This window comes from Solenopsis invicta, chromosome 5 (assembly GCF_016802725.1).
Source record: "Solenopsis invicta isolate M01_SB chromosome 5, UNIL_Sinv_3.0, whole genome shotgun sequence".
Classification (NCBI taxonomy): Eukaryota; Metazoa; Arthropoda; class Insecta; order Hymenoptera; family Formicidae; genus Solenopsis; species Solenopsis invicta.
Window position 1 is genome coordinate 11,684,385 of NC_052668.1, and position 487,587 is coordinate 12,171,971.

Genomic DNA, 487,587 nt, shown 5'->3' on the forward strand with positions numbered 1-487,587 from the left:
CCTTAAATTGAAAATTAAATATATTTTTTCTTTTGCAATTTTCTTTCTTTCTCGTTATTATTCAACTCTGTGTTTTACTAATTTATTAATGTATTATATTGATTTTTTTTAGATTGTTTTCAGATATATCAGTGAACAACTTGCACTTTTATTCATCTTTGGTCGCATTCGCTGTGTGATAAGTGTGATATTTATATCAAGTAATTTTTACATTGGAGAAACTGTTGAGAACTTCAAGCAATATTTATTTGAAGATGTATTTAAAGATTTATTGGAAATTTCTACTGTGAATGTGTTACGTCCAGGCTTGAGAAGAGATAAGTAAGATGTAGAGAGAGAAGGGAGGGACGTAACAACTTGAGAACGTGCAGCTGTGGCACGAGCGAAACGCGTCGACAACCCGAGATATATGGGTCAGTGGCTCACAGGCGGGGGTCCAATGACAAAATATCCGGGCGATTCGCGTCCCTGTTTTGAGGCAACAAATTTAATTTGTTGCTTTACCTCGGAATCAGACCTAGTGCTTAACTTATTAAAGCAAGGGATGGTGGATTAGGTCGCAAAATTAATCAAATTTCCTTATATTTAAATCATTGGTTTATTAAAAAAAAGAAAAATAAAGAACAATAATATTCTAATGTAGTTCATTACGAGTTGTTTGTTTAGGATCGTCGAACAAGAGATTATAATGAATATTTATTAATGTAAAACAGAGGGAACGGAACGGTTAATACTAATTAATTAATTAACAAGGAACTTCAATAACTTCAACAATGATTCGTAATTGATAATTATGTTTATACTTATCTACATATTTATCTCCATTATAATTTTGGTAACTTAAAACAAAAATATAAGTACACAATAGATTATTACAGATAAAAATTAATAATTAACTAATAAAAGGTAATGTTTAGAAAGGTTTGCAAAAACTCGTGATAAAACGGTGAGGATTAACAACTACGGTTATATATTTATCTGTATATATTTACATTCGTTATATTTTATAATTTTCGGTCTTTAATTATAGTTGTATGACAAGCAGTGTATATGCGTATGTGTATGTGTTCGTATCTACTAAGAGAATTGGTATTCATCACCAAGATCAAGAATTGGGAATTCAGGGGGAGACGTAGGAGAGAAGTAGGGGTATCGAGGAAAATCCTGTATGTGAGAGCACTAGAAGATGAATCAAGGGAGTCGAGATGGTGTTGAGGGGAGGACGGAGGTCGTTCGACCGATGAATAAGAGGGTCAAAAAAGAAATCGGGAAGAGAGTGAGTGGGTGGTTCAAGGGGGTCTAAGGAGTGCTTGGAGGGGGATGAGGGCGGTTGCTCAGAGGGGGGAACGGGAGAATGAGAAGGTTGGTTAACAGAAAAATCAAGGGGAGAGTGAGAGCGTGATTCGGGGGGAAAATTTATTAAATTGTTAGAGCTTCCGGGTAGTGGAGCTGAATGTGGAATGTTAACAGCCTAATATGGCGTCGTTAAGTTCCGCGACGAAGATTTCGCATCTTTCCGCGAAGAACTTGTGCAAGACTTCGACTTTTTGGATGCGAGAATTGCGGCGATTCCGCCAATGAGCTGCGGCTGCTCGCGATTTCCACTTGTCAGTATGTCGTTGGGGAATTTTATCCACTAAAATTAATGTTAAGAATAAAAACCCATTTCTCTCTGTAGTTTAAAAATCATTATAAATAAATAACACAAAAAGGAAAGAAAAAAATAATAATTAGACGAGAATACTTTCCCAAAAGGAAGAGTGCAATAAGGAAAAGAATGGAAAATTAAGTGGATTGAATCTAGTTAGAACAAGTTCAAATGAATTCTTGAGAGAAAATTAGAGAAAGAGTGAAATTGAATCTAATCGATAAACTCGATTAAATTTTCAAATGGAGTAAAGAAAAAGTACTTCTAATCTATTCAAGACTTGCTCGTTAAAATTCGCAAAAGTAAAGCAGAAGGAAGAGTAGAATTGAATCTAATCAATAAATTCGATTAAATTCTCAAATGGAGTGAAGAAAAAAAACATCAAATGTATTCAAAACTTGCTCGTTAAAATTTGCAAAAGTAGAGCAGAAGGAAGTGTTACATCCAGCCTTAAGGAAAAGGAGGCTATCTCTCAGAAGATGCCTTGAGGAAGGTAGGGAAGGATGCAACAAAAACTCTTTTATTCTCGTGACCACACTAGTGAGATGTGCGGCACGAGCCGAACGCACTTTTAATGATTTCGAAATTATGCGTCAAAGTGTAATGACACGCTTTAACGCCTTTTCAGAATCGTGTGATTGTTGGTCCTAATTAGTCAGAGAATTTAATCTCTATAACTCGGGATCGGACCGAGTGCGATCTTTTCAAGTCGGGAAGTTAGTGTAACGAGATAGGTTGATGAAATAAAATTTTACATTAAAGTTTTCTTTTTAACTAAGACTTAACATATATTCTGATACTTAAAATTTACATACATAAGGTTTCTATAAAGTTGTTCAAAAGAATTAGCAAATAAAATACATAATCGGTTATTGTTATTTAACAGAAAAAAGAAAACAATATAGCAAGCTAATCATTATTAATTAGAAAAAATTAAAACAAGAGTACATAATTAGTTAGCCTAATTAAGTAATAATTATAAAAAAAAAAAATTAAAATTTAAGTACATTGTTTAATATCGGTAGGAAAATCTAACAAGTTAACATTAAGGTTTGGAAAACACTGAGAATTACAGGATAGTACATGATTAGTTATCAAAAATACAAATAATTAATTATGGCTACTTAAAAGAATTAACGTTAGTGTAAATTGTTTAATTAAGAAAACTAAGCGGTGCATATTCAAAATACTGTATGTAACATTGAGGATTATTAAATAATTGATTCAAAAATTATACATATTGAATTAACAAATAATTAATTTGAAAATCTTAACTATACGCGTTATTATGTATACAGGAGGAGATGGAACTAATTAATTTCGGTAATAGAAACTGTAGATGGGGGAAAGAAATTATAAAAAACATCTTTGGAGACATAATATTGATGGGAATTGTCAGGGAGGAAGGCGGGGATCCGGTCATGAAGATTCAGAGTCGTAATTATAGAATATAGGGCATCTAAGTCTAAGTTAAAGTGCAGGCAGAAATCAGATAGAAAGTCAGGTATAGTTTTTAAAGGGAATTGCCGTATTATTTTTTTGAGGGAACTTTGAAGCTCATTGAAATAATAATACCGCGGGCGACAAGGAGGGAGCTCGACTTCTTTCAGGAACTCCACACTGGATGTGGAGCACGCTGGAGAAGAAAAGGAACTTGATGCTGGGAGATTGAAGGGAACTAGGGAATAAGAGATGTTAGAAATAGTTTCGGGAGGAGAATCGGGGGTTGTCCTGTAGGTGAGCAACGAGGAGATTGAGACGGCAGAAGACCCGGGTCGGAGCTCCAGAGAAGTTCCAGGAGCCTTGAAAGAAAGGAGGTTGGAATCTCGCAAATCTGCCGTTTCCTCGAGAGCGCGGTGTTCCTCTGGAGGAGCGGTCTCTTGCTCCACGGGCTCGCGCCTTAACTCTTGGAGGTATTCCTTGTACGCTTGGTCGAGGAGTATCCGCGCTCGTCTGACCCGCTCGCGGCGAAGACGTTTTGCGGCTCGGCGACCGATCGTGGGACGGTTCCCGTGGTTGACCACTATTAACCGTATTTGATTATTAATTGTAATCCCGAGAGAACCAGAGAATGAGGAATGGAGAACTTACTTGTTAGTTGAAAAGAAAAGAATGTAGATTTCTGTCGGTTGAAAGGTGCTCGATGCAACCCAGGCTGTCCGCTCTGAGAGATGCTTCAATCGGTGGGCCGCTCGGAGACTTTATAAGATGCTTGACCACAAATCGTTTAAATATCCGCACAGCTTCTAGACTTGCAAACGCGTGAATGCAAATGTGAATGCCCAAGGCTCTTGAAAGTTCCACATTTTATAGAGCTTAGGAAAAGGGAGTGGGGTTAATTTAGTGGGTGAGATGGAGATTTGATTGGGTAAAGCTTTTTGAGGTTCTCCCTTCCCTTGGAGATTCTTTGTTATTGAAATTTTGGGTTTATTCGTTGGGTAGTTCACCAACTCTCACTACCAATCATCTTCTCGGATGATCTCTCTTTGGTTAATCTTCCATCTTCTCCTGATTTTTCTTAACTTTAAGAGGGGGCGAGCAGTTGCATCACCCAATCGCTTAAGGAATTCGTCATCTTACGGTTTCTCTTCTTGGAACGTTCGGTCCCAATTTTCTGTATTGTCGCGTCCGTTTATTTGGGACTCGCTTTCCATATGAATCATCTTTCTGTTTATGATAAAACACAGGTTTGAACAAACAAAGCCGGGGTTGTAAAATTTGATTTTATAGTTTTATAGTTTCCGTCCGGCGTCGCGACTCAATCTTATTTCTGATTGTTGCCAGACTTTAATAGCATTTAGATTTTTTTCTTTCGAGTCCAGGCTTTGTTCGTTTATATGGATTATTGTATTAGGATAAGCATCGTTGCTTGTAGTTTTGTCGTCGCACGATTTCTCCTTTTTTGCTTCTATTTAACGAATTTATTGCTCCGGGTGTAATATGTGGCCATTATATATTCTAAAGTACAATGTTTAATAATTTTCTTATTATAACTGAGCAATAGTGTTATTTATAAAAGAGAAATCGTGGAGTTCTGAATATAAGTATTATAAATTTTACAGACAATGCCTTGGCTTGTTTTGCATTTCATATTTTATATGATGGATGCAAAAAGGGAAATCGTAAAATTCTACGGATGTAACAGAAGAGTAGAATTGAATCTAATCGACAAACTCGATTAAATTCTCAAATGGAGTGAAGAAAACGAACTTCGAATCTATTCGAGACTTGCTCGTTAAAATTAGCAAAAGTAGAGCAGAAGGAAGAGTAGAATTGAATCTAATCGATAAACTTGATTAAATTCTCAAATGGAGTGAAAAAAAAACTTCGAATCTATTCGAGACTTGCTCGTTAAAATTCGCAAAAGTAGAGCAAAAGAAAGAGTAGAATTGAATCTAATCGATAAACTCGATTAAATTCTCAAATAGAGTGAAGAAAAAGAAATTCAAATCTATTCTACTCTTAGTGTCACTGAATCACATTGATCTTAACATTGTTGCTCAGCCCTTTTTTGTTTGTAATATATCCAATGTTTTATAAAAGAAAGAATCGTTACTCCGCAAGACGTACCAAATGAATTGTCGTTTTTTCTGGTGCTAGAAAATGCAGAAGAAAACTATGATGCACACGAGGTTAATCCACATGTCAGTTCTTTATACGTGAGTAATAACAAAAATTAATAGGTGTTTCAAAATGATTTAAAAAAGTATATATATTTGAACTTGTTGCTTCTATTTTATATATAATAGAAGCAACAGAATAAAATAATTATTAGATATAATTGTTTTTTTTATATGAAATTATTGTATTTGAATGTTATTTACAGGCTGTTTTTGTTGTTGAAAATATCCTTGCACTATTCTGCAAGTATTATTCAATGATGTATTATATCGAAAGATTTGGAGCTGACTTGCAACCAATTTATAATCAAGAATCAGAACTTTAGAGTCCTTTTTTGACCTACAAAGTATAATATAATGCTGCACTTAGGCAATACTCATATGAATTTAAGACTGAAGTGATTAATATAATCAAAGAGTATCGTAATGTTGTTATGATTTATAAGAGCTAGTTTTACGATCTCCTCTTTATGACCAATTTAATATCAATTGTGATTGATTATTTCTGGTCAATTTTACTTAACAACTGCGATATATAAAATAACAATAAAAGAAAAAAACTATTATGATAAATGATAATAAACGATTTTTATTTATATGAAAGAAACTCTAATATATTTTCATGCAAAAGTCAAAATAAATTATAAATATCTTACATACCTAAATCAATGCGTGTCCATAATGTAATACAAAAGGTGATTACACCTGTTAAAGGAAATACAGAATATATAATAATTTATTTACAATTTATGCTACTTTTTTACAGAGCTAAAAATAACTTTTTTCTTTTTTTTTCTTTCATTATTTTGAACATATTGTTTTTTATTTATTTTTCTAATTCGTATATAATACGAATTCGTACCAAATATTGTAATACTTCATCAAAAATGCATTGATAGTATTTGGTATTTTTTTTAATAAGTGTAATCACCTTTTGTATTACATAATTTTTTTGACTACTTTTAGAAAAGTAGTCACCATGAAACTTTGTAAAAAATTTTTCAAAAATTTTACTAATATAAATTAATTCATCATAGGGATACATTAGGTTCCCGTTATATACAAAAATATCTAAAATCAGTACAAAATTATTTTTTCAAAATAAGGGAAAAAAGCGCCTGTTTTTGTGCGCGCGCACCGAAAAACCTTTATTTTTTTAATCAAAATGATTTGTATTAATATTTTCTACAAATCTCTTATTCAAACCTAAGTGCTATTTATTTAAAATAAATGTCTTGAAATTGTATAATCTAATAAAAATGATATGCGTTTGTTTAAAAAAATGTATGAAATCTTTATAGTGCGCCTGTTGTAAAGAGAATATACTTTTTCTATAAAACCCAAGTAGTAGTATTTGTATTTTTATTGAAAAATATTTCTATTTTAACCCATTCAACTGGTAGTATCTTTAAGTATTATACAAAATCCAAATGATACTATCTCTGTATTGTCATTGAAAAATTATCCTGTTTTAAAAATTTAAGTGATAGCATCATTTTCTCATTGAAAAGTTTTATTCCAACCCAAATGTTATTTTATTAAATAAATAATATCTTAAAATAGTGTAATTTAATTTAAATGCATTTTTCAAAAAACATCTTTTAAGTAATCAAAGTGTACTGTCTTTGTATTTTCATTAAAAATTCTTTCAGTTTTAACCCAAGTGGTTGTATTTAATTTCAATAAATTTCAATGGAATATATAACATTTAACTTAAAAAAATTAAAGAGGAAACAGTACAAAATAAAAAAATTTTATTAAAATAAAAAATTTTTAATGCACAGAAACATGGCGCTGCTAGATAGAAAAATCAATGCAAAAAATTGAGTAATTTCTATACAAAACCTAGTTGCTACTATCTCTCTATTATCATTGAAAATCTTTGCTAGTTGTGTACAAGTGTTACATTTATTGCATTCTTTTTTATGTCTTTTTTGCTTTTCCTATCTAGCAGCGTCATGTTTTTGTGCATTAAAAATTTTTTATTTCAATAAAATTTTTTTATTTTGTACTGTTTCCTCTTTAATTCTTTTAAATTAAATGTTATATATTCCATTGAAACTTATTGAAATTAAATACAACCACTGGGTTAAAACTAAAAGATTTTTCAATGATAATGAAAATTTTTCAATGATGAAATACAAAGCTAGTACACTTTGATTATTTAAAAAACTTTCTTTGAAAAATTTATTTAAGTTGAATTAAATTACACAATTTTAAGATATTATTTATTTACCACTTGGGTTGGAATAAAACTTTTCAATGAGAAAATGATGCTATTACTTGAATTTTAAAAATAGGATGACAATACATAGATAGTACCACTTGGGTTTTATATAATAATTAAAGATACTACCAGTTGGATTAGAATAGAAATATTTTTCAATAAAAATACAAATACTACCACTTGGGTTTTGTAGAAAAAGTATATTCTCTTTATAACAGGCGCACTTTAAAGATTTCATACATTTTTTTGAACAAACGCATATCATCTTTATTAGATTACACAATTTCAAGATATTTATTTGAAGTAAATACCACTTAGATTTGAATAAGAAATTTTGTCGAAAATATTAATACGTATCACTTTGATTAAAAAAATAAAGACTTTCAGGCGCGCGCGCACAAAAACAGGCGCCTTTTTTTTATCTTTTTTTGAAAAGGTAATTTTGTACTGATTAATATTACCTGCTTGCTCCAATCTACCGGCGTCATCCAGCGAATTATGCAAATGCAGAAATGCTCCTGCAGCATCTTCCGCTTGTACGTTCCCGAACGCATCTCGTCATCTCTCTTTCTCCGAATCCTCTTCGAGCACTCTAGCGAGCTCGGCTTTATTTCCAGAAGTAGATAATCCAAATTTCCTCAAAATTTCTTTCAAATAAATAGTGCAATCTTTTATAAAATTCATGATGCTCTAATTTTGCGATACTTCAGTTTCCAGGCCACTACAAAATTTCCGTCCCCAAATTTTTTCTTCAAAATGTTCTCGAAAATTCTCAAATACGCCACACAAATAGCCTGTTTCAACCGTCCGGTTCTTCGCAGCTAAATTCGTGAGTGCCACGTCATAATTGCGCAACTTGCGCTCCTCGCTCCTCGCTCCCGCGATCCTCGGCTTCGATCGTTCGTCTCGATCCTTCGTCTTTCGTCCAAATCCAAATTCAGATCGCCGATCCCGATGCAGATCTCGATCCCACTTCTGATTAATTGTAGGCGGGATGGTACATGGAAATGCGGTAACTAACAAAACAAAATGTGAGACGTATCACGCTTGAGATTCTACTTTACTAGTACTGCGATGTTACAATGTTCTTAAGCCGGTGTCGGTACAACGTCTGTCTTCTCGGTCGCTGTCGCTTTCCTTCCACAATATACTTTCTAAACGCGAATAGCGCGATCTACCTAATGTCTCGTCAACGTCAACTATATATGTATCGGGTAGCCGATTTACTATACATGTCGAACTTAATGCTACGACGCTTACATATATTTTTCTTAGTTACTTCAAGATAAACACCACACTGAAGAATAACAACAATTACGGTGTAATTCGACTGAATTCAATTATCAAGCAAATGTAAAAAAATTATTAAAGTCAATTTTCTTAGCGCGTGCACTTTGGATCGTTCCTAACCTTGAAATGTTTACCTCTCGGCAGTATTAATCTTACATTAACATATATATTTATAGATTCAAGAGTTACGTAGGTAAATGTTTTTTTTGATGTCTGCGTTTTTATGATGTTTAGACATAGACTGTCCTTGAAATATTTTGGTCATTTATTATGCGAGAAAAATACGCATTCAATTTTCATTGAGAACATTTTTCTCTTATAATTTTGATGATACACGCTTCGAAAGAAAAACACTGATTTTTTTCAAAGAGGTGTTTTACCCTAAAAGTGCATTAGGGCACGTATAAAAGAAAATACGTGTCCCTTATTTTTATCTGTACAACATATTAAAAGCACGGCAAAATCGGAGAGAGTCACTTTCGTAGCGCACGATCGCGCGGACGGGTGGGCGTATTAAACGTATACAGAGGTTTTTTATGCTGGTACTTGCAAGATGGGACCGAGAAGAGATCCAACTACTGTCGTCGATTCTAAATTAAAATGATATGAAATTAGATTGCTATATAGTAATCAACAGTTATACTTTAATACTTCAACTGTACCAGTGAACCGTTCTCCGAAATAGAAACAGAATAGGTCAGAGTATATTCAATCTATTTTTAATAAATTTTATTAGATCTTACATACTGTTAAGTAACTTATAATGTTTTGTTATTACATTTTACACAAAAGCTTGCCTTGACATTAGAAAAAAGCAACGTAGATGTTAGAAACAATTAAAGAAAGAATTACGTTTATAATACATTATAAAAATTTATTTTATTATTATTATCTTAACAATTCTCGTCAATAGAATCCGCCTAAAAAGACATTAAAAATGTAAGAAAAAAGCACCAAGCACCTATATTTTTTTCGTAATATGCCAAAACTGCAATGGATAAAGCCAAAAATAATATCATCAAGAAGAAGTGAAATCAAAAATATTCCAAGTACATTTATTACCGATGGGTTGGGAGTCCTTTGACCACGTTGCAATTGACCACTAGCCACTTACAGTGTTAAACAGTGAAAAACTCTAGGCACCAGCCGCTCTAAATAGCTGTGGTCAATCGCAACGTAGTCAAACGAGACACTCCCGTAGCGATGAGCAGCAAATTATGTGACAGATAAAATCAAAAATGGTTAAAATCTCTAGCAGTAGTGTACTTGGCGCTCTCGTGCTAAATCTTATTATACTTTATTACAATATATAGAAATTCTGAAATGGAGGATTACGAATGGACCTACGCTTGAGAGAAGAAATGTTATTTCTCTGGAATATTTTAATGGCCGCTGCGGCGAAACGCTCGCCAGTCGTCTCGCCTTGGCTTTCATAGGCATTATGAGTAAGCCGCATAGTAGACCGCCGGGTTACTATTAATACCTGCGGAAGCTTAGATATCTAATCAGTATCGCATGCTGGCAGGTCGACCAAATCCAAGCCTGGATCATTTGGATTTAGGAACGAAGAGCGCAAGCAATCGACCGAGACATTCAGATCGAGCTAGAAGAAAAATCGGGACCCAAACCGACCCACAGTAGAGTAGCCCACTTTTTGATCGCATCAAAAAAGTGTCCTATCTCACTATGTATCGATCAAAATTCTACAAAAATTTTACTTTAGTGCGATTCGTGAAAATAAATGTTTACAGGTATAGGGTTTTCGATATGGTTGAATATAAATCTGGAATTAGAATTTCAAATTTCAAAATGACAATCGAAATGACGGACAGACTTAATATTATCAATGGGAGATATCTAGAATTACATATAAATATGTTTTTGTCTCCTGAATATGAATCTGGACTCAGAATTTCAAATTTTATAATAGCGGACCTAAAATGAAGGATAAAGACTTTTGAATGATAAAAACTAGAACATTTACAGAGTTTTTAATGAGTGCCTTCATCTCTCTACTTTTGTTCCTCTTGTCTCTTGCGAATCAGAAACTGTAGATATAGGGAGCCAAAATTATCAGCATTTTCAACATTATCAAAATTTTTAACGTACTTGTACATTTTGATTCTACCTCAGATTTAAATATTAAGCGACTCAAAACAAACCTTAAAATACAGATCTATGTTTAATTACGACTACTTTTTCTCTTTGGTCCGTCAAATCAAATCTGCCATTTTTAATTTTATAATTGTAACCTCGGATTCGTGATCAGCGACCCAACAGATTTATATAACAATATGGTTATTTCTTAAATTTCGGTCCACTATTCTTATTTTTTAAATTCTCACAAAACTTAAAACTTTGGTCTATATAATTTGACTTTGATTATTGATCACTTTGGCAATCTATTTCACCATCGAGCAGGCATAAGAGCACGTATTCACCCCATTTTTTCTAAGAACAGCGCGCGATTATGGTTCCAAAAAGCGCAAAAAACGCATACATATGAGTATACATAGGAAATAATGTATTGAAACTTTATTTTTATGATTTGGAAGTGAGACGTAGGGAGACACCAAGGTTGGAAATGTTACCTTAAGAAAGCGTTATTGTTACAGTTATTTGAAAAATAACAATTTGTTAATTCTTGGTAATGCAAAAGTATTATTATATATAATCTTGTTTAGAGAATTCCAAGTTTTAATATATGTATATGGAATATATATAGCGTTTTTTATATATTTATTTAGTAATTTCTTTTAATTTTTTATATTAATATCTTATTTATTTCATACTATTTTTAGTATACAATTTTTATGAAAATTTAGATTAAACCGAGAGAATGACCACTCAGAAAATAGGTGTGCACTGGACTGCGGACTTCGAGAATTTACCGGACTTTATCGAACTTTACCGGACTATATGGACTTCAATGGACTATGCTGGACTTCATCAAACTTTGTTGAAATTTATTGGAATTTGTTACGGTTGCTAAAAAATATATCTTTTTAATAAAATCATCAAAAATTTTGTTTGTACTATTTTCTACAAAAGTTTTAAATAATTTGTTCTTTGCAAAATGATACAATCAAAATTCTTAATAACTTTTTTTTAAAGACAGCATCGTCAAGCTTTTAAATTTAATATCTTTAAAAAAATTGATGTAATAAAGAATTATTAGATTGTAAGCGCAAAACAAGCAATAACGTCTGATAAAATGTAGCATAGCTCAGAACTTTTGAAGGTTGTAGTGTCGATCTTGTGTGTAAAGAAATATAATGCTATAATCCTTTAATGCTAATGATTCAAAATTCATGGCGTGGAATAGCCACTGTACTTTCCCTTACTTTTTTTTTTATTTTAAGTTTTTAGAATTTTGATGACAAGTTAAACATATTCGAAGTAAAAAATAACTATATCATAGATTAAAATAAAGAAAATATAAATCACATTATCGATGAACTTTATAACGTGTCAATATGTTTATAAAAATCTTTATTTAAATGTAATTTTTATGTTAACACAGGGAATGTATAAAAACTGCTATAAATTCTCGTAATTTGTCTACACCTGGCGAGTTTAATTTTAAAATTATTAACAATTATTGTATTGCGTAGCAAAACGAGACTCAGAAATTTGTTAGTCGCGAAGTAATACTCATTATTGAATAAAACAAACCAATGGCGATGTAGAGGTAATAATGCTCAAATGTAGTAGTAAGGATCATAAATTATATAACTATTTGTACATATTTCTGTAAATTTATTTTATTATAGTCTTCTTAAATCAGTACTACTTTCAATACAAATTTTTGAGATACAATTATTTCTTTTACAAACGTATATATAAGTTAAGAAGCTAAGTTAAGAAGCGTTAGATAACATATTTAGTTAGATGGAGTAACAAATATTCTTCACTCTAAAATAAAATGTATTTCTATATTACAGAATTTTTAGAAACGACGTCAAAAACACTAAAACATTAAAAATGATTTTATTGTTGTTAGCATATCCTTGATATTATTTTTCTCAAAATTGAGACGTAATAAAATAAAATTTGGTGAACAGATTCGAGTTTATCAGTTAGATATAAATAATGACTATTTCTTACTCGTGTTGCAAGCTAGACAGTACAATCAACATGTACGTGAGATGTCAGAAACGTTTTCAAATAAATCTATTCATGTAAATACCTTTATAAACAAAATATACCAAGTGGAACTAATAATATTCTACTTAAAGAGCTAAAAATATTAAATATTTAAAATATCTTTCCTTTACTCAATCAAGTATCTTCTTATTAACCAGATTATATTTGAAATAAATGTAATTAAATACTAAAATGTACTTACAAAAATTTTAAAGTGTTAAAACTGTCTAATAATAATTGTCAATTATTTTGTATTTGCATATTAGCGTCATTAGAAGCAGGTTACTAAGTGAATAATTTTATAAGCAATCTATAAATTCGTCACCTAATAGTTCAATAAGGATGGTCGCAAAATCTACTGTAGCTATAATATCCCTTCTTTTCTATGTATTATATATACAGAGTGAAGAAAAGTATGGAAACTAATTATGGGAATATTTTTATACTTACAATGATAAAAATGGAAAGATTTAATATTTCAAATATTTTAAATGTCTTTTTATTTAATCAGGTACCTTGTTAGTAGCTTACATCTAAATTAATTGTAAGCTTTCACATTACAAGATATGAACAGGAATTGTATCAAGATTGCTATGTTCGTGGTAATACCGCCCGCCATCTAAAGAAGATAAGAAAATAAAGTAAAATGTATTTACATTTATGAACAAGAAGCAAATGTTCGATTACTTACAGCAGTGAGAAGTGCTACGTTCATTTCAAACCATTTCGCAGAAAACACATTTTTATGATGCACTAATTGCAGAGCAAATAGCTGCAGCTGTAACAAATAAAAAAATTTATCAATTTAGAATTAAAAAAATAGTAATAAATATTAAAACCTACATTGACATACGTAGGACCTAGTTAGAAAAATATGTAGTATAAAATACGCAAACTAACTACATAAGTTATAATTTTTTAATTTACCTCGTATTTTATTTGTTTATCACTGATGTTGTTTAGCACGCTGTGAACGGTAGTATTGATATCTGTAGCTTGGTTCTTGCCAGTTTCGCAAGCCCATATTAACAATCTCGTTTTTAAAGCATAACGGGTCGTAGTCAATATCAAAAATATATCGTACATCTTGCTGTTTCTATCATTTACTATCATGCCAATTTTGTCAAGCATTATAATGTGGTACAACACAAAAGTGACTACGATAAAGGTCTTAATTATGATAAAAAGAAGTTGCAAACTGAAAATCATATTTAGCACTGCGTTACTTATTACTATATGTTGCTTCTTCAAAGGCTTGAGTTCTATCAGCACCAATCGATTTCTTTTATTATAACAGGTTCTTCTAAGAATATATGGCTCATCATTTGTTACTGCTTTTACTAAATTCATCAAATTGTCGTTGATTTGCTTGAAACAAGCTTTAAATACCAAAACACAATTCATGTATAACATATCCATCCAAATCATGTATAACATAAGGTGAAACACCATCTGCTGGTTATATAGTATTAATATGATTAGTGAATCGCCTACGTGGTATAAAATTAACGACACTTCCACGAATAAACGGACTAGAAAAGAAATGTCCTTGGCATGGATTAGTCTAGATAAATTTTAATGTGACTCCGAGGGTAATCTTGAAGAGAGTTCTATTATGATTTGAAATAAACGCATTCGTGGTTTATTGAAAATGTACGTGACAGCTGCCGTGAGACAACCGCAAATGAGGTAGCAGCTTTCTTTCACTTTCCTGGTTAGGGATAAGTTTTGGTAATATCTGGTATGGATAACTTATGTAAACGTTAATTATATAGAGAATGATTAGTGTGCAAACACAAAAGACGCAGGTAATGATGGTCGATAAAATATAGCGTGGCTTGGATATTTTGATGTTTAAATCGTTGATCTTATATGGAAGCAACCCCAGAATACGGCAAATAGTTAAGCAAGGATTCATCAACAATTCAAAATCCGAGATAGTTGCCATATATTTCCTTTTCTTTTATCTTTGAATTTTTGAAACTTCGGTGATGATTTGAACATGTTTTCTGAAGTATAATAAGAGAACAATAATTGTAGAGGAAAGAAGGTGGGTGTAGCACACTATTTTATATAATGACAATATCTCATAATCAGTAAATATTAACGCGACACAATTTTAACTAATGCCAATTCATTAGCCACAGAGTTTTACCAATCACCCTATAGGTAAAAGTTTATCGCGTATATAAAACGTAATTTGCAATTTACTGAAGAGAGAAAAAAGAATGCGTTTGTGGAATAGCAAGGAGATCGTAGAATACTAACAACTAATGCACTTTTATTTATAATAAAAACATAAATTAATGATTTTTCGTAGATTTTACACATAAATAAGTGCCACAAAACAAGGTTTAACAAATATTTCATAAAATATACCTTATTAAAAAAGATTTTTTTAAATAATTCTTTTGGCTTAAAAAAATTTTTTAATAAAACTTAGAACCTTTTAAAAGGGTTTTTTTGTTTCTAATAACATTATACATCTACGCTGAAATCATTGTAATGTCGCAAGAGAAATGCACATGTCGAATAATCATATTCCATAACCACTGCCCTTATATAACATAACTTTATTGTCGACTTTAGACATACATTACGACGTATATTAAATTCAATAATATTATTTGAAATTTACATTCAAGACCTTTAAGATAGACTAAGGTTAAAAAATCAATATTTAACATATTTTTCAAAATTACGTAAAGAGTATACACCTATAAAAATTTCTGCTATCCGCAAAACTGAATTTCAGCTTTAATAAAAACGCAGCAAACGCTAATGATTAATCCTACAATGTTGAAATAGGCTGTAACAAAGTAATTTTAACAGTTGCTTTTAACATTCAACGCTAATTATATATGAAATATTATAATATATGTATATTCTACCCTAGATGTATTCCACAACTTCTGTCTTTCCTCTATCTATAGATAAATAAATATTAATTACTTTATCAATACACATTATTAACAGTAATGTTTACAAGATATTAAGTTCTATACGTAATTTATCGTTTTTACCGTGAATGCTTAAAACAGCATGAATTTCCTGCACTATTTATTCTCCTGGAGAGTTTAATTTTGAAACTGCTAAGAAATTTTTATTGAATAGCAAAACGAACTTCAGACATATGTTTTATTCATAAAGTAACCATGGCTTTCTGCTTCGAAACATAAAACATTAAAATAATTGTATGTAATTGCTGTGTTGCATAATTCATTATCTTGCGTATCTATCGTTATATACATACAAAGCGAATAAGCGTTATCAAGATATTTCATAGCCTTCCATTAAAGTGACGAAGTAATATATACATATATTACGCTTTTATAAAATATAACCGGAATGAAGGAGTCAGTAATTATTAATTTTTTTTTTTTTTTTTTTTTTTTGACGCAGATAAATAGAGGTAACTGTTTGTTGACAACAATTTTTTTTAGTAACAATAACTGATTCTTAACGAGATTTATAATTCTGACAACTACCAGTCCTGGGGTCAATCTCCTTTGACTTTTTCATGGATTTAATTTTTATGTCTGATATATCTATAATTTACCATCTCTGATATTTTTGACACCTTACAAAGATAACTTTCTACTTTGAGATTGATTTATACTCTGTAAGAATACATATTGAAGATGGCTCGAAGATACAGCAAGAAGTCATATTTTACTTATATCTTTATAAAAACTACTAACCGCTTTGCGATTTTATTAACTTTCTTTAAAATAGAATAATCTCTTTTAATATTATTGACAATAAATAAATAGAGAAAATTTTATTTGAAATTATTCGTAAATAGAGGTAGATTTATTATAATTTTACATTTAAAATAAAAAATCAAATTTTATAGTTTGATGACATTATAATGCAAAAAATATTTTTTTATATAAAAAGTATGAAGAAACAAATTTTTATGTAAAAATAATTTTTCTAAACAAATTATTTTAAACATTATATCTCAAAAACTATTCAAAAGAGAGGACATTTTGAATGATTTATGTATTAAAAAATGAGAATAGATTAGGCCTATTAGAGAAACCACTAAAAAAGCATATAATATTGTATACCACTAGGTGGTAAGAAAATGATAGCATGTTGTAATTTTCTTATCAGAAAAGAAAAAAAAACAATAATGTAAATGTTGACCAATATATGAATACACAATTAATTTTAAAATAAAACTATTATACCTCTATTTACTACCATTTTCATAATAAATTTAATTCTATTTACCTATCGTCAATAATATTTAAAAAGTAATTATTTTAAAATATACTGCTAACAAACTCGTGAAATTCTGATTTTAATAAAGTTTTGCATACATATAGGTTGTTACATAAATAAATGAATTTTTAAAATATCATTTGCAATCCAGAAACGGTTTTAAGAAATCACTCTTCGTGTGTAAAACGATTTTCGGCTTTTTTTTGTAGCTTGTTTTATATTTCATAAACTATTCAAGATATCAAAAAACGTTTTATACAAAAGTTTAACAATAAAATTGCCTTTATTTATCCACGTTAATAATATTTTAAAAAATTAATTATTAAAAATTTTTTTTTATTTTTATCACAAAATGTTATTCACTGTAATTTCACAATGTTTTACTATACTTTAAACTTACAATCTTTTGTTGTAATTTTACAACAAAAATTTTTAATAGCGTTCGTTATGAGTCAATACAGGGCTCTGTGTGGAGGGCGAAAGCGCCAATTAAAAAGGTTGAAAAGGGATGAAAGAAAAGAATTTGATACAGTCTTCGAGTAGACAGAGATCCTCATTCCCGGGATACTTCTCGCCCAAACTGTTTGTAAACTTTCGACCCACACAACAAGTGGTAAGTACGTAGGGCCATATAAAGTTATTTTCACCACTTCGATGAAAATATAAATTGCGACCGGATGCCGCCGCGTTTGTCCCGATCAATGTTTGCCGTTATCTATATAAAATTACCTAAATAATCATCTAGATAATGAAATAGCTTTATCTTATCTTTATCTAGATTAATATAATATATTATCTTTATCTTTATCTCAGATAAAAGAAATATTATCTTTTTCAAATTATCTAAGATAATACGAATAATATCGAGAATGAAGTATTATATTGTTTTGAGCCTTTGCTTTCAAGTTACTATTTATCCTAACAGATTTTTTCAAGATTGGCGTTCTGAAATTTATTGCCAGTACTAAAAATCAATAGATACGTAATGTGAACGTAATGTAACTATAAATTTTAGCATTGGTAATATATTGTTACGCCCGGTATTGACGATCCGATGAGTGAACGAAGTATCGATACTAGCTTGACGATCGGCTATCGTCTATCTTTGTCTTTGGTTTCTGATTTTGAATGCAAATTGACATAACGAATTAAAGACCGTTATTTTACAAACCTAATTATTTTTTTACGAGCGTGTGTATATTTTTGTTGTGCGCAAGTGCGACCTGTCCGGTCGTAACAATATGTATATCGGAAAGCAGTTCGAATCAATAGTAGTGCAATAAAAAGTGCCCCAAAACTACAATATAGATTCGAAACCTTTTACAAGAAATTTTGTCAGTCATTATATAAAGTGAATTATATTTATATATTCCTTCTATTTTCAACTTTGATTTTTTATTTGCGTTTTTACTAATTTTAATTCAATGAGATTTTTTTTGTTAGATTAAATTATTTGAAAAACTATTGTTTTTAAAAGTAAAGATTTAGAAATAAAGATATGAATATATTTCATACCCTAAATTGTTTTGCTCAATATTAATATTAACTGAAAATTATCTACATAAAACTACTTATATTTTTCATCTTGTATTTAAATAAATGAAAATTAAATCATCTTTATCTTATTTAAGATACATTTACATGTTATCTATCTTATCTTTATCTAGATAAATTTTAAATTATAAGCGTAACACTGATCCCGATACGAATCCCGGTGAGACGATGGTCCATCAACGTGCAGATTCCAAGATGGACCAGGCCGAAGAACTCTCTGAGGGATTGTCCGCCTTCGTCCTCTCTCCCTATTGCCACATAGTCACTAAAGCGATAAAAGTCAAGAATTATACAATCCGTTCCGTACAATATTAACATTTGCTTAACATCTGTCTAAGAAACTAATAAATAGATTGTTTAATTAAAAGGGCTTTCTGATTGATTGTCCTATGTGTCACATCCTATCTTTTCAATGTACTTTATATAGTGCAACTCTGAAAAATGCCCGGTAAAGAAATTATCGTATCGCTCACTCCTAGGGGATGTAACAATATCAAAGGGATACTCTTTTTTTACAAAGAAAAATTATTTTTGCATATTCTCTGTCCCGCGACGTGTACACTCGTAAATATGAAAGTCGATAGAAAATTTGATTTAAATACAATGAAAAACGGTAACTATAATAAAAACAAATTACAAGCAAAATTTACAGTTTTCGGGATAAAAGAGATCGCAGAGATACTTTTTGGCATTAAATTTATTAAACTGATTAGCAATTTAATTCCGTATTATTATATTACAGGCTCTACTTAAAAGTGCTGCGTTTTAAAGTCCGGCACATGTGGTGCGCAGTTTAGGAGAACTTGTAAATGTAATAAAGATATAAATTTACTAGGAAATAATATTATTGAGTACCAATATCTGTTTTCGACCCGTATGGCCATTCCTTTAATTTATTAAATTGACTAAAAATAAATTAGTCTATAAGAGCTTTTTTGTGCGAATTTATTAAGAACTTTGACATACTCGTGATTTTCTTCAGAATTCAAATTGTAAAAGATTGACGGATAAAGCAAAGATAGTTTATCTCTCAAATGTCGATTTTTCGGTAAACTGCGAAGTGGAGCTTACATTTCCGCACTTTGAAACGTCGCAATACACAGAGAAAGGTGCATTATTCACATTGAATTTACAAGTGTGTGAGCACAGTAAAATGTAAACGAAAAACCGTCGTGAATCCCTCACTTCCGCATGCAACAATAGGATACCTAATTCGAAAATGTATCTTGCATGGTTTTCTTTGGACACTCTTTTAGAAACGCTCTTGCTCAAATTGCCGATAAAAGTATATTCACCCAGAGAAAAGTTTCTTCAATTCAAAAAATGTTTGTTTCAATTAAAGAAATGTGTGCGTTGCGATTAAAGAAAGATTACTTCGCTTTAAAGAAATTTCTTGGTTGTTTTTCTTTTTCGAATTAGAATTAAAGATAGTTTGATTGTCCAACGCAAATCTTTTTTTTAAATAAAAAAGAATACATTAAAATAACCAAAACAACTAAATTATTTCTTACATTTCTGTCAGTACCCTTTTTAAATTAAGGAACTATTTCTTTAAATTAAATAAATAATTTGAATAAATAATTTCTTTATTTTAAAAAGACTACTAACACCATTCATTGAAATCGAATAAATTTTTATTCTTTTCAAAGATACTTCTATTTCAACTTGGAAAGATCAAGTTAAAGAAACAATTTAAACATAACTTTTCTCTGTAAAATGTATGAATGTATAAATATCTGTATATACAGATTTATATCTTAATTTTAAATTAAAAACTCGAAAACTTGTTGATTCGTAAAATAATAGACATATCAATGTCTATTTTCCTGTTATTAGAACACGAATTATGCTTGCAAGCCAACATACGAATATCAGACGTGTAATAAGCTTTAATAGTTACCGAGAACGTGTATCTATAGTTACATAATCAATTCATTCAATGGACGCATTTGCACGTACCGCGCGGATCGTCTTATCGGGCCCGCAACGATAAACGATCAACGAAGGTATTAGGTGTTCGGAGCATACAGCGGGAAATGATATTCTTGGCACCTAGCGCGAGCTCACCGTCTGAGATATGCTGTTCGGGGAATTTCTCCGTTTTCGCCACTGGGATTCGATGTAATCGGGTAGTCCTAACTTGAAACTAGATGCAATAAATTTGAACTAGTTCGAACGGGTCTATTATTATGCAATTGTCCTATTATTCTGCCAACCATGCACGTATTGCATCGATGTTTTTCACTCTATCGAGGTTTTTAATCCAATGAGAGGAGACCTTGATTCAAAATAGCCAATACACGTGGATGCGTATGCAAGTGCCCGTCAGATTCTCAATTAACAAGTGTAGTGAAGTTTCCTTCCCGTTTACGTCTATCATAAGGGAAGCTTCTTGCTTTAAACTTTGCACGGTAACAGTAACATTTTTGCATACTTTGCATTACATTAATCTTCGCAAATATTAAAGCTATGAAGGCGCTGTGTGCGCTGAATATCTGCTTAGTTCAGAGATAAAATTTGAACCGGCCAACAATTACGTCTGACCGGAGGTATTTCCAAACGCTGGACGACTGCTGAATAATTCGACCTATTTCGTGCCACCCGGCGGCGTTATGAATAATCGCTCCATCGTCAGTTCGTTGTGTAAGGATTGGGACACACGTGCGGGCCGGTCTACATGGCCATACCCATAGTGTACGAAGCATACCCAGCAAATTGAACTCCTGCAAGTTCAGAAGCGACACAAAGGGTATTATCCGATGAACCGGCCGTCTACCGTTATCCTTGCCCTGCCTTCTCTTCAAGGGACCAACGTAATCGCTTTATATGGCCAATCGGGAGCAAAACAGAAACGTTAAACTCGATCGATCTTCCCCGCTCTCTTGAAGAAGACGCGTCCAAGGACGAGAGAGAGAAGACCCCGGAAAATTCGTCCCCGTATAATTGCACTTGACATATTTTAGCCGTTGCTTCGTAAGATTTAGAAACGGCAACGAATCCAATTAACAGAGCCGGACGGCAGATCACGCGCCCTTCCACTGCGCTGAGCACCGCCCGTAATCGAAAGTGGACTGTGAACGCGGGGGCAGAATCGATACCATCGGCAGCCTTCGCTAATGAAATCCTAGGAGATCCTGGAAGCAATACATATACTTAGCGCAGGTCGTATCTTAAAGGCGCCATTTAATCGTTGCGGATAAAAATCTAATGGCGTTTATCCGAGGAAGACCACTAAGAGATCTTCGCGGCGATCAAATCGATTCGGTAATTAATTTCTCGAACGGAAGATCTCTCGAGCTACTTCGCGCGTCGCTCTTTTTTTGGGGGGAGAGAGGGGGGGGAAGAGTAGTCTTGAGAATTCTATTTTCCGACCCTGTTTAATCATTCGGTCCATTTCGGTCCATTTCGGAAACGATTCATTCCGAGGAAGCCAATAACGCGGCAACAAAGACGCGGTTCTATACGACAGTTAGGCTACTGTAAGCCACACACGGTTTTCCATTGTCGTACGAATCACTCAGCGCATTATGTTAACCGAAAGGTGACGCGAAATTGCAATTTATAATCTTATTAATAGGAGCGAGTGCAATTTTGCTGACAATACGCCGTAACGTATACTATAGAGGTATGCCATCGATGCAAGCGATTTCTTTGACTCGAAATGGTGATGGAGGATTGATGACTGATGATTTCTTTGAGAATGACGCGAGAGTGGTTTCTTGTCGAGAAAGTTATTTATTCGAGCAAATATTCGTGCACGAGGTTTGGCTTAATTTACATACACAATTACGTTTCGCATTCTAAACCAAACGCGAATTTTGTATACAGAAAATTTCAATTTAAATGTTGGGTCGCGAAGAATTGTTGCTTAAATGTTGTTTTACACAATATTTCGGCACAATGCAGTATTTACCTGTATTACACGCGTTTTTGTTCTCCGGACAAAAAAAAATGAATATCTTATTCTATTCTGTTTCCCGCATAATTCATTCTATAGTATTTTGAAATCCTCCGTAATGTAAAGCCCGACTACGCTTTGCAAATTACTACTCCTTTTAAGGATATTAATTACTTGAGTTGCCCCGTGGAGAAATAACACATTTCAACATCCGAAAGGTTGTTAAAATGCCTTATAGCATTTCGACACGCCAGCGGTTTCGTTTACTCATTAAACAGGAACTGCATCCTCATTGATTGCAGCAAACTCTTCAAGAACAATCGAGGTCCGTTGTTTGTGTCGCTCGGAGTCAATTCAAAACTTCAGTCATGGAAAGTATAGCTGCGAATGAAATGGGGAGGGGGAGGGGGAGGGAGGTGGGGAACAATTCAAAGAGCTCCCACGGCTCATTTCTGAGAGATTAGACGAATGCATCTCCGGTGAGGGGCCGCGCGGCTCCTTTATTCTCGCTACGAGTAAATTATTGGCAGAATAAAGTAGGCGAAACTTGCAGAGAGAAATGCCGCCGCGCTCTTATCGTCCTTCAAACTCCGAACGAGGTTTATGGAATTTGAAGAGCGGTATGATGCGTACGTAAACTACTCAGAGCCGTCGTGCGTACATAAAGCGTCGATCAACGTACTTTATTGTCACGGACGGATTTGAGCATGGTCGAGAAGAATAAGGTTTATTGCCTAATTGATTTTGTCCGCAGCGACCTACGGAACTTTTGAAAGAGACCACTTAACTCATTACGCGGCTAATTGCACCGAGACGAACGTAAGGAGTTATTGTGAGATCAATTGTGGGCTAGAGATAGTAAGTATAATAAACTTTATTCGCAAGTGTATATTCTACAATAAACGCTCGAAATTCTCTGTAGCTCTTTGGACTCTCAGAATCTCAGACCGTCCGGCTCTCGCTCACGCGCTTCTTATATCTCTCGGATGGACACATGTATTGTACAGTGCGGTGCAATGATTCGAAGAGCCTAGTAGATGATTGACTTACCGACGCCACAGTCTAACTTATACTGTATAATGTTATAGCGATTTCGGCTGGGGCGCACCGGTTGCACATTTCAGGTGTCGGTGCAACTTTTGTGTTTGGCCAGTCAAATAATGCAGTTTTTCAATGGTGCCGCGTGTTCGTCTGGGCTCGATACACTTTACAAGTGCATATTGGTTGTACACAAAATGGACCTGAGAAAATAGTCGGAGCCAATTTGTGTGCCACCGATAAGGTGGCACACCGGTGCGCCCCAGCCGAAATCGCTATTAGATTGTAGCGTCGGTAAGTCAGCCATCTACTAGGCTCTTCGAATCGTTGCACCGCACTGTATATACATACATACGTTTTTCGAAAATTGTTTTCCAATGTCGCTAAAGGTGCGATTTCACGTAGTTATAATATCTAGATATTTATTCCTACTCTACCGAAATTTCCCATAATTTCCCATAATTCTCCATAAATCTCCATAATTTCGGTAGTGTGAGAGTAAATGTCTGGATATTATATTTACGTGAAATTGCACCTTAAGACGCAGCTGTCAAACGGCGCCGAACGTCGCTAATTTCACCCGCGACGTCGCCGACTCTTTCAACCAATCGCGGACAATGCTGAACCTATTAATTTAATGACGCCGATCCTTCTTATCAAACGCTGATTCTCGCTTAGAAAACAATGCCGATTTGCTCTGTCGGACGCCGCATCTCATACTCGCAACTCTATCTTCATTTTTTTGGTTTCTCCATCTTTCTCTTTCTCGCTCATTCACTCTCTCACTCTCAGGCTCACTCTTATTCTCAGTCTCTTTTTATAATCAATATTTCTAACATTCTACACTGCTTTGACATTTTCAAATTTAAAAAAATCTGAAAAAATTTGTTATGCTTTAAAAAATGGTTTGAAGTTTTAAAATTAATATGCAAAAAATCCCAAATAGATATTCTAAGTATTTTGCGAGTTACAGCATTTGAAGTGGAGTCGCGTATCTGCGCATGCCTGAAGACCTAAATGGCACAACATTCTATACAAGTCTCTTGTCGCTTTTCTTGAGCACAATAGACAAAGCGACAAAGAAGCAGAGCAGTTTTAAAAGATGCTGCATATAAAGAGGAAGATCTGTTTTATAAAGCAGAGATAATTAACGGTAAGACATAAAAAACTGCATGATATCAAGTTATCAAATTTTAAGTTGTCGCGTTTTCCTTGAAACTATTTCTCAAAACGGTGTATGCACATAATGTCTCAGGCTGTAATTGGAATGTTTAGCAATTTATTTAATATACAAAAACAATTTTTTCTAAAAAAAAATTATTTAATAATAATATAATTTGTGGCCGTATAGGTACGAGAAAAAACCGTTATTTAAACAAACGCAACTTAAACTTTAGCAATAAATACATAATACAAATTTTGTATTAATTTTGTAAATGTTTTATAGTGTTATTTTTATTAATTCTAAATATAAGGAACAAGCTGCTACTATAATAGAAATAGTTATTTTAAAAATTTCTTTTAAGATATAATTTTGGTATTCAACATGCAAATGTAAAAATAAGTCTAAGTAAATGTTATAGAACTATTCTATGTAATGATTTTTATATCATTAATACTCTTTTGCAATACGCAGAGTATTGCAAAAAATTGCTAGTAGCAATAACTGATAATTGCAATCATATAAACTTTGCAAAACTTAATAATTTTTTTTCAGTTATTAGAGTATTGAAATCTATTATTTTTTTAATTGTCGTTTTATTGTAAAAATATGTTTGATTAATATCAAAAGTTCTTTAAATTATTATTGTATTGTAAAAGTTATTAATTTTATGCATAAAGTTTTAATTTTTACATTACAGAAATAATTTAAAAAAAATAATGATTTTAATAAAACAAATTTTTTTTATTAAACTATAATAAAGATTATTATTTCGATAAATAATAAATTTTTGCATTACTTTAATTGTTGTTTAAAAAATAAACAATTTTTTAAGAAAGACAAATAAACAATTTTTTCATAAATGTAATTATGATCATTTCTCACAATAATGTGTATTTTGAAAGAAATATTTAATAAATGCATTATTATTAGTATTGCAAAAGATTTTTAACTTTATTTTTTTAATAAGATATGTTAAAAAATTTTTTATAATATACTATCTAAAATAGAACATTTCTTTTGAAAGATAATTATAGTTTACAAAATAATGTAAATATAATGTTTAGCAAGAAATACTGATTGCAGAAAACTTGTTTACAAAATGTAATTATGATTTCTTTTTCTGAAATTATTGCATTACTAATAAATAGCAGAACGTCTTTCTATAAAATTAACTTGAAATTTTAACCAAACATTTAAGAAAGCAATAGTTACCGCCTAATTAAGGCTTTTGTTAATAAAATTTTTTGTATCCAAAATGTTATTAACATTTGTTGTACCAAAAAAATTAGGTAAAAATTTAAACACTTATTTTGTCAGTTTGCAAAAAAAGTGGAAAAATGCTTTGTTACACGATAAGGAATACTCTATAATTTACAAAACATATTTATTTTTTATTTAAAACCAAAATGACAAAATTGTAAACATTTTCCAATGCCCAAAGTTACGATTTACGCGGATTCTAATTATTAATATTTTTTTAATAAAATGTACAAAATACAAATTAAATATATATATTTTTAAAGTGCCAAATTATAATAATAATTGATCATATTTTTAATTTAACCCTAAAGAATGTCCATTTTTCAAGCCGGTCAAGTAGGATAACTCTTTAATTGCCGTGAGATTAAGAAAGAAAGCTTTCAAGGTGATTGTGATAATTGAGGAGTTCCATCGAGACATTTAGGGAGTCATCCGTTGAAAATATAGGTGAAAGCTTTTACCGAATAGCAAATGATGTTCTGTACATCTCTAATACAACTTCATTCATTTTATCCGTTTCTAGGCATTAATTAAGAAATTGGCTCATTAATTAAAGAGAAAATGATTTAAGTTTTAATAGTTTTTAGTGATCATAAAGCGTACGATAAATTGAAATTTTTATAATAAAGGTAACAATCGTTATTTGCAGTGCTGTATTTCTGAATGGTAGTAATATCTGAATATGATGAGTGATTATTATTACATAGAATTCTACAAATTATTAACTACATTCCATACATTACAGCTCAAAATCCTAACCCAGAATTAATCGCATCCATTAATAATTTATCCTCTCGACGGAATATAAACTCGCCCCTAGAATATAATATCAAGCTATGAAAGTCCCAAAACTTCAAAGAGCGATGAAAAAAGAAAGAACCATTTGCGGTCGATTGAAACAAACATTTTTTTGCATGAAGGGTGTCGAGCGACGCTCCATGTGTTCGACCGAATGCTCCAGTGTCAAAATGTTGGGAACTACGCTCCGTGAGCGAGATTAAAAAAGGGATCTACGATCTACACGAGGATCTTGCGCCCTGCGGAGAGCCGAGACCGCAGGGCTTCCTCTTTCGTTTATTCAAGCGTAGGGTCGTAGGAAGCACGGGCGGCTGCGCGTTAGCCGATACCGCCGCTAAAACTCCTCCTGGCAGACAAGGGTTGGCGAATATTACGGGGCAACAGTGCGCGGACCGCCACCACGCGACGCGGTTGCTCCTTCGCGGTGCATCGCTCTGAGCAAGAGCGGTACCGAGAGACACCCGCCAGCCTACGCGAGCATCCCCGAGGAAGTTTGCACCACGGAAAGCGAAGTGATTCGTCGTGAAAGAAAAAAAAAAAAAGGAAAAAAAATAGATCTGCCACTTTACCGCGTCATCGAGAGATAGAAAGAGGGAAAGAAGGGGAAAAAAAAGTCAATAAATGATAGTTAGCGATTTAGACGGAAACACACGCGTCATGTTTGAAACAAGCTCCAGGAACAGGATGCGTCATTTCATTAATTTACCCGCCAAATTGAGCGCGGAGAACTGCGGCTGTGTACTAATCTTTCCGATGACGGTATCGCCAGTGCACTGTGAATCACTTCGCCGCGACTAAGACGACTGTTGTTCCGAGGGTTTGACATCTGCGAGAAAAACGAGTAACGCGGGGCAACTAAGAACTCATGAAAGATTGCTTCTTTCGCCTCCGCATCACTCGGAATGTACAGCTTCGCACGTTTGTCCGACGCGCGACGCGTTGCCTCCGACTATGAGAGTCCAGCTGATTCAGTTTAGTTGATTACGCTGTTTTAATCGCTCGGGACAATCTTGATGCTCGAGAGTGCTGCGAAAATATTTAGTTACAACGATACCAGCCGGCGAGTGTCGAGATAATCCTGGAATACAATCGCTGCCGTAGAACAATCAGAGAGGGCGATCTAGCGGGATCAAAGGGCGGAAGCTCGATTGGACGATCCGTCCGTGGGTAAATTGAATGTGTCGCGCGATACACATAAATTGGACGCGCTGTGATGAAGAGTTTCAGTGACACTTTCCCGGAAACGGCCGAACGATTAATCGCGCCAAGTGGCCAGATCGCCGAATGCTAATCCCCGTTGTACCCCCGTTAAAAACGGCAAACAGCCGAGCTTGAGTTTAAACGCGGCAGCGGAGCAATCGGAAGGGATCCCGCCTATATGAAAGTTGGCAAAGAGACCGTCGGAATCAATTTCTGGTGAAACCGTGCGCAAGAGAAATGTGGCCAGGAGAGGAATGCCGCACAACTTTACGGTAATTCGCGTGCTTATCCGCTTTACTTCACCTTTTCAAGCTGCGCACCTTAAAGCAGCCAGAACGCCGACGTTAACAACTTTGGCAAATCACGGCTTTACCCGTCGCGCAATAAATACTCGGTATTTAAAGCGATCTCCCCTCGTACTCTGAAATCCGTTTATCAAAGGCGCTTTTTAACGGATGTTTCTCAACGACAACGCGTCTGCACTACGTTTAATGATCGATGATACTAACGCGTCGCAGTTTACGGATGTCCGAGGGCAGCTTTACTTTGTATTCTCAGCAATTAGCAAATTGTTTACATTAATATTTTGTGATACAGAACGTACTTCGACGCGCCGCATTAAATAGTAACTATAATTGCAGGTAGAGAAATTATGTAAAAAATGAATTATTTTGTAAACATTGTGCAATTCTGTCGGTAAAAGGAACACGTTCAAAGTGTAACTTTTCAAACGAATTTACATAATCTTTTTTAGCGTGTTTTTATTTCTTAGGGAAAGGTGTTTCGATGTAACTGATTCGATTAGCTGTATCAGTGACTGATAACATGCATCAGTAACTAATAAAATATCATCGCTTCTTTTTTTCTTTCAAGGAATAAATTTCGTGTTTACTGGCGTTTTTCACGTAATCTGTCACTAAAAAGAGCATCTTGCAAAGTCACCTACGCCCTTGCAATCATTTTCTTCTTTAACTCTGCGAGCTTTTCTTTCGCTGAAAATTAAGACCTCGACGAACTTGAGGGTCATACGTCCTTCTCAGATTTTCCTTGTAGTGCTTCGTGCGTGAGAGAAAACGCGCGCTTCACCTGAAACTTCGGTTGACATGATCCCGTCTACGTCGGGAAACTCAATATCTTCTAGTATTTTGAAGCAAACTGCGCTAAAAACTTTCGCGCTCGCATAGCATGGAAGATAGCCGTTAAAATCCAATAATACTATCATGGATTTCCTCGGCAGCAGTTTGTCGCCTTCCCAATTTCTTGAACGAAAACAATATCGCTCGTCGGATATCATTGACACGCAATTATGCCGCAATAATACGAAATTATAAAATTATCTGGATAACCATCTTTTAAAGAAATTATTTTATTTTATTTTTGTCTAGATTATTATAATGTAAATTATCTTCATATTTATCTTAAATAATAAAATATTATCTTTCTCAAATTATGTAAAATAATGTGGACAATAACGAAAATGAAATATTGTTCTTAGCCATCGCGTTATTCTAACAGGAGAATTTTTCAAAGTGATAACAGCAGGATTGTGTTTTGAAATTCACTGTCAATATTGAAAATCTATACATACATACATACACGTACATGTGTGTGTGTGTGTGTGTGTGTATGTAGTAGTAGTAGAGATTTTTAATACCAGCAGTGTATATCGGAACGCAGCGTAAATTGCAGCGTAAATAGAACAATAGTAACGCAATATAAAAATTGCGTCAAAACTATAAGTTCAAAAATTTTTACAAAGAATTTTATCAGTCATTATATATAACGTTAGTTATATCTTTTTTTTTATTTTTAACTTTGATTTCTACTTGCGTTGATTCAAATCTGAAGAAAAATATCTTTTGTCAGATTAAATTATTTGTTTAAAGAACTTTTACTTTTAAGAAATAAGATTCAGAAATAAAAATATGAACATATAGTTTCTATATTCTAAATTGTTTTGTTCAATAGCGATATTATGTCTGAAAATTGTTTAGATAAAATTATATATAATTTTATCTTTTAAAGATAAATTAAAATTAAATCGTTTTCAGTTTTTCTAAGATACATTTACTTGTAATTTATTTCATCTTCCTCTAGATAACTTTAAATTATCCAAGTGCAATATTGTTGGCATGTAAAATATATATCAATCGATTATGCAGCTTCTCATAAATAACGATTCAGTTAACAGCGAATTAGAATGCGAAATGTATCCAAAGCTGCAAATTGGACGGAGATAACTTAACGCTGGCAATCTTCGACGTATCAATTCGAAATAATTCCACTGATTCGCGCACTCAAGTGACTCAAGCGTAATAATGTCGAAACAGATGTCAATCAGCTCGCAAAACAGCACTTATTATGCGAAACAAGGAATCGAGAAGTGAAACTGTTTCAACTTGTAATCCATAATTATCTGACTAACTTTGACAAAATTTACGTTTCCGTAAGTTCAAATTTAATCTCAGGTACATGTCGGTTTGTCTACTGTTTCTATAGAGATATTGTTTGAAATACACCACATTTGTCTATCGAGAAGTTTAGAGATTGGAACATATCATTCTATCAAAACATTCTGCATTAAGCATCAAGTCACGTCCGTTTTGCGGTTTCAATTTAAATAACATTTGAATAACATTTAACCGACAATAATATATTGTACATATATATATTAAAAGTTACACAATTTACATTTAATCATATAAAATCAGAGTATTATTTATTTATAAGATTAATCAAAATTAATTGAACGTGACACAGTTTACAAGAATATAAATTAAAAATGCAATCCAAGTATTATAAAAATTACGATTCTTACTGACTGACAAATAAAACGAGTCACAAATAAAACAGAATCTTTTCTAGGTTTACTTTCAATCCGCCGTTAACTGCTTAACAAAAAGTAATTTTCTGAGATGTTTCTCTTACAATCGTTAAGGAGAATGGAGTTCTCTGCAGGTTACTTAAACGTCTGGATCTCTTCATCCCTCTTAACCTTTTCTCATCCGGCTTCTTTGCATTTCCTTCGTCTTTTAGTTGCTTGGTTACTTCCATTATCCGTTACGTATTGTATTGCTTGCGAGAGATTTTGTCGTACGAGAAACACATTATGTATAAAGAATAACATTATAATGGCCAATAAAACTGTTTTAACAAGATAAATGTCAATGGCAAATTAGATAAAATTTCTGATTAATGTACATAAAGCACAAAGAGTTTGATTCTGTATTGAAGTATAACATCGTCCAATTATAAAATGTACACTTGATATGTCGTAATAAATATTCAATTTCATTGTTGTCTGTTTCACTGATCTAGTTTATCACAGCAAGTTTTCAATGCCAGTAGATGTTCGAGAAGCCAATATTCACGTCCCACACATAATTTCAAAGAAATTCCTCTAGAGACTCTAAATTCCAGAGATAGCACAAACTCTCACCATAATAATTTATTTATTAAATTCTTACTTAAATTTCTTCGGATTTTCACATTTGATAATTGCATCTCGAATAACAGTCACGATAATATGTAACGATCAATTTTGCAGCGATGATAGCTTTTCTAAAGTCTCCAATGGCAATGACTTGAAAATGATTTGTGCAAGTAATATGCAAATTTCGCAATCTGAAAGCGTTTCCGGCTTCGTGTTATCATTGCCACGGACACCAGGAGGTATCTGAGACGCTTCTTGATCAGACACATCTCACGTATCCCCCCAATGACTTCCGGTATGGACAGGATGTATAGGAAATGCCGGAACTATCCATCCTATAACACATCACTCATCGTCTCTCCGTTCGAATCGAATCATCCGCCCACCCTTTACCGAGACATACATGGAACGTACCACCGCAATTTACGGTAGGTCAGGTCCGACGGATATCTACCCTACTGCGAGACTTCACATCTTCCGCTCCTGTGTCAACCGGCACGTCCGTAGAGGAGTATCGGCGCCACCCTTTCGCTTGTCGCGGCGGAACGTCAAAATAAACCCAGTTTTATTGTAGGAGTAAGATAATAGCCGACGGGTAGTAAATAATGACATAGTCCAGAAATGTGCTTCATAAATATAAAATGATTTATAAGATCGACGGGAAGAAAAGAAGAGGGTATTGATCATGATTAATAGCGCACGACCAAATGAAATTGTGTTTGCTATAGCGAAAGGTGTTAAAATTGATTAATGTGTTCAATTTAAAAAGTGAGCACGCACGGGTGGAAACACCAGGTGTCGTTAGACTTTCGTACACTCTCTTATATTAGATTAGTTATCAGTTTAAGATTCTAGATATGCTTAAATTTTAGAATTAAGATTATTTTAGGTTTAACTTTCTACTAACGCACCAACTTTATATTCGGAATTAAAAGGAAAAATAGGGAAAGGTCGTGCGATATTTAAGTTAATAGTCGATTGCAAGCAGAAAAATGTATTTACAAAAGAAAAATATATTCTTCCCTGCCGGTATTTCCGACGTTAATGTTTTTCAGTCATTTATCATTCTTTTCGTTAGCTGTCACCGGTTCATATTAACTTTATTTGAAATCTGATGTACAGTATGTGTGTCGAGCTTTCAGATTTTTTTATATGCGTTTATATACATATACATGTACAATATCATCTAATTGTAATGGAAATAAAAACAGTATGATAGATGGAACTGGACATTGTTGAGGGAAAAGAGAAATAGAGAAAGAGAAGACTTTTTAAATATAATTTAATAATCTAATTTTTAATTGTTTAATTTTTATTTGCTTTTGTAAAGAACACCTTCTAAACATTTTATTTAATAAAAGACTGAAACGGCAACAGATTACCTAAGTCATCGTAATATATGCGTGAATTTAATTGCATTTGTCGTGTTGTTTTAGCTTGTTATATCGCTGTGGTCGAGTTGTGTAATGTGTATTTAAAACATTTAAGCGAGGTCAACAATTTCATTGCCCGAGTGAAAAATTAGTCAGCCCGTTAAGCCACCTTTTGCGATTCTAGTACCGTGGTTATGCCCACATTGCGCCAACATTAAACAGATTGCGCGACAAAGTTTTTGAGTTTGTGAGAGCGAACGTAGATTTCGCTAAACGAGCGAATCATTTCTTTTTCTTTTTTTTTCGACGGGGCGCCGTTCGCAAAATCTCTCTTCTAATCCGAATCGAGGAGGGTAGCGTGACAAAATTACAAGATGCGATATCGTGCTTACATGCCATTAATTCCCGAATTCCTTCCCCTCGATATAAAAAGATGAAGAGAAAGAAGAAGGGTCGATGGAGCCGCGCGCTTCGAAACATTTCGTGCGCCTTCATAACAGAGTTTGGAGCTAACAGCGTTACTAGAGCACGATACTACCGTGTAACTATATTACGTCTTAATGGATCTTTCGACTGCGACAAAGGGGCGGTAAATGCCGCTGGACATTTACCTGCGAGCGTCGGCTTGCCATAATTGCGAAAGATGTTCATCTCCCTGCGGCCCGGTGCTCGTATAACGTAAAGACAGACATGAATAGCGTTATTCCGACCGGATCCCCAGATTGTCGCGCCAACAGTACAAATTTTATAACTTTTTATCTCCCGACTTGGCATCGTAATAACGAGGCAGATAAAACGCGCCCGAAGACTCCTCTAATCTCATTTGAGATCCCATTACCTGCCATTGGAAATCAAATTACTGTGACAGCTTAGTCTGACTGTGCTTTTCTTTTGCAATCTCGTGGTATATTTTCGAATGCCCTTCAACATTATTAGATGTTTGCGCGCGTTTCGCTGTTTGCAGAATGTCGTTATAAAATGATATTATATCCTAATAGTAACAATTTTGGTACTTCTATTGATTTTTTTGCTCGGTGCGAGCGAATTCTCTCGTGCAATTTAAGAAATAAAACATACAAATTAACCGTTAAACCTACATATTACCGCCCGTTTGGTGCGCGTGAGTGTAAGATCTGTGTAAAAAAAAAAGAAACGAGATTAAACGAGCTCTGATACAGAGCGAGCTTTAAATTCTTAGCGTAATTAAAGAGAAGCCCCAAAGTGGCCCGTAAATGTAATACAGTGTCGCAATTATATTTCCTAGGACGTAATACCTCCATCTGAATTTCATTTGTGCCCTTGCTTGCCAATTTAATGAAATTATTTCATTCCCGTAAGCCTATTATATTTGGAATTGAGATCATCGAATCTTCCAAGTGTAAAATCGGCCCGGCGATATATCCAGGTTAGCCGATCGGGAATTTACGTATGAATATTTCCATTAGCAGATTACTTTATTTTCCAATTACACGGGCGTGCTTTATTACGATCGCCCGTGTGCCTCCGATAAACTGTATAATTAGGGCGTATTGTACACGTGCGATCCTTAACGTGATTCTTAAAACGATCCTTAAAACGATTCTTAAATGTGAGAGTTTGCGAAATGCGGATTAAATGTAAAATACCTCGGCAGAAAAACGACACGAAACTTTTACGCGAGATGTTACGGGGTAGCTTTTGATGCTGAGTGGAGAGCGGTGGATCTGTAACGCAAGTGAATAAACTTTTCACCTATAAATAGCAAAAGGCTCAGATAGTTTTGCGAGTTACTTCTCTGTACGGCGAGTTACCTGATTTATCCGCAAGTACTTTTCCGATCTCGGGGAGGTAGAGAAGAGGAATGTAATAAAAACTATTGGGTTCGATATCGACTTCGCATGTACACGAAGAACGTCTATCCGTTTAAATCTATTGCGCTCGATGATACTTCTGAGGAAAATATTTGCAGAAAATGATTTATGTTTAATACAGCCGGTCTAATAAAGGCAGGAGCGGCATAACTTTAAAGCTGTTTATTATAATTAAAAAATAAAAAATATGTACGTGCATTACTGGATTCAGACTTTTTTTTAATTAGCAAATCATCCACTCGCCTATCGTTGCCTAGCATTTCCAAGGCACGATTTTTATAGTAAGTCGATAGTATCGTTGAAATAAATCTCTTTATATATAAAACGAATCTGCCGAATCAACTGTTTCACCTTTCATATTTTCTTTCCAGAAAACTTCAGTTTTATACATGCTCACGTTTTCTATAAATTTCATTTAGCGCGAGTGTTTTTAGTCCTTTCAAATGCGCGCGGAGAAATATGGGGTTTTGTATCGTTTTACGCGACGCTCAATAACCGTGTTCTTTTTTCTAAATAGTATTAATAAAGTCGAACAATAAATGATTTTATTTAAAACGCATCGAAGAGAGAAAATTTTGCGATTCGTTCTGCCGCCAGAATTTTCCACGCCGCTAGAGGTTTTTCATGTTTTCAAGACAAAGGTTGTGTCGGTCACGCTCTCATTAGGCTGCGTTGCGTTAAATGAATTTTTAAATTGAGATTGCGTAAAAATCAAGCCTGATAAAAATCGACCCGCAAAGAGCCTTTTATTTTCATCAACTGCTGCGGCGCGCATCATCGATTTGACGTGTGTCTCGCTATTCGGACTCACGATACGATGTCTCTTGTCTTTTGCAGATGAGGAGGAACCGGAAGAGCGCCTCGAGTCGTCACAGAATCGACGACTGATTATGACGCGCGTCCGCACGCGGTGGCATTTCTCTCGTCTCCTCCTGTTATTCTCTTCCTCAGAAGCCCTCCAGGCACGCCGCTGTCTGACCCTCCTCCTTCTCGGCCTCACCTCTCTCCGCACAGTCTTATCGTGTGACGAGAAGACTAGGCCCCAGAGCCGTGACCTAAGCGCGCTTCCCCGTTACCTTGAAGCAGAGAGATACTCCGAGCGGAAAGACCTCGACGCTCCCAGAGTGATCCCGGAATGGATGCAACGCGAAAACGAAGCTTCAAGCATGGCTGATCAAAGTGCCAGCGATGTGGCCAGTGACGATCATCCCGGGCATTCGTTGAAAATTCAAAGAAACCGCGATGGCTTCAACCCGTCAGTGAAAAAACGAGCTCACCTCGACGATGATATCCTCGCGAGCGGCGTTAACGATCGACGCGGCGATCGAGTGCGTTCTGGATCTACGAGCAATTATCCGAAACGAAAGTCTAACGATCATTTAAGTGGTTCTGCGAAAACTCGTCGAGTTCGCGAGGGAATCGGTTTTCAAAGTATGAAGCGGCGCGAGGAGAGCTCGGCGGAGAATTGGTTGGGCAATCTGGTCAGGAAGCGACGTGGTGCGGCGCCGACGCTTCGAGTTGCTTCTTATTACACGGCGAACGAAGTCCAATTTCACGACAGCGATAATGAAGCGAGGAGCCTGATGATTTTAGACAGATCCCGCCGAAGTGCCGGCAATCTAGCCGAGAGCCCCGCCGCTCACAATCGCGATGCCGAGGACGCATTAATGGAAGTTCCGCCGATCGATCGGCTGCATTCGCGCGTGGCTCCAAGTGTCAGTCATCCGACGGTGAAGTCGACGAGAAGTCGACGAGATCGTAATGGAATCAATTTCGAAGTGGAACGAGTGGGTCTAAACGCCGATAATTTATACGCCGAAACTCCCGTTAATCGTGCGAATGAACGCATGAGTGATTATGCGGCCCGTCGAAATTTGCGCGGCAGCGAGATCTTAAGCCGACCGAGCGAGCGCGATATCGACGATGCACTGGCGGAGCACCGCGACGATCTCGCGGCTGATCGAAGCGATCGTGGGATCGTCGGCATTTGGGTCACGAGGCAAACTCATTTGGATCGTCGCAATATCTATTCGCTTGACGATCGAAGCGGCGGCACACGCAAATCTGAGAGTTCGGCCGACTGGCTTCGCGAGAGCGACGGTATCGTAATAAATGGTGTTCGTAATGAGTTCGCGAGCGCGAATGCGAACGCGAGCGAGTCAGACGTCAATGCAATCGCGATTGATGCAGTTGCCGATGACTTCGACGTCGGTGGTACCATCTCAATCGAGAACCAGGTCGAACTCGACGGAATTTCGGAAATCGAGAATCGGACCGACGACGCCGAACTCGACGACTCAGAATACCTCGACAGCCCCTTGGATCTCGATAGAGCGGAAATCCGCTCGGCGAATTGTCGTAACGTCGCGTGTTCCAAGTCGTCGAGCGATGACGACGTATCGGTGATTAGAATAACAAAGTTTGGCGAAGCGGGCGAGGAATCCAACGAGGATCCTTTTGCGAAAGTGAACGATATATCGATGGCAGCTGGCAACGGCAGCGATACCGATATCAACGTCGACAGCGAAGCGCCTTTCACCGGTTTCGAGGGCTCTCAGAAATTTCCCGTAAAAATCAATCACAAGTCGGCGCGGGTGCCGTCGCAAGTCGAAAAGTTTGACAGGCGACACTTCGGTCCGCATAAGGAGAACGTGCTTGAGGAAGCATCCACATGGTACCCGAGTACCACGGTGCTTTCCGACCTGCCCAAGAGCCCTAGCGAAGATGTGCTTCATCGCAAGACGAACGACGCGGGTTTCGAGGACGGCGTCGTAGAGCTGCGCGAGGCGAACAATAGCAACGAGGAGACGACAGAAATGGACGACGAGCTGGATGATACTTACGACGAGTCGTGGCTACCCAGTAGCACCGACGAATCGGATGAAAGTTTGTCGGGTTCCTCGGACATCGAGTACAATTCTGATAAAAAACTCGCGGTGACCTCGAACGTCGCGGACAGTGAGTTCGATAGCGCGACGCGCGACAAGAACGATTCCGAGTATAGTAACGCGGATATCGATGTAACGAGTGCAAAACCGACGAAGAAGACGACTATAACTATCTTGGGTCTCTTTGAGATGACGCACGGGACGGTACCGAGACCGGAAGGAACCAGAGAACTTCAAGCGGCCAAATTGGCGGTCGACCGTGTCAATGAATTGAACATCTTGAAGCGCTTTCACCTTCGCCTCATTTACAATGATACCAAGGTGAGTTAATCAGCTAGTAAAATCTAATATCATTGCTATTTAGCAAGAAAACGCGTTTCGTTAATAAGAAATGCGTTTTAACGACAATTAAATGATACAAACGAGAGCCCTTCTTACACAGAAACTTTTGATAAATTCAGGCACAAATGATAACGGTATATATATACACAAGATTCGAGTTTAAAAATTGCAGAATGGAAAAGCGAATTAACGCAAGATAAATGAACGCTGATTTCTGCTTGAAACAATTCTCAGCACTTCCGCATCATTACCGCCCTAGTTCACAATTGATTTCCCTGTCCGATTACTGATACGGGACTCTGTGAAATTGTCCCAAATCCATTCGAGCCTGCCTTTTGAATCCGGCAGCAAGAAGTTATTGGAACAAAGTAATCTGAGTCGTAAAATTTTGTACGGTATTTTATTTCGTTTGTTTTACTGGAAGAATAGGCGAGGACGTTAATGGGATTCCGTCGAATACCTATCAAATTAGAAGACGCAGAGACAAGGGCGAGAATTAAAGTCCGCGCGAATTTCTCAGATTGCTCCCAGTTGTCACTGACACGTTGCGCTGGGATTCCCAGGGCTTTCAGCTTCAAATATATAGTTTATCGGCAGCAAACCGTCTGTCTGCCGCCCGCACCCGTCTTCTCGCTATCGCTTAAGCGCTTTAAAAGTGGTATACGCGCGTATACCGCCCATCGAAAAATTTAGAAATGGCACATAGATGATGACGATTGACGTCACTGGTTACCTCGTTACACGAGCGACGTTAAGCTCACAGAGGCAGTGATAATTTTCAGCGGAATTACTTCCTTCTCCGCTAGAGAGAGTCAAATCTGCAGAATATAAGGCCGGGCATATGTATACGTACATACGTGTGCATATTCGACAATCAAACTTTTACCGATTTTTCTACATCGGCGCATCGTTCCCACGGTAATCAGGCTTCTCGGCCGCCGAGATAAAATCCCATTTTGGAGAGTTGACTAGGCGCAAATATCGCTTGGCGCGCGCTTCTCGCTTCTCACGCGTTTGCTATTTATTATAGTCCGTGAAAAATAGTTTCGCGAATTTGCGCGAGGCGTCGTATTATAATGCGCTTACGCGGGGCGTATGATGAGATATGCAAGGACTTCGCGCGCGATTACTTTGACGCTATCACGAGAACGCCGTGTAATACGCGATATAAGGAAACACTGCGCGGATTTGCATAATGTAAGTGGCACGCGAGAAAAGGCGGGAAGAGAGGTGGGGAAAGATACGCCGCGTCAACATACGCCGATGAGGCGTGAGATAAATAATTGATCTCGCACTTGAGAACAGAAAGGGCCCGGCTAATCTTGGATTCATGGTTTTTAAGCCTCTAAACTTCCGGCGCTCGCTCTCCGGAGTCTAAGTCCCTCTCGAACTACTGCTAATCTATTGTACAGTTTGCAAATTCTCTGTCGGCGCGACAATGTCGCATGGTCCTCCGGCGACAAGCCGAAACCGCTGTCACATGCCTCGCCTCGAAACAGCTTTGAATATCTTCTGGCAGCGCGTCCTAACTACCATACATACGCGTTCCAACAGTTTGCGGTGCTTCCTGGCGCATACGAAATACTCTTCGTAATGCTCGCTCACGTTGCGCTTTGAAATTTAATGACGGTGATCGGTTCTCGTCCCGGCCTTCGGTTACACAGGGGACTCGCGCCGATAAAAGCCGCTTGAAAGAAGAACAACATAAACTGGCGAAATGCAAATTCCGCGCATATCTGGGCAATGAGGTGAACAGCGTAGAATAATTTCGATACAAGTGATCCCCGGATTCTACGTCGGTTCCCGCGAGCCTCTCTCGCGCGAATGTATTAAACGAAAATGCAATATGTCTAATTAAAACCCTCTTTTACATTGTAATGCATATATTAAATGATCCTATTTTCTCTAGTAATGGAGTGAGATCGTTGTACAGACAGAAAAGATCTTTTTCCAGTTTCATCTCACTTCTATTATAATTTACATTTCTCTACGCGCTTTGCACTGTCGTCCGTCGCTAGAAAATAGCGAAATCAGCACATCAAGTGAGACCTCCGGCTTCCTCGATGCCACTCCACACTCACGCGCGCGCACACACACACACACACACACACACACACACACATGTCTCGCGTAAGGAGTAATACCGTGCACATATGTGAACGCATTTTTCATGTTCGCCGGAGGCAGAGTCCTTATAATTCATGTCAACCCCGCATATCCCTCTTCATCGCTAAAATATTTCAAGATTATTTTAACACACGGAACTATGGGATTAGATCTTGTCCGTTTGAGAAACATGGAACTCGCTGCCGCCTGTGGAAATGATCTGTTACATGATCCGTCTTCGCGTCGCGACGAAAAAGAGAAAAAGAAAAATCTCGTTTCCAGTTACGCTGATCGCTCCGGTACGATTTCGCTCCGATGGCCATCTGAAATTCGGGCAGATTTCGAGTGAAATCGCGAGTGCACTAGCGAATGTGCATACCGGATGCAGCTTACGAAACAAACTGACCTCGTGTTTGCCCTAAAGGGGGAGAACGAGTGGTAGTAACGAATTGCGGTTTGGTCACGAACGGCGGAGCGATTAAACCCACGTTTTGTTTCGTTCGCATTTGGATGAAAGCAAAGCGTGGAGAATTACAGCGCGTTTGAAAGTTCACACTCTGCGGTACGCCTCCGCAACATTAAATTCTAAATAGTTTTGCGCGTACGCGGCATTTATTTAATGGAGCGACGGTCGCCGCTAGTTATAACACCTGTCGAGTTCGAATAGAAAATTCGATGCAATGCAAGCCGAAATTTTACGCTATCAATAATTTATATTGTGTATGTTGTCGTTATCACGTGTTTTACAATTATGGCGGACATTTTTGAACGGGAAAGTGAGTTTGCAGCTCATCAGAGAGGCGGACTTAACATAAAGGATTAATTCGACGAAAGAGGTTGTTCGCGGTCTCCTGCAAATCCTCATTGACGTTTGTAATCACCCGCGAAGGAGCGAGCTCCATCCTTTTAAAATTTTATAACGTACCATCGTTAAGACACATTATACAAAGCCGAATGACGTGCGTAATCTTAACAAAGTATTAACTACTCGCTTGTTAAAACTGAGCTAAGAGCTGACGGAACTGTTAAGTCTCCTTGCATTAAAGGGGAGAACTTAGAAGATCCTTCTTAAAAGTTTTTTAAAACACGCAATTTTAATCTACAATTATTTATTACAATTTTCGTTTTTTACATTATATAATTCGTGTTATCCACTTTATATTGATAGCGTTTAATCTAAATAAAATTAAAAAAAAGATACCACCACGTGTTCAAGCGTAAACGTCTATTAAATAATATTGATACCTAGAAAACTTAATGTGCCTGATGCGAACGTTATTAGAAAGCTCTGTTTCAGAAATGGGAGATATAATTCACTTAACGTAAATTCGTGCCGCAACATTATCATGCAGAGAAGCGTGCATAAATTTTGAATTACTTGCCAAGTTCGAACTTGCGTGACTTCGCATCCTCAAAGCTGCCACATCGCGGACAAGTCTCATTACGCGCGAATCCCAAAGAGCCATGTGGTCCTTATGTCTCTGGCGAATTCATCTCTGCACATCCGCGTAAATGTCTTTCGCGCGTGCGTCTGGTTGCGCAGAACGCATCTGTGCATATGTCGCGAGTCATCGCGTAGAGCTGGAAATGTCAGAAAGCAGCCGCGGGCTATCGATAATTTAACTATTTCTCGACCAGGAAAAGTTTCAGAAAGGAGTCACCACCGGCTTTTCGCGCTTTCGGAACAAAACGGAACGGGCGAGGGATGCGATTGAACAGACGAGAAGTTTTGCAAAGATTTCTGCACGGGATAAAACAAAAAGGAAAATAATCAAACTTTCCGACTCGCTTGGAGGACATCGGCGTAACATCAGCGAACTATGCTCAAGCCGGGATCTCACGCTATCTCAATTGAATGAAGAAGTAGGTAAAAATTGCTCGGAAAATTAAATCCTAGTGAATCGGTTAATACGCATTTGTTGGCGCGGATTAAAAACTAGCAAGTAATACATTGCGAAAATGGACGCATATCTTTTGTGTTCGCAGGGGAATTTACTGAGAGTTTTGTTTTATGAAAATATGTACAAAAAACTTGTATTTGCGTACGCAGCGTCGCAATATCTCGCCGATAGAGCACGACGTAAATTTGTTCAACGAATCTACGATGGAATATTTTCAGAATGTTAAGATATTGCAAATACAAAAAATGTTAACAATCTTATAGATATTTGCAATCTGGAAATTTTCTTAGTCTTGCATCGAGACACGCAAAAATGTAACGTATGAATTGAGATTTCTTATACTTATCGTTAAAATAGCGGTTTACGAAGAACATTTGTTATTGCACTTTGCTAATTAATCTAAACTCATTTTGGAAGAGATTACTGCGCCTTAATAGAAACACGAAAGGCGAGAGAAGGCCGGGAAGCCAAACAAAATTTCTACAAATTTATAATAATTTCTGTCACTAAGTTTACAAGACAGCGCGGAATTAGAGCCGGTAAATTAAACAAATAGATTAATATATTTTATCCATTATTCTATAATTTTATTTAATCAAGTAACAAGTACAGAATCACAAAAATTAGAAATATGATATTTATTTTCAAACTCAACTGCTGACCCCATCTCGTACGTGTAACAAATCAAGGTAATGCATCTATGAATTTTAAATGGCGCGTAACGTGATAAAAATTGTTTCGTCCTAGAACGGTGTACACATTCCGCGCAGAGTCAGCTAGAAGTTAATTATTAATTTCCTTATGAAAGATTTAATTCTAGCGGCCGCTACGAATTTAATTTCTTTTGCTTTTAAAAATGTTTTTAACGAGGTCACCAGAGGAGGGTGAATTCACCCCTGAGGAAATTACAGGGGAATAGTTTGTCTATTAACGCACGCAACCACAACGCTAATAAATTATTGATTGCGCAACATTATCAAAGCACCGCCGTGTCGCTATATTGTTCCTACGATGAAATTAACGAGTAATATCGCGGCATTTGCGGCGGGAACCTGAAGAGTTCGGCTCGAAAAGTTCGAAGCACCTCCGCTTTAGCGGAAATATAAGCAAAATCAACTCTTTTGATTCCTTCATCTATCAAAAAACATTTTCTGAAACTTGCAATCTGCACAATTTTCTCATCTTTTCCGTTACGAATTAGAACGATTTTTAAAGAAGTCATTTTCTTCCTTGAAAAGATGAGAAGGATCCGATATCGCGAAAGATTTCTGTTTCGAAAAATAAGCAACTATGAAAATCGTAAGAGGTTATCTGCATATATAGAAGAGAAGTATCAAAGAGACAGGAGAAAATGTCACGATTACAAATTTAATCCACTGAAAATGCTTCCTGCTCACTCCCAATCTTCTCTTCAAAGTTTCGAAGACTCTCGAAAATTGTCGGCATGAATATGCGCGCACGTTTTGCATATTAAGATATTGCTTACGTGGATAATGTGAGGAGATCAGCTTATTTCTAGATCGCGTTGTCATTCAGTGGTGATAAAAATGTCTCGCTAGAATAGGAAGCTCTCGCTTTCAAGGATGGCAAGATATGTAACATCTTAAAATATATATTATACAATATATTACAATATCTAATAAAATATAAAAGATTATTTCGTGTGAAGATGATTATATGTATACTATATAGCTCATTTGCTAAAACAATCACATGATTCAATTATTAATATTTTTTGCGTGCAAGAAAAAAATAGATCTCTTTGAAGATTTGACTACTAGTAAATTACATAATTGAGCTTCTAAATTTGAAAAGAGAAATGAGAAAAAAGTTTTTACATCAAAAGTATTATAAATCAAAAAGGATTTATTTTTATCAGATGGGAATTCAATACACTAAATTAAGAGCCAATGATCTTTTTATTCCACTGCAATCAAATATTAAGCCAAAATCGCTAAACCAAAATTTAAAAATATTTTCATAATTTTAATGACTTAATGTTTTAATGATTCAAAATGTTTAAACTCATTTTTTTGGAAAACTCTGTTTTTCGAGTTGCGTTATTGTTCTAACAAATGAGCGATACACACATATATGTAAAAACAATAATCCATTAATTGACTCTCTAAACTTTCAAACATAAACCAACGGTAATTGGTAATTGAGAATAAAAAAAACACCGACTTTTTTGCGTGAATCTTGTATTCTTCACCTCTTCCAATGATTTCAGCCACATATATTCGAACTTTTCGATGCTTCTCAAACCTTTTTCCAGCAAAAATATAAAAATCTCTGTTCGCAATACTTTGTCCGCTTTAAATAAATCCTTTGTTACGCATATTGCGAGATCAATGCCCGATTCTCGGATTGTAAGAAAATCTACTTATTTTAGTTGAGCGAAACACCAATTGACGCATATTTAAATTTAAATGCAACAATCAGAGCTTTATTGTAAATTAAAGAGTGTACTCGATCTAACATAACTTTATACATCTCGACTGTACATGTTGGTTGTCAATTTCAAACTCAGAATATATGCAGCTGAAATCATTGGAAGAGTTGAAGAATACAAGATTTTTTATTGTATAAAAAAAATCGACGTTCTTTTATCCTCAATTACCAATTATTGTTACTTTTGTTTGATGTATTTGTAATATGTTCAATAAAACATATAATATCATCTTATTTGTGAGACAAAATTTGTATGAAAAAGTAATTTTAGACAGTAACAAAATTTTGGTCCTTATTTTGTTATTAACGTCAATGATATATTGGTTTATAAATGTCGAAATATTTTGCTCGCATGTCGAGAAAATATTTTTCGAAAAATGTTAAATCCGTTGACGTTGTAATAATGAATGTCAGCGGAATTTTCTCTCACTCCTCACTAGTACGAACGCATGAATTTTCGTTGAAATTCCGTTATAATCGATCCGCGACTTCGATAGGAAACCGAAGTGCACACGCACGAGTGCACATCCACGCAACGTGCACACACATACAGAAATACCTGTTTGATTCTGTTCCCCAAGGACGTATAGATTATATGCGATCGAGTTTAGGCGCGACATTAAATTTGCCCGTATTCGAAATTCTCGCGTATACCACACACGGCGATAAAACGCGTCGCATTTAATATCGGAGAAAAATCGGACAGAATTTATATATACCGATGTCAACATCTGCACAGCACGGTGCCGCGATTGTCGAGCCGAGAAAAAAGAGAAAGAAATGTATTCGCGCTATATGATATCCGCGACTTTCCTGAAGATTAATATTTCAACGAATCTTCCCCTCGCTTCTTTGCCCGACGATGCCAAACCCATATCATCGTATTACCATTATTCAAATGTATTCCACGTTGCTTTCCATTTCAACGAGCCTGTCGCGAACTACATAACAACGAAGCATCGAAATTTATTTGTCTGAACTGCACGTTCGCACTCAGAGAAAAAAAGTATCTATGCGAAAGCTCTATGCTTCGCCTGCTACCGCTCGATCGTCAACGTGTACATTAATAATATATGAAAAATTGCGCTTTAAAATGTATTTCCGTCAATACGCGGAAAACGTCCTATCTCGCCTCATGACTCTCGATTTTTACGGCGAGTTTTACGGCGTCTGAGATTAATTCAGAATCGAATTATTGTCGTGTCGTGCGTTCGACCAGATTTGCGAACGCCGAAGAATTACGGCGCGCTGGAAATTGTTATCTCGCGCACGTTTTGGACGGAGGGGTGCATCGTAGCCACGAGAGCGAGTTTGCCCCCCTTTCCATCATTTCCGCAAGGAGGGGCGAGGAACTTTGATTAATTGCCGGCGGCCGTCGTGTACCCCTTTCTTTCGTTCGCGCGACGAGATCCGGAACACTCATTATACTCGGCGCGCACACCCCACGATGGAAGATCTCTCCCCGACTTCGCCTCGCGAGCCTCGCAGCATACGAAGCGGTCCACTCACGCGATAATCGAAATTCCCCGCCGCCGCTCAGGTCGCAAATTACTGACTTAAAAACTAATCGGAGCCGCGCCCGGCATGCTGAATCGCGGCACGTTCCGCGATACTCTTGCATTCAGATCGCAAGCCCGTAGCGAAATCGCCCGGTCTAGAGAGAAGGAGAGAGAGCTAATGGTTTCCGGAGAAATAGATTAACTAAAATTTGAAAGAATGATTTTCTGTGCCGTGAAAAGAATCGTTAAGAGTCGTTTCCGCGGTGCGTGCGCGACGGCAGCGGACAGAGATCGCCAACGGTGAATGTGCGTCACGTTTAACAATACGTCATTCTGAAAATGGAAAGACAGTCATCAAGAGCAGTGCTCTTAGAAAAGACAACAAACTCAAAATATTATTAATATACTTAATCTTATTTCAATCTTGTGCAGTATATAGTAAATATAAAGCAGTGTTGAGATAAGGTCAATACTTCTTATTCTCTTCCATTGAATTAAATAAGATTGACATATTATTTTGAGACAAGAGTAACACATATAAATTTTATTTTATATTTAGAATAGAAATTTGCCCCATGTTATAACGCACGATGATGTGCCGTGCGATCTGAGACGTCACTTATAATAGAAAACCGTGCAAGCTAGCGTTCTCTCGTAAAAAAAATTCGCATGCGATGTATTGTAATCGATGCATCCACGAAGACTCAGTAGCTTTGCTTACGCGTACAACGTAAGTTTTTATAAATTTAATGGATCATTTGGCTATGAGACAATATACTTCTGATACTTACGAAGTGAGCAGTTTTCTTGTACGCCTTTGTGATATTTTATCAGAAAGAACATTCTGCAAAGTTTCCTCAGATCATTCTATTGTTAAATCGAGAATATTATGAGATTTGCCACAAATTTTCATTGTCTAATCTAAATCTGTCTGAGAAAATTAAAGGGGAACACCACATCCCTAAGATATAAAAATGATATCTAACTTTGGCAATTTTTTGAAGTAACTCAATCAAAAATTGTTTTCAAAGACTTTACTATATGAAATTTTAAAAGTACAAAAAATTTTTTTTTAAATCTTTATCATACAAAATGGCGGCGGTACCAATCCTCCTTTTTTGACGAGAACATATGCGATGTACACGGAATCTCCTACATTTTTTTACTTGGAACAAAAATCCAAAAGTTTTTATTATCTACATACTTAAAGCTAGAGAAGTACATACGATTATTTCAAAATATTTATTTTTGTAAAATTCGTGGATGTTTGAAGAAAAGTACAATTTTCAATCAAAAATTTTTATCTTGAAATATTAATAACAAACAAATTTTCAATATATCGCAAAAACTTTACGTATTTCTTTAAATTAAACATCAATCTATGCAAATTTTAAAAGAATCGTTAAGAATTGTAAAATATTATCATATGCACCGACTTCGAAAATCTCGTTTTGAGAAAAGTGCGTTTAAAGCTTTTAGTACTAATTTTTTATTCAAAAGATTATAAATCGGAATTGTACCTCTAGTTTGCAATACCTATGCCATACAACTGAACAAGTGATAACATCTACTTAGTTATCTGCCAAATTTATTTTTTTTGGAAATTTAGTTCCTTTTACTTGCGGAGTTATGTTACGTGGCATCGCTCGGAGCAGACTCTGCGGCTTGGTGAGGCTGCATCGCATCAGATTGATTGACTCTGATATTGACTCTTGCATCAGATATTGACTCTAGCAGGATTATACAGTTGAGATATTGACTTAAAGCTATTGAAATAATATTCTTAAAAATATAAATTACGAATTTAACAAAAAAATTTGATTTTTTCAAACCTTAGGGATGATGTCACCCCTTAATGACGTAGCACCATGATCATTTTATTCTAGATTTACACAGTAAAAAATAAAATGTCCCAGAAAGTCTTCACTCTAAATTTGAAGTTAAAATAACTCAAAAGTTAAGTTAAAATAATTCTTATTTTAAGTTATTTGAACTTAAAATTTAGAGTCAGGACTTTTAGGAACATTTCATTTTTTACTGTGTAAGAATTTTCCATTTAAAACTATAATATTCCCAAATCGCATTATCATTATAATTATAATTGTCACTACAAATCTTATTCTATGATACATAAAAAAGCAATATCATTGAATCCAGAAATCTTTTCCGTGAATATGATGCGGTCACATTAATTTCAAAAGCCGTATTAAAAAGGAATACGATGCACGTGATGGAAAATGCCACATTAGCCGCGAAACTCCTTCTTTAGATTTCATCGAGAACGATTTAATTAACAAAACGTTCTCGCGTGTTTGGGAAAGCGATAATTACAGGTGGCTAGAATTTAGCAAATGCTGGATTGTAAATTCTCATTAGCCACGTAACGGCAACAATAATATCGAGGGTGCACCGTATAACTTGGAGCTATCACGGAGCTCTAACTTCTGAAAGGGGCAAAATTTGCGAAGTAATGGTGCACGGACGACCTGCGTTCTTATACTGTTTCTTTGACGCTTGCCCTTTCTCCGTCGTTGTACTTAAATATACCTAAAGGCAACGCCGAGGGTGGAACCGTGTAACGGCAATCATCAGTGGAAGTGACGAAAGTAAGGCTTCCGCAAAGTTTCACGAGCTCTCCTAAGATTTTAATTACATAAAAATTTGTTGCCGTTCTATTTTAAACCGCGATTAATCAAAACACTTCATTTTGTTTGCTTTTTAAAGTGAACACGTGTATGCCATCAGTTTGCTCAGCGTCTGATCAGTTATCGTTTATACTACTGGAAAACTAATAATATTGAATTGATCGCGTTAAGAACCGATGCACCAATTTAATAATTTGAAGTTTAATAAAATCTTATCGGAAAATGCGGTATCGCAAATTCCCGCGACAAGTGAGAATCGTGAAACTTTTGTCATCGCCGAGATATACGCGAGAAACTTTTTTCGAGCGTGCAGGTGAAGGATTTGGAGCTCGCATCGTCGACGTTCTCGAAGCGACGTGGAATCCGGAAAAGTCAGCGGCGTGGAATTCAATCAAAGAAAGTCTGGGCGCCAAAGCTCGTTTTGAGCGCGACGAGATTTCCCTTCCAATTTAAAGAATCGAGGACAATTACGCGTGTGGCCGCATCGTTTCTGCCTTTTTCATACGTCCCGTTTGCGTCCGGTTTGCTTACCATGGTCCACCTCATTCCATCTATCTCCCTCATTTATTATCGAAGGAAAATCCCCTTTCTGCGCAGTCCCTGGATCCTCCCTTATATTCCGCCTTGCAGGCGGCCGATGAGTATCGAGCCAAATCCGGTTTAACATCAAAGACGGATATGCTCTAACAGATATCAATTTCATCTAAATTGAAATATATACGAATCCCTATCGTCCCGAAATCGTATTTGTACGCAACAACATTCTACTACCGTTATAGTTACTTTCCGTCGCTGTATTTGGCTTTCCTAGGAATTCTTTAACTTTTGCTTTTTCTCTCACCCATTTAACTATTAATCGTTTTACTTTAATAACTTAATGTAATTTTAATTGAAGAGAACGGATCTGTAACTTTTTTATCAGAATTTTCTCCCGGAAGTTGCTTTATTAATAAACCCGGATATTATTGCATGATTATTCAAATAAAACTTTATTGTACATCTTGAAACGGAATTCTTGCAATTTAAATTACATCATTTGTATGAATTTAAATTATCTCGTTTGTACGAACATCCAGTTTTTAAGTTAACGTGTTAATGTTATTAAAGTTATTAAGTTGATAGATGTATTATGATCATTATGGCAATAACAACCCATTTACAACCGTAAATTTACAACTCTGTGGAATCTGACATTTCCAGTATTAATTACACGCGATACCCGGCTATTGTTTTTGTTAATTACGTTCGTATAGAATGCGTTATGTTTAATACTAACTGATGCAGTCAATTATCCAATTGTTCATTATAAATGTATAACGCAAACGTTTGTGTGATTCGAATATGTAATGCGATGTAATACAGCAATATGTATACATGATGTATAATCCCAAGAGGAGAAAAGATGTATATTTATGTAATACTAAGTGTCGCACAGTAAAATAAATTAATGAAAAAGTGATCAAAAATCAACCTTTCAATTTTGATAAAGTACACATACAGCGCTCATGTTGTCAGTGATTGTACAATATTTTTCACATTTTGAAAGTTTCGAACAAGTATCGGTTTGTTCGTAACAATAACAATCTGAAAAAGTTACAATTGGTATGATCTGTAATAAGAATATTTACGAAGAAAAGCGTTATCGTCGCCAATCAGTCATACGATTCGAGCTTTTTCTACTTTATCGCTCTCTAACGATCGAAGTATATAAATCGTAGAAATAATAAATGCTATTTGAATTGACTCTAACAGTATTGAAAAGATTATGCTGATATTACTGGCAGACAATTTACTACTTTCTTTCAGAGTTACTCAGCGCCAATACGTCGTTCCGAGGCATTCCGCTTCGAATCGATCAATTTGTCATACCAATCTGTTCCTTAAGATGCGTACTTTAATATAAGTACATTACACTTTTTGCTACTTTTTGGATTTGATACCAAATATCATTTATAAGTGTACGAACGCGAGAGCATCAATTTTAGAAGCGCTCAAGGGAAAAGATTGCCGAAAAAATTCAAAGTTCCATTATATATTTATCAGAAGTCATATATACGTTATTTTGGTCACTACGCAGGATTCCGAAATCAATACAGGCGTATGCCAGGTGCGTGAACACGTATTATTGGTTTCAAAAAGATCTCCGCGAAATCTGTGAAGTACTTTCGAGTCTACGGCGTACATAACGAGGCAACTTGAACAGAACAAGAATATCCGAATGAACTGACTGATTGGAAACACTTAATATTATAATAAAATAAAATTACTATTAATTTTAAAAATAAATTGTTAAATTGAAACTAAACAAATATTAAACAATTGTTATTATTTATATAGTTATATCTAAAATAATTCGATCCAAGATCTTTGTTTTATTTTATGATCTTTCTATTCTTCGTATATAGATATATTTAATAAATTTCGCTTTCTTTGGAATGCTATTTTCTTTAAATTAAGTATAGGAGTTGTTTGATTAAAATTATTTTATGTTGCTGTATCGAATCCGCCATTTTGTTATTTTGAATTTTTTAATTCAGAATACACACACAAATTTGTGTTCAGCAAACCGAAAACTCTAGAAATTAGAAATTCAAAAATTGGCTATTTTTTTAAATCGGAGTAGAAAACTAGTTTAAGGTAAGAAAATATTTTTGCCAAAATACTGAGAAAAGTAACATGAAAATTTATTTTCTTTCATTTATTGTTAAAACGTTTTAATATACGTTTGATACGTTATTTCAATATTATTTAATATTTTTGTGTTTCTAATAATTAAACATAATGATAAACATAAAAGATCTACCAACAATTATTTAAATATTTATAATCAACGTTATTTAGTCATTATACTACTTATTTACACGGATTGTTTACATTTATTTTTGTACAGAAATCTTTTGAACAAATGCAAAATCTAAATTCTAGAGCAACAATACGGCGTTAAATGTCAAAAAATATATATTTGAATAAAAAAATTGTTCAAGGCCAGAATAAAAGATTGTTTTTAACTGAGTTTTTTATTTAAAGTTTCTAATTTTTTTCATCTCTATTACAAACTAAGTCAATATTAATATACGACTAATTTTTGCGTTTTGGCCAGCTATATTGATCCCTTATTTTTAATTTTCAAAATTTGAGGCCGGATTTGGAATCCCGAAAATTTATTATAATACCATACTTCACCGCGGATTTTTCGTATTTTAGTTACTTTTTCGGCAATCCTCCTATTCATAATAAAATTGTTTTGTTGCTTGATTTTTTATTAAGTAAAATAAATGATAATTATTAACACACAAAATTTTAAAAAGAAAATCTTAAAGATGACATATCGATCCATGTCGTTATCAATAGAAGCGCACTTATTTCATAGCTGTTACATGTATACAAATACTTAGATGTATAAAACTGTAATATATTTCCAATTTAAAGAATGTGACGTATGATGCAATTGCTGGCGCTGCAGTAAAAAGCAAATTGACGGGAGAGCGTAGCGTAAAAATGCATCCCACATTCGATCGCAACAAAATTTCTCTAATTTTCATTTTAAATAAGAATAAAAAATAACACGTAGAATATTATAGAATTTGCGGCAATTTTCTATAATACTTTTTTTTATCAATCTGTAAAATTCAGTTGTCCGTAATTTCTGTCGTTAATTTATCATTGCTCAGAAAGTTCTATAGAACCATGTAAAAGCATTTTGTAACTTTCTTGTGATATAATTCCCTAGTTTCTCATTACTGCTTTATTTATTAAAAAATTGTCTCTCTTTTAATATCAGATAATCTCATTGTCAGTTAAATAGTACACATCAGAAGGAACAAAATGGTATAAATAATATTTCATGTCTTCTTGTATGAAATAAGGGAAAGTTGCACTCTAGCGATTTCATAAGGAACGCAATTTCTCCATTGGCATTATCTAAATCCTGGTATTATATGTTACTCCTTCAAGCCCCATCCCAACGAGATATCTTAACCCAGAGACTTATCTAAAGTACTGATTATTTTCTTTGTCGTGGAAAAGAGGGACAGAAAGAGAAAGAGAAAAAAAATTCTATGCCAGACCTTGCGTCTGACTACGTTTCAATCCCTGGACTTAGAAGCCCTCGTTTTTTTTTTTCACGTATACATGGACTGAATGGTGAAGAGTCTACTGCTTAGGGTAACTCACGATCCACGAAGGGCCTTTCAGATTCTTTCGAGAATCACATCATAGATCGACGTCAACGTTTCTCTTTCGCGAACTCTCGTCAAATTGTAAATCGACCGTGATACAATTTCGCAGATTCGAGTCTTATCAGAGTTTTTGTAGGCCAAACGCCAGTGGTGCAATGTACAAAATGGTATTGATGCCTCTTCCGTTCGCACAAAGATATTTTTCGCTGTGCATTTTCGTGAATGCTTTACTCGAAACTTCCCTGGCGGTAATAATACAATTTTATCGAGAAGAGAGATTTTTGTCCGACCGAAATCGTATGGCCGTGTCGACCGTTGCTGGGCAGGGGGCCGCGTATCCATCTCGAAAATACCAAAGTTCATGTAATGTTCCAGTTACAGTGTAAATCCTGGCCGATCGACATAATTTCGCCAACTTTAATCTTACCGTACGATAAAATGTTCCCTTTGAGCACGTCGCTTTATGCGAGCGAATGTATCGGGAGATTTTATGTTGAGCTTTAAATAAAACCATCGTGAGATATTTTTCATTACAGATCGTACGATAGATCCAACCGATGTATCCAAGCGTGTGTATGTATTGTTAAAATAATAATATTAAAATTAATAAAGACCTCATAAATGTGTTCATAAACATCGAGATTATCGTGTTAAAAAAAAAAAGCATTTTTCCCGAAAGTAATAAATATCCATTATGTTCATATGCTTTACACGTCGGTAAACAATACCTATGATTTATGGAATGGCGGTGGGAAGTGAATAAAAAGGGGCATACAAATGTGCGCTTAGCAAAGCCTTGCCTTCGATATTCTTTTGTACGACGTCGCTATCGCGAGAGATTTGTGCGCCTTTCGCAAATGTCTAGAAACACTGAATAAAGATAGAAATGAGGCGCGTAAAGAACGAAAAAATTGAAACCTTGATAAAAGAAGAAGAAAAAGAGAACTCGGAAGTCATTTCCGCGCAGTTTCCGAAAAGTTCGAAAGATTGCGCAGATATTCGATCGTGTGACGCGATACTTCCGATGAACAAAAATTGCTTTCATATTTGAAGGCGCTCAAGTATTCGAGTGCTTATGCGCACACGTACGTACATGCGCGCGTACACACGCGTAATACATCAACACGTAACAGCAACCCGATAGTTCGCAGTTCGCAGCGAAAGTCCGGATAAAAAGGCATCTGTCGTGGCAATTGGCATCGCCATCGATAAGATAGTACCTCCCCGGTTTCTTCTGACAGACGGTACACTATCTATGTGCGATAATGGACGATGAAAGGCGCATAACAAAACGAGAACGAGACAATGGCACGAAATGCAGCTGTGTGATGAGAATCGCCGGGTTGCAAAAATAGAACCGAACGTCCTTTTGTAACGAGATATTCGCGGGCGCGGAGTGACAACTGTAGTTGCGTCGATCACGCGTTTTAGGCCTCTTTCTCTCCAGACACGCGTTTCATATAATATTCACTGTATACATCAGCGAATGCTGATAGCGCCGCGTAAAATGAGATATGCGGTTGGTTTCGCCGATGGAATGAAGAGAAAGGTGGACAAAAAATAAAAAGCGAAGGATGCACTGTGATAAAAGGAAAATTGTATATTTGCCCTTTATACGAATATCCCCAGGCGTTTTCCCATGGCATCTATCATGGACGGTGGCGCAAACTGATTGATAGGTTTAAAATCACATTGTTATCGTTCTCCCCGTTCGATTTTCCTGTCTTATTGACGTTTGGGATATGATCGTAAAACAATTTTGTTCGGAGAAATTGTCTCATAAAAATCTCATTTAGAGAAAACCGGTGAACTGGAGACGAGGTGAAAAGAGACAGGGTCTCTGAATAAAAGCAGTTGAACCGTTCCGTTACGTTCAGCTTCGTTCATTACCCAGTGGCACTAATAAGGATGTAAAAGCCAATGAAATAGCCACTCACAATTGACCCGCGTCGCACCCTCGGCTTTTTCTATTTTCTGCCACTTTTCCAATCTCCGATTCTATATAGGAGGAATTACGAGCACTGGCGTGATTTCGATTTAATATTCCGATGCGAACTAATTAAATCGATATCGCGACAAATGAGCGTGCAACTAGTTATCTTATATGTCTTTAATAACGCTGCGTAACAGAAATTTTAAACCGCAATCCACCGGAATTATTTTATCCGGATTCAATCCAGACAAAATAATTCTTATAGATTTTTTGTCGTTGAAAATAAATCCGTTAATGGCGTTGCTTTATAACGTTACATTTCAAAGAAAATTGAACTTAAAGATACCAAAAATAACTTTTTTAAGTACTTTTGAGCCAAAATAGCTCAAAAATGTAACGTGATGAAATACTTTTATTTACAGATTCGTTTTCAGCAATTTAAAATCTGTAAAACTCATGTATTGTGTTACCTGCTTTACCAAATTTACAGTTATGGATGGATTAAAGGAAGGAAGTGGTAATAATGATCCGCTTATGGTCATAATCGCCTGTATTATTAATCGACCATGATTATTATCTATGGTCAATATTGTCAAATCTAATGTGTAATACGTGGATTATAAACAATTACTGTTTCACATATAGGCTGGCGGAAAAATAATGCAATTATAACGCATTTATATATATAGTTTTCTCGTAAAATTCAATGGTGTTATTAGATTCTATTAAAATCAAATTTTTTTTTTATATATTATTTAAGCAATCGTTGTTCAAACAAATTATATTTGACAAAATTAATCATACGTTCGTAATTGGCGATCCAGAAATCGTTATGTGTGAGCATTTAAATTGGGTAAACGGACCAGATTTTTCTTTTCCTTTAACTGTAATTATAAATTTAAATTTGCATGAAGCAGTTAATACAACACGTAAATTTTATAGATTGCTGAAAATGAAATTGCTCTATCACATCACACTTTTGAGCTATTTTAACCAAAAGTGTCACCTTTTACAACTTTAAGTCTAATTTTCTCAAATATGTGACGTGATACGGCAACAATGAGAAAAAAATCAATAAGAATCATCTCGTGTAGTTCGTGATCTAAAAAAAATGTTTAAATTTGTCACACTTAAATAATTAACCTCGCGTCTTTCTTTTCGTACAACACTGTGCTCGCGCGAAATAAAAAACAAAACGTTCGCGTCGTAATTCATGCAAATTGTGAACCGTGAAACCACGTGTGGTCTCGCGGGGGAAGCGGGACAACACACGAATCGTGTTTCCAGCTGATTTGGCGGCCGGCCAGCGGGCTTTGCAAGGATTACATTATACCGATTGTTTCTTCCGCAATGTCTAACCACCGGAACAGATTTCGCCCGACCGACAGCGGTTTATCGGTCGGCCTTGGCTCATGACGGACGAGCTGACGGACGAACATCGTTCCACGGCGTCAGCGATCTTCATGACGCGAATAAAGCGATGGGAGCGAGTCGGCGCGCGGATGATGGGGAGCGTCCGAAGAGAAAGATATCAAGATAGCAAGCCCTGCTAGAGGTGCACCTGCTACATAGGTCAGCGCATCGATCTCCGGGAAATTCACGGCCCACTCTCGCTCGTCCCGACCTTATTCTTCTTCTCGGCTTCTCCCGCCACTTCCATGTATCATTGTCTTACACGTCCGGCCCCTCAGGCAAGAATGCGCGGCACAAAACGTCCCGTCCGACTATTGTCTCTCCCGGTTCACACCCCATTCATGAGGCAGTTCGACTCTCAAAGCTTCTGGTCGATAGTGAACTTAGGCGCACCCTACACACTTTATCGTAGCCACTCACACGTATGTACGTAAACACACGCCGCGCGGATGTAGACGCACGTTGATATCATACGGAACTGTCGGTGGATGGAGCGGATTGTATTTTCAGAATGTCGATACACCGACGATCTCGGAGGACTAGGTAGACGTTTATTGTCTGCCGTTTCTAAAAGGCTTATTCGGCTCAGATACAGTGAGAGAACGGAAGATATAAAAGTATTCTCCCGAGACTTTCGGCCGCGTAGATAAGAGAACGAGGCGTGCCGAAGAGGCCCATTTTGCGGCGAACGTATCTTCCTTTTTCACGGAACGCGATATTCTGTGCCCATCGCGGCCACCTTGCGAGAAGCAGCGCGATCAGATGACAACTAATGTGAAATGCCGCGTCCGACGCTGGAGTATCTTCATGAAAGTTCCCATTTCACGGCAGAAGTGTTATGCGCTCGGATTTAAAAACATACGATGCCGCAAATGCACGCGGTTGACACATAAAATTTTACTAAGATGCGCGCGACTACAAGAACTACTTTTCTTTTTTCCTGAACACTGAGCTCTTACGGAGGTCGGGACGACACAAAGTGAAATAGCGTATATGTGAAGACGACCTGCAGTTCTTTTACAGCGGCACGTGCAATCCGCCTTCCTTTTACTTCCGTTCCGCGCGTCGTAGATAACTCGTTTCTAAATAAAGATAAACCGTAAACGGAAATTGCGTCGGTTAATGAAAATTGAATTAAATGAAGAATATAAAGTTTCGTGCGAAACACGGTTTTTTGTTTCTCGATGCGGATAATTTTAAACAGCGAGGTATGAAAAGCGATGAATTTCAGCTCGCCTTTGTGAGAAAGCTAAGTGTTCTTATACCCGGGAACAACGGCTTTACAGAAATTACGAGATAAACGGGCAATAAAAAAAATATATATACAAAGGCAGTCAACAAGGTTATAAATTTATACGCGTGCTGAATCTACCTGACATTTCAACAGGCGGTAAAACCTCTGGCGCAATGATCATTCATAGTTTACTGTAAAAGCACACGTGGAAAATAGAACGGTGCAGACGCGACGTCCCGCGAGAGCTGTTTGTTAAAACAAGAAAAGGGAGCGAGTCGTTAAACAACGACGAGCGACATTTATTGTTTCGGAATACAGGGACGTGGACGAAATTCGGAGAAAGTTTGGGAAGGGAGTATCGCGGTAATTAATCGCGCCGATATAAACCTCACCTCGCCCTCTCGTTCCCTCTATCTTTACATGGAACTTTTCTTCTTATCTTTTTTATTAAAGATCATATATAAGTTATTAACGTATACAACTGATAACGAGACTACACGCGTATCTCGTATTGCGTAAATATATTTATCGGATGCTTACACTGAGAATCTCGAGGGTGTATTAGCTCGTAAAAGTTTCTCCGCGCAAAGACGTAGAGATATACACTTGAGATACATTTCTGTTGGATAGCAACAAATTGACTGTGACGGATCTCTCTCGTATAAGAGGAATTCAGGTTGTATATTTATGTATTCGTGAATGTCGTTTTTCGCGATGACGACTCGCCCCGCGGAAAAATGTCTGCGGACCGCGTGTGGAGCTCGGTAATGCCGGGGTAAAAAGGTAAGTTGGAAATTGTCCAACCAGGTCTCGTACGAGAGAGATCTTTTTAACTTAGCCTCACGGGCATGGGTACGTAAGTCGCGCGTCGTCCGGGTATTTTATACTAGAATTCGCGCGAACGCTTCAAGAATCCATTTCCATTCGTCACGGTGTCGATACCGTTTTTTCTCACCATTGATCCTCTCTGTATCTCTCGAGATAATAGTAATTTATCATGAAGCCTCTGCGCCACATCTGGCTGTCAGATTCGCGCGTCGACTATGTTTCTTCTCTCTCCCTCTCTCCCACCTCACTTTCTCTATCTCCCTCGGTGCTACACGTTCCGCGATGTTGAACCGCAAAGCTGTCATGACATGAAAAATGTAATATGGGATTTAACACACAAACTCCCTTTTGCTTGTTGCAGCGTATGATATCTGCAGTTGCGGACATGCTCGAGTTTTTATTCCTCAATTTTACATTCGAGCGATGACGCATCGCATTGGATATTTACAGCTGTTATATAATCGCAAGTCATCATTTTTATTTGACAGAAACGCAACGTAATGCTCTTCGTTCGTGGCTGACTTGTTAACGTGTCAAGTTGTTTCGCGATTGTCGCGCTTCCATCTGTTAACAAGGTGAGGTGAGCAAAATTACATCGTAATTGTAAATTATTTGTAAGTGAAGGGACATTACGGTTCGGTCCATGACTCGTCCATCACGGCGGTGCAATTAACGATATTCATTACGGACCAAAGCATTCACTAATTTGACAATTGACGCGAAAACCAGAGCACGTGTCAACTGTAGAGTGAAATACGGCTGACATCTTAATTATCAGAGATGAATTATGATCGATGTAAGGATAGCACTCACACATGCATCGATCACTGGGAATAAATTCTCGCAATTAATTAAAGCCCAGTGTTCCAAAATAAAATGATTCCATCTCATTTCAATTTCATTTTGTTACTGAAATACGAGCCAACGTGAATGTTTAAATACAAATTTCTAGTAGCATTTCGCGTATTTATTATTTTTCCGTGAATTGCAATTGCCTTATAAATCATTATAAACTTGTAATACATATTTTTTAAAAATAAAATATTAAAAACGTAGAATCCCCCTCCCCTCCTCTCCCTCTCTCTCTCTCTCTCTCTCATCGCGCGCGCGGAAAATATTCGTATTATACCTGCATTAATTTTTTTCCGCTCGCGTACGAATGTTGAATAATACTGACTTTATTTCATACGCAACAGGTTTCGAGTTCTGTAATCGTATTATAAGTGCTAATTTTTTGTCATTTGATTTACCTTTCGTAGAAAGCAGGTAGATTGAGAGCTTGGCTGATGTTGTCGCATCGCGAATGAGAATTTACACGAGTTGTTTGTCCCCGTAAACAGAAATGTCACGAAAGTCATGGATATGCATGGCACACCACGTTCGTTAAGCCAGCAGTTACGTTTAGAATATTGTCAGACGCAGTTCCGCCAACACGCTGTGAAGATGATGAACCCATGCACATCGTATGCTCTAAAATAACAAATTTTTGTTATAAAACGCACGAGCACATTTCTCACTGTTTATTTTCCTCTCTGGAGGTTTCTAATATACCACTTTTCTAAATTACGAACTTTATTCGATGTCGATATATCCATGAAGCAAGTATAGTACAACGTTTTCAGACGTTTAATTCTGCCGAATGATATCGGTCGTACCGGGTCAGTCGTCTAATATAATTTTTTGGAACGGTCACTTGAACTGTCGAAGGGAAAAAGATGGGGACTCCAATTTCGTCTTCGAGGATGATTGGTCGAATTTCGAGTTTCGAGTGCATTCTCTCATCGAAATCCAATGAAATCGTAACAAGATGTGGAGTAGATAGCACTCATGTTGTAAAAGTTGGATCGGGAAGTCTCGTCTGCTTCGTCATATCTCGCCGTGCATCTTCAAGAAAACCCTCGAGATTTTTTCCGCGCTTTCGAGTTTGCTCGGGCTCCACTCGCGTTGAATAATTGCTCGTTAAAACGAGTTCGGTCTTCTTCTTGCCTGTCTTAGCTAACGCCATTCGTAGCTGAAAGAATGCTCGTGACGCTTTTTACCTCAGCGGTGATGATTACATCATTTGTAATTGATCGTTACAATTAATAATCTTCGTCGTTGTCGATATTCAATACACACTGACTCTTCAGGCTGTTTCTTTCAAATTCCGAATAACATTTAAACAATAAATTTTTAGTGTAAATATAATTTATAATTTACATGTAATATATAATTAAAATATAACATATAATTTAAATATAATTGAAATAAAGGAAGGACGGCCCTGGTTATATGTCTAGGATGGTGAAATATCATCATATTTGGTATAATTCACGTTGAATTCTGAGAGCAACCGTTAAAATTACTTTGTTACAGTTTATTTAAACATTGTAGGATGCTTATTGGTTATAGTGTTCGCTGTGTTTTTATAAGAGCTGAATTTCAGTTTTGCAGGTAGCAGAAATTTTTACAAGTGTTTACTCTCCACGTAATTTTAAGAAATACACGTTACATATTAATTTTTTAACTTTTGTCTAATTAAAGTCCTTAAATGAACTTCAAATAATATTATTGAATTTAATGTCGTAATGTGTGTATGAATTCTGTAAATAAAGTCATGTTATATGTGGACTGTGGTTGTAGAACATGATCGTTCGCCATCAAGTGCATCTCTCTTGCGACTTTACAATCTCATTGTAGATTTCGTATAATGATTATTAGAAGCATATAAATTATTTTAAAAAATTTTGTTTTATTTAAAAAAAATTTTTAATTCAAAAATTTATTTGAAAAATTTTTATTTAGTAAAATACATTTTTTAAATAAAAGATATATGCAGTGGGCTTAAAACCTTGTTTTGTGATAATTATTTGTGTGTAAAATCTACGAAAAATCATTAACTCACTTTTTATAAATAAAAGTACCTTTCATGACATTAGTTATTAGTATTCCACGATTCCCCTGCTATTCCACAAACGTATCCTTTTTACGTTTTCAGTAAAGTATAAATTACGTTCTATATATCCCCGATGAACTTCTACTTTATAAGGTAATTGGGAGCACTTTAATTTAGCTAATAAACTTGCGTTGGTTAAAATCGCGTCGCGCCGTTAATATTTATTGAGTTATTGCCAAAAAACAAAATGGTATTTCACAACCCCCTTCTTTCTTCTATAACATACAATTTACAATATCCTGACAGTTTACGTAAAATGTATTTTAATTTAAAACATTAATTACACTTTCCAATGGTGAATTTCTTTTTTTAATCCCAACACATTTCTGTAACAAAATTGTGAAATAAATATTAAGATAAGTGTATCCTATATGGCCATTAGATATTAACCCAATATAGCCTCTTGCTATTTCTAAGTAGTTACATAGTAAACAAATAACACTATTATGTCGTACAAGCTGCCAACGCGACTTATTTGCAACAATTGTTTTCTTTGTTAATAGAATACACAAACTAAGCAAAGTGAAATAGAAAATAGAATTTTCCTGATTATGTTTCTCGTGATCTAATATTTCGTAAAAAAATTACTGCTTTCTGTAACTATCAAGTGATGGTTATTAATCTCTGCAGTTCATATTATTGTAGCTTTACATTTACAACACTTATTTAACTTATATTTTTGTTATAACGTTCTGCTTATAATTAAAGAAAGAAAACTCTTGTAAGGTAAGAACCAATATGGCCTGAAGAATGAGTACGCACACATCAATTGTAACGCTTCTTTTGGTACTTCAATCATAAATTTTAATCCATCTATTAAACTCCAAATTATAAGTCATGGTTTTAAGAGGGAAAAGTCAATTATTTACTTAATGGATTGTTAACAAAAATAGTTCCGTGTACTCTTATATGTTAATATGTCAATAAATATGTCAACGTGTTAATAAACTTATAAACGTAAACTTATAAACTTATAAATGTAACATTGAATCACTCTATCCGTTTTTCTAACACTTTTTGGTGAAAAAAAAGAAAACATTGGGTTGTATTGAGTGTACCTAAGTAACCCAATACGACCTCAATGATATTTCTAAAAATTTTTACTACATCTACGTAAATATTTAAAATTGTTCCCTATTTTACATTAATACTTAAAAATGTTTTTCACTTTAAATTTGGCCATCAATTTTTAATTTTGGATTCAGCAAATAAATAGAAAGAAATCACTTAAGTAGGCCATATAGGGTTAACTTTTACTATAAAACTAGTTCCCAATCTCCATATTAAAACGATTAATTTCTCTGTTTTTAGTGCGATTCTGGAGTGGCCGTGGACAGATTCTTTCACGCCTTGTATGCTCCGAGGGAGAAACACTTGATGCCATTTTTGCTCGGCACCGCTTGTTCCGAAGTCACTGAGACACTGGCCAAAATTGTGCCCTATTGGAACGTGATCCAGGTATCCTTTGGTTCAACGGCACCTGCACTCTCGGATTCTAATGAGTTTCCCCTGTTCCTGCGGACCGTCGCGCCGGATTCGAGCCACAATCCAGCCAGGATAGCGTTGATCAAACACTTCGGATGGGACACCGTTACCGCGCTCTCGCAAACAGGCGACATGTACTCCTTGGTAAGTGGGTCGTAAGGAACACGAATGTCGTGCAAATCAACTGACCGAATTTATCAGAGCGACTTCCTCGTCATTTTGATAGTTCGTCCAGGAAACAACTTGATCGCAATATCTATGGGCATTAAGACGGCCACACACGTACAAGTAAACTTGTCAAGTAAACTTGTCAACCCAACCGAAACGTGTGTGTGGTCGACCGTATTTGTGATAATTGTACAATTTTGTCATCGTGACGTTCCAATCGACTTAACAAGAGAGCTTGTGTAAACGTATATGTGCACTTAAAAATAATTGTATGAAATATATTCCGTAGAATTGCCTTTTAACTGAAATTAAAAATCCAACAATGGCAAGAAGAAAGCTATTGAAAATTTATTTTTTACTTTAAATGCACAATTACTTTAAAAACTTTAACAAAATATATAAAAATTTTTAACAAAATAAGTGTAAACAGAATCATTTGTTAGGTAAAAATTTGTGTGACTGTTTTAATGAAATAACATTATTAATAATCGAGAAACAAAACAATTCATTTCAACACTGACAAAGTAATATGATTGAAGAAAGAAAATTATAGTTTGATCTAACATTGGCAATTAATAAGAAATAAAATGATTTCAACATGATACGTTACTTTTACAAGTAACTTATTACATTCTAAAATACTGTATTCATAATAATAGGATACGTGTAAGCGCTACGAATCATTTTATTTTACAGTCAATTATGATCGCGTTGACATTGGCGTTACGATACAATTTAACAATTTTAACGATCGAGCCATCACATTGGTGAAAATCATTTATAAAGGACTGGACGCTGATTTATTTAACACAATAACACGCATCGATTGAAATGTTCTGTTTTAATTCGCTATCACAGCTAATGTAATATTTAGTTTAAAATTCAATTAGTGATTTGTATTGAAATGTTACATTATATCTGCACCAAGGAAAGCCTAGATGACCTTTACTAGCTTGTTTAGAAACAATAGAAACAAAGTCTATTTGTTCCAATTGAACAAATTAATGGTTATATTCATTTTATAGAATTGTTTTGGGGTTAATGAAAATTTCGTGAATCAAAACTGTTCGAAATAATTACAAAATTCTTGATTATTGCTCATTTCAGGCTTTTATTTTCTCTTTAATATTATTATAGAAATAAACGCTTGAAACGAGCAATGATCAAGAGCTTGCTTATTTAATCAAAAAAGTATTTATCTCAGAATACATTTACGATCTGTTACACTCATTGCAAATATTACAAGCGTAATCTCATTATAAGTAGTTATGAGTAGCAAAAGGAAAATTCAGACACGGCAGGTTCTGAACTACCAAACAAAATCCTGAAGGACTATATTTTATAATTTGACTAGAAATCGTTGTTTACAAAAATCTACAGAGCGATTAATGAAATTAGGTAAAATGATTGTAAAATTGTATCGAGCGTAAAGTAGACAATGCAATCAAAAGTAGACATAACATTTTGTATAACAGAAACGTTTTGATTTATTAAAATAATCGTGATGATTAGAAGTTATGAGATATTAGGAAGAGGGAATAATAATTGATGGCTGAAGAGTTAGAGCAAAACGTTCCGTCTAGTTACTTATTGTTTAATAAATTATAAGTGAATTCAAATCTACAATATTATATTGAGCTTAATTCGTTTAATTAGCCTGTTTCCTAGAATTTCTCATTATTAGATAATATTAATTAATCAATTAATTAGTTATAAATATAGAAGGAGCAATTAAAGAGCAATCCTTTTGTGTATGTTTCAACATAATTATTTTTATTCGTAACTTTCGATTGGGTTTGCCACGCCAGTACACACGATCCGGTTTATTCGAGCAAGCCAGTTTAACTCGAATAAATCGCTTTATATTTGTATTTTCTCAAGCTGCTCGCGCAAGCCAAAATATCTATGCAATTGTGTTGTTCAACACATTTCGATAGACTCGACAAGCACGCTTACCATTAACAAGATTATGAGACGTGTGTGATCGGCTTTACGTAAAATTTTCTTCGAGATCATGCTCAAAGCATTTGACGTTTCCTCTCTGAAGTCTGAAATGTTTAACAAATCGTATAATATACGTAATACAAAACGATAAATATGGAACTTACTTGTGCTTAAGCGACACATTTTTCTGATTTTATATTCCCCAATTAAACGGACATGAGTGTGAAATTTACAAAGACTATATTCGAAAAATTACGTTCAATAAAATACGGATTGAAAATCGGCTCCTTCATGATAGAACGCGGCGTTCAGGTTGCAATTGACGTTAATCGCGATTGAAATTTGCGTTAAAAAATAACCACTTATAAATCCAATACCTCCTATCGCTGTTTTTATCGTACAAATATCGAGATCAGATGAAGTGGAATCCGAAATACGGAGGGAATGCGCGGCAATAACACGGTAGCCGCGCGAGGAGAGGACATTTTCCGCGTTGTATTTATCTCTGTCCCGCTTTAACGTAACCGCGTGTTTAATTGCGAACTGCACCGCGGAAGTTCGTTTGTGCCCGCCGTGACGTGCGATCTATACAATGAAGTTTCCGTTATGTCGGCTTTAATTAACTTTCGATTTGTACTCGCGCGCAGCTAACCAGAGCGCCGCGAGTTTGGTATCACGTTTCGGTTAATTCTCGGTCAATTTCCGTCGCTACACTGTAACGGAAGCTACCGCGTGTCATATCCGGCTTTAATGTAGTCTGGGAATACGATGACGAGCGGGACCCAGGGTATCACGAAGTATCTACGATTTTGAAACGATTTACGAGTTGTTTAAATCTCGTAGAATGAAAAATTACTCGAAAATTGTACACAAATTCAATTTTTTTTCTGTAGAAATAAATTTTGATTTTTATTAGAATGATGAATCGCTCGTAGGATTGCACAAGCTCGACTTCTTATAAAGTGACGTTTCTTTACGGAATTTAGCGAGAAAGCAAAACAGATTGACAGTTTAACATAGGTAATTGCATTCTCTATGGCCTACCTAAGCTTTACAATTTTCTCTAATTTTTTACTGAGTTCAAAATTAAAAACTGACGGTCGGATTTAAAGTGGGAAACCTTTCTAAACGTTAATTTAAAATATGCGACAGTTTTAAATCTTTACACGGATGCAATAAAGATCTTTAGAAAAAATGTCATTTAATTAGGTCATATTGAGTATGTTCTCAGTATGGCCTAATTACACGTTTTTTTTCTTTTTTACACAAAGTGTGTTTCAGAAAAATAGATAATAAAGTAACCTAATGTTATATTTATAGTTAATAAATTTATTAACCTATTGATATATTTATTGACGTATTAACATATAAGAGTACACAAAAAACTATCTTCGTCAACATTCGTTAAGCAAATAATTGACTTGTTTTAACATTTCGCCCTTAAAACCATGAATGTGAATCAGAGTTTAGTAAATGGATTAAAATTTATGATTTAAAATAACTGAAAAAACGTTACATTCGATGTGTGTGTGTGTGTGTGTGTGTGTGTGTGTGTACTCATTGCTGATTTAGGTCATATTAGTAATATCTTACAAAAAATTTTCTTTCTTCAATTATAAACAACTGAATATAAATGCTATGGCAAAAATATAAATTAAATATTTATTGCGTTATAAATTATAAATATAGAGCTATGATTTATTTAGTTATTAAATACGTGTACACTGCGGAAATTAATAACCGTCACTTGATAGTTATGCAAAGCGGTAAGTTTTCTACAAAATATTAGATCACGAGAAATCAAGATAATCAAGAAAATTGTACTTTTGATCTTACTGCCTACACTTTATACATAATTATTTATAATTATCATACAATTTTCATATACATTTATATGTAATTATATATAATTACATATAAAATGTGTCCATATATATTAAAATATATAAAGTCGTACATATTTTTTATGCATATTATATATGTATAGTTATATATAAAAAAATGTTTTCCCAATTTTTTTTTTTCAACAGTAGGTCGATCATGAAACTTTTTTTTTCTGGGGCGAAAACGTGAAAAGTGAAAAATTTCTCCATTAACTTCAACGGTAAAGATTTTCACTTTTCACGTTTCTGCCCTAGAGAAAATTGTACATAATTGACCCTCCTCCCCTCTCCTCCCTTCAGAATGCACAAATTGAGCAGTCAACTGTTGCAAACACGTTACGTTGACAGGTCTGTACGATGTACTGGCGTTATTTGTTCAATTTACCATCTAACCACTAGCATCAGCAATTAGGCCATATTGAGTTTTAAGCCATACAGGATACATTTATCTTAATGCAATTTTTTTTTACCGCTCGATACGGATGCAGGAAGTCAGATATTTTTTTCCAATTCTATTCTTTCACAATTTTAAAACTGAATTGCTTTCCACTGAAAGAGGCTTGATTCGATATATTTTTAATAAAACTTAATATGCATTGTCCATCTCGAAACTGATGTAAAAGCAGTTACGAAAATTCTGCGGAAATTGACATGTCAGTTCGCATCCGCGTCTCGTTAAAATTCATATTGTTTCCAAACTGGGGCTTAAACTACTTTCGAAATAAACACTCATACCCGAACGATCCGGGAACACCGTATACCTGCGAGTTGTTTCATATTCGTGAAGCGTGTGACGCGATAGATAAGAGGAATTGTGAATGTCGTCAATTAAATTGCGTGACACACGAGCAAGACGCTCGTCGACCGCGAAACGAACGAAACGACGCGACGGCGACGGCGACGCTGCGCGTCGCGGCGGCAATCCCTTTCGGATAAGAGGAAACGTAACTCCCGTCGCGTCGCGCCGTGACGTACGATGCGTATTTGTAAGGGTGACATTCTTGTTTTGCGCAAATAGATACGGGGGACAAATGAACGAGGCGCACTTGCCGCTGGCTGCAGGCTCCCCAGCGCGTGCTTCCACACGTCGCAACGTGTGACGCGTTTCTCTGTTTCAGGCAGTGAACGATCTGGTCACGGAACTGGAGCAGGCGAATATCACGTGCACCGCGACGATCACGTTCGCCGAGAACGATTACAAGGAGCAGCTACGAACTTTGAAGGTAAAAAAAGAAGTCGCGCTTAAGCGTCAATCCGTTTCCTCATCTTCTTTTGGGATCTCGCGGGGATCGTTTCGAGCAATTAGATCGATAGGCGGTGATTAGCCAGCTCACTCAGTAGCGCGAGTCTTTCATCTTTCGAACGTAATTCACCTGCTTTGAGATGCAAAGTTCGTTTTCGCGAAATGAACGCCGAGGTATCGATTGGCAGCGCGCGATATGGACGCATCGGGATTAAATTTGCACTCGCAGCGTCGATGTGTGTGTGTGTGTGTGTGTGTGTGTGTGTGCGTGCGTGTGCGTGTGTATGTGTGAATTAACTCGATTTCCGGTCGAACGACGATTTAGCCGTACCTTAAGGACAATTTGGGAGAAACATTCATTGATATTTAGCTCGGTGAAAAACTCAGAATGAAAATTCTATCTGAATTAAACGCATGAAATTGCGACGCGATAAAATTTTTCAGCGCACAATCACTATCTCTTTTGCTTCATTAGTATCATTTATCGCGTTTACGTGTATTACCGATGCTTCATCAAATGGAAACTGAAACCTTTTTTAGTAAAAAGATACACGTATCGCCATTCCAGGAATTGGACACCAGGATCATTATTGGGAGCTTTTCACCGCGATTGGCCCAGCGTGTCTTTTGTGAGGTGAGTTACGAGATGGAAAGCAACGTTGAATGTCAACGAGAAAATTATTATTTTTATTATTATTATTATTTTTTTTTAATTGTAGACATTCTCATAATTAGCATAAGCTTTGTTCAAACAGAGAGAATAAAAAGAGTCATTTTTGGCGAGTGCCCACGACCATAATAAAGAACGGCGGCGGTCACATCCTCGCGGACTAATTAATGACTCTTTTAATGACTCTCATTATAACCAGTGTAATTTCGGCAAAATTAGGTCGCCCCTTCGACTACTCGTTCCTAAAAGTTCCCATCCGGTCGGGAGAACCGCTAACGAGAAAAAAAAAAACAATTTTGCTGTTGTTGTACGTTTGCCGAATAGAATTTGGAACGAGGTATATTTTTGCCAAGGTAGAAGAAACGTGATAGAATGTAAACAGATAAACCCCGGCCTCGTTGCACGCGCGCAAGAACTTCACGCGTTTTGTTGCGCGCTCGACGACTGTAAAATCCGTTTAAAAGTTTAACTTTTGCACAGCGCTCATACACTTTCGAACGTCATTACCAATTACCTCGATTAATTATATCTTGCAGCAACGTAATCTATTTTATTTCTTTTACAATTACTGTTGCTCTGAGGATAGAATAAAATGCTCTTTCGCGCACAAACGTACGTTCCGCTGCGAATGAAGTTCTCTTTAAAATCTGATAACTGCGCATTGATGTTTTAATTATACAATCTGGCAAATTGTAAGGGAGAAATACGCACGCCCATTCAGACGCGTTCGATCATTCAGCGCGTCATCGAACGCGAAAATTGAAAATGCTTTCGTGTCAAGTATTATGAAAGCAGCACGATATATCTCACGGAGAAATAACGCATCCATTATACACAGCTCGAATTTTATGATATCTATTCGACAATAAGGATTCATCCCTGTACTCTCATTCACCGACATGCAGTACATCAACAATACCCTTCCAGCCCTCGCCGTGAGGGAAGCGTTTTGACAATCTGTAGTGTTGCTGGATTTTATGGGCGCTCGAATATAAAAGTAATAGTGATATTTCTTTACAAACGCCTACAAAAAAAAAACAGGGGTGAAAAAAATCCGGAACGCTTCTATGCTTTATTTCGCAGCATCATGAATTTGTCAACGGGGCTGTATCTATATGTATGTATGTACCTGTAAACCGTCGAGTCGAACGGTTTTTGGATTTTTATATGAATATATACGCACACGTGTGTCCCGAGCAGTGACTTTTTCGCCCATTTCGCTTTTGTTAGATTAAGTAACTCCTATATATTACGTATACGTGTATGAAACAAGAAGGATATCAAATGTATCAGGAAGATATTATCAATGACCATACAATATCCTGTAAACATAAGCACGTAATGCCAAAGTAGAACACGAAGTTTACATTCTGTCTTTGTAATTTGAGGCTGAACCGACCGCAGAAGCTTTTGGAGTCTAGTTTGTCGTGTGAATTTTCAAGTACATATCCGGCTCGCATAGTGATGAACACGTAGATTAGACTTTGGAATATATGTAAGCAAACAAATGGATAATATTAATTGAGAGAAAATCTCAATGTATTTTAGGTTATTTAAGTCTGCAGTATATATTCGTTATATTAAAATTAGTGGCTATTGCATGCTGCATGTATAAAACAGTTATTTCAATATGTTTTTACATGCAGATGCAATATTCACTAGTAGTTAATATTAAATTTATATAAATATATATATATGTAGAGAGAGAGAGAGAGAGAGAGAGAGAGAGAGAGAGAGAGAAAGGTCGTAAGATAGGTGTAGAGTGATAAGCTATCATGATCTATCTCGTATAATTCGTGGTGAATTCTAGGAGCGGCTGTTAAAATTACTTTGTTACAATCTATTTAGACATAAGATAGTTACTGCATGTTTCTAAAAACAGAATTGCAGTTTTTCAGATAGCAGAAATTTTTACAGGTGTACACCCTTTACGTAATTTTGAAAAGTATGTCAGATATTAATTTTTAGTATATTAATTTCAGATATTAACTTAAGTTTAGCTTGAAGGCCTTGAATGTGACTTTAAAATAACGTAATTAAATTTAATGTGTGACGTAACGTGTGTATGAACTCGACGTATAAAGTTAAATTATGTACGGGAGAAAGTCGTGAGCCATTTCCGTTACGAGTGTTATGACCATTCTTACGACTTTTTCAACTTCATAGCGGACGTTGCATAATACTTATTAACAGCAAAGAAATTATTTTAAAAACTTATTTTTTAAACCAGAAAAATTATTTAAAAAAATTTTTTTTAGATAAAATAAATTTTATAAAGTATTCATAAAATCTTATTTTGTGTGCACTTATTATATTAGTGTGTAGGACCTACAAAGGATCATTAATTTGTAATTTTTTATAATTAAAAATGCATTAAAGTGCTTTTATGACGTTAGCTGTCACGAAACCCCCTCCCCCCTCTACATCTGACAAACGCATTTTTTTTCTCTCCTCAAGTAAATTCAGTTTAGTAAATTCTCTCTTCAGTTTTAAATTATATTCGTTCTATATACGATAAACTTTTATAGAAGGTGATAGAACTCTATGGCTAACAAACGTGTTCATACGAATTATATATTATCATTAATATTTACTGAATTATTTTAAGAGAGCAAAATTCCACCACCCCTTCTCTTCTCTCTCTCTCTCTCTCTCTCTCTCTCTATATATATATATATATATATATATATATTAAGTTGTTATTAAATGGCAAAAAGCGTAAATGATATATAAATACGAAATATGAAACGTTAAAAGATCGCTTTAACTTTAGTAGGGCAAATAAAAATCTCGTAAAGTTGCTATCACTGCTTTGCAAGCATTAAGAAAATGGTGCAAGTTTCATAAACGAGCACGATTCTTTGTGTTCTTGCTATTGTACGTACATAATAACCGTTCCCTCTTGCGGGCTCTTTATAACTGCAATTTCTTGGTTGTGCAACGTTCAACTCGGCGCGGCTGTAAATCTTGTCGAGAGTACGTATAACAGAACGATGACAATTTGTTTAAGTTTTTCACACGAAAGTTGATTAAAACATTAATGCGTGTATTAAAAACTTGAAATTATATTACATGTATTTTCTAATTATTCTGTCTTTATAGCAAGATGTTTGATACAGAGCAAGTCCCAACTACTAATAAATACTTCTATTATACATGTAATAAATGAAATGGGTTTAAGTAACAGTTAACGTCTGATATACAACAAGCCCTAACTACTGATAAATACTTTACAACAGGCATGTTCCGCCGGACCTACCGATCCCTCGCCGGATCCGTCTTCAACTTCGGACGTTGGGTTCAATTTATTTTCATTACAGTCTGCGTAATTGCTATTTTGCCGGGTAAATTGAGACGTAAAAGATAAAGAGAATAACACCAAATTTCGTCCGTCAAAATATCTTCGGGGGGGGAGAGGGGGGGGAACCAGAGCGTACTGTATCGTTTTCATATTAAATTTCCAGTTATCCTATTCCCACATATATACATCACTGTAAGCATCGAGTTGAAATTGCAGTCGGTTCGTTGCGTTTCGGGATGTATGTGCTGTTCGCATCCTTGCCACAAATTACCAAGGTTGCAATAAGTCTCTCCATCTCCCCCTTTCTATCTCTGTCACTTTGCCGACTCGTTTACGCGTAATGCTTTAAATCGTGCTGTTTAGTGTTCCAGAATTTTACGGTTCATTTCGCAGGCTCGCTCAACAATGTTTCCATTCCTGCGCACGAGATTAACTCAGGTATATCTCGAAAAATTCAAAAATCTTCATTCACTTTAATATCCGTATTCTCTCACGTTAAAACGCGTTGCGCCGTTCGCGCATTTAAAATGACAAAAGAGTACTCCAAACATCGATTTATTTCAATACAGTTATGCTAAATACGTACGTATTGAAATAGCAACTGACACAATTATTTCGAAAATATGTTAAATACGTTCGCGAAGAAGGAAATGGAACATTCGTTCATCCCGTTTAAAATCGCGAGACGTTAACTAATTCAAATGATTCCACATTTTGGCTAATGCATAATTTTCTCGCTCGCGCTATTGTAAGTGACGGTGACCCTCATTCTCATTTAGCAGACACCGCATACTCTGCTGCGCACCCAGCGGAAGGACAGGCCATTGTATTACAATGCGATCGTGTGTGCCCACGTCAGCGTCCGGTACGGCACATTTGCATCGAAGTGTGTGTATCGGTTTGCCTTACAAGTTAGCTCGAGCCAGCACGTAGCGTGCATGACGTCTTACGTGTGAAACGCGCGACACCTTAAACGCGCATGTATTTCTCCCCGCCTGTCATGATCCCACGTGAAATTTCCATCGCCGCGTACGGGGGGCGATTTCAAATTATGCGAATATTCCTTGTGCGCGCCGTCCCTAGTGTGGGACGTCAAAATTACAGGACGTCCAACGTTAATATCGCATTAAGGATATTCATATCCGCGATCGATGTGTCGCACGTGTTTCCCTGTAAATGGAGATCCCTGGTCCACGATTCTGAATATCCCTCAATGTCGGTCAATTACGTAAACGACGCGTGAAAATAAATTTCCGGGTACGTGAAAGCCAATCTTCGCGAAGGTATGACACCTTGACTGCGCTGGCGATCCAATAACGTGGATTGTCACCGTTCACGAAACGACCATTAGACCGGTACCGGAACCGCTCGTTCTTCCCTTCAACCGATCGTTACGTTTTCACGCGCTTTAATATACGTAGGTTACACGTTTGCACCGTTTACGGCTCATGGAACAGACATTTCTTTCACTGCATCGACATGCGGCAGAGCGGGTATAACAATAAAAGAGGTACAATGGATCGAAAAAAAATTAATATCTCAGAGCCAGGATCAAGATAAAATCATTTTTATAAATAAATTAAAAGATTGTATCGTATCCTAGATTATGAATAACATGCCGCAGCGAGTCGATATGTTAAATATAAATATCTTTTTTAAGTCCAATATTTTCTTATATTTTCTTCTTTTCGTAGCAGTTATGTGGACACGTAAAACGCGAAACCTATTTGAATTTACTTTTATACAGAGTAGGGCGTTTTAATCGCCCTAGAATATCTCAGAAAAATACACAAGATACAAAAAAAAAACATTTCAGACAAAAGTTGAAGGGTTTAAATACAGCAATTTACTGATTTTATCAGTTTAATCTTGGGTGCCGTCTCGAAGTCACGTTACAATTTTATAATAAGAACTCCCATTCTTTTATAGCATATTCTTGCTGAAATCGAGATGTTTTCAAAACACTATAGTAAAGAAAATTTTTTTTCTTTAAGTACTTTTCGAGTTATAAACCTACACGTGATACACCTTGAATAATGTTAACTCCAACAGTTCTGTAACTTTTGAGTTTCAGAACTCGAAACAGTCCTAAGGGGTTTTTATTAAAAAATTTCAAAGTTATCTTATCCCGACTTCGATATAATACCAAAGTCAAATTGATAAAATTATTAAACAGACACGTTTGAACCTTGCAATTTCTTATTAATATGTTTACTCGAATCTTGCGTATTTCTCGAGATATCCGCCTGGACTGCGCCCTTAATATCTTCGTACATTTATACAGGATTCATTAATGGCTGTACCCATTTTTTACCATAGGAGCATGATTTACCGACGGATTTCTTAACATATTATTAGAACATAATATTAGAAATAATAAATACGTGCTCCTATGGTTATACAATATTTAGATATGTATAGCCACAATTTATAACTTCAATATAATTATAATATTTCCTTGCGGCCGTTAGACAGCCTTCACTTTACGTATTCGCGTTATGTATGTACAATGTATTAAATATGTTACTGTCGAAGCCGTAATCCTTGATCCTGTCATAAATGCCTCGCAACAGCTGCATGAAACGTGGGATCTGGGCAAAATGTGCGACCTTTACGATAAATCTTTCACGATAATATAATGGTCAACTGATCGGGTACAATAAAAGAATTAATGCTCTTTTATAGCAAAACAACGCGATCAGCATCAAGCGTGTTGCGTATTTGTAAAAATTTGTTCTGCGAGTAGTTTCCTTGGAACAATATATAACTTTCGACGTGCCATTTTAATCCAATTTCTCTCTTCTTCTCTTCTTTTTACGCTCTGCGTCCAATATTCGCTGATGACACGTACGTAGCAAACGCACGATTTTCTGGTGAAACGGACAAATCTTCAATCTATCGATTAATAGGGAAATTGGAATAAGCCGCTGCGCGGCAAATACGTCGAATTGCGGTCGGACCGCAAATCTATTATTCTGCATTGAGTGACAAGTTGCTTCAGAAATTAATGGATAATAATGTGAATCTAAACCGCGACGTCGACGCACATACGTGAAAGAATCGATCATTTCAAGGAAGAGTATGTCGCTACACGTGTCTATCGCGCCGCGCACGCTGTCATTGAATAACCAATGCTGGTTGTTAAGTTAAGAAGAACTCGGATTATTTCCATTCAATTACTAGGAACGCGTACAACGTTCACTGTAAGAAAGATTGATCAAAGGGGCATGAAGATAAAAAAAAACTCGTTGGTTCAATACTTTTTAATGATCACGTAAGTTTCCTATCATCTTCCGTTCCTTCGCAAAGATCGCGAGTGTTAACGTTATCGAAAAGCCGTACTTTAAGTAAAGCGAAGGCATGCAACCATCCTTATACCAGTCCTCCCCGGACTCTCTACCTCTGCGTCGGACCACAAATAATCCCAGCCATTAACTGAACTAGCGCGGCCGGCCTTTTGTACACTGGGTAACAACTTTTTATTACCACTTTTAGTGCACTAGCCGTTGCGCCTCTAAAGAAACGCGGCAACCTGATTTACGAGAATGCTCGATACCTTCCGGACGTTTCTTTTTAGATTCCCTGAGAACTGATACGCTCTTTACTCTCGGTATGCCTTGTTCTCGTGTATGTTGTATGTGTGTGTGTGTGTGTGTCATTTACTCGCAACAAAATTCTTGTGAGCACAAACGCAAATTTTTATGCAACATGATTTTGATTCTTGCTTATGAGTCATGATTTAAAACTCTTTATACAAATACAAAGTACACTAATCGAATCAAATATTTTAATTGCTTTATAATATTTCTCTCTCTGACGTTTTAAATATACATTGCCATTCAAAAGTTTGGAAGCAGTAAGAAACTTCAAATAAAAGCAGCAAAATTTATGTAGTACAGTTATTTATTACAATCCAAAAATTTGCCAAATAATACATAAACATGCATTGAAACAAGAACAACAAAAAAAACTCTCGGGTTATTACAATTCCAAATTAAATTTCTGCTTCATTAAAATAACCACTTTTATTTTTGATCACTTCTAAACAAAGTTTGGACAATCTATCGATTAATTTTCGAAAATAATTTTTATTTATCGGAATCGAGAGTAAACATCATGTTTCTGCGATTCGAACGTGACCAAAACAAAGTAAGTATTCAACCGCAAGTAGATGACATCAAAAATTTCTTGGACACGGACATAGAGAGTTGATGTCCCGACCTAAAGAAGTCGTCAATAAATGTGAATAAACATTCATTACAAGCGCTAGCTTTCATAATATTTACAAACAATCTTTTATTTCTCACAAAAATACGACTGCTTCCAAATTTTTATACTGCAATGTATATTTATAACATTTTATATAGTTTCACTAATATTTTATTTATTATTTAACTTGAAAACATTTTTCAGTCGAAAAATTACTCCAGAGTTTAATAAAAAATTATTACACACACATATAAAGGTATAATACAAAACGTGCTCAACTGTTGCACATTGAAATGATTAAGAAATACAGCGTAATTAATTATATGAAATTAAAACTTTGTTAATGTTAGACTTTTTTAGACAGTATAATGAATGTTAGATAAATCAGGATTGTGTTCCTAGCATACACTTGTTTCGCGCTTATAGACAATTATAATCTCACCTGTCGGAAAAAATTAATCGATTGTATCTCAGGGAGCGTAGAAACACCGACGGGCCACGAAGCCAAGTGCTCTTCAAGTACAATTTCATAATGCCAACCTACTTCATCCGCTAAGTTGACCAGCGATACAAAATGCCTTTAGGCAGATATTATATTATATTACAATGCTCAAAGTACACCTGGCACAGCCCCGTTGAAGCTAAAAGAATGGAAACGGAATTCTGAAGCGGAAGACAAAGATGCGATAAGAGAGACAGCCAGAAATAAAGACAACGAGAAGACAAAGAAGAAGATGGCGAGATATATTTTACAAAGACATCTCGGCGGGTCCACGGACAGCCCAGCCCTCTTCTTCTCACCGTTTCTCATTACAGGGAACATCCCAGCCTCGTTAAGCGATTGTCATAAATAATTTCCCTTGACTGACTTCACAATCGCCGTCGATCTTCCCAAATGGGGACTTCGCTAGTTGAGATTTTAAGATCCGATCGGGAGGCCGCGCGCGCGCGATCGCGAATGTAATCCCGTAAGCTCCTGTCCGTCGACAAATCGGAGAAGTAAACCGATCGATAAGCGAAGCGGGTGTACGTTCACGACCCGTCGCGGATATCACGCCGCGTTATCCTGGGCTACCTTGACGAATCATGCAATCGTGTCAGGCATCGATCGGCATCGGATAATACGGCATCGCCTATCGGCATAGCATTGTGCGTTCGTCTCTATTGTTCACGCAAACACGATAAACAGGGACAATGTTCTTTCGCAGCGTCATGTTTAATCTCACGCCCGAGTTCTGGTGTATTCCTCTGTATCATCATAAATAGCGAACGCAACAGGGGCTTTACTCGAGAATCACGGAGGCGCAGTTGTGAAACGAATCTTTCATAAGCTATGTCTCCTCTTCGTTGCAGGCCTGGAAGCTCGGGATGCACGGCGGTGATTACGCGTGGATTTTGCCAGGTGAAACCATCGACTCTTTGAGAATAGCAGGTGATTGGTGGCACGTCGGAGTCCGCGAGTGTTCGCCTTCTCAGCTGTCACAGACTCTGGATGGTTTAATCATCGTCAAGAGCCACGCCACGGTCGTGGGGAACGAGACCAGTGCGTCGGGATTGGTTCGTAGCTTTTGTCAAATTTGCGTTTAAATCTCTCTTATTAATACACAACAGTCGATAAGAAGCAGAATTTACTTAGACTGTCGTAAATTAATTTGCACGAGTTATTATTATATGTACCTATTATGGGAAATTTTTATAATTGGGAATTATAGGGTAAAATCGCTTATTAGGAGATAACGTTCTTTATAATTTATTTTATTTATACCATTAACTTCTATATCCAAATCATAGTAAATACATTTAAGTTTCATCGCCAAAAGTTTGCAATAGATAATAGTTATACTTCGTTGTGTATGAAACTTTTTATCAAAATTGCCGATTTTGATAATCCGGTAATCCAAGAAAGAGGTTCCTGATATGAAACGCAAAGGGTCTTGGACCTTACTAGATACAAATTAAGCTCCAGACTCAAAATCTAGTTGACAAATCGTATGGCTCTTTTGATACTCAAAAACTTTTGTACGTAAATTTTTCTTCAAAATCTATTCTCTTCGAGATATTTTAAAGTCTCAGTGCTAATCCTGAAAGTCATAACTTTTAAGTCTCATAATTCAAAAGTCCTTAATGAAAAACTTTATTATAGCATTTTAATAAGCTCTCCAAGTCAAAATATGCAATAATAAATGGAGATTTTTGAGTGTCTCATACTATGAGTTCCACGTTTTACGGTTTCACGATCACCAAATTTAAAATTTATAATTAAACAAACCATTATTTTATACATCCCATATTTTTCTATTAAAACGATTTATTTATCATTGCATGCAGAATTTATTGTCAAATATTTTATAATAAACATGGTTTAAAAATTCATCTCAATAAATCTTGACGACATCCAATTTCAAAAATTTTTTTTTCAATAACTGCACGCATAATCTAATAATGAATTTTCTACTAAATAGATTTCATCCCAAGAGTAATAATTATAATTGTTTATGAAAGTACCATCCACATGTGTTTATTAATGTAGCCAAAATTTCGATACCTCATAATAGAAACCTATCCCATAATAGGCGACTTTAGCTTATACAGTAACCCGTTAATATGCATAATTCCCAACTTGTTCGGTCAAATTTAATGATTAATAGAAGAAAATTAATCAAAAAAGGGTATTACAAAAAGGTCTGGTTTGTGCTCGGAGAAAATAAAACTAATACTATTTCCTATAGCTTTTATGGCGAGAAATCTGATGATACTAATTAAACTTACATGTTTTTGCGCAATACTAACCTCGCTGTACTCCCATTTGCCTTTATCTATTGTTTGTTAAATCTCGAAAGTCGTTTACAATTACATCTCATGATACGTAGAAAATTATATTTATCTAATTTTTTACCCTCGTTTTACTTTTTCCGAACGCAGCGAAAAGAGATCTTTTTGTAACACCCTTCTTGCTTAACCATTATGCCCAGCAAACACTAAATTACAGTTCTAAATTGTTGGTTATAATTTCCCGCTCGTCAAGGTAATTATTATATAACGAGAGTATTATATAACAATTACATTGTTGAGTGGGAAATTATAACTAACAGTTTGCCAACTGTAACTTAACCTAACCTAACCTAACGTTTGCTGATCTTTTTCCAATGCTAAATTGTCATTATAATGAATCACCTCCTGATTTTCCCGGCTGCCTCAGTAGAAAATCTAATCTTATGCGGGACTTAACTTCTCATCGTTTCTCAATACAATCTTTACGATGTTACAACGCGATGATAGAGAGAATCAGAGCAGAAAACCCCATACGTTCTCTTCTTTCGCATTGCATTATAAATGCACGATAGAGGCTTTCGCTGTTCCTTCCAGAAAGCTGTTTTCCAAAGGATATAACCTAATCTAAATTTAATTTATTATTATTTAAAATAGCAAAGTAGCCAGTTATATAATGTGATCAATAACTATAAAAATTTGATGTGAGTTTGATTGTATCTTTTGGGTTCTGACCTCACATAGGAAGGGCGGAAATCCTCCGCCTTCCGCATGTATTGTGCAACATGAAACGAGATTTCACATGGATTTGTAATGTGGTCAATTATAACGTGATCAATATTAACGTGGTTAATCGCGATAAAAGTTTAGTGCGAATTTGGTCACATCTTCCCATACCCAATCGTCCGCATATTATGTACGTATGTACTTTGCAACGTGAAGCGAGATTCTACATGATTTTATAATTTTCCCACAGCAGAACATAATGAATAGGTTTTACTCTGTGCTAAATAATTACCTTTATTAGCTAATAACTTTTTAATCAAGTTGAGATTGTGAGAAACAACCCGCTCTATTTTTTCGTAAAGGTATTTTCAGTTTCCCAATCTACTAATCACATTACTTACTTGTCCGTAAGCGTAATAACTGTAACACATAACAACCGGGCTTTTTAATTAATTAGAACATGTTTACTTTCATTATTTAAATTTCCCAAAGCAAGCAGGCATTATTCATATTGGCAGTTATATGTAATTTCTGAATTCGTCTAATTGCCCGTAACGTATAAACGATTCTCCAAGTCTTCCACCGCTTCCTTTGAATTACATCCTTTGATTAGCCGTTTATTCTCGGCGACAATCGTACTTACAGCATTTCGCGTTTACGAGGTAACAAGTTTAATGGAAAAAAAAAAGTAGGTAACGATCGCCTCCGGAACCGTTGCTGTTAACAGCGGCAATAATTGCAGAATTTTGAATCTCGTAAAGGCGAAGGCGAGGATGCGAGAAAGCTTAGTCGCAGTGCCGTTGCAATAATAACGCCCGGGCTGCTGCTACAACCCTACCTAATAAATGAAGTCCCGCGAGCGGAAATTAGAGTGTGCAACGAAGAAAGCTGGAAGTCTTGCTCCGCGGTCGCGCGCGCGAGCTATAGAACGCCATTCTGTTCCATTAAAGGCCCGTGTAGTAAAACGTCAAAGTAGAAAGAGATCGCGCGGCTCTAGGATCGCAGCGCCTTTTCGCACCCTGCAGAGCCGGGTAATCAGCTTAATGACGACCGACGAGCCGCCGCCGTAATCGACATTTACGTCAGAAGTAACCGTCGATTTTGAGCACTCTCGAAAATAACAAGCCGCAAAAATAGACCCGCGCGTCGCGATGCCGTCGGTATGTGGATTGTACGCGTCGCACCTTTCACATCCGACGTCTTCCTCGCGAACACGTTTCCAATATAGATGTCTGTCCCAGGTATGTCCTGGGATGCACGTTTCCTCCCGCGATATCAACATGAATAATTTCGCTGTAGCTATACGTATCTATATAATTTCTCCGCATGGCCGAGTAATAAAAATAACGATGTTTGGTGTGAAATAATAGTTTTTTACAAATAATAAATGTTTTCGAGGAAAAGTATTTTTCGATAATCAAACGTTGTAGCAAATAAAAAAACTATTATCAATAGAGTAAACATCAATTATTTATTATCGTTGTTTGCGTGAAAATCAAGTTGAATTCTATGGAGACGATCACTTTGGAAAAATGATCTTCGAATAAGATCAATCCTCGATAACGAAAAGATGTTAGATTAAAAATATTGTTGGCATTTTTTTACATATCCCTATCAGGAAACAATATTTTTTTAATGTTTGTTAAATATTTAAAAAACGTTATAATAAAGAATAAATATTTTAAAAACATTTAAAAAACATTGTCTGCTGGTAGGGATCCTTTCAGGCAATTTTGAATATCTCTGTCTAGGTTTTTCTTTATATTTTATAGTTTGTTGTTTTATTTTTCCTCTTATTTTTAACCACATAAGTTTTATGATAAGAGTGTAAATATTCAATACAGACATTTACATCTCGTAAAATGTAGACGGTCGGTTTTGCCTTACTACGTAAATTTTTGATGAAATTATAGGGCTTGGAAAAACCGTCACGCGCGTACCATACGTGCGCGAAAGAACGACGTAATTTTTCCATGTAATTTGACAAGTGCACTGACACTTTTCTAAAAAGTAGGTACGGAAACGTGTGTAATACAAGTACTTTGAAACGTGACATGCCGCCGTCGCAAGATACGCGCGCTGGCTTCGTTAAATCAAGATCACAGGTCAATAAAATCACCAACATCTTCACACAGAAAAATGACAGCAGGATGGGCTCGGTCTCGTCGGAAAGCTAAAGCTCTAACGCTTTCAATGCATATAAGATTGCCTCCGATAAATAGTTAACGACGTATCATCAATCATTATGAACCAAAATAAATGTGATTCCTTTTCGGAATCCATCTCAACTGTCCCAACGTTAATTACGCATTAAACGCTATCTTGCAAAAAATACGGGAAGTATATGGAATATCGCAATTTTTCGTTACTTGTATCATTTTATCCCACCATTCACTAGTTTATTCCGTGCTCCCAATCTAGAAATAGTCATGACCAAACTACATTTAAATCGGCGAATAGTTCAAAGTGCAATAGGAAATATATTTGAATCGAAGTAATCTAATCGAAAGTTTATCATATCAGGGTGCCCATAAAATCTGCCTTTACCCCCAATACGTCGAAAAATTATGTAAAGTTATGTAATTATGTAAAACCGCGTATTTAATCATTTTGAGGGGTTATTCTACTCCCACCCCTTTCCTCCAACCTTTTTAAAAGAATAGCCCCTCAAAGTAATTTTTCATAATTTTTTAAATTATTTCTGAAATATGGGACCAGACTTTGTATTATGTAATAGATACTTTGTACAGAATATGTGTAAAATGTAACTCACTTGTCAGTATTATATGAAGAGACTGATGAGTTTAACATTCCTTGATAATCGTTCAACTTTCCGGCCTACGGCGTATGAACCGACTGGAAATACGCGTTCCTAAAGTTAAGTCAATGGAAAAGCTGTCTCGAGTATGATGAAGGAAAAGATAAAGGGAAAGATTCGACGTCACTATTTTCCCCTTCAGTGCGCAATTCTCAAACTTCTGAACGTGAAATTATAAATGTAAGAACGCGCCACGTGACATTTTCAGCGGATATTATGGAAATGGGCGGTTCGACTAGCTTCTCCCGGCGAGTTTAATGCGGCGTATTGAAAAGCACAAGGGGGTGCTTACTATGTGCTAATCTATAATAAAATGTGATTCTCGTAGTCACTTAATCAGATTTGCCGCGGCAAGTTCGAGAAATAAGAGTTTTCGCCGTCCTTGTTACTTGTTACGCAAATTTATTCCGATGAATATCGTACTGCGACATCCTTGCTGATCCGGCTTACAGTTACGCTTCATCGCTTCAAATAGAGATAAAGTTGTTAAAAATTAAAATTTTTTCGTTCTTCGTGTCAATATTCAGCGGATCTCAATATAGCTGAAATGTTAAATTAACGAGTTGCGACATTTTTTCTTTTTTTTTTCTTTTTTCTTTTTTTCTTTACATTCGCGACACGCACTTTTTTTCCCGAGCGAACGGAATACACGCGTCGTTGACGCGAACGACAAATTAAATTAACGCGTCGGTTGTTCGCCAGTTCGATTCAAACGTCCCCGCCTTTCTTCGCTTCAACTTTTTTTCCCTTTTTTAAGCACGTACACACGACTACGCGAACGTTACGCGAATCGCCCGACACGTCTCGATCGCATTTATTTTGCAGACCAGCGAGAAATTTACTTCGCAGCTGAATAATACAGGCGTCGCCCACTCGAAATTCGCGGGTCAAACTTACGACGCCGTGTGGGCCATGGCACTCGCCCTCGCCAAAACTGAAGTCCACCTAAATCGACGGAACGAGAGCATGACGCAGTATACGCACACAAGGAAGGACTTTGCCATGCTTCTGTTGCAGCAGCTTAAGGATCTGCGCTTTATCGGAGTTTCGGTGAGTCCGTACAGTCGAAGGATAAATAAAAGCACGAAGAGAGAGAGAGAGAAAGAGAGAGAGAGTATGTGTGAGTGGCCCGTTTATTACGTACATTTGAACGTCCGCGAAACTCGAGGTACGCCACAAAAGAGAAGTGCGCAAAATTGCTCTACACAAATTCGCATATACGGAACACGTCCTTTCACCTGTAGATCCTCTTTCGCCAACTCCGAGTGACCAGTATCTCGTAAAAGAACTGTCGAGCGATTTTTAAGGTTTCGGTAATAATCGAGGTACTTCTAAGCCGAAGGACGCAGCTAAAGTTACGATTAGCTCACGAGATTAGTTACAGACTTTACACCTTTCTTTTTCCTTAAAAGCGTCGAATTTTTAGAGGAGATTCTTCACAACTTCTCGCGTGAAATTGATATAACGCTGCAATTAATTTGTGCTGATTTCCAATGGATAAATGCGCGCGATTGGGTTAACATCTCGACAATAAAACTCTACAGTTGCCTTTTATGACGTGATCTCCCATCATCATTTTGCGACCGTCCGTCACATACATTTATTCTCGTTGTGTTTGCAGGGGCCGGTTTCCTTCGACGACGCGGATCGCGTTGGCATCACGGCGTTCTATCAGATGCACGGTAAGTTCGACACGTGTCATTGAAAAATAGAGGATGTAAAGAAAAAAAGCCATGTATTTCGGCAAAAGTCTCTTCAACAGCTCGTAATGGCTTCAACAGCTTCCCGAATTTAACGAATCAATCGTCGCGAATTAAGGGATCAGAGAATTATTGGTTTAGCAAGATTTGGCATGATAAATGGCAATTGTTGGCGCGAATCGAAACTTCACTGACGAGTCACTAGCACATTTCGCCGGACGCTCTCTGGACTTTACGCTTCATCGGCTCGGCCCGAATATCAATAACGGCGTTAAACGTACAATGAGCAAGAGCTTATGCCACAGGGGTGCACGATGAAATGATACAACTGGGTTGAGAGCACGGACAATGGCTCGATTCTAACGATGCGGCATATCGCATGTTCTATCGTCGAGGACAACTGGCGCGTGGACTGGCGCGTGGATTGGCGCGTATAATCCAATTTATGAGTTTTCTATTATAGAACTGCGCGTCTAGTGTGCCCGCTAATGCGTTTTGTTTATGAGCATTTCCGCGCCGTGTTTTAAGTCCAGCTCTCGATCTATCGTTATCGCGATCGCGTACGTACACACGCGTCCCCATGGTGCGCGTCCTCTCGAACAGAAAATGCAATCTTCCTTTCAGAAATCGCTTTGCGCGTTATGCGATCGCTATACGAATCGCTCGAAACGAGATTATTCGTCACTTGCTTTGATATAGGAGGAATATATCAAATCTCTCTGTAACGCTGCGCAAATTGCTCCAATCTGACATTTTCGCACGAATGATGATCTGCCAAAGTATCTTATGCATTTAAATGAACGCCAATGACAATTATACACAAGGCTATACGTCCGATAATTCATGCCGAGAAATTAATCGCTTGTTACAACTTAACGGAATAATATTTAACGAGCGTATCGATTGATACGTGAAGTATTAATTTTTTTTTTTTATCTTTACGTCTTTAGACGATTAAAGTTGAGAATGGGATATAAAAATTACACGTGTAATACATTGTTTTTTTTTTTCAATAAAACGTTTGCAGTTGTTATTTCTGCATTAAGTTATTTGCGCTTGGGTTATAGAATCTCTTTGTTGGTCTCGAGAAAAAAGCTCGTATTTTTCATTTTGTATACAGAGAATTTCACGCACGGTTCGGAAATTTTTCACGAAACACTTGATATCTTGATTTAAAGTTTTCGACGACCTTGGGTGATTTGTCCAAATGATCGAAGCACTTGGAGCTTCAATGATGCGTACGATTTCTCATTTCTGATAAATGGGACAGCGCGATTTGAATATGATTTACGCGTCTCTTCTTATTTATAGCCCCGGGGGACCAGGGTGGCCTGGCCTGGCCGTGCCCCAGACGTTGGGCAGCGCGGCTTGTATATCACGGAATTGCCTGTTCCGTATTCACTCGCATGAATCCCTGCGGATGACGTATAACAATATTCCGCACCAAAAATGTACCTACCCCCGGCCAACGTCGCTATGCCGTTAACGGATGCGCAAACGGGTGTTCGCTGCATTTAAAAATAATACGCACGCAGCGAGGCGGCAGCGGCGGCGCGACGACACTTACATTAAATTAAAAATTAATTTCTCCCTTTTATCATTAACGCTACGGTAACGCCGTTGTCGCGCTCAAATATAGCGTTAATTAATCCAGAGAAACATTAGCCGACAGGGTCGCGCGCTCGCCGTGATTACCTTTCCCGGTCATTTCTTCTCCCCGGTATTCCTCACAAACGTATCCACGGCCACGCACTCCGGAGGATGAAAATTCAATTTATTAACATTGTCGCAATACTTCTTAATTACACACGCGGCCTTATAAAGTCCCTCCGTTTCAGCGTAATACCGCTACCCTTTCCAATATGCCGCGTGTGCACAAATAGAATTAACCGCACAAAGAGGACACAAAGAGAACGGGCAGTACAATGTACTACGATTTTATTTATGTTTGCCATAAAAAGATAAGCTAATTTTGCACTTACTCTTTTTTTGTCTGATCTCTCATATGACTTGGCACATTATAGTACGCACTTGCAATGATCCAAATCTTCCGTTTGTAAAATAAAAGTTCGAATAAAATGTATAAAATTGAAGCGAGTCATAATTAATAAATAAACACGTGACAAGCAAGTTGACAAATTCGTGAGAATGATAATTTTGACAATTAGGCAACTTGCTGATTGCGACTTGTTTTATCATGACTTCCTTGCATTTTCCTATTTACGGAAAATGTCCAAAGTCATCATTTTACTAAAGCGCTAACAAATCGACGTGAAAACTTCCCGCGACATTCCCATTCGTCCGAAATGTCTGAGAGAAATCGCACAGACTTCGCAAACTACTAACTCGGCGCAACACGACTGTGCAACTACTAACTTCGCGTTCGCGAAACTGGTATTGAATTATAAAACTGAGTGCCACTTGTACTCAAAATTGCAATCAGACATCTCTTGCGCGTGCGTGTTTGTGACGGTGCCATTGAATTGTTACCTCCTTCTTTATATTCTTAAAGTCGATTCGACATTCGACCGGATATTCGCCACAACAGGCATGACGTTTACCACTCAACGCGTTTTTTAATTTAATTATCAAAATGGTAATTACTTGTTGTATGTCACTTCGTGCACACGATCCATTATTTTGTGTCTAACATTATTTACAAACGATACGTCATTATGTGGGAAACCGAATGTCTCCTGCAGATTATTTTAACAGGAAATCAATACATATCATCCTCTTATATCATGTCGCTACGAGTTGAATCAAATACGGGTCAGTTAAACAGGTGGATTATTGCACAGCTATCAGTACAAAATATTTATTTCTCGATATACAGCGTTGCCAAAAAGATATTCAAAAGAAGGTTTGTACGAGAAGGTTTTATACGAGAGGTTAATCACTTAACGTAATTGTGGGACAGTGTCTCCAAAATCATTATAAAATCTTTACGAAATTCTTATATAATCATTTTGCAATTAGATGTAATCATAAAGTCAGATGAAATCATCAAAAATTATAATAAAGTCAACAGAAATTATATGTAAATCAGAAAAAAATCATTTTAGATTTTTTTGTAATCATTCAAAATCATGTGTAATCATCATGAAATTTATGATGAAACCGTGTATGGCTATCATAAAATTTGATTAAATTACAAGCTTTTGGCTTTATAATCAATTTTTTATGTTGTCTTTAAAAAAAAAAGTTATCAAAAATTTTTATGATCCTTTTATTAGAAAAATCTCAATCGTAATGAATCCCAATAAAGTCTTGAATATATCTATTTTCTGAGTGATTAGTCCTCAATTGAATTTTATTTGAAAGAAATTAGTAAATACTTAACAGGTGTTTCTAGTCGAATAAAATCATTTTTAATCACAAGAAATCTGGCAATTACACATGCAATCCACGAAAAATTATTGTGTAATCAGATGAAATCATATAAAATCAAATGAAATCATGTAATCTGTGGGACAACATTTTAGCTAGTGGTTACCCCCTCGGTTTTATATCAAGAAACTTTACTTCTTCGGATAAGATTTATAAATTTATCGTTAATACGAATCTGAAAGTACATGTCTTTGAGAGCGAGAGAAAAAAATGAGAAATTATGTGATTCTAGGTCAAACATATCTGTTACGTAATAATAAATTGTATTATACATATTGCGACGTAAAAATCGATCTATCTGCCTTAGCCTCAATATTTAATTGCAATCAATCACGATCACGTTGAATGCCCTAGCTGGAACTGATCCCCATATGGATTTCCAATATGATGTTAAGTCTTTTGACACATTCGGCCATTTACCGCGTGGATACTTCGGTAATGGCGAAAACGATTTTCTTTCTTTTTTTTTATGCGGCTTGACGAAACGCGTGAAAAAAAGTTTGCCGCGGAATTTATTTTCTGGGATAAATTGACTAATATTTCACCGCGAATTTTTACGGCCCCTCGACGGTTTGTTTGTGTTACAACTCTCTAGCTTCGCGTTTGTTTTCTGTTTCTCATCCTTTTTGTAAGTTACGTACACACACACACACATACACACGGGCGCGCGCGCGCACACGCACAACTGCACAGTTATTTTTTTTTATGAATATACAATAAATTCTTGCCTTATAGTAGTACTATGAATATATATCAGTCGATCTAATAATTGACCACTTTGCTAAGTAAATAAAACGAGACAATTGATAGCCAATCGAATTTATGCGAACGGCGGCGATTCTTTCGACGGGTAAAATCCGCTTATACGCGGCGGAATTATTGCGCGGCTATATCATAAATTCGCATGCATTAAGGCGCGACCGTCGCCGATAGCGGGACGAAAATAAAAGCGACGAATTGCATATTCAGTTAGTTTTTTGCGGCGTCGCGTTAGAGCAGCGAGCGTCTCGGCGCGCAAATCGTCGATTTCACTTTTCTACCGTGCATACGGAACTCCCCGGGGGAGGGTGGGAGTGAAGCTTCGCCCCCGCGGCGGTTAAGAGAGAGTTAACGGATCCTGAAAATAAAGAACCGCTTAAATCCCTCGCCGCGCCGGTGGTTTAATGCTCGTAAGGGTTTTCAGGAGGATTTCGCATTGCCGGGAACACGTAGGAGCAGAGCAAACATCGAGGCTTGGCCGAGACGACGACGACGGCGGTTTATGTACCCGCCGGATATACGGCGTAGCCGCCGTCTGGAGAAATAAGCTATACGAAATGGAGAAATAAGCTATACGAAATGAGATCGCCGTCGCGTGATCTCGCGGTAACGCGGTTGACAATACGCGACTATTCTCTATCGGCTCGCGGCGATCTTTTACGTCGGCGAAAGTCAATGCATTATTAATGAGGCTGGGCTCTCGTCGAGATCGATGGGGAAAAAACGAGCGCGGAAGCGGAGGAAAAAGAGAAAGATGTATCTTCGCTAATATCACTTGGCTAAACTAATATTTCTTTCTTCGTCGGGAGTCAGTTTCCGAATTAGGCAGAGTACGCATCTATCAAATTATAACTAATGGCGATGATCATGGCGAGCGGAGGGCGGGGACCCCAAGAGAAATATCACATTAACGATCACTGCAGACATTATCGGGCATTTTTTTTTTCTTTTTTTCATTAAAGAATCAACCTTTTTCAATCCGTTCTATTTGGCCGCTGTTACAGTAATTAATGCGTTAGTAATTACAACGTGTGCGTCCAGCCATCTCTCTCGTCGTACGCTGCGGTCCAAATAATGGAAAATACGGGGCCGCAAAACCAAGATAAATGCTGTCGTAATTGCTTTCGTATTATTCTCACGGGAGATGTCCACATGTCCGCGCCGAAATTTTATAATTAATTCCGTGCAAGAGAGAAAGAGAGAGAGAGAGATTGCCCCGGCCAAACCCCGGCAAAACTGTGCGCTGCGATTTCAATTTCGGACTAATCATTTAGTACGGCGGGAGATCCGTGCACACCCGTTTGAGATAAACCGAAGAAGCCAGGGGTAGATTTTGTCGCGTCACGTATTTGTGTATAACGCTTCCATAAAAGTTCAGCCAAAAATTGTTGTTAAAATGCTAAGTGCATCGTCGTGCGCACCGCAGATACAAACCCGTGCGTCTATGGACGAAAAAATTTGAATAGATACCAAATTCGTTCAGAGATCCGCGAAACGCGCTGCTGAACCGTGCCGCGAAAATCTCCGCGCCGGGAAACGAGATTTGGGATGGGACGGGACGGGACGGCGCGGCGCGACGCGAGGGCGACGAAAGTTTACGTGCGCGGAATTCAGATGAAATGTCGCGAAAAATATCGCGCGTGGTATTTTTCAGGACCTCGCCAGATCGCTTTACGATAATCGATGCGCCGCGTTTCGCATTTGAGGAGAACCGTAAGCGCCGCGCGCGCGATTCCGCTCGAGATTCCGTCGGCAGCCGCGCGCGCGAGCCGAAATCCACCGTCGTTGCTACGAACAATGGGTCAAGAGTTCCTCTCTTGCCGGCATCACCGATGCCGACGCATAATTCGAGTGGCCCGTGGAAGCACCACGGCCTCCGGTATGCTCGCGATTCCGACGGTAGAATTCCCCGCGAAATCAAGGGCCTCCTCCTCGCGACGTAACGCGCGACGTAATGCGCGCGTGTATGTACATACGCTCGCACCCCGGCAATGCACGCGGCGGATAATGGACGGAAATATTTCCGCAGTGTGTCACCTATATCCAGGAGTATTGCTTCACTTTCCTTGATGCGCATTCGGTATTGAGGCCGCGATTCCATTATTCTCCGCATTTCTGTCCCTGTTTACCTGTTTGTTGTTGTCCGACTAAATGCGACGTGCAGGAGAGGCCCGAACAATTTCTTAAAAGCTTCGATAGAAAATAACGAATGGCTCCCTTCGCATTTTCATCTTTGTATAAAGCGCAAACACATTTTTTTGGATAATGAAGAATGTATAAATACCATCCATTCTCTTGGAAACGTATTAGAAGTCAGGAATGAAAAGTAATGAATTACAAGTGATGCTCTTACCGTTACTTTTCTATAATAACAATGACGTAATACAATTTTTCACAATGATAAAATTGCCACTTTTAACAATTATCTCATTACCGTCGCTAAAGGAAAAGGGAGTAATACGGCACTCATTTTCATTTTATTGAATAACTTTGTTAATAATCAATATTTTATATTGGAACTCTTGAATAATTACATTTATTAAAGTGTTGTTTAACAGATTTTAGATTCAAAGTAATGAAATATTTATCACTTAGGACGTGATTTATAAAAGAGACCTAAAAATTAATTTTTTAAATCAGTTTGGTTTGAAAAACACACGGTATTTTGTTACAATACGCCGTGTTTTTCAAACTAAACTGATTTTAAAAATTTATGTAATTATATATTTTTATATTTCATTGTTTAAAATTTTTCCATTGTTCAAAATTTTTCTGATTTAGAATTTTGCATTAAGAATCATTAGAGATAACATTTTATCCGTATTTAACATTAAACAACAAGGATAAAATGATATATTTAATGTTCCTGAATACCACCCTCAAAAATGACAATGGATTTGTCAAAGAAATATTTTAATATGAAAACTTTGCTTAAAAAGCCATTGTAACAAAATTCCATTGTTATTGTTTAACTTTGCATAACTCGAAGTATACAGTCGAATAAAAAGTTAAATAACCAAAAAATGCTTGAGCGTGCATACGTTCGTGTTTTAATATAATCAAGTTTAAAAAACACTTAGAAAATATGTGTAATTAAGTGTTAAAATGTACCTTAAAAAAGTTTCAAAGTGCTTAAAAGAAAAAGTGCTTTATAACAATTGTCGGCTATTGCGTAGTGGCAGATTAGAGCCATTAAAAAACGGCGAGCTATTAAACGAATAATTCTATATGCAATTATTAGAATTCAACGCCTAATAACAGAGATAATAGGAGTAGCCTATTATCCACAATAGCCATAATACCTACCCCTTTTTCCTCTATTACAAAAAATTGTATAACGTCATTACCAAATCGTTATTATAAAAAAATTAAGTAATGCAACGCAAGTAACTTGCTTCTTCCATTTCTGTTAGAAATATATTAAAAGTACAGCTTAATATATTTCAGATGGTCTTCAATTTTACGATTGAATTTTAGACATAAACGAAAGCTTCATTGATTTACAATAAATGTTATAAATGTTGTATGGTACAATAATACTTCTCATTATTAACTTAACAGAAATAATATCGATTGGATTATCAAAAGCACTCCGTTGCAGAAACCTGTTACCAACATCTTGGAATATACTATGTAAAGTTTGTAACGAATATTAGAACAGCTGCTTCTCCCGTCGCACCAAGTTTAACAAAGAGAAACCAAGTGGCAGATAATCCAAAGCATTTAGTTTAAATTCGGTGATTCTCTTGATACGTAATACAACAAAGTTCATGTTATTCTCACTCTCTCTCTCTCTCTTTCTCTTTCCCTTCGTTCCCTTCAACGCGATTCATATGTTTCAAAACACAAAGCGCTTTTATTTTCAGCCCTCGTAATCCTCTCCCACGTTTTTGCGCAATATCTTCACGATCAAAAAAATTCTTCGAGAATTCATGAGAATTATTTTCCACTTCGCGTGTATCGCGGAGAAAATCATTAGTCACGTGTCAGTTGGGACAAAAACAATTGGAGCAAAAGTATTCTCTGTATTAGGGAAGTTTTTAGGCGACTTAAGAGGAGTTAAAAAAACTTACCGGTTTTGTCGCGTGAAACCACTAATTCTCTCTGTCTCTCCTCTCTCTCTCTCTCTCTCTCTCCCGTTTTCGGGAGCGCTGAACCCGAGTATCTCTCGTCATTTTCACGCCTTTCTGGTAACGCGACTACGGTCTATGGTGTATCACGGGCTCATCGTCCAGCTCGTTAACCCTTGCTCGCAACCGCGAGAAGAAGGGACTTCTTTTTTAACATCGCGCCAGCGGCATTGATTTTAGATAAAGTCAACGAACTGACATGAATTTCCCCGGCACCAATGGCAACTATACACACAGAGGACCAGTACAAAGGGATTCGTACCACTGTTTGGACAAATTAAATAGCATCGACTGCGCGTGCACCACCTGCGACCTGTCTTGGTCACCTTTTTTTTTGGCCTCGCGCGCTTGTTTTCAGCTGTCCGATCCCGCCGCAATCTATCAAACTTTACGGCAAATAGTAAACTTTGCGCTGCCGAGACTTTTCAACATAATATGTTGGAATCACGCGCGCGCGCGCGCGCATAGGAGGGATAGAAAGGGATAATTATCTGCCTTCGTGCGATAAATCAAATGGCGAAAATCGATTGATATTGCGTACTAATCGCGTATCCCCACTTGCGAATGTAGTGACGGATAAAGGGGAAGCGTGGGAGGCGATAGGGTGAAGCGACTGTATATAATATAGTAGCGGACCTCGTAAAGGCCAACGAGGGTTGCGAAGAAAACTGAACGCAGTGATATAAAGAAAGATTCTTATCGTGCCGTCACGGATATCGATTCAATTCTTTGAGAGAGAGAGAGAAACGTAATAGAGCAAAACTTTTTGCATATCGCGCTGAAAATCGGATGCAAGAGCGAAAACGTGGAGGAAGGCCGGAGCGCACAATTGAATTTTATTTTACTCATTACGGCAAAAAGGTAATGGGACTGTCCGATCACATCTACCCTCGGTAATCATGCAGGGGGGTGCCCTTCGATTCTCCTCCTTCTCCCCCCTCCCCCTCCCTCCATCCTCCAGATGTCAGATTATCTTTATTGTTGACTGAACAATAAGAACAAAATGATACCTGAGAGCACTCGGGGACCCCGTAGGCACATCCCAGGAGTCGGGCCAAATAAATTTGTCGCTCGTTTCGAAGGCAATTGCGATTACGTCACCAACATCTATCGCGTCGTTTATTTCACTTTGTCATTTCCGTCGTTTCTCCATTACTCACTATCGGCCGCCGTCTCCGGTCGCGTCTACCTCTTTACTACCTTGCTTTTACTGACAAGTGCCGCGACACCGCGAGGTCACTCGAGAAGAACGTAATTTCTACGAGACGTGCTCTATCAGCATATTTGCTCGGCTGTAAAGCAAGCTCGAGGTATTATGTACATATTGCGAGTATCTAAAATTTGTCGCGGCCAATTTGCACACGGGATTAAGCACACGGGAGAGGACGGTCATCGCACCATTCGCCGGGGGGTTTATCATGAAATATTACAGCGTACGCTCGCTAGAGAAATTGCGCCGTGATGTTGACAGAATATGACGGACGTGAGAAAAAAAAAAGATAAAACCGCCCATAAAACCGCAGGCGACAGACCTTTTATCCATTCACGAAGCATTCCGAGCGAATACAATCCGGGAGATTGGCTGACAATTTATTATATTGTCATGAAATCACGCTCGCCAATTTGTTTTGCTATCAAATGATAATCCGCGCCGAAAACTCGTGAGAACAACAAATGAGTTTAACCGCTGAAAGGCAATTAAATTGCTGGGGATACAAGAAGCTATTAAGATTATTTTGCGCGATCTGAAATGCGTAAAAAAAAATTCTACTCCATATTTTAGGTATAGCGTACAGAATGTTTTAGTCAAATAATATTTTTTTGAAAAATAAATTATAGGTATGTATAAAATTCTGTTGCGAATTCGACTGTGAATATTTAATTTGCGTAAAATGAAACGCTTCGAGATGCGGAAGGAAGAAACTTACATAAATGGTACGCGGAGAGAAACAAAAGGCGGTACGGTTATTATAAATTGCGAGCGTTTGCTGATTCCAGCAGAAAGAAGAATATAAACGTAACGGCCTGACTGTTCTTTGTTGCTTCTCGAATTAAATTTGATGTGACACAGCTAACTGCTTTTGGTTCTGTAAGAGAAAATCGTCGGCGAAAATCTACCTAGAATGCTTCAGAGTGGTTCTAAGACACTTTGCATAATGAAAATAATAACACATTGGTAAGAGCACTCGGCTCGCACATTTGTTACACGATAAGTTGCAGTTTGATGAAACTTTAAATCTGTCCGAGAGATTGTCTGCCCTGAAGACAAGTTTAGAATGTGTATTTTAATTCGTGTAATCCAATATCTTTACTTATTCAAGCGATTTTCTTGATTTGCACAGAGTTTGTCACATCTTCGAATACGTAGGTAAATATCAAGTATTAAACGCCCTTGTTGTCTCTGAATACATTTTCTTATTTTTGCTACTGTTGTTATTCACATATATAGAAAATGTCTTAGTAATGTATGATGTCGAAATAATTTATAAAACATACGAAGATAATGTTCCAAAACAATATTATCTTATTTTCTTAACATTAAACGATTGTACACTGAGAAAGAAATTTTTCATGATTCAAGCAAATATTTTATTAGTACTATTCAAGTAAATTATTTACATCACACAAGTAAATATTACTTGTTTGTAGAAAATATTGCTTCTTCGAAGAAGGAAGCGATATTCAAAGAAGTAATATTTTCTACAAACAATAATATTTACCTGTGTGATGTAAATAATTTACTTGAATAGAATTAATAGCATATTTAATTGAATTACAAACATTTTTCTTCTCGGTGTATATGAGAATTCCATAATCTCCGCGTAATATTTCAACAACGTATTCCGGAGATTAATTAAAATCTAAAATACCGATACGGAAATATCGAAGTCATATCGCTCCGTAATTGAACTTTTACTCTTTTGATTCTCACTGTAACGGTGAAAGAAGCAAAATAATTGATTATATTTCCAAGAACTTGGCAAGAAATCTAGGCTGCCTCGGTTGATGTTTTCGGCATCGAACACAAGAAGTCTGCTTAAAGATTTAAAGGACCTGTCAGTGTTTAAACGGCTACATGCTGCAAAAAATTATGACTTTCGCTTATTGTCAGCTATAACTTTTCCATATACTCGCAACAACGCATTGTTATCAAATTAATATTATTTTTAGTTTATTATTTATTAGCGTTTAGAGAGAGAGAGAGAGAGAGAGAGAGAGAGAAAGAGAAAATCAAGACTTGAATATCGCATCGTCAGCAAATCGATTTGCATAATACCACGAGTGACATTTAGAACGATTGAGCGATACTGTAATATCTCCAATTCCAGAATTAACCGGCAGATTATCAATTTTCTATTGGATAATATTATAGAATTAATTATTACATTAATATTACTCTACAAAATCGTGTACTATTTATTATTATTAATAATATAATATAATTCCATGGCATAAATGCAACACGTTAAAAGGTGAAACAAACATTTTTTAAATTATTTTAAGAAGAATTAAAATGTAGATTAAAAAGTAGATATTTTTTTCTAATGGTATTGAGCGTGCACACGTGCGTGTCTATTAATTCGCTATAATTCTCCCGGGATACGCTTTGCTATAAGATAGGAGCTTGCTTTCCAGGATTTGTTTTGAGCTTCAGATTGAAATGTGCCGATTTTCATGCCTATACGTTTCGATTTCGAGCCTAAAGCTACAAAATTTTAAACAGCGCCGTTCTAAGACGATCGCTTTTAGAAGCGATTACCTTAATCGAATAGCGCTTAATCCGTCAAATAGGTTTTTCACCGAAGTTTCGGCCTCAGGTGTGATGAAAGCACGCTGACAAGGTTCGCACGGTTCCAATCCACCTTTTACCAGCTTCGCGAATATCCGAGCTTACCGACACCAACACCGATAAATCGCCAAACGAATACGAGGGAGGAGCGGACGGATAATGGATTTTCTAAGGACACCGAACGGCTAGGTGGAAGGAATTGAAACCTCGGTTGATTAACGTTGCCCTTTCGACGTACATACACTATAATTTTATCCTCAGTGAGAAAATAATCATCAATACTCGGCAAGAGTCACGTCATCCGTTTCGCTAGAATTAATATTGCTGCCGCAAAATTTAAAAACGCGATCAAACATAATCAGGAATTGATTGGACATTGTTAACATTTTATTCGCGAACTATAACTATATACAGGCTCCTTTCTGCTTTTGCATATATTATTAGTCTCGAACATTAGAAGGGTAATTAATGCCTTCTTCAAAATTGCCCTTGATAAAAAAGAAAAAGCGGTACGTGTGCAAATAAAAGAGAAAGAGGAAATTACGCTTCCGACGTGAATAAACGTCTCTTTGGACGTCTCGATCTCTTTCCGCTACTTATTTTCTGACACACGAACGGAACAGTTTTACCAGATATTCACGATGAAAGGAAAGAGAAATCGGAATAGAGCAGTGCGGGCAAAAAAGAATTTAGTTTGAAGTCAAAATCGATAGCCTTTATTCCTAGAAAATTCATCTTTCTGCCTCGTTGCACAATTCTGTTACTTCCTATTTCACCAATAATAGCGACTTTTATTGTAAAATTAATTCAGCACGTGGTAAACGTTGAACCAGAAATTACGCAATTAATTAATCTTAAGTGACAACTATTAATTTTTGTGTCGTCAATAATTCACTGAACTGAAATTTATTAATCGATTCAACTGTTAGCTGATAGCGTGACACGCTTCCGACGGCTGATAGCAAAGTTTTTCAATTACAGGACACGATATTAAGAGAATAGCTATCTACACTCCCGAAGATGAGAAACTGATAATGAACTGTCCAGGATGTGAGGCTACAAGATGGCCCGGAGGACAAGTGCCAGCTGCTCGCAGAGTCTTCCGGTACGTATTATCAGCATTATACTTGATTTAACCATTTAATAATTGTTGAATAAATCAAGTCTCAATTATCCTAATTTGCATATTAAGGATTGTCCTTGTTTTTAGATTTAAAAAAATTGATTATTATTTTTTGACATGTTCTAATAATTTAAATTTAAACCTTGAAAAAGAGAGGGAGATTGACAGTAAGAAACCTACAAAAATTTTTATTAACGTTTAAATTGTTTGTAACGTTTTAAAGACGTTTTTTAAAATAATAACTTTAAAAATTTGATTATTATTTTGTAACATCCTTTAATAGTTTAAACCTTAAAAAAGAGAGAGAGATTAACGACAAAAGACCTACAAAAGTTTCCATTAACGTTTAAGTTGCTTGTAAAATTTTTAAACCTTTGTTTAAATAATATTTTCAAAAACTGTTGCCACGATCTCACCTTATTTTAATCGCATTGACTGAAAATTTTACAACATGCTTTTCTCTCGTTTAACCTGCAATCAAGTAAAAATTCCAACTTTTTAATTCTTCCATTAAGGAAGAGTCTCAAAAGGAGCGAAGGAAATTGAACTTGGTTTTGTCGTGTTGGCAAAAATCAAATTTTAATTTGAATGTCAGACGAGAACTACGTTTATAGTATACTAAATTAAGAACTTTTTTTAATTTTTTTATTTCAGTTGATTTATACATCTCTTGAATCATGGCAACAGTGAATCAATATTTTTTGACACTTCTCTACAGATTTACAAATAATTTCTAAAAATATCTATCTTGATGTCCAAAAACATTTGTAAAGAATATTCAAATATCAAAGAATAAATGTAGGATACTTTCTTAATAAATCGATATGTCTAATCTAAATACTTGAGTAATCATATTAAAGAATATATATTTGATATAGCAAAACATCGTAAGCTATTAAAGAGGAAAGGTCATGTAAAAATAGATTTTTTTTTATTGCATATATTTTTTATTTTAGTACTTTTTCTTATCGGATTTAGATTCCTCTGATGTGTAATTTTATCAAAAAGACAGATTCATTCAATTTTTTATTTCAAGATAAGATAAAAAAAAATACTGCATTACACGCCATTTGACTTCCTCAAAAACTAGAACTTGGAGAGCGAGCGGATTACGCCGCCATATTTGAACTAATTTGGCTTTAAAAAATTTGTTTTACATCTACGAACTATAAGAAATATGTGAAAAAAGTTATGGACAGTTTATTAAAAGTCTTGTGCCGTAAAAAAATTTATAAATTTATCAACTCTTTTTCGACCAATTACGTGACCTTTCCCCCTTAGCACTGTTCGTAGCCCATTTTCATTTTCCCCGATATTACGGTTACAATTGGAATTTAATCCGAAATAAAGATTAATAATCTTGCCGTGTTCAGCGAGGTGTTAATGACATAATCGCTGTTACATGTGGAGTATCTCAAATCATCACCACCATCAAATATTTAGTCATGTTTCAACGTGTACGGCAATAATTCGACAACGATAATTACAGTTTGTAGCGAGTTAACGTAACGTATTGTACAGCAATAGCGCTGGCAATTATAACATCGTGGAACAACGTGTTGAATTAATTTACGCGCCCATTCGATAACATCGCTCGATAATTCATCAAGCTTGAGGGCAATAGGCGGTGTGATCGAGTTTGTTATTACACGCAGATTACGAATGGTGACAGTGGCACCCGCCGCGTTCCTCGCCATCACCTGCATCGCCAGCGTCGGCGTCACCTTGGCGATCGCTTTTCTGGCCTTTAATCTTCACTTTCGCAAGCACAAGTAAGTTCGATATTCAATACACAGCGCTTATCCTCATACAATTAATAGAATAGAAGGGGAATATCGTAGAAAGCCGCGATCATCCCTATTCGCTCAAATATACTCTCTGAATTTATGGATTATTCTTTAAAAAATGAAATTGAAAAAAATGATTTTAGTAATACATGTCGTCGATGTTTTTTTACGAGTCAAAATAAATAAGGACAGCTCGCTTATGAACGCACCTACGTGCTTGCTACATATCCACGAATCTGTATGCAAATCGTCACGATATATCACTCAAGTCCATTATTCCTGGATATTGGCAGAAGCATAAAACTTTCAAGCCCGAGGCTGAATAACATGGCAGCCGTTGGTTGTGGCCTGGTCTACGGTGCCGTTATACTTTTGGGACTGGACGACGCCACGTTACCCGACAGCGATGGTTATTATCCGACAGTGTGCAAGGTGATTAACATCCGTTACGAGGAATATTAACGTCCTCGATGACGCGATCAATATTATCAAAGTCGATTTGACTTGAATTATACAGTATGTGTAGTAACGGTCCGCATTAATATTGGACGCCTTGCATTAGAGAGATTTTACGTTGAAAGCGCGTCTCTTTTAAACAAAGCGGATCCAAGGATCCTCTTTTTACGAGAAGAGATTGGAGTTGAAAGCTTACAATTTTTGCGCTAAAGTAGTACTAACAATATGCATTGATCAGTTATTCATTGATCGTCCAGAATAATCCAGATGACTTTCTTATTATTGAATTTCTTCTCGACAGGCAAGAGTGTACTTGCTATCGGCCGGTTTCTCTTTGGCTTTTGGCTCGATGTTCACCAAGACTTATCGGGTACACAGACTCTTCACTAGGAGTCGTAGCGGAGTTGTCAAGAACAAGGTTGGCGACATGCAATAATTCTTCACCCTCCCCATCCAACATACATGTAACGTGACCTGACGCGAAACCAATATTTGTATCGGGGAAAAAAAAAAAAATACTGAAAAGTTACGCGTTTCCGCTCGTTCGCGAAATCGATGCCCCGGTCAGACCTATAAATCGTAGTTATCGCTTCGTACTTTTCAGTTGCTCCAGGATACCCAGCTGATATTCTTAATCTGCATGCTCCTGGTGATCGACGTCGTCGTGGGGACCCTGTGGGTGATCCTGGATCCGATGCAACGTCACCTGCAAAATCTTACTTTGGAGATAAGCCCACAGGATCGGGGGGTCGTCTATCAGCCCCAGGTAATCATTACGAAACTGAAAGCTCGCGCGTCCGATACGTTTCCACCATCTCGGGCGAGTTTCCATGGCGAGAAGCTGTGGCTCGAATGTCACGGTTACGCCACAGTAATTCTCGCTAACGAGCTGCGGCTAATTAACTCGTGCCTTTATTTACCATTGCAGGTGGAGGTGTGCCGTTCGCAGCATACGAACGGCTGGTTAAGCGCTCTCTATGTTTACAAAGGTTTATTACTCGTCGTCGGAGTTTACATGGCCTGGGAAACAAGGTGAGCTTAGAGATAAAGACGTTTTCAAGTCCGTGGGTTCTGCAGAGCGGGCCAGCTCCCCCGATAATAGAGATAATCTATTGCATATTTTATGCCGTTTTAAAAGCGAACCATCTATTAATTTCTCGCATATCTGTGTAATTCCCGTAGGAAATATTATTACAATCCTATTTAGCTTATCCTTTTGATTGATCACAAGCGAGTTAAATAAAACAGTCCGCTGAGACATTTCGTAGAATATTAAGTCAGATTGCTTCGTTGCAACAGTTACCAGTTCGCACGGAGATACATATACAATACACGAGTGAATCGCTAATGATTTCAGGCACGTAAAGATTCCAGCCCTAAACGACTCGCAATACATCGGTATGAGCGTGTACTTCGTAGTAATCACGTCGGTTATCGTCGTAGTGCTAGCCAACCTGATGTCCGACCGCGCGACCCTGGCCTTTGTCACGATCACTGCCCTGATTCTGGCCTCGACCACGGCGACCCTGACGCTCCTCTTCCTACCCCAATTGGCGAACATCCTAGCGGGGGAGAGTCTCCCCGATCCGGTCGTGCAGAGTCTCGGCTTCAAAATTGAATGCAATACGCGTAGATTCGTCATCGACGACAGAAGGTGAGTGCTTGGCCGGTGAGGACGTCTTCTTGATCTAAGACATCGAAGAAAAAGAAAAACAGAAAATCAAGAGTCGCGAGAGAAGAGTGACGGTAACACCCAATGGTATCGTGGAACCAAGTAAGTTCTCACTGCGGGGGATAATCGATGGGGCGGACAGACCTCCAGACGATATCTCCTTTTATCTCTGCTACGGGCTAGAATTCCCTCGCGTTCGTTCCGCGGATGCTGAGGGAGAAATCGCATCGAGCCGCTCGATTTTTTTTTCGGCAACAAGCATTTTCACTTTGCAAATGAAACTTTCGCAAAATTAAGAGGTGATTGAGTTCCTACGCTATCTGCTGCCGAATGAAATGAAAGAATTAGTCTCCGTTTTTATCGTTTTAAAATATACATCTATTTTATATATATATATATATATATTATTTATTTATTTATTTATTTATTTATTTATTTTGCTTATATCGACAAATTTCTAAATATAGCGCAGTGGGTATAACAAATATATAAAGATATCTGTGTTGAATATAAAAACTTGTAATAACATGGTATTTGCATTTTTTTGAAAATTGTTTAAATAATTTCAAGGTTGACAATCCTTTAAAAGCAATCGTATTTTGACAATAGCGAGCTATTGTATCGCGCGGAGGTGCAAAACCGAGTTTATCGTCGGGAAGTGGCACGTCTGGAACTGGAATTGGCCAGATTGGAAAAGCAACTGGCAGAGCCAGTGGAGCCGTCGCGCACCTCATCAAGCGCCTCGATCCCACAACGAAATCCAAGTATCGGAGGCGGATTACCTCTTTTGTTGCTCAGTGTTATACCGCCGGTTATTCCACGAGCTAGCTGGCCTTCCGCAGATTCGTCCGGTAAGTGTAAATCAACATCGCATTACGGAGATCCGCCGTGCAAAAGCAATGCCATTCCGATCTTTTGCCATACTTCAACAAACACTTTTGCATTTATTTTCGTGGCTTTGTTAAGTCAATTTTTCTTAAGCAAATCGTTATAGCAAAATTATTGAAATGTATATTTACATATAATTGCGAAAGAATATAATTACTACGATTTGGTAAAAAAATTTTTGAATATAATTATACATAATTATATATTATTACATATCAAATATGTCTATTTATTAAAATATCTATAACTATGTATAATTTTATATGCAACCACGATGTGAATTATATATAATTCAGAATAACATATATGAGATGAATTATATATAATGATTGCATATAATTTTCCGTAATCATTATATGTATGTAATTACATATAATTATATATGGTTGTACAAAATTATGTATAATTATATACAAAACATTTGCTACTGGCGATATTGAGTGGTCAACAGAACCGTTTCGTACGTGTGACATTCTGCGAAACGATAAATTAAATTTCATTATTCTAAACTTGGAAACTACGGTCCGCTAATCGATTCAATGAAGGGCCGACCGAAACCATTTTCGACGAAATACATTATTTATTAAGATGTAAAACCAAAGTTTGGTTAATGTAAATTCTCGGAACGAACATGATGAAAACGTGAATGAAATATTGTCGAAATAAAAGCACTGTCGAAAAAAAAGGAATAAATGAGTCAAAATTTTGCACGACGAATCGAGCTTCGCTATTAAAAGAAAAGGAGAAAAAAGGAACCATAAGTATTAATGTTTATCCCCCTTCGTCCTTCTCTTTTTTCGATCAGCTGTCCAAGGAAGGTGACAGAAATTCTTTTATTGCACGTAATTGCCTGAAAAACGTTAACTCACGCTCACCTGCCTGAGTTAAAACGTGAGAAGAGAGTTATAGAAGACATTAGTGTAGCAGGAAAAAAAGGCGTATCATTAAAACCCTTTTTCGAGATTTTTCCTGTTTCGTAAATTAGATTTCTGATAAAGCGCTTTTTCCGAAAAAAAGTAACATACACTGTAAAAAAAAATTCAGTAAACTCACCACAAATCATAAAAAGTAAAAATTACATTGTTAGTCCTGTAAAGAAAAAAAAAATTATATAATTTTACAGAAATAACGCAATTTCACCCAAAAAAATATGTAGGTTTGCTTCTATTGGGTAATATATCTTATTTTATGTGAAAAATTACGTACGTGACAAAATATTTTAAAGATTTTATATATTTATATGTCCAAATTTTTGTAACATTGCGTAATACAACAATAATGTTCCATGTATCGCTGTGGAATACAGTTCGATCAGCGTTCACCGTGCATGCGCAAGAATTCTGTTCCACCTAGCATCACTGTGTACGGGCACAATAGTCATTCTATTGTCTATAACATGTATGATAGAGAAACAATACTTGGACGTATTGCGTAATAATACAAAAAATATTGTTACATTATTACTTCTTTAATTTTCCATGCATAAATTTGCTTCTGCTACTAATTACGAATTAGGAAATTAATTTTACTCTTAAATATTGTAAGTTTACATACGCGTGAAAATTCATAGCCATCATAATGGATCTCAAAATTTACACCCACTATAGTAGGTGTAATTTTACACACGATTTTTTTTTACAGTGTATACGTGCGCAAGTTTAGTTACTCGAGACACCGCCACAAGAATTTTAACTATAGTGCATTGATGATTCGTTAAATAAATGTTTTACACGGAAGTATTAATGAAGCTTTGTATATAACGCAAAGTAAGAAGAGAGCAAAATAGCGCTGGACAATCCTCTTTAAAATAGAATTTTAGTATTTAACTTTAGATACGATCAACAGAGAGAAGTTACACGAAGCCACGTCGAATAGCTGTAGTTCAATCTCGCATAATTAAATCTCCTTCCGTTCCTATTGTAACTACTACTTTTTTTTTTACAGACTGCATGGGCAAATTCAACAATAGCTAGTGATTATTTTATTCGCGTATGTACGTCGTCGCGGAAAACACGTGTACCTCGTAATTGATTTTGTTTATTCCTATCTGCCAAACGTGCGCGCGCGCGCGCGCGCGTTCGTTGACAAAGGAAAACTTTCCTCGAAAACTCGTCGTCTCACTTTGCCATTTGCAGCGCAAATACCGCGCGTTTCCCTTGCGGGATATCCGCTTTCAACTGTCATGCACATGCATATTTACGCTCCGATAATTCACCGACGGCGACACGCCGCGTCGGAGCGCAAGACATGTATCGAGTAGCCCGTGTTTCGCCTGTACCAATTATCGTTTGCATCAACTTGACCGTGATCGCGAGGACGCCGTTCAGTATTATTAGCAAGCAGTAACTTGTCGGGCGAAGAGAGTTGATGCGTTTCCGGTATCGATCCTCGTTCGGGGTCTCGCGTTATACTCGTGTCTCCAAAATCCCGAATCCTCTCGATAAGTCCGAACAATTCCGCACACTGGTACGTACTCCAAGTACGTACGAGTCTGCACGCTGACTGCACGTTCCACCCCAATATTTCTGAATGTCTACCGTGACCGGATCGAACGCTACGCGACGGTTTATTACGGTGAATATTACGTATGCATATGAGACGGCTTTCACCACCGCCAAAAAATCGCGAAAAATTCGAAACAATTTTCTCCGCGGAAAATGATCCAGCAACCTAATTTCAGATATCTCCGCCATTTAAAAATAGCTGAATCTTGATAATAATGCAAATGTTCACGTTTCGATTAAAATTTATAACAAGGGATAATTCGCATATCGGGGAAAAAAAAAAGTGTAATCACAGATTTCAACTCGGAAATATCAGTTTGTAATCTATCGAGACAAGTATCGTGGGAAAATATTCTTCGCTGATGACACAAGTACACCCAGTGTACCATCAAGCATTACGTAAATTACATGTGCTGCGTACATGATATATGATGTACTCACCACATATCGCAGCGCCTGTACACTGAAACTCAGATGACGGAAATATTTAGTAATTATCGATCTCAACTGACTTCATATATGTCAAAGTATCACTGCTACTATTTGAGTAACGAACTCGCAACTAGTTGCAGAAACGATCGTTATGCGGCATTCTTCCTAATTTTAGATTTACACATTAATGTTTGATTTACGACATTAAGCAGCCTCTTAAATCTTGTCAACAAATTATGATGACAATTGTATGCATGTACCTAAAAAATATCAAAAGAACTGTCAAATATGTAGAAATGCATAGAAATGTCAAATTCGTTTTAAATATTCACGGGAATGGAATATAGACACATTTTAACGTTTTATTATTGCAAGAAGCGTACGTACATGTGTCTTTCCTTCATATTCTTCTATTCTAAAGCTGATTTTCATCTTAAAAGCTGCAATCGCAATCCGATTAAGATATTATGATAATAGAAGCATATTGATCTCAATGTAGAGCAAAAATTTGGAACACTTGCATCTCGATAAATCTGAATAAATGACTTCATCAACATCTTGATCAAGATATGATAACGTAACTCTAAATGAACGCAAATCGATCAAAATAAAGATATAAAAGATTCATATTCTCGCGGAATTGTCATCAATAGAGATAGACGGATAAGGATAATCTCTTTCGAATAATTGAGAGGGGAATATATTTCCTGTTGCACGGACATTCATTGAATTCATGAGTCACTTCCGCATAAATAAATGTCGCACGTAAACGTCGTCTAAATTCGCGTGCACTTTCGCTTATGCGGAATCCCGACGGCCGGGTAGAAACCCAGGCCTCAATAATGCGCGTTCATCATAATGCTCGACACGTAATGGTGGTTTCGCGTCATGTAAGTTTGGCCCTTGTTGAAATTAGGCATACGTCGCGGAACCGTAGCATTTAGCAGTCAACCGGATCTGGAGCCCGGCGATCCCAGACAAAGCCTCGCCGACCTTTACAAGCTGCACCGTCGCCGCGAGACCGAGGGTCCAAATCGACTGGGCGTTTTTCAACGACTCTTCAGTCTCTTCGGCAGCAGGCCGAGTAGCAGGAAAACCTCCACAGCGTCGTTCACCGGTAAGAGAAAGCGCCGGAGAATAAAAGAATAAAGGCACTTTACACCTTAAAGCGCTGTGATATAGACACGATTTAACTATATATATATATATATATTGCAACGTCAGAAGCGAGTAAATTTTTCTCACAAAGGAACATTCTTACAAAAGTACGTACAAAACTACGGGGGGAAATTCGAAATAAAAGTAAAAGGTACTTTTTCTTCTTTCTTCTTCTATTTAGGCTCATAGCTTGTCTCTTCTTCGTCTCCTCTGCCCAACTTTGGTCGATAGCGAGATTGTCGCTTCATCTTTTTCATGGTTTTCCCATACTTCTTTCCCTGGTAATTTATCTCGTGCTATCTTGACTGTCCTTTTTTCGTCCATTCGACTGATGCACCCGTTCCATTCGATTTTTTTCTTTAAAATCCACTAGTTAATGTTTTCTATTTTGCATGTTCTTCTTATGTCTTTGTTCCATTTCCAACCCAGTAGTTCAGTATCTTAATTCTACGAAGCACTTTCATCTCACTTGTCTCTAATAGTCTTTTGTTCTTCGACCTGTCATTATTAGTCTTATTACAGATTTGTAGATTCTTCATTTGTTAGCTTCAATCTCTATACATTTGTACTTCTGTATCGTATCGTTTAGACATGCTGCTCTTGTTTGCTATCTCAACATCGCCCCTATTCTGAAACTTCTATACCTACGTATTTGAATTTCATTTGTATAATTTTGTCATCAACGACTGGCTTACATCTGATGGGAGTTTTAAATGGGGTCGTACATTTTGGTTTTCATAATGTTGAACGTTTTGGCTGTGTCATTAAATCGATGCAACAGTCTTCGGGGGGTCGTCCTCGTTTTCTGTCACTAACACTGCATCGTGGCACGATATTGTAACATTGCGATTACTTATTTTGTACTCGTTTAGATTTTTCATTATCTCATCCATGAAGATGTTGAAAAGGAGCGGAGAATTCTCTGCCGTCTACCGCTTTCCACTAAAATTGGTTCAGTAAACTCTCAATTAATTCTAGCTTGTACTTTATTTGCCCTGATATATTTTCTATTACCTGGATTAGATCGTGGAGTACTCGTCTATTATAAAGGTGCACATACCGTATCCTTCAACTATACGCGACCGAATGCTTTGTGTAGGCTGGTTTGTTGTATTCTATTGATTTTTCTGTTATTTGCTTTGCCATATGACGAAAACAGCATCTGTGCAGGATTTTTCCCATCTGAAACCCTGCTCATCTGGATAAAAAGGAATTGGATATCCGTCTGCATATTATATCAGAATAATTTGCGCTTTTTGTTCAATTATAAAATTTATGCTTACGAGAAGTAAATGTAAAATTATTTGGATTTGATTCATGTTGCGATACATAATCGTTTCTGAATTGATATATACATATATATACATAGGGGAAGAGAGAAATTATTATTATATATAACATTATATAGGCTTCGCATTTTGATAAATGTGATTTATATTTCATATGTGATTTATATTTCAGCTCTCGCATTTCCTATGATTCATCCACATATTTAATATATGCTTATTCTGCTTATATTACCATCAATTAGGGGTCGCCTCGGCGCTTCGAGTCCACATGGGCTACATCGCCGGTTTAGTACCCGGCGCGAAAGCTGCCTCTACTTGCCAGGTGAATGCCCAAGGCACTCAGTCGCCTCATACGCGATGCGGTTCAGGGCCAATAATTAGCATTACTAGTGAGGAAGACCGTAGGTTGAGCCTAGGATTACGTCGCACGGAAAGTAGCGAGCCTAAAGTAAATTTCAGCTTACCGCCACGTAAGTGATCTAAATTCAATATATATTATTTTAATTAAATACGAATATTATTTTAAACATCTCTGTCTTTACAGAAATATTAATTACATCATAATTTTGCCGCTTTCGTAAATTCATGCAATTCGTTTATTATATTCCATATTTAATTTTATTTCTATACAAAATATCGTTTTCCCTCTCTCTCTCTCAAAAAAGAAAGAAAGGAAATATACTGTTCTAAGGGTCTTATTTATTGCATAATAAATTTATAAAAATGTTCTCAAGAGAAAACTTTGAAATTCTACCATTGCGATGTTAAAAATGTTTCAGAGACAAGCACCAGTCAATCATCTTCTCGAGAAAAGATACGCGGCTCGCCACGGTTTCCTCATCGCATAATCCCGGCAAATAGTTTAAATGCCATTATACAAAGTACATCAGTTACGAGACCACATCGTTGGCACTCGATGGACGATGCGATGAAACCAAAGGTTACCCAAACAACGTCTCGCGGCTCGAGCAGTTCCAATTCCGAAGTATGGACAAACGAGATTAAGGTTCCTTTCAGCAAGTTGGCCAATACTGTCAGAGTCAAGAAACCACCGGATTCCTTAGCTCTGACTGTCGCCATGACTGTGGACTCGAAGATGAGTCCAGTCGATACAAGACTGGGCAGTGATCTGAGGAAATTGTTCAGAGAGAACGACAGCGAAGAGATCAGTCCCGCCGAACAGGAACTGAAGACGATGCGATCAAGCTCGTCGTCCTCGTCGTCTCTGAAGATAATCGGTGCCACTAACGACTTCGTACCCTTAAAGAACGATTCCACCCCAGAAACTCGACACGATACCGTTCGGAATTTCCATCAAGAATCGAGACCTCGTCCAACGAGCCCAGTGATCTCGGTGGTCGACACAGGGGAGGAATCGAACGCTAATGTTGACAGTAACGTCGGTACTACTTCCTGCGAGGAGAAAAAACCGACTTCTGCAACGTAAAATATTGTGCACGTGATGTTAACAATTTTGTCTAAGTGATATAAAGTTTATTAAAGTTTAAAAGAGAGAAAAGATATATCAGGAAGAAAATTAACTACGTTGATTTTTTCGTGTTCCACTCGCAACACCTAGCATTTTGAAATCCTTCCGAAAATGGGACGGCGATTCCATCAAAATTGCTAATCACCATAGCCACTTAGACAATCTAAAACAAATTGAAAATCTCTATTTAGATGTTTCGTGTGATAGAGACGAAGGCAGATTATCATGCAGCGTGATAAGAAATAATTAAAGTAATTAGGGGCGCGTGGCGCGTGGATTAGAACTTTCTCAACAGAGTCTGTATGCAATACATTATACATATAATAACAATAAAATATAGCATATATTAAGTAGCTTTAAATTTCAAAACCCGGGTAGATCTTCCAATAGTCAATTCACGAACCAACGTTAATAGTAATGTTGTTTATTAATTAATAATGTTATAATTGATTATTTATTAAACGTTATATGATTCATTAGTGTCGAAAATGTGCAGTGGAACGCTATAAAATCGACATTGTCAATGCAATATAGATTACCAAAGGGAGAAGACAATATAGACATTCGGCTCAACTTGATGCGAGAGTTGACTTTATTCGTGCTCAAATCAATAAGCAGAATAGTGCGTCATGATTGTACGGAGGTTCCACAAAGTGGCGTGCGTGTAAATATATAAGTTTTTTTGTTTGCGCGTAATATCCAAATGCGAGGCTCATGGACCAGTCGCAATGTAATCTCAAACATGTGTGTTCGCTAGTAACTGTGCCAAAAAAAAAAGAAAAAAAAGAGAAGAAAAGTAAATTTTAAGACCCGTAAGAGTATAGTACGTTTGTCTTGAAGAATTATAAAAGGGACCAATGCTTATGATATCCTTTTCTATATTTTTTTTCACGACGGAATGAGTTCAGTAATCTCTTGGCCCTGATATAAATTGTATCGTAAAAAATGTTACTTTTAAAAGTACACTGGTTTTATCTTGTCTGTTAACGATCAAGAATAACGGAGATTAAAATGTGTACCTTCAATATCCTGCAAAATACTTGATTTCCCGTACAGTACAAAAATTTTTTCAGAGATGTATCAGAAATATTTCAAATTAAAAGATAAAATACTTTAGAAAGGTTTCGAAACACATCTGCAACGTTTCAAACATGTTGGGATAACAAAATATCCGCGAGTCTTGCACTTGAAACCTTGCAGAAATATTGCTGAAATATTTAGTGAAAAAAAATTAATAAAATCTTTCTAAAAATCTTGTTAAAGTATTGCGGTTCGTAATATGAATATAATAAAATTAAACATTATTTAAATTTAAAGTATTTCAGAAATAAAAATCATATTTACATTTATTAATATTTTAATTCAGAAGTAAAAATTACATTCACATTTATTATATTAATCAGATTGCACATAATATCTAAATAAAAAAGTCGAAAAAAATACTAATTGTATTTTATATACAATTTGTATTGTAATCTTTTAATGCTTATAATTTTTTAAACATAATAAATTAATTTAAACAATATTTCTGAAATACTTGAAATTTAACGTTACTATAATTTTTCTGAAATATTTAATAAGAATGCATAATATAAGAAAATAATATTTTATTTGCATAATATTCTTGTACTCCTAGATAAACTTGGCATACGCTGCGGGCAGACTTAAAAAATTTTTACTCGGCCAGTCAACGAAAACAACAAAGTAAATTTTCTGCTTAGGTATGTTAACTATATTCAAGCTGAAAATTTGCCCGATTTTATAAAATCCAGTTTGAAAATTTACTGCATATGATTGATTTCAGAAACATTTCTATTGCAATATTGATCATATCAGAAAGTTTTAGAATATACAAAGGTGTAGTCATATACGAAATGTTGCAACATTTCGTATATGACATTTTGCCAAAGTTGCACATAAAATGTAGGAAGTTGAAATCTTTCTGAAAGCTCTTTACAACAATTGGTGCTGTATGGGCCATAATCGATTATGCATTCATCGGATCTGTTTGAAGATAGAATACTTCCGTAACTTTAAGTATTTCAGAGAAGACAAACTGTGTAAATACCCTTACGGGACTGCAAAGTGTTCAGTGCCCCAAAACCTTTTCTCTAGTACCTGCGCTCATGTGCAATGAAAATATATCCGCTCGAAAAGTAAAGAGATTTAAAATAAGAGTGCCACGTTTTGTTTGTAACATGCGTGAACACGTGTTGAAACGTACCGATATTTTCATGCCACCGAGTATAAACGTATATACGTATAAATATGTAGATAAGACAAGTGGCGAGGACATATTCCCGCAAAAAAGTTTCCTTCCGATGTCTTGCTATCCGATTGGTTTCGTAACTCGGATATCTTGATGTGTCAATCAATAAAAAAAAAAAATTATCGATTAAACAATAATCAGCATTGTCTGTGCAAATAAAAATGATGTAATAAAGAACTATATATATTCTATCCATTTTTATTATATTGAACGTTATTAATATCCATCCCACAATTCTTCAATAAATAACAAATAATGCGATAGATATTCAACTAACATAAGAACTTTGTTTCTATTTTTACATGCCATAAATCAGAATATTTAACTAACAAGTAACATAATTGCAATACAAAAAAATCACGAATGTTGCAAAAAATACTTACATTACAAAAATATTTACATTATCTTATAATACCTTATATAAATTAACACATTTTGAATTGATACTTACGTGCGATAAATGTGAATTATTATAATTTAATTTCAATTTGTTTGAAACAAATTTATAGCAAATATTAATATAAATTATATTTGAAAAATATGTTAAGTAATACCTTGTATAAATATTTATATTAAGTATTTATAATATATATTTTTCAAATATAAATTATATATTAATTTTGCAAACATTAACATTTTGCGTAAAGTATTAAAAGTAGAACATACATTATACAAAATTGATTTTTTATATAATTTTTAAATAACAGAAATACATGTACATTTTTTACAAGAAAAAAAATGAATTTAAACTTTTACTACTATTCGTCGAATTTACTATTATCTAATTGGCTATATATTGCCGTTTTGCTCATACCATTATATGCTAACAAATAAATCGTGTTCTATCAGTTTGCGTGGATGATATTACATAAAAAAGTCATGTATTACAAAGTACATGTAATAGCAAAAAATAGATCTAATGCTTCACTGATGTAATATTTAGGAATAATAATGAAGGGATGAACGCACAAATATACAGAGGAACGAGTATAAAGTAAGATTAATAAAGCCATTATATTACAGCACTGTTTTTTTCCACATATCTTCCTTTCATACATTTCATCCTTTGTAGCTAAATTGCCGCCTGAAACAATCAACGTTCACTTTTAATAGTTATGAAATCAATAACGCCACTTTTGATAGTTGTGATAAATTTCATTACTTACATTAATTTTATCTAGGATCGTTTCCGTCGGTTTATCCTGTTTCGCAGTCTCCTTTGAATCATCTTTGATAATATTTGGCTTATCCTCCTCCGTGTTAGTCTTTTTCTCTAAAGCATTTCTCGCCTCTATTCTCTTACGATTCAGGAAAGCCATGCCATGCACTCTCAGATGTTTATCTACCGCAGCTTTATCTTCGAAAACTGCCATACAGACGTAGCATTGATTAGCCACCGTTGTTCTCCCTTCCGTCTGCAAGTCGCCGTCAATATCAGGAGCGTAAGAGGGATTTTGAGTCATATAAGTAGCAGGATCTTCTATGCCATGAAAAGCTTTAAGATGCATTTGCAAGCTGGGTGCAACTACAAAGTTTTCGCCGCATTCCAGGCATATTAGGTAACGGCCTTTCAGTCGATGATTCGCAGCGATGTGCTCTCTCAGATCAGACATATCAACGCATCGTTGACCGCATTTCTTGCATATAAAATTACCCTCGCCATCCTCTGCTGTCTCCTGTTCCACGCACAATCCTGCTGGCGGATTCGTATCTTTCAATTCTACATGCTTCTTCGGTGTCCATCGACGTTTTCTTTTGGCTGCAAATAAAGTACTGTCCGATTTTCGCTTTTTATTATTGATAAATTGCTTATAACCACCGTTAATAAAATCGAGCGACATCCGTGACAACTGCGGAGTGATTATCGCTACTTTGTACTCGTCTGAATGCTTTTCACGAAAGTGTGCTTGTGCCACCAACTGAGAAGTATTAATCCGTTCATTACATAAATGACATAGGTAATCAATATCCCCTTCCTCTTGGGTATGTGTTCCTATAGCGATACGTACTTTTGACTTATTAGCCATTCTTTGAGCGTAAGACTCGTTTGATTTGTTCGAGTCATTGACTGGCTCAATGGTTTCTCTACGTTCAAGTAAATGCTGTGGGATTCTGACAAGCGGAGGAGGTTTTGGAAAGGATACCATGTAGCGTGCATTACTTTCCTTCTGTATATTACACATTTCTGTATTAACGAATGGTTCAATGTCCGGTCTACATATTGTCATAAAGTCAACTATCTTTATACAGCTATCTGTGTTTGTTTCGGATGTAGAATTCGAAACCTTTTGATTGCCTTCTTCGAATTTATAACTTTTTGATTTTCGAACTTCAAAATGGCTAACAAATTCTTTATTCGAGGCGATTAGTGAATTTACATTCACCGTGTCTATTAATAAAGATTTTTCAGACTCGCACAAAGTCTTTGTCAATTCATTGTTATCTTTCTCAGACTCTACTGTGTGTACTGTCTCTTCGTTGCTGTTACCTAATTCCATTTCTTCAGTTTCGATTGTAACTTGTGGAGACGAAGAATTAGTTTTCTTTTTCGTTTCAGTTGAATGTTTTGCAATTGAGTCCTTAGGTTTGGATGATTTTAAATCATCTAAGGATCTCACGTTGATTTTTGGCAATACTCTTTTTTCTTCCGTATCAATTATTTGCGGATTTTTATCGATGACCTCATCGGTATTTGTAGACCACGTACATTCCATTTCCTGAGAGCCACGTTCGAATATTTCCGAACTAATAGTTCGAGTATTCACAATTCTAGGTAACATAGTACCATCCGTGCAAGGAGCCTCATTTGCAAGTGTGTCTTTAGAAACTGTAGTTACAAATTGTCGCATATCATTTTTTCCAACATTTAAAATTGTTGAAACATAAATTTCAAATGCTTTTTTGGTGAGGACTCTTGACAAAGGTTCTACATGATTCTCTCGTATGTGATTGTTCAGTAACGTTGTCACATGTTTGTTATCTGTAGTTGTCAAATTGCAAAAAGGACATTTAAACCATGCTACTTTTCGAATTCCAGGATATTTCTCCAAGTATGATATATAGTTTACACAACGCAAGATTACATTACTTAGTTTACATATTACCAGTCGTATTGGCTTTTGCTCCGTATGAGCCAGCTTAGAACAATGCGCCTCTGAGCAATGTTGTGCATATTCGTTATACGAGGAAAATACCCGGGAACAATTTTCGCAGCCGACCTTCGTCTTACTGTGCATGACAACAAAGTGTCTGGTTATCGACTCTAAATCCTTAAAACCATCTATTCCACAAATTTTACAAGTAAATACGTACTTTTTCGCTGTATGAAAACAAACCGTCCACGTGTGAATTTCTAAAGATGTAAAAGAATTAAATTTAGAGTTACAATCTGGACAAACATAAGGTTCATGCCTCTTGTGGAAATTTTGATGCGCGACATACCGTAGCACAGAACCTTGATGAGATCGACACTCGTGACAAACTTGTTTATAACAAGAACAATACGCATTTTCATTCTTAAGTAATTTTGAAAATCCAGCTACATATGATTTAGGTTTCATATATCTATTGCATGTTGTACATTTGTATTTTCGATTCACCTTCGTTTCCCACTCGTTTAATACCGGATCGTCGTTTCTCTTTTCCTGCACGTCTTGATCACATTTTTTGATGCATTCTTCTAATATGCATCGAAGAGTATTGACAGCTCTTAACTTTTCATTAAAAATGACGCTTGACTGAAAATTTAAAACTTGTTTCATTTCTTCAACAACACATTGCAAATGATTGAGTCGTTCTTTCAATTCCAAACCATTCATCTGATAAAACTCGTCAAACATTTCTCGTCTATATTTTACTATTACATCACACACCTCTCGGAAGCTTTCTCTTGTTATGCGATCTACTACTTTTATATCCATATAAAGTTCTCCATTGTCTTCCTTGATTAACGATATTGTTTCCAATATACATTTCGGAGTCGATGGAATAGTAGATGACATTAAATGCTGAGGTAATTCTTGTAATTTTGGCATAAATGCATTTTTCTTAACGTGCAAATCGCAGCTAGAACTGCTGGATAATTCAGAAGGAGATGGCGATGGTGTTAAAAGGGAAATATTGTTGTAAAGCAAAGTTGTTTGCTCTACACCAATATTTTCGACCTCCTTAGAATTAGCAGATGTTAACTTTGGCTTTGAAGTGTTATGTTCGGATGTTGATTGGTTCGTAATCTCTTTCGTGACGTTTTCCATAGTTAATAAATTAGAACTTTTTGGATCCTTCGTAATAGTTTTTGTACTTTTTATGAGATACTTCTTTCCGTTTCTTACTATAATTTTTCCAGTGAGTTCTTGTTTCTTGTTGTTGATATCACACATCTGTGTTGATGTATTAGAATCTGTACCACCGTTATCTATCAAACTGATTAAGTCTGTTTTGGTGGTTATTTCATTCTTATTATGAGCAATAACATTACTTGAATCCTGTCCAATAAAAACTACTTTCTTGTTGGAAATAAAATTAGATGGAAGTTGACTAATTATTGATACAATATTTTTTGGATCTTGGATATTACCTTGGATTAATACATTGGAATTATTATTTAGGCTTGACGTCTGGAGACTTTCCGAATAGGACTTGGTTATTTGACTCTTTTTAACAGGAAATGACATACCAATATTAACTGGAATGTCAGACATTTTACGAACGTTAGTTTTTGTAATAGGTTTACTGTGGTTATTTTTTGCATTTTTCTTGTTGCAAATTGCTGTTTTATATTCTTTCACAAAATTTTTATACGAAGGTTTAATAAGATTTTTAATAGAATCATTATCACCAGCTTTCACAGCATTTTTATTTGTTTCAAGTAAATTGCAATCGTTAACAGTTTTATTCGTCGTTTTGTTATTCATTCTGATCGTATTAGTTGAGGGACAATTTTTCATCTCTTGTACCGTCGTTTGTTTTTTTTGTTCATAATGCACTGGTATTTCAGGTTCCAAGCATTGTGAGGCAGGACCACAATCCACAAAAGTAATATCGTTCGGTATACATGGATTATCGTCATTTTCCAAAATATTTTTGTCCGAGATTACATCAGAAGAGTTATCTGTATTTTTATCCATGGAGTTATTATCAATAAATTCAATGTCTGGAGAGCTTTTGTTACTATGTATAGCATTAGAAATACTGAAATTTATAATCATATCTGCTGGCTTATCGAAAGTTTCGAATAATTCTCGACCCCGGTAATCGTCGACAATTTTATTGATCATATTGTCATTACTTTTGCCATTAACTAGCTTCCACCAATTATCTTGCAAGTTATGCATCTTTAGCCAATCTATAATATGTGTACGTAGCAAAAATGCCCGTTCCATAAGTGCCTCGCATAATATCTCAAATTCAGTACACCAATCGCTATTGCTCATGTCAACAGGCAAAGGTATTAACATTATATCAGCTATATTTATCGAGCTTAAGTTATGCATTTTCAAATGTTCGACAAATTGACACTGGTTGTAAAATACTCTTACAGCTCCCATCCTTTGGCTCTTGTGTAAACCTCTTTCTCGCAGATACGCACGTTTATCACAACTCTTGTGTATGCATATACAACATCTTTTACTCGTAGAACCTGTCTCAGTTATGTGAGTACATATTGTTTCAAAACAAATGTAACACCAAAGCCCTAAAATCCAACTGTGCCGTGTGTTATGATCTTCGAAACTGCTTTGAAAACGAAAACTGAAATAAAAATCACCCATATGTGCATTACAGTTATGCAAGAAATATGATAAAACTGTTGCATCTTAAGACACTCTATCACAAACTCACCAATCTTTGCACTGTTTGCACACATATAATGGACCAGATTCCACAATTTCTTCACTCACCAAAGATGGTGGTCGTTCTGTTGGTACGTAAGGTAAACAATGCTTACCAAACACAATATCCTGCATTTTATTGTGATATTTCATTCCCCATTTGTCGTAAATTCTACGATTCTTATGCAATTTTGGTCCAATACGTTGGAACCTCGAACTGTAACGCTCCTGAAAATAAAAATTGCCAGTCTTAAGTAAAGGATATTATATATTGTAAATCATAAATATATAAATTAATTTTAACATTCTTTCACTTGCTTATTTCAGCCTATTATTAATTTATGTTTTGTTCCATAAACATGATATAAATTATACTATCTAATGCATTTGATTAAGTATATCATGTTTTATTCATATCCATTTTGGAATATGGTTTCAAATGATTCTCGCGAGACATTTTATAATTATAAAATATAGACTGTTGCAACGGTTTAGAAAATGTGTTTGCAATAGCGCTATCTGCACTAGATTAGTCTTTCCCCCACATGTTATATCTATTAATCAACACCATAAATACACAGTACAAGTTTTACATTCACATATACAAGTTTTTCATTTGTAGAGTCTGAAACCAATTTGTCCCCGGCATGTAATTGATACTTTACCATAGATATCCGTTATTGCATGTCTGTTATATGAAATTTAATAAAATAATTAACGCATTGCTGCAAATCACAAAGCTATGCATCTTTCAGCCATGATGTGCCTTGAACCGCTAGCACTCCGTCGGTAAAATCATACATATGATAGAGCTGCCATAGTGGAAAATTTTGGAAACTATTGACGAGGCTTGGTTAACGCAATGATCTAGCGTTAACCAAGCCGCACCCAACATTTTATTAATGTCATCTTGTTAATATCAATCGCACGATACAACGATAACTTTTTCATTGTAACTTAGCATGATACAAAATATATAGTTCAATACCATTGTTTTCATAGGATGATGGTCACTGAGGATTTTTTTATAATGGTTGATTGTAGTTTATAATTATAAACAGTATGCCATCCCAGAATTGAAATAGATCCAGATAAAAATTCCTCCAATACAAAGAGCCTGTAATTTATATAAGAGAATATCATATATGTTTTTCACAATGCAAGCTATCACAGATGGATGCATGTGCTGTGATAAATCAATAAATCAAGACATATCAGGATGTAACATACATTTTTATGAATATAATTGTTTAAAAGCTCTACATTTTTGTAGTATCTATCATGCAATGACACTCATGTCAGAAAAGATAATAAAATATCATACCAGTGAGGAAATAGTATGCTATCTCTTGTCCACGCTGTGTACAATATTTTTACATATTTATTATTTGTATATAACAAAGAGGTAAGATAACTGAAAAAGAGCTAAAAATTACCTTCAATATATATGGAGTATTTGCATGATATACAGATAATTATGGAAACTACAAATATCTATGAATCTGGGATGTTCTACGCTTTCCTTGGATAACAAATCACCAGTAGTGATTTTCTCTCACTGTATAATCGCTGTAGTACCTAAAACAAAATAGATAATGTTTTATTTGTGTCCCACAACATGAATATGGGTTACAACATGTGAAATAAGTTTCAATAAGATGGATCACAAAGCAGTGAATGATAGCTCATATCCGTATATGCAAGAAATTCAAATAATTAATATTGAATGTAATCTCGACGTAATTTCCCTATTAAAGTTACATATAGATCTCATAATATCACAGCAAAGTATTAATATAAGGTGTAATTAATACCGTTTCACACACAAAATCTTGTGGCTTGCAACTGCACAGCTAACCTCACATTAATTCCTGACAGAGTGCGCTAGTCTCGAAAAACGCTGTGCGATCGTGAGGTAGAAGCAACAAAACTTGAAAGATATGATAATAAATTACACATGAGCAAATTAAGCATTTCATAAAAATTGAGTAACAGCTTTTAAGAACAATTTATCAAGTAGGGCCAAATACTGCCGTGACGCTCATTGTAAAAATTTTTCTCAGAATTTTTTATACAGTTTTTCAAAATTTCTGTATAATTTTATAACTTGTTAGAAAATATTCTGTTTTTTTTTTTTATACACATTAAAACACATTTTTAAAAATATTGAAAAAGTCTACATCTTTTCTCAGAATTCTTATAAATACTTTAAAATGTTTAAGATTTCTCATTGTATAATTTCTAATAAAATCTCATCAAATTTAAAAGATTTCAGGACATTTCAGAATTAGGTTTTAACATAAATATTAAAACAACAGTTATTTAAATAGTTTATTATATGTCATTTTTATAATTATTTTTTACTTTGACGCAAAACCAATATTTAACAAGAACCATTATTTAAAAATAACTCTTATTTAAATCATAAGATAGTAAATTATAACATCATATCCCAGCAAACAGAAAGTTACAGTTATGTATAATAAATAATAGTGGTAATTTCACACTCAACATTGTAACTGTTACATAATAAGTATGTTATATAACACTCATGTTACAACAGTAACTTTGTGTTAGGTAGCACTGCGTTTCAATATATATCATTAGGCTTATGCCCAATAAAATGCATCGTTAGAGTAACATTAAAAATTAAAATTCCCTTTTTTAATTGCACATATTTCATTTTTTAATAATATGAAATTCACAAATTAGTAATTTTTAGAAAAAAATAATAGATTTATTTACAATAAATTAAACAAATATATATTCTTAAAATTGTTAAAACCGAATTCGAATATAAGAAAAATTCTTAAAAAGAAATTTAGAAATAATTTTTTCAGAATTTCTGAAGCATTCCAATTTATATAGAAATTTTAGTAAAATTTTTTTAGAAGTATATTTGATAAGATCCAGTCTACAAAATGTAATAAGCCTTGAGCCATAAGAAATTAACCAATCACAGTTGAATGTAAGAAAAATTTCATTGTCAGTTTTAAAAATTTATTATATACGTAAGATTAATTATATAGTTTTTCGGTACTTGACAGTAAATATTAAAACATGTTCTACATCTATTATAAATTGGGTAGCTCTTTGAGTCATGATACACGGAAAAAATTTAAGCTAAAACTTTATACGTAGTAAGCGAATCAGCCAGTTAGTCAAGAACAATGCATAAGTAGGCGACAAATAGGAGTGCGTTCAGAATGAACGTCCAGATGCATCCAGATATTCTATTTCCTTGTTTAACATTCGGTAAACAACAAGGATAAAATGATGTCTGGATGCACCCGGATTATTCCGAACACAGCTTAGTTGAGTTTTTTTTTACTGTTTTAAGGTTAGGTTCCAAAACCGTTTTTCCCAGGAAGATTTTATTCGAAATATATAGTACACGTAATGTATACCATATCGAGTAAAACCTTCTTGGAGAGGATGTTTTTGAAGAGTTATAGCTCAAGTTTTTTTGTGTACTATGACTTTTATCATTACAAGAGAAATATTACCTTATCTCAATCACTAGAGTGCACTAGTTTCGAAAAATACGCTATGCGATATCGCATCGCACAATCCTATATCCTAATTTCCCAGTCGACACTGGTCGACACAAGTCATAGGTTCATTGAGGATACTTTTCATTTAGGGGTAGTTTTACAACATCACATTAACTTAATCAGCTAGTTTTTTTTATTGAAATTAACTAATTACATTTATCATTAAATAAAATTGATCAGAAATAATTAATCATGATTGACCAGTTAGTTTAAATTAATTGGAGGTTAAACTGACCCTTATGCCCATTTCCATCAATGTAAATTAACTTTGATCTCAGTTTAGCTGATTATAACTCTTTATTTTTTTCTTTAAAAAAAACAAAGAGTAAGTTAAACTGAGATCAAAAGTTAATCTGCATTGATAGAAATAATACAAGTCAACATTCTATTCTGCATCATTCTATTCTTTTTTCATTTTCAATAAGTAATAAAAATAGAACGACACTTATATTAACTTGTATTATTAAATGGGAAACACTCTGAATTTGTAATACCAATCTGATAACCTATTTTATTAATTACAAATTTAATAAAAAACATCATGAAAGTAGGATTCAATGAGAAAAAACTGAACCAACTTATTATTAATATTGTAGCAGCTTTAAATATAATAATAATAAGCATACACATTTTATATAATATTAAAGTTGTTATAATAATGTGGTTTTACTATAATTTAGCCTTTTCACAAAAATAATGATGGTATATTTACAGAGTATACTATGCAACTATTGTTTTATGTCTATATAGTTTTAACATTAATTCTATATATTGAAGCATTATACTTGTTATGTAAATAATATGTAGCATTTGTAATTTATATTACATAAAAAAAAACAATAAATACAATTAAGTAATCATAATAATAAATATTACAAAATATTTGTTATAAAAGATATTCTCAAAATTATATAACAGTTATAAATTGTGTTAACAAACTGGGTCTTAATTGACATCATTAATTATTAATTATATAAATTTTACAAACACATGATATACAACGCATATTTTTGACTAAACTAAAAATATTAAGATGATTTTGACACGTTCAATTTTTCTCATTCCCATTTGTTTGTCATAATTTTGTTAATTGAGCTTTTCATCTTTTTATTCAGGCTATTATTTTATTCAAAACAACAAAAAAGAAAACGTTTTTGAAACACTAATTTTCTTCTATTATCTATGAATTCAGGAACTTCCACATTATCAGATTAGAATTTCAATGTTCTGCATGTTTTATATTGTACAGAACAAGATTATGGGAGATTCTATAAAAAATTATGGAAATCTCTCATCTAAGGACTCTTTCTACCTCGTTCTATTTATTGTATTCGTCTTATTTTCACGAAAATTGCCAAGTTTGCACGCTTTATTCGTCTTCCCGCCTAAAAAACCATGTTATCGCTCGTTGCTCATCAGCCGCGCCGCTGCGCCACTTACAGAAATTACAGAATCTATGGCCGAGGATTCTCAGTAATCGCGCGGAGGCCCAACAAAGTTGTCAGCTGGTTGCGCAACAGCGAAAAATGCGGTTTTACCAATTTAACTCGTTCACCGGCAGGCTGAAGCCGTCCACCAGTTTTCAGCCGCTGTATCCCATCGTAAGTGAATTCTCGCTCACACGATTCACCGTCTCGCGCACAAAAATTTATCGACATTATGATTCGATACCGTCTTGGCACCGTCTCTCCGTCCAAGGGTATCGCCGATCTGCATGTTTCGTTATGTCCGCAAAATCGCAAGTGCTCGCGTTGCTTCCTCGCGCTCCAGATAGATCGTCAGTTGATCATTATCAGATCCGATTGTCGAACAGTAGAGCAGCAATTTCGGCCATGTCGAGTTATGTACCTGCGTTCATATAACATCTTTATCAGATTCTCCTGCGTTGATAATATGCTAAAATAATATTGATTATAAAATGGATAAAATATATATCTTAAGTCTATTGTACGTTAATTATAATCGATAATATTTTGGAAATGGAATGATCAATGTGCTCATATGTAGCTATATAGGTAAAGTTTGCTCTATATTCTATAAATATATTTTTATCTGTACACTAGGCAGAAAGAGAGATAGACAATAAATAATCAGTTTTGGCTCTGCCTTATATTAAAATTTTGTATACACTTTAATTTTGGCTTTTCTAAACACATTGGGTCATGATATATTTTAGTTAATTTTTATTTATACCTTTACAAGTATAAAAAATTCTTTAATAGCTTTTACACATACTTCAATATCTCAAGAAAATATTTGTATGGTTATTTATTTGAAAAAGTAATTATATATAAATACTATAATTCCAGTGTTCTTGGTTTTTCAATGAAAATAAATTTGCCGGGACAAAATTATCAAATGTATACAGAGTGTTAATATTCAGTACATTATTGCTCTTAAATGCAATAAATAGTAAAAGCTTTTATATCGTTTCAGTCTCCTCTTCCTTTACAGAAGACAGAGCCAGTGATGATTTACGACAGCATCAAGACAAAACCTGTAACAGTTACACCTGCGGCAAGCTATTGTACTGAAAAACCACGCACCCTTGACCCAAAAATGTGGGCGAAGTTCAAGCACTATGCGGTAAGTGTATATGTAACAATAGCTTTCAGCTACAATAAAATTTTTCTGGAACGCAAATTTCCTTTATTATTCTTTTTTGTTTGCAGGCTACGATAGACAAACCAGTATATTTGGCTGGTGGCAAAAAGGATAAGATGCTATTCCTGTTCACAGTTGGATACGTTGGTGTGTGTACATTACAATCGCTTGTGTTTATTGCAAAAGAATGCTTGAATATTATCTAAATAAAATAAGCGGATGTATTATGTAGATAATAAATTGTATAGACTCTCCTGATATTGCGATTCTGTATTGACATAACAAATGTTAATGCTGAAAAATAATGAAAAGTATGTCAAATTGCAGAGATTTGTGTATTTATTAATACTACCTATCATTTTCAACTTAACCTCGAATGTTCGAGATCCCTTGTACATAAAATTAAGAATAAATTTCGTGTAAAAGAAAATCTATATTTTGATATGTAAATATTAATTTATCTTGTCTCCTTACAATTCACAAGTATGAGAAATGCGGCATGCGCTAACGCCCTCTCGACAAAAGAAATAAAATCTAGAATATAGATAATTGATTTTAAGGTTATATTTCCACATGTATCGTCTGCTGCAAGTCAAGAGATAAAGGTGTCAACGGTATGACAGCTCGTTAAAAAGATCTTTTTAAAGTAAAATAGTGACAAAGGCTAGATTGCCATGGAGGAACGAGGCAAACCGACCATGGTGTTTCATCCGATCATTTCCTCCATACAGAAAATTGCTCTGTACGAGACGAAATCCGTAGGTTTCGAATTGACACTCTTAACTTTATTCCGATTCCTCCAGGATGATTTCGGTCTTCATGCTTACTCTTCTGCAGCGGTTCTATTTGATGGGATCCAACAATACGTTAACGCGTTTCCGAGTTCTGAAAATCGATAGGATGGAACCGAGGGAGTTGGTTGTAGTGGACGATAAGAGAGAGTATACTCAGGACGAGATAAAAGATTTGGTCAATATGATTGACATGGGTAACCGAACGCGAGCGGGACAGCGCAATAATGTGGGTGGTGTTGCACGTGTTGTATCTGCCTTTGGGATCGTCGGTAAGATCATTACACACATCATCAGATCACTATGCACAAATATGAAATTAGTAACTGCACGCAATAAGCTTTTGCAGTATATATGTATTAAACATAGTTACAATAGTCGTTTGTACACATTTTTACTTCAATGTGCACCTCTTTCTCTTTCTCTCTCTTATTCTGTAATATTAATAAGGATGTTGAAGCTTAGGCTCCTCAGTGTTTCAAGCTTTGTCTATGGTATGATATTAACTCTCCTATATATCATATATAACTTTTTGCTATTACTAATATCATTTATACTATATCAGATACTAAAAGCATATTGGAGTATTGTTAAATGCGTTAAACGAAATTAGCTTACTTACATTTGCTTGCTAATAAAGGTAGTAAAGATAGTAAAGAACCTGCACCTAGTTCGGGTATACCAGAGGAGCCTGAGCGACAAGAATCACAAAAACCACTGCACAAACCGACACAAACTAAATTCACCTGGAAGAGTATGTGGCAGAGAGGCACTTTCCCCAGGCTAGTGCCAGCTTTTGCTATCCTTGGTAAGGCATAATGAGCTTTTTATTGATGAAGCCAAAGGTAGACATATGTAATACGTATATTATCACAAATGGAATAACTTTGTAGTATAAAAAGAAAATTTGCTTTGGAAATAACAAAATATCCCTAACAGTACAGATCTCCCAAGGACGTCCCTGGGACATCCCCTGGATGAAATGTGCTGTTAGGGATTAGTTGCTTATAATATAGACATGTGAATTGTTAAATATAATTGTAGAAATAATAGATGAAATGTTAGTTGATTTAAAATGAATTAGTTTGAGTATTAATTTTAAAAGAATATAACAAAACATTTACTACATTTACACATCACCATTAATCGGGTTTAGTAACAACCATAATTATGAAGGTGAGGGTTTAAAGGAATACTTATGATTGGCCAGTTTTATAACATCGATGTAAATCAGGCTGCGTAAATGTAGTAAATGGTTCCTTACTAGACAACACCATACAGAGTTATTTGGTTATAGATTAATATTTAATAGACCGATATGCAATCAATCAGAATGATAAACACTATGATTAACAAAATTAATATTCGCAGACATCATGGTGTATTATGGTATGTACATATCCTTCCTCATGCATGGTGTGATATTTACTTGTGAATTTATATTTCTCACATGTGTGATGTATAATAATTAAATGCATGGATATTACATACCACACAGACATTAGGCGTCATGTATTATAAAAGAACTATTGTGCTTAGGATTGTGTATAAAATATGCAAGCAAGTCATCAATATTCAATTTCATTTTCAATTATTCAGAAATATAGTTAAAAATAAAATATATCCGATAATAATGATATTAATGATAAATTGTAGACATATTATGAAAAGAAATATTTGGTGCAGGTTTCATACGTTTTTTGGAGGGATATTACATAATCTTAGTTACGAAACGTCGCCGAGTTGCAGTTATTGGTCATCATACGATATACAAAATAGAAGACACATCAATGATATACATACCAAATGACATTATACGAATCTTCCATCCTGATGAACAAAGATACGTAAAGATGTTCCAGAGCATTGATCTCAGCAGTAATTTCTACTTCAGTTATTCGTATGATATATCACATACTTTTCAAAGTAATATGGCACCACCGACATGTATTAAATCCGATGTTCCCATTGATGTGTCTATTAACCAAAGTGAATCTAAAGAATCGGATAACTCTGAAGATTTTTTTAATATGTGGGCATTCAGAAAAGATTGGCAAGCTGAATGGTGTGTTACAGTATCTTAATGCTGATGTCTCTTTAATTATAACTTAATTAAGAAATAATTCAAAATTATATTTTACTTAAATGTAGTATAATAAGAAAATAATTAACAAATTAATTCTAAATATATTTACAGTAAAGGCGAGAAATATATGGATTACGGTATACGTAGTAATCCAAATCGTCGTTTTCTATGGAATTCCCATCTTTTAAAGCCAGTGGAAAAAGATTTGCATCCCGAATGGATATTATATATAATACACGGCTTTATCGGTCAATCGAATGTGAGCATTTTTGGAAGATCTATGTACGTCACCGTTATCGCCAGACGAAGCAACAAATACGCAGGGACACGTTTTCTAAAACGTGGTGCAAATTTCGATGTATGTGCAGATGCGCTTAATAGGTATTTCTCATAGACATATCTTTAACTAATCAATGATTATATGTATACAGGGAGATGTCGCAAACGAAGTAGAAACAGAACAAATCGTTCATGATTCTGGCGTGAGTTCTTTAAGTAAAGGACGCTTCAGTTCTTTTGTACAAATGCGTGGTTCAGTGCCTGCTCATTGGAGTCAGGACGTTAGTAAAATGGTCCCAAAACCGACTATAATTTGTGATTTATCCGATCCCTATGTAGAAACAGCAGGTATTAATGTATAAAAATTGACAAATTTTTTTCTAATATGATATTATTTCCTTATATTTAACCAATAAATTCTTTTAGGAGCGCATTTTAATCAACTGTTGAAAAGATATGGATCACCAATAATAATATTAAATTTAGTAAAAAAACGGGAGAAAAAGAAACACGAAAGTACATTAAGCGAAGAATTAAGTATGGCTGTGAAATATTTGAATCAGTTTCTACCCCCAGAGCATCATATTCAATATATAAGTTTTGATATGGCACGCATGAGTAAAAGGTAAGTTTATATTAACATTAAAATTGACAGGAAAAAGTAACACCAAAAAGATATGTTTTTTGGCCCATTTTTTGGACTTCGAATTTCAACTTTTTTTTATGCCAAATAGTACTATATAATGGAACATTAATCCCAGAGAAATTTTAAGATGAGTATAAGCGCGGTTCCGGAGATATAAAAAGTTGAAAGTGATGGTTTCTCATAATACAGGGCGTCGTTTTTAGACTTCTTTTCTGTTGTTTAAATAAAAATTACCATTTCCTATGTATTTTTGCGCGCTGAACACGAATCTGATAAGCAAATTACTCTGGTAATCTAATTGCTCATCCACGTCAGATTTCTTAGAAAATTGTCAAAAATAATCGTTTTTACCTCATCATGGTGTTAAAAACAACCTATTTCTATCTAAAAATCTATCTAAAAAATATATATATAACGAAATTTCTTATTGATTTTTATCCTGGATTGAAATATGACCTTAGTTTTCATCTAGTATGAGAATTCACCGAGATAGATGGAGCTGAAGTGACACGTGATACCGCCTTTCACGGATCGAGATGCTTTCCTACTAAGAATCCCCTTGCTTCTCACAGATTGAGGTGCTTTTTTAATATGAGTCCTCTTGCCTCTCACAAATTGTGGTGTTTTTTTAATGTAAGTCGCCTTGCCTCTCACAGATTGGGGTGTTTTTTTAATGTGAATGATAGATTTTTAGATAGTTTAGAAATAGATTTTTTTTAACGCCATGTGGTGAGGTAAAAATGATCATTTTTAATACTTTTCTAAGAAATCTGACGTGATAGAGCAATTTGCTTACCAGATTCGTGTTCAAAGCGCAAAAATACGTGGGAAATGATAACTTTTATTCAAGCAACAGAAAAGAAGTCTAAAAACGGCGCCTTGAGTTATGAGAAATCATCACTTTCAACCTTTTATATCTCTGGAACCGCGCTTATGCTCATTTTAAATTTCTTTGGGATTAATGTTCCATTATATAGTACTATTTGGCATAAAAAAAGTTGAAACTCGAGGTCCAAGAAATGGGCCAAATTTGGTGTTACTCTTTTGTTATAAATTCTTTGCATCTTTTATAGAAAAAAGGTGAACGTTATGGGACGATTAGCAAACATTGCTTACAATGCTGTATTAAAAACTGGTATTTATCAATCCCAAAATCCTTATTACAATCAAAGAAATCTGTTCTCACCACAAAACAGTAATATGAAGAAGCTTCACAAAACAAATTCAAACTCGACTTTGTCATCTAATTTAAATGATACCCGAAGCTCTATTAATACTTCAATTAAAATGGATTATAACAGGCAAACAAGTTCTACACACGATTTTGATTCAAACACAGAAATCAATAAAATGAATGAATTAAATCAAATTGAAAATAAAGTAAAGGAATGTTTTGCTAAGAGAGGAACTGTGCAAACTGGAATCATCAGAACAAATTGTGTAGATTGTTTAGATCGAACCAATACAGCTCAGTTTGCAATAGGGAAATGTGCCCTAGGGTTTCAGTTGTGTGCTTTAGGTGTACTAGAATCTCCTAAACTCGAATTTGATTCCGATTGTGTGAGAATGTTAGAAGAATTGTACGAGGATCATGGAGATACTTTAGCCTTGCAATATGGTGGTTCACAACTAGTACACAGAATTAAAACATACAGGTAGGTAGATGTTATTATATTTAAACGTCGCAGAATGTAATTAAAATAATTTTAATTGTATGACACTATTATCATTTAGAAAAACAGCTCCATGGACAAGTCAGGGTAACGACATTATGCAAACATTAAGCAGATATTACAGTAATACATTTAGCGACCAAGAAAAACAACATACAATTAATTTATTTCTAGGTAAATAAACACACGTTTGTTTAATCGTAAAACAATCTATGATTATCGCTAATTAATACGCTTATATTTTAGGATTGTTCATACCTGAAGAAGGTAAGCCTCCAATATGGGAAATTCTAACGGATTATTATCTTCATCATTTACCTGCCTGTCGCTACTCGCGTAAAAAAAGACTTCTGACACAATGGTGGGATAAAAGTGTACTGAAGTGTCTTCCTTATGCACTCGATGAAGTAACTAAATCCTGTTCAGAAATGATACAAGTACAAAATTCAATAGAAGAAATGATTGACGTTTATTATGATTATCATAGGTAACATTATTTATCCCATAATTATTCATTTTATTATTTATCAATTTATTTTGCGAACAATTTTATGTAAATATTTTAGGCCATATGAATTGTCTTTACTATCCGAGGTGTATGCATATAAGATAAGTCACTCTGTAAGAGATTTTATGCCACACTTTACTACCTGCTATAGTCCATTCGCTGTTCGCGTTCGACCAGGCAGACGGAGAGAAGAAACAGGGAGTAAAAATTTAAATATGAAAAATCCATCTATGACTGGTCAGAGCAGTACGAGTAGTACAACGTCCAGCGCAAGGTATAAAATTTAATTAATCATTACTTTTATATTCTTTAGAATAGTAAATAGAAATTAATATTTATAACCAAGTTCAACAATGTAATAAAATCAACCTCGTGTGAGTGAAGAACAGTAAACAAAAATAATTAGACCTTTAACAACCGAATTTTATTCCGAAAAATACAATTAGAGAATTGACATCTACAATATCATAAATTATAAAAACCATAAAAAAAATTAGTTACAAATACATAAATCAATCAAACGCGTTTCTTGCTGCACAGAGCCTTTATCAGTGAACTTAAAAACTAGTACATTTTAATAAATTAACAGTAATAATATGTTTAACAATTTTTTGTGTTTATAATACAGTTATCATCGCGAATCATAGAAATCCTATATGAGCCTTTGATCCAAATTTTTGAGATAAACACGTAATTAAATGTGAATAAATATTTAAATAAACAAATAAATAAATAATAAATAAATAGTAAAAATAAATAATAAATATAATGCAATCCATGTACTTTCGTTAAAAATAATTATAAAATTGAAAAATCAATTAAGTTAAAAAGTACTGTGACTGTGGTCTTGTGATTATCATTTTGTCCAATGAATTTTTTTTTATATCTAACTGTTCTTCGTTTTCAGGTGAGAATGTATGGAAGTCTGATATATTAAAAATTCCTTGTCACCGGTTATTTTAGAGTGGTCAATAAAATGATTTCCAGTCACAGATAATAAGAGAAACTATAATTAGAATCCGAACAAAAAAACTGAGACTTTAAAACTTTTCTCATATTATGTTAATTTGTGAAACTAAAAGTTAAAAACTTACAGCATGTGTTAAACCAAATATGAGTTGCGTGTTTGTCTTGGATCGATTTTTAGATGTTGCTTCTATGACTTACAGCAAGAGACTGACAAAATGTAGGACAAGAGAAAATGAGACGAAAATATAAGTATCTGTGTGTGTATATAAGAAATTATTTGTCTATTTTGCTAAATCTTTAAGTAAATCAAAATATGTACTGTTCATCAATTCTGTATCTTTATTGAGATTAATACTACTTTTTTTGTTCTTTAATGTGAATCATTTCGGAAATAAGTCTTTTATGAAAATTCGATTTAGAATCGAGTATGTTAACATTGTTCTAATTAAAAGTGTGATTGTATTTTATAATGTTCCGAAACAACTGAATGTTGTGTCGGATCTAATCTTATATTATTTTTGTATTCCTTAATTCTTATTTCTAGTTGTTTCTTTGTTTGTCCTACATATATGGCATCACAATCGTTACATTGGATTTCTTACACTACATTATTTTTTCCCGTTGGGTTTTTATCTTTATGAACTTTGACAAATTTGTTAAGTTTATTGATGATTTTATAATCGACTATGAATTTAATTCTGTCTATTACAGAGGCTGCAGATTCTGTTATATGTTTCGCATATGGCAATACAAATTTTTTGTGTTGTCTTCTATGTCATTACAATTTTGCTCTTCCTCTGTGTTAGTGTTTTTTATGAGTTAGAAAATGGTTTCTAACAGAAAAACCATTATCCAAAAGGATTTTTATACATAGTTCGAGGTTTTTTTGTTGGATTTGAGAGTGGGACAACAAAATTGCTCTGTCGACAAGATTGTATATCGTACCTATTTTGTGGCAATGAGGGTGATTGGAATAGGTACGATGTACAATCTTGTTGACAGAGCAATTCTGTTGTCCCACGCTCAATTCCAACAAAAAAACCTCGAACTATATTTAAAAATCCTGTTGAATAATGATTTTCCAGTGGAAACCATTTTCAATAGTATAAATCTAAGATTGAAACACTTGCGTATAAGGGATCATAAAAAAACACTATAACACAAAAAAAGAAGATTGTAATAACACAAAAAAAAATTTTTTTTATGCGAAACACATAACAGAATCTGCAGCATCCATAATAGACAAAACTAAATTCACAGTCACGGTTATAAAATCATCAATACACTTAACAAATTTGTCAAAGTTCATAAAGAACCCACTGAAAAAAACATGTGATGTACAAAATCCAACGATTGTTGATGCCACATATGTAAGACAAACAAAGAGAATTAGGAACAAGAATTAAGGAACACAAAAATAATATAAGATTAGATCCGGCATAACATTCAGTTGTTTAAAAATTGTAAAATACAATCACTTTTAATTAGAACAATGTCAGCATACTTGATTCTGAATCAAATTTTCATAAGACTTATTTCCGAAATGATTCATATTAAAGAACAAAAAAATAGTATTAATCTCAATAAAGATACAGAATTGATGAACAGTACATATTTTGATTTACTGTTTAGCAAAGATTTAGCACAATAGACAAATAATGTCTTATATACAAACACACCGATATTTATTTATATTTTCATCTCACTTTCTTTTGTCCTACACGTTTCAAATTTGTCAGTCTCTTGCTGTAAGTCATAGAAGCAACATCTAAGAATCAATCCAAGACGGACACACAACTCATACTTTAACACATTGCTGTAAATTTTTAACTCTTAGTTTCATAAATTAAATTAATATGAGAAAAGTTTTAAAGTCTCAGTTTTTTTGTTCAGATTCTCATTATAGTTTCTCTTACTGTCTGTGTCTAGAAATTATTTTATTGTCACTTTAAAATAACTGGTGACAAGGAATTTTTAATATATCAGACTTCCATATATTCTCGCCTGAAAACGAAGAACAGTTGAATATAAAAAGAATTCATTGGACAAAATGATAATCACAAGACCACAGTCACAGTACTTTTTAACTTAATTGATTTTTCAATTTTATAATTATTTTTAACGAAAGTACATGGATCGCATTATATTTATTATTTATTTTTGCTATTTATTTATTATTTATTTATTTACTTAACTATTTATTCACATTTAATTGCTTGTTTATCTAAAAAATTTGGATCAAAGGCCCATATAGGATTTCTATGATTCGCGATGATAAGAGTGTTATGAACACAAAAAATTGTTAGACATATTATTACTGTTAATTTATTGAAATGTACTAATTTTTAATTTTATTGATGAAGGCTCTGTGCAGTAAGAAACGCGTTTGATTGATTAATGTACTCGTAACCAATTTTTTTCTGGTTTTTATAATTTATGATATTGTAGATGTCAATTCTCTAACAATAAGTGTATTTTTCAGAATAAAATTTGCTCGTTAAAGACCTTTTTTAAGTTTAATAAATTATCGATTACATGTCATAGTTCAAGTGAGGATTCAAGTTCAGATGAAGATGAAAGCCATCAACAAATGGACGATTTCCAATTAATTACTTCCAAAGACAGTTCAGAATTAATATCATTTGAATCACTGTTTCCTTCCATGAAAGAAGTATATGGCACAGAACCAGAATATCCAAAGCGAAACGATGTTATTCTTTATAAAAGGTAACAATATTAACATTATTTTTTTCGTAAATATTAAAAATTTTCTATACATTTTAATGTTTCCTATCTTGCAGATTTGTTTTAATAGGACGCAATGCAACATATTCTACAGATCACACTAAATTGCGTTCAAAATTACTTCAACAAGCATCCTTTCATGAATCTACAACTGCTGTCATTACACTACCTAGTGTTAAGGATGCAAGCATAAGCATATATGAGCAATATGTGAAAAGAGCAACAGTATGTGAATCTTATACATAATTAAAAAATTATATTAATTTTGTATTTATAATATTGTATTTTTACAGGTAGGTGGTACAATACCAAATCCAAACGATATGAATTTATATGAAGCTTATGCCACTCAATACAGACTACTTATGAAACCAACGTGCTTTGGATAAGACCAAATTATTTTCATGTTTTATAAATTAAATTTGTATATATTGTAAATATTAAATATTGTTAATATATTATCAATCTTGTGTTATACAATTATAATATAAATTGCCAAAATAAAATAAAATTTACTTAATGCTCTTTATATGCTTATTTTATACTGAAAACCTAATGAACCATTTCATTTTATTAAACATACAAGAAAAATAAAATACGAAAAATCAGTTTACCAGTTATAGTTTATTGATGTAACAAAGTTATATTTCCATTTCTGTAATATAGAAATTGGAATTGGATGTTTAATCTACTTCAGCTTCTTCTTGGGTCGGATATTATTCGTGTGGCCACACTTCTTCTTACGGCAATTAGTTGCTCGTGGATGAAGACGAGCGTAGCACTTGCGACAGATCATTTTGTCACAGTTGTACTTCTGTGCAAGTATACGCAAGGTGGGTTCAATAACACCACCTCGGAGACGAAGTACCAGATGGAGAGTCGATTCTGCAAAAGAAATAAAGAAAAAAAATTATTTTTATACAATTAGGTTTGTTTATTTGGCCTAAACTTATAAAATATATGTACACTTGAAACGAGATAAATATAGTACTCCAGACTTCACATGACACCTGTTAGCAACAAACCTCTGAGAATATTTAAAGATGAATTTCCTAATCAAAATGTCGAGGCAGTATTTTTAAAATGAAAAGGGTTTAAAGTTGGCAAATCAAACTGTCAAAATTTATGTGCTCAGGTATGCCATATTGCACAGTAGTAAAGATGTTCTTAAATATGATATTCATTCTTCATATTGATTTTGTACATTATATATCTTCACAATACAATGACATTTTGATACTTGCATTTTCATCTCAAAAGGAGATTTCAGGAGTCTATCATTAACAGATATCATACAAAATGGGGCACCCTGCATATTTAATGTTACAGAAAGAGAAAATAAAGGTACTAAATACAAGTAATGCAAGCTATAAGAAACATATTAAATATCTACAATATGTGCATTTGTTTTAATGTTCACAGTGTTATAAGCATCATTTTAACCTTATATCAAATGTTCAATAACAGACAATGCTTATAAATATTGTGAACATCAAAGTAAATGCAGCCATAGTCTGTTCCGTTTATATTTCTATAACATTTTACAGTTTAGCATGCCACATCTGAGATGTCGCATTGTATAAAATGTAGCTTTATTCTTGTAATGAGATTGTCGGCGAGTTCGATAAACAATAACAAGTTTGCACCTTTCTGAATGTTGTAATCGGAAAGAGTGCGTCCATCCTCCAGCTGTTTGCCAGCGAAGATGAGCCGCTGTTGATCTGGTGGGATTCCCTCCTTGTCCTGGATCTTGGCCTTAACATTCTCGATGGTGTCGGAGGCCTCTACCTCAAGGGTAATGGTCTTACCCGTGAGGGTTTTCACAAAGATCTGCATAATGGCTTACCTGAATTGCAACAAAATCAAAAGAACCATGAGTTTTTGCCACAATGAGTGATATGAGCGCAACGCGGAGATTTAACCTCTCAACTTTGAATACGTGCCGCGAGACGTGGGTAAGAATCGTTTTCAATTTGCAATTTCTATCGTGAGGAGGTAGGATTGTGAGCAACAAATACTGGAATTTAGATTAACTGAGAGACCAACGTTGACAACGCAAGGTCGTTGCGCGTCGCATTTGTTTTTCAAGCCACCTTTGTTCGAGAATTATCCAGATTTTCGCAGAAAGCGAGTAGCAAAAGCGATCGAGCTTACTACAAGAAACTTGACGATAAGCGAGAACGTATGTTCGAGAGAATATTGAAGAATGAGGATTGCGCTTACCGTTGCGACAACGTGCTACTGATGGAACCCCAACCTAAAAGAACTTCAACATGGCCGCCACCTCCACTTCCGTCGACGACAGCACGATTCGTGCGACATCTCGTTATTTCCCGGCATCACCCGGCATTCCCGATTTCCCGGTTCTCGTCAAGAGCAAGATGCAAGATCATCGGCCGCGGCGATCTATGCAGCAGATGACTACTAGTCATTTCTACCAAGATAGATTGACTTTAATCTCGTTTAACATTTTAATCTTGTTCTATTCTAAAAAAAGTAGAAAAAGGCTACGAATAAACTGAGATTAAAGTTAATCTATATAGTATTAGTACAGAGACATAACCTGTCGTAGCGACGAGACAAAACAAGCACTAACTTTTGAAACATCAGGTTTGTTTAAACATGCGTAAAATTGAATAACAGAATATAATAATTAAAAAATTATAAGTTAATAACTTTAATTAGTTATAAGTTAAAAATTTTAATTAGTTATAAGTTTATAACTTTAACTAATTATTTTTTGAATATACAAACTTTAATTTATTAACTATTTTCCTAAGTTAAAATTTATTTATGTAAAAGAAAAATATTATAAAAAACACATTCTCATAAGAACAATATTTCTTTGTTATTTCACATAAACGTAATTTACAATTAAAATATTTTTGTTTGATGTATTAATTTTTAATTGCATATATTTGTTTGATTCATATTTATAATTGTTTTGAGCAACTTCAAAAACTTACGAATTTCTTAAATAAGAACAAAATCTTTTCAAGATTAACTTTTAATTTAACTTAATTTAATCTTATTAATATAACTTTTAATTAGTTAGTTTTTTGTTTGTGTAACTTTTAACACAACATAACTAAATTAATTTTATAAGCCAGTAATTAATTTTAACTTAATTAAGTTAAAAAAATTCATTAACTTACCAAGTGTAACTTTAACTAATAATGTAACTTTTAACTAGGTTTTTATTAACTTATAAAATATAACCAAATTTTATAAAATTGAATAATTATAAAATTGAGATTTGACTTAATTTAATTAAAAAAAATAGAAATGAAGGTGCAAGTATTATGGCCACCCATTTACATTTTATTCAATAATTTTGTTAATAAATAATTATATCATTTACATTGAAACTTAACAGTTATAATTATCTAAGTGTTGTTTAATAGATTCTAGACTTAAAGTTGTGTAATATTTATTACTTAGGACGTAATTTATAAAAATGTAACGTTACTACATAGTGGTTCAAAGAAGAATAGGGATATAATATTATAGCTATCCTAAAAGTAAATTAAAAAAATTGGTTTTGATTAAAAAATACACAGTATTTTGTTACAAAAATGTATATTTTGTAAAAATAAATTATTAGAAAGAGCTACAATACACAATTGCGATGTTTTAAGAGATAGAGGTAAAAGCTGACTTACATAAGATTTAATATATTTTTTGACAGTTTCATTAAAAGATAAATCATAAAGAAACTATCAAAAGAACAGATTTTATCAAACAAATTTTTACACTTTTATTATAGAAAAAAAATAAAATATTTACACATTTACACATAAACTTCCTACTATCGATACTACAAATTTTGCCCAAACAGAACAAAAAGTTATTACGATAAAATGACGTCAAAATGACTGCAAAATAATTATTAAAAGCCTTCTTGATCAATTACACTCCACTTCAATGTCATTTTGATATTTATTGATTCGTTGTTCTGCTTGAATATGATTGCCAGATATACTTGAATACATTTTATCCTTGTTTAACATTTGATAAACAAAAATAAAATGATGTATCTCTAGTGTTTTTGAATACAGTCCTTTAGAGTGATAATTGATATATCGAAGAGATATTTTGATCTAGAAATCATGATACAGCTATAATATATGATCCCGGGTGATCCGCTTATTAAATTAACGAAATTTTTTGGCTTTTTTTTTATTGATAATACAATTGAACTCGCTGGTCATTGAGTTTTGTGTTTGACATCTACGCAATCGTAGTATTATGATTCAAAAAAGAATTGAAAATCCAAAGGCCTCAAAAATAAGAAAAAGAAAGAGAAACGATTTGATTCCGCGTCTCGAGACGTTCTTCACGTATTTATACCTGAAAGCATAGTGATCATCGCCGAACGTTTGGTCCGCAGCGGAAAAACAAGATTCGTTGAATTTATTATTAATACATAAGAACCATAAGGTCCTGTGCTCAATAGAGAAATAATATTTAATACCAGGAATAGAAATTAGGAACTATTTTAAGCCAATGATATGAAATAAACGCGCAATGAAGAAATTAGGAATAAAAGCAACGAAATATAAAAAATAAAATGTGATATCAGAACTGTCCAGGATTTGTACTTTTGAGGTTGAAATTGAAATGTATAGGTGTTCATACCATAGACTAAGGTAGATGGAGCTAACCGTTAGATAGGATAGTGTTGGGGGGGGAGGCGCTGAGATTAGCGGTAAGGGGAGACTACCAGCACATCGGTTTGATTCGGAATTGTTCGGAATCATTCGGCTCTTAGCTGTCATTTCAAACTGCGTGCAGCTTCGTTGCATTTTGTGATTATTCAATTATACACTTTCGTGCTTTTTTGAATATTTTACAATGAGTTATTGCATTATATTTTACAATGAGTTATTGCATCTGGGTAATCGAAATAACTGCAAAAGAAAAAAACGGAAGCTGCAAAAAAAGAAAAAGAATCAGGAAACTTTTCATTTCATTTGCAAGTAGAATATATCTATTGGTTATTTTTTTAAGTTTGCAAGAAATTTATTATTTAATAAAAAAATTATATTTATACGTATTTAAATAATTCGTAATTTTTAGATTACTAAAAGATATTAATCGAAAAAATAAATGGCTTGAAGTATTAAACTTAAAATATTGGTACAGTATAGTTTTGAATATAGCTTCGCGTAGTCATGTTCTGGCATTCCCAGCTTTATGTAAACTCGAATATAGCCGAACACTGCAGAACTAGTTGAAGTGCTGGTAGTCCCCCCTTACCGCTAATCTCAGCTACCCCTCGTAAAAAGGCTCCGTCTATTTTAGTATATGGTTCATACCTATTGCCATTCTTATTCCTTACTTCATTGCCGTTTTGTCATAGCGCGCGGTTATATTAGAAGATACTATTCATAAGATATTATTTATAATATATTTAACTATAAAAAATATTATCCATGAATTAGACACATACATATATGTATTAGTAAGTATAAAAGCACAATTTTATACGTCTATTTTAAATATACATTTATATGTATAATTGGTATTGATACATAAATTTATTATGTAACAAAACGGAACATAATTAATATTATTATCTTTGACAGTAATTTTGCACATCATCTGTAAGGTAATATGTATTCATGAATTAATAAATTTTTAGCATTATCTGTAAGGTCATAATTATTTATTAATTATGTATTTGGTTTTATTACATAATAAATTTATGTATTAATACGAATTATATAAATATATATTTTAAATAAATTTAATATATTCACCAGTTAATATATATAATTTATGGGTAATGTTTTTTATAGTTAAATTTAACTATAAAAAATATTACCCATACATTATATGTATATATGTATTAGTAGATATGAAAGTATAATTATATATGTCTATTGTAAATATACATTTATATAATTGGTATTGATACATAAATTTATTATGTAACAAAATCGAATACATAATTCACGAATAATTATGACCTTACAGATAATGCTGAAAACTACTTAATTCATGAATACATATTATCTTACAGGTGATGTGCAAAATTACTAACAAAGATAATAGTGTTTATTATGTATTCCGTTTTGTTACATAATAAATGTATCAATATTTATGTATAAATATATATTTAAAATAGACGTATAAAATTGTACTTTTATACCTACTAAGACATACATATGTATATAATTCATGGGTAATATTTTTTTTATAGTTAAATATATTATAAATAATATCTTATAAACAGTATCTTATAACATAATCGCGCGTTGACAAAACAGTAAAGAAGTGAGGAATAGGAACGGCAATAGGTAAGAACACCTATACACATTTCAATTTCAAGCCCAAAAGTACAAATCCTGGACAGCTCTGATTGTGAGTTATATAATCGTAAACATGGCTACATGATCACACGTGAATTTAAAGCAGAGATATTTTTTAATCAATTTAAAATGAATCATGATAAGTGGTTTTTTTGACATGTACTTCTTCATTATTTTGATCTGAAGAAAACTGCAGCTGAAGCAAATTGATTGATTTCTGAAACTTATAGTACACAAGTTCGATCAGAAAGAACATAGAGACTAGTTTAAAATTCAGAAGTGATGATTTCAGTGTAGAAGACAAAGAATGTTCAGGGTAGCTCAAGAAAAAGTTGAGGACAACGAATTATTGGATAAAAATTTAACTTAAACATTCAAAGAATTGTTAAAAGTGTTACATATTAAAAGCAAACGAAAAAGGCCATCAGTAATTGACGCAGAGTGTTTTTTTTTTGCATGACAACGCGCAGTGTAACCACATGTTGCAAAAACCGTGAAAGAAACAGTGTTGAAGCTCGAATAGGAAGTTCATCCAGCCTATTTCCCAGACTTGGCTCCATCGGATTACCACCTTTTCCGATCGATGCAACACGCACTCCCCAATACACGTCTCCAATTACGAACAAGTCCGAAAATGGGTGGATGAATGGCTTGCGTCGAACAGCTCGTTCTATTGTCGCGGAATCCAACTTTTACCAAAAAGATGGGAAAAAGTAATAGAAAAAAATGGAAAATATATTAATTAATGTATTCATATTCTTATTAAAATAAATTCATTTTTCAAGCAAAAAAAACCAAGTTTACAACAAGATCTAATAAATACGAACACTTTTTTTATAGGCTAGATTAACAATTCTATGAGATTCATGCTCTTGACAAATAAATAATAATAATAATAATAAAATTATATTGTGATTGTATATCTATATTTTATTTGCTCATACATTGATTGTTGCGAAAAGTTTTCAGAAAGGTTTCAACATTTTAAATGTCATTTGCAATATTTCTAAAAGAATTCTATAAAATATTGTATGAAATATTGTAATCGAAGTGTTTCTATAATTTATCACACGCAGCAAATTTTCAAAATTTTCTTTTGAATGTGAGCAAATTTTCTGCTTAAATAAGTTAACATACCCACGCAGAAAATTAGTTGCTTTTGCCAATTGAACGAATGAAAATTTTCTAAGTCTGCTCGCAACGTATGCTAAGTTTATGTAGTAGAAGGTATAGTACAAAAATGTTACGCAAATAAAATATTATTGTCTTATGTATTATACATTCTTTTTAATGCATTTCAGAAATTATATTTACATTTATTATATTAATCAGATTGCAAATAATAAACAAAAACGTAAAATAAAAACACCAATTGTATTTTATATGTAATTTTTATTACAAAACTCTGTAATACTTGTAATTCTCTGAATAATAAATATAAATAATATAAATTTGAACGTTATTTTTGTAGTACTTTAAAATACTTCAGAAATGATGTTGAAAAGTATATTCAGAGAATTACAATCAACAATGTTTCAAAAAGATTATAGTTCATTTCAATAACTCTTTGGTAATATTTCTGAAAGATTTCAGATTTTTTCAGTAATCTTTCAGCAATTTTTCTACAAAGTTTTACATACAAGAATTACGGACATTTTAGTAGTCCCAGAGACATCCAGAAATGTTGCAGACTTCGCAACCTCTATGAAACATTTTGTTTTTTCAGTTAAAATGTTTTAGAAACTTCTCTGAAAAATTTCAGTGCTCTATGGGTGTATCTATTGTGCATGGCGTTTAATCTCTATTCCTAATTTTTATATCTAATATTTAACATTTATTTTGTTCTTAATACATATTTCTCTTATTTTGTGCAGGGCCAAACGAGCATACAAGATAATATTACGGCGTCCGGTGCACAGTCTTACGAGGAGACTTAAGCGGCATCGAATAATTAACGGACATCGATCGTTAGTCCTTAATGAAGGTGGAGAACGAGCGAGAAGTCAATAACGAGGTTCAGTATCGCGATCTCGAGATATGTTTGCGTATTATCTTGCGGTGATACGTGTGTGCAATTTCGCACTTGCGACATTGTAGACATTCGCTCGCGCGCATATACACGTCCGTGTGTGTCCGGGTACGGAGGGAAGGGAGGGGGAGGGACGAGAATCGCGCCTCGGACCCGAGCGATATGCAAATTTCAGTTGTAACCCTTAAACTTTACGCCCTGACCTAGATGCTCACCTGTCTGGAGAGCAGGGAGATGTTTCGCGATTATGCGCGATTTACCATGTCGCCTGCTCAGTTGCAAGCGTAAGATCTTCGCCAAAGAGAAAATCATTAAGCATGTACCGTTTGTTATACATACTTCTTTAATAGGTCGCAACTCCAGTTGCGAGAAAAAAAGTCGAATTAAAAAGTGCACGAATTCTTAAAATAATGATCTCCGGGAATAGAAATTAATTTTAACACAGAAGAGAAGAAGATATTGTATTATAACTATTATGGACATTACGGCTACCAGTATTATTTCCGCTATTGGATGACAAATTCTAACAATTGCTTATTGAATTATTTGTTTAATAGTCCGCCGTGTTTTACTAATATGCCAGCATATAATATCTAACACAATTAATATAAGGTTATATGTTTACTTTTGAGCACTTCTAAACTTTTTTAAGATATATTTTAGTACTTAATTACATATACTTCTTCATTGTTTTTAAACTTGAGCGTATTATCACACCAATGTACATATACACTCGAGTGTCTTTTTTTATTATTTAACTTTTTGTTTTGCTGTACACATTTGGAGTTATAAAATTATAGTTAAAATAATAACATAGGATTTTGTTAATATTTGGTTTTTAAGCAAAATTTTTATATCAAAATGTTTCTTCGATAAATCGATTATTACTCTAGAGGGCGGTGTTCAACTGCATTAAGAGATATTATTTTATGCTTATTGTTTAATCAGAGATAAAATAATATTTCTAATGATATCTCTAATGTTTCTGAATGGAAAATTTTTAATTAGGAAAATTCTAAACGATGGAAAATTAAAAACATATAATTTTATAAGAAAGTACTGTGTCTTTTTTAAACTAAACCAATTTTTAAAAATTATTTTTGGACTATATCATCACCTTTTTTTCTTCTGCTGCAGCATGTTACATTTTTATAAATCATGTTCCAAGTAATAAATATTTTATTATTTTGAGTCTAGAACCTATTATACAACATTTTGACAAAATGTAATCATTCAAGTTTAAATGTAAAATACTGATTATAAACAAATTTATTCAATAAAATGAAAAGGTGCCATCTTCTTCTCCTCTATCAATAAAGTTTTTAAATTATAAATTGAGTAAAATCTATTTTTATATTTAGGATATATTAAATAAATTAGATGTGAAATTGGATTCAGATTAGATTTTTATAAATCCTTTTTATTCAACGTATATCAAGGGTGTACATATCACATCTTGCATTATCAGAAATATAAAAATTTCCAGAGATGTAACAAATTACAATACGTAACAACGTTACTCGTTAACGTTACTTTGTTATAATTTGATAATGACGTTACAATTTTTCATAATAGTAATGGTAAAGCCGAGGTTGGAATAATCACTTTTGGCAATCAACTCGTTACTCGTTGAAAAGTATTAACATGTGTAGGTATCACGCCCTTTACTTTTCTGAATGTGCCGAAAAAGCTCCGAAACTCCTTCAATACGCATTCGTTCATTCGCAGAAAGGATTTCTAATAACAAGGCTAAAAATATTCTTGTTGTACTTAATTTTATTGCAATTTTATGCGGTATAAAAATAAAGCAATATTAAAGCATTTCCTGAATACGAAGGGTTTAATACTGTTTTTGAAAAACTTGGATTCTAAAAAATTTGTCAAAATTCTAGTACACTCTTTCAATATTTCAGAATACGATTTTATAAATGTTTTACCCGAAACATTTTTTTGTTTTGTTTTTCTACATGTCCGAATTTGAGTCAGAATAATTTACTATATATACTATAAAACGCGATTTTAAATCAACAACAAACAAAATTACCTTTAAATTAATGAAAGATGTATGCTCAAGTTTTACACAGATACTTAAACGTAATAATGGAACAAACTATGAATTTTTTAAATTGTAAAATTTAAGGTAGCAAAAAATGTCTTATACAAATTTTTCAATATATTATATAATTCCGATAAATTGAATTTTGAAAATTTTAAAAATAATTTTGTTTACAATATATTATTGACGTGGATGAATGGAGGTAATTTTATTGTAAAATTTTTGTATAAAACATCTTTTAATATAATTTTTTGTATAAAATATCTTTTGAATAATTTTCAAGATATAATGAAAAAACTAAAAATCACTTTACACATGAAGGGTGATTTTAAACCTCAAAATTCTTTTTGCAGCAATTTTTTACATTTACGAAAATAATTATTTTTTTAAATATTATTGACGGTAGATAAATAAAGATAATTTTATTATAAAACTGTATTGTAAGTAAAGTTAGTTTTTTCTAAAAATGATATACGATCTCATGGAAATGATATCGGTCGACGTTTACATTATTGTTTTTTTCTTCTGTGAATTCTTTCTATGGCAAGAAAATGACAAAGTGCTATCATTTCCACACATCAAGCGGAAGATAGCATGGTATGTTTTATTTTTGTTGGTGGTTTCCCCAGTAGTTATAATCCACTCTTATTTTTTAATTTATGAATTGTTTGAAATGCCATCCTTCCTCTCTTGAACTATTTTTCATGATGGCATTTCAAACAATTCATTTATTAAAAAATGAGAGTGAATTAGGGAAATCACTAAAAAAAAACGCACCATTCTGTCTGTCGCTAGATATGTGGAAATGATAGCACTTTGTCATTTTCTTATCATAAAATTCACAGAAGAAGGAAAAAAGTAATGTGAACATTGACTGATATACAAGCACATAACTAATTTTTAAATAAAACTATCTCTACAATTAGTTTTATGTTAAAATTACCTCTATTTATCTACCGTCAATAATGTAAAAGAATAATTATTTTCAAAATGAGCTTTAAAAACTGCTTTCTCTCTGCTAACAAAAATTTTACTATAAAATTATTTCGATTCATCCAGGTCAGTAAAATTTTAAAAAGATAACTTTTTAAAAATTAAAAAACTTTTTTTAATTATTATTAAAAAAAATATTATTAACGTGGATGAATAGAGGTAATTTTATTGTAAAATTTTTCTATAAAACGTTTTTTAGTGTCTTGAATAGTTTTTTGAGATATAACAAAAAAGCTGAAAATTGCTTTAGACAAGAGGGATAATTTTATTCTTTAAAATTTTTGAATAGCAATTGATATTTTCTAAATTTACTTATTTACATAATTATATACTGTTGGAAAATTTGTGTACTTTAGTGAAAAAATTTGCTGGTTAAAGTTTTTGTGTTAAGTAGTGAACGTATTCGTGTGTAAATTTAATACATGTCTGTTATGTTAATTGAACTTACCAGATATAAAACGTAGAATTGTGAAAGTGATTTAAAAAATATGTTAAAGTATGTGTTAAATACAAATTGTATTACTTTAATATATTTTTAAAATCATTTTTATAATTTTACATTTACAAAAAAAAGAGTGTTGATGTTTCACTACAGGAGTGGAGATAAATGTGCCATACATTTTACTATTCTTTTGTCAATTTTATTATAAAAATTATGTTAATTGTACATGCAAGTAACTTTAAATTATGGTCAAGATTACATTTCTTTTTTGTCGAAATATTAACGCAGTATTAATGTTATCATCAGATTATATTAAATTAACACAAAATTTTTGAGTGGACCGTTTGGGACATGTGATTTATGTTAATCATCCTGTTCAAGGTACATTAAACAGATTGGATGACTCGAAGATCGGATACTTGTAAATCTCTTTTGTTCAAAGTATATTCAATGAGTTTGTTCAAGATGATTCAAAGAGATCGGGCTCATTCATTCAGCTGTCTAGGAAAATAAACTCTTTTCGCGATTCCCTTTCTAATTCGCCCACATTTTCATATCGCGATCATTTTTTCGCCTTTTTCCGTCTGCGCGCATCCGCCGGACGTATTCCATAAACTCGAATGAGTTTCGCGATACTGCGAAGAAGCTTTACGACTCTCTCTCTGTCTCCTCGAGCGTTTCGTTGGAGATCGCGCATTTTTCCCAAGTCACCGCGTTTCACGCCGTGGAATAGATAGGGGAAAAAGTGCGAGTGGGGGGAGAGGCGAAAACGCGAAAAGTGCCCTATAAATTTCGCCGCACAATGGAAGACCGTGGAAAACCGACGGCTAACGATCGATCTAACGTACTTGCGCTCGAACGAATGTCGCGACACTTGTTGGCCCGCGAATTGGAGGCGAATTCGCAGCCTCTCTCCTTCCACTTTTACCATCGACGAAAACCGCCCGCGTGTATCATTATTGGTATCGCGATTATCGATCGATTTTCATCTCCCTCGTTTTTGGTGGTACGTGCACAATTACCATGGCCGATCTATTAACCGGAGTGTCGACCGATATCTAGGCCAAAATCAAATTGCTGGGCTCTCGGATGCAAAGTACAGCCGATAACTGGATTTTCCTTCGTCCAGGTGGACCGGCGGCGCGATTGTGAAGAGCCAGCAGATTGCGTAATCCGATGGATATATCAGGGATAGGAGGAATAGCCCCGCGTCCATAACATACGTACCGGTGGAGAAATCGGTGGGAAATAAAATTCCGCTTCCTGACGACTCGGTGAGTACGAATTTCAATTGGATTTCGTTTTACAGCCGCTCGAAAAGATATTGATTTCCCGGCTTATGTCTCATTTCGTTTTATACCATTTCGTTATATGGCACAAGTCTAATGGATTGTTATATTTCAAACATACGCTAGCAAATAGACGCTTACCCAATCGTGGAATATACCCAAAAACTGGGGGAAGTTGTTCCGTCGACGCTCGTATCTTAATACGCAAATAACGGCGCGTTTGTAATATTAGCTGGGCGGTGATGACTGCAACGTCATAGAAGCGGCGCATGCTCAAAGCGCAGCGTATTTATGCGACGGCTTACGTATTGTAGTCGTGTAATGGGATCCGCAGCTTCTTACTTACCGAATGCAAACGCGGGGCACCGTGCTCCGGTTGTGTAAATAAGCTATGCTTACCGACGAGATAGCCGACCGGTCGTACGTATCACCAATCATTTGCCTAAGCTAATCAACGTGCGCCGCTCTTGTGACGTGGCTTAAATTAGAGGACGGCGAGCTCGGATCGCCGTGGCTTCGGGTTGCATTTGAATTGTGTATGAGTAAGCCCGGGTTAATGGTTAAACCCGACACGTGTAGCCGACACGTTCATTTCAGGTATGACCTGCGATAAACCTTTGCCTCGTGCACGGTCCTTATATCCCGCGGTGTCTCACATAAATAATCGTTATCGGCTAATTGAAAAGGAAATCCGATTACGATCGATGTCCGCGTTGATCCATCGATGAGCGTTACTCGCGAAGATGCCTCGCTTCTACTTCGACGTGCTTCCGAAGTAGACCGAGTCAACAATAAATACGTGTGCGATCTAATTTGCCGAGGGTTAGCGAATTCAAAATCGAATGTAGTAGCGAATCCGTGACGGCGTTAACGCATTATGCCCGTGATGCACGCGGCTGCCCTTTATTTACGGAACTATCATGCGGGAGAGCTCCACGGTAATATTTACTCTTCCCTCTAAAGGAAAGAGGATTTCAACCGCGGACAACGCTGCCGCTGTTATTCTCGAGAACGGTCGTAGCGCTGTTGCTCGCTCCCTCATCCCTTCCTTATCCGCCGTATTTGGTCGAGGATAGCTTGCCGGGGGATGAAGCAGCAGCGTGTGAAGAATCTCCTTTGAACACGCAAGTTTACAACCAGTACAACTTACGCACGCGTAACGAAGAGCGCGATACAAACGATTATAGATCTCGAACAAGGGAGTGATAGTATTGATAAACGAAAAAAGGAGGGGGGGGGGGGTAATACGGCACCCATTTTTATTTTATTGAGTAACTTTCTTAACAATCAATATTTTATATTGAAACTTGAACGATTATATTCGTCAAAATGTTGCTTAACAGATTCTAGACAAAGTAATGAAATATTTATTACTCAGAATGTGATTTATAATCAGTGGAAGAAGAAAAGTACTGGTAATGTGACTAGCCTAAAATAAATTGAAAAAACACGGTATTTTCTTGTAAAATTATTCACTTTGAATTTTTCATCGTTTAAAATTTTCCTACGTTCAGAGAAACGTTAGAAATATCACTTTATCTTTGTCTAACATTAAACTATAAATATAAAATAATATCTCTAATGTTTTTGAACACAGCCCTCTAAAGTCTAAAGTAACAATTGATTTATCGCAGAAATATTTTTGTATAAAAATTTTTTTCAAACAACAATTATCATTAACAAAATCCCATGTTATTGTTTAACTTTGTATAAGTAACTTGAAATGTGCACAGCGAATAAAAAGTTAAAAAAAAAAACACTCGAGTATACATATATTTGTGTGATAATACGCTCAAGTTTAAAAACAACGAGGAAATATGTGTAATTAAGCGCTCAAGTTCCTTGAAAATTTTCAAGTGCTCAAAAGTAAAAATACCTTATAACAATTGTCAGCTATCGTGTATTGGCGTACGTCACTAAAAAACGGCGGACTACTAAGCGAATAATTCCATAAGCAATTGTTAGAATTCGTCACTTAATAATAAAAATAAAAGGGACGGCCGTAATGTAGCCATAATGCTCCCTTCTATATTTTTTTTTATTGTTATTAGTTTAGCTACGAATATTCCTCTCCCTCCGTGTGGATTAATTGAATCATTTAAATTTTGCGTCATTACGATAAGAGATACAGAGTTTCACAAAACGTTTTTATATGCCCCTCGCGAAAGGCACTTTGGAACTTTACAATCATCAGTTTATACGTACAATACGTAAAATACTCGTAATCTAAAAGAAACCGCATCGCTCTCTGAGGACAGATAAACCGCGCCTTTCGACCTCCCCAGGATCTACGTTGCCTTTAAACTCTGCATTACCGGTGAGCGTACGGCCTGGATATGAAAGTTTCATAACCGAGGGCGCGCCATGTAGCGGCGTACTTCCGTTCGCTTTAATAAAATATTTTTATTTGTCGTAAAAATAGACGACCCCGGACGCCGAGGCTCGCTAATACCGTCGCCTCTGGAAAAATCTGAAGTCGCGCGGTAAAACTTGCGTCATGGAAAAAAAGTTACTTTTTGCAAGCGCGTTTTCCTCCCCTCCACAATTACGAACGTGAGCTTTTGATTCTTTTTTTTTGTAATTTGTACCGCTACTCGCCCTCGAATGAATACCCTCTAACTAAATACTCGCGTAGGCTGCTCGAGTACTCGTACAAATTTAAACCGGTCGGACAACCTAACCGATTGATCGCGCGATGTCAAGGGGCAAATAATTGATTACGCGCACTTTCGCAACCGGGTCACGATACGCTGGGGACGAAACGCGAGATTGAGCCGCTCAAACCCCCTTCCGGTACCATGAAAAAACCATCAATGATGAACCGCGGTGTGGGATCGCGGCATTGACGTCACGATATTCCAGACAGGGGTCGAACGGCGAATGCAGTTAATAAACGTTAATCCTAATCATGCGTCTCTCGTGTCGCCAGGGCCGCGTAACGAGCAGGGCACGATCTCATCAGGATGGTAGTATCTCCGCCGTCCTCGGTAGCGTTACATTGTAGCGCGAAGATAGGTCGAGTTTACCCGCGGGCCGAACTAATAATGGAAAAGCCCGTCCGAGTTAGTAAGATCATTAAACTGGCGCGATGCTTTCCCTCCCTCTCCCCCTCAACCCCCTCGCGATATACCCGGGCGGAACTGAAGCCTAACTTAACGCGAACTCGTTCAACTACGCTTAACCTTTCATGACACTTTGACCCCGAATCGCGCGGTCGTGCGCGTTTACCTGGTAACACAACGCGCTTCTGGACCACGATTCTCCGCAAAGAGAGAGAGAGAGAGAGACGCGAATTATCGGGCTCGCTGCTCGCTCGCGGCCCTCCGACGCGAACGTTCCTCGCCGCAAGCTCCCGCAGCTGCTCCGCTCTTTTTTCTTTGTCCATTCCGTTCCACAACAGCCGCGTACCATCGCGTACCGCTTACTCGACCGTGGAAAATCGGAAAAGTGCAATCAAGAGTTGTTGCCATGGGTCGCAACGAATCGGCCGCGGGATTTAATCGCAGCTGTGATCCGCGCCGGTAATTACGGTTCATTGACGGACGAACGACCGCCGTTCGCTTTTACCTCGATTTCCGATCCGGATCTTCACGTAATCCATACTGTTTCACGATTTTCCGGACGTATTCGGAGGGAATCACGCCGACATGTCGCGCTTTCACCTACATATCGTATCGCGCGCTACCCTTTCCTCCCCATCACTTTTATTAGTTTTACTTACGCAAAGTGCTCAAGAAACTGCCGAAAGTTATTTTCGGTATACTAACGACACAATGAACGACGCTTTTATATATATATATATATATATATATATGTATATATCTTACGCTCGCAATGTTATTAAAACTTGCTAACGTGGCACTATTAATAATAAGCACGGCTGCGTTCGAGAGCGCTGACTTGAGTTTCTCGAGCAACGAAGACCGGTTTTGTTTTAGAATACCAGGTACTTAGCCATCGTGGTGTATATGAGATCGTCTTACAAACTCCTGCAGTGTTACACGATAATATCGATCCGACAGTACTTTACCTCGTACGGGAAATTTTGGGTATTGAATTTAATAGCGGGGAATACAGAGGGGCGTGTGTATTAGATGGAATACAAATATTGTCTGCCTTTTATCATCTCTGCTCTCTAAACCGTATGCGAGCGGAGTTTAGATCGCATTGCACATCGAATTACACGCATGAATTGCGCGGGGTTCCATTTCCCGATGTTTCCCCAATATTAATCGCTACTTTACAATGTATCACTCGTCGCGGATCTAAAAGTTTCGCATTGACAATGCGAAATGCGCGGCGGTCGCCGGATAGGTATTTACGCGGGCACGCGTCAAACAATAGGTATAGACTGGCTCCGGAGTGCTGGGCAATTACGAGCACGGGTTGTTCGTTGCAGCGCTCTGTACATATCTTGCTATATATCAGCGTGTATGCAACGTATGTATATATGCGCGCTCGATGCGAGTGCGAGGCTGCCAGCACGAGTTTCTTGCAAAGTGTACTCTTATTAAGCCTTTCGATAAAAGTTAAACGATATGCAAAAAGTGGGACAAATTAAAAAGTTAAATTCACTTCCGCAGCACTTAACGCGTTCGAGACTTTTTGCCTTTCATTAACTCGCTCTTCTTCCACGTCGTATTATCACACCGTCACGTCACGTGCCGCGAGTACTGCTAGTTGTCGCTTATTGTCTTTCTTTTATGCTCTCTTTTGTACGATCATTTCCATCCGTTGTCGTCATTCAAGCGGAGACACGAAATGCCACGCTTGAAACGGCAGATTTTTTTTTTCCCGTGTCCGCGAGATGAATAGGAACTGAGGTAGATGCGCTGCTACATCATATCCGTGCACATATAGGGGTGAAATATCGTATTCGCCGGTAGGTAAAAGGGAAAGGAGAGGGCAGCGTACAGTTTCGAACGCTATAGATAAGTGCAACCGCGTACAGGTAGAACACGCAATGCAGTTTTGTGGAAATTGGGTCAGCGAGTTTTCGGGCTGGCGAGAACCGGACGGGGAGAGCGAGGGAGAGAGTCGACGTGGGGGCGATAACTGAGACGAAAGGGACAATGCGCAAAGACGAAGAGAGATGGAAAACGCATTGGGGTGGAAGCGATGAGAGAAATGATCACGAAAGAGAGAGAGAGAGAGAGAGAGAGAGAGAGAGAGAGAGAGAGAGAAGGAGAGATCAGAAGATTCTCCGTGAGAGAGAGAAGGGATAGTCGGGGTTGCTGGACCAGAGATGGGAGGCTGTCGTCGCCGCCGTCATGGTGGGGGATGACCGCGAGATACCGGGGATCAGACCGCATGAGAAGAATGCCGTTGTTGAGAGGTAGAATAGATAGAGGAAAGGAAAGAGAGAAAGAGAGAGAGAGAGAGAGAGGGAGGAAGAACGAGAAGGAAATAGCAGGGAGAGTTAAATGTATGTAAATTAAACGTCCTTCGACTTTATTTAGCGCGAGAATTTAAAGACGCGCAAGGAGGCGACTTGCTCGTCTCTCTTCCGGGAATACTGTCGAATAAGGCGCTCTCGCCCGCGAATACCTTATTTCTTCGCGCCGGGAACGACGACCGCCGTACTTGGGGCTTGTTTTCCGAGAGAATCGCGAGTATAAATCCGGAAAAGTCTTCGTTCTCGATGCTCTTCGTATATGAAATTAAATGGCTTACTATCATCTTTTGACGAGAGTTGGATTATATTCGGCTGGAGTTAAGTAACTGGAAACAGTAATGAATTTTACAGCGTAATCGTGTTTTTATTTTGTAATACAAAATCGGTTCTTATATTTTATTTTCACGATTGGATGCATCTTGAACAGAAAACTTATACAGCAATTGTTCGTGTCAAAAGGACGAAATCTTACGCGATCGATGCTAATTCTATTGATACACCCAAAGAAAAATTAGATTAAGTTGACGAAATTGTTTCTTTAACTTGGTTTTTTTAAGTTGAAGTGAAAATATCTTTGAGAAAAATAAAAATTTATTTAAGAAATGGCATTATTAGTCTTTTTATAAAAGTAAATAACTTATTTGTTCAAATTAGGGTAACTGTCTCAATTACTGCTGCTCTATAAAGCACGTCGTGGCAATTGACATGCTTATTTGTTGTACTCAAGTATATAAACATTCTTTTTTATTATTATTCAAGTAACAACCTTTATACATATATAAAATAAAAGCAACAAGTTCGAAAATTGAATGATTAATTGAATATAATGAAAAAAATGAAAATATATTCTACTGAACCTATAATTGTTCCTAATACTGACATTAATTCTTCAACTCAATAAATTAAATTATAAAAGTAATCTACCACATTTATGTGCTTATTTAAATGTCACTTAAACTTATTATAATTACAGTAGTAGATATAAAAAAGTAAAAATACCATGTTTTCTTGTACTTTCAAAGCATGCAAACTGCAGACGTTTCCTTGTACTTTCAAAATTGCTGTAGTTCAAAACTGCTATATAGAAAATGATGGCGCCTGCGTTCTCAGGTGCATTTCTAACTTTTTTAATTATTTTATAAATATAAAACTTTATAAATATAAAACTACCGAATATTTTCTATCGTTGTGCTTATGTTTATATGATGATTTTAATTTAATCTTAAAACATTTTTAATATATAACGTTTTCATATTTTTTTTTATTCTAATACTGCAATTGAAAAAAGTGGTTGTAATTGGGACATTGATAGTAATCGGCACAGTTTCTCTATATTATAGACGTTTCGGTTCTACTTTCTGGCCATCTTCAGCTAAATTCTTACAATTACATATATATCTCAATTCTCTGTCTTAAGGTAGAAAGCTGCCTTAGTCAGAAGATGACAATGCGAGCTACTAAGCACGAATACTTCGGACATGGTTCCTCTCAAGATCGGCAGTTGTCGAAATTTAACAGTTCTCGATATCGTCAATATTGTTTGGAGTCATACAATTGAAATTAAATAAGTACATGAAAAGAATAAAGAAACTCGACAATACTGTGTAAACCGGTATATACGTACCGGTATATTGTACGAGAGAGATGGTCAACGGTAAAGTGACTTATCGCTGAGATATTAAGTAAGAATTATCGCTAAAGATGGCTCCAAGGTAGAACGAAAACATCCACAATATACTGCTGTAATTGCAAGATATCCTGGAATTTATTTTATTCCTGCGCACACCAATTACTGCGCCTGACTCGTATTTGCCACTATTTTTTAACTTTATTTGTCAATTTCGCGAATCCGTTTTGTACTCTCTCATTTGTTTAAGTTATTTGTTCAATTTAAACGAATAATTATTTAATTCACAGAAATGTAAAAAATACTTTAGCCGTACTGATTTTAAAAATGTATTTCTTTCATTTAAAAATAGATTTGCATTGCACAATCAAACTACTTTTTTAATTCTAATAAAAGGAACAATTGAAAAATTTCTTTAAATTAAAGAAGCTTTTCTTTAACCGTAGCAACGCACAAATTTTTTTAATACAAACAAATTTTTTTTTTACTTGAAGAAACCTCTCTTTACCAACAGTTTACTCGATCACTTTTCAAGTTGAGACTCAATCGACGATCGCAGCATCGCGTTTATCGGCTCGACCTGCCCATTGTTTCGAAGTACGATGTTCTCCGGTGCGAGTTCTTCTTCTCATTAGCGAAAGGACGACGAAAGGACGACGTTCTGTAATTAACGTTACAAACGTTACGTCGAATGGCGGCAGCGGGGAGCTGGCGCGGCGGACGAAACCAGATCTTCCTTTGACTCGCGAAATCAGACCGGAAGCGAGCGGCCGCGCCGCCGGCTTCCGGGCGCAAAACCACCAGCACGTCATTTCGCCTCGCACAATTGCAAACGGCGCATTCGCGCGCGGCGCGGCGCCGCGCCGTTTCCACGTCTATCACGATAGTATTGTAATGGCGCGATGAATGAAACCCGCCTACGCCGACGGGCACGGCAGCGATTTCGTGCGGAGCAGCGAACAAACTTCCAAAGCGCTGAAATTGCGACTTATTGTGCCGACGTGGAAAATTGCGGATTTTATCTTTCGTCTGAGCGCGCACGCGAATTGTTTCGCGCTGGTAATGAGACGCGCGCCTCGAAACGCATGTAGCAAGGTGTTGTATATCAAGCCTATCTTGTTCTTCCTTCCCTTCCCATTAGCTTTCTCTCTCTCTGTTTCCCTCTCTCTAAATGCGCTTCTCTAAAATTCTACCAGGTGTTGATTAAAACAAAATTTAACGCGAAGAAATGATATATCGCCTCAATGAAACTTTGCAATTCGATAACGCGACCTGGAGATAGGCTGTCATATATTATTTGTTATGTTGATATACCTATAGAAAGCATACTTAGAACTCGCGCATATTATACGCGTCGACTGTTCTAACAAAGTTTCGGAGAGGATGCACATTTTATCGTCCCTGTAGGACCATCTTGTCCCAGGCAGTATCCTGTCGAGGAGTCCTAGCCAAAACCCCCTCGCGGCTCTTCGCGCCCCTTGCCGGCGCCCCTCGGCCGAACTTTGCTAAAGCCGAGGAGTCACGGAGTTGCGAATGCGCCGGTCGCGCATTACAAGCTCGCAGCCGCTTCGTTCCGCAGGTTTCCCTCAATAATGGAGCGGGCCAAATGGTCTAATTTACTCGATGTCTAGGCGGGCAGCTTGAATATGCATATGTGACCGCCGACGCGGCGATAACGATGGAGGCGACGACAACGACGAGCTCACGACGAGCACGTTGCATCGCGTTGCGTCGCGTCGCATTGCATCGCATCGCATCGCATCGCATCGCATCGCATCGCATCGCATCGCGCATCCCATCGCTCGGAATAGGCGCGTTCAACACTGCGAGCTATGCATACTGCACGCTGCTCCTCTACACGAGGCGCAAAACGGACACGTGCTGACAGATATGCGTGCACATGTCCGCATCCCGCTTCGTCGTACTCCGAGTACGTCTCTTCATACCTTATTAGGCATCGCTCGGGCTCGCCTACGTTCAAGCACTCTCCGAATTAGGTCACTCGAGATGCATCGTGACGCGCCGCGATGCACTTGTACGTTCAAGCACCTTAGACCTTAAACAGACGTATGACCTCTATCATTTTTCTTTTTTCTTCTTTTTTTTTTGCTTTTAATCTTGTACCCGATGATTTCTTCGGGCATAGTTTTACCATTCGTTGAAATAGCATTCTCCGCTTTCCGATGCCACGAAATCATTTTTAACGGCGAAATGGATTATGCAGCGCATCGTATTACAATACAACTAAATACAATATGACGCTAATGAACCGGGCGTATTAATAGCGGAGGTGCCGATAGAAAGTTCCGTAAGCGATGAGTAGAAGACGAGTTGTAAATGTTATTCTTCGCATGCCCGTAGTATCGCGTGCGCGGGACTAGACGGCGGAACAGGAAGGATCCATTCGAACGTTAACTGAGAGTCAATATTAATCGGCATAAAATTAACTGCCTTTGACCGCCGTTATATATTCGCGTGCGCGGCCACTTTCCAAACGGGAAGTCACCCGGCGAACGTAATGTAATTTTCATCGCGAGTCTCGCATGCCGCGCGCAGACGGCTTAACGACGAAACGAAGCGGCAAATGTCCCTTTTTCGCCTACGGGAAATGTGCCGCAACGGGGGGAAAAAAGTTGCGCCGCAAAAATAGGCATTAGCTAAGGTACGTTAATTCTTCCATTGAAAGGGTATAAGCGACGCGCCCCCTCCGTCGAGGAAGCATCGGCTTTCAGACTACCTTCTGCCGTTAAGTACTTGATATTTCGCTAATGAAAAACTCATTTGCGCAACGCGGTTTCATGCGAGGCGAGCCACCGTTCTCATTATGCACAAGTAATTTGACGCAGAGATAAATAGAACATTAAGCGCAACCTTTTGAGGCAAGGAGGTAGATTTCCATGCGAGCCACGTCGTACACACAATAGTTGGAGTTATTAATTTAATCCCTTGCTTCCTGTACTATACATTACACATACACGCACACATATATACACATATACACAATACTGTTTCCATTAAAAAATTATAATTCGTGTTAGTGACGCGCTGACGTCTCGTAACATCAATTTATTTAGCGCGTGCCGCAAATAAAATTCTTAGTAAATACTCGTGTATTTCTCTTATCGATAAGGACAAAATCTCTGATATTCTCGTGAAATCGATAATTCGTTGATGCCGCGGAAAATTTAATTTGCGTATAATTGGATATCACGACGTTCCTCGCTACGTCTCGCTTTCATCGTACGGAAATCAGCGCCGGCAGCCGAGAGAGACTCTACCGATGGATCCTTGATAGAGGACTCAACTAAGGGAAGCGCCCGCTTAAATGGGATTTAAGAGCCTTGAGGAAAAAGTAACGAACGCGTTATCCGTGCTCGAACCTATCGAACCTTATTACCAACCGGCAATACGTGTTATCAGAGATTCGTTTACCCGGATTGGAGCGCGGGAGTCGATTAATATCGCGGGGACCGTCATTGGAAAATTTCCTGATTAGCTTTATACCAGCGTCACGTCCAGTCTCAGATTAACTTCCGTTAGCATGGGTGCGATATAAATATGAAACCGTGGAATGAAAGGGATCCCCTCGAGATGGAGGAACCAACGAGTCTTCTTGTTATCGCTCTCTGTTCGCTTTCTCGGACCTTCGCGCTCTCGGCTGATGGATTGCATCGCGTAAAGGCAGGAAGGGGTTGAAGGGTATAAAGTAAATAGCCGTCACGAGCGATCGATGCTTGGATATTAGGAAATTCGTTGATCCGGTTTACGCTGGCGGCGTCTCCATCCGGAAGCCATTAAAGGAATCTCGATCACACAGCTGGCCTTAGTGAGCGATATTTGGTTGGCTTTTCCCCCTCCCCCCCTCCTCTCTCTCTCTCTTTCTCTCTCTCGCTCTCGATGACGGTAATTCGGTTTGGTTCACATCACCGCACTGATTGCACTGTGCATTCTTTGGTGTATTAGGTACGCCACAACGAAGGGAGGGAAAATGATATTGCGAGGGTAAGGGGTGGGATAAACGACGATCGATGAGTTGTATTAAGGGTAGACACTTCTTTTTCTATATCGAACCTTTTTTCTAATTTTGTGGAATATCGCCCGACCCGATTATATCGGCAGTTGTTATTTATAGCGCTGCGAAGCGAAGAAGCGCCCGAGAGGTATATATATATCGGCGAGGGGAAATTCACAGCCGGCATTGGTGTACAAAATTTCGGCAGTGGACTGCCGAAAAAAGTAAGCAGTGATCTATAATATTGACGGCATTGTCGTCAGTGGTTGGGGAGTGGTGAGCTCACTTCAGAGTCGGTTTTTCGATCATGGGGTTGAGCACAAAAATTTTTGAATACTTCGGGAAAGCTTTAGAATTCTTGTGCAGGCATTGGCGTATGATAATGGGCACGCGGTAGTGTTCATAATTTTAATATAGGATTGACGGCATTGTAGGCATTGACTAACAATAAGCATTGTCGGCAGTGTACAAAAATGTCGGCAGTGTTTTACAGCAATGCCAAAAATCGGCATTGGTGTACAAAATTTTGGGTTGTGAATTCCCCCTCGTATATCGGTGACTTTTCGTCTCATACAATGTAATGTATTACATCGCTTCGGCGTCTAATATTAATCTTCTCTTTGGAGTACTGATAACTTTTATTTGCAATCTTGCCGCGAGATCTTTGAAATTTAATTTCGATTTTTGTCGAGAAAAAACTGCGCACTTAAAATAAATCTTACAATCACACAATTATCGAACAGTCGTATCGCATGTTTGGATTTATAAATTTCTAGTAGAATGATTTTCTGTTCGTCTTTCCATGTAATGACAACTTTTACAACAGTACACAGTTGGAAAAATTATGTTACATTTAACATATTGTATATTGTATGTCCCAAGCGGTCTAATCAAATTTTTGTGTTAATTTAGTGCAACATGAATATGTTGGAAAGTAACAAAAATATTATATATAAAATTAAAATAAAAAATTACACATTGATACAAGTTTAGAAACAAATTATGAAAGCATATTTCTTCAACAAAGTTAACATTTCTAATAAATGTATTTTATTCATTTAATTTTAGAATTAACGTTTCAAAACAACATTTCTCTTACTTGTTCATTTATCTATAAATTGGATTATTTTGGCACTAAGAAATGTTAAACATGAATTAAACACAAAATATTTAAATAACATAGTCACATTGTATTAAATTAACTCCCTAGGTTAAAAATTTACAACAGAAAAATTTGAACAAAGCTCGTTTTTTACGTAAATTAGAGTGTAGAGCTTTACCTATATTTTGGAAAATCCTACGCGAACCTTGGCCAAGATCGAGTTCTAAGCTTTCGAGGACATGTTCAGCGGTTATAAACTGGCAACCGTGTTAAGCACGGCTTGTTGCAATAGTACGGATGCGTATCTCGGCTGGCGCGAGTTTACATGTCTGGAGAACCGACTGCACCAGCCGACGCCACCGCAGAATTTCAGTCCCGAGGGGCAGCGCTAAACAAGTTTCTAACATACATATATACATGCATAACTGCGCCAGTCGCGCCCGTTGATCGGTTATTCAATCAAGCTCTCCTGTCCGGGGATATATGGAACTTGACAAAATTCACTAAGGGAATCCGGTGCAAGCTGCCGTTTAAAACGCAATTAGGAACGAAGAAGATACTTATTTTAGTTATTTTTCATATGAAATATTCGAGTGATAGCTGGCTCTGACAAATCTATGTAATTGAGGATTTTTTAATTTTATAAATTCTATGCCAAAAGACGCGAAGACTAATTTTCAAAACGTTCTATTAATTTCTTCCTATTAAAAATAAATCAAATTGATGTGCAAAATACAAAATATTCAACATACGCTTATTTTGTAACGAGTGTTAAATATTCTCGAAATATACATTGCAGAAAAATAAAAATAGTACGACAAGAATAAGAGCGACAGAAAACAGAAATTGTTTTCTATATATATATCAACATTGCATAATTATTTCTATAGCAGTACTCGATCTCAATATATTTCGTCTCTCTTGTCTTGAATCGTACGCCAATCAGTATCTACATACTTAATTTACTATCTTGAGAATTGGAAGTTGGATTGAAACACAATATGTAGAACAAAATATTCAAGCAACGTTCTATGTCTTAATGACGTGAGAAACGAGTCAAATATATTTTATATATTTTATTTGTCTTTTTAAATATTTTCTGATAACGGGTTAAGGAGATTTTTGAATCATATAACGTGTTATCGTATATGCGTGTTCATTTATGTTTGCGCCACGAGATTCCTCAGTTGTTCTTCGTACGTCATTATGATTTGAGACGTGGTTACAACAGATCGTAAGAGAAGATGAACGAAACGATCTTTTACAATTCGCAGCTTGCGAGATTAATTGATTGTCGTTATTAATAACAGCGTATCGAGATAACTATTATTTATCGAGCCAGATATTTCACGTAATTCATCTGTTAGTAGCAGGAATTGGAACGGGAAAGATAGGTGGGAAATATAACTGGAAAGGAAATGGAAATTATAAATTATCAATTTATTGCAATATTTATGAGAAATAATTATTTTCTTAACGACTCTTGAATCCGAAGCTAACATCGCGTTTAAAATTTTTCAACGATTAATGTATAAAATGTAATTATGTTTTGCATTTCTGGATTGAGAGCGCGAAGTAACTCGTGACTCGCCGATTCAGGAAAGCTTAATAGATCGATTATTTATTAGTAGTACGAATAAATATGCGTATTGAAATTCAATAGTGAATTTCTCAGTCCCTTGAAAAAAAGAACTGATAAAGTGTTCCAATAAATACTGATTACTACATCTGATGACATTTTAGCTGTTAACTGAATAATGATTATCAAATCAGTTACTGATATATGAGTAATCAGTTTGTCGAAACGCTTTATTAGTTTCTTTTTTAGGAAGTCACATATTTCCAACTATTGTATTATATACAGTAGAGCCTCCCATATCCGAAGTTCCATTATCCGAATACTTAATATCCGAACGTTTTACTATTTGAATGTTATAACATTTGTGAAATTAATTTTGTTTTCTTTACGTAAATGATTTAAGTTTTTTTTTGTTAAAAATTTAAGTTTCTGTTTGAATAAATAAAAGTTAATATAAAAATGTATTTCTTCTATTATTCAAAAATTCCTTTATCTGAACAATTTTCTCTCTCTATTATTTTGGATATGGGAGGCTCCACTGTAATGAGAATATTAATTTTTTTAACGCAAATTATTATTTGTTTTTGTAGATACCAACATCGCGGATGGCAAGTAATTCTGATCGAGTCATCTGCGAATTCTGTGCTGTTTGAAATTCATTTATTTTGGACTGTTTGCCGAATGAATCGTACCGTCGATCATCGTTTTTCATCGTGTTTGTTTTCCATCGTAATATAGTGCCGTGTAATTATTGTATTTTTTTTTTAAATTATCGTGTGCAATTGATTGTATTTCCGCGAGTGTATGCGTGTATGAGTGCTACGAAAAAATCTAAGAGGAGGAGGAGGCCAAGGTGGCATCAGGCAACGGCGGAGCGACCCGAGGGTACGTAATTTATTGTTTATTTATTCCTTGTTATTTGCGGACTTGATCGTTTGTTCTCGCGGTTATATCGCGCTTTTTTACATAATTTTGCAACAAGATTAAAATTAAATTTTTTATTAAACACGTGTTTCTTTGAAATTAGTAAAATAAAGGGCTTTAAATATTTATTAAACTAAAATACAGGAAATTGTAAGATAAAGATTTTTTCGAAATATCGGGAATACCTGACTAAATAACTTTGTTTAAAAAAAAAACGAGTGAAAAATTCAATACATGCATTAAATATTTTTGTAAAATATTAGAAAAGGTGGTATTATGAGCTATGTAGGTATGGCCACTCGTATTATCTCCGTTATCAAATGACGAATTCTAGTAATTACTTATGGAATCGTTTGTTTAGAAACCTGCCATTATGTAGTAGCGCTAATATGTATGCTAACACACAATAGCCAACATTTTTTCAAGATTACTTTACCATGTAAAATGTATCTTAAAAAAATGTCGGCTATTGTGTATTAGCATACATATCCTCTGATTATTTTAAATCCGTTGTAATTTTATTAATTATGTTTGTATTTACAGATTAACACATTATAACTCCGCTGCTGCGTATCGTACCGGTGAGTTAGATTATTTTACTTTGTTTTAAAATAATGGATCGCTAAAAGGGTAGGCGGCATATTACAAACAAGTGTGCATCTCGTTCTCATCTATTGTTTTAAAATGTGAATTAGCTAAGACAAATTGTATCAGTATCTTTTCTACCTACATGGTGCACAAACAAGAAGCGTATTTAATTTTGACGTATGCACTTAACGCATGTTCCTAGTATAAACGTTTTAAAGCATTTTTCAACAAAAAGACAAAAGTTAATTTCCAAGTTGTTTAAGCGGCTTAGTTGATGTAAATAACTTAAACCACTTAAGATAACTGTGATCCTCTTATCCCGGGCAATTTTCATAGCTCCTTTATTATCTTCCGCAAGTGTTGTAACCCATTGCGGCAATTTGCCGTCGCAAATCACGGTGTCACATGTGCGATAAGGTGGCATATACGGCAATAACTATTCGCCGTCGAGCGGTTCGCGGAAATGCGATCATTTTTCCGCCATTATTCGCGTCACGCCGACTCCTACAATTGCTTTTTTCGCCGTTTACGGAAAGTGTTGGTTAGCTTCAAAGTTTTCTTTACCTTTGCCTGGCAAAGTCGGTGAAATTGTGACGGTTTCGGTGTCGGCGATCATACGCCTTTTGCATAGACCGTGTGGCTTGTATTAACCCTCCCGGCGACCGGGACCGTTTAACCGGTAATCCGGCACGGAAGCAAATAAGTTAAAGTTCGCAAACTTGTCCCGTCGTGTAAACTTAAAGTACTTGGCCAAAACGTTTAGGGGAGACAAGCGCGCGTGCCCGCACGCCGCCGCCGCCGCCGACGACGACGACGACGACGACGTTATACGATGGGAAAGTTTCCAAAGACGCCATTCTCGTATCTGGCTCTAGGCGTTTTCGACGATGTACCTCGTTCGCTTCCTACGTAAATAGGTAGTGCCTTGCCTCTGTTAAATTATTGCTAGTCAGAACGCCGTTTAAACGCGCGCGCTCGCGACTTTAACTCGCCTTTCGCGCAGATTCGGGGATTACGCGGATTAAGTGTCGTGCGCGGTATATTGTTTCGCGAACGAAGTTCGATAATGGTCGACTAAAGTGTCGTTGATATTAATTCTACTCTCTCTCTCTCTCTCTCTCTCTCTCTTTTTTAGAAATGAAAGTTGTAGAGGAGAAAAGGGAGTGGCGGAATATCATTTTCTTTTCTTAAAATCAAACTCGCAAGGAAAAGAACGAAAACGTCCTTTTCCAATTGTGATGAGCCTTTAATATGTTGTAGTACAAATCAAAATAAGGGACACATACTTTTTTATACGTGTTCGTTTTTATTTTTTAACACACCCTTTTGAAGAAAATCAAGTTTTGTTTCTTTCGAAACGTATATCGTCAAAACTATAAGGGATAAAAAAAAAGTTCTGAATGAAAGTTAAATGGCTTGAAAAGTACTTCATAACAGTGATAAAAAATTTGTTTCTTTTTTTTATCATTGTTATAAAGTTAAGGCGTTATAGTTTTGACGATGTACGCTTCGAAAGAAAAGAACCAATTTTCTTCAAAGTGAAAACGGGCACATATAAAAAAATACGCGTCCCTTATTTTGTTGATCTCTACTACAACATATTAAAGGCTCATTAAAATTGGGGTACGAGGACGCTTCTGTCCTTTTTCTTATGGTAAATATTAACGCAACGTAATTCTTATGAGCACTAATTTCTTAGCTATAGAGTTCTATTAATCACTCTGTATGTAAAAATTTATTGGGTATATAAAACGAATATAATTTAAAATTTACTGAAGAGAGAAAAAAGAAGTTAGGTTTGTAAAATTGATGGAGAGGCAGGGGGAGGGGGAATTGCGACAATGTCATAAAAGGCACTTAATTATAAAAAAATCACAAATTAATGATCTTTAATATTTCTTACACAGTAATATACGCACAAAACAAGGTTTTATAAAATTCTATAAAATATATTTTATTTGAAAAAAATTTTTTAATGATTTCTTTGTTGCTAATTTTTTTGTTTTGTTTTTGAAAGGTATGTATATTACAATCTTAAGCCTCTGTTTAAATAAGTAATACGACGTTTGTTGCTAATAAGCATTATAATATGCAACGTCCACTATGAAGTTGTAAAGTCGAAAGTGCGGTCATAACATCAGTAATGTAAAAAGACTCACGAACCTCTGCCGTACGTAGTATGATTTTATATACCGAATTCATAAACGCATTTTCGCATTATATTAAATTCACTATTTGGAAGCTGCCTTCGAACTGAACTAAAGTTAAATCATATTTTGCAAAAATACATAGACCATGTATACCTGTAAAAATCTCTGCTATCTGCAAAACTGCAATTCAGCTTTTATAAAATGCAATGAACTCTAATAACTCTAGTAACTATTCTACAATGTTTAAATAGATTGTAATGAAATACTTTTTAACGGTTACTCTTAGAATTCAACGCGAAATATCTGGTATTTCACCACCGCAACCTCTTTTTTACGATATCTTTCTCTTCTCTACCTATATTAGAAATATAAATTAAAAATACATTCATGGTGGAAACTAAAAAAAAGTTCAATTTATCGTTGAAACAAAGATTGTATTGCATATTTTTACGTTTCGCTTTCCTATATCTCTCATCTCTTTTACGACATGTCTGAATGTAATAAATCATTAAAAGTTAAAAGAGAGTTTCCATAACAAAGATAGGTGAAATGACATTTCGTTCAATATCGCCAGTACTGCAAAAGTATGCATTATCGCGAAGTTAAAGTTTAATATCCGAGAACTCGCAGCCATAATATCAGCGTGATGTCGTTTAATATTCTGACGGGGACCGGGTCCGCGGTATTCGAGATGATCTCGTAATTTTTCCCAGACAGTGTTCCGTTCGCTTCCCGGTTATCGCTGTGAGAGAATAGAATTTGTTGCGGCAAATGGATATTTATGTGACGTACATCCACGAGAGCTCGAACGGGTTTACGCGCTAGTAACTGTCGAGGGAAGAAGCGTAGGCGATCTCATGCTCAATTTTCTAAATAGATCGTGTATAAAGTACATCATCCATCGCGCCAAGGTACGGAAGGATAATGCATGCAATGCGTAACACCGGTCTCCCAACTCTGATTACCGTTTCTTCGTCACGCTGATACACCAGTGATTTAATACAGTCATTTACCGCCACGCTTCTACCATCAATTTTTATTTTGCCGGCAATTAATCTAAACACGCGTAAATTTCATACTTTCGACGGTGATGGTATCAAGAAAATGCTATTATACTTCATCTTCAAAAATCGATTTCTTTAAGGGCCGAGAGGGGGCTAGGTCGAGCGTGGTAACGGCGCTCTTGGTTTTAATCGTATCCATTAATCGTTATTTCCGCGGTTGAATATGCCGGCGCACTCGCGCTGCGTTGGACGTTATTCCTTTGCAACGAGGCGTTCCTTAATTTACTTGGTACTGTTCGCGACGGCTATACACCGCGAACAATTTTCGAGAAGCCTGCCTTTTCGACGTTAGCGATGTTATTGCCGACAGTTGCGTTCGAGACGCCGCGCAGATTGAAATTTAATTTCCGCGTGTTCAAACTTTGATGTTCAAGATACAATTTTCAATTTAAATTGCCCCTCAATCCCGCCCCCCCCCTGCCCCTCCTTCGCGAAATTGTATAACTATATTTATTTGCGACGATTCAAGTAAACGGTGTGAGGTGACAATAGATATTTTTCGCCTTTACAAAATTGAAAACTGAAAGTATACCGAAATTACGTCGATTTTAAGTTGTAACTTTGAAATTTTCACGCTGCGTACTCCTTCGCTTTCTCCTACGCTTTTCGGGTTTAATCTGCGAAATGTGATAAGTATAAAAATGAGCGGCCGTCTCGGTGCAACGCGCACGGCAGAGATGTTCTTGTGCGCAGCATCGGCCGTTTGCCAGTCTTCGAAATTCAATTTCTTGCTAGCGAAAACCCCGGGAAACAATACGTCCTCGTTCTGCCGTTCCGGAGTCTCTTCTTAATCTTTTAGTTCTCAGCCGTAAAGTGTCCGGCTGTAGCAAGTTACGATTCTGGAAGTGGAGCGGCTGTGCGAATAGTGTAACAAGAACGGAACGTCGCGTCGTCCCTTCATCTCGCGACTTTTCGTATTGGTTGCAACTTCGTGAAATGATACTTGGCAGTTCTTGCCAGTCCGAGGCGCACCGGGTGCGACATGGGAACGTCAAAAGATCGGTTTTTCGATCTATAAATGCGCGATATCACGATAACGTTTCCGCGTGATAATCGCATCTCCGAAGCAACTTTCCGTGAATATCATTGTCGAAAATCGATCAGCTATCTCTACTTCAGGACGCGAAATTCGCGCGGTATTTTGGGTCAATTTCCCAATTGTATTACCGTCTCCGCTCACGAGGATCAACCGTGCGATACGATGTCGCAACGCAAACTCGATTCCCGATGTTGGAGCGTGCGATCTAGTAGAAACCCAAACACGTCGGCGTATTCGGCGACTCGGCAAACGTATCTCCTACCCGAGATCCGTACTCCCGAGTACCTCTCGGACGATATCGCGGGACGTGAAATCCGATTCTCCGGAGCCGCGACAACGACGTTCTCGTTCGCGTAGCATGGCAGATGTAGGTATACGTAAGAGAGACCCCCGGTTGCGAGAGCGAGAGGCTCGTTCGACCACGAGGGAGCCCGGGTGCGCGCTAAGGAGAGACGAGGCAGGTTGTAAGCGAGGTGAGGAACCGGCAGGTTGAGACCGGCGCGGTTTCTCCTCCGTCTTCTCTCGTTGCTTGGCGCTCGCCGATGCTGGACGTCGGTTGTACTCACGGTATCCGAGTACCTACTCGAGTCTCGGCTCTCCCGGTCCCTTTAGCCTTGGACGGAAAGCATTGACCTCGGCGTTCCACTCCGAGGGCACAACCGGTCACGTGGACCATGGTCTACTACAAAATACTCGTTCTCTCTCTCTCTCTCTCTTTCATTCTCGAGGCTGGTAATTCTCCCTTCTCGTTCTCTTCCGTCTATCTTCCTCCTTTTGTGCCTCCTTTCGTCTTTCGTAATTTCTCTCGGACGTAGGTACACGCGTGGATCGTAAGCGCTCTTGCTTGCGCAGAATTTTGCATGAAACTTGAAAACGCCGTCGAACTTTTATCATGAACTTTGTTTTTCTTCATCCGCGTCTACGTCTATGTCCTGCACATATATTGCGCCGCGAAAATTATCAGTTGATAATGAGAGAACGTTGATGTTTGACAGAAAAAGAATTAATGAAAACGTGTAATATATTGATTAAAATTTGAAGAAAAAGGCATCCAACACGACAACTTGAATTCATTAAATTTAATAAGATTAAAAGCTTTTTCTGACGAGATATTTCCTCTTTGCAGCTGCGATTGTACAATATCATTGAAATTAAGATAAGCGCGCTTTCTATTTTTGCACCAATTATCGTCGATTCGTTCCACTGCATCTTCGACGACTCGTCTCCATCGCGGAGCAATCGACGAACGAACTGTTCTTCTGAAACGTGCCACAATCTGACTGCTGAGAGAAGAGAGGTTGAAATACCGATATTATTCATAATGTAAACAGTTACAGCGCGGTATGAAAAGTACAGTATGAAAAACGTACAATGCTACAATAATTTCAAAACCCCGCGTCAATTGAAGTTCAACTAACTTGCACAAAAAATTGGTAGCTTTATTTACAGAAAACAATAAATGAGATACCTTTTATTTCGCGTGTCTGCGTTTACATAACTTTACAATTATCATGAATTGTCTAACTTGCTCAATTTATACTGCAAAACTGAAACGAGTTACATTTATACCGTAACATTCTCACATGTATTGTATTTTAGTCCATTTATTTTTTTGCTTATATTACATGCATTACGTATTATATTGTTAAGTAAATCGGACGACGTTATCAATTGTTAGAAATTTTTACGAAACGCCGACAGTATACTCGTATTCGCGAATATTACATTAAAAGGAGAGAGGCATAAAGAGAAATATCCGAACACGCATGAAATATCCGAAAGCGATAATATGCAATATGTACAATGCGCACAATTGACAATTTTCAGGTAGCAATAGTGTTCGTTATTCATCGTTTCGTTTATCGTGAATTGGGTAAATGTGCATGCGGGGGCGCCAACCCCGAGCGCCGTCAGTGGCGCGGCGAAAAAGCAATATTGATCTTATGCTAATTTTGCTACTGAGTTATGAAGGGTTCGTGCCGAATAGGATAATTTATTCTCCTGTTAATGCCAACTCGTACACGCTCCCGCGATCGTCGGGCGTGCGCACCGCGGCGGTGTGTACCCGTGTTCCTCTTTCCCAGGAAAATCAGATTCGCGCCGTAAACCGGCTGGAATTCCGTCGCGGATTCACGTACGTCATGGTAACGTAACGTAAGCCCGACGACGACGACGACGACGACTACGATGTTACGCGCCGGTGAAACGAGGACTTTTCGCGTTGACGCGTCCCGTCGCAAAGGACATTCGCTCATTTCCTAGGACGCAGCCATACCGGAACTTTTGAACTCATACATTTATAATGGCAACTCCATTTTCGCTCTCGGCCTTCGCGGACGCGCCATTTGTTACGCCGTCGCGACGTACGAGCGAATGCGCTCCTATCCGATATTTACAGCCTGAATACATTGTCGAAACCAGGTAGAAATGCATATAATTTGACTTATGATAATTGTGCCTACGATCCAAAACTAGTGTTTGCCTTACTTTTGTTAGCGAGATATCCTTGTAAGTTCTTCATTACAGTTTCTCATTGTTATAGGTAGAATGGGTATACAGAACGAATGTAATTTACAATTTATTAAAGAGTGAGAAAAGGATGCGTTTGTGTGAAATAATGCAGCGATTGTAAAGTACTAACAACTAATATCATGAAAAGCACTTTTATTTATAAAAAAAACATTAATTAATGATCTTTTGTAGATTTTACACACAAATAAGTGTCAAGGTTTCATGAACATTTTGTAAGATATATTTTATTAAAAAAAAGACTTTTTTTGATAATTTTTTTTATTTAAAAATTCTTCTAAATGAAACTTGAAACTTTTGAAAACAATTTCTTTGTTTTTAGTAAATATTAGACATACAATGTCTGCAAAGAGATTGGAAAGTCGCAAGAGAGATGCACATGGTGAACGGTCAGATTCCACAGCCCACGTACAACACGACTTTATTTGACGAATTTATACACACGTTGCAACACACATTACGTTTAATAATATTGTTCCAAATTCGCATTCAAGACCTTCAAGTTAAACCAGGCTTATAAGTTAAAAAATCGAACATAGGGTCACTGTACCAGTCAATGAACAAATAAGAAATTAGACCAGTCAATAAACAAACACAAAATAATTTAATACAATTACGTTTTCAAATAAAAAATTACATTTTAATAAATTTTGCATGAAAATTTGATTTTAACAATATCAATTGATTTTGCAGTTTATTATTTTAAAGTTTTATTATTTTAATAGTTTTTCTAAACAGTCATTTATTGGCGACTGTTCAACGACTGGTGCAACGACCCTACTTCTCAAAATTGGAGAATATAAAAATTTCTGCTGCCTGCAAAACTGAAATTCTTTTATAAAAACACAGCAAAAAATAATGACCTGTAATCATCCTACAATGTCTGAATAAAACGAAGTAATTTTAATGGTTGCTTTTAGAATTCAATGCGAATCATACGAGATATTATATTCCACCACTCCAGATATATTCCACAACTTCCGCCCTTCCGCCATTAATTTTTATTATTCTCTGTCTCTTATTATTTATATAATATACTTACCGTTGCTTTCTTTCTAACCTTTACATGAAAATTACAAGAGAATATTATAAATTTTTCGATACAAGTGGCTTCGTATTTCACCCATTAAGCTCAAATTTTTGTTAATTGGAATCATCCACGTAATTATTATGAAAACTCAATAATTGAATTGCGAGCTATAAAATGTTGCAAGCAACATTTATCAATTAATTTACGGGCCTCTCGACGATTCGCGATGCAACGTGCGCTCGTCGCACGAGCAAAAAGATACATTAACGGGGCGATCCTTCGATACGTCACAATGGTTGCCTTACTAATCCCATCGATCATTCGCCTGTCTTCGCTGTCCACCGAATTGCACCCGCCGTAGAGAGACAGTACACGCGGAGTCTGAGATACAATCCGAAGTTCCGCTCGATCGGACGTGTATACATGTCCGTACAGCAGCATTCGAAGCGGCTGCTGATTCGTATTTATGGGCCCCTAATTCCGCGCGACTCGACAGTTCGCGCCTTCGTGGGTTCGAGTCGTATTATCGAGCTGTCGTCGACGCGAACGAAATAAAAAAATAAAAAAAAAGGAGCGTCGTCGCGACTTTCTTGCAATAATATTGGCACTGTCATCGAGCCGCGCGGTGACATGCACATCGTAACAATAAACGTTACATCACGACGTGTATGCGGGTAGATAGAAAACCGTGGCGCGAGCTTCACCGCTCGTGGTTCTCAGGAATGCAGCGAATTTGTAAAATTATTGGGTAGCGCTTTGTTTGACGCAGAAACGTTTTATTGACGTACTAACGCGACGGTAGAACGTTTCGTCGCAAACGTTCGACGCACGGTATCGTAGCAACGCTATCCTGAGAACCCAGTCATATTCTTTTGCAAGCGAACGATCGCTATTATAAATTAATACCGCGTCGTATTTGCTAACCCTCAAACCCGGCATTGGGAATCTTCCTGAAATTACGATCGCTTGCTACGTGAAGGCGGAATGAGAAGGAAGGTCCGGGCTAAAAGCGGCAAAAAAGTTTCAAGTCTCCCCTATCGAGCGCTATGATTGACCAACTTTATTGCTCAACTGGATCAAATGGCACGGAAGTTTTTTCAAGAGGGGCTTTCCAGACTTTCCCCTATGCTGTATTTAAGGGTTGAAGATAATTTGCGTGTAATTCTCTAAATATTATCCAACATTTCCGTCGTTTTCAAACGTTATTCTACATGCTAACATGTGCTACGAAAACCCAGGATTCGACCGTTTTAATAATATTATCCCGCGACTGATCCACATACGTGATCCGTGCGCCGGAACCCGTCGCTCGGCGGGAAGTCGAGCGGAGAAGCAGGCGGAGGAGCTAATCACGGCGTTTTACCATGCACGGTCGCTGGGAAGTATCAGGACAGTTCAAGACAGCCGTCGTTTGCACGGCCGTGATTAGAGCTCGCTACGCGTTTGCGGACGTGGGATTTGCGGTTACAGGGATTTGTAGTACAAATACAACATGTGGACCGAATACGGTCATACGACCCATACGACTCTGCGCGGCCGTATAACGATCGCTATAGCACGTACGATACGTCCACGGACAGCGTCCCGACTATGGGGCTCTCGTTACAACTGCACAACTACCAAACTGCATTACTGCAGCTCGGGAATCTCGGCGTAACTTCGGCATAGTCCGGCAGGCCGGAACTATTTCCCCCGGGGGTTTACCACCACGGTTCTGTCGTTTTGCCGGACACAAGCGCGCGTTCCGCGTTCCCGGTTCTCAAAGCGTCGGCCGCCGCGCCGCCGCCACCACCGCCGTCGTGATCGACTTTGGCTTTCTAGAATCGATCTTGATTTCAGCGCGCCGCTATTAGATTGGGTTACGTGCCGGTAAACGCAGCCCAGCTCCCGCGAACTATTGATCATCTCCGGCGTAACGTCGACGCAAGATGTTCGGCGACGTACAGATTGTTATTTTAACACTCGCGCGTACTCTCTCGCGCAAGCCTCGCGAGAAACTTTCGGTGGTAGTTAAGGAAGATTAATGGCCAGGCCGCGTTTATTTATCCGCTCCCGGGCGAAGCGCGCGATACGCGTGTCGGATGATTGAACATTTCGAAGACCGATCGGATTAATCGGCTATTGATCCGCCGTCATTTCGTTAAAGATTAGCAACTTTGGCCGCGTTTTTTTTCCGACCTTCGCGTCGGAGAACGTTGTTGCTCGACGCTGTGGACTGCCACAGGTGCGCCCGGATGATGCACGGGGGGGTAGGGAGGGCGATCTGATTTCAGATCCCCCTCTGATTCTATCCGAGATCCCCCGTGGCGATACTTCCGGTTGAGCTACGTAACTCTCACTCTCTCTCTCTCTCTCTCTCTCTCTCTCTCTCTCTTTCTCTCGTTCTCTCTTATCATTTTTAGAGAGGTCTGCTCGCTGCAACATTGCCGGCTTTCTATTATGGAGCTGTTTTGAGATTGTTACGGGAGACGCCGGGGTTTGAGTACTGCTTGTTTGCTTATTCTTGCAAGGCAAACGACGCTTCCCGACGGCACTAAGTACACGGCGTTTCTCAATATTCCTGTAAATAACGGGAACCCGTGCAGTAGAAGAATACCCCGTTGTACAGGGCATTGAGGAAACTGGACTTACCGTTTCTATTCTTGCCACTTGTTACGGCGAAATAAAACGCGAATAGGATATAAGCCGCTCACCTCCCTGGGGGAAGATCGCGATAAATTATGTAAATTCCGACTGGATATTTACGTACTTTCTGGCACGCTTTTAATGCGCCTCTCCGCCGAAGTTTCAGACCATGTAAAACGTTAAACGTTCCTCTTAAATCTGCGACGACGAAAAAAAAAAAACTTGGCGGGGTGAGAGAGGGGGGAGGGGGAGGGGGAGAGCAGAAGGAAGCGCGGAAGATAGAGAGGAGACGGTACCTAAAATTTCCATTAACGCTCGGCTGCACGACGACTGTAAATTATGACTGTAACGCGTAAGAGGAAAGGCGGTAACAAATGGTAAAATTATCCGGAAAATTAAGTTTTATAAAAGAGTCGGCGGCTGTGCGCGCGCGAACGCGAGACCGCTTCTCGATTCGTGCCTGGATCGTAAACATGACCCGGGGCCATTAGACCCCGCCGCGCATCCCTCGCGAGAGTTCAACTAGTGTGAAATATTCTCCACTTCATTTAGGTCCATTATCTATTTATCCGCTCTCCACTTTGCCTATCACTTCGCACTTACTCCTATCCAGGTCGGCAAAGGCCCTTGCCTCGCAGCGCTTTCGTCGGGATCGGGTGAAATACGTAAAAGCGACCGATTCGCTCTGTTTACCTCCGTTTATGCCGTATAAATGCTTGGATTGAATGAGATAAATGCATTAAGGGCGAACCTCGATTAAAATTAACGTTATAAAGTTAGCGGCGCGCTAAACAGGATCATCGGATAAACCGCATCGTGACATGAATCCACACGCATGCCGTCGCAGTTAATTGTATTATATGAAGTCAGGATTTTCGCCTAGTTACGCGCGTGCGACGCCGCTAACCTTATCCCGCCGCCGATCTTACCCGCATCGTAAACCCAATCCGTAACCATTAGATTAGAGCAGAATCCATGAAATTTGGAGTTGACTTTGACGTCATGCACAGCGGCATACCTAAACTTCCGCGTTTAGAGATACTCGCTCATCATAATATACCGCTCACGCATGACGTACGCGAAACGTACCAGGATCCGCGGATCTATCGCGGGCTTTAATATTTTGTAATGGCGCCTAGATTTTGGTATTTGCGATAATCGAAAATCTGGGACGCAAGCGGAGAAAGATTTCTCGACTCTATCGCTCTACGCAATTCGTCGTGGTACACAAGTGCAATACACGTTTCTCAAGGCACTTAAAATGCGATATCTGGAAAGTCGTCACCATTGGAAAATGCTGCCGGAAGACTGTTACGGATTTTATGATGTAATTTATTGCGGACATTAATTTATTTGCAAGTCATAAATCGAATGCGTTCAAAACGCGTCAAGTAGCAATCTCTCAACGATGTAAGAATAGAGGAAAGTCGCCAATACTGGCCCACGCCTCTTAAAGCGGCACTCCCATGTTTCTCGGAAACTACACGTTGCACTGTATTAATACTGATAAAAAACACGATCTACTTAAATAATTAAAAGAAATAAATATCCATAGTGTGTACGTACACACAGCTTTTTTCTATATAAAATTCGCTGAAAACAAATTATTTGAAAGAACGAAAATGAAATTTGTACAATTTTCTCTTTCAAATTGCATAGTTGAAACAATAGTGAGCATATTATTGATAATATTAGATTATTTTGCATGTTTGTAGCTTCCTAAAAATTGTTTTGTTTATATATTTTTCTCTTTCATATTTTCCTCGTAATGCGAGTTAAAACATAAAATCGCTGTATATTGGACCACCTCTCCATGAAAATAGATTATAACTACAAAAAATTCAATTACAATGTTGATAGATATTTCATGAATTTTTCATATTTTCTTTAATACCTCAAGGCAGGAAAAATATCGTCTGACGCAACAGATTTACTAATTAAACTAAAATACTAATTAAATTAACTGATTAAAGGTGCCAAAAAAAACGCATACGTATCTTCTTATATTATTGTAACGCCGAATGAAATATTCTCAAGATTCGTACTGAAATAAAGTTCACAAAAACTAATTGAATTGTTATTAGCACCGCTTCTTTAGATCGCAAATAAATTCTACAGATTAATAAGTTGGAGAAAATTGTGCTTTCGAGATTCTTGAATCGCATTTCCAAATTCTTGTTTATATGGGCAGAGATTAACTCTGCGCGGATATAGATCGTACGAATGCCGTTAGATAGGCAGGATTTGTATCCGCATTCGGTAGATTTAATTGATCAGATTCACCTGTGCGAGAGATATTATGCGGTCAGCGGCGCGGCGGATTTGCCTCTAAATCAAATTCCCTTTTGACGCTGTTGGCGAAATGCCTCGTTAATTAGTTCGTATTCTCCCCGGGCCTTTTCATTCTCTCTGTTCGATTTTACCGTGAATGATTCGCAAGCGCGCGAACGAAAGCCTGCGCGGACGCGGCGCAAGCCCTCGTCGGCATAACCCGGTGCCGCGAAGCAGAAAAGCTTGGGCAATGGAATCGCTAATCCAACGATAAACACATCCGGGCCGCCCGGAGTTCCGGTTGTTTGCGCAACAACAATAAACCCGCGAACGTTGCGCATCTGGCTGCGAAGATACGCGAGCTTGCGTACGTCATTATTTGCGTAGTTGGTGCAACAAATCTTTTTTTTTTGTGGACGGAGGGGCAGAGGGGAGGGATGAGAGGAACCAGTTGCATCGTATAAAACTAGGCAATTTTAAATAAACGAGCGCGGTTGGCAGCGATAGCTTATCTCGCGCAGAATGCAATATGCGATAGGATTGAAAGTCTGATCCGCGAAATGCCGCGGCCCCGTCTGCGTTTCAGTCGCGCGTTCACAATTTTCATTTATTCCAGCCGAAACAGCGTTTAAAAAGCAGATTAATTGCAGATCCGCAAATCTATGATTTACCACTTTGCCACCAGAATCGGCGTGAGATATTTGCTCGCGAAGGGAACGGTATCAATGTTAATCGAAATGCACAAATTGTAGATGAATTTGATAGACCAAACGATCGACTGATTGCGCCGCTCAGTGCGAAATTAACGCGAGGGAGACCCTCCCGCATCAGACGCAGGTAAATATTCATGCGTGTTTGGCTGCAAGCATATAATGCATTTCGCGTATTATGCGAATGGATAATTTGACCCTTGTGTTTATTAGTTATGGTAACTATTTGCGGGATTTCTAATTCAGTTTCGAGTTTGCTTTCGATCGGAGTCACGAACCGCGGCCGCGAAGGACGGGCGCATAGGTAAGCGACGGCGAGTTGCAGTTACGACGAACTTCGAAGTGCCATCTGTCTTACACAAAGCGTCGCCGGCCACCGCGTGCCGACATTGCGAATTCGGTGTTCGCGGTTGAACGCGATTATCGAGAGATAAGACTCTTAACATCATTTTTTGGTACACAGTTGGAAAAATTGTGTTAAATTTAACACAAATCACATGTCCCAAAATGGTCCATTCAAAATTTCGTGTTAATTTAACGTTATCTGGATGTGTTAAATGATAACAATAATACTGCGTTAATATTTCAACAGAAAAGAAATGTAATCTTGATCGTAATTCAAAGTTACTTGCGTGTACAATTAACATAATTTTTATGACGAAATTAACAGAAGAATAGAGTAAAAAAAGTATGACACAGTTATCCCCACTTCTGTTACAGTGTAACATCAACACTCTTTTTCTGTAAATTTTAACAGATATAAAATGTAAAATTATAAAAATGATTTAAAAAATATAATTAAAGTATTTAACCAAATACGTACAAATTGTGTTACTTTAACATATTTTTTAAATCACTTTCACAATTCTGCATTCTACATCTGTTAAGTTGAATTAATCAGACAGCAGACATGTGTTAAATTTACACGTGAATTTTATTTGACGCAAAAACGTTGACCAGCAGATTTTTTTCACAAAAATTCACAAATTTGCCAACGGTGTACGTGGCAGTGTATGTACGAGGTTCGAATCCGCCGACATAATTTTGTTTCGATAGAAACCTTCAGTTCGTATTACGCCTACGATCAACGAGGGTCTCGACGAGAGAGGCCTCTTTCCTTTTCTCGACTGTATTACGTTTTCGCCAGACAGGTCGAGCGCAACAAGCGCGGCTCCAACAACGAAGAGATTGGAATTACGGAGTTTTGTACCGTATCGGTTTTTTCATCTCGCGAATTATGTCGTGAAGTATCAGGGGAAACGAATCGAGATTAGCCGCGTTAAAAAGTCGCTCTCTCGGGAATCGCGCCACGTTTTACGATAATCCATTTACAGTTCCCTTTCGAAACGCGGGATTAATTCAAAGACGGCGCGGCGCGGCGCGGCGCGCAACTGGGACACACGCGAAATGGTTTGTGAATGCGAAACGATTCAGATCAGCCGACAAAAAGGTGTTTGCGGAACAGAGTGAGCTGATGCGGAATGGCAAATAATGGCATGTTGTAGCGGTTTAGCGATTACGTTGGCGTATGGGTACGCTGAGGGAACAAAGGACATGCCTCGCGTCGAAGATGAACCTCGGCCGGCGAAACTTCGCGTTGTTCGTTACACCGGGTAAATTGCCATTATAAACGGGACAATGCACTATCGTTGTGCACACGCGGCAGAAGTTCGTGATTTCATTTCGCAATAATCGTCCCGTTACCGGCGCGGCGCGCTCCTCGCTCGCTCGCTCGCTCGTTCACACCGCGCGCGCGCGAGAGAGATTCCTCTTTAAAGTTGCGGCCAAGTTCTCGATTTCGAGTTACCATGGCACGGCATTCACGGGTTATTACGCGCATAATATCGCGTGTCGCTGCCTAAGTAGCTCGCAGTTAACGACCCGCCGTTCCAATATCGCGGGAAATTTTTAAAAAATTACCGACGCTGCCGGTGATTCACCATTGACGATTATTTTACTATTTATTAGTCCATTAGCTGCCATGTATATCTTATTGCTTTTCGTAAGAACCTTTTTGCACGGAAGATATTCAATTGTATATTGCATACACTAAAAGCTCATTACTGCTTTTTAACAGCTTTTCATACTTTCTGATGGAAACGAGAAAGCTCGGTCGTACATTGTCAGCCCTAAAGCGGTGATCGTGATAAAGCCGAGAGCTAATATACGTGCATCGCATCGCAAAAATTATTGGTAGTTGCGGTGCGAAGGTATCGCGTAAAATTCGTTTCATTTTTTTTCCCTTTTTATATATATATATATATTTTTTTTTTTTTTTTTTTCACTGGAATCAGCGTCGCGTCGCGTCAGCCGTGCGTTGATTATGCGCAAATAAATGAAATGATCGTGCGAGAGAATCGTGGGAGAATCGAAACAATGGCGGGACGCGCTTTCGCGCGCGCCGGTGTTCGCCGATGTTGTACGCGGCGTACGTATAAATTTCTGGCGCGCTGCACGCCGGACATTTTCGGAGTGTATAATTGCGAAAGCCGGCCGTAATTACCGGCCGTGGGATATTTTTCAGTCACGCCTTCGGCTCTCCGGGCCGATCGAGCCGGAAATCGAATGAATCGCCTGTACCGCACCGTCACCGCCACCACCATCATCGGCCACCCGCCGTCCTCCCCGACGCATAACGATAGTCAATTCAATTTGAATCGCGGCCAAGCTCGACGGGACAGTTAATTACGTACGAATGACAGCTTCGCCCCGCGTGAATTTGCCGCGTCGATCTATTCGAGCAGATCGCCATAGATTGGTTACCGCGGTCTTTCTCTTCCTCCCGTCCTAATCGCGTATGCGATAAAGAGACTTGGCCGATTAAAAACAGGCGATTTGGATTTATAGTTTCACATTTATCGCGAGTCTTGCCTTCTTCTCCCTCTCATCGTCTCTTTCGATCTTATTCCGTACGTCGAGTGCTGAAATGAGACACCCTTGATAGAAATTCAATCTCATATTTGTCCAGTCATGAGATAGAAAAATTACGTCCTACATAGTTACTATTTAGTAATGTCACCTTTCTTACTTTTCGCTCACTTTTCCTAGTTGCTGCTGTCTATTCTGAACTATTTATTATTTATTATTTATTATCCTTTTGTTTATCTTGTTATTTATTCAGTATGTTGAGATTCAGTATGTTTGGATATACACTATTAGTACTGAAAATCTATAGTTCACGTTATGTATGTTGGTTTTTCAGTCACTAAACAGACTTTTTTACGAAATGAAATAAATTTCAATCTGATGCTCCCAGAAAAAATTGAAGTCTTGCGGACATCTGGTAGCTAGACAGTAGCTAGCTTATATGTTTTTGAAAATACTCTGCCATTTCTATTATTATTTTCCCGAGTAGTGACTAGACAGTTATGTACGAACCAGTACAAACAGTAGTAACCAGTGGCGAGTTAGAGAATCTAATTTAGGTATAGAGCTAGCTAAATTCTGAATCAGATCGACTAGATCCGTTTCTATCAGGGTCAAAGTTGACACTTTTAATCCTTAAACTTTAGTGCCAATCTTACAGACTGCTATTAAACTTTACTTATCAATAACTTCTTTGACATCAACCAAAAAACGCTCTAAACTCATAGTCACCTTCATATGCCATCTGTCCCCACCAAAATGCTGCAGTGATCCCATTATCATTCGCTGGGAATGTGTAACGTGAAACGGTTAAAAAGTTGTAGCACAGACCGGAGTTTACCGTTTATGTTACTTTTTCGCAGTATTGTGTGGGTATGTATGTATTTCTTCATCTACGTCTTATTTACATATTTTAACTCTTAATTACTAATGCAATGTTAGGAAATTTTTGTTAGGAAAATTTCTACGGAGTTCAACTTTCTTAGGATTTTTAAAACTTTTCAAGTTGAATGAGAGTAACGATTTTCTAAAAGTTGACCTTTTCTTGAACTTTGACCCTAATTGAAATAACTCCTGTACGGTTTAATGTACCAACCTCCCCTTTGTATCAAAAAGTTTCTTTTTTTATACTTTCTTTTGGGATCTTAACTATGGCCGCCTCAATAAGGATATTTCACGTCTATGTTCATACTACACACTCACATTTGAGAGTGGAATATCCTTATTGAGGCGACCATAGTTAAAATCCCAATGGGAGGGTCTATTCGAAATATTTGAGTTGTTGTCTAGCAAGAAATTTCTTAAGGGTGACATCTCTACAATCCGCTTAAAAACAAGCCCTTCGAAACGATCAAACAGGTATTTTGCAGTTTTTCATAATTTTAAACCGTCTCTAGAATGTAGCAGGTAACGTTTTATAGAAAACATCTTGTATATGAGATCTTTCTGCTAATCTTTGCACCAAAACATCTTTCTCCGCTTCCGTTATTTACAAGTATTCAGAATAATTGAAAATATAATTCTTATATAATTTTTTATTACAAGGAACTTGTAATAAAAAATTATATAAGAAATTTAGCGGAAACATAGCAAACTGTCAGACCGATGTTTACCAATGGTGTTATTTTTTCGAGCGTTGCAGTTTAAGGATTAACGCGTCGTCTCGCCGACCCTGGCATGAATAAAGGCCAAAACGGACACCGTAATCTCTGGTTCTGTGGCAGTCGTTTCTTCCTTTCACTCTTTTCCAGTCCGCTTTCCCTTTCCCTCCCCCGCGCCTATCCTTCTATTCCTCTGTTGTTCCGTTCGTCTCTCGCTCGCGTACTCTGTCTCGGTCCTCGTGAATGAAAAGGCATGGCGCGTACGTTGATTCATAGTTTGACTGCGAGGCGCGACAAAATTCGTCTTCCCTCGACAACGGACCCCTCGACAATTCGTCCGCTCGATCATTTATTTATGTCCCCTTTCGTCGCGTCATTAACTCTTGTTAAAGGGCTGCCGCACGAAAAGTTCGTACTGTTCGAGTGTGAGCGATTACTCTAGGAGCTCTCTATCTCTCTCTATCTCTCTTCGGTTTTCTAATAAAGATGTAAGTACCGTGTCTCGAAAGCTTGATCGAAGTAGATTGATAGTCAATCTTTCGATGCAGCGCGGTTTACGACGGAGCCGCGAACGACGCGCGCATCGTTATGACAATTTGATGGAGTGGATACTCCACATCCCCTTATCCCGGTGGTACTCTTTAACGTTACATTGATTACGATATCTGCGTTATCGCGACCAAAGTTATTTGCGCTCTCCGTTAACGAATGAACGCGCGCACTTAATGCTATATGCGCACGCTAATAGAAACTAAATTGCGGGCATCGGCGCGAACCGTAACAGTGACCAGCGACCGACCGCAAATCTTTTCGCCGTGTGCGATCGATCGATTGTTACACACCGAGACTGTTCAGACGTGATTACATTTCGCTCAAATGGATGAAGCGGATTTGACAGAGATTATACGCGGCAGGTGCGCGAATATCGACGTTTCCATCATGATAACAAGGGGGGAGGGGGAGGAGAAGGAGAGAGATATCGTTCAGATATCGGAGATTATTGCGCCGGTCTTTGATAGTCGTTTGAATTTGTAATCGACCGGGGGGCTCGCTTTATATCTCTCGAGTTCATTCAGGGCGCACTATGATCAAAACACCCTCGCGCTCAAGCTCCGATTAAAGTAATCTTGAGCGAAAAGAAACGGGCTTAACCTTTGGAAGATGATTATTGACATAGCGCCGAGAAAGATTAAGGATGGAGATTAATCCTTTTTAAACTCATACTGCTTGGAATCACTTTCAATTCTCTCCGGAGAAGAAAAAGCAGAAGGGCGGTGTAAGAATAAAGCCCCAACGGCTTGCTACTCTCTTTCTTCCGCGTCAAATTCATCAGCTCCGCTGATATCAATCGGCAGTGTCTCGAAATAAATTAGGTTTGCAGTACGTGAGCGCGTACGCACGGTAGCGCAACGAAATGTATCGAGTCTGCGAACGGTATGACACATTGTACACGCATTGTTATGATAATTCAGCGAGAACGAAGTGATAGAAGGTAACGAGGTTGAAGTTGCTGGGCGCGCGGGAGAAGCCATTATCTGCGATTTTCATAAGCGATTGGACCGCTCGCGCATTTCCGTTGCCATTATCGCTGTCAGGATGTACGATGTGGCGGCTAGTAATGAAGACGGATCGCTTTCTGCGAATCAAACGGAACGTGTGCGGTTCTCTTTTCTTTTCCAGCTCCCCCCCGAGCCGGTCGGCGGTGGCGGAACTCGAGAGCGACTGGCTGGTCGGTCTTTAATCAGGTTTTAATTGCTTTAATTCGCGAGATTGTGGTGCGCGATCGCTATGGAACGTCTCGCGAGATAGAGAACGGTGTTGCACGAATTTCCGATTATAACGAAGCGCTAGATTCAAATCGCGAACTAAACGAGACCGAAAATATCGTGAGAAGTGGCTGTCGACAAGAACGTCGGTTGTGTGTTAAGAATGATAGCGTAAATGTATTAACGCGAGACTTTCTAACGTTCCGAGACAATTAAAGATTATATTTCCGAGAAGATCCATTTTTATCAAGATGAAACATGAGTATGGCATTGTCCACCCAGACAGACAATGCTATTCTTGAAACGTATAACGTACACAGATATAGACAACAGATAGTAGTGCCTATCAGAAGTTCCCATTGCTTACGTACGATATATATATATATAATCCGTTTTCCTTAACTATTTCATATTTGCATAAACAAACTATTTCATAATCGTGTTCATTTAATATTTTTCTAATATTTCTACTCGCGCTTATATGAAAAGGTTGTGTTTCACCGAAGGAAAATGCAAGAACAGACGTTTTGCGTCGTGCAAAAAACAAATATTCATAATGTCGTTGGAAACCTACGCGAACTTATGTAACATCTTTCTGTTGTTTTTATTTTTATTTCTCACAGCATCTCATTTTCAAAGAGTCATAATTTCTATGTTGCACCGCGAGCTCGACGGCACTTTATTCGCGAAGTAAATTCAACGCGCTCGAATGGCGCCCACGCGCGATTAGCATGATTATAGAGACGCGTTTATGGTCGTTTCGTTGAGAAAAATGAGATTCTCCGCGAGGTAAAGCGGCAAGCCCCGAAGACGGAGGTTCCGTTCTTATTGCTGGAAAGTATGGTAATCCGGCAAAGCGCGAAAGTTCTGCTAACAATTATTCAAGAGCGGCTCATTCACGCCGCACCATGGAAATTGGATTGAGGGATGAAATTCTTTCGTCTAATTAGAGCACAATATCTTCGCCCCGGTGTAAGGGTTACACTCTAAGCATACTCTTTTATCTGCCCCTTAGATCAAACGTTCCACGGGAATTAATTGTTTCCTGAGGGTCTAGGGGTATTTCGGGTATAACGCTCGAGGGTGTTCTGGTTAAACACGTCTAACATGTCCCTTTGTGCCGCCTGATAATCGTAATTTCAATGTGAATCGAGAGAGGAAGAGAGAGCGAGAGAGAGAGAGAGAGAGAGAGTGTGTGAGAGAGAGATTGTTAAGGCAATTAATTCTAATGTATTATATTATCGTATTTTATTGTAGCCATGCAATATTTATGAAGCGAGAATTATGAAGCGAATAAAATATTTGGCATTAGTCTTCTTTCTATCGGGCACTATATGCACCCAGAGAAAAGTTTCTTCGAGTCAAAAAATATTTGTTTGAATCAAAGAAATTTATGCATCGCTATACGGTTAAAGAAAAGTTTCTTTGAAGAAATTCTTTGGTTGTTCCTTTTATTAAAGAAATGTTTTGGTTATGCAATGTGAATCTTTTTTGTTTTTAATGAAGGAAATATATTTTTAAAATCAAAACGACTAAATTTATTTCTTGCGTTTCTGTCAGTACTGTCTTTTGAATAAAAAATTATTTATATAAATTAAGCAAATACTTTGAACAAATAATTTATTTACTTTAAAAAGTTGATAGCGTCATTTCTTGAGATCAAATAAATTTTTATTGAAACCTCCGAGATTGAAACACCTTTGAGAAGTCAAAGGTATTTTCACTTCAATTTAAAAAACACAAGTTAAAGAAACGATCTCATCAATTTAAACATCGCTTTCCTCCGGGTGTTCTTTTGCAATATCAAGATATAAATTTCGTAGACATAATTGTAAAATACACTGATAAAAAAATGATTAATTTGACTAAATTTTTCAACTTTATTAAATTTTTTAAATTTAAGTATCTACGTATTTAAATTAAATTGAATTTCTTTAATTGTAGTATTTATATATTTAATTTATAATTACACAAATACTTGAATTGAACAAATTTAATCGAATTGAAAAATTTAGTCAAATTATCAACTTTTTTTCAGTGTAGAGATACTATAAATTTCGTAAAAATTATTATAAAATGGAGAATTAAAATTAATATTTATAGGATATCGATTATATTTAATATTCGTAGTATAGCGGGGATTGTGATTTTTTTAAGGAAATTTTCAATTCTGTAATAACGTTGTGGCAACATAGGGCATATATTGGTGAAGAGGACTCATCTGCCAACTTGTTTGCGCAGACGTTATTTAGCGCGGAATGTTTCATCGCGAAAACAGCATCATAGCCAATATCTACCCAGGGGCCAATAAATATACAGGTTACTCCGCATTGTTTCCCCGAACAAGGTATTCGACACATTCGTTGCATTAGCGTTACAAATTGCTCCCTTCTCGCACGTAAAATATAACTCTTTTAACTTCGACACAAAAAAAGCTTGCCTGCATATTAATTTTAAACATTTAACATCATCACGTTCTAAAGATCATATGAAATCATTTGATACTGTATCATAAGAAAGTAGATGTACAAATTTTTTTTACGCCGAATTGAAGTGTTGATACGTAACTTTTAATTAACAATATAATTATTATTACGCTAAAATTTAATTTATAAATAAGTAATAAAAAAAATTGTGGTGTAATAAAAGTAATATTGATTTTATGATATAAAGTCACTTTAAATATTTTATACGATTTCCAGTACACGTAGATTCGTAGTCGAAATTTAAATTCAAAATTTTTGAATAATTGGAAAAGGAAGGAACAATTTTACTGTAATATCTAAAAATTTAACTAGATACAGATCAGAAATTAATTTTATGTTGAATTAAAATAATTATGACGGATGTTTAAACATAATGAAACTAGTGCAAAAAATTTTGACATTTTAGCAAACATTCAGCAGGAATTTTTAATAATTTCAACTAATTACTTTCAATTTTATATTTCAGCAAAATTGCATGGTAAGAATAATTTTGCTAAAGTATCTAAAAATTTACCTGGATATAGGTCTAAAAATAATTTTGTTAGCTCATCAAAATAATTATTATTAGACTCTCAAACGAATTGCTCAAATGTCCAACTTTTTACAGCATTGCACTGAGAAAAACATTTTAATTAAATAAAAAAAGTACATTTTCTTAAAACTATATATTTTGATGCAAGCATTTGTTCGTTCTATTTAATTTAAGTAAAATTATTTACTTTTAAGTAAATAGACATATTACCTTAAGTATATAATTTTGTATTTTTACATTTTAATAATGTAGTTTTACAGATAACCGAATAATATTATTAAGTTTGATTAAATTGTTTTTTTTAATTAAAAAAGATTTGATTATCTTGAATATAAAAATAATCTGACAGTAAATATTTTCTAGAACCGCAAGAAAAAATTACTTGATTAAAAATTATTTTTTCGTTTTATTTACATAAATATTTCAATTAAAAAATTTGTAATTTGATTACGAATTAAAATTTTTTGAATAAATTACTAGGACCCACCGAGTAAATAATTTTTTTGTTTCAAAATGCTTGTACACCCGTTATAATTATTTTAATCCAATAAAATTATTTTCAGATCCGTATCCAGCTAAATGTTTAGTCACTTGAGCAAAATCATCCTTTCCGTGTAAAGGTTTAAATCCGAATCGAATTGAATCCTGTCTGATTCGATTCGATTCGCATTTTATCGCAAATCTCTACAAAAAAGAAATGCGTGCGCCATTGTTCCGTTACTTAATGATAAGCGTGGACCTGTTACGCTTAATCACGCTCCCGAGACAATACCGTAGACACCAGTTGAGGGTTTCTAGGTGTTTCCTATCCCTTTGAGCCTCTTGATCAACGTGATCATAGCGACGCGCCGAACTGTTTGCACCAGAGAGGCCGACCGCGATACTACCTCGGCAGAGGATGGCCGAGTGTGGTTTGAGCGATCTCGTACGGCCAATGGACCCGCATAAATTAGAAGCGTTAATACGCGTTAGAGCAATCTCATCTTGGATATTGCCCGAGGGATAGCATCGCGTATCCGTCAGTGTGTGTCCGCCATCGCGTATCGTGGCTCCGCCACTTTGTTGTCGAATTCCGGATGCGCCGATCGTAAATAATCGATGACAACGCGCTCGAATGATCGATGAAGGGGCAGCGCGCAAAAATACATTTCGCAAATTGTGTAAAAAGTAAAAAGTATATATAAAAAAAGGTGTATCACCGGCGCCGGCCGCCGCGATTTTTGCGTTAATTAAACTCTTGCTACCTGTGATAAGTGGAAACAAATTTGATTTTATAAATTGAATAATTCCGTAATTATACTGATAGTCTTCTCTCTTGTTATGCACGGTATAACGTTTCGTTTACTTTAGGATGCAATAGTTAATGGAAACGGTTAATGGAAACGCGGTAATTAATTAAAAATGTTCCCGCGGCCGTGTGTGCACGCTGCGGGGGCAGCACATTTTATAACGAATTAATTCGAGATTGAAATTGTTGCTGAATGTTTGTCAATTTGCCAGACAAAAATACGGGAGAGACGGTACTGGACGCTGGCTGCTGCGGGAAGGAAAAATATTTGTCCTTCCCCCGCACTCGAGGATCTCTATTACCTCAATGCGAAAATTAAAAACGGACGTCTAACGCGCGCGCGGCGCGGCGCGCTTTCGGCAGGACGACGAGCGAAGCGAGGCTGCTAGGCGATTGGACGCGCCGCCGCGCCGCGCCGCGCGCGCCGCGCGCGCCGGTAGTAGCGTCAACTGGCCGGCGCGGCGCGAGAGGTGCGTTCGATAGCGCGACCTCGCGCTACCCCCAGTACCCGGCAGAGCCTCGTACGGGAAAGTGCTTCGTCCGTCGTCGCGTCGGTACTTTCGAAGCTCCCTCGTACGCGGACCGCGTGCAAGCTTCACCGTCCTCTCTCTCTCTCTCTCTCTCTCTCTCTCTCTCCCTCTCTCTGTCTCTCTATCTATCTCTTCCTCCCTCCCTCTCTCTCTCTCTTTCTCTCTGTCTTTCTTCCTCTGGCTATTTTCCTCTCTCCCGTCGTCCCGATCGTTCCCCGTTCTCGACGCTTTTCGAGTTATCGAGAGAAATAATAACGTCGCCGGCCGACGCGCGTTCCTGTTCCCTGCGAGATCGCTCCGATCAGCCGATCGTTGCGAGAAGAAGTCGGCTCGCCGACTCAAGCGAGTTGCTTCCCTCGCGGCTGTCACGCGCGCGTACCTACCTACCTTCCTCACTTCCTCGCGTCTCCTCCCGGTGAACGACGCCGTTTTACGTGCGGTTGAGTTTGCGTTTTGTGAGCGAGCGAGCTCTTTGTGTTCCGTGGATTCTCGTTTTTGCTCAGTGTCCTTTTGTTGATTTTTGAGGATTTTTCAACGGCCCTGCCCTGCCCACCGCGAGAGTGACCAGGAGCGATCGTCGAGCGGACGCAACACTTTCAAGTGAGTCACGCCACATTTGATTCCATCGTTTACCTCATTTCGCGCGATCGTAGCCGCGAATTGTTTTCTTTCAACGTGTGAATTAACGGGTGGCCCGCACGCGAGAGAAAGAGAGAGAGAGAGAGTGAGTGAGTGAGTGAGAAATGATGAATGATGTTACGGTGCGTCTCGAGCATGCGGTTTAACCCCCCCGACGTTTTATATTCGCTCGCGAAATAATTTACCGGCGCACAGATTTTGGATTTCGAGGCGATTACCCAGCGTGCCCCAGGTGGTGTCGCTCGTTTAAGCGCGCGCGATTAGCAAAATGGAGCAACGCGCCGCATGCGAACGCAATAATACTTGACGCGTTAATTGCCGCGTTAATTATACTCGCTGAATTATGTTTTAATCCTTTTCACCGTTCTTTCATTACACGCCTTCTTACCAGCCTCTTTTTGTTATCGTTGGAAAATTATAAATTTCTTTCGTGCGCATGTCGATCGATATCGGGGCTTTCGCTAAAATATATGTGCAAACTTTCCTGTAATTTTTGCCGTAATTAATTTTCATAGCTCGTACTTGTATCGCGTTCTTTCTACCCTCCCGTATCGTATTCTTGATAAAAATAAAAGCGTGAAAAATGTAATGGAGGAAAAATCACTAAAATCTTGATATTAATTTATAAATATTACACGCAAATACGAACGTATCGACACGCACGAGTAGGAAATTGGAAGGAGCGAAGGAATAGACACGGCAGCAGAAAACGTTTTGTATTTACGTCAAAATCAGTTGTTGCATTTTTAACATGTGCGAGCGTTAGTTTAACGTAACGCGATTGTGTTATTTGAAAATTTTATATTATATTTAATATTCTCTTCACCGTTAAAATAACACAATGTGTAAACGAATAAAAAACAAATAAAAAAAAAATGACACAAAGATAACGCAAGTTTTAAAAGGTAAAACGTCCGAGATAAATAAATAAAATGTACGTGTCACGCGCAACGTATTCTAAATGTTAATTTTTACCGAAGCAATGCGTTTCGACACTCCGTTTCCCAATTGCGCTACATCGTTGTGTTAATTATTTTTTTTTTTTTACACGATATTTACCTTGCGTTAAATTAAGACGAAACTTCAAGCGGACCGTTCGGGACATTGGGATATCTGTTAAAAATTTAAACGGAAATTTTTGCTGTAAAGCTGCTTTATTTTCTTGCCGACAAACGAGAAGAAACGAATACGTGACATGTGTATCGGCATTGTGAATATTGGAGCGATAGCTTTTAACAACGCGTTTCTCGCGCAGGGAAAATACGTGTTCTCGAATCGGTCGGAGTACCGGCCGTCCCTCTTGCGTAAGCTCGCTCCATTCTCATTTAAAATAAATAGCGCGTGCGAAGTGTCAGGTGTTCAATTCTCGGGATCTTCAAAAAGATCGTGGAACATTTATCGTCGCCGGAAGATTTCTGAACGCGCGGGGCGCGCTCCGACATTGGACGTTGTCGATATTCCGCGCGAAGTGACGTTCGCGGTTGGCGCGATTTTATTTTTCGGGTATCTCCCTTCGAGTCGCGGAGGTCGCGTCCCGGGTCAAAAACACGGCGGCGCGACGGCGGCGGTGGCGAATTTTGGGAGGAGGAGGCGCCAGGAAGAGCGTCTGCTCGCGCAAGCGACGAAAGCATATGGAAAAGTACGTCGCGATAGACCGCGAAGAGATAGACGCGGGATAAAAATATCCGAGACTGTCAAGGGTCGCGGGGATGCAACGGACGATTGATAGTCGTAGCACGGCGTTATCACCGTCGTAAATTCCCCGCGCAGCGCGTTCGGTTTACGCGTCCGCTCGCGATATTTTTCGCCGCGGTATCGTCGAAATAGAAAAATGTTTACGTCACGGGCAGAAAGAAGCGTGATCGATATCGGAGGTGTCTAATTCCAATAACTCTCCGCGAGATGCGTTTCAGGATGTTGTTATCGCGAGCCGCATAGCGTATCCACGAACGCAAATGCATCGCGGAACTATCGCATTTGTTAGCAAAATATTGTGCGCTTCCGTTTCCACAATGTTGAACTTCGCCGTTATAACTTTACCATTATGGAGCACAGTTGTTTAACGAGTTTAAGAGAGCTTAACTCTTGCTCTCCACTCGCGAATATCTTCCGAATTAATCGATCCTTCTTCGCTGTCCTCTCTAACGAGCTTTCTTACGTGGAAATTTATCGTGAAGTTTATGTAGAAGAAACAATATCAAACATTAATATCAAATTGAAACTAATATATTTTATCACTGTTTTTACCATTGTTTAAAGTGTTGCCAAAGTCGACGAGAAATTATACTGTTTGTAAGCCAAAAATTCAGCATTTACATAACTTGACCATAGTTGAAATTAGATTTTTTTTTATTCGACAATAAAGCGTTCGATATTACTAAACTTTGCTACACATATTTGTAATATTAGTTTAATTATTTTATTGTCTGACTATAACTTATCCAATATCTTCGATATTAAGGATGGACAAGTGAGCGCAAAACTTACATCTATTCCTTCTCATTTTTATGTGATGCGTTAAAGTCGAATTCAATTATATTAATATTTATATCTTAAATAATTTAGCTCTTCATTGATCTTATTTCTATTTCTTTGTTTTGCTTGTGCATATCGTAAGCTAGTAATTATTCTTGCTAATATATTTTACTTAACAATCATTATGAGGTAATGATATTTACTTAACAATCATTATTAACGTGTATTCAGAATAAAACAATTTTTTGACTGGTTCGTATTAGTACTCTGACACTAACAAGGAAATCTCGCGAAGTGAGAAATTCAGATTTTAATGAAACTTGGCATAAATGTAAAGGGAGTAAATAAAAAAAATTTTTTTTTTTTTTTGAAAAAAAATGAATAGAGTAGTTAAATAGAGATATTTGTACTGTAAAACTTTGGTATAAAACATTTTTTGATATTTCATTCAGTTTACGGGATAAAAGGCGAAATCTCTTTACGTCTCTTTGAGGGATAGTTTCACCCCTTCGAACAGTTTTATAGCCGCAACTGAAAATTTCTAAATTCATGTATTTGCGTCCTCTACATTTGTGCCACGTTTTATTAAAATCTGAATTTCTCACTTTGCAAGGTTATTTTGTAAGTTCAAGTGCAAAAAAAGATCGATAAGGCAAGCGTGAATCGATATCGACAATATGTGTGATTACAAACTGAAAAGAATTTGCATGTGTAAAAAACTGATAACATTTAATAACTCTGACAGTGAAGCTTACAAATCGCAAATTAAATTTAGACGTTTTGCGCTGCACAGAGCCTTTTCAAGTGAAATTCTTAATTAATATATAAATCAGTTCTAAATTATTTCTACTTGACTGTTATAAAAATTGAAAATTGACTGTGGCGACATTACGACATACGCGACAACCAGAAGTCACATCCAAATTTAAATAAACGCATGCAAAACGAAAAATACAAAAATAATCAACAGTAATCGTAAATGACAAAATAAACATTACAATAATAGAAAGATATGAGACATCGCAAATGTCGATTGTATAAAACATCTGGGAGATATTCTTCATGTGTTAAGCAAGAACGCATCCGCGTCAACCGAATCGTCAAAGTCGCCAGATTTGGCAGTCATGAAGGATATCATACGTCAAATTAGTGACAGACTGACCTTTTGAAATTAAATTCCAAGAAACAACCCGTAGATATTAATTAAACGAAGTTACTGATATTATAAACGATTTCTGTAATGCGAGACTTACTTGACCAAGCTGGACGTTGCGCTTTAAATTTGAAAGAAACAGAGATAATTCGAACTAGCTCGAACTAAGAACTCGAATTAAATATTATCGGTTTTTACATGCAAATTCTTTTTACTTTATAATATCACGCATATTGTCAATATCGATTCATGCTCGCCTTATTGGCCGTTTTTTACATTTCAACTTATTAACAATTATTGTTTCATATATAAGTAAAAAGTTATATTCTTGCTTATATATAATTTAATCTTTTTTAAAGAATTTGATAGTCTTAAACTTTAGCAAAATATATTAATTTTTATTTTAATATTATAATGGTTATCTAAAGAACACAATACGATAGTTTTGATAATAACAGCACTGAATTATTTTAATTCTTAAAAATCTTGTTATTTTCTATCCGATATTTTTTCCTTTCAACTTATAAAAATCATTGTTGAATAATAAGAATATATTTTTCTTGATAAAACTATACAAAATTCTTTATACAAGCAAGTTACGTCTGTTTGACGCTAATCTTATTTTAATCTTATTTAACATTTTAAAATAAAAAATAATTTTTCTGTGTATGGGTTATTTTTTAAAAAGTAACTCTATTTTCTTTTTAGTATTGCAGCACTGCTAATACTTAAAGTATAACAAACGCAGGCATAGTTAATGTGACACGCGAATGCGTAATTTGTCTTGCAATGAGACTCCGGAGCAACGAGAGCACGACGACACGTCGCCATTTCACCCCGAGACGACGCGACGTCACGAATCGCGAGCTTTGCACGCTTTCTTCCTCGACGGTTCAACGAACTCCAGCTTCAATTCGGAGAGGAATAATTTTTTTTTCCCCCTAGTATCATTAAACGGAAAGAATAATAATCGAGGAAATTGCGAAAAAATTACAATGCCGATGTACAAATGCGCGCGGAAGACGATCCGTGATAAAAAAAAAAATCGAGTTTCATTTGTTCCGTTCGCTAAAGCGAAGTTACGGCGTTACGGCGAATTCGCGCGTAGGAGGAGGACGAAAATCTTTCCGCGCGGCGGCGTGGGTATATACTTCCGCCACAGCCCTCTTTCTATGTAAATATTTACGTTTATGTAGGGGCTTTGCGATATGTAGCCTATGTATGAGGCCAATAGACGCTCGATCTGTAGACCATGCAGGAAATAGACTTCGGTAAAAGGCTCAGATTTTCCGAGGCATTCGCGAAATCAGATCGCGGGGGATTACAAATATCGGGTAACTCTGCGTAAATCCCTCTTTGTATCAGTGACTTATATTACTGTTCCGCTTCATGGTGACTCGTACCACTGTACCAAAGCAACGAGAGAGAGAGGGGGAGGGGGAGAATTTTCCAGTTTAGAATTTTAAACGTTGCGTTACGAGAAGTTTATCCAATGTACGAGTCCTACGCCACCAGACTGGAAATTAAACTTATCGCGATCGGCCGAGTTAACATCAAACAGCGCATATTCTTTTGCGATCCGTCGTTCGTATTCGCGCGATTTCTCGTTATTCGAACGATTCATAGCATTTTAACGCTTGTCGTTGAACTTTTGGGTCAAGGGGTTATTATTGCATTGTAACTTCTACCTCCAATCTTGCAACGTACGTTGATCCCATTAGAGCCTAAAACCTACGTGCGACGTAACGCACGGAATAGCGGTGCAACGGGATGGATATATTTTTTTTGCCGCATGTCAGAGCAAGAAGGGATTCAAACGCGAGAGGGTGGAAATCTTTCCTGCCCATGCGACCGTATATCATTTCGGTTCTGCCACGTATATAAATCCGGTTATATAACGGCTCGTTTGCGTCTGTGTAAAGTGTAAAGGATAGGTCGTATAAAAAATATTTTTTCGGGTTTTCCGACATGAAAAAGGTAACCTGACGGATGCTGGATGAGGACGCCAGGGAAGCAAGAAAGGACCAGCTGAATGGCCACTTTTATGCCTGAAAAATACATGCATTTTATTTATATACGTATATATAAACTGTTCGACCGATTACATTTTTTTACCAAGCCTGATAAAACACAAAATTATACTACTCTCCGTACTTGGATCATTTTCTAGAATATTGGAGATCTATTGCCCATATTTTTTCTTTAAAATATATGCAGAAAAATATTCTAGTGCTATGAGAAGGGATTACTCATTTTAGTTTTTTTTTTTTCTTAAGTAAATAGGATCTTCACAAAGAATATTTTATTGATATTTAGTGTCTATCATAATATTGATAATATTTTAAAACGTACTCTCTATTTATATGAAATAGGTACACAGAAAACAGTATCAAATCAACAATTTACTGCTTCATATATGTATAGCAACTGATAAAACAAAATAGTTCAGCGTCATTAATATATGTAGAACCATTTTCTGCAAAAGGTGCCTTCATTTGTGATATTTTGAGCATATTTTGACGATATACGAAAAAAAACAATATTTTACAGAGATTTTATAGGATTATTTCGAGTACATTATTATGATTCGTACATTCTGTATGAAAACAGAACGTCTATATAATATGATCTTTAGTTAGCATAAAATGTCAAAACATTTGCAGATTTGTTCATCGTGCTTAAACGTTCTACATAATTATTTTGATGACCGAACGAAATTATTTTTAGATATATACCTAGCTAAATATTTAGATATTTTAGGAAATCGTTCTTTCCGTGTACGAACTCATTTTGATGAAATTATTTACTACGCTGTTGGTTTGGTGAAATTATTTGCTGTGCTATACAATCGTTGAGAAGGTTATTGCGTAGGATTTCGATATTATAATTGGACAGGTATACCGCGAATTGGGTTTCGTAAATCTACCAATGCGAATGCGATGAACTGCTGTTATTTAAACGGTTTATTTGCAGGTATGCTAAAACAAATTGGCAAATGTTTACGAAGTGAATTTGTTTATCGGAGAATATTTTAAATTACGTTTTTTAACGAGATGTACGTGCGTAACTTAATGCGTACAGTCCCTTTAAAATATATATCTAGCTTTTAATATATTAAATTATTTTAAGAGCATCGCGTAATGTACTAAACACGTCTACTTAATGCATCATTTTAAATACCTGAATATTTTCATTAAAACCGAGCTCTTGGAACGCGCGTTTTTTTGATAAAATATATCGTTGTGCACAAGAGGAAACGGAGATTACATCGTATCTTATGCGAGCGCTCGGCGTGGCGTTCTCACGTGCGTTACAGAATAGTAATCGCGTTTGCGAATTCTGCGATGACTCTCTCATATTTGCAGTTTAAAGAGATGAAAAAGAAAAAAGATTCTCTCCCTGGGAAATATAAAACTATATGAAAAATTATGTCATCACTGGCAGAGAAGTAAAATTTTTAAATTATTCTGGCTTGAAAAATCAGAGATAAATGTAAAATTATAGAAGCCAGTGTAAAATGGAGAAATGCGTGTATCTTTTTTTAAAATTAATCGTGTATTTGTTTACACATCGCGATTACAAAAGTACCTCGGTTGATGATACGCAATTATTTCGAAACAGCCAACGCTATTTGCATCGTTGATTTTATCCAATCACGATACCTACCTCAATTTTCCTGGTAATTGATGGACAGTTTGTTCATACGTTTGAATGTACGGGAAGGTAACATCGGAGCTCGATGAACCGCTGAGTCTTTGTGGGAAGGGGTGGGAAAGAGTGTGCGGGAGTGACGGAAAGAGAGGGAAGGAGAAAGGCGGGGGACTTGAGAGACGCCCTGAAGTATCTACGAGAAGTGGCTGCGAGCAAGACTCGAAGAACCTACGCGAAATCTAATTCGAGTACGTACGTACGTACCGGTAGCGGGAACAGGGCGGGTTAGGGCCTCATGCATATTCAGCGTATTTGTGGCCGGAGTGCAGCTCCGGGTAACTCATTGTGCTCGACTACTCGCGGCATTTGCTTCACCTCGACGAGACGGCACGAGGGAACGGACGAAAATTGGCGTAGGGTGCATATTCGTTAGAAAGCCGCGCGCGACAGGTGAGGAAGGCGCGCCTCTCTCGTCTCGCTTTCCCTGCACCGACTCGTCGCCGTTCCACCCCTCACCTCGCGCGCACCTGTCCCGACTTAACGCTTAATGCCGGCACCGGGATGCACGATAAGAGCGTCCTTGACGCGTATTTCCGGGAGCGGCTTCCGCTACGCTCGGGAATGCCCGGTGGCGATGTCACGCTACAGTGATACCGTGCGGTGACCTGATGTTTGCGCTGCAGAGACATGGAAAACCAATGCGCGCTCAGTCATTCGCCGAAATCGTTTTCGGATTTTGATTGCTTTAATTTTTGTGCGAAATCGTTCATAATCGCCGTCTTTGTGTAAAATCTTGTACCGACGTGCAGGTGCTTTCTCGTTCAACTCCGCGTCACGCAGTCTCTCGCGCGAAAAAGACCGAAGTTACGATATTATTAGCCGCGGCGAGCGGAGAAAATGTAAAATGTCGCGGAAACTTGTCGACTGGTTGATTACAAGACCGATAATACTTCTTGATGAGATGATCCTTTTCAACTTTGTCACGCTGATTGCCGGCGTCGGAGTCTCCAATTCCGGAATACAGTCGCGACTGCACACCGTCAACTGCTGTCGGATTACAGGCGCTAAGGTTTATGAACTTCACGCCGAAGTACATAGTAATCTAAGTTTAAGAAAGCTTCTGCGCCGGCCGAGCTACCAGAGAACACACAGAGGCGAACAGTTAGAGCATTGGAGTTGGAATGGGACTTAATAGAATGCCGCGGGTGTCTGTCCTTAATCTTTGCACACCGAACTTGCCCGTCTATATCGCCTCTATTTATCTCGGAATTCTGTCCGTACCTACCTAGCGACGTATAGAAACTACCTTGATTACTTAATCTCGCCATACGCGTTAATTGCTTGTGGTTATTTCTCTGCCACTGTTTCTTTTTTTTTCCTCTCCTCGGGCAGGCATATAATATCGAAGTTAATGCAACGAAATACCGCGGAGCGGCCAGGCACTTATTGTTATCGATGTGATTGCTATTATGTCGAAAGAGATTTCTGGCTCGCATTTCGTTGTAAGAAGAAACGCGCGCCGTGGAATTTACGGATATTATTACCTGCTTAAATATCCAAGAATGGCGCATAATTTATCCGTTACGGGACGACGTCTAATATCGCGCCCGAATTTGTGCCTTTCAATAAATTTTTAATTCATGGCGGATCATAAACTGAACCCAAGTGAATATCAACCAGGCATGTCGGTTATGGTTCGAGGTTTGACCGACCGGGGACGGCGAGTAGAAAGGGATTGGTTTTAGGGGTCGTTACTTGACTCTCGAGAGAAGGTGCTCTCATTGAGATTTGCATATCAATGGGAAATGTTTATTGATGGCTCGTCCGCCCACGTCAGAAAGGTAAAAGCGGGTTGCCCGCTGGTCGGTGAACGGGAGAGCCTCCTCCGCGACACGGCGTCTCCGTGTATTCGCCTCCACCAAGATTTACTTCTTCGTCGAGTGACCGTCTTTGAGGTAGCCAAGAGATGCTCCCGGTATTTTCAGCGTCATTTAACATCTTACGCCGGCTGAGAGATTCTGCTGCTGTGGACCCATACCGAGACTTCCGGTATGATCAACGTCTGTCTCGGTCAACGAACCAATAAACAAAGGCTGAAGGCATCCTCTAAGCGGTCTTGCCTCTTTCCCAGCTTATCGAGAGCGCTTTCTTTGAATTCCGCAAATGATACGGCGATCGTCGGATTTTGCATGCTTTATCTTCCTCCTTCGCTCTCCTTCTCTCCACAAGTCTTATTAGCGAGATTAATATGACATCGAGTCCATCTTTTAGTTTCAATAATAGGAATTTTTAGCTTTATCATTAAAATTATTATTGCTAGAAGCAAGACGCTTTAATAAAAAATGGCTGACGAGTTATCTTTCGCAAAAAATTCTTTACAGTTTCTTAGAGGGAAAGGATTCTCACATTCAAACGCTGGTTAGTATCATTTATTATTAAATTGATTCAATTTAATAACGTAATATTACTGATTCTTGTTTAACTTGGAACGCAGCTTGGTGTTTTATGACCGAAAAATTTGTTCGGCGTGCAGTTCAGTGAACTTAAAGAGGTATATAAGACACATAATAAATATTAGTAGTAAAATCCAGCTATGGATTAAGACAATATTTTTTAATTAACGCAATAAACTTCGTTTATGTTGTCCTAATCAAGAAATATTTGAAACGAATCGCGATCATCTATTATTACTATGGAGTTGTGCAGATGTAATTATTCAGTTATTCAAACCAGAATGTAAATACGGATTATCAATATAGATGCAAACGAGATTTCTGTATCTTCTGTTTCTCGGTTATTTACATATCATTTCTCGAAAACATGCAACGAGCAGAAACGGTAAGGATACCTGCACCAGGTACGAAACTCGCGCGTGTATCTTGCTTTTCTCTTTCCGCCTCGCTTCGTGCTGTTCTGCCGGAGATCAGCTACCGAAATTCGTGGCTTGCCTTTGGAAGTTTCGGCTCAGGCGCTTTACATACGTTCGACCATGCGGAGAATAACATGCGGCCGTTTAGAACTCGTACCTTTGCTATTCCATATCGACTTTGCGCGCTCCTGCATCAGTTTTATCTGAAAAAAAGATACGCAACTTATCTATGTGTTAAATTAAATCTGACACGTTAGTACGACACAAAAGCAACGTTTGCTCGTGTATTTGCGCAGAGAGATTTAAACGATCTTAATTAAGATGTTGATTAGGATTGCACAGTTTTGGAACCTTATTCATTAACCGTATTCTAACCGTCCCTTTTCCTCCTCTCGCAATTCATTTTACGACATCGCGCGGATGAGCGAGTATTTACAGAAAATGCGCTTTGTCGGATTCCTCGCGGCATTTTCCATACGGTTCAATTGTGCCACGGATAACGCAGAATCCAACTCGATCTTGCACATTGCAGTCACGTAAGTTTCGATCGTGCATTCCGCCTGATTTTGGATTCCTGGCGCCAGGTTTGCTCGCGACCGATACATTGCCGGGCTTGTACGCGTCGCGACACGGTCCTGTTGGAATTGTTTCACGTCGATTTTCACCGAATGCAGTTTGCCGCCAGTACAAACCACCTCTGTTCGTATGATTCGCGTATAGATACACGGGACAGTTTCCTGTACGCTTGGCGCGAGACACTATCATGTCTCTCGATTATCTCCGATATATTCGGACAATTTGCCTCACCCAGCAGATCTCTTTCGCTTCCACCCTTTCAGCCAATCGATCAAGAACCGAGAAAATCTGGCAAGAGTTAACTTTAGATTCATCATCTTTAATAAAAATAAATTTTTCTATAAAAGTGTACATATTAAATGATGCGCTCATATATCCGAATACTTTCCGCGACATACTTTTTCTTGCACGGTTAAATCTGTCCGAGCTGGATATTAAACATGGTTGCGTGCGCGCGTACGTATGTGTGTGTGTGTGTATGTGTGTGAGAAAGAGAGAGAGAGAAATAAAAAATTTTGAATTAAAATACAAAAGAATATGGTGATATTTAGTGAGGGATAATGAGAATGCAGTGCAAAAATAAAAAAAGAAAAGAAAGAAAAAAAAATAAAGAGAGACTGCAAAATATGACATCAAAATAGTCAGTTTTTATCTTTAGCTGTAATATTTAAAAAAGTGGAACTATTCTACACATTTTGAGACTATTTATTTATGAATGCAATCAGAACTATCACGTCTTTACTATATTTATACCAGGTGAATACAAGCTGCAGTTTTACGAGCTTAATGCTCCGTTAAAATCGCTTAATTAATATTTTTATTGTGCACGGATTCTTTGTGTGACGGTTCATTCATACGAGGATTTAGTTAAGAGATATTTTTGAAATACGTCATTTATATGATGCATATACCGGTCAGCCGCAATTTTTTTACTTTTAAAGATTTATTTCATGGGTCATTTTATTTCACTTTTTTTCTGTTTTGCTGCTAGAGCTTGAAAAAGTGCGACAAAAAATTCTTCGGACTTTAATCCAGCGCTTTTCTAACGTTGGGATGGAAGAGTTTATTAAGGCTTGCGACTGAAAAGATTAGCTTGTCACAGGTTGGACAGATTTAGTCGATGCAGGGGAAAGTACGTTGTAGAAAGTATTCGGATATGTATGAGCGCATCGTTTTAGACTGCTCTAGTAAAATATGCTACTGCGGTTGGCGCCGCGGAAAGAATTGCCATATCAATGTTGTAAATTCGCAAATTTTGCCGTACCATGTACCTATGTTTCGCGCATGCACTGCGATTTAAATTGGCGTGATCCCCAGTAGAGAAATAAACCGGCAACACGAATCGTTTTTTCATACAGATGGTCGTTTTAAGCAAAATGGTTTGCACTGTTGGCTGATTTATGTGTTGACTTTAATAGTTGGTTAGATAATAAGTCTATTTGCTATCCAATCTGCTTGCATTCTTCGTTCATTATGCAGTTTATTTAACGGTAAAACATCAGTTTCCATGAACGAGGCAACACAAAAAAAGCAGCATTGAACATTAAAATTAAAACTAATATGTTCTATTTAACAATCATTGTTTCATATATGAGCAAAAAATTATATTTTTGATTATTTGTGAAACAATAATTTTGCTTAGATATAATTTAATCTTTAAAGAATTTTTATAATTTTAAATTTTAGTGAACGCATTAATTTTTACTTCAACATTGTAATAATTATTTAAAGAACACAATACGATGGTTTTGATAACAAAAGTATTTAAAAAATTTTAATTCTTAAAGATACTGGAAGATAATATTATTTTTTATCCGATATTTTTTTCTCTCAACTTATAAAAATTATTGTTGAATAATGAGAATATATTTTTCTTAATAAAATTATATAAAATTCTTCAAAAGAATTAGAGTCAAATTATAAGCTAATTCCCTATAAGCTAATTCCCTATTAATAATTATGAATTCATTCTTTCGTTATTCTTCTAGCCACCGTGTCCTTTGTTGCAGTGTCTTATCTTTTACCGTTAAGATAACCGTCGTAAGAGCACCCTATCCCATTGATAGAATTTGCAAATCACGCGGTAACCGGTTTCGAATCGCATGCAAGTGGGAAGCATGAGTTTTGATCAAAGTTAACGCGGAATCGCGTCGCGTAACTCGCAATCTTTCTTCCGTCTTTTCTTCCGGTAGACAACGATCGACCGCGACGCAGAGTCGATATCTGGCTCGGTGCTTTGTTGTCTCCGCCGGTTGTTCCTACTCGAGCAATTCGCGATGTAAATTGGATTCACGGAATCAGAATGGAAATTCGTTGGTACGAAAACCGCGCGGTTCTTCGTAACTCTTTTTCACATCGTGCGCACGTAGCTCGCTATTCACGTGGCCCGGGGTGGTCTTCGAGGGAACAGCAGGAGATAGAAGAGAGAGAGGGGGGGGTGGGGTCAGCACAGCGTAGAACAAGGAGAGGATTTTTGGCGAGTTGCGAGGGGTGGTCGCATCGATTCTTCGCCAAAGGACCGGTGTGGTGCCGGTACAGAGAGAATGGTTTTCAGCCTCCGCGCCGTCATCTTCTCTCGCTCGCTTGCGCTCACCTCGAGAGTTTCCTCTCGTTCGATAATGGAGGCTTGCAGCGAGATACCTGCGAGCGGCTTACCTGCCCGCTTATGACACACACACACATTGTGAATGTGTGTGTGTGTGTGTGTGTGTGCGTGCGTGTGTGTATGTGTGTGCGCGTGCGTGCGTGCGTGCGTGTGTATGTGTATGTGTATGTGTGTGTGTGTGTGCGTGTGTGTATACGTGTACATATTCGCAAATGTTCGCTTATATGCGAATAATGTACGCGCCAGCGTGTGCGTGCGCGTGGATACGTGGATGTGTGATGCAACGTTCTCTCATGAGCTAAGGCGTACGTACAGTGATGCATCGAACGGTGGGGGATACGGAAGCAGGGCACTTTGCGTGATTGGGCCAGGTTCGTGAGGCACGACGGGTCTTAACCTTCTCGTATCTTACTTGCCTGCCTCGTGAAGCCTCTCGCCGTTTCTTCGCTCTCGACGAAACTTTCTTGACACCCAGTAGCGCGGTGCGCCAAGCCGAGCCACGCATGGCTGGCAATAACGGGAGATAATGGAGGAATCCTTTCCGGATTCTAGTCTAATCCTATTTTATTGTAGAAGAGATACCTTTGTGTCCCGTGGAATAAGCAAGCATGTGTCAGAACGTACGTTGTCCGCGAACGGATATTCGTTGTAAAATTCTTCGAACACGAAAATTCCAATTTTTATGAAAGCTTTGTACACGTTACTCCTTTCAAATCCTTCTGTTGTCGGGCGCGCGGATTTATCTCTTAAAGAATTTATCCCTTTAAAAAAACTTGAACTATGTCCGTGTATCTCTGGATGATCTCTTGCCTGGAGAATTTTATAAAGTGAAATAATAGATAAAGTCAAGTGATTACGGGACAATTTGTAAAATATTTATGAATATATAAACGAACGATATTCCCCCCCCTCGTGCATCTTGGATTCAGTGGAATTTCTTCGCGCGATCGCGGAACACAGTTAAACTCGTCCGAGCGTCGACACGGGAGATGACATCTGCCTCGCTTCGCGCGCTCAAGGCCGTCACGCGCGCGCGATGTTTCCTCGCGTTGCATCGCGCCGCGTTTGCGATCCAGGAAATTTCACCGCCGCGCATGAACACGTATATGATAATGGCGCTTTGTGCCGCAAAGATGATTCCCAGAGGATCTTTCCGGAGCGGGCGTCGACACCCGGCATTGTCGGTCTGCCGTTGGTTATCGCTCGGGCACATCTACCACGCGAAATTACTTTGACGAATTAATCACACTCGACGGATTCTCGCTAACTTTAGCGATAAACTTGGAATTTCCACGGCGGACACTTTCGCTCTGTTCGCGCTTCACGGCGTGACGGATATTATTTTCGTGCTGCAGCCAACGTATTGGATCCCGCGGAAGTAATCGCTTTCTCTTCCTTGCCTCAATGAACATCTTTCCGTTCTCTCGTTATCGATCGCCGCGAGAGAATTATTCCTTATTATTTCGACTGTTCGAGAATGCCGATATTATCCGCCTTTTCTCGAACGTAAAAAGCTATCCTAGCTCTTTGTAAATCCTCGCGAAAGGCACTTTTCTCGATTGAGAGGAACCGTATAGCGTCGTCTTTCCCTCTCTCTCTTTCTCTCCTTCATTTTCCTTCGCTCTTCCTCTTGCCTGCGGTAGATTTCCGACTAGGGGTTCCTCCACGTTTATCGGGAAACGACGGTAGGTTGAGTGGGTGGGTAATTTGGTTACGTGAAGTATTTTTATCGAGCGGTATCGGGAAGTGTGTGTGTGTGTGTGTGTGTGTGTGTGTGTGTGTGTGTGTGTGTGTGTGTGTGTGTGTGTGTGTGTGTGTACATAGCGACGGGAAGTGTGTGCTCTTGCCTCCCATCACGGAAAATTTGCGGGCGCCGCGCCGCCACATTCAGAAATCTCTCGGGCCAATGTTACGCGAATGTTGCGAAAAGGTTCGCGTAAATTTGTTAACATCATAATACGTTTTACGTAATGAGATCCACCGAACCGATTACTCTGTCCGCGAAGGGAATTGTGTTTCAGATGCCGTCCCGTTTTACGCCTCGCTATTCCTCCGTCGAGCGAGGAATTTCCCATTCGCTTCCCCCCTGCTCTACTACTTCGCCGTGACTTTGGGATTGCGAAACGCACAGTCTATACGGAAGTCAAGAGTTTTCGCCATGAAACGTTATCGCAGAAACGTATCGTGGGCGCAGAATGGCCACTAAGTCGCAACGTTCTCGAGTCTCGGGGAAAAATAACTTCGCAGTTTCAAAGTGTCATAATTTTTGCATTCGCTACCACTTTTCTCTCCAACTTTGCGGTTCTATCGGACAGTAATATTCCTAAAGCATCGGCATTCATCCTCGAAATAGGGCTCTTTTATAAAGCCCGCGCGAATAAAAAGTTTCTTAATCTGGCTAGTTAGGACTTTATCGCTCTCCGAGCGCCATATATCGTTCGATTTGTCATTCGCGATTCAAATCGCAATTATATAGTCGGGAAGAAGCGTCGGGCAAACGGCACCCGCCGTCGCCCTGGTTCGAAATCCCCGATTTTCGTGGATTAATGAAGAAAGCGAATAACGTTCGGAGAAAACGGGCAAGGGAATTCAGGTTGGCGGGAGGTAAGGCAGGTAGAATTCTGGCGAAGAGAAATATCCCCTTGTGGTAGCGCTCGCCGCATTCCGCAAGGATCATTACGTCAAATAACAGAAATCTTCCGAATCTTGCCTATCCATCCTGCTTCCTCCGCTCTCGCTCTCAACGTCCCGTTCTCTTCTCGCTCGTTTCTCTCCCGTCCTCATCCTCCTTCCGTTATTCCCTCCCTCTCTCTCTCCCCCTTCTCCACCCTTCGCTGCTCGCTCGCGCGGCCACTTCGGGGCAGCCGGTTCTACGTCTCGTACGGTCTGTTAGCCTAACTTCGTGCTGCAGGGCCCGTGCATTGCCGCTGACTGCTGCAATGGTGCCCTTACTGCCTGCAAATGGCGTGGAATCGTGCAGGTATAGTCAGCTTTAGTGGCGCAATTCGTCACCGCGGACGCGGACAGGTCCCACTGCACCTGCATTAAACGGCGCGCGAACAACCAATCGGTGCTTGAACGTCGTCTCTTGACAGGAAGCTCGAGCGGCGGCGGTGATCGACGAAACGTTCTCGGGACGTCATACACGAGGCGACAGAGTTGCCGGATTCGCGGATTTTCCCTCAAATTCGGCTTTCGTTGTTATTACGTGGAATTTTTTTGAGAGGATAAAAAGTTTAGGGGAATTTTTTAGGGGAGGAAAACATAAAGGTCCCATAGTATATTTATCCTCCCCCCGAAAAACATCCCAGTGATAATAACAATTAGGAAAACAAGTTTAGGGGAAAAATCCCTCAAATCCCTGGCGACTCTTCGAGGCGGGGCTCGTTTCTTTTTTCTTTTTACAGCTTACGTGGGATAATATTCCCCGAACGATTTTTACGATTAGAGTGCTCGACAAGCCGTAAAAAGGTGCGCGACAGCACAATAATTTCTATTAATACTTGAAAAGAGGGAGGAAATGTGCTTCCGCTGGCAGGAACAATACCGATTAAATTTCAGCAATTTGCCGAGATGTATATATATATAACGCGAGCTACACCGATCGAACTTGAATGGCGTCGAATTTAAGCTCCTTCCGCGTGTGCTCTCCTGCGTGAGTAATTAGTCACTTCGCTGGCGTGCAACATTCCGCGGTAATAGCCGATTTTAGCGCGGCCTAAAGCCGATTATACCCGCGGCCGAATAATTCACGGTTAATTGTAGATGATATAAATTGTCGCTGGGCCGATCTACTGATGTAATTAGTAAAATATGGAATTAACGATCCCTGCTAATGCATGGCGCAACGTTATCGCGCAATGTTTCGTGAATATGCAATGCGTTTTGAAACCCGTGGAGAATTTCCCATGTACGTGCTTTTACGGCTTTCCGCTGGTGGCGCCTGAAAAAGATCGTACATTAATTGTTTGATTACGTTAACGATTCAATTAGCCACTCGCAATTAAACCGGCTTTGAGATCATAGTCAACTGTTCGCTGTTATACATTGTTCTAATTTTCAAATAAAGTGCAGACGCGTGCATTATTGCTCACAACATCTGTTTGAGATACGCGCAGCGTAATTGAAATTGCGATGTTTCGGCCAAATTAATTTTTTTTTTTTCCAATATATAAGTTAACGATGAGATGGGGAGTTACTCTCGTCGTTCTGCCTCTCGACATAATCGACGAGGGAAATAATTCAAAATTTCTTACGCAAGTGATGTCTTTGCATTATGCTCGCATACTCGCCGTTTCTTGCTTCCTGACTTTCAATTACGAAAGGATAATGCGGAAACGCTCTTCTCCGGTACGATATTCAGACCTAATGAATAGCACGCGAGAGGAATGCACGCACGGGCGTTTACCTATTAAACGCACGCAGAGATCGCGTCTCGCGCTACCATCTGTCAGGGATTCCGTTAATTCTCGAAGGGAGGGGGGGGGGAAGAAAAAAAATGAGGAAGCGCGGAAATTCAATATTCGCGTCGGTGGTGCTGGTTAAAAAAAAAGTAGCGCCTAATTGTGCCTGATTTATCCTGCTATTTTACGCTCTCACTCAATCCGACTCCGCGCAATTACGTCTGCTTCGATTCTCTGATTACGAGCGATCTCGGGGAGCGATCACCTCGCAGCTTCCACAAGGCATCAATGCAATCACGCTAGTTGCGACGGCAAGAGCTTTTTTGTCAGATAATTTGATCTCTTTCCCTGCAACCTAGGCGCAGGCACCTTCCTATACGTAAGAGACGACTAGCAGCCGCTGGCGGGCTCTCCCGTACCCTCCGCTGGCGCTTCGTTACGTGCGCGCGTAAACGTGACTAGACATTTTTCCGCAATTGCACCCATTCACCGGGGTGAACAGACCTCGATTTTCAGTAATTTCACGGAATTCAGCCGGTCGGGGGCCGAAATCATCCCGTCTCATTCGCGCGTGATTATTCGGTGCGCGCGAGTCCTCCGGCGGCTCGCTTCGCACCGAAGTCAAAGAGTAGACGGAGAAGAAAGAAGCAAGACGTAATAAGTAGTCGGGGTTGAGTTAGGGCGTGTCAGGCCGTCGGGTAAAGAAAGGTTGCGAGCCGCGGTAAGAAAGGTGAGACGAAGAGGGAGGGGGAAAAAGTGAAGCGAGAGTAGCTTATCGCCGAAGCAGGACGCGCTTCGAAAAAGACTAAGATTCGATGGAGTAGACCAGTTCGAATTTGAAAGGTTCGATTTGATTGAACTCCCGTGCGACATCCGCGTGGAAACTACACCGGGAGTAAAAGTTTCCGCGAATTTCAAATAATCCCGAATGGGATGCAATTTGCGGAGACAGAATTCCGACGTTCAACCGGTAAAAGTTTGCTGTATCCAGCGTTTTCGCGCGGCTAGATCTTTTCGTTACTGCGCACGAAACTTGTTCCACCACTTGCCAATTCGACCGGGGCGTCTCTTCATTTCGTTCTAATATACGTTCTCCGCGTATTTATGCGCAATCTAAAATTTATTAAAGATCAAAATGTTCGTGCAAATTGTGGTTTTTTTTACTTTAAGATATTTTTTAAATCACTTTTACAATTCTACATTTTATGTCTGTTAAGTTCAGTTGACATAGCAGGTACATGGGTTAAATTTACACACGAACACGTTCATTTCCTAACACAAAATCTTTAACCAGCAGACTTTTTCACAAAAGTACACAAATTTTTTCAACAGTAGTGTATTCAAAACTGTAAGATGCTCATACCGTCTTATTTCGTAAATGATCAAATATTTATCGTGGATTAAAGATCTTTGGTCTATTTGAAGCGGCCGGATAAATAATTGATGGCAGATAAATGAATTAATACTAACGATTGGCTTTTAAAAGTCTCTGCTCTTCACAACCCCAAGCCGCATAAATTTCAAGTTGTCTCTGGCAATGTAATTAAGATAGGAGTAAGTGGAAAGAAATACTTTTCCTGTACGTGTGCGGGCATTAGTATGTGTGTCAAGCTGCTCGCTGGCGGTGACGGCGGAACGCATTTCTTCGCTATCAATCGGGCCATAAATTATAGCAGGCTCTTACGTTCATTCATAGGATACTCACGAACTCACGAAGTGACATAATCGACCCTGTTCCCACAGTAACTCAATGGGACCGTTTTACGTCTACAATACGACGCGTTGCCACGTACCGTACCTCCCTTCTCCGGGATTATTCGTGGGGTCGTTGAAGTTTTAAGCGATGCTGTGATATTCACGGTCACGCTTTCAACGTTTCCCAGATATTGGGTGTTAAATAAACGAGGGAAAGCTGAAAATGTTGCAGCGACCTTTCGAACGCCGTTAGGTTCGCAGTGCGATAATGTGAAAAACAAACGGGCTCAAAATATAAATCCATCGCGTATAAATAGTAACGACAGTCGCTCTCTATTCATTCCTATGTTGATCCGTCCGACCGACGGAGCTGCGCAGTCGAGTCAATCGTGGTGTGTGCTTCCTATGGAAATATACCGTAATTGGTTTACTATAATGGACTTAAACTGCCAGGCAAATTTACTATGAGGTAGGGCAACCGACCCTTGATATGTTTATCTATTTATCAGCGGCTGCGGCTAATGGAATCTGGCAAAGTGCAAGTGCGATACCGGTAAATTATTGCCCATCTTCACGCGTTACGTCCGTGGGAAAAAAAAAACTGGACTGTCCGACGCCCGACGTGATCCCAGAAATCCTGTCCTCTGTGGAGCTTAAAAACCCGGACTTCTTTCAGGAAATCTTCCTTCACCCTCCGCTTTACACGCCTCTTGCGAGGCAATCCTGGGCGGATACGGTCGGGACATATTTCGGCGCATAAGGGGTGTGGTTTTATCTGGATCGATTCTGTGAAAATCATCTCGCCGCGCGGAAAGAGCCGGTGCCACCTTTTCCTTACCTCACCGCAGCGAATGTATAATACACGCCGTCACTGTCTACGCTGCTTGTCTCCCTTCTGAAATCATAAAGCCACGGCTTTGTGGCATTCGTCGAACGTATTATTTACGCGCTCAACGCTCGGCGCAAAGCGATTTTCCTCTTGTCGACGAACCCAAGTCTCTCGTCGTGTAAAATTAGACTTGCGTTTTTTTTCTCACGTTAAATCGACATTTCATAATCGCCTTGCATTTCGCGTGCAATTTTTCAAGGCAACGAAACGCCTGGCAGTACATCTGACAAGCGATAATTACGCGCGCGTTTCCTTTCACGTAGTTGACCTCTGCATAAAGAATGCATAAAGACTGCCACACGTCGTCTCGCTTCTGAGATTTCCGAGAGAGAATCAAGTTTTGTTTATGTAATCAAAATGGTTATCGCATCAGCTTACCGAAAATTATTAACCATGCAAGCGTCGATTTATGTCACAAAGTCAAAAGACGAGAGAGCCAATTGACTCGCTGTGTCCATAGGCAAAATTTAGCTTTGAAGTAAATCGCATTTTTCTTTCAAATGAAGTCATCCGTGCTCTCGATCGATATTATTCATTCGACGTTTCGTCTCTTTAGCGCAGTGACTTTAGCCCGCCAACCGACATTGCAGTCTTTGCGGTATTGCATTCCTCGCTCCTTCTCGCCCCTGATAGAGGAATTTACCGACGACCCTCGGGGTATCCGTTAATCTCGAGATCAACGGATTAAAGTGAGTTCGTGCCGTCCACACGAGAGTGCAGAAGAGCTGATATCAACCGGCGACCCGAACATTTCGTCGTCGCGCCGAATACAATTATGGCAGGAAATACAAATAGCATGTGCCACCGCGAAATTAACGGACAGCGTAATTTCTTCCTGCAACAATTTCTTTCGAGACCGAGAGCTTGCTGCTGAATTTACTGTCGAGTGATTTTCTCTCTTCGTTTCACGTGCGCAATACAAATTCCAAATATCGTTCTGATTTAATTCCGGAACAGGCCGTATAGGCATTACAACAATTGTATTATTATTAACTTAATAATGAATATTTTTCATGCAATTAGAATTTTCTTTCATTGAAATTGCGTTGCGCATTTTGTGTTTACTGTTTTTTTTTTATTCATGACGAATTTGTCAAGTATTCTCTCGCGATATATATTCGTTAATCTCGAGATCAACGGATTAAAGTTTGTTCTGACTGTAGGAAGAACTGACGAAACGAGCTGTCTTCGCTTCCCCTTGCCTCTTTCGCTCTTCTCTCTTTCTCTCATCTTCCGCTAGATCCAACATCAGACTTGGATATGAGCCTCGACTTCGAGGCGGAGCCAGTATTTCTCGACTAATCTCGAATTCATTGTGCTGTGCTAACACGAGATAACTGAGGCGTTCAATAATAATTCCATAGTCAAATGAAACATTTTGGCGGCATGATGATTAAGTCGTGTCCGAGATTAAACATATAACGAAGGCAAAGTGTGCATATTCCAACGTCATCATTTAATGACGAATCTGCATTAGGCTAACGATTTTCAGGCCGCGATTGGAGGCAGTTCAGTGAAATTATTTAGAAGAGAAGTATAATTTTTGATGACGAGTAAAGCCTTTCTTAGATACAGCTCGTGTCAATGCCGATTTGTTATAACTTGGCGTGAAAGGCGCGATGAAAAATGAGATCAGATTAAAGTAAATGCATGCAGCGGAGAACTGAAGGGCTCTCGAAGCATTGCTCCATTCACGGTTCCTTCAACTCGTCCGTGTTAGTAAACATAGGACGCCGTCGGGATTACTCATACTATGGCTACCGGTTCTACGGAGCTCGGCATACCGGTCCCTCTCGAACCGTCCTTCGGATTCATAGTCAGATCGTTCTCCAGCGGTACCGACGCAGGTTGGATCGAGAGCCGTTGGTGTAGACGAGGATACGGTGGTGCTAGGTTGAGGCGATGGTTCGAGATACACCGTAGCGCGAGCGGAGATGTGTGTACCGACGTATGGTCTCGGAGGGCGAGATGTTTTTAGAGGAAGGGAGAGAAACAGGTAGAAAGGTGAGAGACGGCGCGGCCGAAGCGGGAGAAGATGCTGTAGAGGGACCGGAGAGAATTGCGAGACCACGGATGGTAGGAACACGCCGATGGGAAGAGAGCAAAGGGAGAACCTTGGTTCCGCCATGGTGGTAGGGATGGAACGCGGTTTGTTCACTTTCCCGAACGATCAGCTCGCTTCCTCAAGGCGCGGTCGTGACCTCCCGCCGCTCGGAGAATCATTGCCGATGTGAAATTTCGCCGGGCTATCGTTGTACGATCTCGTATGCGTTTATTACGTCGTATTCTTCTTCGACTTGATTGAGTTAGCCGTCAAATCGCCGCCAAATCAATGATACATAGTCTCACACGCGCTCGTCTGGCTCACGAATTTCTAAGTGCACGCAGTCGCCACCTTACTTTCTCCTAATGTCATGCCTTTTACTACTATCTCGACCGTTAGCCGCCAGTCATTAATTTCTATTCGTATCTTACGAAACGTCTCGGGGGAAGCGTACGAGAGGTACATGGATTAATTATTGTAATTAAGAGGGCGCGTCGAACGATTTTCAACGCTGACTCTCCCGTCGCCGATCGTCCGATGACGTTACTGTAGATCGTACGCCTTTATATAACTTTGCGATTGCGCAAGATTTATACTCCGGCTCCGAACTTCGAAACTGCAGTAACTTGCAGCGCGGAGCCCGGGCGAAACATTATGTGTGCGCGTGGAACACAAAACACCGTCGTGAAAGAAATTCAAAAGGTTGTCACACGTTGCTTTGAGGGTCCAAGAATAGCGAGGGTTCGCTCTCTCTCTCTTTCTCTCTCGACTGTTGTCGCACGGGACGCGTCATTCGGATGCGCCGCTTCCGAAACCGGTTTGCAAAAATCGCGGGAATCGTCAGTCAACAACTGTCGCCGGTATCGTATCGATCGGTTCAGATTACCCTTTTGCGACACCCCGCTCGCATAGTGTCGAGCAACGTTGTCGGATAACAGTGGACGCAATACGGAAGTTGGGGGGACGACCTAAGCTTGTCTTGTCGGTGACATCCGGGGATAAGTTGGGCCGAACTAACTTTAGTATTGTTACAAGTTGTTACCGAGAGCATTAGCGTGGCGAAAGATAAAAGATGTCTCGGTGTTCAAGCGCTGCTACGATATATCGCTCGGTGCAGAGAGTTGTGTATTTTATACTTTAGCTAGATTCTATTGGTACGTCGATACACACACGTTTTCGTTCGTCGTAACGCGATACATCGAAGAAAATTCACTGCGGGGAGACGGGACTCTATACGGTATTGCTCGTTCGTAGCGAGAGATAACCATTCGCTGATAAGTCGAGGCCTCGCCTTCACGACGATGAGCGAGGGCGGCGAATTTCCGAGACAATGCCGGGCTTTGCGCACCAGTAAAATCGCGGGAGGACATCGACATCACGCGCCTGTTACGACGTCGACGGATTCCCCGGGGTAGATCGTGTGCAGCCCCTCGCTCTCGTCACGTCCCGCTCGGCTCGAGAAGCCAGGAGACGACGACGGTTGCCGATTGTGGTTGGCGGCGATTGGACGAGGGAGGCAAACTCCACAGGTCGCGTCACTCTCGTTGTGGCGTCATCGCGACGCGCTTTTGTCGTACTACTACTGCAGCACCCTTCAGGCACCGTTCCCATTGTCCCTCTCTCTCTCTCTCTTTTTTTGCCCAGCTGGTAAAAGGGTAGGGCTTATCGCCGGCAATGCCGTATATTGGATTCTCATCACTCCGCGGCGATAACTCTTGTCGGCCGACCCCACGGAAATGCGCGCTCCGATGCCTCTGACAGCGGTCTCCAAAGTTTGGCGATGCCCGACACGTCTCGCCCGCATACCGCACATTCGACTGCCTATCATTCCCGCGCTCATTCAATTGTTTGTTATGGATCCCTATTATTTGATATACAGGCCGTTCGAGAGAGGGTAAAACCGCAGGGAGGTTGTGCAACTTTGAGAAATATATCATTACGGCCATATCTCCACCATTACGAGCCTCCGACATTGTCAGCGGGATATTGATATTACAACAGGGAGAGGAAGTAGTTGCGTTATCTTATTAGTGCACGGCGGTGTATCTATTATTACGCATTGTCGCGCATAATGTATTCGTATTAGAGCGAAAAATTATACGTGCGGCTGTGAAGTTACGCCAATTCGACTTCACGGGAAAGGCGTTATTATTTAGTAGCGTCCATCGTGTGAGATATAATATTCTGTTATTAAGTATCGCATCAGGGCGTATCAGACTGTTCTGCTGAAATATCCCTTCTACCAAGATCGGCTACCGTTACTCAGCGTGCCTTGGCATTCTGATCGAATTATAGTCCTTATGTCCTAAGACCAAGCTGACGCTCCTACGAGGCTTACACGAGGCGCGCCTGAGCCTGAGACACGTCCAAGGTGAACCGGTGTTCAGAGAGGACCGCCAGCAAATACCTGTAGGTACTCTACATACTCCGTGGCTTGAATGTTGCGGACGTTCGTCGCACGTGTAACCTTAGGCCCCTGTTACGAAGGTCCAGCGAGCGCGCGGCTCGAGTAACCGAGACTGCGACGGTGAATTTCAAATTGAACGCCATTGTGTCTCGCAGGACGAAACGTAAAATTACACGGATACATATTATTATATAAATGTTCGATGGGCGATAATCATTATTGGTATATATTTGACGTGAAAACGCATTCGGGCGATTCCGCATCGATAATATGCGGGCTGTAACTTTTTTTTGCGTAACACGATAGAGTTGGGATAATTACAAGCACGATTTATGTATGACGAGAACGACATGGACAGCGTGTAGCATTAATGAAATTCGTGTCGCTCGAATTCGGTAATAGCGCGCACAGGTTTTACGATATGTCGCGGACGACTCAATTATTTAATTAAAACACATTTCACATTACGTTAATACGCTAGCAGGAAAAAAATAGACCACGAATACGGTGCTCGTATTCTGAAAGAATCATTCTGTTGTTATGAAAATTGAGAAATTTCATATTATTTTATTTTGCAACATTTTTTTAATATAAAATTAAAATTTTGAAATTGTGAACGTCAAATATGCAGCTTGTTACGTATCGAAATTTTATTTTTATGGATATGTTTCTCTCATAATTTAAAATACATAATGATTAATATAAGTTTGTTACGATCTTAGATATTAATTTATTGAAAGTATACGTTTTTCCTGACGGTGAGAAAATATTTGCTCGTATTTTGAAAAATTTATGCATCGTATTATTATAAAAATGGAATCGCATTTATACGTTTCATATTATTTTAATACGTAGTATTTTTTTAAATATAAAATTAAAATTTTGAAATTGCACGTACGAAGAGGCAACTTGTTATATATCCAAATTTTATTTTCCTGAATATATTTCATTTATAATTTGAAATACATTTATAATGGTTACCAGTACAGAGGGTTAATTCTGTATCACATAAATTGAATGAAAATTACAAAAATAAGCAAATTCATTAGACTTTAACCAATGAAATTATAAACATTCTAGTAAATTTACCCGCTTTTCTAATTTTCACCCAAATTGTATAACGCGGAATCGACCGCTAGGTGTTGCTATCGTCTCGGATATTAATTTGTTGAAAGTATACGTCTTCCTCGATGCAAGGCGAGAAAATATTTGCGCAAACTTCTGCAGCTATTTTGTTGCTTGATTTATCGACAAATCAGTTTCTGCACTTTGAGTAACAATTTGAAAGTTTTCCTGCGTACGTAGCAGATTATTCTTGAGAGAAACCAATTTCCCCATAAATCCCGAGCTGTGAAAATTCTCTGGCCCCGATATGTTCTAAGAAATATGTGCCTGCGAATTTTGTTTCTCCGTTGCCTGGGAAAGTAAGCGAGTTAATAGGCGAATAGTACTGCCGCATATTTTGCTGCTTTACCGTTCCCGTTCTTCTGCAGTCGTTAATTAACGAGCAGATCGTTTTTCGATAAATGTTACGCCGCTGTGTGGCGGCATATAGAACCCTCTGCGATAGACAGTTCGATTTGTAATTGTCGAGCGTTTTCAATTCGAACTATTCCGTTGCCGAAGGTTCGTCACCGATCGTTCCTCACGAACCGTGAACCCGGAGAGAGTAGAAAAAAAATTTTATTCTTATCTTACGTGGCGAGGGGGCGATAACTGCGATACCTCCCGTAAGTCTCGCACTTGGAAAAAGAAAAATTTCACCGTCCCTACACGCCTACGGGTGCGAGATCGAACGTTAATCCACGAAAGATCGAGAGCGATTTACGAGTCCATAAATCCGCTTCCGAAGGATTTCTTGACGAATGTTCAAGCGAGACGGAGAGAACGGTGGGTAGCGTAAAAAAAAAGAGAGAAAGAATAAACGTCGATGGGGGAGGGGGGAAGAAAACTCCCCATCCCCGTATCCTCGTTTCTCAACGTCGAATCAGACGGCTTTGCAAACGCGTCGAAGGCGTTATAAATTCACGTGTCCAGCAGAAGCGTGCGATCCCCGGCTACACTTTGCAACTGTAGGTACATAAGTCGCAGTTGCGAGCTGCAACGTTCGAAAACGATAAATCGAATCTTTTAAGAAACGGCCGTTCGACATCGCGATCCTGCGGTTTTCTGAAATAAAGTGAAAGGTTTATTCACCGACGGGGAATTCGCAGAGGGAGAAATTGAATGGGAGGGAAGTATATTGAAGTTATTACAATCGGCAAAATTGAAAGAAAAAGCTTTAAAAATCGTGACCACCGTTCCCCACCGGCTATTTACTCCCGTAAATCCCGTGGCGGCCGCTTTGCTCTCGAATTTCGACGACCGTGTCTTAAAAGCGGCGCGCCGCTTCTCGGCCGGGACCTCGTTGCTTTCTCGTATACGCGCCGGGAAGTATCCTTTTGGTTTGCGGAGCAGCTTGCACGGTTGAGTTCAGGGTGCCACAAACCCCCGGCAATTTGCTTTGCCAGCGTTTGCCGGGCCGCACGTGCCGATCCGACAAAGGCGGTGGTTCGCCATCGTCATCGACGTGCGCCGAGCACGACATTTTGCGTCGATAATTCGAGGAGCTGCGGGCTCGGAAGCACCACAGTCGCCAACTTTCGATCGCGACTCGGAAAGCGTGAAGATTAAGCAAGTTACTCCCGTAATTGCGAACGCTCCTTTATGAGCTTGTAATGGGCCGATAAAGCAGTGACGATTTATACACGAAGGCCGATGAACGAGATTTTAAGGCCGATTAGGTTTTGGCAATTGATAACTTCACATTGTTAAATTACTCGTGCGGTAGATCGGGGTAGATGATAAGTGAAGTATCCGAATGTGATTCTTGATTTAATCCGTTAATCTCACGTGAAGCAACGCACTGCCAATATATACGCTCGGATGCACTTTCGATATTTCAAATTACTTTTCTATAAACTTTTAACCTATATGAGCGGCAATTCTCCGGTAGAGAAAATGTATATATCGCGCATCGAAAATGCTTTACAATCGCGAAATTGCGTGACATGACAGATGCAAAGGGCACAACGTTGACGCCAATAGTTTCTGAAAAAGTGAAGTTCATCATATATCGTCGAAGCGAATAATGTCGGAGTGGAAATGCTGTTTCATTCTAGCGTTTCCAAAAAAAAAAAGAAAAAACGCGCCCCGGTTCGTATATCGTAGTTTGGAAACCGTATCGAGCGAAGCCTACATAATTATTATGCGCATGTTGCATGTTGCATTATCGTGAAACGCGAGATGGCGAGTATTTTCAGTATCATTAAATTTATATTACTCGCTCGTATATTAATCACGTTCAGTGCGCCGGGCGTGTATGCAATGTATCTATTGCACACTCGAGTAAACCAGCAAACGTATTTGTTTATAACACTATTACGCATTATATGTAAAGCAACATTATTGGTTATTACAATATCTAATTACAGATGGTTTCATTATCGTTCGATTAAGGCGTTTATCGCGTCGTTCCCCGATAAAACGCTCGTGATAATCGTCATTTAAATTAACGTGCATCACAACGTGCATCACGTAAATAGAGGTTTGACAATCTCCGTTGTCATTTTTTTTTTTTTCTTTAATCTTTGATTCGCGCATGGGCAGCGAGGCGCAGCGCAGCCGCGGTGTGCAAACGGTAATCCGTTAACTTCGTTTAACTTGGAGGTGCCTGCAAATATCTCATTACAACGTTGGCGATCGTTCGACCGCAATAACCGGTCGTTGTCGAATATCTGCGTTCGCAACAATCGCTGGCCATCCGACCGTCGCCTGATTTACTCGATTGAGGTGCCAATCAGAGATTTGCGGGTTATTTCCGGGATGTGGAAAACCCCTGTAAATCGTTGATTGGCACACCACGCGGCCAGCACACGATAGGGCGTCGAGTTATCGACGAATCACGAAGTCAGTTGATATTTCCTGTAGTCGCACCGTCCCGTCAGTCGGCTCCGATCGATTTCCGTAGCGCGGAAAACGCTCCGCGTCATCCTCGCGTCGCGTTGTAACGCGCGCGCGGCATGCCAGCCGGATATTCGATGCATTGACCACGACGACGACGACGATGACGACGTCGACGGCGCGCACCACGTTTCGATATGTGTTGTCCCTCGTATCGCGTCATATTTTAATTAGCGGAATGCCGGTGGAATTACCGCACGCCGACCGCTCCGCAAATATCAATTAGCCAAGTATCGGGCGCTGGCCGTTGCAATTAATGCGGCAAATATTTAGTCCGTTGTGGCCGAAACCGGTATATTGGCCCACGCGAACCGCGCGCCTTCCGAGCATTCGTGCGCGTCTCGCCGGATGCCGGATAAAGGCACGCTCGGACACGCGTCGCGACCACGTTCTCGCACGTGGGCCATGTTGATTGGACAAAAATTCAAGCGGGTTAGCGAACGAACGTTGTATCGCTCGCGCGCTTCGTGATTCCCGATCATTCCGATTTGCCAGTACGGTCGCGTTTAACCCATTAAACCCCGTCGGCCGACCGAGCCGAGAGCCAACTCGCGCGGGCGGTCTCTGCGTTGCAAATTTTAGAAACGGGCTGTGTTTTCAAATAGCTAATTGTCCCGGCTGCTATACGCTCCGCGAGCGTTTTCTTTATTTTGCATAGAAACGACGAATTTTTCTAAAGAGAAGCTAAAACTTCCCCGCGTCCACCGGTGATACGTGTCAGCTCTCCCGATCGCGATAGGCCCCGTTCTCGGGGAAATTTGATATCGGATTTTGCCGATAGTTAGCGGGTGCTCGCAATCTCTTTTTAAATCGGCCTGTCAATCTGTCGAACGAATTCGTATTATTTTTCGGCTTTTCGGACGCGTATGATCGGGGCGGATCACCGGCGATGTGCGCAACGATCTCACGGACGTTGTAATTTTTTTTTTAACCCCGGGGCTCAGCCCGACACGCGTCATTTATCTCTTAACTGCGACTGCGTATACGGGGACTCTCGTCTCCGCTCCGCAGTTCCGCTCCGGATTACGTCGTCGTAACGCGATACCTCGATTAATCGACGAAATCACGCGTAATTCGCACGCGGGAAGGACAGAGTAATCGTGACGGTGAGCGCCGCCGCCGTCGCCGCCGCCGCCGTTGCGTCGTGCCCTCACGACGTCCCCCTTTTGATCGTCCGTAATGGCTCGTACTTCCGCTCTCTTCTCTAGGGCGTGCACACGAGAATCGAGGGCAAGGATCGTATACGAAAACCGTGAGACGCGGCGCGCACTCGTTCTTTATGCACGAGAGACGGAACGACAGACTGGATTACACATCGGTTAGACCAATAGTTACACAGGAAATAAATCATTATTGAAACGAATTGAAAAATAACGATTCTTTCCTCCGTGCCCACTCTCTCTTTCTCTCTCTACATTCTCTACATCTCTCTACATTTGTTTCTCTCTTGATCATTGTCACGGTTATCTCCAATCAGAAACTTCAAGTGTCGCTTCCTCTCGCTCGATCGGTCTGTTTGTCCGATTTTATTGACCGACGTCCCGCCGTCTCTTTTCGGCAACGGGCGTTTCACTTCCACGTTCCACGTCTCCCTCCCCCGCCCCCTCTCTTTCGCAACCACTGTGGTTCTCGTCTGGCATCGATCCGCTCGCTCGAACTTGATTAACAGTTGCAAATTTAATTACTGGCTTACCGCACCTCGTCTCCGCGCGCGCTTTGTATCTTCTTCTCGTTTCTCCACGCGCAAGTATATCTTCTTGCCTCGCCTTCTTATTCTTTTTTCCTTCATCCCCCTTTTTCTCTTTCACCGTGCCGCACCGCGAACAAACCCATCTCGGCGTTCGCCGTTTTTGCGAGCCCCTCCTCCGCCTGCAGTTTCTCGGCGAAAACTTTGTGGGGAACGCGATTGCTCGTAAACGGTAGAATGCGGGATCCAAGTTCCACCTACATATTCGCGGTTTAAACGAGTTCCAGCCGTCGCCTCGCGTTTTTAGCCTCGCAAATCTGACGGAAGTAAAACAATGTGTAACTGTGAAATTATCTGTAAACTAAAGGCGCAAAGATAAAAATCGTGTTTCACGTACTCTTTAAATCTGAATTAATGGAATCTTACTGATCTGCAGTGCTGTATTTGTAACTGCGATCATCGGTGACTGTTCAATACTTTATCAGTGATTCGGATTAAGGTGATGCTAGAATTGCCAATTTTTACCGATAAATTCGACCTATACACATACGATTTATAATACATACGTACGAAACATCAGAAGACTTTTACATACTACTACATCAAGATCTCACATTTACATATACACAATTTGCCAAACATTCTATTCTCTTACCTTAAGCTTCCTGATTTAATTCTAATGATTCAATATTGTTCATTTATATGTTCTACACCTGGCTCTGCCTTTATTTCACATAACTAATCTGCATAACATTTTTCACGAAGTAAATGTATCTGTGAATTGACGGTTTTGGTCGCCATATTAAAGTAAAAGTTGATAAGAGAATCTGTAATTAAAAAATTTTTTTCTATTTTTGGTAAAAATGGACCAGAACTGTATATACCTACTAGCATGTGAATTCTAATTCTGTAAAAGAAATTATATTTCTGTAAAATTAATTCAAAGTATAACTTGTTTAATAAAATTGTATTTTTATTGGTAATACAGACAATTTCAGAATCATCTTAAGAAAGGAATAATCTCATTGGTCAAATTAGTGTGTTATCACTGAAAAACAGTACATGTATTACTGATTAATAAAATACCGATAAAGTTATAAACGTATCATTGAAATCAGGCTATTCACTATCTTTCAGTGAATAATGCACCGATTCCGATTTAGAGAGTAGCTTTGTCAGAATTGAATATCGGAATGTTAAAATTTAAGGGACTATTAAACAAATTCGGCAAAGTTAAATCGATGTCTTAAGTATGATGGAAAAGCTTGAGTCTCTAGTTCAAGCGTGCCGCTCCATTTTGTGCAAGAAGGACAAATACTTTTACGATTGCGAGATTCAAAAATTCTTGATGCATATTCCAAATCTACAGCAGCACATCCATTACTTTATTACATTTCATTCGATCTTCACGAGGGAGCACGACAAATTTTGCCATCGCTTTTACCCCGAAAGTCGGAAGATGGATATCTCATTGTGGAAATGCTTCCACGGCGAAAGCGCTTAAAACGATCTAAATATCGTGGAAGGGATTTAATCTTCCGTGATTTCCGTTTCCGGATTTTACGACCGACAAGGAAAATAAAGCACATTCCTCGGTCATTACGCACGCTGCAGTAAAAACTCTCGCGCACGTCCGCGCGAACGAGAAATTTGGCGCTGGGGACGATTTCCGCGCGCGGTCTCCGCAACGGCGCGGCGCGTGTGTAAATTGCCGCGCCTGAAACGGTCGTTATCGCGCCTCGAAAGGAAATTAAACGGTGGAAAATAAGATTACGCGCCGTCCCATCGAATCGCTATCGCCTCGCGAAAGATAGCGCGACGGTATGCGAACCACGCGCGCAGCCCTCCGAGTTATTGCACCGCGCTGTGGAGACCTCTAAACAAGATCTTTTACGGGCGCGTATCTCTCAACGGGGGAGAGAGAGGGACAATAGAGAAGTGGCGGACAGGAATTTCGCGCCGAGATTCGCGAGGCGCGCCCAGCGATGCCTAGCTAAGCTCCACGACCGTGTCAAGACTCAGCGGCTGCCAAAGACTCTTCGCCGTCGTGCTGAGTGATATGATTATTCCGCCTCGACGGATGGCCCGACTTCTGTGCGGTGAACTTTAGAAGTTGCGCGCGAGTACCACTTCAGGATAATGAAACGATCCACAAGTTGTCGAGTACGCTACCCTTCCTTTTCCCTCCTTCGTTCCCTTCGTCCTCTGTCCTTCGCAGCCGCATCCTCACCGCAATCGGGGTTCGCCCGCTTGCGGATGGAGATAAAAAGGATGAACGCCTTGCGCTGCAGCGAGAAAGCTCGGGATACGCGGCGAATAACGAGCGATACCTCCCCTTGCCGCTTTTATCAGGCGCGCGTGAATGTTTCGAAGCAATATGTCTATTTTATCCCACGGGGAATATTTCGATTTTTATAGTACTGATTCACATTCTGGATTTTGATCGAATATTTGATTAAATGTATCTATAGAAAAATCTGCGGAACGGATATAAAAGTTTTTTTCCGACTAGTTATTTCATTTATATACACGTATATAATAGCTACTATGATTTTTCCTTAACGCTTACGCGTGTGAAATTGAAATTCATGCTGTATATGTAGGGTATATGAAGTAAAAAGCTCTTTCGCCACTCCAAGGTTTTTTTTTGGCTCGTATTTAAAGACTAACAAACACAGTAACTAGTAAAAATTTATATATTTACCTGGAAAATTTAGCTCAAAAACTTTGTAATCAAAATTTCGAAAAAGTTCACGCAAATAAAGTAAAAAATTACAATGTAAAAATATCCGTTCTATTTTCTACCTTTTATACGAAAAAAACATTTTTGAAATACAGATCTGAAGATAATTACGTTGACCCATTAAAAAAATTGTATCGGATTTTTAACTTGGTTGCGAGAATGTCTAAACTGTTTGCAGAAACATTATCATGCTTGAGTATCCTACATAATTATTTTGATGGCCCAGCATAAAATTATTTCCTGTTCTATATCTAGTTAATTTTAGAAACGGCAATAAAAATTTTTTTTTTTTTTTTTACAAAAAAGTATTCTAAATTTTGTCGCCTAGTGAAACAATTTACAAGTCAACTTGTATGTATTCAGATAATATTTATTCGTGAAAATATCAAAAATAGTTGTCTCGATCTCCGCGAAAAATGTAAATATTATAAGATAAAGTGAGATGCAAAATCCATGCAAAGTCGCACAAGTATTTCTTTGCGTGAGGTTCGGATGTATGTACACACTTTGTACACATCAATTAAAGTACATTAAAGTACATTTAATTCATTTCTCTCTGTTGCTGTCATTTGAGTACGGTTTACCACACAGAAAACAATCCTTGATTGTCGTTACGTTGGAGGACAAAATTGGGAACAAAGCCACTTTCTATTATAATAGCTGACTCCACAACACGTGGCAGAACGACATCGCTATTTTAGAATCTCATGATAAACTGCATACTGCATCTAGACACAAACAAATGATAAAATTACATACTTCAGATGTTGATATTTTTTTTTCAGCGTTTGCAAATTACAACCTTTTATCCACTATTTTATAATTGTTTACAGAATAAAATTTTTCATTAGTTGTAAAATCATTTATTAAATTTTCAAAACTGTCGATTTTCAATACTTCATATAATTAAACTTTTTTCCACAATTCATATTGTACTATCTTTTTGTTAATCTAAAGGATAAAAAAAACTCCATTAATTTTTTTCCTTCAAGTTAAAATTTAAAAATTGGAGACTTTTTATTCGAAGTACTCATTTTGTGATGTTTTGCAATACTATTTCTTTAAACAATTGTAATTATTTGAGAATAAAATACTTTTAATTCGAGTCTTGTATGTTGTCCTTATCTGAATCTGAGGTATTAATTTCACATATTACACGGGGAAAAAAATTGGTTGAATAAATCTAAAAAATGAATAAAATAAACAAACTGTTTGGTGAAAAATAAACGATTCATATTTTTTATTGAAATAACCAAACAAATTTGGTTACTTGCATTCTAGTTGAGGTAACTAGACAAATTTGATCGTATTCACTTTGATTGCAATCATATTGAAAAAAAAATCTAGTTGCATTAATTGAAAATTTAGTAGATTTAAATGCGAATCTACTCCGCTTGAAATGAATCAGAATTCTTGTAGGAATTATCAGATTCTCAAATTTTTATAGTTTATTAAAAACTTTTCTCTTAACTGTATTCTGTATCTTTTATTTTCTTTCGTCTTCGAATCCAATTTTGAGCGATTTTGGAATTCACAGGAAAAATCATTTTATTAAAACATCCGTGAAAAATTTTATAATGTTTCACACACACACGCACGCGCGCGCGCGCTATTTATTCTATTGTGTATAATTTTTTCTTACAAGAAATAGAACGCGTCTATCGTGTCACGAACTGCTATATACCAAAAATTTTAAAGATTCTACCAGAAATTGTTAATCAAATTCTTACAGTTATAACATCTAAATTTTCTAGTTGTATACCAAAATATTTAATTATAACAACCAGAAAATCTGTTTATTTTCATCCAAATTTGTTTAACCAAACATATCTTATCAATTCAACCATGGTTGTTTTTTCCGTATATGAGTTTAAAAAAATATTCTTGCTGTTAAGAGACATAGCGTCAAAGAGACATAGTGTCAAAGTTACAGGGTTCCACAGACCCATGGGTGGTAGGAAAGGTAACCAGAAATTAGGGTGGCGACCTAGGGTTAATAATATATTGCATTTTGTATACATACGGTTTGACCGCACTGCAACGTACTTTCGATTACTTGCATCGTCGGAATCTATTTTCAGTGTTAAAGTCGTTGTCAAACTTATTGTTTCGGTTTATTGGATAACCCCGTATCCTATCTTCCGCTTTCTCTCCTACTCTCAGCCTCATTATACCTCACGTAGCGCGAACTTCTGAACAATATTAACGCAACCTCTCTACCGATTCCCTTGTAAGCCTCGACTGTCAGCGACATCGTTTCGTGCCAGTGGGTTTGTTAGTGAGAAACTCGTTTAGTTAGTAACTTCAGCTCCATCCACCGTGATAGAAGTCCCGGGATATTCGTGCAAGTGCTGTTAGACCGGCTCTAGCTATCTTACCGGTCTTGAGTTTCCGCGAGGATCACGAATGGCTGCGCATCTGCGACTTTATAAGATTTTCGTCGCTTTTATTTCGCGCGATATTAAAATAAAAGTTCCCTCGCGTTTCGACGATCGAATCGATCGTTAATCCATAAAATTACAGATGAAATTTAGATCTCGGATTAAATCGAGTATTTTTCTGAAAACTATTTGCTAATCTAAATACACATGGATAAAAGCGTAGGGAGTTTCTATTTTCTAATTCAGAAAACAAGTGTGCAAATGTAATTTGCCGAACGTTACTGTGTCCGCAAAAACCTGCACAAACGTTTCTTTCATTAGCCAAGGCTTAATTAGAACGTCGGGATACCGCCGGGCATCGTTGTATCGATTCTCTCGCCAATGACGCCGTTAACGAGATAATCAGACATGGGCTGCTTTTCCTGTTCAGGCTGTCCGTACTCTTTTCGTAATCGAACGTACATTACCGATCAACTAATGAGCCATTACAGGTGAAACCAGCAAAGTCTTATTAGCGTTTCTCACTATGAATGATTAATTAATTGTACGTTTGTTAATACACATAATTTGCCCATATTGTTGTATTATTAGCCTGTACATATATCATGAAATATAAAATTATTTAACAAGATAATTTTATACAAATACGTTATTCATAATTTCATTATTCATTTAAAAATAATAATATACGTGAATACTGTGTTTTTTCCCTCGGCATTTTGTTTACAATCTATGTATAAGATACTCGACATAAAGATGCAATGTGTACATAGTTTGAGAAAATTAGCCAGATTAAATGCATGAGCATTTTGATTTAGGTCGCTGAATAATTAAATGTCGTTGTGTACCCACTCGGTAATTTTGTCATTGACGGCGATCGGATGAATTGGCCCGATTGTTATCGGCGACTAATGAGATCGATGTATTTATGTGACCCATATGCGCATAATGTAATATCCTGCTCTCGAGTCCGTCCTATGCAGAAATTCTGCAGCAGCTGCAGTTAATGCATCGGCGGGGTGCACGGCGTTGCAATCGCTTATGTCGATCGGTGCACCGGCACGATTGCACGTTTACCACTGTCAATCTCCATTACAGAATCTGTAGCTTATTGAAATGCATGACTATAGAGTAATAGTCGTGGCAGTAGTATGTAAATATAAATTTTGTCCATTGATATTCTACAAAAGAGAAAAGAATATATTGTGCGGATCGCATAAAAAAAATATTTGAAAAACATTTTTTGCCTCTTTAGGAATAAATCTCGCGAAGAATTATTGCTGTATTGAATCTGCAATTCTTCGTATCTTAATTCTTAGAGTTACTACTGTTGTAATGTCAGTAATAACATCATGTTACGTTACAATTCTATCATTTATGATGAACTGAGAAAAATAATATCGCGAAAAAAAAAAATTGTATCTAATGCAAAAAATGATTTGCTCGTTGTCCTAATAGCTAATTTACTTACAGTCAAATTAAAAATTTCTTAATTGAAATATTTATGTAAATAAAACAAAGAAATAATTTTCTATCAAGTAATTTTTTCTTGCAATTTAGAAAATATTTATTGTTTGAGTGTTTTTATTCAGTATAATCAGATTTTTTAATCCAAGAAGGTAATTTAATTAAGTTTTATATTATTAACTTATTTGCATAATTATTATTTAAATAAAAAGAATTAAAAAATACAAAATTATATACTCAAGATATATATTTACTTAAAAGTATTTTTACTTAAACAGAACAAACAAATGCTTTTATCAAGGTACACGGTTTTAGGAAAATGTATATTTTTTTTATAAAAAAAATGTTTCTCTTAATGTACGATTTTATAATAAAATATAATAATTTAAAACAATTTAAAATATTAATATAGTAAAATATCAAATATATGATTGCTGAAAATAATATGAATTTTATGTAATAAGTGCAATTACAATTATATTAAATATACCTAGTTTTTATACATTTGCTTATTGTTTACGTAGTAATTAATAATAATATAATTGTAATTTGTGTGGTTAAAATAACTATAAAAATATTCAAATGTATAATTGGCACTGAAAATGACTATGAATTATAATTAAAGTATGATTGCCCCCACTTTTTTTTCTCTTAGTTTTCAAGAATGCATTTAGATTACAGTTTTATTAAGATTACGCGCTGTTAAAATATTAAGATTATAAATGTTACTCATAATGCAGATGTAATATAACTACGTGAAATTCCTGTTTTAAAGATCGAAAGTTGATTACTTTAAACTTCTGCCAGCCCGCGATTGCATCGTTCTTGATTTATAAACGAAACGAGAAATCATCTCGCTAGGGTGTACTTACGTTTCTTATCGAGTATGCTATCGCATCGTAAAGCTGTTCTTTCATGTTTTTCTGTTCTCGCTACCAGAAGTTCTCTCTCTCTCTCTCTCTCTTTCTCCGCACTTTATAGAAGTCGTTATCCGTTGCGCAATTGTGTCGGTGGATTCAGTCGCGTTGTATACGCCGCGGCCTTTTAGAAGGCGTCCTCCCTGCGAAGATACGCTTCGGCAGGTGCACACATTTGTCCTGCGTTATGTGCATCGCCGTGAGAATACCGAGTTCTACATATAAATAGCGCCATTATCGCAGTCAAGGATAGGTCGTAAAAGCTAATGCGGTCCCTGGTGTTCATATATACGGGCGAGATTAACATGTCTGCTGAACGGTGCTTACTTCGTACGGTCTTACGGGATCGGCCCTTTTCCGATATTTCGCTCTTACGCGCGCATCTTACTAACGTATGCTTATGCACTTAACAAGAGCCACAAGTTTGAGACTATTCTCTCCTCGAATTCTGATGATTTTATCATGAGACTGTACACCAGAGAACAACAGCAAAAGTTCTGGAAGATGGGAATTTTTAACCTGTAATTGTGACTTACAATTTTTTTTATCTGAGATATCTGTATTATTACTATCATCATGGGTATTCTGTGTCCAACTGATTGCCATTCATGAAAGTTTCTCGTTTTATTCTAAAATGAAATGCAGATATTTGTTTTACAAACTTGAAAGTAAATTTTTAGAGATTTTTTGTATCACTTCAAATAGATGAAAAAATAACTGTACGCGAGATACCTGCGATTGTAGTGAAAGAACGGCGGTCGTGGAATATATCTGGAGTGATGGAATATCATGATATCTCGTATAATTCACGTTGAATTGTAAAAGCAGTCGTTAAAATTACTTCGTTACAGTCCATTTAGACATTGCAGGATGGTTACTGGTCATTAGTGTTTGTTGTGTGTTTTATAAAGGTTGAACTTCAGTTTTGCAGGTAGCAGAAACTTGTACAGGTGTGTACTCTCTGCGTAATTTTGAGAAATATGCAACATATTAATTAATTTTTTGATTGTAGTCTAATTTAAAAGCCTTGAATGTGAATTAATATAATGTTATTATATTAATAAAGGTAATATTATTGAATTTTATGTATGTCGTAATGTATGTATGAATTCGACGAATAAAGTCATATGTATAAGGGCTGTAGTTATGGAATACGATCGTTCGCCATGTGCATTTCTCTTGTGACATAACAATAATCTCATCGTAGATGTTGTATAATGTTTATTAGAAGCAAAGAAATTATTTAAAAAAAATTTAAGTTTTATTTAAAAATTTTTGAGTCAAAAAATTATTTTTAAAAAATTTTTAATAATCTAGGTATATTTTATGAAATGTTCGTAAAACCTTGTTGTTGGCACTCGTTTGTACGTAAAATCTACGAAAGATCATTAATTTGTTTTATTTATGAAGCGCCTTTTATGACATGAGTATTCCACGATTCCAAACGCATTCCTTTTTCCCTTTTTAGTAATTGTAAATTAAGTTCGCTCTGTATAACCGATGAACTTTTACTTATAAAGTGATCGATAGAACTCTATCGTGGCTAATAAACTGACGTTGGTTAGAATTGTGTCGCGTCAATATTATTTATTACCGAGTTATTGTCAAAAGAATAGTATTCCACAACCCCCTCCTTTTCTCCCACTAAAAAAAAAATATTTTTTCCACAGCGGCATCTTGAGATGACATGCGGCATATAACAGTGAAAAACGTGAATCTAATGATGTCTAATAAACCGTACGTGCACACGAGCGGGATAGTTACCGCAGCCAAACGCGTTTACGTCAGCTGCAGACGCAATCGGTTTATCTGCGGCATACGCGGGACAATGAAACGACGTATCTCGATCCCGCGACGAGTTGGACAATGGCGATCGCGTTGGTAAATAATCGATAGCCGTGATCGACAGTGCGCGACAGGATATTCCACGTGTCAAGTGTAACGGTCGACGACTTCTCGGGCGCGGAGTGAACGCACTCACCGCCGTACTGTGAGAATTGACGATATCGCGATGTCGGTGGGAATCACGCGTTGCGCATTGTACTCGTTATAAACGCCCGGCGAAGGGAATTTTTCAGGGCCCTCGGCCCTTTCTTTCCCCGTGAGCTCTGCGGATTCTTTTTTCTTTTACTTTTTCTTTTTCTTTTTTTTTACCACACGCTCATCTCGTTCTCATAATTAGCGCGATCACCGGCGCGTGTGGAGCTCGGTATTTTCACAGCTGGCACTGCGACGATCGTAGGCGTTGCTGCTTGTAGGTGTTGTTGCTTGGGACAATAGGGCGAGCGTAAACCAGGCAAAGGCCTCGACGGAACGCAGCGTGCGTGCTTTTTCCGCAGTATATTAGAAGCGCTCACAATGGAAAGAGTATATATCCGCGGCGAGAGCGCCGTATTATAACTTTATAAGCCGCGACGAAATTAAGTGGCAATGACAGATTAGTTAACAAACAGTTAAAAGGCAAATTATCATCTATCTTTATACTCTCGCGACGCGGGATGGCGGAGCTCTACTTTTCCTGCCCGTGGACATAACTAATAATAATTAATGTCGCGTTTTAATGACTGTACCTATTGCACGTGGGAATAGTGATTATTCTGTTATTGCCGTACTCCGAAGACACCCTCGAGACGAGTTGAATCACCGTCGGATATTACCGCCGGAGACCCGAGCGGAGATCCTAAGCGATAAATCCGGTTCCGTTCCTCTCCTCTCTCTCGCCTGTGTCTCCAATTTTCCGGCGTCGCTTCGACTTCATTTCCTTCGAGGGCGACAGGGACGCGCGGCAGGTAATTCGTTAATCGGGGCGTGTGTACGTGTATAAACTAACGGAGAGTTCGTAAATGTTATCAGAAATCAAGCAGATCTAATTTGCAGTGTACAACTCCTGCGCCGAGCAATCCCATTATACAATTCGCTTGTGTTACGTGCAAATTTCATCTGCGGCCTGTTTGCACATTGTACTGCCCGTTTATTCCTTGTGAAAATTTCGTCGCGGACGATGTTTTTTTTTTATTACAATATTTTAATTCTGCATTAATGAGCAAGGCTACAGGCGAAATTCTGCTGTAAAGTCCGCCTGCAACAAATAAGGAGGGGGGAAGATTTGCATTAGGTTTGCTGAAGGTTGACTCGCAAAGAGCCGTCAACGTTTCCAGTAGCTTCGGCATCACGCTGTGGCAGATATCGACGTACCGAGGATTACGACGAATTGCGTAACCGCTTGGCTGCGTAAGCGTGTATAATTCGATTTCAAGTTCACGGAGAGAGAAAGCGAGCGAACTCGACTCGTAACGCGGACGAGCTGCGCGAGTGACCCTGACGTAGGCCCCGTGCGAAAGTGAAACGAAGCATTGGTAAAAGTATGCCATGCGATGCCCGTTGTCACGATGACCGGATGACACACTTCCATATTCGTGGAGCTTCTTTGAAAGACGTAACGCGATCTGTTTGTACAACTGGCGTAATGGGTCGCACGAATAAAAGCAAAGTGACTACTCGAAAGAGAAGATTCCTTACTTCGCAAGGATTCTTTGTTACGTATCTCAAGCTTAAGAATTGCGATAGATCCTCGATAATAATTTGATCGAAATCTATTTAATATCATTAAAAGAAAAGATATAAATAAAATTTTCATGATATTAAATCTGCTTTATACTGACAAGGGAAATCCCCTTATCGTATCAAATTTTGATTTTAATGAAACTTTATACTTAGAGATGTGATAAATGAATGAGAAGTAGATTGCTTATGGGAGAAAAACCTTTCAAACAATTCATACATAAAAAAAAATGAGAGTGGATTAGACTTATTGGAGAAATCGCTAAAAAAAGAACACCATGCCATTTACTGCTAGATGTATAGAAATGGTAGTACTTTGTCATTTTCTTACCACAGAAAGAACATAGAAGAAAGAAAATAATATGAATGTCGACCGACGTGAGTGTACATTTTAAACTCGTCTTAAAATAAATCTACTTTTATTTATAATTTGTTTATAATTATAATAAAATTTTAATAAAATTGCTGCTTTTTAAATATCTAATACTGATGAACGATCATGTTAAAAAAAATTATTTTAAAAATTGCTGCTAATAAACAGATTTTAATGACTGAAATTACCTTCACGTGTAAAGCAGATTTCAGCTTTTTTCATTATAGGTATTTCAAAAACTATTGAGAACGAATAAACGTATGAAATTAATGATGTAAACGAGCGTGACTTTAGTAACTTATAACTTACTTCTCTTTTCTTTTATCGATATATTTAATCTCGTTTATACATGTGGTATATTGTTCATTAAAAACTCATTAAAAAAAAGGTTTTTGTTCGAGCTCTTTGACTAGGTCGGGTCCGATTTTACAAGTTGATAAATAGTCAAATGACAGATTAGAAAGAGACAAATTTCGGTTTTATCCAAGGATGTGACGCTTTCGTAAAAAGTCTACAAAGTATGAAACAGATACATTACAATATTTCGTTCTGTCCGAAATGTCGAAATAGCAGCCTGGCACTGCTTATATTTTATCGTAGTCACTTGTACTATATAACCAGTAGTTATATGCACGTATGAGACAGTCGCGGGCGGTGCTCGCTGCAGGATCCTTCCTATACCGTGGGGTGCTATATTTCCTACCAATGGGTGGTAAAGTTTTTTCCCCTAGCGCGCCGTTGTGATATACGGTCAAATCCCCGCGTTTCTACGCTTACGATTTTCATGGTACGATCCCGTACCTCCTTACTAGAAATTTATCGACCAACTTGTAAAATTATTAGCACGGATCCGTGACTCTGTATTTCCCGGCAGCTCGGTGCATGTATCTTCATGAAGCATCCTTTCGATATGAACAGTCGCGACGTCAGGAGAGAGCTGTAGATCACGAAGTATATGGGAAGGCGATACTTCAATAAAAGATATTTCAAAAGAGGATAACGTGCCCGTTATTAGTTCGCCAATTCTTTGTATGTTGTAGCGTGGCATTGCGGACCGAAGCAAATGGAATGAAACATGGTATCACGGAAGATGCTTCCATTTATTTGCTTCTATAGTTTTATCGAACATCGCATTGAACGTCACGAGGCATCACGGCGAACCGAAAAGCGCTTGACGTACGGTGAATCGTTCAACAATTTCCAAATGTTTTCGGTCGACATCCATATCTCATTCTTATAAGTAGCTCGCTATATTTAGCAACTGTACGTTGGAGTGCCACTCGGCAAATTGAAAGGAGCAGCCGACAATGGTGCATCGGTAATTGAGACCGCGAAGAAAGGAGAAATTGCAAGTTCCGATGCAAATAGAAGAATGCGCCTTCCTCTTATTCCCTTTCAATATAGTGCTCGGCGGCATATCATAGGAATACACCGCGAAATGTCGCCGTAAGAATCACCGAGGACTGATTTTCCGCCGACGATTTACCGACGATCTTATTCTTCTTTCTCCTCGTTGTCGTCTGCTTCTCTCAGGGGTAGCGCGCGCGCGCGCGCGTCGACTTCTTCAGCTTTTAAAGCGCAGAAGTCGGCTTTCTTAGGTACGATAGAAGAATTCAGGGAAAAAGTTTTATACTCGTACATGTATGTATATAGCTTTATATATAATATAAATTTATTTATATATACGAGTGTATATAAAACTTTATATATTTGTATATAGAAGGAGAAACTCGAGTTTCTGTTCCTGTCTGATCATCCTTCGCAATATTCTCTGAATTGAAAGGCTAAAGCTCCTTTTCCATGACACGTATATAAAAATACTTGGATTTATTCAACCTACACCGACTTAAGATTTCAGATTCAGGTTGTGGTGATCGCGATAGAACATCAATTGGCATTCTAAATTTGACTATGGCCACTATCGGAGATGTGATAAAACTTTCTTTATATCATTCGTTGAAAATACATGAACTGTTAAAAGTTATTAGTCGAGTGAAAACTAATTTTATGTTGCACAAGTTATTCGTTCGAAAGGCCAATAGATATTCCTTACGCTTATTCAATTCTGTTTCCGTACAATGTTGCGATAATTATATTATTTAATCTCGGCAATTGGAAATAAATTACAATTTCTTTTAATTTAGTAGAAATACCGAGTGAGATTGACATTATAATCGAGCGATGAGAGATTTCTCCTTGCAAGGAGATGAAAAAGGAGAAACGGGGCGCGTAGCACTCGACGCAAATGCTTGCATCCGATGTCTGGTACTCACCCTCCAGCTTTCTGATCCTCAGCTAGAGACTAATTAACGAGCGTAAGTAATGCGTGTAATTAAAAGGGAGGGAAAATATATTGCCAGACGGTGGTATCGCGAAGAAACGACGGGAAAACTGGTCGGTGCCACTTAATGGCCTTCTCTCGCGTGCTCGGCCTGCTCTTCGGGGATACGTTCTGCGATGTCGGAGAATGTGTTGAACGTCACAGTCACATGGACACACATCAGGCTCGTTGGTGAATCCCCGCATTGGCGTAATTCCTAATATTTACCGTGCTGCAATTCGCCGCTCAATGCAACTCGTCTCTTGCAATCATGCTTGAAACTTGTTCGTAATATTCCCTCGTATGAAACAATTGCATTTCAGTATGTCGTTTAATACGATTTTAATTTTAAATTCCACAGTTATACATCTCCGCGTGTCACAAAATTGTGCATATGTCGCATCGCATTACAATACAACGTGCGTTAGAATACGTTTCTACCATTTTGCATACTTCAATATGATTTATACCGATATAGAAAATATAAATATTTATACGAAACGTGAACTTCCCCGTTCTTACCCGTGAAATTTATTGAAATTCAATTTGCTGGGTGGGAAAATAAAATTGGAGAAATTAAAATCGGCAAAATTGAAATTAGCTCATTGACTATATAAAGCGCGTGTCACACTTGGGGGAAATCGGAGGATTTATCTCCAAAAATTACGATCTCCGCGTTTCCGCCGGATCGCATCGTATTCCGCAGATTCGACTGTGCCGTCGGAGTTTCGTCTGTCAGGGTTTAATTTATGATGGGATTCCGACGCGAGTGGTATTAAAATCTATAATGAACGAGCGAAATGAATTGCACGTGCCGCCTCGCGTTTAGTTGCACCGGGTCCTTGCGATTTCCGTTTTGGGACTACAAGGGGGTCGTGCGAGAAAATTAATTTCGTCGGAACTTCCGCGTTTTGGTTCGTCCACGACTTCGTTAGAACGTACGGCATTACGTTTGAGCATGATTTATCGCTTGCATGAACGTTGTAGCGAAATACTTCTTGCTCTTTGTAAGCTTTGAAGCGGGACGTTTGTATATACACGCGCCTGTTGTTTACGATTCGAGAAGAAGGATCTCTTATGGTTGAGAGAGCATCGATGCAGTCGTCGCAGTTGAAGTAAAAGGCTCGATTTAAAAAAAAAAAAGAAAAACAGCAATGCTATTTCACGCAAAATTAAAGTGTTTTCCGTGGAACTTTGAAATTCCCGCCGGACGCAAGGAGCGATTTTTCCCGTGCATTTTCCTTGCGTCCGTTGCGATTCGTTCGACCGCTAAATATTCCAGCGGAGAAAGATTTCCGCTGAGAGGATTTCGGATCCGCCAGTTGCCGGGTGCACTGACTGTTTTCACGAGGATTTCCATCGCGAGCTGCTCGTTTTCCGTCTACGGGACGTTGAAGAGGCTTCTGGCGGCTTTGTCGAATGAAAAATCAATTAACGCGCTGCCATTCTCTTCTCCCGCGAGTAAGGCCATTAATGATGTACTTCCTGGAAATATCTGATATTGATATTACCCTCGGTTATGCTGCGATATCGATGCTGTAACTAACGTCGTGTTTATTAATGCCGTTATTCTGTTAAAGAATATTTTTCATATATTTCTATTTAACAAATTTTTTTTAAACGTAATCGTTGCTAGACACTTATTGATTCTTGTATTATTATAGAGGGTTTTCATCCTTAAACTGTAATGCTGGCGCTATTGAAACTTGACAATAACATCCTTGATATCTACAAGGGGCGTTCTAAACTTACAGTACCTGCCATTCGAGGAGCACTTGAATATAATCTAGAAAGAAACAGATTTTGAACATCCCATTTGTTTAACCAAAAGTTGTTCTAAAAATGGCGGACTTTTGGTAAATTTGCTCCACTCTCCTTACAGGAGGGTCTCGCTAATAGTATGCCACCTGTCCCCATCAAACACTGCACTGGTCCCATTATCATTCGCTGGGAACGTGCAATATGAAACGGTTGAAGAATTGTAGCGGTCCCATAGACCTAGATTTACCGTTTACATTACTTTTTCACAGTATTGAGCATGTATGTATTGTATTTCTTTCATCCACGTTTCATTTACACACTTTAAATCTTATTTACTCGTTTGATGTTACATTTTAATGTTGGGAAAATTTTTACGGTTTAATTTTCTTAGGACATTTTAGGTCCTTTAGATTTTTAAAATTTTTCGAATGGGAGTAACAATTTTTTGAAAATTGAAACTTTTGAACTTTGACTAAATAATTCCCAAATGGACCAACGTATCAACTTCCGCTTTTTATCGAAAAAAATTTTTTTGTACTCTTTCAAATGATATAATATGGATCCATTTGAAATATTTGAGTTGAGGTTCCGCAAGAACCTCCTGAGGGAGGCACAACCTCGTTAAAAACGAGCCTCTTGAAATGATCAAATATGTATTTCACAGTTTTTCATAATTTATACTGATTCCGAAATATAGCGGGTAAAGTTTTACAGACTTTATAGATACCTTGCATATATGAGATTTTTTGCTTATCCTTACATTAAAACATCTTTTAAGAATAATTGAAAATATACATTTTTTATAAGAACTTATAAAATTATTGGAAATATGGGAGCGGTACGTCAGACTGCTGCGCTGTTTACGGGTTTAATATTACATTTGTTAATATAGTCAAACGTGTATGTGTGTGTGTCGCTTTACGAAATAAGACATATAAATATATGCTTCGGTTTAAGTGTTTCCCACCATAAGTATCTTTAGTTGAACCGCAAGATCGTAATTATAAGTCGCGTAATTAATGTGGCCATAATTAACGATGGAGCGGTCGCCTTACTTACAACGTAACGAGTTCCTTTTCTTTCTCTGTTTAAGAGCCCGGATACCTTTTGTGAGAGGCTTTTCGCTACGTCGACTTGGAGTGACGCACACCGGTGAGTATCCCAAATCCTGTAATAGGATTATAAATTGTAAACGTGGCTGCAAGAAACGAGCGTCTCTATTCTCCTCTCCCCCTCTCTCTTTCTCTCTCTCTCTCTCTCTCTCTCTCTCTCTCTTTCACTCGCTGCTCATTCTCTCCTTATCGACAATGTAGCACCGCGCTTAATTCCCAAGGCGGTGTTTAAAGAGCGGCGAAACGCCGAAATTGCTGGTAATTAACGCAAGCCTCGGCTGTGCTCTCGCCCGTTCCAGGATCGAAATCAAATCGACCGTGGCAACAGCCTGCCGATTTATTTCGTCCTCCGCCACCTACTACACGAATGAAATGAGCTTTTGTTTCGGACGCCGGGTATTCAGTTTTAAAATTTTCGAATGTAATGTTAAAATATTAGATTAAAACGGAAAACTAATTTATCCGAAGAGCACCGCGGAATATAATTTCAGACCAAATTTGAAAAGAGCTTTAATGATACTTTGTAAATTCTCCCTTAGAAGCCACTAAAATTTCTTGCGAAGGGAAATTTCTAACGGAGCACAAATTCCCTCCATCCCGCTTTCCCAACTGCTTCCGTTTCGTCCCGATTTTTCTCAAAGAGCATCGAGAGCACCTGAAACTTTATTATAGAGAAGTATATTGTGGGAAGACCACGTACTCTCGGAACATTTAAACGCAGCTCGGCGCCTATGATATCGGAATTATGCATTCGTACGTGCGCGTGTATACTGCCCTCTCAGAAATGATGTCTAATAATAAGGCTAAAAATATTCTTGATGTAATCTCATTGCAGCCTTGGGCAATATAAAAAGCAATATTAAAATAAGGTATATAATTTCTATTCTTCTCTTTTGAATTAAATAAGATTGACGTATTTTGAGACAAGAGTAACGTATATAAATGTTAGTTTATGTTCTTAAATTAAGAATGAGAATTTGCTCGATCTCGATATCATAACGCACAATGATCAATCGCTACCTAGTTCGGGACATCACCGATTCGAAAGATTCGCATGCGATGCATTATAATCCATGCATCCACGGAGACTCAGTAGCTTTTGCTTGGCTACGCGTACAACGCAAGTCCTCGAATTTAATGGATCATTTGGCTATCAGACAATATATTTTTTATACCTACATAGTGAACCTACAGAGTTCTCTTGTTAGGACTTCTGTGATATTTTATCACAAGGAACGTTTTTCAAATTTTCTTCAGATCAATTGTTAAATCTATTGTTAAATCAAGAGTTTTATGAGATTCATCACAAATTTCCATTGTCTCATTTAAATCTCTCTGGGAAAATTAACGAAGTACCACCAAGATTATTTTATTCTAGATTTATGAATTTTTTCATTTAATAATATAATATTCTCTTGCCAATGAGATAATTATGTTTGTCTCTGTGTCAATCTTGTTTTATGATACAAGAGTAATAGCATTGAATCCAGAAATCTATTCTGTGGGCATGCGTGGCTGTGTACATTGCAATCAAGATGAGACATACACGTATGCGTTCGCAAATGCATTCTTTTATACGATATTAGTCGCGCAGTTTAGTCGCTAAAAGCTCTCTGCGAAATCAGACTCCAGTATCGGGACGTACGTACCTCGTTTTACCTCATTTCTAGCGTCACTCTCGGACTCTCGTGTTCGCTCACTGCTTCAAGCGGATTGAGACCTCTCGTTTCGCCGGCGAAATCCAAAAGGGACCGCCGCGCCGCGCCGATGCGCGCACACACGGCCATGGAACACGGGTTATGCACCGCGCGCTTCTGTCGCAAGTATATAGGGAGAGACTTCTCCTTTCCATCGCGGTCGAATAAATATTTTTCCAACGGAACGAAGCGCGCACATCGCTCGCGAAAGACTCGAGTTCTCTACGAAACTCGAGGATAATATCGTGGTATCGTTGAAACGACATGAGACCGTCCTTCTGTCTGGAGACATCTTTTTCGTCTTTATGTCCCTCGCTGGATACGTACGTTTGTATGTGTCTAGTAGACGTTCGTACACATCGCTGGACGACGTAGCTTCCGCTGAAGATTGATATCCGCTTGTTGACGACGCTATGTCACGGGAATAGAGACGCGATGGACGCCAATCCGATTGTCGATCTGAAACTTATATAGGGGAAGGTTGAGCAAGACGAGATAGTCAAGATTCGATAAGGAATAAAAGCTAGGTTTTCATAATAACGAATTATTTTTACTTTTTAAATATTCTTTGGATATCAATCTTTTTATATAATCATTAAACAAAATATTTAGAGAGTTATAAACTTTATTTAAAAAAAAAAAAAGATAAAGGCATTTTTTCTTATCTTGCCTCATGGATGGAATAAGATGGAGATATCATCGTCAACAAAGTGGGATACTTTAAAAGTATTCTATAATTTAATATTAATGTTACAGGTGAAAAAAATGAGATAAAATCATAAGAAAATTGAAAAAAATGTAAATTATACACAGTTGGAAAAATTGTGTTAAATTTAACATAAAACACATGTCTCAAACGGTCTACTTAAAATTACGTGTTAATTTAACATAATCTGGATGTGTTAAATGATAACATTAATACTGCGTTAATATTTCAACAAAAGAGAAATGTAATCTTGATCGTAATTCGAAATTACTTGTGTATACAATTAATATAATTTTTACGATAAAATTAACAGAAGAATAGTAAAAATCTTTGGCACAGTTATCCCCACCTCTGTTATAATGTAACATCAACACTTTTTCTGTAAATTTTAACAGATACGAAATGTAAAATTATAAAAATGATTTAAAAAATATCATTATCATATCTTATGTTAATAAATACGTGCAATGTGTTAAATTTACATGTGTTAAATTTGCACATGAATATGTTCATTATTTAATACAAAAACTTTAACCAGCAGATATTTTTACAAAAAGTACACAAATTTTCCAACAGTGTACTCTCTAAATTAGAATCAGAGTATCTATTATTCACTGAAAGACAATGAATAATCTGTTTTAGTGATATACTTATAACTATTTCATTCAGTGATATGCGCACTGTTTATCAATGACAATACACTGTTTCGGTCAGTGAGAGTCACCCCCTTTTTAATCAGAATCACTGAAAAATAGTGAATAGTCACTGATGACACAGTTATAGCACTGCAAATCAGTAAAAATTCCACTAATTTAGATTTAGAAAGTAGTTTAATTCAATAATGCAGCTATCTACTTTGCTAGCTTGTGGGTAACTTTCAGCGATCGAGGGGCCATATCTAATGCGTATACTCGATTGTGATTCCCATTTGAATTGCGCAATATAGGGGATACCGCATCTTATCTTGCTTATCTTTCCTTATTAACAATCCAATCTATAAGATTACTGCTTGTGCTTTAGACGATATAAAATTTGTTTATATTTTATTACTCTCTAAATCTGAACCAGTGGAATTTTACTGATCTGCAGTGCCATATTTATAACTGTGTCTTCAGTGACTATTTTTCAGTGATTCTGGTTAAGAAATGGGTACTCTCATTGACCAATCAGTGTATTATTGTCACAGTCACATATCACATGTCACTGAATGAAATAGTTATAAGTATATCACTGAAAACAGACTATTCACTGTCTTTCAGTGAAAAATACACTGATTCCAATTTAGAGAGTAGTCATTTCTTAGAGTCGTTCGATGTGCGACATTGTCCGACGAAGGTTTTCGGTTTGCATTTTCATTATCTCGTTGCCCGCCGCGGCCGCGTCCCGCGTTCCCATCAGCGAACAAAATAAGCGGAATAATATTTTTGCGTCCACGTCGTCGCAAGTAGACTTCTTTCAGCGCGCTGAATACAAGCATCGGCGACACGGTGACTTCGGGGGAAGGGGAGGGGGAAAGGGTGTCTCGGTGGAGTTAGCGTGCTTAATTGAAATCAACCCCGCGTCGCGGCGGAGGGTTCTTTGCGTCTGAATAGATGCGCGGGACGGAAGGCGAAAAAAAAGGGGACGGCCGACGTTTCGGGAATGAATGAGAAAATGGTTTTCCGCACCGGGAAATTAATCGAGCCGCGAGCCCGGCAATAAGGGCGGCTGCTGCAGTGAATGACCGGTTAAAAAAATATTGTTAGATAATCGGATTCTATTTTTGTTCCTTTTCGTTTCCCCTTTTAAGAACAAGTGAAGTTTGAAAGAAATCCGCAAACGATTTATCTCGTTTCAGCACGCGCAGCGATCCGTATGTTATCTCCGTCGTCCATGGCGCGGCGCGGCGCGGCGGCGACCGACGAGGTAACTTTTCTTTGAAGGCGCAGTTTTCTCTCCTCGCTAAAGCTGCACCGAGCATCTTATTTATTCATGCACGCTGCAGCTGGCTTGCGATTACCGTGAGAGACGGGGAATCGGTACGGAAAATAATTTAAAGACGAGTAATCCCTAAGTCGGTCCCTCGCCCCAAGCTGTGCACGCGCCGACTTCATTTAAATGCAGCCCCGCCGTTTAATTGGCTATTTACATTTCGTAGCGCGCCTTCCCTCGCCTCTTGAGCGATTGGAAAGGATTTTTCGCGTGTCGCGTATTGCGCAACGAGCATACACGAGGGCGATATGAGCAACCGAAATGCAAATAGCGGATGTCGCTTAACGACAGTTCGACCATTCACTGGCGCGGAGCGAAGCCGGTTAAGCGAAATTGGGGCATCTCCGAAAAGCTGATCGCTCGTCGATATTATTATATCGTCGCTTTATCCGTTGATTTTACGAAGTACCGTTTTCTCTCAAAACCTGCGTGAACTTTCACATGCCCTTTCACGTACTTCCTCTCTCTCTCTCTCTCGCAGTTTTTGTTTTCCTTTTTCTTCTTTCTCTCGTTTTTTTCCGCACGCTCGTTTCCGCGAGTCCCTGCTTCGACGTTACTCCTTCTCGCCGCGTTTCCGCAAGCCGGTAATATCGGCGATATATTAAAGTCGAGCCGCGCATTGTGTGTTCGAACATATACCAGCCGGAGGTAGAACGATCAATCGAACCCGGTCAGACGCAAAAGGCTTTCGGAACGGATATACCTGTCTCGAATGCCGCGGGAAACGGACGATCCTTTCGCGCGATGATGCGCCCTGACATTCACATCCTCGTAAATATTTTCAATCGCGTTTTCCGATCGCCGGTGACGTTCGCGAGATTCGATCGCCGGTCCACGACGACCGAATCGCTCGACGCGATGCGCCATTTTCATCCTCTACAATAACGTCGCGGCAGGACGTACCTATGTGTGTATTTCAATGCAAATTTTATATCAATCAATCGGATTTACCTCTCCCCCCCCCTCTCTCTCTCTCTCTCTCTCTCCTGTGGTGCATTATCGAATAATATTGTAGCAGGACATCATTCAATACTGTCATGCGAAATCTTTTTCAAATCGCGGGATGTGTACATGCGCGCGCTGAATACATATCCGAGAAGAAGCGGAGAACGAATATCTAGGAAATATCGCGTTGCTTTATCGCAAGATAAACGGAAAGAAATTTTGAACTGTGCTGTCGGCGAGACGTCCGTCTGCGTCGCGCGCGCGCGCGCGCGCGCGGTGTGTGCTAAGAACGATGGTACTGCTTGAGTCGTGTAACTCCGCGTCTCGTCTGATTTACATTCTCACTTCGCCCGCAATGTCTTTCCGCGTCGACGACGCGAGACGTCACGTCGCGGTGCAGGCAGCGAGAGCGGCACAGAGACCACCCCCCGGATGACTGTGCTGACTGTTGACTGCGCGCGTGAAAACCGACGTAAAGTGCGAACGCGAAACTCGCTGTGCACCCTCTCTACCGCATTTTCCACTGTGCTTAACTATACTTCTCGCTTTTCATGGCGTTCGCTCGATCTTCCCTCCCTTCTCTTTCAAGGGGCCGAGCCGCTTGCTTCGAACCGTCGATAAACCGCGGTAAGAGGGACCGCGTCGTGCGGCCCCTCCTTGCTATCGGCGATGTTGCAATATCGCACATATATCCGGCATATGTAGGAAGCTGTGATACATTCGCGATTGACTGAAAGGAAAAAAAAAACGGGAACTTGTCGCACGTGGGTATAGACTTTTCGAGTTATTGAAGGATAATGCGAAAAGCGCGAATATCCGGCCGCCTTGATCTCGCATGATATACGAGCGCGACCCTATATATGCGCATGTAGCGACAGCGTGCAAAGTGTATGTGCGCCTATATTCCCGGCACGCCTTTCGATCCTTTCGCGCGGCTAGGAAAAATAGAGGACTCTCTCTTTTTCGAGGAGAGTGCATCGAGCTCCATACGCGACTCGCTTGTCGTTCTTCGTGTGGCATCGGTGTTTAACGTTGAAGAGAAACGTGCGACCAAGGCAAATAATGACGATGTGATTTAACGAGTTTTTCTCTCTCTCTCTCTCTTTAGAACCGATCTCTTTTCCATGCGCACGGTTTTTGTCGTGCGAACGACAGCGATCTTGCGTTTTACGATGCGCGCGAGAACTCTCCGTGCTCTTAAAATCGCACCGTTCACAGTCCTTCGCTCGAAAATCGGCGGATGCGCCGATGAAAATCTCAGAATTCGAATATAGTCGATATTGTCAAAGGTGCGAAGGGTACGCAAGCTTCCTGGCACTTACTCCGTAACGTTACGGTCTCCGCGGGGATGGGGTACTAGATTGGTCCGGATGGCAGGCGCGTGAAAGTCGATAGATTCTAGTATAGACGCATTCCGCGCGATATAGCTCGGTGCCAGCTAAGAGGGAGGGCTGGGGACGGGCGACAGGGGGAGGGAGGGTGTAAAAGTGCAGAGGAAAGGTGAATGTGCGGAGCTCGTGTGCGACGTCAGACGGTGCTGAGAAAGCGGAAGAACGGGGAAATGCGAGAGAAAAGGGAAACAGGGGGAAAGGCAGAGGGAAAGCAGTAAGCACGAATATTCTACGACGGAGTTTATTCGCCATTTTATGCATTCGCGACGTGCACTTTTATGCATTCACTTTTACGGGCTGGAAAGCGACTTCTTACTCCTGAAAGTACGAACAGGGGTGCGGGAGAGGGGCGGCAGAGCTGGCACGAAAGATGGTGAAAGATGGCTCGATGGCGAACTCAGCTTCGGTCTTATTCCTTCTCTCGTTTCTATCATTCATTCGTGGAATAGTGAAACAGTCAATGGACAGGCACCAATGAATGAACATTCAATCAAATGCTCTCTTCTGTGTTGTGTTTCGTGCAAGGAATAGAGTAGAGTTGCGTACCACTTGAGTTATTTTTTATTATATTTTGCATTTCGCTACTTTGGATGTAAATCAAAGTTCGAAATTGTAGCTCGATTTCAGTCATCTATTATTGCATGTTATATCTTTTAGTAATAATAAATTAATTTGTCATAAGCTCTTCTGTAACACGTTGCGAAAGATGTGATTCAAAAAAACCAGTCGCATAAAGCGTACTTGCAGTGCAATTAAAGTGATTAAGAATATAAGGGATCATTAACTAATTACTTATTTTACTAATAATTTACCGAAAAAGCGATCAAATATTCAATAATTAATAAATAACAATAATTAACAATAATAAATTAAATCATAATATAACGAAATAATATAATGAATAATATAATAAATAACAATAATAAATTAAAACATCAATGAAAAGGTAAAAACACCGAAATAAAACTGGCTTGAATTAATTTTTGTAACTGATACATTCGTACTTTATACTAAATACTAGTTTCATTATTATCACTTATCAATCTTACATTAGCATCATTTCTTAATAATAAGATTTGTAGTGTGAATTAGGAAACTTGATAGAGTTTATAAATGTCGATTTAATTTTTAGAATAATTTTAAATATGTATATACAATGAATGTAAATTATCATATATATATATAACAATAAGCCTTGTTTTACGCGTAAACGTAACAATTTAAAATAAAATTGAATAGATACGTTATTATCAGCTATACAAGTTAATGAAAAATTTACAACAAAAGTACTTAGTTTTCCAAAGTGTTGATAGCCTGCACAAAACAAAATATAATTTACTAAATTTTTGTCTTTATTACTTATTTCTTATTTAATTTTTATTTTTGTAATTAAATGTTGTTTATATGAAGTAAAAATGTAAAATATTGAATTGGTACGTTTTAGGAGACCGGTTCGCATTCAGCAACTTTTCCCTACTATTATATATTTTTTTGAAAGTATAAAGAGACTAACGTGCGTACCTGTGCTATTAATAATTTTTATATATTTATATGTTAAAGTAATTTTTATTTAGAAAAAAAGACTCGAATTATCTAATGTAAGTATACCTTAATCACTGCCGGATATTACCGGCGAGGGCTAATTCGTTCTTTGTGACGAACGGCGCAACAAACCTCGAGCAAAGAATCGTCCCGTTTATTCGCGTTTTCTCATTAAATGTGAATAAATAGAGCTGAGACAAAAGAACTTTATTAAATGCGGAATTGGAGGATCGGACAAATAATAAAATGAATCGATCGCTTCGGTCGTGGGGGTGTGGTGAAAAAAGTCACGAAACATTCAGTACCTAATCGATCAGGTGGCTCCAATATCGTGGGTACGAGCCGGGCTCGCGTCGGAGTCATTAAAAACCTACCCTACGAATGATTGTTCGCTGAAATTTATTGCTTCGCATAGCGCGCGCTGAATACGAAATTTTTGCCGAAGGGCTTCACGCGCGTGTGGAAACGCAATGCGTATATAAAGGATGGCGTAAGGAGGCACCGGGTCGCGTTCCATTATAAATTACCCGCGTGTTCCCGGGAAGATGCCACTTACAGCAAGATTAGCGTAATCGCCATCGCTTTCGGAAAAGTCGTTAGCTCGGTACGACTACTGCGGATTCGAGGGAAAAGTAAAGAGACAATGGGACGGCTTTTATTTTATGAGTAGCACGTTACGGGCGTAACGTAATTACGTTCTCACGGTCAGCAGAAAGACCGAGTTTGATGCAATGTCTTTATTGTTTTCTCCCCCCTCTCTTTCTCTCTCTCTCTCTCTCTCCCTCTCTTTTTGAGACGGCATATAAGATTACTTTTACTAGTTGCACGCGAGACCCAGGTGCATCGCGCACCCGCACATGTGTGTATTGACATAGATCGTGACCACTTCCGGTATCAAAGTATGGTTTCTTCTTCTCGTCACTTTTGCTTTTTTAGTCATCATGTTTCAACCGAAGGCCCACAAGTATCCCCTAAATAGATATTTTCTTACGCGAGTGACGTCGACAAGGAGCTCCGAGGAATAAGAAAGACACTGCTTATGGACATAACAAAAGCGCACTTTTATAATTTCATTGTCTACCGTTAGCGGAAGAAGATAAAATGTCTCTCTAAAAAAAAAAAATATACCTGTTCGATAAAATAGATCGTTCCACTTAAACAACAACTGTAATTTTGTGGAATAAAATTAAAACGGGTAACGACGGATAAAGGCAAGATTTACATTTTTATTACGGAGATTCTGACGTCATTCGAAGAGGGCGAATCGCAATCCCGGCAGCCGCCCGATTAAAATCACATAAGGGCGCCGATTACGCGCGATCGTGTTTTTTAGCCGACGGCGCTCGTTACGGTTCAGCGTCAATCGAACGGAAGTATAAAAGAGGGTTTCGAGGAACGGAGCATTCCCGCTCTCGCCCTCTTTTTCTTCACGTTGATTTTCACGTTGGTACCGGACAGAACTCGAAAGTGAGAAACTGTGGGAAAGAGAAAAGGAGCAAATAAGAGGGTGGTAGGTAGGTAGGTGCGCGCCGAACGACCGGATGGATGGAAGAAAAAGAGGAAGTAACACGTGCAGAACGACCGGTGGAGAGAGTCCACGCTTGCGATTCTCGCACACGTTACTGCGGACGCACCGATTCGAGTCCGGTCGACTGATTCTTCCTCCTCTCCTCGTCGTATCACGGGCGGAGGGAATTTTCTATCGCAACGGATGCGGCGAAATGACGTGGAAAATCGGAAGGAATGCCCCATCGGCCCGTTGCATCGCTTTTTTTTACCCTCTCTGTTCTCTCTATCTTTCTGGCTTTTATTCTAACTTTCTACATCTTCATTATACGTGTCACGATTATGGATTGAAAGCTGCAATAATGGAGTAATAACTTTATGTCTATATATATAATAACTTTTGTATTGAAATTTCTAAACATTTTGTACACTTAAATAATGCACATCTTCTCTTTGCGTATACGTACACAATTTGATTTACGCAAACAAATTGAATGTATTATACGAACGCGAAATGTATGTACAAGAAATTCTATAATAGAACAGAATTTTATTTCGAAATTTTCGTCGCGCTATATAAAAGTAAATTTATATCTTTATATTTTTACAATTTTTTAGCAATTACAATTCTTAGCGTAACCGCTACAAGATGACGCTTTGAATACATTTTCTTTTATATTTAGAAAATAATCCCTTTCTCTCTTATGCAATATTTTATCCGTAATACATATTCAGCACGCACCTACATCTTCGTTCCTCTTACTCCACTTTTCTTCCGTCGATTTTTATTTTCACTCTCGTGACCCGCACTCGTTAGCGATGAGAATTGCCCGCTTCTTCGCGGTCGACCATTATCCTGACTGGTCAGCGTCACGGATGCATTCGCGAGAATATACGTGTATCCAGGCAACTAGTTCTCGGCTCATCTCTTACATCTCGCGTAGGTAAATTTCCATTATTACGTTTTGTATCTTAATGCGAAGCGTACAAAATTAAACATTATTACATCATTGTACAATGACAATGCGGTGACTTAACTGTTATTTAATGAGAATATATCAAATTTATTTAAAATTGCTCTTTGAACGTTAACAATTGCGGTATGAAATCCGTTCAAGGTGGTACGTGACAACGGGAGAAAGAGAAATAGTCTTGACGACAAAATCGGGTTGGGGGTGTACGAGAAGCTTTCGAGAAAGAAACAAATGGCACCTTCGTGGCTCAATCTATCGGCTCATTTGAATAAGTCGAAAGTTGGATGCGTTCCTGCTGTCGCTTCTTCCTCTCGTCTGTTTCTCTCGGCTCTCTTTCTCTCCCTCTCCCCCTCCCTCGCTTCCCGTCTCCGTTTGTCTCGCATTCGCCATCTTCATCGCTTCTATTCATCCCCTTGTTCCCCACAAGGGTTGCCTCTGATCTCCGATAGTGGTAGTAGCGCCCGACGTCTTTGCACAGTACTTTAAACGTCTCCCGATGGAAATCGCCATTATGCCGTCGGTTTTACCCCCTTTCGCGAGTCAATTCTTTCGAAAGGCTTGATTCCCGATGACTGCGACTTTTCGCCTCGCTTACATTGACCGCCGACATATCCTGTTGAGATTCTGGAGATGTAAGATATAGAGCGACAGACATGCCGAAGAATTGAAACGTACAAGTTGGTTTAACTTTCGAGTATCTTACGTCCTATTCATTTTCACTCGGCTCTTTGCCGACAGTAAATAATTGAATCTGTTTCAGAAATCAATAAGGCTACTATTTCGTCTATCTTTTTGGATTAGAACAAACAAATGGCTTAAGTATTCTATAAATAAATTGGCTCACATCGCGGTTAATGCGAAAGAAATCCAACTACTTCGTGAATTTCCTCCGAAATACTTTGTATCGATAATCTTTTTTAGCATTTCATTGACGTCACGGTAGATATAAATGCTTCTCGGTTCGTTAATCCCCTCCCGTTTTTCATAGGGAAGTGCGCGCGCACGCGTATTCTCATCTCTCTCTTTATTGCCCGTTTTACGCGCGCGTGATTTTACGGTGGAAGTAGCTTCGGCTAGGTACGAGATTTAGGAAACGGATTTTGGATGACGGCGAGGCGGAGGCGGAAGTAATGTCGAGGAGGCGGGCGGAAGCTTTTCGAAAGTTTCCATCGAGATTTTGTGTCGACTTCCTCGCGGAACGTTCACAGCCCACGATGGGATCTTCCACGCGAAGAAAACACGTGGCTGCATCGAGTTTTCGTCCGCTGGGAATAGAATTTTTCTCAGCTCTTCGATATATCACATCTCGAAGTTTCAGGAAGTTCGGAATGCTTCACGAGGGAGTTCTGGAGAAATCGGAGAAATCATGTATTGCGATGAGGGGTCAGCTCCGCCTCATCGTACGTGCGAGATCATCGTAGACTCCAGTGGAAACGTGTTTTTTAATTCGACAATTAGTGAATCGCATTTATGCGTAAATGCAGCTTTTACAGAGCAACGCGTTGCATTTGTGCGTAATGCGATTGATGCATCGATTAATTAAAAAAATCTTGTTTTTATTATCGTTTAGAGAGCATTTCTTTTATAACAAATGAGAGCTTTTTTTTAGAAGAACTTTCTACGATGTGGTTGCATTTTACAAAGTTTGCATATTTCGATCTTAAAAAAAAACCTAAATTTCTAATTATTTGCAGTTGTATTTTTATATACTTTTTACCATTTGCAGAATAAATTACTGTAACATATATTGCAAATGGTACATTGAGAAAAGTTGTTAAATTGATTAAATTTTTCATCTTGATTGTATTTTTTCTAATATTTATATATTTAAATATATAATATTATATACTTAATTCACACAAACATTTATATGTATATTTAACTCAAATACATAAAATACTTGAACTCTAAGCATTTACGTATTCAACTTAGAAACATAAATACTTTTGAAGAAATTTAATCAAGTTGAAAATATTAGTCAAGTCGATAACGTTTTTTCTCAGAATAGAATATCGGTATTATCTATTATTGCGCGATTCTATGTATGCCAATGCTGTTATCGTATTAAAAAGATATTGTGTTTAATAAAATCCTTTAAAAAAAAAAAAATTATAAAATGGAAAAGACACACGATTTAAACAGCAAGGATCAAATTTTAACTAAATAGAACGGAGTAAATATGTTTTTCTCGAGCAAAATACGATGTTACCGTCAACAAGCGGACATTGCGCGCGGCAGCTCGCAAAGCGGCGAGAGTATAATTTTTATCTTTTAATAAATTTCATTAAAGTCATCCTATCCGAAATCTCGATTGCGATACTTGATATGTATGCAACGAATAAACGATAAAGCACTCCTGGGTAGTCTCTTGTGGATTTCACGACGAGACTAGTCGCATTGCAGCTGCGTCCGTTCGCCCGTGTCGAAAAATAAGTATCCGCCTCGTATTACCGGGGATCCCCTGGGAATTGTAAAACGGAAGGCGGGCCGCGATAATTCTGTAGGTGTCGAGAGAGGATTCCGTGCTCGCGGCGAAATGGCACGTTGGCCGAGTGCCCATGTGTATCCTCAGCGCGAATCGACGCGACTCGCGAAAGAAAATAACTGGACGCTTCTTCTCGCATGCGTTCGATATACATTTCTCCTCGAGATAGATTTTTCCTAAACGAAAAATTTATGTGGAATAATGCCGATAAACTCATTTCTTTTTCAACAGTCGATGCTATTGTTAGTTCGAAATAAACGAAGAAGTCATAGAGATTACCAAACGCTTTTTCAATTCATTTTTACAATCCTTATTCTTTCTCTTCTGAACGAAAGAATAAGAGTGGTAAAAATGAAAAAAACGTTTGGCAGTCTTTATGACGAGCAATTAAAATTTATTGTTTTATTATTTTATGCTCGTGCGCTGTCAGATTCGAATTTCAAGTCATTTTTAATATTTCTTATAGATCGTCATTGCTCTTGCTCATAATATATCGTTAATTTAACTAAAACAATAGAGTTGAATAATTTTACTCGAGAAGTGGTAAAAACTTTGAGTAACATTTAGTTTACTGCATACGCGCGCATCAATGCGGATGTTGTTTACTTTGAAACTAAACAATTCCATCACAGAGATGGCTTCATTAGATGAGGTTGTTCTTCCAACTACATCATTTTGTATTAAAATAAATAATAAATTTCGATACACGTGGAAGTTAAAAATAATAAAATGTTATTTAACTCAAGGAATTGCTTCAAATTGAATTCTTTAATATTTTAACAGCGTAGTCAGTCGATCATGTGGAATTCATTATAGGAACTACAGGTAAAAGCCATTAAATAATGTCAAGGCGAAAATGAGAAATGACACTTTTAGTAACATTTTGCCTTTCCTGGCTGGATTAACTTTTTTTTTTCTTTTACCTCTTCACGAAACTCCGCCTTTTTGGCCTTCCTTCCCCGTGACACGACGACCTCCGGGCATTGTTAAGTTTTCCAGTTCTCTCCCCATTTGCTCGTCAACTCTCGCGGTGGTGGCGAGCGTCCCGAATGGTTTCTGCTTTGTCTTCCGCGACCAAACATGTAGTGTCAAGCGGACCACCGCCCGTCTCGACTTTGCCCTTCTCGCGCTCTAATTGCTCCGCTTTAGCTCGGTTTATCTTGATGTAACTGATTCCAAATTTTACTCTGTCTGTTCTACTGGGTTAACACGTTGGATATTGTCCTGTAGAATTAGATGTCGGTAGACTGCACCAAAAGCTGAAAAAAGATATGCGGGTTGAGCTATATCATAAAAAAATCTCGAAGCTTATTTTACACTTTCGAAAAGTCGTTGACTTCAAATAAAATGGCACATATGTACATATAAAATTGATGACGCGAGTTATTTAAATTTCTGAGTTTCTGTTAACTCTTTCCAATTTTTTTTTATTCAACAAATATATTTTATCGATTTTTTTTTGTTATAACTTTTATTTTAACACAACCGATATAAACTATGTCGCACGTTATAATGCATCATCGATAATTTTGATTTATCTACGAGCGTTTTTGCATTGCGTCTGCATGTAAATCGTGATAAAATTGTTTTTTTTTACGCCGGCGATACAACATACTTTGAAAATTGACAATTTATTTTAATCAAGACACGCTAGCTGTTGATGAATATTAATTAAGGAAAAAGTGGAAAAATGAGCTCACCCTTGACAGCGATGGTGTTTCAATTTATCCGGTTAATTGAAAAGTGAACGATTTACGTATACTTTCATGAGCACGTTATTTTATTAGCTCATAAAATGTGCAATAAAAAATTTTACGTTGATATTTTTTGGAAATGACAGTATCGGCACAGGACGAATTTCTCTCTCTCTCTCTCTCTCTCTTTCTCGCTCTATTTCACGCGTGTGTGTGATAATTTTGTTAAAATAAAATGACCAAAATTTTTGCGCATTTATTTTTGCAATACCATTTACTTTTTCACACACAATGAGAAAAATATGATTATTTAATTTTTCAACCTTATAGTTTGGTTACATTTATTATAGTAATTGCATTTGAATTAAAATTAAAATATAATTTTCTGGACACGTAATTAAACGAGATGCAAAAAAAATATATCTGTTTACGTCAGTCGGCGATTGAAGCCTCGCCATCGATTGGCGCTCAAACTCGATATCCTTCGTTCTCTTTGCCTTTCACGTCACGTCGTGTTTAGGAGGGATGGAGAAACAAGAGACGAAAGCACTTCTTCTCTCCTCTTCTTCTTCTCGTTGTCTTCCGCATGTGTCTGGTATGAGAAGGCGGTGGCGACATGTATTTTATTTTATAGAAAGTATAGCCAACACACATACACACAACTCTATATGCTGCTCTCTTCTGTAGCGAGCGAAAAAGGGGACGTTGGTAGGGTTGGGTTGATGGCTCTGGTACTTGGAGCGCCAGCACCGACAAGGGGCCGGCGCTCTCTCGAGCATCGTTATTCACAACTATTCCGGACTAGTCCGAGGGTGCGAGAATACAGGTTGGCCAGCCTCGAGCTACGCGATGACTCTGTTCTATTATTCAGCCCTCCTCAAAAAGATCGGATCTGCCTGATGGACAGACAGATGGCAGAAAAACAAAAAGGGAAAGAGACAAAAAAAAAATACAGTCCCGTGAATCTTCGGACACTATCGAAAAAGTCTTCAAGTCCATGATCCTTGCTTCACAGTCGTCCTTTATTTCTCAATCCGCTCGCGAGCATCCGGAGTAGAGGCGATTGAGAAATAATCTTGTTACGAAAAGCTCACCGAATGCCAGACAACTTTCCTCTCTCTCGTTCTCTCTCTCTCTCTCTCTCTCTCTCTCTCTCTCCACGTAATCTCCGTATAAATAATAGAAATGTCTAGCTGGATCGCTGTCCTCCAAATCGTTGCGCATATATGATATCGTTTACACTTAATTGCGTTCGTCGATATATCGCGCGATTTTAGAAATATTTTCTCATCGTCGAATAAATCTCTCGGGTCTCCGCCCCTGGCTACAGCGGCTACAGCTTGAGCAACAATGCAGTGACATGTCTCAATGCCTCTTACTCGATAGAGACTCGACCGAGTGACTCGGGCCGCATGCCGAAGACAGCAATTTCGAATGTGTCGCGTGTTTTCAGTCACATATTTCAGTCAGCGCGACAGCGAGCACGTAGCGTAAAATGCGTCACGGTCAGCGAGCGCCTCTACGAACGTCGCTGACGCCGTATACTCGTGGAGGGTGGTGGTCGGTGGTTAAGGGTAGAAGTGATATATACACGCGACCATTGCCACTGTACATTCCGTCGGAAGTTACATGGTTTCATGGTGAAATACCGAGACTCTGAACACTCCTCCCTCCGCTCCCCTTCTCTCTCTCTCTCTCTCTCTCTCTTTTTCCTTTCTCCTTCTTTTCACACATCGTGTTCTTTGTTTTTATTTTCTATTTGTACCCTTTTTATCTGTCTCAGCCTCTCCACTTCTGTCTACTCTATTCTGCCTTTTCCACTTCCTATTTCTTCCTCTTATATCATTCCATTTTTCCCTTTCGCGTCATCCAGTTTATTTCCATCTTCCTTCGCTTTCATTCTGTTCCTTTCGCGTCCGGTATCATCTCTTCTTTCAGTTGGACGAGGATAATGTCCGCGCGACCTTTGCCTCTCTGGACTGGCGATCCCTTCGTTTTCCAGCGTGACAACCCATCGCGTCTTCTTCTCTTCTTGTTTCGCGAAACGAACAAGGCCCGTACGGACGGAATTTTATGTCGCGCACATTCGTAAAAATGCGACGCGACGCCGGGGATGAACTTGGATTATGGAAATGCTCCGGTGTAGCGCCTTCCCTTTTTTTTTTCTCTCTCTCTCTCTCTCTCTCTCTCTCTCTCTCTCCTCCGCACATTGGCAGAACGACCGATGTTAACGAATACGCGTCGGGACGTGTTTTTAGCTCATCTGGATTTAGCGCGAAACAAGAGCAGTTCCGTGCTCGTTCGTTAATCGGTTCCCGACATGCCCCGGCGTTATCCCGTGAAATATTCGCGATAGCGCTGCATGGTAAAGAGGATCACGTTTACGTTAAGAGATCACATAATGCTACAGGGGGAGATCGGGTTTTCAACGCTGCGCCGCCGTGAATCTCAACGATACATCTTTTAAAATGTCGCCATTCGTTCTGCACCGTTCGTCACCGAGCAAACTTTTTTTTTCTTATTTCACGGACGAAATAGCGTCGCATTTGGCGCGCGGAAACGATTCAGTGATTCCGTAATCGAACAAACGAGCGCGATGGTCCGTGGGCTAAAAAGTTACGCCGCGCCGCGCCGCTCGTGAACATTGTACGACGTGACTAATAGATACGGAGGATTTTTATAGCCGCGACATTATCGTAAAAATTTCTAGTAGGCCCGCGGAATGTGTATCCATGGGTTTATAAGGACCGAAACAGCACCGCGCCGCGCGCACGTGACACGCGAACCGAAATGGGATGAAACGCGCGAGCGGCGCGCGGCTTCCCGTAGAATTTAATTTAATCTTTCTCATTCGGTCAGTGTCAGCGGATATCGACGGGGGCCGGGCTTCGCGCATCGACCGGCTTCGTTCGGCTTGATCGACGTCAGTTAATTCAGACGAATGGATCGATCGCGAGCCTGCACCGCCGCTGCCGCCGCCGCCGTCGCCGTGACAAGATCGCGAGGGGGAGAGAGTCGCACGCGCGCCGTGCATACAGATTTTGCGAGGGCACTTGCATCGCGCTCGCGTGCAAGCTCGCCGGGCGAGCTCTCGCGCCACATTTGCATAACCGAAGTTTCCAGTTCCGTTGAACTAATCAATGCCGCCTCCCGCATCTTCAATTCCGCTCCCGTCCCCGTGGATTTCTTCCTGACGTTTTTTAAGGCGTTCCAAAATTTCAACTGAAGAGAGAGAGAGAGAGAGAGACGATTTCATTATCCTCCGCCGAAAAGCTACGTGATTCGCCGATGATATATTTGACTCGTTCGCTAATACGCCGAATCTCGGATCGCCGTCGCCGTCGTCGCCGGATGAGAGGTGCCATGTTCCAAGCCAGGAGCCAAATTATTATCTGTAAAATTATGCCCCGAGATATATATATATATATCGCGCACGTCCGACGTATAATTTTACGCGTAATATTTTGCGTATAAAATGTCTGTCGCACGCGACGATACGACATGACCGTAAATCTTGCCTTCTTTATCGTCGAAAGCGGTTTTAAGGGATACATCGAGGCGTTCCGCGCGGTAAGCGTAATGCCGGGCTATTAAACGTAACGGCGCTTTTGTAATAAAGATAATGGCGAACGCAAGCAGGTGAGGTCAGGGGAGGCTCCAGCGCACCCAGGCACGACGGGGCGCTTCTTTTCCCCCGTCCGTTCCTTCTACAAGATTGGAGCCCACGCAATACCGAGAGGGGTGGTGGCGTTTGGAGGACACCGAAGACGCGACCAGAGAGAGGCTGGCTACACCACTGGCACATGCCTCGCGTCGCGTCGCGTCGTCTAGAGATGCGCACTCTGATTATTACGCGATGCTCTGAAACCGTACGCGGAGCACTCACCACTTCTTTCCGTACGAAAGTGCACGGAACGCTCGCGCGTACCAGCCACCCTTTATATGCGCCGGGGCGCACAGTATCGGATGAGGTTGATTGCACGCGTCGGTCGGTTTTACCACCGATGCACAGCGCGCGAGTATCGTCGGCGGCGAGAGCGCGTTCGAACGTCGTAATTGGAAAACTTCGGGATTATTTTCCGACGGCCCCCTCTCCGGCACCCCCTCCCCCTTCCCAGGACCCCGCCCCTCCGCGGATGATTTAGCCGGATTAATAAGCGCGGTATCGTTGTCCCGGGTTTCTTTAACACTTTTATATTCTCTGGAGGGGGCGCGTTCATTTCGCACTCGGATCAGAACGTTTTATCGCACGGGCATCCGGGCATGTGCACGGGCCAACGACCTATGGCCTGGAGTTTATAAGGGGGCTCCGAAGAGGGCAAGCACCGAAAATATATCTGCTATTTCGCGGAAGCTGTATAATATTAACTGAGGTATAAGATGCGCCGTGATGTATGGCTTTTGCCCCGCGTCTTTTTCCTTTGCGCTCGCAGAGAGCATACAGTTACTCGCGCTGTATTTATACGAAAGATAAAGAACAAACTTTTATATCTCCTGCCTGCGAGGGTATCGTACTTTGATAATAAGTAACGCCCTTTCCCCCCGTTCCCAGCGTTCGGTGTACTTTTACCTATGCACTTGTACGCGTGCTCTGCATGAATTAATGGGGAGAATATGTGCATACAATATATTAACGAAACAAGCCACATTATGCCGCGTAATTACTCTTATGCGGGAAGGTTAGCGATCTTCCGAGAGTTTTATTTATCTGGAAGACGGCGGTCGAAGAAGTTTAAATAGTTTATCGGTCGCTATTATTAGTGCAAGATTATGTTGCCCGTGTGAACTTCATGAGCGAGATAATGTTAGGTTCTCGCAAATGATAATGTACGAGCGGCGTGTACGAGAGAGAAAAAGACCCCTCGAATTACTTCCGAGCGGCTTACGCGAGGCAATTTTTTTTTTATTTTTTTACGTGCACGTCGATTCGACCGTGTCGTTTCCTTACAGTCTAGGTCATCGAGCGTGCTATGACCACAGTCGTTGAATTTGCATATAAGTTGGTTTTCAGGCTTTTCCTCGTAGGCGAGATCGCGTCTTCCCGTACGTGTTAGAGCGATGGCTTACGGAAAATGGCTCGTTTGTACCATCGGTGAGCCTCGATAATATCTTCTATAGCGTATTAATAGAATCATTTCATGAACGAAATTCTAATTGAAGCCTTAGTTGCTCACAGAACACGTTTCACGATATCTTTTTGTTAAATGTTACAGAAATTTTAAGTGAATCGTAAGAAAAAGTAATAGAAAAATTGCTAATGAATTACGGTTTATTTAACTCCAGCTCACCGTACCAAAAGTTATGCCATGTTTTACATTTCTATAACCTTTTTATAACATAATTTGAAGACTTGAATTAAAATTAAAAGAAAAACCATCCACGGATACGATAAGCACGAAAGTTTGAAAGAGAGACCTGATATCTCCACGTGGCTGATTCGTAAATTTTCAGCGATTTTTTAAATATATACGTTTATTGAGTTCCAGATGGTATAAAAGCAAGTGCATATTGTGGAATTGAAAAGAATTATTTTAGTATACGCATTATTACGTATACTGTAATATTCTTTCGCCTTTTGCATATTAATGTACACACTCTTTTCGAGATTCACGAGTTTCTTAATTACATATGCAATAACGTTTATTCATTACGACTCTTCATCCACCATTTTATATTGTTCAAATAATAACATTGTGCTCATTAGTTGTAAAATTATGATTTGCTGGTTTTTCAAAAATATCGATTTTCGATATTTCGAATAATTACATTTGAAGCTATTCATATCGCGCTTTTTTGTTAGTCTAAAGAATTAATTATAAAGCTCCACCGGTTTTTCTACTTCAAGTTTAAATTAAAAAGTTTGAGATTTTTTATTTAATGTAATTATTTTTTGCCAATTTTTGCAGTATAATTTCTTTAAACAATTTTAGTTGCTTAAAATAAAGTAAAATATTTTTTAATCGAATTTTATCTTACTCTGAAGTATTGATTTCACATATTTTAAGCTAAAAAAATATGCTTTCTGTTTAGAGATACGAGGTTTTACAGATCCGATGTGGTGGGAAAGATAATCAAAAATAGCAATAGCGACCTAGGATTAAAATCGTTTTTGTTCCAAATTCATTTTTGTTATTAAATTAATTTTGTGTAATTGTGGTACGTTTACGTGAAAAGTTTGATCCTCTCGTAAAATGAAGATGCTGTGCGTATTTATGTTATAGTTGCGTAATGTAAGTGGATTAATTGCCAAATTAGAGAAATTTCAAAGTTGTGTTATACTTAAACTCCGCGGCAACTTTAAGCTGGAACTTGCGGTGCGACGTCGACTTCGCTTAAAACCCTTCGTAGACCGGTTATCCTTTAGGCAAAATGCATGTTACACATTATGATAAGTAGAGTGAAGCAAAAGCCATCACATATTGTAGCAACTTCGTAATCCAGCGTCTAAGATGTCATTTGTTGCGAAGCGTTTTCCCCATGAAACGCGATTTATTTTAACGGCGCAGACTACGTTTTTATACGACGCATTTTTTTTTCTTCTCTGGAATACGCTAATTCGACCTTATGCGAGAAATATCGACGACGTGAGCGACGTGACGTAACCGCAATATGGATACTACCGCGGTCAAAAATTCAATAGCTATGTCTGGCTGCGCGTTATAAGATAAAATCGATAGAATCGTGTGGCATCTCTGTTACACGGAGAGAGAGAGAGAGAGAGAGAGAGAGAGAAAAGAAAATAATATTCCGTATACAAGCGCGAGATCCTTTATACACAAATTCCTTTCTCCCGGAAGCGTATTCGCGAGTACGCGAAATTTCGCGACTCGCAATGAGATTCGGAATCCATGCCAGTGCCAAGCGGTCGGTCAAGTCCCCGGATTGGAAATTATTATTTTCTTATCGAGCCAATTGTGCTAAGTGCCAAGAGTATTCAGGTGACTTTATAGGGCGATTATATAACGCACGCAAATTTATTTGCCACATTAAAGGTACAATTAACACAGAGAAGTCTGCGTTTCCACGAATTTCGAAATAGATATGTGGGGGCTTTAATTATCGTTATCGAACTCTGTTCTCAACCAATTAAATTATGTTCACAAGATTGATATATAAACGCGGGATAATTATACCGTTTAACAATAATTATATCGGAACCAATAAATTATATCTGGCTAAAACCATATCCGGCTGAAAACAAAGAAGTGAGAAACTAATTGGGTACATTTGAAAACACGACGGGTAAATATCGTCGGTCAATCTGTCGAATCATCGATCGCAGTTACGTAATTTCATATCGAGTAAATCCCGTTAAAAAAAAAAAAAAGTCAGAGGGGGGTCCTTTTTTCAGTTTTCTCCGCGTACAGTAGCTCGGCAGCGGGATCCGGCATGCGGCAAATCGAAACGATTTGTAATATCGCGAAAGCGAGCTGCGTTGGCTGGAGGACGATCGTAAAGCTTACGACATCCATCGGACTTGAATGGAAGTGGGGCGTTTTGCGATATCGTAAAGCCGGGGTGAGAGCCAGCGGAGCGTGGCGGTAGGCAGGCGCGCCTCTATCTCGCCCCGCGCCGGTGTCCACCTCGGATCCCATGTCCGCCCGACACGGTAGCACGCCCCCGGAAACACGGGCATTAAAATTCGTACACGATCATGAGGGCGGTGTATAGCGGCGATATAACCCGGGATACCGTCGCCGCGGCTTATGGAATTCGGCACGATCGGGCCATTAAAATCTCTCTCGAGGGGGAAGCTCCAACCCTCGCCCACCGCGCTCCTTTAACGTCCACGCTCGTGTTTTCTCTCGTATCCAGCGAGAACCCGTGTACCCGGTGTACCTGGGAGATCGCACGTACACGCGGACACGCACGTACGGATGCACACGCCTACGTGTATTATACGTACGTACGTACGCACACGCGCCACGTTCGCACGTCCCGCGGGGAATTATCGGGAGCCGAGGCGCCGATCTGTGCCACCAATCATGATCATCCGACGCGATATCGTGATCGATGGCGTGTCTATTCTCTACCTACGCATTGCGCAGAAATCAAGTTCTATCCATCGAGATGAAGAACGCGCTCGGCGAATCCGCGGCTTTCACGTAACGCGAGTCTCTCTCTCGCGCGATCATTCCCGGCTGCACGTCGGTGTTAATAGCTCATTTGAAATATCTCTTATTAACAGATTGATAACAATTTAACGTGCGCCGCTCGTACATTCTGTTCAATATGCCTGTGTTTCAACGACCGTAAAATTCATTATATGAATCGTAACTCACGTACGCGCGAGTTGTCTTGGTATAAGGTTGCCGATATCGCACCGGCTTGTAAATCGCACCACCTCGCGTATAAATTCAACCACGGTGCTTGTGGCACTCTTTATGGGATTATTTGAAAACTACATAATATTTTTCATCGTCCTTCATTGAACTCATCATGTTAAGAACAATAGAAATTTTGTTATTAATATTGTTATATATAAAATCAAATATAATAATCATACAGAGCATACATTGTAACAATATTGCCATAATGTAAGTAATGTTATTGGAATATTAATGAAAAGTTATCGAAATGATTGACATTGGCGGAAATTATATTTAGTTTACGGTGTTTATCTCCAATATTGATAAAATTATACTTATCAAACGCGTTTTTGCTAGAGAAGGAAGAATATAGCAGGAAAAGTGTCGCTTTGCCCCAGAAAGAGTGATATTAACCATGTGGTGCGATTTGGAAGATCGGTTGCTTAAATCGCATTATTTGAAAGTTTATCAAAAATCGTCATTTAAAAATATATGACAATACATAAAATTCAGGAAAAAATAAATATGATAGGAGAAATGTTGCACTTTACTATGACGTAAGAAAATTAAAAAATATTCCTCATAATTTCTCCTTTAAGTTATAAGCCTTGATGTCAAAAGTGGTGCGATTCTTTCTTCCTGCTTTTCACTTTTCTCTCTTGTGGCAATTAAAATATTCAGTTAAAATTGAGATATTTAAACAGCATTCGTGAGAATCGCTGTTTTGCATAGGATTAGGGAAGGATCCGAGGGTCCCGCGCTGTAAAACTGTAATGACTGCTTTCAGGGACCGTACGTTACTGTGGTATTTTGACGAAAGAAGCTTTGTATAATGAAGTAAATTGACGGTACCCTTTGAAACGCGCATTCCTCCGTATGTGATGCGTAAACTACATTCATCTGAAAATAAATCGCAATTACGCGCGCTTGTCAAAAGGGACGCAAAAGACCCGCGCGATATATTCGTTTCGGTGAAAAATCTTCCTCCAAAAGCCCTGCATCCACATCGAAATGTGTGCTCTCCGCAAAATGAACTCGGTCTCTCTGCTCTTTCACATCGCCACTGGCCGCGTCTTTCGTAGCGCGATGCAATTATCGTGTTAGTCAAAACGAAGATCAAAGATGCAGATTCCCAGGATCTCGTCGTCATGAATGAAAGCGCACAGGTATATCCGTCACTTCCATTACTCGCCGTGTAATTTTCTCGAGATTCGTGCTTCGCGTGCGCGCGAACTCGATCGAATTATCCCTGAAAAGTAGCGCATTGCCACAACTCTCCTTTCTCTTTTGTCTCTTTTTTTTTCCCTTTTTATACTATTTTCTATTTTTGCTTCTGACCTTTTACAAACGTCACATCGGAATTTATATACAGCAACATAGTGAGCGAGAGAAATTTTGATTCGATATTTAGCGTAGAGTGAAAGCGAATTACTGCGAAATCAAATTTTCTTCCGTCTCGCGAGAATATTGTCGACGTGTGTATTCAACATTTAAAGTTTCTCGTCCTTTGATAATAGCGCGCGGTAATGCTTAAATACTCTAATGCCTTTCTTAAAAAGAATGCAGAATACAGAGCGTCAAGATTCGCTTAATATAAATACTTTAAGGAACTTCAAAGCATTCGTGCAAAAGGTGAACGCATTGTCGAAAGCGAGTTGCATTACTGCGACGATAAAAAGATTCATTGTCAGAGAGACTCGTATCGCTTAAGTAAGCCGATATATAAATTATGTACTCGTGTACTCACACTAGCGCGCACACGAGGGGGCAGAGACGCGGGAGATAGCAAGGCCGAGAGAAATAATTGTAAAAGAGAACGCGGGGGCGATGAGTTACGGGCGGCAACGTCGATTAATAAAGGGGTTGAAACGCAGCTGGAGCCTTGGACTGCGCCGCATGACCATCGTGCTAGCGGAAGCTAGCCGAATAAACGTTAATTCATTCGCGCCCACCGCGACCGCCGCGCGAAACCGGTGGGCTGCATACACGTATCGCGCTTTTACCCTCGCGCACTGCCCATGCGCGCCCGACGCTTTTATCGCGCCGCCTGGTCGTGCTGTTCCTTTTACAAAGATTATTTCCCTGAATCATGGGGCAACGCCGAGCCGCCACGTCTCTCTCTTTCTCTCCTCCCCCCCTCCCTTGCCATTTCATCCTATCAATTCGGTCATCCCTTTTGCGCGACGACGCTCCTGTTCCAGTTTCATGAATCGGGTTTGATAAATTGATATGATAAGCATTGCAGCAAGATCTTAATTTGTTAAGACAAGCTATGCTTGACTCGCGTTCCGATCCAATCCAATTTCAAGCACGAGCTGCAGGACGGAGTGATTTATTGCATTACTTTTCTCATTATGTAATATCGCGTTTATTTAATCCTTAGAATCGCTTTTATGCTTTTATTATTAATTACAGTACAATAATCACAGATTGTAGATTTTTATAGAATTCGTTCACGAATAATAAAATATTGTTTACAGTCGAAATGTTCGTTAACCACATTTTAACGTAAAAAAAAAAAAAAAGGATAGAGGATAGTGTTTCTAGAGCACCGCACATTTTGATCCGATGATCGGATTGCCGCTGTTGCGATGCGAAAGAGCGAACGCGACGATTCTCGTTTCCGCAGACTTTGCTGCGCTGCGTATCAATACCTCGGATCTTGTTAAGTTTCTAGCGACATCGATCAAACAATCCATCGAACTTCTATTGCTATTTGATTATCTTGGCTCTTCGATGTCAAGTAAGCAGGTATATATATATATATATATATATATATATATATATATATATATATATATAAAATATATATATGTATGTATGTATGTATGTATATGTATGTATATATATACATATTGCTAACTATATTTTCTACAGCAAGGATCACTTTCCATCGAATAAAGTATCTCGCTGCTTCTCGTTTCGCGCCGACTCGGTCTTTGCTTTTCGATGATATCGAGAGGGCCAAGCTATGTACTCAGTATTAAAAGTAATATTGAATTTCACGTCCCTTTTCCAAATCCCCCATTTTGGTATAACGGGTGAGGACGCCTCTCTCGACTGAAAGCGTAGAGATTTTCCATTCTTACATAACGCCCACCAACTTCTTATACACATAATTATGAACAATTTAAAAAGGATTATCATAATCTTCATCTCTTTTATTTTAATTTCTTTTCGATAGTGCAGAGTGCTTTAAATTCAATTTTACTCGTCAACCAGTTGTCGTGCGTGTAAGGAGCGTTGAAGAACCATCGGCGCAGATAATCGTCTGTGAATTTTAGGAAGCTCGTTTACATCTTTGTTATCATTATTATCGCAGTTGCGAAAAACGATTATTGCGATAACGTTGCGGCGCTGTCGTAAAAGTTACTTCCTACCTCGATTGATTTTTGAATGTTTATTCCAGGCTTTATCGTATTTTATTTTCACGGTTATTATCAAGCTCCCTACACGCGATTTCCAATACTTTTTCCAACATTGAATTCGTATAAGCATTTGTTACATTTTATTAAGTCCATTGCACCCGAAAATATTAGATTCTTATGGAAGGACTTGATATTAACAATTTACAAAATTTGTATAAGACACGTTTATTTTCTCACGCTCATTTTAAACAGAGGGACATTGGTGTAAAATTTTTAGTCCAACATTTCTTTAAGGATTTTCTCACTCTTATTTTCAGCAACGTTCTTATATCATTTTTTTTTCTTTTTTTTTTTTGGAGAAGGCACCTGTCAGCTTGAGAAAAGGAGAGAGAGTTCTTGTTCCTTGTTTTTGCATTTCTGAGAAGTGTAAAGAAGGTAAAACGAGAGAAACGGACCGAGAAGTTCGCGTAGATTAATCAGAAACACCTCTTAAGATCCGCGTCAGCGGGCGCTCTCTTGCTCACCGTTCTCTCCCTGTCTCGAGCTAATGGTAGAGCCACCGTTCGACAATGCTGGCATTTCTTTGTACTCGTTGTTGCTTTGTTTAATGGTTGATGAGATGGAACTTACCATGGAAAGCGCGGCGTCTACTTTTCGACGTATTACGATAGGTACGTTTGTCTCTGTCGGACACTCCGGCGAAACGCTCGCGATTGTTAGTGTGAATTCCAGAAGTCCTATCGAGCGCAGAGAACACATTGTTTTCGTCTTGAAATTGCACGGGCAGGTTTGAAAGACTGCATACGAAAGGTGAAGTCTCAGTCTCTCTCTCTCTCTCTCTCTTATTTTAGCGCTTGAGAGGATTTGATCCTAGAGCGCTCAATAAACGGTATCATCATCATCATCATCATCATCATCATCATCATCATCATCTCTCTCTCTCTCTCTCTCTCTCTCTCTCTCTCTCTCTCTCTGTTTTCTTGGAATACCTCTTAAGCATCGTGTGAGAGAACATTGCAGAGAGGACAGTGACGGTACTGTAGCTGACAATGAGATGAGCGCGGAGACTCAAAGATCGTAATACTGACTCACAGTTTCTGGTCCTGCTGATGCGTCACGACGCTTGCGGTCTCAATACCCAACCTCGAATCTATGACTCAACTGCACGATTGGGACGTCGAAACGGCGACGATCCATTCGCGCGTCGTCGATTGATCGAACGGGCACGCGCGCAAATTCCTAGGTTGGTTTCGTGTGCGCGGGAGCGAACGAAGCTCACACCGCCGGGAAGTAGAATGTCGTACATCTTCGTCTAAACATGCGCTTCGTGGAACGTGATCCTTGACCGTAGCAAAATGGAAGTCCGAGTGAGATTCGTGGCGCCGGTGTAATCGAGAATCGGGAATCACTTCAGGTGACGACCATAGGATCCGCAACTACCCTTTGGCCCTCGTGGCCCACCATCGGAAAACGGGGCACGAGTGCTCCTGCGGGAGTTTTCGGAAAATAAAAGTGTCTGTCAGGGAAGGCGGCGGATAAGAGAAAATAAAATTGAACGGCGAGGGAGAAGCACGGGAGGAGGAGAAAAGGTAAGGGGAAAATCATGGGCCACGAAGGTGTCGGTAATCTTTTGTTATATTTATTTTCGTGTATTTGCCAGGTGATATTTGACTTTATTAAAGAAAGGGAGTGTTATTTGTCATAGCAGCCGAGCCGTCGTTTTATGTCAGCGACATTAATTTGAGTACTGGCATCGGGCTTGTGTTTTTTTTTTTTTATTTTTTTTATCTGCTCGTTCTGCGAGACGCTCGTCCGCTCTCGTCGATACGACGGGATATTGCGGGAAGCCTGGTGACGCCACTATAATTTGTAGGAACATGGCAGTAACTTTTTTTTGTCAGCTCCCCTTTACGATTGGAACGGCCGTAAACAAGTCTAATTGCTTCGCAGCTGTGCGCGACGGAGACCACGTAGAAACAATATAATCTGTCGCGGTGTTATCTTCCTCCTGTAAAAATTTTAATTTGGCGACGCCGCCGCGCCGTCGGGAAAAATGAACAGTGGAAAACAATGCATTTAACATTGATTTAATTTATACAACGGAGCCAACTCCGAAGTCGGGCAGATCGATCCCGCGAATTGGAAGAGAGCTCTTTAAAAGACCGCGCGTCATTCTGAAATTTTCGCACGTCGCTGCAAAACTAAGTTTTTACTGCTCCGCGGAACGAGATGCGCGCCTTTGTGCGGAGTGAAAATCAAAAGCGTCTCTATCGTTTTGTCAAGTATCTCGACGCGCGCGCGAAGGGACGGAGAAGGGAATCTTCCACGTCTATTCGGAATGATCATTCGTGAGCGGCGTCTAGTGCCCATCTACCCGACGCGACGAGCGGGATGAGGTATCCACCGATAATAGTCGCTCTCTCACGCGATCTCGAATTCAACCTATCGATCAGACGGAACGGAACGTGGTACCCGATTGCACCGAGTGCCTCGGAACGGGATTCGATCTCTCGCTTACTTTTCCTCAAACTTTCGCGAGTCGGTTGCTAGCGCAGTTGGTAGAGCGACGGGCTTATTACGCCAAGTGTTTCCCTTCCGTCTTCCCGGGCGTGATACCGCTCTCTACCCGGAGGGACCGGTGGAAAGGAGCCCGGTAAGAAACATGCTCGGCGAGACGCACCGTCGGCTATTTTTATCCCAACGGAGACGAGAGAAAAGGACGCGGCTCGTGTTACTTTGTGAACGAAGCGCGTCGGATACGTCAGCTGATGACGTTCATGAACAGGTGGTCATCGATCGATTTGAGTAAATTGAGATCCTTATTGACGGACAACGACGGGCGCGAGGAACAGGCAAGGAAGCGTTGAAATTTCCATTGTGCGCAAGGTGATGCGTTACGTTAATAATCATTACGGTAAGAAGTATCCTCCTATTACAGTCTTTTGATACGTAAAATCTATCTGAGGAGGCCACTGACGAAACTGACTCACAATTAAATTCTACGATACTGCCTCAAGAAACTTTAAATGAAAACATCCGATTATATTGAACAAGCCGTTGTTATCTGAATAGGTATTACATCGCTTTCATGATTGTACGTGTAACTAACAAGGCCAATTCAGTTTTCTCAAAGAGAGACGTGTCGGTTAGCGCGGCCCGCCTTTCCACAGAGTTACGGCAGTTAACGGAGATAAAAGACCCCGGTTTAAAGTCGCTCTTGAGTCCGAAGAGTAACAGCTCCCTCTTCCATCCTTTTCTCTCTTCTTTTTTTTTCCTTTTTCATTCCGGCTGCGCCAGCTTCCTCGAAGTTTAGATTTTTCGAATTTCAGCTCGGTCGCCCGAGCGCGAGTCGGATTCATCTCCGGCATCGCAAGATGTAGCGCAAGCCATCGTCAATAGCGTTCTCGAGTAATTATCCTCTTCCGTCACGCTGCAGCGTGTCTCTACGACGCTCTGAGATCTCTCGATCTTTGTTTCAGACGCGAATTAGTAAACAATACCATTATGCAGCATAACAGTTACAGATGATACGATTTAGAAGCTATGTATGTATATTGTATTTATACAGACAGAAGAGTCAGTTGGAAAATTTGTCGATGAATGAGAAACTGATTAGGAATACATAGATTAAGAAATCTATGGTGCATTAAAATGTACCGATAAAAATTATAGGAATAAAGTTTAATTATAAAATTGATTAAACGTACGCATGAAACACGATATCTTGTTATAAAACTTATATTTGTGCTCATGACGGACCGAATTTTATAATTAAAATTTAAAATTATAGATTACTGCAGATTGCATTGCATATATTTCGAGCGATTAAATTAAAAAAAAAAAAAATTAAAACAAACGGTGAAATCCATTTAGAGAGTCCGCGATATCGTGATTTTCGAAAATTTGTTTATGGAGCAAAGTTTTCGTGAGCACTGTTAATTAAATAGTGATGCGAGGTAACTCGCATTTAATCATTCGGATATACTTAATCCGCTTCAGTTGCCGCGTGCTTTATAAAATAAAAAAAAAAGGATAGATTGAGGAGTAACTCATTGATTGCGCAACAAACTTGTCGGGACGTATTCGGTTAATTACGTAACGTACATCGTGTTACGCACGGTTAAACGCGGCTATAAACGCTCGTATACGCAGGTTGATATCCGCCAAAACCTTTATCGTTAATTAAGTCGCAAACCCACGATGCGTTAATAACTTTACGCGATCGCTTTAGAATTCGTTATTTCACCGGGGAAATTCATGGGTAGAGCGTTTAATCCGACAAAGTTATTTAATTAAAGACGGTTAAGACATCTTATTGATTTTAAGCTCGAACGGTTTGAAAATAATTATTTAATGCTATGAAACACCCCTATGGAACAACGAGGATTTTATTTGACCAGTTTCTGTGTTTTTCATACGTAGTTTATTTTATTTTAGGTTTAAATTATTGAAATTTCGCAAAAATTCTCGCATTTTTCTAGCGTTCCCTTTTACTACATTATATTTTATTCTAGCCCATTTGCCATTTTTCGCGAATTTGATTTTTTATAACTCGCGATATACATCGCGTGTAACGTGATACATGTTATGTGTGTAGTTTGTAAAAAGGAATTTATTATACACAATTAAAATAATAGAATTTTTTAAGTATAATTCTGCAGATTTTTAAAATCAATTTCACAATTTATTTAAAAACCGCCGATCGTTGAGGAGGGGTGGGGGAACAAATCGGATTTTTCAATTTTCACGGATTTCGACGCACGTCCGGTGTAAAAGAAGTGCGCTTGGTTCGTCGAGATTTAAACTTTATCGCGACCCACCGAACGCTCAGTCGCCATACGTAAGCTGAATTAGGAGGTCGGTGGTCGCGACTTTCGGCGAGAGCTTTCGATCGCAATCCCATCGCATTCTCTTATCCCCCGTCCATCGTGCACGACGATTTCGAAAAGTCGAAGTGCCTTGCGACCGCTGCCTTTTGCTCTCTTTCGAACTCTACAGTGGCTGCCGAGAGGCACGAACGTGAGACACGAACGAGAACGCAACGCGGCGCGGCGCGGCGAGCGTGATACACCGTAAGGAAGAAAGGGATGAGGATAGGTCGAGAAGGGGATAGCTACTCTCTTCCTGAAGAGAGGGTGGCACGCGAACGAAGAGATACGCGGTGTGCGCCTCCACGAAGGCGCTCGGTTGCGTTCGGCTAACTTCGCGGATCGTCGGCGGTCGATAGAGCAAACACGGCCGCGCCCCAACCCCCTGGGGGGGAGCCGAGAGAGCGCGGGGGGGTTGTTGGCGACGAGGGTGGGCGTATGTGGGCTACGTCGGGCTTACAGGGCGAAAGAGAGAAAGAGAGATCATTGGTAGTATGATAGGGGGCACAATCGGGCATGGGGGAGGCAAGAGTGTGGATCAACGAAGGGGACGAAACTCATCCCGTGACTGAATATCATAATTATTATAGGCGTCGGAATGTACCGCGACTATCCCAAAGGAATGCTACTCCCTCGTATCATTCACAAAACTTTGCCATGGAGTATGGCCGATCTTTAAGGCCGATCCCTCGTTTCGTTCCTGGGGGTTGAAATTAACCCTAATCTTTAGGCTTAATTTCACAACCTCCGGTTAACTTAATTAACCGCTTAAGTGTCAACTGTGATTGGTTATTTCTGGTCAATTCTATGTATTTAACGACAAATGCGATAGGTTAGTTCCAATATAAATGTTAACTGATTAAATTAACCGGAGATTGGGAAACTAGCCCTTAAACTCAGTTGCAACGTCATTTGGACTTTAAACGAGGCTTAAGCATGTATCCGTCTTTACCTTTCTTTCAAAATAAATAAAGACAGACACATATTTGAGTCTCGCTTAGAGCCAAATTAATATTAATGCAATCGAATCTTGATCTCGCAGTTCATTCGTTTACTACACTATTCATTAGTAAATAAAAGTGTCCCAGGGAATAATTAATTGAGAATGGTAAACATCACGGTCGAAACACATGGTCCTAATACTGTACAATCGAATCATCCTGATGCTCCTAGTCCAAAAGCACGAAAACTGTAACGCGTACGAACACAGATCTCTTTGTGTAAATATTGTATCTTTATTAATCAAAATTGTTAATTAATTAATTGGGATTACCAATTACGTAAAAACAAATAATTTTATCATCGGTAAATCTACTAATGCAAAGATTTATTTTATGTATTTTACATACCATAATGAGACACAATATGTTGAAGTAATACGCGTATACCTTGTTATTTTCGCAATCACATTTATGCGTTCGATGAAAATAAAAATTGACGTATAAAAAGAGGGACGTAATAAGAGAAGAGAAAAATCTCGATCACATGGTGGAAGATGATAATTATTACAATGTATTATCCAGAGAGGTTTCTATAGAACATCACTTCGAACTATCCCTTGAAAGTTTACCATAGGCCAACGCAAGAGACGTCGGGATCGCGCCAACTTTGGAGAACCGCTTTTACGTATTATGCAGCACTACTGATTTTAGTTAGTTTCATTTCGCTTTACACACTTTGTGCTTTGGCGAACCACACACAAGCTTGTACTATCAAGATATATGTATGTTTACAGGTAGTAGTACACACGAGATTAATTCAGTTACCTAAACGTTTTTGCTGAAACAGATTAATCTGTTTAACTTGTGATATTAATTCGTTGTACTCATATTTTATATGAAATGCTCTGAAATTGCTATCACGTGGTAGAAAATATTAAAGACATAAATTATAAAAAGTACTCTTTAACGATCAAGATACTTAGTTTTGTGATAATCTGAACGCACTTTTAGTATGAATATATTTATCAAAAACTGGCATTCGCCAGGAAAAAAAAAATGTTAAATGGTGAGAATTCTGGCATAAAGGAATTTATTTTATCTGTCAGAAATGTTAAGAGTAGCATTTACGAAGTTGCTCGCGTTGATGAAAGGCTCAATGTTTCAATCGTTACAGAAGGGAGTTTTCATTAATGTCGCTTCATCAAAAAATCGGAGAAAATCGAGAGAACGGAGATTAAAGTTTCGCTAACTTTGGCAATAAAAAAAAATATATATATATACATTAAATATATTATATATAATGGCACATTCTGCGTACGTGTGTGTACGGACACGTGCACACTCGTACGCAAGCGAAATAGAGAAGAGCCCTTCTTTCCTTAATGGTGCCACTTGTACTTCCGCCGGCCTTTTCACGGACCTTCTGAAGATTCCTTAAGTTCAAAAGAGTGGCCTGCCCTTTTCTATCTTCCTTTCTTGATCTCTTTTTACCTCTTTCTTGAATCCGTAACTGTAAAGTTACAACATGGCACAGTAAGTGCGCAATTAACAGATAAGCGGAAGATCTTATATTACGGAAGATCTTAATTAAATAAAGTGGATGGCGGATTTTCAAAGCGGAGACGCAGCTATTTCTAGTGATATAATTTCAAATAGAATATATGTTTTAAATTATTGTTAAATTATTATTATTATTATTATTAATTATTGTTAAATTACTTTTGAAGTCTGCACTTTCGCGCGAGTTAAGATAAATAATGTAACGAGGCGAGCTGTTGCATAATCCGAAGTATCACGTTACTCAAGAATTATGATAACTCAAGTCAACGGGATAATCTCCGTCTGGAAACTTCGTTGTGCAGTCCGGGAATGGAAGTTGCGGATAAAAACGGAAGATAATCGAGGCATGATCTCTTCAGTTCTCGCTCGGCCACCTCATTTATTTCGTCATCATTACGTTTTTCGCTTACGCTCGCCTACGCTCGTGTAAAAAAAAAAAAAGAAATCCGACAAGACACCGTGACGAAATATATTCGGAACATCGGATCGCGGTAAAAGAAAAAGAACTCGCGTCTTGTCGACGAAATGCCGATTTCAAAGTGACTCTCCGCGCGTTCCTTCGCCGACGTTTCTTCATCTTGTCACGTTGATGTCGTCCCGCCGTCGTTGTTCACGTTGTCGACCGAAACTAGGAAGACGCGCACGCTATAATCCGGTTCAACAGATTGCTGAAGAGGTGATGCGAGGCTGAGCTAGGTTTTCAAAGAACTTGGTAAAAACTGTCATCAGTATCATGGCCTCCCCTCTCGCGTTCGAGTTGCTGGGAAGGCGAGGAGAGATAAAGCAGACGAGCACGAGCGTGAGAAAAAGAGAAAGGCAGGGTGGATGCTAAGTTGGGACGAAAGGGGGAGGGATTGGAGGACGCAAATGGGATTGCCTCTCGAATTTCTCGTCAGCTCGTGGCAAAGACTAGGAAACATTCGAACCAAACTTCTTTATTCGTCGGGAGCGATGGCCTACGCCGTGGCTTTTCTTCTTGAGAGTAATGGAAGTTTCTTCTTTTACTGAAAAAGACGACTTTGTGGAATTTGCGACGTCTTTGCGATATTTTCGTGGCCAAAGCTGTACTTATTCAGGATAATAATATTAGATAATTTTAGTCCTGCAGGCAAACCGATCAGAGTTTCTTACACTTTTATTCTTAATGCAGAACTGTGATATATTTTATAGTAGAGGAGAAAAGGGTATTATGGCTGACGTGAACGTTACGGCTATTATTAAGTGACGAATTCTAACAATTGCTGATAGCATTATTCATTTTTACTTTTGAGCACTTCTATACTTTTTCAAGATATATTTTAGCACTTAATTACACGTACTTCCTCATTGTTTTTACACTTGAGCGTGTTATTACACGAATGTGTGTACACTCGAATGTTTTTTTTTCTTTGTTATTTAACTTTTTATTCGGCTATGTTTATTTTAAGTTATGCAAAGTTAAACAATAACATGGAATTTTGTTACGGTTTTTTAAGCGAAATTTTTATATCGAAATATTTCTTCGATAAATCGATTATTACTGTAGAGAGCGGTGTTCAGAAACATTAGAGCTATTATTTTACGCTTAATGTTGGACATGGATAAAATAATATTTTTAACTGTATCTCTAAAATTTCTGAATGCACGAAATTTTCAAATCGAAAAAATTTTTAACGATAGAGAAAATAAAAAATATGTAATTTTAAAGAAAAATATTGTGTATTTTTTAAACTAAATTAATTTTTAAAAATTACTTATAAGCTTGCCATACATTACCACCACTTTTTTTTCTTCCATCGATTATGCGTTACATTTTTAATCGCGTTCTAAGTGATTTATAAAAATGTAACGCACCGCATAATCGATGCATTATTACTTTACTTTGAGTTTAGAATCTGTTAAACAACATTTTAACGAATATCGTTCAAGTTTTAATATAAAACATTGATTATTAACAAAGTTATTCAATAAAGTGAAAGTGGGTGCTCACCGCATTACCCTCTTCTGTATATAAGCACACTTTAATTATAGTACATATGATATTAGACGTTATTACTTCCCTTCTATGCATGCATGCGTTTACGAAATTTATTCCATGAAAGATTTGTATATTTGTAGAATTGTAAAGAGATTATATATTATTTTTCGATTCTATCGAGCAAACCGCTGAGAGAAAGCGTTCTGTTACGATGACAATACTGGGGTACGGGAGCTTAGATATAACAAGTTGAAGGCGCATCGACTTATATTAAAGTCGTTAAAATCGATCGGCTTGTGCCGTGCCATTATCGTATCCGCGGAGAGCCATTTTCAAAGAGTGCATACTCACAGAACGAATGTTTTCCACAAGAATCTCCGAAATTCCCGGAGGTCACATTCTCGAATAATGATTCGAGAAATATGTAGCATATTCGTGCGAATCCTTTCATTTTGGAACATTAAAGGCGGGCGTTTTGCGAAGAGACCGGCAGGGAATTGTCGTGGTGCGCGGCGGCGGATTTCATTATCGCACTCTTCCGATATGTATCGGATTTACGTCCGAAGTTTCGCACCCTGCGGTGCGAATTCCAAACTTCGCGCTAACGGAAATGGGGATAATTAAACGGGAATCACACAACGAAAGAGACAGCAGCTAGCGTAATGTACAGGCTTGTCTCTTCGAGAGATGCGAATGGTAGACGAAACGAGCGTTATTGCGTTAGACATACCAGAGATTATCAAAAATATTTCGAAAAGCTGAGTTTTTCTAAAAAAAAAAAAAAAATTTGAACATTGGAAGAACGTAAAATAAATATCGTGAAAAAATTTTTAGTACAAAAGTTTTTACATGGATTGGATAAATTCGCAGATTTCACGGAATTCACGTTTCCAAAACGTTTATTTCAACCCTAAAATAGTTCGCTTGAAAAAGCTTTTCGCTCAAGGGCGCTTATAATACATTTATGATAATCAAAAGAACGTTCTAGACAATCGCATTGATATTAACGAGATCAGGGGTCGGCCGAATGAGATTCCCGTATCGTCGAACGAGACTCTCGGCAAGTCGGGGAACGCTTCCAACACAAACAAGAGGTCGAATATTTGGGCAACCTACGAACATATTAGCAAGCTCCTTTGCCCGCCGACTCCCGCGGGGGACAATGGAAGCACTCGGAGGCGGGGACGCGTACTAAAGCTCCGAGTACATTCTAATAAAGCCACTCGTCCTCTCGCCCTCTGAATAATGTTCTCCGTGCCGGTTGAATCCACGTTGGAGCTAGCACGTGCACGTAACGATAAGATTTGCCTGCTAGAAGCGCTTGTGGATACTTGCCGAGTCGCGGATACATACCGCAAATATGACGAACGACTCGAATCAAATTTACGGTTTTAATAAAATTCGTATATTTGAAGTGAGGAAATTGAGCCACATACAATTCCAATTCAAATTTTGATAGTAACATGCTCCAAAAATTCCAAAACGACAGCGGCGAGATATTCTATTTGCAGGTGATTTTTTTTCATCATTTTATTTTCTATTTTTCGAACCATTGAGGATTTTTTAAATTAAGTAAATGGTAAAAAAAAGATTCAGAAATTGCAATGTATTGGTCGCTTAAAAAAAAATATATGTCTTTATATTAAAAAATATATGTCTTTCTATGGTATTGCACGGCACAAGTTTGATTAGATTTGAGATTCATCGTGGAAATATGCGCACATGCGGATGCAGCCAAACATGAATCGTTATAGGGATGAGAATGTCGATGGAATAGCATCGTCGCAACTTCTTTCCTTTCGGTCGCTCCTGCGTTGGTATGCAAAGTACACTCGCAATAACTCTGAGAAACTGTGATTATTTGTACTTTATTCGAGTTTTCATTTCTCTCTCTCTCTCTCTCTCTCTCTTGCTTTCTTTCTCCGTAACTGCGCATCGACAATTGCATCGATTATAAAGCTATAAAGGACGCGTTTAAAAGGCGGATACACCGCGAGGACACTCGTTCTCCCTTCGTATCCCGTTCCCGCTTCATCGTCTAACGTCCTCGTCCCTGACACTTTTGTTCTCCAAGTAATGCTGCGTTATCGTTACATTTACAGCCTTGTATACGATGGAACAATGGGGCCGGGATCTCTATGCACGCGCCGCCTTTTCTCTGTCGAGGCGAGGCAACGGCCGGGCCGCTTCAAATCCGTGCCGGGTGCGCGCTTTCGATGGCGCGAGATAATTTCCTGAGGAATCACCGATATCTATGCGCGCTTTAAAATAATCGATATCGTTCGAAATAGTCTCCTGGCTTTCAAACGCGAACTACAATGGCAGATCGCTTTGTCTTGTACCATTAGCAAATGCAGGCGCGTCTTGATTGCACGTTGAATGTCGTCCAGCCGGATAATGAAGATAATAAAGTGTCTAAATAGTAATCGAAGCATTTGTGATAATTAATTTTTGATATTTTAAACGATTAAATTGAGATTAATTGAATTAAGGTCAATTAGACAAATTTTGAAAATTATGTAGTTTAAAAAGTAAATAAAGTAAATATTTGAATAATAATTAAAAGAATATTTAAAAAGTAAAAGTCTTCAAAGTAGTCATATAAATAAATAATAGCGTTTTTAACTTTTCATATGTTTTTCTATTATTATTTTTGCTCTATAACAACACTGCCATCAGTTAATTTTAATTGCAGTCTTATTTATTCCTTTGATTATTCTTATTTTCTATTTCTAATTTTGGAAATTTAAACATAGAATGCGCTTAAGAATGTATGTATCACATCTCAGAGTATTATCAAAATTTAAAAAATTCTTAGATTGTTCTATTATTACGTTTCAGTATTTAAGTAAAAAATTTAACATAATTCTTTTGGTTCAAAAATTATTTTATCTTTTATTTGTCTTGAATCTTATATAAGATTACATTTTGCAGTACTACTTGCAAACTTGATCAGAAAGTAGCTTTACGAATTAAATTTTTTACGTATAATTTTAAATAATAATAAACATTACTAATAAAACTCCAATAAATATTTGTACAAAAGTTCATTTCGATCCACTTACTCGGTTAAAAGTCACTTACCCAAAACTGCAGCAAAATGTATTATTTTCGCTGCATACATCATTATAAGCCAGATTATTCATCATTATTTTGTCTTTCACTGATTTCAGAGTCAAAATTGTGATTCACGATCAAAGTTATCGTTGAATATGTTTGGGGTAATCTATCGCGAATCGTGGTCATTATCGCAAAAATTAGTGGTTTAATTATCTTGTGTGTAAAATATAGGTTCGAGGAAAATACGGAGACTCGCTGTTTCTGCAAAGTAACAATTTGCGTTGTTTGACATTCGAATATTATAGACACACCATATTATAGACACACACATACACACACACAATCGCTTTCGCTGACATCCAAGCGCGTATTGTAAACGCTATAGGTTCTGTAATCGGAGTTGCAACAGTCAGATCCAGTCTTTTGATTGGTCCATGATGCATTCGGTACACTTTGGATATTTTCGTACACTTTCGAAAAATCAAAGAGGAGAAAAGGAGAAGACAGACAGCTATAAGAGAGATGCTTTCATGCATTCATGCGAGAAAGAAATCAAATATAGTTATCTCTCTCTATCCATTTTTGGTTTACACTGTCGTAACACTTTTATTACAAGATCTCTAGTAAGCGACTTACGATGCGATAAGGCAGCCTCTCAGCTGCCAATCATTCTCGGCATTCTGGGGTCACCTTAAAATTTGCGGACTGTCACAATTTCATTGGCGGCGAAAATGAGAGGCTTTATTTTATCGCGCCGATAAAGGTGCCGGTCGCGTCTCTTCTCTCCCTCTGCAGTCGTTACCGCCGCAAATTGAGAATTGAGACAGTCTGCCGCAAATTCGCCTTTCTCGCCCAAGCTTGAGAAGTCGTTTCTGTGCAATCGAAACGTCCGGAATCGGCGCGTCGTGTCCTGATATTCTAAAAAGCCAACTCGTTGAGCTAAACTGAATTTTATTTGTAAAAAGAACAGAAGTACTTCTGAGGTCTTGAACCTTCCGTAAGACACGTGGATAAAAGTCAAAAGTTCAGTCACGTGGGGTCCACAAGATCTTGAAATAAAAATCCTTCGTACTTCAGTAAGGTACTTGGACCGAATAAGATCCACGTAACTTGTTTTTTTTTTTGCAAATTCTGTTTATGGAGATATTAAAATAAACTTGGTGAGAATAAAGTATTTATTTCAATCACTCACAAAAATAAAATGCTCTTTCATATAAAACATTTGTAAACAAACGAAAAGCATTTTTTTTTTAATTCTGACATTGGGCCTTATTAAATACTTATGTTTTTAATAAAGCCCATATAAAAAATAATTGAAAATAACAAAGGAACTAAAAGTGAATTAGCTTCTAATTCACTTTTAAGATGATTATTAGTCACAAAAGTAAAATCCCTTTGGATCTACTCTACTGTTAAACACTACAATTAACTTTAATTTTTAGCTTCTGGAGATTATTGGCCATTTGAGTGCAATTTTAGCTTTTCAAGAGTTCATAGTATCATTGAAAATCATTATCCTCTGTTGCTAGTTACTTATAATAAAAAAAATGACAATGGCCATAACAATAAATATATAAATGGGCCTTATTTAGTACGTATATTATTTATAAAAATACTTATTCCAAAAAATCGGTATGTATTTGTTTTCATATTTTACTTTCTATTAAGAAATTGAATAATATAACATGTTATAATAAATCATAATGTATACTTACTAAACATTACAGTTGTTTTTTTTTAATAAAAACAACTAATTTATCCTCTTCACAAGTTTTTATTACAACAAATAAATTTATTACTGCCGATTTTAATTTTCTAGCCCTTCTGTACCTACTTCCTAAACACATCTTGTAAGCATAGATTCTAGGTAAGCTATTTTATCACTTAAAAAACAAGTTTTTAAGTGGTAAATTTAAAAGTGGGTCCTATTTAGTGCTGGCTTTTATTTAGCTCAAGTATTTTATAAGTGCAATATATTATTATTTTTTTCTTTTTATTATTCAGGGACACTGCGCTGGCGCTGTGTTTTTTAAAAAATATTTGTGTTTTCAACCGGTGTAATGTTAGCGCCCAACTTTATAAAAAACAAAAATGCTTAATACATATTGATTGTACTTTGTTTGTACCATTTTTTTTTTTTGTTTGTACCTCAAGGAGTAACATGTTATAAGGGGGTGAAAAAATGGCCAGCGCTCAACTAACAGATTTTTAAATTTTGTTTATTCGAAAGAGCATTGTATCCGTTTGTACCTTTTTTGTTTTCGTTTGTACCTCAAGGGGTGCGGAGATACAGCGTTTTTTCAGTTTTACTTCCCCCCCTTCCACCGAGAGCTTAACCATTTTATAAGATATCGAAAAACGACCAACGGCATTCGAAAGAGAATCGTGTGTACCCGTTTGTACTACTTTTGTTTTTGTTTGTACCCTGGAAGGGTTCGAAGATACAGCGCTTTTCAGTTTTACGCTTTTCAATTTTTTTTATGTCCGAATCCCTTGAGGTACAAACGAAAACAAAAGAGGTACAAACGAGTATAAACGACGCTCTTTCGAATGCCGTTGGCCGTTTTTCGATATCTTTTAAAATGACTTAATTCTCGCTGGTAGGGTTGGTAAAACTAAAAAGCACTGTATCTCCAAACCCTTTGAGGTACAAACGAAAACAAAAGAGGTACACACGGATACAAACGATGCTCTTTCGAATGGCATAAACAAAATTAAAAAATCTGTTAGTCGGGCGCTGGCTATTTCTTCATCCCCTAATATTTCTTTATCCCTCGAAGTACAATCGAAAGGAAAAGTGGTACAATTGGGTACAAACAAAGTACAATCAATCTGTATTAAGCATTTTTATTTCTTATAAAGTTGGGCGCTAACTTTACACCGGTGTGTTTTCAATTAGACCTGAGAAACCCCATGTGTGATTGATTGCAAAATGTGTAATGATTTGCGAAGATTAAAACAAGGTTAAAGACAATATTTTGTGTTAGAATCAGGCTCGGCGAGTTAGATTTCCTTTCCTGCCTATCCGACATCGTCGTACTCGCGCTGACCCCGCTGACTCTCGAACAGAGCAGAAAAAAAAGGAATCTGAGTAGCCAGCAGTTTTAAAATTTTGATAACTTTTTTTCTGATATCGTAGAATCAAAATGTCCTTAACAGACTTTTATATGAAAAGCTATATAAGAAGAGAAAGAAATTGATTTCGAAAATAGTCTTTCTATTGAATTCTTGCAGGAATGTATTATATAAGGCAATTTGAGCAATACAGTGCTCGTATAACCCACTAAGTGCATTAAAATTTGGTAAATGGAGTAACCGTATTTTCGATCAATACACGTGTGCTATCCGTTCTTTAGCGGCATCGCGACTATTCTCGGCATATGATCGAAAATCTAAGGCGCGCGTACCGAGCTCGACGAGATCGATATTTCGCGCGGTCGTCTTACCGAGAGGGCAGTCCTCGTGGTAATTCAATCGGAAGTCTGTAATCCGGGAATCGGAAGCTTTGAAAGGGCCCGACAGGTTACTCACGGACTCGATCCAGGACACTGGCATGGGTGAGAGAGGGTGTCTTCGTTAAGCATTCTGTGCGTCAACTCGCACTAATCTGCATCCTTACTCGATTCGTCGTTGGCCGTTCTCCCGATGACATTCCCGGCTGTAGATGTCTGCCGGTGGATTGTTGGTTCCGCTTTTACCTTAATACGAGTTGAAAGCCTTGCTATTCGTGAGAGCTGCGAGAGCAGAATTGAATTGAGTCTGAGTTCGACGAGTAATTCGCAAGAATCTCATCGTTGCCTTGATTAAACGTGTGAACTTTTAATGTGAACAAACCAGCTTCCCAGCAATTGGGAAAGTCTTGTGTAAAGTGTTGTTAACATGCGGCTCATAAGGCGGCCTCTAATTGGGCATTATTCGGTTACGATACTAACATGAGTTCTCGAGAACATTAGGCTAGTTCCCAGACTAGACTGTAACTACCTCAAGGATATAATCGGTAGTCTCTTGAAATTGATACTTCAGTCAACCTGAAGAGTTTATCGATAGTTTGCGAGCCTCATAAGAAAGACCCTCATTAAGGTCAAGTATATTGCACGTCATTTAGAATATCTCTTGGAACACTCGTCCTTATTTCGTACCATGCAGCTCGTAATTTATTGTCTCCCAACTACGACCGATAAATAATACTCCGGACATTATCAAGACTCGCACAGTGTAGCTATTCATAATCTTTATTGACATAAATTCAATTGCATAATTGAATAAGGATTTCGTACAGGCCGATATAAAAACTGATATATTTGTGAAATCGCCCCGTTGCGATCTAACGTATCGATTTCAGAAATCCATTAAGCATTTCAGCGATGTCGCATGAACGGCCCGTATAGCCAATTGGTTTCTGGCGCACGTAATATTATCTCATATCGTCGACACAATGCGCTTTGCGCGCCTAGCACATCTCAAACATTAGACTATCGTTGTTGACTAAACTGCAAATGACTTATCCAAACATCTCAAAGCTCTACGAGCTAATCAGAATTCCTCCTTGGATCGATTAACGTCGAGATAACCGAGCCTTGCGAATCCTGCCGGTTAATCCCGGATGCATCAGCCGGATGCGTCTCGGTTGGCGGGACTACTTTGTGATTCGGTCAATGCGAAACTCGGGGCACACGTAGTAGAGCCACCCGGAAGTCTCGCTTCGCAATAATGGGTAGCTGCCGCTGGAGATCCGGTGGCGCGAGAACGACGCATTCTGCGTCGTCGTAATGTGTACCGCTCATTAGCAAGTGTTTCAACTTTCGTCAAGTTTCGCCACCTCGCGCTCTGGTGTGTATGCTGCCCGCCTTAGTTCCAACGGTCTAACTGCTCTCTATCTTTCCCGCCAACTGCACATGACGACCGTTGTACGTGGTTGTTGCGTCGTTATAGCCGTTGGAGTTCGGTTTAACTGCTGAAGGAGGCCGCCGCATTATTGGTGCTCGTAAAGCATGCGAGCCGCGATGCTACGTACCGTCGGCGACAGTAAATTAATAATTAACAGGAGCGCAACTTTTACTGGTATTATGTTGTATCAGCGACATTTTCAATTCATCGATTTCCTCGTGGCATGCTCGTTCTGCCAATTTCGCGAAAGTATTAATCCTTTAACGCTCAAGTCATTATTTAAATGTCACGAATGAATAGCATTCGCATACTTTTGAGAAGAATTTTGTAAATTCTCGACGCTCACCATCTTTTTTAGTCAATTGACGTGTCAAGGTAGTTCGATCAGAGTACGATTTAATCACCGCGAAATGGCATTGTCGGCATCGAGGGGGGAAAAAAAGCGGCAGCGGGCACATATCGCCGTGCATTCGCGGTCAATCTACATGCCAAAAAAAAGTGCAAGCGAAAAATGTGTGAGGGAAGAGGTATGGGGAGAGAGAGAACGCGCGTTTACCATTCCCGGCAATTTGCACGCCGAGGCTACGACTCCGAACATTCATTTCGAAGTTTTCGCCGGAAATCGCACGCATTTTTGTTTTAATTCGCAACATCGTTGCCATTCGAGCCAATGTTTGTATTGTTCCAACATGGAATCCCTGGAGGCGCGCTATCTACGCGCGTGCGAACGCCATACGCGCTGCACACAATTCGGTGGCGACACGTACGTTGCGTGCGTTGCGTGCGCGCGTAGCTGCGTTATATGCGGGAGGACAGCCGCGCAGAACTACGCGGAAGTTTACACAGTCCACGACAAACATTGTAATCCGGTAACACTCCGACTGCGAGGATTGTCCGCGACCGGAGTGACGGTCGGAGCGAGGAAACTAAAAGCGGCGGTAGAAACAAGAGAAACACTCGGACTTGTATGCGTATGCATGCGTTACATATGGCGCAGCACGTACGACGAATATGGTGCACACATACGTACGAGGTGGGATGCGATGGAGGGAGGAGGCAGGATAAAAATTGATAGGCGAGCCACGTGATACTCTTTCTATCGAACGTCAGGCAATTTACGGGCTAGCATGGAACTCGTGCGGAAGTTCGGGGACTCGTAAATTCGAAAAATTTGCGGGAATGTAAAGTATCTCACAAATCGAGCGCTGCAGCCGTTTTTAGCTGCGATTACGAGTGAAAGACGAACGAAACGAGTTACGAGTCCAAGTGACGACGCGGACGCGCTCACTGAAGAGATACCGAGTGTGTGTGTGTGTGTGTGTGTGTGTGTGTGTGTGTGTGTGTGAGAGAGAGCTCAATTAATAAATCACGATACGGCTGACGATGATGTGCGTGTCGCGAGATACCATATGCTAAACCGTCATACGGATATAACAATGGACTCATTTTCTGGTCGTCGCGCCGCGCCGTCGGGTCGAGAGGGCGGGATAGAGGATGATAGTCGCGTCGTACTTGGCATTTCGTATTCATTGACTGCGCGATGAAGGAGCGCTGAATGAGCCAAAGTAGGTGGTGAGCGCTAATGGCAGGAGGGGGATTACAAGCGAGTTAATCTGGTGGCGTGCTCCACGGGTCGGGCATAACGCGGCAGTCAGTGCGAAGATGTTTCGCTTAGTTTCGTGCCCCACGCGTCCGGACGCTAAGGCACCGAATTGGTCCGTTCGTTGCGAAGGGCGGCTGCTCGGCTGCAGATAGGGGCGCGAACTCGCTGGAAGTTGAAGTGCGAACTTGCGTCCGCGCGAAACTCCGTGGAACTTGCTCGCTACGTAGAATGACGCTTGTAGAAATGCATTAAACGCGTTGCGGCTCGATGCGGGGATGGAAACTCAAAGTTTATACGAACAACGTCGCGGAAATCATTGGAAATCATAATTTAAACGGCTGCAGTAAAGCAGATATTTATATCCGTGTCGTTTGCAAGTTTAATGCCACTGGAAAAGTGTCGCGTTTCTTCCCTTTCGACAAAGCGGAAGACGCTCGCCCGCCGATTTTCCAAGTAGCGACTCCCTCGTTGCCCTCGTTGAAATGGATGCAATCGGCGCGATATCTACATGTTTTTTTGCGCGACACCTTAAAAAGAATAAACGTATCTGAGAAAAGCGCAGAGACGATTTAGTTTGCGACCTTTCCGTCGCGACGTTGAATTTCGCCGACGAACAACGTTTCGAATGAGGGGATTTATGATTAAGTTTCAATTTCTGGGAAGGCACCCAGGAATCTATTACGTCATGGGGAGAAAGAGAGAGAAAGAGCGAACCGGTTTCGAAAAAGTGGACGCATTTCTCGGAATCTGATTATTTTCTCCTCGAGGCCGAAAAGAGAATCCGGTCCGTCCTTAGATCAGTCCAAAGTGGACGATATTTTTCATGATTTTCCGTGAAAAGGGAGGGGGGGGGGAGGGCTAAATAGGATCGAGCCCTTAACAAATCCACGGATGGGACGACGGGGAAGGTAAGCTGCCCGAGTCATCATTACACAACGGTAGGGTTCCAGCGACACGCTGACGTAACGACGTCATCAACGGCGTTTAGGGTGTACAAGGAACGTTGTAGCCGAAACGAACAGCGGGGAGGTTTTAGAGTGCGGTTTCCAGTTCCCTCGGACCGGAGATAGAGGGCGGGGAAAGGGAGGGGTACCGACTAGCCTGCTGCGCGAAACGAATGGCTCGTCGTAATCGCGGCCCCTAAACGCCCGACATTTGTTATCTTTAAACCAGTTGCGCGGGAGCAGGGAACGACGGTGACGGGCTTTGGGGATGACGGTGGTGGTGTGGAGCCGGGAGCGGAAGGGAGAAAAGGGATCGGCAAGATAGATTAGCGGAATGATTAGCGACAGCTAATGGGGCTCGGTGTTACGTGGTTGGCTCACTAACACCAACTCCGACTAGATCCATGAGGTTGGATTGCGAGACGACAGTTAATTTTTATTCTACTCAGGGGAACAAGAAAATCATTACTAGACATTGTGTAGTGATAAGAAAAGAAGGGATCTAACAGAGGGGCGTAGAATAAAGAGAAACCGCCACTCTTACGGAAAGAACCCCCCCCCCCCCAGCCCCGCATGATAAGTGAATGACGAGTTGGTGATACATCTCGCTCTCTCGTTCTTTCAACATTTTTACGATCATATTATAGTCGTTATTTCACTCTTTTCTGTTCCGTCCGTTCATTTTTCATCGAGGTTACCATGTTAATGCGAACGCGCGGCGCGCGTGACTCTCGCGGAAAAGCTCCTTTCTTCGTTATTGATCGTCTTCGGAATACGACAATCGTCAAAATTGCAATGAGACTTCGCTCGCTCGTGTCGTATTGTGCTGAATGTATCGCGCCGTTCCATTGACAGGTCTGTACCTCGATTTGAACGCATCTGAAACGCACGCGTTTTCCCGTCAAAATGATGACCCACTTCGTTATCGCGTCTACCGTCTTATCGGTCTCGGCGTCTTCCGCGGCGTTTAACGGGGACTCGCGCGTTGACAAGTCCGCTATCAACAACAGGCGCCGAGAGATCACGAATCCCCCGTCGTGTAGCTTGCAGCCGTACACGTATTATCGAGTGCCGGTGCGAGGCGTGCTTGCGTCGGGCTTGCATCGATAATTAGTTTGCCGGAGATTTCCACCTAATTTATGTCCACGCCAGACCGTGGCCTCCCCCCTCGTCCGCGCCCTGCCAATCCCGCAGTGTCGAAACATGTCGGAGAACAAGGCGGATATCGCGCGCTCTATTCTACAATGTGTATCGAAGCGTGTACGTGCAGCGAGTAAGTTTTCACGCGTTTTTCAAATCGTAAATTCGATGGATTGGGAGTGATGAAAAATATAATTTGTGACACTCTGTTTTATCTCAAAATATTGTTAGCGTCATTATCTGTACGATTGAATGTAGGGTAAGGTTGCCGATATCGCACCAACTCGCGTATAAACTCAACCACAGTACTTGTACACTTTTTGTGAAATTATTTGGGAACTACATAACATTATCATCATCCTTCATTGAACTCAACACGTTAAGAAACATAGAAATTTTGTTATTATTATTTATAGAAACATCGTAACTTTGTTGCTATTTTTCAACGCATTTCGTAGCTTGATTACAAAAGAGGTAAAATAAATAATTTAAATTTTCACAATTTATAATGATTAAAATATTATTAAAATTACTAGATTAACAAAGTTTAAATAACTTTGTGTTCTTATTTGTAAATTAAATAAATAAAGTTTTACAAAATGCTTTAGTCTCCTAAATTGCACTATTGCTTTGATCGTAATTATATATACAAAATCAAATATAATAATCATACAGAGCATACATTATAACTATAATTAGCGTAATGTACCAATGTTATTGCAATATTAACGAAAAGTTATCGAAATGATTGACATTGGCGGAAATTATATTTAGTTTACGGTGTTTATCTCCAATATTGATAAAATTATTCTTATCTAATGCATTTTGCTAGAGAAGAAAGAATCTAGCAGAAAAAGTGTTGCTTTACCCCAGGAAGAATATATTAACCTGTAGTGCGATTTAGGAGACTAATTGCTTAAATCGCACTATTTGAAGGCTTCTTAAAAATTGTCATTTAAAAATTTATAACAATGCATAAAATTCTGAAATAAATAAATATGAAAGGAGAAATGTTGTTGTACTTTATTATGACGTAAGAAAGTGAAAAAATATTCCTCATAATTTCTTAGTTATAAGCCTTTATGTCAAAAGTGGTGCGATTTCGGCAACCTTATCCTATTTTTAATCGAAATGTAATAATTTATTTGCACTTTTAGCCACGATAAAAGGAACGTTCGATCTTTTTTTTTAAAAAAAATTCTATCGCCTCTCCCTTTAAGTTTTACAGTTCGGATTAATCAAACGGAGTGCTTATATGCATATGGTATAAGCGAACGGGGATAGTGCATTTTCCAGCGGGTAGTCCCTCGTTATCTAGTAATATGTTTATATCCTTTTACCCTTTCTGCGATGCCACAGGCCGTCATTAGAGATGCGCTCTGCGAGCAAGGATAACCCTGGTGCCTCCTTGCTCCTCCGCCCCTAGATCGGCGTCCTGAAAGCCTCGTTTCCCCCGCGGAACATCCAGATTATGGGTTTATTATAAAAGCCATATCCCACGTCGCACTTTACCCAGCTGGGTCGTTCCAACCTGACCTCCGACACGTCCACGACATGTCGCGCTGGCGATGGCATTCTCTACGAGTTTTCTTACATACAAGTTGCCAGATGGTCACCACTATAAACGAATCAACAACGCATAATTTTTTTTCACGAATTATTGTTCTTTTCCACTCATATTCTTCTGCTCTTCATATCGTTTTTTTACTCTCTCTCTCTCTTACTTTTATTTATTTTTTAAACGTAAGAATTTTCCATTAAAAACGATTTATTTGATTTGCAGAAACTTCTGTAAAGGTTTAAACCTTGCATTCATTAGTTTGTTTTCTTTTTTAAAGATAGATTAATTTCTTTTAAACATAAGTTGAAGTAAGAAAATGAGAAAAAAAAAGTAAATCGACTGAAATCTGCGAGATTGATAAATCTTAACATCTAAAATTGCATACGTGCGCTTATATTATGTAAAGGCCTTGGTTTATTTGGTCGAGTCGTGTTGTAATTAATTTTATCGCGATACAAACGTGCTATACGCACTAGTACGGCTGATCGGTCGAGAGAAGGGTATAACTATTAAATTGGTATTTCATCCAGTTACACGATTGCGGGAAGCCCTGTTCTGTAATTAACGAACTTTGATATTGACCGATACACCGCGGGCAATGCACCAACGGTGTGCACGACATGTGGAACCAGTGCGATCTGCATAAAAGCTCAACTGCTGCAATTCGACGAAACGTACTTACTATTATTGGCTTGGACATTATTCATTAAAGGCTCGGAAGTAAGATAAACGCAGACAACGGAATATGGAATTTACACTAATATTCGCTTTAACTTTGCCAAACGAGATGTATTACTACTTTGTGAAAAATCAACACAAGTTCTAAATCGGAATGTAGTATTTTTTTTTCTCTCGAAAACTCGTACGAATAAAACACATAGAAACCTTGCTATATGCGCCTCGCATGCCGTCACATTTTTTTGTTGAAATGTTGAAATATTATGCCATTCTTTTCTACCCTTAACCTTTCGATTAACTAGTCTATTTATTGCTCCACTCAGAGCAGTAAGAAGTTGATAGAGCGATTCATAAAAACGTTCGCGGCAGTTGTTCGAATCGATAATTATTGCTGGAATTATTCACGGAAAATGAGATGGGGCGGGGCAGAATCGAGATGCCGTGTGGCGAGGAGATGATATATATATATATATATATATATATAAAAGTATTATATATATATATATATATATATATAAAAGATTGAACAAATCGAGAGAGAAACCAGGTCTCGGCGGCAAACAAAAGGACAGAATACTCGTTGACTTCAGTATAAGCAAAAAAATAAATTGGACGACACTTGCCGAGGGCTGGTTCTCAAAAATCGAGAGAGGAGAGCAAGCGAATGGCGACAGCCACCATTTGTGTCTTTTTTCTTCCTCCCTAGCTCCTTTCGGTGACGCTTTTGCTTGCTCATCTGAAGCAGAGATATGGAAATGAAAGGTGGGAAGAGTCGATAACGCAGTCGTCGTTACGCTAGAAAAATGTCGATAGTTTGTAATACGTAATTCCAATAAATTCGTCTTGCATTGTTAGATGCTTTCCAGAATATCTAGAAACCCAAATGAAACGATATTTAATATAATATAATTTATTATAATTAGTGGAGAGTCAACGGTTCGATATGATCGGGAATCTTTGCGAAACCGAAATATTCTTCCCAAAATTTTACTTTGGAAGTTTATTACGCATCTTAGCTGTATACCATTTCACTTAGCGCCTGTGCACTCTCGAGCATCATCCTTTCTCCGAAACTTGTGTTTCATCATCGCCTCAAAGGATTCTTGTGCCATGAGAGAGAAAGCTAAGGGCGCAAATGAATTCATTAATATACTTCCGGACGCATTTCTGAGTCTCTTCTTTGTTCATTGGAGCAGTCGTTGATGTAACCCTTCTCCTCGTTCTTCCTCGCTGTCCCTCCACCTTCCGGAGCTTCGATTGGATTTTATAGAGCGGCTGTTAATTATTCTCCTACGACCCCCTTTCCGCCGCCACGCTCCTCGTAACCTCCGCACCTTAGAAATATTAATTTCTCAATTTCCTCTGAATCGTTACGGTACTTTCTTCGTTGGAACCAGCCTTAATTGCCGCGATTAAATTAGACATCGACGGCTCCGGTAGGAGTAGAAAAGGAAGAAAACCAAGAACTCGGCAAGAACGTAACGAGTGACTCGCTTGAAAATTGGATCGATTGAGTTAGGTGGTGGATTGTCATCAAATTGATGTTAGAGGTAGCTAATTTGAGAAAATTACCGTTTACATTCATTAACAGTATTAAAGTACGTGAAAAACGTACAGACGTTACCGACAAGTATAAAATATAATTGCACAAATTAATAATCACTTTAGTACAAATATTATAATAAAGGCATACAACTGCGACATTTTATATCAATCTCTAATTAAAATTTGAAGGCATAATAATACAAAGGAAGTACTTGTATCAAACGTCACAATATCGTATTAATGAAAAACTAAACGTAATCAATTCTCAGGCTTGACCTTTGGAATTCTTTACAATATAATCTTTACAGATATTGTCCAAGCAACATGAAAAGGAATCGATTATTCCGAGCGCACGATGACCGAGCGAATTTAAATGTCTCGCGCAGTATATTCCTGCCGTGTTTCACGCGCTTGCACTTTTAGTGGTCTTACTCTCGCGAATGTTGCTGCGTTATCTATGAAAAGGCAATCTCGCCGCGGTGACTTCGGGATTTTCCTGTGGCGAGAAGTGCAAAAATCCGATTAGCAGAGAGCACCTCGAGCGTGGCGGTTATATAAGGGGTGTGCGCACATCCGGACCGGAAAGGGCGGGTGCGTGTTAGCGGCTCTCTCTCTCTCTCTCTCTCTCTCTCTCTCTCTAGAATGGATGTAGTATAATTCACCTGGCTCTCCCAACCGTCCTCTCGTCGCTCTCGTTTCCCGAACTTCGGCGTAGACCGCGAGTGCACACGAGGCCAGCAAAAGTATGCCATTAATTTATACATTGGACTCACGCGACGCGCCTCTATTTCCGGATGCTCCTTTTATTTTCTCGCGCGTCACTGATAATCTTTTCTCACCTTCTCCATCTGCGACCATTTCTCGGGCGCACGCTTACTTCTGGAGGTGACGATCGATAATGCCCTTATCGGACGGCGTGTGAGAGTCTTGCATCGCTTGCCGTAATGGCCGGAGGTCGATAAAATGGCATACCGTTGGATATTGGTGGCTTAATAATTAACATTAATGGGATAGGATCTCGCACGATGCAGGAAACTTTTTTATTGACGTCGAAATCGCACGCGTCGAGGATTAAGGATATTTTATTCGCATATAGAAACAATATTACGGAACTGCGTCACTTTTCGAGTATAAAATAATATTTTTGCAGTAGTTTAAACTTTTGAAAAATTTATTTCTCGATTGGAAACGTTTATTTCTCATCTTTTTTTTCCATAAAATATACTGCTCACAGTTTAATGAAACTAATTATGGTTTTACATTTTTATGAAATATTACTACTTTTTTCTTGGTCTTTATACCCGACTGTTTACTTCTAATTATTTATAAAGAAGCAAAATTGAAAAGGAACATTTTTTTATAAAAAATGTGGTTTTTTAAAAATTATTTAAGATAAAAGACTGAAAGTTTTATTGAATATTATTCACGTATCAAAATATAATACATGTTTTTTCCAGAATTTTTTACGCGCTAGATTTTTTATAAAAATATTACTGGTCTACTGTGTGAAGATAAAAATTACATTATATAACAAATTTCATTTTTGTCATAAAGGGTCATTCTTTAGTAATTAAGATGCGTTGAATACGAATATGGCCTCATAAATTATCTCTTAGATAATATTTTCAAAAAAGAAGGATTTGAAACTTCCAAAAATGTGTTTTTAGTCATTTTCATAAAATCGCGACGCATGGACCAGATGTTCCAGTAACTTCGGGAAGGTCTAATTTACTCTTATATGGTAGCCTTATTGGATCTGCCATTTTGAATTTTTGAAATCTGATTTCAGATTCATAATCAACGACCCAAAAACATAGAAGATTTCATAGAAATCCGTCAGGTAGAGAAAATGTGTCTCACCACAGGGGGTTAATGAAATTATGATCGGTCGAAACGCGACAGGAGGATATCGCCAGTGTAATAAAAACTAATCTTATATGATTCACGGGGTATCTCTTCTATTGAAAGAAGAAAAAAGAATAATGGAGCTCACATCTTGTTTTTCTACAAAGAAAAAAAAAAGAGAAAGTAAACGCGGTTTCTTGGCTCTCGGGTGGACGGCCTGACTGGAAATAGGGTGGGAAAATAGGAAATCGGAGACGCTCGATTTCATTCGGTATTGGTTGCTTCTATTTTCTTTTTCAACCTGTTCGGAAGCTGGTAAGTAACACTATCGCGGGCCACGAGTGCCGTTTGTCTCTCCACGGACGCGCAGCATAAAGCGAGTAGTTACCGTTACAAACGTACTTGCTTTCATTTCACAATTACTTCCTTTCGATTACCTCACTTACTGTCTCCTCGTCTTTGACTATGCTTAGAGGCATTGAGCTAAAAATAGCACGCTGTCGCCAACGCTCGGCTTTCTTTAGCTCTCTCGGTACGTAATCGCAACGAATGAGCCAATAATCGAGCCAATCTCTTAACATTAGTTTCTTATAACGTTGAGACGCGTGACTCATATAATGAGTCTTATCGGCGAATCGCGAACACGTGCGCGGCTGAAGTGGAAAGCTAAACTTGGCAGCCCGCGAGATACGTCTTCGTCTTTATCGCACGTATCGCTTGATCGCCGCGAATCGAAGTGATTAAGTCCTCAAGCTGACGTCACGGAGCGAGATTGAAAAATCATGTGGAGGCAATTGCGATTTCTACTTTTCGCACTTCATTATCGCGAGACTAAAAGACTGCGGGAGGGATGGGAATGATTGAAAGGCACGCGACCGATTTCATTCACGTTCGGTTATCTTCTCTTATTCCCGCGCCGTTGCCTAAGGGGAGGCAGACGGTCCACCGCGACAGGAATACGAAGAAAGCGGCGCGTTCCCGGATGACGAAGGTTATGCGAGGGGAATGAGAATCCTGCCGTGGTATTAGCTAGGGAATTTTCTATTTCAGATTCCGCGAATCCATTTTATCTTAAACTTCGTAATTCCATACCGCCCGCCGCTCTTCCCCCATGCACCTTCGAGGCACGAAGGAATTTACCCTCGCGACTTTTCTACCCCACTGGGTATTCCCTGCCCTCGACCTGCCTCCGTTCCTCGCAGCGGGGGAGGGAGGCGGCGGATGGACGTTTTTATATTTTTCCAACGGCCAGCGGGAGCGGCCGCTGCGCCGCCGCCAACCAGGATTTTCCGCCCCCGTGATATTGGACAGCAAAAGTTAAAATCGTCCGTGCACTCTCGTGCACGCGCTAGCGAAGTGAAACGGCTGCTCGTTTATCTCGCGTTTTGAAATCGCGCGACGCGGAAACGCTCCGGAGTTAGAGTACCACGAGACAGGATAATCGATCGTGAACCTTTCTCGTATTCATCTAGCCGCGATTAATATCAATTTTGATACGCGCACCCGTCGCAACAGTTTCAAATACATCTCTTTTAATGCGCCGATATAGTCGCATAATAAATCGTATTGACGGATATATATTGTGGAAGCGTGTAACGTGCCAAAAAAAAATAAAGAACGTCATCCATCAGATGTATGAATTTGTCAGAACTTTGCATTAAACGCTTTCATTGTTTCTATAGTCTCCTCATTAAAACGATAAAATCTAATTTGTCTATAATATTTTTACACACGCATAAAAATATACACGAGAAATGTATGTGAAACAAGGGAGCCCTGCTCTATCCACGTGAATACCGTTCAGGGGTGCAAAGTTAAATCGCTGCGCGAGTGAGACGAATTCGGTACTCCAGGAATGCAAGAAAATGTGCGGCCTGCATCTCCGACGGAATAGCTGCGGCGCCGCTGCATTCTTGCCGCGGGAGGATAGGCGCGGATAAAAAAGCAAGTTACGAACGCTCCGAGGAGCGTGAAATCGTTACTATCACGCTGCCATCCGATGACGACAACGGCGCGGGCAACGCTCGGTTTCCGGTTTGCGGGTGCACAAGAGCGGTAGCGTCAAAGCGTACGGACGGTCGGGCACACGAGAATGTACCTGCATTTACACTTAGATGCTCCACAAACACGCTGAACCTATTAGCCTGTACATTTGCCGGCTACGTCGTCGCCGTGAATTGATATACACGGATAACAAATGCGATCGCATGACTGCGATACGGAAACGCGCCCCCGTAACGCGCGGCTTTGTTAATATGTAAATATTAATAACGTTTCGTCAACGCTGTACTGTATCGCGTAGACGCGTCACTTTGCTACTCTTCTGCGGCGTTTACATCGTCGAAACTTTCCTTTCCCACCGGTATTAAGTTGATATATGTTAAATTGATTAGCAATTTAATTTGCGATATTACATTTCGAGTTCTGCTTATCAGCTGCGTTTGAAAGGCAAACATGCGGCGCGCAATTTAGGAGAACTTGTATATAAATTCACCTAGGAAATTATTACTGAGCACTCCGATTTCTACCGGTTAGTCGTTTTTTCCCTTATAATTTAAATGTTAAGTTGAATGTGAGCTTTTAGGAATTCCTAGCGCTTCCTTCGGCATCGACGGGCGAAAAGAAATGGAATTAAATTGCTTTAATCAACGAATAGGGACGAGAAATGGATATTTCCTTAGTTGCGTAACAATGTCACGATGATTTCGTTGCTTCACCAAAGAGCTTGCGCATCCCTTGGGGGCCTTCAAGATCTCAAGTTTCAGCAACATCCACGTTGGGAAACATTGCCTTAGGTAGTCTATAAACATGGCCGACGTAATGGTCGCTGTATTTACCCTCTCATAGCGCGAGATTAATAACGTGGTTGATGCATATACAGCAACGTTGCACATGCGTGTGACCTTATGATTGTTATATTATGATTCCAATAATTCATATCGGGCAGATTTACGTACTGCCCATTATGCCTGCATATAACGAGCCAATTCTTACAGCAACATACTATATATACATCAATGTTCGTTATTGAAACGAGAATATGGTAGCAGCGAAAAATTCATAGCGCATTAATCTCGTTAATAGGAAAAAAAAATAACGCTCGATCAATGAAAAAGATACCGCTTGTTGTAAAATAAATGTGCATATTTCAAATCGGGAAAACACCACTATTTGAAATTATTCCAATTCTATATTTATTAATACGATTAATAAATAATTTGTGTATATCACCATAAATGATTGAAATATTAAACGGCTGCTAAATGTATGCGCATATTAAATCCGCCGGTATAAATTGTTATGAATAATTTAATAATATAATAATTTTCTCCAATCTCCGTTAGCGCAAACTTTATTTCGTGAAAATCGCATATTTTTGCATTTGCGAAGCTATAAGTTTGCGTTACCGGGTTTCCCTCTAAACCTGGTAGAGTCCCATATGTGTCTCCGTATTTATATACGTGTCCCGGCCGCACCGGCGTTAAGTAATGGCCACATTAGACCCCCGCAGTTGTTCAATTTTCGCGACGCGTGCTGTCGCATCTTTCTGAACAATTACGTACGTTCGTACGTGTGGAGGTGAGCCCCGTACCGTGAGACGCGTCTCGCCCTAAGTCAGGTCACGGCGGATCTCGCGATAATACTCCGGGTACAGCCGGCATTAACACCCCCGCCTTTGCGGAAATTAATTTCCGCCGCCGCGTTGTCAAATTTTCGCGGCGACGCTACGTGCGTTTTGGGAGTCGACGGGGTTCTGCGCTACCTTCTTTCCGCCGCGATCCACCGGCGTGCACCGGATTGCCTGTTACACAGTGCACACTCTTACGTAACTCCCGCACTGTATCACACCCTGCGGGCGCTGCTGCATCCCTCGAGAGGCAAAGTTTACTCTGTTTTTGCGGAAATCCTCCCGCGAGAAGACGTGTGCGACGTAATGCGCGACCACGCTAAAATTAATTCAAAGTCACAATAGCGCGGGAAGAATCGTAAAATTTTATTTCAAGATAAGCGACTGAGAGCTATCACTTGTAGTAAGTGTTATTAAATCGTTTTCACTTTGCGCTATAAATTACGCTTTGTTAGAGCATTTTACCGTACTAACGAAATTAACGGTCAAACGGATACGTTTGCCACTCTGCGATTTCTCTTAATAACGGTTGCTCGATCAATTAAAATTCCGGCTTGTCCCCTCGTACAATGATTCACGATTACCATTGTCGCAGTTTATTATCGTTACGTCGCGACGTAGTGTAAACGAACCTTAATTTACTCGCAAGCGCACGCGGAAACAACCTCTCGTTGCGAAGTCCGTAGATGCTGGAGGCACGGAACGGGGATGCTAAACGAGGAGGTGGTGTCATCATCCTCGGTATGTACAAGACTCGGCAGCGATCCCGACAGAACCTACTCTTCCTCTCCCCTCCCCTCCCCCTCAACTTCTACCCCCGACGACGTAATTGAATCACGCTACGGACCGTCGAGGCGTAAAACGTGGATTAAATACGATGCATACGTAGCACCGAATCCCGTTCCGGAGAGTTGCGCCGGCTCGCAACGAGAGAATGTCGCCGTTGAATGTTGCGTCTAGTGTGTATGTACACTGGGAGCCGGTTATACGCCGGGTATTCCGATGGACACCTGAATACCCGGTCCGTCACCGCTAATTTGTACACTTGCGACCCTTTTGAAGACTAATCCGCGGGGAATTGTACATCCGGCTAACCAAATCGGTTGCTATCGTAACCCTTCGCACGGCGGGGCGGGGGCCTCGCACGGAGCTCGCTGAAATTTGCAATGCGCAAACGATAACGAAGGCACGACAGAGGGATCAGTTTTGAAGCTCTGCAATCTATTTATAACGTAAACGCGCGTCTGTTTTTATTCCCGGCCGGCGTTCTTTGACTACGCGCGCACTCGTTTATTTATTTCAGAGAGAGAGAGAGAGAGAGAGAGAGAGAAAGAGAGAAACGCTGTTCGTGATTACACGATGCCGTGTGGGCGATCACACGACGATGGTTTCAGCGTCCTGACGGACGCAAATTGAAACGGTGCGACTCGCGCAATTTCTCCGGAAGGTCGAGGACTTATCGTCAATCGCTCGTCGCCGTTCAGTCGCGCGATACGTTACTTATCTTGTTTCTCCTTCGCTTTCTGGACGTCTCAATTTCGTTAAACCATGTTGTATCCTCTGGCGAAGACGGCGGATAACAGTGATGCGGAAAGGAAGCCAATAGGAAATTATGGGCACGAGAGAGACAGAGGACACGACGAGAGCAAGGAAACTTGATGAAAGAATAGAATCTAAGTTCGATTGTGCAAATCGAATTGCTCTTTTACTCCATTGGAGCTTTAGCGATTCCCTTTGTCGCTCTTTGGCATGATAAACTTGAAAGTATTTTTAATTTTATTTCTCTCAGTGTTACTTCCTCTCTTGTTTTAGCGCCCTTTGTTTAATTTCGTCGATTTCGTTTCCAATTGATTTGTGAAACTACTGTATATAATTATAAAAGGATAATTACATGAACTACGACGAAGAATTAGGAATCTATCCGTACGTGCTTAGTTTTTCAACAAATAATATATAATTTTATGTCCAATATTCAGAAATTTTATATATAATATAGAAGAATTAAAAATTTTTTAGCTTAGATCTTGTAATATCTTTCATAATTTATATTCTAACAGCACAAGATATCGTGTGAATATTCTAGAATATTCTAGATATCGTACGAATATTCGTACAATATCATAATATCGTACGATATCCTGATATTCTATATATAATATAGAAGAACATTACAAATTTTTCAGCTTAGATCTTGTAATATCTTTCATAATTTATATTCTAACAGCGCAGGATATCGTATGAATATTCTAGAATACTTTAGATATCGTACGAATATTCGTACAATTTCATAATATCGTACGTGTATTTATCACGATATTCATTAGATCTCATGTGCTGTTATGGTAAGTCTCATCGTTAATTTGTAATTCGGTTTTATCGCAATAATTTTATCGTAGTTTTAATGAAATCCAATGTCGGGTTGGATCTGAAGATCGACGATTATCTCTAGATTATTATAATCCACGGAATTCTCGTGTGGCCTTAACCCGAGGACTTTTGTGAAATTTATGAATGTCGGTAGTATTTTTGGATAATTCCAAGGGTGAAAGAAAAACCATCAATCTCAGAGTCCCAGTTCCGCTTCGCGGCACGAGTGGCGATGGCCGGAGCGACTCGAGGACGAGAATCTCTCCGCCCGATGTCGTTTATGAGCGAACTGTTCTCAAACTGTTTTGTAAGAAAGATAAATAGGTGCTTTTGATAAAACTCGACTGACGCACACCCGTGCCCGAAGCGCTGAATTTCATTATCGTGCGAGTCCTGATTTATCGCCCACGCCCGCCTTACTCTCGACTGGCTTCTCTCACGCTCTCCTCCCCCCCCCTCCTACCCCTCAACGATCCATTTCACAAAACGCAATAACAAATCGCGGACAGTTTGCGTATCCGAGGATCTCGAAGAATCCCACGTAACTAGCGGTCGAAGCGTCGATTTCGCTCGCAGCAATAAAGATCATCGTTTCCGAGAATGGCGTTATATTTTTCAGGCTGCGGTCACCACAGGTTTTTCGAATTTCCGTCGCGCTTTTTTCCGTTTCCAAAAATTTCAGACCGCGGTCGGCCGTCAGATGCAATCGCCGAGAGAGCATTCGCGCGCGTTGAATAATCAAACGAAAAAATTGGCTCGCCGTAAATGTCCGTGGGATACCCATCGCCATCCTGCCCAGCGTGAAACGCTTCCCCTCTCTTCCACCTTCCCCTTTTCTCCGCACTATATACCCTCATTCTCCGCATCTTCCGACGTTCTCTCATGGCCTGTCATAAAACTTTCATAACTTTCGGTATTTCCAAGAGCGGGGCCTTTTACCAGTCCGCTCATGCGAGTCGCTGGATACGATTCTCCCCTTGCCATCATTTTCTTTTAAGTAAAAGAACGATGGTAGGATGAACAGGACGTGTCAGGGATAAAAATATCTCGCGGTTAACTCTCGAGGCTTCGATACTCATAATTTAATACTTCTTACGAAATGGTGCGTACCATCGTAATTGGCTTTTGATCTTCAGCACATTGGGTTAGCCGTAATCCGAACTGATTTTTAAAGCTGTAGCACTTGAAGTTCAAGGTTGAACCTTTCGGATCCAAGTCGCTGCTAAATCACTCCAACGAAGAGAAACGTACAAACACACGCATCCGTGTGTACTAAGCGCCGCACCGATTGGCTTTTGTTATTTAGTGTTAGAACCCCCTCTATCATATTTTCGATGACACAGCAGCTCGGATCTGGAAGATCTGCTTTAAACACATTTTGAGCGGTGACGCTTAGATTTGGAAGGGAAAAAACTTGTGTATCCTCTCTACAATTCCCTTAGTACGTCATTAGTCACGGAGTTGTAAGGATCGAAAGTGCGTGCTAACGTTATCATTAACCCAGTATGAGTAAATTGTCAAGAAATCCGGATTTACGAAAAAGTTAAGATAAAAGTAGAGGTGATTGGATTATTTGTTATTCGAGTCACGAGTGTACGTTAAAAGAACAATTAAGTTAATTTTATTGTGTCTTTAATGCCAGAGAAAGGAATTCCACACTGCCTGACGCAAATTGGCGTCTAATTTCGGAGCATCTTTATTTGTAGTTTTTGGATAGTGATGAGTGCTTTTAATATGAATTTTGGATAGTGATGAGTGCTTTTAATATGAAATTTTTATGTATTTTTGTGTTTTTCGACAGAAATTATATTGACAAAATCATGGTCGAGGCAGACGACAGAAGTCAAAACAAATTTTTCTAATAAACTATTTTTTTTTATCTATGCTCTAATATATATTTTATTAAAAAAAAAAATAAATAAATAAAATAAAAAATGTGATATTATTTATCTTTGTGAGTCGACATTTTTTAATACGTCAGTTTTAATTAATACTAAAATTATTGTAATTATTACAAATTGTTAATATTTATCAAAGAATTTATCATAGAACGATAGAAGCATTTTTTCTTATTTATTTTTATCAAAATTTCTTTCAAGATTTTCGGTCATAATGTTTAGTTTTAAAATTAAAAAGATTACTCATTTTAATTACTCATTAAATTATTTATTGTTTTATTAATACGAACGTGAAAAGATTGATGTTACTCATTTTATTTCGCAAAAAAATTGATTATTGTTTTTGAAAGTTTGTGAAACCTTTTTTAAAGTTCAACTCATGAGCTGTTAATTTGTTACTAATAAAACCGTTTTTTGTTTATTTGTGACACAAATGACTTTGAACAAAATTTATTTTTTTTCACATTTTTTTCCGATTCTTTTTTATTTATTGCAAAATATCTTTTGTGCTACGACTTTTGCACCAGAAAATTTTTTATTTTTCAAACTTTAAACGATCGATTTAAAAAATAATTATCTAAAATTAATGAATTGAAATCGATGCATTACATAAGATATAAGCAATAGAAAATGCTGAGTTAGGATCAGAAATATAAATTTTACCATTTTTAATATTATTCCGATTAAAGTTTCGAGATATTGACATAGCTATTGCCTATTTTACTATTCCCCTATCGTCGATATCGAGTTTTTTTTACAAATATTTATCTTTGCCGCGGGAAACCGCAAAGATGGGATGAACAAGCTGTTCAGCGTGTACGAATCGTCATTGGCTGAGTGGTTTATAAATTCGCAAATAGCTGCTAACAATTCGTGCCATTCAATGCTGTGACGCAGCGTACTGGTAATCATTTCAAATGCACCGCCCGGTTGTGTCCGGACAAATATTCCGGCGAAGTGATCGTCACACCGAACTCAACAATAAAGTTCCGATCAACGGCAATGCTAAAAATATTGGCTTTCCTATTACGCTCAGAATGCTCCGGAATGGCGACATCGTCACATGGTACGCATTATTGGAATATTAAATTTTTAATATTCATTAACGAGGTACAACGAAATCGGTATGTGTGCATATTGATGAAATATTTATCGTGCCTTATTGATTAATATACTTCACATTTTTCGAGCGACGGCAAACATTGGGAAATGGAACATATTGTTCCACGAGTCTCGAAAACGGATGAAAGGTGACCCATACCGACAAAGCGCAAAGTTGGATCGAATAGCCGTGGTATATGGTTTCTGTCGTTACTGTTGCAACTGCCGTAATACCTCTTACGGCAGCAGCCGTCGCTCTCGCAGCCCATTAAATAACTTCGTGTCTAGAATATCGAAACGGAGCTACGAACGAGCAGACAGAATGATCGTTCCCACTCGCGTATGTCGTATACAAGAAACCATACCTCACACTAGGTTGTCATTAGTGATTTGTTTGTTTGTTTGTTTTTATATTTTTTATTTTTTTATACAACTCTTGGCGATAAATCGGAATGTAATTTATATCAGATCTCTTTCCGAACAGCATTGCACGTAAAGCACCTAATTCTCTAAGTATTGTTATTAAGCTTTTTTTGTTTATATAAATATATTATTGCTATTTACGCTAATAATTTTGTATCTCGAAGCAGGAAGGAAATGTAATAAATTAAATCGTCGCGAACTTTTTTACGGGGTAATATTTTAGAACCTTTTCTTCCTCGCGTGCGCCCCTCCCCCTTCACCTATTTTCGTTTCATTACGAAACCGAAATGAGTAGCGTCGTTTCATTGTTACACCGAATTCCCGCTGATTGTGAAAATACAGAGGGCGGTTAATAACTCCGAAAGATCTCATTTGCTTGAATTAATTTTGGAGCCGGCGTGTGCCACTTACCTCCTGTAAAACTCTTCCCCTTTACGGGTGCGAATAACGTGCAAAAGAAAAACACGCCGGCTCCATTCACCGCTTAATTAGCGCTCTTCTTATTTTGCGACATAGCTTGTCGTTGCTCTTAATCGCGTGGGATAATATCTCGAGGGTCGACTTTTAAACCGAATTATGTCATTTTGCAATTTAGCGTTGCGATTGATCGCCGAGTTACGTCGTCCCCGAACGTGCTTCTCTCGGCTTCGTAGTGTCACGGATAAAAATACAATTTGACTCGTGACTACGTAGCCGATGGTTACTGGGCTGGGATAACTTAAAAGTTATCCGGTACTGACCGCGCAAGATGAGAAGCGACGGGTTGCAATCGGATAGTTGGCGATTTACTGTAGTAATTACCAAAATTACTGCGCCGCATAATGACGGTAATTATCGCCATAATTCGCGGTAATTGCCGCGGCAATTACTCGGCTAAAATCGACGGAAAGGCCGGCAGGTGGTTGCGTTGGTGACGCTCGCCTTTCCTTCCTTTCTCCTCGGATTTCGTCCGTCTCCGCCTATTGATTTTGATGGGAGAAAATGGGTGAAATATTACCGCCCTTATCCCCAGGGTCAACAGATGTTGCTACCGTATCGAAATTCCAAGACCAGTTTCGCACTTTTCGCGCGTAACGTCTCGTCTAAAAGTTTCGCGTGTGAATGATTACCAATATTAAAAGTTCTTCAGCTTGCGATCTTACGATGTTCCTAATCTTAATTATTATTCTGTTGCAGGACTGAGCCACGAGGAGAGACTTGATATCTTCCACGCACGGTGAGTTATCACCATTAATTTACACATTTGCGCATAAGATGGGATGATGAAAAATCAAAGAGTCGTTCAGTTTTTGATGTATTTCTCATGTTTTCGAATTCGACGAATAACCGGTAGAGAAAATGACTCTTAATAGCCGCGACAGGTCTTGAGGGTGAAAATTGCGATATTCAGACGCGACCCGTCCTCCGCATCGCTCGGGGATCGACATCTGCCTCTTTCTTTTCTCTTCCTAATGACTCGCGAAAAATTTCAATGCGTCTCAACGGCTCGCCTTTTCATGTCGAATAATATAAATGACGGTCGACGCCGTTGGAAGGCTAGGTCGACGCGACGCCAGCTGTCGAGACGCTGCCGAACGAGAGAACGCTAGGTGAACTATCTAAATACGCTGGTCGCTTCTGGCAACCGGAATGATTTTGTATTCATCATCTTTTGTGAAAAATACCGCTTTTCGAGCACGAGGCCACACGACGCCCGGACTAACGCGACCAGATAGCCCGAGGACATGCGTCAAAGTTGTAGGGGAAATTTATCACGGAAATGACGTATTCTTTTCTTCACTCATGTCACAACCTATTTAGTTTCCCTAGTTGCGCAGTGACAAATGGATGAGCTTGAACAAAGATAACGTTTAGCTCGCTCGATATAATTTGTAATTTATATTAATAGCCGCGAGACTACAAGGATTATGATATCTATCGAGATATTCCTTTTAATTTACAAATTAATTTAGTAAATATAGAGAAGAGTCGCTAATACTGAGCTAATTCTTCCTAAAGTGGCATCCCACGTGATTTTCGAAAACTAAACTGTTAGAAACGTGATCTGCTTGGACAATTAAAGAAATAAAAATCTATAGTTCACATTCATAACTTTCCTTTCTGTTTTTAAAATCTGCTAAAAACGAATTCTTGGAAATAAAATTTGCACGATTTTCTCTTGTAAATTGCATAATGCATAGTCGAAACAATAGGGAGTTTATTATCGATAATATTAGATCATTTTGTAGTTTCCTGTTATGCTTACATCATCTGATAGAAAACACTTTCTAGTTTTGGTGTTGTTTTCAAAGTTTTATCTTTAGCCTTTATTTAAGAAATATTACCCAAACGCAAAATGAGGTGGCAGTATTGGCGACTTTTCTCTATACATGTTTCTCTATCACGTAATAACATTTTCGTGCGAACCGCATAATAAAAGAACTATTACTTCTTACATGGTCTTTTTGTATGCTGCATGGCAAATGGTCGGGTGCAAGATACATGCAGACGTGTAAATAAACGAAACTGTTCTGAAATAGAAACGGATGGAGTAATATTTATTTCAAGTTTTGGGACGTGAAATGTGGGAAGGACTCGCCTACGAAGAGCGAGGGATCCTGCATAGGGTAGGATGGCGACCGGCGCGGTGGCGGCGCCATCGACGAACGTATTCGGCGTCCTACGGAGACGGATTGCCGTCCTGGGATCACGCCACCGGATGGCATCCGCAAACTTGCCTTTCTGCCTGTATCGATTCTCCAGCTAATAAAGTTTGTATAGGTGCAAAAGTTGCGAGAGCTCACGGCCGGCTGTTTCCCCCCGTTTTCTCGCTCGAACTTTCGGAACTTTAGCCCCGCGCGCCGCACACGATCCGCGAATGAATTTGGATCGGACCGGTTAATTTTTCGACTTTTCGACTCCGCGCGCCGAATGAATAGTGATATCCGACGTTGCTTTATTACAACGGCCAGCGATAGCACGGGAGTTCCGGCAACGCGAAGTCGCGACTTGGGCGGGCTTTTAATGAAAGCCATTGTTAGCCCCCGTTCCAACTTTAGGCTCGAAAATTCTGCGCGCGCGGATTCGCAGCCGCTTGAATTTCAACCAGCGCGTAACTCCCCAACCCCCATCCCCCCCAGAAATGAACTGTTGTTGCTGTTAGTTACATGTTCTTTTGACAATTAGATGCGTGTGTACATCACGAAGATCCGCGATGCCGTTTTTCGTTTATGCCGCGCAATTTGTGTCGCATAATTAATGAAGTTTGCCTATATAATTCGCGAATGTTTAACCGCGTTTAAATCGTTATGCGATTTCGATCGCTTAATTGGATGTGAGCTTCGCAATTAGTCTCGGGGCCCGCGGTATTTTTGCCAGGCCCGTCCGCGCAAATGTTTCCCATGATCGTCATATAAAACGTAATAATGCGATCGCGTCGCGTCGCGCCACGGCGAATTATTATCCGCCGCGACATACACGAAATTCATTCGGACAGTCCGCCGCTTTTTATTACGGTCGCGAGTTATTATTCTCATTTCGCGAAGCGGAGAAATACCGTCTCACGAGGGACTCGACCAACGTCGCGGCGTTTAATCGCCGCGCCGCGCCGCGCGCGTATCTGAACGAGAAAGGATTGCTCGCGTTATTATTTTCCCGCTCGACGACCATCCGCCGTTTTTATTTTGCTCTCTCCCTCGAGAGAGACCGCGGTATGCACGCGGCACGCGTGACATTGGCGGACATCGACCGTGTGCATTAAAACTCGCGCGCGCTTCTCGTTGCTTCCCGTACGCACGTATACGCGCGGCAGCGTCATGCGGTTTTCTATTAACTCGAGTGCCGCAGCAACGTCGGCTTTTCAACGTGGATTATCCCCGTGCAATCCGTGCGGCCGGGGAGGAGTCTGCCGAGTTCCCAGGGCGAGCGAGCGAAAACGGGGCTATTAACGGGGCGCGCTTGCGGGGATGGAAACGTCGTGAGAGAGAGAGAGAGCTAATGGCTGTGCGCATAAAGGTACGTTAAACGAAAACATTGGCATAAGCAGTTGCTAATAATAAATAGACGATGCTTTCTCTGTAGTGAAAAGCTCGGTTTAGCTCAGTTCTAGAACGCGAGAGAGTCTCGTTCCTCCTTTCAAGATATCCTCGAACGTCTTGTCGAGCATTCACGCGAGTGAATAAGAGTAGGATGAATGACCCAAATTTCGCCTCCTAAGATTTTTTTTTTACCTTGTACTTAAAAATTAATGAACAAAGTAATTTGTAAAAATGTATACGTTTACTTTGAAACTTTAGCTCAAAAGCTCTGTAATCAATATTTCAAAAAAGTCCACCCTCTCAGAAAGGATTTCTACACTGTAAGAAAAAAGTTAAATTGACTAAATTTTTCAACTTGATTAAATTTTTTTTCAATTCAAATTTAATTAAAATATATAAAACTTTAATTTTAAGCATTTATATATTTATCTTAAAAATGTATAAATATTTGATTTGAAGAAATTTAATCAAGTTGTAAATTTTAGTCAAGCTAACAATTTTTTTCTCGGTGTAACAAGATGAAAATCTTGCCGTAATTAATCTTATTGCAATCTTATAAATATTAAGACGAGGTCTACAATTCCTATTCTCCTCCATCGCATAAAATAAGATTGATTTATTGTCTCGAGACAGGAGTAACACGTGTAAATTTCAACTTATATATTCTTATATTTACGACAGAAAAAAAATTTGCTCGATGTTACAACGCACGATGATTAATCACTACGCATTTTGAGACACTACCAATGGGGAATTGTGCGTTCTTTTGTAAGAAAAATTCGTACGTGATACATTACAAATAACGTATTCGTGGAAAACTCAACAGCCTCTGCCTACGCGTAAAACGAATTCTCACGGGCCTTTCCCTTTTGGGACGAGATTTTAATATTTACGAAGCGAGCTCCCTTATAGGCTCTTGTGACATTTTATTAGAAAAAAATAATTGTTCAAAGTTTCTTCAGCTCTATTGTTAAGTTGAGAATATTATGAGATTTGCTACAAATTTTCATTGTCCAATCTAAATCCAAGATCTTTTTATTCTAGATTTTAGAATTTTTTCATTTAAGAATAAAATATTCCTTTCCTAAGAATAATTATGATTGTTTCTCAATCAATGTGTTATTTTCTGATATTTGATTTTTTACAACAATGTTATTCTCTTATACATAAAAGCGTAATAGTGCATACAAACAAAATAAAAAATTAAAATGCGAAAACTTCCGTTTTTCTATTTTTCAAAAGTGTTCTAAATTTTGCCTTTCTTTTAAAAAGAAAAAAAAAGATTGACAAAATTCACAAGTCAACTTTTATATGTTCATATAACATTTATTCATGAAAATACCAAAAAAGCGTTTCAATCTCTCTGCAAAAAAAAATATAAATATTAGAAGGTAAAGTCATAGATCCGCACAAAAATCGCGTAAAAATTTTTTTGCGTGAGGCTCGGATATGCACACCTCATGACATCAATTAAGGCACCTGGTACCCGTTTAAAATACGCAAATAGTAACTTTGATGGTTTTCACAGACACGAAAAAGAGAATGTGTTCCAAATGTCGCCTCGAGGGAAATTCGGGACTATGTGAAGCGACAAAAGTGAGAACAATGCCACTTTCTATTATAATAGCCGGTTCTTTACAGCACGTGGCAGAACAAGATTGCCACTTAAAAATCTCAAAATAGAAACGGTATACTACATCGAGGCACAAATAAGTGATAAAATTACATGTCTTCGGATGCTGAAATTCGATTTGAAAAATTGACAAATATCACGCGAGCTATGTGCGAACAAACGGTACAATTTGGAGCGAAAGGAACGGACGTTCGTGGCAAACGTAAAAGCTTTAGTAAAAGTTTCCACCACTCGTCAGCAAGCTGCGATACTTAATAGCTGAGATTGGCTAGGGGGTGAAATGAGGCGCCGCGCGGGGGCAAACTTTGGGTCCCTTACCTATTCATCGGTTGCGCCGGGCGCTTCGCGAAATAAATTACGAAGAGAGTTTCTCCGGATGATTTCTCCTCCCGCTTTAAAAACGAAGAGAAAAAAATATGGATATGAAATTAAATTTGAATTTCTTAAATTAAGTTTTAATATTAAACTTCTATCTAATTGTGCTTTCTTCGCGTTCACGGGATAAAAATTATTATCCTCGCCGCGCGATAATGATTATCGATTAGCGCTAATAGGCGCTAATAATTTTGTATGTGTGTGCAGTAGAGAAGTGTGTAGCTCTCCTGCAGGATTAACAGAGAATTATCTCGGCTGTACCTCTATATAGAGAGATACCATTATTTCGCGAAGGTTGCAAGGTGAGAGAAATGAGAGGTCGAAGCGAGCGTCGCGTTATATTTTAGGTGCTCGTAAAATTCTCACTTGAAATCCGGTGAGGACGCGCACATTGGGAACAGTTCGCGCGTTTATTACCTTCATTTCCTCATTTGTGCAAGGTTACGTCTTTTCCTTGCTCGCGTTTCAATGACAGTGTTATTAAATTCCTTTCAATAGTCCGCTTTTTCGCGTGAATGAGCATTATTCAATGAAGATTTATTCCGCACTACCATTGAGAGAGTTGCACTGTTGCGCGCTTATCGATTTCCAACAATAGAGCAAACTGGACTTGTTTGAGTTTATAGGTTCATAATAATGGCGCGGAATACGTAATAGGCGTAGTCGCGCTGTTTATGGACATATTATATTTGCGTATTATATAAATATATATGAACAATAACCCGGAACCACGGGCAGTTTCGCGCGAATGATGTGCGCCATGCGAAACCATTTTTTACAATAGCAACGTTGGGAAAAACTGTTCAGCGGGATTCTTTATACAAAATATTGCTCAATAGATCGGGCGCCCGTAATGCCAGAAATAACCATAAGAGTTGACAAATGGTTGCAACCGCAATTTATCAATATCAAGAGTGGACAAACTTTTATCGGGCTTGTTGGTGCGTTCGATCGCATTCGACGTATAAATGCCGAAAATGTCGCGCTGGTTACAGCGATACGATTCGAAATGTACTTTGCTAGGACGATTTTGCGGGGGGGGGGATGGAAAGCGGAAAGTTTTCTCGATTTTTGCGATTCGCCGCTGAAAGGGGCTTCATAAATGACGTGGTACAACCTATACGAAAGGTTACGACGCGACGGGCGGCATACGGTATAGAAACGTGTCAAAAGTAATGGTCGGCGTCTGTCAAGCGACGACGGTGTCGAACGAGCGGACGCTGAATAAACGGCGACGACCAATGTCTGTCTTGTGATTTTAAACGTCGCTCGCGTTCGCGCGCGCACATCGTGACAATATACACCATCTAGGTATATTGCCGTCGTCGTTGCGTCTACGTTGCGACGAAACCCGTCGCGGGGAACGAAAAATACGTATTTTCAATTCGAGAATATCTATCGCAAGAAGAACGGAAGGGATTTCACGTTTATAGAATTTCTCTCCTTCTCGGATATTACGCCTCGGATATTACAACTTTTGATAAAATAACGAAAGTGATTCGCGCGCTTATTCCTGGAGGCGGACAATATGATTTCAACTCGCTACTCGTCCGTAGCTAAAAGTTGTTCTGAGCATTAGATTCCAAATTAATGCACACACTAATGGATGAGTTAATTTATCACTCTGTACGCAAGTCTGTCGACAGTTTTGTCCTTCGAATTCCTTTTCTTTGAAAAACCAAGAGCGCTGCATTTATGTACATTTCTTTTATAAATTAATCTTTCTAGACATGTTAAAGTATACTTTCTGAATTTTGTAGTTATTCTAAAAAAAAAAAAAAAAAAAAAACGAAAATTGAGTTTGTACAATTTTTCAAATGATTTTTTACTTTATGAGATGCCATTAAAGATTTTTTTATGCACTTGTAAAAGTAATGAAAATGAACTCGGAACTGTCATAAAGAAGGTGCCAAAAACTAATATGAATACAAAGTGTCAATCTTGTCAATTAAAACATTGATTTTGAATGTTTGCACTGTCTCATAGTAAAAATAGAGTGCTTAATTAGATGCCTAAAGTTGGTGCTTAAAAATTGGTTCTACGCTTGCTTGGAGACGCAAATGGAGAAGTAATCGAATTGGAGATAACGTCAACAGCGTCATTAATCGCGCGAATTAACGAGCAAAATGAGCACTACGATGGTAACAAGAGGATTGGCGATAACCACGCGTGATATAGTCACACGATCGTTTTTCAATACGAGAGTCGTCGATTTGATGCAATCTACCGTGACATTTTACGATCGTAACACAATTATTAATCAAAGCCGATCGCATTGTTATAAAATCATAATACATAGCCGAAAGTGTCCTTTTGAGGTCTGCGATAAGTGTCATTGCACTATCCGCATTAGTACAATTCACTCCTTTACGGTGCAATTATTAAGAAATGTGCTTTTTGCATCTAAGGAAAAAAAAAACGCTCAATTGTGATAAAAGAAAACTTCACATATTAATAAAAGTACAAGCTCGTCAGTGTAAAAAGAAATTTGAAAACGTGTAATAGAGCAAGGGTGGCAGTGCTTAGTTCAACATTAATTTGAACATTAATTATATTTTAAATAAAAAAAAATAGATTTAAATCGATACATGTTTCAATCTAACTTGGTTTCCTTCAGCCGTAAAAATGAAAATTAAATGACGTAAAATTTCAGTTATAAAAACATACTTAATACGGCAAATTAAAAGTAACAGAAGTCAATATCGAAGTCAAGTTTCTACGAACCGATTACTCTATGTATTATCAGTTGCAAGCGTGTCGGCGACACGCCGGCGTTAGTCAGCATAAAAGATCCTCCAATAAATAACTTGGCTATGAAAATAAAATCATCAAGTCTTTCCGGGCTGAGATTTAATCCAAGTTAAAAAAGCGATCAATCAAGAGCTAAAATCGGAATGTGTACGCCAAAAAATTGCAATGTTAACTGTAAATTGAAGAAACGGAATCGTGAAAGTATGTAGTAAGCACGTAATTTACATATATAACAAAAAATTCCAGCAGATTTACAGTGTGATTAAATGATTCATGTACCAGTCGTAAAATCAATCGTAAATTAAGGAAACTATATGTTTGGACTAATGATATGACTGCGCAACGTCGTTAACATTGATAGACTGAGCCAACGACCGGTTCGCAGTCGTAAATAATTTTCAATCTTTGAAAGAAAAAAAAAAGTGACTCTGTAATTAACTACGCCTTCAATCAAAGATTGAAAATTATTTATGACTATGAATACCGGCGTAAGTTAAACCGAGAAATATGTTAAAATGACAAAAGATGTTCTCATCGCCAAGAATGCTTGTAAATAAAGACACATGTATCAGCTTTCTTTAAACATTTTCACGAATATGTTGAAATAAGAAATACCTAAAAGTTTAGTATCACTTGTACAATTTATACAATTCTTTTGTATATTTTCATTATCATCTCTAAAATTAATCTTTTATAACAATTAAATTTATAATGTTTGCATTCTCCCAGTCAAAAATATGATCTAATTCCATTATGTGATTAATGATTATCGCACTTTTAATCGTCTCATAATTAATATTTCTTCTAGACTCACTGATTCTCGTTTTTTTTCACATTTACTTCATATATATTCGGTATACACTGCAAATCCAAGTGTGAAAAACGTGTAGTCGCACTTTTTACGCATTTGTAATTTTTATGCATTAAATTAAATTTATACGTGTGATTTTTCTAATTCTTACACGCTTAGACGTATATCAATATTAAATTACACGCACATAAATACGTAAGAAGTGAATACATAATTTTACACACAAAAACACACACTTAGATTTGCAATGTAGTATCATCCCTGAGGTCGAGTCGCGCTCTACGAGAAAATGGTTACGATAACCATTGACTCGTTGCGCGTGACTCGGTCTTAGGGACGACCCTACATTGTCAATTCAAGTGTGTCTTTTCGTGTACAAAATGTAGCCACTTTTTACGTATTTACGTGCGTGTAATTTTTTATACTCACAGACGTGTAATTTAATATTGATACACGTCTAAGCGTTTAACAAGTGCAAAAGTTACACGAGCATAAATTTAATTTGACGCATAAAAAGTGCAAATGCGTGAAAAGTGACTACACATTTTACACGCTTGGATTTGCAGTATATATATATATATATCTTCCACATATTTTTTATATACAATATTATTTCAGTATCGATCGATTCTGTCTGTGCATTTCATTGAAAAATTTATTCTTTTTGCCGGTTACCGCGAATTTCACAGGTTCCCTCAATACAGCGGAGTTATATACCGATTCGCAACTACTCGGGCTTTTGACAGACGCGCGAGTGAAACTCCTGTATAGCGGGAAAGAGCGATTGATTGGTCGCCCTCAAACGTTTCTCTCGTGTGTGTTTGCGTGCTCGCGCGTACCGAGTAATCTTGGTGCAAGTTCTACCGGAAGGAAGCGCCTTGTCCCCGGGGGCACAGAGCACCCGGTTTCCAATTAAGGTCTGATTACAGTAAATACGCCAAGGTGACGAGAGCAATGCCGATGCGTCGTCCCGACGGCTGCGAGAGGAAGCCGCTTCAAACGAGAGTATTGTTGTGTTGGGAGAGACGTAGTTGCGTGACGCTACACTTGTCCCTTGCTTATTTCGCATGCTTATTCACGTTTATGCTCGACGTTATTCTCAGCACCGGGTCTACAGGGCAATTACATTTGATCGAACGTGCGACTTGAGAGCGATGGGAAAATCGCTCGTGACAACGTGTACTTCTACATGTATTTTTTGCACGAGTAATCAACAAGAGGGAGAGAGAGAGAGAGAGAGAGAGAGAGAGAGAGAGAGAGAGAGAGAGAGAGAACGAGAATTTTCCCGAACAACACAATCGCATTACACGCGCGCGCGGGCGCACATGGATGAACGTAACTTCATCTTACGCATTCCGCGCGCTATAATGCGTCCATCCTGTAATCCGATTGAACTTTGCATCACGTCGCGCAGCTTTGATTTTCGTTATACGCCCGTTCCCGTTTGATCCCCCTCGAAACAGCGGCGTAACGAACGGATTAACCCAACTTAATGCAAAATTGACAAAGGCGCGAGCTTAAACTATTATCGAGGGCCGCGGGGTATCCGATCTCTTTACCGCTTTATTGCACATTACACATTCGACGCAATATCAATCACATTCTCTCTCTCTCTCTCTCTCTCTCTTTCTCCCTGCAACGATTACTATGGTACACTCGCGAGCGCGCAATCCCTCGCGTAACAACGTTACAAAGCGATCTGCGACACGAGAGCACGATTCACACGAACATTCGGCATCTATGAGCGAGGCATATTTTCCTGGCGTATATGGGTTAATCGATTTCCGAACAACACCGTACGTATCGCGTACGCGCATCGTGAGCGCGCGTCTGTGCTACCGTGTCCCATAACCGGCGCTTTTATTTTCATTTTTATTCCAATCGTCGATGATAAAGTGTATCTCTATCGGTGGAGAGACGCGATATACCCGATGCGATATCCGCGTTACCGCCTAGTCGTTTAAAAACTGCATCTCCTAATTCGTTCGCTTTAATAGCTCCGGCTGAGATTTATAACGCGCGGCGGTCATAGACTAAAAAGAGCACAGATATCATTGATATACGCGTATAAATATAGTATCGACAAATAGAAGGACATCCATCCGAATGTCTGGAATATTTCACGAATATACACGTTGGTCCTTTACCCTCGCGTAAGCTCATCGTTTATGCAATAAATGTCTCGCCGCTTCCATATTCACTCGGTAATATCGAAATCTAGCCGGGAAATTTAACCGCAAAATTCGAATTTATGGTACGCAGACGAAAATACGACCGCAAGCTTCGAAATTAGCCAGTGCTGGATGTAACCCAGACGCAGACGTACTCAGCACGTACTCGTACCGTATTTCGAGGGCAGAGGATCTAATTGTACCGTTAACGCGACGTAAAATCGATTTCGTTGTTTCGGCTTGTCTCTTGAAAAAATTACGCGTCGCATCCACCTTTCCTCTCCTTCTCCCCATCATTCTCATTTGCACCTCCAGAATTGATACTCGACGTTGGGATCGACGCGAGTAATAACATTTGCATGCACCGCGCGGGCGCTGCGCGTGAACGAGAAAACGTAACTAAATTACAAAGTTTATGCCCCTGCATTTTCCAGGACGCGGGACAAATTGCTACGCCAAAATGTGTTACCGCCGCGAAAGTGAATTAACATTTTCGGACTTTTCTTGCCCCTCAAACTGGATGTGGCGGTTGCACAACGTTTTGCGGCAGCGATTAACTTAAAGATAGTTCGACGCAGGGTGCACCGATCCATTTCTATTTCTCTATTAGATCGGCCTGTAGACTTGTGTCAAAATACATTTTTAGACGCGCGTACGGAGAAGAAAAATTAATATCAAATCAACAATTCATTGTTTCATATATAAGCAAGAATATAAATCTTCTTGGAAGAATTTATAATCTTAAACGGACATAATTTGCTTGCATGAAGTAACAAATTTTCTTCGTGTAAGCAAATTATATCTGTTTAAAATTATAAATTCTTACAAGATTTTATATTCTTGCTTATATATGAAACAATGAATTGTTGATACTAAATTTTTTTCTGTGTATGGAGCTTGAGAAAATTATACTTCTCTCTCTCTCTCTCTCTTATTTGTAACGCTTTTGTTTGATGAAATAACGAATTAAATTTCTATAAGCGTGTTTTCTCGCCGCGGGGGATGTATCGTATAATTTTCTTTCGTTCGAAAGGCGCGCAAAACCACATCACGCGGAAATCTATCGCGCCTGGGAATCATCACGTGCGTGTTTCCTCTCGCTGGCGTTTAACCGCGCACGTCGTTTGCATACATCGCCAAAATTGATACCCGGCAGTGCAATTTACGTAGATACATATGCGTATATTCGCTTAACATCGACTAATGATACTCGCCATGCGCGCCTGCACACGCACAATAAACGTCAGAAATACAATGTACATCTATAAATATGTGGATTTAGCATTTTAGGCTTGATTCGGCGCATACGCCTTTTAAATCTTTCTCTCTTCATCCAAGTAAAATCTATCGTCTCTCCAGTGATGGCGAGGAACCAATAGCACGGCAGATATTCGATTCTTAGCTGATCGCAGAGCATCCGAATTTTCTGCGTATTCAGAAAATAACAAAACGTTATCATTTTTTGCGCATACATGTTGGCAAATGGTAACTACATTACACCGCGCTGTATAACGACGCGCGTGTACGAAGCTCGTAAATATACGATTCAATATCTTATTCGCGAACCGATCGCATACAAATACCATATTAATTAGCTCGCGTTAACTCACGCGGAGAAAAAGAAAAGAACGGCGCACATATGTGGACGCAAACACATAACTATCCGAGCAGCTATCCGTTCTCGTATTCGTAATGTCCATATAGACGTTCGCCCATATGGGCATTTCCCTGGACGAATATTCGCTTGCTACGTGGCTCTACATGTATATTCGCTTAACGTCAGCTAATGATCCGTGTCTGCATATATACAGCAACTATAATACGTACACATACACACGCAGCGCAGCGCAGCGGGGGAGGGAGAGGGGAGGAAAGGGAGCACTATGCATTTACCAATGATGATCTATATCTATCACGCATGATAGTTCGGCTGTAATACTTGATTCAAAAGCGAATTAATTACGCGTGTGATATTTCTAGCGTGCCGCGCGCAATTCGATTTAATGTTCAATTAGCGAAATTAATTTCAGGGCAAGTAATAAAATATGAGAGACTTTGGATTACACGTTACCGCGGAGAAGGTTTCAGCTCTGTGGGGCACTTAAAGAACGTCTCCGCTTTACTTTTCTGTCTTAGTTCCTGTTTTCCTAAAGCCACTGTGCCTATTTGCGTAGGGAAAACAGTGGAAAAGTCTGCGTCGCGCTACTCGCCGTGACTTCGCCTGTGCAAATTTAATGTAAGAGGATAACAAACGAAAATTCTTCCTACTTCCTCCGCCGTTATCGCGAGACGGACTGCGATCTGAACACGGGCGTGTTTGGCGGCGATGGTGATCGCTCTTAATTATACACGTAATTATATATGTATACGCGGACATGATACCAATCTCCGTATAGGCAGATAAGACGATGTGGGAAACGCTCACCTGGCATAGCCAGATAACAGCGTTATTGCCACTGTATTCTTGTCGCCTCTCCGGTACACGGCGGAATCGCCGAAGTTCTTGGCAGTTTAGGCCCCCCGATTCGAAATTAGCCCATGCACGAACATTCGCCGTTCCGATCATAGACATGGAAAGCTGGGCCGAGCGTAAAACGCGAAACGTGAAGGTCACGTAGAAAGAGACGAAAGACAATTGACGGGAAAAGAGAGAAGAGACAATCGCGTGAATCACAGAGAGAAAGAGAGAGAGAGAGAAATACGGTAACTCTTTCCTGCTTTTTCCACCTGATCTTCACTACCTGACACGCTCAATCTATTTATATCTATGGTTCCGATATGTCACGATGATTGTATAACTTGAACTGTTTCGATCATCGATAATCTGGCAAGAACGATTTCCGCGACCTTTATCGACGATTTTAAAAGTTCGTGTAGAATTTTCGCGCTCTTATCTGCTCTCTAATTCTGAATCAGTGGAATTTTACTGATTTGCAGCGTTATACTTGTAACCGTGTCATCAGTGACTATTCACAATTCTTCAGTAAGGGGGCACTCTCAGTGACCGAATCAGAGCATTGCCGCTGAAAAATAGTGCGTGTATCACAGACTATTTACTGTCTTCCAATACACCGATTCCCAATTCAGAGAGTGGCGCTGTCTCGTATTTATATTCGTGATATTCATTATAATGTTTTACGTGTCGTTCTCTCGATTGAAATATAAATATTTGTTTTTCTCTTAGAAAGAGCGCAACATCGAAAGCGTAAACCAAATTTATAAACCGGAACACACTGCTCAAATCGTACGTATTTTTCTCGGTCTAATAAGTCGATCCGTAACGCCGTCCTCCATGAATATAAACGAATATAGCCGAACTTTGCGAAAACATAGATCTAAAATGGAATTTTGCGACGCGATTCTATAGACGCTATCAAAATTTAATTTCCGGTAGGTAGGAGTGGCGCGCGAGGAACATCGAAAAATTTTCACACATCCGCACGTGGGAAATTGTCACGTGCGAATGCGGATGTAAGGCCGTTATTGTCGATCCTGTTATCGCCTCCTTCAAATACGGGAGAGACACGCGCGCGCGCGCGCGCATGTCTGTGCCGCAATATAATTTATCTCGCCTCAAAATTATCCCCGGGACGGACGTATCTCTCCTTCTGTTCCTGAATGATCCACAAACCGCGCACGACAACCGGGGGGTTTCCTCCGTCAAAATAATTGGAAATTCGAACCTCCGTACGATCGATACAGGCGGCCGTCATCGTCGTGACAACGTTAAAATGAACGGGTTCATGTATAAATTTAATTGTCATTTCGTTTAAGTAAAGCTCATAACGAACGTTTTTAATCAGTTTTGATTTTAGGACGGCGGCATGTTGCCGCGCTTTTCGCTTTTGTCGGCTGTTACCGCTCAATTAAAGTTTTGTGGTAACATCGAAGATCGTACGAAATAAACACGAGCGTAAAATTGTTATTGTTTTATTTTCAATACGAAAAATATAATAGTTTCTACGCGCGCGGTTAAAAATATGATAGCTGCGCTCTGTCAAACGGCGAGCTGCAAATCCGCATGACCTCATTAATTATCGTGTACATTGCGTACGTCGCTTTTGTGATCTCGTTTGCGTCTAAATGGATTCTGTAATAAGTTATCATTATTCACTTAGGTCCTATCGAGATTTATTCGCTAAATGCACGTACATATGTTAAAACGTTGTTGCGCCATTGGAGTTCTCTAAACAAAATATTTCCCCTCGCAGCGTGAAATCGAATGGAAACGGGAACAATGGGCGAAAATGTCCAAAAAATGTCGCGGGAATAACTCGCACGAAATTTCACGTGGAATTTACTACGGCGGAGTTAACCGACAAATTATCGGCGATGCCTGACCGCGGAAAATAATGGACGGGTCGTGCGAGCCCAGCCAGTATTGACACTCTGCGTTCATTTACATCGTAATGATGCCAAAGTGTCAGTCCTGTCAGGCGCACGATAACGCGGTGTCGAGGGGCGACGAAAATGTGTGTACGCCCAGGACGGAATGGGGACAATCCTCGGTGCAGCGGCGATGATGCAGCGCTCGTGTGATGAAGCGAGAGGGATGCGAGGGTAAGAGCGATTTCGCGGTCGCCTAAACAAATTATCGCATTTCGATAACGAGACCACTCGTAAAGCGCCCGCGCACATCGCGATCCACGATCGAAATCCCTAATGAACCATCTCGGGATTTAAGACGTTTCGCCGACGCAGCGTAATAGCGCAGCTGGAGAATAATTATTCTTCACTCCGAGAGAAATTGATCGAATCGCGACTTTATATTGACAAGAGATGTCCTTACGATCATCGATACTGATTGCATAAGCGCAAACATTGTCACGTAAATCGGTGGTACGCTTTTTCCTCTCTACACTAAAAAATAAATAAATAAATAAATAAACCTTTAGTTTTAAGATATTAAAATGTTGTATATTTCTGTCTCCGTTTTTTAAACAAACCGAAACCTTTGACGGTCTTTAAATATCTTAGTGTTTTTAAGTATTTAAAGAAATGGAGACAGAAATAAAGCGTTTCAATGTCTTTTAAAGTTAAACACTTCTCTGTTGAGTGTATGCGATTTTTCTTAAACGAATTAAAAAGATTTAATTAAATGTAATAGAATAATGAGCATATCGGTGAGATCTGTGGACTCTTTCGTGAGATTCTTAGCGTCGCGACATAGCTAGTGGGTTTCTCTACTTAGGATAAAGTTACACATAAACATTCCTGTTCTAATTAAAAGAGTAGCTTGCACGGTGCAATATGCTGTCATCGTCGCAGCATACGCTATCGGGCTCGTTTGTCGTCAGAACGTTCCTGTGTTGTCGTTTGAGTATTTACGAACGCCCTTAGTATAATTAACGCGTCACTGTGTTGCGTGGGTATTTGAGTAATTAATTGCCTACGGCTAATGCTCCGCGTTCATGAAGGGAGTGACTTGCGTGCTGTCGACGTTACCAGTATTTAATCGACGTCATGCGTATCGCTTTATTTACACGGCGAGTTCTTAATTTAGCCAAAAGAATTTTCTTTTTTACAGCGACAGCGGCTTGTTTTAATAATAGTAATTCCAAGATAATTATACGACGCTTGAGATGTACGTAGCGGAGATAAACACAATAAAATAATTTGCATTGCGTTCGCGTAATAATATTTTTCTACGTGTAATAACGACGAAAAAAAAAGCGTATTTCGTGTAATACACATATTTGCTTTATTCGCCAACGAAATTTTACAGCGTAGCCCGTAATGCAGCAGCGCAGCTGAATATATGTAAATAAGTCCTTTATTATCGCACTCCGTTTCGATAATTACTTGCTAATCGCTAGGAGTAGTCTACATTTAATTCCGCGCTAATCCACGGTATTCATTACCGAATGGTATTGTCTAATCCTTTATTAACGCTAATCTCTGAATGAATTAATGCGTTCCGAATGATTTATTAACGCTCACGCTAATCGCCACTAACACACCGGGGCAAGTACATTCGTTAATATTCGAACATTCACGAGTACCGCGGCTGTAATTAACGAGTCCACCCCTGCCGCTGCTTCGGTAATTAATTGCCCGCGGCTAATACCCCCTCCGATCATAGGCGCCCCCGAGAGGGGGTGACTTGCACGCCGCCACTGACGCCGATATCCTCTCTCTCTCTCTCTCTCTCTCTCTCTCTCTCTCTCTCTCTCTCTCTCTCTCTCTCTCTCTCTCTCTCTCTCTCTCTCTCTCTCTCTCTCTCTCTCTCTCTCTCTCTCTCTCTCGGCACAGTACGTCCCTGGAAACAAGCCCTGACCTGGGGCAACCGACGGCGCAGTGACGTTGCGGCGGTGTGACGTCATGGCGTGCATCTGTGACGTCAAGAGGGTGCGGATCGTCGGAGCGGTGGGGATGATTCCGTCCAGGTGAAACATCCAATGGCTCGGGTCAAGTTGCTTAACCCCTTGCTGTCGCCCCGTCTCTGACCTTCTTTTTGTACCAAAGAACGCTTTACAAACTATTAGATCGCTCCACGTTGTCTAGATTTGTCGCTCCAGATTGTCGCTTGCGGTTACATGTAACGCTGTATCATAGGTAGAGCATGATCTCGTCGAATTTAGCGATAGCATTACATGTAACCGCAAGCGACAATCTGAACAACATGGAGCGATCTAATAGTTTCTAAAGCGTTTTTTGGGGACAAAAAGAAGTGGTACCATATACATATATATAGTCAGGAAACTAATTGTCGGGGCACAGGATATTGGATTATTTCATGCTCAAATTCATCAAATATTATAGGGAAAACTCGATTGGCGAAAGCTCTTGCCAGCGTGTTACATTTCCATTAAAAACAAACTTGTGCTCAAACTGAAAAAAATTCACTGGTCTGTTATTAACAAAATCAAATTAAAACGTGTATAACAACTTGTACGAGCAAATAATAAATTTCAGATATATGGTCAAAATAATTTTTATATTGAGCGATATTCTTAAATGTGAGACGTACGTTTTGATTACACGGAGTCTTCACGGTAAATATTACAAAATCTCAACAATAATTAGTATTACAAAAATCTCGAATGTTTGAAATCCGACATCTGTAAATTATTTCAATGAAGACCCTAGTTGAAACGTACGTTTCAGATTTAATAATATCGCTTAATATAAAGAATATTATAACCACGTAACAGCTGAAATTTATCATTGGCTTGTATAAGTCGTTATATCGTCTTTAATTACATTTGTAAATAAGCGAGCTCGTCCTTCACTTTTACGGTATTGTTAAAACATGTATTCAAATAGAATTGCAACAAAGTTAATTCTGCTTTATCTCTAGTCTGTTTTTATTAAAATGTGTGTAAAAGATGGTAAAATTGGGTTGGAATACTACTAAATAAACAAGATAATCTTACATACAGCCACGGAATTAATTATGGACATACAAGATATTGGGAGCTTATTTGATGCTATACGAGTAAATTAAAAGCATGCTTCTGACGGAATGCATCACTGACAAGAGTTTTCACTTCCAATTGTGTTTTCTCTAAAAAAAAAAATTTATAATATCTCGAATGAATTTGTAGCATAAAATAAACTTCCGTATCTTGCGTCCGGACAATTAATTGACTGTACATATAAAGCATTCGTTTCCATGCGTAAAATATTGTCGTACAACGTGACTTTTATGGAAGGGAAAAAGCTCGACCCGCTTTTCAAACGTTGCCGTTTGACACGAATCATGCGATGTATGTATTCTTGTCGGGTAGCTGTAAGTCCTAATTCAATTCGCGTACGTCCGAAAAGAAATGCTCTCTCCGATTCCGATAATTCTGTTTCGGTCAATGGTGGAATCACCTTTGATCCGGCCGGTCTGGATTCCGACTGGTGGGGATGCACAAGCGCGCCTCGTGCATTTGTTGGTGAGAAAATGCCCTACCTGGAAGATGGGATGTGTCGCGACGGAAGCCAATAAAAGAATTTCCTACGGCGCGGCGCGGCGGCGAGGAAAACAACCCGGTTTGCACCGAGCGAATTGCGTTACACATCGCAACGGACGTCTGGAAGCGCGCCGGCCTCGCGGAATCAATGTATCAGAAGGCAAGGATTTATTATTATTTGCCGAGAGGAACCATTCGTTGTCCTATGCCGATATATAGACGGCGCAGAAACGCGTCGGGTATCCACCCACAGTCACAAATTCCGCGACAAATTTCAATGCGATTTTTCTCTGAGCAAAATTTACGTTTCTGAATTTCAATATCACCATATGTGTGTTAATTAAATTTTAATATAAAATTCTGCCAAAAAGAAAAGAACTGTTTGCTCGGTAGTAAGCCGAAAACGAGATTTCGTTTTTAAAAAGGCTCTGTTTTCAAGCTTTTTTTTTCCCTCGGCGATGCTTCCGTTTCAAATGGCGACACTTGCAATTTGATTATGCAAAATTGATAATAAAGTAATCTCATAACTGTGAGTTTCGTGCGCACGGAACTAAAAAAATTATTAACATTTCCGAAGGGAAGTCCTCGGGAGATTTAAAGATCGTTCTTTTATTGCAAATGCCTTTTTGGAAATTGAGAAGCTACGATTTTCTCTCGAATTATCGCGCGATTTGAAGCGATGTCAATATATTTTCAACTCTTTTTAACGACTAGGTCGACCCCGGCACCGGCAATACGGAATTAAATTTGCGATTCGAATGATACAACCGACAGTTCTGGGACACCTTCCTATATATATGCATGGGCGTGCTTTCTCGCGTATTTCTCGCGGGAAGTCCGCGATGTTTCGCTTCTCTCCGTCGCAGCTTGCAGCCAAGAAAAGGAGAAGCCCGCGAAATTTGCAAATGGAAGCCTCTTAGGGAAACGACAGTAGAATTTTCGCGCAGCATCACGGCGCGTATCCGCTTTCCCGAATGCTTTCTCCTCCTCCTCCCCCTCCTCAGCCTCCTCGCACTCCGTCTTTCTCCTCTCGTCATCGCTTTCCTTCCGCCCATTTCTCTTTTTCAAAGTTCTGCCGTCTCGAGACGCCGGCGTACTTCATCCCTTCACTTTCTACTTTGCCCTTTCTCGGGTCTTCGGTGCTTCCCTTTCTGCCACGACGCTTTGTACTTTAGATTTTGTTTGTATTTTAGATTTCCTTTCTTTTACGTATCACTTAGGTTTTTTGCGATAACAACATATCTACCACCTCGATCACCGCGTCTCTGTACACTCGACTTTCTCAGTTTTCTTTTTTTTTTTCTTCTTTTTGCATCCATGTTATCTCCGTTTCTTCCATATCTCACGATTTCGGTACATGCCCTTTCTCCGTCCGTCACCGAGTTTTGTACAGCATCCCCCGTCGGGGAATTGTCCTTCGTTTCTTGCGTCGCCGACGTTTATAGCTCGTGCAGCACGCCGATACGATTGCCCGAATAAAGCCATTCGTACCATTCCATTTTTCTCACTGGTTCCCGCTAGTCGGGATGTCACCCACGTTTTTGCCATGCATCACCGTTGACTGACTTTGCCGCATCGACATCGTTCGCATCCGAATCTTCGGCCACACTCCTCTCGCGTGCGCGCGATTTATACCTTGTACGTTCGCCTCCTTCGCTCCTGGCGTGTCCAGCTCTTCGCGATGCTGCAACCACCCTCCCTCCCTCTCTCTCTCTCTCTCTCACTCTCTCTCTCTTTCTCTCTCCTCCCCCGATGCGTTCCTGCCCTACCCCTTTTTTTGAATCAATAACGCGCCCGGCCGCCCGTAGGTAGGTAGAACGGGTCAAGTGACCAGCCGCGACCCGTAAAGCCAGTACCCGATGCACGGTAATATTACCGGGCCAGTTTTGGCCGGAGAGTCGAGCGTGGAATTGCCAAGTCAGCTCATCGGGATTGAGCTTTGTTCCACTTCAGTGAGCTTGGCGTACACCAGAGAGCAACGGCCACCAACCAACGTTACGTTCGGTTGCATCGGGCCAACGGTGCAACCCTTACAACCCTGTCTCAGAGAGAGAGTGGCCACCCTCTTCTTCCCTTCGGATCGCGGCCCGTGTGCGGCCCGGACTTTGCAACCTTCGCACGAAAAACCGTCAACCGCACGATGCACAGCGACAGTTTCGACCGTCGCGGCAACAGCAGCCGGCACGACGACGCTTCTTGTCGACGCTCCTCGCACATGTCGCCGTCCTCGTGCTCTTCTTCGTGGTCACGCGAGCAAGAGCGGGCGAACTCGTCCGCACCGCGAGATTGCATGAGCCCCGAGACAACGTCGGCGCGCCGTGCCGTTCCCGCCCGCGTCTGTTTGCAAGAAGCGCGATGTCATCGGGTTCACGCTTTTGCCTTTGCTCGGGCGGCTTGTAATTTGCTACCACCTCGCGTAACTACATCCTCCACGTTTTTACCCAGACGACTTTATTACGTCTTATTTCCAGCCGGCATATTAAAGCCCGCTACGCCGGATATACTCGTCCGGCATAAAAATTGATGTAATCCTGAAAGTAGCCGGCGCCGTCATTGTTTTCACGGGCGTAATTTAAGAGCAGAAGAAAAATATGCTAGACATTTTCTTGTAGCCGTGCTGACGAGGGCATAAAATGCACAAAAAGGGGAATGTAATTCTTAATTCAATCGCGCGCTCGAAAATTCGAGCCTTTATTAAACATTTAAAATATAAATACGTAACGGAAATAATTATTCTCGAAATATTCCTGAATTTAGTATTCGCATCTATTTGTTCCATGCAGGTTGAATAGTTAAAGAGTTAAATAATGAAGTTTATAACTCTAACTTGGGCAACTTTTAATAATTTAATTTTTAACTTTAACTGGTTATTTTGGAAACATAAACTTTAATTTATTAACTTTTTTTCCAAGTTATAATGAAAGCTTATTTATGTATAAGGAAAAAGTTAGAAAAAAATGCATTCTTATAAAAAATATTTTTCTATTATTTCAAATAAACTCAATTTACAAATAAAATATTAAATTTCTTTGATGATTTATATTATAATCGTTTTGAGTAGTGAAAAGAGGGACAAGATGGCAAATTATTAATTTTTTAAAATTAATAACAAATGACAAGCCGTTGCTTAATTCATTAGAGATATTAAATGATGATAAATAATCTTTAGTAGTGTGATTTTAAAAAAATTTGATGCACAAAAGGGGATAATATAATTTTTCCATATTGTAACATTGATATTTTATAAATAAATAAACACGACGACTGTAAATAAGATGACGAATATCGAATGAGCAATTATGCAGTTTTTTCATTTTTAACAGCATTCCAACTATATACTGAAAAAAGTTTTTTCCTTTCAAATCATTTCTTTCATTTAAATAAATATCAGTTAGTATAAAATAATTTATTTTTAAACTTAAAAAAATATTTTTTTAAATCAAGGAATTGATGTTAAAATAAATGTATGCATTTAAAAATAAAAATTTTTTTTGACGTACATAACGCAATTTTAAATGCATATATCACAATTTTAATAATTTTATTTTTACAAATTATACAAATATTTTCCTTTCCATTTACATTTTTTTAACTACACAGTAATATTAAAATAATACAAGTTTATTGTATTATAATAAATTTGTTTTATTCATAAGAAGTGCATTTTTAGCTTTATTTGACTGTTTGTCATTTTATCCACTATTAAAAATCATTTTTTAGATATGAGAACAAGATAAATTTAAAAAAAAATATATATATATATATATATATTTAACAGCTTTTAACGTTAACAGATGATAAAAAAAAGCTTCAGTGAATCTGAACAAAAAATAAGTTATGTTCACATTATCATAGAAATTATGAAAAATTGACAAACTTTAACGTCGCCACCTCCTCCTTTTTTTCCCTAATCTAACTTAAAAAATTACAACCTTCTGATTTAATATGAATAATACTTTTTAAAGATAACTTTTTGTAAGTTTAATTTAATTTAGCTTTAACGTAACTTTTAATTAAGTTAATTTTTTGTTCATGTAACTTAACGTAATTGAATTAATTTTATAGGCCATTAATTTTAACTTAATTTAGTTAAAAAAAAATTAATTAATTTTTCCAACCCTGAAATTTATGTTTATTATTCAGATTCGATTTTGCACGATTATAATCCCGTCAAAATTGACAGACTACTTCCAAATCAAAGTTCCAGGAGTAAAACTTAAAATTCTTACGTAGTACTTAAAGGATGAAGCTCCTTGATATTCAGAAGAAACTCCTTTGCATTAATTAAATTCGCGACGAAGGGAAAAGAGACTATCGGTTAGGAAGGAGATAAGAATAAAGAAAATGGGGTCAAAGCCAGATTTTAGAAGTGAGGAAAAAGAATGGGAAAGAGAAATTTAAGAAATTAGAGAAAAAAAATGAGGATTATAAAAATCAAGATTATAAACGGATCAATCATTGTCATATAATCGATATATATTTATTAATAATTCTAATTCTGGCAAACAGTGTTTAACAATAAAATTCCAGAGGCACTTTCAAGAATTAAACATAATAATTTATAAGGCTAATGAGAATCAAGTACAGTTCTTTTGATGCACAGTTACAATTTATTTGAAAAAAATTGACAACTTTATCAAATGTAAAACAAATTAGAACACAAAGTATAACTTTACGCACTTGACTCTCATTAGTCTTTCTTAAATAGAATTTATTTTTTAAATTCTTCAAAAAAAACTACAGTTTTAAAAAATCTAAAAATTAACATGAGCCATTCAATTATTCTTGATATAATTTCATTTCGTTCCTTTATTAAAATTGCGTAAAATTTCAATTCTCTTTGAATGTAAAAATTTAGAAAAGGGTGATGGCAAATTTGAATTTACGTAAACATTTTTTTCAATCGATATGAAGGCCAACTGAGATTTTTTTATCGAAGAAGCAGAATCGTAAGTTTCTTCATCGGCACCATATTAGAACGCAGGAAGCAAAATGTATGCACGTAACTCGTTTTGTAAAACACTTTACATCTTGAAACGACAAGTCGAGTGGCGCGCGACTTTGATGTCTATTTTTGTGGCGCGCGACGCAACGTGTTATTGTTACCACATACAGGTTGTTACGCAAGGTGCTGTCACTTGCGTGACGACTCTCGAGTGAGCAGGTAAGCGAACCGCTTCACCTGTTTGTTCCTCGAAACGCGATCTCGCATACAATTATTTCTTTCAGGCTGCACAGCGCGATCGATCAACATCGAGCAACTAATCACTCGTAAACTTTGCGCTGACTAAAATTGCGCTGCAGCGAAACAGACAATTTTGTTCGATCGATCTAAAACGAGAATCGAAACTTTTAGTAATGAAAATTATAGGTTCTTTCGTTGGCCCGACGAGTATATGGATTCCATTATGTCTATCCTCACGTAATAGCTTTGTGTCGGTAATATTTTTTTAAGTCTATCGCTTTCGGGTGCGTGGAATAATGCGTGAGTCCTATCAGTTTGAAGAACAAGGAATCGAATTACTTGGCGTGTATTTTTACAGTAAAATAAATACGAGGAGAGATATTAAACGTACAGCTAGGAGATATATGAGATGTCACACGTAATCGTTCCGTCGTAATGTAGTCGCATGCGATTAACGCCGGGGGTGCCGTGTAATTATCGGATTTTGGTGATTAGTGTGTGCGCGATTGTAATTAACAGTGTTTTCGTGAGTACGGTGTCGTGTTGTGTACGTGCATGCGTGCGTGCGTGCGTGCGTGCGTGAGTGAGTGCGTGCGTGCGTGTGCGTGCGTGCGCGTGTGTATGTGTGTGTGTGCGTGCGTGCGTGTGCGTGTGTGATGCGTGCGTGCGTGTGCGTGTGCGTGTGTGTGTGTGTGTGTGCGTGCGTGCGTGTGTGTGTGTGTGTGTGTGCGCGTGTGTGTGCGTGCGTGCGTGTGCGTGTGTGTGCGTGTGCGTGTGCGTGTGCGTGTGTGTGTGTGTGTGTGTGTGTGTGCGTGTGTGTGTGTGTGTGTGCGCGCGCGCGCGCAACGAAGAAACCTGAACAGATGAGGAGGACCCACGGAGGCATCGGCCGACAGCGGCGGCGGCGGCGGTGCAACCGTGGGGTGAGTAAATTCACTCATTGTTTTATATTTGTTACTGGCGGAATTAATCGTTCGCAATTGTTTTTCGCGCTACAATTATTTTTCGAGACACGAGTTATTTTAGACATTACTGTAATTTGAACGTGTTTGTATTTTACAGTTCAACGTACCTTGTATTATCACTCCGCTGCTGCCGCTCTCACCGTATTGGTGAGTGATAAAATTGCATTTTGCTTTAATTCGAGATAATGGATTTGTAAACAAATTTTATCAAGTACATAAGATACATAATGGGGATGTGCGTACATGTGAAGTTGAGAGTATAAGAGTATTACGAATAAATTTCTCGTAGATTCACTGTGTACGTTTTTCAAATGGACGAACCAAAACCGATTATTAACAATAAATCAGGAAAATATTAAAAATACATTAACAAATATTAAAAATCATGGACTTGTCATGCGTGCGAGTACAGCGTTGAAATTTTGTATATCCCGTTAATACCCGTTAATATCAACCGATTGCCATAGTGTACGTAGGACACTACTACCTGTAAGAAATATATAAATATTATTTACATATATGTAAACTGTTACTGCGATATGAATTTAGCGGAGCGAAGAGTAGGGCATCCCGTGACGTCATTTAGAACCGACGACGGTGGCCGCGACGGCTGAGGTGGAACGAGGGGGGATCGAGGGTTGGCGATAGGGGTAAAGCGGGAGGGTTGAGGTCGGTCTGCCACTGACGTAACACGCAGAGTCGGCGGTAGAAAGCACGGGAGGGAATGGGTGGTCGGTCGGGATGGTGGAGCGGGATAGAGGGTGCGGGGGATGTATGAGAATGGCGAGGAGGGAGGGGAGATGGACGGGGCGGGAGGGTACTGCCTGACGGGCATCGGTATCGACCGACCGAGAGACGCGATGGAGCGTGTAGCCGAGGGATGCTGGAGCATGTTAAGGGATGTTAAGAGCACCCCGCCGACCCTTACGCTGTCCGGATATTTTTTCCTCGATAGCCTAAACGCGACGAGCGTCGCGTATTGCGCGACCCGTCAACCGTCTCATTGGGAGGTGGTTTAATGTTGAGAGAGATGCACGTAAATGTCAAACGTGCCTGCGGGTTCTCGCGGAAAAATGAATAAAACTTTCTCTCGGACGCGCGAAGAAACGGCGAAGCTGTCGGATCTGTAATCGTTCCTAGCTGAACCTGATTTATTATTCGCAATTCAGAACAAGCGGGAGGTACATTTGCTTGGAAGAATGGCGAGAATGTGGGAGAAATCCTATTGCGAAATAGCAGACATTCATCGTACGTTGCATCTGCATCCTCGGTAACTTCATTGTTACCGCGCGATTTTATGAATTGACGTGAAAATATGGACAAACAGAAATGTAAGCTTGACCCTTAACGGTCACTGGAGGCCTGTGCGACTCCAACGAATGTTTTAGCTAATTTTTTTTCTACGTTATTATTTTAATACTGGACTTCTCTGTCATCGACAGTTTTAATGTCTTTCTATGCGAGGGTGCTGCGCGGAATGCGTCAGCTCATTTTTGCCAATTTATTTTCTCGAAAATTATCCCTATGCTTCTAAATAAATATCTTTTTTTTTGAAACTATGATACTGATTTTTTTTCTTAAAGTGCTATATCTGAAGAGTATACCTTAAACAATTTTTTTGTAATATTAAAAATTTAAAACGTGATTTTTTAAGTAAAAAACAATTTTTTCGTTTGGCTCAATAATTTTTTGCTATGTTCGATTTAAAATTTAACATAACATAAAATTAATTCACATTTTACACTATTTGAAGAAAGTTCAGTAATATTTTTACTTAAAGCAATTAAAGTTTCGACAATCGTTTAAAGTCAGTTGGGGTTATTTTGACCTTTTGTGACCATTATGACATTTTACTAAAGTATGACTATTGGGGATTACGTCGAACGTTACTGGTCATCGTTACAATTGTGTGCGATAATATATGTAGAAAGATTTAAATATTATAAAATTTTAAGACACGGAAGAGGCGTTTCCGTTGCTGAACATCCCACTGACAGATCGCCAAATACAGCGGAACATATTCCATACGTCCAATCTAAACGAACCATCTCCGCTTAATTCTCGTTGATCTTTGATATGTCGTCACGTGTTGGAACTGTCCGATGAATGATGAATCTCAACAATGCCGGACGCGTGTTGTAATGTGTGAATAGCTTAAAAACCATCACAAGCTCACTCTTTCCCGTTCCACCTTTCTTATACGTCTTATTCTCGGCTCGGTATTACCACCCCTCGCTCGCTACTCATTCTCCCCTTTTCGGAGCAAGAACATTGGCGCCTCTTCCATCATTTCGGTCTGCTACGACGGCGGTTATGGGTGGGATGGCATCGGGACTGGGGAGCATGAAAAATTGCAGGTGCAGCTGACGACACGTTAAAGCCTTATTAATTACATTCTTCTGAAACACGTCCGTCTCTCCGAGATGCGACGGGCATTGTTTAGATCGTTTATGAAAGAAAAAAAGATATCGTTTTGATCGTCACTTGATAGCCGTACCGTATGCGAGTTTTCGTCGTAATCCTGAACGTGTTTTAATTACGAGCTTTAGTTCATATTGGGGGAAAAAAATCTGATATTAAGCGATTAAAAAATCATTTAAGTTTACAAACTCGCGGAAGCTGTGACGTGTATTAAGTGGCTGTTGTTTGTTGAATACATTTAAATACGTTCATTTATCTCGAATTTATCAATTAGACCGTGGAATTTCAATATTAACGAGTTATTGCCGACCATAATGAAAGATTAATTAATTAATATTCATGCATATTTCGTGATTGTCCGCCGCTGATTACAAAGAGCGATTTATGTGCGTGAGTTGCATATGTTTAAAATACTGTTAATACTTTTTCCTTTTATAGAATTAAAACGAGCTCTTTAGTGGGAAAAAAAAACAAAGTTTCCAACTTTTTATATTAATTTAGAAGATGAGGCTCGCTGTAGTGCTTTATAGAAAATTGGAGTTTGTAGACACAGTAGATTGCAAATTCTCATACATTATGCTTCCTACCGTGATTCTCGCCAAAGCGAATGAACTTCTATATCCCAGGTAACCCTCCTCCTATTACGAATAATTCATTCAGCGAATTCCTATCTATACTTTCTTGGCGATTGTCAATTCGATAATGTCCGATTGAGAAACGTCAAGAACTGTCGATAGGGCTTCTGCTAATTATCTCCGGCTGTCCGCACAAAGCCAAATCCGACATGCAGCAGTCGACGCAGCTGGAATTAAACAATCTGTCTCTAATCAATGCAACGATCCCTGCTCACCCTTTGTACCGCTCGGACTGCAACTGCGTCGGATTAACATTCGCGCGATTCCTTTTGTTGTCCCGCGAAATTCTTTATGCGATTGTCTACTTTGTGACGAGATGAAGCCGTTCGTCGTTGGGCTTAAACGTTTCAAGCCGAACTTGCAAACCCCTTTCCCTCGTCTCCGCGTGTTTTATAACGAATTTCCGTTTCGCTTTTTGAGATTTAAGCAAAGTCAGTCGCGCAAGAATGGATTTACGAGAGAATTACGAGGCCCGCGAAGCCAAACGGTCTGCGTTTTCGTTAAAGCGCTTAAATTAGCGCGCGCGCACGGATGAGATTTCAAACGTTTCCCTGCGATCCGATCGTGTACCGCGCGCGCGTGCGAGAGAGAAAGAGAGAGAGAGAGAGAGAGAGAGAGAGGGAGGGCCATGTAGCGGCTCTTGTTTACGAGACTGGCCATTTCTGGGCGTTCATACGTTCGACGCTTGCATGCCCGACAATGCGCCCATACGTATGTCCGCATCGCGATGTAACGCAATTTGAGTGACATAATACGCCCGCGGAAATACATGGACGCGCGCAAATCGCGGCCTTTCACGATTTTAAGCGCCGCGGACAATGAACGCATTGGAAAGCCGATCGGGAACGAAATCGCCGGCACGGCAATGTATCTTTCATCGGCTCGATCAACAATAACTCTCGTTTATTATTTTAATAATGCGCGCGCGCGCTCGAGACGGGCGCAATGTTTAGCCGGCGTTAATTAACTTCGGCTTCGGAGCGAATTACCGTGCCGCGAGTAATCCGGCGGCCGGGCATGATTCGACGATGATTTGCAGGAAAGCGCACTTCCCTGGCCTCGTCTCTAATTACGCGAAAGTAACGCGCGGCCGCGCCGGCCGCCGCAATCAACGCGAGTACCTCTGTTAATTAAACAAAAAGATGGGACCCGCGCGTTAAATTGACCGAGACCAGAGAGCCGGGGCGAGGTCGGGGCGAACTTAACTGACGCAAAGGAGCTTATCCTTTTTTCCATTTCTTTTGCGCCCGCCGCGCTCGCGTCACCTAAGCGGATCGAACGGCAGCTTGTTAGCCCAATAATTTGATTACTCTCGCGCTTAACTGTGCAGTTTTTTCGCCCCTTTGGCACTTTAGTTTCTATCGTGCAGCCCTAGCTGCAGCCACCGCCGCCGCCGCCGCCGCCACGTCGAGTGTGCGCGCGCGAGGTAAAGTGCATGATTGCGTGTCACGATGCACGGTGAATTATGCACCGGAGAATAATGGGAGGGGGACCGGGGCCCTTACGATAAATTAGCAATACCGCCTTCTCCTCCTCCTCCTCCTCCTCCTCCAGCTGCACGTATAGCTGCCCGCCTTTACACACTTGCAAGCTCCGTGACATAATACTAATGCTGTGTGGGTGCCGTCGTTAAGATGCATTGAAATGCATCGATTTTTTATTACACGGCTAACGTCGCACGAAGGTGCACCATGCGACGCGCTGCATTTCTCACGGCGAGTTGCCTGCTACGTTCGTCGAAGTGTTCCCATCAATCGCCTAATACACCTTTCGTTATATTTTTCATGCCCCGACCGCCGCCGCTGCGCCGCCGCCGCGCTGTGTCGCTCGGTCGCGCTGCGCGCGATAATAATTTTATTTAATCTCTGTCCCCTCCTATCCCTCCTCCCCCCCCTTTCTCCTCTTTCGACTCTACCCTTTTGAAACCGAGCAGGTGAATTCTCGCGTATACATATTGCAAATATGTTCGCGTGATGCACAACGAATCACCGACAATACGTCAAACATAACGCGAGGGCAAGGGCTATTATAATAAATTCATAATACAGCCGCACGCTAGTTACAATTATAATCATCGATTATAGCCGGTAATTAGAACTTGTTTGCGGGAACGCAATTATTACTTAATGTCATCATAGCGTTATTGTTTCATAAATAACAATAATGTAATATCGCATGGAACAGGTTCGCTCGTCGCGCTTATCGCGAGGCGAGCGAGCAGGGCGATTACAATCGATCGAATGTTTAGATGTTGAGTCATGCGTAAATCTCCACTACTTTCTCGCCGTTTCTCTTGTCCGCTCCGAAATGCAAAACCGCCGCGTTCGCGTCAGCGATATCAGATTGTAAAACGCGCGGCCGTGCGCGTCTCCTTGTCTACGATCAATTCGTGCCAAAGGATTGTCCTCGCCGCAGGCACGCAAGGCAAACAGACGTCTCGCACGAGGCGTCGACGATTACATGCGTTTCCAGTGCCAGGCGTGGATGCATGCGGCGCGACGGGAGAGTCTCGCGATAAATTAGTAATATCACTGCAACGCGCGCGAGGGCCCGCGCATGTTTGCGTTTTCCTCCCACGGGGAAAGTGGATGATGGGCATGATGGCCGCGCGAACCTTTCGTTATTTACAACGGCCAAATGCAACCGACCGCAATGATTGCAACGACGCGTATAATTATTGCATTTTCACGGGGAGGGAGGCAGGAAGGGAGGGACGGAGCCACGGCCGAATGATCGTTTCGCACCTGCGGCGACCTGCCGCGATTTTCGGGCGGAACGCGCGAATAAATGATGACCCTGGCGCCGCGCCGTGCCGGTGCTAGGTTCGGAAAGGTCGCCGCGATCGCCGGAAATGAATGGTGGGACGTATGATGAAGCAACGGATGGACGGTCGGACGGGCCCGCGGCGGTTGACAGCGAGCGCATAAATTAATCGCCGCGGAGATTTAATAACGAGCGTTGTTTGGCAAGCCGTCGGTGTGCGGTGAACGCGAACTCTAATTATCATGGAATATAAATGACGACCGTTTGACATTTAGGGATATTCACGGCGACACGCGGGCGCCGTGTGCATTACACACACTTCTCGCGGGGGGTTCTCTCCATTTTGTCGTAGCGAGCCGTGCGGATTGCGATCCCGAGTCTCTTCGAATTCCCCGGCATTCCGGTGATTATAATTAAACGAGTGCACGCGGCGCTCGGCGTATCACAAGACGTACATTCTTGTATAAATTTAATCAATAGAAAGCACGCGATCCGTGCACAATATGTACCGCATGGATAATGGCAGTCACCGTTGCTCGTGTGCTTTACTTTGATTATTTCGCCGTGGGTTTGAGCAAATGGTCGGGCTCTATCCCCCTCTATCAAAGTAGTTCGTATCATTCCGTGATACGTGTCGATGACGCGTATCGTTCATTAAAAGCACAAAGGAACGCTGGCGGAGTTATAACTTTGCAATGAATACAGGCGAATGCGCGCGTTTCGTACGATATGAATTCCCATTTGTCTCTCATTTGTGTGTAACCCAATCACGTACCTTTTCACGGCGCGCATCGTCTGTTTATCCGTATGTGGCTCTATTTACACAGCATGATTTTTTACTCGCGGTAAAATAAATAGGGACAGAATAAATCGTGAAAACAGAGAAAGAAAATTTTCCCTGAAATAACAGACGGAGTTATAGTCGAGCGCACAATTGAAAAGTTAATGCGGCATCATACCTACGTGCCGCATAGGACCATTGCTTTTAGGTACATACAACAAGACGTAATGCTGCATAGTAATACTGCAAATCCCACCAGAGATATCAACGAGCGATATAATTTGCCGCATGACTTTTCCGGCATATACGCCGCGCGCGCGGCGGGATTGAATTCGGACTCCATAATCCTACGGGAAATATAACCGGGGAGTAAGCAAATAACTGTTAAGTCAGCGATGTCAGAGCGTAGGATTAGGGACACGTGTTGCTGGTAGGGAAAAACGTCGGACCGACTTGAGGCCGCTCGGTTATACGCGCGCGTGAAAGCGAGCCTCTCGGAAGCCGAGCCGATCAATTCTATCGAATAAAAAGTGGAAAGAGGAAGAGTTGCCAAATGCGTAGTACACAAGTTATTTTTTATTATATTTCTCATTCGGTACCGATTTGTACGCAAACGAAACGTTGGAAATTGTAACTTGGTGTTTCAGGTACCTAAATACTGCAATGTTAAACCTTTTATTAATAACAAATTAATTTATTTCAAGCTTTTTCCAGGTCACCTAAATTGTATCGCCTTTGACAATATTTTACAAATTAAAACATTTGAAAATACAAAGATTTATTGATATATGTTTTATTGATAATTTATTGAGAAAAGAATCAAATATTTAACGCGCGCGATTAAATGACATTAATAAATAGGTACAGGATATCGAAATAAAATTAGCTTGAACTTATTTTTGCAATTGACATATTGTTATTTATATCAATTATTAGTTTTGCTATCATTATTGCTTATCTGACTTGTATTAATATTATTTATTGTAATAAAATTTTGAAAGTTTGGATGGAAATTTGATCGATTTAATCTTTATGGTAAACAGATTAGCAAGCCTATGCTGGTCACAGTGTCTTGTGGTGCTAAATAATTTCAATTTTTACAATCTCCAGCTTATTCGATCTGCACGTCGCTTATTCGTCAAATTGAAACAGTCCCTTTTCCCACTCTGAAAAAACGTACATACAATAAGTATTTTACGAAAAACTTTTTTTTATGAAAACATAAAAATTTAGTGTAAAACGACAGTTACATTATTATCAGCTACATAAATTAATTAAAAATTAACATTAGTATCTGAATTTTTAAAGATTTGCTGACACGCGCAAAACAGCACGTAACCTGATAAATTTTTGTTTGATTTCACATTACTTATCTCTCGCTTATTTTATATTTTTGCCAAGAAGCCCAAAAGTCGCTTGTATTAAATAAGTAAAAACGTAAAATACTGGCGAGGTACGATTTAAGCGACCGGTACGCATTCAGCAACTTTCTCTTATACTTAAACGCTAAACGTGTGCTCTATTACAAATTGACCAAAAAAGTGGAACTGATTAGCTCGATCAGCTTTCGAGGGACTCGTATAAGAAACGCACGCGTTTCGCAATTCCGCGATTCCAATTAACGATAGCAGGTATCGGAAATAATACGTCGAGGGGGAGGGAGGGGCAATGTGTGGCGACGTATGTCGGGCATATGCGGGCGGAGAGAGCTCAGAAATGGCTGATGGCTGATAGGCACGCGCTCGTTAGTCGAGGAGCGAAGTAACGTACTGGAGCGCACGTAGTCCGCAACGGGACTCGCGGGATGGGTATACGGCGAACGTGTCGCATAGTTGAACGGAAAATATGCTGCTCATTAATTAATAAACATTCCCCGGCACGTACTAAATTGCCGTTGGATGCGGACCGCGTATATGGCATGACGACCCGCATGACCCAATGCACGTCCACCACAAATATCGAGGCGCGATATTGTGATAGAGATTGTTTGACTATGCTCCCATCCGCCCGTCATATTTTGCGGGTGCTCCCGTGTCAATGCAGAAATCTTTATTATATGGGCGTACGCGCGCGTTAAATCTATTCTGCGGCAAAGGTGTACGGATGCGCCGGCTGCACGCGGCGACAATCGATTTACGTCGATTACGCCGTATCTCCGTCGTGATCTCTAATTTTAGTTCATCAGGATGAATGCGATGAGCAGCAACGTCTTTTGAAATTTCATTGGCATTTCCCCTCTCATCGGCAACGTACTTTTCCAATTCCCCGAGCGAAACAACGTTCCGTCGCCGATGTAATAACTTCGCTCCACTTTCGTGCCTGTGTATAATCATCCGAATGCGATTACATTTAATGAACTGAATATTAACTGACTTTACGCGGCGCTCCGACGTGCGATTTTAATGAAACACGCCGATGAAACGCAACGCTGTATACGTAATGATTATTTAAATAGCCGTTTGTATCCAAACATCGGGATTACACCGGCCTGTATTCAGACGCAATTTTCATACGTCACGCCGGCGCGCCGCGGGCGGCGGGAGCGGCGGCGAAATCGCGCACGAATAGGATAAATTCGCTTTAATGCGGAATCGTATCGTATCTATCCCGCTCTTGCGCTCTCTGTATTATCGCGCATTCAGAATGAACGCGCACACTCGGGGCATTCACACGCGCGCACACCGGGAGAGCCCGCGTCACCTTTCATTGGCATCGGAAACACATCAGCAGCGCGGACCGGGGAGGGGTATACGAGGTATCGAAGATCGGATGGGTGGTTTGGATAACCGCACGCGAGATTGATCGCGTTAGTGCTATTAATAATTTCGCTTGGCAGCGACTAAAGCCCGCCGCGCGTCGATGAGCATGCACGTTTAGGGCGCCGCGCCGCCGTAGGACGCATTAGGATAAAATCCGATAATCGTCTCGAAAGCGATAACCCGCAGTAATTAAAAAAAAAAATTTTTTTTTTTTTAAACTCGCACATTCTATCACGTTACTATCAGCTTTATGGAAATTGATCGATCCGCTATTTGTTATTTACATCTGTTTACGACGGTCTCGCTAACCGCGACGCGCCCACGTATACCTCGAATGGTTGTTCACTTTTGCGATTATTATTGCAATACTAATTTAGTGGAACTTGCAAAGTGGCCGCGTTTTAACATTTATGCAAATATTGTTTATTAGAGGAGGAGGCGCCATTGTGGCCACCCATTTACGTTTTATACAATAACTTTGTTAATAATTAACAGTTTAAGTTGAAAACTTAAACAATTATATTCGTCGAACTGTTCTTCAATAGATTCTAGACTCTAAAGTTATAACATATTTATTATGTTGAATATTATTAATTTATGAAAATGTCTCGACGCTACGTATGGTCGAAGAGGAACAAGGGAAATATGACCTATACGCCAAGAATAAATTTACAAAATTGGTTTTAATTAAAAAAAAACAGTGTTTTTGTTTTGAAAAATTATATATTTATTCAGAATATGAAGAAAATATATTGCGGAACGCGTGCAAATGTGTGTACGTAAACACGAGCCTTCCGCATATTCACTGTAATACTGAAAATCTATAATACATGTAATGTAAACTATAGATTAGCAGTAACTTATCAACTTATCGATTAGTAGACACTCAATTTATCGAATAACTTTAATTATATGAAAACTTTGAAAAAGAGGCTGTTTTAGCAAAATCCCATTTATTGTTTAACTTTGCTTAATTCGAAATGTGTGTAGCTGAATAAAAGGATAAATGACGAAGAAACATTCGAGTATGCACATGTTCGTGTGATAATATTGCTCAAGTTTAATTGAATGAGGAAATGTGTAATTAAATGTTAATATGTAAAAAGCATTACAAAAAGCGTTAACTTTGAAAAAGTTTTGAAATACTCGAAGGTGCCTTGTAGCAAGCGTCGGCTATTGACATATTAGCGTTACTACGTAACGGCAGACTGTTAAACAAATGACTCCATAAGTAATTACTAAAATTCATCACCTAATGTATAACTGTTCCAATTACTGCCAGTGTTCCAATTACTTTGGCAATTGCAGTGTTAGAATGAAAAGTGAAAGAATGAGAACGTTATGTGTTCAAAATGCTTCAATGTTAAACAGAGATTATTATATAAACATAAGCGCATCGATGTAAAAATATTCCACAAGTTCTATATTTATAAAATAATTGCTTGCATTACTGCTGACAATAAATCCCGTTATATGCACAATTGTATACGTGGAGCATTAATCGGGCGACAGTATTCGGGACATTGACTGGCAGCAATAGGTTCAATAGGATATATTTTTTTTTTAATTTTTTTTTAATTATATTTATTAATCAATCAATTTTGGAACTTGTTGCTTTTATTTTGTATACGTAATATTAAAATTGTTACCCGAATATCGACAAAAATGAATGTTTATTATACGAGTACACTTGAAGTAGTACAAAGTAATGCATGTCGACGACCATTATGTATTTAAAGCTACAGTACTCGTAATTGGGACAGTTACCTAATGGAGATAATACAAGTGGTCATTAATACCTTTATGGCCCCTAATACCACCTTTTCCTCTATATGTCACCGCTAAAAACAGAATTGACGCGACCCGGTGTACAAATTGCACGGCGCCGTACAACAATACGAAAAGGAGCCGAGTTCTGAAAGTTATCCTTTCACAACGTATTTGAATATGACGTTCAACTTGTACGTATCTCGCTAATTCAAGCTCGATTCTACACGTCAGCTTTTCGCCTCGCGTCTGCGTGTCACCGGAGGCAATTTTTTACTTGCTGGCGCGTGAAACGCTTTCGTAGATACGGCCTGAAATTGACTGAAAACGCCGATAAAACCGGTGACTTGGTGTTTTAGCCGCTGATATAGCCGAGCATTCACTTGCGCTCGTGCCTGTCCCGTCGGTCGTTCCATTCAAAACGCATCACAGCGGGAGGCTCGGGACACATCGAAGATCGCGTGTGCGGCTCGGACAAAAGATTGCTTGGAGATTGATCGTGTTAGCGTTATTAATAATTCCCGCTTAGGCTGACCGACGGACGTCCTGATTCTGGCACGGCCAACAGTCTTTCTCTATACTAGAATTCGATTTTTCACCACTGAATTTTTAACACCGGCGGAAACGCTCCGCGCGCTGCCAGCCGCGAAAAATAAATTCCTCTCGGCAGCCTCATCCTCGGGAACAGGAAGCTGGTAAAGCGACAATAAGAAGATGTTTAAAATCAGACGCGCGTGTAACTCGATAAAGTCGAATTAATTTGCTTTTAATTATCAGCCATTTTTAATTCGGAAGTCAATTCATACCGGAAATCGTCTGTCTTCTTATTTTAGCGAAAAAGCGACCCGCGAGCTTAAGATGTTACGGATAGAGCTGATACTTTCGCGGTACCAGCCAATCTTGGACGTGGGAGAAAAATCCAAAGTTAATTGGATTGGATGTGCAATGGTAGTAATGGTAGTACGTTTAGGTTCGTTTACGGCCGGCAGTTCGCAAAGTAGTTCGCGTAATCACCGTTTGATCGCTAATTCTTGCAGCGTCTCGCGTATACTGGCAGTGGCTGTTAGTTACTTCGTTGGTATACACGTATATACATCGTGTACCACGCACACACACCCATACATCCTCGGCGGTTATTCACAGCTCGAAAAAATATCCTTCATGGATTACAGGGCTCGTGAAACTGCCCTAACGGCGACGCCCAGTGAATTTCAGTCTGAGCGAAAATGGAATTGCGGCTCGGGGTGAGATCGCAGCTTTCGGCAGAAGATATTAGCGTGATTACGAGGCCGACTGCAACTGGTCTCGCGAAAGTTTCGCGCGATAAGGGGAAGTACTTCCACCGCGAAGTAGGCACTTTCCTTCCCTTCTTTGGCATGACGCTTGTGTTCCTCGGCCGGGGTCAAATGGTCTGCGGATGCAAAGTACTCTCCCTCCCTCTCTTTTTCTCTCTCTTTCTCTCTCTCTCTCTCTCTCTCTCTCTCTCTCTCTCTCTCTCACCCCCGCTCCCTTCTTTCAGCGCGTATACCTTCCAACAAACTTTAATACGTCGACTTCGACAGCCCCTATTTTCCGCCGCTGTGAAACGATGACGTGCCACCGCGAAAGCATCACTTCAAAGTTTCATAAAGCTCCGCAGCGCACGACACTCCTCACCGAATACGCAATGTGTTTCACATATTCGCACGTGGATAATTACGTGCGCCAAGCGCACGCGACGGAATGACGTATTTTGCATATTGCCTTTTATGGGCTGTGTGCTACGCCTACATTAAAATTACTTGGCCGTTAATGAGCATCATGAAGAGAGTGAAGGATCGTTACATAAGCAATATATTTTTAACTCCTTATTCCAAAATGTATTTATCAAGAATATTGCTGCAGCCGACATCCCGGGAGAATGACGGGTTTTCGATTAAAAAAAAAAACGCGATAATAGACTTTGTTAGTTAAGAGACACTCTGCTAAATTCTGCTAATTCGTGTTCCTATTAGCATAGTGCGTGTCCGCAATGTACAATAATTTAATTATAGTGGTATACAAATTTCCCACCGCCGATAATTATCGGGCGGCCTATCCATCACACTAATGGTAATTAATACATATCAAATGATAATAACGCAAACGAATCGACCTATGCCCAAACATTGCCGGCCACTGTACGGCGTGCAATTTTATTCTCGTAAATTTCGTATCGTCTATCATCCGGCGGTAAGCTAATACCACGGTTCAACGATATCCTAGTGTCGTCACCTGCGCGCTCTAAACGTTTTGCCGTGTTTCCATTATGGTAATGAAAGTACAGCGCTATCGTGAATTATTACCTTTCAGCATCGCCGAAATGTAACATTCGGAACGTTCGACACTGTACACGTTTTCGACTCGTTCGCGAATCCGAAAATTCGATAATTTGCGAATACGTTATCAAATTCAATCACGCGAATGTTTAAACTTTACGCGGCGAAACACGTACACACGGCACCTAAAAACATGTTGAATCGTGTACATTAATCAAACATCGTTGATATGAAACTCGGAAAAAGTTCGGCAATTTATATTTGTTTAAATACAGCCGGATGAATCTTTTCAATTCTTAGGGGACTGGGCAATTTCGACAAGCATATTTTGGAATAATATTAGTTACACGTTTACAAAGCTACGTTTAATTTGCTGTTATTTTATTTTAAAAATTCTTACAAACGCAACTTTAAAATTTGCCTGAAATATCGTTTTAAGTAGTATAGCTTTTAATTTGACAACTGGATTTAGCGTTCGCGGATTGCGAGTCTCGATCGCTTCGAATACAGGAAAAGTAAAATTATTCCTCCGATTGGGAAATTATACTTTTTTTTATCAAATCGAAGGTCCCCCCCTCCATCCAACGGAATTTTAAATTTCTTGACCGTTCTTTTCTAGGATGAGCCACCGTATCGTAAATCATCAATCTCCGTATTCACGAGATTTACAAATATTTCGCGGCTTTTTCAGACCGGGTGCCGAAATATGTGAAAGCGCGCGATTTGTGTACACATATATCGATTCCCGAATATTCGTTGTTTATTTGTCGGTCGCGTTTTCGTTCCATATCGGCGTCAATCCACCGGCTTGTGCGCGCGCCCGTGCCCACGACACAGACGTTTTACAATATAAAAGATAATCCGCGCGGTCCTCGTTTCCATTGCTCTCTAGCTCTCGGGCATTAATAAAAACGAATTAAGTAAACGTTTTCTCTTTGCGACGTATCACATACGCATATGTAGACGTACGTCTTCTTCTTTTTCTCTTTTTCATTCGTGGAGAGTGCACGGAGAAAAGTTTCTTTGAATCAAAAAATATTTGTTTGAATCAAAGAAGTTTGTGCGTTGCTATACGGTTAAAGAAAAGTTTCTTCGATTTGAAGAAATTTTTTGGTTGTTCCTTTTATTAGAATTAAAGAAGTAGTTTGGTTGTTCAACGCAAATCTTTCTTTCACAATGAAAGAAATATATTTTTAACGCCAGAACAATTAAATTATTTCTTACATTTCTGTCAGTATTTTCTTTGAGTTAAAAGATTATTTGTTTAAATAATTAAATAAGTTAAACAAATAATTTGCTTTAAAGAAGGCTGATAAAGTCATTTCTTAAAATCTAGTACATTTTTATTTTCCTCAAAGATATTTTTACTTCAACTTAAAAAAAAACCAAATTAGAGAAACAATTTCATTAATTTTAGGTGGTTTTATCGCCGACTTTCTTAAGATTTGTTTAAAACTTTTACTACTTAAAGTAATATTCTCTATACAAACGCATAATTTGTAGGGGAGTAGCTAAACATGTTTAAAAGATAATTGCACTTAAAGTTTGTACTTTTAACATACATTCTCTATGCTACTCGAATAACGTGAAGTCTAAAATCGGGTCGTAAGAAGTTTTTAAGACAGCTAAAAGATGTTTTTTAAGACACATTTCCAAAAGTAGCCTTAAAGACTTCTTTTAGATGTCTTAAAGATATCTTATGACCCGAGTTTAAAGTTTGAGTTGTCTAGATAGGCATGTAGAGACAGTCTTTAATTGTAGCGCAAAAACGGTATTTACAAATTTTAATCACCACAAAAATTAAAGGACTATAGCTAAATATAATTTCGTTATGCTTAGAACGTTTTCCTCATTTTTTTACGATAATAAGTTATATTAATGCACTTTAACAAAGTCGATTAGTTTCACACCTGTTTTCAATTAATTACTCCAAGGAGGAACTAACTTTCGGCTGAAACTCGCGTGACAGAACTACCTAACTACAATTCTTTTTCTGGGTGTGTATTATCCTTTCGAATTTTGTTCGGGATACTAAGAGCGTTTATTTAGCATCGTTCTTCGTTATCGCGTAACATCGCCGATCTCGAAAGCCGCGAATTCCGCGAGCAGTATCCCGATGCACATACATACTCAATTCGCGCGTGTCTTCTTCAGCGACATACAGATTTATTGACACTTGCGTGCCAGATGTCCTCGGGTATCGAGACGGTTTACACGACTCGTCCGTGGCCTCGCGTGTCATCTCGCGCAAAGTGCTTCCGATTTTCAACGCGCGCGGCCCCTTGTCCCGAGCGATGTGCGACATAAATCCCGCTTCCGTTTCCAGTTTATCACGAACCGAGCGTCCGCGCGCGCACGGCGATCTATACCTCGGTCCCGTATTCTCACCGCGCATTTGTCGCATAAATGTGCCTGTCCGTTTCTCGTCTCGCGTTGACACCGGGAGGCGATCCTCGCGCTGAGCAAACAACACTCGGGATCCGGGCGGTCGCGTTTAGCGGGCGAGGGAAGTGCGCGCTGCTGGCTTTCACCTTTTTCCTATCTAATTTCAGGTTGAAATCCGAGCCCCTTCTCTCGCGTCTGCACCGCGTAAATAATGATGGTTACTATTTCAACATTCTCTTCATATTGCTCAAGTACTTATAATTTCGATTAATGGCAAAACTGCAGCGAAGCGATAATGGGAGAGCCGACAGTTGGAAAACGCCGGTATAATTCACGCGTATTACGTTAAAACCGGTTAAAATGTTCGATCGATGTAATCAAATTTCATTAAATTTGGTATACTACGGCGTGTAATCAGCAGCAGGTCGGATCGCATCATGTAATGTCGACTGTAAACGAACTTCAGCTTTTTCAGCAACAAATCGCGCACGGTCTGCGCGCGATGTCGCGATATCATCACATATAATACTATTAACAATTTATGGCGAGTGCGCAAATTATAAACGGACCGAGCGTGGCTGCCGAGAACTTTCGCATAGATTAATACTTAATGCGCAGCAAAAATGACGGCTACGTGCGAAGTGTAAATTACATCATTTTCGCCCCGCAAATAAATACGGGAATTTCTGTGTGTGTGTGTGTGTGTGTTTGCACAATGCGTTTAAACACTCGTCGTTTTAACACGCCGATATTTAGTCCGGAATTTATGTGGCGTTTCAGAAAGGCCGCGGATTTTATATGCCGCGTTTCATTCCCCACGCTCGTAACAACCGAACAAGCCTTTGCGAATTTTATGTTCGTTCGTGCCACGAAAAGAGGCTATAACGCGCGCGCGTCGACACGTCGTCGTAAAAATTGTGCACTAGATGCATGTCGAGTTACATCACGCGTGTTCATCAAGTATCGTCGTTATTCCCGATATATTGAGAGACTAATGGATCGGTTTCATTATCGTTTTTCACTTTAACTTTAATTCGAGTAGAACAAGTACTCTCCTGTTAAAGACGTGAACTCGAGAAATTGTCAAAGGACGCATAAAAAATTATTATTCTTCAACAGAGATTGAAGAATTTTCAAAATTTTCTGCTGTGATTAAACCTGATTTTGTTTTTAAAGCCAATTCTGCGTACCCGGAAAGACATTGGATAAATATTTTTTAGATATTTATGATAATTTGCTGCTTTTTACCACATCGAGGATCTATTCCCTCTTTTACGAATTAGATATCTTCAAACGAGGAATATTCCGAGCAATTCTTGGTCATTACACTGAGAAAGAGATTTAAAAAAAATGTATAAGATATCAATTTATTTCATTGAAATAAATCTGTATTTAAATGTATCAGAGTAAAATTTTATTCCGTAGGAAAAAACTAATTAAAAAGAAAAGATGAGATACATTTCATCCTCACGATCAAATTTCTTTCAAACTGATAAATAACGAGAGAAACGTCACAAGCAACATTTGCTTACCAGTAGCTGGACTTCTTCTCTCGGTGTACATTCGCGATGCCACATCATTTTTCTGAATGCGACGAAATGTATCTTCGCAACTTCTAATGTTCGCCACTCGGCATTGCGACGCTCTTTTTTGCAGCGTGACGTAAGTGCCGCTTCCGTTTCTCGTTTATTCCGAGCGGAAAAGCCGGCGCGAGTAACCAACGCGAATTACCATGGCACAAATCTTTCCGCGCTCCTCACCTTACGCGTGGTGCTCATTCCACCCCTCTCTTTCATCTCCCGTTCCCGAGCTTCCGAGCGGCTTACCCGACATCCATCGCAGCTTTATAAGCTTTATGACCGATGCGGGAGACCGGGCCATCCGAGCTTTACGAGGGTTGTTTAAGGGTCTCGTCCAAACTCATCCCTCCGAGTCTTCGTCTTCATCTCCCTCCCTTTCTCCCCTTGTCCTTTCCTTCTTCCTTTTCTCTCTCTCTCTCTCTCTCTCTTTCTCTGGAATACTCGCTTTGCCTCGGTACATATGCATGTGTACATACGACCGTATCGTGTCGCGCGCAATTTCATCCTGGCAATCGGTGTCGCTTATTCCCCTTGTGAATGCCGTTGAGAGTTCGACGTGCCACTTCGTCGAGATATCTCTCTAGGCACGCTGCGCGTTCCGCCTTCCCGCGCCAATCGTCGCTCATGCCGACCGTTTTCTACAACTCGAAACCGCGTTCTAACGCGCAACGTAATTTCCTACGTGCCTAGCGCGCCCATGCTGCCGGAAACGCGCCGGGCGTCGACAATGGGAACGTTCCGACGACGCTCGCTACAACCCTCGCGCCTCGTGTCGAGACACGGCGCGGCACTATCTTGTAAACCATCACCGTCTCGTGCGCTCGCAATCGGAGACTGAAAATATAGAAAATGTGCGAAGGCGAGAAGCTCCTTTTTATTTGCGAATATTTAAATCTTTCGCAATAACCGGTGTTTCTTCGAAATGAAATTTTGTCTTTAACCGGAGATGGAACACGAGAGAATTGTTGAGCGCGTATCGGTAGCCTAGATCGTACCTTATGGACATTATTTTTTATTTTTACTTAATATAAGCGACATTTGAAAGGAAAAATATGAAATAAAGGCGAAACGGAGAATATAGATAAAAATTTAACGAGTTGTATCTGTGCGCGCTAACGAAATTTTGATAAACTGATGTTCACTTTTTATCAATTTACACAACTGACAAAAATAATAATTTAATTACGAAATTTTACACTGAATTTTTCTGTGTTCATAAAAGATGCTTTATTATAAAATATTTCACGCCCCTTGTACACGCATATTTGCAATTATTAAAAAAAAGATTATGTAGATATTTTAATAAAATATATCAGGTTTTCCGAATCGTTCCACCACTAATTTAATGTGGTAAACAATATATTAATATAAAATTAGCAAGAGATAATAGTGAAACTGATATGAATAAAATTATGGTGATTGCAAAAATAAATTTAAGCAAGTTTTGCTTTGATATCCTTAGGGTTTCATTGTTATTAATTATAAGATATTTGATCCTGTTTTTCGATAAATTATTACACCGAGGAAAAATTTTATTTGAATGCTTGCAATGAAATATTTATTCAATAAGAATAATGATAGTTAAACTACATTAATGATTCTTGTACTAAACAAATGTTTATTTACATTTGATAAATATTTTCATTGCGAGTATTCGAACAAATGTTTATTACAATTTAGTAATTTTTTTCTTTCAGTGTAATAAAATAAGTATTAGATACCGTGATTTCTTATATTTTTAATTATTTTAATTTACACATTCTCGATACTTTCAATACGATTTAGAAAACTACAAATATGATTGGGCGACCGATTGAAATAAATCGTTTTTTGAAGAAAGAAGCTTATAATAATTTGTTGTTGACAGGTTTAACATTATAGTAAAAGATACCTAAAAGATCTACACGGAAAGAACAATTTTATCGTAGCATCTAAAAATTTAGCTAGATATACAGATCAGAAAATAATTTTATGTTGAATTATCAAAATACTCGTGTAAGACGTTCAAGCATGGTGATACTGCTGCAAAATTTTTGACATTTTAATAATCTAAATGTCTAACATAAATTTTTTAATAATACAACATAATTATTTTTAGACTTGTATTTCAGTAAAATTATCCTTTCCGAGTATAATTTCTAACGTTTATTTGCATACAAATCAATGCCAAGTGAGAAATAATAAAAAGTAACTCAAGCGGCACGCACTTGGTACCCTTTTATGTAATATAGTACAACATTCATATTTTCTCTCAGCGCTCGTATATCTAAAATCTAGTTCGCAGGGTACTTGAAAATTTATCCAAAGCTTGTCTCTTTACATACTAAATTCTCAAATCCATGCGTGAAATATGGATACACATATGCAAGTTTCTGACGCGACAGAGCCCGTAAGAAATCAAAAACTTATTTATATTAATTGCTTTCTCACCATTGCAGTTGTTATATGTAAAAAAAAAGTCGTGACGATATTCGCTTATCGGAGAATCTCGCGAATGTCGCAATACGATGTCGCCAGTCTTGAATCGCGTGCGAGCTCGCCTTATTAATTCACCGTCGCGGCGACGAAAACTACGCGAGTTAATGTCGCTCTTGCTGGCATTTGACACTTATACGTGCACGCTATATATCACGATTCGTTTCTGACGTACGTTAATAACGCCGCTGAATGAATTCTCATTCGGTGGGTCCCGCGCGGCGAATGGGCCATTCGAAGCATTACGACTTTTCGTGAGCCGCAGATGCATCTGACGTCGCCCCCGCCACCGCACCGTCCGGGTCCGAAGAACTTCCGCACGCTGGTCTCGAGATATAAACATCAGACACTCGAATCTGACGATATCGCGCCGTCGTATTTTAAAATGAAATTGCAAAGGAGCGCGTTACGACCGCATTTCCTACATAAGGCGAAATTTTCAGCCTCTCCGTCTCCCCGCGGATAAATGAAATGACGTGCACGCGCGGGTTCATCGATCGAGTCGAGGAAGAAAGAAGAAACGAAACGAGGAAAGTGGGAAAGAGAAAGATAGTTTAGCCGAACAGAAACAGTCGAAATCGGTTGTTATTTCCGTAAATGGGGAATCGAGTGGACCCGATGCGCGGATTAAAAGCGCGGAGTGGCGTGCAATGACCTACCCTGCTCGAATTCGTTCCCGACGGTCGTTCTGAATTTCTGGTTTCGAGTGGGATTTGCACTCTCAGTGGAGTCGCGTGTTATACCGAATTATTTGAGCATTCCGCATATAAATTACATCGATAATGCAGACCGATTTTCGTGTTAGTTAGAAATCGAGAGACTGGATATGCGATTATACTGAATGCAATATCCGATTTTGCAAAAGTCCTCTTATTCCCAATTTCGGCAGTATCAACGGCCGCGTATATTCACATTTTGATAAAGTAATGATAATAATCTTTTCGCTGACGCGCGCATCTTCGCGCTAATGAAATGCCATTACATTCCGAAGGCTGAGCAATCTATTTCATAAATTTACTTATTTAAATAATACACATTGAAATTTATTTAAAAAGCTGAAGACCGTTTTACATGGCGTTTAGTTTATTTTTTATTATATGAGGCATGATTTCACCCCTTAGAACCGCTTTATTAGCAACTTTTGAAACTTATCTTAAAAATAATTATTATTTTAGTATTATTAAATATTTGTAATATTATTTAATATCCCCCCCCCAATGACTGTAGATAGAGATAATTTTATTATAAAACTGATTGTAAATAAAGATAGTCGTATTTAAAAATTCATTGTGTGCTCACATATCGGTCAACGTTCACATTATTGTCTTTTTTTCTTCTGTGTATTTTTCCTGTGGCAAGAAAATGACAAAGTGCTATCATTTCTACACGACACAGCGGTAGATATTACGGTGCGTCTTTTTTTACCGGTTTCCCCGGTAGACCTAATCCAATCTCATTTTTTAATACAGGATGAATTATTCAAAATGCCATTCTACCTCTCTTGAATAGTTCTTCAGATATAATGTTTGAAATAATATTATTATCTTGAATAGTTTCCTCATTAGATGCAATAATAAACATTTAATAAATAAATCGATTAATTTTTAAAACGCCCATTTCCCAACGTACAATTTATTTTACGCAAAAGCGTTATTACGAGCTAAACGACTGCGTCATCAATCTTTCATGTCTCGTTATGCCGCATATTTTCCCCTTGTTCCTTTTTTTTTGCATTTCAAATTTTCTAACGGGACAGTCCTTAATTCTGAATCCTTCGAAGCATGAAACGTTCTAATAGCTTTAGTAGTCGGAAGCATAATAGTTGTTAGCACGCATAATATGTAAGCCGATCCATCTCCGCTTCTCAGCGCGCCGATCGACCGCAGCGATTGGTTGTACAAGGTGATCAGTAACGCATTTTCCCCTCGAGTAACTTACCACCGATATATTATACACCGCTCGCGAAACCCGGCACCCCATGGACGCGCAATAATTCACGCCGCCGCCTTCGCGCGAACGTGAAAGCGAAGGCGTGGCACGCCGGAAGTGAGACGGACGGTTTCGCGCGCGCGAAGTAGCCGCGTAACCACCCTCTAGCTGGTGGATGCCTTTACCCGCGTGCCCCGAGATGGCCGCGAAAAATACTACGGGATACTACGCGATTGAGGGAGAAGGAAAATGGAGCGGGGTAGAGAAGGATTTGTTCATTCATTGAGGCTGGATTGGAGGCCGGAGAGTGATAAAATGGAGGAAACGGACGTTGCTAAATAAATGTGGCAGCGTCATGATCGGGAGACGGTACGGCGAACTAATTTCACGTGAACTCGTTAAAAAAAGTGATCCACTTAACTGATACTGTAAAAATAGGAAAATGAAGAGAACGATTAACCTTATTATTCGAAATTAAATTATAATATCGGAGCTTTTCTTGGCGGCGAGCGCGAAAAAAGGTTAACGGGGAGTGGCAGAGAGAGAGGGAGAGAGAAAGAGAGAGAGAGAAGAAAGGAAGCGTTCCGACCAAATTCCGAGCTGCGAAACGAATGTACGAGCTGGCTCGGTAATTAAGAAGTAAGGTGGGCAGGTCGACCCGACAGATAAAACTCGCGCACCTCGTGCAAACGTGCTCAAGCCGGCTACTCCCCCGTTTACCTACCCCCGCCTACCCTACAGCGGTGGGTCTGAGCGAGTTCTAAGCGAGATACTATGAGGTCGTATCTGCCTCTCTCTCTCTCTCCTCTCTTTCTCTTTCTTTCTCCTTTCTCTCTCGAGCTGCAACTCCGCCAGCTGCTATCTCGTTTTCTCCCACCTGCGCAGCTTCTGTTTTCTCCCCGTCCGTTTTTCGGTAGTTTCTTCGGATTCCCGCCGTGCTCGCCTCACGTCGCAGCTCCCCGTCTTAATCCGCGATGATATCGCTGACGCTGATCCACGAACGTGTCTCGAATCGCCGGGGCCTGAAGGAGGATTATGCGTCCAGGAATATCTGGTGGGGCGGGGTAGCGAGGGTGGAGGATAAACTAGCTTGTCTTCGAGACGAGCGACACAGTCGTGATTTCGGGATATAGATGCAACCGTGAATCTAGATTACTCGCGATTACGACCGTACTCAGACAGTTTGACGATGATCGTATTGAGCTCCGTGGCAAACAGCGAACGTTCATTACTATCGCCTACAATTTGCAAACACGAGTGTCGCGCTTCACGATTAACTGGGGGTGATCCCGCGCCAGGCGTCGGAACGTCTTATCTATATCGCCGTGCCGCGCGGGCTGTCGGAACTGAAGTAAAAACTCTCGTGACATGTCGACATAAAGTTCGCGTCGTAGTTAACACTTTGGCAAACACGCCGAATGGACCGTGGAAGCGTGTTTGGGAAAGTGTTGTACTTTCAATTATAACAGAGTGTGCAAGTTTGAAGTCCACCGTTTTCTATTTACTCGCAACTTATGAAGTGCGGCAAGAAAGAAAAAAAAAAGGCAACGGCGAACAATCAGGCGTAATGCAATATGTTCTTCGTGTGCATGCGCGCAAAACAAAAAAAAAGGAGAAAATGAAGAGAAGGGAAAAAGATAGAAGAGAAAGGGAGAGCCAACTGGACCTCGGTATTTTTCCGCGTTTTATTTATTTATATCATTCCGCTACACAGCAAAAGGATACAGTTGCGCATGGAAATTCTTCCCGACGTTCCCCTTGAAAGGGAGACGCGTACAAATCCACTACTCCATTTCACGCCAGGAAAAAGATTAAAGTATTTATTCCAGGACATAAATTATGACTAAAAAAAGAAAATAAAATAAAATAAAAGAGAAAAAGCGACGGAGAGAGAAAGAGAGAGACAGAAATTGTCATGTCTGACCGAATTTCCGTATAACAAATACGTACGCGTTTTTTCCCCAAAGACTGCGTACGAGCTTTTAATAATCCTCCCTTTGACCCTATATACCGTTCATAAAGTTCCGCCTCGAGCTAGAACGGATGCCATTATCAGTACGCACGGAGCGTACTTTCAACACTGCTGTATTTTAACAAGAAATCGATGGGTCAACTCGCGTGTGAATGAAGACTTTTGTAAAATACACGGCGATAAGTACGTATTTTAAAAGGGTCTCTCCGAAAGAGGGAGTCGTATCTTTTTAGCACAACATTTCAATGACTTGTTAATATATTATTGTAATTTGACGACTCGATGAACCTAGGAAACTAGAAGTGAATACTGTTGCGAGAAAATGTTTTCGCGATTCGTTCGGTGGATTTAAATATTTTCATTGTAAATTTCTAAATGTACAATCGCGCAAACGAAGAGTACACATAATTAAGGTAATATTTACTCTTTTTTTTCGTGTGTACGCACGCGTATTATTTCCGCAGTTATATTTTATTAAAGTACATCAAAATGAGGCTGAGCGCGTGCTCGGGATAATAAATAAATACGCGCGTCACGCAATATGGGCACTCCGTGTTTGTTACGCGCGATTTTCTCTTCTGTGTTCGAGCTGAAAAAAAAAGTGCGAGTGAGAGGATCCGCAAATGGAAATCGGCTGCATAACGGGCAGAAAGGAATATTTACTACGCAGGAGGGTGGCAAGTCGCATGCAGAGTTAGAAGAAACATAAATAGATCGCGTCGCGAATCGAAACGCGAGAATTCTCTGCGCTGCTGGTGTGAAAATCGCGGTGAAGGGTTGGGAGAATGCGCAGGCGGCTCTGAACCGGAAATTAAAATTGCTCAGAGCATTTATGACGATAAATATAACGGCGGGATAAAATTTATCAACAGATAAAATTGACGCCGGCTCGTCGGCGCAATTCTCCATCGCGGATTTTAAGGTAAAAAAAATTATTCGAAACGGCAGTAGTAATGGTAGTTATTTTTCACGTTTACAGAGTATGATGCGTTTTCAAACTTCATCATTAATCATTGTATTTCGGGAATTTGCGTCCGATCATTGTTGCAGCACGTACATACATACATGCGTTTATTCTCTCTTTTGGTTTTCGTTTCTCTCGGTTGCGATGCTAAAACTCTGAAAATCTAAAACCCTTTTAATTCTCTTACGCCCACCTTCGGCTCGATGCACTGCCAGCCCGCGGCGAAAGGGGAAACAGTGTTGGCGGCACGGTGTAAGGTGAAGAAAGAACGCATGGTTGCGGAACTGGGCAAACCCAAGGGTGAGGATACGTGCAAATGGAAATTGGCTGCAAAGGAATATTTACTGCAGGTAGCGCGGTTGGGTAAGAGGTCGTAACTTGCGTCGCGGAATGAGAAGGAACGTAAAGAGGAATGCACTGACTCCGGTGCACTGACTTCGAGCGCAACGAGAGTTACGCGAGGGTTGCGCGGAGGGATGCAGTTGCGGAGTTACGGGGGCGTGAGAGAGGAAAAAAAAGAAAGAATGAGAGAGAGAGAGAGAGAGAGGAAGAAAAGTGCTTCGGCGCGCGTCGGCGTACGTGTTAAGGGGGATGAAGTACCTGAAAGGCACATCATATACCGGACACATTGATCGATGGACCTGTGGGCTGCGAGGCCCGCGATAGAAGCTAAAAGGACGAAGATAAATTAATACCATGGAATTTCGGAGAGTTGGAAACGAACTCTCTCCCGCGCTCTCAGATCAGTACGTACTTCTGATTTCTCAGCTCCCGTGTTTATATTCACCGCCGCCATCTCCAGTTTTAGTCGCCTCGCTGATTGGCCTTTCATGGACTGCCTATCTTATTTATTTTTTCTCGATACATTGAATCCGAACTAATTTCGTAAGACGTGACCGCATTACGTATTCTTGTGAGAGATAGCTGCCGACAGAATTGCCGGTTCTATTAGAAATCAATGCAATATGTATGAGTATTAGTTTACGCTGTATAAATATTAAAATGTTTTACTCGAAATTGTTGATTGTTATTTTATAATCTTGCATTCATGATCTAAGGAAAGAGTAATTTGGCGTATTAATTATGATACACTAAATCAAATATATTTCATGAATAATAAATCAACATTTATGAAAAAGCAATAACGAGCATAAACAAATGTTTCTAAATACGACGAATAAATTAATTATTTATAACTATAATGAATTAGCTATGGAATGTTTCGACTTTACTCACCATCAGCCAAATTTAATAACGAGACACCTGAGTCGAATAAGAGCCACCTAACTTATTTTATTTTTCATAAACTCCATTTATGGAGATATTGAAATAAAGTAAATAAAAATAAAGTGTTTATTTCAATCACTCACAAAAATAAAATCATCTTTCACATAGAACATTTGTAAATAAACAAAAAAGATTTTCTTTATTCCAATGAACCTTATTAAATGCTTGCGTTTGTAATAAGACCCGAATAAAAAGTAAATTGAAAATAATAAAGAAGCCAAACATTGTTTTCCATTACACTTTTAAAATCATTATTAATTACAAAAACAAAATCTTTTAGGATCCGCTCTATTGTTAAACATCACAATTATCTTTAATTTTGTTTGTAAATAATTGTTTAACTTTTAAAAATTCTTGGCTATTTGAGTGCAAAAATTACCAGCATTGAAAATTGTTATCTTTGTTGCAAGCTATACGTATAACAAACAAATGACAATGGCCGTAAAAATAATCGTATAAATGAATCTTATTTAATAAGTACATTATTTATAAAAAAGTATACTTATTCCAAAAATCGATGTATATTTGTTTTTTTCTATAGTTAGAAAATTTGAATAATATGTTGTTGAATATAATATGTTGTAATAAATCACCAAATAATTATACTCAATAAATTTTATAGCGAATTATTATAAAAATGATTTATTTATTTACTTCGTCACAAGTTTTCGTTGTATTAAATAAATTTATAGCTGCCGGTTTTAAATTTCCCAACTCCTTTTTACTTATTTCCTATGATACACCTTTCAAACATATATTCTATAACACATAAAGCGCATTTTTAAGTAGTAAATTTAAAATTGGGACTTCTTTATGCTAGGTCTTATTTGGCTCAAGTACCTTATGTAAAGTAAATTATCATGCATCCTTTTAAAGTAAAATGAAAAAAATATTGAAATAGAAGCAAGTAGCAAGCTACATCAAAGGTCAGACACGATTGGTGTACATAATGTATTATAAATAAAAAAAACCAGGGTAGAGTGAATAAAGTCCTCCAAATGAAATAAATTTGAAACTTTTTCTGTGAATTTACTTTGAAGAACTTCACTTACTACAGTTTTTTTTTATTTTTAGTACATTATACATATATCAATCGTGTCTGGCCTTTGATGTGGCTTTCCGCTTTGATTACTTTTTTATTAAATAAATAATCAATTTGTCGTATCTAAAAACGCTTGTTTATACTCGCTTATTGACCTTACTCAAATACTGATTTACGTTTTGCTACACTCGAGTTTGAAAAATTTTAATTTTACTAACTAATCTAAAAATAGATTGTAACAGAAGTGTCAATAAGTGAAACTTCCGCCACTTGACTTCCGCCGCTCTGTCAAACGCAACGATAGCGGAGAGTTTTGAAAGCTGGAATTAAGTTGCCACCGCGATAATTCGTGGAATATTTCGTATAATTAGAAGGCGGTTACTCTCTGAAAAAGCATCTCTTGAAGAGTCTAACGCAAACGACCATCCAGTCCGTCCATAATGTCCTGGCTCTTTTCCCCTGTCTATCCTCAAGTTCGTTTATTGAGGGAACTTTTGCTTCCATTAGTCCATAATTAACTGAGTCAAGTAGCCGAAGTCGACAAAGTCTATGGCAGTCTTCTCGTACTTCTCAGGAATCGACAAATCGTGCCTTCCATCCGGCTGCGCGGACGTTCGAGGAAAGAGAAAAAAAAAGGGAAAAGAAACGAAGCAAAAGCCGATGCTTGGGGATTGGTAGCGCGGGGCAGAATCCGAAGGGAAGTCGAATTCGTTAATCCTGCTGCCCGCTCGTCCTTTGTGGTGGACTTCGGAATTAAATTTCCGGTCTTACGGAATCCGAGGAATCCTTCGTCGATAGTCGGTTCGTCCGGTAATTCGATCAGCAATCATCCTGAGGTCGTCGGCGTCGTAGTTGGCGTCGTCTCTCCTTTACGTGGCAATCCGTGTACAACGTCGACGATGTGTACGCCCCGGTAGATAAATAAATAAATGAAAGCGATACGCGGGAGTAATGTACTCGATATCGCACCGCAAGAATCATATCTACGAGGGAGATTGTAAAGAACCGAATATATATATATATATATATATATATATATATATATATGTACATTTATATATTTTTATATGTTCAATATATCTGAAAAAAATATAATATATATGTACATATGTATATCTATGAAGGATGATAGACGTAATTACATATTATCGATGTTAACAGACTGACCACGATTGCGTCGGCTTTCATTTGCACCGCAGACAGTATGAGAAGGATGCCGGATAATCATTAATTAATGGGCAGCCGGCTTTAATAAAATGCATCATAAATGCATTTCGGCACTAATCGTGCAGTAATTGAACTCGTTGATCGAAACAATTTCTCTCGTTCGTAACGGTATCTGATACCGTAGTCATCGGCGTAATCGACGGAAATATTGTTTATTAACAGGAGGCACGTGTAATTCGTATGCACTCGTGCGATAATATTAGAAATAGCTTAATGCAATTTCACGCAGGCTGCAGCTCACAGCGAGCTGCAGCCTCTCGCCTCAGGTCTGCGCCGCGAACGCAAGCCGGAGCTTTGCCCAGTCGTACGTGAGACGAGCAGCTAGACGCACGCCCGCCGATTCCAATCCTGCACTCGTGCATGAACATCGAGACAAGTGTGTGGCTGCTGAAACGAGCCGTCCATTTGCATTTCAATGCTCTCGTCGGTCCGAGCAATGCTCCGTTTCCCTTTCTCGGCGGCTGTAAGCGTCTAGCTGAATCGCTCATTTAAGACAGTTCCTCCGACTTCATCCTCGTAATATTTCCTTAAAACTTGGTATGCACATGCAGAAAGTGCGAAAGTTAGTCAGTTAATCCTCTCGGAGTATTAACGTGATTACCAGTCTCCCGGAATGTCAAGTGAGTTACGTGTCGCGCCAACAGCGTCTAGATAACAGCGATATTGATATAATCCCTTTCCCCCCCCTCTCCCCGTCACCCCCGAAAAGACTCGCGCGGATATATTATCGTTGAAAATTAGAGACGTATAACTTTGAATCGTACCCCATTAACGTATTCGAGTTGCTCTTCGCGAAATTAGATTTGCCGCAGTTCAAACTGCAGGCGGACATAGTATTCCAATATAATTCAGAGCGACGAAATATGCGAAATTACCATCATTATCCAACGACAGATGCTGACGGTGCCAACACACACACGCGAAACTTCCAGCGAGCTAATCGATTTCAATCCGAACTTCGGTCTGCAAATTCCGACCACCTGTTTATGGGAGCGGTGATTACCGAATGAAATTACGTGCACCTGTACGCGCGCAGTTGAAGTGCATGCATACATTAATGCATACCTATCCTACCTATTCCTACCAGCCGTCCGAACTTCCTCGCGGACCTCCGGGCACACTCGGTGCCAGCCTCGGTACCGAGAGGGACATCGATTTTCTGCCGAGCGATTCGATGTTCATACCCGACCCGCTGCATGAAGATCATTGGTGTAAACATGAGGCGGCCATGCGCGCGCGTGCGGAGGTTTCGGATAGAGACTGAGAGAGCGTCGTCATCCTCGTCCTCGTCCTCGTCCTCGTCGTCGTGCTCGCGCGTCGCCACCCCTCCAGTGTACACAGTCGCGCGGATCCCTTTGCACGGCGGATGAGTTTAGATTGATATTGGCTGGCGAATGGATTTATCTAAAATTAGAGTCCCCGTGCTGTCACACAGGCTTACAGTACGTCTCGACTCGAGCGTACTGACACAGCCCGACACATCGATGCAACGTCGCGCACACCTCTCGTCGCGCTAAAGTTAGAACCGGTTGCCTTTGTCGATATCGCGATATCCGATGACGCCGTCGATGCATTCTAACTTTGGCGTGTCTAGAAAGCAATTTAAATCCATGCTGCATGCCGCGAATACGATTCATTGCACCTTGCTCATCCGCATCTGGACACGGGAGGAGATGACTGATGCCTCGCCAGTTTAATTTTCTGGATGATTAAATTTATCGTCTATTGCTTCTCTTAATAATCAAATTGTCGGAAGAATAGCCGCGCGCGCTTCGCCGCAGAAAATTGGAATTGCGGGATTCGCGAGACAAGTGGGAAGAGAGCGACATCACGGTCAATAAAGGGGGAGACAGGCACGGCCAGAAGTTCTCGAATCGAGTCTTGTAGCTTCTCGGAGACATTTCTCACGGGACGGGCGAGCGGACGATTAGATTTGGACCTGCAGTTTCCTAGATTTCTCGTAGATTCTGAAGAGGGGGATCGAGAAAAGGCTCTGCACCTTCTCAAGGCAAATCACTTTCAGCCTTCGGTCTCCTCCGCCTAGAAGCTTAGGCCAATTTCGACGTGTCGGTTTTTCTTCTTCCCCGCGACGTTACATGAGAACAAGGGATGAAAGAGTCTGTGGAGTTAGAGGATCGTGTTGACAATGGGGAGAGAGATGGTGGATGCAAACGAGAAACCCCTCGCTACGGATCACTTCGAGGGTGGATTAATGATGAGGGGATAAAACTTGGATGGAAATTTGTTTATTTCTGTAAAGGGCTGGGCTCGCGGTTCAACTTGTAGGGGGTTTTGTAGAAATGACCACGGCGAAAGAGAAATCGATGGATATCCCGGTGGTTCTTGCTCAAATTACCGTGAACGTTTGCTCTGCAACAATTGTGCGAGCGACAATCTTTATAAAGTTTAATAGCTTACGGCGTTGCGGCTCGCGTTCGATTAACCAGGTACCCCATGAATTTCAAAAGAAAGCATCGCGTCTCGTTGCAGTTTCAGTGTACTCTCGGTGCAAATGAGAGTTGGATGGAGTTTGTGGAATTTTAAAGTCACGTCTCCGCGGGCTTCGTCGCCTCGGCTCGCGAACGCATTTATAAAATACAGACGTGACATTTATGATAAACTATCCGTGTCATTCCAAACATTTGCAATCACATTAGCGCTTCGATGAAACTATTTTTAACAATGTCGCGCGACTCTAGTTCATTAATGAAGTTCGTTTCTGCTCTCTCTCTTTTTATTTTTAAGTTTATGTTATATAACTTTGTCCAAGTACTTCTTGACATTCGTTGTTACTGCAAGGTTTAATAATTTATTATTCATCGATCGTGAATTACTTATGAAATAATTTCCGTGAAATTCACAGTTCTGCCGTTATATTTTATGCAGAATGATTTAAAACTTTATGATCGTAACTTTAAACTATAGATTTACACTTAATTTTGTATTCACCACTATTTCTTTTTGGTAAAATTTTTTTCGTAAAATTTTATTCGTTAATTATTTGCAGCTCTTTTAATTTCTACCGTTAACGAAAATTGACTTTGGTAGTTGAATCTCACTATTATAGTTTCATTATTAAATAAACAGGATATAAATACTGTTTTCCTCAATAACCACAGAATATGATATTCGTCATTTGGCACAGTTTGGAAAAGACATTTAATACGAGGGAGTTGTAGAAAAATGTTTATACTTTTAGTAGTACAGCGGAATGTTGCGAGTACACTCGAATACTTCTCGCGCGAGAGACGCGCGGATTTCACCAGAGAAGGCACTTTCGTATCAACAAACTTTTGCGCGAATTTTACAGGCCCGTAAAATATATTGGTTTTCTTTATGTCCGCCCGGCAGGTTCGTTAAGTGTAGCTATTTAATAATTTACGGTTAGCATTTCTCTCGCGGAAACGCTTCCCGGACGACAAAACCGCCCGTGCCTGGGCCGCCGTTGTGCCGCGAACGTTCATTTATTTCCAGCAACCGAATATTCTGCGATTCCGAGCGAATAATCTACGGCGGCGCAATTTACGAGCCTTCGTGACCGAGTTCTCCTCCCTAAACAGATCGATATGCCCGCGAATGGCGGCGACGTGAATTACTTTATTATCGGCTCTCTCTCTCTCTTTCTCTCTCTCTCTCTCTCTCTCTCTCTCTCTTTCTCTGCGGAACTATACTTTTGCAAAAAAAAAGCATTAACGTACGCAATGTTCCGGCATTTGGAAGATATGATAAAATACATTTTTATCAATATCGAAAGCGAGAAGAAAAAAGAAGCGAGACTAGAGCGAATGAGAGGGCAAGCATTCCACCTTTTAAGTCCTCCATTTTCCGCTCTTATTGCGGGTCTATCCCTTCTCGACATGGTTTTCGTCTGAATCCAGAGCTTTGCTCTCTCGCAGCTCCCTGCTTTTTTTCCCTTCTAACGACTGAGCAGTCTGGCCGTGACAAGTATATCGACCGTTCTCTCTCACCATCGCCGTCTACCTCTTATCTACGCACTCCGCCCCGTCGAAAGAAATGCCACTAATGTGCGTGGCAACGCTGGAATGCTGTCGAAAGTGGTGCACTAATTCTCTGGCAGTTGCTACTTCAGCGGTGAGCAGACAGACGTGTATTCCCGTTTGCCTTCCAGCTTTAAAAAGTTAATATTGAAACTTTGAAACTTGCAGCGCTCAACTAAATTCAGTAATCTAAAAATTTCACTTTTCTCTATGAAAACTTATCTCTACAAGCAAGCCCCGCCGAGTGTACGTACACCGCTCGCCGTGAATTCATGTACGCGCGAGCTGTGAGACAAAAGCGGTAGAAGTTCCAAAACAAAATTTGAATTCAAAAACTGAGCAACTCGCATATATTTCGTACCTTCGCGATGCCCGGGTATTGTATAGCTCTAGCGTTCAGTCCGCGCAAGTTCATGTACTAAATTAGGATAATGACGCTTCGTACAATCGATCTAAAGTTGATTACATCACCGATCGCCGATTATCCATTCGGCTCCCACCCGTATAATCTCCCCTCAATCGCTCGAGACGGGGGAGCGGAACGCGAGCTTTCTCGATTAAGTCTTATCGGTGTAACCAGATTGCCAAATCGAAGAGAATCCAAGGACTCCTTGCGCCGAGGGGTATCCTTTTTTTCCTCCTTTTGTCCTATCGCCGTCCCTACCTCTCTTCCCTCGGCCTAAAATCCTCTCCTCGACATCCTTGCCTTTGTGCTCGGTTACTCCCGCTAGCCTCGTACCTACTCTCGCTCTTCCTCTGGTCACGCGATCGCTCTTACGGGGATTTTCCAGACTGTAAATTGCAAAAGTTCTAACGCGACTTTCACAGTATCACGTCTCTAAGCTCAGCCGTTGTTTCTTCTTGTTTCAGATCCTGAGGCGGCCCCTGAGATCCTAACGCGCACCGAGGGTAAGTTTCAGTTAATAATATAGAGGTTCATCAAGATTGGCCTCTAAAGATGATAATCGCTTTAACGTAGATTGAATTTGGAAATTGTTCGCGGTTCCCTTAATGAGGATCTGCAATTTTAAACAAACGTACGGACTTTGGTGGAAACGCGGAATGACTGTTAAATTACGTCTGTGTTATTCTAGGCGTAGATTCGGCTTCATTTCGTAATATGCATAGGTATCTTTGGCTGATTCAATTTCCTTGCGTGAGGAAATAATTTAAAAACTGGTATTAAACTCTCGAAATATATAGCGCGCGAAAAACGTTCGGACTCCGAACGTCTTCGAAAATTTCCAATATTCTCGGCGATCTACTAAACTTCGGCTTAGGGATCGTTTCAGCGAAACAATCGGCGCAACAACACCGAGCTGTCCAGTTAATTCCAAAGTCCGAGAAATTCATGAAGGGCGCGCGAGAAAGGCCGCGATTGTTTTCCGCAGTCTGACGAACGGCGCTTCTCGTCCCGTATACTCCGCGAACACTTGATCGTATCTGAAATTTATCGAGGTAACAACAAGCAGCGCGACGCCACGGAGAGAGCGTCCTCCTTCTCTCGGGGCCCTCGAAAAGTTCGCTCGTTCTTGTAAAGTGCTCGAAACAATTCCGACGCGAGCCGACATTCGACGGCGTCGCTTTTGTATCGAGAGCGCCCGGGAACAGCGAAAGTTTTTGCATTCCATTATCACGCGGGCGCGATTTATCCTGCGCTCGGAATATGCAACATTTACGCTCGTTTCTGCGATGGAATTGTAAAAACGTTTCCGGTTAAATATTGTAGTATAAAGAATAAAACACAACCACTCGTTTTTGCGTCGATTTATATCGATTATATATTAATCGATATTAGTTTAGTCACCGTTATTAACGGTTTTTCTTTGAAAAACATATCTCTCTATCAGTCCGCTAATACAGATGTTTTTTAAAGAAAAATTAACTTGATAATAACTAATTTTGTATCGAGTAAAATGATAAATCTTTCTTCGATAACAATAATTTCCTTTCCATAAGTATATTTACCTTCTATAAGCACATCTGTTCCAAGTTCCAAGTATTTATAATTTCAAAGTTGAAATTACCCTTTCCTTGAAAAGAAATACTCCTGCCTACGTGTAGTCGCAATTTTGTATTTTTATATAAATCACCTTTGATCGATAACGATGCGAATTGTCGCATGGGGCGTCAGCTCTCTGCGAAAGGTGCCTATTAATTTTTTTCCGAAGCTGAACCGTGAAATTCGTGGCTTAATAGTTCCTTTGATCGCACGGCGAATCACGTAGATGTGTTATTAATGTCTAGTTTCCATTGCATATGCATACGCATATTAATACTAATACGCTTGCTTTGCTGTCGCGGATCATACTAGGGGAGGGGGAGGGGAGCATATGTAATTAAATATGGTGTCAAAAAGATGTATATTGAATTAAAAATGAATTTTCGCTATAGCAACGGTGAATTCGGCGTAAACGAAGAGTAAACACGAAATTAAAGTGCGCACGAGCATATAAAAAATTTATAGTGTCACATTTGCCTCGCACCCGCGGCGACGTTATCGCACCCGCAGCTGCCTAAACAAGAAGCCTTCGGGGAAGGATTCGCAAAATTACATCCGCCGACGCCGACGAGAGGCCCTCCTCCCCCCTCCCCCCGCCCTTTCCCCACGGCTAGGCTGAATAAATTAAGAAAGGCGCTATACTCAGCTTTCGACGGGTGAAGTCCCGTGCGTGCTTAATTAAATTTAGCGCCGCACTTGGCGCGGACTCGCCTTCGGCTACCATTTTCTCCCCAGATATTCCACGAGACGGAGGGCGGCGGAGAAAATAGTATACACCCAGTGAAGATATTATGCAAATGTTTGTTTACCTCTCTTTCGCCCTGTCTCTCTTTCTCTCTCTTTTTTCTCGCGCGCTCTACGCGCAGTCCAGATGCTAAAACGATGAAAACCTAAAAGATTATATCTCGCTATTTTCCGACGTGCGCGAATCGCTCCAAGTCGTAAAGTTAAAGGTCTCCACATTTCGTTCGTCCTTCGTGGCGTCCGATTCCTTCCATCTCGGCCGTCACGATCGGTATCGAAAAACGAGTACAGGAAGCGATCGATGGTAGTCTCAACTTACGTTCCGCGCGCACGTTGTTGCCCAAAGTTACGTTCGACGAGGATAATATAGCAGTACGCTCGATCGAGGTGTCTCCGGTCCTTTTTTTTTTTTTATCGGGATACATACGTCGACGAAGGGAGAAGAATAATATGTTTTTACGGTTCACGAGTTTATCCAATGTCAGGGGCCGAAATGTGATTTAATTCCGTCCTTTAATCACGGTCGATGACAGGAGGCCCTCATAAAACTGAGCGTCATCTCGAGACAAAACGTAGTTTCTCCTCCCCCTCTCCCTCTACCTCCTTCTCCTCTCTGTCGCAACCCGTTGGGTTTAAAAGACAAACCCTAAGTTCTTCTATCCGTGACGGTCTATGTAAACTGAACTCTGTAACGAGTTTTCTCTGCGCCCAAATTGGCGTAAATCGAAATGAAGTTATCAACGATAGCAAAGTCATTTTAAAGTTAACCGCGGCTTGAAGTAGCGCCACTATAATTAGCTAGAAATATAATCAACCAGGAACAGATATATATACATGTATTTATTAAATTACTTTCGGGCAAAAATTTTCTAATCTAAAATTTTCTCAATCCGTTGTACATCTAAATTAAATTTATATATCTTGAGCACAGATTTCGAACTTTATTTAGCATATGTTTCTTGATGTATAAATTGATTTGCCGATCATCATTTAGTGCCGTGATTCGAATAAACGTTTGAAGAGACAAGTTTTAATCCCGACTAGAGTTATGTTTTCGTGTTGTAAATCCGTAACTCGAAAATTTCGAGTTTCATCCGCACGTAGCGCTCCCACGTGTGTGGCTTCCGCGACGTCCCCACGATTTTCATTGTGTTTCCTCAGTAGAACGAGAGCCCTCGAGATGAGGAAAATATTAACACATACACACGCACGTGTATACACATGAAAAAAAAAAAAAGAAAAATATCTTGAGGGAAAACAATCCTGTAGAATTGGCCGTATGTAGGATGAGCGGGAAGAGCCGTAAGAGAAAAAGTGAGAAAACAGAAACGGGTTAAAGGTGGGGCGACGACGGATGGTCGCCCCGGGGTGTTCTTGGTAAATCCTTACGCTCCTGGATGCCGCCCTTCCGCCCGATCAATATTGCGTTGGTGGGGCCGAGGCAGGGTGGTCGGCTACGAGGGGCAGTAGGGGGTTGTGGAGCCGCGGTGGGTTAAAAGTAGGCGAGGGGTAACGAGGGACGCGTCGTCGCGGTAGAACCGGCGGTAGTATCAGCGGGTGTAGGGGGCAGATGCGAGGGGCATGTGAGTAGCAGGGAGTATCTGACGGCACGAGGGTAGGAGGGTGCGGCGACACAGTGGGGGTTGTTTAGGTGGGGACGATGGTGGAGAAGCTAACGCTGTCATGGCGCCGCGCAGCATCGCCAGGCAAGCGGTACCTCGGTGTACTCCCTCGCGGCGCGTTACGTGTTCTTCAGGGTTCCGCGAGCGACGGCGACGAGCGACCTGGTGAAATTCGCGTGCGTCCGCGTTGTCGCGTTCACGCGCGGCGAACCGCTCGTCGCGTCGCGTCCGAATCGGGCGTCCGAGCGTCCTCGCAAGCGCGGTTGTGGTGCTCCACTCCTCGCGCTCTCTTCGTGACCCCCGCCGTGGTACCCCGGCACTGACGGCCGTCGACCGTCGTCGCCGCCGCCGCTGCGAAGACGCGGTCCGAGAAGACGTGTAAAGAGCGGCTCGTCGTGACTCGTGCGAGTATCGGGGGTCCGCGGCGGTGAACCGCCTCGCGTCGCGTCGCGACGTTCGTCACTCGCGGATATCGCCGTTCGAGTGCACGCGATCCGAACAGTAGTGACGCGAGTGACGGCGACGATCCACGGTGATCATCATCGTGGAGATCCATCGTCGCGACGGTGGAGAGTGGCACACGTTCGGTTGGCTCGCCCGCGCCGCCATCGATCGCGAAGGTCGAGGCTGAAGGTCGCGGATTCGTCATCTTCAGAGAGGTTATCCTACGGTGCATCCGCTGAAACTCAGTGATCTAACGTTAATCCCGGCAACGTCGGTGTGCGCGCGCTTTTCCACGGAACCACGAGCGCCCGGGGTATCGCGAACCCGCTGGTTCCTATAGTGTTGCTGTACGGTTGGTGTATACGCTAGATGAATCGATGACGGACGAGAGGAGATCGTGATAATCGAGACCTCGATACGCGCGATGTCGCGGTGCAACCGAACACGTGACTGAGGTGGCGGAGCAGCGGCGCGGGATCTTGGCGAGTTTCTGCTTGGGAAATCGACATCGGCGAAGATAGGCGGGGGTGGCCGCCGCGGGTGGATCGAGCTGGCAACGGCTGGGTTTCGTCGCGACGTGCTACTAGGAATAACAATGTCCTAGCGAAGGCAGGACCGCGTCTCTAGGCCGATCCCCCTCATCCTGATCCACTTCTCTTCCAGAAACCTTCACACGTACACACACATATCCCGCCGGTCCTGATCACCAACGTACACCCACGACCTACCATCATCGCGTCCTACACCCGCGCTTGTGCTGCTATAGATTCGACTGCACACATGTAATCGGCCGTACGCACACACACACACACACACACACACACACACACACACGCACACACATACACACACACACACACACACACACACGCGCGCATACGTACACACGTACATAGACACCGTACACGACATGTAGAGATACTCATGTACCACTCGTGTACCAGAAGAGCGTAAACGAAAAAGAGACTTACACACGCACAGACGCGCCGTTTCAACGCCTTTTGTCCGCGGCATCTTTTCTATCTTTTCATTCTCGACGTATCGTCGCGTGACTCACACGCACAGGACACACGCAAAAGTGGAAACGCGCGCGCGAGCGGACACCGGAAGGACACGTACCTCGGAGACGGGCGCGCGAGCCTCCCGAATCCAGCCAAGTCCAAAGTCCTTAATCCTGTGGGGTGATCCTGGCCCCGCCCGTACGCGAAGGAACCACACCCCGGCGAGCGAGAGAGCGAGACACCGAGAGCGACCGGGAGGAGGAATTCAGGGTCCGGATTTAACAGGCTCCTGGTAAGCTCCCGGCATCAGCAGTCAATTCTTTTTCTTTTCTCTTTCCGCGCGTTTCTCTCGTCTCCCTTTACCCTCGCCCCTCGCCCGTGGCGATGCGACTCCAGGAGTAACCTTGCTCCCGGCACGATAAAGGGAAGGGTGGCCGGCTGGCACACAAGAGGGGTGAAAGAGCACCGGTTTTCTCGACCTCTCGGTTCGCCTTTCATCCCCGCTTACCCCCTTCGCTTCATCGCGTCGCGACTGTCCGGTCCGACAGTGCACATGGCCTCGTTCCATGCTGGATGGCAGGTTGCAAACCAGCGCGGTAGGGTCACGCAGGTTAGGTCCGTCTGCGACACGAAGGACGACCGAGAAGGGTTGGCGAGGGTGAGGATAGGTCGTGATACATGCGCTTGGCCGATGAGGCCCGTGCGACCCAGCGGCTTGCGGGTAATTAGTACTAATTACGCGCGCGTAGAAGTCACCTGACTGCACACATGACGATCCTCACGAATGATCTCTACGAGGCCCCGAGATTCGTGTTCCCTTTGATCAGTGGAATGCTCGAGCAGTAGCCGGTAAGATAATTATCCACGCTCGATCGAAGCTACGAGAGACGCCATGGGATCGGGAACGCGCGCGATATGGAATATGGCATCTAAATGAAACGTGATTAACGTTTAACGTATCTTTAATTGATATGAACGATACATTTTCATTCGTTTTTCTCTCACTTGCGCACGTACGAACAAGGAAGAAACGATAACATTACAATTACTAAACGATATTAATTACGTCAATCATATCGAAATCTGAAATCGATATATTCTGTTTCGCGTAGGCAGAAACTGACGGTTTTGTGTATTACAAGATTGCAATGTCTGGCCTCGAATTTAGCAGCAATATGAATTCCAAACGTGATGCGCGATACGCATGCACGCAACTCCTGCAGCTGGCAGTTGATGGGGGGAGAGGGCCGATTTTGGATTGATTTGCGCTTCGGTGTTGCAATCCAGTCATAATTTCCGACAGCGCGCTGCGACCGATCCCCGCAATAAAAACCATTCGCGACGAGTGTTTCGTCGAGGCGCCGGAGTGTCTTGTAAATATCGACTGCAATATGTAATTCCGGAAAAATAGATTTTTACGAGGTAGAAATTACGGATAACGATAACGCTGGCGCGTGAGTATAAATCGTATTCGTTTTACTGTCGCTGATAAATAAATACCATTTTCCCTACTTAAGTGTCCGCGTTTCGCAAAAATATCGCACACGCGAAACGTAGAAATATCGAGGCGGGGAGATAAAATAGAATGGGTAAAAAATAATTTTTCACATAACGAGATTAAAAGATAACGAAGTAGGTGACACGTTGACACAATACTGCTTGACACGTTTAACGACATGAATTGTATTAAAATAACATACATGCGTACTTCAGAAAAATATATTTTACATGACTGTGCTCTTATAGAGTGTATAAAATATAATGCAAACCGACGCGTTTTAAAAACGCTCAGCATTGAAATGAATTACAGAGCGGAGTAACAAATATTGACAGGATAGTTACGACCCGGCAGGAAGCGAACAAATTATTCCCCAGTCATCGACTTTATAATCATTTTCGGGCTTGGCCAGTCGATTTTTGCTCTTTAAAAATAAAAAAAAAGAAACGCATTAATTAAAACTTTCTAGTGCGCCATTGTTGTCATAGGTCGGAGTGAGTTTGCTCAAGATCCTGGGTCCCTCCCTAGATAGACCTCTCGACAGCCTCTGTCGCCGCGACTGTTGAATTTGTCGCAGATTTAAAGTTACGCGCGTCGCGATTACCTCGATCGAGATCGACCGCAATGGCGGCGTAGATTGCCGACACTGCCCAATGATTTTTATTACCTCTTGACGTTACCAACCCAGGGAATTCAGATAGCCGGGCGAGTTTATGGTTCGGTACCCCGCAGAGCCAATCACGCGCGGAATAAGCTCGCCGGCCCGAAATGTAATTTACAAACTCCGAGAGAGCATCAACTTCCCATAATTTATATGTCGTACGCTGACTCCTTTCTACCGTCCAGTTATTTACGGATCCATTAAAGTCAATCTCGAAGACTGTTGGTGCGCGTAAAGTTACTTGATCCGTTTCTATCACAATATCTGTATCAAAGACAATTTAATTGCGCGATAAGGAGAATTTATAATAAAGTTTAATATACACAAGTTTATGAGTTTAGTTGAAAGTTTAGTTGAAATTTCTTTTTTTTTTTTATCGAAGGGTAAAAGAACTGTATAGTCGCGATAAACGCAGTTCGCCGACAGTTCAAACCTTTATTGCGCGTATTCGCGCGGTGGTGCTGGTCTTAGTTAATTTTCTGCCGGTGTAAGCGGGTAAAAGCCCCGCGCCGCGATGCCGAGCGCGGAGGAATCCCCCGTGGCTCGTTCTCGCCAGAAATGAGTCGGTGTTGCGGAGAAACGACCAGTTAGACGCACATTAGTCTTCGCTCGACAGCAGCCCGGTCGGTCGGCAAAACCTAAGTAGAATTGGGTTAAGGGGCTGGCGGAACGAAGGAGAGCTCGTCCGTGCTCACACAGGGCGCGGGTTGGAAGTTCGGCAATTTCTTGTAATTGAATCTACCAGCGACCCTTTGCCCGGTTATTGTTTCTGCCCGCTCCGTACGTCGGCTCATCTAGCTGCCGGCCGGTCGAGCGCAATAATTTTTACAGGACACGTAATCAGAAGTATCGGGGAATCTCGTGAGGGACTTTTTCGCCGACTTTTTCGGCGCAGCTTTTGAGACGGGTGGAAAAATCACGATGACTATGCGGGTCCTTTGTTCCGACGACAGAGTTTATCCGATTAGCGACTGGACTTTTGGAAGGCTTTGTAAAATGTATGGAGTGCATAGAAGCGTTTGAAAATCGCTTATTCAATAAAATTCTAGAGCGAAATACACGTATACGGTGCGCGGTATCCACGTGTGCGTGCGCACACGCAGGCGGTGTCTTATCGCGACTGCAGCTTCGATCGGGCATTAATATTCATCCGCTCGAACAAGAATGCAACTATTTTTCGCGCGTACGAGGACTTCTTTTTTTTTTTTTTTTTCATTCTGCCGCCAATTGTATCGTAACTAAACGTTTACAGAGTCGCGTGGGTGGGCGCGAAGAGGGGAAAAATGCATTGTTGCTCGCAGCGGCCGCGAATAGCCCTCCTGTTTTATCGCAATCCTCCCCCTCTCCCCCGTTTCTCTCCACCGAATTCTCGTTTAATCTCACTTGACCCGCTGGAACTGTCGAAATTCTCGACGCTAACGGACACTAACACCGCTGTTGCCCCGCCACGCGGTACTCTGCAATCAGTTTTGGATCGTTTCACACGAGTTATACTCGCGACGATACTGCGGAGCGATATTGGCTTCTCCCGTTTCGTTCCGAGATTGACGTTTCGAGGAGTTGCAAAATTTATTCATCTTTCACGCAAAGCCCGCTAAATAAGCGTTTATTTGTTTTTTTTTTGCAACTGCAATGTGAAGCAGCCTACTTGTACTCTCGATAATGTCGAGCTGTTCACTCCGTACAAGATCGCACGTTCAACTGCAGTGTCCTTCGACTTTGATCTTAAAGGTGTCATTGTCGATTCGCATTCGGTGCACGTCGCAATGGCGGCACGATTGTCGTTTCGCTTGCTTTCGAGGCTTTCGAAGCGTTTAGCTATGCACGATATACCCTCCGATATTGACGGGAAGCGCCTAGAAAGGGCGCTTGCACATGCTACGGCCGATACCTTTCGAACACGAAGCATCGCGTGCCGGAACACGTCCGCGTCTCGTTCAAACGCGCCGAGCAATTAAGCTGCTTTATTGTCGAACGAATGGAAAAAAGCGCAAAAAAAAAGCGCGAGAGCGCGGCGCGGATTAAAGCGCTTTTTCACGTGCCACTGGCCGACAAGCGGGGATCTCTGTATTAACGAGAGGAAGCCCGGCAACGTGTCGCGCTTCCGCCATTAACGACTATCGCTGTCGCTTTGGACATGGAGCGCGATATTTAATCGCGCCTCCGACGTTGGCGTTGGCGTTATTTTTATCGGCTCGAGCTTTCGTTTTTTTTTCCACCCTCCCCTCCCGTCCCTTTTCACGGAACGAAATGCGAGTTTAGCGGCGCGAGTCAGTTGATCGGCGAGAGGGAGGAAGGAGTGGACGGTTACGTCCACCCGCGGTGCATCATCGCCGGTGAAACATCGTCAAAGCAGCCGGGTAACGCGGCGGAGCGACGCGCGCGGCAATGAAGAGTATTATATCGTGCCGACACGATGGCACACTCGGTGCACCGTCGCCGCGGAAATTTTTCTGGCCGCTCTTGTTCTCTCTCTCTCTTTTTTTTCACGAGAATGCCTTGCTAGTTCAGTGCGGATAAGCTCTCAGAGGGAGGTTGATCGACACCGGTTGCCGAAATTGCGGTAGCGCGGGATGCGTTCGTTCGTTCGTTCGTTCGTTCGTTCGTTCGTTCGTTCGTTCGTTCGTTCGTTCGTTCGACTGGGCCCAGCTCGTTAAACTGCGAAACTGGCAAAATTTCTGCAACGCGGCTCGCGCGAAACGAACGCGGAATAACGAATGCAGTTTGCCTTCACCCGCACAGTTGGATCGGCTGAGTTATCGCGTGCTGTTTAAATGTTAAAAATGATGCGTCAGAGCGCAAACGACGGTGCCCGGGTTACGGAAGGCGATAAAATCTATTTCTATATTATTTTCCTACATTCGGTCATTAACGTATCGTTGACGTCATAAATGTGAGTTATTTCGCGACGGTGATCGTAAAACGCGAACCGCGAATCGCCGTTGCATCGTCGACATTAAGAGATCGCGCGAGGCGAGCTACGAGAGGTACTGAATGATATCGCGTATCAGCTACGAATTAATTCCGGCGGCCGTAAAATAGAAATTTACGATGGCGCGCGCGAGGCGAGGTGCCATTTTTCAGTGTCAGCCTCGCGGCAGGTACGTTTAATTTAATCGGCCCCGTGTGCGAACTCTGTTCGTCGCCGTGTGCGCCGCCCGTGTGCGCCACGGTCCGAAATGTCAGAGTCCACCGCACACGCTGGAAGGCATAATCTGTCCTTCGAGTGCCGGGGCGCGAGCAAGAAGCCGATCGAAGGCACTCGCGCGAGAGATCGCCGTACGCCGATTGCCACGCCGGCACGCGATAGCTTTTCGCGGTGGTTTCTCTGGGGTAGGTCGAGGGTTGAAGGTCTCCCGCCGCCTTGGCGTGGTCCGCAACGTTGCAACTTTGACCTCCATATCTAAACGGACCCGAACCCGCCGCCACCGCCGCCACCGCCGCCGTCGCTCGTTACGAACGAATCTCGTGCACGCGCACGTCCATTATACATGTGCATCGTGCAATAGGCGCGTGATATAGCTGTACAAGGTGTACTGGAATACGTCAGATATCCTTCCGGTCACGCGGATTGCACGGATTCGTTGCATCGATTGTCACGCTTTTCCTCAAAAGCTCGAGGAAAAGGCATTTGTGTTCGTCTAATTTTTAGTCTTCAATGAATATGCACTTTGATGCACCCTCGAGTGTCCGTAGAAGAATTCCAAAGGGATTTCTAGTGCGCTCTGGTATAAAAGGTTTGATCAGCATACCTTCGCTTTGGGCTTTCGTGCCGCGACATCGTTAAGACTGCATTTTCACGACTAATCATCGCGATTGGTCGCCGTGGCCTCACTCACTCACTCACTCACTCACTCGCTCACTCGCTCACGTGCTAACATCGCGAACGATCTGGCCACGCTGGGACTTTTCTAATCGCTTGTGGAACGAAAACCGATTTCCAATTAGGTGCCGCAATTAAACTCGCAGCCGAATCCCTCATGCGAGAACGGTACTTTCGTCTCGGCCGCAAGCCTCGATTAAAGTCGCGATTCACTGCTAGCTTGTGTGTCGAGTTATCGATATTTTCGTTATCAAAACCTTTTTATCAGCAGCGAGCTGGCTCGAAGGAATGTCAGCTTTATAACCGCCGTAGCTTTGTGCAGCCAAGAGAAATATCGACGTGTGTGCTGGACGTATGTGAACTAGGAGGGGGCTTTATTTAGTTTCGAGATTGACGAATCGCCGTCAGTTTAAGATTGAGTTTGTACGCGTGTTACTTGAACTAATCGATTGTTATTGGTATTATCTCGATAAACAAGATGCATATGTCGCACCGATGTCGCACAGTTAATATATATGTGGCAGACTGTTTTTAATTGTCCGATGCAAAATAAATTTAAACGAAATCCCAATATGTCCGGGAAGTGTATTAATACATCTAAATAACGAGAACAGCTGTATTGGCCGAAAGCAGATCTTTGTGCTCAATAATTTTCTAGGTGAATTTAGAACCATTTATACAAGATTCCCCAAATTGCGCGCCGCATACTTGCCAAATTTCATTAGGATTTCGTTTGTATCGTATATACGCGTTGGCTGAAATTGACAACGCATATTTCACATCATCGGTTATTGCGACAAATATTGCCAAATGCCTCAGTAGTCAAACTAGCTGACATCCGCGCGGAATGTAGGGGAATCCAAGTTCAAACCCTGACCGAGGTAATATTTTTCGCAATATAAATTCTTTACAGTTTTCGGAGACATCGGAGAGATGTTAGTAAACATCAACGTGATTAGATTAGCAATTTAATTTTCATGATATATTTCTGGGTTCTTCTTAAAAGTTGTGCTTTAAATCCGGATTCCCCAAATGCGTTATACAGTTTGAGGAATCTTGCAAATGTTTGTAAATTAACTTAGAAAATTATTGAGCATCGAAGACCTGCGTTTGATCGGTATAGCCATTCTCGACAAATAATTTTAACTTGCGTTAGTCTATAATAATTCTTTGATCACTATTTACTGTAATATTTTAATTGTGTAATCATGTTGATTTATGACACAAACGTATTCACAAAGATATGTCGACGGGGTAAGAAACAATGAAGATTTCAGTCAAATCGCGCAAATTCAATAGTCAATTCGATCGCCGCAAATCTGCGCTCGTAACGCGTGATTTGCTACAAATAGTACGCGACTCAATGCCGACACGCCTGTAAAATCGCGAGCATGTCGCGAAACACGATTTTTGATTCGTAGCTGTATGTCATACATATTTTTCCTGTTCTTTCTCCAAAAAAAAGAAAGAAAAATCGTTGGCGGAAGGCAATCGAGTGTCGCTTTAATAGCCGCGGTGCAACGACCACAGATTTATCCGGGCTAATGCAGTGCGACAACGAGACGCTTTATGGAAAATCGATTTCCACAAAATTCTCAATTTTATGTATATATATAAAATTGCAAGTTCTATGCGCGCGCGCGCGCGCGCGTAAATGATGTGTGTAGATGGTGCGTGTTGCGCAGCGCTCCATGGCTGGCGTCTATTGCATTTACACTTTACAACCGTGAACATCGTAATTGAAACCACCGCTCTACATAACCGAGCCGCTCTGCCAGGTGTAATTAAAGCGGCTCCCTTGTAACCGTCCACGGCGACAGCCGATCTCCTGTAACCGACACTCGGTAGAGGATGCACGATAGCACGGGGTAAATTAAAAACCAGTCCCCATTCGTCGGTGTCTCTTGATCTACTCCCGTTACTCTTATTTCTTTAACGTATATTGTGTGCATATGCATACACGAATGTACGTAAAAGATTATATTTACTTTAAGCAAAGTTTTTTTTACTTTGAGAAATTTTATCTCGCGCCGATTCCGTCTCTGTTAGTCGCTTTCGAGTTGCAATCGATTTATTTTTACACGGTGCAACTAGCATCGCAACGACGCAGAGTGCCGGTGATGCACGCCGTCCCGGCGACGACAGCGGGTATTCATCACCATCGGCGTTCCCAACGGTGCTCAATTTTTCCTTTGTTCACCTTTATGAACCTACACTTTTTATACCGTGACGAATAGCAGTCATCGATTCCGCCTTTTTCCCCTTTATCTACGTGTCACCCGCGCCGTCCATACGTAAGCTCGTAATCCGATTACATCGCTTTGCGCTATCCGCCTCTCCTCTAAACGCTCGCGCTATAATGCGAGCGTTAAAATTCTGCAAAAATCGCTCGTGGGGATATATCTCGCACGCGCGCTATAATAAAGTAATCACGGGCGCGGATGTGTTACGCGGATGTTACGCGGACAATTTTAGTATCGAGTATCGATCCCCAGGTGGCTGCGCGCGAAAGAGGAAAAACCGATTTGAGATAAAAATATCCGCTGAGGTCTCCGACGTCTCGTCTTCATGGCGCTCCGTATCAATATCCGAGATCCACTCAGTCGGGGTCACCGTCTAGCGCGCCTAACAGCTAACAATGGCCACGTTGTAAAAGTTGAATAGAATAGAAGTACGTCGTGACTTAGAATCGAAAGCGATGCGCTTAAAGCTGCAAACAGCGAGCGCAACGTGATCTGTTCTCCCCCGCCGCCCGATATCTCTCGAGCTGCTGCTTGTACAAAACGTACACGAGCGATGAGATAATAATCGCATTTTGGTACAGATTTATTAAAAGCTTCACAGATATGACGTATAATGTTGTAGAAACACGCATTATTATAAATGCTGTTAAAGCGATATTCAATAACAGGAACGATCTGATAATACAAAAGTATATGTTTTATCACTCAGGCTTGCTTGTAACGTCAGCTCTCTCGTGTTCGCTTGTTATGATTGTCCGTTTGTTATGATTTTCCCCTGTATTTTTTATTTAAATATTTTAAATAAATACGATTGTTTATCTCAACGTCGATCGTTAGGTATACCGGATTTATTTCACATTGATATATATTCAATATTACATTTATTTTCTATCTCTTCTCGTGAGTTCTCTATAATATAATCTATAAATTGAATATCACTTCATATATTTTGATATTTCAGATATTCGAATGTGTATTTGGAAAAAAAGGTATCGATGCAAAATCCTTTCTCTCTCTTTCGCGTTTTATTTTACAAATCGTATCTGTTTTTATAATATATTTAATAAGTGACGTCGAAAGCCACGCGCACTTTCTCTCTTTCTCTCTTTCTTTCTGTCTCTCGCGCAAAGAAACCGTTCCTCTCCGACATCAGGAGTTCCCGAATTTGTCGCATGCTTACAACTCTTTCCACCTCGAGTTCTCTGAAGCACGCGCGATATACCGAGATCTCCAGCAAAGTGGCGCGACAAGTCGAAATTGCGTCTCGCGAGCTAGCTGGCTCGTCTTTCGAGCACGGTATCAATCTCGTATTTCCCCTGCCTGAGTGCGCGAGTGTCTAGTCCTAGAGTACACTCCGGAACTCGGTTGGTCGACGGCCTCTCGACGACGCGGACGGGGCGGCGAACGGCCCCGCGCGCTGTCGTCGAAAACCGCCGAGTCCCGAATAAGATATTTCAGAGCGCGCACCACTCGGCGCATCGGAATGTAAAGGAGTCTCAAGCCAGCGCGGCGTCCTCCCGCACGCCACGGGGGACGAAAGAGAGAGAGACATTCTCCCTCGACGGCATATTATTCGAAAGTTACGGCGAGATGGCCCGTACACTTCACGTCGCCCGGATTGCCAGTGATCCCGCGACGGCACCGCTCTAATTCGGCCTTAATGACCCTTTAAGCGGAATTTAAACGCGCTCGCGTACCCGGCGTAATTCAGACATACTCCTGCCGCCGACTGCCGTTTCCCCATTGTCAGCCCTTAAAACTGAAGCATCCCCAAGTACATCCGAAGTTGTTCTCTCCATGTATTTTCGAGCTAATACATAATCATAACATTTAATTTCATCTTTGGCAATATTTGGGATAATATTTAGTGATACGTACGTTTAAGCGACGTACGTAGCATGCCTTTTGAAGAATACAAGAAATATTATTTCATGAAAGTAATATGTCATCGTTACTTATAATTAGAAAGTAACGATTCGTTAATTTTTTTATTACTCTTTTGTAATATTAAAAAAACCGAGATATTAAATTTTAAAGTTTTAAATTTATTTAATAATCAATATTAAAATTTTCAATTTTAAACTAGTTTTTAGCAAGCGCTTTTCTTTAAATTAATCTAATAATCTTTTTAATTCTTTATATTAATATTTTTTTTTATTTTTTTTAGTATACTTATGTTTATCAAATTTAGATTATATAATTCGCAAATGCACATTTTATCAAAAATTTTCATTGTTTTCATTGATATTGTTATTAAACGTTGATATTATTATTATGCATTTCAGTATTTATTACCAGTATAAAAAAATCTACAGTTCACGTTGCATATGCACTATAGACTTTCAATATTGACAATGCCACCTAAAAATATATAAATATAAAATATAAAAAATTTTTCAATATTAAAAATGTATTATAAAATATGAAAATAAATGAAATTCATAATTTCATTTAATGTAACATAATCTTTGATCCGGCGTATCGATTACTGTACGTAGGCAAAAATTGCTGAATTTATATTAGTCTCGTAAAGTGTCTCTTCAATACTTAATTTCATATAAGCAACATTTAGTGACAAAAGAAAAAGTAAATAAGTAATAAATAATATACACAAAAATTTAACAAGTTTTATCTTGTTTTGTGTATGTTATCAGCATTTTAAAAAATCAGGTACCTCTGATATAATTTTATGTATTTTGAATTGTTAAATTTTCATAAAAGAAAACTTATAGAATATTTTACATTCATTCTACATATATTTACAATTATTGCAAAAATTAATCAATATTCTTTATAAATTCTATAACATTTTTTAATTTGTACCACCACAAAGTACTGTAAAGAAATGATACTGATGTGAGATTGAGAAATGGTAATTGTAAAACTAATAATTACAATAAATAAAAATATGTCAATTACGAAAATAAATTCAAGCCAGTATTATTTTGGTGTCTTTACCTTTTCATTATTGTTATTTATTAATTGAATATTTGACCGCTTTTTCAATTATTATTAAAAAAATATTAGTTAATTATTTCTTATATTTTTAATTACTTGAACTTATAAATTCGATATTTTCGAAGATGCAATTTAAAAGATTACAGGCACGCTTTAAGCGATTACTTTCTAATCACACTTTTTGCAAGATGTCACAGAAAAGCTTATAACAGATTAATTTACTTAAAGTCATTACTGAAAAATTTAACATAAAATAATAGATACCTGAAATATCAAGCTACAATTTTAAACTTTGATTTGCATCTAAAACAGCGCTAAATGTGAAATACAATCAAAAATAACGAGTGCGTACTTGGCAACTCTCTCTTATTTGAAATCTATTGAATAAGTAAAAAGAACTAAAGTAGCGAAAAAGTCTAATAGAGAACTAAAGTAGCGATAAAAATAAAAGCTGAATTTGTTACAATTCTGTAAAAATATAACGTTACCATTATCGTTATAGATAGAGAAAAGGAACGATTATTACCAAAAAAAGTAACGATAACGGTAACGGTGTTACGAGTAACGCATTACTTCTCAAACCTTGAAAAGTATTAAATTTCAGTCCTCCCGTACGTGCATCCGCGTTGTATTCCAGCTGAATCGCTCGCACGTTGCTTATGATGATTTTAAAAAATGTAGGCACGAGATATTCTCATTAAAATGACGACGCCCGCTACACTAGCAGAGAACACTTCCTGTTTGTTTCTCATCTCCCCGCCTTTTCCACTTTCCTCATAGATGCGGCTTTCGCCATCAGCCCTTGTTTCTGCTATACTCACATTGGCCTACTTATTCTATCCCGGTATTATGCAAGCCAGGTCGTTCGAGACTTAGTACATGGTTAAGTAAGTTTGCGTCACCTGTTTTAGGCAGCTCGTAGATGCAGCATGGCTATCCATGTTTCGCGTTTTCGTAGTTTGCGCGTCGATTTGCACGCGCGAGCGTATATTGTTTCCTATAAGTGGCAATGACCTCTCTTGATTTGACATTTATTCGAACGGACAATGGATAAAATGGGCCGATTTTTGCCTCTGGAATGGCAAATAAAAAGTGTTGTATATTTTGCAGTTTTTGCGCTATTGAATCTGACTCTGACTTTAAAAATTTTTAATTTGTCAGGCAAGTATTAAAATCACCATATGAAGCTGTTAAATATATAAGAAACTATGAAAATCGTCTGTTAATGAAAGTGTAAAGTTATGTACTAAAATAAACAATATTAAGTAAAAATCGATCGATGCAACACAAGTTAATAAGCGAGGAAAAAGCCTTATTTAATCCAAACGGATCTTGCGGCTTACAAATTTTTTTTTTTTTTTTGCGTGAGTCTCACAATTTCCAGTAAGAAAAATACTGCAATAAAATACAGCCTTTATTTTTAGATATTAATAATTTTTATGTTTCGTTACATCTAGTAGAATGTGAACTATTAAAAATGAGAACATCTTGTTTTATTAACAGGAATTAAGGCGATGCTGAAGTCATCAGTTTTATCGATGAATTCGACTTACACACGTGTACGATTTACAAAATACATCAACAGAATTTTATATATTACATCGAGATCTCACGTACATGTATACACAATTTGTATATGCATGTCAAACATCTATTGTCTTAAATTAGGCTTCCCACTTAATTTTAATGGTTCAACATTATTCATTCATTTATTCTACACCTGGTCCTGCCTTTATTTCGCACAAATAACTTGTATAATGTTATCACAAAGTGAATGTGTCTGCGAATTGATGGTTTTGGTCGACCTATTAAAGTAAAAGTCGATAAGAAAATGTTTAATTTAAAAATTTTTTCTTGTTTTTGGTAAAAATGAACCTGAGCTGTATACTCGTACATTAGTATGTGTATTTTTTCTGTGAAAAGAATTATATTTTTATAAAACCAATACGATGTATAACTTATTTAATAATATTTGCTGGTAATAAATGACTCGATCGCCTTAAAACTCGACAATAATAATTAAAAAAATGCTTTCTCGACAAATTAAAATTGTTTAAAATCAGAATCAAATTTAGCAATTCAAAAATTATTTTAAAAATGCATACCGTTTTTCTTATCGCATTTAGATAGCAAAAATTAGCTTATTTTACGCATTTGACTTTTTAGCTAATCAAAAACAAAGTTTATTCGTTTAAAAAAATGATCATATCGCACACTAAGCATTAGCATATTTGCATACTGCTTCGCAATAATTTCAAACTGATTCAACGTAAGATAGCTTGATAAGGTGTACAGCAATTTTTTTAACAACCCTTCACAATAGTGCCGCGTATTCTCCCAGATAGATCGCGAGAATCGTTATAAATTATTCAGGGATACGTAGCGGAGAAAGTAATTCGCCGTATCAACTCGCGATTAATTAGCATCTTGATACTATTTAGCGCAGCCGTGGGGCGCTGAATATTCATCGGGTAACAGGGGCAAAAACAGCGGCGCGTTTGACTATTCCCGGAACCAACCTGGAGTATTTAAATCCCATTAAATCGTCGCGCGTCACTCCGCGTAACGCAAAGCGGCCAGGTAAGTTATTTACGAGAAAACTCGCCGTACAATCATCCCCCTTTCCCCGAAAGTCGCGATTTCAGCGCACGCTGTTAATTCGCGTCCGTCCCCGAAATCGCGCAGTTAGATTTCTTTGACGTAGACGAGACGGGGATTGCCTTTGTGAAACGGAAACACCGTTCCGTTTAATCCTAGCTCGTCACTCCTATTTTTGATTGTCTTTCCCCACCCATGAGTCTGTAAAACCTTGTAACTTTATTACGCTATATCTCTGAATAGAAAGTATATATTTTTTTTTAACTCGAAATATGTGAAATCAACGTGAATCTCAGTGATTAAGTTAAAGACTCGAATCAAAAATATTTTATTTTCGAATGATTACGTTGTTTAAAGACATTGTACTGCAAAAATTCGCAAAAAAATGCATTTGAATAAAAAAAAATCTCAAATTTTTAAATCCTATTCTAAAGCAACAAAATCAATGGGGCTTTTAATTGATCGTTTGAACTAACAAAAAAAATATTACGGTATGAATCGCTGGAAAAACTTTTATTATTTGAAGCATTGAAAATCGACATTTTTGAAAAATCAACAAATCACGATTTTACGACTAATGAACAAAATTTTATTATTTGAACAATATAAAATGGTATTATGGATAAGGAATTGTAATGAATAAATTATTATTGTGCACATTAAGGAGCAAAGACCTCGAGGATAGTTCTGGAAGTTTCGCAGTGTTTGCGCACGTTAATATGCGAAGAACATTACAATGCGCTAATACAGTAATGCGTATGCATCACATTCAAATATATTTTTTTTTAGTTCTACAATTTCATGCAGTTACCTTTATGCCATCTGGAATCTAGTGAACGTATATTTAATATAAAAAAATGAAGGTATATTTAATAAAAACATATATTTAATAAAAAAAATTAAAAAAGAGTAATCAAAGCTTACGAGTTGGCCATACATGGGTACCAAATATCTCTTTTAAATTTTCGTGCACTCTCACGAGAAATAATGCAAAAAAGAATGCCTCTGCAGGCTTATCGTATCTATGAATAGTCAGTTTTTTTTTAAACCTCAATCCAAGTCTTCAAATTATATTATAAAAAAAAGTTATGGCGATGTAAAAAAATCGCGGTATACGTCGTACCCAGAGAGATGGTGAGGTACGGTTAAGGAAACGAGAATCTCTCTAATGATCTTACGCATAAAACTTAGCAAAATCCCGATTCCGTCTTCGCGTGTCCACTAATGGCGGTCGTTGAGTCCCTCATAGGACGCGCTCCAAAAATTAATATTTTTATCTCTCTTTTTCTCGCCGAGACCGTCTCACTCGATACGTATCTCTCGCCAGAGCGGTGCAATAATAATTGGCACAGCCAACGGGAGGCAACGAATTCTTCTTTGCACAAAGTGTGCGTGTTTAACAGTCGCACTGGCTGAGCCGAGCGGACACTTTAACGATTTTCGCTCGGCACGCAACGAGTGTAATTCAACGTCCGAATCTAGCTAAACGTCGGCCTTTATTATGCAGATTGCAGCCAAATGAAATTACTAGTCGTGCGCCGCGCGCGCGGGGAAACGAGCGGTGTTTAAACGACAGTAATCAATAGTGACGTTGCGCGACGAGTCAGTGAAAAAGTAGGCTTTCGATAAAAAAAAAAAAAAACGAGGAAACGTCGCGAAATCAGTTAAAAAAATATTGATCGGAAGAGTTAAATACAAGGAGAGTCGTGAATCGTAATAACGACGTGCGGGAGGAAAACGGCTTGAATCTCCTAAATTGTATTCAAAGGCAGCCACGGACTGCGGAGTCTGAATGGCTCGGAACTTGATCTCCCTCATAGTCAGCGAACCGCGAGCTGATCCGTTGACCTACCCTACCCAACTGGGCGCCCCGGTTATATTGGTTTTCAACGGCGAGAAATGCGCGGAGGAAAGTAAATTCCCTCCCCCTCTTCTCTTCCCGTCTCAAATCCCTTTTCCGCCGTCTCCGCGCACCACCCGTGGTTATTGCTAGGCATCCTTTCCCCTCGCCATAAAAATCCCGATCTGACATAGGCGGAAGCGAGACGAGACAAGCAAAACGGTTAAGTGCACTTCTCTCCGGCACGTTCGATTCAATTGCATCTACTGGCCGGCTCAATAGAGAGGCTTCCACGTTCCCTTCCCATCGTTTCGCCGCGTCCGTTCTCCCAAAGTCCGTTCAGAATCCGTCTCACCCTCCTCCCGTTCACCTTTCCGCCTCGGCTCTCCGGCACCCGCCTCTCCTGTACCGAAAAGAAAAGTGATGATCGGGGGAGAATACGGCGTAACCGCCAGCTCCTGACTTCGCGGCTTTTCCCAACTTTTCGTCTGTTCGCGTAAGTCGCGGCTTTAACGCGCTCGTAGCGCCGTTACTCCTCGAATCTCTCTTCGCGGGCCGAGTTGTAGAATCGTCTGAAATACGGTTTTTCACTTGACATGTATCGCAAAGTTCTAATCGTACCTGCGTTTACACGGGAACACTGTGCGCGCCAAGTCCGATTTGAGATCGTTTCATTCAGACGACGTTGCTCGACGTTGCGCGTTACGTACGAAATGTTACGGAACGACTTAACGATTTATCGAAGATGTTAAATTGTCGTAGGAGGTATTGCCGATCTCGGTCCCTTGCATTCTCGTTTGCCAACGCTTGAATCAATTTCGCCAGCCGCGACGTCAGTCGGGCATTGTCTTCGACGGCTTCTGGACTTTCGAGCATCGCGCGTCAAAGGATCGCCGTTCGCGAGATCGCCGATCACAGACAACGACGCCCGCCGATGCTCGCTTTATTGGGAATTTTCGGAATGCGGCGTCCCCGGCGGGTCTTGGAGGCTCCCGGAAAACCGCGGAAATTTCAATCGTTTCCGGATCCTTGCCTTCCTCTCGCTGTTGTTTGCCCACATAGTTGCGCGCGTTCCTTCGCCGTTCTATCGCGCGATGTATAAACCCGGCCAGGGTTAAAGGGCGCAACGGCGCGGCGCGCGCGTGCAAGAGGGCGCGAATCGGTATGTCGCGCCGTTTCCATCTGCAGTTTTGCGGTCGGCGAGGTGGCGATGCAGTTGCAGCTGCGGCCGGTCGTGCGGCTCATCGGTCGGTGACGCGTTTTGCGGCAGGGGCGGTCGTTATGCCGTAATGCGAATCGTCGCCGAAACAACCCTACCCCCTCCCGATCCCCACCGACAAATACCTCGGGGTTTATGATACCACCGCAAATATCGGCCTTTTCATAAACACGCCACGAGAGCGACACGCGCTCGGAATATTACGCTTGACAGGACTCATATCGGATCTTGAAAATCAACGACTTTGTACAAGGGAGAGAAAAATATTTAAGTACTATGAAATTATATATCTGAGCGTACGAGGTATATAATTGCGAGCTATCGAAGATCTGCTTCTCGTATCAGTATACTGAAACCGCATGCGATTTTTAACATTAAAAAATTTTTTAAAGAAAGAATGTTAATACATTGCGATATATAAGCGCCGTAAGTTATGTGTAATTGATACAAACTGAATACTGTGACACGATTCTCTTTTAAAAAAAAATTTAGTCGGTATAGTAACAAAAAATAGTCTCTTATTTACTATGCGGCAGGCAAACGAGAGATGCGGCTGCAACTGAATGGGAGGAAGCAGTTCGCGGGTTAACCACGCGTTTTGCGGCGGTTGTACCGCAGCACAAATCAGCCTAGTAAGTGCTATGAGTTCATGGTGTAAATGGCGTACTGTAAATGGATCAGTTTGATAGCCGAGCTTGAAAGCAAATGGCATCCATCGCGGAAATAAAAATTTACTGCTGTGCTCTTTTGTCCGTTCAGATTATCCTATCGTCGTTCCAATATTACTTGCAATGGATTCAGATTTAGCAAGGAAGATAAAAAAAAAATTGAAAGGTTAATCCTTATTAGACGGTTTTAATATTAACTTGAGCTTTCAATAATTTACATGAGACATTAACCATCTTTGGAAAATTTTGGAATGAAAATTTTATAATTCTATCATAGATAATTACTTGATCAAAATCCTCTTTAACTTAATTCGTAATGATTATTATTTACTCTAAACGTAACATGGTACTAAACTTTTTTAATAGCATCAGATATATCTTCAGTTAAATTTTTAAAAGTATTTTTTGCAATGCAGGAAAGCGATATTTAAAATGGACCCGTTGTATCGGCACATATGTATATTTGAGTGATTTTGTAACCTGCAGGCAACGAAACTGTGTAGAGCGGTAGTGCTTATTGTTAGCTGTTAGATGTAGGATCGATAAATCGAGCAAAAAAAAGCAATTTGTTTGCGTACGACCAGCAAGGCGACGGCGAGTTTTGTGACCGCAGTAGTACAAACAGACGATTTGCTCCGACAAATACTTTAGTGTTTACTGTCCCCGGAAATTGTATTCGCGGCAACTATTCGTGAATGCATAATTATTGCTTGCATATATACGCAAAACTTCGCCGACCGTTACGTGTACTTTTTTTTTTGTTCTTTCCTCGCGAAAAACGGGATTGATACATATGCACGAGAAAGCGATACCGTTATGTTTGCGCATTTTCAATTACGATATGAAATTCATTATATTCAATCCGTTCAAGAGAATCAAGAATTAGTTGAAATTATTGTTCGAAAATAAATAATACAATTTAGTTTATGAGCTTACAGTTGTCAATAATTTTAAGGACGCGCCCTATTGGTTAAACAATTATGAATTAAATGCATGATTGAACGGATATATTTAGTTAATAAGTTTTTAGATTAACGGATAGGTTAATAGATTTTTCATCAACGATATGAAGAAGTAGTCGCCGGCAATTTGTTGTAAATGAAACGTGATCGTCAGATATTATTATCACTTGTGCTCCCGTGATGGCGGCGAACAAGCGAATTGGAGATCATAAAAATTTCCTCTGAAGGATGTATTTGTCGTCTCATTATTTTATTAAATCGGTCATAAAATCGAATTATAGTAATAATCGCCTTTGGGAGAACCATGTATCAGTAGGAAAATGTCGACCTCTCGATAACGCGGATAGTAACGAAACGCACTTATCCGGATACATTTAAAATACATTCGAGCTGGAATTCTACTGAAATAGCTGTACGCTCCCCTTTCTTTTACAGGAAGATATTACAGGAATAGATCCGGCCGCGCGTCGCATAGCGAAAGGTTAAGACCGCGCGATAATAAAGGCGAGCGAGCGTATTTCGTCGGAGTGATATGAAATTCCGCGTTGCGATGCCGCACTCGGCGCATGCGAGTGCGCCCGCATCACGCGACGGATGTACATATGTACATATGTACGTGTGGAAACAGGGCACTTTTATTTCCTCGTTTTCCCCCTTGCCGCCCGCCATGCACCGCCGTCGCCGCCCGTTTTACACGAAAATCGCACGAACCTCGTCTCTCTCTCTTCCTTTCTTTGCATTTTCTTGCCGTTTCTCTCCCCCTCTTCCCTCCTCTCTCTCTCTTTCTTTCCGCAAGTAGAACCGTGCACTATCGTGCGGCTAAAGACTCGAGGACTCTTTTCGCGATACGTTGCCTTCCGCGACCAAAAAAAATGACGGTCGTCGCGTGTACCGTGGCGCTTTCATGCCACCGGTCTCTCTGTAGCTGGGTAATCTTCTGAGATTCGCGAAACTTTCCTCGTCTCGACCTGAGCCCCGAGAAAATCGCTCTTTATCGCGGTAGGAGGGACGGAGGAGTTCCTCCTCTTCCTCTTTTCTCGCATGCACATCGGAAATATTCATCCCGAGAAACGCGATGTGGGGGTGGAGTAATCTGAAATCATAAAACTTGCTACCACCGCCCGTTGCGAAATATTTATAAACATTTATTTATTTTTTTCGCTGTCGCAAGACTGTTTACGGATAAAAACATTTCAGATCCGTTGTTGTTCCAGATTGTTTTTTTTTTTTCGTGTATTTCATGCAATTCAGTTGTAGCAAATTTTTATGTGTAATGTAATAGGATTGATGCTAGCATATTGGTCGGAAAACGGAAGCGCTTCAAATTTTAGAGTGCAATAAAATACGATTGTGCACGTGAAATTGGAAAGCAAAAACACTTTCAAGCTCAATAAAATACGATCACTTGTGTCTGTTTAATCAAACAGACACAAAGCATAATGTAACATCGCGTAGCATGTGCCGTATGATGAAACGTGAAATGAATGCTTTGAAACATCATCAAGCTTGTTTAACCAAAGTGTTTATATTAAGGAGGACACTTCCGCGTTGCGGCTTTTCGCGTGAAATGTGATGCGATGTGTCCGTACGGGCACTATGGAATCTACTCTGCGGAGACTCGTCCCCGTGCCGTGTTTCTAATTTAACGAATTTCATGACACGCCGCGCCGCCGCGTGCATGCGCTAGATTCTTTTCTATAGCTACTAGAACTTTCTTGCATTTAAATAGAAACTACCTCCGGTTTACGTTTCTCATTCCGTAGGCGCGCAACGAAATCGTGTAGTTTCCAACTATTGTGACGACGTCTGGATAAACTTGCCCGTTAACTACAATCGAGTTAAGCGCCTCGACGGTAGTACTAAGGCACGTCGATTTGACTTGCCGAGAGTTATCGACGTCTTCCTACGTCAATTCCAGCCAACGAGCCAGAATTTGCATAGAACATGTCGCGCCTTGTTTGTACGCGGTCAACAACCTTGTATTATTCCTTGATCAACTTGTTATTTGCTTTTCAGGGAACGGGAGACGCCCAAGTTTTAATTTATCTTATTACCCTTGCACCGTAATGGAAATTACGTGTGCGTGTTACAAATGAGCGTAGAGAAAAGTCAATGTCGACACAGGCTGCCCAGAGCGATGTTCCCTTACGTATCTCGGAAATTAAATATCGCAATTTATCAATATTGATAAAAACATGATCTGCTTAGATAATTAAAGCGGCGAAAGCTTGTTTAAAACCCATTGTTCGAAGCAACGCGCGCATACTCTCTAAATCGAAATCAGTGTATTGTTAACTGAATGACAATGAATAATCTGATTTCACTAACTGCACTTATAACTATATCAATCAACGATATGCATTGTTTTTCAATGATAATACACTGATTCTGATCAATCAAAGTACCTCACTCTCCTCTCCCCCTCTTTTAATTGGAATCGCTGAAAAACAGTGAATAGTTATTAATGCTCTAACACTGCGAATCAGTAAATTTTCACTCATTGAAATTTAAAAAGTAAGGTTTTTGATAAATCGATAAAAATACATCAAAGTGAAAACCTTGAATGGGAATCCTCATGTACATTAACATTTATTTTATGCAAGTAATTCATGTCAAAGAAAAAGAAAATGTAGCATTATCGTTCGCTATGCCGGTTTTGGAACTAATTTTGTCAAACGCTCATTTTTGCATGTCTTACAACAAAACTTATTACAAAAGTTATTACAACATTCGAAACGATATTATAAAGTTGGTATAAATAATAATAAGTAACGGGAAATGTTAATCAGCGCGGACAATCAACTTATTGCGCAAACGTTATAATCAATAAACAAACGTTAATGTCATTCAGATTCGCAAAAAAACGTATTTATAAAATAATTGCACAAGACGCGTTTTAACTAATTTCCGAGTCATTTTTAACGGTAATAAATCTGTTTTAAAAGTCATCGAAATAACGGTAATAATTCTGTCATAATTTTGTAGTCAGCGAGATAATGACGATCCAAGTCAGCAATTTCCAATAAGCTTGCAGATGTAAAAAAATTGTCCAACTGAGTTGATAGGCCCGGTAGAAAATGATTCTTTAGCTGTAAACTATCATATGACAAATTTGTAAAAACAATATCAAAACAAAGAAACACTCAACCATATTTACGTCATCCGATAGAACACACTTTATAGTTCGTATTTGTTTCCAAAGTTTTATTTTTAATTTTTGTTTAAAAAAATACAATCTAAAAATAAATTACACAACAATATTTTATGGATACTGTGCTCTGAACAATGACGTAATACGGTTTTGCAAAAAAATTCATGTCAGACGATTTTCTTTCTCCAAATTTTGCGACATACTAGCGTAGATACCTATGTTAAAAAAGCCGGCATAACGCGAGTTTATTCTCAAATATCTTTAAACGTCACGACCGACGGGGGAAGACAGATATGGCACAAAGAAAGAATCCGGTGGTTTTTGGTACGAGACGTTTAAAAGGGGATAAAAGACAGACGGTGTAGCGCGGACCGCAAAGCTACCGGAGTCTTTCTGAGATGGCACGGTCTTAATGCCGATACAGGAAGCTCCGGTGAGAGGGTATTTCGGACGTTCATTTGCATAAAGCGGATTCCTCCTTCTCTACTTTTCTATTGCCCCCTTCTCCTCCCTCACCACTCCTTCCATTCACTTACCTCCTGCTCGCTACCTCGCCGACGACGTCTGCTTCCTTCTACATCCGCTATCTGAAAGCACTTCCACTTTCTGTTCTCTCCGCCCTTCTATCTCGGCTCAGCACGCGTACACTCGTTGTTTCGCTTTTATACGTCCTTCTGCCCCTCTTCATTGTACCTTTCAACCCTGCCTCTCTGCGTCCTGCCCTCCTACGCCACATACTGCTTATCTATCCTTTGTGTTTCTCCGAGGAACTTGAATGCCTCCTCTACGCTCGAATATCTCTTCTTAACTTAGTTCTCCAAGTTACTATTTTACTACTCTCGCCGTTTTCTTCGCGATATTTTTCTTGCCATTATTCAACACTTTTATTGTTTCTCGTTAACGCGCCTTTGTGTTTGTTACCGCGAGCGCGCACTTCTGGCTCCCCCTTTATTTTTCTGCATACGTTAGGCTTTCACGCCTCCGTTTGCTTTTATATTTTTCGCTTTCCTTTACTTTTTATCTTCTCTCTTTTTTTATATATATATATCTGCTTTCATACATCAGCACCGTTTTTATTACCGCTCATGCCTTCATTTTTCCTTGCTCGTGATGTATGACTTCTCTTTTATTTAGCTCGCTTCGTTTATTGTCATCTCACTCTAAACATTCTCTTATCTCAATCTCGATATTATCACCCGCGACGAATCGCTGTTTTAGATCTGTATTATCGTCAGTTCTAACCCTTATTCCCTTTATGACCCTTCTTCCCTTTATGACCCTTATTTCCCAAATCCTTATATTTCGCATCACCTACGCACCCCTCTTGAAGTTTCGTGCTCGAGAATTTCGGCGATTCTTAACTGTGCGGATGGTACAATCGACTATTCCCTAAGGGTTCTCCCAAAAGGTGATATAAGAATCCAGCCGAAGGGATAGCATAGGATAGCAAAAATAAAAGATATTTCACTACTGTGGAACGTGGTCTGGTAAATTTTGCAGCTAGGTCGATAGATGATAAAAAGAAGGCGAGACGAAATAATGCTAAAATATTGCGGCACAATGGTCACGTATAATCGATTTATTTCGATGGCGGCAGAAATCAGATCTCGAAGCTCGACAAATTAAAAAAAAAGAAGTAATGCGAGATATGCGTACACCGTCCGCGCTCGCTAACCATCGTGTTATTCTATTAACTATTGTTTAACCTTGAACTACTTGAAGCCGCGAACTCTTGTAACAGAATTCCCAAAACCGTGCCATCGATTTCCGATTGAGGTGAACGATTTACGTACATTGTGCTCGGACAGCGCACTGCAAGCTTGATTTACAGTTCACGAGATTAAGCGCCTTTCCCTGGCGAAATTCTCAGGGATCGATTATTTTTTCATCCGAGAATCTCTCTTTCGAGGTAGCCGGTTCAAACGCAGGAAAGATATCCGCTATATGCGAAATGGTTAACAATACATACATTGCATCTCCCATGTTAAGTCAACATTAAGGGGATGTTATCGTTTCGAAAAGTAGGAAAGTCTACTTTTATGTAAACTTTTTTTCAGAAATTATATAAGTATAATAAATAATTTATTTTTAATTTTATACATACAATAATATCTATATTTTATCTGTAATTAAACACTTTTGCAAGTAAAAATAATAAAAATTTATGTCCAAGCGCGTATAACAACTCCTATAAAATCTAGACGTTCAGCTCTTTGAAAACTAATAAAATGTTTCAATAAACTGCTTACCGATTTAGTAACTGATGATATTTCAATTTTGATTGATCAAAATCAGTTTATTGAAACACTTTATCAATTCTTTTTTAAGGGATCTTAAAAAAGAGAGAAAGAGAAACAAAAAGTAAATTAGATTATTAATCTACAAATGTCCACGAGGCTGTCAATTTTTTTGAAAATTTAAAGAGTCAAACGCGGATTTTTTACTAATTCATTAGGCAAGCTGTAAAAAAAGTTTCAGCGTTTGGCCACTCTTTAAATTAAAAAAAAAAATAATATTTCGAAAAACGGGTTTAAGGCCTTAATTATTTATCTATAATTAATAAACAAAAGGTGCCCAAAGGCTGAAACTTTTTTTACATCTTGCCTAGATGTGTTCCTAATGAATCAGTAAAAAATCTGGGTTCCAGCATTTGTCTGCCAAGTCCAGCTGCTGGCTTCAGCTTCGTCAAATGTCCGGTTATCGTTGGTGCAAAATTAAAATATATTGGTCTTTTTATCTTATTTCTAACGTAAAACTGTTTTTGTAGCGATTTTAAATGCAATTTTTACACACCTTAAAATTATTGGAAAAACAGTTCGCTTTTTATAACCCTAGTTTCAACGATAACCGAAATCTGTAGATCAAGATTCACTTTTTTACCACTGAGCGTCTACATTTTATGGGAGTCGTAAAAACAATGCGCCTTCGGACACATATTTTTACAACCACTATCAATTTCATTTATTTTTACTTTCAACAATTTTTAATTATATATAAATAAAACATGTACAAAGTTTAATCTGCATACTTTCCTACTAAAAAAAAAATACACAAAATATATTTTTTTAAGCCCTTGAAACGATAACATTTGCCCTCTTAAATCGCATTGTATTTGTTATTGTTGACTTGATCTTTTTCAAACATCGCAATTTACTATATAGTTCACATATAGACGTAATAATAAATAAATGCTACAAAAAGTGCAAGTACGTTATTATTGTTATCGTGGCTCTTACAATTTTTTTATTAAATCTCGACGGTCCAACGAATTTCGCGGAACCGATTTTTCCAAAACTGACGTTGCCGATCGACGAACGTGTGCAATTATATCATTCTGTTAAGAGACGGGTGAATTTTAATGCCACCGGAGTGACCTCGAGTTTCGCCGTCTCCGTCCCGAGGTTCTAACGCCAGCGAGAATCTTCTCGGGGCGAACCTTAGCGGTAATAATTAACATCCTCATCATTGGTGCAAGAGGCCCGTTCAAATAGATTCCGCGACGGATAGACATACCGTGGTGTGATATAACCGAACAGCCTCGAGGTCGTGTCAAATATATATGCGCGTACACAAGATCATTCCTAAATGCCTCGCAGCGGATATATGTTGAACTCGGGAGGATCTAGTCGGAGAAGTTTGCAGAACGTACCGTTGCTGTGATTACAGCGATATATAGATTTATCAAGCGTTTGCGAAATTATCTATGTCAGAATGCGTAGCTACGCCTCATTAAATACTCAATGCGTTCGGTAATCGTGCCTTCGTGCGGAACCAATCTGTCATCAATCACATAGGTCGTTAGAGAAAATTACGTGCGTCTCTGTGAGTGCCATTAAAGTTATCCAAGTTAATAAGATTTAAAAAAAAAGTGGGGGAGGGGGTGGGGGAAGAAAATTCGCGATTTCGCAACGCGACAGTAAATGGCGAGAAAGTCGCAAAAATAGTTAATGACGAAGTTGGCCCAAGCCAATTTAGAAAGTTATGTTTCCCGTCAAAAGACGACAATCCGCAGAAGAGTTGGACAACCGTGTAAAGAAACTTTTTAAAGAGCTCGGTCGTTTGTCACGGTATATGACAAACTCTCTTCGAAAAGTTAACGCGGACGATAATCAATTTAATTATTATACGAATCAAGGGTGTGTCACCGCGCGAATGTGAAAATCAGCGTGTTTTTTTTTCTACTTCACTTTAATTTGGACGTCCGCGTTCGAAAATGTTTTTAGAGAAATAAAAGCATTAGCATAGGAATTTCGCAATTGATCGGATCCGTTTGGGCTGTCGTCGAAATCGAATTGTCCAGCTCAGCGGCCACACAACGAAATTGGCCGTGAATATCCGGCGTAACAATTTTTCAAACGTGATTCACACGGTCGAAACTATTTTCAATTTAAACACGCGAATATAGAAAAAGAGGACTTTGTTACATTACCATTGTAACCGTCGAATGAATACGCGGTACGATAAATCGGAAAATTTATTCCGTTTTATTGCGTCTTTACAATTGTTTCTTTTTTTGCATCTTTACATATCGTTCCGGCATTTGTAATCTCAAGAGAGTTGTGCGCTTGAGTGCGTCCGAGCGACGAATTTCTCGCAGTTTCGCATCGAATGAATTAAATGTAAGGCAGATCTGCATGCATGTATATCCGTAGATGTATTGCAGACATACGTAGTGCGCGTACGTACGTAGGAAGCAAACAACAAAGATCTACAGTCAAACTTTCGAGCGCGTGCATAGTTGTTCCGGCTGCATAGATGGAAGTTCATGCGCGTCGTCAGTGAAATTGGCTGAAAACTTTCGGCAATTTGGCGTACGCGTACGAGTAATTCACTCGCGTTCGTCTCGCGTATTGACCTCGGAAAACGTGCGCGCAGTATCGCGCGTAACGCAACAAAATGTCGATGTTGAAACGACGCGATTGTCCGCCGGACATCCAAAACGGGGTCGAAAAATACATATTGGGGCGAGCAGCGCGCCAGTATTCTCTTCGCTTCCGGTTGCGTCAACCGAGACACCAATAATGAATGAAATCACATGGGACGTAGGCCTGACGCGAGCCAATTAGCCGGCTGTTTGTTTTGCTCCGAAATGACAGCACGTCGGGCAAAGTAGGCGATACAACGAGTTGCATTAAAGCGCGAAAGCAGATTGCATTACGGGCAAGAAGAAATTCGCTCCTCGAATTTTATCATTTCTGTCGATATCGATCCCATGTCGCTCGCTGTAGAGGCGACGTCCAAGAACTCTGTTAAATTCGTAATGTCAAATTATCCAACTCGAGTTATTCTCGATCATTCCTATAAGTTTCCATCGTTCCAACTTATCTTTAATTTAATTAAAATAATGGGATTAAACAATTTAACTCAATAAATGCGTTAAATCTTATATCTGACTCAAATTTAATTTATTATTTATTGAGTGCATACATTAATACGACCGTTAACTTTGAAACTAAGAGCAATTCGATTATAGAAAATTGATTAAATTGATTAGATGAGATTTTTTTAACCAAGTATGTTGGGTTGAAATAAAAACTTTCGACACGTATTGGAAGTTAAAAATAACAAAATGTTATTTAATTTAAGGAACTGGTTAAAGCTTTATCTTTTAATATTTAATATTTAAAGTCCGTGACGAGATATCTGTAATTCGTAAATAAAAGTGATGTCAGTTTCACATCTCATGATTCACTGAAAAATAGAAACAAAGTCAGAACCGAACAATGGATTCAATAGCGCGGAATGACAAGCGACCTTTCGACCAGATTCCGGCGTGCAGCTCGCAAAATGGAATCATTTCGCAGCCGGAATTATTTCCAAGACCGGAGGAATATATTCGGGGCAGCGCAGATGACGAACGCGGTCGTAAAAGTATAAAAACTCGTCTCGTAAAAATATTTTCCCGAAGCGCGGACGCAATGTTGCCGTACCGATTTCTTATGTTTACGCTGAAATTTAAACTACTCGACACGTTTCGGTGTTGAACTTCTCACGATTGGTTCGATTTACAATTCAACTGAATCTATAACAGAGGAGGGGAATTCGTAGACGGTAGTTTACGTGAGGTGGACAACGTGTGAGAGAGGGATAACGCGAGGGACGGAGAGATACCTAGAGAGAGAAATTGTTAAGTCCCACCGGCTCGGCCCTAATAACCCAGGAACACGAAGACGAGTTATGACAGCCGGTGTCGTAGCCCCCTTCGGTGGGCCGCGGCTACGTGGGCGACATGTGCCATTGTTCAAACAATGCAGCCCAGCACCTTTTACCAGCACCAGCCGTACCGCATCCATTCCTCTCTTCAAGGTGACGACCACCGCGCGGCGCATACGTTTGTCTGTGTTGGCAGGAATACTCCCGCGGTCCTAGAAATAAATACTTCCCGACTGCGAAACGAATTCATCTCGCCAATAAAATCGCGGAATCTAGTCGAGAAAGGTCACTCGTCATTCTGCGCTATTAAGTCGATCACGGTTGTGCCGAGGTACTTAATTCCATATTTACGAGAAAAACAATAAATATTCTCTCCCACGTAGCGAGTTGTTCTATTCGACTCATCGTCCGATCGATAAAAAGATACAATCTTCGCCAGTAGTCGAAGAGCGTCGACAGCCATAAAAAAAAATGAAAACTGAAGAATTAAGGATAAATCAGAGTAGAAAGGGCAGTCTCTTCGCGATCGTATTCCCGATCAAGCTGCCGACGATTAAATCAGTAAACTGACTCGGAATCGCGGTCTTCACTGCTCCAATCTCGGTCATGAAGTAGGAATCTCTAACCCACCGCCATCTGAGTTAGGGTAGTTTGACGCGAGGTAGTAAAACGTGACTTTACTCTGGAAATAATATCGGCTATAAAGTCGAAGATAGTAAGGTAACCAATGTCTGTTCGAAAAGTCAATTCTGGTCGCGCTTTAATCTGACAGAAAATACTTGCGGCGCTTGCGCGATATCTCGCGAATCTGTTTTTGCAATGCGCAAACGTACGATTCTAAATTATAGATGGATCGTTACGATAACTGCTCTTCGAACTGCGAAAACACAGCGCTTGCATAAAATTATAATTAGCTGTTCTTGAAGCAACAGTGAAATCGCGTTACGACACAACGCGATATATTGCAAGGTTTTGCAAATGGCAAACGCGCACACGGTCACATGCAAATTAGAATGTGTAATAACGGGTATTTGGAGTCATCAATCGACAGTTGCGATGACACACGTACAGGAATTTAACTTCCGCTTGCAGTTATATGAATCTTTGAAGGAAGTGCGAGCGTCTAATCCTCCATCTGGCTCAGCACTGAATGAATAACATCTGATTGATGTTGCAGCATTAGTAGCCGACGGTGATCATAAATAAGAGCGTTGTAAGCTTACGGTGTAACTTTACCGCAGCATTCGCTCGCGCGGATTACTGTGCGCAGGTACTACTATATTACTTATCTATTTAATGCAAAAATTAATTTTACAGCTTTTTCCCCCAGCGGAGATTGCGTTATTTATTAAAGAAGTGCACGCAAGATTAATGCCCCGCGTTCTATTTATTATCTAATTAATTTTTCTTATTGAAACTCATTATTATATATCTAGAGTGTAAAAATTAATTTTCTGTCTCCGCAGTACACAGTGTAAGTTCAACGTTTTAAGAGGATGCTATAGTGACGTGAATTACCGACACATTACAGTGTTCATTAATTTTCGAATTGGCTCTACAGATTACAAAATCTTTTTACAGAATAAAAGTACGCACCAAAACAAAGTGCGGGTTGGTAAATTTTACAAGAAAATCGAACAAAAAGTTAAAAATTTATTTATTCTTGGCTCGTGGATCTGTCAACCGAGGTTAACTTTTGTCATTTACTAACGTTCTGTAGCTCATATGTATGAAATGAGACCACGCCGCACTTTAGAAAACTCTAACGAACAACACTGACTGTGTGTCATTCCAGTCAAAAGCCTAACAAAAAAGTTTAACATGTAAACAGCTGTACGTGTACAAATTTCGCTTAGCGCACGTAAACAATGGCAAGCAGAGTAGTGACTGTAATTGATAAGTCTTTTTGCAGATGGCGAAATAATCGAAAAACAAAGACAGATCTATGTGTTGGACAAAGAACGATAGCCTGGTCTCCCTCAAAAAATAATCTGCAATGTCGACGTCGAGGAAGTTCTTCGGTCACTATAGCATCCTCTTAAGACTCGCCGCTTTAGCAACCTCGAAAGGAAAAAAAGCTTGTTTCGTCGTTCGTTCAATACGGACTCGGCTGGAATTATCTCGAATGGAAGTGCCTAATACGTAGCCTGCTCTACTACATCGGCAGTACGGCCGTTTTATTAGCAGAATGGTCGTAATTCCAGTCGAAGTTAGTATTACATGAACGTGCTCGGAATGAAGTAAAATCTTCGCGTATTGACGCACGATAAATAATCCGTGGGGCCGGCGCACGCCATTATTCCGTGACCGTAATACATCGTGTGCATATAACGTAATATAATTTGCATTAAATCGCGACTACTTTCTGCATTGAAGTTAAGCACTGGCGGCATCAAATGCGATCGCTGCTAATTTACAATTCCATCGCATTTACCTCCATAATCGGCGTGGTCGCTCGTGTAGTTACATCAAATTATTAAAACATTTTTCAGTTGTTGGAACAGCATCGATGTTACAGCGAGCGATATTCGTTTTTATTAGATACAAAATCGAATCCAGTTTGGATAAAGGTTGGATATCACGTAAAAATACGTGGCACGCGCTCTCGAATAGAAACGGCTCATTTATGATCGTCCACTGATAGTACTGAAACATTAAAGACCTTAAATTGAAGCCGGTTGATTAAGTTATGGACATGCTCACGTCGCATGCTTCTAGGGTTAGAAATATTTAATTTCTCGCGTCCCGGATCATTTAATACTGCTCTATCCTGGCCCCAGCCAGGTCACGTGGCATCGTGATATAATTACCAGTCCATCTTCGGAGCGTCTATCTCTGTCTAAGCACTGCTACAGGCCGGAACCCAAATTGAATCAATCAAGCTTGTATCTGAGCACGTATGTTGCTAATCGAATCGATTCATGTTTCGCCTATACGGAATTTCAACCATCTACCAAAGGATTATTCGTCTGTACGTACACATGTACGGATGCGCGGAGCACACGTGTGCTAATGGTTATTGTGCAAAGATATAGCCATAACCACAGAATAATAAGCGACCACGCAAGTGTATGGAATACATCCGCGCACGACAATTAATAATACACAATCCGTCACCATTAATTATTAAGATTGGGAAAGTTACTTTATAGTAGTAACTAGTTACAGTTACACTTTTTTCTCTCTCAAAAAGTAACTAGTTAGTTTCACTAGTTACTTTGAAACTGACGTTACTTCGTTACTTTTTAGTTGCTTTTCTGTTAATTTTTTGTAATGTTTATGTGTTGGTATTTTTACATTTCTCACATTACTAAATTATTTTACGTACAGTAAACACTCGGTTGCACTGAAAAAAAGATTTAATAATCATTATCAAATTTGGTAATAGTTATTAAATCCTTTTTTTAGTGTACATCTTAAATTTTGATATAATAAATCACAATTATTTTAGGAGTCTAAAATCAAAATGTATTTAATATATTAACTAAAATGATAACTAAATTTATAATAAATCAAGATACACATTTGTGAGATATATTGGATATTAAATATATATATACAGGGTGCGTCAATAAAGTTTCAAGACTGATCTCAGAACACAAAATTTATTGAACACTTTTGTACATCGGATTAAAATTCTTCAAAATAGATTCCTTGAGAAACCACACATCGCTGTCAACGAGATTTCCACTGCTCGTAAGCTCCCTGGAACTCCTCAACCGGAATGCTGTCCAAAACTCTCGTCGAAGCCTTTTAGACCGCTATGACGGTGTCAAACCGCTTCCCTTTCAGGTGTCTCTTCATCCGGGGAAACAAAAAGAAGTCACTGGGGGCGATGTCGGGGTTATAGGGTGGGTGCGACATCGTTGCCACGTTGAACCGAGTCATAACTTCAGTGACGGCGAAGCAGGTGTGAACGAGTTGTTATGGTGGAGCGCCCAGTCGTCTTTCTTCTCCGGGTGGACGCGGCGGATTTGATCCCTCAAACGTAATACTGGACCACTCCAGCGTAATACTGACCATTGACAGTCTGTCCGGCAGGCAGCGGTCCAAAAGGCTTCGACGAGAGTTTCGGACAGCATTTCGGTTGAGGAGTTCCAGGGAGCTTACGAGCAGTGGGAATCTCGTTAGCGGCAATGTGTGGTTTCTCAAGAGGCCTATTTTGAAGGATTTTAATTCGATGTACAAAAGTGTTCAATAAATTTTGTGTTCTGAAACCAGTCTTGAAATTTTATTGACGCACCCTGTGTATATATATATATATATATATATATATATATATATATATATATATATATATATGTTTGGAATATATGGCGATTCCTGATTCTGATCTCACAAAGAAAATAAATAAGTACATTAAAAATAAAACATTCGAAAAAGACAACTTTAAGAAGAGGAAAAGCAATTATAATTCCGCAGAGCTAAACAAAAGAAGAAAATTAACTGCAAATCAAGATATAGATGGCGAGAATTCTTCTGATTAGTAGAAAGATGCTACAAAAAGTATCTAAGGATGAGTTTCTCGACACATCGGCATCCTTGAGTTCTACAAATGGCGAATTGGAATGATACCAATTGACATTCCGGAAGTTCGCGGCTATTCAACGACACTTTCTGGTCAACTACATTTTCGGTAACCCGAGAATTAAAGAAAGCCAACCTACCCTTTTGTTCTTGAAAAACCAATCAGTCCAATTCCTAAATTACCAACAAGAAAGAAAGACAAGGCCATACAAACCACCTTCTCCAGGATATCCAGAGGAACACCATCTCTAGCTACTAAAGAAGTCACAACCTGTACCTGTACCGAAGAGGTTAAGCTTTCTAGATCTTCTTAGAGACCTTCTTGGGTATCAAGAACTTACCGGGATGATAGGACAACGAGAAGATCATATTGAAGAGACCAAACGACCCTGTTCAGTGCCATCCCCATTTATAAAATAAAAATAATTTTGATTAAATTGATTTTTAAATTACATGTTAGCGGATTTTGATTTGCGCTACAGAATATATTGTGAAAAAATTATTCATCAAATTCAAGCTTCATAATAAAATCATCGTAAATCATCCAGAGCTTAATTTAGCGAGCGAGCCTTAATGTTTATATGATGACTATTCTCGAAGATGCTTAGTATTTCATTTCATTCTGCTGAGTGCAGACGAATAACTTTAAATAATGTATAAAGCAACTATAAAAGTAACTACTAGATTAGTTACCAAAAAAATAACTAAGTTTAGATAAAACATCATAGTTATAGATAGAATAGATACGGTTATAGATAGAAAAAACATCACAGTTATAGAAAGAAAGTTGCAGTTATTGAAAAAAGTAACCTTAACTAACGAGTTACTTCTCAATCTTGCATGGAAAGAACAATTTTGTTGAAGGGCAGTTCTGAAAATAAATAATGAACTATTTAAAAAATTGTATCGGATGTTTAACTTGGTTGTCAGAATGTCAAAACTGTTTGCGGCAGCTTTATCATACTTGGGCTTTCTACAGAATTATTTTGATGGCCCAACGTAAAATTATTATTTTCTAATTTGTATCTAGCTAAATTTTTAGATACTGTATTAAAATTGTTCTTTCCATATGTTAATTATTATATACATAGATATGCGATAATATTTAATAATATTTAATATTTTTGTTAACAGACAAAGTGAGTAAATCTTAGTTACTGACGAATGCACTTGTTCATGTTGCAGGTGATGAGAGTGACACATTGCGGGGGTTAAAGTGCCTGTTGAGAACGGCGAGGAAGTGGCGAGGTTCGTAAAAATCGGCATCGGGGGCGGACGATCCGGGCAGCGGTAGTGGTGGCGGAGCGGCAGGGGTAAGCAGATTTTATTTACATTAACAAGAAAACGAAGTAGAATAAAATCGGATAAGTACGTGGGACTTCGTCTAAAGCTCGCCAAGTCTCGACTACCCAAGCTCAGTCTCCGTTTCCGTAAAAAGATGGATAATCCGAATTTTACCTTCTCAGTTTAACATACAACTTATCTCTACTAATTCAAATGTAGTTCTTATACGCTTAACATTTTTACGCGAATCGATACTACCGAGAATCATTTAATCATTGCGTAATGCAAATCAAGGCATGCAAATCGGATTGGAAAATTTGTGAAAAAAAAAGAAATTAAAGTTATTCTCGATCATACCCAGATTTACAGAAGTACTCATAAAATCATCATCAGTCATGAAACGTTTCCGAGATGTTGCAATCGTTATTTACTGTCACTTCGTGACATATCCGCTTCTTTCTGCAGCACGCGCACTATAATTTACGGCTCCTTATTCGTCGCGGGTACTCCTTTCTCGCGCGACATATCGAGCGACTTGTTATTTGCCGGCTATAGCTCACCTTCCGCGGGGAGATCGGCCGATGATTGTTACCGCCGCGTGTACTATAGCTATAACGCGGACGTCGACCGCTTATACCCACAGGTACTATGGGAGCGGGGGTATGGGGGGCGGAGGAGGGCTACAAGCCACGGACCTCCGGCGAAGGCTCGAGTTCCAGTGCACCGGAGGAACTTGTTCGCAGGGTCTGCGATCCCTAAGGCACGACAGCTACCATGCTACCGAGGAGAACGCCGCGTGTGACGACTACGAGGACAGGTAACTGATCGCGGATGTTGCGACAAGGAAACGCAGTGCATTTGTCCAGCGATCGAGTCCTCCACGCTTCGCACGTTTTTTTCCTGTAGTCCTATTTTAACATTGTCATGATATCCTAATATAAAGTTTGTTTTCCGCGTTCCGATTGGTTGTAAATTTGTTGATTTAATAATTGTTTAATGGTTTAATTAGTATAAATATGATCATTGTATAATTGGTTCATTATTATGATTATTAAATTAAATAATTGTATAATTGGCTAATTATTATAAATATTTATTAAATTTGTGAAAGAATCACTGCGGAAAAATTCGCGCTGTTATGTTCTAGTTACTTTAAATATAGCATGCAACGTATATGTAAAATAAAAAAATGAAAGCACTTATAATTTATTTTTTTAATTAGTAACGTTAATACACGGAGAGAAAGAACGGTTTTGCTAAAAGTTTTAAAAATTTTTTGGACACAGATTTGAAAAAATAATTTGTTAAATCATCAACACGTGAGATACTCAAAATGTTAAAATATCAAAATTTTTTGCTCGTATGCTTGAATTTTGTTTATAATTATTTTGATGGTCCATAATTATTTTCAGATTTGTATCTAAATTTTTAAAGAGAAACCGTTCTTTCCGTACATTCTCTTCATATGACATTCTATGTACGGAAATGAGTAAAAATAATAAAGAAACAAAAAGGTTAAAACTCGCGCGAGAAGATGTAAGAAAAACTCCAATTAGTGGTCAATAAAATAAGACGCAAGTGTGCTGAGGCAAAATCGCTTATATAGTGAAAGAACGACTTCCACTTAGGAGGACTGACCACGAAGCGATTCTCGCTTCCGGTCAGCCTACCTGCACAGGCTGCCGGCGGTCGTACAGGCGCCAGGAGAGCGAAGCGGTTGAGAAAAAGGAGACCCTGAAGCGACGCATGCCCGAATCGGATGAGATCGGTGCGGTGTACCGGAAGCTGCGGCTTTGCCTGGGCCTTTTCGAGCACGACAGTAAAAACGATGAAGCGGAAAAGGATGACAAAGAGAAGAGGTATCGGTTACGGTGGTGTCGCAGGGGCTTCCGACGAATCGTGGAAGTGGCGACAAGAGCTCTGCTCCTTGGCATCGCGCTTCTCGTCACGCCAGGCAAGTATTTTATTTCCATATCCCTTTCTATCTATGTCACATACGAAAGACGTACATGAACGTTTCTGAAAATATATTTATACAAGATTTATCCGTTTCTATGCGCGAAGAATTCGTTTTGCAAATTTCCGTTGGAGCATTTTAAAAATTGCGCGCAACAAGAATCCAGAATTGGATTTTCTCCCGAACTAGCTTGGTTGCTAATGCCGCGAGTTGCCGTTATTGCGTTACAACTTCGGAACTATGATAACGCGAGGTCCTGTCGCATCTGGGAACCTCTTCATTTGTCCACGGGCGCAATCATGCCAGTCTCGCGTTCGTTCCTCAATTAGCGAGGACCGCAAATTAGAGTTCACTAGTTGGCGGGACGTCCGAATGGTCGCTAATGCCGTGGCACCGTATCTCACGAAACGGGTCGTTGATTCTCAAATCCGGCGGACCATAGGCGAACACCAGGATGGAGAGCTTGCGGCTCGTAATGGGACGTCGACGGAGATCGACAAATGAAGCGAAATAAGCTCGGCCGCGTGATCAGATAATGGGTATCGGGCGAGAATGCCAAGTGCTCGATCTCCTTAAGTCGGGGAAGATGAAGCGGGTGGCACGAGATAAGCTCAATTTTCGCGACTGTCTCAACTTGCGAAGTTGACTGTGTACACTTCGAGATATCGCTTTGCAAAGAGAACGCAACTAAATACGTCACTGCAGCGAGCTTAGGGATCAAATTGTTTAAAAAAAAAAAACTCGTATATCTTAATCACATCATTTCAGTGAAAGGGTTGGAAGGATTAATGACCTTTTTGTCACACAAACATTCGCTCCCGGACCGTTCGTTTGCATGTAATACAAAACGATATGCTATTATTGATAACCAATAATTCCTTTCATTACGATTTGATGACAGCGTAATGATGAAGGTCGAATTCGTCAATTTTCAATCAGAGATGCGCATCTAGCCAGATAACGGATCTCATTCAAACTCGCAATTTCAAATAATCTCTTTTGACATCACGCAGAGCGCAATTCGCACGTTTCAATCTGAAAGAATTTCCCGTTGCAAACCCGAGCCGCATGAATGCACCGTAAAAAGAGACTGAGTCTTTTATCAGTGCTTTGAGTTAGTTTTGATACGCGACAGCTTGGTCGTTCGACGAAAAATAATTGTCAGTTAAATATGAGACATGGTTATAACTGGGACGTGTAAACACAATATCAGTTTTAACGATATATACGTATAATAATATTTGTACATTTTTGGAAATCTTGCCGTGTGTTTTGAAATATGCTCGCGAATCATTAATTAGAATCGGGCTGTGAGGGAAGTTGGGGCGCCGTATATTGAATCACAAAATCGTCACGAAAATTACAATTTAAATAAAAGGAGTACAGTTTCACAGCGCGTGAAATCACAGAGGACAAGTGTTTTTAAACGCGAATCGTGTTCTGTTTTTACAATTATTCTGGTTGAAGTAACACTTTAAACCACGAGAACCTTAATCACGTTGCAATGAGATTACCGACGAAGAGTAAAAAATAAAAATGCGCACGACACGCCCGTGTTTCAGATCTTTTTTTTTTTTAGCGCACGCATATTATATGAAAACCCTTATGACGCACGTTACTCTCATCAGTGCAAATTTCATTAAAACTCTAGTCTCTCAGGAAGTCTCATTCAAAATGCATGCTTGACTGCATTAACGGCACGTATACAACGCTAATATAAAAACTTGCATTAAGTTGTAATTTAAACATACATGATTTTGCTGTTGCAAATAATATGTACATACACACACACACACATATATGTACGAGTATATATGGGAAAGTTGTCAAATGCATACCACTTAAGTTATTTTTTATTATATTTCGCATTTGCTACCGTTTTGGATGCAAATCAACGTTTGAAATTGCAGCTCGATGTTTCAGTCTATTACATGTTAAAACCTTTCCACAAACAAATAATTCCAATAACAAATTAATTCGTTATGAGCTTTTCTGTATCATGCTGCGAAAAATGATTTAAAAAATTGGTCGCCTAAAGCGCATCTGGGATCTTTTAAATCGTATTATCTTTGAAAATATCACATTTATGAATTAAAGTAATTAAAAATATGAGGAAAAATTAACTGATATTTATTTTATTAATAATTTATCGAAACAGCGTTCAAATATTGATTAATTGATAAATAGCAATAATAAAAAGATAAGAACATCGAAATAAATGGTTTAAATTAATTTTTGTAATTGACATATTTTTTTCAATAGCAATAACTAGTTTTACTATTTTCACTTATCTTACACCAGTATCATTTGTATTGTAAAATTTGTGATGGTACGAAATAGGAAACTTGATGGAGTTTATAAAAATGTCGATTTAATTTTTATACTAATTGTAAATATGTGTGTACAATGAATGTAAAATATTCTACAATAAGTTTTTTTTTTAAGGAAAACAATTCCAAATAAAAATGCATAATTAAGTTATTATCGGCTATATAAGTTGACGAAAAATTTACATCAAGCGTAACTGATTTTCTAAAATGCTGCGTGCACAAAACAAAATAGAACTTGTTGTATTTTTGTCTATATTACTTATTTCTTATTTTTTACTTTTGTCAATAAATATTGCTCGTATGAAACAAAAATGTAAAATATTGAATAGGTACACATTCAGCAACTTTCCTCTATAATATATATAAATTATATAGCAATTGCAATGATCGTTTATTCGAGGAATGATTCTCTCTCTTATTTTTGCGACGCGGAATACTTATTTTATCGAATAGTGACGTCGCCATGGCTCGTTTAATATGAAACGTTGCATACGATAAACGGTAAAAAGTGTACATTAAATGTGTGTAAGTACACGCTAAAATGCTGGGGCCACAATTGAAAACGCTTATCACAAATGAAATAAATTATCAGGACAGAGTTACTTATATAAAGTGTCATTTTTAATCAAAATCAAACGCTCCAATTAATAATGCTGCGGTCATCCCACGGTGGGGCTTCATTAATTTTCATGGCTATGGTATGTAACATTTTACGCGTATATGCAGGCGAAATAAAATTCACTACGTGCATCGACATGCAATATCGGAGTAAATCATTTAAAATATCTGAAATGAAATAATTGAAACAGAACACGCATTTTTGTACGGGTTCTCTTAATTAAATTTTACTCCACTTTTCCGCCTGCACATTATCGCGTTAACATTTCTACATTTTAATCGAGTCGAACGCGTCTCGACGTTACATTTAAGAATACAACGTGTCGCGATATATGCGCCAATATATATTCATATCATCGAAACAGGAAACGCGAGTTTGGTACCAGCTTCCCCTTTTAAGGGCTTCGTGATCACGATAAATTCCTCTTTAGCGTACAATAGCGTGTCCCGAGTACGAAGCATAACTCTATAAATTCCACGTACTTTGTGCCTCTGTTACACGTGTGAGGACGGGCGATTGCGATTTCTTTCTCATAGCGGCCATCAAAGCGTCGCGAATGGTGGGCCATGAAATTCGATACAAATGACGCGCGCGGTGCCGACCTGGCTGGGAAGTATGTTACCTTTGGTGAAGCCCTTGCTGCGCACGGGAAAGCCGCGAACCGATCGATCGACAGGCATCAAGATGACGACACTCGACGACAGTATGACCGTGATCGACATTTCGCGACGTTGTCGTCAGCGGACAATGTGGAGCATCGAGATCCCGCGGCGATGCCCGTGTTTTTACGCGAATGACGCACGTGTCGTTGCACGGAGCGCTGCTGCACCGTCGTCGATATGGTTGCATGTTCTCCCGTCGCGAACATCGCTTTCAACGCGCGTTACTTTCGCGCGCAATACCTCTAAACCGGCGAGTTTACGGCACCACTCGTTAGTGGCAGGCGGATAAATGCGATTTTCCTTACCGCGTTCTATCTATCTTCTATTTGTTTCCAGACAAGCGGAATTCCTCGCGCGTATGAAAATCGTAATAGCGCGCGTAAAGTTGATAGTGGCAAACTCGCGCGAAGACAAACCCTTAGAGCGATAGTTCGCTTGCACGAGAGAGGGGGAGGGAGAGAAAGAGAGAGAGAGAGAAATTTTACGTTTTATCGTGGAGTCCGAGCTATGTACATTCACCGGTTTTGTTTATACGAAATAATTAAAACCTATCTTTGAATCCTGAGCTCATTAAGGTAATAGTATACTCGTTAGCTTGGCTTAATTGTTCTACCTTCCGCTCCATCCAATTGGATACCTCGTGAGCGGAGCCGCCTCAACACACACCTGGCTATTTAGCTTTACACGAGGTACAAGCTGATGGAACGGTTCGCTAATTTCACGCTTCGCCGCTATCTGAAAATTCGTTGGCGAAGATGAGGAGCTGCTTCGTGGGCTTGTTTTAACGTTTTCGTGCTTTCGAGAAGAACCCGACCAGCAAAAACGTACTAAAATACATTAAGTCCTTACACAAGGTGTCCCATTTAAAAAAAATATGCTTAAATATTTAAAAAAAAAAACGCGCGCGCGTGCAGAAAAAAAAGTGTCAAATAAAATTTTTATGGCATATGAGAAGAGATAATAATAAAATTTCTAAAAAAAAAAAAAACGAGTTTCATCTGACGGTTATCGTCATTTTTTAAATAAAATTATATTTTTTTACATAATATGATTTTTTTACATAATATGATTCTTTTAATTATACTGCACATAAACAGATTAAGGTAAATTGAAATGATTTATGAAGTATTGATTTATCGTGCTATATTTTAATGTAAAATATGTCGTAAATTATATATTTTTTGATAACCATACTTTGATATTTTTACACGGAATAATGAGATAAACAATTCGTGTACGAAAATATTGCTTTAAAAAAATTTATGAAATTTAGAATATGCAATTACATTTTTTTTTTAAATCAACAATGTGTTTTCTTTACAGCAACTGATTAATCTCATTATTCTGGACATAAAAGTATTGAAATACAATTACAAAAAAAATAAAATAAAATAAAAATAAAAATTAGGATATTTTGTTTTTTAGATATTTAAGCATTTTTTTTTAAATGGGACATTTTATATGTTCTTCAATAGAAAGCTGTTACTTTTAAACGATTTTTGCCTAAAATTAAATTAATGTATCTATAATGTAGTGTTTATCACGAGTGCAATATTTAAAACTCTTTACATAGAATTTATTAACATCTCCAGTGCGGAAAAGAAGGAATCCGAAAGCAAGCTTTAATGCAATATCCGTTTTAGTTTGCAAAAACGCGCGCAAGAGCGAGATATTTTATTTCGAAAGAAAATATTTCGTTTTCGTACCGGAGCAGAGATAAACGAAATTTTTCGCGTTTCGCGTCCCCGGGCGCAAGCAGCTGCATATATTCTCCGCAGAACATTCAAATGAATTGCACAATCTGTTTATCTCGCCGGGAAAAACAACCGCGAAATAAAAGGCGGGCTGCCAAAACGACGAGGTGATTCCGTCTAAACCTCTTCACTCTCCGAGTTAACGGGCTGCGAAACGGAAAAGTCTCTTTCGCGCATAAAGAGAGAATTTCCGCGCCGGTTGCCCGCTTCTCCTTCAGATCTTCCGATGATCGGGTAATACGACCCGACCGAGTTTTCCCCTCGACCAACCGCTGTTGAGTCGAGAGGCAAATCATTTCTGCCGCGTTCGCCTTGCGTGCGCGCGAATTATTAACGCGCCCGCCGGATCGGCTTGTATGATGTACACAGACCGAGCGATTCGCGCCTGATACCGCCGCGAGAAATATAGAAACGCGCGATTATCGCAATTAGATGCTCAGCAATTTTGCATTGCCGAGAGATACGTATCGCCTGATTACTGGTCTCGCGGGTCTTTACGTGTTGTGCATAAATCTTGGGGGGGGGGGGGGAGGGGATTGTCCCGATGCGCGCTTTGCGCACTTCGACACATCGATATTTTAACATTCGTATTTAAACGCATTTTAATGGCCGTACGAAGACAGAGATAATTGCTGAATTTTACGATGCGCGAGTCCCTTTTTCCAGGCGCTTGGTTCATTCAACGGGCAAATTAACGAACATCATGCTCGTATCGCACACTGTGATGATTATAATTATTATCTGCACACTCACACGTATACGCACACATGCGCAGCGCGGGGAGAGGCTTTATTTCGCTTACCGGAGATAACGAGGTGTTCGCGTCGCGTACACACGCCCGCACGCCTGCAGACAGACCGTTGAAAATTTAATAACAAGTAACAATAAAAACGGTTATTTGGACGCCGCGTTATCCCAGGAGGACCCCGACAATGGCGATAATGGCTGCACAAATGTGCGTCGGTTGCTCGCGTCCGAGTCTGGATTATTATTCGCACCGCGTACACCGAGGGGGCGGATTAAAACGGGTTGTTGCATGATCAGAGGTGCGGAGAGGGTGTTATGCCGATTTTCTCGTGCAATATCAATAGTATCATCACGGTTCCGTTCGACCCCGTTACGCTTATAACTCGTCGCTCGTCGCGACTGTCGATCACGTTTGAGTCTTGCAACAATGTATTTTTAACTTGATGCTAAATTGGCAAAGTTTTTTAATGACTTTCTTTATCTCTTACGAGGCAAAGTCCCTAACTCGGAAATTATGAAACTTTGCCAATACATAAAAGATATTCTGACATGTAATAAATTATTTTTTTCTGCTCGAAGGGGCAAATTCAACCCTTGAAAATTGGCTTATTTTTCATTTCTTTTTTTTTCTAAATTATTCACTAACAAAAGAAGATGGAACAAAGTTTCATGGAGTTATTTCTTTTAATGAGATTTTATCGATTAGAAAATTTATTAAAACACGAAGTAACTATCCCAATTACTGGCGGTTTAAGTACATTACGGTAACCTGTGTGCTTATCTTACAGTTTCTTAAATATATAATAAATATGTATTAAAAAATATGTAATGAGTATATAATAAATATTATTAAAATGTATAATAAATATTATATATTTTCATCATTATTTAATTAAAAACTTTGATACATGAACATAAACTAATAAAATAAGAGTAACAAGCTCGAGAAAACTGATTAAGTATTTAAATATAAATGAAAAAAAAAATATATATATAAGATATTGAACCTATTACCAGTCAATGTCCTAATTACTGCTGCACATATCTAATATTGTTTAATTATCATTAATTATCACCCATGTACTCAATGCTACCACGAATTTATTTATGTTTATATCACAGTCTTAATTTAATTTCAAAACGTTTTTAGTACATAATACATAATGCTTTGCTACTTTTTTAATTCTAATACTGTAATTCTAATACTGTAATTGAAGAAAACGATAGTAATTGGAACATTGGCAACAAACCCCCGTCTAATTGTTTAATAATAAAACAAAAAAAAAACAAAAAATCAGACATTTTTAAGAGATTAATTTTACTCTTCAGGATAAATTCGAGCAACAAAAAAAGAATTTCTTACAAGATAACATATTGTTGAAGTTTCATAATTTTTTGAATTTTCGACTCAGACACCTTTCTTTGTTACATTATAAATAGCTAGGATTAGCTAGAAGAGATCGTCGCGCGTTGCAACGCGTTCCGATGCGACCGACGAAAACTTTCGATCTCTCGAAAAGTTTTTAGAATCGTTATTTTACGATACGTATTATATGTTACGTTTAGATGATCGGGAATATCGCAGGTATAATACAGAAGAGTTAATGTTACTTTTCTCCTGTACGACTTCGCTGTCGTGCCAGAGGCTGCGCGTAATATATATGTATATATATATCCCTTATCGAAAACTGCCTTTGGCGAAACGTCGAACTATCGATGGTTCACCGGGGCAGATGTCGAGAAGCCGCGATCCATGATATTACACAATGCATACGTAATGCGCCAGCTTCGATGCAGCTTCGCGAAGTGACATGTCCACATCCGTCCATGGCGGATGTGAACATCGCGAAAGCTCGTATCATGAGACACCGTTCACGGAGGATACATCTGGGCGCATTAATGCGACAACGACAGAATCATTCGGCGATGTTCTCGACTTCGGTTTACATGCGAAAGCGGGAATCTATGTAGCCGCGTATACACGAATAGCAATTCTCTCTAAGAGAAGTGATTATACAATTTATTTTCTTTTCTAGTAAGTGATTATCTTTAACCAAGAATATTTTCTTGATTATTGTCTTAAAATACTAACTCGTCACAAATTTTATAAAAACTTAAATTGTAATGTGCTCAAAAAAATAATTAATACTTTTTCGAACAATATTACATTAAAAATCAATAACAACAATTCTTTGTTTCATATATAAGGAGAAATATAAAATCTTCTTGGAAGAATTTATTTCCATGTAAGCAAATTATGTCTGTTTGAGATTATAAATGTTTCCAAGATTTTATATTTTTGCTTATATATGAAACAATGAATCGTTGATTTGATACTAAATTTTTTTGTGCATAAAATTGTCGAACAAAAATCAGAATAGTAAGAATATCGAATTTTTTGTTTTAATAAAGTATTAAATTGTTAAGATTCAGAGTATATTTTGTATAAATTGAATGCTTATGATGAATTTATGATAGATTTGCAGATATATAAATTTATTAAATATTTTAAATAAGTAATTTACTTAATATTTTCAAATATATATTTCTGTGTACAAAGAAATATATTTTAGTAAATTATTTTCAAGTGAATGATGAGCGTATTTTAAGGGTCTCTGTTTTGCTCTCTTCTCTGCTATTATAAAGAAAATATTCTTGACAAAGATAACCGTTATTTATTTAAAAAAAAATTAAAAATTGAATAATCGCTTTTCTTAGCGCGAGAACGATATTAAATTTCCGCTACAAAAATATCGTCTTAAAATTCGTTAAATAATATTGCACCGCTACGACTCGACACAAAATAGCACGATGTAAAGAATAAAAAAATAGAAATATTTTATATAAATATTAGCGTGGTTTATATAATAACGAACGTGTAATATTGACGCGAAGAACATCTATAATCGAGACGACACGTTCAACGTAACACAATTTCGCTCGGAAATCCCATCGTACTTTTTTCTCCTTGACAATGAAAGCACCTTCGATTTAGAACTCATCCGGCAGGGTGTCCGTAGGGCTGTCGCGAAACGCGTTTCAGAGGTTGCGCCCGGGGAGAGATTTATTACGATCCTCTTTGTCGTACGAGCGCCAAAAATATGTCGTATTTGCGAAGCGGAGGATCTCAAAGAGGATAGGTATCAAAGTTACGGCCATTATTCGAAATGGGTATCATCGAGCTGTGTGCTTTGCTCTCCCCCTCCCCACACATCGCTTTTACATGCGATGCGAGACGATGCGACACGATGTGATTCTCTCCCTTTAATGTCAGCGATTTTCTACACAGTTTCGGTCGTCGGCTTTTCCGAGGGAGTCGCGCGTCCGACACGTTGCAGCATACTCTGATGCGAACGCGCAACGCGAGACTTAACCGTTCTCAAAGTTAGGTGGGCATTAAGCGACGTCATACGGATGCACAATCCATGCAGCAGGAGAGAAGCGCGCGCCGTTTCTCGCAGTCGCAGTTGCGAAACTGCACAATGAGAAGTCGTACTTTGAACGAGCATGAACAGTTGCCGTGTCGACCTTATCGCTCGACGTAAAGATCTGAAAGTATTGTAGCTCGCGTGTCGGCTAATGGATATCGCGTATTATGACTCATTATAATATAATTATCGTCAATATCTGGAGAGGGAAGACTCTTCTTGAAATGCATTTTATGGTCTCTTCTAAGAGAAATTAGCGGTAATTAACGTTGTACTTTTGAGTCTCGAATAGTCGCCGCGGGGCATCAATCAAACGTAACAGTCGTTTCGTGACAAAAATCGTACCGTAATGGTACTACTGCATTAAGAACTCGTGGAGAACAGCGGTAGTTCGCGAAGTAGTAAAAAAAAAGTGCACGAATGCGGCAGCTGTTTACCGCAGTGAAACGTTAATCGCGACGATCGTGACGCAGCAACGAAAGGCGAAGATAAAACGAAAATGGAAGGGCCGCCGCGGGAGGGACAGATTCGTCCGAAGTTTGCTTGTCAGCAGTCAGATCGATATTTCCTAGTCGCGAACTTTTCCCCGAGACGCAAAGTAGATCGGCTGTCATTCCCGATTTGTGTTCCCTCGACCGATAGAGCTTCTTGCGACACGAACTTCGCGATTACTTTGCGCGGATAGCAGACTGCGCTGACATATATTTCTGCGAATCAGTTTAAGAGTATTTGGAGTTCGTTCCTCTCTCCGGTACCTCGCCACAACCGACTTTCCTCTTGTTTGTCCCGGGCATCTGACAAGCCTCATATCTCACGTTTCTTATTGCGCGCTGTTCCCTCCTCGCGGTTACTTGAATAATAGCACTCTTAAGCTGAACTAAAAAGTCGTATTAACGTCATATTAGCACTTCGACGTTTTCCGTATACGCATATACGCAACCTATCCTGGGCGCCTCGCGCAAAGTTGTTTGCTTGGGAAAATAAACGATGCGCGAGTGAATACTGACAGCGAAAGTAATATTCACAAAGTGGGCGGGATACGGAAACTTTCCGTCCCGAAAATTGAAAGCGTTCTGAATTTCAGATATCAGTTTATCCAATAGTGCCTGCCCCCTCCCCCTCCCCCCCCTCCTCTCTCCCCTTTTAATCCGTCGCGTTCCTCGTTTGCGCTAAGAACATTAATTATCCCGGGGGAGTTTCTTCCTCAGGCTCGCCCGTATTATCCTCGCTGACGTGTTTACCATCGTCGTTTCACCGCGTCACGGTGTGCCGGCTACTTTTTCCATCCTGGGACGACGTAGCCCCTCCGATATAATTTATAGCGATATATCTCTCCCCCAGTCGCGCCAATCGTAAACAGGCTATAAGACCGGCAAGAACATGGAACGTATCGAAGTTATGTTAACTATCCGTCGACATCGCGCGCGGCGAAGGCGGGGAGGGCGACGAGCGGGAAAGATCATCGCGTTACCATCGCGCGACACGCACGGGATCCTTGCTTGGCCGGCGTCGTGAGCATCTTGAGCACACGAAACGATCGCCGTGTTCGATCTTATTCGACACAAGGACGGAGGTTAATGCGAAGTTAATCTGGCGCGGGACACGTGCGGTACACCGGCTCTCCCCGGCCCAGCTCGCGGAAAAGGGCGACGACAACCGTTGCCCCTGATTTACCTTTAATGGCTTTTAATGCCTTCCCGCCGGGGATGCACGAGCGGGACGGCCCGCCTCTCGCAGTTTACTTTTCCCATAGCGGGACTCCCTTGCGGCAAGAATTATGAGTTTCCGGTGCTTGGACGTCTTCCGCGAGCGCGCGATGGAAGCGCAAAAAATTTCAATGAATTTTATTCAAGTGTCCCAATTGGTTTTTCTGTCGTCAATCTTGTAGCGATTTGCAGAAGCACTGCGATATTCATTAACTATCGCAGATGTATGTCATCAGATCATTGCTGTTCGCTCGATTGAAAGTTAATCGTGATAAAGAGTGGAGGAAGGCGGTGTACCTTTGATCAGTTTCGATATTTTTCATTGCGCAAGTTTTATTTTGGTGTCTAAAAATACAAAAACAATTTTAAAATGTTCTTTCAAATATCGACATTAATATATATTTTTTTGATAGATTTAAACTGTTATCTTTATATATTTTTTTAATATTAAAACAAATTGAATTCAACCGTACAACGCCCCGAGAAGTTAAGACATTTTCGTATTTTTAACTTTTAACATATTGTATTATATAAAGTTTTATATAACAAACTAAAATAATATAGGACAATAGGACAAGTTCGCATTACAAATTCAATCTTAATAAAAATAAAACTTTCTTGTATCCTTTTCAAAACTTTACCTTTACTTTACCTTCTTCGAAGTCTTTTAGTAGTCAAAAGTACAACATTTGCTCGTTCCCTATATTTGTTGTTAATTTTCTAAATTGTAGTTAAGTAGTAGGTTAAGATTGACTGTTAAAGTTAAAATTGTTAAATTTTAAACATTTCTTTTTAGATAACTACTTGATAATGTAGTCAATTCACATAGACAAAATACGTAGACGGAATGTAGAGATAGAACATGTAGGCAACATTTTATGACATTAAAACAGATTTTTAAACTATTTGCTTTGTAATATACTTAAAAAAAACAAGCAATTTTTCTCATAACAGCATAATTCTCTGTATTATTAAAATTCTACATTATAAAACCCTTTTGATAGTCAAAATTCAAAGTATATATTTTTATTTTCGTAAATGTTCAATTTCAATTTCAGAGAATAACGTGATCAAAGGGTCAAAGAAACATTACCTTCCTCTACAGTGTTAATATCTTTCTTCACTCTTCTAAGCTTATTTTATCGTGACATGTTAATTAATACATCACTATGACTGTCTTTGTTTCAGGACTTTGTCAGCAGGACGCGGTGCACATCACGGCTATTCTCGGGGAGAGCGTTGTCTTCAACTGTCACGTAGAGTTCCCCGGTGAGCACCCAGTGCCCTACGTTCTCCAATGGGAGAAGAAGGTAGGCGACACGGTACGATATCGGACGATATCGCCTCTGCTCTCTATATCCGTGAGTTAAAAAGACGGGGGCACTTCTCGTGAGCGCCGCGCCTCTGGTATCAGCAAGCTGCCGGTGTACCATCGCGACATTTTAAACGACGACGTTCGGAGAGAATCACTCAACGTCATATCGAGCGAAAAGTCTCCTTTCGCTTCGCTTCCTCGCCGAGAAATCGGCGCGTGCAAAATCGTAAACGTGCCTCTTCTAACGCTATTAACACCTCCGCGACGCTTAACGTTTTTCTTTCTCTCGAGAAAGTTGCTGCACGTTACAATTTTCGCATCATTCACTCGATGTCGCGAGATACAAAATAACGATAGTAGCGACATAATATAAGCAATAACGGGACGGAGTAATAGAAAGCTCGACGTTTTTCGATCTCGCTTAATCCGAGACGCACTCCATGAGATGTCGTAAATTTCTTCGGGTGGAAATCCACTGAAATTGTCGCAGTTCGCTCGATGCGCGCTCACTCCCGCGGAAAGAAATTTGCACTTCCGAGACTCCTTTTTTAATTCCCCGATTAAACGTTGCATAATCGCGAATTGGGGCGTGAAGAGGCAATATGGAGGGAGATACGGCGCGCTCCGGCCTGTCGTGCCCGAATAAACAGTTATTTCTGTTATGAATTCTGCGATTCAGCACTTTTCTTTCTGACCACTGTAAAATTAAAGTCCCACTTCTGGAATTTTTATCTGATTACAAAAGTAAATTGTAACTAATTCCAAAGAAAAAACTTTTTTTCCGCCGTACGTCTGAAAAAGAATTTTGGCGTTTCAAGAATTTTATTTAACGAGTATCGCGATTCAAATCGTTATCGAAATTATCAAATTTTCATACAATGAAAAATGTTTTTGTCGCCTCATTATTTTCCCTTCGAATTATCGTATTTTATATTTAATCACTATAAATTTTTTCCTCCACCTTTTATTTCTGCCGTACGTTAATTGACAAACGCGAGTAACGATAATGAATCTCGCCGATTATTCATGAAACTGAAGAAACATTCGCTGATCCAAATATTTACGGAATTTTATTAGTAATTTTACCGAGTTGCATAGGGAGAAGTGTCGATGGCGCCGGAACGTCGCCAGCAGCTGTCTTCTTTTTTCAAATATCCGCACAAAATAATTTTCTGTAGTGAACATGAATGGAATTTTCATACGGTTACGTATGCTAGTGAGCTTGTACCAACGAGGCAAAGCGCAGCGGAGGGCACACGTTTTTGAAATGTTACTGCAACGTTATTGTTACTGAGAAAACTTTAAATTGGCCGTATATTTATACGATTTGTTGGCTTACGCGCTTTACGTTCTTCCGTTTGTCGTTTTGTATATCTTGTTTGATTTTTGATTGGTGGAATCGACAACGGCGAACGGGACGCGCCTCTCGTTCGTGCGAGCGAGCGAGCGAGCACCGCCGCAATAATTACTCGCTCGAGTAGAGTAAAAGTAAACTTACTTGTACCACACGTTGTATCTCGTCCGGACTGGAGAGGGCAGAGCACATTTACGTACACCAATTAACGGCGTCATCCGATCATATTCAATCAGTACTAACTCCACATGAATTTCAGATCATAAAACCGCGACCGACTTATTTATTTATTTATTTTTTTTTTATTCATCTCATGCCGATGATCACGTATCATCGCGATACACATGTGTCTATGGAGTATGGCGATGCGGGTGCGCGACGAAAATGAGCGATACGTAGGACGTATAGACGTAATCATCGGACGAATCGAGAGCCGCTTGAAAAATAGCGAAAGCGATCCGTTGTAAAATGTCAATTCTACAGTTCCTGGCGGCGCGGCGCGCATCGGAAACTTGTTACCGTGAATCGCTCTCGCGAAATGAAAAATTAAGGATCATCATGGTATATTCGCTTCATCGATATCCGGCTCTCCATCGGCATCATAATCCCGCCGATCGATCAATCTCCTTCGAGTATCCGCCAGGATTTTCATTCATAATACGGTTACGCGCGAAATGTGAAACCTGCGGAGTTTCACGCACTGCGGAGCGGTACTTAAGCTTTTTTTTTTTTTTTTTATTGGTCGCCCGCGCGTATCATCGGTGACGTATCGCGATTTTTCGCGAGTACTCGCGCGCGCTCGATGATGTTCTCGTGCTAGAATTTTAATGGAGATTTCATTGCACCATTTCGAGAGTGAGAGAGAAAGACAGCGAAAGAGACCGCCCGATCGTAACACGTGTACGTGTTGAACGGCGTGCAATTCGTGGAGAGAACCCACGCTCGTAAAATTGCGAGAGACGTTGCTCGTCCCGATTTTCTTCTCGATTAGATGCACAAGTATCCAACATTGTACGCGTTCACGAGTCGTCGCGGCTCTTTCGAACGACGAGCTCGCCGTTTCACGATTCTCCGCGACATAAAGAAGTGAGAAAAGGGAGCGCCCCTCTAAGCTTTCATGAATCTTGAAACTCTATGCGTTTTCGATTATGCGCACGCGTTTTTTTTTTTAATATCGTATAAACTTTTTTTATATTTTTTATAACATCTTTAATTCTAGAATGCTACTCCGATTTCTCTTACGTCAACACTAATCTACTCTAAATAAAAATTCACTCGCGAAATTAAAATTTTTAAGAATTTTCTTAACGTTTTTTTCTAGTTTATAGATTACAAGATGTTAAGAATAATTAAACTGACACTTTTTGAACTTTTTGTCGCATAGTACCTTCCTGCAAAGGACATTTTTCTCGTCGCAGTTTTTGTACGTTTTTACATACGTGACAATTGATTTATATCATATTATTTAATATCGTTAAGACACGCGTATACATGAGTAACAAACATAGTAATTATTTTTCATTAACTTTAAGCTGAAAACAAAAAAAAGTCAGTCAAAATTAATACTTGCTTACAAAAAATTCATGGTAGGATGAAAATAATAGTAAACGTATCTTTAAAAAAATATATATATTTATATATTAATAATTTCGAGGTCTTTGATTTTAATTTCATAAATATTAAATTTTAAATGACGGTTCCAAAATAACTATCGAAGCATTGAATTAATAAATTTTAACCTCCTCCCTCTCCGTGTACCAAAATTCAACCAGACACGTTCAATGGAAGAAATTGTGCAAAAAAAGGATTAATATAAACGAAACCTTTTGAAATATTATTTCAAGCTTTCAAAATTTTAATAAAACTATGAATTAAGTAAGCCTTGAGTCGGCATTCAGGTGAAAATTCATGGTAGCACTCCAGAGTTAAAGTTTATTCAACGAGTCTCATCTCGCGACGTGGGAATAGAAGCTAAAAAGATAGCAGACGTAAAGGCGAACGTTAGTGCTCTTATCTTTAAATCGCGGAATGGCGTTGATTGTTCCCTTTCCGTGACATACAAGAATGATGAAACGCGCCCGGAATCGAGAATGAATACCTTTTCCTCTGTTCGAGATTGACTTTCAACGTCTGCTTTGATTTCTCGTTTCCCTTAGTGCATCGATGCCCGGTTTGAGTATCTCGAATTACTCGCGCGCAGCTCGTCCGTGAACGGCCAGCTCGTCCATCACGAAACAATGCGGAGTAGTGCACTTTCCCACTTCTATCTCGGGGGCGGAAAATTGAAAAATCATGTCTCTGTCTCCTCTAACCTCTGGTGCCTTGCATGCGTTGTTCATCGCGGCGCACACGGTGGTGGCGGATTTAATCGGAGGAGGGGAAAAAAAAAAAACACGGGGCGCGTCGCGTGCGCGGCCTGAAACAACACGCGCGACTGTGTGTCGCATAAAAATACGATGCATCATCGGCGCAATTAGATCGCGCGCAATCGCGACTTCGGCTCGCCGTAAATTGCGCGATCGCGCCCCGCGGATCTCCCGCGACACCCCCGCTGTGATTTACGCGATCTCTTGCCGCGGGTAAAAATACGCACACGCATCTAAAAGTTAGCGCACCCTCCTCCTGCGCGGACGTCCGGCACCACCGCTGCGAGCATGATCGTTGTGAGCGTGTAGAAAATTTGCCTGCTAAGTAGCCTGTAATTTGATATGTGTATGCGATATGTGTATTAGTGACGCGTATATACATATACGCGTACATGTCGCGTCCGTCGGTAGTCGCGATTTTGTACCGCCGCGCCGCATCGCACTTATTCGGTCCCACTCTCGCGCGATCAATAGTTGAAATATCCCGCTAATCTGGTAAGCTCGCCGGCGCGAGATATCATCTCTCGTCGATCGGCGTGTGTGCGTGCGTAATGCCGCGAAATAAATTGATTAAAATTAAAGCGACACCGTCGACGCCGCGCCGCGGCGCGTGGAGACCAACGCGATCGAACGAATTATCGCGTCGGCCGACATTATTTGTGCATCGGCGAGATTATCTATGTGTGTGCATCGCGTGTGTGTGTATCGCGTAAAAACGCGACGACGCATAAAACGCGTATAAAATTACGTGGGTATACTTTCGAGCGCGCGATTAAAATGCGGGCGAAATGAACGCGGTCGGATTCCGCCGGGAGATGACGATCAGGCGCCGCGACGATTCCGCGGACGACCACCCCCGGTGGGATTTCGCGTCGTCGCATCGCGTCAGAAATTGCCGGAAACGCATTAACTGCGAATTCAATATTGACTCCGCAAACCTACCACCGTCCCGTTAATTAATTGATCGATCGATCGATCGCGCGGAAGACAATGGCCGCGACGGTTGACGACGATAATCTTACGAGCCGCGTACTTGAGCACGCGTGCTCGCGTGGCTCTCCGTCCTCGCCCCATCGTCGCGTGCGTGCTCGAGAGAGCGCGGACACGACTCTATAATGATCGGCGACGGCGAACGCATATGCACAGGCGGGCTGCCTTCACGTGGCTTGTACCGTGCGAGGGCATTTCCGACGTGGGATCGATATGATAGAAATTAATCGCGAGTATAATCGTGTCGTTGCCCCGACGGTTACCGCATATCGAACGTCATGAATGCACGCGAATCCCACGAGCGAATCTCACGCGTCGAGGACCGCGTAACGCGCGCCGGACAGACGCGTTTTATTCGACGCTATTGTACGTACCTGCGCCGAATTCCGGCCGCGGCGCTATGGCCTGATTTAATCAAACGTCAATTTGGATGATAATCGCTACGTTTGTAATCGACATGAACTAGCGGAATTCGAACATAGAGGGAACACGATGGGAACCGCAGTGTTCCCTCTTAACGTAATATTCTCGAAATGCACTCTCTGTCTGCATATAAAATAAACTGTGCTTGCGATAATGAATCGAAAATGAAGAAGTGTGTAAGTAAATATCATTTGCATGAGAAGTGAGGGTCCGTATCGCGAGGAAGAAGTACGTCGGCGAACTTCAAGGGATCAAAGGAAACGCGAGACTAATCTCATTTCGAGAGCCGGTACCTTCGAAGGGAGAAAAAAGAACGCTCTCGTTCCATATCGCTCCAAAAAAAAAAAAAAGAAAAAAAAGAGAAAAAATTCCAGACCGTCCCACCTCCATCTCAATCCACGTCCAATCGTCCCAGCAATTTTTCTATTAGCATTAATTACCGTGTCCCGGCAAATCACTTCGGGGAGGCGCGAGCCGGTCGGGGTCACTTTTACGTATATAGCCGTCCTTTTTACCGTCTCTCTCGGAAAACGCCTCTGAAAGCGAGAGATTTTCCAACGGCGGAACGATGCGGTCCCGGCCATTTCCATTTCCAGACGACGACGACGACGACGACGACGATTCGCAGCGATGAGGGGGAGAGCGAGGGAACGACGACGCGAGTAGGGGTTGGCACACGGCGACGGGCTGTTTTCTTTTTTACGCGCGGCATCGCTGGAATCTCGCATAAATCACGCGAGAAACCCGGGGCTTTTGAGCCATCCTCCTTCACCGCCCCGCTCACGATTCGAACCCCTCCGCGCCGACTACCACTTTCCCCCAGGCCGTCGCTTTCGCCACCCCCTCCCCCCACCTTCCCCCACCTTCTTCCTCCTCCTGTCTATGGCGCTGCGGCTGACAACTAATTTCTCTTCCCGTCTGACTTTTTGTACCCCCGCGCTCGTCCACGGCGAGCGCGGAACTACCCCCTCGCGTACCCCGGATATCATTTTTTTTCCTTTTTCGTCGCATGCGGGCGACGCACCTGCGGGCTGCAATGGGCTCAGCCTCAATTGCAATTACCAGCGATAATTAAAAGGCTACGATTCATAATTAAGAGACTCGAAAAAATTCTTAATGAAAAGGCGAGACGACGACGACGGTGCCTTTCCTGAAGCATTGTTCGCGGAATCGCGTCATTGTGTCTTCCTACGAAAATATCTTCTGAATAACTGGGTGAAAGAAACTTCCCGCAAATATATATATAATATTATTATTATTATTATCGGGAGACACGACAGTGCTCCTCAATGAGATATTTTCACTTAGGATCACATATTTATTGGCACTGGGCCAATCTTGGAACCAATTTTGGGCGTCTGCAAGCGCCGAGTGAATCAAACGGGATAGTTTATCACGCGCATCCATGTTATTGTTTGCCTTTCCGCGAAGCAAATAAATTTAGTACACCGCGAAACGGGCGATTGTCGATGCTCGACGATATACGTTACCCGTAGGTCCGTCGTAGGTACGAACAGGGGGCGAGCACGGCGGCGGCGGCGGCTCTCCGCTCTGCCGGCACCCCTGATTCGATGAATGAAGAAAAAGCACTCTCGTAAATTGCGGCGGCGCATTCCTCCGTATCGCACCTGCGATTCGGTGCCTCTCTCAGCGCGGCTGAGAGAGAGAACGCACGATATTTTATATATCCCAACCCTTTTGGTTGCGAAACCGCAGAGACCTCCCCTCTCTCTCTCGCGCGCGCCGTTCGGGATTTATTCATTCATCAATAAATCCGACGAACGGGTGCGTAAAAATCCTAGAATCGTATAGGCATGGAAATAATTTCAAAGTGTCTTTTTTTTACGAGCGCGATTGGCGCCGGGGAGAAAGACGAGGAACGCGGAAACGCGCATTTTATTCGCCCTTTGGTAGGGCGAATAAAATCTTCTGACTCGCGCGGAGAGCGAATCCGCGAAACAAATTCGCATTAAGGAACGCGTCAATATTTATTGTGCACGCGCTCGTGGACTTACACCTGTCTAGTGCCTCTCTTGTGCAATGCGGGAGAGAAATGCAGGTTCTTGCAACCATGACTAACGTTTCCGACTCTTTCTCTGTCTCTCTCCCTCGTGCGCGCTTTTCCATTCTTTTATTTCACGTCGCTCTCCTTTTTATCCGTTTTCCCTTTCCGCGTGTGCGCGAGAAGAGTCATCCCTGATTAAATTACCTCGGGACAAATAACGTTAAACACGCACATATGCGTCAGGCGCAAATTACATCAAAAGAATCATGTTGAATAAAAGAAGCTAAAGCACAACTGTGTTGAGTTTTTTATTTTTATTTTTTAATGCAATTCTAAGCAGAATTTGCAAGCGAAGAAATATCTTGCACGGTTTGTTTGATCCAAATTAATACGGATTCTCAAGAACGCGGGGTTACGTTGGCGAAACAAATCGAGCATTAACTCCGGATATCTTTCGTTTGGTTTTGCTGTAAGCGTGATTAAAGGATGGTCCCTGCCCCTTAAGCTATCAGCAGAGGCAAGGAAATTAAAAAGAGAAAAAAAGAAGGAGGAGAAAACTGCGTTAAAATTATTTTTGCTTGTTAAAGTCGGGGGAGGAAGGGAGGGGGAGGGAGAGTTTCCGTACTCGTTCCTCGTAAAGGCCATTCCGCAAGAGCCGCGGTACGTGCTAATACAAACGTGCAATTTGCATACGCGACAATTTGCATTTATGCCCGGCGCTAACTGGTTCGGCCGGCGCGGCGAGCGGGATAAAAAGGAGAGGGAACGCGCGAATTCCCGGGGCCGCGCCGGGAAGTACCCGAAGTGGAGAAACAAAATTTTCGCAGGGCGGTTCGCCAGGCCGCATTTCGTAGTCCGGTCGCGGTCGCGCCGGGCTAAAACCTACGCCGCGCACGCACGCGTTTATTTCGCGGCTCCCGCGCGACACAGCATCCGGGGTGGCATCCCTTATGAGATTACGCGGCGCACCGCCAACACACGTGGAAAATTAATGCGCGTTTTCAACTGCGGCAGGGGAGAGTCGAGGGCGAAGGGCGGCCATTGTCGCCTCTTTCTCTCCGTTAGAAAGTTAGCCTACCACAAACTTGGTGGAAGGACGATGAGTCTTGCAGAGGGCAACTGTGTGTCTTGTTTCGTGGGACGCGCGCGTTGTACAGTGGAGCCGGCGGCGTAGTACACAGAAGTACCCCAACGGTGGTGCGGCGTGACAATGAGGGCGGTTCAAAATTATACCGTTATTCCTCGTAGTCATTAATTAATTCGAAAGAAAGAGGAAAAACCTCCGTCCCCGCGTGGAGATTGTTCAGAGGTATTCAAAGGCCGCTTTGCACTGTAATTGAATTAACTCCTCCTCGTTTCGGGTAAAATAATAATCGCATTGTCTTTCCGTCCAGCGGACGCATCCGAGATATCCGATCGATAGGCGCATAATACTGCGAATTAGTAGCATGTGGCGTAATTTATTTCGAATTATACACGAGAAATTACAATTCTAGGACAATTATTCATATTCGATTATTTCAATTATTTATGAAATATTTCTGCCCATGCCGCGGGTAACGCGGTTACCGCTCGCGGGGAGAGCAATCATTTTCCGCTGTGGAAGGCGCGCAATAATAACGAATAATTCTTCGGCTGTAGCGCGAGCTTTTAAATGTTTTTGCAGCGTTACCATTCATCGAGACATGGGCCCTCCAGTGGAATTACGGCGGCATCGCGCAAATGTAAGTGGAGAATGCAAATTAATGCGCGCACTTCGCGGCGAGAATGCTGTGACTCCCATTGTTTCGCTCTCCGCTCACCCTCGCGCTCTTCTCATCGCTGCCGCTGCTTCTTTTACCTTTAACGAGCACCCTCCACCAAGGGACGTATGTTTTTCCATAAAGCCAACCGGTAAATGCGCTCGTTCGCTAATACATCGGGGTAGCTTTTCGCGGGGGAGAGAGAGAGAAAGAAAAGGAGGAAAAGGGCGATGGGGGAGGGTAAAGCGCGCGGTATTAAATTTGTAAGAAAGGGTTGAAGGGTCTGATGGGCGTAATGGAGGCTCTCTCCTTCTTGTTTCCCCGCGTACTATTTTGAAAGAAAAGTGCCGCGAGTGGCATCGAATGAGAGGGAAGGAGAGGAGGCGGGTGACGCTGGTTGACGACGGTGAGTGGATGGTGGATATATCTCGTCGCGAGAATGGAAGAGTAGGGAGGAGCAGAGAAGGGTGCACGACGTAATTTAATGAAACAAATGGAGACACGAGTCAACTGCGCAAACATTGGAAGGAGAGACGGGATGAATGGAGGGCGAAAGGAGAAAGGGAGTGTGGACCAGAGCAGAGGACGAGCGAGATGGCGGAAGCCGTGATAGGGAGTAAGCGAGATTGGGCAGAGAAAGACGGACGGACGAAGAGATAGATAGAGAGAGAGAGAGAGAGAGGAAGGATGAAAGACGTAGGAGCGTGTTTGCGCGCGAGAAAGAGAAATAGAGTCTTCCTGCAATTCAATTTCACTGGCGCTTCCACTCGGGAGGCATTCACCTCTGCCGGAGGGACCGACTTACCCGTCCCACCGCGCAGCCACGTTCAACTCCCCCGCGTCCCCTGCGTTAGAAACCTCTCTGAGGTCTCGGAAAGTTACCCGCAACCTGGCGGATCTCCCTTCCTCCTCCTCGAATTTCGGTTGAATATTACCCACGTCGTAGACGAGAGTCGTCGTTGCTTTCCTCCTCTCTCACCTTCGCGGCAGGAAAGCAAGGTGAAACCCCTTTGGCGCACCCCGACCATCCTTTTCTTTTTCTCCTTACTCCGTCGGCGGGCTTCGTAAGCTTACGACGAAGGTAATTATTTTTCTATTCTCTCTCTCTCTCTCTTTTTCTCGACGTAAACACGAAACCGAGACAAGCGCGGTTCCCTGTTACGCGGAGATTTTTCCGACGGTCGACTTAAGCTTCTTGGACCTTCTTGCAACCGACCCCATCGTCGTAGATCTTTTGCAACGTCGTGCTTATTATAGTTTTTAAATGTTGCTTAGGTCATTTTTCAATTTCCATTAATAACAAACACGAAGTTTATGAAGGAGGAAAAAGTGCAGCAGCATTATCGACTCCATTATTTTCTCCCGCCTCCGGTGCGGCGCGGCGCGGCGCGCTCGTATTCGATCGCCGATGGTATCTTCGAAAACGTGTACGGAATATTAGGCATAAGAAATTTATTCCACGACGAGTAACATCGCAATTTGCAATTGCGCCCGGACGTTTCGTCGCGCCGCGAAGGGATGCAGAACGACACCGTCATGCAGGTAGTAGTACAGGCGACACTTTATCGCGGCCGATGCAGGCGAATCCGCACGGGGTTAGGAGGTCTACATACATAATGCAGAATGTGCACGGAGGTCAAGCTGAACTACTCAACTGTGTCAGGGTTACCGTTCCTCCTTCGCGGTCGATCCCCACGTGCGGTTCGGAACACCCCAACGACCCCCCTGTCTCCCGCAGTCCCGCACGTCGTCGCAATCCGCCCTCCTCTCTTACGGCTCACTCTCTTTCACCACCCGGAGCCCTTCCGTTTCTCGTTATCTCTGCTAATTGGCGACTCCCCACGCTTTCCCATTTTTATTGACATTGCCATTACTAAGTAAGCCGCGCGACTAACGGGATAATTAGAAGACGCGAGGTTCCGCTCGAGAGTGTAAGAGCGCGCGCAAAAATTGCGATTAGAATCTCGAGTAATTTTCGTCAGACGCTGGTGGAAAATAAACGCTTGGCGATAATGTTCGCGGCTCGAATACAAATGAGTCCTGACGAGAGAGAGATTAACTCTCCCGCGTAGCGCGCGTAGCGGTGGATGCGAGCTAGTCTTTTTAACAAGGTTACTTTAATAACGAAAAGTGGAGGGATTGCGGTATGCAACGTTTTACTGGAAAACTTTGCTTACATAGGTAAACGAGTAGCAGAGCCCAAGGTGAGCGTTAAGCAGACGGGCCGCGTCTACATATGAAGCAGAAAACTTGAATTAAATGTGGGAACGGCGAGCTCCTCCGTGGCTGCTTTTAATCAAATTTCGCGCATGCTTCGCGAGTGCATTTCGTATAACATGATGAAAGAGTACATTTCGCGATGGGGCGCGCGGAAACCGTCCTCGTGTTTCTGCGAAATTAGACACGCGAGATTCAAGTCGTAAGTTTAACCACGCGAGAGACCGGAAGGACCGGGGAGACTCCAGTTATGATTTCCGAGTTAAACAATCTATGGTACGCGCTGGCCATTAAGATCCTTATTATCCCGCGCAAACGGCCCGCAGGATCGAGAGACGGAATTGTATGTCGCGCCGCGATAGAGGAGCACGCGCGTGTATGTACACACACACACACACACACACACACACACACACATACACATACGCGCAAGAGTATGTATCTATTCACCCACACGTGTACTCGACGACCGCAGAAGCTATTCACGCCCCGTGGTATTTTCGTTCATCGGATATACGAGAAGGATTCCGCGGCAAAGATAAACAACTGTTCGAGTGTTTGCCCTACCGAGACAATTTTCTCGCCACCGACGTGACTATGGAAAGTAGCGTAAGATGCCTACCTTGCCTCTCCCTTTATGCCGCATACTACCCTTTTTCGCCCTGGAAATTCAATCAGCCACCCCCAAGGACTCGCGATTTTACGAACGGTACACTTTCCGCACCAGACACCTGTCCTGGCGAAAATTGTGTTTATATCTGTAAAGAGTTTTATCGGCGATTACGAAGAACTGTTTATGAAGAATTTCGTTGATGGGTTACGCTGTTTGAAGGCGCTCGGTAAATTCTCCATTGAATAACAATTTTACAAACCCCCGGAGAAATTATAATGGAAATTTACTTTGGATCAGCATTTTCGGTAAACAGTGCCTTCTTTACAGTTGGTTCTAGATGTTTGAATAAAATTAATAACTTCGTCAAGATACATAAAGATAGAATAGATGTCGATTGTAATGGCAATAGCGGAGGAAAGAGCGCGTAAAGTTTTCTGGACTCGATCCCGCGTTAAGTCAATCGCACGTTAGCAGCGGTCTAGGCTAACTTTCGGGTCCGCCAGCGGTCTAGGTCGGAAGCCTGGCGGAGTTTCGCAAGGAGGATACATAATTCATAGGAACGCAGCGTGGAAATTGGATTCGGTTAAAGAGTCGCGCGTTGCGCCGCGGCCGTAATACCGTACGCCACGCCAATTGCGCACAAAGCCGCGCGAGCGATACTTCCCAAATTGCCCGGTCGCCGTTGCACGTCCTTTAATTTGCAATTTGCGATCCCGTGCGCGCGCGAGCAGCCCAAGTTGCACGAAGGGTAGCTTCGCGCAACGACGTCGAAATCGCTGGCAGCTTACGGCAGAACAGGTGCCACCTCTCCGGGGAATTAGTTCTCTCACTCGAGGACGGGGTGGACTCGATTGCCATTTCCCAAAAGTGATATCCAGTTCCGTAAGTTTCTCTCCGGCGCGACGCGGCGCGGCGGGGTGGCTGGCGAGAACTTGCCGCGTAAAGCAAGCGAGTTTCATAAAGTGTCGGGGTACCGATCGCCATATACCTTCCACTCCGCGCCGTTCTTGGCCCGCGAGCCCACCCGCGCGTCTAAATAAGCTCGTGAAAACGGCATCGAGACTTTCAATGCGCGCCGCTCTGAAAGAGCTCAAGGGCTCGCCTACACTTGTTTCCGAAGTATTAATGAGCGGCTCTCGTTCGGAATTTGGAGCAGCAGCACCCCGGCGGCGTTTTATAGTTTTATAAAATCGCGACCCTCTCGGCCGGAACTCCGCGCCGGTTTTAACCCATAACCACAGGTTGTTATGACGTTGGCTTGTATAAATTGACCTAATTGGATGTTGACGCGGAGTATGCAAATTGGTCGCGAGCGCAAATATTGATTGTTTGTCCTAATGAAGCAGCGACGTAGCGGCGAAAGCATTTGAGAATAAAACCGGCGCGGTATCGATGAAACGCGAAAGTAGGGGCGGGGGAAAAATGTAATTCGAATTTTTGTGTACAGAGAGGCGTTTCGGTGAAAAAACTTTCCGACACGCTCTCTCGATCGCAATATAGCATGGGAAAATGTAAACGTAATATTATACACTTCAGAAAATTCAAATATGGTTCGATACCAAACTATAGGAAAACTGGTGCCGCGTAGAAGGAGCGGGAACGTATCTACTTTAAGATCACACCAAGTAGACCCGGCTAGAACAAAGTTTGAGAAACTTTCACATAAACCAAAAAGAGTTCGATTAAATATTGATGCAAACATCGAGTAAAGTATCGTAGCCGAGCGTTGCTCACTCAAAACAATTTGACGAAACAGATATCATCTTGCGAAAATGTTTCAACGAAGAACTCTTGGATATTATTACCACTTTACATGGCTCCGTCGTGACAAACTTCCTTCTTCAGGGAAGTCACTTGGAAGTTGGATAAATTAATTTTCTCATATATATATGCATACAGGAGACGTTAAGCTTTTCTACCCGTTTTACTGACGCGTTATTTTAGTAGACGTGTATAAAATTTTGAACTGCGCGCCGCGATAGGATACAAACAAAATTATATTTCTAAAAAAAAGCGATTATATATGTGCGCCTCGAATAAAAAACTTCTGTACTAAAATTCAAATGGTAATAACTTTGATTCTTTAAAAGTAAAACCCAAATTATATAAATTTTTCTATATTTTTATTTCTTTATATTTTTGAAAAGCATCATGTGAATTTTACTTCAAAAAAATAAAGGTATTACCATTTGAATTTTAACATAATTTTATTCGAGGAGTACATACATTTGACACTTCTTTTTTTACTCTTTTTAAAAAAGTAATTGTGTTTATTATGCATTTTAGTGTCACGCATCTCATAAGCATTTTCTCTATATGCATGTGACTGCAAATGCAAATTTATAATATACAATATATCCTTTTATAATATACAACACGTAATATCCACAAATTGTAAAGCTATTCGTTATTATTCGTCGCCTTTGTACTCTTAAATAAATATATTTTGTTTATAAATGTTACAATCTAATAATAACGATTAAACTGTACTATATACATATATGTATATAAAATAATTGCGTTAGTTTTATTACAATTTTCTACAAAAATTACGTTGTTTAGTAGAGATTATTACATTGATATCATTTTACTGTTAACATTTATTAGCGGGTAATCTACTTTCTCTACTTTGTTATTTTCCTTTACTAACTTTTCTTGCTACAATAAGTGTATGTACTCAATTTAGCAAATTTCAAAATAAAACAATACGACATTTCACGTTTTTTTTTTTAGAAGACGCTTTTATAAATATTTGCCACTGTGACACATGAAATATCACTAGCTGTCAAATAGTTGTGAAAATATCAAATTTGAAGGTGAATTCATCAATTTCACGCGAGTAAACGAGCGCTGATGTGCCAAAAATATAAACCGTACATGGGCAACGACACAAACGACAATCTCTTGATTAAATAAATAAAGCGCGAAGTAGCGGCGTGTTGATTCTCGCAGATGGATATCTTTTCGGGCGACTCTTAAACGACGAATAAAACGTAAATGTTTCCACGTCGATGGAAAACATCGCGGTATCGTGCTGCTTCGGAAAGATATTCTATCGACTATGTCGACAGAAACGAGTCGCGTGGAACAAGGCTATTGCGAGCCCTTAGCTTCCTATCCTCTACTCCGCGTCTTTGCTAAACAAGTTCGTGAAAATGGTATTGACTTTCAACAAGTTTTCCCGGGTGAAGAGCGCTCGGTAGGTCGTTGCCCTTAACTTGTCGCTTCTTGGGAATATTAATAAACTTCTTTCACGATAGAAAGTGCAAAGCAGTGGAAAGTGCTGTGCAAAGCACTGAAACATTCTGTACATTAAAATCAAATTAATAAAATAGTGTTTCATGAATAATGTAATTGTCAACGTTATCCACCAGTAGCGTATAGCTGAATATTCGCTGTAGCTGTCTTCATCGGCATCAAAGGGACATAGGAAATAATACATTTGCGCGAGATGTTCAAATGGAATGCCAATGTTTTTCAATTAAAACACGGCTCGGTCCTGCATATTTTGACTTTGTAAAGAAAATCAACGTGGAAACGTTGCCTTTTAAATCGATTCGCGGGAAGATATCGCGTTTCTTCGGGGAGTCCCTTCACCTTTGCGCCAGTTAGAAGTTCGCAGAAATGATATCGATCTCTAATAACGTTTCCGTAGAAACTCACCCGCTACTTAGTGGTCCCCTGAAATATTCATTAACTGCTGCAAAAGACGTAGAATTCGCAATTCTACCGCGGCTTTAGTCGAACTATTATTAGTCGGTAATAGTCCGATAAAATAGGGATGATAAATTCGATTCTACGAAAACCAAATCGAATTTCAAGCACAATCGCGGCGGACGCTCATGAATTTTCATGCGGATAGCTTAAGTTGGCACGTCGATACGTTGCATAATAATCGGCGTCGCTGAAATTGCAATATAAGGGTCGCAACCGCAATACCCGCAGTTTGTAATGTAATAATAACATTGAGTATATCAATAATTCAATTGTATATAAATCTAAAGCTTACACCCATTAATCCTCACATCAAGCCAATCCGCAATATATATATATATTTCCATATATAATAACCGGCATTATTAATAAAATCTAATATTGAAAACGTTAATACGCACGTCTAACTTTATCACGGGGGAGCAAATTAAATTGTCAATGCAGCTTTTCGAATCCCGATCGATCGGACTCGCGCCTCGCCTCGCCTCGTCTCGCCTCGCCTCGCCGCGCCAGCCACGCCGGTGCTCTACACTATTTCGAGAACCAACTCTTCATTAACATTTAACTCGTTCGGCCAGACCCCGAGTTCGGCTCGATCTCCAGAGGATACGGCAACTACCTTAAATATCAAGCCTGCACGTCGGTTGCAGCGCGTCGGTAGCCTCGCCCGATGTCGCTCGAGGGATGAATTATCAAAATTCCCGCAATAAGTTCCGCAGCCGTGCGCCGGATGACCTGAGCGACATGTATATCCATGACACGCATAAGGAACGAGCGAGTACACTCGCGACGATATTACCCACGCACGACGACGGCTCACGCTCGGCCCTGCCTGTCCCTCGTCCGAGACTGCTTTATTTGTCGTCCATTTATACGCCATTATGTCGCAGTGTTACATTCTGAATTATTGAGTTCAATTTCCCGAGGGTTGCTTCGTCGCGGGATTGAATTTTTTACCGTGGCGCAATGAAAAATGGCTTTCGTCGGTTTTAATTGTTTTATCCCGCACGTTTATATATCTATATATCAAAAAGAGGTAATTTGCGTTTTCGCAACGAACAATGTCGCGCCGCGCGCGGCCTATTACAACAAATGCCCACGCCCATTATCATCTCGTATACGGGTAAACGTGTTTCGGCCGAGTTGATCGGCGGGAGGAGAGGGGGAGGGGAGGGGGGAGGGGGAGGAGAGGGCTATTGTTTGAACCGTTCGATACGACGCATGTTCGGCGAGGTACTTTGATCAGGGATGGAAACGGACGCGGCATGTTTATGGTGCAAGGGTAATAAGACAAACGAAGTTACGACCGCATTTGTAGTTTATCGATACTTCGTTGCCCGCGCATGCCTGGGCATTCCACGGGGATTGAATTATCGATACACGTCGCCTGACACGTTGACTATCGGAAGGGTAGCACCTCTCTCGCTCTCCTCTCTTTTCAATAAAGCGACTTTATCGGCCAGATAAACATTATTAGCCAATAAGCACGTGCTCTTGCTCGATATCTCGATACCTCATCGTACGATGCCTCCGTTACTCGGGGAAATCCCAACTGAAAGAACATTCCTTCTTTCTTTAAAAAAAAAAAAAAAAAAAAAAAAAAAAAAAGTGTATCGTTCTGTAAAAAAAAAGAAAGACTACTTTAGAGACACAATGCCACAATTTCGAAAAATGTCGTGCCGTTTTCGCACTATCTCATTGTTTCACGCCGCAAAAGTGATTTTACATTCGCCACGAAATAAAAATGTTACGACGTTACGTCTCATTATTCAGAAATTGGGGTCCGGGTTACCGCAAGCGCCAGTTCCGTCCGCGCGTGTTACATTTCATCGGCGAGAGAAAAGGAAGAGGAGAGAGAGAGAGAGAGAGAGAGAGAGAGGGCACAGGCTGAGTTTTACATGAATAAAATACCAGGAATGAAAAATAAAACGAAGGCGAGTGACCCACATGACTGTCGCGCATACGTGTAAACACCCGGCGCGCCGGCATGGCACTCACGCGAAAGGGAACGACTTGATCGCTGGAAAGCCTCGCCCAACCGGCAGTTCGGACGTGTGCAACCCCGTTGGAGAAATCCTTGCTGCTTTTTTTTTTCTTTCTTCCCCGTCCGCTCCCTCCGTTCGCCGCCGCCGTACCTCGCGATCCGGCGTCCCGCGCGCTAAGAAAAGGGCGAGAAAATAGGTCCCGCACTCCTCCGGAGTGCCATTCAGCGCTGTAATTTATTCCAGTTTCATGAATCCCCTTTTGCAACCTCGCCGCGTTCCTCCCTTCGCCGCGCGTCGTCCCGCCGTCCTTTTCACTTCTGCCGTTCTTTATCAGAGACTGCTCTGCGCCCGTTAATCCGAGTTACCTCCCTTTCTCGGCTTTTCTCTCTAACGCCGTCTATACCGAGCCTCCCCCTCTCCCCCCTCTCCTTCCCATCGTCATTCCTCTCCCTCCGTCGCGCGAATACCGCTCCGCGCGCGTGCTCTCTAATTTATCTTGTCAAGCTTTCATTTCGTCCATTACGGACTTCTTTCAGCTTGCGAGGTACTTGTTGCGCAGGTACGATTGATATTATGAATTCCGTTACTCTCTAAAAGCACGCCACCGAGAGAGGAGAAGTAGACGCGATACGCACGAGGAGGAGGATCCTTGAGCGCAAAATACCGTTCTCGTCGTCGTTAACTCCCAGCGACGGGGCAGGCGAGGCGAAACCCGACGATCTCTCTCTCTTAGGGCACTTAGCGCGGGCGTGTAAATCTAAATCGATATTCCGTCACCAGCCGGTAGAGCGAGCGCGCAATAACTCTCGGCTTCGCAATATCGAGCGTGCCGCGCCGTGCCGCGCCATGCCGCGCCGCCCGGCCGGCACGCTTTACGCGCCACCCGGGGAGAATATATTGAAATCACGGGGTTGCACGTCGTCGTCATCGCCGTCGGGGTCGTCGCCGCTGCAAGTAGGCCAGCAGCTCGAAATAGAAACCGTCAACTGGGGCAGTCAATGCCCAACGTAAGACACCCATTCGTCGCGGCACGTATACGCGCCGACTTTTCCGCGCCGACGTACACACGCGCTCCTTTTCTTTTTCATTGTCATCCCCCACCCTCCCCTCCCCTTTTTTCTTTTCCCGCAGAAGAAGGATTGCCGTCTGCCAAACGCGGAGATATCGCTTCGTTGGCCCCACGCGACGATCCACGTCTCCAAAGCGATTTTCCGCTGCACCGACGCACGTCCGTCGGTGACTGCGGGATTTATGCGGGACCGAGACTTACGATTCCGTCGACCGCCGCGCCGTTCCACGCCGGCGGTTTACGTGCTTCGCAAACCACATTCAGCGTGATATCGTACAGTTATCCTGGTGGCCCTTTGCGAATCGATCGCGAGACGCAATCTAATCAATTTTCGCCGCTGGAACTTCGTTAGCGACGGTAATATTTCGCCGCGCTCGGAGAGATTTTATCTCTCTGACTTCGCCGACGAATAATAATTATCAATCAAGCCTAGGATTATTGAATAACGTTCTCTCGCCGTGATCATCGCAGTTTTGTCGTTAACCGCGCCAAGAACTGCCGGAATACGAGATATACAGTTCGCTACTGTAGAAATATAATTTAAACCAGCGGTGTTGCTACTTTTTTCGGATTAAATACTGCCAGCGTATAAACAATGGAATTGAAGGGGCGGGGGAGGGGCGGAGAAGGGGACGGCAATCTTTATTTCGCTGAATCTTCCGCGCCTCGTTGTAACGGGTTAAATGTCTCGAAGCAAATGCATTAATACGAACGATAACGCAGCGGATTTTAATGCAGGCGTTTACATGGGCCGTTTTAGCTCCGCAGGCTCGCTCAAATATACGTGCTTACCAGCAGTTTTAGCATCCGGCTTAACAGGACGTAATTTTCCGCAACGGCGGCGTAATGAGGCGTATATAAAATGACACTAACCCCGTACGCTCGTCATATCGTTCGCGTTATTCTCTTTATGACGAGCCGACTCATCGCTAAACTCGCACTGCTAAAAATAAACGATAAATGCTCGGTCTCCCCCTCGGTAACCTAAATTGCGATTAGGGCACGGAGGAAATATTTAGAATTAGAATCGCTTGCAGAGCTTCGGTGATCGCCTAAGACAATGTTGATGCCAGCGAAAAACTTTCTCCACTTTCGTTCGAGTTATGGATATCGTTAAGTGATTTATATGCATGGCTGAAAGATCTTTGCAAGACTTTTAAACGAAACGATACATCACGCACTCTTTCATTTCTGTGTACCAATTTCCTTACGTGTTCGAAACATGTAGATGTATCTTGCACGTAGTTTTCCCTTGAGAAGTGCCGATGATCACCGATACAATTTGAATATGAATAATGTAATGCATTTTTCATGCGCATAAAATATTTCTATATGTGTAACTTCTGACGAATTATTGGACGCTCATTATGCCTTCGTCGTTAATGTAACTTGTATCTCTTTTGAAAATTAAAACGCACGAATTGCACCATTTCTATCCTCTATCTCTCGTCGCATCTCTCGAGTGCGATCTTTCACTTGCGATCTTTCAACTACCGAACAATTGCTCCTGCACATTCTTGCACCCCTCTCTGCCAGGTGTCCTTCAAAAGAGCACTGCGAGAATCTCTACTCTCGTTACGCCACGTAAATAATTTCGCGGGAACTTTCAACTAACGATCCCGAAACATTCTCTCAAAGTTGAACCTCGACACTTCGAAACTCTCATTTTGTCATTCCCCTTTTGTATTTTACATTTCTAAGCAACACACACGGCGGCTCCGCTGACAAAGTGCACGAGTATCTTGGGCGATTAATGCATGCACGTCCGGCATGCATAGCGACTGTACGCAGAATTCATTCAATTTTTTTCTTGTTTTTTTTTTCTTTTTACGACGTCTCGTCTATACGCGATCACACCGAAACGTGTCGTTCTTTCAAACGCGCGGACGCGTGGAGACGTCGTGATCGCCTGTTGTTCTCATTTCACGCCTTGCCTCCCTTGCGCGAGAAGCAAGCGATCCCCGGACGTGCGCGAAGATAACGCCCGTGGGTCGTTTCACTCGTCAGACATGCTGCATCCCTTGTCTCATCATTTATCATCTCATGATTCACGGTCGGTGCGAGTGAGTAACGAGGGTTGATCGCGCGTGTAGAGGGAAGGTCCCTGAATAATGGAGCACGTTACGACCCGCCCCGTTAAGCGGTATTAAAACTTCATTTCGGTCACCTTGCAAAACTGATGAGATTGTTAGAAAAGGCCTCTCTCGGATCCCTCCGAGACAAATGTGTACGTCTCTTCTCGGTCGCGCGTTCCGACTGAGACGGATGAACGAATTTCAAATATCCTCAAGCGAGTGTCCGGATATGGGCTATTAAATTCGCCGCTGATGACCTTCCCTCGAGTTTTCGTCGGAACTCGCCGAGAATGAAAGCATACGAACACTCGCACCGGCTTTATACGCGTTCATTACGATCCCTCGTTTATGTTGAGTGTTGGTGTTGGTGCAAGGGGCAGGAGACACCGATATACATATGGTACGAGTCGTATCCGACCCACAGTGGCGAAGGATATGAGGGTCGTGTCTCGAGGGTAGGCGAGAACTCACCGTACGGCCAGGCTAGCCTCAATCTGACGAACATCCGCGAGAGCGATCAAGGATGGTACAAGTGCAAGGTCGTCTTCCTCAACAGGTCGCCCAACAGTCACAAGAACGGTACCTGGTTTCATCTAGACGTCCACGGTAAGTAATCTCAATTTTTTTCACGCGTCTTTTTTCTTCCGGTCGGGGCAAGCGAGCGCAACTCTTTCTCTCTCTCTCTCTCTCTCTCTCTCTTTTTCTCTCGACTTACTTTCGTAATTCAGATTCTTTAGAATGAAGCGAGACGACGTAATCCCTTCCCGTTAGATAACGCATCCGAGTTTTGCATCGCCGCGAAATGAACGGGTGAAAAGTACAAATGGAAAGTTACTTTCGAGTTTATATGGAACTAGATGAAAAAAGAACTTGGTATTCACGTAAAGTTGTCGGCTAGTAATAAAAGTTATATCCGCCATGCGCTAAACGCGCCCTTATCCGGAGCTTTTATGTCCAGCTTATATAACATGAAATTACGTTATTTCTGCTTCGAATAGCCTCGTTAATATCACTTTGAACTTAAGAAGATTTTACGACTTCGGCTAATGCAGTTTTATAACACTTGCTGGAAGTTAACCGCGTGAGTTAAGGTTACGTTTGAATAATTCGGCGAACCTGCAAGTTTTCCCAATTCATCGGAAAAGAGATGTACAGAATATACCTTTCATTATTACATATACTATTATATTAATCTTAGCGATACTCTGTTAAAACGATAAATATTTTTTCATGGAAATTAGTAACGCAAATTGCGCACACCTCTCTCGTCTCTCTCTCTCTCGAGCATTAAATTCTTCAAATTTACTTACATTCTGATGAGAAGAGCGCACGTACGTGTTTCAACGTTCGATAATGAAAACTGATCTCGTCGAGAGATATGCATCGATCGGGGGAAAGAAATGCGTTCGCGCATTGCTGGAGACACGTGAAATTCCAGAATATCCTCCTTTTGCGCTTGGTTAAACACACCGGGCGAGTATAGTATACGAAAATATTCCCCTTTCTGTCGCGTCGCGTTCCTTCTCATCCCGGCCGAGTCCTCGAGCTTATCCCGTCGACGTGACTTCCTGTCGGGAAAAGGAAAGCACGCGAATCATAAAAGGCGCTTCAGAAAGACGCCGCCGCCGCCGGTTTCTCCGATGTGGTTCGATGCGAATTGTACATTCAGCAAACAGCGCGCAACCACGCCCCGCCGTGCTCCGACGTTCCTGAAGTTCGCGCGTCGTGGAAGAAGTTATGTTTCTTGCTTGCTCAGCGCGCAGTTCGAACTTACGTCTTCTTCCGGAGTTCTTCGCCGTGCCCTTCATCGTTTCGATGAAATCTCCCGAGAAACGCGTCCCTGCTTATGTAGCAAGTAAAATGGAAAGGAAGATCGCAAAAAGATCGTGTTACTGGACGGAAAATGGGACAGAGGGGGAAAAAACGGAAAAAAGAAAAGCGTTAGGGAGAGATAGGGGGAGAAACAATGGGTAAAAAGACACAGCGGCGGTAAGCTGAACGGGCGACGGATGCACGTCACGGATCCATCTTAAGCGTCCACTTTTTGCGACGTCATTAGAAAGAGAGGGGAAAGCTCGAGAGAAAGAGAGCCACGATGTCAAGCTAGAGAGTAAATGTTGTTTATATTATAAATAAGTGTTATTTGGCGCAGTTACACTATGGCGCATTGTTGGGCGTGTGGTAATAACAGCAGCTCGAAATTATGGGACAACGTTTCACCGGTTAGCCTCAATTGTAATGAAAATTTTACATTTTGGAAGTTGTGATGTATTGTATGTGGAGTATCGTAAAATCGTACATTCAAAAAATTACGAATAAAAACAGTACAATTGCTATTAAAGTTTATTCTCGGAAATCATACTTTCAATAATAAATCATTGTTTAATTGTCGTAGTAGATTTTTAGATACTTTTAATATCGCCATCATGCTGAAATATCGAAAGATCATTCAATATCGGCGCCCTTGACCAGCCATTTTAAACGTCCACTTTATACATGTAGCTACTTCCGTACCCCAATCATTGCGCCGAATGCTCCCTCCTGTGTCTTTTTACTCAGTCGGGAGAAACTTATTGTCGCGTTTTGCTCGACTATAAACGACAACGAAGGACCGGAGGGAAAAGAAACATTTAGGTGGCTTAGGGAGGATGTGTTGCGTAACCCTCTTCTTCCCTCGTCACACCTCATCCACCTCTTTCTCCCTCGGATCGTTTCGCTTATTCCCAATTTCTCTATAGGTCTCCGTCAAGCTCTCTCGGTCACACTCAACAACAATAACAATAATGGGGGTGACGATGACGACGACGACGACGATAGACCCGCAAACAGCATATCAAAGGAAAAAATATCTCGGCATCAAAATAGCGCATAAGATCCCTTTATACTTTGCAGTCGGCTCCATTCAGCCGCTTGCTCGCGTTAGAGTCATAAACCGTCGCATCCCATCGCGTTACTTCACCCTTCTTCTTTTTCCACCTCCCCCATTTCCACCGCTGTATCTTCCGAAGCGTCGCTCGCGAAATTAAAATTCCTCGTCTTCGAATAACGACGAATGCAAGCAGACGGCGCGTAGCAGCGGACAATATCCCGGAGAAAACAGAAAGCAGAGAGAGGGAGAGAGTCCTGCCCCGAATAGCAACAATTCGTAAGGGACTCTACGCTACATGAAGCTTCTGCAGAAATATTTACTTGAGCCCTTTCCGATTCTACCGCGGATTTCTTGCGCGCGCGTACACGTTGATTAAAATTTTTCCAACAGAACGGTTCTGTCTCGCAGAAGAAACGTGAAAGAGAATATTCTCGCTCGCGAAGGGTGGTTTTCTTAACCATTACGCCGTGGAAAATTTACATTATTTTAATCACCTGTTTTCTCTCGTTTTCCATTCTCGATCATCCCGCTCTCCCCGTTCGAAAATGTCGATCTTACGGCGCCGTGCCGCTTCAAGATGAGAGAGAGAAAGAGAGAGAGAGAGAGAGAAAAAACAGTCAGCTCCTTGCGTCACCGCGGTCACGAGCGAGTGATGGGGCAGCGGCGAACCATTGTGATTTCTCCGGGATGAAAAGAGGGTGGACGATAAAAACACGGACGGAACTTCTCGAGGAACATTTTCTAAACGTCCACCTCCTCTCCTCGGACTTGATTGTTCTTCTAACGTCATTTACCCACGGCCATTTTCTGTCGTGGAAGTGCCAAGCGTCGTCCTCACTTACAAAAAGATAAACGGCTTGCATTTTTTTGCAAAAGCGTCGCGCTCCACGAGAGCAACGCTTACTGGGTCGTGAAAATAATCGCGGTGACGCGATCAGGGGATGATTTTGCTCGAGTCAAATAGAGATCAGTCGGTGGTATGCGTCGCGCTCCCCAACATTGTGTAGTGCCGCGTATAGAAACGCGTTAATATACTGTTATATTGAATCACATCTAATCATTACAAATTTCGTCTCTATTGTTCGCAGCGCCACCCAGATTCAGCATAACGCCGGATGATATGATATATGTGAATCTGGGCGATGCGATAATACTCAACTGCCAGGCTGAGGGTACTCCGACGCCAGAGATCCTTTGGTACAAGGACGCGAACCCGGTTGAGCCAAACGGTCGAGATGTTGGGATATTCAACGACGGCACCGAGCTCAGGCTCTCGACGATCAAGACCGAGGACATCGGCGATTACACCTGCATCGCCAGGAACGGAGAGGGCCAGATCAGCCACACCGCGCGCGTCATCATCGCCGGTGAGCGACCTCATCCTTTGTTAGAATATCAAGGAACGTTCTAGTTGCGCGAGACCGCAATTTCGTCGCGAAGTTGAGCAATAAATTATCCCGTTCCCACCCGGGCGGCAGCGAAAGACACGATTACGTTCGACAGCAACCGAGGCCTTATCGAGTGTGAGAGATAAAACTTTTTTAATTTAAGTCTTACTGTCATTCAGAAATGTATTTGCCGGCGAAGATGTGGAGATGGTGCGCCGGGCGCGGGCTTGAGGTTGAGTATCGCGGGCTTAGAAAAATTACCATGTCTTTAAACCGCTTTAAATTTATGACGATGTAATTATAACGAATGAATTTGCGCGATCATCCGCGTACGTTACGTCTACGCTATGATAACGATCATTTTCTCTGCGTTATTTTTAAATTTTTTTTAAAAACATTCCCGTCAGAAGCTTCACGTACTCGACGTACTCTCATTTAGAAGATTTTCTAATTCTTGAAAAGTCCCTCTCAAAATTCTCTGCGTGATTTTATCAACGCGAGTCACGAGCGGCGTCCATTCCGCGGTCTCGTCGTGGCGAATAACAACCGCTTTTTTCCGTCGGAGTCCCTCGGTAATATCTCGCGGGGAAACGCTAGCGTGCGCGCTGTTAAGTATTACTGTCTGACTGTTGCCGGCCACTGCAGAGCGCGGCCGCTTAATCCACTTGGTCTGGCGACTGCGACAAAAACCATCGTGGCACAGCTTTCGTTTTAAAGTCGCGTGTTAAACAGACAAGCGATACCGCGGTGTTGCGCAGAGCGTGACGATTGGAATAATTAAACGACCGACCGGCCAACGTTTACTCTGTTGCTTATTATCATATTATTTTGTAGAGGAGAAGGTGGTATTATGGTCACCAACTTACATTTTATACAATAACTTTGTTAATAATAAATATTTTATATTCAAAACTTAACGATTATATTCAACAAACTGTTCAATAGATTCTGGACTTAAAGAGTTGTGGCATATTTATTGCATTGAATTTATTTACAAAAATGTAGCGACGCTGCTTAGTGAGTCGAAGAGGAACAGAGCTAATGTTGGAACATTAAATTTATTTTCGCGGTCCGCAAGAATAAATTTAAAAAGTTGATTTTAATTTAAAAAACACGGTGTTAAAAATTACACGTTTATTCGAAATAAAGAGAAAATATTGCAGAATATGTATGTACATACACATAAGCCTCCCGCAAATTGACCGCAGTACTAAAAGTCTATAATACACGTAATGTAAACTAGCGGTAAAGTCACAATCAACTTATTGAATAATTACTTCGATATAAAAATTTGGAAAAAAAAGTTGTATTAGACCTGTCGAGACGTTAGCGCGCACAAAAGTCCACATTAACGAGATTATTATCTCAAGTTATTATTTAGCATTGCATAACTCAAAATGTATCCAACCATGTAACAAGTTAAATAACAATAAAGCAATCGAGTGTACATGTACGTACATACTTGTTTGATAATACGCTTAAGTTTAAAAGGAATGGGGGAATACGTGTAGTTAAATATTAAAATGTACCTTGCCAAAAGTTTCAAAATACTTAAAAGTAAAAATGCCTTGTAACAAATGTGGACTATTGTGTATTGGCATATTAACACCACTACGTAATGGCAGATTACTAAACAAACGATTTCATAAGTAATTGGAGACAATACGAGTGACAATAATATCTACATGATTCATAATACCACCTTTTTCTCTATATAAATCGTAGATACATTTTTTATAAACTGCGAAAACAGTTGATCTTGAAACCAAAAACGTTTACTTGATTCCTGGAGTTGACAGGAAATCGTCCTAGGGATATTTCCCTAGAAATATCTTAATCAATCGCCTGTCCATCAGGACCGCCGATTTTATCGCTACACGAATGCTTACTGGCTCAGAAAGATGGAACGACGTCTGTAGACTGTCAGCCTGTTAAGTACTTGTTTTATTCTGGCAATTAGATGCCTATTTTTCATATAGCTATAAGTTAGATGTAATTAAAATATAATTAAGAAGTATTTCATAAAAGTTCCGCCTCTACCCGGAAGGAGGAGAGAGGAGTGGAACTCGAGAGCGCCTCGGTACATAACGCCAGTAAACTAATTAAAGAAGAAGATACTTTGTACCGAAGCTAATAAGAACGCGAGTCTTTGTAGCTTTTTTTTATCGCCAAACATAAATATAAAGTTGATTGATTAGTTTGCCAATTTTTTCCAGAAATTAATATAATATGAATTGCACAATATACATATATAATATAATATTATATATATATATATATATATATATATATATATATATATATATATTATATATATATATATATATATATATATATATATATATATATATATATATATGTATATATATATATATATATATATATATATCAAGCGTGCTTTAATACACTTCCGAAAATTGCCTCGACATGCCAGCGCGATTAATTATCCGCGATCGGCACCCGAAGAGAATAATGCAAAATACGGCTGCCTGGCAGGCCGATAATTAATAAACAGCAAACTGCCGTAGTAATTATCGAACGCGCCGTTATCAGAAACAGATATCCCCTCGGTAATCAGCGATCAGCTGAACACCGGTAATGCAATTCCAATAACCTGCATGCCCAGAAAATATCTTAAAGCGGGCGGGCGCGGTTGGCTTCGCCAGTTTTGTTGTTTATCGATCCGCGTGTAAGCTGTTCTCTTTCTCCTCCTGCCCCCTCCCCCTCCCCCCTTCCGCTCTCCTCTTCGATTTTGCTCGATGCGCAATCGGAAACGAATTCTCACGGGCAGGTAACCCCAGTCCATCGCGTCTTTGCGATACATTCGATAAATTTGGCGTACTCTACGCGAGTTTCAAACGGAATAACAAACGGCCCTCTCACGAACGATTTTGCAAGAGTTTTCGCAGTTGTCCCGCGGGAGATCCGTCGAGATCTGAAATATCATGGCGGGTCCAGTGTCGTCTTTGATTTTGAAATATCGTTGAAACGCTCGTAAAGCTGACCGATGCAGTCCTGCGACTATGAACGGCGTGCACTTGCGCATTAATCGCGATTTATTTGAAACGCTTCAAGTGTTTAAAATGAATCTTTGCGTTTAGCGAGTGTAGGAAAATAGGAAGATCCAAACAGGGCAAATTATAGATACAACTGAAATTGTTGAGACCAGTGGAGCAGTCGTGATGAAATATGCTGTAACAAGTAAATCACTTGTCTTGTCCCCTCTGCTTTGAACCGAGATCTTTACCATAGATTAAGACATATCCCTAGAAGCATTCTGGCTGGGTTTGGCATCTGCAAGTCCAATAGAGAGCCCATTGCTTTGCATTGCAACGCTATTTGTGAATGGCGCGACAGATTGCATTTTGGGGGAGACACAGCTGTTTGTTTTTGTTGTTGCCTGCACACATGACACGTTCCACGAGTCCTTTCGCGTTTGCTGCTGTCGCCGTACGCCAGTCACTTTTCGCGATTCTCACCAATTCTTTTTGTGTCTCCACCAACACTCCTCCACCCTTTTCATAGCTGATCATCTCCAATCGTTTCCCAAACCCTCCGTGAAGACGAGAAGTCACCGTCTCCATCGCATTCCCCAAAATGCATTGCCAAAGTAGCGGTGGTGATTTGGCGCCATTCGCAAATTGGGTTCCCTATTGGACTTGCAAATGTCAAACTCAGCTAGAATACATCTAGAGATAGGTCTTAATCTATGGTAAAAATCTCAACTTAAAGTAGAGAAGGGGGACAAAGTACATAGATTGACTTGTGTTAGGAGTGAGGATCAGACATTCCGAGTTCAAATCTCGCAGTCAGCTCTGTTGATGTTTCCTAATTCTTAGGGCCGGAGCACAGACTCTTGCATAGTTGCATAACCATCTGCATAAGAGAATTGATTGGTCCGTTAGCACATGCATAAGGAAATGGACCAATCAATTTTCTTTACACAAGCTAATGGTGACAAAACGAAACAATTGCAGATTTACGCGCACGTCTTATTACCTTTGGTTTAATTAACTCGATCCCTCGGCCTTCTCATCTCTTCGCAAGTGCCTCACGTCGCTCTGTCCATTATGAAGAATCGTTTTTGCCGCGAGGCGTAAGATAATTCAAGCGAAAAGGATACGCATTAATCCTCTCGACTATTAGGTCTTTACATCCGTAACGTCCGTAATAATTTCGCGAACGAGAGTGAGATTTTTTTTCAAGGAAACACTATGCGATGCCGCGTGATTTGGATTTCCGTTTGCGCGACGGAAGATTCATAACAATCGATGATCTCTTCCCCTTCGGACGACGCGGATAATCGTGTGCGCGGGACAGGTGTTCTACGTCATGGCTTCGCGATCAAGCTTAGGAAAAGATAAGGGTAGTCGCAATCTCGTCCGCGTATGATCGCGCAACCGTTTCCCCTTCCAGGAGCGGAAACGGAAATCCAAATCCCATGATGGAAGGCGCGCGGGAATGCCGATGCATCCATAAAACGCAGACACGACATACGTATAGGACATAGTGCAGCGTCTCTTCCTCGTAAATTTTACAAGCCGATACATTTACTCATATCGATACGTTCGGCCCGCCGCGATAAAACTCGCGTTAGGCAAAGTGGTTACAGCGAGCTTTCGGGCGTCGACTCGTTCCGCCGACCAATTAAGGCTATTCCGGTACTGGGGTTCCGTGTCGGGGGAGAGGGACGCGGGGGGAGGGGTTAAAAGGCGATTTGTCTTGTTTTTCCGGAGCCAACAGCCACTTTTCGCCTCCGAACCGCTTTCTTGTTCCATTTCGCTTTCTCCCCATCCCTTTTTTTCCCCAGCGTCGCCCGTTTTTGCCCCGCAACCACTGCAAATTTGTAAGCCGCGCCAGCGGCAAGCCGCCATCGCCGCCGTCGCCGCCGGGGACATCCGTCTTCATCATCGCATTGTCTTACCGTCTCGCGCCGCCTCTTGTTTTCCGCCCGTTCACGAGCTCGGCCGCGAGATGGTTATTTAATGGATTGAGAAATGGCGCGAATGTCGCTGGCTCGAAACGACGGCAAGATCGTAAAACTCGCTCGCGCGCGGGGAATAAAATTAGACGAACGCTGCCAGAAACCATCCACCGTACACACGATTATCTGCGTCATTCATCTGAGAGGAAGGAATCATCGATTATTATGGATTTTTCGTTTACGCAAACGGAAATCTAAATCACACACGGCATCGGATGTTTCCTTGAAAAAAATCTCACTGCCGCCGAAGAGGAGCGGCTCACGAAAATAAGCTGTATTCCGGATTTACATTTCTTGGATATTTTATCTTCCGTTTCGGCTCGTGCGCGTTTCAGAATTACTTCCGATGGAAATAAATTAGGGTGTTAGAAATGATGAAAAATTGGTAAGCTTTATTATAACTAATATAAGAATGAACGAGTTGCATATAAAATTCTTTCGTGGATTACTCGTACTGTACAATATTAACAAAAAATTATTTTTGAAATAATAAAATAGAAATACATAAAGCTACTGCAGCTTAATCCATCATTTTGTTAACTTTGATCGGATTTTTGGAAAGTCTAGTTCATTCTATAGCGGAGAGCTTCCGAAACATAATGAAAAAATTGTAAAATTGACTAAATTTTTCAACTTGATTAAATTTTTTCAATACAAAATTTTTCAATACAATTTTTATTAAGACCGAGAATTGTAATAACAAATAGAAATAATGAATACGACATTACCGGTCGAAAGCAGTGTTTAATAATTTTTCAAGTGTAAATTTTTTCAGTTAAGTGTTCATGTATAATATTAATTTAAATACATAAAATTGAACTTCAATAATACATAAATACTTAAATTGAAGAAATTTAATCCAGTTGAAAATTTTAGTCAAGTTAACAACTTTTTATTCTCAGTGTAGAGTTTATAAAAAATAAAACGAGTTAAGTAAGTCTTGTTTGGCTCAGGTACTTCATTAATATTTTGTAACTTTGTAAACAGTTATTTTTTTCTTTATTTTTAATATATATTTCTTATTTTGAATATATTGTGGTATTAAATAGCCCACAAAGGATTTCGTATTCAATTTATTGCCTTGTCTTATAATAACGAGTCAAGTTTACTGAGTTTTCGCTACAAAGCCCATTTCTACCCGTCTTAAAGCGAGAAATGTCCGGAATTTCTGTACGCAGACGAAAATAAAAAAATCACATTTATCTTCTCCATCCTGCAGAAAGGTGAGATTTCATTACACGTGTATTTCATATGATACAAACATAATGGCGCATTTCGCGCCAAGTTAAACGAAGTAGAGCATTTAAAGAGGACGGGAGTGCCGCCGGAAAGTAAACATTACAAAAATAAATCATTCTAAAATTTATTCTGCATCTCGACTGCTGCTCCATTTGCTGGAACTACCCTTCGCGCCGGTACCCTTCGCGCTTCTACCACATATTTGCAATGTGCAGCGTGATGTAGGACGACGTTGCATCATCATAGCTGTGTACTTGGCATGAGAGTCTCCCTCTGAATTTCATTGCCCCGGTTTGTCAAGATTTTCGTCTGGTTGGCAAACGCTGGAATTTGTCACCGTGACACTTCTCGCATCGGGAATGCGACGGAGCCGCGAGTGGAAACGCAACATGAACGGTGATACAGAAGAGAGCGCAGCGCTCGACAGTAGTTTAATAAACACTTTGTAAAAGTGTTTTCGTACCCCGTCGCGCGGTCAGGCTCGCGAAATGATATTTTTCGCGGACGAAGGCGCGACATATAAAACGAGGAGGGGTATTCGAAGCCGCCGTAAATATCGATCGCACGTCGGTGGGAATTGCTGCACCAAGTTGGTAAAAACAACGTCGTTAACGATCGCGCGTAATGTGCACCGCGCGTGCAACTTTATGGCAACCGCACGCCGATTCTACGAGCGACTCGGAATTTCATTGCCCTCATTTGCCCCGAACTTTGCGAACTTTGTCCACCCCCTTCGTAAAGTATCCTTCTAAGCTCTCGTGCGCCCGCATGACGTAACATATATCATCGTCGGCGCGCGAATAATTAAAATATATTCTGTTGATCGCGCGCGCGTCGCATCGCCGCGTTTTGCGAGAACGAGGAACAAAGCGCCGTTCCGAGAAGAGGGTTCTCGGAATATTTGAATATTCCAGTTTCTTCGACGGGCGCAGAGCGATACGTCTCATTAAATTCTATAAAAGATTATACGTGCTTTTCTTTTTTTTTTAAATTATTCGGGTAATTTGGATTGGTAATCAAAATTTTTAGACCGCAACCAGTACTTAGAGGTACAGAGAGTTGTTCTTTCCGAAAATTTAGTCTGCGATGGGAAGAGATATTTGGAAAAAAAAAAAGATAAAAACTGTAAGTGGAGATATCTCTTTAAGAATAGAATAATTTGGTAGGTCACTGAGAAAAATAATTTTATTATCAACAAGACATGTATGATTGAGTGCATTTTGGTGAAATCAAGCAGAATTTCTGATTATTGTAATAGAACTTGAGCTTTTATAATCGGAATGTTTTGATAGATTTTAGAATAATCTGGTAATTTCTATTAGATTTTTGATTCGTCTGTTTTTGAACAGACGAAACGTACCGCTTGAATCTATCAAATTTCTAAATAATGCAACAAGTCTCTTTTTTCGATGATTTCATAAATAAATAAATTTCTTAAATAATAGTTATATCAAATTATTCTAAAAAAATAGGTGAAATTTATTTGTTGAACATTGATCAGTTAAAAAGCAGCGGTCTCTTGCTTTTCTTTTTTTTATTTCTACTTTTGGCCTTTCAACCAGATACTTCACCTCATCGCTAAAAAAAAAAATCTAAATTCTCGAAACAAGTAACTCTTTTTTTTACCTCTAAATATCAAATACGGTCTAAACGTTTTGATTGGGATTGCGAGTTATAAACATTTAACAGACTTTCTGCGACTTAACGTGAAAAGATTTGACACGACGGATACATCCGGTTTGATTGGTATCGAGAGTATAAACCCTTCTCCGTGCGCGTGTGCCCAGACACAGATGCAGCGAGCGCGGAGGATTGCGAGAAAATACGTTTCTTTTCCTTCTTTTTTTTTTTCTCTTGCTCTCCCAGGCAACAAGTTCTCATTCCGCGCTCCGTGCGTTTATCAAGATCGTAGATTCAAATTTATTCCTGTCGCGCCGCTGCGGCATGCACCGCTGGCGCACATTGTAGCGCGTCTCTTCGGAGGTGCAACTGGATGCAATATATTGAGACATCGGGCGCGGAGCTTAGAATATCGTTGCCCTCGTTTCTGCGGATTTTCGTCTGCGCGCGGAGCGCGATATTTCTTGCGGCTTCGGAGTTTCCACGGCCCTTCCTTGGCCGGCACGTTTATTTCCGCTCTTCGCCCGGATGTCCCGATCGAAATTTCCGTCGGGCAGTTTCGCTCCACCAAAAAGCTATTCCGCAACCTCGAATTTGATTCGATACGATACGCGATTGTTGCGAGTAAACACCGCAACAATCTGCCAAATGTTTAATTGTTCAAACGACCGTCAATATATTTGCAGCACCAGACGTATCGCAGCATCAGACGTATCGTTCGTTTGCGTGTATAAATTTACACGTTGTTTGCGCGACACCTATACCTTGTTTACTTTGCCAACTAGCAATCTCGAATTCGTGCGTGTGTATATGGATGTTGAGTACGGATGTCACAAACGTGCGAAATTAAAATGTAAAAGCAGAAATGCGACGGAGATCGCGAACGGACGACGGCGTTCATTATCCGAACCATATAATTCACTATCGTAGTTCATTGTATAAATATTGAATCGTAAACAAACGCTTTTTTTTCCTCGTACGATAACCGACAGACGCGTACACGATTTCGTGCGATGCGATAAAAATAAAATAGTCGGCTATCGACTTTGCGCAGCTTGAATTTTGTCATCGAGACACACACACACACACACACACACACACACACACACACACACACACACTCTCTCTCTCTCTCTCTCTCTCTCTCTCTCTCTCTCTCTCTCTCTCTCTCTCTGTTCCAATTAATGCCTTTTAACATACAAATCCGAGGTCGTTAATTCCTCGACAATTCCGCGTATGCTCGCTCGGTTTCATCTAAAAGGCTCTCTCCTTTCTCCATCCGTTCTCTGGCAACCAACGCGGAGATGAAGGCTCCCGTAAGCCCGACGAATGACGATAGATCGGATTGCGGAAAATGCCGCGGAATCACGCGCGAAGGTGGAGTTCGGTCTTTTGTACGGTGAGAATCGATCTTCCGCTATAATACAGAGAGATATTTCGCTTCTGAGGCGAAGCCGCAAGTTTTGAAATTCTTCGGGCGTGAAGACGAAGCGCGAGACGAACTGTGGGCGTGGACGACGTTATATCGATGAAGATATAATGCACCCTGTTGAACGCGCCTTCCTCTCTCTCGCGGACTCAGAGGCGCGGAAATCACGAAGGCGAAAGGCAAATTCGTGGATACATGCGCTCAACTGATGCTTGTATCCTTTTTGCTTATCCATTCGTCGCTTTTTTCTTTTACTTACAAGTGAGAGAGGGAGAGAGAGAGACAGAGAGAGAGACAGAGAGAGAGACGTTATCGAGAATCGATGAAGACGCTATTGCGCTCCGTTTCTCTCTCTGTGCCTGCCTGACGGCGAGTCAGATGCACCGCATGCTGTCGTCTCTTCCGAGATATCTTTGACAGCGAGACAACCAATATCAGCGGTCAATCGCCACCGCAGATCCTGGATGCGATAGCTACTACTACGTGAATACATCGGTTGCGTTTGGTTTCGGTGACCGTAATCGATATTCCGCCTCTTTGGCCGTCCTCTCGGCCCGCAGTCGAAGCTACGCTATAAAAATCGTGCGTTTGATTGATTCACAGGTGGAGCCGTTATTATGGTGCCGCCGACGAATCAAACGAAGCTGGAGGGCGAGAAGGTGCAATTCTCCTGCGAGGCGAAAGCACTTCCCGGTAACGTGACGGTGCGCTGGTTTCGCGAAGGCGCCCCCGTCACGGAGGTCTCGGCCCTGGATACCAGAGTGTCGATCAAGATGGACGGCAGCCTGGTTATCAACCCCGTCAGCGCCGATGACTCCGGTCAATACTTGTGCGAGGTCACTAATGGCATCGGCGATCCTCAGACTGCTAGCGCCTATCTGAACGTTGAGTGTAAGACTCCTTTGGATGTTAAACAATCAAAATTGAAATTCGTCGAGTTGAAATTTAGAAAGATCTAAATGTGTCAAAGTGTCAAGGGACTGTGCGATGTATCTTAAAACAGAGATTAAGCCGACTCTACGAAACAGTACAAAATTCAATGTGATTAACGTCCGTAGGATTAATGTCTCCCTTGTGGATTTTGCGTTTTTCAGACCCGGCGAAGGTCACGTTTACCCCCACTGTCCAGTACCTGCCGTTCCGTCTGGCCGGTGTGGTCCAGTGTTACATAAAAGCCAACCCGCCTCTGCAATACGTGACCTGGACCAAGGATAAACGCCTACTCGAGCCTTATCAGACGAAGGACATTGTTATCATGAACAACGGCTCCCTGCTCTTTACACGGGTCAATGAAAATCACCAAGGCAGATATACCTGCACGCCTTATAACGCCCAGGGCACGCAGGGCAGCTCGGGTCCGATGGAGGTCCTCGTGCGAAACCCGCCTGTCTTCACCCTCGAGCCGGAACCAGTCTACACGAAGAAGGTCGGCGAGACGGTCGAGATGCACTGCGACGCTCAAGAGGCCGACGGAACGCAGAAACCAACGATACAGTGGCATCGGGTATAGTTGCAATTAGACCAAATATATTCGTTTAAATAATTAAACGAAATTCTCTCTTTCATTATTTCATTTTTTTCATCGCATTTAAATACACTTTTTTAAGTTATTGTTTGCAACCACTCCGATGGTGAAATCGACATTTCTATCATTGCTATATCAAAACAATTAAAATAATTGGTTTGTATTTTTTTTATCCGTTCGTAACAATGTGCATTTTTTCAAATTTTCCGTGATTTGCAATATACAAATAATCAAATTGATTGATTTATTTTTTTTCCTTTTTTTATTTATTTTTTTTTTTTTTTCAAAGACACGTATCTAATAAATAGTTTAAATAATAAAAAAATACACGTAATCTCGTCGATAGTTCTAGCGTTAAGAAATAGAGCCGTGTGTCGTTGCACAGTACCGTTAAACACTTCTGAAATGATCTCAGAGGGATGGCGGACCCATCCAACGCAGTCGAGCAAAGACCGTCGGCGGCAATTTAACCATAGAGAGCCTTCGACGCGCGGATTTCGGATTTTATCAATGCGTCGCCTCCAACGAAGTCGCCACCATCTCATCCTCGACGCAGTTGATCGTCGAGGGCACGCAACCCCATGCACCTTACAACGTGTCGGGCACTGCCACGCAATTCGCGGTAACGCTAATTTGGTTACCAGGCTATTCCGGTGGTCCTGATTACAAGCAAGATTATACTATCTGGTGGGTATACCCGGGATAGGGTTGATAGATATTACCGTTTAAGGTTCCTTCTATCGACGCGGACAATAATTGCTTTGCTCGATTAACGAGCCACGGCAATTCCCAATATCGTAAAAGCAATTTCACTTGTATGGCGCATGCAACAGCCATCGATATCGTTTATAAGCGGACCGATAAAATTCTTTCAGTCCACTTCAGAAATTCTCGATAATCTTTAACGTTTCATTTTTGCCTCTTGCCCCCAGGTATAGGGAATCGGGAACTTCGGAATGGAAGACAATCCCCGTGACTCCATCGGGCAGCACAACGGTGACGATCAACAATCTCACGCCTAGCACGCTCTACGAATTTCAAGTAATCGGGAAGAACGCCCTAGGCGAGGGAATGCTGAGCAAAGTCATCACAGTCAGAACGCTCGGTATGAAAACCGCATATTATATGAAATACACAAATGAAATTATTTCATCAATCGAAGTTCACGATCAATTTAATAAATCAAAGATACAAGTCTAACGAGCAAAACTCGATGATCTCAAAATAAATTGAGTTGAATTGCTAATCATGTGTCTATCTAATTAGAAACACTAATTATGAATATTTATTAATGCCAATCTAACCAGTAGTAACTAACAAATCATTACAACTTATTCGCCGACTAACAAACTAATCTTTGCTATCTGTGCAAATTTTTTCCTCACTATTCGCATCTATCGCTGCGTTTCTCCAAGGCGTTGCCCTAACCCAGTCGGCGACACCTTCCGCGCCTGATCAACCCGCCTCTTCGGATCAAAGTGGTAAGACTCGAATAAAATTGTTGTTTATATCGCGAATTCTGTGTAAAGTAGAACGATAGCACGGTGGAACGTTAAAATGATACAATTCGCGAGAGAAAGTATTTAATAAAAAAGCGACGCGTTTTATGCGAGCTATCTATAAACCGTTTATACCGTCGTAAATTTAAACGCGAAAATGCATCGAGAGCAACGTGCGACGCAATTCCTTGAAGATGTTAAAATCGTCGGTTTTACTGCTAGTTTAAATCTGCAAGCTGGCGATACGCGATCGGTTCGGGGAACATCTCGAAATATCCGCGACTCACTTCGTAAGCTGAGAATGGCATCTCGATGACTGTCGAAGGGAAATTCATGCGTGAGGGGGTGTCGTTCTCGTTTCGCTCCGCTATGATCCTCTCATCGGGATATCGATCCGGGAATCGAAAAGTAGTGCGATTCCTTCTTCGGTTGAAACCGTAAGGTGGGAAAAAAGGGAGATAAGAGAAGGAACAAAAAGGGGTGAGAAGAAGGCGACAAGATAAGGAAAGGGGCGGGTAACAAGGGGACAGCGAACGCGGATGCGGAATGAGGAGCGGAGAAAAACCGAGAAAAAGGAAAGGAACGGAGACTTCCGTGGCGACTTATCGTATCGGAAAACCCATCGAGCCGTTCATTCTGCTTCCGCTTTTATTTCCTTCCCTCGAATCCACCGGTTCATTGCCTTCCATTTGTACACACCGTACCTCGAGCATCCCCCGATACCGGCGTCTAGGGATTTCTATCTGGTTACCTTTCAAACGTTTCTTTCGCCTATCTGACTCCTTTCCCTCGTTGTACCTTTTTCTCATTGTAGCGCTTTTTCGCTTCTTACGCTTATATCCCCACGCATAAGCCCGCATCATCATCGGTTTCGCTTGTTAGCCTGCGCCGACAAAGGGCCGGCTTCAACAACGCCGGTCAACCACGGTTAACTAAATTTTCTTTTTCTATACACTTTACACAAAGCGTGTACCAAAATTCGCTTTGTTTCACTAGAATACACTCTTACTTTCGAGAGTCGATCTTTTTCAATACGAACGATTTATTTACCACAATTTATGCCCAAGTTTTATACACACAAGTGTATCCAGAATTAAAAATAAATTAAAGAATAAAATTTTGTTATCCATCAGGACGTGAAGATGTAGTTCGTTGATTACTTTGACATATTTGTGAAGGAAAAATTGAATTTTTTATTTTCGTAATATATTTCAAAAATATCTCACGTAGCGTTGACGTGAAATTTTGAATAATCCTATATTGTGTTCCATATCGCGGTTAAAAAAAAAAAGAGATATTTAGGCTATAGTTAGAGTTAATTGACACTGATGAAACCAATCTTTAATACGATTAGCGGAGAGAATTTTACGACGAGTCCATTTGGATTTCATTCGCAGGAAGCGAATGAAAATAAACTTCAATTTTGCAACCTTATAATGTAAAGTTTTTAAGGATATAAACAACTTATTTATTTCGGAGCAATTTAATTTTGTTTCCTTCTGATTTTTTGCTTTATTTTAAGTTTTTTTTTGTTTCTTTTTTTTCATTTCAGACATCCTCGATTACAAAACCCTCGTATTACCGACTGATTCCACAGGAAACCCTGCGTTTCCGCCAATCTTACGACCGAAAGGTACACATTTTCTTTTCTTTTTATTTATATTGTATTTAATGGAGCCCATAAAGATGTCCTTAATACTCTGCGTTCGATAGCAACATTATCGGATGGCTATCACATCACTAAAATATTCGAAAGGGTTCGTCGCCGCTTTCACATCCGACACCTACACCCAACGCGTTATTTACAGTCAATGCATGCACGATGACGCCCAATCGTCTATCCCCCATCTCTTTATTTCCTCTCAAATTCTTTGGCAAGAATCTTTCGCGTCGCGAAGCTGGTGAGAACATAAAAAATCTTTTTTTTTCTCCCCGAAGAATCCTTCTTGCGCGAAAGGGATTAACCGCTATTACATGCTATGGTGGACATGAAAATAAGTGTCAAAAGCAGTCCGACAGGGCAATAAGAATGAAACGCGTGTTCGCGCACACCCACGCTCACGCATACAGTTCGGCATACCGCGAGGAAGATACAAAAGGAAAATAAAAATGAAATCCTCTTAGCCGCGGCGTACCGGAGAGAGCTAGACGGAAGGCATTCCGGGAGGGAGAGCAGGAAATAACATCATACATTTTGCACGTAGCAGACGGTTCCAAACAATCTACTCCGCTTTGGAGCTGAATAAACCTAAGAAAGTTTTAGTTGCCTCTCTCCCGCGAGTCGAGTTTCAATCATATTTGGATCGTCGGGCAGAATAGTGATGTGAATAAAAAAAAAGAAAAAAAATAACGGGAAGAGAGAATAGCAATACATTTCCAGCGTCCAACAATTTTTGTTGGACATAATTACATTGAAGTGAAAACTTTATATTATAATTTGTATTTTTTTGCGCAGCAGCTTTAGTATTCATTCATTTAACGTGGCGCATTGTCTGTATTTTTTAACAAAATTTATATATATATATATGTATATATAATTCTCGACTACGTACAGTTCTCCACAGAAATAACAACTATTATTTGTGCAAAACTAATAAAATATAAAATTCTCGCTCGGTGGAGGCGAGAAAAAGCGCTCGTAATGGACCGTTTGGGATGGGAGGAGAGAAAGAAAATAACATCATTTTACATACAAAGCAAATATTCGAAACAATGCAAGTCGCTAATTTTACAATTTTGTGGCCAAACCAAGCCTATATGCTGGTTATTTTCAATTTTTCACGTCAATTTCATATGTTTGCGTAGCTATATGATGAAAAACCATCGCAAAACGGTTTGTTGCTGCTAAAACTGTCTAAACGCCACAACCGAGCGCATTTATCTCGCGTGCACCCACGTACAACAAAGATCGATTTTTTGTTTTTTAATGAAAATAAGTTGTTCTTTCTTCCTCGCTGCGCACATCAGTGTGAACAAAAATCAATTTACGTACCATGCCCTACGAGAGAATGTCGAACGTTTTCTTTTGATCTCGAAAATTTGGCTCAATCTTGCCAGCTTTACGAAATATTGATCAATTTGAATGGCGCTAAGAAAAGAGAAATTGCGTCCAATCGCCAGCGCGTACGGAAAATCCGCGGACTTCAATAAATTCGCAAGTATTTTAAACAAAAATCACTGGTTGCGGCTTTCTACCGTCCGATCGTAACTAAGAAAATTTATTGTTTGCTTAATTAACGTAAGCAAACATTCGTGAAACAGATTTTACGTTTGTCGATCGCGATTTGCAGAAACAACGAGGCGATTTTTGTCAATTCTCCATAAATTCCGCCGAGATATTTTCCAGAACAGTCCATTAAATTGATAGGAGAGCAGAACGGCAGAATGAAACGAGATATTTGCTTTGTTGGAATAAATCCGTGAAGCAGATTGGATGAATCAGAATATGACGGAACATAAACAAGGAAAAAAAAGAAGGAAACCGAAAGCAAAATAAAATAAAGTTCGCACCTCTCCGTGTGAATTATTCGCGCAGCGCGAGTTGTTTTCTTGCTCGTACTTCAGCGTAATTTTTTTTATTTTTTTATTTTTTAATTATACGTTGTAATTCACGGCATGAAATCATACAGCTGCTATAAAAGAAATGGTGCTACTCGGACGTTAATAAGGTTAACGCGTGTACGCCGGAAGTAATTAGGTCGTAACGTTATATGTGTAAGAAGTGATGAAAGAAGCTGATCTCACGCCTGACTAATCCGATTAACAAGTTACGTCAATAGTCATTTCATTCCGACCTAGTGACTTCGCTAGTGACTTTAACAAAGATTGGAGTACATGCCGATTGATTGAATTGATTCTGTATATACAATATTTTATTCGTTTTTTATCCTATATATATTACATTAAATATTATATTACGCAAAAGAGATAGTATGCAAACGTCAGCCTTGCCGTATTTTAAACACTTTCGTAGTGTGTCGATCTTAATTTATCGGGACATTCACCGTCATATTACGAACTTGTGCATACGAAAATAATGAAATATTCATATTTAAAATAATCCCTGTCTCAAAACGAACGTAGTTGATCCATCGTGTTTATACTGGCGCATTCGCTCGTATCAGCCCCAATGTTAAGGAATTTTTTCCTTTTATTTATTTATTTTTTTTGCGTAAGCGACATATCGCAGTCGACCCAGATATACGCGACGATGAAAAAAAAGTCAGACGTACAACTCGATGGCGCGAATACCGATGGATTTGATAGATGCGAAAATGTCGCTGCGGTCGGAACGGCGTTAACGTTTCCATCAAAAAAAGCTTTCCGCTGGTGCTGCAATTCGGTGCATCACCGGAATTATTTCGGAATTACGACAGCAACATTTATTTGCTGACGCCAAAGAGATTTTCCCCACGTAGGTGTTTTTTTTTTTGCTTTTTTTACATTTCGTACATACGGTTTACGCAAAATTTTAAATCTCTCTCTACTTTATTACGAGAGAGAGAGAGAGAGAGAGAGAGAGAGAGAGAGGGAGAGGGAGAGAGAGAGAGAGAGAGGGAGAGAGAGAAACTATTTATCAGTCGTCAGTAACATAAAACGTATACTAAGAAAAAATATACTGAAAAGACAAAATTTTCTTTAATTTTAGTAAACCATGTATTTGCATACGACTGTAAACGCATTTTTCAAAAATAAGAAATTGTATTTACTAATGTAAAGAACATTCTCCTTTTTAATAAATCATTTACTAATTATCAAATCTATTTTATGCAATACGGTCAACGTTTATTAAAATATGAATTTTATTTTGTATAATTTAGTGATTTTTTAATTAAATTAAGAAAATGACTCTTATCTTAAATAAAGTATTCATTAATTATAAAAAGTTACTTCGACATAGTATTTCAGTATTAATTAAAATATAAATTCTATTTGTTACAATTTAGCGATTTTCCTTATTTCTTAATATTAATGAAACAATTTACTATAATTAAGAATAGAGTTTTACAATTTAAGAATTTACTAAAATTAAGAAAATGTTTTCTCAGTGTACCGAACAACATAAGATCAGAAAATTACAAGAGTGCGTGATCTTGGATTAGTTTATTAACTTATTCAATGTCATTATTTCCAGTCAAACTAATCGTCGTTATTTAAATTGCCAGGACCAAAGCCAGGTACTCCCCGGAACCTCACGGTGACGGAAATCAGCAACGGTTTTCTGATAACCTGGCAACCTCCCGTGGAGAAAGCCCATCTTATCCAATACTATACTATCAAGTACAAGACGGACGGACCTTGGAAAACGCTCAACAAGGGCCAAATACGACCCGAGGAGACCAGTTATTTAGGTGAGACACTATTGCCCTCCTCTATCTTTCTCTCTTATTGATTGCAGCAATTATTACGCAAAGTTTCTCATATGATCATCGGACAGGCGTTCAGCATCGAGTATGAGTAATTCCCAAACACCCATTAAACAATATCACTTATCGAACCGACTTTCGAGAGTACAGCTTTCATGCAATTTCCCGTTTAACGCGAACGCCCACAGTGAAGAACCTGGTCGGTGGTAGGACCTACTATTTCCAAGTGTTCGCCAACTCAGCCACAAATTACGGCGCGAGCGACCAGGTGAAGTTTGCCGTGCCGGCTCGTGTTAAGCACAAAGCGATCACCGCGGGCGTCGTCGGCGGCATCCTCTTCTTCCTTGTCGCCATCATCCTCAGCATATGCGCGGTGAAGATATGCAATAAACGGAAGAGACGAAAACAGGAGAAAGGTATGAACGCCCCGTGGCGTTATCAGCGTATCGTCCACCGTTTTGCCCGCAATTCGCCTGGGCCTGTGCTCCTGGTTGTGTCGTCTCTATATTGACTTTCTCTTCGTAAAGTCTCGAAATTAACGCCGCATGTAGTCAAGATACTTAATTGAGTTATAATATTAAAAGCCTTAGCTTAATCGTTTGGATTTAAACACGTACGATTTTAATCTACTAACTGCTAATTAACTGTTTTTCATTCGTACACATTACGTCCTTTTGGAACGGATCAGAGCATCCAAGTTTGGGTAAAGTAAGTTTGTTTCTATGAATATTATGCGTTATTTCTCTTATTTGGTCCGCCCTGGGCTCGCTTATCTTTTTAAAAACTCACATCGTGATAGTAATTTGTATTCAGTGCCCAGGACTGGCCAAAGAGACGGCTACGATTTGGCAACGCAGACGCCTGGCATGCACCTGTGAAATTGAACATGGATTTAACATAGTTATGTAACATTGTAGAACTGCTTTCAGCGTATAATATGGTGGCCTGCCGGCTCACCGACGCCAGGAACGGCGCAGGGCAGGGGCCCCAGGGAACAGTGCCTTTGAAAAAGTGAGTGTCTACCATCCGAAATACCATTATTCCATTAGGTCCTAAAGAATCTTAACTCATGATACTTTGAAACATTTCTAAAGGATTCGATCATACGACAAATAGATCGATTGGGTCGCAACTGCACCAGACATCTGTTTCATCTTCAATCTGAGATTTGCAAAAAATATATCAGATTCATTCAATAATTTGGGAAATAACGTCTTTTCTAATTATGACATATAATTCGATATGTATTCGAAAATTACTCAATCAATAAATTTTCGTAGAAAATTCGACGAATTCTGACGGTAATGCGATTGGCATTCAAAGTGTTTTAAAGCATCGATGGCTCTTCAGAGACTGAAGAGGCCTGTGAGCGCTTGATTAAACGTAGGTCGCACAGATACCGAGGATCAACGGTTTTGTACCGTCAAAATGCGTCACGAAGTGCAGATGCGACTTCAAAGAAACATATATCACTTAGGTTTAGCCAGAACTAGTAATTAAGTCTACTCCATCCTCTCTTAACGAGTAATAGGCGACTGAAGCACTTCAAGCATTTGCGAAATCTTTCACGAATAATCTTCTAATCAACAGATATTCAAATATTCATCCCTTTTATATATATATATACAGGGTGTTCATTAATTGTTGTACCCACTTTTTACCATAGGAGCATGATTTACCGACGGATATATATTTTTAACATATTATTATATTAGAAATAACAAATGCGTGCTCCTATGGTAAAACGTGGGGACAACCATTAATGAGCATTCTGTATATATATATGTATACTTCGTATCGCTCTTACGTCAACGACTCTCTTTTTACCATATAGCCATAGCTTTAATAATAATCCCTCTTACAATGTCACTTCTCAAATTAATAATACCGCTCGATTATTTTACGAGCTAATCGGAAATGTTCGATGACATGCCGTTGTCGTACCAGCGACACGTTTACAAAGACATATACGACCGCAAGACTTAGTGAGACGTACGGAGAGAAATCCATTCTCTCTCTTGCCGTCAGCTCGATCCACTTTGACAAAGGACAAGCGCTATCCCCCTGAAACGGGGGATTAAGGAAACGAGGAACGACAGAACCTCTTTTGATCTACTTGCGCCATACATAACACACTATGAGCTTTTCGATGTATATATCTCGTAGCAATTAAACCGGCAGACTAAACCGCAGCAGCAGAGGTATTTTGGACGAGGTTGGAGAAACGATCTTTCGATAATCGATAAGTAATTTACGCAGACACTCCCACGCGCAACACCGCGACGTGCGTGCGTGCGTGCGTGCGTGCGTGCATGCGTGCACGTTTCATTAGGCATGAACGAAAAAATCGAGTTCGCTACGTGCGATCTGGCGTTCCGAATCGAATCGAATTCTCGTAGCTCGAATCAAACAGCGCACGGTGAATCGTTTGCAGCGGATAATTGCGCGCGCGCGCGTGTGTGTGACGACCAGGTCCTCTCTTCCGTAGAAATTCGTTCTTTTTTTTTCGAGCGATGCGAAAATAGCGAAAAGAAACGGAAGTTTCGTGCGAGGGACGGTGCAGCTTTTCGCAAATAAATGTGTGAACCGATCGAACAGCGGTACCTTATTATCTTCACTCGGTTTGAGAAACAAGAGAAACTTGCGAAAGAGTACTTAATGCAAATGTAATTATTTCATTAAATTAATAAAGATCTCGGATTTTCTTTTATTTTGTAATCGCGAAATCGCGTGATTTGATTCTATCGAGGAACGGACGACTTGATTTGGATCGCCCTGATCGCGATTCGCGCGATCTGAAATGACATTTACATACTGAGAAAGGACGAACGAGAAAACGAGAATGGAAACACACAGACGTGCGATCGCCACACGTCGCACGTCGTACTTTTTGACGCACCCTCGTGCGTCCGGGGAAAAGAGAAAAGAGAAAAGAAAAAAAAAAATAAGCCACGGCGTAGCGCGTGGGGCGTTCGGCTTACATATTAATGATTTCACGCCAAGCGGACTGCACGTGTAGTAGCGGGTAACACAGTGACTCTATTATGATTTCCATCGCGGCATCCAAAAGTCCACAATACGACTGCAGTGATGCCTATTCTGGATCGTAACTCGCCATTGATTTTACGCGACTCCGATGCCGCCGCCTCTTTGCGCGCCACCCGCGTTTCGTTATTCGCTTCCGGCCGATCCCGAACCCGCGCGACGATTTTTTAGAACAATTCACTCGCGCGACGACTTTTGGAACAAATCATTCGACCCAGCCATGTTCACTATCATCGTTTTATCAGTCGCACCGCTGCCCTTGTTTGAGTCTTTTGAGTGCAATTATTATTCGGTATTATATCATTCGTCCCGAATCTCTTCTCATGTATCTTATCGTAGCGCTTATCGTGAGGGTGCTAATAGAGATCCAGTCTTCTTTATCCTGCTCCCTCTCGTGATCATCCTTACACGCACAGGCAACGTATCATGCTGCTCACAACTGCACAATACGAACCTCGATCCATCAATCGAATGTATATAGACTGAGGTACGATCGCACGATATCTAATACAGATTTTCTCGCAGGTTCGAAGACGATTGCGAAGCTGTTCCGCAATGAACTGCACATATGTGTAATTATGAATCAAAACTAATTTCGCAGCCATGGCGCCGTACATATTTTCGACTATTACCTCTTACATCATCTATTTTACGATCAAGCATGCGCTTTTGTAATTGATATGTACGAATATATTGATCGTAACTTTTTTTATTTATTTTTTTTACTACAATCAGCAGGCTAACTCTATCATGTCGTAAATATATTTCAGTGTGATGTTACCGTAATCTAGACTTAATACTGCCTTGCGTGTAACTGTTCTAATGTCTCCAGTCCTTAAACAAAAAAAATCCTACGAAGTGTTCTATTTCATGCCGCCGTCATATAAACGTATCATCCGTCACCCTCATGATAAGTCGAAACGTTCATCGCACAAATTTTCTTCGTTGAAAGCACGGTCGCGTTTGTCGAGAGTTGTACCGAGAGAGATCGATATTGCACGTTTATATACCTACACGTTATATATCCAGAACGGGCTGGACGGTTCAGCCACTGCCAAGAGTCTTTTTCTCCAAGGCCCGCATTCGTGGTCACGTGTCTGGACTGTGTGCCGAGTAAAAGCAACGACTGCAATTTCTCTCTAAAGCTTCAACAATGTTTGAACACGAGACATTACACTAATTTTTCCACGGGACAACGACAGCCGCGTTTGATCATGAAAAACTTAACGAAGTTAAAGTAAGTTAAGGAGAACGTCGAGCTTAACGTAATTTTCATCTGTTGCATTATACAATGCTACGTAGTTTTTTTTTGCTGACAATAATTGCAGTCGGTGTGCTTGTCCGTTGAGCAGCTCGAAACATCGATTACGAATACAGGCCTGAAATGATCTCGGTATTAAACATCGAGGTCGCGATCAGAGCAAGGATCAGAAGAGAGCCGACGCGAGCTAGAGAATAGCGTCAAGGGTCGAGAGACTTTGGAGAGGAAGGGCGCAGGGTCAGCTATTTAGTGAACGTTATCAGTCAAAAGAAAAGAAAGGAATTGAAAAGAAAAGCGGCAGATAATAGAGTCAATCGATCGTAATCAACGAAGGAATTTTCCCGCTACCTTTCTCTCTATCTCTCCCTATTTTTTGTTTCTTCCTGCGTCTCCGACCCTAAACCAATTCTCGCGCAAAACGGCCAATCGTGAGGAGGCCGACAAACGAGTTAAGCCAGTCAAGATAGGGGCAAAAAAAGAAAAGAAAGAAAGAAAGAAAGAAAAAAGGAAAAACGAAAGACAAGACGATAAGAAATCGTGGGCGTCTCTTGTCCTCCTCTCTCTCTGTGTTTTCTGTAGGTCGACAAATCTAAACGCGTGCGGCGAGTCAGTCTCGACGCTGACCCGTTGCAGCCCGTTGAATCCGCAACTACCACCACCACCACCACAACCTCTTCATCAATCACCACTTCCTACGCAAGTAACCACCCCTGCCACTGCCACCTCGGAGCCGGTCCACGAGCAGGCCCCCCCGAACCGTGATCGTGACCATCACGCACTCCACCTCGATAATCGAGATTACGAGAGCGTGTTTATCATAGAGAGGCGGAACAGTAAGCCTAACCTCCGCTAGCCACACAGAAAAAAACCAAGTACTACCACTACTACTATTACTACTACTACTGCTACTACTACCACTACCTATTACTGCTACTACTACCGCTACTACCGCTATTATTACCACCACTACTACGTATCCGTGACCACGGTTGCTCCCGAGAACCACGAAAATAAGCTCCCGCCGACGGTATACGTATATGTGTTTGTGTGTGTATAAACACGTCGTACCGAGCGGTCCGTCGATCGATCGAACGAACTGTCAGATCGATTTCATTCTCCATCATTCGTCGATCCTTCTCGATCGATCGAGCGAGCGAAACGCCAATTGCCGGTGGGACACATGCCCGTTACTACTACTATTACTAGTACTACCGCTACTACCACTACTGCTACTACTACCTACTACTATGCGAGACTACAGCTCTGCAATGTTACCTGCTAGGACCTACTAATCTACTACCACCTACTACTATCTACTACTACTACTACTTAGGATGATTGTCATGACTGTAGATGAGATCTGCAATACAGGCAAAACAGCTAGGAGTTCACACTAGTAACATCCAGTCAGTACCCTAATACCTTCGTTCGGCGGTCTTAGGGAGTACATAGATAAGGGAGATCGAAGCAAGGCAGTAGATTTCTTTCCTTCTTTTTTTTTTTAATTCTTTTTTGCCGATCTGCGAAAAATTTATTACGATTATTCTCACGTACTGCATTACACTCATTGTCATCAGTAAATCGATCTACGTTGCTTCTTTTACGTACTGTATTTCGAGGACGAACCGGGAGTAACCCCACATCGCGGTATCCGCCTCTCTTTCATTATCTTATCGTGCTTTACTCATTACATTGCTCTTTTATTGTGTGTACGCATTTTTTCATTCTACACAGGATCCATTGTCACGCGCGCTTATTAAAGAAGCAAAAATTATTATTACCTACTACTTTGACTCAATCTATTCCTTCAGTCTTCACATTATTGCTTTTCTGTGGAAATCACCATTATGATACTTCTTTCCTTTACGAAATTACAAAGTGTTTAACTCATTGTCTTTATATTAATACTTAATTTTCCTTTTCATCATTAACTGACTAATTTGCGCTGAGCGCAATATGTGCGAGCGGCGCAATATATCTGTTTAACTATTCTTTTCTTTCTCGAAAATAATTTTTATCCGAGGGACTGCAGCAAGCATTCTAAATAGTTCTCAATAACTTTCAAATGGAAGACATTCATATTTTATTACTCTCAGATAGATTGCGCCTATTAAATTATTCAGAATCTTTATTTAGTCTTTCTGCGAGATTTTTAAACCTCTTTATCTCATATTATATGCTTATCCTTTTATCGCTACTGTATTCTTTGTCGCATTTGTACTTATCACTTTGTGATATTTCCATATTCAATTTTCATTTATGTCTCTATTGCCATTAAACTACCATTTGTATATTTCTTTTGCTTTTACAGCGCTCAATATGATTGCAATACTTTTCAAAGTATGTCAGAAATTTCTTATTTTTCTTCTATAAATACTTTTATCGACATATTTACACATTTTAATTGTTACTACCTTCCAGATTATTATCACAAATTTGACACTAAGAGGTATATTATCCTGTTAATGCGCGCTGATTTGCCATCACAAATCACTAAATCACTAAATCGCTTGACTTTAAAACTTTCACTACGACGACGCTTCTCACTCATCACTTATCTATTAAATTAATTGTTAATTGGCAGATGAATTTGCGGCGACTCGATGTGTTACGCATTTTATGAGTATTATTTTCATTCATCCTACGTCTACGTCTACGTTGTTTATTCAGAAGTATTTCCGTAGAAATTGCTTTGTGCTTCATTAAAATAACCATCGAGTTTCCTTATGACAGTTACTTTTCTTAATCTTCGTACACCGCGCAATGAACATTTCTCTTTCTTAGATGCATTCCTTTTAGCATCTATTAAAACGTATAAATAAACAGCTAGCAGGAAGCTACTGGTATATCTTCATAACTTCTCGCGTAAATGCGCGCAAATTTATTCATACATCTTATATTTTGTAATAATTGATATCTCTCTGCGAAACTTATCCAGTAGCTTGCTGCACATTTCTAAACAATTCTAAAACTCGGTTTGATGCATGTTACTTAATGATCGCATTACGCAACAATGTCTTTTTAATTAAAGACAAGTTATATTAATAACGTTTAATAAATTTCGAAGCACATTTCACCAATGTCAGACCTATACCAAACTGCTTCACATTACTGATCACGTATTAGCTCGTCATATCACGATATTAGTCCACAACATTAGTCTTACCACGTGCTATTCTCACAATATTATTCAACGAGATTTTCTCAATCATACATACACAGATCGCATGTTACACGAATATCGCCTCATACTTCGTGATAGAAAAGCAATATTCGTATATCCGATAATAGCCGGCCGACGAATTGGTCGTTATATTGAAGGAACGTTTGTCAGAGGAATCGAATAAAACTTCGATTTGCGCGACACCAAAAGTTCCAGCGGCGGCGCGGCTGTACATATGGCACGTCGGGCTGCAACGATTATTGCGGCGCGCACGGCCACGACGGAGCTCTAATTCAAGCTTCTTGTGTTATTTGATTGTTTCCAGTTTGTCGATTGTAGACGACCAATAAACAGACAGACACGCTCACGCTTACACGCGAACACGCGGCAATAAGCAAGGCGGAGATAGGTAAGCCGCGCTCGTTGCGGCCACGCGAAAACTTGTACCCGCATATACAGATAGCCACCGTTGTCGTATCCACCTGTTAATCGTTCACAATGCCTCGTTGCATTATCCCATTCAACTCGTTGAAATCTATCTATACACTTAAATTACCCTCCTATCCTCTAAAGTCCGATATGCAATTAATTTCAACTGTCCGCACTTTTATAATTTGCTCTATATCATAAATCTTCGTTTCTATATCTCCCTTACAGGATCGAGTGCTTTCCGAAGGAATTATGTAATGTGCATTATATTATACATATATGTATAGTAAATAATGCATATAACGTATAAAAATTCAATTGGATTATTCAATCAAATCTCGCGAATACGCTGCCATGTTTACAAGAAGGCTTATCTTTTCAAAAGAGAAATAACGCAACTCGAGTGGTGACAAATAACGTAATTAGTCGCGATTTTTTTTACTACGAAGCACTCGACTGATCATTCATGTACTTGTATCTCATTTTTCTACATGTTTCACTATGTCTTTGTTACCTCTTATGATACTCTCTCTCTCTCTTTCTCTCTCTTTTTCTAAACGAGGAAACAGTGTACTGTTCAAGACGCCTTTCTACTTTCGTGTTAAATCCGATATTAATCCAGTCAAATGAATGCATAACGATGAAACGCGTCTCCACCGACACCCATAAGACACTATTTATCTATTTGCTCCCTAACACCACCGCCTAGAAGTAACGTTCGGTTATTTAGCGTTATATTTCTTATCATTATCGCCACGATATATTGTTTTTTGTGAATGTAATCGTTGTGTTACAACATTCTCTCTCCCTCATCTTTCCTTGCTGCCGGACCCGAAGGAGGAGAAAAGGTGACGAGTTTCGGAGCACCTAAATCCACAATTGCTATTCACTGATCGAAATCAAAAGAAAGTGCAAAAGAATCGCGCGTAAAAAGAAATTTCCATGAGAACGAAACAAAATTTTGCGAGCAAAAAGAAAAGAAAAGAAATTTATACAAGAGAAGCATAAGATTCTCTCGTTTTGCGAAAATTAAAGAAAAAAAAAAGATCTACTCACTGCCGAGGCCTACCCATCCACAACCCACGTCACACCCGACCACTCGTGCACCGGAATGTGCATGCGCATGCCTTCCCTGCCTGCATCCGTTATTCGTTATTATACGTACGAGTAATTGATTATTAATAATTATCTTGCCATATTTAACTTGAACATTGGCATTTACGTTACGTTTGTTCTAGTACTCTGTTCAACTTTCGTTCGTTAACGTTGCGTGTCTTTTGCCATTCGTGTTGCACGTATTTGCCTTAACCGGGCGGCCGATGGATCACGTCGGAGGAAGAAGCGGATGATCGTAGAAGCGTTTGTCTCCGTAAACGATTTCATTAAACGAAGCATGCGACGATTCATAAATAAATTCGTGTGCGTACAATAAAAGAGTACCGAAATTTTTTCCCGAAATATCACACACAAAATTAAAAAAAAAAAAATAGAAAAAAGGAAAACACTCTCATCGTACTAGAAATAGTTTTGAAATAACGTCACATGCAACGATCACCATCATGTTTGTTCTCGTGTTATTCAACGCGCACTGAAATTCGCGATAAAATAAGAACTACATTTACGTTTGGAAAAAATTTCGGTACTACGTACAATGGGTGATGGAAATCGCACGCAGATTCCACGCCAAGATCATCCTCCGACGATTTCGATCGAGCCGTGCCTATCGATCACCACTGTCGCAATCGCTCTAACGCTCCTTCTGTCCTATAGACCTAGAAAAAGCCGAGTACCAGGTTTAAGCCTTCTGAAGGAGATCCTGAGCCCGGATACCCCGGATTCGTGCCGTTGTCGTCCGCTGGGCAAGATCTCGCGGGCGGCCGACGGCCGGTTCGTCGTGGCGGACTCGGTCCTCAGCTCGGCCAACAACAGCATCCTGGACGTCTCTAGCAGCGACGATGGTGGTTTCCTGCCGAAGCAGCGGCTCAAGTCCTCGTGGCGACGGCCGCTGGTTGGCACCAGTCAGCTCAGCTTGAGATCCGAAGGCAGCGGCGTGTCCATTGGTCCTCTGCCATCGAGCTGTCATCACCATGGCGTTGTTAATCCGTTGGCGGGGATACCGCCCGCAACCATTTACACGATCACGTCGCCCAGGTTTCTAGCCAGTTCGCCGAGCGGGGCTCAGGTTCCCTGGACACCTTTGTACTTCAGCGATCTCAGCTCCGTCAAGCAACCATCCTCCGGCGAACGTTCCTTCCCTACGCCGCCCGGCTACCTCCAGCTTCGCAGCGTGCATCAGCGATACAGCCAAGAGTTGCCATCGCTCAAGGCGATCCACGCCGAGTCGAGGCGGTTCGTGCCAGTGCAGCCATTGGCGACGTCTTCGCCGCCGCAGCCAGCCGGACGACCGAGGGCGAGGTTGCCGCCGAGACACGCCAGGCACGCCAGATCGGCACCGGAGCTCGCTGCCTCGCCCGACCTGGAGACCTCGCCCGAGAGCAGATCGAGCAGTTCGGGTTTCGGTAGCAAGAATACCTCGCAGCAGAACCAGAGCTCAAGAAGCGGTAGTACGGTCGCCGAATGGAGGCCACCGCCTTACAGGCCACCCCCGCCGCCGTTAGTCGGCCGCTGGCTCGAGCTTCAGGATCAAGCCAAGGTGGGGCACACGCACATACAGAACGCCGTGGACGCCGGCAGCGTCGACGGCCACTACGAGTTCGATCCGGTGTCGTGCACGCCGACACCCACGTCGGCCTCGACGCCTACGCGGGAGGAGAGACCACCGATGCATCAAATCCACACGATCCACGTTCCCCACATTCATCAAGTGCACACGGTACAACAGCAGGCGCCCAGGTACAGCAGAGAGAACATAGAGGCCCGAGTACAGGCAATGAAGGCGGAATTTCATCAGTTTCGGCAGAGACAGGCGAGAAGACGACAAAGCGCGCACTTGGAAAGCGCGTGTTGAACGAGATCGATGAGAACTCGAGGGAGATCTTGATGATAGACCAACGATGCCGCTGCATCGTCAGTCTTACGTACAATCGAATTGAAAACGATTTCAATGATCGCAGAGTTAAATACAGAGTTAAATAATGTGAGAGACGAAAGTAATTCTTGAAAAGAAGAGAAGCCGAGAGAAATTTTGAGGAAAGCTAGCTATCGCTCGTGATTAGATTTTGGTACTGGCTCTTTTGACTACCGTAGAAAAAAAAATCGCGCGTTACAACACGGCGACGACAACGTGATCATCACCGAAGACCAACTACCGCAGCACAACGAGGATCATCATCACACGTGATTCCGCATTTAGAGGAGTTTAAGTCAATTCTAGTAGCTGGACATCCATCTACAAAAGAAGGCTGTTATAAGCATCAGCTCAGGATACATAAGTTTCGCACGACCACGAGAAGGGAGCGACGTAGTAGAACCGTACGTTAAGACGATAATCTTTCGGAGTTTCGCCCGTTTTACCGATTAAGAGGACCGTCGAGTATCCTACGGGGGAAACAATCTCGATATCATTTACTCGGGGGGGGGGGGAGGGGGGCTAACCCAGCGACGCCGATCGCGCTGGTACGATAATAGAAACGAAGTGCGTAAACGAAAATGTTCGAATCCGATTATTATTGGTCATATCCCGCGTACACCAACCACGCCTATGTCCGGTTTAGAGGACCGTGATTTTTAACGTTACTATATATATAATAATGTAGAGGAACATACGGAAGAATTCACGGGGAACGAACAGGGGGAAAGCGCTCTTTTTTTAAAAGAAAAAAAAAAAAAAACTCAGTGGAACTGTCCTTAGAGGTAGGAAGTGCGCAGAAGGAAGACAGACACTCCCGATTGGCTCAATACAGCGGGATCGTCCGGTATCGCGATCGGGACGTAAGATGATTGGAACGGAAGACAAGAAAGCAAAAGAATGGGATAGTTACGTCGGCATGATACTCCAAAGAAACTGTACCACTGTACATGCTCCGCGTATACCTTTTAAATATAAGATTAAATTTAATCGTACGCTGTAAGTAATAATTAAAAACGAAAGAAAAACAAAAAAAGTAAGATAATCGAAGAATTACCACACACACACTCACACACAATGGACATACACATACATATACACACACACAAAGTAAATATATCGAAGAGCAATGGACTCGAAACGTGATATTAGGCCGAAGCTTGCCTCGAGATTGCTTAAGGACTCACTCATACTGCACTGCCTGTTTAGGGTTTCGCTAGCGACCCAACATATTATCGGCACAATAATTTTTCTTAAGCAACGTAAAAACGAGAATAAGAATAACGTTCTTTGAATCTACGCGCCTTCGGCCAATATAACACGGCGATTGTGTGCACGCGTCCACCGTGTTAGCGAAATGCTGATATACCGGTTATCCGGAGCCCACCTTCGGTCATCCTTCTCGAGTTAGATTAGCGACGCGAGCATCACGCGCGTATCCGACGTTCTACGAATGACGTCGATCGGGCTCTTTGAAAAAACAATAATAAAAATCATTCGGGAAAAAATCTTTCAACTGCCAATGAAAACGGGGTCCGAGGGTGCGTTCGATTCATTTCGTACGAAGCGTTGACGTTAATTAAATAAGTAAAACTAGAATATTAATTAAGTGGAGAAGGACGATCAATAGAGATGACCATCATCGCCGGAAGGGAGGTGCACGCGTGCACACACGCGTCGATCAAGCCGAAATTCGTGTAATTAGAGAGACGAAGGAGTTACGAAACACGTTACATACACACGCACACATACACACATACACTTGACAAACATACATAAATACGTACACCCGACATAAATATATACAAGCGACAGACATGGAACACACAGACGGAGCACACATAATACAAGAGAGACGCGTTCTTCGAGACCCACCTAATTCTCACCAAACGCATCGGATCATCTTGAATCACGTGAGATCGGGGGCCGGTGATCGCCGATCGCGGGGGGTTCGCTCGGGCGAAACTACGGGCTAATCAGTGTCGAGCTGCGCGACCTAAACGCGAGAGAAAACGTGTACCCCCTGGGCGAGGGGGTATAAACCGGCGGCGCGCTCGTTCCTCTTACCCTTTTTTTCTAATCTTCTCTACACGTGCGACCGTGAAGACGCCCCCACGTGAGATCGGCCCGGCCCGCGGCTCCCGGCGTTTTACTTTCTTTATAGTACAAACACTTATTTATATATACGTACGTATTATACATATTTATTATAAATATTAGCAAGGGCCCTACTACTCACGATTCAACTATACTTCGACGAACCGTAACGGCGAGGGGGAAAAAAAAAGAAGAAGATGAGTAAGAAGGAGCGGCGTGGACGCCACCGAAGCGCTCTGTTGTACAATTTCGTTAAAATGTGCATGCGTGCGTGCGTATCAAGCCGAATTCGGGCCGAGCGAACGGGCGCGTGCGAACGCGAATGAACAGCTTGTTTCGATTAGCGCCGTTATTAATATTCGCGATTACCGTTCACCGAAGTTGTTCATTCATGTTTGGCCAGATCGCCGATCTGTTCGGCCTGGATCTGGCTTGACATGCGAGAAAAGAATATTGCGAGAATGACGTGGGACGAGTGAATGGAGTGCGAACGAAGGTAGACTAAAGCCGGATCTGGACCGAGCAAACGAGCGCGAGCAAACACAAATGAATTTATTTCAATGATCGCGAACATCGCGGCGTATCGCGAGTGCTGGCGGTGCCATTCGCACTCACTGAAGCAAGTTGTTTACTTCTTTCGCGTTTGTTCGCGCTTCTCTGCTCGGTACGTATCCGATTTTATACGTGAGCAAATGCGGCTATTAAGGCGATGCTGGCGTCGTCTTTTTTTTTTTACCGAAAATACAAAAATACCGTTCTTCTAAACAATCTCTTTATACTTTATATATTTCATTTTACAAAATTATAATTTCTTTTACACAATTAAAATACACATGCTAATGTGTACGGCTCTGGTCTATTTTTTTGCCAAAAGTAAAGAAATAAAAAAATTGTAGATTTTCTTATCGACGTTTACTTCAAAATGTTGATCGGAGCTGCTAATCGTTGAAACTTGATGATAAAGTTATGCATGTTATACGCATGCGCGAAACAAAGGCAGAGCCAGATATAAAATTAATAAATAAATACTGTTAAATCGTTAGAATTAAGTTTAGAAGCCTAATTTAAGAGAATATAATGTTTGCTGAATTTGTGTACATGTATGTACGTGAAATCTCGATGTAATAGTACGTAGAGATCTGTTGATGTTTCGTAAATCGTATGTATGTATGTATGTAAATCGTATGTGTGTAAGACGCGTTCAATTGGAAAAAAAAAACTGACGACGCCCAGCATTCCTTTAAAGCAAAGCAGAGAGCATAATGTAACATACACGATCACGCAAAGATAACAAAATGAACAAAAAAAAGGAGTACGATAAAAGTTAAGAAATAACGGAGGTGACACGAAAGAGTACCAATATTCTAAAGTAATTCTAATGGTTGAATTAATAATTTGATAATTAATTGATATTGTAAATCGTAAACGACGTAGCGTGTAGCGTATTAATCAACGAGAACGACGAATGCGGCGAGTATTCATTAATTAATCATTATATCCGCGCGGGAGTTTATTGCGATGTGAGATAGTACACGGAAGGACGGGGGAGGAGGTGCTGAAGGACTCGCGCCGGCAGAATGGTACCAATTTTTATCGTCAATCGCGTAAAATCGTTAATATGTTACTAGCGGTAAACGTATTTGGATGCATGAGATGTATGTAATGTTGGGGATGTAAGAGAACAGATCTCCGTCGACTTAACGTTCACCGTAGACGTTGGGGAAACGTTTTTGATAACGTGATTATAATACACGCTTCGTAATTATACATTATACACGAGAGACACCCTCTCCCCCTTCTGGATGGATGCGGCAAAAGGAAGAATCATGTACGCGAGAGAAGGTGATCTAACCAACCGACTTGTAGATGTATAAGTAACGTGTAGATATATCATAGTTAGATACAACGATCTCAAGAGGTCACGCAGTGTGAACGAGCGATAATGTGCGAGAATGAGAGAGACGAAGAGGGATAAAGAGATGAGAAAGAATGAATGTGTGTGCGCGTGCGTGTGTGAATGTTAGTGTGTGTGAGAAAGAGAGAGAGAGAGAAAGATTGAAAAAATAATGAGAAACTAAAAGAGAAAATGAACGATTCTCGGCGTTATACGTGAACCTGTCATACGGCGTGGCAGGTTCAGACGATAAAACTAATATCTTTGAAAAAGTATCCGAAATATGAGGGAGATCATGAGGTTGTGAGAGAAAGCACTGTATGTGTGTATGCGTGTGTCTGAGAGAGAAAGAGAGGAAAAGAAAAATAAGAGAAATGGCAATTTCGCTTGAAACGGCATATTTATGGATAATATGGTTGAATCGTGAATCTGTTTGTAAAACTTTATCACACGTCACGACGGTTCCGTTCGTCCTGAGTTCCTTCTTCGCGATTCGTATGGATTTACGTTCTGTCATCGTCATCGCGCACCTTTTGCGTTCGCGATATACTCGTCGTTATATCTTCGCTGCGCTGCCGCACACGCATGCAAAACTCGCGCGTGGCCGCGAGCGACCGCCGTGATTCGTGGATTAATTAATTAATTAATTAAGCGTTTCGTTCGTTATATATGTACCTGAAAGCCAGTCGCGGTTTCGGGTACGCTCATTGCCCGAAATTGCTCGAGCGAAATTCGTGAGCCCTCGAAGCAGGACGTTCGCGATTTTTGGAGAGTCGGCGATTTTTGGCATCGCGAATCAGCCGTGTGCATCTTCATTCGTCACGTGACCAGAAACGTGCGCTTATTTCGCTTACTAATGAGTTCGTGTACAAACTGTAGATAGCTATATATATTATATATACATATATTGGAAAAATACATAAATTGCTAAAGCTGTAGCTGTTATATAATATGTATGAAAGGCGATGAACGTGATGATAATCCGTAATTATAGATAACCGCGTGAAAAAATTTATTGTAGCTTGCGATCTTATCGTTAAATCACGAACGCATTCTGATCACAGTCCCGCGAAACCTTGGAAAAATATTCACAACGCGTTTGCAATGACAAATATTCGAGTCTTCGGCGTATTTAAATTACAAAGAAGCGCAACAGCGACGATGCTGCTTCGAGGTATACAGCATTCGCGCCGAATAATACGTGAGAAATGATAATTTGACGTGAAATATACATGCTAGTGTCGTACGATTCGAGATATCGGTCGAACGTCATTCCCTTCGGTCGACGCGAAATACATATTCGAGTCGAATTCAATGGCTCTCGGGTACTACGTTCTGCTTGGATCTGCGACCATCCATACGCGCTTTGGCTTATTTGAAATCTTTAAAATATGATATTTTTTGCGATACATAACGTTATCGAATATTTCACCTTTCGCAATCGCGTAGCAGATCTATGCGCTCTCGTCGAAACTCTCGTGAAGATCGTCGCAGTTCCAAGCACGGCTCTCATCTTCGAGTGCTCTCGCATCATCGTACACCGGCACAATTGCTATTGTAACGATATTTATTGCGCCAAATTGAATTCGAGGAAAGGAGACAGAGCAGATATGTTTACTTCCTTTTTCCATTATTCTCTTATTTTTAATATTAAATTCGTTTCTTTTGTTGAGTCATCGGAATGTACCTTCACACTCGTAATCATTAGCCTTTTCACGCCACTGACATCGAATCGCTTCTACCCACGCATGTAACGTTCTTCTGTATCGTCTGTATCTTCACTTCCGCTTATTCTCGACTGTAATCCGCCGTCGGACTTGTACACGGTGCGTTGAACCGTTTCGTTGTCACTTTCGCGAATGCTCGTTGTTCACCTCCATACCCAGTTTGATTGATTGATCTATGCTTTCTCGCGAGCCCCCCCACGAGAACTCTAAGACGTACTAACTTAGGACAAATTGTAGACAATTTATTATTAAATAAAATGAAAAATAAATCGACATTTGAAACGAAATGGGGGCAACGTTCCCAGAACATTTGCATTGTATTGATTTACCATTAAACACGTGTGCAACGCATTTTGTTTCGGTACAGTTACGTCTTTTACAGAATGCTGCACAGGTCAGGATCAAGCACAGGTCAGGTACGTATAAAAAAAAAAGATGATATATTGATAAAATATATATTAATATTATAATTATTGTAATATAAATTTACAAAGTTAAATATAAATGTAAATGAATACGTTAATATACCGAATTACCGTGTTGCGTAGCGCGAGATCAATATCTAAATTGTTAGATGTTGCGGCAACGCCGCGTTATTCTTCTCTAATTGAAGAATTTCTACGCCCTGGTAATAATACAGAGTGTAATTGCTATTCAAGGTAATAAGATCATTGTCAGAATAAGAAAATCGGGTCACGATCAATTGCGCTTGTGTGTATGCAGTTATTAAAAACTGCGGCGTTCGTTAAAATTGTTAAAAATTGATTCGAAAGTGTTTCCACGTCTTCCAGTAATACATCAGACACAATGCATTGCGCGTATTTTCAAGGTTTCGGGGATATAAATTCAATAATAGAAACGATTGCAAATTATTATGATAAATTATGAATAAGGCATCTTGAGACGCGAAACAAATTTTTTTTTCTTTTTTCAAGAGCGAGGATGGACTTTTAGCGTTTTATATGTAAAATCACGAAATCACGACACAGCCGCAATTTCCTCGAGAAATTACATATAATTCGACGCTAAATGTTCCACGTTTGCGCAAGACGTCTACGACATTACTGCAAATTGTCGACATTTCCGTCATTCTCGGCATACGCGTAACGTTGTTTGCCAAAAATTGGAGCGACGCTCTATTAAGAGAGAAAGCCCTTTAACAAGATTTTCTCCCGCTTTTATATGCATTTCACTATATGACTTTTGTATTATAGAATGCCAATTCAAATCCTGATAGGGCTTCATAAATTATTTCTTGCAGATCGCGTCAGAGAAAAACGTGTTACAGAGAGGGATCATTCTTCTACTGCTTCCCGTATCTGTTCGCTACGAGCTCGCTCTCCCGGCGAGGAGGAACGCGCGCTTTTGTGATAAAGCACTCGAAAAATCTCCGGCAGCAATCCGATTACTTCTAGAGAAAAGTAAAATATGTTCTCGTCTCTCGTAAATCGTCGTACATCGTAAATCTAAGGTAGATCTATCGCGCGAATTCTCGAGAGGTAATATTTTTCTACGAAAATTCTAAAGAATTACTTTCATCTCGAGTCACGCCGAGTATCGCTTGAAACTATCGCAAAAGAATGAAAAAGAATCGTCAGTCGTTCCCTCCAACACGAAATGCCCCGTGCACAAATTCGAGAGTATCGATTAACGATCTGCCGAACTAACGGAACTGACAAAACCGACACGAGGATCGTGCGGCACGAGGGTTAGTGAACCGTAAATAGATCATCCCTATTATATACTGGTCTGCGAAACGGATATCCCGCAATGGCAGACGCGATCGATTCGGATTACAGACAGGTGAACCAGGAACGAGCCGTTCCCTCTTCTACGTCGACGATGAAATAATACGGTCGGCATCATTACGCGCGCATTTATTTCCAGTGTCCCGGGCACGTCCAATCCTGGATCGTGATCCATGCGAATGGATCCATTATCTCAACAGCGTGACAAGGCTGTGGGCAGTCTGCTAATGCAGCAAGGGACGGACGTGACGTAATCTGAGGTCACCCACGCACGACTGCTCCGATCCAGTCTCGTCGTGCGGTTTTGGTACGCGGACCGCACATTGGGAATCGATGAATCTCCTCCGCTCTGCGCGACAAGTATCTCGTCATTGTCACGTTTCTCAGCTCGTTTCGATCGTAAAAAGCATTTAAAAAAAAAAGAAACTTGCTTTGCATAAGCATCGTCAAAATTTCTATACGAATATGACAATTCAATAATAACCGTTTCAACATATTTACAAGTATACTGTTTCCAAATTTTCACTACGTATTATTCGTGTTACTCTTAGAAAAATAAAAAATTTAGCTCATAGTGAAAATCGTAAGTAAAAATCGTTTATTTTCTTCGTACTTGTCAAGACAAGATACGTCGACGGAGAAGAAAGCCCGTAACTTGCACAATATATTTTCCATTGTAGTAAACAAGTCGTAATCGGAAACTCGTGCTTTGTCAAAAAAAAAAAAATCTAAATGACAATTACGTGACGTGATTACGTGACGCAGACGTATACATAAAAGGGTTCAAGGATCCTACTCGTCGTGAAAGTTCACGCGAGATTACATACGCACAATACTTTTTCTCACATTCTTTTCATGAATGAGTCAAAGCACTTTGTTGATCTGAATATCATTATTGTTCATGTACTATTTATTGCAGAGTTTTGGCACGAATTGTACATTTCGGCAAGTTTTCAGCTAACGCGATTCCCCCTCGCCTCGCCCACCCGCGCGCAGCCTGAGCCGCGCTCGCTGAATTGTAAAGAAAGATAAAATGATACGTAGGGGTACTCAGATGTTTGCAAACGTAAATCCGAGCGTCAATCGGCTTTTGAAATGCGCGCGAGGTTTCCGCTAAGGCAAGCGGAAAGTGCCAAGCTGAAAATCGGCCGAAATTTGTAATTTGTGCCGAACCGTAATCTATTGAAATAAAATCGATAATATATTGCTCGTTATAAATAATTACCTTTCGATATAAAACTTGTATCAATCGCATGTCCAACCGTCGGTCGCGAGTGTCGTTTAAAAAGATCAAGGATTCGTGTATGCAACCGGGTGTAGTGAACTTTTAATCTTTCTACTTGCGCCGCATGCGGGGCTCAATCCTCTCGAATTAGCTTTGACCAAGAAAGAACAGCGATGAAAGAGCATGAGTCGGCGACCAAAGATAAATTGAATGCAGTTTAATTCTTCCGTTCCCGTTGTAAGAACGTAACCCCTTGCACACTTCCACATCAACACCGAGGATTGTACGTCAAAAAGATACTCCGAAGAATCTAAACGCCACACTTTATCATATCCATCACGGTAATCTTTGACAACAGCATTGTGCGCTAAATGACCATTTGTATTGGTGTATTTGAACATGACGTGAAAAAGGTCGTTTATTATTTAGAAGTAAAAATCACTATTATGTCTCCTGTTCTTTATCAGTAAGTAAAACACGGACCTCGGGCGATCCTTATTTTCGAACTTTTATGCAGGACTCCTTCAACTTGTGCCTTTATATAAATAATTATTCCTTGTAAAATTTTGGATTAATTAATAAATATTAATCCGTGTCTCATAAGGCCCAAAATTCAAAATAATTGTACTGGTGTCATAACTTGTTTTCAAAAATATTGGACTTATATCAAGATTATCTTGAAAAAGGTTCTAGAACGGGAAACATTAAATAAACCATGTAGTCTATAATCTGATATTTTATTATTTAGTTCATAATTTGAAGGATTTATGTATGTATCTAATTATAAAATCCTAAACATAAATATTAAATTTTGCACTTATAAAATAAATAAAACAGATTCTATATTACACAGCTTTGATATTTATAATCGTTGCATAATTTTTAGAAATTGATTAGCCAAAAAAATTTTTTAATCACTTTTTTTTCAAATTTGAACTCAATGGCACGAGTTAACATTTATTAATTGGTTCTACATTTTACCAGGAAGTTTATTTATATAAAAGAACATAATCGGACATACTCATATAAAATACATACTCGTATTAGTAAATACGAAAGATCTAAGATATTGCAACATTGCTCTCAATGAACTTTTAGATTAACGAATATGACCTGAAGACACTGAAAAATGTTTTTTTATTATACAAAAATCGAAATTTCAACTTTGATTACCCGTTATTTTGCCGTAATATAATTTTTTGGAATATCGATCTATAAAGACTACATAAACTCATATACCAATTAAATTTACAAAAATTTTTTATTTTAAATAACCTGGATCGAGCGGTAATGATCATCACAAAATGCGATATTTTAGAAAGTGACTTCCCAGACATTAGCTATAACTTATATATTTATTAATATTTTTGCATAAAAAGAAATTTGAAAACTTTGTTAAAGTAAATTCTTTTGAGTGTAAAATCTTTTATATAAAATATGTATGGTATCCTTTTTTAAAAAAAATATCAAAAATTAATTTTGTTTGGTCTCCTAATTAAATAGCGAAATTTCTATAGTTTCATATCAAGAGATATGAAACGGTAATGCTTCGCGTTAAGTGTGCGCGCAATGCGTAGAAGAGAATGGGATATTATGGCTACTGTGAACGTTATGGTTACCCCTATTATCTCCATTATAAGATGGCGAATTCTAACAATTGCTTATGAAGTTATTCGTTTAGTAGTTTGCCGTTTTCTAGTGGTAATATGCCAATAGCTGACAATTGTTACAAAGCATTTTTACTTTTGAGCACTTTTAAACTTTTTCAAGGTATGCTTTAGTATTTAATTACACATACTTTCTCATTGTTTCTAAACTTGAGCGTATTATCACACAAATAAATGTACACTCAAATATTTTTTTTATTATTTAACTTTTTATTCAGCTGTTAACGCATTTTGAGTTGTGCAAAATTAAATAATAACGTGAAAATTTGTTAATCTATTTTTTTGAACAAAATTTTTATATCGATATTTCTTCGATAGATCGATTCTCATTTTATAGGATCGTGTTCAAAAACATTAAAGATATCATTTTATCATTGTTATTTAATGTTAAATAAGTATAAAATAATATCTCTAAAGTTTCAAAATGCAGAAAAATTCTAAACGATAGAAAATTAAAAATATATAATTTTCTAACAAAATATTGTGCGTTTTTTCAAATTAAACCAATTTTTATTTTTAGGCTAGTCATATTACTACCACTTTTTTTTCCACCAATTATGCAGAGTACTGCATTTTTATAAATCACATACTAAGTAATAAATATTTCATGAGTTTAAGTCTAGAATCTGTTAAACAACACTTTGACGAATATAATCGTTCAAGTTTTAACATAAAATATTGATTATAAACAAAGTTATTCAATAAAATGTAAATGGATGCCCCCTTCATCTCTACTGTTATTCTTCAACATATCAAATAATTAATAAAAATTAAAGATTCTGATTATAAACGTAATATTAAGTTAATTATAAACACAACAGAAAACTCCAAAGTCAATTATTCGAATTATTGCTCTTTATTCGAGAAATATAAAATTTTATTTAAAAAAAAATATGCGAAATTTCTATAATTCCACTCAATGCAGTACTTTATTAAGATAACTTTAATAAAATATTTTACATATTAATAATGCGTATTAAACTCATGCGTGGTGATTTCAATATCTTCTTACATTACTTGAAGCGTTTGATATATATTTTGTAGGTAAAATTTGTTAATATAACAGAAAGGAAAATTTCTTATACACGCCATTTATTGACCGGAAGATTTAAATCTGCTCGTATTTGACCAGCAGTTACATTTCTTTTTGCTGCTGCATGCAAAACTAAAGAATTTGGTTTTTGCGTCAGTCAGTTTCTTATTCTTCCACCCTTCGGACGATTTTTGCATATAAATCACGTAATTTATTAAAATTATTTATCACGTGATGCGATTTTTTTATTTTTAAAGTCTTTTTTGTTACAAGGTCCTATATCTTTAAACGCAATTATCATTTTTTTCTTTATTTAACTTTTTAGTCACTAACTTGAAATAATCACAAAAAAATTAAAGTAACCAAATACTTTTTGTTTTATAAAAATATAATAAATCCAATATTTTTCCATGCCGTATACAGTACTTACTAAATTAAAAATGAGAACAATGAAACTGGATCTACAGAAATTTCGCTTAATTTGCAGTACGACGCCATAACAGTCAAAACAAAAGACATTAATAAAAAATACTAATAAGAAAAACATTCGCAAATGAATTGACATTAAGTAAACATATAAATGTATTAATTATTCCAATCGGTAATAATTAGAAACTTAGAAAGCAATTACTGACAGTAGGAAATATTTTTGATGAAACTATGGAAATTTCGCTTGGTGTATACTCCCCTCCCTTAATACACCATTGTACATTTTTTTCAATTTTTCAGTACCCACGATAAAATTAAAAACTAAAACGTAAATACTTTTATATAATTTTATATCAGGCAACGCACCTGCCAGAGGAAGTTGGAACAGAGGCACGGCATTCTTTGTGCTCTGCGATTCACTATTCCAAATGTTTTTTTTTTTCCTTTCATAAGATCGAATTAATCACATGTGACTGTAGGTCACGTTTTGTGCAACGCCGTTCATTCGTGTCGCCACGGGTGTGTCGAAGTTGGCAGTTCGCGACGCAAACCTGGAGCATACGAGTATCGTAGAATCCATCCCCCTCCCGCAACGCCATCATCATCGGTCCATCCACCCTCGCGGTGGATCCCCCTCCCAGTGCCTCGTTACTCCTGGCTCTTCGTATCCGTTCGGATTTAAAGGGGCACGACGCGTTTACTCTATTTAGTGTTCTCTCCGGAGCACTCTACGGTGAACCAGTCTCGTCTCGTGTCAAATTGTGCGTCGTTCGACACCGGGCCGCAAGGAAGTTGCAAACGCGTTCTCCAGTGTCAGTGACCGCGACATTATCCTGAATGAAGCTATAATAGGATACGATAAATTCGAGCGGAAACGTTTAAGCAGTCAGCTCTACTGTTTGTACCTTTATACTTTCCTCAAGTGCGTATTCTTTTTCTTTGTGTCGGCATACAGGAATTCTCTTCGGTGAACGTCGGCTGCCGGCGAGGCAAGGGACCGAAGAGATAATTCCTGGATGCGGAGATAAAGAAAAAAAAAAAAAATACGCATTTCAGGAGAGCGTGTAAAAATTCGACGAAAAGATTCGAGCTATCTTGGTGGCCAATTCGGAAAGCAGAGGATGATTGAAACGTACGTTTATGGCGTGACACAGTGACGCGTGCCGATTGAACTCGATTGAAGGTGACGGCTGATACTCGATGAATGCGAGTGATGATAGATGTATCGTTGTCGCGGAGTGTGAACCATCGCCAGCGCGTTCCCGCCAGCGCGTCCTCACGTCCGTTGACGTAGTATAAGCTAAGTAAAAAAAAAACCAAAAAAAAAAACAAACGCGTGACACAGGATCGGAATGCAAGAAATCGCAATGAATCGCGCCACAAAGTTCTACAAGCTGCTGGTGGTCTTCCTCTGCTACGAAGGTAAAGAATTTCGAAATCGGAGAAGAACCGTACGTTTTTATCGCGTATTAGACTCAAAAATTATTCCTTTCACGTTTATTCAAAACATATGGCTGAAAACATTTTTAGAGGAAAAGACAATTTCAGTTTCTAAAAGAAAAGACGAAGAAGTCAGAATTTCAGGCAGAATTTCGTTCCACAACGACCGTAAACGGCGCAATTCGCTGATTGCCATTTAGCGCGAGGCAAAGACGCGGGCTAAATTCGAGAGACTACCGTCGAGAGAGCGAGTAAATAAGAGAATTTTGTTTATTTGAACAAATGCAATCATTCGTCGCGCCGGTCATATTTGTGCACGGGGGAAAGACGGATAACAACAACGTATCATTTTGTTAACGCGCTCGATCGTCACGCATAATCCGGCGGAAAATTACGCAATCTCTCCGGAAATTAGTCCCAATGTGTAATATCACTTTACACGCGACGTCTTCTCACAGGCATTTATCTATAATACTACGCCGCCGGGATACGTGGATCGATAAAAATCGGTGGCGATTTTTCGAAATGCGTCATCTCACGTCGCCATTTTTTCAGTCTGCATCTGCAGTTTGATACCGGATGAGGAGCAGGAACCGATTTACCTCACTACCGGAGTGGGAGAGTACATGGTGTTTAATTGCGATCTTGACTTTCCGCACGAGACGCCGATTCCATATATTCTTCAATGGAACCACGACGTAAGTATATTAATCAGAAGCTCGTAATGCGAGTTAATGATAACAAGTACAGCGGAGATATTTTATGTTTTCACATCGTAAAATTCTCGTTTTTCCTCCCTCTCTCTCTCTTGTATTCTATTACTTACTACAACGCCATTAATCAGTTTATAAACAGCTAAAATCGGATAAAACCGATAGATTCGTAAAATAGATGAATATATAGTATATATAATAATGCAAAATAATACTACACGTCGCGTGATCGAAATAATGTTTAATAACGTGCTTTGGCATTTACCTTGGACCAAATGTGCACATATTTATTAAGCGGCTGTAAAAGTTACAATGAAGCAGACACGCAACACCCAATATGATTTCCGATGCGACACGTTGGTGGGGAAAAATCGATTTTCGAATTCTGAGAACGTAAAACGTCTGCATATTTTCATTCTGATATAAAAAAAATGTTGTAACTTTTCAAAAGAAAGTTAGTATAAAAAAAAATAACACGCAGTTTTCAAGAAGAAACACTTTATTTTACACGAGAGGCGGAAATCAAGGTGGCGCGGTTCACTTTAATGAGCACGTAATAATCGTAATACAACGACATGCGATTGACTGATTGACGATTAAAGAGCGTTAAAGCAGGTTGTTAGTCGGCTAATTCGCATGCGGACGTGCCTGCGCGTACTCGCCGTCTTCCGATAGAGACGCGAAGGGAAAACGTTCAAGGTAGGGTGGGTTATTCAGTTTCCTCGAACATCCGATATTACAGTAAGCAAGGCAATCCATCTAGTTATGGATTTCCATATCTTCTCGATTTCAAGTAGACACGTAATACGCGGAGAAGCTAACCCGTATCAAGATGATAAGATATATCCGCGTTGGAAGGCTGAATAAAAACAAATGTGGCCAATTAAAAAGTGAATAGCGATAGACGCTTGACAATTTATATAATATCCGAGACACTCGGCAGAGCAGAAAAAGTACCGACACTGTTAATACAATGGAGCGACGGGTTTGCCGTCGAGTGCGAGACCGCGCTCGCGGATGTCGCCATTCGACGTGGCCGTACGACGGAAACGGATTGCACGTGGTTATCGCAGAATCAAGTGGAACTCAACTCTGATTGGCCCCTGATGCGTATGCAAAACAGGTGCTCCTTCCCTCTTCGTCTGTCCGTCGTGGTAATTGGAGTACGGGACGCAAGGCTGCATTATATTTAGTCACGTTCAGTCTGCGACATGAGGGGACGAACCAGTGGGTCACTGTTAATGCATTGTCAGATGATTAGAAGCGATTAACACCATTCCCGCTCGCTTAGACGAGACGTATCCTCCTTTCGAGGATTTTGGGCCCGTCGCTGATGAATGTGGGTGTTACTGACCGACGGGCTAATTAAGACGCCGCGAGCGATACAACGTCCTAGGTCATTACGCCGTGCAACGCGTCATTAGTGTTCAACGAACGCGCGAATAAAACCCGAATTCAACGTTGAAACTTCTTCGTTCAATCATGTGATTCAACCTTGCATTACCTTGCGTTCTGCGAAAGGATGACCCAATTAACGTCGCTACAACCGCTATCGAGTTACACGGCATAATTTTCAAGACGTAGATTCGCCTACGCTCGTCGTATGTAAAAATCGCTCGTTCCGACAATTCAGACAGAATACACTTTAAGAAGTTTAAAAATAAAGTAACGTTGTTTTCTGATGAAGCGTCAAAACGCTTGCACAATTTACGAACACGTGAAACTCGGTACCGAATGCGGATGATGTGAATACAATTCATTGTTTATATATCATAATTCTAAATATAAATCTAAATTTATTATTTATAATTCGTTGATTCTAACTTTTTTCAGAGCCGCACGATATTCTCCTGGTACGACGGAGACTTTATGGTGGAGCGCAGCTACAAAAGCCGTATACACTTGCTAGACGATGCCGGTCACCGCGGTTATGGCCAGGGTAGCATAAACCTCACAAATATTCGCGAAAGCGACCAAGGCTGGTACGAATGCAAGGTGATCTTTCCCAACAGAACGCCAAATTCGAGGAACAATGGCACGTGGTTCCACCTCGCCATTGATGGTAAGCTAGTCAGTTATAATTTTTTATATTTGCATGTGATTAAAGAGATTGCAAAAGAAAAAGGATAAAAATAGAACAAAAAAACAATGATAAAAACGTCTATTAACGCATTTGTCGAGTAATTATCGCATAATTCTTTGAGATTATAAATGCAGTTGTTAGCATGTAGGTACATCTATTAACAACCTGTTGTATTGGTATTATTGTGAAAGCGGTATCTATGAAGAATGCAATACAGCGGAATGTGTTAACAGAGTTTAATGATGACTAACCAAGATTGAATATTAAAGCAGGTCAGCTCGAAGTGCAAGCTAACTGAGCTTATAGCTGTGCAAATCGCGCTCTAATTTTTTTTTAGCAAGTAGGATGTGAGTCTTCAAATTTAATTATCCGTTTAAGCACCTCCAACATTTAAACTTTGAAGCAACCGTTCAGAATTTGCAGTTTTAACTTGAAATTGAAATGGGCAGATATTCATACCTATTCCTACTCCTAATTTCACAGCTGTTTTTTTTTCATAACACTTGTTCTTAGGAATGAGATAGTTAAAACTAGAGATAGTTTGAGATAATTAAAAGTTTCTGATATCGGTCATCATTTAAAAATATACTGTTGGTAATATTATAAGATTATTTTTAACATATATAATTATTACTTATATATTAATATGTTATTATAATTATAATAAAACAAAACAAAATTTTATATATATATATATATATACATATATATATATATATATATACACTATATAGATTCAAGATCGCGAATTGTACACAACAAATAAAACATAAAAAAGTAATAACGCGCAGTTCAAAATAAATAAAAACATTTGAAATATTATTTCAGCACGAAGATCTTGCCATGATCGTCTCGGCCTATAATATATTTAAAATATACATAATTAGTATTATATCTAATCTGTTAATAATTTCCCACATTATCCATCAGAGATTATGAACGACGCAAAACTTTTTAACAATCTCAAATTAATTTTGTCCTTGAGACTAAGCATCGTGCACTATAAAAAAAACCTAGCTATGAAGTGAGAAGTAAAAATAGCAATAGGCTGCTACATTTTACTTTCAAACACAAAACTGTAAATATTGAACACTGTTCTATTGACAAAGACCTTCTGTCTTGATAAAAAAAAAACTACTTCTTTCTTCTTTTTCATTTAACTTCATAAATTTTATTTTGCACGTAGTGATATTTAGATAATAGTTTTAAATTAATGTAATAAATCAAATTTCAAAAAAATATTATGAAAGAGTAGTGTAGTTGTGAATTATTTATGACAATTAAATTATTTGTTTTAAATCCGTCGCTTGAATCAATTTAAAAAAAAACCCATTTCATTTATTAGCGCCGACGGAATTCCTGTTATTTTAAGTTAAGCTTTATTAATAAAAAAGACTGAGTCACTTTAATAACAACTTATTTATCCCGGTTTTTGCCGTTCTCAAATAAATTCAAGGTTGTACCATAAACCAAACATTACGTCATTTCTACAAATACAGCTGCAAGATAAATTTACACATTTAATTTACACTGGATTATTCGAGACTCATGAATTTATATGGGGCTCACATGGTACACCATTGACGATACAGTTTGTCTTAACTTACGCCAAAATGCAGAATTAAGAAATGCCTATGACTGATTGGTTGTCTCGTGCCGCTAATACGAGACAATAATTAACAACGAAGAAAATGTATTATAACCCCGCTGCTGCTTACTAACCTGAATCTGGGCAGACTCGTTAAATCGTTCAACCTAGGTGTGTCGCCGTTCCCGACAACTGTTGCAGGTGACACTCTGCTTACGATACCACCTGTTAATAAAACTGCCATGGAAGGTGAAATGGTCACGTTCGACTGTGTCGCGAAGGGAGACGGTACAATCGTAACGTGGTTTCGCGAAAGAATACCGATCCCAGACATACAGGTACGAGTCCCAGATTAATGCGTTCTCGAAATTCCTCGATGCTTTGAAAAAAATTTTGAATTAATTATCGGGACAGGATCTCAGAAGAAGAGTCGAGATTAGTGCTGACGGAACGCTGACCATAAAGTCAGCTGCTATGGGCGACCTTGGGGAATACACCTGCGTGGTGACCGGAGAGACTGGAGAGCAGCAAAACGCATCAGCTTTTCTTAATGTACAATGTGAGCACGACGACGCATCTGTCATGCAATATCGTTAACTCATTTACATCGCTAATGACTGACGATCGATTTTTCTCCTTAGATAAGGCGAAGGTGATCTACTCACCGCGGGAAGTTTATCTTCCTTATGGGAAACCAGCCCTCTTGGACTGCCACTTCAGAGCGAATCCGCCCCTTACGAATCTCCGTTGGGAGAAAGACGGATTTCTCTTTGATCCTTACAATGTACAAGGGGTCTTCTACAGGAGGAACGGATCTCTTTATTTTAGTAAAGTGGATGAGACGCACTCGGGAAGTTACAGTTGCACTCCTTACAATGATTTAGGCACTGAAGGACCTAGTCCTTCCATTACCGTGGTGAGTATCTATCATTGTTGTTGGATGTAGAACGACAGATGTATATTGCATAAAAGAAGAAAAGAGAAATTAATCCATGTTAATGTTAGCATGGAAAACGTTCATCAATCCGCGACAATCGCTTTTTTTAGTCTCCAAATCATGATTTCTAAAACAAAATCGAGGCAGATACTTCCTCTTGGAAAAGCATATTAGTTTCTTTTTTTCAGATCGCGATTGCTTGAGATATTTGATACTGTTAATTATTATATTATTAGATAGTTCAAAGACCGCCGATTTTCACGGTGACACCACAACATTTGTACATGCGAAAACTGGGCGAGAGCTTGGAAATTCCTTGCGACGCCAAAGACGGCGACGACTCGCATCGACCAGCTATAGTGTGGTACAAGGTACGTCCTATTGATCAATCACATGCCGAGTCCTTTTCAAAAATATTAGAAACACACTTTAAAGCTTAATCGACAAAAGACCATGACCTAGGCATTAAATGTATACAGAGATACAAAGATCTTTCGTTTCCTGCGTATTGGGCAAGTTTCATTAATAGCAATGAACAATTTTTTTGAAAAGGATGGATTGCCTATATCACCTGAGAGAACTTACGTAATCGGCGGCAATCTGACGATAGAAAGAATCCAGGAACACGATCGAGGGTTATACCAATGTGCAGCCAGTAACGAGGCAGCGACGGTCGTCGCGGATACTGAGTTAATGGTGTTGAACGTACCACCCAGAGCACCGTACAACTTGAGCGCCAACAGTAGCAACAACGCTGTCACTTTGACATGGATACCTGGTTACGTGAGACCCAAGATGGAGTACTCAGTGTGGTAATGTATTTCCAATGTATATAATCAATCTATTTACAACGCTTACCCATTCGATAACACTAAAACATTCGATTCTCAAGGTTGTTGCTTTTGCTACAGGAATAAAAATTTTTCATAATGTACGTTTTTTGTGTACTTTTTGATGTAGGTACAGACCCACGGATACAGCGGAATGGAGAACCATGAAAATCCTTTCGAGAAAAATTACGGAGGCGACGGTCAACAATCTCAATCCAGGACGGGAATACGAATTCATGGTATTGAGCCAGGATAAGCATGGAGATGGAATGTTTAGCAAGACGGTTCGAATATTCACTCAGCAGGGTAAGATCAATCATCGTTTCGGTCACGTTTGAGCGATACGTGAAATGACTTAATAATTTGAATTTCTAGGTTCTATTGATGAGAACTCGGCATCGGAACCGTACCGTAGTCAACAAGGTGAGAAAGAAATTTAGCAAATTTGTTTATATATTGTGAAGCAAACGCAATTCTTCTTGCGTGTGACGAACTCGTGTATATATCTCGTGATAATTCAATCTAATATTTCAAGGCTGTGACACGACTCTGTTTCAGAGATTGAGATCATGGGACCGCCGCGCAACGTGAGAGTTCAAGCAACGGTTGAGGGTTACTTGGTCACTTGGGAGCCACCCTACTTAGGCAAGAACCAAGTTAGGCTTTACACTGTGAGATGGTACAGAGGACCAACCGATCATTTATATGGTAGAGCAGAAACAACAGACACTTATTATTTAGGTAAGAGACTTTTTATTTCTGCGTAATAATTATCAATCAGTTATTTAATTTAATAATAATAATAACTGACATCTGTGATTGATGTTTCAGTAAAAACTTTGGAAGAGGAGACCTTCTATACTTTCGAAGTAGCAGCAATGTCGATTACAGATGATGTTGCAACGAGCGAACGAGTCGGCCTGGAAGTACCTGCTTATCGTCGTAACAGAGCGATTTCTATGGGAATTGTTGCTGGTATAGGTTTTTTAGCGGCTGCTTTGGCCGCCGTGTGGTGGGCGAGGAAACGATACTGCCAGCCAGCTCCCGAGAAGTAACCGAATGAACACGTGGGAAACATGTGTGCGTACTCACAAACAAAATGGTTATTCGTGCGAGTTTGTAATCGATTATAAACATTCATGCCATAATCGATTGCGAATAACTATTTTGTTTGCTGAAGACATAAAAGTTTTCTCCTATTGTGTTTTATGTATTTTTGTTTGAGCGATTTTTGCTTGGAAGAAAGACCTTCTTGGTTCTCGCTCAGGCAAAAATACGTAAAATACATTAAGGGGAAAAATTTAACGCCTTCAGCAAAAGCTGTTTAGTTGAAGTTCTTAAGAGGATGCTAAAGTACCGTAAATTATCGACATTTACAGTGCACTAAATATCTTCAAATTGGCGTTACAGAATCACAAAAGTTTTTTTAGAATTAAAATACGCGTAAAAAGAAAGTGCGCTGTAGTCAATTTTACAAGAAAATATTGAACAAAAATTTATAAACCATTAAAAATTCACTCGTACAGCCGTCACCTGAAGTTAACTTTACCTTAATACAGAAGTTGTGTAGCTCGCACGTACAAAATGATAGTAGAGCGCACTACAAAAAACGTGCACGAATAACACTGACCGCGTGAAATTACGACTAAATACCTAACAAAAAAGATATCCTAATGTGCTTTTACCACATGCATATTTTGCTCAACGAAGCTGAATTGTCATAAACAGAACAATATGGTCCTCAACAGTAGGTCTTTGATAAGTCTTTTCGCACATGGCGAAATAATCGAAAAACAAAGACAGATCTATGCGATGGGCAAAGAGCGATAGCTGGTCTCGCTCGAAAAATAATCTACAGTGATATGCACAACCGACGTCGAGGAAGTTCTTCTGTTACTTTAGCATCTTCTTAACAGCAACTAAATTTTTTGTTATACAAAATATTTAAATGTTTCGATTACTGTTAAAATTCTCAACAACTTTTGTCGAAGGTACATGCATTCTTTTCATAATGCAAAAAAAAGAAACATAGAATATTTAATATTACACATGCAATGACGGCACAGAGCGAAGAGACTCTTGAATCCTGTTCCACCCGCGATCTTATTTGTCGAGCTTCGCATTACTACATTACGAGTGTTCTTGCATTGCTAATTATATCATACTTTGTGTGTCGTTTAACAGCTTTATTAAGTAATTGCACGTATAAATGGCTAGATTTCATGCGCGAGCTGCGGGTCGTCGACCGTCGAATACGAGATCATTAAGAGGAATTGTGTATGCTTATTACGCATATCCTTTTTCTTTATTGTATATAAATTTTGTCCAAGTGCACACATATATTTTTTTCACACATATTCATTATTTTACTTTTACTCATTTTACTCGATGCGTTATTGTTATATATGCTTATACCTCGCAATAATTGTAGTCAAGAATAAAGAGAAGTGGGAAATGTAGTGTATTTTGTGTCATTTAATAACACTGTTTATTTCTTAAATATTTAATGTACAATTGATAGATGTATGCAAAAATTTTTTCAAAATTCAATAAATTATTTTAAAATATTATTATTAATAAATTCTAATTCATAATTATCCTCAAAATAATTCTTCAAAGAAATTGAAAGAAAATGAAAGCAAAAAATTAGCAAACATAATGAAAATCATCATTAATATAAATAAAGAATTTTTTTATTATACATTTATTAAAAAATCAATAAACGTTTATCTATCCAATAATAATATAAATTTTTTATATGAAACAAACCAAAAGAACATAAACCGTGTGAGAAATTATTATACTAATATATCTTCCTAATACCCCTAATTTACATAAAGTTATTATTGCACATATCTATATGAACTACTAGAAAACTAAGTCACCAATCTTTTCATATCAATTTAAATTCAATATATTATAATACTCCTGCCATTAAAATCTTCCACAATTCCTAAAATAAATTAAATAATTAAATTTAATATTTATATGTGAACTATCACGATAAGAAAAACGAGGACAAAGAAATCTGGTACAAACATCGCGAAAGACAAATCGACAATAAAAAAGACTTCTGAATAATTATTTTTATGTTTACAATTATTGCTATTTTATGTTTTCAGTTATTGTCAAAGAATGAAAAAGTATATCTTTATATAGATATAAAATCTGTTATTGGATCTGCTAAAAAATTATTAATATCTATTTCTTAAATATTTTGCGCATAATGTATTAAGTACCAATATATAGTAGCGTAGTAAGAGGCGACACATTTTAGCGAGAGCACCAAATCAGCAGTACTCTTCCTTGTTACAAGTAAAAATTTAGGATTAAAGATGAACGCACCTGTTGTTTCCTATTATTTAAGTATGATTTGAACCATTCTAAGATCATTCCTCTAATTCCGTATTGATACATTTTTTCTAACAATCTTTCTCTATCTATTGTTTTACACGCTCTCTTAAGATCCATGAAGATAACTCCTACCATTTTTCCTTCGCTCACTATTAATTTCCGTTTGTCTATGACAGATTGAACCGAATAATATTTTCTAAATCCCGCTTGATGCTTTGTTATAATACCGTTTGTTTCCAAATACGTTTCAAGTTGTTCTTTTACTACTAATTCTAGCACTTTTTCATATATTGGTAACATATTAATAGGCCTATATTCGCTCGCTTTTTTGGCTTTATCTATCTTCGGGATCGGTATTATAGTAAAGGTTTTCCAACCTTCCGGACAGTGACCTTCTCTTAAAGAACTATTTATTGAAATTGCAAATTCTTTTTTTATTACAGGAAAAGATACCTTCAATATATCACTAGTTATTCCCTCTTCCGTACCTTTCTTTTTTGGTAGTCCCATAACTATTTCTTCTAGCTGCTCTAGTATAACAACCTCAAAACTTTCCATAATTCCTTTGTTCTCGATAGTATAAATAGTTTTCTTATTTATATTCATCCAAAATTCAATTATATCACTGTCGGATCTATCTACCTTTATAGAGTTTACTATACTATTAATACTTTGTATATAATATAAATTATATTATATACAAAGTATATATTGGCTATATTGCACTCTTCGGTATCGCCTAAGATCTCAAAATCTATATTTCCTATTTCCTTTATACCTACTGACTCGCCTCTAATTACTTCTTTCAATGTTTTCCACATAGTCATAGGATTTTCTTTATTAAGATCTATCATACTTTCGTAATATTCTTTCTTTTTTTCCCTGATTAATTTTACTACTCCACTTCTTTCAATTTTATACTATAACCAATTTTGTTCAGTATTGTCATACAATGCTTTCCTATATACCTTATTCCTTCTATCCGCAGCCTCTCTCATCTCATTTGAGAACCATTTTTTCCCCTCCTATACTTTTGGAATTCTAAATTGTTTTTTTGGTGCCATTACATCTAACGCATCTACTGTTAACAAATTTTTTTGCTCTCTCACTCACATCTACACATTCACATTGCCATCCCTGACTTTTCTGTAATTTGTTTTTTATTAATATAACAAATTTATCTTCATCGAACTCTTTGTAATTTTTAGCGCTAAATTCCCTGTATTTATTTTCATTTTTAATCATACTTAACTCTACTTTCAGCCACGGTCCGTAATCTTAGGTTCATGAATTACTTGTACTATTTTATTATTATTAGAGAAAATTAAATCTATAATTGTCTGACTGTCTTTTGTAATTTTTGTTGGTTCGTTCACATACTGTTACATGCCCAAGCTTAACATTGTCTTTTGTAATTTCTTTGCATAAAACGAGTCCGTCATAAGGTCTAATCAAAATCTCCTATTACCATACATTCTCTCTTTATTATTAACTCCTCTACTATATCCTCAAAAAATCTCATGAAATCCCCGTGCGATGCGCTTGGTGAGTGATATATTACCATTATCACTCCTTTATAAAGTTTTTCTTTCATTTCTGTCGCAGCACACCAGCAATTTGATTCTAACTTTTTTATTAATTCTACTTCATATCTAATATTGTGTCTTATACTCGTATACATAATAACTCTCCCTGTGTTCTTATTTTCGGCATCGCATTTAACTACAGTGTAACCCGGCACATTTACTTCACTGTCTTCTATGTCACTAATCAGCCTGGTCTCTGACATCGCTATCATCACAGGATTTATCTTCTTCATAACCTGATGCTGCAGTTCGTCTATGTGCGCTGGTAAGCTCTGCGCATTTGTATACATAATTATTTCTTCTTTCTTCGGTAGTTGCTATTTTGTATCCTTCCAACCTGCTCTCCTCTTCTCTTCCTGTAATGCTCTCTTAAAAGTTGGACATTCTCGACTGATGGCTTCATGTTCGTCATTTATTTTTAGATTGTATGTTCTATTTTTGAACATACAATTCATTTATTTGCTCTCCGTCGCTGTGCAAACACGCGAGCTATGATTCCTTGCGCATTTCCTTCATGTTTCTTCTCTCGTACAATATTTAGCAATGTGGAAATACCCCCAGCATTTAAAACATCTTTAGACACTGATGTGATTAAATACAGGACATTTCTTCCATCCTATATTTAGTTTTGATTTCTTCAATATCAGCTCGTGCATCTCTTCATCTACTTCCATTATTATTGATCCTTCTTCGTTTCCTCTTCTTTGATTGTTACTCTTTTCTTTAACCATTCTCTTCACAATTTGCATATTTACTGTATTTATTTTAGTCTACTTCTTAATTGTATTTATAAGTTCATTATCATCTAAGTTCATCTCTTCTAAATTTATGTTAACAATTTTTACTTTTGGTTTCTATTGAGACGACTCGAGCACTTTCAGGGGGGAAAAGATTAATATAAATGCTAGTAAGCATCAAATATTATTAAATTAATTTTAATTTAATAAAAATGATATTACTAACTCTTATTTGATTATAACTGTGTTATATGTCCGAAAGTAACGGCGCGCAGTTTGATTGAGTCTGAGAAAGTATATAAAATCACACATATACATAAAAGCACTGAGATCCAGCTATGACCGAATAGGCCTGCTTGTTTAGATTGTATGTTACATGTATCAGTCGAATATCTTTCTAGTTTAAAAATCATAATATTTTAATATTATTATTTAGTATACCTATATTTAAATATTATAAATTTAGTAGCTAACCTCAGATATTCGAGTATAATGCTATCTAGAGTCATTAAACATTTGAGTCATACAACCATTTGAGAACTTGAATCGGGAAGTTATGCAAAATTAAAAAAACAATTAGGGCCGGTTCAGCGTGTATCTTTATAAACCGAAACTGACATCGACGGATGACTTAAGGCATCGCCGAATACAAATTGATAAAATTATGAACAATCAAATTTTGCATCATTTCAGCGATGGTATTTTAATTAATGCATCGTCAAAAAATTTTTTTTAAGATCTTTTTTAAGTATATGTCGATACTAAAAAAAATTTGCGACTATTTACTGCCGAATTTTTTTTATGGTAATGAATTAAGAACGGATTAAGAAGATTCTTTCCACTACTATGCCCTTGAATTGTTCAGAGGCAGGCGTATAAATAGGCCAAAGCGAATCTCAAAATTCCACAGTTTGATGTGCGATTCGAAGGAGGACCTTAGTAAGTAAATTTCACTTTTATTTTTCTCTCTTTCTCTCTCTTAGTCTCATTTTCCTTCTTCCTTTCCAGCGCGCTAACTTATTCAATCTTCCATTTTTTTTTCCAAATAGGCTAGCGAAAAATTAGACCTATCACACATATTTCAGTTTAAGTAGACCTAGACGCAGATATTTTTTTT

General features: G+C 39.4%; 7 protein-coding genes and 3 long non-coding RNA genes across 27 annotated transcripts; 6 read left to right on the plus strand and 4 right to left on the minus strand.

Annotated features, from left to right (window-relative positions):
* Nucleotides 1-781: 781 nt before the first annotated feature.
* On the minus strand, nt 782-8,795 carry LOC105207543. Its single transcript, XR_005574784.1, has 3 exons — nt 7,957-8,795; nt 3,740-5,973; nt 782-3,671 (listed from the first exon to the last, which is right to left on the minus strand). It is a non-coding gene; the product is annotated as an uncharacterized LOC105207543 (long non-coding RNA).
* An 18,422-nt stretch (nt 8,796-27,217) lies between these two features.
* On the plus strand, nt 27,218-109,643 carry LOC105207541. Of its 3 annotated transcripts, XM_026136305.2 has the most exons (20): nt 27,224-28,346; nt 35,568-37,939; nt 62,395-62,712; nt 67,682-67,786; nt 68,375-68,440; nt 77,340-77,543; nt 83,125-83,349; nt 83,921-83,981; nt 97,050-97,173; nt 98,847-98,963; nt 99,272-99,410; nt 99,736-99,852; nt 100,039-100,200; nt 100,363-100,466; nt 100,792-101,088; nt 101,716-101,957; nt 102,800-102,808; nt 105,847-106,047; nt 107,620-107,847; nt 108,157-109,643. In XM_026136305.2, the coding sequence occupies exons 2-20, from the start codon at nt 35,621-35,623 to the stop codon at nt 108,822-108,824; spliced, it is 5,706 nt and encodes a 1,901-aa protein (XP_025992090.2). In that variant the 5' UTR covers nt 27,224-28,346; nt 35,568-35,620; the 3' UTR covers nt 108,825-109,643. The 3 variants fall into 3 exon arrangements, 2 of the variants coding, with proteins under 2 accessions (XP_025992090.2, XP_025992091.2); XR_005574915.1 differs by lacking the exon at nt 108,157-109,643 and having other exon boundaries at nt 27,218-28,346; nt 102,800-102,812; nt 107,620-107,843; XM_026136306.2 differs by lacking the exon at nt 102,800-102,808.
* A 777-nt stretch (nt 109,644-110,420) lies between these two features.
* LOC105207540 lies at nt 110,421-118,907 on the minus strand. 3 transcript variants are annotated; one of them, XM_026136308.2, is made up of 7 exons: nt 118,778-118,907; nt 118,400-118,541; nt 118,288-118,321; nt 117,952-118,080; nt 116,974-117,191; nt 112,302-116,883; nt 110,421-112,219 (listed from the first exon to the last, which is right to left on the minus strand). In XM_026136308.2, the coding sequence occupies exons 4-7, from the start codon at nt 117,961-117,963 to the stop codon at nt 112,208-112,210; spliced, it is 4,824 nt and encodes a 1,607-aa protein (XP_025992093.1). In that variant the 5' UTR covers nt 117,964-118,080; nt 118,288-118,321; nt 118,400-118,541; nt 118,778-118,907; the 3' UTR covers nt 110,421-112,207. The 3 variants fall into 3 exon arrangements, with proteins under 3 accessions (XP_025992093.1, XP_039305747.1, XP_011175371.1); XM_039449813.1 differs by lacking the exon at nt 118,288-118,321; XM_011177069.3 differs by lacking the exons at nt 117,952-118,080; nt 118,288-118,321; nt 118,400-118,541; nt 118,778-118,907 and adding an exon at nt 117,629-117,932.
* Nucleotides 118,908-121,943: 3,036 nt separating this feature from the next.
* On the plus strand, nt 121,944-133,310 carry LOC105207539 (polyphosphoinositide phosphatase). 3 transcript variants are annotated; one of them, XM_011177065.3, is made up of 16 exons: nt 121,944-122,118; nt 122,972-123,103; nt 123,190-123,879; nt 123,959-124,184; nt 124,553-124,720; nt 125,599-125,977; nt 126,110-126,356; nt 126,430-126,625; nt 126,704-126,902; nt 127,997-128,578; nt 128,658-128,770; nt 128,843-129,083; nt 129,163-129,378; nt 132,618-132,800; nt 132,875-133,043; nt 133,112-133,310. In XM_011177065.3, exons 3-16 carry the CDS (start codon nt 123,796-123,798, stop codon nt 133,205-133,207), a joined length of 3,099 nt encoding a protein of 1,032 aa, XP_011175367.1. In that variant the 5' UTR covers nt 121,944-122,118; nt 122,972-123,103; nt 123,190-123,795; the 3' UTR covers nt 133,208-133,310. The 3 variants fall into 3 exon arrangements, with proteins under 3 accessions (XP_011175367.1, XP_011175368.1, XP_039305758.1); XM_011177066.3 differs by lacking the exons at nt 121,944-122,118; nt 122,972-123,103; nt 124,553-124,720 and having other exon boundaries at nt 123,654-123,879; nt 133,112-133,308; XM_039449824.1 differs by lacking the exons at nt 121,944-122,118; nt 122,972-123,103; nt 123,190-123,879; nt 123,959-124,184; nt 124,553-124,720 and adding an exon at nt 124,734-125,301 and having other exon boundaries at nt 133,112-133,308.
* On the plus strand, nt 122,044-123,327 carry LOC105207538. The gene is made up of 3 exons (XM_011177063.3): nt 122,044-122,118; nt 122,954-123,103; nt 123,190-123,327. Exons 1-3 carry the CDS (start codon nt 122,044-122,046, stop codon nt 123,325-123,327), a joined length of 363 nt encoding a protein of 120 aa, XP_011175365.1.
* A 113-nt stretch (nt 133,311-133,423) lies between the features above and the next one.
* Nucleotides 133,424-135,151, minus strand: LOC105207537 (ubiquitin-60S ribosomal protein L40). Its single transcript, XM_011177061.3, has 3 exons — nt 135,042-135,151; nt 134,465-134,664; nt 133,424-133,703 (listed from the first exon to the last, which is right to left on the minus strand). Exons 2-3 carry the CDS (start codon nt 134,652-134,654, stop codon nt 133,507-133,509), a joined length of 387 nt encoding a protein of 128 aa, XP_011175363.1. The 5' UTR covers nt 134,655-134,664; nt 135,042-135,151; the 3' UTR covers nt 133,424-133,506.
* A 93-nt stretch (nt 135,152-135,244) lies between these two features.
* Nucleotides 135,245-146,128, plus strand: LOC105207536. Its single transcript, XR_851450.3, has 3 exons — nt 135,245-135,428; nt 141,007-141,146; nt 145,782-146,128. It is a non-coding gene; the product is annotated as an uncharacterized LOC105207536 (long non-coding RNA).
* A 14,995-nt stretch (nt 146,129-161,123) lies between these two features.
* On the plus strand, nt 161,124-467,387 carry LOC105207535 (protein turtle). Of its 10 annotated transcripts, none has more exons than XM_039449815.1 (19): nt 161,124-161,161; nt 233,366-233,424; nt 297,155-297,194; nt 354,939-354,977; nt 393,368-393,495; nt 394,110-394,283; nt 395,095-395,420; nt 407,858-408,030; nt 428,918-429,143; nt 432,495-432,773; nt 442,670-442,957; nt 443,161-443,570; nt 444,007-444,278; nt 444,524-444,696; nt 446,643-446,723; nt 450,256-450,441; nt 450,645-450,872; nt 451,374-451,467; nt 460,125-467,387. In XM_039449815.1, the coding sequence occupies exons 6-19, from the start codon at nt 394,129-394,131 to the stop codon at nt 461,320-461,322; spliced, it is 4,089 nt and encodes a 1,362-aa protein (XP_039305749.1). In that variant the 5' UTR covers nt 161,124-161,161; nt 233,366-233,424; nt 297,155-297,194; nt 354,939-354,977; nt 393,368-393,495; nt 394,110-394,128; the 3' UTR covers nt 461,323-467,387. The 10 variants fall into 10 exon arrangements, with proteins under 10 accessions (XP_039305749.1, XP_039305751.1, XP_039305748.1 ...); XM_039449817.1 differs by lacking the exons at nt 161,124-161,161; nt 446,643-446,723 and adding exons at nt 185,620-186,254; nt 445,007-445,072; XM_039449814.1 differs by lacking the exon at nt 161,124-161,161 and adding an exon at nt 185,620-186,254.
* On the minus strand, nt 234,941-250,987 carry LOC120357910. The gene is made up of 3 exons (XR_005574916.1): nt 248,302-250,987; nt 247,525-247,860; nt 234,941-235,546 (listed from the first exon to the last, which is right to left on the minus strand). It is a non-coding gene; the product is annotated as an uncharacterized LOC120357910 (long non-coding RNA).
* Nucleotides 467,388-473,891: 6,504 nt separating the features above from the next.
* On the plus strand, nt 473,892-483,252 carry LOC105207533 (protein borderless). 3 transcript variants are annotated; one of them, XM_011177053.3, is made up of 13 exons: nt 473,892-474,124; nt 474,259-474,624; nt 475,198-475,340; nt 477,189-477,417; nt 479,198-479,364; nt 479,441-479,585; nt 479,668-479,942; nt 480,200-480,334; nt 480,516-480,775; nt 480,924-481,099; nt 481,169-481,216; nt 481,352-481,534; nt 481,625-483,252. In XM_011177053.3, the coding sequence occupies exons 2-13, from the start codon at nt 474,555-474,557 to the stop codon at nt 481,846-481,848; spliced, it is 2,055 nt and encodes a 684-aa protein (XP_011175355.1). In that variant the 5' UTR covers nt 473,892-474,124; nt 474,259-474,554; the 3' UTR covers nt 481,849-483,252. The 3 variants fall into 3 exon arrangements, with proteins under 3 accessions (XP_011175355.1, XP_011175356.1, XP_011175357.1); XM_011177054.3 differs by having other exon boundaries at nt 473,893-474,124; nt 479,228-479,364; XM_011177055.3 differs by lacking the exons at nt 473,892-474,124; nt 474,259-474,624; nt 475,198-475,340 and adding an exon at nt 476,567-476,694.
* The last annotated feature ends 4,335 nt before the right edge of the window (nt 483,253-487,587 follow it).

Bases quoted from the DNA above. Each gene is read 5' to 3' on its own strand.
- LOC105207541 (XM_026136305.2), top strand. From the start codon at position 35,621: ATGACGCGCGTCCGCACGCGGTGGCATTTCTCTCGTCTCCTCCTGTTA. The intron at 97,174-98,846 runs GTACGTATTATC...TATTACACGCAG, and splicing joins GCTGCTCGCAGAGTCTTCCG to ATTACGAATGGTGACAGTGG. The intron at 99,853-100,038 runs GTTGGCGACATG...CGTACTTTTCAG, and splicing joins GCGGAGTTGTCAAGAACAAG to TTGCTCCAGGATACCCAGCT.
- LOC105207540 (XM_039449813.1), bottom strand. The intron at 116,884-116,973 runs GTGAGTTTGTGA...TTTTTATTTCAG, and splicing joins TGCAAACAGTGCAAAGATTG to TTTTCGTTTTCAAAGCAGTT.
- LOC105207538 (XM_011177063.3), top strand. From the start codon at position 122,044: ATGCGGTTTTACCAATTTAACTCGTTCACCGGCAGGCTGAAGCCGTCC. The intron at 122,119-122,953 runs GTAAGTGAATTC...ATATCGTTTCAG, and splicing joins TTCAGCCGCTGTATCCCATC to TCTCCTCTTCCTTTACAGAA. The intron at 123,104-123,189 runs GTAAGTGTATAT...TTTTGTTTGCAG, and splicing joins CGAAGTTCAAGCACTATGCG to GCTACGATAGACAAACCAGT.
- LOC105207539 (XM_011177065.3), top strand. From the start codon at position 123,796: ATGGAGGAACGAGGCAAACCGACCATGGTGTTTCATCCGATCATTTCC. The intron at 128,771-128,842 runs GTAAATAAACAC...CTTATATTTTAG, and splicing joins TACAATTAATTTATTTCTAG to GATTGTTCATACCTGAAGAA. The intron at 129,084-129,162 runs GTAACATTATTT...TAAATATTTTAG, and splicing joins GTTTATTATGATTATCATAG to GCCATATGAATTGTCTTTAC.
- LOC105207537 (XM_011177061.3), bottom strand. From the start codon at position 134,654: ATGCAGATCTTTGTGAAAACCCTCACGGGTAAGACCATTACCCTTGAG. The intron at 133,704-134,464 runs GTGCAAACTTGT...TTTCTTTTGCAG, and splicing joins CGATTACAACATTCAGAAAG to AATCGACTCTCCATCTGGTA.
- LOC105207535 (XM_039449815.1), top strand. From the start codon at position 394,129: ATGGGGGGCGGAGGAGGGCTACAAGCCACGGACCTCCGGCGAAGGCTC. The intron at 394,284-395,094 runs GTAACTGATCGC...ACTTCCACTTAG, and splicing joins TGTGACGACTACGAGGACAG to GAGGACTGACCACGAAGCGA. The intron at 432,774-442,669 runs GTGAGCGACCTC...ATTGATTCACAG, and splicing joins CGCGCGCGTCATCATCGCCG to GTGGAGCCGTTATTATGGTG.
- LOC105207533 (XM_011177053.3), top strand. From the start codon at position 474,555: ATGCAAGAAATCGCAATGAATCGCGCCACAAAGTTCTACAAGCTGCTG. The intron at 475,341-477,188 runs GTAAGTATATTA...AACTTTTTTCAG, and splicing joins TTCTTCAATGGAACCACGAC to AGCCGCACGATATTCTCCTG. The intron at 479,943-480,199 runs GTGAGTATCTAT...TTATATTATTAG, and splicing joins CTAGTCCTTCCATTACCGTG to ATAGTTCAAAGACCGCCGAT.